This window comes from Acinonyx jubatus, chromosome B1 (assembly GCF_027475565.1).
Source record: "Acinonyx jubatus isolate Ajub_Pintada_27869175 chromosome B1, VMU_Ajub_asm_v1.0, whole genome shotgun sequence".
In the NCBI taxonomy this organism is placed as follows: domain Eukaryota; kingdom Metazoa; phylum Chordata; class Mammalia; order Carnivora; family Felidae; genus Acinonyx; species Acinonyx jubatus.
Window position 1 is genome coordinate 38,217,038 of NC_069382.1, and position 576,716 is coordinate 38,793,753.

A 576,716-nucleotide genomic window follows, 5' to 3' on the forward strand; every position below is an offset into this window, starting at 1 on the left:
ATTTTATTTTTATTTTTTTATTTCAACTTTTATTTTTAAATGTTAAACCTACTATAGGCTGATCAAGAAAGATCAAATATGACTTCCTTAAACATGCACTATTTGAAACCGGAAAATTTTGGCTTATAACTAATATTTTTTAAGTTGCAAGAGCATTTCATGAAGATGTTGCCCATTTCAAATATCAAATAAGATCTTCTCTCTCATTCATTTTAAGACCAGCAAAGACCATTTTAATTCCAGCTATATATTTCTTTGGTTTCTCCAAATATTCCATCAGTTCCTTCTCCCCCAGATAACGCCTTTGTTTTTATCAGCATCGGAATAAGAAAATCCTGGTGCTTATCCTATTTTTCATTCAAAAAGACCTTAGAGATTTGGACCTGTTTTGTGTTTCCCACTTTTTTCCACCATCTAGCACCGAGCACATTTTTTTTTTTTAATCTAAATTCAAGTTCGTAAACAAACAGTGTAGTCTTGGTTTCAGGAGTAGAACCCAGCACATTTTTGAATAAAGATCTTCTTGCCTGCCTCAGCATCTCTCATTTTGTTCACAGGGTCAGCAACTCTGCCCCTGCTGTCTCCCTGAAGAACACTTAGCAGTCACCCAGGCGGCTGCTGGGCCAGAACCTGCACTGCAATTTTGAAGCTGGTGGTCCCACGGTAGTGCCTCAAAGACCTGCACTGGAAGCCTAGCCGACAAGCACTTACAAGGTCTTTTATGACCTAATCTTAAAGTGACACACTAAAAGGTGGGGATGGATCACTGAGGCTAACTTGGAGTCTAGGTACTGCAGAAGACAAAATCCAGTCTGTGTGAAGTTGTAACTTGAAATTATAGTATGTGATGTGAAATAATGTAAGTTAATGTGTTTGAACACTCATCACACCCAGGAACTATTCTAAGCACTTTACATGTATGATCTCATTAGGCCTCTCAACAACTTCATGAGGTAGTAGGCATTGTTATCATCCAGAGGGGAAAACTGAAGTACAGAGAGGTTAATAATGAAGTGGGAGCACTGTTACAAAGACTTGTCAGGACATGAAAAGAATTTGCGTGTGGGGGAAGGTAATTGGCTGCTACCAGTGTTCTATGGAAATTTTGCTGGCTGATGAACCACCTTTATAGTTCTTCAACTGCTCAATCCATGAAGTGTTAGGATTCATTTTCAACTGGACACAGCAGCTACCCAGGGGCAAATGACAATCCAGCGAAATGCACCCACGGGCCATTCATTTAATAAGCAGTGGGAACCAAACCTAAACCGGAAATTCTCCCCTGTTCAGATCCTTAGAATGGTTCCTAAATAGCCAGGTCTCAAGGACTACCTCTACCCCAAGGCTCTTTCTAACTTGTAGGCTGGAGAGGTTACGAATAAGAAAGGTTCAGTTTTGAAGGAAGCAATCAGACCTCTGAATTTATCAGGTAGGCTATGGAGAGGACTACTGAATGCTCAGTTTATCACATTTCTCCCCAACATGTGCAATCTGGAGTTCCCCAAAGCAGGCTGTTCTTCTGCCCACATTCTGAATGTTCCCCCACAATGATAAACGCCCTCCAACGTTTGTACTCTGCTTCTGCCCAGCTTTCCTGTACTCGGCTCCTCCCTTCATGCACCACCCCAACCTGTTCTTGCTGCAATTCACAAGTTTCCTTTACCTTCTTTCCTATTCTACAGATTTCTTTCATTTTTTAACTCCGTCTTTGTTTTCAGTCTCCATCTTTCTAGCCTTTTGCCTCCTCCATCCTGTCCCACAAAGCCACACCTGAATTGACAAAGTCCTGAACTCTGATAAATTACTTAGTATCAACAAAAGAAAAAAAAAAAAAAAGTAAGCTCCAGAGACTCTTCAGCAAAACCCGAGAGGTGATTGGACTTGGCCTGCCAGGACTCAGTGTAACTGAGAAGTGTCTGCCCGCCTCCGCAGGCTCCACCTTGAAGGAAACCTTGAGCTCTGGAGTGGAGAAAGGGCCTGGCCGGCTGGTATTAATAAGTTCTACCGGTCCTGAGATGGCGCGACAGGCCTTCACAGACCGCAGGTGGAGGGCGGTGGCCTTGCCGCCCCGGACCCCCGGCAGCTCGGGGCAGTGTGCGGTCAGGAGAGAGGGGCCCGGGATGCAGCAGGCCACACTGCCTCGCCGACGTCTGGCCCTGGAGCGTCTCCAGGTGCTAGGGTGGGGCCGTGAGCGCCCAGTCAGTCACTCCGGCATGTGGGTCGCGGGTGGGGCGGCGCGGGCGGGCCGGGGCTGAGGGACACTGTTTGCCAACATCTCGGCCAGAGTGTTTGTCCAGCCAGCCTGTGCCGCTCTCAAGCACCGCTGCCTTGCCCTCCCTTCCCCGACAGCTTCTGGTGGCCCAACTGGACGTGGCGTTGCTCGGGTCAATCTGCTAGAGGAGCGCAGAGCCCTGCACGGGTAAGTGCCTGGGGTGGGGAAGGGAGGCCAGGAAGGGGAGGCCGAGAAGACTGTACGTGTTGTGGGGCCGGGGGACTCCAGGAGGAGCGTGGAAGGCGCAGGGATGAGGCGGGCTGGGGGAGGCCCGGGGCGACGCCTGGGCCCGGGCCTGCACTCGCCCCTCCCCGGGCCCTCCTCCGCCACTGCCGGGCGGGCGGCGGGTGTCCGGTGTCGGGTGTCCGGTGTCTGGAGCTGCGGGCGGGTGAGAGGCCGGGGCTTGTGGCCGTGGTACGGGGAGCCCTGAGGGAGAAGGCTTCAGCGCACTCGGGAGGTCTGGGGGCAGTTCCGGGGCTCAGGGCGGGCCTCCGGGTCCCTGAGGGGTGTGTGCACGTGCGTCACTGAGCCGGGGAGGGCCCGAGGTGGACGCGTGGGAGGGTCGGGATAGCTTGGAGCTTCTGGACTGTAGCAGAGCGGCCCCGGCGCCACGCGTGTCTCCCGTCTGTCCCGTCCTCGGCGGCTCCTGCGTGCCTGCGCCCACCCGCCCGTCGGGCCGCGACAGGCGCCCCCGCCTGTGGCCCCGCAGCGACTGCACCCGCGGACGAGCGCTCGCGCACACGTGGGGTAGGGCCGTGCGGACCTCCCTCGCCCCAGACCTTATGGGAGAGTCCCGGGAACCGGTTTCCCAGCGCGCCGGCACCCAGGGCTGCCCTCCCTGTAGGGTTCGGGCGCCGCGGGCGGGGCCGGCTTCAGGGCCGAGCGTCGCCGCCCGCTGCTGGAGGCAGACCCCGACCGTGGCCCCAGCCAACCCGGAGATGACCTTCTTCAGCCAAGTGGACACTCCTGCCCACTCCTGTTCTCGGGGTTCGCGCGGGCGCCTGGAGGGGTGGACGTGGAGTCACTGGGAGAAGTCACTGTTTGTAGGTTTTCTCAGGTTGTCTCAGAGCTTCCCAAGGGTCGCAGGGAAGAAGGAAGCATGGCACCCCTCTCTAAGCTTAGTGTTCCTCACCTCCTGAAAGGTTTTTGTTTTTAATTTTTGTTAATATTTATTTTTGAGAGAAAAAGAGAAAGAGTGTGAGCGGGGGAGGGGCAGAGTGAGAGGGAGACCCAGAATCTGAAACAGGCTCCAGGCTCTGAGCTGTCAGCACAGATCTGGATGTGGGGCTCGAACTCACAAACCGTGAGATCATGATCTGAGCCCAACGTAGCCGCTTAACCGACTCAGCCACCCAGGCGCCCCTTGTTTTTGTTTTTAAAGTAAGCTCTACCCACCCACCCCTCACCGAAGTGGGGCCTTACCGAGGTGGGGCTGGAACTCAGGACGGGGAGATCAAAGGTCTCCACTAAGCCAGCCAGAGTCCCCTATAAAGGACTTTTGATCGCCTGCTTAATAGAGACGACTTGGAGCTCTTAAAAAGTGAATAAATAAGTGGAAAGCATTTGTGGACATAGATTTGACACATGAATGGAATTTTCTAGATAAATCTGTATGTACAGTGATTTCAAATTCTGAAGCAAGGTATATATGTACAAAACTTAGCAAATTGCTGTCACCTCTGGTAATTCATTTTATCCTCAAAAATTGCCCTTTTGTAGATAAACTTTATAAGGTAAAGTTGAATAAGATAAATGAAAGTCTGAAAACAGCTGGCTGTTTTAGAAGAATTAGAATTCAAACTATATTCTTAGCATTAAAGTTTTACAGTTCATATTACCTTATTGTTATGATTTAGGCTTTATCTCTGGTTTCCCCCGACCCAAGGTCTCAGAGTCATTAAAAACACAATTTTTATTTTGTTGAACAGGGCTGTGGAAAATGTGAGCATCAGGCCAAATCTGTGGTATCTTGGAAAATCCTATCACCCTTTAGAAATTTATTTTTGAAATAAATAGCAGATGTGGTGTTGTCATTTCTCTTTTTAAAGAAAAGTGCTATACAAGAGAAAACAGTTAGCTTAGCTTTTCTTTTTATTGGAGCTTGAATAGCTGGAAGTTTGCTGCACCCAGTTTGTTAGATGGGGAAAGTCATTTGAAGTTTGAATCAATGTCAGGGGTTGTCCTGTCAGGGAGTGAAAGTGGGAAAAACCCTGGTTAGTTAGTTTCCTCGTTTCTATTTCCTCTACCCTGTCTCTACTTGTATCTGTAACGTCACCTAGACTATATGACATAGTCCTCAAATTACAAAGATGTATAGTACAGGCCCTCATTTCATGGATGAGAAAACTGAGTAGCTGACATCTGCAAGTCACACAGCTCTTGAAAAGCCCACACTGGGGTCCTTGCTAGATGTTCTGTAAGCACTCTGTGCAATGTGAATTTTCCATCTGAAAGCACAGGGGAGGAAGGAGTTAATCCACACTGGTGGGAATCAACAGCCTTAGAATGGCATGCATATTATTTCAGCTGCCTGACCTCAAGATACCTGTTAGCTGGGTCCCAAAGTATTCTCTGAGGACACAGGGAAGCCAGTGTCTTTCTGTCAAGATCCAGTAGTTAACTTTAATGCTAAAAATCCACATTTGCCGGAAAAGGCAAAACAAACCAAAACTAAAACTGAAAGAGCTTGAGTATCTAATCACAGAGGTACAGTGGAACTTTTCATACCTGTGAGAGGCTGTACCATTTGTGCTACTCCTAGTGATTGTGGGAGGGGAAACTGAGAACACTAAACACCTGGTGAATAAAGTAGGCAAACAACATCCACACTTGGGCCACCATGACAGTTCCCTGCTGTCCTTCTTTGGGGGTTGAGGGGGGGTGGGGGAGGTCTTTTCAATACCTGGCCTCCCCACAGCTTAGCTACAATTACCTGGATGAGGCTTTTGCCCCTCAGAAGCAATGTGTCATGCACCTTCAAGTCAGCATTTATGTTGCTGCAAGAATTTGCTGGTCTTCATTCTGAAATTTCACATGTGGTACCATATCCTGATGATGTGCTGATTCTGGGCTTACAAAAAAACTCTACTGTGCTAGTGGAGCACAGTAGAGCTGACTTCGAGCCAGACTGCCCAGCTCTGCCACTTTCCATCTTCTTCATCTGTGAAATAGGGATAGGGAGGAACTGAACTCCAAGGGTAATTGTGAAAATTATGTAAGTTAATGTATGTAAGGTGCTTAAGGTGGTGGCTGGCATAGTGTGGGTAAGCTCTTATTATCAGGGGTACTCTGGGATGGGGAAAGAGGAACAATGTGAATTTGGCACTTTCAGGGTTTTGGTTTTTTGGCTTTACCCACATCATTACTGTTGCTAAGATTCACCCCATTCCAAATAGGAAACAGAACTGAAACCTCAGGCTTCACTGGGTTCCTCCTTTTCTACATGTTTTATTGCTGTGAAAGTCAGTCACTGGAATCGTGGAATGTGCCAACATAAGGATATTTACTGGAACATCAAGGAGTCATTCACTTTGGTTTTTTACCACTTCATCTCAGAGCACTGCAGTCAAGTGTGCTGAGAAACCAAATTTCTTCCTGTGGTTCCTAGGAAGACAGAGCTCAGCCTCTGGCAACCTCTCTTTTAGTGTGGATTTAGTTGGCTCGGCCCCTCAAGAAGCTGTTGGGACCCAAAAGTCAGAAAAGCATCACAGGACATCAGTTCTGTGGCTCTTCTGGCCTTTGAGGGTCATCTCAAAGCAAAATACAAAGGTAGGAAGGGAGCCTGGGAGGGACATGTCTGCCTGATTTAGAGTCAAACATTGCTTTTAATTCTTTTCAAAAATTTTCTCTTCATACTGTGTTCCATTTGAGTTCCAGTAGTTGAATGCTGCAGGAAGTTATAGGATGCAGTTAGCAAGAATAGTTAGAGGCTCAAAAAAGGTTCCTGCTGCACAATGAATAGGGATGAATTTAACTATGTGCTGTGTATGCAGACATTCAGGGGTACCCCAACTGTTGAGCACTCTTGTGTCAAAAGACTGGTGTAAATGAAAGAGCAGCTTTGCAAGGAAGAGGAAGACGAGGGGAAGCGGAAGCCAGGGAGCATTACAGTGTGGCTTTGTGAGTGTCAAGATGAAGGAACTAGGTAAGAGGAGCCATGGTATAAGTAAGTAAGGGATGGTTTAAGAGTGTTTGAACTTAGTTTGGAGAATCAAGGTATTTGAGAGGCATGGCTAGATGGTGAGATTATTGAGGCATTGTGAGCACCAAATTACTAGACAACTTTTAAAACATAGGTGATCCTGAAAAGTCTCAGTAAGTAAGCTTTTTTGTGTATGCTACTATATTGAAGGTGAAGTAAAAAAAAAAATCATCTAGGGTGCCTGGTTGTGTCAGTCTGTAGAGTGTGCAACTAACTTTTGATCTCGGGGTCATGAGTTCGAGCCTCACATTGGGTATGGAGCTTACTTAAAATTTAAAAAAATAATAAAAAATCAACCAAACAGGAACGCATAAATTAGATGAAACCTCAGTGAAATTGCGCCCCCTCCCCCAATAGAAAGCCCCTTGTGAGTGCACCAGTCCCTGGCTTCTTGTTAAAGGAGCCCTCTAATAAAGTCTTTTGTAAACAGGGATCCTTTGTAAGGAACCTAGTTATGTCTCTGTTCTCCCAGTTTTTCTGGTCTGTAAATTTAAATTTTATTAAATTAGATATATAGAACAGGTACACCTAAATAAAACCTGGTGACCTTCCAGAATGTACATGAATGTTTTCTCCTGTACATACAGAGTTTTTTATGGTTCCAGGAGGTTGTCTGGAAATTGCCTTGTCCTGTGAAGATGAAAGCACGTAATTTTGTTTATTTAGTGCTACTTTTAAGGGGAAATGGGAAAACTGCATTGTGGTCTAATTTATATTTCTTCTTTTTCCTTCCTTCAGCGTGGCCCTGTTTTGGTTTGGTTTGGGGTGGGTAATTCTGTGAAATCTCAAAAACAGTATTTTCTTTTGAAATAAGTTGTTTGGAGAGAACCTTTTAATTTCTTCCTGTGCCTTTTTTTCTTTTATTCTTTTCTCAGCCATACAGTTGGTGGTTAGGCTTTGAGGTAATAATATGTTTGCTTCGTTGGGAGAAGGCCAAATCTCTGTTAATTTTTTTGTTTCCCTGAGATTGGCCTGTAAAAAGTTAGGGTTTGTTTTGTTTTTTTGATAAAGTATCTTTGGAAATTACGGGATAGAGGTTACACAAACTCTCGACAAAGCGTGCCTCAGCTTTTCTTCTCCTTGTGTCTGAAATGAAAGGTGATACTGTATTTCCTCCAAGCTTAATTCATAAGCCTGCCCCTGCCTGGCATCTACAATTTTAATACTGCCTGCTTTTTGCTTGTTGCTCTTTACAGGTTCACAAACAGAATTTTGGACAGGATATTTGGTGCCAGGAACCAAGAGCCAGTCTGCTGAATTATTGTCCCGGTCGTTAGGATTGCTGCGAGTCTCTTTGAAGGTCTGTGGGTGCACCCAGTTGCCAGCCCAGGGGAGGCACACCTGGAAGCCATTTCCAAGAACTTTTGCCACAGGTGTAAAAGACTCCAGACCTGCAAAGATGCTGAAACAGATACTATCAGAGATGTACATAGATCCTGATCTGCTGGCAGAGCTCAGCGAAGAGCAGAAACAGATCCTGTTCTTCAAGATGAGGGAGGAACAGATCCGCCGATGGAAAGAAAGAGAAGCAGCAATGGAAAAAAAGGAGTCCTTGCCAGTGAAATCCAGACCAAAGAAAGGTAAACTTAGCTATGTCTCTTCTGTGAATGTGTTACTATAGTGGCCCTCGGCTTGTTTTAACATTTCACACTAGTTAGAAGCAAGCCAGGTGCAAGTTCCAATTTGGTTGGTGGACCCTAAATGTTATTGAAAATGTTATGGAGATAGTGCAGTTTATCAGTTTGAAGTGTATACTTACATGCACATACCTCCACACACATAGCAATTACCATGAACTTGTGTAGCTATAAGCAGATCTCTTACTTGAAACCAGACTGACCATAAGCTGAAGGAAAAAGTCACCTGTGCAGTTTTGGTTTGGGGGTATTAAGGAAGACTTCTCTCCCACTTAGTCACTAGTGCCTAGTATTCTACTGCCACACAAAGAGTCATTGTATCAGCATTTTTATAGCAATTATGTTTATATTTCTTATACTTTAAGAGATTTTTCTTTGAGTTATCTTTAAAAAACAAAACGTAAATACTGCTGTAGGGAAAAAGTCATACGACACATTTTTTTAAGTAATCTCTATGCGCAACATGGGGCTCAAACTCATGACCCTGACATCAGGAGTCACATGCTGTGCCAACTGAGCCAGCGAGGTGCCCCCATACTGCATATTTTTTAATGAGAGTTAATTTTTCAGATGTACTTCTTCCTGACCCAAGGAGTCCCTGGTAGCTTGAGAGAGCCTTTTGAGACCATGGGGCAGGAATTCTTTGCACCTTAAGACTTAAAGCACATACACACACAGACATAGAAAAGCACACATTAACCACTTCTGTTCTTCCTCCTCCCCCGACACAAATTCTGTCATGGATGAATACCTAAGCTGTTTTAAAAAACAGTTTTCAAGGTCGCTTACAGAGGCATTCAAGGCCAATTTCTCCTCGTTTTTCATTAAGCCAGGAAAAATAAAATTTGATAAATTTTCAGGGTTTCAAAGATTGAGAAAATGAATCACACTTGGGAGTTGGTATATACAGACTCAAAATGAAGTCAGTTTAGTGACCTTACCTTACACTGCCTTTAATGAAAACCTTTACAATTAAGCCTTTATTTTTTTTAAAAAATTTTTTAATGTTTTTATTTTTTGAGAGAGAAAGAGACAGACAGACAGGCAGAACATGAGTGGGGGAGCAGCAGAGAGAGAGGGAGACACAGAATCCGAAGCAGGCTCCAGGCCCAGCTGTCTGCACAAGGCCTGACACAGGGCTGGAACTCACGAACCATGAGATCATGATCTAAGCCAAAGTCAGGCGCTTAACCAACTGAGCCATTCAGGTGCCCCGCAATTAAGCCTTTCTAATGACATCAAAGTAAATACGAGTATTTCATTTATTATCGTTGGTATCAATAACAGCTGTTTATTAAATATCTATTTTGGGGGCACCTGGGTGGCTCAGTCGGTTAAGTGGCCGACTTCAGCTCAGGTCATGATCTCGCAGTCTGTGAGTTCGAGCCCCGCGTCGGGCTCTGTGCTGACAGCTCAGAGCCTGGAGCCTGCTTCCGATTCTGTGTCTCCCTCTCTCTGACCCTCCCCCGTTCATACTCTGTCCTCTGTCTGTCTCAAAAATAAATAAACGTTAAAAAAAAAAATTTTTTTTAAAAATCTATTTTGTCAGACACTATGCAGAGCACTTTTCCTTGCATTATGCCTCATTTTCACTAAACTTTTGCAAAGTTAATATTGTCTGTTTTATGGATGGAGAAACTTAGAATCAGAGATGTTAAGTAATATATGCAAAGTCATACCACCAGTAGGCACCCAGATTTATTAGATTTCACAGTGCTCTATACTACCCAAAATAGAATTTTTCCTTCAGTAAGTAACATGTCCTAATTGAAACATGACTTTCTTGTCTTTCTTAACTGGCTTATGCATCTCTCTGCATTCTTTAGCCAGAGTTTATCAGAGATAGCTGGACCTCTTTGAGCACCATGTATACTATGAACATAGCATATTGCTGTGGTGGGTGACCTTGGGACTAGTGAGTTCTTGCCCTAATGTCAGTGGCCCAGACTCTTTGTAAAACTTTGGGCCTCTCCTGTTTGCTGAAATGGTCTCCTTGTGATGACTTAAGACAATAATTTCAGTTTCTTTGCTTAAATTCTTCTTTTGCAGAGTTTGAATCTACCTTTTAGAAAATTTATATTATATTATTAAATGGTCATTTAAAAAGTATATTAATATACACAATGAATATTCTATCAGTATTTCATGTCAAAAGTTTATTACTCCCTTAAATTTAACACTTGGAAAAATACATTTTGCACTAAATTAGTTTTCTCTTCTAGCTGCAGAAAAAGGAAAGCTTTCCCGACTTCCCCCTAAAAGACAGCACTTCTCTGTCTTTCATCTTGTTCTCTCTTTGAAGATAAAGCCACAGATAGTACAAAGCAGTGTCATTGCTGGTCCTCTGCTGACCTGCCAAGCCCCTGGCCATTGTTAGCTGAAACCTCACTGTGCACTTCAACTCCTAGCAGGCCTGTGCTCCCGGCCTCCCCGTTCCTGCCCCCGCACAGTTTGTACTGCACTGACTTTACTGCTGTTTTTTCTTAGCAGTTCTTAGCCAGGCTGCAGCTTTGGAAAGTGTCCTTTTCTTGGCCCTTTAAATATATCTTATGCCCCTCCCCACCTCTTTCCTTTGCACCATTATAGTTCATCACTTGGCAGCTCTTTTGCTGTCATCTTGTCATCGTTTTCTCTTTACAGTCTACCGTGGTGAGTTTTCAAAGAGTATCACTGAAAGTTTACATATTGTGCATACCAGGAACCTTTTAGAAATCTTATGGCTTGGGGTGCCTGGGTGGCTCAGTTGGTTAAGCTTCCAGCTCTTGATTTCAGCTCACGTCATGATCTCATTGTTTCGTGGGTTCAAGCCCTGCATTGTTCAAGCCCTGCACTGTTAGTGCAGAGCCTGCTTGGGATTCTCTCTCTCCCCCTCTCTCTGTTCCTTCCCCACTCATACTGTCTCTCTCAAAATAAATAAACTTAAAAAAAAAAAGAAGTCTTATGGCTAATGTAGAGAGGGATGAAAAACAGAAATATGGATTTAACGTAGTAATAGATCAGAAAATCATTTCAAACTGTAATGGGAAAATGTGATTCTTAGGAAAAGAATTATGTATCTTCTCTGCCTGTTGGGGGCAAATAACTAGAGGTCTAAGGCTGTGTTGTCCAGTATGATAGCCACTAGGCACATGTGGCTGTTGAGCACAGGAAATGAGATTAGTCCGGACTGAGATGTGTAAGAAATGTAAATTACCAGATTTCACAGGCTTGATAGGAAGAAAGTAATGTAAAATACCACATTAAAAATTTTATATTCACTATATATTGACATGATAATATCTTGGATAACATGGGTAAAATAAAATACATTAAGATTAATTTCATCTGTTTCTTTTGATCTTGTAATGGGGCTACTAGTAAATGTATGGCTACAGATGTAGCTCACATTTGGACAGCACTGCCCTAGACCATAAAAGTAGCACCACTGAGCTGATGGAGTATCAGACCCTGAGCTGGGTGCTTAAATATATTATCTTATTAAATGATCACAGCCAAGCCTGAAGCTGAATTACTGTTCACATTTTACAGGTGAGGAAAGTGAGACTGGGTTATTAACTAGCTTGCCCAGGACAACAGTGAGTTAAATGATACACCTGGGCTTGACCTGAGTCTGACTCTCCCAAAGTGGGTGCTCCTAACAAATATGCCACATGTCGAGCTTACCTGGAGCTTAAGAAGTTACTTTTGTCTGTAGGTGCCTTGCACCCTTTCGAAAACATATGCTTGCATCAGGGCCCTGCCTTTGTTGTGTGTGATTTCTTTCTGGTAACACAGACACAAGAGGCCTTCACTCAGTAGAGGGTTGCCCAGCAGTTATCTCATTGGGTCTCCAAGCAGACAGAAGCCTAAGAGGTAGGCTGGGATCTGGTTGCTGTGTGTGGTACAGGAGGGGCTATGTGTGCCCTTGAAACAGACATGGATTCATGAGACTTTATTTGCTGCATTCTCATTGCTACCAGGGGAACAAATTCCCACATGCAAAGCCTTCCCTTTTCCAGGAATGACTGTAAACCATCTGTTTGTGCCACCTTCAGGGGCACTTCATCCCCTTCCTTCACTCTGGAACTCATTTGGTGACCTCCACTGATGGATTCAGTTCTGATCTCAGTTGATTCCTCAGCCTTACCTGACTCTTGAGTTGCCACTCTGAGTCTCTCACTTGATGTCATGGGTCTCTTGCCCTCTCCATAATGGCCTCTTTTTTGCCTCTGCCTGACCCCTGAATAGCTGTACTCCCCTGAGGGTACCCCACTCTGTACTGGTGGTTTTGTAACCTTGAGGTGGGGTTGGGAGGATCACAGACAGACAACATTTTGTGCGTAGTTTCACAATGCTCACTTACTCCCTAAATCTCATTCACAGTCTCAGGGTTCACAGATTCTAGGTTAAGGTCTCTGTATTATCTCCCTGGGGCACTGCCTCTACCTTTCATGGTTAAACATCATCTATATGCCAGGGACACTCAGACCTATACTGCCAAGCCAGGCCTCTCACCTTCTTCGGTCCCCCCTACTTTCCTGGGCATAGTTCAAGCACCATGCAGTTTCTCCAGCTTCTTTTCTGTCCTTTTGTCTCTAAAATAAACATAAAAATTTATTAAAGTTTTAAAGATGAACTTTAGTGTTAGTAATTATAGGATTATTAACCCAGTTTGACAAGTCTAGCATACAATGGGGAAAGCAATGGTCGTGAGCGATTTCAGGAAGTCCCTATAGGACTCTGCATGCACATGGGGCTAGATCTTGCTTTCTCCTGCCTTGTCCTGCTCTTCAGGGCCAGGAGGGAATGTGAAGGTGACCCCACACCCCAGCTTGACCATCAGAGCCCTGTCTACATTCATTGTCCTAGCATCCCTTTTGGTGGTTTTCTCTTTTGCTCTCAGAAGTGTTTCAGGTTGGAGGGTGCCTGGGTGGCTCAGTTGGTTGAGTGTCTGACTCTTGATTTTGACTCAGGTCATGGTCCTAGGGTCATGGGATCGAGCCCCACATCGAACCCTGTATCAAGCTCTGCACTGAACATGGAGCCTGATTAAGATTCTCTTTCTCTCTTTTTCTCTTTCTCTCTCTCTCTCCCTCCCTCTTCCCGCCTTCTCCCTCTCCCCCCCCTTCTGTCCCCCAACTCTCTCCCCACTCATGTGATCTCTCTCTCTCTCTCTCTCTAAAAAAAAGAAAAAAAAAGAAAAAGAAATGTTTCAGGTTTGGAGGGTGCATTATGAGGCCGCCTTAATCACAGATTTTGCAACCTCACCGGCTGGTTTTGAATTCTGGTTCCAATTTCACTAGGTCTGTTACCTTGGGCAAGTTAAATACCCTCCATGACCCTAATTTCCTCATTGTAAAATGGGGTCATTAATAGCCTTGGGTGATACTCTAAATATTTAATGGCAGTCATGGCATGGGCATCAATTAGAAGGGACATGGCCATAGTACTCAAGTGCCCATTGGCCTGGCACTAGTCTTTTGGTACTGGATGTGGGAGTGGGCTGTCCTAGAGGAGAGGCCAGAGTGGTGGGAGATACTGAGAGGTTGGGAGTTTAGGGAAGTATATCAATAGTTTAATAACCTCAGCCCTGATGATACTCCCATTGTGTTCAATATGTAAATTTGTTAGGAGGCCCCTGATGTTGATGCTCTGGCTTCTATTCACTCAGTTTGGTCTTCTTTTTGTAGGGACAGGGTATATAATTCTTCTCTCTCCATCTCTCGCCCTCTCCTGTTACTATGGTTGACCTTCTGAGTTAGATCTAGTTGGGCTAGAAACCAGTTGCTGACCCTCTGAAGCATAGTCTTAGTTCAGGGAGAGCCCTGAGCATTGCATTGACCTGAACCTGAGATGATCCACACTGACACCTCCAGTCTCTCCCTCCTGCACTTCTGCTGGGCCCGCCACGTAGGGAGAAGTCAGACACAGTGATGATGTGAGCAGTGTCATGCACTAATGTAGGCCTGGAATAAGCCTGGCCATTTCCTTGCCAAGGGCATGTGTCACTCCATTTTTACGTGGTATTTTACAACATTGCCTAGTTAGAGACTTTATATGGTGAATGAGGTATGGATGAGAGTCTGCACAACAGTTCATTGTGGTGCAGTCCTAAGCAGGACTAATCCACTGTTCTAGAAAAGTTGGTTTTAGAAGTTCTTGAGAATCCCTAAGATAGCAGGCATGAAGAGCACTGCAGGGTACAAACATGATTCAAGGACTGGGAATAAACCTTATAATTAAAAGGAAGTGCTATGAAAAGGTCCCTTTCACACTGTCCTCTGACAAAACAGTGCATATAATTTCAAGGTGAAGTAGACAGAAAGTCCAGAATGCATGGATAGCATTAAATTATAACAAGATGTAGGGCCTGCCTCATTAGGATCTCTTAAATTTATACCTCTGTCTTAAGGAAGTCCACTGGGGACAGAAATGTGGGTCTGTGTGGATCAGTTTTCAGCTCCTAGCAGACAGGCGCTCTTCTCCTCTTCTTGTCAACATTTTTTTCTTTACCTGTTCTCTGCACGCTCCTCTAGCCCTCCTTCCCCTGGCCTGCTCCGTGGCATCCTTACTTTCTCCCTTCCCTAAACCCTGAGTTTCTTCTATTGAAAGAAATCTTTCAACCATCCATGCTCCTAAGCTGCCCTTTCTGTCACAGTGCCTGGAACATAGCAGGTGCTCAGGAAGTATTTGTTGAACAGAGAACTGAATCCTCTTTTACTTCCTCAGAGCACATAGTTACTGCCAGCCTCCACCTTTTCCCATCCTTTTTGTCCTGTTTTTGTAGCCTGTCCCCAGCCTGTCTCCCTAGAAATACACTCTGAGGTCAGACACTACCTGAGACTGCCCTCCCTCCAGGGTCTCCATCCCCCTTTCTGTGTCTCCATGGCACAGAGCACTGGCTCCCTTTTCCTCTCTTGGCTGTATAGCCGTGCATTTCTCCCTAGGCTCCTTCTATATTATGGCATTATTTAGGAATCAGAAGTCCTTTTTTTTTTTTCTCTCTTTTAATCAGAATGCTCTTTTTCTTCCCTTTTGCCTCCCAAATGGAGCACATGCTTTTCTAAGGTTCTCACTAGGCTTCATGCCTTTTGCAGATTCTTCTATGCCAGTGGCTTCAGTGGGGTCAGCTATAAAGTAACTTTCAAATTCACACTATCAGTCTCGGTAGCATTTCTGAACTCCAGTGCCATAGTTCAGATATCTGCTGATGCTCTCCATGTAGATTGTTAGTAAAGATAAAAATAATTTATTCTACATTTCCAAAATAGCTCATTACCTGACTCCTCAAACAAATTCATTTATTTATTTTTAAACAAATTTATTTTCTTGCTGTCACTGTTTCCGCTTATTACTCCCCTATACTCCCAGATAGTAAGTCTCAAAATGTTGGCGTCATCTTTGAGTCCTTCCTTTTCAGCCACCTGTAACTTACTGACCTTTCTCTCATTCAGGCCCTGAGTACCTGCCTCCTGGTACCTCATTGCTCCTCCATTCTGTCCCCACTAACCCACTGAACCACCCACCTCCACTACCCTGATCTACCCTACGTGTTATTACATTTCCTAAGTCATTTCTCTGACCTTAGCACCACCTGCACAGAGAAAGTCATGGACTCTTTGTTGATCACTTAATCAAGAACATGGAACTAATATTTTTGAGCCTTTATCATGTGACAGGCCTGTGAGGTCTGACTTACTACCTCTGTTTTATCAGGGAGGGAACTCGGGCTCAGAGAGGTAGAATAACATATACATGGTCACATAAAGAGTTGGTAGAAACATTGGGACTTTACTACCACTTTCTGGCTTTATGCACTACAGGGCCTAAGTTTATCATTTAGCCAGGTGTCTGGGAGTCATGCCACGTGGCCCACTGGCCCCCTGCATGATCCTCAGCCCATGACCAGGTGATATCTAAAACTCTTTTGAGCTCTCACTGAGACACTGATTCCCGATAGCTTTTCACTGATTTCCTTCTCTGATCTTCCATCGCACTATCTTTGTGGAGGTCACCAAATTTACACCCTACTCTCTAAGTTCCATGTTCATCCACCAAAACTCAATTCACAGAACTTCTCTTTCCTTCCTGCTTCCAAAGCAATTTCTCCATCCTGTGAATCCTCACCAGACTTAAAGTCTCTTGTGGTTACAATGTATGTTCCCCTGGTCCTTCAAACAGATCAGTTCCTCTTTTGAAGCATTTCCATAGCATCCTTTCACAACCCCTTCCCCAAGTTGTATTACTTTTATAATTAAATGTTCAACTTCTGTCTCCAACTAGAATCTAAGTTCCCTGAGGGCAGGGGTTGGTCTGTCTTGTTCATAAGTGTTTACACATATTTACCTAAGTGCCTGGCACATAGTAGATATGCAATAAAATGCATTAAATAAGTAACCTAATGCCTTGCTATTTCTCTCAGACTTTAGGTGAATTGCAGGACAAATGGCCACATCTGTGTTTTCCCTGTGTCCCCTGCAGCATTTAGCTCATCTGCATTGTGCTCAGACTTAGAAACTCAATAAGTTTTTGTAAAATACACTAAACAGAGTCCTTAATAGTCTTCCTGCATCTTGGTATAAGACTGAGGGTATCAGGGGTGCCTGGGTGGATTATTCGGTTGAGTGTCTAACTTCAGCTCAGGTCACGATCTCACATTCATGAGTTCTCACAGTTCTTAAGTTTGAGCCCCACATGGGGTTCCCTGCTGTCAGCACAGAGCCTGCTTAGGATCCTCTGTCCACTTTTCTCTCTGCCCCTCTCCCGCTCACATGCGTGTGTTCTCTCTTTCTCTCTCAAAAATGAATAAACATTTATAAAAAAACAAAAAACTGAGGGTATCAGAGCTAACATTGGTTTTACTAGAATCTTCTCCATTCTCCCCTAAGGTTAGGGAGTCGTGGGGAAGCCCTTAAAGCCCCTCCAGTCTCTGCTCTCAGGCAACATTTAAGAGCTCCTGAGGGTGAGGAGGACTCAGAACAGATATTATTGTCAGTGCCATTCTGTCAAGAGCCCTCTTTTGGCATCTGGCTAATTCTGACAATTCTCTTTTTTCTTGCCTCCAAGCCGCAATCTCTTTACCGTCACCATGCTCTCGCCACTGCCTTGCTTCTAAAATTTCAGGGCTCTCGCCCTCTCCTCTAGCTGCCTGCTCTACTTATAGTTCTAAGCACCTTCATGTGCCCACAGGCAGTTCTGGGATCTGTCCCACACCCAGCCCTGCAGGGCAACACCTTCTTCCCATAAGAGTTCTGCCTGCAGCCCATGGAGGGTGCTCTCGGGGAATGTGTCCTGCTGTCCTGAGCATAGCTGCTGGAATCCCTGGGTCCTTCCTGTCTGCCTCCCCTGGCCCTCTGCCACACTCCTCTCAGGGCATCTGTCTTCTGCTATCAAAAATATTGGTAATTATTTAGGTGAAGGTTGAGAGATGGACAAAGTAAAAAATGTTATTAGTTGCCCCAAGAGAGCCTAATAAAGTGAATTTCATGAGGTATGACAGCTTTCTAAAGTTACTGAACCATTTGGCATTTCCTCACACAGAGCCAGAGCTGGCCAGGGCCCATCCCCATGAAGGCCCACTTGGGATTGATCTTCCCTTCAGACCTACTTGCCACTTTCACTGTTTCTCCACTTGTGAAAACAGTGCAAAGTCAGCTTCCTCCTAAATGATACATTTGACTCCTTTTATAGTGAAGATTCTGTCTCCCCTCCCCTCCACCCCAGTATCCTATTTAGAATTTTATTATACTGTAGAATGTCTCCATTGCACTCAGAAGGGTAGAAAGTGCCAAAATAAAAACATATCTCTGTTTGAATAGCTCACTTTTTCAATGTATCCTGGGAAAACAGTAGGAAGTAGATCAACAATTCATTGGACAGCAGATACTTTAACTGGAAACCTTCACATAATGTACAGAGACGAGACACAATCCCAGTGTGGGTTTCTAACCTATAAGCATGGCCTGGCCTGTGTTCCATCAGGTGCCCTACTACCCATGCTCAACACCACTGGCCAGTTTAGGGTCCTTGGGGCACAGGGATCTTGACCCATAACATGGCCCATAATGGCCCTGGGTAGGTCTGCTCTGGAGCTTTTAGATTTAGGGACTGCACCTCTTGGCCTCTGCCAGGTGTGCTTCACTTTCCCCAGGTTTCAGGGAGCGTGACCTGTGTGGCTGCATCTCAGGAGTACGGGAACTAGAATGTAATACAACCCCTGCGACCCATTGTAAACAAGTGTTATTTAAGTAGCTTCACCAAGTATCACACTACTGGTAGTGTTATCTTCTCACAAGCTGGTGTGAATCTCTGAGCAGCCACGTAAATAAACAATAGGAGGGTGACCAGAGCACTTGACCTCTCGTGAACTCCTGCTATGTGTTGGGCACTAGGGGGAATACGTGGCATATCTAGCCTGCCTGCTCCCCACAGCAATCCTGTGTCCTAGATGCTTCTACCCCCATTTTGCAGATGAGGAAATTGAGGCTTAGAGAGACTAAATAATTTGTCCAAGGTACACAGCTAGGAAGTGGCAGGGCTAAGAGTTCAATTAAAGCCAGACTGATTCTAAAATGAAAATACCAAACCTTGGAGCAGCTGTGTCATTCTGGGGTTCCAGGAGACTCTCAGACTTGAGAGGTTCTGATATCTGATGTTAGCTCTGTTCCCCTGAAGGTAATGTAAATAATACATGGCTTCTTCCCATATCACCTTCTTTACTTATTAAATGGGCACATTCAAAAACCATATTCCCATATTCTGCTATAGCCACCACCCACTGCTACCACCTCCATTGCTCCCTGGGAATGCTGCTGGTTCCTGAGCAGATTGGAAGCACTTTGTCTCATCCAATAGCTTTTTTCCTGAAGATGCAATACTTTAATGATGGCAAACATAATAACCCATGACTAAAGATATTTGTCCAATCTAAATTTTGTTTTACTTGCAGAGAATGGCAAATCTGTTCATTGGAAACTGGGAGCCGATAAGGAAGTCTGGGTCTGGGTGATGGGTGAACACCATCTAGATAAACCCTACGATGTTCTCTGTAATGAAATTATTGCTGAGAGGGCCCAGCTGAAAGCAGAGCAGGAAGCGGAAGAGCTCAGGTATGAGATCTACAAACCAGTGAGAGGCTGGCCAGATTATACAGTCATGCAAAGATGCCTCTTCTTCACAGTAGCTGGAGGGAGAGTGGGGTGGGCAGAGTCACAAGAGTAACTTTAGATCTGTCGGGCAAGTTTCTTTAGACTTTTGGTGGTTCCCTTTATTCCCACAATGTGATCAAATCAGCTGTTTCATTTCCTTGCTTGTCACCCTGGGTTTGATCTGGATGTGGTTTCCCCAAGAATCACTGGCTTCACTAGAACCATGCTGGAGCACCAAAGGCTGACACAGCTGAGCATCAGGAATAGAAATAAGAAATGCAGTGACAGTTCAAGCTTCAGGACTTCAAACAAGATTGCTTAGATATAGGTAGCTGAGTAAGCAGGCCTTTTAGGGCCTGTGCTAGGTGGTGGGGATTCAAAAATGAACAAGGAGCTTCCAGTCTAGGAGGAGAAACAGGTACACCACTAACTTCAGCTGATATAGGTTGTGATATGTGCTATAAGTAAATTATTAACAAAGCATTAACTGGACCTATGATTCCTACCCACAAAAGAGGTGAAATCTGAATTGAACCTTAAAAGATAAGTAGAGTTTTTCAGTGCAGAATGTCAGGAAGGAGACTGCAGGCAGAGGGCATAATCAAGATCCTTAGTCTTGAATATGTAAGGTTCTTTGGGTGATGATGAGTTCTTCTGAGTGTTTGGGGTATATGTGGGCAAATAGCGGGAGACAGGGCCATGTGCTAAAGTGCTTTGAAAGCCAGATTTAGGACTTTGGACCTTATCCTGTGGATGGTGGCAGTTTTTGAATCAGGAAGAGACATGATCAGCTGGAGATCTAGGAAGGTAACTTGAGTGGTAGCAGTGAGGCAGATGATTGATCCCCTCTGCAGGGTGCCCAGGGTGACTTCTGTGAAGCCTCTTATCCCTTGATGAGATAGAAGCAGACATACGGACCTCAGTTCAGTTCCCAAGGGCTGGTGATGCTACCCACAGCTCCTGTAACTAATGTATAAATGAGCATGCAGAGATAAACTAATTATTTGCTGCTTATCAGAGGAAGGCAGTGTGCTCTAGCAGTTTAGCTTCTGAACAGGAATTGGGCAGACCCGGGTTCAAATCCTGCCTGTGCCACTATGTAGCCTTGGATAAATAAAATAATTATTTTGAGCCATTTTGAGTTAAGCAAGGATAACAACCCCTTTCTTGAGGGCTGTTATGAGGATTAAGTTAATGTCTTTAAAATACTAGCAAAGGGCTCAGCCTATTCACTTGGTAAATGGTATCTATTACTGTTTTTCACATAATTTGAATGTAGGCATCTGCTTTGGAAAAGCTATCCATGTTGGAGAGTGTTTTTGATAATTCCACATTTGTTTCTCTTCAGAAAGACTCAGTCCAAAGAATTTGCCAATAGCTTGAAAACGAGATCACAGTACTATGATCTGCAAGCACCAGATACCCTGGAGTCTCAGAATATCTGTAAGAAAGCAGCGGAAGAGGAGGAGCTGGGGAAAGGCTCTAGACTGGCACCACCCCTTGAAGAAGAGAAAATTCCAGTGAGTCTTTCATATCTGTAAACATGCAGAATTTCATAACCAGGGAAGTGAAAGATATTGGGGCCACTGAGATGAATGTAGTTGAACATCAGGCTCTCAGACTTTTCTGGGAAAAATCCCTCCCAACTGGAAGGCCCTGATGTTCAATTTGACTCTCCTGCTATTTCACAACAAAGGTAAAGCACCCCTTTTTCATGGACTGAAGTTGTGAAGAAGGAACTCTAGGAATAAAATTTTGCATTTTAAGGTATTTGGGGGGTTTATTTTTTCCCTATTATATGTCTTCTATAACGGGGATTGGCAACTTTTTTGTGTGTGAAGGGCCAGATGGTAGATACTTGAGGCTTGTGGACCATACAGTCTCCGTCACAACTGTATATAATATAATAGATGTGGCTCTGTTCCAGTAAAACCTTACTTACCTAACAGTGCCAGGTCTGGCATACAGGCTGTGGCTGACTGATTCCAGTCCTAGAACGCTGGTACATTTGTAATGTAGATTATTCTCTATCAAGTCTTCCCCTTTTGGTGGAGGACTACACCTCAGTGCCTCACTGGCTTCCCAGGTTCTGCTTGTGACTGTGGGGACTGCTATTTCCTCAACAGAATTTTATAATCAGAATTGTTCTGAATTCTCTTGTGTCTCAGTGGGTTCAAAAAGCTCAGACATCATTTGCTACTTAGGTTATAGTTTGGAAGAACAATAAAATGATATTATGAAGTACCTTCTTCTGCCAGGAATTTAATTAAACTGAGAATTAACAAGGGATCTACAATTGTTTGACTTCTGATCAGGTCCCCAGTTCTAGGACACTAGTTTTGTGTGTTCTTGACCTCTTTGAGCTGTCACTCATGACAGATCCCCTCTGCTGGGTGCCACATGGTGACAAAGCACACTGCTGAGCATCTCATTTAATCCTCAGAATGACATTATGACCTGGGAACTGTTTCTGTATTTGTCCATTTTACAGGTGAGGAAACTGAGGTTAGATATGGCTATTCAATCTGCCCGAGGTCTCATAGTTGATAAGACTGAACCGGGATTCAATCAGAGGTCTGCAGGACCCCTAGGTCATTCCTTAACTCTTGTGCTTGATTGTCTTATTAATATGAGGAAGGTGAAGAAACTTTAAAAACGCCTATAAATATGAGGCTCAAAATATTTAGGGGTATAAAATTCTAAAATTGGGTTTATATCCCAGGGTCATCCCTGGGTCCTCTCCTCACATCTACAGTGAAACATTCAAGCTCTTCCAGGCCTGCTTTGCACTTCACATTTAATACCAATCTACCTCCAAACAGCATATTCCCTTCCTAGCACCCCTAAAATGAAGAACAACAATAGCAACAACAAAAAAAAACCTCCTTCAAGAGCATTAAGTAAGCATGCTTACTTTTGTGATTGAATCACAATACTGTCCTAGAAAAAAACATTTTCAAAAGTAGGACAAAAGATTAAAATAGAAGTTAAAATAAATACCATGGCTGTTATTTTTATACACACACATATGTAATACACACACACACACACACACACACACACACATGCATACACACACACAAACACACAGTGAGAGAAGATCTCAAGATTGACTGATTTACTCATTCTTTTAAAAAGTACCCATTATGTGCTAGGCCTTGAGTTTGCAATGTAGGAGTAAGAACAGAATCACTGCTGAACTTCAGAATGAAGTTGAATGAATGAACTGCTGAGTGAACTTTATAGTTGAGGAAGCAGAGAGACTTCATGTAACACATCCTTTCAAAAGATAATAAGTGATCCCAAGAAAAGGATATGTTTCTGTGCACCCCCATTACACTAGACCTTGAGCAGTAGCAGGAAGTGCAGGGTGGCTTTGCAGAGGACATGGAGCTGGAGATGATGACTGAGGATGGCTGGGGCTGGTGGTTCCAGCTAAGGGACAGCATGGATGAAGGCTGCCTAGCTGGGGGAAGGGGGAGGCTTTGGAGAAACCAAAGAAGGCTGTGTGGCTGGAGTGCAGAAGGGACACAGAAGAACATATGACTGAGTGACAGGGTGAGCAAGGCCAGGCAGGACAGGGTCTCTGAGACAACTTTATGTTTTGACCCCTTTTTCAAGAACAATTGAATAGTGTCAAAGATTTTTGAAATTTTATATTTTGAAGGGCTCATTCATGGATCTGAGTAGGTGGGGAAGGGGCAAGCTTTCTAACACAACCCAAGTTTCTAAGATCAGATGCCTGAGATGACAGAGGTTTTATCAGCATAAACACGAACATGTGGAGGAGAAGCTGGTTTTAAAAGAAAAGAAGAGTCTAGTTTAGAGATATCAAGGATTTCACATGCCACTTGAGGCAGTAGCAATAGATAGAAGTTGATTTTATACATAATAATAAAGGATATATAATTTGATTTGGAGTTTGCAAAGCTTTCTCTCATGTAGTCATTTCATTTCACAATACTCCTGTGAGGTAGACAATGCAAGTATTTCTTTTGTACAGATGAAGAGACTAATGCTCAAAGAAATTAAGTGGTTTGCCCCTAAATCACAGAAAGCTCTTGTTTTTGTTTATCTACTTTAATCCTCATCACAATGTATTTAAAACAAAATTCATCATCTTCCCCAGATCTGCTCCTTCAGACAAAAACTCTGGTGGGAAACCAAGGCTAGAGCTTTGGGAGTCATCCAATATGTTTCCAAAATGCAATTCAGGTTTGCACAGTTAAGATTTCCACATTTCATCCATAATTTATTTTAACTATAATATCTAGAAGGATATTGTCATGTCTGTAAACTTTCATCGTCTACACACAGCCTAAAATGTATTATAAAAAGAAAAATTATCAAGCAAATTTTATTGAAGTTAGTGATCATGAAGCTTATCTGAATAATCATGGACAGGTTTAAAGAGCAGTCAGTCTTCTAGAATTATAAACAGTATTCAAGGAAAACCAATTATAGATTTACTAAAGTAAAATGGCCTTGTTAGATTTGTAATACATTTCCATGGGACATCTCATCATCAGAGAACTCCGGACCTAATCTGAAAGCACCTCTTACTGGTCTTATCTAAACTCTCTGGAGGGCTGTGGAGAGTGGGAGAAAGTTAAATTCAACCTACATATTGTTGTGCATTCAGCACTGTAGAAGCTCTTGTATAGAGTCATATACTTATGGGAAGTAGTTCTTTTGGTTAATAGTGACCCCTTACATTTGTACTGAGGCATTTGATTAGACTGTATTTCTGCATTTGTATCAGCCAGAGTTTTTCAACTCTGCTTTGATTATCTTATGAAAGGGTCAAGGTGAACATGTCATCAGGGACCCAAGTCCTCTGTAGGAATTGGGCTAAATTCCACACTCATTCCTTCATTATCCTCCCTGTTTACCCAGTAATATTTTGAATAAGATGAAATCAGCCTACACAAATGCCACAGCCAGTTTCAATGGAAGAAAATAGTGCATCCTAAGATCATCGCTGGTTGCCTAGGAGAGTCTTTGGCAAAACAGGCAGATTTTCCTTAGTACTAGTAATTAGGGTGTTAGTGGTTGAGGTGAGGAATCTGACATTTAAAATGTGTGCAGCTTGTACAGCTGTCAAAAGACTTAGATTCGCTATTTCACTCCATCCTCACAACAAACGTAGGTATGAAACAGGTTCTTCTCTGAGTGGATGAACCGAGGGCAGTGGTCTACACAAAGCCTGATTAGAGGTAGGGCTGGGGCCATAAACCAGGTCCTCTAACTCAGGGCTAGAGCTCCAGCTATCCCATCACGCCCCAGGGAAGGTATTCACATCTGTGTCATCGTAATGATCATGCTGTTGGGATTAGAGTTTTTGGTGTTTTTCCCCTAAAGCAGGAATGCTTTAGACCCACATGTTGTCAGCTTTAAAATTAAACAGAAAATCTTTTTCTATAAGAAAACATGGAGAAAGAGGAAGAGGAAGGACTGAGGAAGTAGTAGAGAAACAAACACAATTAAATCGAACTGCCCGGAAACCCTGCGACAGTCTAATTGATGGCAGTGGTGTTTTCCAGAGTTCACTTCTCTACATGCTTGCTTCTCTCTCAGCTGTTTCTCAGATTTTCAGAGTGGCATCTCTGCCCTACACTGTGACAACATCGAGTCTGTGGGGCAGGGTTTATCACTAGGCAAATTTGCTGGCTAGGCAAATCTCCCAATCTTTTGGAGCCTCTGTTTTCTCAACTATAAAAACTGGGGATTAAAAATAACCTGCCTTGTTTATCTCATGTTTTTTTTTGTGTGTGAAAATTACATGAAATAATTGGGAATTCTTGAAAATTTTCAAATCCCAGTACAAATCCAAGGGGTTGTTTGAACTAGACATACTCTAAACCTTGCCCCTGCTGTAAGAGTGTCCTTTGTGCAGGCTGCATGGGTGAAGACCTTGCATGATTTGGCTGGATTGATTGAATCAGTGTTTTTCTTAACGAATACTTACCAAGGGTCCAATACATGTACTGATGGATATTATGGAGCCACAAAGGAGGCACAGGACAAGGTCTTCATCCTTCAGGAATTAGAGGAAAGATTAGAAGCAGTTAGTACTAAGGAAGGACATAATCAAGTTCCAGCTGGGTAGAAGGTCAGGGCTTGACTGGTTTGTAGAAGGCAGGGATGGGGGTAGGCCTGATGTCATGGGGATATGCAGAATGTCTGTGGTGAGAAAATGGAAAGCATCATTTGTGGGGATACAGGGAGGAGGGCAGTCTGACTGGGATAAAGTACTTTGGCTGGGACTTGGAAGGTGCATTTGAGGGGCTGATAGGCCATATTATGGAAGAGGAATCAGGCTTTTTTTGTGTTCATTTTCTATTGCTGCCATAGTAAATTACTGTAAACCAAATGGCTTAAAATAATACCTGTTTGTTATATGACAGCTCTTGTGGTCAGAATTCCAACATGGCTTGGTTAGGTCCTTTGCTGAGGGTCTCAAAAGGCAGAAATCAAGGTTTTGGCTGACATGGGTTCTTATCTGGAAGCTTTAGGAAGAATCCCTTACATGTTTAGACTACTGGCCATAGGAGTTAGCTTGTGGAGATGGAATGTTTGGTGAGATGATTCCTCATAAGTTCTTCCACCTCTAAACATTCATGGTCCTAAACAACACCCGTAGGCATGACCTGAAATAGAATATTTTTTGTATCACTACAGATGTTAAGGATGGTTTCCATACAGTTTTAATGGATGAGCCTCACCATGGAGTCTGGACTTTCAGATTCAAGCAGAATTTAGGCAAAGATGTGAGGTTCAAGCCCAGTAGTACAAGGCTGAGGTTAATCCAGTCTCATTTCTGGAATTGAGGTACAAGTTTTATCTTTCTCAGTCAATTGGCAATCCTATTCTGAGCTTTTCTCCACAGCCCTCTGCCTGAGACTCAAAACTCTTATCTTTTGGCCCTCCTGGGAAATAGCTAATCTTCTCACAATGTAGAAGAGATTGTGAAATGTAGAGATATGTAGAGAGTTGTACCCTTCCCTCCATGGGACCAGAACACTAAATAGCCCAATGTATAGGTCTGCATTTCGATCGTTTTATACCAATATAACAACGATTTACTTTATTTTTAAAAATTTATTTTATTTATTTTTTTATTTGAAAGAGAGTGCATGTGAGGGGCAGAAGGAGAGAGAGAGAGAGAGAGAGAGAGAGAATCTTAAACAGGCTTCAGGCTCAGTGCAGAGCCTAATGTAGGGCTTGATCCTATGACCCTGGGATCATGACCTGAGTCAGATGCTCAACTGACTGAGCCACCCAGGTGCCCCAACAATGATTTATTTTATATATTCATTAGCAGATGGAGTCATCCAAGGAGCTCTCTTGTAGAATCATGAAAGATTTGCCCCAATTCTAAGGGTGAAGAATTTGTTTCACCCTTAGAGTCATGAGAAGCAAGTCTGGGGGGGGGGGCGGTTTGACAATAGTTGTTTGACCCCCACTTCAGGGTTTAGAAAATTTGGAGTCCAGTCTCAGAGCAATTTTCTTTCTTTTTTTTTTTTTTTTTAACTTTTTATTTATTTTTTTGGGACAGAGAGAGACAGAGCACGAACGGGGGAGGGGCAGAGAGAGAGGGAGACACAGAATCGGAAACAGGCTCCAGGCTCTGAGCTATCAGCCCAGAGCCTGACGCGGGGCTCAAACTCACGGACCGCGAGATTGTGACCTGGCTGAAGTCGGACGCTTAACCGACTGCGCCACCCAGGCGCCCCAACAGAGCAATTTTCTACACACTCAAATAGTCATGAAAAAATTTTAAAAGAATATACTTATGTTGATTTAAAATTTTCATTTTAACAAATGGCCAGAAGTAAGACTGCCCGATTCAGTACCAGGTACTGTGAAACTGTACTGCTGACGCAGGAGACCTCTAGTCTGGGAATGGAGGCTTCGGTCTTCAGAGGCAGCTCTGCGACTTGGGGCAGAATCCTGTAAGGAATCAAGGCCCCCTCTAAAGTAGGGATTAAATTAGCAACACAGTTTCTTTACAAAAGAAGCTGAGAAAATTTATCAACATGAGGATGTTTGCCCAATACCATCTGATGGAAGCAGCAAGAATTGTCCCCTGAAATCCTTCAGTTATAAGATGCTGTTTTATCGCAGGCCCAGCCTTGGTCCTTTTCATTTTTCAGATGAAGAGTTGGAGGCCACAGGAGCCTCAGTGGTTTGTGTATTCTGCAGAGGAGGCTGAAGTAATGCCTGGATTAGAGTTGAATGTATGGTTCTTTTTCTGAAAAGCTATTGCCCTCTACAAAATACCTACCCTGTTCCTATTTTTGGCAGTGGTGATAGTGCTTGGGAAACTCAGAAATAATGTTCTGCTTAGTATTTAGTGAGAGTGTTGTGGTTCTTAGTGGATCACAGTGAACACTGTGTTACTGGGTGCCTGTCGCTGAACTAGAGGTGATGATACATGTCAGCATTTAGCTGTCACCCAGCCAGGTTTTGAGATATGCAGGTGGGGAAGCAGATGCCATTCCCATGCAAAGACAAGTCTGACTGGGAGTTAATAGGAGCCAGAGAAAATGACAGATAATGCACTGTGTGAGGCTCCCTCTCCCTGGGGAGTTTAGGTGAGAACTGGAGTACTCCGCAGCTAAGTGGAAATTCTTAGGGATCCTGGATGTGGACAGCCAGTGTTTTCCCCACTCTGTGCGAGAGAATTTGGGAGACTACAAAACAGTTGTGAGTGTGGTTTGGAGAGTGGCAGAATATGCTAATTCAAAGATAAGCCCCTTTGTGTTTCTCTGTTTATATGTAATTTGTAGGGGCTGGGGAACTCATTCATTAATCACTAGACTGACTGTCCTTGCCCCCAGGAGGGACCTTGAATGAAACTTTATCTGCTCACTTGTAGATTTTATCTCATTTGTTATTTTTGTAGAAATGGCCTTCAGAGTAGACCCTACTGCAAAACAAAAGATTAAAACATTAGAACACAAACATCTGGGATTCAAAGCATTCCAAAAAAAAAAAAAAAAAAAAGCCTTGAGCAAGATTTTTTCCTCTTCATATCTTTAAAGAAACAGAGTTAGAGATAACACCTCTTGCCTCTCTACCCCTACTTTGCACATATGCACATGTGCGTGCACACTGTCCCAAGACTCTGATATCTGTTTTTATATCTGTCATTTTACTGTAAGATCTGGTAAAAAAAACATGCTACTAAAATGTACACTTTGATTGTTAATTTGACATTGAAGCCGTGGTGGTTATATTTTTAAGTGTTATTCTAACTCCTAGCTTTGTGTTCCCATTAGCAGATAGCAATGAAGGAACAACCTGTAAAACTATTTTCAGACATAATGAAAGACTTCCACTTAGGTTTTCCTTCTTCCATACATCACTTCCAATCCAAAGTTAAACTTGCTCTCAGAAACCAGCAGTTGTCTAAAACCGGAATTTGGTTGTTTGCCTTGATAAAGGAGAGATTCAGAAGCAAGATACTAAGATCAAGACCACTTCTTTAAAGAATAGAAAAGAATATGCTGAATTGTGGTGGGTTTTTTTTTGGACCTTTATTCATCTCTAAGTGCTACTTATAGAGCAACCAAGTTTTGGTTATATGTGGCTTGTGCGTTTTGTAAAGGGTGAACAGTAGTACTAGATCACAGTTTTTCTTAGGTGATTTAATCGGGGACATACTAAAGCTTGGTGAGTAGGCGGGGTGGAGAAGTCTGCACCCTACCCCAGAGTAGATGCCCCTGTGCCTGGGCTTGGAAACCATTATGGCATTGCCTGGCTCTTGTATGCAGACAGGCATATTGCCAATCCCTAAATGGGAGTTGGGTTCACACTTATAATAAGGAACCTCAATGTAAATAGAATGGGAAAATGTGTTCCTGAAATGCAAGCTAGAATTTTGAGGATTGAATTAGATGTGTTAAATAAAAAACTGAGTAAATTAAGAGAAAAGTTTTTAATGTTTATTTTTGAGAGAGAGTGTGCGAGTGAGCGGGAGAGGGACAGAGAGAGAGGGAGACACAGAATCTGAAGCGGGCTCTAGGCTCTGAGCTGTCAGCACAGAGCCTGAGGCAAGGCTCCAACTCATGAACTTTGAGATCAGACCTGAGCCAAAGTTGAACACTTAACCAAGTGAGCCACCCACGTGCCCCTAATTGAGCAAATTTTAAAGACCCAACTGACTTTATTAATTGGTTCATTAATTGGGCAACATCCTATCCAGCAAGTAGAAGGGAGCTCTAAAGGGTTTTGGAAAAGGAAAGTTTTTGAAGGTAGAAAGGGAGTGGAAAAAGGAAACTATTAGCAAAGAATCCATTGTTTTAGACAAGCTCACCCTTCTAAAAGGAACAGAGTGCTCTGTCAGTAAAATTCCTAGAGCTGACCAGGAAATTCCCATTCTGACTGCTTAAGGTTACCTTTTTGGGGGTGTGAAACTGCAGTTATGTTAGGTAGTAAGTCTTGGTTTACTGACTTGGGTCTCAAGCTAGGCAACGCCATTTTGGGCCCATCGTTTTCTTTTTAACAGGTGTGAAGAAAAAAGACGGATAATCCCAAACCAGTAACTGTTTCCCTTGATGTATATTCTCTTCTAGTGTGCATGCAGGAAGCAATATTATTTTTGTGAGAGACAAAGTATTGGGTATGCTAGGCAAAAACAGACAAGGGGTTTGTTGTGCTCATTTTATTAATTCAAGAGTGGAGCCATAATCAGAAAGTTATATAATTACCCAAGTGGTTTCCATGTAACGTAGTAGAATTTCATGGTAGACTATAGAATAAAATTTTATAGAAGATAGAATTACAAAATCCTAGGGCCTTAGAAGCCATTTAAACTGTTATACTTTTAAAAACAGTATGTTATAGGGCATTGGGGTACTCAGTCAACCAACCAGCTCTTGAATTCTGCTCAGGTCATGATCTCATGGTTCATAAGATTGAGCCCCATGTTGAGCCCAGCATCATGCTCTACGCTGACAGCGAGAAGCCTGCTTGAGATTCTGTCTCTCTCCCTCTCTCTCTCTCTGCCCCTCCGCCCGCTTGCATGCATGTTCTCTCAAAATAATTAAACTTTAAAAAATAAAAAAATTTAAAAAATGGCAGATATAGCCTATCACTGGGTTGGATATGAGAATCAATGAGGCAATATATATTGAAGTGTTTTGTATAGTATTATGTATGATATAAATATTATAGTTAGGTTCCTATATTCCCTTATGTCAAGACTTCCCATTATCAATCATGTTTTTAAGACTCTTTTCTCTCTTAACAATCTTTTTTTATTTTATCCTTATACTTTATATTTAATAATTACTTTATTTCCCTTGCTTGTCTTCATTTTGTTTTTCATGGAACATATATCAGGTGTGTCCCTAGTGAAAATGTAAGGGCAGCCTTTGAAAGTCTTTCATATCTGAAATGCTTTGCCCTAACAACCCCTATTGGTTCTGCATTATTACATTTTCCGAGGATGTCCCTGCCAGTTCTCCTATTTGCACATTGCTGTGAGGGGTTATAGGGGGAAGGTACAATGAAAGTGGACAGATGTTCATTCAGTATACAGTTCAGTGCTCTAATATGGACAAAATAAACTCAGACAATATATTATTTAAAGATGTTCCATAAAATTACACACAATATTAGAGTCTGCTGTACTTTTAAGTCAGGCTATCTAGTAGTCCATGTGCATAGATTTTACTAGGAACATTGTTAGCAAAGTAAGGAAAGACTCTCTAGGGTCTCTGTTGTCCTAATTCATGTTTCAGTAAAACCATTCCACAGAGACCATGTACCATATTTTCAACAGTAAAATTGATTGTCCCGTTTTTCATCTTGTTAGTTTAGTTGGACTTTGAAAGATATCTCTACCCCATATTATTCTCCTTCATAACTTTATGAAAGCAATTTCATTATTCTGCCTCTCTCATTATTTTAGAAGGAAAAAGCTAAATCCCAGTATGCTCAAATGCTTAATATTATAGTCATCGTTGGGAAATTTTATTTAAAATGGCTGGAAATACCATGATATGATTATTCCAATGACCTGGTTAGCAAAATGGGTGAGTTATATGCCATCAATTTTCAGAGAATTTTAATTGTCTCTCTTGATTAATATTAAAACTAGACTAAATATTTTATAATGATTGAGAAAGTGCTTTATGAATTTATGGTATGTTCATTCATGCACCAAATATTTATTGAACCCTACTAAGTGCCAGTCACTGTTCTGTTTGCTGAGGGCTCAGCTATCAGTGAATTAAGCTGACATAGTCTTTGCCTTCATTATTCTGACCTTTTATCCATTAAGGAATACCATGGATTTAAGAGGTGTAAGAACAGGATGGCTAAACACTTAATTTGGTAATTTTTTTTCAAAAGGAAACTCTTGGTTTTAGCCTGTTAATTCATCATTTTAATCTTTACCATAAAAATTGAATGCTAAAAATCTTATGTTTATTGGAGTTTTCTGGTTTATTTGCAATTAATAACTTGCATAGCCATACTTTTAAACAGAGTGAGTATTAAGTTAAAAGACAGAACAAACTGTTTTTCAAATCAGCTTTTTTAAATGTTTATTTATTAATTTTGAGAGAGAGAGAGAGGACATGTGCATATATGCATGAGTTTGGGAGGGGCAGAGAGAGAGGGAGAGAGAGAGAATCCCAAGCAGGCTCCATACTGTCAGCATGGAGCCTGATGTGGAACTCAGTCCCATGAACTATGAGATCATGACCTGAGCCAAAATCAAGAGTAGGTCGTACAACTGACTGAGCTACCCAGGCACCCCTCAAATCAGTTTTAAAAGTGAATATAATTATTATAATTCTCATGGGACACATAGTCTCTGGGGAAAATATGATTTGTAATCATGTAATACAGATGTTGCTACAGTATCTTTTGATAATCCAATTGCTTATATAGATTTGAATTGCCATACTTCTAAATTTAACAGTAATTTGTATCCACAACACACACACACACACACACACACAGGCACGCGCACACACACGCACTACCCTTTGGTCAATACAGATGCTCTCCACTCCCAGATCTGGTTGGGCCTGCACGACTAGAAGGGACCATTCTGACTCAGTGTCTGCAGGAAGTCTACTACCTTCTGATGCCGTTGGCTTTCAAGTTTTCACTTTATTTTGCGGAGTCATATTCTGTGGCAGTTTTTATTTTTAAATAAAGGGGATATGAAGCAGGTAAGATTGCTTTAACTGTGCCCATAGAGTTTCAGCAGCTGCAGAAGCCTCTGTAATGTAGCAAATGGGAAGTGGGTGCTGTGGCTTGCATGCATGAGAACAAGCACACATTCTCTCTGGGACATCCTGCGGAAAGACTGAGCTGTAGACATCAAGAGGACATGGTTTCAATCTCTGATTTCCTACCTATTAACATGTCACCTTACCTCTTTTGTAAAGGGACAGTACCTGCTTTGATTCTCTTATAGGATTGATAATGAAGGTCAAATGATGTATCGGACTTGAAAGTGCTTTGAAAGCAAAAATTATGCAGGTATGGGTAGTTTTCCTTTCTTTCTAATAATAGGAATAATTAAAAAGTATATTCCCTGGAACATAGCATCATATGGAAGCTTCAGAGGGGGCATGGTACCTTCTCCAAGAAGTCTCTTCATCTTCACTCTGGGAATGTTGAGTGGCAACAGCATTCCTGAGATTGTCTCCATCTGGTATTAACATCATAAATAGTCACTTTTGAGCCAATAATCTGGTTGTTTTTTAATAAAGGAAATCTCCTTGGATCATACTGTTTTCAGTCTACTATACTGAACTTGTATTTCATGGATTTGTAGAATGGGTAAGTGTATCTGAATGAACCCATTCTATACATGTCCTCATTAGTTCTTCATATTATTTTAGCACTTTGGAATAATGGCAAATCTTGGTTCACCTTGAAAACTAGAATTTTTTTATGTGGTTCTTGGTATATGTGAAGAGTTTTTAGAGTTTACCATATATTTTAGACATATAGAAGTACTTCAGTAGAAGTATCAGGTAGTTATTAACTGGGTGGTTATTAAACTAATTGAAATTATTTATGCTCTGACTCCTCTACTCAAGAACCAACTCAGAACTTTGGTATACTGAAAACAGAACCTAAAACTTGTAACAAAGAAAGGATGTCAAATCTGATGGCACCAGCAGATGGTGCTCATGGTCACATTATCCCTTCAGTTCCGGTCCATTTCATTGTCTGGCTCATTTGTCTGTGCTTAGTTTTGAATTATCTTTTTTTGTTTTTTTTTTTAACATTTATTCATTTTTGGAAGACAGGGAGAGAGACAGACCATGAGTGGGGAGGGCAGAGAAAGAGAGGGAGACACAGAATCTGAAGCAGGCTCCATGCTCCAAGCTGTCAGCACAAAGCCTGATGTGAGGCTTGAACTCAGGAACTATGAGATCATGGCCTGAGCTGAAGTTGGACGCTCAGCCGACTGAGCCACCCAGGTGCTCCCAATTTTGAATTATCTTAAGAGTATTAATAACCCCATCATTTCTGATAAGTGCAAAAGCAGTGAGAATGTTGAAATGCTGGTGTCGGGGAAGGATTTCCTCTGCCTTCGAGGTCCTTCTGGCCAGAATAAGAATCAGAGTGACACGAGACAGACTAACAGGAGAAAATCAAATTTAATTTCCTATGTATGAGAAACCCACACAGATGTGGAAATTCTGAAGACAGTCAAGCAAAATGTGGTGTATATATCATTCTGAAAGGGGCTCTAGGGGTCTGGGACTTCCTGCAATTCACAGGATGATAAAAAAGAGTAAATGGTAAAAACAAATGTTTTCTGGGCCACTCAGAAAGAATGAGACACAGAGGACATTGATCAAACAGGCTCTGCTAGATTCCTCTCTCTCTGCTATACCTAGTTCATAGTGTCATGGAGTTATCTCTAGTGACAGCTCTCTTCCTAGAGCAAGACCTCTATCTAAATTCTTTTAAGTAGTTGAGATGGGAAGGTAACGAGCTTTTCCTGAATCTGCTGGGCTTTGATTGCTTTTAACTCAAAAATTACCTTCATGCCAATGTAGTCCATCTTGGGGTGGTCTGCCCTTGGTGGTAGATAGATAATATAGGAAAAAAGATAATAAAAAAAGCAAGTGGTAAGGAAACAATGCTGTATGTGCATATAAGATGAATCATTCAATTGAGCAAATAATTCTAAGGGACAAAGAATAACTCACACAGTGTGCTTCAAGTGCCATGCAGATGATAGTAATTGGCAAGTGATGGGGGAAAAAGGTTTGACAAAGTAGAATATATGTTAGAAGAGACCTGTCCAAGCCCTGTTAGCCTGAAGCTAATTCAGGAAACAACTGAGAGTCTGCAAGCTTAAAGGCTGAGGGTGGATGAGTGCTGGTGACAAATCCCCAGTCCAAAGCTCTGCTGGCTGCCTAGGTCCAGGTCCTGCCACAGACTAGTGGCTGGTTCCGTAGCTAGAACCTGAGTACAGTGCTTGAGCAGACAAGGGAGGGTGGTTACCAGTCTCCTAATTTTCTTTTTCTTTAAAGTTTTTTTCTTCAATTTATTTATTTATTTTGAAAGAGAGAGAGAGAGCCTGAGTGGGGGAAGGACAGAGAGAGAATCCCAAGCAGGCTCCGCACTGTCAATGCATAGCCTGACACAGGGCTCAAACCCACAAAACATGAGATCATGACCTGAGCCAAAGTTGGATGCTTTACTGACTGAGCTACCCAGGTGCCCCCCTCCTAATTTTCAACATAGAAGAAACTGATCCTTTTTGCAAAATGATGTCCCACAGATCTTATATCATTAAATAAAGGGAGAGTGGGCCTGTTTTTAAAGCTCACATTCCTTATGGTGGAAATTTATTCAGAGACTACAAATTCAAGTTCTTCAAAGTCATGTTGGACTTTTGAACAGACATGTATAAAATCTGTTGGAACAGTTCTAACCTGTTCACAGATAGGGAACTGGCTACTGTACTATTCTGTTTTAGATGCAGAGCAGTTATGTATCCTTTTATAATATTAAAATAAAAATGAGATAGAATATGGTAGGTAGCAATTGTGAAACCTATAGGAGTCATTATTTCGCCAAGTAATAAGCATAAAGAAACCTTTTGACGTACAACTCATTTCCTATCATTGCAATGTTGACATAGTGGGAAAAGTATAAACTCTGGCACTACCCAGCTGTATGATGCCAGAAAGCTGTACAACTCCTCTGAGATTCAGTTTCTTCCTCTGATAGTTGGGTATTGTGTTGCCCATACATCACAGGTGTTTGAGGAATAAAAATAATACTAAGTTACTAACACAGTGCCTGGTCATAATGTGCCTTTAATGACTAGTAGCCTTCAGTGGAATTAGCATTAATAGCACTCTCCATGACTAGTAAAAAATCTCAACAGAGGGCTTGAAGAGTGCCACTACCAATTGCCATGGCCAGTTTTATTAACTAAAATAGACTAAACTTTTATAACAAATAGACCAACAAAGCAATAGGCAAAACACAACAGGAGTTCATCTTTCTCACTTAGAACTTCAAAGAATGGTTCTGGTTCAGGAGGCCCAGGTCCACAGAGTCACTCAGGGACTGAAGATGTAGTAGTATGACTGTGATCACCATTTCAGCCCAAAGGAAGGGGGAAGTGGGAAGTGGAAAGGAATGCGTGAAGGAGGTTTTAAGGGCTTGAATAGGAGTGGCAAATACCAGGTATCACAAATTGGAAATAACTTATTCCCATGGGCACACCTAACTGCTAGGGCAGCTGGGAAAAGCAATGTAGCTACTGTGAGATAAGGGATAAAACTGAGGTAGTCACACTGGTTTATTACATGACATGGTAATGACCCTAAAGTATCTTGTGCTCCACACTGAATCTCAGTACCAACCTTTTTCTGAAAATTTACTGACAATTTCTGATCAATACCAAAATTCAGGAGTGAGTCCTCAGGCACAGGGCACATAAATCATGGTGATATGGGCTGTGAGAGGCTCATGTGACTTTTCATACTGGGACTTGGCCCAGACTCTGCATCAGGCCGGGGACAGGGGGACAGGGGCCTGTGTAACTGACCTGGCCTTAAGAGACACTCCGTGTGATATGCCAGCTCAGTCACAATGCCAGAGCAGTTGGCATGTGGCAGGCAGGAGTGACACCAGGGAATCTGGGCAATGGATCTGGGAACCCCATTGGCAGGAGTTGCCTCTTGGGAAATCCATCCAGAGCAGCATAAAGCCAGATACTGGGCTGGGTAACAGGGGTGGGAGAGGTGGGGAGGGGAGGAGAGTGATCAGACAGAGAAAGTGGCCAGGGCTCCCAAGCACCAAACTGATATTCTAGTCATGCCTCCAGTCCTATACAGGGAGCAAGGCATATGCAGTTAAATGGCAGAGACGAAGCATTTCTCTGGTCTGAACTAAAACAGGGGATGACATAGAGCAGGGATTAAGAGAAGAAGATAATTTAAATTAAGGAGTAATGGTGATGTCTAGAAGTCATTCTGGGGCCCTGGGGCCAGCTGGGAACAAAAAAGAGAAACCCACTTGTCATGACCAAAACACCAGCTCCAGGGTCTTGAGCAATAATCCCCTACTGAGTAGGGAGGCTGAGGTCTCCCATACCTACTGCCTCAGTCATTATGGACTCAGGTACTTTGGTGATGGAAAGCTTTGGTACATACATCTATGGGAGTGGGGCAGGTTAGGGAACATTGAAACAAGGGAAGCATTAACAGATTATCTACAAACTGCACTGTAGTTCTAAATGGTATAAAAACATGTTTCATTTAATTTTTAGTCATTCTCCAGTTCCTCAAGAAATATTCAACAAATGTTGGCAGATTCTATCAATCGTATGAAGGCATATGGATTTCACCAGGTAAAGACTTACATTCTGTCTTCAGGGGGCTAAATGCATAGCCATGTCCACTAATGTTTCACAAATGGATATATTAGTCTCATGCAGAAATGAAAGCAGCAAAATGTGAAATCTGTCTTAAAAAGCTTGTTAGCATAGCTATTCATCTTTACCTGTTTATCTGGAGGTTGGAAAAGTCTTGAGTATCATGGAAAGAACAGATGCCAAGAAATATCTGCTAAACTCCTCATGGAAGATCTAAAACAGAGACAACACCAGAGAGCGATAAATGAAGCATTTAACTTGGCAGAAATAGTGAATTCAGATTAAGTTCCTAATGTGTTCATTGGTTCTGTGAACCTGTCCCTTCAGGATGAGCAGCCTCTTGTGCCGTCCATGCCCACTGTGCCAGGAGCTCCTTTGGGCACTCAGACCTCTCACACATCCACTCAGACATGGGATTCTTCCTACAGGCCAAGCCTGTTTCCTCCATCATGCTATATTGTCATTGTATCATACATTCTTCACAATAAATGGGGCATAGGCTGGCAGTTGGAAACCATGGTAGGATTTGACCCGCAGTAAGTTTGAAAACATAGCATAAGATAGGAGGCTGTAAAGAGAAGGTTCTGAGTGACCACAGGCCTGAGATGGGGTCATGGTGAAGGCCCACATTCTAGTAGACTCTAGCAGATCTAGTAGGTCTCTAGTAGAGGTCAATTCCCTGACTGGTCTGCAGGGACATGCATGAACTGAGATAGCTCCTGTGGAGACTTCGAGAAGCCATGAACTTTTGTGGTATAGTCCTGGTGTGCATACTGTTGATATAATATAGGCCATTCCAGAGCATCTAAAGGAAAATTTCAGTTGCACTACCCAGATTACATTGCTTCATTTCAAATGATAGCGAGAAAGACAAAGGGTCTTTATTCAACCAATTTCTGCTGAGTTTCTCCTCTGTGGTAGGCACTGTTACAGGCTTTGGAAACACAGTGAAAAAATAGATAAAATCCCTACCCTCAGGAAGCTTATATTCTGGATGTGGAGACAGACAACAAACACATCTATGAAGTCAGATGGTCGTAAGTTCTATGGGGGAAAATGATGCAGGATAAGGGAGGTGAGGAAGGCTGGGAGGGTGGGAATTGGTTTTTTATAGAGATGGTCAGAGAAGGCTACTCTGTAAAGGTGCTATTGGTGGATACCTGAAGGAATGAGGGAAGGGGCCATGTGGATGACTGGGGTAAAGTATGTTCCCAGCAGAGGGAACAGCAAGTATAAAAGCACAAAGGCAAGAGCTCGCTTGACATGGTCAAAGAGATCAGTGCTGAGAAATCATGTAGACCCTTGTAAGGAATTTGGTATCTTGGTGTTATTTCAAGCCACAATGAAAGATGAGATCATCTAGAGAGTGAGTTTAGATGGAAAAGAGAAGTGGTCTGAGGTCTAAGGTACATCAATGTTTAGACTGGGCCTGAAATATCTTGTCTCCAAAATAAGGGAAATGGACTAGATCAGTGGTTCTCAAACATTTTAAGATGTAAGTTATTCGTTTTCACACCCTCTCAGGAGAACACCTAGAGCCATGGGCCGATACATCCCCTCTCTAACTTAAGAAATTATATGGGAATTCAAGAGAGTGAATGAGCAGAAAGATCACTTACCAAGCTTCTCTGTAGAACAAAGGTAATAAAACAGAGCCTTCCCACTTTAAAGGCAATGGAGAGGCTCTCTGAGGAAACTTGTGGAGAGTATTTCCATTAACAGGCTGGGATGAGAGACTTTCTGTGGGAGACGTTTTGACATCAAACTGCCAGTCCTCATGTTTAAACCTCAGCCCGTGGGCATATGGACCAGTGTTCAGCCTCAGCCCTGTTATTCCTTCACTCCTCAGCCTCTATCTTAATTTTCCCATGCTTGGCTCACCATCCCCATCCTGGGCCTACATGTTTCCAGCAAACACTTCTAAAAAGGAAATGATAGGTTGGCTTGGTTTTCTAAATAGATGAAGTAGGAAGTAAGGATCAACTTGTAACTGTTAGGCACCCCTAACAGTCATTTAAAACACCAGAAGCTGCTTTTTGTCTGTTTGTTTTAGTTTTTATAATATTGGCAAACTGCAGAGGCTTAGCTCTAGGCAGGAAATGAAAGTAAGAAAAAAAGTGAAAATAATAAATACACAAAAGTTTTGTTACATCTTGGGGTGCCTGGTTGACTCAATCAATTAAGCATCTGACTCAATTTTGCTCAGGTCATGATCTCACTGTTTCTGGGATCAAGCCCCATATGGGGCTCTGCACTGACAGTGTGGAACCTGCTTAGGATTCTTTCTCTCCCCCTGTCCCTCTCCTGTTTGCTTGCACAGACACACTCTCAAAAGAAAGAAAGAAAGAAAGAAAGAAAGAAAGAAAGAAAGAAAGAAAGAAAGAAAGAAAGAAAGAAAGAAAGGAAGGAAGGAAGGAAGGAAGGAAGGAAGGAAGGAAGGAAGGAAGGAAAAGAAAGAAAGAAAGAAAGAAAGAAAGAAAGAAAGAAAGAAAGAAAGAAAGAAAGAAGTTACATCTGAAGTGGAATATAGTGTATGAATTATCACCTATATTAACTGTGATTTATGACTTCCCACAGTGATTGAAAACAAGTTCCGTGACATCAAGGTTTATATTTTAGTTGGGCTGAAATAACTTAACAGAAAGTCTTTATCTTTCTATAGAGAAAAACAAAAGAAAAAAAAAACTATCATTTTTGTGCTGGAGAACAAAGCATGATCTGTCTTTTCTGACCCTCTCAGCTTATTTCATTATTTAGGTGACCAAGGCTCTTATTTAGTTGACCAAGTGCTAAATTCAGTTTTCTTGTAGGCACTCAGGAGGCAGTTCCCAAATAAACAAAGTACTTTTTAGGTCTAAGTGATTTGGTGTATTAGTTTCTCTTTCGTTAAAAACTAGTTCCTTCAGTGTACTGGTGCATAGAGCTGTCCACTTCACGATGGCTAATGTCATTTTTATGTTATGTGTATTTTGCCACAATTTTTAAAAAGGTTACAATGGTAATTTTTATATTATGTATATTTTACAATAAACAAAAGCAAATTCCCTTTTTAAGGAAGACTTGTGTTTCTTATTTTATGTTTTCTCAAAGATGATGCTTTGTAAAAATATTTTTCTGCTTTTTTTAAATACAAAAAAATATTCCTTTTTGGGTCACCTAAAATCATGTGTAAGTACCACATTTTTAGACACACTGGTGCGAGGGCACATGGAGATACAGCTAAGATTGCTGTAGAAATGTACTGTTATTTTTATGGAACCTGTCAGATACTAGAGTGTTTACATTGGTGCCATGAAACAGTATTTACACACTACTTCAGGGAATTCACCCTAAAACAGAGAAGTGCTGTGTTTGAGGAAAATGGATATTTATTGAGTTCTTACTGTGTTACACACTATGGGAGACACTTTTTAAATATTATTTAACCCTCAATATAACCCTATGAAATATTTTTAATTCTCTTTTTTTTAGTTTATTTTTGAAAGAGAGAGAACTCAAGTGGGGGAGGGGCAGAGAGAGAGGGAGACATGGAATTGGAAGCAGAGGCCAAGCTCTGAGCTGTCAGTACAGAACCTGACACAGGGCTCAAACCCTCGAACCGCGAGATCATGACCTAAGCTAAAGTCAGATGTTTAACCAACTGAACCACCCAGGTGCCCCGAAATATTTTTGATTTTCTGATTATACTTAGGGGAAGACAGCCTAAGGGAGGTTTGGTAAGGGGCCATGCAGTTGTACAGCTAGGTGGCGGTAGAGTCAGCTTCAGGTATCACTGACTCCAAGCTTTTCCTACACAACAAATTGCCTAGCCAGGGGCCACAAGGGAGTTAAGCAGAAACCAACCTGAGTCCCCTCCCCATCCCTGTACCCCCTTCCTCCCTCCCCTCCTCCACCTCTCCTCACAGAAAACTGCCAGTCAGTCATTAGTGTTTGTTTCTGTTGTTGTTGTTTTAACAGAAGAAAGAATCCATGAAGAAAACACAAGATGAGGAACTAAAACAAATAGATGGGGAGAAAACCAAGCAGATTTATAAAAGCTGGAAAGAAGATTCAGAGTGGCAGGCATCTTGTGAGTACCTCAGGGCCTCCATAACACTTTAGACTCTCCAGGCCAATTCCTTCTCTTAATAAACGATCAAACTAGGAAGCACTTAAAATAGTTGTTGAGAGAATTATTACTAAGTTGTTACACAAAGGTTTATGAGTCTCTTTTTGAACAGTAGTAGAAAGGTTTTCCATTCATCTTTGTACCATCACAGCTGTCGTATCTATTTGATAGAATGGTATATAGCTATGAAAAAACATGTTTTAGAAGAGTGTTTAATGAATTTGGGATATGTTTATATCTTTTTTTTACTTGAAGAAGAAAAAATATTACAAAATAATATGAAAAACATCCTTTTTTTGTTTGTTTGTTTATTTTTAAGTAGGCCTCACATCCAGCATACAACCCAACATGGGGCTTGAACTCACAACCCTGAAATCATAACCTGAGCTGAGATCAAGAGTCAGACACTTAACTGACTGAGCCATCCAGGTGTCCCAAAAGATCCCAATTTTAAAATGCTCGAGTATATGAAGTAAAAGAACTGGAAGGTTATTAACATGTGACATTAGTTTTTTTGGAGAGGTGCGATCTGAGATTTATTTGAATTCTTGTTATCCTGTATTTTTCTAAATTTCAACATTGAACTCAACTTGGTAATAGAAGAACCCAGGAATAATCGGATATATCAGCATCCCTCCCATGCCCATCACCTAACCCTGACTCCTTTTAGAGGTGGCACCACCAAAGATAGACCTCCTTAGGAAGAGCTCAGTGCAGGTGAAGGCAGAGCAGAGCCTGCTCAGGGATGCTAGGGGAAAATGTTTGTTTGAAACAGCTGACCCAGAAAAAGGCTTACCTACCAGGTCATCCCTAGAGACCACTTGAGGGCGAGAACAGGAGTGGCAATGTTTGCAGGATGTGGAGAATACTGTGTTCAGTTCCATAACAGTGAATACCATTAACATGACAGTTTTTGTGAAATGAAAACATTTGCAAGATCCAATCACTTCTATGCAGTGAAATTCTAGCGTGATGGAACATTTCTGGCATCTCTTTAAAGCCGAACCTAACAGGGTTTGACCAATAATGGCTGAAGTGCAAATACACACAATAAAAATTAGTCTTAACATCCTGCATTAGAGTCCTTTACCACTGTGTTGCCAAAACAAAAGCAAAACAAAACAACAAACCTTCTGCTTTACAAAGCAACATTAAAAGGTGACTTTGGGATGCTTTCATGTGTATCAACACATTCTCTGTGGTAAGAATCACTTTATTTTATTTTTTTGTTCTGGCAGGCCAATTTACATTTGGTTCAGTTCTCTGTGGACTGAGGAGTGGACATCACCACTCTTTCATCCTGTCCACAGCCAGGAGCCATGGCACTGAGGAGTTCCTCATAGTCTGCTCTTTGCTGGTGACATCCTGAGCTGCGTGTGTGAGGGATGTGACATCACCTCTTTTATTCAAAGACCCCCTGTCAGTTGGAATTCTCACTTGGTCTGTGACTCACCACTTGGTCTTGCCAACTGCAGGAAATTCTAAAACATGTACCCATGGTTCTCCATTTCTATCTCCTCTTTTCCTCCTCCTCTTCCTTCTCCCTCTTAGAAAGTCCTAAAACTCCCAGAGAAAGATAGGAAGTCTGCAGTGAACATTGGGCAGTTGTGAATGTGCAAGCCTGAACTATGTGAGTCATAGGGGTTGACACTGATTGTTCATTGTCATCATCAGATGACAGAATCTGCTGGGAGACTGCTCTCTCCACCAGCTGAGTCTTCTCACCATCTCTGTTGGCTGACCAGGGGCTTTCTCAACACCCCCCACCCCCCCACCCCCGCCTTGTTTTCCTAGTGCGAAAATCCAAAGCAGCTGATGAGAAGAGACGCTCTTTGGCTAAACAAGCGCGGGAAGACTACAAGAGGTTATCACTAGCAGCTGAAAAAGGAAGAAGCGGTGAGGGACCACAAAGCCCCCCAAGCATTCCACAGAAACCAAAAAGACCTCCGCTTCCACCCAAGCCTCTGTTCCTAACCCCAGCGGGATACCCTCGAAAGCCTCTTAGGTAAGAAGCCACACAGATGGCTTTAAGCATAACGGTGGAAACTGGCTGATTAAAGACAAACTGCATGATGAGCCATGGGGAGTGAAGGACCAGCTGGCTGCCTGTGAAATTAAATTCAGCCTCCCCTCCAAGCCTGTCTTCCTGAGATACCTGGTCTGGATTTGTCTCATTCTTATCTATAAAATATCCACAGTTGTTGTAATTAAGATACCCAGTAATTTAGGATGCACATTGAGTTCAGTGCATCCTACTGATGCACTATCAGCTATCTGCTATCAGCTACTATCGCACCCCCACCCCCTTGGGCTGAAGGGGAGCCAATGAGGGGAGAAGCAGAAACAACAGGGGTTTCACCAGTGCTCAGTATTGCTCTTAGTAGGAAACAATATCAAAGTAGGAATCTAATGGCTTGCTGACTTTCATGGCTTCAGTAGAGTTATGTTTTCATTGCTCAGGATTAAAGGTTTGATGGTAATCCTTGTTCTGGGATACAGAGCCAAGCTCATATGTTGACATTTTGGAACTGTTCCTTTGTTGAATGAATACTTTTTTGGTCATAACAGTGCCTTTGCCTCCAAGGCTATGGGAAATTAGAACAATTTGTTTTGTAAAATCCCCGAAGAAAAATACAATATCATAGCAGAAACCCCTTTCCTTTATGTTACTTAACTGATTATAAAATTATTTTCTCCTGGTTATTATATGATTTTTTTCCGTATTCTAATATGTAGAAAGGTGATAGTTAAAATATACCAGAGAAATCAAATAGTGATTGAGTGAAACAGAACTGTCTGAAAGCCTTGCCTTCTGAAATAAAAACTAAAAATACTCGGTTACAAACATGGAGAAATAAAAAGCAAACAAATTTCTCTTTGCTTGGAGGCAGTAGTTATCTTCAGGGCTTTTCCTAAGGGAGATTATGACCTCAGAGGAAATAGGAAGGTGAACCTTTTCCTCTACTATAATTATTTCTACTTAACTAAAAGGTTCCATTTTGTGACTTGGGGACCCGAACTAAATGATCATGGTCTACAAAGTGACAGTTTGGGGAATCATTTTTTTTTCTTATGGACAAAAACCCAAGAAAGGCAATCAGAAACAGGTATCCTCAAACTTCTGTGACCAGGTCACAAAGGTGTGAGATCCTGCACAGGGTCCTTTCCAGTGCCCAGGCTTGTCTGTGTATTGACCACAGATCCCCAGCAGGGCTGTTTGTGGACCTACCTCTGTTCTCCAGGCTCTTTTGAGGGTGGGACTGTGCCTTGAAATATGTCCTGACCCACAGTATTTTCAGAGCACAGTGTATGCGATTGACAGCAATGAAGGTGGCCTTTAATAAGGGTAATTCTTGTTTTGAGCTGTGCTCAGTTAGCTCATTTTTTCCAACTTAATACACTTGCATGAAATGCTTCTTGTGAGACCGCCAGAATGGATGGGTTTTGGGCTGGGACAACAGTGATGACCGAGGTCAGCTAGGAGCCAGCCCAAGAAAAGACAGATTGGCTGTCCTCGGATGTTTTGCTTAATCTCCATAGAGTTCCCAAAGAAAAAGAACCTAATTTGAAAGCTAATTAGAGCACTCATCATGTAATCTTATGTGTGTGCAGTGTCTGATACCCAAAAAAGTCAACTATTATAGGCTACTTTCTCCAAAATGCTGTTTATGTATATATATGAATATGTACCTGCATATATGTACATCTAACATATATGTCACATGTAACTCACAGTGACATGTGTTACCATAAAACGCATAAAGAGCCATACATTAATTTACATGACAGGTATCCCAGTAGTTCATCCAAACTCCTCATTGTTTTCACACTAAATTCTGCTCAAAATTAGTGGGCTGTGGTGTGAGACTTGGAAATATGTTTATTACATTGCAATGTTACTTTTGTAATGGAAATTGACTTACATCCCAGAATTTAAGTTCTGCTACTGAATATATTTCAAAATGATTCTGCTGCTTGTATCTTTTTTTTTTCTTTTACCAATCTTCATACATTTTTCTTTCTTTTTACTTTATAGTTCTGAGGCTATCTTTAACAGAACCAAACTTCTTCAAAGTGTGGGAGAGAAGAAAGCAAGTCAGGGAGATGGAAACAGAAAGAAGAGAAAGTTTAATAATGAAAATGTTAGGAAGGAAATTTATTTTATTGCATTTGATTTCTTTTGTTTGCAAGGACATGGCCCAAGGAAAGTAGTGCTGGGGTGTATTTCACTTTTTAGTACTTATTTTCTCAAATTTTAACTGGGAGTTAATGGAGCTTTTATTCACATTAAAAATGAATTAAATCTGTGTTTTAACACAGCAGTTGCTCATAGCCATGACTAGCCCCACAGGACCAGAAGGACAAGTGACAGATTTATGTTCCTTCCTATTTTTTTAAAATGTTATTTTTGAGAGCACAAGTTGGGGAAGGGCAGAGAGAGGGGGACAGAGGATTTGAAGTGGGGTCCATGCTGACAGCATCAAGCCCGATGTGGGGCTTGAACTCACATTGTGACCTGGGCCGAAGTCAGATGCTCAACCGACTAACCCACCCAGGTGCCCCTCTTTCCTATTTCTTGACTAGCCCTCAAGGAATTGTATGATGGCAGTAATTAGGGGTATAACCTCCCCTTAGCTCAGCCCATGTAATTAGATTTTCAAATATATATAATATATACATGATTACATATATATAGGGTATATATGAGTTCTAAAGGCATTGTTTTCAAATTAGTTAAATCTAACTTGAAAAACATTTTCTAAATAACAGAAATCAGGGAGTGACGAGGATGGCATCCAGCTATGCCCAAGAGGAAATCATTCGGTGGTTTAAAGAGGAGCAGCTACCTCTGCGAGCAGGCTACCAGAAAGCCTCAGACGCCATAGCTCCCTGGTTCCATGGTGAGTACAGAGGTTCCCTCAATGGAACCTCATCTGGCGATGCACAGAGCTATGCTAATCCACCAGGAGGGCAAAAAGAATAAAGGCGTCCTTTTATTTGTGCTGCCCAAGAAGAGCCTTTGAAATTATTTTCACAAGGAGTTTTTCAAATGTTTCTCAGTGGGTTGCAAACTCATGATGAAGTTAGGAAACAGTGAGTGGTTGTGGTCTCTGCATGTACTATGGGCTAATTTATCACCACAAATGAAATACCGCCGGGTGGGTGGGGAAGACAGTGCCTCCTGGTCACCTACACTAGGGCTCCCCTCAAAAGGCAGTGCCTGTTGTCCACCATCCACCATGAGTCAGATATGCCCTTGGTGTGGTAGGCAAGGCATTGGTTTAGCAATCCAAAGGTCAGCTCTCCATTGACAGTTGAGTGACTTTGAGCAAATCATCTTCTTTTTCTGTAGCAAGTCAATTTAGCTAAGCCTCATTTTCCTCATCTATTAAATGAAGAAATTGAACTTTATGATCTTTAACCTAAAAATTCTATTACTTTGATCTATGTTTCCATTAAGTAGTTAAGGCTGCCAGGTGGGTTTGTTGAAGCCTGAGCAGATATTACCTAATAAGCCATTTAACACTAGAAATTTGATTAATTCAAGTCCTCTGTGTACCCAGCACACATTTCACTGACTGCTTAGTTTCTTGGACTTCAAGAAAAGAAGGGGCTTCTTGCCTCAGCTTGCTTCTGTAATGTCTGTGGTTGATTTGGACTAATTGGCTCTATGTACAATAAAAGTGCTTTAAGACAAAAATAAAGTTCTCTCACAGAGCACACTTGTCGCAAAGGGTATATTGGTTTGAATCATGTTGAATCATGTTTAACTAGTATTCATGTCACACATAAATATATCCACAAAAATAGGCTCCCAACCCTATAATATGGCAAACTCTTCTAAAAAGAAAAATATTATTTGTAATAGGCTTTCTGCTAATGGGCTGCTTTTGCAGTCAGATCATTATGGAACTGTCTAGCTTTCCTTGAAAATATGTGTTCTTTGGCAATTTAGGCCTTAGTAATTGTCCATTCCCTGAGGAGCCCCTCCCCCTCCTAGGACTGAGTCGTAAGCCTCCATTCTTCCCATTCTTCTTGGAAGACATTGGAAGAAAGAGGGACATCAGTGTCAAAAGATGAATAGAAAGAACATGGCCAATTACACGTTAGCCCCACTGTTTCATATTGCCCCCCCCTTTTTTTCCTTTTTATGATAAGCACTGAGGAAATCAGTACTTTGTAGTTTCTGTGTCATTGGGCAGAAGATGCTGTCATCCCTGATTACAAGGGTGGCAGTTCATTGGAACAGCAGGAAGTGAGACATTGAAAATGTTGGTTCATGTAATTCAAAATCCTGGTACTTTAACAGGCAGTTCTATTTGAAACAGTTGATAAAAGTGAGAAAGACAAAGTTGAACTAAAAATCCAGTTGGAGCTTTGATTAAAAAATAAATTCTTGAGTTTTAATAACTTATTAGTTGCAATTGTTACTTGTTTATTTTCATTTGTATAAATATCATAGTCATAAGCAAAATAAATAATATACAGTATAATGTAAATAATATGATATTAATAGTCATTAGGTCATTATCTTCTGTTTTAAGAAGACAAAATTTCACATGTTTCTATGACAAAGATGGATAATATCTTATATTTTTAAAATATAATTGTTTATTGCTCATGAGCCCTGTTTGAAATAATGGGATGGTAGCTCTTGTATTGGTTTGCCATCTTCCTCCATTATCATGCACTCCATAAACTGCCTTTCTTATGTTACTGTTTTGGTCAGCTAATTTTTCACTGTGGAAGTCACACTTTTACCCTTTTCTTTTAATTAGCTTTAGACAGGATGAGTGGGTAGAGGACAAGGGAAATGAAAACTACTGGATCTCTGGCTTGTGGGGCTAGGCAGAAGGTGGCATGCTATCAGCTGGAAGAAGGACCACAAGAGGATGGGAGATTAAGGGGCAAAAAGAAGAGGGGAGACAATGAGCTTATCTGGGATATGATGAGTTTGAAATGTCTTTGGGGCAGTCATATGAAAATATCCCTTTGGAAATTGAATTGATGGAACAATGTTAGAGATAATATATTGGAGTTATCAGCACCTAATGAAAAGCATGGGAGGGATGAGGTTTTTCAGGAGTGAATTGGGAAGAATGATGAGAGAAAAACAAGGACAAGACCCTGGGGAGCACTAACATGCATTGTGATGGCGCCAGATCTTTGTCTCAGGTGTCCCTCCTCACTTGGGATAATAATGAGATTAATATCTGTCCATGGGGGCCAGTATTAGAGGCAGTAAAGTAGGATATTGTCTGATCTCCTAGATGTAAGAGCTTGGAAAATCCCAAGTACAAGAGAGATCCTGAAATGCAGTGCTGAACTCTAATTCATGAACATCTTTTGATGATCTCAAGCACATCTAGATATGCCATCTCCCCACTTCTCTCTCAGCAAGCTTTTTTCAGAGACCACAAGGTCTCAACTTTTACTGGACTTTTGGCCCCATTGGTTATGTGGGACTTGTGGGAGAACCCATTGAAGATTCTCAAGTTCTTTTACACTTTTTGTTAGTTTTCCTTAGAGCCAGAGCACATTTCTAGCTTTTACATGGTTCAGTTTGGTGTTAGGACCCAGATGGAACGACTTGCTGACATCTCTCAGCTGCTTCCCATGTTCCTTCCTAGTAGCCTGGAGACCAGGGAGCTGATGTACACACTGGCTCCTTCCCAGGATGCTTTCCCACCTGCTCCCTGGGAAGAACCTCCCTGCAAATTTGTAGGCCACCTTACTACACTGTGCAACCACAGAAGAATACTAGGAAGCCCCAGCAGTCTTGACAGAGGGCCTTGTGAAGGAATTTTGTAGTGGGCATTTTTCTAATTTTTTAATATTCTGCAAAGGTAATTCATGTTAGTTAATTTGGAAATTTTATACTCACACTCATTTAGGAGGACTGCTGGGAAAACTACAGTGTATGTCCCAGAGCATCTTGCCTTGCTGCTAAGCCCCTTCAGTAGGAGAAAGTTCTGGAGTTTGTCACCACGTGAATAACTAATCTTGATCTCTCATCTGCCCTCCTTTATCAGCCTCCTAACTGGTCTCCATCTTTCCTCTGCTGTCCCCCATTTTCAACATAATCAAACTGCAATGAGAGTACAACCCAAATTCCTCCCTGGGGCTCACAAAGCTGGCTTGATCCACCCCTGATTATTGCTCCGGCCCTGTCTCAGATGATGTTCTTCGAAGAGCCCTACCTTGATCACTGCTCTCCACCACACGTTTCCCTTCTATCCCTGACACACCACACTTACCCCTCTCTTAGGACCTCTGCAATTGTTTCTCCTGAAGATCCTTCTATGGCCAGCCTCTTGAGGAGCTGACTCACGTGACTGTGGAGGCTTGCTGGGCCCCAAATCTGTTGGGTAGGCCAGCAGGCTGGAGACTCGGGGAAGACTGAGCTCAAGTCCAAAGGCTGAACACTGGCAGAATCCCTTCTTGCTCAGGCAAGGTCAGTCTTTGTTCTTTTAAGGCCTTCAACTGACTGGATGAGGCCTACCCACATTATGGAGGATTTTTCTCCCTTTCCTTATTTAAAAAAAAAATTTATTATAAACTATTTTGAACAAAAAGTACAAAGGAAGCTATGACTAAGACCAACGTTGTAGCAAATGTTATATCTACTTTCCAGGATACAGTACAGTGAATGTTAGAAGCCATATTTACTTCATATCTATTTTTCTTAATAAGAAATAAAACCTGGGGCACCTGGGTGGCCCAGTCAGTTGAGCATCTGGCTCTTGATTTTGGCTCAGGTCATGATCTCACAGTTCGTGAGATCAAGCCCCATGTCTCTAACAGTGTGGGACCTGCTTGGGATTCTCTCTCTTCCTCTCTGTCTGCCCCTCCCCCACCTCTCTCACTCTGTCTCAAATAAATAAATAAACTTAAAAAAAAAAAAAAAGGAAAGAAAGCCTGAAAGAATTAAGGCACCCTCTTTTACTGCCTTTTTGATTCTGTATACTTCTCTCCCAGGGGGTGAACCACTCTTTTGAAATTATCCTTTCATTTTTATTCTCTCATTTTTGTACTCTCATTATATATGTAGATGTCTGTGAATTTTTATAAAATATATTAAGATATATTAAACGTATACATACTTCTATAAAACATGCAATCTTGTGTTTAACCTTTACATGGTATCATGTTATAGGCATTGTTCTGCAACTTGAGTTTTCTCCCAACATTATGTTTTCTGGATTTTTCCCTTTTTATAAATGTAGACTGGCTCATTTGTTTTACCTATTGTGCAGTATATTATATGTTATTTATAATACATAAAGTGTAAACATACAATGCTTTATATGTGTTTAATAATTATATTTGTATGTTATTATACACACTATCATTATTCATTCATCCCTTCTATATTTGGTATAGTTTTTTTTTTTTTTTTTTTTTTTTGCCATTACAGAAAATGATGTGGGGTATATACTTTTGGACATACCTCATTGTACACATATGTGATAATTTCTTCAGGGTGTATATCTAAAAGTGGAATTGCTAGGAGGGTAGGTTACATGAATCTTTAATTATATTGAATATTGCCAAATGCCCTCTAAAGTGATTATATGAATCTCTACTCCCACTAGCAACCTTTAAGAGTTTCTGTTTTCCTACATACTTACCATGCTTGGTGTTGCCAAACTTTTATTTTCCCTTATTCTTATGGGTCCAAAGTGGAATCACCTTATTTTATTTTTTTTATATTAAAATTTTTTTTAACGTTTATTTATTTTTGAGAGACAAAGAGACAGAGCATGAGCAGGGGAGGGGCGGAGAGAGAGACACACACACACAGAATCTGAAGCAGGCTCCAGGCTCTGAGCTGTCAGCACAGAGCCTGATACAGGGCTCAAACCCATGACCATGAGATCATGACCTAAGCCATGAGCAAAGTTGGGCACTTAACCAACTAAGCCACCCAGGCGCCCCTCACCTTATTTTAATTTGCACTGATTTGTAGTGAGGCTGAGCCTTCCATGGTTCCTGGATAGGGGGATTCTGTAATTACTTATAATCTTTTGACTATTTTTCTAGTCAGTTGAGTTTTTAATATTAATTTGTAGGATTTTATATATTCTGGATAGTAAGCCTTTATTAATTATATGGGTTGCATATATCTTTTCCTAGACTACGTATTTTAGATTTTTGGCACATTTTGAGGCATAGAAGTTTTTCATTTCAGTGAGGTTGAGTTTAGCTATTTTTCCTTTATGGTTTTTGCTTATTGTATAATATATAATCCACCTGTAATTTATTTTTGTATATGATATATGGTATAGACACCTAATTTATTCTACATGTGAGTAGCCAGTTCTCCCAGTATCATTCATTAGTCTTCCTTTTTCCACTGATTTGTAATGCTCCCGCTGTTGTATACCAAGATCCTGTTTCTGGGAATTACTATATATTTATATTATGTCTTTATATCTATTAGAACAAGTTCTCCCTCTTCCTATTTCTTTGAAATTGTCTTTCTTGGCCCCACATAGCTCACATGGCTTTTAGGGGCAACACATCAAGTTTTAAAATGCTTGTTGGGAATTTTAATAGAATTTCATTGAATTTGTAGATTAATTTGGAGATATAATTGCCATCTTTATATTATTGTATTTTTCCATCCATGAACATAGTAAATTTCTTCTTATATTTCTTTTAAATCATTAAATAAATTCCCCATATAGGACATGCACCTTTTTAAAAAAAAAAAAAAAAGGAAAACTAGATTTAGTTCTAGGTATATAAATTTTTTTTCTGTTTTGAAAGGGATTTTTAAAAATTACATAATTGGTTGTTGATGCTGTAAAGAAATTATGTTTTTATATGTTGATCTTAAATTCATTAATACTGTTGAAATCTCTTATTATTTCTAATTGTTTGTCAGAAGATTCTGTTAGAGCTGCAATTTTTTGAGGACCTAATATGTGCCAAACATTACATTGAACACTTTGAAGGAGGTAACTTTTATTTCCACTTTATAGAATAAGAACTAGGAACTAAGATGTGAAGTTCTTTTTGGACTTCTAACACTAGTGGCAGTATTCAGAGCCAGATCTATTTTACTTCAAAGTCACAGCATATCTGACCACTAACACAAGTGGGAACATCCATGTCATGTTTTTTATATAACTTGGAATTTAAATCAGTGAACAGTAATACCACAGAGATTTGTTTCTCCAATAAATGGATTAATTCACTAAATCTTACAGTCAGTGGTGATGTAAAGTGTCATGGAATCTTCACCCAGCATAAGTATGCCCCATCCCCACCTCTGAGAATAAGGAAAAAGCACATTCTTGTCCAGACACTATTTTGCTGAATCCCAGGGAGAATTTTAAGAGGCAGATATGTAACATGCAAATGTTTAATAAAATGCCCCAAGGACACAAGGGTTTGGGGTAATAGAAATACAATCTATATTATTATTGTGTTAGTAGTTACCCAATTGTATACATTTGTCAAATTCAATCATTTGTACACTTAAAATTGGAAAATTTTTATTGTATATAAATTATATCTCAGGCTGACTTTTAAAAATGAAGACCCCAGTGGGGCGCCCAGTTGGTTAAGCATCTGACTTTGGCTCAGGTCATGATCTTACAGTTCGTGGGTTCAAAACCCCGCGTTGGGCTCTGTGCTGACAGCTCAGAGCCTGGAGCCTGCTTCCAATTCTGTGTCTCCTTCTCTTTCTGCCCCTCCCCTGCTCACACTCTCTGTCTCTCAAAAATAAATAAATGTGAGAAAAAAAAATGTTTTTTTCAATGTACAGCCCAAGAAGCACAGAGTTTCCTTGGCTCTTAGCATGGAAAGGGGGTACAACTGATCCTTGAACAATGCAGGGGGTGGGGTGCCAACTTCCTGCACAGTTAAATTTTGACTTCCCAGAAACTTAACTACTAATATCCTACTGTGGACCAGAAGCCTTACTGATAACATTACAGTTATTTTGTATGTTATATGTATTATGCCTGTATTCTTATAATGAAGTAAACTAGAGAAAACATTATTAAGAAAATCATAAGGAAGAGAAAATGCATACAGTACTATTTTTATTTGAAAAACACCCACATATAAGTGGACCATACAGTTCAACCCTGTGTTGTTTGAGGGTCGACTGTGTAGTACAGGCTTCGCACAAGACTCCAAGACCAGATCCCCTAGATCTGGGTATGTTCGTCTCCTCTGTAAAATGGGGATAATGATATCTACACTATAGAGTAGGGTTTTTGTTTTTTTGTTTTGTTTTGTTTTGTTTTGTTTTTAAAGTACATCAGGGGCACCAGAGTGACTCAGTTGGTTAAGTGTCTAACTCTTGATTTTGGGTCAGGTCATGATCCATGGTCTCTGCCCTCTCCGGCATTTGCTCACTCTCTCTCTCTCTCTCTCAAAATAAATGAATAAACATTAAGAAAAAAGTTCATCAGCTAATATATGTAACGTGCTTAGAACAGTGCCTGGTGCGTAGTGTTTCTGTTGTTATGGCTTACCAGAACTGAACAGCTTGAGAGTAAATTCACCCTTCCTGTTCTCTCTGCTTTTCTCTTCTTTAGAATCCTAATCTTGCCACAAAATACTGTCATAACAGCATCATATATGAAGAATAAGTAGCACTTCAATAAAATAGATCTTTATTACTGCAAAAACTGTCCTATGCTGTTTTGACAAGTATTTATTTAGGGCTTGTCCTTAAAAATCCCAGAACCTAGGAGGTCACCCCAGAAGGCAACAGGAATTTGGAAGGACAAAAGAACAACCACCCCCAAAACAGGGAATAAAGCTGTTTGGAAAACTTGAGCAGAACATTGCCAGTTTAGGTTGAGCACGATGTTGGGAGGGAAGGTGCAGAGAGATGGGAGTGAGTCCTGGAATTGCTAAAGCCGTATCTTCTGTTTTCTAAATTTAAATCTCCTGTATACTGTAGTTAAGTCTGTTTGGTTTTGTTTCCTTAAAAAGGATTATTTTCTTCTCTCTTTGTCACCCTCCTTTCATTGTGTTGGACTATCTTGACCCTCAAATACAGTCCTTATTTTTATACATTTTCTTCTTGCATCTGGTTGGTCACAATGCTATTAGCAGTCTTTAAAACACATGTTATTGTCTAGAAAGTTTGTAAAGTTCGTGATTAGTGTTGGAGAGTCCTCCTGGATAAATTTAACATCCTTCAAAGTCATTTTACTTATTCTGGTTCATGAATAGGAGTATCCAAAGTGTGTAGATATATAATTATCTGTACTCACTAACATGCTTTTTTACACTTCTTAGAGCAAAGGGCCAACAAATAAATAAAACTGAAGTTTGAAAGTCTGTTCAGAAACCCACAGACTCCTATCTTCATTCCCTCCATTAGCATTTCCTATCTCCTGTTAATACATGACAGTGTTCAGGAGCTTAGAATTCATCAGGGACTGGGAATAGGAAGGTGGGGAAAAGCTAGCAATAAGTGTATAAACAAATTTCTGATTTAGGAATTTTCTAATTGCTTCTGTTGTTAGAGGATTCACATATTTGCTTTAAGCATCAAGAGTTGATCATTATTCTGCTGAAATGTAATGAACATTCCTTATTCAAATATGAACATAATTAGACTGTTGATGAAGTATTTCCATCCTGATTTGTTTCTTGTGGATGTCTTTTGCTTTCATGGTTTATAACTGAACCTGCCTCTAAATGCTTCAGTCCCAATATTTTATATTTTAAGCTACTTAAAAAGCAAATCCCTTTAACATCTGTGGGATTTCAATATAGCTCACACTGCAGCTATTTTGATTGCTTCCATTTCTGACACATCCTCCAAATTTTCATTCTCCTTGGAAAGCAAGCCCTATCCATTTCTGAGGAGGCAGTTGCTGTCTGGGACTTAAGTTCCCTAGAGCCAACTGTCCAAGTGGAGTCCCGTGTCCCTGTCCTTTGGCAGTGTGCTGGCCTGCAGCCCCTGCCACACAGGCCTTGAGGACCAAGTGCATACAACAGGAGAGATTGTGTGGACAGAGTCTCAGAGACTGCCCAAGATTTCCTTCAGGCTAAAATTTTAACGAACATGCGAATTGGCACTCATAAGTGATAATCTGTCCTTTGACTATTTTGCCGAGGAGTGGCGATTTCTTAACTGTGCAGCCAGCAAAATTTGCCCCCCTCTTACAAAGAGATTTTCAAGTTTCTTCCTTTACTAAGCACTGCCTCATTTACATATATGATTCATACACTGCGTAGGGTGGGTAGGCTGTAGGCAGCAGCGAGAATATGTCCCTGTGTGAGTGTGGCAGGGAAGGACTAGTGCAGGCCCCTTCCCTGCCAGCCACTGTCCTACCCTTGAGAGGGACCAGCATGGCCTTAGCAAGGAGCCCTGGGAATTCACCTACATTTTAGCATGAAGCCTTCATCTACATTAATGGCATCAAAACACTTTGAATTATTCTCCATAGTTCTCCTGTCTGACTGCCTAGGATTCAGATTTCCAAACTAACTGAAGACAAAACATAAAGAAGCTAAAGCTACATACATTTATTCAGACTTGAGAAGAGCTAGCTTTTCGGCAGCAAATACTATGCATCATTGTGGGTTGTGTCTTTGTTTTTTCCCAAGACCCTGACTTTTCTCATAAATTACCCAGTGTAGCAAACCAGTTGCAAAAACATTAGTATGTATTTCCATTAATGTTCAGAATAGTCCATTAACCCCAAAGACCTTGCTTACTTGAGTTTTGCAAATGATGCACCTATCCTCATCCTAATGCTGCCAGCCACTGGGAGTCATGGCCTGCATGTGCCTGGGACCCCAAGCTTCCCATTACTGGTGCCCAGGCTCCAGTGTTATTTCACACTGTGCTCTTGGAGGGACCAAGAGGGACCAAGCAGGCAAGGGAAGGGTGGAGGGGCCGGGGCGGGGGGGGCCTGCGGCAAAAGAGAGTGACCTGCTTTGGGGGTTTGACTTCAGATTTTTTATGGAAAGGGGGATCCTGGTATTTAGAGAATTTTTTTTAATGTTTATTTTTGAGAAAGAGCACGATTGGGAGAGGGGCAGAGAGAGGGGGACAGAGGATCTGAAGTGGGCTGACAGCAATGTGCCCAATGAGGGGCTCTAACTCATGAACCATGAGATCATGACCTGAGCGAAAGTCAGATGCTCAACTGACTGAGCCACCCAGGTGCCCCTTTTGAGAAGTATTTTTAACCTATGGTTTTGTTGTCAGAATTTTCTTTGTTGTCATGTGGTTTCTTTATAAAATTTGGATACTCTTTATTCTGGGAAAGGATGCCGCAGTTGTAGTGGTTAAGAGAACATCTTAGGGGTCAAATCCCAGCCCCATCAACCAGCTGTGTGGCCTTAGGCAAGTCACGTGACTTCTGATCTTCTGTCTCCTCTGTGTAATGCAGACAGTGATATCATCTGCTTAATAGGATCATTCTAACAATTCAATGAGTTAATATATGTGAATATTTAGAGCTGAATGTGACACATAGTAAGCCCTAGTTAATAAGTGTTAATCATTAAGGTAATGATGAAAAAACAAATTATGTGATTTTTATTCTTGAATTATTAAGGAAACATGAATAATATTTTAAGAGCTCTATTTTTCCTCACCCCTAAGGTGCCTGAGACCCCAAGGGTGAGAGCTCGACATCACCATACATCTCCCCCCCCCATATAGAGAATCTAGGGCAGGTCCCAGGGCCTCTCCAAAAATACTTCCTGTAAATACTGAAGGAGTTAAAGAAAGCATAAGGTGGAAGGGAGCTGAAGGGGGGAAATATAGAGCTCTCGTCCAAGTTTAAGACCTCCTATGGATAGCATGTGCCCTTTGCGTCTGGCAGGGTTGCTACTTGGAAATGAGTTCTTCTAAAACTCAGTTTTTCTTTTACTCACCCCTAACCTTGGCACTTTGCAGTGTGGGACTTTGATGTCACCTTAACAGCAGAGATGTGTTCCTTCATGTAAGTTGTCTTAGTGCCATCCCCTCCTTGCAGGGTTTTCTGGGCATTCCAAGAGGCAGAGAGTGTGGGACAGATGACAGAAGAAGGAGTGAGGGCCTCCTGGCAGAGCTCTGGAAGGGCAGCAACCTGCAGGCAGCTCTCAGCAGACCTGATGCTGCTCAAGGAGAAAGCTGAAACTCTCTGTGCTCTGCAATGGGAATCCTGAGCCTAGGGGAGGTTGCAGAGGTTACCAATGTGTTGCTCCTACATCCAGGCAACTGTACTTGAGTAATCACTGAAAAATGCATCTTCTTTATGTTGCCTGGGTAAGAAATGTGTGAAGTAAATACTGTAGTTTACTTTCAGCCAACTTCAGGAAAACTTCATGAGCCTGTGGGGTTAAAAAACAAAATACTTGAATAAGAAACAAGAGACCTGAAACCATCACTAACTAATCCTATAACCTTGGGCACATACCTTCTGTCCTTCAGTTTTCCCATCTGTGTGGTGATGATAATAATACCAGTTCTGTTCATTTCGAGTTGTTTGAGAATTAAATAGTAAATAGTAAATAGAAGCTCGTTGAGCAGTGTGAAACACTAGCACAGGGGTAGTATTCAGGTTGAGTGGATGAGAGCCTGGACTCTGGGGTGAGACTGCCTGGGTTCAAGACCAGCACTTCTCCTGGCCTGCCTCAGTGACCTTAAACACATTATGATGCTCTCTCTGATGCAGATTTTCTCATCTGTGATTTGAGAGTAGGAACAGTACCTGCTGTCAGGCTGCTTTGAGGATTAAATGAAATAATGCACCCTTTGACTAGTGCCAGGCAGACATTAAGAACTCTACATGTTATAGGTATTTGGTTACCTTTCATCTGATTTTGAAACACATATTTTCCAGGTTCTGGAAGTAGGGCATACAGATGTACACATATAAACAAAGTTAGCAGTCCTTCAGAGAAACATGAGGGCATCCCTTGTCTCTACCGATAACAATGCTCTACCAATAACAATAGGGGCAGTAGCTGCATAGAAGTGTCCTAGAGAAGAAAGTTTCTGGCTTGATTATAAGACAGAATTACTCATTAGTTGTTTTCTGGGCATCTTCTAAGTAGCAGGTGCTGAGAGTGTGAAAATAAATCAGTTGCCCTCCATGAGATCACAAGGAGGTGGGGCAGGGAGACACAGAGTAGTAGAATGTGCTGTGAGTACGCTGACAGAGCTGTGGATGGCACCTGCCAGGATGGAGGGGGAACCAGGTGAGACCCTGGATAGACCAAGTGAGTTTCAAGTGGAGGTGGGAACCAGGTGCTCAGCAGGTGTAGAGGAACATTGACTTACTGCTCAGGGAGAAGTCAGAAAGCTTCATGCTATTTTCATGCTATTGAGTTGAATCTTGGAGGATGAGTAGGCATTTTCCAGGAGGAAGCTGTGGAGAAGGGCATCCCAGAGAACTGCCCTTCTTCTGTGAGGTAGTTGCTGTCACTTGATTTTCAACTAGGGCCATGCTAGAATTTCCGAGTTATTTAGAGTTTCTTAAGATCTGTTCACCCTCTTTTCTGCAAAAAATAGTCTTCCTGGGCCTGTCATGGAGGTCTGCTTTCATCCCAGTGGGGCTTAGAGTTGTGCTGTCCAATATGGTAGCCACTAACTATATGTGACTCTTTATACCAAAGTTAATTAAAATTAACATTAGAAGTTGGGGCTCCTGGGTGGCTCCATTGGTTGGATGTCCGATTCTTGATTTGGGCTCAGGTCATGATCTGGTGGTCATGGGATCGAGCCCTGTGTGGGGCTCTGGGCTGAGAGTGGAGCCTGCTTGGGATTCTCTCCCTCTCTCACCCTTTATCTCTTCCCTGCTGGTGCACACGCTTTCTCTCAAAAAATAAAAAAAATAATAAAAATAAAAATTTTTAAAATAAAATGAAAGTTTGAGGCTCTCAGTCACACTGGTCACATTTCAGGTGCTCAGTAGCCATATATGGTTAGTGGCCTCCACATGGCCAGCCCAGACATGTCTATCACCACAGAAAATTCTGTTGAATAGTACTTTTCTAGAGAGTGCCCTGGCATCACACGCAGAAAGTAGTGGGACATTTCTCTCGGCTCCCTCTCAACTCCTTCTGTTATGAAACTCCATGCTGGGTATTCAGGCCCTCAGGGGTTTTAGCCAGTTCTGCGCCAGGGTCTTTAAAAGCCAGAAGCCATCCAGTTAGACCTTATGCAGTGACATCTGCTTCCTTTTGGACTGGAGTAGTCCCGCCACACCCTGCCTGGATTCAGCTTAAAACAGAGCATGGGAGGGTGAAGATCTGATTCATTTCAAAAATTGAGGAAGTAAAAGAAAGCTTTTATTTACCCCTCTTCACTAGCACAGAAATCCTCCTATGAACTCACATAGGCTTGGTTCTTGTAATATGTGTGAAGAGAGCTGATCAGAGGGAACTTGCTTGGAGGTGACACTGCCTTTAGGGGGCTTGGATGAAGACCGCTGCTCTAGAATTCTTAGAGTCATGCACAGGGGTAAATCAGGGAATGATCAGTACTGTAAGGAGATTGCCCGAATCCAGGTGATTAATATCTGATGCTGGATTTTGGCTTTGTGTTCAAGAACTCTCTTTGCAAGCAGACAAAGCTCACTGCTTGGTAGCGATCATAGCCAGGCATCCCTGGATGTGCCCACTGCCCTCGATGGAACAACAGATTATATTTGGACCAGTATCATCAGAGGAGCCAAAAGAATGTGCTCCTCAGAAATGATAATCCTGTTGTAAAGTAAAAAGAACAAAGCATCCTCTCCATAACACTTAACTTCTGAACCTGCTGTCAGTACCATTGTGTTCAAGTCTCCATTATGACTTGTGATTCGCCTCAAAATCATTTTATTGTGTTCCAGTGTCTCTGGAGATTACACAGTGCCAAGATCTGCGTGTAATGGGTAATAATTACAGTTTGAGAGGTTTGGGGGAGTTTGATTTACAGCTACTGCGTGACCTGATTTTAGGAGGAGTTTAAACTACCTTAACCCAGGTTCAGTTATAATTTTCCAGAGTAGCTTTCATTTTAGGAATCTAAATCCATCTGGATAACATGCTGATGTTATAAATTATAACATCTACCCCATCTGTTGAAGTAACTTGCAATTTCAGAGTTAGCCTGTCAGTAAGTCTGCAAGAAGAGAGAAATCTTTTTTCCAGAATGCTGCTTCTCCTTCACTAGTGGTTTGTTAGCCCCTCACCTCTGAAGGGGAGTTTTCAGTGTCAGTGAAAAATCTCCCTGGTTCCATAACAATCAAACACAGAGTCTTGAGACCTCAGTCATGTTTAGTCTCAGGGCAGGCTGGTTACCTGTTGCCTTGTTTCAGCTTATGGTTGTCCTCTGGAATCTATCAATAGGATGAGGTGTGTCTAGAAAGGTACAACAGACCAACAGTAGCAGCAGGTCCATATCTGTTAGAACTTAATATGGGTATCATTTGAGCACCTACAGTGGACAGTTTAGCAGCTAATCCAAGAGGCTTACCAGTGTCAGTGGTGCCACAGATTGTGTTGGCCCAGTCTTGTCAAGGATAGGGCAGAAAGGTAACTGGATGTAATGGAGGTAAAGCACAGGCTTTGGTAACCCTGCTGGGCATCAGCGCAGTAGAGCTGGAGGCCCGAGGAGAGAGGTTGTGACTCTTCTTCTGTTTCAGAGATGCTTCCTATCTATGAGTGGGGGAATCTTCCAAGCCTTTCAACATCCCCAGTTCTTATCCTGGCGTTTCACTGGGGTTGAGCCTCACAGGGATTGAACGCTCTGACTTCAAGGTGCAGGCCCTGGGCCTCCTGAATGGTGCATGGGAGAAGAGAAGGCAGGAGAAGGGCTGAGTGGTTCGTCTTGGCTGGGAGAGAACAGATGATTTTTTTAAAAAAATTTTTAATGTTTATTTTTGAGAGAGAGAGACAGAGACAGAACATGAGTTGGGTAGGGGCAGAGAGAGAGGGAGACACAGAAGCTGAAGCAGGCTCCAGGCTCTGAGCTGTCGGCACAGAGCCCAATACAGGGCTCGAACTCACAAATGGTGAGATCTTGACCTGAGCCAAAGTTGGACGCTTAACTGACTGAGCCACCCAGGTGCCCTGAGAACAGGTGATTTTTCAATCCCCCTTTTATTAAAGTAAAATAGAGATGGTTTTATTTAATGTTTTGTTCTGGATAATTAGGGTTCAATTCTCAGTTAACTTTATTAATAATAAGACTAAAGGACTGTAATGATCCATCCATTGCCCTTTCACCAGGAGGTTTTTAGGTTTTTTCCCCTAATAATAAGATACATAGTATCAATACGGAGCTATCTGTGGAAGGAGGAGAAAGAGCTTCTCTCTGCAGTGGTGAAAGGGAACAGGGGGAGAATAACGCTCCTCCTCCCAAATCCGAACTTGCTGAATAAGTGAACGATGTTACCATCTCTCCAAGATGTGTTTGCATACCTTCTATATGTTTTGCAATGTTAGTGATTCATCTGATGAATTACAATGGGAATAAGAAGGGAAATTGGGAACATGAGTCAAACCTCATGAGTTTGGACTGGTTGGGGGAAAGACTGGTCTTAATTAGTGTGAATTCATGAGGCATCTAAACTATATATACATATAAAACTTAATATATATGAAGAGTTTTATTGTTTTGAATATATTTAGGACAAACATATGGAGACATAAATATAGAAGCATATGTATATACATATATAAACATATATACATATATATAGGTGTATATATATGTTTATAAGTAAATACTTGTATTCCTTTAAATGCCACTGAAGCATGATTTAGGAGTAGCTACTGTAGAAAGTACTTGAAGACCTGGATCCATCCTGGTTCTGTCACTGACTTGCTGACTCCAAGACCAGGGTCCTCAGCTTGGCACTATTGATATTTTGGGCTGGATAATTCTTTGCTGTGTGAAGCTGTACTATTCACTGTAGGATGTTTAGCAGCATCCCTGGCCTCTCTGTACTGGCTTCCAGGTGCAACTCCCTGCCCATGACAACCAAAGATGTAGATCATACACTTCTAGACATTGTGCTGGTTGAGAAGCACTGTTTAAGACCATGTTGGATCACTATCCAGGCCATAGAGTCCTCGTCAATAAATTGAGGAAGGCAACTTCCAGTCCCCTTCCAGATCTAATGCTTCTAGGATGCCAGACACAGAAGCTACCTAACAGCTATGGTGTGATAACTGGGTGCATAGGTGGAAACGTACTCTGAAGGGTAAACGTGCACACCCTCATTTATATTATCCATTTGCTTATGTAACCTACCTGGCTGGCCCAGTTACCAAATACCAGAAGATGAATGATACTGCACTGTATTCTTAAGAACCAAAATGGACTTACAGTTGCTGTTACTTTTTACGAAACTTTATCCACACAGCTATATTTAACTGAAGAAAGTTCTGGAAATGATTTGGCTGAAATACCTGCTTTTCTTTCCCACAGGAATTCTTACATTAAAGAGAGCAAATGAACTTCTGAGCACATGTGTGCCAGGAAGTTTTCTGATCCGAGTCAGTGAAAGGATCAAAGGCTATGCCCTGTCCTATCTGTCTGAGGATGGCTGCAAACATTTCCTCATAGATGCCTCTACGGACTCCTATAGCTTCCTGGGTGTGGACCGGCTCCAGCATGCCACCCTGGCGGAGCTGGTGGAATATCACAAGGTGAAACCATGTGCAGACTAAATTTGCTCTGTGAATTGTTGTCCTGCAGCAGCCCAGGCAATGAAAGGCAATTACGAGAAAAAAGATTGAGACAAGTAATGGGGGGATTAGTCCTTGATAATTCTTCCAGATAATCAGGATTCTTAATTGCATTTCCTTTATCATTGAACCTAGTTCTTCCTCAAATATTCAGGGAGAACCCGCTGGGGCAGAGAATGTAGAAGATGCTAAAAATCTGTGCACACACTGACCACATCTGAGACCACTCTTAGTTAGAACTCAAGCCTGGGAGGGAAATTTACAGATGAGAAAAATCTCTTTTAAGATTGTCATATACCAATAAAGCTAAGGGCAAGCAAGAAGTTATATACCCTGAGGGGGCAGAAAGGACATGATGTTATTATTTATGCTGTCTTAACAACCTGCCCCCCCACAGCCCAGCCTGACCTATGCCTTCTGATTCACAGGAGGAACCTATAACTTCCCTGGGGAGAGAGCTCCTTCTGTACCCCTGTGGTCAGCAGGATGAGCCACCCGACTACCTGGAGCTCTTTGAGTGACAGTCTCCATCGTGTCATCCTGTAACCTCCAGCTGGGCTTTCCTCTGGACAGACATCGCTGAAATAGACATTTGTATGTGAAGCCAAAGTCACCCTGCAGCAGAGCCAATGCTGATCAACTGGAAGTATCCTTAAAGCCCCACGGAAATCTCTCTTCTGCACAAATGCTGGAGTTTAATGTTAAAAGAAAATTGCCTCTGCAGGATATTCACTCTGAAAGTAAAGAGAGATGATTCCCAATTTCAGCAACTACCTAACATGAAGGATACAACCTTAATGATGTATATAAAATGAACAAAGAAGGAATCAAAACCTTTTAGGAATTAAGGCATTACTTCAAAAACTAGTAGCTCATGTGAAGTATTTCATGACCCCTCTTTGCGTCATTTTGAAATGTCTCAGGTTTGTGTTTACATTAAGTTCCATGTTGGCTTCAGGGAGCTGGCAAAAAAAGCCTTTACTCGTGACTGAAATGACCCCGCAAACACACTTCATTTATCACACATGCTGGAGCCAGGATGTAAGAGACACAGAAGAACAAAAGTTGGGAATGTAAATTGAATGAGGAATTTAAAAATGTAGGAGAGGCTTAACATGTAAAGAAATACCACGGACCGTAGAGACATGAGCAGACATCTGCGAGTGTGTTTCCATGAGCAGGACGGTGCTTGCCCAGTCTACCTTGGCTCCATCCAGGAGCACATCACACAGGATGAGGCATGAGGTGCTTACCAGTGGGGGTAGACCAGAACAGAATAGTGAGCTGTGTGAGTACTACTTGTGGGTTGAATGGTGTCCCCAGAAAGATATGTTGAAGTCCTAAGCCCTGGTACCTGTGAATGTGACCTTATCTGGGAACAGGGTGTTTGCAGATGTGATCAAGTTAAGATGGTTCATACTGGATTCAGGTGGGCCTTCAGTCCAATGACTGGCATCCTTAGCAGGAGAGAAGGGATTTGGAAACAGACACGGAGAGGTGAGGCAGCCATGGGACGACAGAGGCGGAGGCTGGAGAGATGCAGCCGCAGCCGGGGAATGGCAGAGGGTGCTGGCAACCCCCAGCAGCTAGGACAGCAGTATGGAACATGCCTTCCCTGGAGCCTTGGAAGGGAATGTGGCCCTGCTGACACCTTGGTTTCAGACTTCTAGCCTCCAGAACTCTAAGAGAATAAATTTCTATTGCCCTAAGCCTTTGAGTTTATGGTAATTTGTTAGAGCAGCCCTGGGAAAGGAACACAGAAGTTCACGTAATTGTGGAACGTGACACACATCACATACCATTTGTTGCTCTACAGTCTCCTCCCTGATAATGAAGGAAAAAGGGAGATGAAGAGTAACCTCCCAAGTGGGATGCAGATTCCCTCAGCCAGGAGTCTTGTGCCCCACTGCATCCCCACCCCAGCCTCCGGCTCAGCAGGGGTGCTGGCCGCTGGGCAGTGACCAAGGATGCTCCTATGCTCTGAGCCACAGGTTCTTCTCCTGGGGAGATGGAGCCTTCCTTGCACTTCAGGCCTAGTCCCTGTATCTGCATTCCTCCAGAAGCAGCAGGGGCTGCAGCAGTTAGTCCGTGAGGCAGTTCGTTGTGTGAAATGTAACGACAGAGTGTGGGGGACGTGTGTGTGTGAGTGTGTATGGGTGCACACGTGTGTTTTTATGAGAAAGTTTTTAAACACAGATCATCGTAAAGTGTTACTTGAAATGTCGCATGTGTTTGTACAGTCTGAGAGACAACTGTCAGTGAGACATTTGTCCAAGAGAACCTGTCTTTGGCTTTCATTCCTGTGACTCAACAGCTGTGACCTTATAGAATTGCAAAGCTGGCACAGGACAGGAAGTCACAAACTTCTATTCTGTCTCCATATCTTCCCACCATTAGCTCTCTGAATGTCAGCTTTCACTACTAATACAAAAGCACATTTTTAAAAATTGCAGCGTACTTGACATTAACATTAAATTAGTTTCAGGTGTATAACATAATGATTTGACATTTTGTATACACTGTGAAATGATCACCATTATAAGTATAGTTATCATCCATCACCTTACAAAGTTAAAAAGTTTTTTTCTTGTGATAACTTTTTTAAGATCTACTTTCTTAGCAACTTTCAAATATGCACTATAGTATTATCAACTCTAGTCACCATACTGTACATCCCCATGACTTATTTATTTTATAACTGAAAGTCTATACCTCTTGACCCCCCTTCACCCATTTTGCCCACCCCCAACCCTCCTTCCCTCTGGCAACCACAAATCTATTCTCTATCTGTGAGTTTGGCTTGGTTTCGTGTTTTTTAGATTTGACATGTAAATGAAACCATAGGGTATTTGTCTATCTCTGACTTATTTCACTTAGCATAACACCCTCAAGGTCCATCCATGTCACAAATGGCATGATCCCTTTTTTATGGTTGAGTCATATTCGTGTGTGTGTGTGTGTGTGTATCACATCTTTTTATCCATTCATCTGTCAATGGACACCTAGGTTGCTTCTTGTCTACTGTAAATAATGCTGCAATGAACATAGGGGTGATGTATCTTTTTGAATTAGTATTTTTGCTTTCTTTGAATAAACACCCAGAAGTGGAATTACTGGGTCATATGGTAGTTCTATTTTAATTAAAAGAAGGTGTTTTTACTAACTGATTTTTACTAATTTCATTCAGTTTTTAAATCTTAAGGTTTTGAAATAAATAGAAAAGTACCCTATAGTCACTAATAATTATGAAGACATATGATTCCAGCATCATCCTCTGCCTAGAATTATTTTGGAGGAAATAAGTACAGTCATACCCAGATATAAGGACACTAAATAACATCCTACTGGGGAAACAGCAAATGACCTGACTGAATTAACATAGTACAAGGGGGAGCAGATCTGAGTTATATACTATTTTATCCTGTGGTTATTAATATTCAGAGGAATAAACTGACACAAACAATAATCACATCATCAAACAATGGACGTGATGGCCAGGAGTAGTACTTAAAATTCTTAGGGAGAGAGAATGGTAAAGAATTCAGAAAGTGATTAACACTAAATGGGGGTGGGGGGGCCCGAATTCTCAGCTCAGCTATTAGACACAGTCTCCCTGTGTCTGACCCTAGTTATGACCTAAAGCAAGGATGTCCATACCCTGGTCCTGGTCCCCTCCTTCTGCTGCCTCAACAAGCCCAGCCCCCTTAACCTGCCTAAGGTTTCTTGGTCGAGGATGTTCCTCTCCTGTTACTGTCCAGGTTCCAGCCTCGGGCACTCCAGTCTGCCTATCACTTTGGGACTGTGCACAAATGCCTCTCACTGCCTACGTCGATTCTTCTTTCTCAACTCCCTCAATGAAATTCTAGAATCTCCTCTTCTAGTCATTCCAGACTCTCTGGCTGCCATCCCTCTACTGCCAGACCCTCACAATCATTAACCGCCCCCCCATCAGATCACCTGTAAGGCCCTGGGTTCTGGTCTCCTACCCTACCCTGCTATGGGAGGATGCACAAGGAAGTTACTTTGTCCCTCAGCATCCCCAGCGGAGCTCAGTAATGCCAAGAAATGTTAGTGGGTCCAAACCTTAGACCAGGAAGAGGAAAAAGATAGAGTTAAGAAGAAAAAGGATCAGGAAAGGGGAGAAAAAGTGAAAACGAGGCATGGACAGGTCACTTAAAATATCTTAGATGCATTTATATCAAAAATTGCCCATCTGAGCTACACTCTGGAATTAACCATCCTTTGAAGTAAAAGAATGGCAGGTGCTCATGTGGCACAAAATCTGCTTGTAGATTTTAAAAAAGAAGTTCATGGCCTGAAGTTTTACAGTTGCTCCTTTCCATAAAGACAGCTGTCTCTGTGAGCCAACTTTCTCAAATACGTGTTATAGGCACGTGTGAGCACACAGATACCTTGGGACGCCTGCCGTGTGATGCACACACACAAAAATGACTTACAGGGGACGCGTGGATGTATCTCCCTGGACCTCTGCTTTCGTTTTTGCTAAGAATGTGATAAATACTTTCAGACTGCATCCCACAGGTCTTTTTTTTTTTTAGAAGGTAAGTTTCTACAATTACATCTTTAAAGAACACATCTGTTTGCCTTATGCCTTCCCTTCCCTTTCTGCCCTCTGCCTTCCATTTTTGTAATCTCATCCTCATCATTTTCATCTCTCCCTCCTTTTCTGTTGTATTTCTGGAGAGCTCCTCATCTCTTTTCCTTCCCCACCACAGACTATTCTGCAGTGTGTCAGTTCTGTTCTTTCTGACTCCACTGTGGACTCTATCATTCTATTTCCAGTGCACTTGCTGTGCTTCCTTCTGTCCCTGTGCTGGATCCTTACACTTCCTCCTGCTGCCCCAGACTGAAAACTCTCAGGAGGTTTACACAACAAAAGTGCTTTTTTTAATTGTGTGGTAACAATACACTATTTGGTCTGGAGTTAGCTCGATAAAGTCAGGGTCAGGATCCTGGTTGTATCATTAACCAGCTGAGTGGAATCTTAAAAGAAAAAAAAATACTAAGCATCTCAGCTTCAGCTCTCAGTCACCCACTGGGTTCTGAAGCTTAAAGAAGAAATACGCAAAGTGCCTGGCATTTATACCGTTCTCTGCAAATGGTAGTTATTCTATGTGAATCACGGGTCCAACAAAGCCAGGATCCCTGCACTCCATGCTCCTCTGTTAGCACCTCGGCTTATATAACCAATGGGCTGTGTTAGTAATGACCCATTTGCTACAGTTTCTGGGATGAATTTTCGGGGGGAAAGGGAAACTTTTACAGTAGGAGATATAATTATGAGCCACACAATGTATTAGCCAGTTGAAATGGCTTACAGAGAGATTTCTACCTTAGTCTAGACTAGAAATGGCATAGAGACGGCATTCTCTTACTGTCGAATTTTGACAATCCCCAAGGTATCAGTCTTTACCCAAAATTGATGGTTGACAAATTGATTCAGTTGTTCTGGAATTCCTGGTCACCAATCCCCAAGTATTTGCCTGCCTTTTTGACCAGAACACTTACTACAAACCCAGATCCCTTTGGGATTAACTCTGCTTTGTTTCCCAAATAGGTCAACCAGATAGGTTTAGCCACTGCTAAAACCGACTTGCAGGGAGGGGACAAGCCCCTGCCACCGTCGTCAGTCTACATCAGCTTTTATTTTCCCTTCACGAAATCTTCCTACCAGCTGAGTCAAGATCCTGGTAACCCTCCTCCACACTGTGCCTCAACAACCAAACCTCATGGCAAACACCTTATCTCCTGGAGGTGTTCTCAGTGGTATGGCGGAGCTCTAGAAAATGCTTCCTAAACACACCACCGCTATTCCTGACAGCCTCACACATTCTAGGTGTGATTTTTACATGGCTCTGTTCGAGACTAATGACTAGAAGAAAGAATACATAGTTAAAAACATTTTTTTTCTTCAGCCTTTCTTTGAATTTAACTTGAGGGTTTTGCTGTTTGCTGTCCATTTTTATTTTTAAATTTTTATTTTTCTTAACTGTTTCAAATGGGGTTTAACATCCTAGCAGGCCAGGTGATGACTACTGTTGAAATTCTTTAAACTCTGGGGTTGGAGGGTACTGGTCTGGTAGCAGATTCGGGTGGGGTTGGAGACTGTGGGATTAACTGGGGTGGAGGGAATCCCCTCCAGTACTGTGCTCACCTCAATTCAAGCTGATGTCCTGACTCAGGTTGATGAAGAGTAAGGCCAGTTCACCAAGTGTCCCACCTGGGTACTGCCTGTGGCAGACAGGCTGTCTGCAAAGCCAGCCACCAAAGGACATTTGATGAGTCTTGGGCAGAGGTCGTTGAAGGTGTCCTGGCCCTCCCTGAGCCTCTGGGTGACCGGCTGACCGGCAGAGACAGCCCAGAGGCAGGGCCTGCTTCTCTTCCCAGGCTGTGACCTGCACCCTCCCTTGGAAGAGCAAAGGCAGACACAGCCAAGGGGCCCTGGAGTTGCCCACTCCAGAAGGCATGTTCAGAGGATCAGCGTCACAGACACATTTTGAAAGGCACCTCTGCTGAGAGAACATTCTCTGTGTATTGAAAAAACCACCACCCAAAGCCCCCGACCAGCTGGCACAGTCCCCATAGTTTTTGGCAGCAACAGCAAAGCACAGAGTTCTGCCAGGAGAAACAGCTTTGAATTCAAATATAAAGCTAATCAGAATATGGATCACACAAAGCTGCCAGTTACTTGGGTGTTGGGAGTAAAACACACCCACCTTTTTAAGGGACCGCCCAAGGGCATTATCTCTGATCAGCAATTCTCAGAAACAATGTCAAATCTTTTTCAAAAGGCCGCTATTCCCACTTGCTCTCCCCTCCCTTTCAAGGCAGCCTTGAAGTGCAAGGCCCTGGGATCCTGCTGGAGGTCTGCTTCCAAGACTGCAGAGCCCGACTGTCATGGAGTTTCACAGCAGCTGGAGGGAAGCAGCCCGGCACAATCCATGTTTCTGGATCACTGTGTTGTTTTCGGTCACTGTCAGGGGATTTTTCAGGTGGGCTGAAGAGTAGAGAAACAGTGGGAAACTGAGGCACAAGATCACAGAGTCTGGACTTGTCCCAAGCCCAAACTCCCTTGTCTACCCTCGTCTCCTGACCTTCAAGCCTTCTGGAGCTGGTGGTAGGATGGGGCCATGATGTGTGAGCCTGACAAGCCAGCCACTTTCAGTCTGGGCCTCTGAGCGAGTTCATTACCACTTCTGCACCCGGAAAATGATATTACCTGTCTTAGAAGAGTGGCATTCTGTACAGAAGGTGCCTGGCTATGCACCCTACCTCAAACACCTCTGTTTCCCAAATGTCTTCAAATTATTGACTCCAAATTACTGAGTGTGCAATTTAAGGAAGAAGTTATCCATTAAAATTTACATTCCTAGTTATCCTTCTTCAGGTAGACGGACCTTGTTTTCAGAATAACAGAAATAAAAGGACAATGGTGCACACGTGATGGGTTCATGATCTCTAATATGCGACCCATATTGGCCCAAGAGGTGCTATGGACGTGCTGGGAAGCATAATAGTTGTGAATGCAGAACTGGTATCAAATAATAGCTGAATGTGAATACCTGCTATGTGCCTCATGTGTACGGCAGATGTGACTGCATTCGCTGTCCTGAATGAAGAAACGGGTACAGAGATGCCGAGTGCCTGGCTTAAGATCATATAGGTTGCAAGTGAAAAAGCTAGAATTTGAGCCCAGGCAGTCTGGCCGGGGAAGCCTTGGTATTAACTACCACACTGAACACTAAGATTAGATAACATTAGCTTTTCCCTGAAGCAAAGTTTATTGAAATTAGGTTCTGGGCAGCAATTTTCATACATTTCAGAACTGTGTATGATGTCTACTTGAGTGTGACAAAATCTTCAAAGCAGGGCTGTGTGAGGTTCTGTTCACCTGTTGCAAATTCCTAGGCCTGATTCTTTCATTGTTGATGTGTGGAGAGAAGCCAGTTTGCCCACATTTATGAACACAGAAGGGGTGCTGCAAAGTAGATGGCTGGACGGACCAGCACAAGGAGAACAGGTATGTCACTGGGAGGCAGTGGTGTGCTGGTGAACAGTTAACAACTGGCTGGGATGGGGAGTGGGTGGTGGGGCAAACAAGCACTTCTCACAAGGCTGCGTCACCTCACCAGGGCTCAGAGAAGACCCAGGTCTGTAGCAGAGACCCCAGCTCCAGAGAGACGGCTGGGCCAGTTACCAGGTGACTTCTATACCGTAAGAACAGAGGGAGGATGTAGAGAGTTGGAACAAACCTTAAACACAAGACTCAGTGCTTCCTCGGCAGTATCTTTCCTTTAGAAGATGTCATGACTGGGTCTTTCAAACCAGAGTTCATTACTGCTTTCCTTTGCTGCTGAGGTTAAATTCCAAGCCCCTCAATGTAACGTTTCAGTGGCGCTTTCACCAACCCTTCTTTTGTATGTGTCTTGGTCCAGGGAAGGGGGATGGGTCCTGCTATGGACTGAATGTTTGTGTTCCTACAATATTCAGATGTTGGAGCACTAATGTGATGGTATTTGGAAGTGAGGTCTTTGGGAGGTAATTAGGTCATGAGGTAGGTTCCACAATGGAATTAGTGCCCAGAAGACAGCCAGCCCTCTGCTCTCAGCCCTGTGAGGATGCAGGGAGATGGGTCTTCACCAGACACCGGATCTTGATCCTGGATTTCTCAGCCTTTAGGACCCGAATAATCATTTTGTTGCTTAAGTCACCCAGTCTAGGTATTTTTGATATAGCAGCTCAAACTAAGATCCCCTCTTACATGCACTTTCAGAGGGCTCATACTGTTTGTTTTTTAATATTTTATTTTTAAGTAATCTCTACCGCAACATGGGGTTTGAACTTGCAACCCCTAGATCAAGAGGTGAATGCTCTACCCACTGAGCCAGCCAGATGCCCCAAGAGGGCTCCTACTTTTTGATAAAACTGCTTTAGCTAAGTTCTAAAAAGGGAGAAATGGTTCAATATTATGCTGTTTCCTCTTCTCTTCAGCTACCCTCAGCAATTCTTAACCAGTTGCTGAAACTCAGTTCTTAATCGCTGCCTCAGGCATCTGTGAGATGCAATTTAAACAAGCACAAATGGCTAGTTAGCCCACAGTACAGCCTGGGACTGTAGCATCTGCAGGACACTTAGACCTAATTCCATGATCACATTTGCTTCCTGTTGCCTGCCTATTGGAAGTACGTCCTCCAGACTCTGGAAGAATATAGGAGGAGTGTGCTGGTCAGTCCCACAAAGCCAGACGTGCCCAGAATCTCTAGTATCACCAGTGTATGTGAAAATTAACTCAATTAGAAAGGGACCTTGGGAACCATTTCTCAATTTCTTCTAACTAAAAAGGACAAGTAGGGGCACCTGGGTGGCTCAGTCGGTTAAGTGTTCGACTCTTGGTTTCAGCTCAGGTCATGATTTCATGGTTCATGGGATGGAGCCCCACATTGGGCTCAGTCCTGGCAGCATGCAGCCTGCTTGGGATTCTCTCTCTCCTTCTCTCTCTGCCCCTTCCCCCACTTACGTGTGTGCACACACTCTCTCTCAAAATAAATAAGCTTTAAAAAAAAATAAAAAGGACAAGTAAAATGTATTCACAGCCAGAGTTTTCATTATGGTTCTCTCCTTCTATACCAGTGGTTCTCAACCAGGTGTAGTTTTATGTCCCCCAGGGGACATTTGGAAATGACTGGATACATTTTGGTTGTCAGCCTAGGTGAGAGATGCTCTTTGCATCTAGTGGATGAAGGCCAGAGGTGCTGCTAAATGTCCTACAGTGCACAGGACAGCCCCCACAACAAAGAATGATCTATCCCAGAATGTCTCTAGCACTAAGGTTGAGAAACCCTGGTCTCTGCACATGTAAAAAGTTTTCCCAAAACTAAAAACATGGCATTCTTGCTCCAAGAAGAAATCATATCCACAAATCATATTTTATTAGCTCTCCAATGCCACCTTACATTCATGTCCTGCGTTTTGATTAAAATTTATGAACTACCAGTACACATCAATATAATGCATTTTTTTCTTTCTCTCTTTTTTTTTTTTTTTTTTTTTACACACCAACAGCTTGAATGTTCCTGAAGCTTTTAAACAATGAGTTGACTGGGGGCAAACAGAAGGCAAGGAATCACAGATAATTAGCTCATGCATCTGGTGCTGGCTAATAAATAATTTTCACATGAATGTAGAAATCACTCAATGTTAACTGTATTTATTTTTTTAAATAGTTGGAAACTGTAATAAAATGCCATTTTCAGAAGCATCTCAGTGACTCAGTAGAACTGCGTCATTTAAAAAATAGTTACTTCCCTAGGTGGGGGTAGGTGAACATGTAGAAAAGTCTTACATCTCACTTGACTCTGGCAGATGGAGTGATCTTTCACAAAATACATTTGTCTGCATTTCTTCTCATGAAAGCCAGCGGCCAGGAAGAGCACCCTGCTTTGAAAAGAGATTGTTTGGTTCACACAGTATACTTTGGTTTATTTAAACAGGTAAGAAAGTGATCCCCAGTTCTCCTGAGGAGAAAATGTATTTTTTGACTTCTGAATAAATCAAGATATTACCAGTCTGAATGAGTTTTCCTTTTCAGCTAAGGTAAAAAGTATATCTTTCTTTCCCTCCAGTGTTCGGTTGCTCCCCTTGGGAAATATTCTTCAGATAAAGTATCTATATGTCTTGATGTATCAGTAGCCCCACACCATGACTTCCATATGACCAAAGATCTGACATTCGGTGTCTGACGGGATCAGCATTTGGCATGTCCTTGGATATGGGGATCAATCTGAACGAAAAGTTCTCATAATATACCTAAAAGTATTTTCTTAAAAGATATAAAAATGTATGCTAACTTGTGCTCTCTTAGTAAGGCTTGCAAGTTGGTAATTAAATAAGCAGAATATAACTCATAAGCCAAAAAAGTGCATTTTTAAATAAAATTGAGAAATGGAGATGGTTAAAACTATGATAAAAAAGATATATTATTTTTGGTTAATCTTGGGTGGAAATGGTACAATAGTTTCTTTTTTTTTTTTTTCCTTTTTGAGTCCATTTGGTTTTGTTTAATATACTCACAAGGATCGCCATGGGTGTATCTTTGAGTATCACGAAGTCTCCTCACCTGTCTTCTGATATTTTAGCATTCCTGGGCACTACAGCTCTACCAATATAATCGTTCATATGGGGAGACATGTGCTTGCCTTTCATTCCCAAGAACTTTTTACAAAACTGGTCTCAATTCGTGAATATTTCAATGAGCACAAAAGATAACAGCTCTCACTTTGCTGTACACACAATCAGAACCTCCATGCCATTAGGCTTATAATCTCACAATCATTCTGCCTTTGTCAGACACTACATGGGATGCATTTGGGCTACTTTTGCAGGCAAAGATTTTAATTCCTGTTGCGTAAAGCCAAACAGGCAGAGAGAAATCGGAGGCTCTCCCCCTCGTCGCTTTTACTAATCAGTTGATTTCTTTTTTTTGCCCTTTATGGAAATCTTTTCCTTGTCACAGCCACTTATTCAGTAATCACAAAAGGGAAAAAATAAACCACCTCCCCAAATCTATCCCTGGGAGTTCATGTTTTTTTGCTACTTGTCTTCTGTTTCTGTTTGCGAAGGTGAGCCTCGATCTCATGCCTGAAGACCAGCATCCCCAGCTGCCCATGGGATGCCTCGTTCATGGCCTTGGACTGCATGCACATCTTGTACTGCTCAGGGGTCAGTTCATCCACACAGTGCTTCTCATGCCAGAGGTGGAAGAGTCCCCGCACCGGCGTCCGCACCACTATGAGGTTGCTGTGGAGATACTTGCGATAAAGGTGCACATCCTCTCCACCCCAGCCTTTGATGTCCAAATCAAAGCCACCTGCCAGGAGAGAACACACCGCTGAATCGAGCTGCCCAGCCAGTCTCCTGATCTGTACTTGCCTTTCTGATCTGTACAGAACTTTGCATGAAGAGAGGAAGTATTAGGGGAGATGTTTCACCGCTCCCCCCACCCCCCAAGTTATGAGCATGTCCATCCGGGAAAGGGAACTCAGGACCTTGGTGGCAGTGGTGGCCAGCACCAACTCCTTGAGAGAATAAGACTGCAAAGAGAAGCCCCAGCACCTGCCTGCTTCCGAGAGCCATCAGCAGTGCTAATGTTGGCCTGAGCCCCATATTAAGACTTTTCAGCTTAAAACCTTCAAATGGAAACTTGTTTCTGTTTGAATGTGGCCTCCTGTCATTCAAACAAAGTGAAGCAGGGGCTTGCAGCCTGAAAGAGTAATGGGATCTCAGCATGAAAAAAACTACATCCCACAAAATACTCTGCCTTTCATACACTAAAGTGGTCCCAAAAGCTGTGTGTCCATCACAGGCCGGTGAAGTGAGGCATGTTTAAGGGACTGGCCTCCCAGTTCTGAAGTTCTACTCAAAAAATGTGGTTTCACTCCATGGTGGACGCCTTCACAGAGTAATGGTCCCTTAAAGTCTCACCTTTATAAACTGAGATGCCCCATGTCTTTTCTTAACCTAAAGCCCACTGCAAACCAAACAGAACCAGAGAAGACTTGTGTTTTTTGTCACTGTTCCTTTCTCGCCTAGGAGATTTATTTAATTCGTACAAGAAGGAGTAAAGTCATCCTCAACACCTTTCATCAGAGGTATCATGTAGTCCCTTTACCCTCTGTAGCCCCCAGGCTGCATTGCTCTGATCAAGGCCATCGCTGGGCCTGGGGGAGGGGCTCCCGCACAGGAAAACTGCATCCCAACCAGGGCTGGGCTATGTACACGAGTGATTCGTGGTACCCCACTGATGGGCCAGTGTACGATACTGAGTCAGGCATCTAGAATTTGAGTCTTGGTTTGGCCACTTCACCTCTCTTGAGTTTTGGTTTCTTTATCCTGAAATGAACTAGATGTCATAACCAAATGAGATAGTAATGTAAGGGGCAGTGCTTGGTTATCTGTAATTGATTTATTATCATCGGTATCATCACAACTTATTAAATAGAAGGTGCAAAAGTTAAGATGCTTACAAATAAATACAAGATTGCAAAGAATTACCTGGGTCCAGATGTGACCCAGAGATTCTTAGGTCATGGCCACGGCTTACTGAGGAAAAGCACCCTCACCAGCCAACTGTCCCCACACGTTTCAACTGCAGCTATGCCCCATCTTTAGGAAAATCCAACTTATTCTAAATTCAAATTGGATAAACATACACCATTAAAAAAAAAAATCCTTCCCTGTACACAGAACAAGGAAACAGAGTTTCTCGAAATGGAAATCTGCTTTAGAAAAAATTTTAGTCATTTTTAGAAATCTGATTTGCACATAATCATTTAGAAATATTTCTTAGAGAAATCAAAGAACACCTATGGTTAGTTGCCGGTATGTGGGAGCACTCAGAGACCGACGTCCTGGGTGCTATGCTGCTTCTTTAGCTTCAAGTTGTTTCTTTCTTTCTTTTTATAGGGGTTCTATAGTCTCTGAAGTCTACTCCCCTCTGGACAAAAACCTGGGGCTGCTCAGATTGAGTCACTGATCTTAAAAAGAGACACGTTAGGCCTCGGGTGTGAACAGGAATCACCAGGAGAGAGCAAGAGGAGCAGACTCTGGGAGGCCCACAGGGAGGTGGAGGGATAGAAGTCTCCATGCTCTGCAGGGCCTCCCTGACTCCATCCAAGCTTGGGGTCTACCCTGAGCCCCTGAGCCCAAGATCAAGGTTTCAGGCCTGTTCATTCATACCCTAGTCATGTATAATCCACAATTCTGTTTCGAGGCACATGAGTAGGTACCACTATGGGGAGGGGAGTGGCATTTCCAAGGAGGACAGGAGATGCTCTGTTCTCATCCTATGTCCCTCACTTGCTGCAGACCCTTTGCCTTTTGGTTTCCTCAACTGCAACCTAAGGGCCTTTCCTCTTGGTGCTCTGGGAGTGTGTGTGTGTGTGTGTGTGTATGTGCACACACGCATGTATGTGTTGATGGTGACTGTACACTCAGAGCTTGAAGTAGCATTTGGAATTTTTGCAAGTTCAGCAGAGAGAAATTTGGATATTTTCTGGTATGTGATTTTCCAAAATTTCTCATGTTGCCCTTATTTTTTTCAGTGGCCCCTGCTACTATGGAGGCCCAGAAAGTTCTGCATGAGAGGGACTACAGCCAGAACTAGGTTGGAAGGAGATACTGGGGGGGGACCTGCCTTGAAGCTGCCTTTTTGCAACAACTGCCTTTTCCCTGAGATTGTGTGCTGCAACTGGGGTGACTGAGAGGGGCTGATGGAGATTATAGGGGCTCATGTGTTGCACACTCCCAAGCCCTGTCCTGGTCCAGCGCCTCAGTCCATGATGAGAGGAAGGGCCTTTCCTAGGAAATGGCACCACCTTTGTCATCAGACTCCTGGGAACCTGCCCTGACTTCCTCGTGGCCTCTCACAGCCTCTTGGTGGCAGCAGAGGCGCGGACTCACGGCCCTTTGCCTGGTCTTACCTATATTGAGGAAGTCTGACCGATACTGGCAGGTCATCCCAAATCCAAAGTCTCTCCAAAATCCAGTCTCCTTCTTTATGACCTGCAGGGAAAGCGCTGTCATTTCAGAGGGGAGGATAGAGTAGATAAAAATAGAGATGATTCACAAACTTGTGTAAGCAATGCTCAATAGGGAGCCCATCCCACCACTGATCAGTAGCCACAACCACAACCCCATGTGGGAAATGCAGATGGATTTGAGTCCTTTCAGAGGGTAGGAATACAGTGAACTCACCAGTTCCAAAATGGGCCTTGTGATTTTTGGCACCTCTGGTTGGAATGTTTCTAGGGTGTAGGCATGAAAACACACAGGCGTGCACACACACACACACACACACACACACAACACACACACACACACACACACACTCAAAAACAAACCAAGAGAGCAAGTTTTTGAGCAGCGCCATGGAAAAGCCACCTACGTGTCTGGCCCAACACCAGTGCCAGAGAGAATTGGAGGCCTCGGCCCCTCGCATAGGGCTGGGCAGGGAGCCAGCAAAGGGCTCAGGAAGTGGAGAAAAGGGATCGAGAACAACTCAGAATTCAGCTGCCCTGGCACAGGGCACAAACAGGACTCCCTCGGGGAATAAAAAGAAAACCTGAGAAGGCAGCATGTTACTCCGGCTCTGCTAAGTCTCACTTGCTGAGGTAAAGGGCGCCAAGAGTCCAGGTTCTGAAGAAAGACTCTGTCCATTCATCTTTAAACTGTTTTAAAACCAAACTGTTCCCCAAAGCATCTGTGGTGGTGGCAAGCTGCAGGGCTGCCAAGAGACCATCCAAGCAGTGACTGTCTTCAAACAGCGAGACCTGGTCCTCCTCAGTCTCTTACTCGGCAAGTAAATTTCCAATGCATTTGCTAAAGCACCAAGGCTTTTAAAACACTGTAATTGTTTGGCTGAAATCACTCTGGGACTAAGTCTGACACCTTAATAGCTCTTTTCTATGATTCATTCTTGAGGTCAACATAGGTGCTTAGTGGAGAAAGTGCCCTTCTGGGGAAGGGGAAGGGGAAGGAGGCTGCCCCTTCCCCATCCACTGGGATTTCTGCATTTTCCTGCCTGCGAGGTCTGGCTCTGTTCACTGCTAATCAGAGCCGGGTGTAGGCTGGGAGGAGCACCAGCATCTCCTCCCAACTTGACCACTGGCTGGCTTTTTTGCCTCAGGCAGGTCCCTCACTTCTTTGAGCTTCTATTTCCTTTCCTATAAATGAGGAAGTTGAGCTAAATGGAGGCTAAGGTCTTTTCCAGGTCTACTATCCAAACATGCATCCTCACTGCTTTTTCACCTTCCCGAAGTTTCATGTTGTCGCCACTACAGCCTCAATTACATTCCACAAATGGTTTGTGGAAGGGCTGTGAACTTAAACATTTCTCTACTCTGTAACCCATGGAAGCACCTTATTTTCATTACAACCTACACATAGATGTTGCCTGCACAGAGTGAACACACATGCGTCAGGGCTACTGAAGGGAAATAAGGACCAAGAGAGGTTTTGTCCATTAGTGGCCCAGCAGATGTGCTCCAATTCTTCTGCAGAACAAAGGCCTGTTATACAATATCTCCCAAGTGACAAGACAATTTCATTAGTATCAACTGGAAAGATTTTGCAGGGCAGGAAAGTTTGGAAAAATCTCCACTGAGTCATTTTTTAAAAATGGTTTCTGTTTCATACCAGGTACATGGTTTCTGTTGCAGCTAATGGCTTAATGTCTTTTCTGCTGGTCAGGACACAGACAGTCCTCTAAGCTTCTAGGTAAAAATGGAGTCAAAGAGAAGTGCCAGTATCCAAACTTCAACCATTTGGCTGAGGTCTGTATGGAATCTAAAAGAGAAAGCTCCAAACAGGAAGAACAATGGGCCAGGGCTCAGACCTGGGCTGTGATGCAGTGCCCAGCAAGGTTGAACAAGGTAAAGAGTGACCCTCACTTGGGGACAATGTGACAGAGTCAAACTGATTTGTGAGCTGGGGAATGCACCTTATAAACACTTATTGATGCCAGCTTTAAAGTTGGCAAGCCAGGGAAAGCCACTATCTGATATGCTCATTGAAATTTAGCCCTTGGTGGAAACTGATCTGATCCATACCCTTAGCATATAATGTCAGAGCAAGATGGAGTTCACGTATGACAGGCTCTATCATCCACAGCTGTGACAAGTCATTGGCCTAGTGCCCTCAACGAGCAACCTAGCTGTGAGTGAGTACTCTCAAACATGCATCAGATCACAGCTCATTCTAATTTAAAACCCTGCAGGGGCTTTAATTGCATTCTCTCTAATGCAATTAGAATAAAACCCAGAGAAAACCTCTAGCCTGCAAAGGTCCTATGTGACCCAACCCTGGCCTGCCTCACCCATCTCATATCCCCTCCTACAGTGTCTCATTCTATTCTGCCCTTGAACATACCAGGCTCACAGGTCTCTAAGGCTGGACACTTGCAGACTCCCTATCTAGGTCACCTTTTTCCTGCTCACCACTGAGCTCCAATGTCACTTGCCTAGAGCAGTTCATCCTCACCCTCCCAGCCTGTGTCAGCACCACCCCCCACACCAACATGTCACTCTCTGTCCCATTGCCTGGTTTACTTTCTCTACAACACTTATGGCTCTCTGAAATTATCCTGTTGATGCATCTGTTTCTCTGTTCTGTCTTCCCCTATGACCACTGGTGAATGTCTGCCCAGGGCCTTGGTCTCCTTCACAGCACCCAGATCACTATCCAGCAAACAGCAGGTGCTCAATAAGTGCTTCTCCAATGAAAGAATGAAGAGCAGTCCTGGGGCAGTGGAAACAGACATAGTTCAACTAGGGAATTCGTGAGTGGCTCGGAGAAGGCCTAGGAACTCCAGGGTGAAAATTCTCAGACAACAGACAAATACGTTTTCACCTTCCTGGGGACTGAGCAGAGGGCCCTACTTCTTTTTTTTTTTTTTTTCATGCTAGGTCGTGTTTTATTATTTAAGTCATCCCTTATACTTTATTTTTTTTTCAATATATGAAATTTATTGTCAAATTGGTTTCCATACAACACCCAGTGCTCATCCCAAAAGGTGCCCTCCTCAATACCCATCACCCACCCTCCCCTCCCTCCCACCCCCCATCAACCCTCAGTTTGTTCTCAGTTCAGAGGGCTCTACTTCTTAGAATCTCTGCCCCAGGCCTCAGGAGCTCCACTGCTCTGTTCAAGCTTTGAAAAGATACACACCAATGATGTTTACTACAACAGAGGAGGAAGAAACCCTAAGATTATACGTTAAAAGAAAAACATCTCCTGTCCTGAATTTCGCCACTCCGTTTTCAAGTGCTATCCTCATTTTTAAAAAATGTCTTTCAAGAGCTGGCTTCCTCTCAATTCTCTGCAGCACCCTTTCTCTCCCCACCTTAGATCTCGGCAGAGCACTGCGGGACATGCACACACCACAAAAGGACAGTTGTGGAGCCCGCTCTCCCACAGGAAGTTTCCAGACCCAAAGCTCTGTGGGCGATTCACGTGACGGGGGTGATTATTTTCTATTAGGACCAAAACACAAAGCACAAATCAGCGTCTCTCCCCAAAGATGTGGGAAGGCGGCCGCCCTGCAGCTGCGCGGGGAGCCGGGGAGGCAGCGCCTGTTGCTTTAATGGTGCTGACTTGGACAACTGCCCGTGAAGCAATCTGGGCCCTGAAATAAAATAAATAACAAATACTCAGGCAGAGTATTTCCTCTAAATCAAAGAGAGCCTCCCAAGAACCGAGGTTGCGTTCGCCCAGCCTCACATTCACAAACGCCAGTGGGATGTGACCCGTGCAGTCCCCAGGCCCCTCGCTTAGAGGGCTCCTTGCCTGGTTTCATGCGCTTCAAATTCTTAATTCTTAAAGGGCCCTGCATTTTTCACTGTGCACTGGGCCATGCCAATTATGTGGTTAGCCCTGCCTGTGAGCGGCACACATGCTGAGCTTCAGGGGCTTTGGTAGCTGGGCTGGGCACTCCACGACCCCACCCTGTACCTTCCTTATTATCAGTGTCCTGAGGGAGGCTGCGTGTGCCTTGTAGCACGGAAGCAGAGTGACCTGCCCAGGAGAACTCGGCCACTTATGGCTGAGCCCAAACCAACACCATGATTGCTGTGACAGTTTCCATTTCTTGAGAAGATAATTCTGGAGGCACAGCTGTCATAGAATTGGTTTAAGAATGGACTCAAAAGCCACCTCCTCCAAGGTCTGTACTAACCCACATTTTTCTACAAGTCTTCTTTTATTGGTATCTGCTTAAAAAAAAAAATAAAGTGTCAGGGTGCCTGGTGGCTCAGTCAGTTAAGCATCCAACTTCTGCTCAGGTCATGATCTCACAGTCTGTGGGTTTGAGCCCCGCACTGGGCTCTGTGCTGCAGCTCAGAGCCTGGAGGATGCTTTGGATTCTGTGCCTCCCTCTCCCTTTGCCCCTCCCCCACTTGTGCTCTCTCTTTCTTTCTCTCTCTCTCTCTCAAAATAAACATTAAACAAAATTTTTTTTAAAGATAAAGTGTCTTCTGAAGGGTGTCATATTGGACCAGGAATCGTCCAGGTTCCCTATTCCAGGAATCTACCACCTAAAGCTCAACTCTATGCTCTCATGGAAGCACTCTGAGGCCACAGGACACATCCCCTACCACCCAGTATCCTTAGCCCAGTCTCCATCATACGGGGCAGGATCTGAGTTCCCAGCCCTGCCACTTAGCAATCTGAGCAAGTGACTTATTCTCTAAGCTTCAAATTTTCAGCTGTGAAATGAGCATAATAATAGCTCATCATCTTACTGAGATTCCCCAAAATAAAGCAGGCACAGTGCTGGGTTCCAAAAGGCTTGAGTACGGCACCTGTTAACACTACTTTTGGAACTCAGTGAGTGTCTGCTTTCCAAATATTTAAAAGCAGACCAAAAGGATGGACTATGCCCAGTCAGCAATTTTTAGAAATTTAAACCAAAATGCAGGTTAGTGGTGAAATACTTCTTGGAAGTGGGTAGAGACAGGTAAGGGTATATAATCCAAGAGGGCAAGGACAGGAGCCATTAAAACATTCACACGCTGGACAGAGGAGCACAAAGCCACTGGATTTAAATGATGGGTGGGATGCACGGTGGACTGAGATGTCAGGCACCGCAGGCAGCAGAGATGGTGAGGAGATGGCCCCGAGGGGGGAGGCCGGCACACAGGGTGGGTATGCTTGCCTGGCAGAGCAGCCGGCCTGGGTGTCTACCAAGCTGGTACCATGTACCGGGTGCTGGGGTTTGCAGACATTTCCTCTGTAACCAGTTTCAGAGTCAGTTTGTGGAGAGCAGTTAATCCCACAAAGGAATCGAGGCTGGCAGTGTGGTGCCGCAGCTGGCCAGTACCAGCTCACCAGGACTGCACAAGTCTCTTCCCGCCTCGGTGTTCAGTAACATCACTCTGGGGGCCTGAAATAGGCCACAGTGGGAGTACTGACACCATGGAAAGTGGCAAATGCTATGAATCAGGGCTTTTCTCTCCCCCACCTTTTCAGAGTGTGGGTTGTTAAACATTTACTAGCACACCACTGGCTCTGTGCCATAAAAGATTATTTAAAATGAGATTAATCTGTGTTTTGGAAACGTATCTCTGGCAGGGGGTAAAGGAAAGACCAGATTATAGGAGAGGGAAAAGGTCTACAGACAGAAGAGGTAGAAGATTCCGGCAGTGGCCCCAGCAGGTACAAGGCTTGAGCCAAGAGAGTGGAATGTCTAAAGTTAATAATTATTTAAATGACAGTCATTCCTTTCTCTCTGAGCTGTTTCTACATTAAAGCATCAGCAAGTTTTATCTCAGGTTTAAAACTCAAGAAGTTAAATGTTAGCATAAAATTCCATCATTTTGCATATTTTTTATCATTAATGGCTTGTACTCAAAAGTAAAGAAATAAGTAGTCTGAACACATATACACACACAAATCATAAATGTAGCTTCTGGCTTTAGTCTGAAGACAGTGTTATCAAACAGCAGTGGCAATGGCCTGAGAAGCAATGACTAGCACAGGCACTAACAAGGTCACATTTGCAGGGCTGCTCTGAAAATTTGTCTTGTGTTTGCATCCGTTGGTAATTTTTGTTACAGCTACATTCTGGATCTGTATTCTCCCTTCACCTTGATACTGATGTATTCCAGGGGTGGCTCTCAAGAGTATCTCTATCTCTATCTCTATCTCTATCTCTACCTGTATCTCTATCTTGTCTATATCTATATCTATATCTATATCTATATCTATGTCTATGTCTATGTCTATATCTGTATCTATATCCTGTATCTTTCATGAATGAGCCGAAATGAACCCTTGGTAGGAAGTCTTTCCTAACTTACTGTCTCTAATCATCTCTTTTTATTTTATACCTTCTCAGCACCTGTAGGTGTACATTCTGTCTCCATTAAATTAATTTCTGTAGCTTTATGTTCTCCTTTGGAATTTTTGTCAGATCATTTCCTTTATATTTCAGCCCTCATCAAGATCCTAGCAAATCTGCTTCCATTGCACTGGGGTAAGGAAATCCTGCTTTTGGCCTGAGTTCTGCTACTAGCTGGTTGTGTGATCTTGGGCCAGTCTATAAAAACAAAACAAGAGGGTGAGCAAAGTGACCTCCCCAATCACTTCTGAGCATAAGAAACTGTTTCAGTTCTTCTGACTCCTCCAGAATGTCTAGTCTAGTTCTCTGCAGGCAGCAAGTGCTCAATACATGGCTCATCTAATAACAAACATAATCAACACATCCTTTTTGGATGGAGAACCCCCAGTGTCTCAGAGACAACTGCTATGTTTCTCTAGACTAAATCATCATGAACACTGAACCCTAACATAATCAGATTTGCATGCTCCAGGATAGCTCTAAGGTGCATTTGGAAATAAATGTCAAATATCCTGCATTTGCAGGATAATTCAGAGGCTCGAGCTATGGATGCAGCGATCTGAGTTCTGTTTCTGCTTGACCATTAATTCTGGATATCTGAGAAACTGGCTTAACTACATCATACCTCTAGCTCCCCTTTGCACCTGCTTCCCTGCAGGAATGGTAATAAAAGGATAAAACTTTTAAAGTGTGAAATGAAAAGAATTCCTTGCAAGCAAATAAGATCTTATGAATTTGAAGTTGAAAAATTAATCACATCTGATGTCAAATGCAAAGAAGTACTAAGTACTTTATTTAACCAAGGAGGCTTATTGTATCCCTTTCCCCCAACTCCCAAACCCTATTAGAAACAGAGAACTCATGGAAAGGAAACAAAAAACTTTTGTGTCTCCACAGAAGTGATATCACCCTAAAGTAGATAAAAACTGGTTCTTGGGGAGTGAAAAACTCTTACTCTGTTGACATATACTGTGTTTAGTATATGCAGCACACATATACTAAATACGTGTCATATTTGTGTATATAAATTACAGATACATAAACAGATATTCAGTATATATCTGTGGTATTAGAATTTCACTGAGGGGAGAGATAACTCATTACCATACTTGGTCATTACCATTACCAGCTTAGGCCCAAAGGGAAACCATGCTAGGATTGGTGAGGAGCAAACCTCGTCCAACCTCAGGGGACCAGGCTGAAACCTTCTGGAAAAGATCCTAAATGAGCTGCCAGAGGTTAATCGGAGGATTAACAGGAGAATGAACAGGTTTTGCTATTTCTGGAAGCTTAAAGACAGAATCAGTCCTCCACAAGAATTTCAAAGAACTTTCAATGAAAACTGATTACTCTCCCATTGCACAGAAGCAATGGCTTTGCCTCAAGAGGAGACAGAGCTACTCAAAGCGATGAACAAGAGACAGCCCCAGGTCAGATGCCCCCGATATTCAGCCCGAGCTGGAAACAGCTGTAGACAAACTCAGCTGATCTCTCTGCAGGAAAAGGTAACAGTTCACGCTTGAGATGACAATAATCCTGAGGAATTCTGTCTCAGAAGGGCATAGGGTATGCCTATGTGCATGACAGAGACCCTCTTCTGGGGTCATCTTCCTCCTGCCTGCACAGCTTTTCTGCTGAATGGACTAACTGCCAACACCACCACCACCAAGACCACTCGGTGTACAGAGATCCTTGGTGGCTGTGTGGCTCCACTATCTATCATCCGTGCAGCCAAGACCTTAGCAGAGAAGTCCCTCCAACGTTCCTTTAGAAACCACCTTGTGGGGCACCTGGGTGGCTCAGTCAGTTAAGTGTCTGACTTCAGTTCAGGTCATGATCTCGTAGTTCATGAGTTCAAGCCCGCATCGGGCTCTGTGCTGACAGCTCAGAGCCTGGAGCCTGCTTCAGATTCTGTGTCTCCCTCTCTCTCTCTGTCCCTCTTCCTCTTTCTCTCTCTCTCTCTCTTAAAAATAAATAAACATTAAAAAAAAAAAAGCTACCTTGCTGGTGATGCCTCTGCTGCTACCCTGGACCCAAGGCCCTGTGGTTTGTGACAATGATAGTGTGATGGGAAGGGCCCTGGATCTGTCCTTATGCCCCCACTGACTCACTCACTGTGTGACCTGGAGTAAGCCACCCTTTCTGACTTCTCTTTTCCATCTGTCAAATGGGACCATAAATCTCACCCTTCTTACCTCATATAGTTTGTAATAATAAAGAGAAAATGTGCTTGTTGCATCCATAATGCAATAATAATAGTTTCCAAAAATGATATAAGAAAACTATGAAGGTGTGAAATTACCTTTCTGTAAGGTACTGTTCCTATTTATTTTCCACTTTTAAATATTGCAAGCACTTTTAATCAACAAGGCACTGGGAGCAAAGGCCAGAATGTCTGACAAACTTAAAAATTACTATGGGAATCAGTCCACAGATTTCCACTCACCTTTACTCATGGTCAGGTGCCCCTGGTAATGAAAGACATGAAACAGAGCCACACAAAGGCACCTGCAGGGTAATTACTCACCAGCTGCTGTTCTAGGGGAGGGACCGCATCATGATGGCCATATATTATGCCAGGATTGTACTGACTAAAAAGGACTGGATAAAATACCTTCTTCCCTGCAAACCAGAAAACAAACATTCACTTAAAGCAACAGACAACACTATTAGGTTAGTACACTTATATTCAGTCCTCTGAAATGTCCCAGATATTTGCATCCACTTTTCCTTTCTTATCACTCAACCCTAAAACAGATCTTAGGAGTTCTGCACAGGTAGATCAGAGGGACAGACTCTCAAATATCTCTGACCTCCTAGCAAAGAAGTGGTATTCAAAATACTGACAGTCCTTGGGTGCCTGGGTGGCTAAATCAGTTGAGCATCCAACTCTTGATTTCAGCTCAGGTCATGATCCCGGGTTGTGGGATCAAGCCCCATGTTGGGCTCTGCACTGAGTGTGGAGACTGCTTGGGACCTCTCTCTCCCTCTCTGTTTCTCCCCTGCTTACACATGTGCTCGGCTCACTCCCTCTCTCTAAAATAAAAAATAGAAGCAAACAAAAAACCCCCAAAATACTGATAGTTGGTGGCTGTGGCACTGGGTATCAACCAACAGGAGTGAGTGTGAAAGAGAGTTCTGGTACTCCCTGCCCTTCCAGACATTAACCCTTTAACTGCTGGTCTGTGGGAAGTCTAAAGGGTTGCCAGAGGGGTCATGGTGACTTTAGGCAGCAGGAGTAGATATAGGGACCCCAGGCACTTGCTCTTTACCAGTTTCCACAGAAGAGTTTCAATATTTTAACAGTAGTTATCAGCTGAATATCAGCCCTTGCTATGAGTCAAACTCTATGAAAATCATTTTCATATTGTGGGTTCTTCCCACTCAGAGCCCTTGCTCCCTTGGGAACTGCCCACAGCTATGCCTTTCCCTTTAGTGTCAGGCAGCTTTCCAGTCCATGTCTCCCCCAAACCCCCAGCACTTTCTCCCGTGGGTGTTCACTCAGGCCAACCTCTTAGCTGAAAATGGTAAATGAGTTTTAGACTTGAACCTAGGCCAAAGAGTCCCAGAATTAATGGCAGCTGACAGGCCCACACCATGACATAAAGGAGAAATTAAACCAGATGATTTTGCTTTTTCTTGGTCATTGGGTAAAATCGGGCCAATTCAGAAGCAGGACATCAGAGGGAACCATGAAGAGAACGAGTGTGTGACAGAGCTGAAGGCCACCCTGGGGGAGAGAAAGGGAAGAGCCAACTCCGGATCCCCATACCTGGCTGTGTGTTCAGCCTGCATGTATTGAGGAATTCGGAGGTGAAGTAGATATCAACGTCACAGAAAAAGAGAAGGACGTTGCTTCCTTTCCAGAAGCGGGCTCCAACATCAAGTCCCTTTCCTCGAGAAAACTCTCCATTCAGTTGGATGAAGGTAAAGTTCCTGAAGTTGGCAGCTCTAAAAGGGAAGACCAGACACAGTCAGTCATGCGCTCATGCACCAGGCAGACAGAACCCCCTCAGAAAACACGTGACCAGGGCCCACCCACATTTTGCCACCTATATTTTGTAACCCTGCAGGCACAGAGACTACCCAAGAAGATACAGAATGACCAAGACTCACTGGAAACTCACTGAGATTAAAGGTACCAAGAACACTTAGTGAAGTTGTAACTTATGTTTTCTTTCTCTAGCAATTTCCCCATTATGAAAACTGTACTGTTATGGCTAATGGATATTCTTTGTGATAAAGAAAACTTGAACAAGTGGAGACTAGGTCAACAGAACCCAGGGCAATCTCCATGCTTCCTGAACCACCTAGTGAAACCACTGGGCCAAAGAAATAAAATCACATTGGAATGGCCCCACCTACCATCTGTATGCAACTCCAGAGACCAGGCATGATGGTCTTGATGTGGATCTATCCCCAAACAGGCTTAAACCTGGACTCCTTCCCCACCTTTAGGTAAAGCAAGAGAGCATGGTAGGGAAAATGACAGACTTGGATTCAGATCACCAGGGCTGTCCCAACCCTGGCTCTCCTATAGATTAATTCTGTGATCTAGGCAAACCCATTAATTTCCTGGAAGTGCAGTTGCCTCATCTGCAAAATGGGAATAATAACACCCACCTTAACTATCTCACAGAGTGATTAGTTAGATAAACACTGCCAAGAGTCTAAAGCAGTATGTAAACATGAGCAATTGCTATCATTAGCACAGGTGAGGATTCCCAGGCCTGTGGTAGTAAAGCCAAGACATTTCTTCACTTGGCTGCTCTTTCCCAAGGACATCAGAAGCTTCTGAAATGGGGCATGTCTTTTTTTTTATTTTTTTTAACGTTTATTCATTTTTGAGAGCTAGAGAAAGACAGAGTGTGAGCAGGGGAGGGTCAGAGAGAGAGAGAGAGAGACACAGAATCCGAAGCAGGCTCCAGGCTCTGAGCTTTCAGCACAGAGCCTAACACGGGGCTCTAACTCACGAACCGCGGGATCATGACCTGAACCAAAGTTGGACGGATGCTCAACCGATTGAGCCACTCAGGTGCTCCTGAAATGGGGAATGTCTTAAGCAGAAATTCCAGGAACTCATGTTGTACCTAGAGGGACAGGGATTGTCTTCTGCCAGATAGAACTAGAGAACTACTTTGAGTCCTAACCCTGTGTGTGCAGGGGCCTGGCATTCAGCAAATCTCCCTTTTCCTGCTCACACGGGCTTTCTTTTCATAATGGTTCCTCTCCTTCCACAGCCTGACTCTTCCCTCTACCCATTCCTAACTTCTCCCTAATCATTTTTTTTTTTTTTTGAGAAAGAGAGAGAGAGCTGGGGAGAGGGACATTGGGAGAGCAAGAGAGAATCCCAAGCAGGCTCCATGCTCAGTGCATAGCCTGACACAGGGCTTGATCCCACAACCCTGGGATCATGACCTGAGCCAAAATCAAGAGTTGGATGCTCAACAAACTGAGCCTCCCAGGTGCCCCACTTGTCTCTAATCTTGATGTATCCAAACAAATACAAAAAAAACATTTCCATTTTAAAGTTTGTATTCCAAGTAACCATCTAGGGTAAAGGTCAACACAAATATAGAATCAGAAACTTTTCCAATGCTAAGTTGTACTTGTATCTGGTAATTTAATCAGAACTAGTCGTGCTACTCCTTCCTTATCATCTTCTTTCAGATCTGGGAGTGAGCTTGGTTTTTTATCTCTGGAATCTGTGGGCCCAACTTCACCTAAGTCCAAAGCCAGACACACTTTTCAGATTTAGATCAAGGCAGGAGGCCTGGTGACTGGAAGAGCACTGGTGTCTGAGTCAGTAAACCTGGATCCAGGGCCTAGAACCGTACCCGCCCCCAATAGGGGCTCCACATATGTTTGTGATTAAAGGTGTGAACAGAGGAATGACTCTAATCCTAGCTCTGCCTCTAATCTATTTGGGGAAGTCATTTTACTTCTTTTGCCTTAGTTTCCTCATTGTGACTTGATGGTTACAGAGCCCAGAGGGTCCTTTCCACTCTAAAATTCTGTTTTCCTGAGATTCTGCCTTCAGTTCAGCACTGCTCTACCTTTGGAGGGATTCTCCTAGTAGATGGCCCCAGTTCATATTTTCTGTGAGTAGCACTGACGTTATGCTCCAAAGCCTCTTCAGGACCTATCCTGGCCCTAGCTAGGACAGTGCCACCTACTTGTTGCAAAGACGTGCAGGTGGAGTGAGGCCCCTGAAGTCCTGCTCACATCTCCTGGAGCTTTCTACAGCCCACCTCCTGTAAGGCAAGCTCAACCCACTTCCTTCTGCCCTAAGTAGGAGGTTTTCAGGAAAGTTTTACCCTGGGGAGGTGCCTACATTTTTCTCTCTTCCTCTAAGGGAGTCTCTTGCCAGTTCTCATAGGACTTATCCACACCCAGGGGCTCATCTTTTTTCTAACAGCCAGTAGTGGGTCTTTTTCTTAATTTGTCTCAAGGCTCATACTGTTTGGGATCCTCCCAGACTGCAGGGATATCTGTTAGCTAATTGGCAGAGCAGGGAGGACTGGCATGTCCTTGAGCAGAGCCTTCCTTATTCAGCTTGTTTCTGACTCATAATTCAGGTACCTCCTCCAGGAGGTTTTCCAGGATCTATCATTAGAGAGTTCAAGTATAAAAATGCTTTATATTTGAACAACAGCAAGCAACTTTCACCAAAGGAAGAGAAATGCTGCTCCTTAACATGTTGTGTTTAAGGCACTGCTGACTTTCCTCCTTGAACAGCGTCCATTGTATACATATATATATCAAATTTTTACAAAAGTTAAGTCACGTTGAATACTTAAATAAGAACACATGGCAGGGGTACCTAGCTGGCTCAGTCAGTGGAGTGTGTGACTCTTGATCTTGGGGTTGTGAGTCGGAGCCCCACGTTGGGTGTAAAGATTAAAAAAAATAAAATCTTACAAAAAAAAAAGAACACAAAGCAGCATTAGAAACAGAGGTAACCGCATTAACTACATGACAGGACTGAGTGAATGGTAGAGACAGATGAGTGCCACAAATTTCAAGGAGAAAGTGGTAATTTGAAGTATGCACTTACCCAATATGTAACTTAAACTAGTTTGTTCGGCCTCCAAATTTCCCAAACCCTGCTTCCAGCTGCTGTGCTGCAGCAGAGGGCAGAGGAGGGAGGAAGATGGGGTTGGGAGCTTGTCTGTCACTCACAGCCACTAGGAAAAGGGGTGGGGAGAACACTGGGCCTAGTGTTTGAAATGACCTTTGTTTGGAAGAACTTTTTTGAAAAGTCTTAAAACATCAGCTTCTATGCTTCAATGTGCTGCCTCTAGAGAAAGAATTCAGAAAAACGGATGCCAAGGGACCCTCCATATGGCCCTAATGTAAAAGACAATCTGCTTCCTTTCTCTTCATTCAACCTCTCTACAAGGAAGAGATGATCCACATTATGTCCACAGCACTACCCAATCTGAAAATGCACTCCAAAGCCACTCTCAGTGTGTCTACAGGCCATGCAGAAAGCTGCAGGGCATGGCACTCAGCTCTGTCCACTCACTGTCCACACAGCAGCCCCTATGCTCCATGTGGGCAGGTACCCACATGGTACCAGCAACCTCTGCTTCCCTGAACCCTCATCCCCGCAAAGAACCCTGCCCCACCCACCTCTGCCTGGCTGCCTCATCCACCATGACCAGCACTGACCAACAGCGTTGTTACTGTCAGCCTCACAGTGTTGGCTCTGCACTGAAGGCCTGAACCAGGGAGCTGGACATGAGTGCACAAGGAGGCAGCATGGGACAGAGTCATCTGTGGCCTGGGAGGCACCATCAGCCAGTCATGGGTATTGGAGAAGGCCCAGGGCTAACTGTCATCCATCTGTGGTTCCCAGCATGGCTGCCAGGTTACTGAGCTCAGCTATGAGTCTGTCTGGAGCTGGGTAATAGTACGGTCCTTCCTCCTGATCACTCATCCAAAATACTTATAATTGCCCAATGTCTGGAGGAACCCTTTGCTCTCCTCTTGCTGTCAAGAAGGGCCTCTGATAATTAACAAAGAAATTCTCTACTAACAAAGGGGGCTGAACTGGAAACACCAGAAAAAGAATCAGAACAGCTTCACTTTCCCACTTCTCCAGAACAGAGAGATTAACACATTGTCAAACCTCTGGGCCTGGAAGCGGACACCCTCTTCTCATCTCAAACTCATCAGCACCAGCTCCAGAACACAGAGCACAACGAGATGAAGAGAAATTGGCTTCTGTGAGATAACCAGGCCCCTCCTTCAATGCATCCCATATCTTTACTCGGGGGGTGGGGGGGGGGGGACTTGCTCACTAGGCCAGAGTACTCCTGCTCAACAGTGTATGAAATAGTGTATTAAGAGGCAGTGAGGCCATGCAAAAGCAAGGACACATTTCAACACAAAACACTGATTCACCCCAATGGGGTCTAGCAGTGGGTTTGGGAATGTGCACAACACAGCCATGAGACTATAACCCAAAAACGCAGAACACAGAAGTGCACAGGCAAGGACCCTGTTTTGTCCTCTGTCCACAACCCCCCACCCCACAGTGAGCAGCCAGAAAATGGTCACTGATGGTGTACCATGGCTGGGGCCTCCTGCATCTGGAATACACTTCTTCCATCCACTCCAGAGAAAACCCCACTCAGTCTCCACAACCTGAGTCAAGTGTCACTACCTCTTATGCTTTGCTGCAAACTGAAGTGCCCTCTCTGGGCTCCCATGCACTTTGCCCAGTTCTCCATCTGTCCTGTGCCCGGTGCCTTCTTGTGCCTTTGCCTATATAGACACATACTTGATGACCTCACCACTCTAAGTTCTTGGCGGGCAGGGAATGCATTTTTTTTTACACCTTCCGAGATGATCTGGCAGTATGCAGTAACTGGCACACAGAGGTAGGGACATAGTGGGTGATCAAGAAGCATCAGATAAATCAAGGGATGAATCCATGGGAAAAGCTTAGGTATATCTCAGACCTGTCACTGTTGGAGGGCACTGCCCAGATTCCTCCTTCTTCCCTCAGGTGGGTCCTGCTTTAGCCCCCACACGTCATCAGAAAGAGTTTCCAACGAACAGATTCCAAAGGACAGGCACAAACCCATCCTTTTAGAAAGATGAAAAATATGTAAATAACAAAGAGAGCTGAGAAAAATAAGATACAATTTGGTTTGAAATATTTAATTTATCCATACAAGGAAATGTAGTATTTAGTGGTACACACAAAGTAATGGCCTGGTAAGAAAAATGGGCATCTTTCATGGTAGAGTGAGGGCACTAAATTCTATGCCATGTAATTTCCTGCTAAGAATCAGAATATGCAGTTCCGAAAGGCCACATGATTACTCACAATTATTCTTTCTTCTTTTCTTCTTGAATTGTATTATTGACTGATGAAACTCTCAAGTCTCTCATTCAATTCTCTTCTTTAATAGAATAAGTTTGGTGCACAGGGACTCCTCCAAGTTATATACAATCATTCTTTTAGAGGTTACAATGACCTCAGAAAGCTACTGTTTCTACTGGAGATTTAATTTCTCTAATTGACTTACATTTCCCAGAATTGCTGGATTGAAAATGATAAAAGATCTTGTTGCCTAATATGATTTACTCTCATACAGACTTCTTCCCACCATTACAAGAAAATTCTCTTAATGTGGCACTTCCCACAATAGCCCTTCATTAAAAAATACTTTAAAAATTTACACAAAAACTAGTATTATATTCAATGTATAACTTAAAATTTAAATCTAACAGCTCTAAATATTGAAATTGCTTATGAGTTCTACTTAATGAAAACATTCAAATATGGTCAAGAACTTAAAACTAAACATACTCTCAGGCAGCTTTTCTAGATTTTTTCTAGATTCTAAGCTTATACAAGTCAGCTGATACAACTCCATTTTAGCAAATTTCTTTTGAAAAGATAAACAAAATGGACAAACATTTAGCTAGACTACCTAGGAAAGATTTAAGAGACATTACTCAAATTAATAAACAAAAGAGAAGACATTACAACTAATACCACAGAAACACAAAATATCATGAGACTACTGTGAATAATTATATGCCAACAAATTAGATAACTTAGAAGAAATAGATAAATTCCTAGAAACGTACAACTTACCAAGAATGAATCATAAATTAATAGAATATCTGAACAGACCAATAATAAGCAAGGAGACTGAATCAGTAATCAAACATCTCCGACAAATAAAAGCCTCAGGACCAGATGGCTTCATGAGTAAATACTACCAAACATCTAAAGATGAATTAATACCAATCCTTCTCAAACTCTCCCAAAATATTGCAGAGGAAGGAACAGTTCCAAACTCATTTTATAAGTCCAGCATTACTCTAATACTGAAGCCAGACAAGGGCATGACATGAAAAGAAAATTACAGGCCAATATCCCTGATGAACACAGATGCAAAAATTCTCAAATAAAATATTGGAAAACCAGATTCAATACATTAAAAGGATGATACATAATGAGCAAGTGGGATGCATCCCTGGGATGCAAGGATGGTTCAACATGTGCAAATTAATAAACATGATATACCACAATAACAGAATGAAGGATAAAAATCATCTAATCATTTCAACAGATGCAGAAAAAAACATTTAACAAAATTCAACATCATTTCATGATGATGTTGAAACTCTGAACAAATTAGGTACAGAAGGAACATACCTCAGCATAATAAAGGCCATATATGAGACACCTACAACTAACACTATACTCAACAGTGACAAGTTAAAAGCCTTTCCTCTAAGATCAGGAACAAGACCACTCTTACTCAACATAGTATAGAAATGTTAGCCCTAGCAACTTGTCAAGGGAAAGAAATTAAAGGCATCCAAATCAGAAAGAAAGGAGTAAAATTATCTCTGTTTGTAGACAACATGATCTTACACATAAAAACACTAACCAAAGGCGTGCCTGGGTGGCTCAGTCAGTTAAACCTCTGACTTCAGCTCGGGTTGTGATCTCATGGTTCATGAGTTCGAGTCCCGCGTTGGGCTCTGTGCTGACAGCTTGGAGACTGGACCCTGCTTTGGATTCTGTGTCTCTCTCGCTCTCTGCCCCTCCCGCATCCACTTTCTCTCTCTCTCTCACTCTCTCTCTCTCTCAAAAATAAGCAAACATTAAAAAAAAAATCCTAACCACGTCACCAAAAAAACTGTTAGAACTAATGAATTCAGTAATGTTTCACAATACAAAGTAACATAAAATCAGTTTGTGTTTTTATATACAATGAAAGAGAAATTAATCTCATTTACAATAGCATCAAAAATAATAACATAAAAAGTAGTGAATTACTGACACATGCTACAGTGTGGATGAACCTTGAAAACACCATTGTTAAGAAGCCAGACACAAAAGGTCATATATTATAGGATTCCATTATATGAAATATCCAGAATAAGTAAATCGCTGTTTTTTCAAATGCTTTTTCTGTGTGTATAGAGATGGCCATGCAGTTTAGTGTATTACATTGATTGATTCTTGTATGTTGAATCAACCCTGCATTCTTGGGATAAATTTCACTTAATCATGGTGTATAATCCTTTTTATATGTTGGATACAGTTTGCTAGTATTTTGTGAGGATTTCGGCACTCTATATTTATAAGGGATATTGGTCTGCAGTTTTCTTCTCTTATGATGTCTTTACTTGTTTAAGGTATCATAGACCTCATAGAATGAGTTGGGAAGTGTTCTCCCTTGTAAATTCTGAAAGTCTGTGAAGCATTGGTATTAATTTGTTCTTTAATGACTGGTAGAAATCAGCAATGAAGACATCTGGGCCTGGCCTTTTCTTTAGGGAAAGTTTTCTGATTCCTATTTAAATCCATTTACATGTTCTAAGTCTAGTCAGATTTTCTTTCTGAAGAAATACTTAATTTTGACAGCATACAAAACATGGTCCTCCATTCCCTCTCCCCTCCTTGGTGTTGTATTAAAATGACATCTTTACGTACCGTGTCTATCTAATACAGGTAGATGATCCTTCTTTATGCAGTTAACTTTTAAATCAGATAGGAGAAAAGAGTTATAAACAAAAAAATACATTTATACAATACTGTATTGTATTTCCCTATGTAGTTACTTTTACTGGAAGTCTTTATTTCTTCACAAGGATTCGAGTTTGTCTAGTGTCCTTTCATTTCAGTCCTAAGGACTCCTTTTCATATTTCTTGTAGGGCAGGTTTGCTAGTGATGAAGTCTCTAGTTCTTGTTTATCTGAGGATGTCTTAATTTCCCCTTCATTTCTGATGAATGGTTCTGCTGAATATAGAATTCTTGGTTGAGTGTTTTTATTCCAGCACTTTGAATATGCCATCCCACTGTCTGGCCTCCATTGTTTCTGACAAGAAATCAGCCATTGCTCTTATTAAGAATTCCTTGGAACCAATTAGTGCTTCACTCTTGCCACTTACAAGATTCTCTCTCTCTTTGTCTTTGTCTTTCAACTGTTTGCTTATGATATATTTACTGTGTGTTTCTTTGAATTTTCCTATTTGGAGTTTTTGAGCTTTTTAAATGTATAGATTCATGTTTTTCATTAAATTTGGGAAGTTTGGGACCATTATTTCTCCAAATATTTTTTCTGCCTCTTTATCTCTCTCCTCTCCTCTGGGACTCCCACTATGTCTATTTTGGCATGCTTGATGGTATCTTATAAGTCTTCATTCTTTTTTATTTTTGTTTCTCAAACCTAAGCATATCAATTGACCTATCTTAAAGTCCACAGATTCTTTCTTCTGCCTGTTCAAAACATGCTCAGCACCCCTTAGTGAATTTTTCATTTTAGTTATTGTACTTTATCAATTCCAGAATTTCTATTTGGTTCTTCTTTAGAAGTTCTATTTCTATTTGGTAAGACATAGTTCTAACTGGAATGACTTGGTTCTCATAGTTAACATTAGTTCTTTAAACATGGTTTCTTTTAATTCTTTGAACATATTTAATACAGATGTTTCAAAGTCTTTGTCCAGTAAGTCCAACACCTGGGCTTCCTCAGGGACAATTTCTAATAATTGATTTTTTTTCCTGTGCATGAGCCTTTTTGTTTCTTTGCATACCTCATAATTTTTTGTTTAAAACTTAACATTTTAAATAATGTAACCCTGGAAATCAGAATCAACTCCTTTCTCAGGGTTTGTTGCTGTTGTTCTCTGTTGTTGTTACTTGTTTAGTGACTTTCCTGAACTAATTCCGTAAAGTCTGCATTCTTTGTTATGTGTGACCACTTAGTGGTAAGCTAATGACTAGACAGAGATTTCTTTAAATGCCTAGAACCAATAAGTCTCCAAATATTTGCCAATGGATTTTGTGTACACGTTGGGGCATGCTATCAACATTCAACTAGGTAGTTGACAGCTTATCTTTGCCTTTGTGTGCTTCTTGCACAAAGTCTCAAAGTCCACCAGAGGTGAAAGGTTAGGGCCTGCTCACATCTTTCCTAAGTATGAGCAGAGCCCTAGATGTGTGCATGGCCTTCTAGATCCCCAGGAATGTATTTGAGCTTTTCAAAGCCCCAGTGGAGATCTCACTCCTCAGCCTCACCTTTTACACTTTTTGGTTAATCTGTTGTTTGCCTAAACTCTTATCTACCACACCTCACGCAGCCACAAAATTACAGACTTCCTATAACTGTGTTTTGGAGGAAAGGCTTTTTTCCACTGGGAGAGCTCTGAATCAGGTCAAATAAAGACAACCTTGTGAATAGAGACTTCCAGAGAATTCCAGACAGGTCGGATCATGACATTTCTCTGGGAATGATGCTTTAAAGGAGCTCCTGTCCCATTGTGGCCCCTGGTGGCTGCCAGGCTGTGGTTCTTGCTGTGCTTGTGAGTTATTGGATTTCAAGGCTACCAAAGAGCCAAGGAGAAGGTGGGAATAAGGCAAATTAAAGCTGCACAAAAACTCAGTCATTTTTCTTGGATAAACATTTTCCAGATTATTGCAAGTTTTGTTTAATTTCTAGAGTTCTTAAAAAGTTGATTCTGACCATTTTTAGCCATTTTCTCATTGCTTTATGAAAAGCATTTACACAAGTTTTTATTCTACCATTTTTGGTGACATCACCTTTATTTAACTGTTGAATTATATTTCATTTTATAAACAATATCATTTACTTTTTTTTCATAATATATTTTCCTACCATTTTTATTTGAAAAAATTTCAAACCTTCACAAATATAACAATAACATATAAGTATCCACATATCTTTCACCTAGGTTTACCAAGTGTTAACATCCTGCCTGCCTTCCTGCCTACCTGCTTTGAACGATTTGAGGGTTAGTTGCAGATATGGTGACAACTTTACCCTTGAAGAGAAGTATCTCCCAAGAACCAGGCCACTCTCCTTTATAACATTATAACAATATAATAATCACACTCAGGAAATTTAACATTATTACAATAATATACTCTATATGCTATGTTCAAATCCCCCAAAGAACAATTTAGAACACCTAATACAGGCACATCTCCAAAAAGAGCAGAATCTGTACCAAGAAGAATCATACTTAGACCCTCTTGCAAATGCCAGGAATGGAATGGCCACAGGCCTGAGATGCTGCCTTAATATGTGAGGTGCTTCCCAGGGTTCAAGACTCCTTATCTTCTTGGGAAGTATTTGCTGTGTTGTTTTTTTTTATTTTAGCAAATAATATAGTATCTTAAAATTCCTTAGGGAAAAATTAAAGCAAAGCAACAATTCTGCTCAAATTTAAGAAACAAATGAAAAGAAAACACACCAGAATAAAACCTTTCTCCCCAATTTTCTTCTGGGATGTCCTGATAAAAATCACGTCCTTGAGGGGATGTGTCAAACAAACCTTTTCAAAGAGGCACGAAATGATGACACACACCATAGTAAGGCAGGTCCCTGACAACACACAGGAAAAAAAAAAACCCTCTTTTATGTCACATACTTGCAATGACAGGGCAGTGTCTCATTTCTAGTACTTTGATCTCAGAGATAATACCTCTGAGAGATGCCTTTGTATCCTTATGATTGGACAAAGATGAAGTTGCAATGTAGAAAATGTTAACTCATGCCAGTTTTTTTTTTTAATTTCCTAATACACAGCTCCAAGCAAATGTCTACCTAGGCCAGCAAAGTGTGGGCCATGGGCCACCCAAATCAGCATCACATGTGGGGTTGTTGATTGCCAAGTGTTCATTACCAAGCTTCTTCATCTCAGGCCTACTGACTCAAAACTTCTGAAGCTGGATCTCAGGAATCTGTGTTTTAAAAAGCACCCCAGGTTATTCCCAAAGCACATTTCTATTTGAGAAAAATTAAGCTAGGCTTTAATCTGAGATTAACTGCAACTTAAGATGGAAAACTCTATGGAAAAAGAATCAGATATTGAGAAACTGATTTGTACTGTTATCTATGGAAGTAGCTTTTTAAAAGCTGCTAATATTTTGACTACAACCCTTACAAAGGAGTATGTTATACATCATGACACAGTAGACACACACACACACACACACACACACTTTATAGTGTTCTAAAACAATATTTATCCTTACTTCTTGTAATGCACTTTGATATTTTTATCCTATTCTATTGCAATGTTTTAAAAACACTGGACATAACCCACTAAAGCTTTTTCACAACCCTCTAATGAATCACAAATTGCAGTTTCCAAAACACTGATCTACAGCCATCAACGGAAATGTAAAGCTCAACCAAGTAAGCATAAATCTAGAGACAGAATACAAACATGGCATGAGTCGAACTAGATTTTTAAAAGATATTCTAAATATATATATACATTTAGCTGCATTTAGAACAGTTTAATCACAATGCTGGTATCCTAATGAAGTAAAATATCATTTAGGTTGATTTCAACTCTTATTATTTTCAGTTGACAATTGTGGGTTTCAGAAGGAAATAAACTGGAGTAAAAATTTGGTGCAATGTTAAGCCTGTGAGTACCAGTAGTTAACGGATGAGGTTCAGATCCTGGCTCTCCCATGTGGTAGGGATGGCAGCCTGAGGAATGACCTCTCCAAGCCTCAGTTTCTTCTTCTATGAAATGGGGCTAATGACAGCATCTGTGTCATAAGGTTGCTGTGAATATTAAATAATTCATGTAAATAATAATGGTTATTATTATTCAAATATAATATGCATTTTACCATCTTAAAAGAATGATAAAAATTACATCTAAATAGGGCTTATTATACAAGCTTTCATATAGTTTACTAAGAATACAAATATACTGTGTACCTGGCATTGCCCTTCTCTTGATGAACAAACACTGAATGTTTTCTGACTATGACTCCATGTTAGGTGCCAGAGTTACAAAGAGCCACGTGATATGGTACATATGGTACTACTTACTAAGCAGCTGATAGTCTATAGTTAGGACAAAAGAAGGAAATGTGAATACCCAAATCATATGCCAAGTGCCAAACAGAAGAGATGCTGACAGGGAGTGTAGTCTGAGTTCAGAGAGAGGACTGGTCAGGAAGAGCTCTAGAAGTGGGCACTCAGGGGTGGGGTGGGGATAAAAGGGTAGGGGTCTGAGTGCATAGAAAGGAGGATGGAGAGAATTCCAAGTAGAAGACAATAATGGGAACCAAGACGAAGGGGCGAACCACGCCTCCCAGTTTGGATGGGGACAGTAAGTCATCAAGACAAGGTTAGAAATTAAAGCCAGTTTGGGTAGGAGGCTCGGGCAATAGGTGATTAGGGAGAGTGATCTGGAAGGCGGTGTGGTGGTGCTGCCCTGTTAAAGTCAACTCAAGCTGGCTGCGGAGGGTGGGGCATCCTATGGGAGGTTGTCTGATAAAAGCAACACTGGGAGGGGGTAGGACCCGCCACATCAACCTTGCAGATATCCCCAGTTAGCACAATGAGAACATCAACACAGAAAAACAGGGTTCCAATTAATTTCTCTAGAGTTTCCATAGTATGGCTTTAAAGCACTGATGGACTCAGTCTCTAGCACAAAGTTCTGTTATGGATAGATTACTCACTTGGAATTTTCCAAAACTTTAAGTAAACCGTCCCTACCACTGAAATGATTCTACTTTTCTTGTTCAGATTCTATTCATTCTTTGCTCACCAAGCAACCTTCTGACCAAGTATTCAGCTTGCCAGGTAATTTGATAGAGAGAAGAACGCCTTAATAAGAGTCATTAAGCATTCCAGTCACTAGAAAGGGTATCTCCCATAACAACATCAAAACTGGCCTTCCACTTATCCATCAGATTTATGTCAATTTTGTTATACTAATCAGCAAATGTCCTTTAATGTGCTCAGAAGGTGACAGACCCAGTTTTGACTGCACTTTACAGTCACCTGGATAACTACTTAAAAATACCTTGGACTAGGACAGCTGGCTGCAATTAAGGCCTCTCCTGGGCAGCCCCTGGGGTGGCCCACCGCTTTCTCAAACAATGACTCTCAATCCTGGCTATGTGCTAGAAGCAACTGGGAAACTTAAAAAAAAAAAAAAAAAAGATCCATGCCCAGGAATGGATACTTCCAGAGATGTTAAAACCTATCCACTAGGCAGAGAACGTGAATTCTAATAATCCATGCACCTCATTCTGAAGCAGAGATGAAAAGGATACTGAAATACATTGGAGTCGAGAGATTTCTATTTTACTTACATGTCGGATAATCAGTTATTCTACTCTCTTTGATCGCCCTTCCACAGGGGCCTAGCTTTTAAGCTGTTACTGGTTTCAAACTCTGAATTCCATACTGCTTTAGAACAGAGGTCAGCAAACTTTTTCTATAAGGGAGTGGAGAGTAAGAGTTTAGGCTTTGCAAGTCATACTGTTTCTGTCACAACTACTCAACTCCGTGGTTATAGCACAAAAACAGACATAAATAATATGTAAACAAAGAAGCATGCCTGCATTGCAATACAACTTTATTTACAGAAACAAGAGATGGACGAAATTTGACCAGTGGACTGCTTTAGAACGTTTGAGTTATTATAATTAGCATTCTGATCTTGTGCCCATTAATACAAAATTAGTAACAAAGTATGAAAATAAATACAAAAAGTGCTCTGAATCTTGTAATCTTATCTGTGGACTATCATCCTCTTCCCATTTACCAGAAACTCAAAACAGGGGGCTCTGTTTATATTTAGACCATATGGAGTTCTTCAGACTATTTCTGCTTCTGAGTACTGCTGACCACCCTCCAAGCTTCACTTATGGAGAAACCACCCACCTGATTACTCAAGTGAGGTCTGCAGTCCTCCACAGCAAACCAGAAGGGAGTGTGGCTGTACCATTCTGGCCTCCTCACTAGTAGAAAATGCCCGAGATATTTATTAAATACTTGTCCATTTATTTGGGTAGGGAAGAAGTCCATCTGGGATGCTTTCATTTATTCCCCCATACAATTGATCAGTGAAGTACAAAAATACAAGCCTAAGTCTAAAGTTTTGTGTTAGATAATTTCTGTTCAGCTGAATAGGCTTAATCAATGATCCTGTCCTAGCCATCACTCCTGACTTCCCCCTAATCTCTCAATATGCATAATGAATGAAAGTCAACAGGGTGAGACCATTTGCTAAGTGGATGAAACTGGAGCACGGATAGCACTCAGCTGGAGCTCCCTACACACATATGGCATCCCTCATTCCCACTCTGTGACATCAAGTTCCCAGATCAGCAATGCTGAGACATCCAGTCATGCAGAATCTCCAGGAAGCCTGTGGCCCCATCCTTACAGCTCAGGGAAGTTTATCTCAATTGTCAAAGTTAATGCCCTGCACAGCGGGGACCAGCGTCAGGTGGGGTGGTCTCCCGGGGAAGGAGGGTGCACAGCTGGCAAACATTCAATCCCCCAGTTGACCCACAGTGTTAAGGAAAACAAAACTGAAGCAGAAGTTCAATCCTTGGATGTATGTCTCTGAGCTCAGTTACTATGAGTCCTTATGACAGTTCACATCGTACTTACCTGGAAGTGTTTTCAAGTATTCCTTTGACCTCATTCATTTCTTCCTTCCCAAAGTAAACAACTGTGAGATGAATTCTCCCATCCTGTTGGATGCACATCTCCCTAGAAAACAAAACACATGTATGTCTGGTCCTGTGTTCACAATAACAGGCAAGGTCCAAACAAATACCTGTTTTGTAAAGTGCAAAAGGTTCTCGAAGTAAACTGAGTGAACTACTGAAAGAGCAGAGATGGGTCAGCAAGCCATTTCTGGCTGGCCATCACAATTACCTGTATTGATATGTATCTTACGGAGAAAACAATGAAATTTAAACGTGCAGATCTAGTAAATGAAACTCAGACACAAGAGGCCATAGGTCTGATCTGCCACAGGATTAGCCCTTCGGGGTCACCTAGTGTCATGGAAAGGTCACTGGGGCCTTATTACCCTTCTTTGCCATAAGAAGTCTATGAAGTACAGAAGACATAAACATAGATTCCATTTTACAGATGAGAAAGCTAAAATCCAGAGAAGGTGAGACAAGAATCCTTGTCTATGAGCTTTCCTGCGTGTGCCAAACACAGTCTTCAAGACTGAATGAGCAAAGGTAAAAGATTCTTTCATGTAGGGCTCCAGAAACCTTTCTTCATACCTCAAGGGAATGACCAGGCTGGAGCGCAGCTGCTCTGTGCACCTTCCCTGGGTCGCACCTTCCCGAGCACCCACAATCACCTGCACTACTTCCCTGTCTCTCCTCCCTGTGACCAATTGTCCCAGGTACCTGGCACCTCAGGCTCCAGGGTCCTGACAGCCCTCTTTGGGCCAGGCCTCTGGCTCTGGACTGGTCTAGACCTACTTTCTCTACCAAAGCTTATTTATTTGCCTATGTCCTGCTCTCTAAATGGTAACACCTAGCTAATCTGGTAAGATACTCCGCTGAGGGTTTACCGCATATACATTTGTGATATGTGCATAAATTAGGTATGTGTATATGAACATATGTGTGTATATGTGTAAGTACATGTGTGTAAATATGTGTGTACATGTATGTGTACACATATATGTGTGTGCACAGTTTAAATAAGAGTTTTCTGGAAGCAAATTAATGAAAGATTCTACTGGTTGGATATTTTGTGATATTTTGACATTTTGCATGTTCCTTTTTATTCCTTTTGTCTCTATATTCACTACTTTCCTTAACCCCCCAAACAACAGTCCACATAACAGCTTTCTGAAAATCCCTGAGCTCTAACTGCAGAGGCTAATTTATTCAATGTTTTTTTTTTTTTTTATAATGCCATCAAAAAGGAGTGACTGCCTTGCTGGGAGAAATCCAAAGATGTAGGAGATCTGGTTCCTCTGCTCAACATGCTTGGGAAATAAAATGAACTCAAATAAAATAATGACACCTCATGGCACAAATAACAAGGAGACAGTTCAGAAAACACAGCAAATCCTATCAGCTGGAATGGCTGGGCCTGAAGGAGGGTTAGGGTAGAGGAAGAGAAGAGGAAGAAGAGAATCCCAGATGGAAGAAATATCAGGGAAGATGATATTGACCCGAGGCTAGAAGCATGCAGGACTTGTCCTGGTCACAGGCTTGGTTCTGAGAATCTGTTTCTTTCCCGTGAATTAAAGGTAAGAGCTGCCTCTGAAATGCAGTCTGATGGCAGAGCTCTTAGACAGACAAGGAACCAGGAACAGAGGCCCAGCATGTGACAAAGTGCTTCAAACTGAGAGCTCCCTCACAGCCTCAGTCCCTGCAGTCTAAACCATACCTACTGACAACAAAATTCTCTTCCATAAAAGATCTCTTTTGCTAACTTGCCAGATAATGCTTTAACTTTCTTTGCCAGAGTAGAATAAAAGAACACACAGAGAGCCAAGCACCAGGAAAAATGTGCTTTCAAAATGCATGTGTAGTTGGAAAAAATTTATCCTAGAATCAGGAGAGGGTCACCCGCTGAGCCTGCATAAAAAGCATTCTTGTTTTTCTAGTAACATCTTTGCTGGCATTTAAAAATCTATTCAAAGCACTTCCCTGTTTTCAAGGAATAAAACAGAGATACACTGGCCCTTCACTCTTCTTTCGCCAGCTGAGGCTTCCCAAAAAGGCAAAGCAGAATTGGTTCTGAGGTGCTCCTCCAGGGTTCCATTTCATTTACTCATTTTTTCCTTCCTTCCTTCCTTTAACAAACAATAACCAAACAAGCAACCTACTACGTGGCAGATGCTCTACCAGGGGATCTTAAAAAAATGAATAAAACATTTCTGCCCTTGATAAGTTATCTATCTACTGTACATAACTAAAACTACCTAGAACACAATAAACAAATGCTCTACGAGAGAATGAGCACAAGTACTATGGAAACACCATCACCAATCTGACTGAATGTGTGATTTTTATATTTTTCAAATAATTCTCACTAGACTCCATCACCTGGAACAATGTGTGTGAGAAAATAGTGTGTATGTGGGTGACTGTGTATGTGGAGATGTCTGTGTTTTGGTGTGATTGTTTATGCCTGGATCCTCCGAGCTAACTTAGGTGCCCCTGAGAGCACATCTCTATAATGACCATGGTCAGGTTACAGCAAAGCCATATAAGTGTCAGGGAACCCCAGCTTCCTAAGAACCCTTCAGGGAAGCTCTTCATTTCACATGGATGCTTTCTTTGTATTAGCTCCACAATCCTACTTACAATATAGTGTACAATATAGTGATTAAATAATTCTACACATTCCTCAGTGCCCATCAAGATGACTGTACTCTTAATCCCCTTCACCTATTTCACCCATCCCCCACCCACCTCCTCTGTGGCAACCATCAGCTTGTTCTCTGTATTTAAGAGTCTGAGGTTTGGGGCACCTGGGTGGCACAGTCGGTTAAGCGTCCGACTTCGGCTCAGGTCACGATCTCACGGTCCGTGAGTTCAAGCCCCGCGTCGGGCTCTGTGCTGGCAGCTCAGAGCCTGGAGCCTGCTTCAGATTCTGTGTCTCCCTCTCTCTCTGGCCCTCCCCCGTTCATGCTCTGTCTCTCTCTGTCTCAAAAATAAATAAACATTAAAAAAATTTTTTAAAAAAAAGAGTCTGAGGTTTTTTTGCTTGTCTCATTTTTCTTTGTTCATTTGTTTTGTTTCTTCCACATATGAGTGAGATCATATGGTATTTGTCTTTCTCTGAGTTATTTCACTTAGCATAATATTCTCTAGCTTCACCCATGTTGTTGCAAATGGCAAGATCTCATTCTTTTTTATGGATGAGTAATATTCCATTGTGTACTTATACCACATCTTCTTTATCCATTCATCTATGGATGGATATTTGGCTGCTTCCATAATTTGGCTATTGCAACAATGCTTCAATAAACATAAGAGGCACATATCTTTTTGAATTACTGTTTTCATTACTGTTTTATTTTGGGGGGGTAAATACCAGAAGTGGAATTACTGGGTCATATGGCAATTCTATTTTTATTTCTAGATGAACCTCCACATTGTTTTCCAAATGCCTGCTCCAATTTGCATTCCCACAAACAGCCCATGAGGATTCCTTCTTCACACCCTCACCAATACTTGTTATTTCTTGTGTTTTTTTTTATTTTAGTCCTTCTAGTGGGTATAAGGTGATATCTCATTGTGCTTTTGATTTGCGTTTCTCTGATGTTGAGTGATGGTGAGCATCTTTTCATGTGTTTGTTGGCCATCTGTATGTCTTCTTTGGAAAAATGTCTGTTTCTGGTCCTCTACCCATTTTTTAGTCAGATTATTTGTTGTTGTTGTTGTTTGGTTTTGAGTTGTATAAGTTAATTATATATTTTGGCTATTAACCCGTTATCAAATATGTCATTTGCAAATATCTTCTGATAAATGAATTCAGTAAAGTAATAGGATACAAAGTTAATATATAGAAATCAGTTACATTTCCATACACTAATAAGGAAGCAGCAGAAAGAGAAATTAACAAAAACAATCCCATTTACAACTCCACCAAAAATAATTAAATACCTAGGAATAAACTTAACCAAGATAGTGAAAGAATTGTACTCTCAAAACTATAAAATACTGTTGAAATAAATTGAAGATGACACACACAAATGGAAAGATTTCTATACTCATGGATTAGAAGGACCAATATTCTTAAAACGCCCATACTATCCAAAGCAACTTATATATTTAATGCAATCCCTATCAAAATACCAACAACGTTTTTCACAGAACCAGAATTAATAATACTGAAATGTGTACGGAATCACAAAAGACACTGAATAGCCAAAGCAATGAGAAAGAAGAAAAAGCTAGAGGTATCACAATCCCAGATTTCAAGATATGCTACAAAACTATAGTGATCAAAACAGTGTGGTCCTGGCACAAAAATAAGACACACAGATCAATGAAAGAGAATAGAGCCCAGAAACAAACCCATGATTATATGGTCAATTAAGCTTCAATGAAGCAGGAGAGAATATACAATGGTAAAAAGACAGTCTCTTCAACAAATGGTGTTGGGAACACTGGACAGACATGCAAAAGAATGAAACTGGACCACTTTCTTACTCCATACACAAAAATAAACCCACAATGGATTAAAGACCTAAACGTGAGACCTGAAACCATGAAACTCCTAGAAGAAAACACAGGCAGTAATTTCTTTGACATTGGCCACAGAAACATTTTTCTAGACATGTCTCCTCAGGCAAGGGAAACAAAAGCAAAAGACTACACCAAAATAAAAAGCTTTTGCTCAGGGAAGGAAACCAACAACAAAACAAAAAGGCAACCCACAAAGACCTTGTCTTTTGAAGACATTTTTTTCCTGGAAAACAACAGTTCCTTCTCCCAGAGGATATTGTACCACAGAGTACAGGGACTAATTAAGATATATTTGCAGTCAGAAAACACATATCCTAGTCACTTACACACCTATATTTTTATTTCCCAAGAGGCTAAAAGCACATCACAGTCTTTGAGTTCTGTTACTAACCTGAACGAGGTAGAAAGGTAGTTGACCTTCACTTACACTCTCAGTACATAGGTAAAGAAAGGAGTTCCAATGACCTGCCCAAGCTCTGGAGGCAGCCAGGCATAAAATCCAGGTTTCTTAAGGACCAGCCTGATATTTGTATACCTAAGGTTACCCTAGCAGGATGAAGGATGTACCTATGAAATCTCACAGCTTTGGTCTTAATCGGTCCAGGACTCTACCACAAAGCTCAGTGAGTTTGTGTGGCCAGGAGGAGCATGGAGGAACCCTCAACAAAACTCCAAATGTAAATTGGCCATGGGGAAGGACTGTTCAACTTCCATTCCTGATGGGAGTAGTCAGGTATGACTGGGCAGTCTGGTGGACTGGGGGACAGGGTAACCCAAGGCCTATGTGGACGAAGTGCTGTACTCTTAGGGAGAGAACTCATCCCAAAGGGGTTCTCAACTTCAGCACCACTGACATTTTGAACCATATAATTCCCTACTGTGGAAGGAGTTTCCTGTGCATTTCAGGATGCCCAGCAGCATCCCTGGCCTCTACTCACCAGATGTCAGTAACACCCCCAAACCCCCACCTCAGCTGTGACAACCAAAAATGTCTCCAGACTTTACCCAACGTGCCACAGTAGAAGGTGCAAAATAGCTCCCCTGGTCAGAACCACAATCTTAAGGAAGAATCAGGTTCAGTAAAACACTTGAGTCATCAGAGGTATGTGATTGTGAAACAATGTGCATCCCCAGTGTTATCCCTGCTCTTCAGCTGGCTCCTGTGGACTCATGGGTGAGTCCTAGAAAGATATGGGGCTTCAGGAAACACTGAAAGGCTCTCTTTACAGAAAACAAGATTATGAGGGGGTGTCAGGAGCTCAAGCCAGGACTTTTGGGGAATAAACATGGCAGTGTTGGCACAGTGATGGCTGCACCAGCAGCTTCCGTGGCATTAGTGAGTGCCAACAACTCTGTTGTCAGAGCAGTGAGTTTGCTTCATGCAGCTGATGCCTGGGCAGTCAGTGGAAGCTGAACTTATATTTGAGGATATGTGAAACGTCCCTGAGGGATTACTAGAAAGACTGGGAGTGCATAAGAGGTTGGACATCTTGCCACAGAAGATGAAAGAGAGAGACAGAGGAAGACTATGTTTTCATATAATTAGGGGTACTTGTTTTTATACCTCAGATTAAGTGGCTAGTGGAAACATGGACTCAAAAAGATTTACTAAGTAACTTTGTTGTGCAATGCATTATTCTCATTGGAATAAGATTTTTTTTAAAAATAATCATTAATGGTGCCTGTAGGGGGACCAACCACCCAGGTTTGCCTGGGATTCTCCAGGTTTTAGCACTGAAAGTCAATATACCAGGAAACTCCTCAGTCCCAAGCAAACTGGTACAACTGGTCACCCTACTTGCCTCAGGGATCTGACAGCATATTGGAAAGAATGAACAGCTGAAGAGTATAAGGCAGGATGGACTCTCTGCAGCAACACTTTGGAGGTCTAACGAGTCAAGGGGCTGAGAAGAGTATGATTAATTCCTATTGAGTGATGGAGAAGGGGTATCATGGAAGAGGAGTATTCAAGCTGAGCCTTGACAGGTAAGAGGCTCCACACAGGTAGAGAGGAGCAGAGAAAGGGTTTCATTGGCTAAGAAGGCATAGATGCAAGGAAATTATATCACTATTCTTTTCTAAGTCAATTTTCTACTCAAATATATCAGGTATGAGAAGAAAATCTATTATTTAGCTTTAATTATATCCCATGCAAATGAGATAATACATAATGGCCCATTAGACTCCAAATGCTACCTAAGGTCTACACTGACAACAAGAGGAAACTGCTTAGCCAAAAGGCATTAGAAAAGAAGACTACATTCTATCCTGAAGAGGGAAAAAGTATGTGATGGGGGCCTTCCGAAATCTGGCTATAAAAAATAATATTCATCTTTGGTTTGGTGGGTCTTTTCCATCCCCTCACCTCGAGCTAAATTACTATACAGTTCCTGGATTTCATTATTTCAGTAGTCTGATCAGTGTCACGAAATGAGACTGATTTTGACTTTCAACCAACCAATTGGGTGCCCATTTCAGAATAGCAAATGAAATCATTTCCAGCTGATCATTTTCTAGTCTTGGGTAGATGTTTTCACATAATCTGTGGCTCAAATGAAATAAGAAAGAACCTCTATTAGGTCCCCAAATAGACACTTTTCTTCAAGTAAGATGAATGATGTAGATTACTTCTTCTCAAACATACAAACCCTAAAACCTTCCTGGGTGCAACACTGGTGTGTGAATAGAGAAAGGGCCCACGGGAGAGGTAGAGGGGCATGAGTGGGAGGGAGGATGATACCGTGGAAACTACATTAGTTTCCTATATTCCTATATTTGATGATGACTTGAAGCCTTTCTGTTACACTCTAAAGTCTACCAGCTTAGCCCTACCCTCAAGGCTCATTTCACTCTCAGAGAGTCTCTAGACATTGTTTTTTAAAAATCCAGAAATCTCCAGGACCTCTTCAATGATTCTAGGCAGAAAAGGGATTTAAAAATCATTAAAGAAAATTTAAGTAAAAGATTTCCCTGATATTGCCTTAAAATATAAATGCCTAGAGAGGGATGAGAGAAGAGTAAGAAAGAAAGAACATAAAATAAAAATAACTACTAAAGTCTGAGGAGAATCATAGCAACACGAAAAAGGGTTCTCACACCAGCTGGAAGTAGTCAAAATAAAAATCAAGCAAACTTGAAATGAACTGGGAAAGATTTTTAAAAATCATAAAAAAATCATTTGAATAAAATCTATTTTTTTCTGGGACAGGCTCAGAAATAAGGATGCAAAGACAATCTAAAGCTTTGTTATTATGAGTTTCTTCCTGCTATCACTAACTACACCATGAAATAACTGATGAGCTTAAACCCAATAACCCAGAAGCCAAGGGAAACTAAAGAGCCAAAAAGCAAATACAAGAATAATTTCAAAGGGACATCAGGTGATTAAAGAAAAAGAAGAAGAGCACGAGGAGGACAAGGAAGTGGATGGAGGAGGAGGAGGAAGAGGGGGAGGCATCAGGTTTTAAGTTAACATGCTGTTGGTCAAAGGGAAACAGATACAAACAGGGGCTAAATGTGAAGCAAGGTTCCTGGGTACGGTCTCTCTATTCTTGGCCACAGGTAAAGGAATCCTGATGATGAAGTCCCCCAGACCCCAGGTGAGGCATGTGGGGCATTCCTGGGAGGGAAACAGCATGTGGAAACCGTGAGGTTCCCCCATGGGCCAGGACTAGGTCGATAGCAAGGGAGAACAAGCCTGCCAGGGTAAAAAGGCATCGCATCTCCATGAACAACAGTGGAGTCACTGAGCACACCAGTCACAAAGCAGCAGCCAGCAGCCAGATTGGGGGGTTGTTGCTCCTGTGAACTGCACTCCTACTCAGGGAGATGACAATATTGAAGCTCTGGCTTCATAATTTCTTGTAAATACTAGGAATATCACTCATTTAATGCTTACTGCCTCTTAAATAAAGACCATTAAGATCTAGTGCTAGGAAGAAGCTTTTCTCCCCCAACAAATAACACCCTTCTCTCCAATAACTACTGAGGGCTGAAGTAAACTAGCCTTAGTTTTCCCCTCTTCCCTTTGTCTGCCAGAAACTTTGGAGCTGACATTTTTGACAATCTGCAATCTGCCTTTAGTCCCAGCTTCCAGGTACATTCTACATTTTTAATGAGTCTTTCTCCACTGACCTTTATAAAATGGTTTTATTGAAATTTTAGTTTTTGTAAATACAAATAATTTTTAGGGTTAGTTGAGATGATTAAAATAATGAGACTAGGGGTGCCTGGGTGGCTCAGTTGGTTAAGCATCCGACTTGGGCTCAGGTCATGAATCTGCAGTTTGTGGGTTCAAGCCCCACGTCAGGCTTTGTGCTGACAGCTCAGAGCCTGGAGTCTGCTTCAGATTCTGTGTCTCCCTCTCTCTCTCTCTCTCTCTCTCTCTCTCTCTCTCTGTACCTCCCCTGCTCACCCTCTGTCTCTCTCTCTCAAAAGTAAATAAACATTAAAAATTTTTTTAAATAAATAAAATAAAATAATGAGAGTAAATATCTTAGTCCATATACTCTATGTACCCAGGAATCAATTTTGTCCCCAGGACCCATACCCAACACAGGTCTGGAGCATGAAAACTTGGCCTTTGTTCCTTGCAGATTCTACCCCATGCCTGGTCATCACCCCAAGTGATCTGATTCCTCAGACCCAGTCTTCCCTACGGGCCACTCTCTCTGGGGAATTCCAGGTTCTACATCTCTTTCTTCTGTCCAAGAAGGCATATTTGTTATAATTCTTAGCCATTTAGGTCTTTTCTAGGTAAGTAATTAGCAAAACAATGCTGAAGTGAAAAACAAAACAAAGCCCTAAATCTATGTGTCATAAGGAGTGTCAGGGCTGCAAGGGGATCCATCTGGACCAGTACTTAGATTTTACAGAAGATACAAAAGCCCAGATATATGAAGCAACTTGTAAAAGACTCCTCATTCAAATGGATCAGAACAAAGGGCATTTACATTTTAAAGGACATGCAGGGGAAGGATAATGTTTTAAATAAATTAATCTCATACAGTGATCACTGCAAACCAGGTACCAAAAATAGTGGCAAATATCAAGTATTGCTACCAATAAATGACTAATGAACATGACACAATCTTCAAAGACGACAGTGGAAGAAACGGAAGATTCTATTGTCCCCTCATGTGGCTTCCAGTCCTAGACACTTCCTCCAGAAGAGCTAGGGAAGCAGCCAGGGCAGTGATAAAGTGGCTCCAAGGAATGGCTGGTCTGGGGAGAGACAGGGGGCCCCAACTCCCACTTCAGGATCTCGGTGAAGGAAGAGCCAAAGCAGAATATGTGGTCTCTCCACATTGTGTGGAAAGTAGAGAAGGACGGTAAGGCTGTTCTCATTACACTTTGTGAACTAACACCTGTAAAAAAGGTGGAGTGGGCAGGAGCAAAAGAATAAAGATGACCAAGGGCACCTGGGTGGCTCAGTCGGTTAAGTGTCCAACTCTTAATTTAGGCTCAGGTCATGATCTCACGTTCGTGGCATCAAGCAGTGTGTCAGGCTCTGCACTGACAGGGTGGACTCTGCTTGGGATTCTCTCCCTCTCTCTCTGCCCCTCCCCTGCTTGTGTGTGTGTGTGTGCTCTCTCTCTCAAAATAAATACTTAAAAAAAAAAGGTGACCACAGTTAGTGCAGATCCTTCTTAAAAGCAGAAAGAGGAGAAAGGATGGGAGATGCTGACAGATGAAGCATCTTACATGTACCCCCACAACACAGACACACACACACACACACACACACACACACAGAGCCAATCATTAAACAAAAGGCCAAAACCTTATCTTCTTTCCTCTTTTTGATTTGTGGGAGTGGAAAGAGCTGCTGAAGACAATAGGTGAAGGTAAGAAAAGTAAGCAAAGAGAGCTGATTCTCTCTGATGTTCCAGGCCTTAGCCCTCCACTGAGGGCCTGTTCTGAGAGCCAAATCATCTTCCACTCTAGTACAAAGACCCATCCACCACTAGACAGAGTGAGCCTAGCACAGCTCACATCCATCCCAGGGCACAGAAGAGCCACAGGAATTGGGAATCTTCAACAAAAGCTGTACAAAGCCTCCACTGAGTTCTTTCTCTCCTTCCCGTGTTCTTGGGAGACTGCAAATACAGCAAATAAAACAAATACACTACCCTCAGAACATAGCCAGGAGTGGGATACAAACAGTTCTCCATCAGGTTGGGGAGGTAGGCAAGGAGAACCCATCCACACAAAGTCAGAGCAAATGGCCTGTGTGGCCATCTGCATGCCATGCAGAAGGAGGCTGAAGAGACACCTCACAGCAACCGTGCTTCAGGAATAGTAACACAGTTTAAGGAAGAAAGAAAAAGATATTAATAAGAAAGCAATAGCATTAAAAAAAAAAACCTAGTCTGGAAGAAAATACAATTCAAACAGAAGAAAACGTCTTCCAAATGTTTCACACTTCCTTAATAATGTGAATTCAACAAAAAATTCAAAGAAGCAATGATAAAAACAACAGATTAAAAGGCACATTCTGTGCTGAGAAAGTGAGTTGAGAGCCCGAACAGACAAAAGTGATAAACTAAAAATAGCAAGGTACAAAATAGAGACATCTGAAAACCAAATTACTCACCTAAAAGAAAAGGCTGTGTAAAAGCAGATAATAGACGAAGGATTACAAAACAGAGAGAAGCTGATAAATGGGGGAGGTCTGTGAAATACGCAACTGAGTCTGTAAAGCAGAGACACCAACAAGCCGAGCAGGAGAGGTATTCACAATTAAAACACCAAAAAATTTTCCTGACATGGAAGAATCCACAAAACAAAAAAGAAAACTCGATTAAGCACAGGAAAATCTCAGAGAAAACAACAGACACTGAGAGGAGACTTGTCCTGATTAAGCTATTAGGATTCAAGACTAAAGAAGGAATTCTTCAGGCAAAAATTCTCGGGAGAGACCAAAAAAGTCGTCCTGACGCTTCTCCACAGTATCATTGGATGCCAGAGGAATGTCTACAACGTCCTGAGGAAAGAGTGTCCTGAGGATTTTAAGTCCAGCCAAGTGATCCTTAAACTAAAATGACCATAAGCAGACTCTACTCTCAAGCACTTACAACCCTTCTTCTTTTTTATAATTTTTTTAATGTTTATTTAGTTTTGAGAGACAGAACAAGAGCAAGGTGGGTGCAGAAAGAGAAGGAGACACAGAATCTGAAGGAAGCTCCAGGTTCTGAGCTGACAGCACAAAGCCCAACACGGGGCTCGAACTCACGGACCACAAGACCATGACCTGAGCCAAAGTGAGACACCAAACCAGCTGAGCCACCCAGGGGCCTCTAATTTACAATGCTTCTAGAAAACCTTTCTTGCCTGTGCACCATAGCCAACCATGACCTCCGGACTGCAGCCGCTCCTGCCAGGGCTGCTGGCAAGGACACAAAACCCACCCAAATACCAGCTCTGTGGTTACAAAACAGAACGTAAAGGCTGCAAACCCCGATGAGGTAAAAACAATAAATGGGATGTAGGAGAGGGAGAAAGTATAACTGCTGATTTCCTCTTGTTATTGTAATTTTTCAGTCAATCTGTTCTAAAGTTAAAAATACGCAGCAAAAAAATACATAGTAATTCCAATATTTTCTGTTTTGTGAAACCTTTTTTTAAAAAATTTTTTACAGAGATCTCTTCAGAACTAATTACCTCTTACAGCAGAAAAACATTTTCTTTTTGTTTTTTTTAAGTTTATTTATTTGACAGAGACCAGGACAGCGTGGGGGAGGGGCAGAGAGCGAGGGAGAGAGAGAATTCAAATGAGAAACATTTTCTTAAAGACCAGAAATTTCTTCAGTTACACTTCAGATTTGTTTCTATAAATTAATTCAGGTAAAATTGTAATTATTTAATTACAAGCAGAATATATAGTATATCTCATGTTATATTAAATTATTTCTAGTTAGCAAGTTATTCTTCTATGTGCATATATTCAAAGAAAAGTACCTATAATGGAGTTTAATTAATGTTAAGAATGATTAATTGGGGGAGGGAAGGCCGGGAGTTTTTAAATAATTCATTCCTTGTGTTCTGTATTGTTTAAATATCTTATAATAGCTATGTATCACTTTTATAAACTAAAAATCCATGTTTAAATTATAACAGCCAAAAATAAAATCTTTCATTGAATTTTTAAACAAAACATAAAACATATGGTAACTACATAAAAATTTACAAACCAGAATTCAAAAGAAGGAAACAAAAGTCACTCATGATGCCATCTTCAGGGCCAACCAGAGTTAGTATCTTCTAATCTTGGGATGGAAGGGATTTCATAAAGACAATATCAAATATTTAATAAATAGACCCTTGTATTTTCTCCAATACTCTTATATTTATATTAATTCTATTTAAATATTTAATTGAGCAGTGTTTACTTTAAGTTCTGGTATGCAATAAGAATTAAATTTTTTCTGCTATGATTAGTTGTCCTAAGGCCATACACTGAACAATCCATTCTCTGCTGGCTGCTTTGAAATCCACCTCTACTAGTTCTGACACAGAATTAAATACTCTCAGGATTGAGTACCCTTTCTCATCTCATTTTTTCAGAGACCCAACACACTCAGAAACCCCTAGAGTTTCTGAGTGTCCTCTGTCCTGGGAAGGCTTTCTTATGGCCCACTGCCCCTGGTCTCCATTTCTCCTGGAGCTCCTAGCTCCCTTCAAGTGGATGCTAGTCCACCTGAATGCAGGCACCATCTCTGGAGCTCATCTCTTTACCCCTATATCTGGTCAAGTGTCTGGCACACACAGGCCTTCCAAATATCCTACCCAAGTAGCAAGCCTTCCCACCCACCCTCTCCTGCCTATGTACCACATTTTAAAACATTAACTAGATGTTTTAACTAGAAATGTAACATTAACATTACATTTCATTTCATCATCTCAATGTTGGAGACTGGTAAACTAGTCATTTTACCTTTTTCAACAATATTTCCCTTCTAGTTTTATTCCTATTATTAAATATTTGCAATCCGGTCATATATAACCAAGAGAATCCTGCTACTCCAGGCTCCAGAGTCCCACGCAGAGGACTGAGCAGACACTCCTTTAGCACAAGCTCTACCTTGCCAAGCCCAGCATGCACAGTGACTGGCCTTCATGACTGGATGACACAGATTTCAGGGCCCATAATCTGGCAAGCTCTAGGCAGCTTCCTAGCCAAAGAAACTCACTGTCAACTAGTGCTAGAAATGGGCACACCAGCTGCTGGGAGCAATGATTTGACTTAATGCTCAGTGCCAACCACAGGTTTAGTCCTTCTCAGGAAATCATGCTTAATCAACCAGCAGCACTCTGACATCCTAAAGAGAATGCAGGGAACACAGAAACACTGAAGGAAGGCTGCGAGTAGCCAAAGCTCCATAGACACTTTACTACTGGAGTCAGAGGACACTGCCAACACTCAAGTGATGGTCGCAGAGGGGACCTACAAATCAGGAACAGTTGAAAAGATCAGCCCACCCTACTCCGCATGGTGTCACAACTGAAGGCACAACTCCCGAACCTGGAGAAGAAAAGACAACAGACATTCTGATAGCTGTCTTTAAAGATCTAAAACTATGATGTATAAGAGGAAATGGATTAGTTCAGTCATTTCCTCAGAGGCTAGAACTAGACCCACAGAGTATAAATCACAGGGAGGTGGACTACAGGTCCAAATAATAGCCAGCTTTATATCTGAAGCTGGTCAACAACAGAGCAGCCTGCCTGGTGAAGGAGGCAGTTACATGGCACAGAGAACATGTGCCAGGGATGACCAGGTGATTTACAAAAGCCTCTTCTAAAACTGTTGAATTCTGACCCTAAAATTTATTTAGAGAAGGGCTGGTCTTCAAATGTAAAACTTTAAAAAGACTTCATTCATTATCTAGAATTTTGAGAAGTATCAACCACACCCTTCTACTGAGCATTACCAGCTTTTAATAATGTGAATTTAATGATAAAAGATTAAAAATAAATTTTGATCTTCCAAGATTATAATTAGACACATATTAACACATATAATCTTTAAAATAAGCTGGCTAGCTAAGTGAGCTAATTAATCCTGACCAATGTAGGAAATGTTAGTCGTAACGGCTTACAAGAGCCAACACTGCACAATAGAGAGCTTGAAGACACATATGTAAAAACTACATTACTGCATCTGAAAATAAAATCGCACCTCGTCTTCTTGAGTAGCTACAAAAATGAACGCTTGGAAACTTCTTGGCATAATTCTAAATTTAATCTCTGAGGAGATGTAGGTTAGAATAAAAAATGGATTCCGATTCAACCCATGGCAGCCGCTGCAGGAGCAGGATAACTAACTAAGGCTTCCTGCAGCTGAAGGCGCACATCCTCTATCCAAGTCCACGGGCCATGGGGATGATGGCTTTCCAGAGTCTGGGAGAGGCCTCACTCATGCCCCTGGCTGTCCCGAAACCTGAGCCCAAACTCAAGCTAGGCCTGAACACAGCAGGCAGTGAGCCATCTTTGCAGATCCTGATGAAAAGCCACCCTTCCGAATTTTCATTTCTTAAAGTAAATCTGCTTGTCTGGCAGTTTTCTGGTTGCTTTAGGGAAAGGCAAATACAAATGATAAACTTTATATGAAGAAAACAGTTGAACAAGAAGAGAAAGGGGCCTTTGTATTGGGCAGAGGAAATGCAGGAAACACCGGGAAATGATATCAGCATTTAACACACACCACAGTGAGGAAGGGAGGCATGTACCAACAAACAAACCTGAAATTCTGCATGAACTGCCGGAACTTGTCCGCCCTCTTTGCCAGTGGCACGATAACGTTGATGAGTGTGTTGGCCATGTTGAGCTTTTCCTGTTTTACTTTCATGATAGGGCCAAATGGTCGAAACAACACAAGTCGTCTGAATTCGTGCTTCTGCTCCCCTTTGAAGGTGAGCTCATACAGAGTGCCTTTATCCCTTTCGGTGCGGTAGATCCCTGTCAACAGAAATACAAGGATAGTTTCAAAAATTAACCTTGGCTGCTGAGTGTTTTTTATAGCTGAGATCTAGCACAAAATGCACCTTTGAAAACATTAAATTAAGATGAAATCTCTACATATAATAACTATTAGAAAACCCCAAATGCTCCCGTGTTAAAAAATCCCCCCAAAAATCAAAATACCATCAATTTAAAAATCACATTTCTGAAGAGCTTCATAAACATGGAAAAAAGTTTGTAATGTCAGATACAAAACTGTATTTATACTAGAGGCATTCAAAAAAGGACTGTAAGGAAATATGCCAAAATAGGATTGGCTGTGATGTGGAATGGCGTGTTTTTTTTTCTTTTCTGCTATTATCCACACTTTCAGCAAGATGATTAGATAAATATTATAATTATTCTACCTACTTAATTTTAAAAGAATGTTAAAATTATCTCTTAGATATTATAGCCATTTCAGATGAACTGACCATAGCAATTTTGGGGGTACTTTAGAGTGGCGCTGTGCAAGTTTCTGGAAGCATTAAAGCACACAACACATAAAATACCCAACACAATGGCAGGCACACATCTTATTTAATTTCATATTGTCCTTCCTAACTCTGAGGAGCAGCACAGCTCAGTGCTCCAGAGCCAGAATACTTGGGAGATCTATTTACACCCTGCCCCCAAATGAGCTCTACACCATGTCACTTGTACTAAAACACCACGGTCTTATTTGTCAGGTTGAAGTTGTGACCTGTCAACTCTCAGGATGAACCTCCTAAAGGCCTGATCCAACAGAATTTTTCTATCAAATAAGCAAACGATTCCCTGCTGCCTAGGTCCCATTGTCTGCCCGACATCACTGGTATTGTGTATGTTTTTCCTATAGTCAGAAGAAACTCTTGCAAAAATCCAGCCAATCACCAGATAAGCTCCCTTATCTTTCACCTCTGACTTGCCATGTTTTCTATTCCATCTTTCTTCCCTCCTCTTAATCCCCACATTAGCTAGAATGCACCTTCCAGTCTTGGGAGAAGCTACAAAAGTACATCTCAGGGAAATACCCGCCTGCGGGGAGTCATAGCTCTCGACACCTCTGATAAAGCACCCCTCCTTTCTTCCTCACTCCCTCTTCTCTTGTGGGCATAACAGGACTTCTCCACAAACACTGCCGGGTTCTCTTCCCCACTCTCTGCAGAATAGGAGCTTTTCCTTTTACAGCCCTTTTCCTGTTTACAGCCTCTTTGATCCTGTTCAAAGTCTGGATCTCCTTCAGGTGCCACAGAGAGGTGGAGTTTGGTACTGCAGATTTTCAAGGTAGTCTCATTTCTCACAGTTGTCCCAAAGGCCTGCTTCAAGATTCCAAATGCGCAACCTGCTGGCAGCCAGTCCGGATGATTTAAGGACCAGAGCAGAGTTACAAGGACTGACTTCTCTTCGGAAGTCTCCATCGCTTCCTTGGGTAACAGGGCATACTGCTCAATGGCTCTGAGAATCAGGGCAGCTGAGAAAGGTTTTGCTGAGCTCATGCTGGAACAGAATCCAGAGTCCCTGCAGGGGTCATTCATGGAAGAAAGAAGAAGGTTCATTTCTTGGGAAGCTCAAAGGACTTCTCTGAAAATGTGAAGTGGTTCCCTTCAAAGTCTGTTAATTCTTTCAGGCAATTAGTGCTTGTGGAGGAAACAGCCTCTTCCCCACCTCTAACTGTTGTCTACAGCAGCTGGGGAAACCACCAAATTCCAGGGCAAAAATAAGGCTGGGCGAGTCAGCAAGGAGTTTGCATTTGCTAACGGAGCGTGTCTGCACAGCTGAAACAGGCCTGCCAGGGGTCGCTGGCTGTGCCTTGTCAAACTTCTGTTATTGGGGTCAGCAAGCATACCTTTTTCACACAGCAAGAAACCTGCAAAAGGCTGCTGACAGTTTAACATGCAGATAAAAACGTATGTGAGCCAAAGATTGTTTTTTAACTGAGTCACTTTCTTTCTCAGCATTAGATAGGGATAAGAATCATAAAACATCTGAACCCACATATTTGAGAATACAGGTAGAAACATACACAAACCCAACTGAGAAGATGGACATCTACTTACAAAGAACCCAGAGAATGTAATAGTTCTTATCATAATGATTCTCAAGCACATAAGAGGAGCTGCCTTTCGCAGAGCATGTATCATCAGCCTGGTGCGACAGGGTGGCAGCTTTGTTAAAATGGTTTCCAGGCCTGGCACTCCTTACTGGGAAGGTCAGAGCAGCCAGGCTAATCTTCCTCACCACAATGTCAGCTGCTTCCTCACCGTCTTCTACATCCCATGACTCGAAACGGTTATTACATCAACTTTGTAGCGTATTTCCCCATACTTTGCCTAATTAAATTAATGATGTCTTATAAATCTGATTCAGATCTCTTAATTCCCTCTATTTTAAATAAGTTATTTAAAACTCTCTTGCAACCTGTGTCCACTAAAACCCACACCTAGCCAGCCTCCCACCACACCCGCAGGCACATCCTCCCATGCCTGCACACAGGCCCCCTCAGTCTGATTGTAACACAAAGGACCGCTCCTTCATGGATCCCTGTGCCTCCTGGAAATCTTCAGTGGTGGAAACACAAAGGGGCTGAGAGAAAAGGGGGACAGAAGCCTTCTGAGACAGAAATGATTTTTCAGCCAGTGAGGTGGCATGCACACCAGCAAATGCAAAGCAAACCAGCTTTGCATAGGATTGCATCATTTTTATGCATTATGTTAATTAGAGATCAAAATAAGAACTTGGCAGTGAGCTTAGATTTTGGTTTAGATACCCTAGCTGGCACCCTCTTTCCCCTTCTTTCTCTCCATAGATGCTAAGTTTACTTTCAGTTTGGTGTTTCTGTTTCCTGAGCAAGGTTCTTAGTGCTTGTAAGTAAAATCTTATTTTACTCAAGGGCACCAGACTCTAGGATGACCAACTACATGGGGATACCTCCAGGCATCCAAAGTATAGTTCCCTGGTCTGCGGCAAATGGCTGTCCCTTTAGCAGGCTAGGAGCTAACCAGACATAGGCCCCCTCTCTACAACCTGTCCTCAACATAGGACCTCAGAAATCAAGATGCTGGAGGTCAAGGAGGTACGACTCCTTACCCTCACACTCCTGCTACCTTCACTCAATATATGTGCATAGGTTGTGGCCCAGTCCTGCACTGCTGATCCCAGAAGTTTCTCCACTGTCATCCCTGCCTTCCCTACCTTCCCACATGGAGCCTGGGTCAGGTCTCCCAGCACAATAACTACAATCCTCTGCCAACCCGTGTCCTACTTCCAGGACCCAATCCATCCTGACATATCCTGTGGCCCTCAGCCTTCCTACAGTACCATTCTAATCCTGCTTCTCTCTCACAAGCTTCTTAGAGCCTAGAGAATAAAGTACCAACCCCATGTCCAGGCCTTCAAGACCCTCCATAATGTGACCTCAGTGTGCTATCCTAACTGCAGGCCTTATCCCTGCCTCACGAGAAATATGGGCTCTAGGCAAGCTGCTTCACAATGAGCATTTACAACTACTTTTTCCCCTTGGAGAAACTGGAACCCTCCTGAAAAGCTGGTGGGAAAATGGTACAGCCACAATGGAGAAGAGTTTGGCAGTTCTTCAAAAAGCTAAACATGAAATCAACATATGATCCAGCAGTTCCACTTCTGGGTATGTACCCAAAAGAAATGAAAGCAGAGACCTGAAGAGATACATGTGCACACATGTTCATACACGCACTGCTTATAATACCAAAAGATGGCAACAGCCCAAACCTCAACCAAGAGATGAATGGACACAACACAGTAGACACACACAATGGACTACGACCCAGCCTTAAAAAGGAATGGGATTCTGACACATGCCACAACATGGATGAACCCTAAACCACGTGTTTGGTGAAATAAGCCAGACACAAAAGGACAGATATTGTATGGGTCCACTTATATGAGGAATCTAGATTAGTCAAATTCCTAGAAACAGAAAGCGGGCTGGTGGTTACCAGGGATTGGGGGAGCAGGAAATGGGGAGTTAGTATATAATGGGCACAGAGTTTCAATCTGACATGATGAAAAGGTTCTAGAAATGGGTAGTGTGATGGTGACACAATAATGTGAATATGCTTAATGTTACTGGACTGTACACTTAAAAATAGTTAAAATGGTAAATTTTACGTATACTTTACTACAATAACTGCTGAAAAGGCCTTGAATTTTCTCAAGACACATTTCCCCACCAGTCTACCTTTTTTGCCCTCCTAAATCTGATCCTCCTCCTTTGGGAGGATTCCCATGACGTTCTCAATCCAAAGTGGCCATTCAATCCTCCAAACACTCTGGTCTTCAGAGATTTTAAACTTTTCATTGCTGAACTAAGTTTTTTGGCCCCTAAGGACTTTGGAGATCATCTAGGCCAGCCCTGTCATTCTACAGGTGAATAAACTGAGTCACAGGGCAGTTGTGATCTGCCTGTGTTCACCATACTTTTTAATGCCTGACTGGAACATACCACGTGTGAGGGTTTGCTCCCTAGAGGTCACTTTTCATATTCGACATTAACAGCTCAGAGCAGAACAGAGATGCAGGACCATGCAGAAGTCAGAATAAACAATATAAAGTCTGTCATAAAAACCACTGTTTGGCTCATTTACCCACAGATAATCTTCACATCCACCCTTAGAACTTTTCTTTTACTTTCACGCACAATAGTAATAGTTATTAAACAATAATCATCTAAATTCATAGTCTACAACACATTCAAAGTAGTAAATTTTAAGAGGAATTCTCATAAAAAATCTTTCTACCAACAAAAGAAGAGTGTATGGGAAAAGGGAATCTAGAACTGGCAGAAATGCTGACAGTAGTATCTAGTGGTCTCCTGACAACAGTGCGGGGGAGGCAGAACATTATTTGTTTTTAATTAAAATGTCTGAGACACTGAATATAAAGAAAAAACGCTCATGTAACTTGCCTTGAATATATCACTGTAAGAGCATATTCTCCTTACTCCTATTCAAGAACACAAACAGAAATACCCAAGAAAGATTTTACTCCTAACATTAATTTTTAACTATTCTGGTGCTTTAGTGATTTTCAGTTAGAAAATTCTGCTTAGCAGGAATATGTACCTCATTCCCAGACCCTGTGGGATAAACGAGACATTATTACAGTGCCATCTGTTGCCGGCTCTGTTTTCTTAGGGAAAATAGTAGACATCTGACATTGTGAAAGAGATGTTCCTGAGAGTGTCCTGAACCTTCAAATGCTCAGGTACTCTACGTAAGAAATTCTCCCCATAAAAACCGAATAAAAAGTGACCACTCTAAAGCTCTTCCTCAGGTAGGGTAATGTCTGTATGCGCCTTGCTTTCTGCTGCATCACAGTGCATCCATTCACAGTAACTTCTGGATGTGTCCCAACTCAAGTTTATTGTGGTTTTCGGCCTTCACCAAACATTTCTTTCGTCTGATAAGAAACAGTTGCACTGACTGATGCCGTTGCTGAAACAACTCCTGAATTGCCTCATTTTACTTCTATTTATTGCATTTGGTATGTATTTGTTCTTGTTATAGAGCTATGCAAATTCATCACCTGGTTCTTAATCTATCAGAAATTTCTAAGAATCTCACTTTACTTAGAGCTCCTCCTTATTTTATCACTTTTACTAACAGTTGACTTTCTTTTCAGAGGCATTTTCCCCCCACAAGACTACAACCTACCTGTCACTTCATGAAACCTCTCAGATGTCAGACAATAAATGAAAAGCAAAGGCATGTTATGATTCCAGCGCCCCAGTGGGCTGGGATCCTCACCAGGTCCCCGCCAGCCTGACGGGCTTCATATTCATGTGACATGGTTATTTTGATCCTTACTAATTTTTCCTATGGGTGTTATTTACTGTGGATTGTGTTTTATATTAGAAATATAAAAATGAACATAATCGCTGTGCTTTCAGAGAGAAAGGTAGATAGGTAAACAGCACAGCCATAAATGTATGATAAGCACCTAAGAGAGTCTACCTAAGGTGTAAGGGAACAGAAAGGAGGAAGTGTCTACCTGCTGGAAGGTGCGAACAGTTTGATAAAAGATGTTTCACCAGAACTGAAGACTGAGTGGGTGTTTGCCAAGACCGCAAAATCAGAGAGGGCATTCTATGGATAGATATCAGCATAAGCTAAGAGATAGAAAAAAGCAAAAACCAATGTGTTATGTATGGCAAACCTGAGGCAGTTCAGCAAGGCTGGAGTGCAAAAAGCTAGGTCTGGGACAGAGGTAGGAAGTGAAGCTGGGGGGACTCAGGTAGGGCACACCATGCCGGCCCACTAGGTCATCCTCATGGGAATGAACTCTGACCTGAAGCTCAGGGTTGTTAACAGGGGAGACGGGGACCACTTCAGCACCATCACCTTACAGCAGCGGGGTGGGGAGCAGAGCATCGAGGGACCACAGGGATCAGATTGCAATGAGGAGAGAAGCACAATGATTCAGCAAGAAATGACAAAGCCCTAAACTGTGACAGTGCCAGGGGAGATGATGAGAAGTGGAAAAAACTCAAGAAAACGTGGTTAGAAAATGGGACAGCAAGTGAGGGAGAGGGAGAAAGGCAGTGTGACTCCAACCACAGGTGAGAAAAGGGTTTTGAGTCAAGCTTTGGAGAGGCTGATTTCAGGAGCCGCTGGAGGGGGACTGAAGCGCAGCAGACTGGCTTCTCTGGGACACACAGAGGTGGGTGTCCCCAGCCTGCAAGCTGAAGCTGTGGGTGTGGGTCAGACCATTCAGGACGTCTGTAAGGAGAGGAGAGGGAGCATGGGATGCAGGCCTGGGGTGTCCCAACCCCACAGGAGTTATGTGTGTGCATCAGCAAGGGAGGCGGAGAGGCCAGGAGAAGTGAGACAAATCACAGAAGGCAGAAGAGGGCACAGGCAGCCAGCGAGTGCGGGACTGCAGTGGTGCCAGTCTCATCAAGGTTAAGTACGACAAGGATGAAACCGACCCACGGGACGGCAAGTATGAGATCACTGGTGACCTCACCAATGAGGGCTTCAGAGAAGGGACAGGGCTGCAAGCCAGACATGAAGGATGATGACAGATGAAGTGGCAGGAATGAGTTGAGGGAGTTGAACATTTTCCTTTCATTTCCTTCAAGTTGTTGAGTTACTGTTGCCTGTGGACCTTTGCCCATTCTTTCCCCTCTGCCTGGGATGCTTCCCCTCAGGCCAGGGTACAACTGGATCCTTCTCACAAAGCCACCTCCTCAAAGAGGCCCTCTCTAGTCTCGCTCCCCACTCCCACCCTGCCCCATCACTCTGCCACCTCTCAGCCATCACCTGCCTATTCATTAATGTTCCCACCACTAGAAGGTAAGCACCAGGACAACCAGAATAAGTCTGCATCCCTAATGAAAATCCCTTGCAAAGAGGAAGGGCAGGAGGGAGGGAAGGAAGGTGCCTCGCTAAGAAGGGAATGAATGCAACAGAACAGTAGCTAAGGGAACTTACAGAGTTGACAGTGTTTTCTTTTGTTACAAAAAATAGGAAAAAGAAACAACCCTTCATATGTTGAAAGGAAGGAACAAAAAGAGGTGTAGGCAATGAGGATACACAGATGGAATGAGAAAGTGGGAGGTATGTGAGACCAGCAGCCTTGAAAGGACATGGCCTTGGACAGAGCAGTATCACCTGCTCTCCAGAGCAGGGCAGAAATAAGAAAGCAAAGGGGCAGGTAGTGCAGGTTTGGGGCAAGAAGCCAAACAAAGGCATGAGAACTAACACTAAGTGAAGTAGGAGGGAGGCCAGGCCTCCCAGGTCATAAGGGGACCAAGGGTGGATACGGGCCCTGAGAGGGGTGCTGGGAGCCTGGATGGTGGCCAGAGGATGGGAGATAGCACAAAGTGCAGCCGGGCTGGAGATCAGAAATTTGTCCTGATATCAGCACACATAGACCTTCAGGGGCTTTCCTCCAGCAGCACAAAGGACAGGTGGAGGAGGGGGCAAGACAGTGATCTAGGACTGGGCTCTGCAGGACAGGTGTGGAGGGCTGGGAAGAAAGTGGCCAAAGGAATCCATCATGGGCTCCAGGCTAGAAAGGGAGGAGTAAGGCCTAAGGAAAGGAAGGTCAAAGGGCACGGAATGGCTCAGACTATGAATGAACAATGCGGAGAGTGAAGTCAGAAGTAATAATAGAAGTCATGGGGAAAAATGGATTTCTGATGATGTGTAAGTTTAATGAAAAAGCAGGGCTCTTCCAGGAGATGACAAGGCCCAAGATGTGGCTGCCCTGGAAGCTGGCCTCTGCACTTTCCCTCTCTCTATGCCCTTGAGTTGGCCAGACCACATAATGTGCCCCTCGAGATCCCCAACTACACAGATCTCTTTTTCACCCTGAGTTCTTCAAGGACTGTGGCCTGTTACGAAGAAATAGTAGATCCATCTCTTTCCATAACTTTAAGAAACCAATGGTGAAAAATTACACAGACTAGATGTCTCCCTGAACTAAAGACAGTTTAAGGGGCTAGACAACAGCAGTGAGGACTAAGATAGTAGGGAGTTCTGCAGGGATTCTAGAACAAACATCTAAGGGAAGTCAGAGTGGCCATTGTTGGGGCATGTTTCCGAATAGCTGGGGAACTTCCTGCCAATACACTGTACATCCAGGATGCTGTGGAAAAGCAGATATCTTTATATATAGGTAGCAGCAATGAGAAGGAGTTAAAAGGTTAAAGAGCAGAGAATATGTGCCAGTGTTACTGTCTCTGGTCAACCGCTGAGCTTGTCTGTACACAATTACTTAAGTGACTTACTGCCAAAACAGAGGATGTACTACATTTACATTCCCCAACCCATGTCTATTTCTCAAACCACATTCACAAATTTCATCTTAGTTCTAAAAAAGTCTCCTAGGGGCACCTGTGTGGTTCAGTTGGTTCAGCATACAACTTGATTTTGGCTCAGGTCCCGATCTCACGATAGTGAGATCTAGCCCCTTGTTGAGTTTGAGCCCCACGTCAGGTCTGCCCTGGGTGTGGAGCCTGCTTAGAATTGCTTCTCCTCCTCCCTCTGTCCTTCCCCAACTCACGCTCTTAACCTCTCTCAAAAAATAAAGACAAATAAAAAAAGCCTTCTAATGAGGTAAGCCATTTACCCATTTCCTTTTACAGACAGGTGAACTAAGACCTTCATAGAAGTTAAATAAGGAGCCAGTTCAAGGTTCCAAATGGTATGCTCGAAGATGACGGGCAATCACTGCATTTCAAAGCATGTCATGGTAAATCTCTTTAAAGGTAACTTAACTTTACCATCAAACGGGTGTTTATAATTCTTTCTTTTCTGTTCTTCCTTTCTTTTCAAGATTGACTATCAAGGACAGAAAAACACCAATAAAGATCACATCAGAAAGCTAATCAACTTTCCAAAGTATATCAGGAAAGTCAGTCTTAAAATTCACCTTTGAAGATTAGTGTATTATTGATTCATTCATGGACAGCAATTTCCTCATCTTTAAGAAATGGGATTAATACCTATTTCTTCATAGAGCTGTTGTAGAGATTAAATAAATTAATACATGCAAATATGCATGCTTGGTACATGGGAAGTACTCAGTGATATCAGCAACAGCAATAACCTTAATAACTGTCATTACTACTATTATATTATTATGTCATCCCACTCTGCCCCATTAGCCATTTAATGCATTCCTGCTTTTGGTCAGACAGGCCAGGGCTCTGGTGCAAGCCCCACTCTTGCTGTGCTCTACACTGGTATTAAACATGCTTGGAGGCTGAATCTAATCACTCATTTTTAGAAATCATCATTGTGGATCCAGAGATATGGGGATTCTTGAATATTCTGGTAAAAAGCCTGGTAATACACAAATTAACATATATAATATTTAAGTCAAGGAAATTTTTAGAATATTGCAATAGGATTTTTTTTAACTGTTGCTTGAGAAATCCATTTCTTTTTTTTTATTTAAAAACATTTTTTAAACATTTTTATTTATTTCTGAGAGACAGAGAGAGACAGAGCGTGAGCAGGGGAAGGTCAGAGAGAGAGGGACACACAGAATCCGAAGCAGGTTTGAGAAATAGACATGGGTTGGGGAATGTAAATGCAGTACATCCTCTATTTTGGCAGTAAGTCACTTAAGTAATCTGAGCTGTCAGCACAGAGCCTGATGCGGGGCTCGAACTCACAAACTGCGAGTTCATGACCTGAGCTGAAGTCAGACGCTCAACCGACTGAGCCACCCAGGCACCCGGAGAAATCCATTTCTAATGCATAATAATGACTGGAATTTTTAAAACATTGATCCCATAGCCCTTTATCAGATACCATGACCTTCAATCTGACTACAACCACCCCCTCATAACCTTCCTGGTTACCAAAGCCCTTTACCATATCACACCTACATCCCAATCACTAACATAATTCATACTTAGAACATTTTCCTTCCCTCTGCCAGACACGCCCAGTCTCCTGGCTGTCGCTGACAGCTTCTGTGTTTGGCCAACATCTATGCCAGAGACTCACGGTCTAACTCTGGCTTCACTGCTCACTTTGTGCCACCTTAAATAAGATATTTAATGACACAGGGTTCCTACTTCCTAGTCTTAAAAATTGAATCACAGTCTATGTTCAAAGCATCAACATCAACTGCTTTGTGCTTCAGGGAAATTGCATCTCCTATAGGCATTTATTCTATTTGACTAACTCATCTAATTAGTCAGTGGTAAAAATTCATTTTAGCTTTACAAAATAGGCTGTAAGAGTGAGTCATTAGACATTTGGGGGAAGATATGTATATTTCTGTGGAACTTCTGAACTACATATAAACCACAGCAGGCTGAAGAGCAAGAAAAGAATCAGAAGACCTACAATATAGGTCACAATTTTCTACCATAATAGACACGAGTTGACTTGTATTTATCTATGCCAGTAGAAACTGGAAAGCTTTAGAAAATACAGATTCTAGGGGCGCCTGGGAGGTTCAGTCAGTTAAGCTCCCATCCCAAGGTCCAAACCTTGGCAGTGAAATCTGAATGATATATCATTTCCTCCAAACATTCCAGCGACACAAGGGTAGTAAGGGGAAGAGGATAGTAAATAATGGGGTATGCTTCTGTTAACCCATAAATTCAGTCACTCATTCCTTCAACAATCCCTCAAAAAGCACTTTCCACTATTGGTAAAAGACTACAGTACATAAAGATGAATAAAACACAGACTTTCCCAGAAACAAGCTGCTACAGCACTGTGGTTAAGGCCAGGGGTGCTGGTGAGAAACCCCTACTTCTGCTTGGGAGACTTAAGAATAGCTGCCTGGAGAGGCAAGCATCTGAGCGATGTTGAGGAGGAGAATGGTGTAGTAGGCAGACTCCATACAGGATGTGCGAGGACTGGCAGGCTGACCAGCATATTCAATAGTGTACAATAGCACAGAAGACGACTATGGTACATTCAGAAAACTACACAAGTTCAGTAAGGCTGAGAGAGGGGCCAGGTGAAGGACACAGCAAGACATGAAGCTCAAGGGCAGGTTCCAAATCACAATGGCCTTGTGAGTCACACTAAGGACGACTTACTGTTTGGCACCACAGAGATTTTTGGGTTTTGTTTGGATATTGGTTTGTGGATTTTCTTATGTTTCAGGCAACCACTGTCAGAAAAATTTAACAATCTGAATCTTAAACTGTAAAAATGTATGTTCTAACCAGTGTAAAGTTTTGAAGACCCCCATCCCCCATTGAGGTTAGCTTTCAATTGGAAGACTGAATCCTATGCACACTTTCCTCCACATCCTTACAAACACACACAGACACAGATACACATCTCCACTGATCACCAAGGGAAAACACAACATGTAACGAGAGAGTAAAAAGTGTTTTCCCTTTGGGGTAAAAAGCACACTAAGAGACAACTTTAATACTAGTGGGAGCTGTGAGGTTTGTCAGCCCAACAGGAGCATCCTTTTTAATATACTAATCTGCTCAGAATGCCAAGCTGCATTTTGGTCATACTGAACCCCTGTGAGGTAGCAAGTGATAAAGTGACACTTGATAACAAAGCCAGAGAAAGATCTTACAGAGATAATCTGACCCAAGAGAGAGACAGACATGAATTTTAATTCCATTCAACCATTAACTTGCTCTATGACTTTGGACAAAGTCAATTCTCAAAGCTTCAGTTTCCCAAATGTACAACACAGGCACTAAACAAAACACAACTCACTGGGTCCACGAAATAACAATAAACCAAAAGAAATACAATTTTTTAACTGGTTTATATTTCTATTTCCTAATTTTTTCCATTTCATTCTTATGTATTCACTCTGCAGCAGAAGATAAGACCTTAGCTCTGTTATCCTTTCCCATCCTAAACATAAACAAACATGTTTATATTCTTCCAATACACTTATCACCCTTGTTAGTTAAATTAGTATGTGGTTCAGAAGAAACACAATTGTAATCTTAGGATTAAGAGAGCCACTGTCCCTATAAAATTCCTACACCAACTTTAGTAACATATCATAACACTGATGTATATTGAAGCACAGAAACAATTCCATAGGAAGGCAAAACAATGTGCTCTATAAGACAGGCGGTTTTCCGGTGACAGTTGAATATAAGGAATTTTTTTAACTTAGAAAATGTATAAAAATAGATAATATTTAACCTATGTAGATGGTACTCCCTAAATATTTTCTCTCAAGTAAGTCATGATGGATTATTTGGTCTATGCTACTGTACCCTGCAGCCTTCAATCTGTGTGGGTCTGTGACTGCTTTACCTAAGAGAGCACATGAAGTGATGTGGTTTCCACTTTGTTTTCTGGAACACCTAAGAAGTTAAACTACCCTGAGGTTGCCATGCTATCAAGAAGCCACACTGCAAGGACAAGCCATGCATAGGCAATCCAGTTAGCAGTCCGGGTCCTCAGGACATCATAGCCCAGCTGCCAGACCTGGGAGTGAATGAGCATTCAGATGATTCAAGTCCATTCAAGCCCCTACCTGTCAGCCCCAGCCTTCTAGCCTTCCTAGATGGAGCCCCAAACATGCTGTAGCAAGACAAGCCATCCCCACTGTGCCCTTTCTGAATCCCTGACCCATATAACCTGTTACCACATGAAAATGATGACCTCAAGCAACTAAATTCTGGGATAATTTGTATTGCAGCAATAATAACTGGAACGTATTTCATAATAGCATGTAAATACATAAATGTGCTATGCTGCTCACTAACAGCACATGAAAACATTATCAGTTACTGTGCTCATAGTATTACTGACATCCCCTTATGACTCACTAGGCATGTACCAGAATGTAAGGCCACTGGACCTGAGTATGGAACTGGGCAGAAGGAGTTCCCCAGATAGGACTAAAATTTTCCTCAGAAAGAAGTTCTGGGGGGCTCCTAGGTGGCTCAGTCTGTTAAGTACCCAACTCTTGATTTCAACTCAAGTCATGATCTCAGGGTAGTGAGATTGACCTGAGTCCCACACAGGGCTCCACTCTGGGTGTGGAGCCTGCTTAAGAGTCTCTCTCTCCTCTTCTCACTCTGGCTCCTTCCCTCCCCCACAGGAACACAGGTGCAGCTCTCTCTCTCTAAGAAAAAAAAGGAAGCTCTGGGTCCACAAAAGACATGGACAAATGTTGGCAGCTGAGACCCCCAAACCCCATAAAATTCAACATGGCTACAATAAATTTAACCTAGAAAACCTTTCAAGTAGATGATATCAAACTTTTACTTTGGCTATAACATCACACAAATAAACAAAGACCCCTTGGTTAAGTAGCTACTGATACCTATTTTGCATTTAATCTCTTGGTGAATTCTCTAAAATAAAAATGTACCTCAGTTATATAAATAGTTAACTTGAGAGACAGAAACTAACATATCAATAATTACCTTGAGTCTAAGTAGTCCACACATACCAGGTAAAAGGAGAGACTGGCAGAGTGGTTAAGAAACAAACAAGCACAACGATAGGCTGTTTACAAAAAACTCACTTCAAATTCAATAAATGACTTAGGTAACTTGAAGGAAAAAGGATGGAGAAAGATATATCATGCAAACATTAACAAAAAAGGAGTGGCTATGTGAGGTAAAGCAGACTTCAAGAATGAAGAAAATTACTAGAGACAGAGGGACATCATAAAATGATAAAACGTTCAATCCACGGAGAAGACACAATGATCCTACACGGGTGTACCTCAAACAACAGAGTCTCAAAAGACAGAAGAAAAACTGATGAAGATGAAAGGTGAAAGAGACAATTCTATAATTATCGTTGGGAACATCTATCCCCTTGTCAGCAACAGAGAGAACCACCAGACACCCCAGGTGTCCTTGTGTCTTTCAGTGGGACGTCGTCTTCATGGCCAGGGTCTCGCTGTTGCCCCCACCATGTGAGGTGAGTGGCTGCCTGTGCAAGTAGACGGAGGCCCCAGGGCACATGGGCCCGATGGGGAGGCTGACCTCAGGGCAACACCAGCCAGCTTGTGGGACTGGGACACCCTCATCGCCCCAGAGGGCTGGCATGTCCCTAAACATCTGCCCTGTGCAGTGGGCTGTCAGGAAAGCATAGGTCACCTGTGGCTCCTTCAAAGGATTCCATGGGCCCCAGGGGGGTCCTCTTTCTTGCTGGCCCATGCACCACTTTCTCCAGTGTGGGAGGGCACTCAGGTTGATGTCAGAATCACTGAGGCTCTTGGGGGCACGCGAGGTGCTGCAGTGGGCATTGGAGCCACCCGTGACCTCCCGTGGGGAAGAGTTCCTGCCCAAATTTCCCATGATGGGCGTTGGAGGAAGAGGCTGGGCCCGGGGCTACTTGGCTGGACACTAGACAGCTTTGGCATAGCGGGTAGAGAGTCCCTGAGGAGTGCTGGCAGCTTGGCCGGGATCCCGGGTGGCGCACAGGGCTCATGGCTCCCAGCTCTTCCTGATGGGCCCACTCCTGGTGGACGCGTGTCCTTATGGGGCCACGGGGTCTTCCCCCAACTGGATGGGGCTTTGCCTGCCAATGGCTTCTTGGTCAGTGCCCCGACCCAGGGCATGCCAGGGTTCTTGTCCCATGTACCCTCTTCCCAATGAGGTTGAAGTAGCTGGGGAACCGTGCTGGCCCCTCTCCCTGCACTAACCCAAAATCAGGAAGATACGAACAGCACAATCAACCAACAGGATCTCATTCACAGAGAATATTCCACCCAACAACAGCATACTACACTTATTTTTCAAGCACCCATAGAACATTCAATAAGACAGACTATATCTTGGGCCATAAAACAAACCAAAAATTTGAAAAGAATTGAAATTATATAGAGTGTGCTCTTGATCATAATGGATTCAAAGTAGAAACCAATAATGGAAGACAAGAAAATCCCTGAACACTTAGAAATTAAGTAACACACTTCTAAATAATCCATGGATCAAAAAGGAAGTCTCAGAGATTTTGAAAAATACATTCCAGTAAATAGTTAACTTGCTCTATAAGGTTGTTAGATATAGAAGAGATGATACTCCAGAACATCTACCAAGGATAATTGTTTTGAAACAATCGACTTTATTTTTCTGACAGTGATACACAGTCTGGTATCTGTTAAGCCATCCCTAGTTCAATAATAAAAGTGTGAGTAAGTGTGCTTCGACATCCTAGATTAGTGCCTGGCACATTATAGGTGCTCAGTAAATTGTTGATTCATTCATCATTGAATGAATCAATGTTAACTCTCTCTCTGTGGGGACTGAGAGGCAGTAGACAGCAGCACGGACTCCAGAGCCAGGGTTCCCAGGTTCAAGTTCCAGTTATGTATTCCTGAGCAAGCAACTGAGCCTTTCTTTACTCCTGTGTCCTCACTTGTAAAATAAGGATGACCAGAATAAAAGACCTATCTCATAGGGACTGCAGTGTGGATACACGTACATGTATAACACACAATATCTTACCTGGGAACATTACCTAGAGATATTACCTAGGGATGTGGGAAGAAAGACTTGCATTCTCTCACCCCAACAAAGGTCACATACTAGTACCTTTGAGAGGTCAAATATATTTCATGATGTTCTACCAAAGAGTATCACAATTTCCAGGAACCAGCCCCTGGAACAGGTACTGGTTCAAGAACCATTCCTTGAAAGGCTATTCCAGCTCTAGATCTGCCGACTCCTTTAGAGCAGTGGCTTATAACTGTGGTGGTACACTGGAATCACCTGGGGAGCCTTAAAAATACTGATGCCCAGCCCCCAACCAAGAGGCTGATTTAATTAGTCTGTAGTGCAGCCTGTGCACCCCAAGAGACTGTAATGTGCAGCCAAGGTTAAAAAGCACTGCTCTAGGGAATATAATTTCAAAGCTTCCACATCTAGGGATTCCCAAATGGAGGCAAAGTCATTGACAGACAGTCACGGGGCACTAGTACTCTTCAGAGTGATGCTAGGAGTTAAGTAATGACAGAAATAATGCCTCCCCTTTCTCCACCACTGAACTGCTCTATTACTCCAAACTGCATCAGTAAAGGAGTGTTAATGTTGCAGAGGCCTAATGTGACACAGGTTTTTATCCCTCGAAAGCTTCATAGTCAAATGAAACTGGAGTGAACAACATGAAACCAGGAGAGAACCAGCCCTCTGCACTTGTCATTCTCCTTAAAAGGGCCGTTAAGTACATGGTGCGTCTTTGCCATGTGCTTACCAGTAATGATCTTGATAAGCCCTGGTGTTCCTTGTTATATAACATCCATTTTAGGTGGTTAGTGTTTGGACAGTGGACACTTCCATGAAAAGAATGTGAAGACGAAATACCGGCAAGCATGAGAACATCGTGAGCATGGTCTCAGGCATGACTGCTCTTATGAGATGGGGTTGGTTATGATGTAGAGATGGAACGGGGAAGAGACAGGTGGAAATACACTTGGAGACAGGGGCCCATCTATAAAACATGTGTAAAAATTGTCTTCTGGGTCCAGGGCCCCGTCCACTCCAATAAATATGGCAGACTTCACAGCTGTCACTGACACAGATAAGGCACCTCAAGGGCCACTGCTATAAAAGACTCCAGGCTGTCTTTCTTCATATGAGTCTCTCCTCTGAGTAGACCAAGAGGACTCTAAAGACTGGAGGACTCAATCCATGGTTAGAACCAGGGTTCTCAAAGTGTTATTTGGGGATCAGTGGTCCAGGTGCCCTGTAGCCTGGTCTTTGGTTTTATCAATGTCAATAATTTGATACAGTTGGATTTCTTCTTCTTTTTCTTCCATTATTATTGTATTGTAAGATCTGGATACTTCATCCCTCTGATTTTTCTCATTAATTCTGTCTTATTCTCCTTCATTTGCTTATGATATCTTAACTGTAATAACTGAGGCTTACAAAGAAATTTGGTGCCACACAAAAGGAATACAGTTCAAAAGCATAAGAAGTAAAATTATAATCAAGCAAATACCCAGAATGAAGGGATGTTCATGCAGATACAGATACAGAAAACCTGGATAGTTAGTATTCTGCATTAAGTTCCCTCAGAAGCTATGAAATTTATCAAGAACCTGAAGGCAGAGCCACATCTCTCGACTTGGGTGAAGAAGATTCCTGTCCATGAATCACACTAATGCCTATCTTCAGGAGTTTTCTTGCATACTGGGACTCATAAAGAACAGGTGTGATATAAACAACAGGATGAGGTACCTCTTTGTGACAGAGCCCTTAAAGAATAATTCTCAATATGGTAGGCTTACTTTCCTAAGTTTGAATTATAAATAACTACAGCAATGCATATTTCAGTTGCCTCCTTAAATTCTGATAGTGTATTTTATACAAACCTAGCAAACAGCTCAGATGCTGAAGCATCACTGGGTATCTTTAATTCTCTAAGCTAGAGATCTGACATCTAGCACTGAGGAGAAAAATGAGTACAAGCAAGGGCTCGTTCCTCTTGTTTCACATCCCACCAAGTCTACCCCAGCAGTGAGATCTGGACCTGACCACACTGGCGAGGCCAAGGGGGAATCTTTACTCCTCTTAAATGGTTAAACTGAAGTTTTCACACAGCATCAAGTGCAGGCAGGAGCAATGCATCCCACGCCCGCTCTCCACTGCTCTGGGTCTTGCTCGCTAATTAGAGGCACACCAGGGCCATGCGCTTGGTAGGTTCCACCTGCAAAGGGTCATCCCTGCACAATCACCTAAAATGTTTCCCATTGCTGGAAACATCAAAGTAAACTTCTTTTTCCAAATGCTAAAGGCTGTCAGTAATCAGACACTAGCCTTAGAATGTGACAGATTCTCACGTGTGGCTAATAAAATCATAATGACTCTTACAGTCACATCTTTCTCCCATCCAGCCATGCTGACCACTGCTCCAGTCTGCTGAGCCCCTCTGTGCTCTGGATGTTCCCCCTCACAATCTGCCCCATACTCCCAGTCAGCACCTTACTAATCACTGTCCTATTTTTATCTTTGTGTGTTTACAATGTCTTTTTCCCAACTAGAATAGGGGTTTTGTCTTATTTTAAAATTTTGGCTACATCCTAGGCCTAAAAAATGGGGAGGCACTCAGCAACTCAGTAACCACATGTGGACAGGTATGACTTAGGGAGTGCAATGCAGCTGGGGATAAAGCATCACAGACCTTTAGCTGATTACCCTGACCAAGGACTTTGGCAAAGCTTCCCTAACTCCCCTTGACTCCCAAATAACAGTGTGAGGAAGCACCCAAGTGGGCCTAGGAAGCACCCTTGGGAAAGAGAGTGCACATCTGGGGACATAAATACATTCTCAGTCAAAATTCATTTCTATATCCTCGACACCCAGCACAGTAGCTGGAGCATGGAAAGTGCTCAGCTCATTTTGCTATGTGATTATGGAATGCATTACATCACTAGAACACTGGTGCTCCAAAGCAACTTGGAATTTGTCAACAAACATATATCATTCCCATTTTATGTGCAAAGTTACAAATTATGGAGATACAGAGATGAAACAATATTTTCTCTTCCTACGTAAATTTTTAACACACCCTGATGTATTCAAAATAATTAATTCCTTAAGGGTAAAAAATGCTGGTAGGAGTGGAGGGGATCTTTTTCTGTACACTATACCTGATAGGACAGAGGTAAAACACATGCATTGACACATGAGCTCTTTCCACCAGCTCTAAAAATCTTATGTTGTTCACATTAAATACACACACACACACACACACACACACACACACACACACACATCTATCCCCATACACATATACACAAAGCTCAGAATTAACTACTGCTCTGTTTCATTCTCTCCTTCACTGCTCAGCATCTAGATCAGCACTGTCAAACAAAATTTTCTGCAATGACAGAAATGTTCTTAATCTGTGCTGTCAAATGGCTACTGGGCACTTGAAATGTGGCTACAGAAAGTGAGTAACTGAATTTTAAATTTCATATAATTTTAATTTTAAATAGCCATATGTGGTGAGGGGCTACCCTGTAGCACAGAGCAGTTCTAGATCACATAGTCTATATCCACAGACTCCAGTTCCTCTCCTTCCTTTCCTCAACCCACTGCTATCTGATTTCTGCCCTATCATACCACTAAAAATGTTTTCACCAACCCAGGTCATCGATGGGTTCTTACAGCAAAATCCAGCGGACACCGTAAGTCCTTATATTGCTCTATCTCTTGTCAACATTCGAGGTGAAGGCTTACTCTCCCCATCTAAAACTGCTTTCTTTCCTCGGCTTTCAAGGCACTACATTCTTCTGGTTTCCTGCCTACTTCCTCTTTAGTCCTGCAAGGTGCCCTTCCTCTGCCTATCATGCAATTGTGGGTGCTCCCGCAGTTTTGATTTCAGGTCTCTCCTCACTCAAACATTACCACCAAAGAGCCTCATCCATGGCTACAGTTTAAATTTGCATCAACCCCCTAACAAGTCCCAGATCCAGATCCAGCTCTAAACTTGAACTGTAAACTCATATCCCAACTGTCTCAGCCTTCTCCCCTTATGTACCCCAGAGACACCTCAAAATCACCCACCAAAACTGGTCTGATCATCTCCCCTTGTCTGGCTCTGCCCCTCCAGAAGAGCAGGGAATGGCACCAGCATTAAATGAGCTGCCCAAATCTAAGATTCATCCTTAACACCTTCTCCACACCATGCCTGGTATGCAGTGAGCTTTACATAAATGTCAGCTATTATTACTATCTAGCCGATCATCACCTCTGGAATTGCACAGCTCTCTTACCCATAATTCTGCTACAACACATCAGGCTAACATCACCTCAGCCCTGAATAACTCACTACAATAGATCTCTGTTCCACTAGGCTGAGTGCCTACAATCTGTCCACCACAGAACAGCCAAAGCAGTATTTTCTACATTCTGATAGTGTCACCATTCTGTTCAGCCCCCTTCAGTGGCTCCCTGGTGTCATTGAGGGCATGTAAAGCTAACACGTTTTGTCATGTGGTTTTCAGTGACATCTCCAGCCTCATATCAACACACCCTGACCCCAACTCAAAGTCCCAGTCAAAATGGATTCTGGGTCCAATTCACCAGGCTGTGCCTTATCCCTAGGGCTTTGTATACCGGGGGCCCCAACCCCTATCCCCGATAGTCTATCTTTTCCCCTCCCTCTTCAACTCCCTTTCCTCTGTGAAGACTTCAGCACAGAATATCTTCCCCTGGGAACCAATCTTCCCCACAATCTACAAGAGTGAGCTTGATGGCTTTCCTTCCTAGTATGCTTGCTTTCATGTAGTATGTGTACAATATCTGTGATCTAAAATAGCACCTTATCACTGTCACTGATCACTGCGAACTTGGCTGCCCACTGGAGTAGGGAAACTCTTTTATTCTTGCTTCAGTGCCTAACTCATCATAAGTACTTATAAATTACTGAGTGAATGATATGTGTGTGTGTATGTGTATATATGTATATGTATATATATATATATGTATGTATCTGTGTGTGTATGTGTATATATATATATATACATATATATATATACACATACACATATACACACACACACATATACATATATATACATATATATATATATATACACACATATACATATATATATATACTCATATATAAATAGCATTTATTCCAGTGCATTGTATATGTATTTTTTAGGAAATCTATTATCAGAGTATGTTTTTTATAATTTTCTCAAAAAATAAGCTTCATGCAGTTTAGACAACTGAAAGACACTATCTACAACTTGCAAAACACGCCCATTTTCCCCCAACACACATGCGCAACACACACACACACACACACTCTCTCTCTCTCTGTCTCTCTCTCTCTCTCTCTCTCTCTGTCCAGCCACAGTCTTCCCATCTCCATTAACAGCAGTGCACTGTTCTAGTTGCTCAGGCCAAATTCCCAGTCATCTCAGACTCCTCTCTTTCTCTCATCAATCCATTAGCAAACCATACTGTTTCTACCTTCAAAAGTATGCCCAGAATCTGACCACTGCTAACCACTCCACTATTGCCGTCCTGGTCCGGGCCACAACCATGTGCCGCCTGGGTATTGTGATACCACCTAATGGTCCCCTGCTTCCACCCTGCCATCCCACAGCTCATTCTCAACACAGCATCCAACATAACCCCTTTAGAACTTAGGTCAGCTCATGTTACCTTTCTGCTTAAAACTAGCCAGCGTGTTTCCGTTTCACTGAGGGTGAATGGCTCACATGATGCCCCCCCCCACCTTGACTGCACCGCCTCCCCTCCTCCTCCTTATCCACTCCGCCCCAGCACATGTGCCTCTCTTGTGTTCCTCCAGCACAGAGGCAGACTACTGCCAGAGCCAGTGCACCAGCTGCTGTTTCTCTCTGGAATCCTCTTCCTCAGTGCATGAATGACTTGCTCCCTTACCTTCTTCAGATTTCTGTTCAGATGCCTTCATCTCAACAAGGCTTAGTCTGCCTTATTTAAGATTATAGTATTTCCCCCAGAAGCCCCCATTCTTTGTAAACTCCTCCATTTTTCCCATATAAAGGCACTTACCTTCTCTTACCATACATACAATTTGCTTACTTAGGTTCATGTTTAGTCACGTCCCCACCTGGAACATAAACTCCATGAGCCTGGCTCTTTGTCTGGGTGCTCACTTCTGGATCCCCCATGCCTGGGGCATGCCTGGCACACAGCAGGTGCTCAAGGTTGTTGAATGAATGGGAACTAAAAAGGCTATCTACTAGTCAATACTTGTGTGAAGGGGTCTCAGGATCTACTACATGTCCCCTTAGGAAGCCAAGGCAAAGAAAACACCTCTAACTATTCTATTTGGGAAAGAAAATGAATGTACATTCAGATGCCAACTCACACTTTCCTATGATGCTTCCCTTCTGAAGAATTACCTCAATTCTTCTTCAAGCTGACAACTCTAAAGAGCTTAAATTTTATTCCTGAAAGCTTATGCTTTAACATTTACTCATGTTCTGCCCCAGAGACTCATCTATCATGTTAATATTTGAAAAGCACTATGAAAAAACTATATCTTAAAACACAGTATTGCTTTAAAAAGACAAATGATTTCACTCCAACCAACACCCAAGAGAGATCACCATTTCAACTCCCAACAGTAGCTATGGTATCTGGAAATAAAAGGAGGAGTTTCTTTTCCTGCTGCTCTTGCTTAGTCAAGCTGCTTTCAGATCCAAAGCACAGCCCACAGTAAAGGAAGGGGCCATTATGTGTCGGGATTGACAGAGTCTACACTGGGTGCAAAGGGCAAAACAAATGAGTCCTGGGCCAGGGAAACTAGAATCTAATAGCAATTAACATGATGAATGAAAAGTCAATAAGAATAATGGTAAACTTCCAGATAAGAAAAGTGATCAGCCTTTGAAAGACTCAGCTGTTCATAACTCCAACAGGCAAGAAGCCACAGACCTAACAAGTCTGCCACTTCAGCTACGGGGCTTGGTACATGTCCACGTTCACAGCAGTTCTCAGCACAGAAGTGTCTCTTTGCATGCCAACTGTGATAACCTTCCCATGATATCCATGTCTTAATAGGATTCTAATTAGGAAAACACCGGAGGGACCAGGAAATCGCTGAGCTTTCTAGCCAAAGCTAGAGAATGTTGCACTCCTCCCCACACACCTTGCCCTATGCATGTCTTCTACCTGCATGTTCATTTGTATACTTTATCGTATCCTTTTATATTAACCCAGTAATCTAGTAAGTAAAACGTTTTCCTTCAGGTTTTAGACTGGAACGCTAGCTCAGAGAAAGAAATGAGAAAGGATGAAAACTCACATTTCAAGATATACTGCAACAAATGTGAATAAATATTGATATTCATCTTAGATCCAAAATTCTCCATACCACGTACTTCTCAAGAGATACTCCCTCACTTCAACAGATACGGTATGCACAAAAACTATGATTAACATACTATAGACATTTCAAATATTCCCACTGATACCCAGCACATTAATGCTGGGTTAGATCAAAATTCTACCTTTGTGAAGAGAACTTCTCAAAATTTCTTTGCTGAAAAACTTTTAATTTTGTTTATATTAAATGATATTTTGAAGATGAGTCAAGAAAAGGAAATGAACCCACTACTGTCTCCATGGTGTCTTAAGGAAAATCATCTATAATTCAAAAGGGCATGAGGAGCCAGGGAAAGAGCATAAAAAATTTCTGGGGCTATAAACATACTTTCCTCGGGCCTACCAAGATACAACAAAAACAGTAGTCATAATTATTAACATTTATTGTGCCAGGCAGAGCTATAAAAGCAATATATTACCTGTGTTAATACATATATTCCTGCAACAACCCCAGGAGATATTAATAATGTCCATTTTACAGATAAGAGAAACTTGAGGAGCAGAGGGGGAAAGCACCCTGCTGACATGACACACTTAATTGCTTCAGCTGAGATTGAAATCAGGCAGCCTGACTCCAAAGCCAAACTTACAAGAGAAGATAGCACAGGGGTAGGATTGTCTAATAAATGTTCCACTTTGTTAGATAATAGAAAATACATGTATTGGTCTCTATCCCTGGTTCCTGGCACCCTTGTAAATTCCTATGTGATAGGAGTGTCTTTTATTTATTTTTTAATGTTTATTTATTTTTGGAGCGGGGATGGGCAGAGAGACAGGGAGACACAGAATCTGAAGCAAGCTCTAGACTCTGAGCTGTCAGCACAGAGTCCAACACGGGGCTTGAACTCCCAAACCATGAGATCATGACCTGAGCCAAAGTCAGACACTCAACCCACTGAGCCACTCAGGCGCCCCTGTCTTTTGTTTTAGTGAGGTGACTCTGGATGGGCTCCTGGATGAGGGGTGGTCACCAGAAAGACCAAGCCATGATTAGAAGCTTAGAATTTTCAGGCTGTCCCCATTCTCTTGAGAAGAGAGAAAAACTGAAAATGGAATTAATGATCAATCATGCCTATGCAAAGAAGCCTCCATAAAAATTCCCAAAGTACATGGGTTCAGGGAGCTTCTGGGTTGGTAAACTGGTGGAGGTGCAGGGAGAGTGGGGTGCCCACAGAGAGCAGGGATGCTCTTCACTCCTCCCCACACACCTTGCCCTATGCATGTCTTCTACCTGCATGTTCATTTGTATACTTTATCGTATCCTTTTATATTAACCCAGTAATCTAGTAAGTAAAATGTTTTCCTGAGTTCTGTGAGCTCCTCTAGCAAGTTAATCAAACCCAAGGATAGCTGGTCAGTCAGCAGCACAGATGATAATCTGAGCTTGTGACTGTCATCTGAAGGTGGGGGCACAGTCTTGTGGGACTGCGCCCTTAACCTGTGAGATCTGATGCTATCTCTGGGTAGATAGTGTCAGAATTGAGCTGAACTATAGGACACCCACCTGGTATCAGAGATCTACGTGTTGGATGTGTGGGGAAACCCCTCACATAACACAGTTGAACTGGGTTTAGAACCACAAGTCACAGCAGAATTGAAGGGTTCACATTTTACAGAGTAGGATTATTGAAAATGAATTATAAGCAGTTATGATTATGCATAAACATGTCCAAGAAGAAACAATGGCCTCCACGTGAAGGGCAGGAGATGTATCTCCTACAGGTACAGTATGAAGATGAGAGATGGAAAAGCCAGGTCACTTAAGACAAGCTAATGGCAGAGTGGTGTGAATCACAGTGGGACAAGGATATCCTTGGAAGAAAAGGAAGATTGACCATGTGGGAAAAATAAGATGATTACTAAAATAGAAATGGCAAATGCACAGTGAAATTAGCTTTCTACTTTAAAGATTCAAATAGAAATACAGAGATATGGAGGAATACAAGTGCCGTATTAAATCATCACTGTCAGAAATTTATTGAATAGACAGTGATTATTTTTATGTGTTCAGACCTTAAATTCCTAGTCTCTCTCCCAGAGGAAAAATCACATAAGCAAAAGTTCACTCATCGCTCTGCAGAGCCATTCTTTCCTTCGGTCTCAAAGGAAACATTCTCCTTCCTCTTGGGCAAGGCCAATCTCTCAACCTGTGCTCTTGTTCCTACACCCTCTGTGAATTCATTTATTCACTCAACAAACATTATTTGTCTGTGTCTGCACACCAAGCACCCTGCTCAGTAGTAGGGCCACAAAGTGATATGAGAAATGGTCCCTCATCTCAGTCCAGTGAGGGACCCAGAAACCTTAGCATCAAGTGTCCTGTCTTGTATTTTCACTTTCCCTAGCCCTATTGAACAGAGTTGAGTATCTCCAATTTTAAATTAAAAGCAAAACAAAACGAAAACTCCTCCCATCTTTTTGCAAGGAACCTTTCACTTGGAAAGCTGAGCTGAGTTGCTATCAATCCACTTGTGTTGATTCATTTACACACATTTCCAAGACCTAGGAGTTCTCACTGTAGCCTCTGTCCACAACTTGAATCACACAAACAGAAGTGAAATTCTGCTCCAAGCTCAGAAAATGACCACTTTCCTCCATGGACTAATTACCACATGGGCCAGCTGCCTTCACAGACCATCTGTTCTCTTGATGTCCCCAAAATATCTAACTTCTGGGATTCGAGGATAAGAGCCAACCCCGTTCAGAAGCCATTCCTGATCAATAGCCTTGCTCTTCCATCTGACTTTCCTGCTCCTCTTTAAATAGCACATGGAACATGACTAATTTAGACATTCTAAATATATGGTGCATAATACAGACCGAGCTACAGATAGAAGGCCACATATGAGAGGCTGCTACAGCTCACACTAGTTTTTACAAACTGACTGCAAAACATATTTTTGGGAAAGAAGGGAAAAGGGAGAGACAGGCTAAAAAAAAAAGGCACCATCAACAGTAGGGTCTTTTTGGAATAAAAAGAAGAGGTGTTTTGTTCTCTTCCTCTTGCCATTTAAAATTCCCATTCCTCTCCTGGGAGCACTAAGAGAATTTTAAAAAAAGAAGTTAGAGAGCAATGGAAGATGCCATGAAGAAAGGGACTCAGACAGAGACCATCTGAGCAGCTGGCCAGGTTAGGGGAGAACAGGTTCTGCCAAACCTGTCTGGGGGCAGAACTAACTGATGAGGGCAAATCTACACCCACTTGGAGCTTTATGCTGTACTGTTCCCTCTGGCACAGGGAGGGAACATTGATCATGATGAAGGCAGAAATGGGACTCAGGACACAAAGAAGCTGTGCTGGAATTTCCTCCAAGAGGCTGATAATCACCTTCCTAAAAACAACTCTCGCCTTTGCAGAGTGGCTGCTACTTCCAGCCTTCGTATTTAGGGTAAAGATCTGTCAAGGCTGAGAAAGTGACCTACAATTTTTTTTCTTCTTCATTCTCCAGATGGACGAGGAACCAAGAAGGAAGTATACTAATGCCACTGCTCTGAATTCTGTTTCCACCACCATATTTTGTCACTTTTAGGAGATTAAATACTATTTTCTTTTTTAATCATGTCAATATGATTCAAGCAATGGTATATTTTTTTGCAAGTGTAAGACTAACAGATTTTCAAAGCAGAATGTCTGGAAAACACAGCATCACCTATAATTGTACCACTTAGGCACAAAACCCTAAATGCTTTCATATAGTATTTTCATCTTCTCAATCATTTTTCTTTACATAGATATACAGATAGATGTAAACTTTATAATTATTTCACAATTCAAATTACAGTTTTTTCTCATGGCATAGGCTTTGCCCCATCTTATTGAATAAATGGTTTTTAAATGCTGTGCAATATTCCACTATATAAATGCTGCATGATTTTACTAGTCTCCTCTTTTCAGACATTTGGCTTGCTTCTATTTTTTAACTATTATAAATACTTCTTTGATGAACATTCTTGGTATAAATATTCATAGGAATTTCTGAGAATAACTTTTCAGAAATGAAAATACTGGGGAAAGGTAAGAATATTTACAGGTTCTTGTACAAATTACCTTATAGAATGGTTGTACCAATTTATACTTTCATTACTTAGTGGAAATGTTCATTTTACCTCACCCTCACCATTGCCATGGACTGCCATTATTAAAATTATGGAAATTTGATATGTTACTTTTGTTTTCATTTTATCTATATCTCGCTTTTTCACTGGTATAGCAGACACTTGTATCTCTTCCTTTGTGATCTGCTCATGTCTTTTGCCCATCTTTCTTTCATAATGTTTGTCTATACTTAAGTTTAAGTACAAGAAGGTGTATCATGCTCATGTGTATCTTTAATCAAATAAAGTAAGGTCTTTTTAGATTTCACTCTTAGCATTTCATGTGTCTCTCTGTTGTCCAATAATCTGCAAAGAGCATGACTGATTCTGCATAAATTTGGTACATAATTGAAGGGTATTAAGACATACTTTTATATCCATACACTTTATATGAGGTCACATAGTCTGCTATTTTTCATGAATTCCGTGCAATTTAGTTTGTGGGCAGAGGTTACAGAGATTAATGATTTCATTACACATGGAAGGAAGGCCAAAGAACACTCTGTACTATTAATAAATTCTATTTACTTATTGATCATAAACATATTCATAATTTGAGGAGATTCAGCCATTAACTTGAAAATGAATAATGTGCTTAAACCACAGCCTTACAGGAATTTTGGTAAATAGTGAGATTCCTGTAGAAAATGTCTAGAAATTTATAGGATTTAAGTAACAAAATATAATCTACATGAGAAGCACAAAGGCTCCTTTTCAGAGAAGTGTACAACCCTCATCCTGAGATCAACCAACACACCCTTGGGCTATGTCTGACATGCGGCAGACATTCAATAAATGTTTGTTGAATAAATAATCATCCCAGAGTGGTAAACTCACTCATCTCTTCAGGTTCCAGCACACTGCTCCTGAGCTCCTGAGCTCCTGATTCAGCCTGCATCTCTAGGCTGTTTCTGGGGGCACGGTTGAACCCTAAACCTCTACTGGTGTCCAGTCTCTTGAATGCTGCTTGGGCCAGCCTGCCAACTAGAGCCAGGCCTTGCCTATGTCGGGCCTGATGCCCCGTCTGACTTGGTTTTGCCCTAAAGGCTTTCACGATAATGGCATCTTCCAGTTCAACACCAGCTGGAGGCCCAGCTGTGTTTTGGTCTAGCTGTTCCATCCTGCCAACCCAGCTCCTGGGCCTCCATGCTGACAGCCACCCACCTAGCAATGGCATACATGCTTTTACTTACTATGCTTGAATGTTTAGCCTCAGACTAATGACAACATGTTCGGAAAATTATTTACAAATTGGAAATTCATTTTTAAGGCAATCAGTTGACAATCAGTTGGCAATCAGTTTTTTATATTTCTGTCTGTTGAATGAATCTTATAGTAAAAATAAGATTTGGGTCTTCCTTCTTTCAGCCTCCACTCCACCTCCCCTGCCTAGTGTCTGCTCATATTTGTGTCTTATATAAGAAGGATATAATTTAGCACTTACATAAGTAGGAAAGAGATTTGACATCAATAAATACTATAGCTGCCTTAAATGTTTTTTTTTTGAGAAAGCCAAGATAAAAATAAATATGTTCATAGTAGCTTATTCATCAAACACACTTGCGAAATGTCTGTGGAAAAGCCTAAGATTCTATGGTTAGGTCTAAAGTATTGCCTTCCCCTGGACACACTGAGCATTGCTCCCTCCCTCCTATCTGTCTGCAGAAGCCTCACTTCAGGAACCCTCAGCACCTCAGTTAATTTTAGAGCCTTATCAGTCAACAAGCCTTCACTTTCTTATTTTTGAGGACACAGAAAGTGTTATATTTATTTTTACTTACTTATAAGTGGCTTTACTGAGATATAGTTCACATGCCAAACAATTCACCATTTAAAGTATCAAAGTCAACTTTTTCACTATATGCACAGAGTTGTGCAACCATCACACATCTAATTTTAGAGCATTTCACATCTCCCTAAAAAAGAAACCCTTAATTCTTAGCAGCCACTCCCCATCCCCATCCACCACCCACCCGGAGTCCTAGGCAACCAATAATCTAATTTCCGTCTCTACAGATTTACCTATTCTGGACATTTTGTAGAAAAATAATTATATAATATATAATCTTTTGCATCTAGATTCTTTCATTTAACATGTTTCCAAGGGACACCCATGCTGTAGCATGTATCAGGACTTCATTTCCTTCTACGGAGGATAATTTTCTGCTTTATGGATATGTCACATTTTCTTTATCAATCCACCCATTGATGGACATTCGGTTTGTTTCTACCATTTGGCTACTATGAATGTTTGTGTACAACTTTTTATGTGAGTATAAGTTCTCATTTCTCTTGGGTCTATAACTAGGGTTTATGTTTGTCGGGGTTATGGTAATTCTATGTGTAACATTTTAAGGAACTACCAAAATGTTTTCCAAACCTGCCTCTATTCTTACTTAACCCACTCAAATACGCCCCATGCTGCTATCACCACCCAGCCAGAAAGTAAATGTAAACACAATTTAAAAGTCAACAGTGGGGCACCTGGGTGGCTCAGTTGGTTGAGCGTCTGACTTCGGCTCAGGTCATGATCTCACAGTCCATGAGTTCAAGCCCCGCATCAGGCTCTGTGTTGACAGCTCAGAGCCTGGAGCCTGCTTTGGATTCTGTGTCTCCCTCTCTCTCAGACCCTCCCCTGTTCATGCTCTGTCTCTCTCTGTCTCAAAAATAAATAAACATTAAAAAAAAATTTTTTTAAAGACAATAGTGCCAGGGTGCCTGAGTGATTCAGTTGGTTAAGCATCCAACTTCAGCTCAGGTCATGATCTCATGGTTTGTGAGTTCGAGCCCCACATTGGGCTCTGTGTTGACAGCTCAGAGCCTGGAGTCTGCTTCGGATTCTGTGTCTTCTTCTCTCTCTCTGCCCCTCCCCTGCTCGCACTCTGTCTCTCTCTCTCGCAAAAATAAAAGACATTAAAAAAATTAAAACAAAAAGTCAGTAGTTCCATATGCCCTATAGGGTAAACTATAAACCCTTAGCATAAAAAAGCCTTTATAATCGTGGCCCTGCCTAATTCTTCTGGGTCTTCCTCTCATCATGCCTTCTTTTCCCACCCAGACTTATCAGGTTTCTGCTGAACTCTCCAGAATTACCTGATTACCTGTTGTTCCCTGAGTCGACAAATCTTTTACAAGCTTCCATGTTTTCCCCATGTTACTCCTGCTGTCCAAAATTCTTTTCTCCCCACAGCACATACACACCTTGGCCTGAACCAATTCTTACTCATCATTCAAAACCCTGTTTAAAAAGGAACAAAATCAACCCTGTTTAAGGGTAGCCTTCCCTTTGATGCCTTCTTACCATGCCAACCTATGGCCAATTCTCTCCCACTTGTCCAACCTGTTTAAGGTGTGACTCTGCTGTTATCACCTGTGTAGTGGGAATCCCTCCCACTAGACCATGGGGCTCACAAGGGGATAGGGACTATGTGTGTAACTTTGTCTTTCCCCAGCACTGACAATGCCTGATGCATAGGGCATGTGCAATGAATGAGAAGACCACAGAATAGCCAGGTCTTTAAAAAACTCAAAGCATATGTCTATTGTCTCCCATTACCCATCTGTTCCTACATTTAACAAGCTATGAAGTTTTAAGTAGTGCTTAACCTAATTGCCTCCTCCTGCAATTTAATACCCTCTTGGCTCTGTTTTCTACCATTAGTATCCTCCCTTAAAAAACCTTCAGATGAAGTCATCTCTCAGAATTGTATTTTCCATACCAATTGATAAACCAAACAGCACCCTCCAAGGTTGGAAAAGTCTATTCCTTCCCTTCATCTGTGTCCACAGCAAAAACAGCAAGCTGAGGACAGAAAGAGAGCCAGGTAGGATTTCAGCAAGCATTTCCATGATGGACCATTTTTGGTGTTTCCCCCACTCCCACGTCAGCTCCTACAGGTCCTATACTGAGAGTAAAGTCATCTGGACAGAAGGCCTAGCAGATCTTTCAATATGAAAAAGAACAAGGCTATATCTCTCTGTGGATACTGACTTCTGATCAGAAACCTCAATGGACACAGAGGGAGAAAGGAAAGAGACTTCATAGACCCTATCTCTTGCTTACAGTCAAAATAATCTCATCACTGCCATCCACATGCTCCCTTTCCCTGGATAAATCAGACAGATTCTGACTTTCAGTGCAAAAAAACACTGGCTGTCACTGACAGCAACATTCACAATGCAAAGAAAATACAGAGGGTAGTCCTGTATTTACAAGTAGGTTAGGCTCAAAAGTGTAAGTCACTCAGAAGGCACAATAACAATATGACATGTTGTGGTTAAGTTCTCACACCAACCCACAAAAACCTCTTTCACCCAGTATGTGCCTGTGGTATAGCATTTATTGTGCTATATAAATCAACCTGAGCACATAACTGTGAAATCCATTCATGTCTATAACTTCAAAAGTCAGAATAACATTTTGAATAGGACAAGGGACTATCCCTCCCCCATAGGACAGGTGAGGACTGGAGATGAGGGAGCTCTAAGTCACTGGTTAGGGCACAGGTTCCAGATCTGGAGGATAGATGCAGGGAAGGAAGGAAGCAGAGGTGATTGCCTGGCACAGAGCCCCAGAGGAAGGATCATGACAGGATTCAGAGGTAAGGCATAGCCTCATGGGGTTTTAAAGCCTTGGCTTATTTCCTAAGCTGAGGGTTTGTGTGGGTAGTGTAAAGAAATGGGGCAGCTGGTGTGGACATTTCAACCACCAATGTGTCTCCATGCCTGCAGGGGGAAGGGGAAATGCAGGAAAATTGTGGGTATTTGAGGTGAGAATAAGATATTAACTTTCCATTCCCTCTACTACTCTATTAACTCCCCCAATCCTGTGGCCATAGGACTCACATCAACACCGGTATGAGGATAATAGGGATTCTAGACTAAGAGAAAAGGAAGAAATGGATGGAAAATAATAAACCCAAACTCTGGCAGTGAGTTGGGGTTCCTCAATACCACCAGTTTGAGGAAGTGTATTTGTAAGTTACAAATTGTCACAATAAGAAGAATTACACTTCTTATGATAATACATTTGAGGAAAAAAATCCAGGTATCCAACACTTAAACATTAAAATTTAGGGGCACCTGGGTGGCTCAGTCAGTTAAGTGTCCAAGTCTTAGTTTCAGGTCAGGTCACAATCTCACAGTTCGTGACTTTAAGCCCCGCATCAGGCTCTACACTGTCAGCAAGGAGCCTGCTTGGGATTCTCTCTCTCTCCTTCTCTCTCTGCCCCTCCCCGACTTGCTCATGTGCTAAATAAATAAATAAATAAATAAAACTTAAAAAAAAAACTAAAACACATTAAAATTCAAATAAGGAATAGTTATATGGTACAAGATAGGGTTTTAAGCAACAATGCCACTTCTTTGATGGTTGGCCACAGAAAAGAGATCAAAGAATTCGAGGTTTTCACTCAAAGTAAATCTTCCAATAATGGATTTCCAGATTTGGGATGTTATCACAACATTCTCACTCCAAAAAATCAAGATAATTAAGTTCTTTTAAACTGTTGGATTGTGTATGATGGTTGAAACTAGATTTGAGGAGAGATTACTGATTTGTAGAGAAACAGAAGTAATCAATAGGTTTTAAATTATTTTAAGAAGTGGTTTCACACTTCTGCTTCCACTCCAGGATATAATGAGCTTGAAGCAGCATCACTTATAATGAAAACAGAGCTGACTAATTTCAAATGCGAGACTTTTATGATTGAGTGGATAGCAAAGTTCACAGAATAAACAGCTGGCCTAAAATCTAAGGAGAGGCCAGGAGCCTACAGGTGGAGAAGAAACCTGAGCACTCATTTATTAGGGTAGATGCAACCGACACTGGTAAAAAGAAATTAACAGAATGATGGAGGCTAAGAGTAGACTGGCAAAAGAGGGAAGCCACTGGGGTTCAAAACAGTGGAGAAGTCTGTACTCTCTTGCAGGCTCTTTCTCCAGGAACAGCATTGAGTACTCAAAGAAAAATCAGAGCCTTAAAGTATCCATATGGACAACAAACAAAGCCCAAGGTCAGTAGAAGGAAGGATATAATAAATATCAGAGTGGAAATAAGTAAAATTGAGACTAAAAAAAAAAACAACAACCAGAAATCATCAATGAAACTAAAAGCTGGTTATCTGTAATGATGAAATTAATAAACATATCAAGATAAAGATAGCCAAAATAAATAAAATCAGAAGTGAAAGAGGAGGTTACAACTGACACCACAGAAATACAAAGGATCATGAGACTACTACCAACAATTATATGCCAACAAATTGAAAAAACCTAGAAAAAGTGGATAAACTCCTAGAAACACATAACCTTCTAAGACTGAATCACAAATAACTATTAATTCTGAATAGGCCAATTACAAGTAATGAAACTGAATCAGTAATTTAAAAACTCCCCCAAACAAAAGTCCAGGACCAGATGGCTTCACAAATGAATTCTACCAAACATTTAAAGACTAATTAGTACCTGTCCTTCTCAAATCATTACAAAAAAAAAAAAAAATTGAACAAGAAGGAATGCTTCCAAACTCATTTTGTGAGGCCAACATTACTCTGATTCCAAAACTAGATAAGAACACCATAAAAAAAAAGAAAATTATAAGCCAATATCCCTGATGAACATAGATACAAAAATCTTCAACAAAATATTAGCAAATTCAATAATACATTAAAAGGATCATACACATCGTTCAAGTGGGATTTAGTCCAGTGATGCAGTGAAAGTTCAATATTTGCAAATCAATCAATATGATGCACCACGTTAAGAAAATTAAGGATAAAAACCATATGATCATCTCAATAGATGCAGAAAAAGCATTTGACAAAATTCAACACCCACTTATGAAAAATAACTCTCGGGGTGCCTGGGTGGCTCAGTCAGTTAAGTGTTGACTTTGGCTCAAGTCATGATCTCATGGTTTGTGAGTTTGAGCCCCGTGTCAGGCTCTATACTGACAGCGCAGAGCCTGGAGCCTGCTTCGGATTCTGTGTCTCCCTCTCTCTCTGCCCCTCCCCTATTCACATTCTGTCTCCCCATCTCTCTCTCAAAAATAAAAAATGAATAAATAAATAAACATAAAAATAATTCTCAACAAAATGGGTACAGAAGGAACATACCTCAACATAATAAAGACCATATATGACAAACGAACAGCTAACATCATACTCTGGTAAAAACTGGAAAGCTTCTCCTCTAAGACCAGGAATAAGACAAGGAAACCCACTCTCACCACTTCTGTTCTACATCATATTGAAAGTCCTAGCCACAGCAATTAGGCAAGAAAAATAAATAAAAGGCATCCAAATTGAAAAGGAAGAAGTATAATTGCTACTATTGCAGATGACATGATTCTTTATATAGAAAACCCTGAAGACTCTACCAAAAAATCTATTAGAACTAATAAATGAATTTAGTAAAATTACAAAATTAACATAAATAAATCAGTTGCATTTCTATACACTAATAAAGAGCCATCAGAAAGAGAAATTAAAGAATCTACTCCTGAAATTGTTGTTGCACTATATGCTAACTAACTTGGATGTAAATTAAAAAAAATAAAATAAAAATAAAATAAAATAAAAAGAAAGAGAAATAAAGAAAAAACACAATAAGAAAGAATAAATAAACTTGGGAATAAATTTAATCAGAAGATTAAAAATCTGTATTCTGAAAACTATAAGATATTAATGAAAAAAATTGAAGATGACATAAATAAATGGAAATATATTCTATGTTCATAGATTGGAAGAACTAATGTTTTTAAAATGTCCATACTACCCAAAGAAATCTACAGATTCGATGCAATCTCCATCAAAACACCAATGGCATTTTTCACAGAACTAAAACAAATAATTGTAAAATTTGTGTGGAACCACGAAAGACCCCAAATAGCCAAAGCAACCTTGAGAAAGAAGAACAAAGCTGGAAGTATCACACTTCCTGATTAAAAACTATACTACAAATCTGTAGTAATCAAAACAGTGTGGTACTGGCACAAAAGCAGACATACAGATCAATGGAACAGAAAAGAGAGCAGAGAAATAAACCACACATATATGGTCAATTAATCTATGACAAAGGAGGCAAGAATATACAATGTGGAAAACACATTCTCTTCAATAAATAGTGTTGGGAAAACTGGACATCTACATGCAAAAGAATGCAACTGGAACATTATCTGATACCTGGTACAAAAATAAATTCAAAATGGATTAAATACTTGAATGTAAAACCTTTAAAACATGAAACTCCCAGAAGAAAACATAGGTAGTAAACTCTTTGACATCAGTCTTAAACAATATTTTTTTGGACCAGTCTCCTCAGGTAAGGGCAACAAAGGCTAAAATAAACAAATGTGATGATATCAAACTAAAAAGATTTTGCACAGTGAAAGAAATCATCAACAAAATGAAAATGCAACCTACTGAATGGGAGAATATATTTGCAAATCATATATCCAATAAGAAGTTCATACCCAAAATATATAAAGAACTTATACAACTTAATATCAAAAAACAAAAAACCTGATTAAACAATAAGCAGAGAACCTGACAGATATTTTTCCAAGGAAGACATACAGATGGCCAACAAGCACATGACAAGATTTTCAGTATCACTAGTCATCAGGGAAATGCAAATCAAAACCACAGTGAGATATCACCTCACATCTGTCAGGCTGGTGATTATCAAAAAGATAAAAATAACAAGTGTTGGCCGGGATGTAGAGAAAGGGAACCCTTGAACACTCCTGGTAGTAACATATATGGGTGCAGCCACCATGGAAAACAGTATGAAGGCTCCTAAAAAAATTAAAAACAGAACTACCATACAATCCAGTAATTACACTTCTGAAGAAAATAAAACCACCAAAGAGATATATATGCTCCCCTATGTTCACTGCAGCCTTATTTACAGTAACCAAAAGATGGAAACAACCTACGTGTCTATTGATAGATGAACAGATAAAGAAAATATGGCATATATACATAATATATATAGAATGAAATCTTGCTACTTTTGACAACATAGGTGGACATAGAGGGTATTATGCTAAATGAAATATCAGAGAAAGATAAATACCATGTAATTTCACTTATATGAGGAATCTAAAAAACAAAATAAATGAACAAACCAAACACAAATACTTATACACACAGGAAATAAACTATTGGCTCCCAGAGTGGGGAGGCAGGCAAAATAGATGAAGTGGATTAAGAGGTACAAACTTCCAGTTATAAAATAAATAAATTACAGGGATGTAACATATAGCATAGGGAATATAGTCAATTATATTGTATAACTTTATGGTGACAGGATCGCTTTGTAATGTATGTACACCTGAAACTAATAGGATATTGTATACCAATTATACTTCAATTTTAGCAAAGGAAGAAAAAAGAGGAAGGAAGGAAGGAAGGAAGGAAGGAAGGAAGGAAGGAAGGAAGGAAGGAAGGAAAGCAAGAAAGCAAGAAAGAAATAAACAGTGAGTTTATGTGGTGCAGGCCCAGGGGAGAGGGCAGCATCCATGCGGGAAGGGGCAAAAAACTCCTCCTGCATCATTCTCTGCTGCCTCCTCTCTGTGGAACAAAAGCTTATTGGTGGGGAAAGGGCAACAAACATTCTCACCCTCAGGGAGCTGGTGAAACGCACTGTAGCTAGGGGAAGGGAGAAGTAAAAAGCCTTACCCCTGGAGCTGGATCAGGAGAACACCTCAAGACCTAGGACATGGTGCATGTGTAAGATTCAGTCAGAACACCAGGGACCACTCCGCCCCACCACCAGTGCCCTTGCAGGGCCAAGCCAACAAGCCTGAATAACAAGTAGCAGAATCGCTGGGATGGGACAGGAGAGAAATACCAGAAGACCTTCTCTGAGATGAAAAGGGAAGATCTAAACTGCAGGGCTGAGCAGAGAATGCTCAGGCAAAACCACCTCCACCTCCAACACAAGGTATCGCTAAAGAAATCTGAAGGCTGTGGTGTTCTGGGGTAACCACAGCAACAACAAATCTCAAGCCCAGCCCAACTCCTAACTTGATTAACTTCCCACACACACACATACACACACACTAAGGGCCCAGGAGAAGGAAAAGTGTGCCATTTCCAGGGATAAACAGTACCTCAGTTTCTATTAGCTACATAAGATGTCCGGCTTCCAATAAAAATTATGAGGCAGGAAAAAACCCAAGACACAAAGCAATCATCAGAAGCAGACTCAAATATGACATAGATGCTGGAACCATCTGACAAGGAACTGAAAATAACTATGATCAATATGTTAAACACTCAAGTAGAAAAAGTGGACAACGTGTACAACCAAGTAATTTCAAGCAGGGAGATGGAAACTGTAAGAATCAAATGGAAATGTAGAAATTTTTGAAAATACAATAATAGAGATAAAGAATGCCCTGGATGGGCTCATGAGTAACCCTCTCTCTGCTGAGGAAAGAATCAGTTAACTTGAGGCGGGTCAATAAAAGTTACCCAAACTGTAACGCAAAGAGAAAAAAAATGAAAACAAAGAAACAGAACATCCAAGAGGTGAGAGACAATGTCAAGCAGTGTGACATACACATAATTTAATTCCAGAAGAAAAGAGAAGGAATGGGGCAAAGAAATATTTGAAGAAACACTGGTTCAGAATTTCCCAAAATGAATGACAGGCACCAAACCACAGATCTAAGAAGTACAGAGAATACAAACCAAGTAGAAGAAGAAATACAAAAACAAAACAAGACAAATCCTAGGGATAATTTAGCTGTTACTCCTGTACCAATGTTATCTGCCTTGTTCTGACCATTGTACCTTGAATCATGTAAAATGTTGGCATCAGGGGAAGCCGGGTAAAAGGAATATGCAGGAATTCTCTGCTATTTTTGTAACTCTTCTATAATTCTAAAATATTTAAAATTAAAAAGGTTTAAAAATGACTTTACCATTAGGTGCTACATTGAGAAGGTACTAGTAATGCCTAGAAAATTAAAATAACTTTCTAAAGTACTCTCCATAGTCGCTTATCTCCCACCTCTGGCATTTGTGTTTAGAGTTTGTTTGTTTAGCTTTTATTTTGTTTTTATTTATTTTAAAAAATTGGGGAAGGCAACTTCCTTTTTTTATTGAAGTATAGTTCACACACATTGTTGTGTTAGCTTCAGGCTTACAACACAGTGATTTGACAAGTCTACACATTATGCTATGCTCACAAGTATATCTGTCACCATACAAAGCTATTAAAACACCATTGACTAGGGGCGCCTGGGTGGCTCAGTCAGTTAAGCATCCAACTTCTGCTCAGGTCATGATCTCATGGTTCTTGAGTTCAAGCCCCACAATGGGTACTCTGCTATTAGCACAGAGCCTGCTTTAGATCTTCTGTCCACCCCCCTCTCTCTGCCCCTCCCCCACGGGTTCTCTCTCTCTCTCTCTCTCTTTCTCTCTGTCTCTCTCTCTCTTTCTCTCTCAAGATAAATAAACTTAAAAAAAACATACCATTGACTATATTCCCTATGCTGTACTTTTCATCATCGTGACTTACTCATTCCAAAACTTGAAGCCTACTTCTCACTCCCTTTCACCCTTCTTGCCACCACTCCATCCCCAACCTCCTCTCCAACAAGCACCAGTTTGTTTGATTTTGGAGTTTAAATCAGATCTGTGGTATGTCCAAGGAACCCAAGTACTATTTACAGTATTATTCTATGGAAAATACCCCTAATCCAAACACCTAATTTACGATGGAACTTTAAGAGCAGAGCAGATTTGTGAGTATCCTGGTTACCTAGGATTTCAAATACACTTTTATTCCAAAACGTTTAAAGCAATTTCTTTGATACATACTGATGGTGCAGTGTCTACAATTGGGTGGGAGCTGAAAGCTGAATGGGGCGTGGCTCCGGCCCTCCAGGAGTAGGTCACATACAAGGGGTAAAAAGAGAGTCAGGAGGCCAGGCTCCCCTCGTGCAGGCAGGCAGACCTTGGTGGAGTTAGACTTTCAGGCTCCAGCAGCTGGCTCCCTAATTGCAGTTCAGGCTGCAACTGTTGCTACAAGTTGTCAGTAAAGATAGGCTGATCTAAAGAAGAGCTATAAAACCAGATAGAGAAAGCACCATGCAGTAGGCTAGTTTGGGAAAAAGGAGCTTCAGTTGGAAGAATGAGAACAGATTTCAGAGAGGAACATCTGGGCGGAGAGGTTGGCAGCCCAGAGTTTTCTGGTGAAGGACTGTGCTCAGGGAAGGAGTGCCAGGGCAGGAGCAAGAGAATAAGAATTCGGTGGTAGGACAGGAAGGACAGGAGAGAGCCGCAGGAAATAAGGTGACGAGATAAGCTGGGATCAGATTGTGGGGTCCTCCAAGCTTGCCTACGTAAGGTCATATGTTTTGGAGAATACAATAAAAAGGTAAACCCTGTCTCTTAGGAACAGACAAGCATGCCAAACAGTTCCTCAGTGGCTTTCAACTAGTTGTTTTGAATTCAATATTCTCTCCTCTTTCAAATCTTTTCCCATAAAGTTGTAATAATTCTGAGAAGAAGCGCCTGTCTGAGCAGCTTAAATAAAGTTTTTTGTGCTAAAGGCTCCTGGACACTGCCAGTTCTGCCCTCGGTCACGTGAAGGATTTGTCTTTAGCTGCTTCTTCCTGTGTCTCTTTCTGCTTGTCTCCCCCAGGTGCTCATGTTTTTCCTTCTCTTCCTAGTAAAACTTCTTCCCAATTGTATACAACTCACCAGTGTAGGACACCTTGGACATGTTTTTAAAAGATTTCCCCACATCATTCTGGGACCAGAGGAGTGTGTATTGGGGTCAGAGACCTCAGAGGTGAGACACAGCCTGGTGAGGAGCCAAGATCTGAAGCTCTGGAACCTTGGCCCCAGCACCCACCAGATGAGTGACCTTGAGGTAAAATAGAGATAATGAGCATGCCCAACTGTCTGGTGGAAGAGAGGATTAAGTAAACTAGTGTGTGTGAAATGTCAGACATGGTGCCCAGTGTACCAACATAAGAGCAGCTGGGACAGACCATGGCAGTCCCCATCTGTGACCACAGGGACCTCCAAGATGCTGAATTGTCTAAGTACTTGGGAACCACTGAAAGCAGGAAGAGAAGGGGAGCTATTGGGGACCCAAGAGCTGAGCTTGAGCTCACTGCCTCCTAGGAAGAATGGACCTTCTGACTCCAGGTCCAAATGATCCCTATTGAGCTAAACTCCTATGCCCAGCCCTCAGGACCCTTGTGAACTCCATTGCTAGTGACTCTTGGATCCTGCATGCTGGCCAGGCTGGTCTCTACACTGACCTCCTATTCTGGAGTCAGTCAGCTTTCTGGTACCCCTCTCCATGATACCAATCTGTTCCCTTACCTCATTCCCTCTCTGGTGACCCCTTCTCAGCCCCAGGCCCAGCCTCCTTCCCTGACCATCTGGCTTGCATCTGGCCACCAATTCTGAAGCCCACAGTACCAAGAGTACTTCCTGCTGGACACCCAGTCACTCAGAGTTTTGCCTCCCCATGTACGTAATCAGTTCCTGCAGGCTGGGAGACCTAGCTTCATCCTCCTTTTCCAGCTCCCCAAACAGCTGGGGACATCCTGCACAAATAGCAGGTGTCCTATTCATGCATGTTAATTAAGCCTCAGTGCAGGACCTCACCCTTGACTCTATCAGGGGATAAGCCAGTGGTCTGGTTAAAAAACTACAGATCCTTTCTGTAAACACTGCTTCCTACCCAAAGAGGCTGAGCAGGCTGAAATCTGAACAGCAGCCCTGGCCATACATTCACATAAAGGGGCCCCTCACCCGTGCGTCTCCCTTTAGTCTCCCCCAGTGCACGTTTTTCCACTTTATATGAGGCCCCAGTTCAGACCATCTCTCCATGGAGCCTTTGCTCTCTACTCCCACTAAAGCCAAGATTGTCCATCCTGGGCTTCCCCCATCGTCACAAGTGCTCTTGTAGCCTGTTCTTAATGGGAAACATAAGGCAGGACAACAGTGACAGCCTCAACTTCTGAAAAAATCCCTTGGGAACAAAACTGCTTTGCATGGGCACAATAAAAATATAATAAAATGTCAGCCTTTCTAGTTTCTGCAGTCTTGTGACAAAATACTCTGTACACATAGGATGTATGTCACACAGAGGTTCCATCTGTCCCAGTGCACCGAAGACCAACAGAGCTGACCCTCAGCAAAGGTGCCCAACTACACAGTTCACCACTAATTCTATCTCCCTCTTCCTTTATGTTTCCCTCCTGTCCTCTCGACCTTGGAAGTGGGACTCACAACCTAGTTTGTAGGGCCCGGTGCAAAATGAAAACATAGGCTCCCTGTTCCAAAATTATTAAGAATTTCAAAATATCCTAGGACAGCAGAGCATTTCGTTTCATATGGGGCTCCTTCACTTGTCGTGCTGGGAGGCTGGACTCCTGCCCACAGGCAGAATCCAAGGCTAGTCCACTTTCTCTCCCTCCATCACCACAGGAAGAATTCCTGCTTCAAAGTGCAGCTTCATACCATTTATTTGTATTTAAGCCTCTTAATCTATGATTTCAGGATAAAAAGCATTTGTCCCTCCTTAAAGGACCTTAAAGCATCCGCAAACAAATGAGGGTATCTGAGGTAGGAAGTGGGACAGACAGGATAGGGTGAGTGACAGAGGAACCCAGTGTCACGTAGGACTGCTCAAAACTTAAAAGTGAGCCAGCATGGTCTCTCCAGTGCACAGTGAGGTGACAGACAGTCAGAAGGGCTGTCCTAAGTTCTAACACCCTCACTGCCCTAGAGATGCTGGCTGAGAACCAAGGCCCAACTCAGCTCCTGAAGCCCTCCTGCTGTCCAGTCTGCCAGCACATCTCCCCACACCCCAAACACAGGTTAGATGCCCCACTGTGCAGAATCTCCCTCCCACTACACCCTAACTCTCCTTCTTTCTGCACCAAGACCTCCTGATGCCCCCAAAAGGCCCAGAAATGCATCTGAATGCCTGCCTTTACCTTTTTAAGTTTATTTAGGGGCACCTGGGTGCCTCAGTCAATTGGGTGTCCGACTCTTGGTTTTGGCTCAGGTTGTGATCTCACAGTTGGTGAGTTTGAGCCCTGTGTTGGGCTCTGTGCTGACAGCACAGAGCCTGCTTGGGATTCTCTCTCTCCCTCTCCCTCTCTTTTTGCCCCTTTCCCACTTGCTCCCCACCCAATGTAAACTTCAAAAAAAAGTTTACTTATTTATTTTGAGAGAGAGAAAAAGCATGCCTGTCCTACCTTTTCAACCCCAGGTCACAAAGTTGCTGACAAAGAAGCATATCACCAAAATTCATGCAGAGGAAAAAGCCCACTTCCTGTCCTCACAGCCCCAAGCACCTGGCTCTCCAAGTACCCAGGACTTGGAAATGGATTTGACTTGTCCAAAACAGCTTTAGCAAAGTGGTCACAGGGTATCCCTTAGAGCTTATAGTGAGACACAAACAATGGAAGTCAAAAACTCAGCATCTTCACTCTTTGCCTTAGCTTCCCAGAAGGCACGAGGGGTTGGCTGTTGAGCACAGGAAGTTGGGATTTACTGTACAGGCAGCTACTAAGGTTTTATAGCAATTTCTATATCCCTTGATTTAAATGCATCTTAAGGTGCCCTCAAAATTTTCACTTTCTTGCAGATCACGGCTTGTGGCTCCACCTCACCACAAATCTGACCCTGCTCTTGCTACCACCAACCCTGCAAAAGCTGGCAGAGTGACAGAAGAGCCACCCATGGAGACAGTAGACACGACTGCCTCACACAGACTCACATTCTCAGAAGTTTGGATTATAAAAGAGGAATAATTTGGAAAGCTAAATTGTTTTATGGAACCATGTCAAATTTATATCCAAAAGTTCTACTTAAAAATATGAAGTCAAAGCCAAAAGTTATGCCACTAAGACTTAAATAGGAGTCTGGATATCCTATAGTGAAGGAATAACTAAGCCACAAACAAAAAAAAATTCTGTTCACTTGAGGAGATAAACATTTAGGCATCCTAAGGCACAGGATTTGATCACATTTTTCTACTTCTCTTCCCAGACAGTTACAAAAAAAATCCATGCTATTATGTGAGAAGCCAATGCGATAATCAATGCCAACAAAATGTCTAGGGAAAGGGAGAGGAGGCACATGCTGTTCTCTCTGTGTTTTAGAGACAGAAAATAATTACATCAATATCGATCATAGACAGTCACCAATGTGGTATTCTCCGTCTGCAAGCTTCACAGCACCCTAGAAGGTGGCCACGGTCAGGTCAGACCTGATAACTAATCTATCTTAATTCCTTCTTTCAGAGACAAGGTTCCCAAAGGGTCAGTGTTGTGTCCTCATCATCTCGGAGAGTGGATGTTAGAGTACCCTCCAGGGACAGTTGTTTGGCAAAGCTGAGAAGAAAAGAAGTTGAAGCAGTGCTTTGCGTGTTGCAGAAGGTTGGGACTGGGTAGGGCCCTGGAGGACACTAAGCCAAGTCTCTTCGGAGAGAGGAGGAAACCGAGTCTTAAGGGGCTTGAGTATATTGGTCAAAGTCACACAGCTCCCCGTGCTCATGTCACCATGCTACCTGCCTCATAGGTAGCTTTAAGCTTTGCCTAACTATTACCATCTGGAAGCATTCATGTGTTTTTATTATTATTTCTTTAAACACAAAGAATCCCCATTCTCGTTCTGGGTTCAGCAGATCAGTTACCTTTGTTTAGAACTGAGTGTGGGAGACCTAAAATTTTCCCATTGACTTTTACTAAATCACTCTAACTTCTGGACTACTGATACCCCAAACACAAAATCAATCTCTCTACGGTTATATTTAGAAACCCAAATAAGTTACTTCAAAGACCTATTTCACCCTTATAAGGTCTCATCACTTGTTGTAACTCATAGAAAACAGATTTCAAATCAGACCTTTTCCATTGTCTTCTTTCCCCTTGACTGTGTGTAGATCAAAAAATCAGGAACCAGGATTACAAAGGTCCTCAAATGTAATCCAGTCCAGCCACAACTCTGATCCTAGAATCATGAATTATAACCTCCTGACCAAGGGGCCATCCAGTTGGTGACCAAATTCTCACAGTAACAGGATTCCCACTTTGCTCTGGAACATCACTATTTGAAAGTTGCTCCATATGTAGACTTTGACTCGACCTTCCTGAAGCTTCCTCGGACTAGTGGAGTTTTTCAAACTACCCTATTTCCTCAGAATACAAAAGATTGCCACCACAATCTTTTGTGGTAAGAACAAAAAAAATGAAATAAATTGTACTTATGACAGTTAAATATGTATAAATGTATCTAAAGTGTGTGTCTATTCACTCATCCTAAGAAAACAGCCCACTAGACTTTCACCAAATCTGGAAGGTATGTGTGGGTTGATCTGCCTTAAAACACAGGCTGTGTGCTGCACATGTGAGCAACACTGGGTAGCTAGGATAACAGTGTCTCCAACAGAAAGTCAGCCATATCTCAATGCAAATAAATTCAGGGGTAGGGGGCCTATGTCACTGCTGACTGAGAATAACAGGCCTTGTGTATCAAGACACTGTACACAGAAAAGCAGAGGTTTCAAATATGAATGTATATGAAAAATCACAAGGGCCAACATTCCAAATGGCAGGCATTAACTTATAACCAAGTTCTTTTGAAAGTGCTTTGTATGTGGGCAGCTCTTGTGGCATTCTCCAGGGCGAGTGGCAACCAGGATTTGCTTTTTAAGGATGTTTATGACTTTCCCTGGGGGTCCACCAGTAAGATATTGTATGTGGAAACATTTCATAAACTTCAAAGCGCTATAAAATGTGCTGCTATGACATCATGATATTTTGAATTCTTACTGAGTGCCCAGCATGTGCTTGTACTTGCTAGCTGCCAAATGTGCTAGGTATTTTTCATACCTCATATAAATGAGTAACAACAAAAACATCCTGACGACCAAAAAGCTTGATCTTGTACAAGATTTCTTTACCTGGCTCTAGGTATATGAAAATGATTACCAAAATTACATGAGTTTATGGTTCACATATAAAGTGGAAAAAAATCATAAGATGGGGAAGTGTCCAAAGAGAACAGGCATACATAGCAGTGAGAGCCATTTTGATATGACTAAACAGACTCTGTCTTGCTTGCAGGCAATGAGAGGGTCGTTATTGGGAATAAGGTAATAGTGGACACGGCCACACGTCTGAGAAGTTGAAGTAGATTCTCTCCAGAAACAGGAGGGAGAGGTGGATGCCCTCGGAAGTTATTTCCTCTCCCAAATTATTAGTTGATTTTTGCCCCAGTAACAGTGGAAAAGTTGGCAAGAAGATACTAATGAAACTTCCAAGAAACTAGACAAGGCCAATTTCTCCTCCAAGTAGACACAATCACACACAAACTAATATTTGGCTGTTCTGTGCCCATGAAAAAAAAGCTAAGCCATTCATGTCACTAGTTTTCATGTGCTGTGACTGTACAATATAAGCTAGTGGTTAAGGATGGGGACTCTGGAATCAGACTTCCCAGGCTCAAATCCTGGTTAACGGCACAACCTTGGGTGATTTACTTAATTAATCTGAACTCAATCTTCATCCCTCCTCATAGGGTCATTAAGAAGAAAAAGTGAATTAGTAAATATAAAGTTCCCAGAACAGTGTCTGGCAAATGTTAAGTGCTATAGACCACGTGTTTGCAGTTCTGTTCATGGGCCTGATACCCAGGCCAGATCTCCAGGAGAAGGGCCCAGGGAACAGATCAATTAAAACTGCCTATCATCCTCTGTTTGGGTTTCAATATTTTTTCTATTTCTTTTTCTTTTTCTTCCTTCCTTCCTTCCTTCCTTCCTTCCTTCCTTCCTTCCTTCCTTTCTTCCTTCCTTCCTAATGAACACAAGAACTCCCTTCTTCTGCCAGGGAACAACGAACCTGTCCACTCAATAAACATGGCTTTCATGAGAAAGTAAGTAAAACGGCTGTCTCTGAGAAATACAAACCCACACTATGTGCCTTTGCTGTGGCTCACCCTCTGCCAGTCATTGCCAAAGCCAGACGTCCGCTTCCCGCTGCGGTGACCCGCCTGGGTACCTGGACCCAGATGCCCTTCCTTCTCCTTCCCACCCCAATCCACAAACTTGCCAACCTTCTATGAAATCCGAGGCGGAGTAGGGGCGCCGACTGGGGCTGCCATCCGCAGGGCCGTTCAGGGTCTCTACGGCCGATTCAATGGCTTCCACCAGTTCATCCCGCTTGTCTTTCCTCACGGGTTTCTCCTCGGGGTGGCGGGTCAGGCCGGTCTCCAGCTGGTACACCTTCTGCAGAGTGAAGCTATCGAAAGGCACAGCAGCATACTCGGTGGCCAGCTTGACGCCGGTGTGCACCTCCGCCTTGTCCACCTGGGAGTGCAGGAAGGCCAGAAGGTCCGCCTGCGTTTTCTCTGGGGGGCCCTGATCCAGCCCCAGGCCCACAGCGTCGCTGGGGTGATTCTGCGCATTCTTGAGCCGCTCGCTCCTCTCCTGCAGCTCCTCCTTGAGCTGCGCAATCTGCCTCTTGAGACTGCTGATGTAGTTGCGATGCTGTTCCTCCCACTCCTGCAGCGCGGCCTGGTACCCCTCCTTGCCCGTGGGGCCGTTAGCCCTGGGCAGCCCCAGCTGCTCCTCGTCGCCCTTCGGAGTGCAGGCCAGCATGTAGAGGACGGAGACGGCGCAGCAGAGCAGCACCAGCAAAAGCACTACTCGAGACACCCACGCAAGCAACCCCCGGCGAACCATCATCACTCAGGAATTGGCCATGCGTCCAGACCTGGCGACATTCCAGAATGCCAGGGCGCCTCAGAAGGGCTTCCCTGGACTAGACCGCAGGGAGCGTGTGTCTGGAGCCCCCAAGCTGCTTTCATCCATTTCTTTCTACAATGTGTCTGGTCCCTTGAAGTCAGCCACCGCGTGGAGCACTTTTCCTATTTCTAAAGGATGATCTTCCAGGCAGGAGCAACGAGTTAGGTGAAACCTCCAGCTTTTCACACTCATTCCCATCATAGTCTCCCAGACGTGCAGCAGACCACAATAGGGGACCTGGGAAGAGACCAAATGACAATAACTCTTAAAAGACAGTAACGTCTTTATGCTCTCTGTGGCAATCAACATTCAATAGACTTCCCATGAGGTTTACAGAAAATGTTTATGCCAGGGGATTAAATATTGTTAAATGTTTCTAAATCAGAATACAAACATTCATCTGTAGATGAGTGCACATAAAAAACAAAAGATGCAGGAAAAAGACTGGAAGGAAATATGGCAAAATGTGAATCCCCTCTGAGTGAAAGCATTAATGGTGATTTTCCTTGCTTCTCTAGATTTTTCTGTATCTTATAAATTTCCCGCAGTGGCACATATTATTTTGATGGCTAAAAGGGGAAAAGCTAGGGGCGACTGGGTGGCTCAGTCGGTTGAGCAACCAACTTCAGCTCAGGTCATGATCTCAAGGTTAATGAGTTCCAGCCCACATCGGGCTTTGGGCTTTGTACTGACTGCTCAGAGACTGGAGCCTACTTAGGATTCTGTGTCTCCCCCTCTCTCTGTTCCTCCCCTGCTCACACTCCATCTCTCTCTCTCTCAAAATTAAATAAAGATTACAAAATAAGAATAATAAAAAAATAAAATGGTAAAAGCGAAACTTTAATGAAACTGAAATTGCAGGCAGGGCCTTCTCCATCCAGGGCCCGCCCAGCACTGATGGATGCAAAAGGTGAGCCTACATGCTCTCACCTGTGTGCACTCATTCTTGGCAGGGCTGAAAGCTGACAAAATGGTCTTCAAACTCCCCAATGAGGAGGTGGGGAAGAACCTGGAGCTTGAAATATGCAAATAGTAAATGTGGATGATAACATATTAAGATGGAATCTGGGGACCATTGTTCCGGCGAACTCTCCAATCATGCTTGCAGACAGGGGATGATAAGTTTACCATAGAAAGGGATAAGGTTGGAAGAACAGAGACCAGAAATACCTGTCTTGTTAGGACTCAAATCCCAGGCATGTCTCTGCTCCAGCCCCTAGAAGGAATTCTGTGTCCTGACTGATCATCAAGAATACCCAGACAGATTACAGAGCCTTCCATTTGAATACATGCTCTGCATCTCAACTCCAAACCATTTGTAACAAACGAGAAGCCAACCTAACTTGCCTTCTCCATTTCCCCCAGGCTCCCTTCCTTCCTCCTCCACCCATTGGGGACACCCCAGAGCACACTGCTTCAATGTTCTCCCTTCCTCCTCAATCCCCTTTGCTCATCTCCCCCTACCCATCTCTCTGAGCCAGAAAACAGAGAGAAATAATGGTAAGTGGAAAATAGATCAAATAAACTTTCTGTCTTAGGGAGATTTTTATAAAATCTTCTCAGGTGCATCTTTTTATATAACTTATCTTAAAAGCAAGCTCCCTGAGGGTACTATGTCCTGGCCATTTTATAAAAATTTGACATTTTAAATAATTCCCACAATGACAAAATTATTCTTTAGAGAGTCTTCAACCAACCCAGAAAATCCAGATTCTGAGCCAATAATCATCTAATTTACTGGTGGTCTGTCCCATTTACTGGCTGGAAGTAAGACTCCTGTCGATTAGCAACTTCAGGACCCCTGGGAGAAGACAGAGATGTTCCTTCTAGCATTCTCTCGATGCTGACAATATAGTAAACAATAACAGCCTCATTAACTTTATCTGATATTCACCTGCTATGTCTCTTGCACAAAGAGAATTCTTCTTCTATTACGCTTGTGATGTGCCTCTTACATGTACCATTATGTTACCAAAATAGTTTGTTTCTCAATTTTCCTTAAAAATTCAATTCCAATATTCCCCTTGGCCCAAGGAGTCTCTCTCCTATAATTTATAACAATACACAGTTATTAGTGCTAAGTTTAAAGTGCATGTTTAGCCCGGGAAGCCTTTTCTGTCTGATGAAAATCTTGGGATTTGTATAATTACTATAATTCTGTGATTAAAAACATCTCAGCTTTGGTATTCAGGCACCTTGCTGTTTTTAATGAAATCTCTCAGATGAACTCATTATATCCAAGTATCAAATTACGAGTGAAGACATGTTATCACGTTTTTCTACCATTTTAAAGACTTTTACTTTAAATGGGTGTCATTAAAGACAAAATAAGCAAATCAAAAAACAAAAATGAGACATTCAACATTACTTATTGTGCCACGGAAGCAAAGTGGGCCATCTTTCTAACAGATTTTTTTAATGGAATAATTGCTACATTTGCATAATAAATTGAAATCATTTGCTTAACGAAGCAATATATTAAAGCTATGGCTAAAGAAATTTAAAACTGTACAATAATTACTTTGTTCGGTTCTGTAAAGCTTTTTGAAGTCCAGCCCAGCTTTTGAATTTCACTGGTGTAAATTCCAAGGTTATTTGAAATTCCACTCTTCAAGATGTAAAAGGACAAAAAAACAGATCCTAGGAAGAAATAACTCTTGAAAAGAATAACAAAAAGCCATAAAAATTACTGCCAAAGAAGAAGTGATGAATTTTTCCTTTTAAATGTCAGGAGCAGATATTACATGTCAGAAACAAAGTTCTACATCCTTTAACAGACAAAATGTTTTCTAACTCTTCTTGCGATCTAATCCATAATCAAAACAGTAACAACTGGTGAAACTGTAGAGGCTCAGAGTGTACGCTTCCTGAAGTCAGGAGGCTTATGCTTCTTGCTTCTCCAGAGACTTCAGCATTTTCATCTGGCAGCACAGAACGTCATTCATACGAGCACATGTTACTTTCACCAGCTCTTCCACATACAGGAAAGAACACCTCAATGAGACCAAACCAAACCGTTGAGCTACACCTGGAGGTAAACCAGACCCAACATCGAGCTAAAAGGCACCTTGCAATCTCTCCCTATCTCTACAGGGGTGTTAGGAGAATTAAGAGTTAACATTTATCATGTGTTTACAGACCTACAGATGGAAAGCACCATGTAATTACCAAGGACTACTACAAGTTAGAGGTGACAGTGAAAATATAGCTTTATGTGATCACAGCAGCATTGTTCTACTATTTTTAAAACTTAGAAAAGGCATCCAGATTTTAGACTAGTTCAGTCTTTGGGGGTATATGGGAACAGGGAAGGAGTGGAGAGCAAGCTGGAGTGCTGTCAATAACCAATTTTAGAATATTGGGGGGAAGAGAGATGCGTATTCTTTTTTTTTTTAATCACAGAAGATCCTTGTGTTCATCAGATTTCTTGCCACTGACATTTTTTAAATCTTTTTTTTAAGATTTCATTTTTTTAATCTCTACAGCCAATATAGGGCTCAACCTCACACCCCAAGATAAAGAGTCACATGCTCTACCAACTGAGCCAGTCAGGTGCCTCTCTTACCACTTACATTTTTAAATGTCTGTCTTTACTAATTGCTCTCCTCAATACTTTCCTGGCCCTGGTCAACTCCCCAACGATGATTCTGTGATACATCTTGTCCAAAACACTGAATTTATTGACTAGAATGAAGGGACTATCCAAGCACAATGGTCTTGCTACCAGTCTTGCAATTCCTGGGCAACAAAACCACAGGGTAAAGGCTTCTTTGTAGTCTACTACAAAGGCAAAACAATGCTGAAGAGCAACGCTTTCTAGTATCCACCCAGGTCTGAGCCCACCTAAAGCAAGGTTATTCCCCAAACTCTCAGAATGGAAAAGCATTCTCAGTGCAGACTGGTGTTCCATCATCGATGGGCCAGAATCACCCTAATTGCTTTCTCCCTGGAGTATGTAGATGGAGGATTGTTTACGGAATCTACAGCACTTTCTGAACGTTTAAGCCAGAGAGTCTGAAAGACACACCGGGCCTGTGCCAAGGCATCCAGCAATGGAGTGGGTTTCTCAGATTCTAGGTACAAGTTATCTGATGGCTCTGACATCCTGCTGGGACCAGAAAGCATCCAGGACATCACTCAAATCTCCAAATAACCCAGCAGTAGGTCAGAATCACGGTGTACTCCATCTACAATACTGCTGTTACCATACTTAAATAGTTATTAAGCACCCGCTATGTTGAATGCACTCCTATAAGATGTTACAGGAGAAGATGAACCAGGCATAAATTCCAACACCAGCAGGTTTATACTGTGCTTAAAGCTTTCTTAAATGACTGCAAGCCCCAAATAGGCAAACACCATTAAAATAAATTAATGCCATGCTCCCACCTACCAATTGTATATGGAAAACAGGAGTGTTGGGAAGAATAAAATAATAAATTTTAAAATGACAAGCTTCGGGGGCACCTGGGTGGCTCAGTCGGTTGGGCGTCCAACTTCAGCTCAGGTCACGATCTCACGGTTCGTGGGTTCGAGCCCCACATCGGGCTCTGTGCTGACAGCTCAGAGCCTGGAGCCTGCTTCAGATTCTGTGTCTCCCTCTCTCTCTGACCCTCCCCCATTCATGCTCTGTCTCTCTCTGTCTCAAAAATAAATAAACATTAAAAAAAATTTAAAAAAATAAAATGACAAGCTTCGAACTTAAAATAAATGGTAGAATCAACAATATTTGTTAAGATAAGATAGCCAAGTGGCTGCGGGTATCATTTCATCTTAGAGCAGAAGCTCTTGGAGGCTAAAACCAAGACAAGCCTAACTTTGGGCCAGAGTCCAATACTTACTCCAAATGGAGACAGTGGAAATTAGAAATTCTATGACTAGGACAGAAGTGGTTATTAGGATGGGTATGTGAACTTCACTCTACAGATTCCAGTGAACACTTTGGTCATGAGAGCTGTATACTATGACAGAGAGCCTGCCAAGATGTGTCTATTAATGGCCACAAGATGCTTATAAATCACCAAGGACTCCAGAACAGGCCCCACTGATGAAATGCATTCAGGGTCAGCAGAGGCAGAAAGGACAGTGGTTTCATGGTGAGACCAGGTCAGGCAGCACTATACACTACAATGACAGACCTTGTGAGTGATAAAGGAAACTATTCAAGGAGTGGCAATAAATTCTACAAGACACCCCACCCTGTGTGCAGGCACAGCCAAAAGGGTTGATGGGGGGAAAAACAAGCAGTGTCTACTGAGCCAGGAAGTGGTAGACCAAAGCCCCAGTGCTGCTGTGTGAGTCTCTTCCACTCTGGGACAGACAATCAGCTCTTTCACAGCAAGGACATAAGCTAACCTTCAGTCAAAGGATTAGCCATACTAATAGAACACAAATTGAGGTTATATCTCTTGGATAAACATACCATCCTGGACATGTGTGGAAAAGGCATCAAGTACAGATTCTTATTCAGAGAGCTTCCAAATGCTCTAAAAAATGTGTATGTGATATAAATGTATCTAACACTGTAAGCTTTACTCAAACACATGGCTTCTTGGTAATTTCTTCCACTTCAGGCTAACTCTTCTGTGCAGGGCATGGTGGCCAGCTTCCAGTGTGACCCTCAACATTGTCTCCCTCTGGATTTTCATAGCTCTGTGTTTGTCTCCTACATCATACTGTGGATTTGATATGAGTGACCGATAACATATGGCAGAAGTAGAGCACAATTCTGCAAAATTCAACAGAAAACAGATAAAAGCCGTTACGAGAGCTGAAAAACCCTAAAGCTCACAGCGCCTCCTCCCAGTCCATTCTGTTTACAGACTTTTCTAAGTTTGTTCCATCTGCCTTCTCTTAAAGGAAATGAGGATATACAACTAACTCCTGCAACTGTTTCGTTGAGTCCACAATCATCTGCCTCTTGCACACAGTTAGTTTAGGGTTGAGGTACTTGCAAAGAAGTTAAAATGGCCTGAAAATGAGCATAAGGGCTCAGAATCTCCCTAAACCACATCCACCTGTTAGCGTTAGAGCAAGATTTCTCAGGGGTCAGAGCTTTCTGGAATGCAGGTTACTTTTTTCCGTGAGTCTTTAGTCAGCACCTATTCTAGTGCCAAATGCCGAGGATAACCTCAGCTATGTTCCTGATAGTGAACCTACACCCGAAGCAAGGAGAGAAGCAGGCCGGTTATCACTGTCCAAGAATGAAGAGGTGCTGAAGCCGAATCCCAGAATGGGAACAGGGCTTCCACGCCAAGTTGACAATCAAACACCCAGAGTGATCTGTCGAATTGGCCATAAAGAATCTGAAGCATTTCTCCCTGACACCGGCTACCTGGCCTGGGCCTGGGACTATGCCTTCACACAGAAAGGAGTATACATGGACTGTGGCCTCGGTCATGCTGGCAGCTTTGCTGCTCTCTTCCTCTGACCTTGGCACTCAAGATCAGCAGTCTCCAAATTTATCAAACATAATACCACATTCCAGGCAATAAGTAACTTTTGACATATATGTAAGTATGGAAAATTACTCATTTAGAAGTTACATACAAGTTTTACAGTATTGTTGTATTATATACTCCCAAAACAGTACTCTTAAAATAATGAAATATAAAATTTTTTTGTTTTCTCACCTTGATGACCCTTCCTGGGCACCCGCAGGGACCTAGCTCCTGATTGTGCTTCATTTCCATGGGCTCCAGTCAACAGAGAATTCCAGAGCCCAGGGAAGCCTTGCTGTTCCCTTCTTAGAGGGACTGTCCTGCCTCTGGACCACACCGACTCCATCCCAGGGTCCCCAATACCTGCCTCCAGACCACATGCCCAGACCACTGCCAGGTCTCTGCCAGGAACACACTTCCTTCTCTTCCCAGAGAACTTAGAGTTGGCCTTCAAGATGACCCTTGAGGGTCTGTTCTGTGAGGTCTTCCCTATAATCTGGCTCTGAGAACACATTCTCCAGCGACCAGCACAGAGGGGCCAAAGGAATGGGGATGATTACTTATCAGTTGAAAACTTCTTAGTTGAGAGTACCCTCCCACCCTCTCAACTCCACATTGGTCTCCTAAAAGAATCATCCTGATTCCTTTTTCCCTACTTTGAAGCACAAAAAATGAAATGTGGTAAAAGAAATTGGGATCTGCTAGTCAGAAAAAGAAGGCACAGAAGTTAATCACAACTGCACATGCCAACAACTCAGGAAACAGGTCTAAGTCTCTTGTTTTGATTTTGGTTTATAATTTGCTGGCGATGCTTCGAAGAGAAGAACTGATAGAGAGGGGCTTCCTGAATATGCACAGATTTACCATTCTCCCCGCCCCTTGCCCCCCCTTGTTACCTCCAACCTTGTTTCAAGGAGAGTATCAGGGGGTCAATCAGCATAGGTGGCAGCCATGGAGCCTGCAGAGTGAGAAGAGAGAAGGGCCCTAGCACAAGAAGACAATCCTCAAGGGACTCAGAGTAAGCCTAAAGAGAACCTTTTCCCAGCAGGAAGGAGTCTCAAGCATATATGCAGGGCTGAGTCAGCTGCCAAGATGCCGCAGAGAGAGACCTGCCTCGTCTCCCTCTTCGGCTCAGTCCCACAGGGCTCTCCGCAGCTGGGGGAACCGCCCTGCACCCTGAAACCAGGCCTCCAATACCCTTCATTGCTCATAATTACAACCACTTACTGAGCATTTACTTTGGGCCAGACATCACACTAAGCACTTTATAAACATTATCTCATTTAATCCTCAAAATAATCTTACGAGCTAAGTCGTATTATCCCCCATTAAAGATAAGGAAACTGAGACTTAGAGTAGTGAAGCAATTTTCCCAGAGTACACAGCTGGCAAGTGGCCCAGCCCGGTTTCAAATCCAGTTTGGTCTGGTGCCAAAACGCTGCTCTTACCCACTAGGCTATCCTGCTCATCACCTTTAATAATCCTGAACTGCTTGCTGAGGCCCGTTCCTCATTCTGCACCCAGCATATCCAATTTTTCTTGCTTCTTAACTCATAACGAGCCTTCTTATTTATGAGCTTGTCCAGCCCCTCAGATGTGCCATTAAGCACTGTTTCTATATAATTTTTGTACCTCCCCATTTAGTTGTGGTTTGCACTTCCACATCCCTTACCAGCTATGCAAACTCACACTATCACTAGAAATAATGCCAGTCCCAGCCATGCCCAGCGTGAGCCTTGCTCTGGCCCCACAGTTGGGGCTGGGAAAAAATACCTCTGCAACACTTCAGTGGTTCCAAACAAATGCCAGGAACTTATAGCTACATATCAGGTTTAAGACAGCTCAACTAAAAAGCACTCTAGCAAGCAGAATATTTAATCAACTGAAAGATGTTCTTCTTCGAAAGGAGTAAAAGAGACCATCTCTTGGTCAGTCAAGATGCTGGTGCCGGCTGGCAACACTATGGAATTCTTTCCTGCCAAACACCGATTTCTCACTTCTGTCCTCCCAAGCATGGCACAAGGAGATGCCCATGCAATGGCCATGCACCATATGCCAACTAATAACCTCACGTGCGGGCCAAAGTCAGCCCTGGCATCAGTGGAGACTCAGGATAACACACCTCCTGGGGAGACCATGTCCCAAGGTCACACAGCACAGCTTCCAGGGAAATGCACGCTGTTAATTAACAAGGAGGGAATTAATTAAAAGTGAGAAATGCTGGAAGCCAAGTACCTTCTAGCTAAGTAATAAGCATAGGGCCCTAAGCAGATGCCAGGCACAGTTGCTGAGTGGTAAATATCAGTTCCGAGGTAAGGTCAGAGGTGTGAATCATATCACGCCATGCGATGAAGGCTGAGGTGGCTGCAGGGTGGGATGGGCCCCACTTTAGTTATAGTGAGGGCAGCACAAAGAAGGAAACTGGAGTTCTCTCCTCCTGATAACATGATCCATGCACCTTATTAGCAGAGAGGAGAAGAAAGATGCGAAATAAGGTTTGCCAAATGTCTCTACCACGTACCACCTAATGGCTTTAAAACATTTTTAGACACACAGCTCCCAGAGCAAGCTAAAAGTGCTCACCTGGGTCAGAGGCAGGGAACTGGTGTCCTTTCAGGCAGCCCTGGGAGGGGAGGGGGGGGCACCACTGAGGGCCACTGGAGAATCACTAGGCCTCCTGCATTACCTGCTGTCTCACCTAACCACATGTGAATCATCGATGCCTGTTCTCTAGATGACGAAACTGGGATTCGGAGAGACCGGTGACTTTCCCACATAGGTAGCGAGCCCCACATCCCCAAACACCACCAGTCACCTACTTCAATCAGCCTGACATTGCAGGGTGTAGACAGAGCTATACAACATGTAGAATTAGACAAAACCAGCAAAGGGAGGCAATGCCCACAAGCAGGGCCACAGAGAAAGAGCAGGAAAGCTGAGAACACGTGCAGCAGGGGAAGCCCTAGAAAAGGACAAAACAGGCCTCTAAAGAGAGGTGGACCATAGATACCAGTCTCTCAATGTGCAAAATGGCACTATGACCTGAAGGCAAGAGTTGGGGGACATACCCAGCACTGTCTCCCCTCTCCATCCTGGGCTCCTTAGTGGGGGGACTCCCTGCTTTAGTGAAAATAGCTATGACCCAGGTGCTAGCCAAAGCCTGTTTTTCTCTGGCATATGTAGCCTTCTCATGGCTAGTGCGTGCTACCTTCTCGGGGAGAGGGGGTCATTCTTCCCCCCACCCCCAGTCCTGGGCACCAGTCAGCCCATGCTGTGTGTGACTCTGGTCTACTTCAGTCTCATGAAACAAGGGCATGCGTGCTGCTGGCTCTCCATCTGGCATCCGAAGGCCTGAAGGAAAAACCACTGGAAACACCCTGAATCAAAAGGGTCTGACAGCTGTTCTCATGAATCAAAACAGGAGTCTCATGTTCTGCTGGCATGTTTGGGGTAAGAAGGGTTAAGAAGAAAACTGCTACTTTTAGGCTGGATGAGATAAACAGCCTACCACCTTTTGGTTCTCCTCTTCCCTCCCCACCTGTAAGGGAGAGAGCAGCACACAAATGAGGGGCTTGCTTTTAGAAAGTGGTTATTACATAACAAGACTGGAGAAGGCACGGATTGTGCAGAATTATTTTAGAAACCCCATGAAGCTAGATCAGCAAAGCCTTCTCTCTTTGTGCCTTCCGTCTCAATCTGGAAATAGAACCAATAATAGAGAAAAAATTAACAGGAGGATGTCCAACATTACACAAATACAAGATGTACTTTTCACAAAAATAAAACCTTGTGCTGATGGCAGGTAGTTTTTTAAGATTCTGTCCCATCCTACCACATCTATGAGCGCCTCTTCTAGCCTTCCCTACCCCTTCTTCTAGCTGCCCACTCCCAACAGCCAGTGCTAAGCCTGTCCCTGCTAGGGGGTTAACTGATTATTAAGATATTATTACCTAAAATTATTTCAAGACATTGCTCCGATCAAGAAAGTTACCTGTAACAGACACTGTCCTATTTATACATTAAACTAGATGGCACAGAGTACTTTCTTAATCCAAGTTTGTCTTCCAGTTTAACACTATGTAGCATTCTACTAACATGTTCTCTGTAGTACTCTTAAAATATTCCATGCTCTTGGGGCGCCTGGGTGGCTTGGTCGGTTAAGCGTCCGACATCGGTTCAGGTCATGATCTCACAGTCTGTGAGTTCGAGGCCCGCGTCGGGCTCTGTGCTGACAGCTCAGAGCCTGGAGCCTGTTTCAGATTCTGTGTCTCCCTCTCTCTCTGCTCCTCCCCTGTTCATCCTCTGTCTCTCTCTGTCTCAAAAATAAATAAACGTTAAAAAAAATATTCCATGCTCTTTCTGTAAACTATTGCCTATCTAGGACTCCACTCTAAATGCATCTTCCTCCAACTTCTCTGATGTCTCCTATGAGGCAGTTTCCATTAACAGCATACCCATTTTGCAGACATTGGGGCAGAAGTTAGTCATTTGCCCAAGTCACCTGGCCTGAAATGGCAGAACTGGGTTTCCAATCCAGGCAGTATGTCTCTGTTGTCTCTACTCTTGATCACTGTGCTACAAGGCTTCTCTATAGTTTGCTACATACTCAACAGAGGAGTGTTCAAGGTAACAGGGAAGAGCAGAGAGAAGGCTGATGTAGGACCACACCATTCACAGTGCTGGATGGGAAGGAGGCAGGAGAGGAGCTGGGACAGGTTTTATAACAAGGAGCCCCATGTAGAAGACAGCTCTCACCAGAATATGACCATGCTGACATGCTGATCTCACACTCCTGGCTTCCAGAACTGTGACAAATCAATGCTTGTTACTTAAGCCACCAGTCTATAACACGAAATTTTATAAGAGCAGCCCTCACAGTCTATAACCAGCCCTTGTGTCACAACAGGGGATTTAAACTTTATTCTATAGGTGATGGTTAGACAGCCATGTAAGTGTTTAGATAAGAGAGTCACATGATCAGAACTGAATTTTAGCAAATGGGCAGATGAGATGGGCTGGAGAGGGAAGACTGGCATTAGAGAGGCCAGGTAGGAGCCATTCCACCACTACAGTTTCTAAGGGATGTGGAAGCAGCAGCACTAAATATGGAGGAGGGCAGATTCAAGAAGTATCCCTGGGTACCACCTCCAGGACTTGGACACCAATCAGATGAGGGAGAGAAAGTGTCCATCGAGAACAAGGCCGAGGGTTTAGCTTGTGTGACTTGGAAGCTGGAGCTACCATTGCAAAAGCCAACACACTCAAGAGAAGATTTAGCAGAAAGACGAGTTTGGTTTTGGACATGCAGACATAGCCATGGAATGACAGGTAGAGGGGGAGGCCTTCCGAAGGAGGTCCCCGCCTGTGTTCTTCGAATTGTCTGCACAGGCAAGTGCCTGCGATGCCAATTCCTGTGCCTTGATAAGACTTCACATTTATGTTTGTTTTGACCCTCTGAAGCACTATCTCATCCCCTTTTACCCTATTGGTACAGCTCAGTGGTTGACAGGACAGGTTCTAGGGTGCAGACTATTGAGTCCTACAGTTATTTGGCTTCTCCCAGCCTTTATTTCCCAAACACAGGAGCACAGGGAGGTCCGCGGTCCTTCTGAGAGTAAATGAGATAGTGCATGTGAAGTGCTCGGCATAGAGCCTGGCATGAAGCTAACATGAAATCAGTGTGAGCCAAAATAAGGCTGAAGCCATAGATATAAGCCTGACACTGACATTGTTTCACTGATGAGAAAAATTAACCAAGGAGGAATAGCTGATTTTATACACATTTACCGCACTGGCATAAAGCAGTCAGAAAGAACTAGGACCCAGGGTGCCAGACTCCTGGTCTCTTTCCTCTGAACTATACTTCCAAAGTTTCAAATCAAAGTAATTCTCTCACATCCTTACTATCCCCCCAAAGCCCAGTTTGTTTGTTTGTTTGTTTGTTTGTGTGTGTGTTTCTTTGGAGAGAGAGAGGGAGGGAGGGAGGAAGGAAGGAAGAAAGGAAGGGAGGGAGGGAGAAAGGAAAAGAAAGGGAAGGGAAGGGAAGGGAAGGGAAGGGAAGGGAAGGGAAGGGAGGGAAGGGAAGGGAAGGGAAGGGAAGGGAAGGGAAGGGAAGGGAAGGGAAGGGAAATCTGTAATGAATCTGAAAAGTTCTCCCCAAACTCCCACTTATACCAAATAGTACAGATCTCACCAGGTTATTAGGGGAGTTTTAAAAGGCAGTTGCATTGAAAGACTTAGGTCAGTGTCCAGGCACACTGGAAGGACACAGGAGTGGCTTTCTTTAGCTTCTTCAACACCGTTTGGGCCTCAGGATAACATATTTCAGGGCTGTGGACATGAGATCGTAAGCCACAAAGTTTTCTGACCAGAGGACTGACCACACGGACCTAACTTGACTATCAGACCTGCCAAGTCACTATTACAAGGATGGCAGGGTACTGTTTGGGAGAAATCTCAGAACTTCCCAGGATATTTCTGAAATGCAATTTTCCAGTGGCTCCAAATGATATGAATCAATATGCTAGTGTTCTGATTTCACCTGCTGGTAGTAGAGATATTCCTGGGGTTCAAAAGAAAACTTCAAATAACAATAAAAGCTGCTTCCAAAATAAGGCCTCAAAATGTCTCTGGTAAGAAGAGTTCCCTGATTCCTTCCTTTGACTATACATCATTACCATAACAGCTCTCAGTTCAAAGCTGCCCAAGACGGGCATTGAATGCCTCTTCCTGAAAGATAAATTAGAATATTATCCTTCTGATGATGTACGTGAGTCTGCAACAATTGCTACGGTTCCTACACCTGCACTACATAATGTCAAAGGAGCAAAACAAACAGAGTTTCGTCCCAGGCTACAGCGACCCCCATCCCAGCAGGTGCCTGTGGCAGATGAGCAGCTGTTCTGAAACCACCATGTGTTTGGTCTGCACCCACCGGGCTTTACAGGAAAGGCACATAGGACTCTCGTAAGCAGCATATGCCCCATAACAGCATGAACACAGAAAATAATTTTTTCTGAAATTCTGCAGTAATGTTCCAATTAAGATCAATTTTATCCACCCATTCATCAAATGTGTATTGAATGTCTACTATGTGAAAGGGGCATGTAGACTCTGGTAAAGGATAAGGAAGAGGGTCAATTGTCCTCACAAGGGTAACGGTCCGCTGGGAGGGACAGGTATAAAAATAACTGAGATACTAGGGGACTGTGATTGATCATTAGTATCGCAAACAAAGTGCTGCTCTGGCTCAGAGCAGAGAAGGACTGTTTTGGTAGGAAGGGCCAGAGAACTTTAAGATGAACTTTTCAAGGTGAGTATTATTTATTAGATAGAAAGGGGGACATATGGGAGAATCCCAAATGATTATGGATATGAAATAGCAGATCTAATGAAGGGTTTTCTAGTCCCACCCTAATCCCACTACTAACGCACCTTGTCTTAATTTCAAAAAGGGAAAAATTTAGAACTCTAAATATTCACCATTTTATTGATGTTATTTAATATTTTTCTAAAACTTTTTGATCTGATCATGTTTCTTAGTGTTCAAATATCCTTTTTCAGATGCCCCCAGGCAAGGTAAAAATAAATGCAGTGGAGCCTGCCACAGGCCTTATTTATTTTTTATATAGCTCCTTCTGTGTAGAAAGAAGACTTGGAATTCTTTTCTTGGCACCAAGCTAATGGGTCTCAAGATTGATATAAATGCAATTATTCTGTGGAGTAGTGAGTCTAAGGAGGGTTCAGCTTTTAATGAACATCACTTTATCTCTATTAAAAGCCTATAATGAGTTTAGATTTTTCAGGACTTTCCTCAGCTGCAGTAGGCTAACACTGTTGCTTGCCAACGCCTGGCAGATGTTTATCTCTAACTTTCTGGCTCAGTGATATGACTGGCATAAGCGAAATCACAATAAAATGAAGGGTACCTTTGTCACACATTCTACTGTTTAAGAATCAGACAAAAGCAGCCGAAAAGACCACAAGGAGACCATCTCCACTGCAGACACTTGTGAAGCAGCACACCCACTCTCAGAAGTGACCTCAGAAAACTACAAACAGTGCCAAACACAAACCGGCCACATATTCAGACCCCATTCTGAAAGGAAGCACCCCCTTGGTATGGAAACTGTGTTCTTTGTCCAATTTATTTGTCAGGCCCAAGTCTTCTTTGAGGGCACTCAATCCTAGTTGCAAAGGTAATGAAATATAAGTCAATTTTCTTTAAACAAATGTGAAACTGCTTTGCAGAGTACAAATGAAAATACTCACAATGGGTGGTTATCATTACCGCTTTCATCTTCATTATGACTGGCTCTAAGAACTTGCAGACATTTCAAATATTGCTCGAGAAAACCAAATTAGGAGGCGATAATCAGAAAAAACAAATCCTTGTTTACATAGGAATTGCAATTTAATCAAGTCTGTTTTCAGATCATTGGCACGTGCCTCTCTCCCCCAGCAATTTGCTCCTCCTGCCCCTCCCCCTCAGCAGTGCCATCCTACATACGGCACCCATCCCTTAACCTGGTGCTGGTGTTCTGAGGGGCCTTCCTCGCAGAGCCCTGCCCAGACAACCACACTCAGCACTCTCTCCCCTCAGAGACAGGAGGGACAGCTGGCAGAGACTGCTCAGCATGCAGGCTGGCTCTAAAAGATGAGCTGAGACCACCATAAACCTGGATCAGAAAGTTGTAGTAAGAGACTGAAAAGGAAGTTGCCAACTGAGAGCAGGGCAGTTAGCCCTGACAGTGTAGCTGAGTCACAGGAATACTCAAAGCCAATACTGAGCACCTTGTGAGCATCAGTGGGGTGAGACCAGAGGCATCACCTCTCTGCTGCCAGCAGGGCCCACTAAAGCCACTCCCCACCTCCCACCCACCTGTCCCCTGAAATACCAGGGCTCTAGAGAAAGGACATTGGACTGAGAGACAGGAGCCCCATTTCTATCCCAGATGCTTGCATTCCCTTCACTAGGAGGGTGGGGTAGCCATTTTGCAAAGGCCCTTAACTTTAAAATCATAGATAAATTTATGATTTACAGATAAAAACTATAGACAAAATCAAAATGCTTACTTGGCTGATAATTATATTACTTAAACTATTAGGAGTCACAACCTGTGACACAGTTAGTCAGAAATGAAAGTAAACCATTGCTGAAAATGCCACGTAATTTAATAGGAAAATGTTGTGTACTTTAGAAACTTCAATCTAAATAACTACTTTACTGAAATGCATCTCGAGTACAGTAAAATATAAACAGATTTGAAAATACTTGGCTTACTCTTTTCAATACTAAAATTACCAAACCTCTGTTCAATCCAGGACCGGAAAAAATATTAAACAAAGTCTTTAGACAATAAGGAGCTTAACAAATATTTACTGAATATTCATTAAGTACCAAGTCTAATTCAAGGTATTAGATATCTATCTCTATCTACCAATATAGATAGACATATACCCATGTCTATCAATATAGATATATATCTAACCATATACCTATAGATACATAGACATAAGATCAAAGTACAGATACTTAGATATAGATGTAGCTCAAGATATAAAGATGAATAAAGTAGAGTTCCTGACCTCAAGGAGTTTAAGATATCGTGAAGGAAACAGACACATGAACAGATAAATCAATGAACAAATTAATTGCTATGATAGAGGAACAAAAGGTAAGAAGAGATCAACATAGAGCAGGAGCATTCAATCCAGCCTAGAAGGTTCCAAAAAGGCTTTCTGTGGGAGATGACACGTGAGGTAGGCCTTGAAGGAAGAGTATAGCAATGAAGAAAAAGAATGGAAGAGTATTCTTAGCAGAAATAACCGAATGGCAGAGCTTAAAGGCATGAAGCAACATGGCGCATGTAGAATGTGCAGGTGGATGGTGGTGGCTGGAAGGTGGGGTAAAGCTGTAGGATCAGGTTGTGGGAACCTGGGATGCTGAATTTAGGGAGGAGATTATGAATTTGGCCTGGGTCATGTTAAGTTGAAGTGCTCTGAAACATACAGGTGGAGATGGGGAATAAGCTTATCAGAGAGGAAGTCTAGCCTGGAGATACAGATTAGGGTCATCAATATAAAATGGTCATCAAAACCTGAGAGTGGATGAAACAACTTAGGGAAACTATAGAGTCAGAAGCACATCTGGTTCAGAATCTGTAGAAACTCCAACTCTGAATGGCCAAGAAAGGGAAATGAACTTGTGAAAGAAGACCGAGAAGGAACTTCCAGAGCCTAGAGTTCACTGTACTGTCATGAACTTGGAGACAAAGGCCTTGAGTGGGTCGGCCTAAGCATTTCCAGTACAATCCATGATTGAGCAGGGAAGTCTGCCTATCCCTGGTCCAATATTAGGAAGCTCATTTTCACCACATTCTCAAACTACATTCCCCAAACTAACCTTATAATTAAGCTGGTACTTTGGTCTCCATCTGCCTGACTATCGTTTCTCAACTTGTTCAGAACTGAGAAAGGAAAATAAAAACAAGAAAATAAAAGAAAGAAAGCAATTCCTGATGTTCAGAAGCTGCCCCAACACTCTTATCAAGGCCACATATTCTCCTATTAGACATAAACCATCTCAAAGAATACCAGTCTCAGACAAGGTTATTCTGAGACCATGATAAAAGAAACAAAATAAGTTTACTTCATCATTTTGTCTAATCACAGACAAAAACAAAGTCAACGTGTCACCCACAAAATATCAAACACCTCTTTCTCAGCCAAAATGACTGACAGCTACTTAATGTAATGTAACTTACCAGTTACATTATCCTTATTCTAGCCCCCCATATAGGTGAGATTTATTGAGATACCTAATCAGAGAATTACACCTGCTCTCTGACAGCATCTACCCTAGAGCAAATGTCCCCTTCTTCAGATTCTCTTGTAAATCATCCAACTAAAACCCAAATCCATATAATAGGTTCTCTCTACCTTTTACTGAGATACCCCATGATTCTCCACAGGGTGTGTTCTCACCTGCTGTGATGAACAATAAACCCAGCATATCCAAATACTGCATTCCTAATGGTCTTTGGCTGGAGGATACTGATAGAACTCAGAGCTTCTAAGACCCCACAAACACCAAGATCAGCAGAGTAGTTACCTTGTAGGAGTAGAGAAGTTGAATGTGACTGGGGAGAGGAACAAAGCCTTTGGAAGCTCTGTAAGGGAATAAGTATCAGTGTTGCTAGGATTTTATTTCTTAAACTGGGTGGTGAGTCTATGGAGTTGTCACTCTCTTAATAAAATGTTTAAGTCTGAAAATTTTAACAATATACTTTTAAAAAGAAGGATACAAGATGAACCATGTCAGATACTGCTAAGAAATCCAGTAAGCCGAGACCTGAAAGCATACCACTGGGCCGAACCACATGGAGATCACGGGTAACTCCGTGGAAAACTTGTTTAGTGGACTGATGGATATGAATGACATAGTGGTGTGGATTCAAGAGTAGGAAGGAATTTGAGACAATGAGTACAGAAAACTTTTTCAAGAAGTTCAGTTGCACAGGAGAAGAGTGAGAAGGCAAGTAACAGCCAGAAAGGTGTGTGATGGGGGAGAAGCCCATGACATCCACCTGAGTGACAACACCGCCAGGCCTCAGCTCAAGGCAGGTGGCAAGTGGGCAGGAGCTGAACCTTGAAGAGGAAACCGCTTCCTTCTGCTTCATTTGACTTTAGGATTTGAGCCCCGAATAACATTTAATTGACTATCGTCACAAACTGAACTTCCCCAGTACTGACTATAAGTATCAAGAACAGGAGTGAATGAAAAGATGATAAGAGAAAATGGTGTCAATGCACTAAACCCCCAAATGTATACACATAATTTCATTATATCTGCAATTCTTTGCTTTACTAACAAAGGTAATTCATAGACTTTGCATTTATTTGTTCAGTCTCTACACTTATAAATTATAATGGCAATATATAAAATTTACCGTAATTCAGATGCTAAACTGCTTCCAAAAAATTGTGGAACCAATGGTGAGGCTGAAAAGGGCAATCATCCACAAAGTTTGCAAGACTATACATCTCACCTCAAAGATATTCTGAGAAAGGCATTGGGGAAAATAAGAGTACACAAAATGAGTGAGAAGAGCAGTTTTGTTCACAAACATTGCACTGCAATCTAGCATCTGTAAAGCTACTGCTTCCAGTACAGCTGGACTGAGGCTGAGCCCTACTCTCTTGTACTTCATGTAACTGAGGACAGCTGGGCTCAAGTTCAAGCCTGGAACTTTAGCTATGCTCTGGGTTCGAAGAACCCAAACCAGTGGTTACTTGGTAAAGCTGCCACTTCCTACTAAATGAAACGAAAAACCTTAGACTAATTCCATAAAGCCGGAAACCTGTCACAGACAAGGTTATTTTCTAAATCCTCATGACATGCTGCTGAGGGATCAGATATGTATCGTCTTTATTTTAGAGATGAAAAACTTAAATCCCCAAAGCACAAGCTTTCTAGATGAATATAAAGTAATTACTTAATCAGCCTGCCAGAGCATTCATTCATATCTACACACAATTAAGAAAGGAAATGGATGTCAAATGCAATAGATATTAATTTTTCCAGGCTGATCAGACATATACTGGATTAGTGAAGAAACTCCAGAAAGCACTGTTCAGCCCTAACCAGGTAATACAGTTTTGAGTGGATCACTTCATTTATTTAACTTTTCTTATTTGGGAAAATTCTAGGGATGGACTAGATCATTTCTGACATCTCTCTGGACAAAAGTTATGATTCAGTGGTATCTCCACATACCCTTCCCACCACCGCATACCAACTAAGTAACCCTGGCAAATCACGGACCTTCTCTAAGTTTCTCAAGTATGAAATGGTGGTAAAAGCTTACTCACCTCCAGGCAACTGGCCTGAACACCTCACCTCTTCAGAGTGTACCCAAGGTGAAATTTTATGTCAACTATGACATGACTTCTTTAGAAGAAAAGAACTTTATTTTCTATAACTGAATTTAACTTTGCTTTCATGCCCCAAGTCTACATGGAGCAAACTGCCTATCCTATCCTGTTCTGGTGTGCTCACTGCAATCCAGTGATTCTTTTCAATCAGATTCAAATGTTTCTGCCTCAGGCCCTGTCTAGTACAGAGCTCAACCCCTTTCTAGCAGATAGTGTCCAAAGGTTTCTCTTGCCCACGCCTTCCCTTCCCCCCCCCCTAATGCACAGGTGCTTGGAAGGAGAGGAAGAGCCAATCCCCTCAGAATCCTTCTACTTTCTTGCTGTTGCCTGAGTTTTTCTTTTCCATTCTCAAGAAAACAGTCCTGATGTCACATCCTGCATGGACACTATGGTTTACTATAAATTCTGTGTTTAGACTGTCAGCTTTGACTCCTAGGAAAGCACAGATCCTTTTTTGTTGCTGTGCTGTTTCCTTCTTTCTCTCAGCAAAGCCTTGCTTTTGGAAATAGAAGATGCTTGCTCTCAGATTATCTCCCTATGGATCTTAAAATAAACTTTCGTTCTGATTCCAGAAGCCCAGTCATGGCTGTTTTATCCAGCCAGTATCCACCCTTCTCCAGAAACAATAAAGATCCCAGTTACAATTGATGGAAAGCTGTAGGGCAACGAGCAAAAATTAGGGGTTAACTGGGAACAAGAACAGGTTCGTCTGGCATTTTCTAAAACATTATCCATGCTACAAAAGCCTTTTGTATATGTCCTCTCTTTTCTACTCCCTTAAACATCTCTCTACTTTAGGTTCTGATCACTACAAAAGAGTTTCCCACCCCACATCCTCCTGGACAGCTGCCGTTATGGTTTTACTAAACTCACAGCTTCAATCATGATTTTAAAAAACAGGGCACCTGGGTGGTTCAGCTGTTAAGTGTCTGACTCTTGGTTTCAACTCAGGTCATAATTTCATCATTTGTGAGTTGGAACCCCGCATCAGGCTCTGTGCTGACAGTGCAGAGCCTGCTTAGGATTCTCTCCTTCTCTCTCTGCCCCTTCCCAGCTTGTGCTCGCTCATGCTCCCTCTCTCAAAAATAAATAGCCATAAATACATACATACATACATACATACATACATACATACATACCTGGAACCTCTTCATGCTGCCTTTCTATGTCCCTCCCATTTGGATTTCTCCCACCTGCCAGTCTTCCTACCAGAGCCCAGTGATAAGAATGCTCTGATGACAGCTGGTACCTCAAGAGGTGGGGAGCTCTCCATCTCCATGGCTGCACATGTTCAGGCTGGTTAACCGCTTAGCAGAGGTGGCCTAGAGAGTTAGGTATCAGCTCACATGCCTAGACTCAGAACCACCTCCCCCCAGGGCGGTGTGCACACATACCCTGCCTTCTCTCTAGTGCCACTGAGGTCAGAAACAAGCTGTTTGTCAATTGTACTGGGTTGTTTCCAAGTGCCACACCTTTGCTCACACTGTAATTTTGCCTAAAATGGTAGTCTTCTTTTTCATTCCCAACTTTTAATAGACCCTTTTCCAAATCCTACTCCTTCTTTGAGACTTAACTTAAGAGGCCAGATTCTTCATGAAGCTCCTCTCTACTGCTATATATTCTAACCCAATTAGTCTTCAAGCACTTTGATTTCATCTTTCTCAGGCTCATATCATGTCTCAGATCATATATTTTTATGTAGTTCACATCTTTCTAACAGATGGTAAGCCCTTTAAGAGCAAAGATTGGATCTTGCCATTCTGTACATCAACAGCATAGAGGGTACAGAAGAACATTCAATTCTGATTTGCTGAGCAACTATATTTTAATTCTCCTTGCTGTGGGAGTATAGAAGAAAATTTTAAAGGAATATGCAATCTAATTGGGGAGTAAAGATTATATATATGAAAAACAAAACATAAATGGAACTTCTTCTGAAGAACAAAATGATAAGATGTTCAAAACCATGAGGGGAGGAAAGAGAGAATCTTCAGTGTTAACCCAAATACAGCCTCCAAAAATTTCTGGCAAGTCTCCCCTTGCCTTCGCCCCTAGACCAAACCAATTGCTCTGAGGTACTCAGGTCCAGCATTTGGTCATCTCTCCTTTCAAAGGTCTAAATTTGGGGTAAGTATAATAATGAAAATGTATCCTTGTCCATGATGTGTGAAAAACAGAATAAATTTGGGGGGAAAAATCACACTGGATATTAGTAAGTTCATAGCTGTATATAATATTCAGCTGCATAAGAGTAGTTATATAATAAAGAAGCAAATTCTAGAGGAATCAAATGCCACTCCCTCACATGGCTGTAGATGGTAGTGTGTAAGTGGAAAACACACCACCGATCAAGACCCTGCAGAAGTCATTAAGCCAGGGGCCAAAGACTAAATGAAATCCTCCAAGAACTATTTCTTGGCAGAACTAAAGGCAGGAGGAATAGAAAAATGAATCACAAATGGAAAAGCCCCAAGTGACCCAAACTCACTCACACACATCTAAAATGCATGGAAAATGACAGTTTAAAGAGGTATAAAAAATGCCTGGAAGAAATCAAATAATAATAATAGGCAGTTTATTGGAACTAATCCTGCATGTGGCAATAGTTTTTCCTCTTCAAGAAGGGAGTTTGTAATCCAAACAGTTTTGGTGATTATAACAATATATTTTGTGTATAACCACTGCACTTCACAATATTTCCCCAGAAAAGAAACTTCAAATCCCAGAAACTTGCTAAAATATACGAGGTGGCTGACATGGCCAAAAGATGTGGCCAGGTTAAAGTAAGTGAGGACAGAGTTAGCAGCGAGGACCAGAGGAGTGGTTAGAAACAAGAATAGCAAATGTATAAAGCCATCTATGGCAAGGAAAGGAACATGTATAAAGAGATTGGTTTCTAATGTATTTGACATTTTTAAACCTATTTCCAAATCATTAGGCCTGTGCCTATTATCTACAAGTAAATGACATCATATAATCAATAATAAAAGAAATATTCTGTCTCATGATTACTTTTATGAAATTATTAGTTAGGCTTTACAAATCTCAAAAAGCCTACAAAAAAAAATTTTAAGGGTATTTTCCTAGTACCTCAAAGAAGGCTTTATCATCCAAGCTGCTCCTTAAACTATCTCCAGAACCAATGGTCTGAGACAACTTAATAATTTACAACTTCTGTTCCAATGATAGCAGTAAAAATGGGATAAAGGTTGATTACTATTTAAATTTTTTTAATGTTTATTTATTTTTGACAGAGAGACAGAGCATGAGTGGGGAGGGTTGGAGAGAGAGGGAGACACAGAATCTGAAGCAGGTTCCAGGCTCTGAGCTGTCAGCACAGAGCCCAACATGGGACTCGAACGACTATTTAAAGCAGAACTTCTTGTAATGGGTAATTAATCAACTGAATTCTGATTATAAGATTTAGAAAAAAAATATATATATATATATATGTATTCATTCTCAAAATCACTAGTTCAATTAAATGTCTATTAATAACAACAATAACATTTTAAACATTTCTAGTCATTTAGGAGTGCCTGGGTGGCTCCGTCAGTTAAGCATCCAACTTCGGCTCAGGTCATGATCTCACAGTTGGTGCATTCAAGCCCTGGGTTGAGCTTTGTGCTGATAGTTCAGAGCCTGGAGCCTTCTCCAATTCTGTGTCTCCCTCTCCCTCTGCTCCCCCCCGCAACTCACACTGTGTGTGTGTGTGTGTGTGTGTGTGTGTGTGTGTGTGTGTCTCAAAAATAAGTAAATGTTAAAAAAAAATTAACATTTCTTGCCACTTAAACAATAAACCTACTTTAACAACTAGAAAGTAAGACTTTGTTTCTTATGACTGAGGTAAACATAATGTTCCAATTCAATTTCTAGAAATTCAAAAACTAAACAGGATTCCAAATGTGGGATGGTGAGTTGAATTCATGTATTGAATCTAATGTAATATACCATATTAAAGGCTACAGAAGGAAATCACATACTCTTATTAATTGATGCAAAAAAGCATTTGACAAAATTCAACATTCACTCATGATAAAAACTCTCAGGAAACTAAGAACAGAGGGAATTTCCTCAATTTGATAAAGAGTATCTAACAAAAACCCTACAACTAACATTATACTTAATAATGAAACACTGAACTGGGAATAAAGCAAGGATGTCCATTTTTACAACTCTTATTAGATCTAGAAATGAAAGTTCTAACTAGTGTAATAGTCAAGAAAATGAAATCTAAAGCATATAGATTAGAAATGAAGAAATAAAACTGCTCATATTTGCAGTTAACATGATTACCTATGCAGAAAATATAAAAACAGTGTCCACATACTATAAATGAACATGTGGATACTGAAGTTAAAAATACAATACCATTTACAATCACTCAAAAAATTACAATATTTAGGTGTAAATCTAATAAAACATGACCTGCATACTGAAAATTACAAAATGCTAAGAAAAGAAATCAAAGATCTAAATACAGTTGAACCCTGAACAACACAGGTTTAAACTGTGTGGGTTCACTTACATGTGGATTTTTTTCCAATAATTACACCACTGTACTGTAAATGTATTTTCTCTTCCTTATGGTTTTCTTAATGATAATTTCTTTTCTATAGCTTCCTTTAATGTAAGAATACAGAGGGGCACCTGGGTGGCTCAGTCTTAAGCATCTGACTCTTGGTTTCGGCTTAGGTCATGATCTCACTGTTGTGAGTTCGAGCCCCAAATTGGGCTCCATGCTAAGCATGGAGTCTGCTTAGGATTCTCTCTCTACCTCTCCCTCTACCCTTCCTCTCTCCCCTCTCCCGCACAAGTGTGCTCTCTCTCACTCTCTAAAAAAGAAATGACAAATGTAGGAATACAGAATATAATACATATAACATACAAAATCTATGTTCATTGACCATTTATGTTATTAAGACTTCCAGTTAACAGCAGGCTATTAATAAAGTTTGGGGGAGTCAAAAGTTATACTCAAATTTTTTATTATACAGGGGATTAGTGCCTCTAACCCCTGTGTTATTCAACAGTCAACTGTAAATGGACTCATGGGTTGGAAAACATATTCATGGATTGAAAGACTCAACATAGGAAAAAATATAAATTCTCCCCAATTGATATACAGATTTGATGTAATGCCTACAAGAATGTCAGTAAAATCTTATTACACATATAGACTAGATTATTCTAAACTGTATATGACAAGGCAAAGGAACTAGAATAGCTAAAAAAAAAATTGAAAAAGAAGAATAAAATGGGAGGAATCAGTCTAACCACTCCCAGAATTATTATATAGCTACAGTAATCAAGACTGTATATTACTGACAGAGGGACACAGAGACCCAATGAAACAGAATAGTGAACCTGAAATAGATCCAACTGATATGCCTGAGTGACTTTTCACAAAAGTGCAAAAGTAATTCAGTGAAGAATAAACAGCTTTTTCAACAAATGATGCTGGAGCAATAGAACATCAATAGTTCTCTCTGCTCCCAAAAAGAATCTCAACCTAAATCTGATACCTTATACAAAAATTAACTCAAAATGGATCACGGATTTAATTGTAAGATGTTAAACCATAAAGCTTTTAGAAAAAAATATAGTTGAAAATCTCTGGGATCTAAACCTAGACAAAGAGTTCTTTGACTTGACATGAAAGCATAATGAAATATTGATAAATTGGACTTCATCAAAATTAAAAACTTTTGCTCTGCAAAAGACATTGTTAAGAGGATGAAAAAATAAGCTACAGACTGGAGGAAATATTTATAAACAACATATCTGACAAAGAACTAGTATCTAGAATATATAAAGAACTCTCAAAACTCAATAGTAAAAAACACAAACAATCGGATTAGAAAATGGGACAGACATTTTGCCATGGTGGGAAATCAGCCAGGAAGCCAAGGAATTGATCTAGGTAAAAGATTCCGGTAGTTGGATGAGGATGAGGGTAATGGACATGAGCAGAAGTGAATGAACCTGAGCTTTCTGTTGGATGTAGGATTGAAGGACTGGGCAATTTAGATGGGGAAATGAGAAGAAGGTGTTAGGGTAACATGAGCCATTGGATGGTTTAATTACTGAGCTGCAGGAGACTTGGAAGAGGTACAGGCTAAGAGGAAAACCATTGAACTGTGCTTTGGGCAGGGCAAGTTAAAGGTAACTGTGAGAAGTTCAGTGGATATGGCAGAATTTGCATAATACTTTCTGCCTACGCTTGGATAGGGGTTATAAAGTAGGTCTCTACCCTTGTCCCCTTGCTCCCATGATGACCCCACACTGATTCGCCATCTCTCCCATGGACCGACCCACCAAGCTCATTCTTGCCCACAGGCTTGTTCTCTGCCTGGACTAAAACCCTCCTGGCTCCTTTGCATCTGTCAGGTCTCAGCAGAGACATTTTCTCTTTAAAGACCCTGTGCTGGTCATACACCAGAAAGTAGTACTTGACTCCCAGGCACTCTCTCTGACATTTGTTTCATTTTCTTCATAGAAGAAGCTATCTGAAATTATCTCATTATTAATTTTCTTCTTTACTCTCTGCCTTCCCCCACAAGAAAGTTAAGTCTATTAGAACAGGAATATTCGGTGTCTTATTCTCTGTGGTCATCTTAGTGCTTAAAACAGGACCTGGCATTTAGAAGGCATTGAATAAATACTTTTTTACTGGAAGGAAGAGAGAAAATTTAGACCAAGGCTTCCATAAATCATGAAAATCAGGAGGACTATTAAGTAGAAAAATGTCCTCTTCCAAATGTCAAGGAATATAAAGGAACCAAGACTGTCCTGAGAAATATATGCTTCCCAGATTAAAGGAGGTGGTAGTCCTACTACATAATCTACTAGCCATACCTGAAACATGAATGGAGATGTGTAACAGACAAATTTTATTCTTAAGAAAAAAACCTGAAATGACTGATATTAGAAATGTTAGCCATGGTGATTGTGATTCCCCTTGCCCCGTTCTATGATGTGATGTCCCTCCCACACCCACTGCTGAGGGCATGGTTTTGGGTTGTCGAACACAGATGGCCAGTGAGATGTCCTTGAAGGGCAGGAAAAGAAAAGAAGAGACACCTAGGAGGTAGCCTGGAAAGAAAGTTGTATCAAGGGTGGTGGTAAGTAGCTGGGCACATCGGACTCCTCTCTCTTGAAGAAACAGTGGATTAGTCAACTGGTTGGTGGAAGTGACACATACATAGACACAGAAGGAGTAGCAAAGCCACAAAACACTAGATTAAACATCACAAATTCCTGATGCTAAACAAGTAATAAGACAGCAACTCTAACAAGTGTCATAGATCCTGAAAAATGGACATTTCTGGTTTCCGTGAGATTTGTGTTTCCCTCATGTGGTTCTTTAAACTATCCCAGCCCCACATGTTATTTGGAAGTTTGTTCCTTGCTACCAAAATAGTCTAACAGCCTAAATATGCAACCAAAACAGCATGCCCTATCAAGTTAATTATGGTCCTTCCATCTGCTGGATTGCTGTAGAGATGCTTAAAATGATTGTTAGAAGGGCTATGTAGTAACATGGATAAAAGCATTTAGACTATCCTGTCACCTGAGTCAGGATAAGATAGGGCTTCTATCCCTCTCCCCTTCCTCCCTGGGTTCCCACCACACTGGCCCACTGATACAAAAATGATGAAATTTGAGTTCAAAGCTTCTGACCCATGGTAAATCCTTATAAATCGGTTAGTGAATAAATGTTTGCACTGTGATTATGACTGAGAAGAGACCATTACATAGAAGTAAGAGACTGGAAGGCAAAAACACCAAAATGAACATTTTCAAACTTCTTAACATGGTAGGCGAGGTTTTTGTGATCTGATCTCCAGTAACGTTTCCTGCCTCAACTCTCAGTCCTCACTTCTTAGATTCTGTGCTTCAGCCATACTGATTTATGTCACCGATTTCTCAACATGTCATACTTCCCCTCACCTGTAGAAGAACTTTGTTCATCCTCTTCCCTTTCCTGGAAGTCTTTCCTCACCTCCCACCACCTCTGAATAATCCCTATGCATTCTTCATCAGCTTAGATGCCACCTTCCAGAAAGCTCTGTGGGACCCTCCCTTACATTGTGCTGCACTTGCCTGTGCACTCAACCCTCCCACCCCCCTGTCCCCAGACTGCAGGTCACTTAAAGAAAGAACTGACCCAGGGCGCCTGGGTGGCTCAGTCGGTTAAGCGGCCGACTTCGGCTCAGGTCACGATCTTGTGGTCTGTGAGTTTGAGCCCCGCATTGGGCTCTGTGCTGACAGCTCAGAGCCTGGAGCCTGTTTCAGATTCTGTGTCTCCCTCTCTCTCTGACCCTCCCCCGTTCATGCTCTGTCTCTCTCTGTCTCAAAAATAAATAAACGTTAAAAAAAAATTAAAAAAAAAAAAAAGAACTGACCCTTATTCATTGTTGCCCCCACTGTAAGTCATGCCATTCATCAGTACATTGGCACAGCCATACATACTTTCTCTTAGAGTAATAAAGAATTTTTGCTGTTGTTAGTTTGGTTCATACATATTTTCAATATTTATTTTAATAAAAATTGTATTCTGTAATAGAAAATAAGTATAATTCTTGAATGTTTTCATACTCCTATTCCTTAAAACGAATATCTGGACTGGATGGAAGAGTGGCGGGTCACTTTTAAATGAAGTCCCGCTAGGCTCGTGTCCAATACCGCTTTTGGCAGTTCTCACTTCAATCTCACGGCATTTGACAGAAAAGGTCTTCAGTTATCAACAAATACTGGAATGGAGACAAGATGCACTTATACAAAAGCACATCTTTTGAAACTGGCATAGGCAGATTTTATTATGGAAAATATTTCCTATCCAAAGAGATTGTCTAAGTTTTGATGGAAGGAAAAGGAGTATATAAATGACAAGGAAGGGGACGCCTGGGTGGCTCAGTCGGTTAAGCGGCTGACTTCGGCTCAGGTCATGATCTCTCGGTCAGTGAGTTCGAGCCCTGCGTCGGGCTCTGTGCTGACAGCTCAGAGAGCCCGGAGCCTGTTTCAGATTCTGTGTCTCCCTCTCTCTGACCCTCCCCCATTCATGCTCTGCCTCTCTCTCTGTCTCAAAAATAAATAAACGTTAAAAAAAATTTTTTTTTAAATAAATGACAAGGAAGTGTTCTGAATGTTCCCTTCTGTGAGCCACTTGGTTTTGACAAGAATTTTATTCTAAGTATCCAAGAAAGAAAAGAGAAAGCACAAGGATACATACATGTGCATGTGCACGTGTACACACACACACACATGCTCACACACACACTGATATTGTTCACTGAAGCCTATTAGATAAGCCCAAGGAAAACCATTTATATTCCCTATGAAGAAAACACTGTCAGTCAAATGAGAGCTGTGTGACTTAAGCCAAATCAAGAAGGGAAGAATGTTCATTTCATAGAAGATTTAAACTGTGTTAGTGGCAAAGGGATCATTAAATCTTTTCAACAGCAGGTTCAATGGCATGGTCCCTGTGACAGCCTCCCAGGCCCCAGATCTCCCAGCCTATCTTCCCCTTTCCTCCACAAGTACTTTCTGCCCTCCCTCCTTTCAACCTCCTCGGGTTGTGAATGATACCTTGTGAAATCCTAATGGAGTTACAGAGACAAGGGATGATGATTAATCTCTATGGGGGAGTTTTAAGAATCTGTGCGGAGGAGCAAAACACATTCATGTCTCTTAGTATGAAGGCATATACTAGGCAGCCTCTTATGCTAGCCACTTCTTCACCATTTTGTCATTTTCATTTATTTACCTACCTAAAACCTCTTAATTCATTTGATTTTTAAGAATAGTTGTTATTCAAAACAACAAAAAAAGAAAACATAATTTCTAAATTATTTTAGTTGCCTAAATGACTCTAAAACTGTTGGGTTGATTTTATAAAAGTAGCAATTGTAAGCATTTTATGAAGCCATTCCCTAGATTCCAATTCTGTTTCCTGATAAATCCAATTTCATTTCATACTTCAACAATGAAATATCAGACAGGTAAGAGCTACTCCAAGAATATCCACCCACCAGTGAGATAGTTCAGCAACAAGCAGATAGCATGGTCTAGGCTAAGCAACTGGCAATAAAACCAATTTAAACTGCCTGATGCCCAAATCCAAGAAATATAGAAGCAGTCACCTGAATATGCAAAATGTAACCCAGATTATGACTGAATTGTAATTTTAAAAATATTAGGCTTAGGGAGTTTCTAAAATTAAAAGTATATTATACAGAGAAATCCTCACTTTCTCATCTTCGGCTCCAGATACCTTTATCAAATGCAAAGTCTCATCTTGATAACAATTCAGAGAAACAATCACACTGCCTTCTTCTATCACTATCACTTAAAGTTCAGTGTATTTTTGCAAACTGTTTACACACTGAAATGCAGGCCTGTGTGGGAAAACAGGCCTGAGGCTGCTATCTTTTGAAAGGCCCATTTGCAAGGTTGGCCCTTGGCTGGCTGGCACCTGGGAAGTTGGCCCTTACAAACTTCCTCATACTGATATGAAGAGTTCCCTAACTGATAAGGTTGTTCTGCTGTGCCTAGGCTGTTGGTACAAGCAATGTGATTTATGGTGAACACCTGCTTCCTTTCTGAGCACCTGGAACTTTAATAGAGGTTCCTAGGCAGAGAATGCCTACATGACCATCCCCCCAATAAAAATCCTAAACTGAGTCTCAAGTGGGCTTCTTTGGGCAGAAACAGTACAGATAGGTAGCTGCATTTTGCAATGTTAGGAAGGGTGCACTCTGTGCGACCTTTCACAGAGAGAGCACAGGAAGAATACACATGGATACCTCCAGACTCCACCTGTGTCTTTTCGCCTTACATTGGGCTGTGTCACTGGAATCCATCTTAGCCATACCGGGGCTATGTGCTGATACTGTGAGTCCCTCTAGTGAATCTCCAAATGTGTGGATCATCTTGAGGACCCCCAAACAAGGCTTAACATAAAATATTAACTCCTATTGGGTAAATATTTTGTGCTCATTAATTTTTCTAATGGGGAAAGTAGACTTCCATCATTAAAAGAAGCCTACATTATAACCTGACACTGCTAATGTAATGGGTTTTCCATTATGGAGACATGACTGTAACATTTTTATAGGTTGTTTGCTGCTATTTAGTTTATGGGAAAAAAATATTTTGGTGACCACAAGGACAGGACTGTCAAACTATAGATTTAGACAGAGCCTGAATAATAAATCTGCTCCTTGCTAGAGGCAACAAAATGAAGCAAAGCAGCCAGCTGAGATATGTGCTACCACCAGGGAGACTAAGATTTTATTTCTCTAATTCAATCTTAAGAAAAATATAATTGAGTAGGATTTATCTCCACTACTTTTTAAAAATATTTGAAAAGATATTGGGAACGAATATCACTGAGTAATTTTAGTACTGAAATACTGGACATAATAAACTTGAAACCTCAGATGTTTAAAATAATAAAAATACAAAATTAAAAATTTCTCTCCAATGGTGAAGAAAAACAAAAACTATGGAGCTTCCTGATACCTCTGAAAGAAAACTATGGATTTTTTCTTTTACTACTTTTTGAAATACATAAAACTAAACCAAAGCTGACCCCAAACAAACATGCACCTGCTTGAGTGACTTTCTTTTTCTAAAAACCACTCTGATGTTACAAATTCTAGATGAAACTGGCTAATCCAAATATTTCATCACATTTCTAGAAAAACATGGAATATGGCCCCATAGCTATGCCGGGAGAATACCAGGGATAGATTGATAAAAGTTAAAAGCAGATAAAAGTTCACACTTCTGGCACAGAATTCTGACTGATTATACCATAGGTCTGATCTATCCTGCTGGAACACTATGGACACACAACCTCATCCTCCAAATAGAGGCTGTGTATCTAAGAAATAAGAAAAGCCCACTGAGAAGACAACAAATAAACAGACTATAACTTAACAGATGGAACTTTAGGCCTCTTTCCTCTCAAAAAGAGAAGCTTTCAAAGACAAGACGGGGGAACCAAGGGAGAAACCAGCCCATTCTTCCAGATGCTATTTTTCAATTACTTACTTCCTAGGATGAGAATGGAACCACACCTGCACAGGATTCCAAGGGTAGGAATGAAGCAAGACCACTCCCATATCAGCCCTAAAGCTAAAAACACATTTTTTTCCAATGAAACTGTTAAGGCCATAGTTCTGGACTTGACTGACCAAAGGTTGAGCCTCTCCTGTTCAGAGAGTCCTGTTCACAGTAGTTAAATGACCACCATATTTGGTATCTCCTCTACTATAGCAGGATGTAGGATATCCTCTTGATTGAACAGAGATGAAAGGAATGGAATAAAATTTTTTAAAAAAAGATTTTTCTATAGAACAATTAACATTTAATTGAAGATTTAAATTCACAGATAAGACTTTCATAGAAAATGAGATTGTAAGAATTGTCTCACAGACTTAACCTAGAAAAGCAGACCTCTTCCTATGACTCTTTTTTTTCTTTGATAATAATTGATGCTGAGAAAGTATAAAATGCCATCACTGTGCCAAATGAGCTAGTGTGCTGAAAGCAAAGACTCTGCCTCGTTACTCCCTTTCAATGCCTACTAGAGGGCTTCCAACAGAATAGAGATTCAGTGAATATTTCTGGATGAATGAATGAGTATATTAAAAAGGTAAGGTAGTAGAACAACAGAAGAAAAAAATTTTGAAGGAGTAAACGAGTCAAACTATCAGAGTAAACTACAATAATACACTTTCCTACCCAAAGTCTCCAGGCAGCAAAGAATGGAAGATTCTTAGATGAGTTGGTAAGGGATATGGCAACCCCATTTTTCTGTAACAACGTAACAAAACACACAAATGTAAATAAGCAAGACACACAGTATGTAAATTGAAAGTTTAGTTATGGAGTATGATAGAGTTTGAAATTTAAATATCCCAGTAAAATTCAGAACATATAGTTGCCACAGGATGCATCAAATCACCATAGAGCTTTTCTCTTAACATTTAACACAACAAAAAAAATGTATAAGTAAACAATATGTTATATATATATATATATATATATATATATATAACTTATTGTCAAATTGGTTTCCATACAACACCCAGCGCTCATCCCAACAGGTGCCCTCCTCCCTGCCCATCACCCACTTTCCCCTCACCCCCACCCCCCATCTACCCTTGGTTTGTTCTCAGTCCTTAAGAGTCTCTTATGGTTTGCCTCCCTCCCTCTCTGTAACTTTTTTTTTCCCCTTCCCCTCCCCCATGGTCTTCTGTTACATTTCTCAAGGTCCACATATGAGTGAAAACATATGGTATCTGTCTTTCTCAGCCTGGCTTATTCACTTAGCATAATACCCTCCAGTTCCATCCACGTTGCTGCAAATGGCCGGAGGAAACAATAGGTTTTAAATATTTAATTCAATTATACAAATATATGTATATAGATAAATTCAGTACACTTACTTTTTAGTATCTTATCCAATTTCTGTATTCACTGATATCAATATATTAAGTATATTTCTTTAAATATATTAAAAACATTTAAGTATATTTTGATAAATGAGTTAAACATAGCTTTAATGTATGCCTGTGGCTTGTGTTTTAATGTTAGGGGTTTTTTTTTTCCCCTTCCCAAAAATAGAAATCATATGCTCACATGTCACATGTCCATCTTATTCTTGCTATAGCAATCAATCTCTGTGGAAGCTACTGACCACATGCAAATAATTAGATGCTATCCTTTCTAACAATAGCTCTGCCTTTACCTCAGATATTAAGAAATCTGTGAACATGAACTTCAATAGAACTGTTAGAACTATGCCACATCACTCTCCACTGAAATAGGAGAGTATCATTAAGAATTAAGAGTTGGTTATAAAGCCAAACTAGAATTTTCTTAAACAAACATGCCACCAAGTCATTTAGAAATAAATACCGGGAATATCCTCTAGTGGTACACAGCAACATACATTCTCCCAGGTCTGTACTTTCATGAACATTGTTCCTTCACCCACCCAATCACTCTTGGGAATACCTGGAGCAGAGGACAAGTACTCCTGTTACAGAGTTACTGGAAAGGAATATAATAAACCAAAATTAGCCTGTATGAAACCCCTAGTTCCCTATGCTTCCAAGACTCCAATCAGTTAAAGTATTCTACTCTGGCCCCCACATAAGTTTGGGTTATGTTCACAGAGTGTGGTTATGGGCATCAACTGTGGGCCATCCAGAAACTATCTATCAGAGCGATATTTGTCTAAGCTTGGCTTCCTGCTCAAACTTAATCCTCTTAGCAAAGGGGAAAAAGAAGTAGTAGCTCCATTTCTCTACATGATGCCCCTTTCCTCTGCCTGTCACTGTCTTCCTCTGGCACAAAAATCACCTTTTCCTTGCAGGACAGTTATTCCCCCTCCATGCTCTCTCTTCTCAGTATGTTTTCTCTAAGCATCTCTCACCATGGAGTCCTTACAAACTAAATACATACCTGAACAATTTTCTGACAATACACAGCAACATATTCCAGAATATAAATGAAATTCCATTTTGGTTTATATTGTGTTCTAGTGACCTTAAAGAAAAGGTCAGAAATTGGACTTTTGGGACATAAACAGATACTTATACACCAATGTCAACAGCAGCATCATTCCCAATAGTCCAAACATAGAAGTAACTCAAATGCCGATTAATAGATGAGTGGATAAGCCAAACATGGTATATCCATACAATGGAATATTATTCAGCCTTAAAAAGGAAGGAAATTTTGATATACGCTTCAGTATGGATAAACTCTGAAGGCATGCCAAGTGAAATAAGCCAAACACAAAAAGACAAATATACTGTATGTTTCCACATATATAAGTCACCTAGAGTAGTCAAAATCACAGAGACTGAAAGTAAAATAGTGGTTTCCAAGGGATTGAGGGAGGCAAGAACGGGGTTACTGTTTAATGGGTTTTGCAAGATAAAAAGAGTTCTCTGTATGGATGGTGATTCTACAACTATGTAAATACATTTAATGACACCAAACTCAAGTGAACAACTATATACTTTAAAATGGTTAAGATGGTAAATGTTATGTGTATTAATTTTTTTTAACTTTTTATTAAAAGTTGTTTAATTAAAAAAAACTTGGGGGCACTTGTGTTGCACAGTCAGTTAAGCATCCAACTCTTGATTTGGGCTCAGGTCATGATCTCACGATTTATGAGATGGAGCCCCACGACAGGCTCTCTGATGACAGTGTGGAGCCTGCTTGGGATTCTCTCTCTCCCTCTCTCTCTCTCTCTGCCCCCCTCGCCCCCAATAAATAAACATTTTTTTAAAGTTCTCAAAATAGTTTAAATGATAGTTTGTTACATATATTTCACCATAATTTTTAAAAAATTATTACTGTAATATACCAAAACCATTTAATTATATACTTCAAATAGTTGCTTTGTAGGGTATGTTAACTTGTATCTCAGGAAAATTAAAAAAAAAGAAAAAAGAAAAAATGGCCCTTCCCATGTGACAAATTCCCAATTTCATTCAATCCACAGCAACTGAGGGCCCCAGAGACAATGTTGTATTGAATGAATTGATTCCTACTGGATGTTGCAGATAATTACAGATGGCCAGCTTCAGGCTACTGAAAGGGACTGGCCAAAGCTTCCACTTTTCTCTCCACTGACCTTCATCTACCCCTTGCTTATCATGCAATTATTTATATAGTCCTTATATATATATTTATATAGTGCAATTATTTATATATTATTTATATAAATATTTAAATATTTATATAGTCCTGCTAATGAAATAATATCTTCAAAGTTGTCTTGATCTCTATCCAAACTCAGAATAAAACTAAAAAACTAACCTAACTGTTCTTTGCAAAGAACTCAGAATCGACCAAACTGAGGTCTTGCCACTATAACTAAGGTCCCTGCATCAGTATCACATCAATGTCCAGGGTGTTGGATGCTTTTCTGGCATCATGAAGCCAATGAACTAGAAAGATGCTCTTCCCAGAGGGAGTAGATAGTAGCTGAATCATCAGAAGGCACTTTCCTAGAAATACCTGACAGTGATTTTCCAAAAATATCTTCTGAAAACTCACTAGTGCCTCAAAGTAGACTCTCCTGGTACTTTTACATCCAAGAATATAAGAGATACAGAAAGATATCCTGCATCTAACTGGCTAAAAAATATGTTAGCCAAAGAGGTGAAGGTTCCATGATGCCAAAGGATGAATAATAAAAATAAAAGCACTGTTTTGCTGAAAGTCTGTTCATCACTTGCTGGGGTATTTTTTAATATATAATTTTTTTTCATTTTAGAGAGAGAGAAAGCGTGAGCAGGGGAGAGGGGCAGAGGGAGAAAGAGAAAGAATTCCAAGCAGGCTCCACATTCAGTGGTGAGCCCAATGTGGCTTCAATCCCATGTCCCTGGAATCATGACCTGAGCCGAAATTAAGAGTCGGTGGCTCAACCGACTGAGTCATCCAGGTGCCCCACTTGCTGGGTTTTCTGAAGTTTAACATAACTTGTACCCAAATAAGAGACAGAAGTAAAATCTCTTACTCTTTATTTATGGAGTAAGCCTGGTCATTTGGAATCAGAAATGCAGCTAGGTATTTAGCAGAATACAGTATAATATACTTTAGGGACTTTCACTTAATTCAAGAATAATAATTTTAGGGGTTCCTGGATAGCTCAGTCAGTTGGTTAAGTGTCCAACTTTGGCCTAGGCCATGATCTCACTGTTCCAGAGTTCAAGCCCCACGTCAGGTTCTGTGCTGACAGCTCAGAGCCTGGAGCCTGCTTCAGATTCTGTGTCTCCCTCTCTCCCTACCCCTCCCCCATTCATGCTTGTTATCTCTCTCTCAAAAATAAACAAACACTAAAAAAAATTTAAACAAAAGAAAAATAATTTTAAAACTCCTAGGAAAAAGAGAGATAGATCACCAATATGTATAATAAATTTTAACTAGTAAGTACTACTGAGAAGTGAAGAAAAGAGCAAGATTACATAAAGAGGAAGCAGGACAGGACAGCAGCTGCCTGACCCTGAAGGACTGGGATGCGTTCCCAGAGTGATCTGATGGTGGGCGAAGTGGGGAGAGCAGCTACATTTTCCAAGCACTATATTAAAAAATTCATATGTATGATATAACATATTGCCCACACCAACTCTGTGAGGCTGAAAGTCTGGAAGTAGACCGTCATAGGACAGAGTATTAAATGTTTCAGATAAATAGTGCTCTGGAGTATATTCCAATCAAACCATAATCAACACTAATCACTGTTTTTAAGTTTATTTATTTATTTTGAGAGAGAGATTAAGAGTGCAAGATGGGGAGGGACAAAGGGAAAGGGTAAATGAATCAATCCCAAGCAGGACCTGCGCTGTCAGCACAGAGCCCAAAGCAGGGCTCAAATCCACAAACCATGAGATTGTGACCTGAGCCGAAATCAAGGGTGAGACATTTAACTGACTGAGCCACCCAGGCACCCCTCAACATTAATCATTTAAAATTAGAAGAGCCAAATTTCCCATTTCATTACAACTGGATTTTTCCTCTAGAAAGGCAAATTTGAGTTCCAATAATTCTGGCACTTCTTTCTAATGCTTAATAAATATTAGAGAATAAATTAGACAATAATAATAAGTTATTAGAATAAATAAATGTGTGAATAATAAAGCTACTTTGTCACAAATTCCAATGTTGAATATCAAATGAACCATGATTCCGAATTCATGATTCACGACAAACTAAAAAAAGTGTTACCTTTTCAATATATTCCAAAAACTTGTTACTGTTAGTTTTCTCAAATATTAATTTTTAAAAATATTTTGTGACATACATTAAAAATTTATACATGCATGGGGCGCCTGGGTGGCTCAGTCAGTTAAGCGTCTGACTTCGGCTCAGGTCCTGATCTCCCAGTTCATGAGTTGGAGCCCCGCATTGGGGTCTGTGCTGACAGCTCATAGAGCCTGCTTCAGTTTCTGTGTCTCCCTCTCTCTCTCTCTGCCCCTCCCCTGCTCACACTCTGTCTCTCCCTCCCTCTCTCTCTCTCTCTCTCTCTCTCAAAAATAAACATTAAAAACAATTCATACATGCAAATATACTTTTATGTAAATTTATTTTAGTTTTATCAAAATAATACATGCACATAATTTAAAAATCAAATGGTACTACAAGACTGGCAATTAAAAATAGCTGTCCTTTGCCTTCCCCATCCTCCTACCCGTAAGTCCCAATGACCAAAGGCAATCACTTTCAACCCTTCTGGTTGTTTCCTTCAGTATTTACCTTCATATTTTAGCTAATATTCTTCAACTGCTATTTCTTACCCATTTTTAAGGTCTATTGGCTTCCTACTTTAGAAGATGAAGATTTGGCTTCACACATACTTCACACCTCCCATACATAGTTCCTCTGCCCCCTCACAAAAGTCTACTCAATTTAACTATACCACAATTTCTGGTTACAAAAATACTATTTGCATTACATTACTACATCTGTTTAAATATTGTTTATAATTGAGCACAATAGTGTACTACAATTATATTTCATTTCTGCTACAACTTTTTGTTATTCCTGTTGTTAATAATTACCTCAATTTTTCAGTTGCTTACTTATTTTTTAATATATCTAACTCTAGGATAGAACTAGAAAATTTGTCCCATCACAGATAAACACCTTAGGTGATCTTTCTTCTTACTGTTTGTTCCCATCTCCCCTGGCCCCTCCATCCTCCTGTCCAATCTAGAAACACTGTCTTCCAGATCTAATCAATGATACCAGGTGTCACCCTGGAATTTCTCTTTACCTCCCATCATGGAACATCCTTCACTTTCCCCTAGTTCCTGCATAATTTTTGGTTTATTCTCTCAACTTGGTAGGGCACCTCCTCCAGGAACTACCCAAGAAAACACGCATGAGAGACCAATTTTTGAGACTTTGCATATCTGTCTGAAAATAGTCTTATTTCACGCTTACATTTGGTTGACAATTTGGCCAGGTACAGGATTCCAGATTAGAGGCTATTACTTTCCTTCAGATTTGGAAGGTATTTATACAAAGATTCACTATTGCAGTTGAGAGGTCAGATACTAGCCTGCTTCCTGAGCCTCTGTATGTGACCTACTTTTTTCTCTGTGAAAACTGTTAGAAAAAAAAAATTTTTAATTCACTTTATCAGATGTGTCTTTGAAATGTTTTTTTTTTTCATTCATCGTGCTGGGCACTTAATGTACCCTTTCCATATGGAAATTTATGTCCCTAGACTTTGGAAAAGTATTCTTTAACATTCTTCTATAAATTTTTCCCCTGCATTTTCTCCATTTTCTTTCTAAAACTCTTATTAGTCAGATTTTGGACTTCCTAAAAGAAGCCTCTTATTTCCTCCTGTTTTTTCTCATGTTTTCCATCTCTGTCTTTTCATTCTATTTTCTGGGCAGTGTCATCAACATTCCAAATTTTCACTGAATTTTAACTTGTGCTATCATATTTTTATTTCCAAGCCTTCTTTCATAAATCTTCTCTGATCTCTTGAAGAATATCAATTATAATTATTTGAGGTGTTTTTCCCCTCTCTGCTTTTCCCTGTTTCCTCTAAGCCTCTTTTCTTAGTTGCTTATTTGTTTTTATTCCATTTGTTCATGTTACAGATGGCCCTCAAGTATGTATTTGATATATGTATGTAATCAAATATGTATGTATTTGTCTACTGTGAGGTGTCAAAAGCTGAACTTACATGGCATGATTGGCGTGGGAGTGATCCAGCCATTTTATGGGAGGCCTCCAAAAGTCTTTCCTCTTCAATCGGTCAGTTTCCCAGCAAAGAATCCTCAAATCCTCTAATCCAGGCATGGAGAACTATGAGCCTGGTATCTGTTCTGGGTGCCGAGAAAGGAAATAGCACCTTTCCATATGTAGATATTTACATAAGACTCCTGTTTTCCCTAAGGTATCTTATCCATACTGTCGTCTATATCTGCTATTTCCAAGTCCAAAGCTTCTCTGACTTAAGTTCCCTAGAAAATATATCTACCAGGGTATTTGTCCAGCCACTTGGGATGAAAGAGGTCTAACTACTCCTTATTTGGGCTTTCTATCCAACACCAGTTTTTAGCCTCAACCTTCACACCTGTATTCTGGCATAACTTGTGGTTCCAAGTGTGGTTCCAAGTTTCTGGTCCTGACCACAAATCAACCTCTTCAGGCTAGCTTCCCTGCTCTGTGGGCACTTGGCCTTCAGTATTCTCTCCTCTGCTAATTCAATTCCTATTTATCCATTGCCTTCCATCTTTCAAAAATTTGTTGATATCCCTCATCCACCAAGCCTCATCTCCCATTTTCTTTGTCCATGTGGATTTACACCTTTTTTATTTGTTACCTATTATTTTGGGTGGTCTCTGAAGTAGAGATAAACAAGTGTGTTCAAACTGCCATGTATAGCCATAAGTTCAAAAATCTTTTCATCACACATAACAAAATTCAGGTTAGAAGTCTTGTTTAAGAGAATAGCATTTGGTCATACCTTGGCAAATGTATTAGGTTCAATTTTTGAGGCTATAAATCATAACTTATAGACGACATGGAGAAAACTCTGATGGATAAAAAGCAGTAATTAGAGGACTGGGAAACTGACTTAAAAGAAGGACCTAAACAAACATATTTGAATATACCATGAAAAGAGGCTGGTGGGGGATTTAGTAATCAAGTAGATGATGGATTAGTATAGACACAAGATGGTTGGCCCAATTTCTTTGTTTCCATTTGAAACAGAGTAAGAAAATGGACTTAAGACATAGCATAAGGAAAACTCACTGACAGTGAAGTATACTAAATATTACCAGGAGAGGGTGTGGAAGTTTCTTTTCCAGAATTATATTAAAAGTGAGAACAGTCCACTTCTTAGAGGTAAAAATTCTGGACTAGATGACATCTTAAATTCCTTCCAGCTGTATGCTTTTTTTCTTTCCAATAGACCTGTATGCAGAAAATAATACTGCTATGCCAAGCTGCTTCTTTTTTTCCCCCTAATAGAAATATTCCTCTTGGAATAGCTAAAGCAAGTTCAGTTCAGCTTCAAGATTCACACTTGCAAGTTCCAATACTTTTTTAGTGAAATTAGAGATTGACTTGCTATACATTAAAAGCATGACTACATTTAAAATGTGGGTAGCACTTCAATATTGAGACAAACATTAGTATTGCTAAAGTGTTAGATTTTGTTTTACAGTAAGCCACACTTTAAAAAAGTATTAGTTTCACCTTATAAAATGACTCATAAAAATACAGTCAAACTACAGTCAAACAGAATGCTTATCAGAAGATAAAAGTACTTGTTATTTCCTATGCACCTTTGAAAATGCGCTGACCCAGAGCATGATGGTGGCTAGTAAGGGGCCACCTTACTAGCACACATTGTGTGCTTGATTTTTATGTTTTCATTGTTAAAGACATATGGGTTGGTGTCTATTTTTGTTTTTAGTACAGAGATTTGAGCCTGACCTCACACCATATACAAGAGTCTACTCCAGATAGGCTGAAGACCTAAATATGTGAGACAAAACAAACCATTTAGGAAAAAAGAGCAAGACCACTGATTAAGAAACAATTTCTTAAATAAGATAGAAAAAGCACCAACCACAAATACTGATCAATAAAATTTTTTAAATCTGTTTATTAAAAGATATCCTAAAAGAAGTAAACAGGCAAGTCACAGAGAGGTAGAAGATGTTTGCAACATATATAAAGGACAAATAATTTGAATCCAAAACACACTTTTAAAGAAATCCCACAGATCAAAAAGGAAAAGGTAACCTAACAGCAAAGAAGATACCAAGGGCCAACTGACATGTAAAAATGAGTTCAACTTCATTAGTCATTTGAAAAATGTAAACAAAACTATAATAAGATGCCACTCTATGCTCATCAGAATAATATTTTTTAACCAGACAATATGTTACATAAATTGGTGCAGTTCCTTTAGAAAACTGACAGTATCTAATAAAGTTGGAAGATATACATGCTCTATGGCCATCAGTTGCACTCCTCAATATATACCTAGCAGAAATAGGAGTACATATTTATCAGGATACCTGTATAAGAATGTTTCAAGCAGCATTCTTTATAATAGTGTAAAATTAGAAACAACTCAAATGTCCATGAATTGTAGACTGGCCAAATAAATTATCATATATTCATTTGGTGGAATATTTTACAGCAATGAAAATGAAGGAACTACGCTACATGTAACCATGATTATGAATCTCATAAAAATGAAGTTAAGCAAAAGAAGCCAGGCACAAAGGAATAACTCCACTTAAATATGATTCTGTATTATGATTCCATTTAAATTAAGTTTTAAAACGTCATTAGGAAACCATACTTAGGAGGTGAAACTACAAATAAATCCAAGAATAGTGGTCAAATCTGGATAGTGGTCATGTTGGGGTGAGCTGGGGCACTGTGATTGGGAAGGGATACTGCAGAGCTTCTGCCCAACTGGCAGGATCCTGTTTATTGATCTTAACAGCAGGCTACATATATTATTTGCTTTAAATAATTCTGCTGTCTGTACATTTATGTTGTTACATGTTTTACTAGATTTTATTTCAAAATATAAATACTTTAGGAAAACAAACAAAGCATACATAAAGCAGATACTCTGGCTCCTTATCCCACACAAAATAACTAATGTTAACAATTTGGTGTGTATCCTTACAGATGCACCTGCATGCTTTCTTATAACTTAAAAAAGAAAAACTACTAAAAAAATATTGAGAAGGAATCCAAAATGGAATAATTCAATACCAAATCCATTGCAAAAGTGTTACAGTGAGATGTCAACGTACCTCCTTCTCATCTGAGTGAACACAAATTTTAGTGAGACTCCTAGAACTCATAAGCAAGGTCACAGGATACAAGATTAATAGACAAAAGTCAATTACTTTCCTATATACAAGCAATGAACAAGTGGAATTTGAAATTAAAAACACAATACCACTTACATTAGTGCTCCAAAACATAAAATACATAGGTATAAATCTAACAAAATATGTAAAAGATCTACATGAGGAAACCTACAAAACTCTGATGAATGAAATCAAAGAGTTAAATAAATGGAAACATATGTTACATTTATGGATAGGAAGACTCAATATTGTCAGGATGTCACTTCTTCCCAACTTGATCTATAAACTTAACGCAATTTCAATAAAAATCCCAGAAAATTATTTTTGTGATATTGACAAACTGATTGTAAAGTTTATAAGACAGAGGCAAAAGACCCAAAATAGCCACAATGATATTGAAGGAAAAAAACAAAGTTGGAAGAATGACACTACCCGACTTCAAGACTTAGCATAAAGCTACAGTAATCAAGATAGTGTGGGATTGGTGAAAGAATAAACAACTAGGTCAATGAAAGAGAATAAAGAGCCCAGAAACAGGCTCACATAAATATTGGCAACTGATCTCTGACAGAGGAGTAAAGGCAATACAATGAAGAGAGTCTTTTCAATAAATGGTGCCAGAACACCCAGACATCCACATGCAAAAGATGAATCCAGACACACCCTTCACAAAAATTAACTCGAAATGGATCACAGACCTAAATGCACAATGCAAAAACTGTAAAACTCCTCAAAGGAGAAAACTTGGGTTTGACTATGACTTTTTAGATACAACTCCAAGGGCACAATCCATAAAAGAAATAGTTGATGAACTAGACATCATTAAAGTTAGAAACTTCTGTTCCACTAAAGACAATGTCAACAAAATGAGAAGACAAGCCACAGGCTGGGGAAAAAAAATTTTAACTCAACAAGAAAACTAAAAAATCTGATAACCAAGTGGGCCAAAGACCTTAACAGACACCTTGCCAAAAAAGATATACAGATGGCAAATAAGCATATGAAAAGATGTTCTACATCATATGTCATCAGAGAAATGCAAATTAAAAGAAGGTATTACTACCCATGTGTAAAAATGGCCATAATCCCAAACACTGACAACACCAAATGATGGAGAGGAACAGGAACTCCCATTCAATGCTGGAGGTTATGCAAAATGGTATAGCCACTTTGGAACACAGTTTGATTGTTTCTTACAAAAATAAACATACTCTTATCACAATATCCAGTAACAGTGCTCCTTGGTATTAAGCAAAAGAGTTGAAAACTTATGTCCACGTAAAAGCTTGCACATGGATAGATACAGATGTTTTATTCATAACTGCCAGAACTGGGAAGCAACTGAGATGTCCTTCAGTAGGTAAATGGAAAAACAAATGTCTACACAATGGAGTATTACACAGCACTGAAAAGAAATGTGGTATCGAGCCATGAAAAGACATAGAGGAAACTTAAATATATATTACAAAGTGAAAGAAGCCAATCTGAAAAGGCTACATACTGTAGTATGATTCCAACTATATGATGTTCTAGTAAAAATATGAATATAATTAAGAGATCTCTACATGGGAGGATGGATGCTGAGGGATAAACAGGTGGAGCACAGAAGATTTATGGGCAGTGAAAATTGTATGAAAAAAATAATCTGTATCATACTATAAAGATACATACACGAATCACTATACATTTGTCAAAACCCACAGAATGTATAATGCCAAGAGTGAACCCTAATGCAAACTGTAGACTTTGGGTGATAAGAAAGCATCAATGTAGGTTCATCAGTTGTACCACATGTACCACTCTGATGGGGATGTTGACAATGGGAAAGACTATGCCTGTATGGGGATAGAGGGTATATGGGAAATCTCTGTACGTTTAAGAAGAAGTCTTTAAAATGTAATTATTCTTCTCAGCTGAGAAAATATTGCATCCATAAAATAAGTACAGGATGTTATGGAGAAATAATAATCACAGAATAAGAAAGGAATACACACACAACAAATTTTTTTAAAAAATCAATAGAAGGTCGGAAGATAAAACAGAGAAAACCTTCCAGAATACCAAGAAAAAAAAAGAAAGAAAATACAGGCATCTAAAAAATAATTTCTAGTTTGTCCACTTGTCCATCATCTAACAGGAGTCCTAGAAAGAGTGAACAGAGAAATCAGGAGAAAATTAGGAAAGGAATAGTGGAAAATAAACGAAATTTTGAAAATTGCACATGTGAATAAAAGATGGGGCAATTTCAGAACTTCACAGCAAAAGAGATTATTGTCACGGCTTCCAAAGAGAAAGCGTAGATCACCTGTAAAGGAAGGCTAATTAGATGTATATGAGTCTTATCAGCACACTGGAGACTAAAATGAAGCAATGTCTGAAAGCTCTGAAGGAAAATAAATGTATTGATTTGTCAAACAAGTGGTATCAGTTTGGGTAACTATAAAGTCAGTGCACATGACAGAAGAAGATGGGGAGCAGAAAGAGGGAGAGGAACTAATGGGAAAGGTGGATGTGCTAAGATCTTCACTCTGTAGGTCCAGGACCAAGTGATTCCCTCTAAAGGTGATGAAGCAAGATATAAAATTGTAACTATATTGCCTAAATTACATAAATAGAGAAACTAAGAATTGTGATCCAACTATGTTGCATGAGGGGGGATGGAAAAGTGTGGCAGGAAACAAGTAGCCACCGTCCAAAACTGATAAGTGAGGAGATAACCACGTAACCACAGAACTTAAATATATGACAATAATTACCAAAAGAGGCAGTTACAGGAGTTAAAAGTGGTTTCCTCTGGCAAGAACCCATGGGTGTGGAGAGGAGTGAGGCCAAGGAAAGGATTGCTTTTATTCTAAGGCATTCTGTACTACTTGACTTTTTAACCATGGGCATGAATTACTTGGATAAAAAATCAAAAATTAAACTTTATTATAAAACATATTTATGACTTGGTTATTGATCTGTTGTTGCAGGGAAGGTTGTGTGACTGGGAGATGGATGGTGGGGGCACCAGCCAAGACAGCACTCAGGGAGAGAGTGGACTGTGAGACAAAGGGAAGAGTCTGGTTGAGAACCTGCAGAGTTTGAGGTCCCTGTGGCAGGAAGAAATGACTAACTAGACTGGGGTATGCCGATCAAAAGCTTAAGGGAGAGGTTTGGGCTGGAGGTAACAGTTTGACAGCCATCTGTTTGCAGGTTAAAGTTACGATTATGAGGGAGGCTTCGTGAAAGGAATGTGAGGTGGGCTTAAGGGGTGGGCCAAGGAGGAAACCCTAGAGAACATTTATGTCCAATGGAGGGGGAGCCTGCAAGAGAGGACCTGGAGTGTGCGGTGGGATGGACACTTGTTGGTTTGTCACTTTCTGCCTTCAGAAACTATCAGATGTAATAGAGAGGTCCACCTTAAAGGGCCTAACTCCCAAATTTTCAAGATTTCATGCACTGCCCATAAGTACTCTCTGACCTAAGAGGTCTAACCACGAGACGGAAGCATAATTCCCCCATACCTAATAACGAACTAAAACCAACCCTGCCACTGGCTCAACTGGAAACATCTACAAGCATTCAAGTGCATCTCTGCAGTCAAGATGCTGGCTAGCACTCCTGACTAGACACTTCAGACTGTACTTGGCATATTACAGGTGGTTAGGTTCCAGGGCATTAGGAAGATCTGCTCACAAAATGAAAATATATGGGTTCTGCCTAAGAATATGATATGTCCTTTTTGTGGGAAATAGTGAACCTGATATGTAAACTAATGCACTTCTGTGGAAACACACCAACTCCATTCTGCCCGTTGGTAATTCAGCAGTAGGGGAGAGTCACAGAAATTGAAGAAGTAGAATGCTCATCTTCATTTTGCCTCTGAAGTCCCATTTTATTTTTTTTTAATGTCTATTTATTTTTGAGAGAGAGAGAGAGAGAGAGAGAGTGGGGAAGGGACAAAGAGACAGGAGGACAGAGGATCTGAAGCAGGCTCTATACCAACAGTGGAGAGCCCGACGCTAGGCTCAAACCCACAAACTGCAAGATCATGACCTGAGCTCAAGTCTGACGCTCAACCAACTGAGCCACTGAGGAGGGTGCCTGGGTGGTTCAGGCAGTTGGGCACCCGACTCTTGATTTCGGCTCAGGTCATAACTCACAGTTTGTGGGTTTGAGCTCCATGTCAGGCTCCAGGCTGGCAGTGTGGAGACTGCCTGGGATTCTCTCTCTCTCACTCTCTCCCTGCCCCTCCCTTGCTCACTCTCTCTCTCCCTCTCAAAATAAATAAACTTAAAAAAATAAAAATAAATAAAAACAGTCAACTGGAATGTGTATTCTGTGGTATATTTTTCCCTCAAACATAAGAACAATAAAACACTGAAAGTTATGATAATAAGCATGAGCAGCGTCCTGCATTTACAAACTACGTGAAAAGGAATATTTTATTAGTGAATGAAATCATAATTTAACATGGATTCTGTTCCTTTCATGCTAGAAGGGGGGGAAAGGCAACGATCAATATTCACGAAATCCAATGGATCTGCCTTTGGCGTCAATTCAGAGTCAAGATTCAGGGTCACTGCACCACAGCGAAGGAGACTGCTCTCTGATAGTGTTGTTCTCTAGTCCACTTAACAAGCTGGCACAATCGGAACTCTGCATTATTGAGACTGTTCTGTATGCAAGCTCCTATCTGCTGCAAGCAGACACAAACTAATAGATTCTCTTTTTTTCTAGGATAATTTCTTTAGTGCCAACACGCAGAGCTACAATAGTCATATTAATGCACCAACTACCTTGAAGCAAATCTAATCTCAAAAAGACTTAGCAATTGTCAGGTCAGTGCAAAGATTAAAGTAAAACATTATGAAGTTTCCAGATATAAACTAAAATTGAACCAGGTGCAGACACTTAAAGTAAATCAGCTACAAAGTCAGTGACACCTGTGGGCAGGTGCGCTGTAAACAGACCTTATATCACCACAGATGAAAATGATCATCTGCCCAGAAAAAGTCTTAAACCGTCACTTGAACATCCTTCAGAAAAGAAAACTAAAATTAAATCCTGGAAAAGCATTCTCATATGGTCTAGTCCAGTGAAAGGGAACAGGCAAAATTGTTGAGGTGCCTACGATTTCCCTTATGTCTTCTACAAATCTCATTGCTCTATCTTTAAAATATATCAGGCAGCCACCAAGTGGTCACTATTTTACTCCCTAATCACAATTCCCTGCCTCCTTGGTCTCTTACTATGAAACTGCAGGAGCCTCACCACTGTCCCTCTTCCTTTCTAGTCTCTCTTCAACTATCCTACACCAGTCAGAGTGTACCTTTCAAAACTGAATGCAGACTGTGTTATTTTTCCTGATCACGACTCTCCACTGTCTTCCTGCACACTTAGAATAAATCTCAGAGTCCTTACCATGGCCCCCAGCCATGACCTGGCACCCAGCCTCATGCCGCACCTCACATTCACCACTCTCCCCTTCTTACCTGCTTTAGCCACAGTGACTTCCTTGCTGTTCTGGGAACACACCCAACACGAGACATTTCTTTTTCTAAAACATTCTGGGGCTTACCCCTCATTTCATTCAGGTTTTGCTAAAAGGTCATATCCTCAGTGAGACATTTCTTGACCACCCTACCCTAAACAGCATCCCCCTGTCATCTCTATTCCCTTTCCTTGCTTTATTTTTCTTCTTGCCAATTCTCAATGCCTGTTATTTTATTACATAGGTCTTTGTTGTTGCCAGTTTCCTACTTTGGAATATAAATGCCATGAAGGAAGGACTTCAGTTGTTCACCACTATATCCCCAGTATGTAGAATAGTATCTCACACATACTAGATACTCAATAAATTTGTGTTGAATAAAGGAATGAATAAAGAAAAAATATAGTCCCAACTCTAATAATAAGTGCCTTTCTGATCTTAGGCAAATCCCTGGTCTCATCTCTGGGACAAGGAACTTAGATTCCATGGTTGCTAATATCTCCTCACATTCTAAAACTCTAGTATTTCTTTAATCAGCTTATTACCACCACAAATGGAAAGCTAACATTTGATTAGTATATATCATGTTTCCTACAAATGATATTAATACCTCAGGTGTACATTAAAACTACTAAAACACACACACACACACACACACACACACACACCCCTGTATAGCTCACTCCTGTGAGGCAAGAACCCTTTTCTCAGGTTGACTGCTTGGCTCTTTTCGCTTCCCACCACTATCTGAGAAATTTGGTTTTTTCAATAATTAGGGATCCAAGAGTCCCTGTAGCTAAGTAAGTAAGTTATAGCATCAGGGTTTCCAGGTGGTTTCTGAACATTCCTATTTTCTTTAAATGTTTATTTATTTATTTTTGAGAGAGAGCAAGCACACAAGTGGGGGGAAGAGGCAGAGAGAGAGAGGGAGACACAGAATCTGAAGCAGGCTCCAGGCTCCAAGCAGTCAGTACAGAGTCCAACGCGGGGCTCGAACCCGTGAAGTATGAGAACGTGACCAGAGTCAAAGTCAGACGCTCAACTGACTGAGCCACCCAGGCACCCTGAGAACATTCTTGAAAAAAGAATATGTAAATGCAGAAAAAAGGAATATGTATAATTTAGAAAGTTAATTAACATCAGTCAAAATTATATATTTTACACCATGTGGCTTTCATATAGATTTTACTCTGAACTTGCAACACTTGTCTTTAGATTCTAAAACTGAGAACTATTTTTAGAAACTTCACTACTCAATTATCGACTCAATATTCAAATTATTAGTTTCATGGTTATCTAAGACAAGAAATTTTTTTCCATACTGACATTTAATTTAGAGAATGAAATGGAATAATGAGCACATTTTAAATCTAATTCTCAAAAAAAAATTGCTTTATCAAAAAATAAGGGCATTACATATATGTCACCAACATTCTTGTCAAGATATTTTGAAATGAATTTTTTTTCCATGAAACAATTTACATAAAGGAATTTTCTCATTAGTCACCAAACCAAAACATTCTGAACATGATTTGAAATTTTCCAGAGGAAATCAGTTTCCAAGTATTTGATATTCCTTGACCTACCTGCAATGGGTAAATAGTTCTGTTTCAATGCAACTGTGCCTTCTACATCAAAAAAAACACAAAACTTAATTTTTATTCCTCAGAGAATTTCAGAATGAAATTGAAATATTTCAATGGCTTATTTTAACCCTATTAGTATGAAAAAGGTAAATTACAAACTTATCTCTTTCATGAGCATAGACACAAACCCCCCACTCAAAATTTTAGCAAACTGAATCCAGTAATATATATATTATCAAGTTGATTTTATCCCAGGTGCTAAGTTGGTTTAACATGCTGAAATCAGGAATTTAATTTCTCACATTAATGGTCTAAACAGAAAAATCATATAATTATCTCAATAAATGCAGAAAATATATTAATATTCACTATTCATGATTTAAACCTCTGGGGAAAGCAGGAATAGAAGTTCACTTCTTTCCTCATTATTAGGTTATCTACAGGAAATATCATATACATGCAGAGAATTTCCCTTTGAAATTAGAAACAAGGATGCCCACCATCAGCACTTCTATTCAACAGAAATCTGGGGAACTAGCCAGCATTGGTGGCATAAAACAAATAAATAAATAAGGATTGGAAAGGTAGAAACAAAGCTGTCATTATTCACAAATGATATGATTATGTTCGTAGACTATCCAAAGGTATTTATAGATAAGCTGTTAGAATAGTTCTCAAATGCAGTAAATCAATTAGCTATATAGAAAACCAACTACATTTCTATATAACAGCTAAAAAAAGGTAATATTTGCAAGAGTGTAAAAAATATGAAGTGCCTATGGGGGGCCTTGGTGGCTCAATTGGTTAAGCCTCTGACATTGGCTCAGGTCATGATCTTGCTGTTCCTCAGTTCAAGTCCCACTTCGGGCTCTGTGCTGACAGCTCAGAGCCTGGAGCCTGCTTCGGATTCTGTCTCCCTCTCTCTCTGCCCCTCCCCCACTCACACTCTGTCTCTCTCTCTCTCTCTTTCTCTCAAAAATAAACATTAAAAAAAGTTTTTAAAGATATGAAGTACCTAGCAATAGATCTAACAAAAGATATGTAACACTTCTGAAGATCTGAAGAAAAAATTATAAGACTTTAGTAAGATATTTAAAAAGACTCAGAAAGACTTAGTAGTATAAAGATTATCTATTGGCACCAAATTAACTCATAGATTCAATGCAGTCCCAATTGAAATCCCAAAACTGTATTGGCGGGGTGGGGAGGCATGAAACTTGACTAATTTGATTCTAAAACTTTACATGGAAATGTAAAGGGCCCAGACAAGTCAAGACTCTTGAAGAACAAGAATGTCCTGTCAGATAACAGAACTTTTTTAAAAAAATTAAGCCAGTGTGGTATAAGCATAGAACAGACCAACAGAATAGACTAGAATGCTCAGAAATGGACTCGCACTCAAAAGGATGTATGATATCTCACAGAGTAGGAACAATAGTCTCTTTCAATAAATGGAACAGGAATGATTGTGTATCCATACAGAATAAACTTTGATCTTTATCTTACATTACACACACAAATTAATTTCAGATGAATTTCATACCCAAACATGAAAGGCTAAGTTTAATACAGAAAATGATTTAATATAGAAAATATATTAAAGTGATTTATGAAATATAATATAGAAAATACATTACATATAGAGTTTAATATAAAAAATATCTTCATTCCTTGATTTCAAACTACATCACAAGGGCACCTGGGTGGCTCAGTCGGTTGAGCATCCAACTCTTGATTTCATTTTAGGTCATGATCCCAGGGTCATGGGATGGAGTCCTGCACTGGGATCCATGTTAAGTGTGGGGCCTGTTTAAGATTCCCTCTCTCTCTCTCTCCCTCTCTCTGCCCCTCTCGTGCCCCCCTCCATTCTCTCTGTGTCTAAAATAAAGGACATTTTTAAAAACTACATCACAAAGCTATAGTAAACAAAATAGTATAGTACTGGCATAACAAACAGATACAGAGGTGCCTGAGTGGCTCAGTCAGTTAATCGTCCAACTTCGGCTCAGTTTATGATCTCGTGGCTTGTGAATTTGAGCCCCACATCAGGCTCTGTGCTGACAGTTCAGAGCCTGAAGCCTGCTTTGGATTCTGTGTCTCCCTCTCTCTCAGCCCCTCCCCCACTCACATTCCATCTCTGTCTCTCTCAAAAATAAACAAACTTTAAAAAATAAATAAAAAACAGATACAAAGACAGATGGAACAGAATAGTGAGCTCAGAAATAAACCCACACATATATGGTCAATTAATTTACAACAAAGAAGGCAAGAATACACATACAATGTGGAAAGGACTGCCTCTTCAATAAATGGTGTTGGGAAAACTAGACAGCCACAAGCAAAAGAATAAAACTTGACTACTATCTCATACCATACACAAACATTAACTCAAAAATGAATTAAAAACATGAATGTAAGACCTAAAACAATAAAACTCCTAGAAGAAAACATAAGTGGTAAGCTCCCTGACATAGTTCTTGGCAGTGATTTTTTAAGTCTGACACTAAAAGCAATAAAAGCAAAAATAAATTAAGTGGTACTACATCATACTCAAAAGGTTTTGTACAGCTGAGAAAACCATCAACAAAATGAAAAGGCAACCTACTGAATGGGAGAAAATACTTGCAAATCATATACCTGGCATGGAGATAAAATCCAAATTACATGGAGGATTCCTATACCTCAGTAACAAAGACAAAAAAATCCAATTTTAAAAAGGTCAGGGGTGCCTGGGTGGCTCAGTCAGTAAAGCATCCAATTTCAGCTCAGGTCATGATCTCACAGCTCCTGAGTTTGAGCCCTGCTTCACGATCTGTGCTAACAGCTCAGAGCCTGGAGCCTGCTTCCTATTCTGTGTCTCCCGCCCTCTACCCCTCTCCTACTCGCACTCTGTCTCTCTCAAAAGAATAAAATAAACATTAAAAAAAATTTTTTTTTAAAGATCAGAAGATCCCAATAGACATTTCCCCAAAGAAGACACAGAGAGCCAAAAAGCACATGAAAAATGCTCAGCATCATTAACTATCAGGGAAATGCAAATCAAACCACAATGAGATATCACCTCACACCTGTCAGAATGGCTATTATCAAAAAAAAAAAAAAAACCAAGAAATAACAAAAGTTAGCAAGGATGTAGATAAAATGGACCCCTTGTGTACCACTGGTAGGAATGTAAATTGGTGCAGCCACTATGTAAAATAGTATAGAGTTTCTTCAAAATATTAAAAATAGAACTACCATAAAATTCAGCAATTCTATTTGTATTTATCTGAAAAAAGCAAAAGCACTAACTTAAACAGATATATGCATCCCCATGTTCACTACAACAATGTTTATAATAGCCAGGATATGGAAACAATCTAAGTATTCATCAATAGATGAATGGGCGAAGAAATTGTGATATATACAAAAAACAAAGCCCAAGTTCATGGTGACATAGAACAGATTGGTGGCTGCCAGAGGTAAAAGGGGTGAGAGTAATGGATGAAGGGGCTCAAAAGGCAAAAAGGAAAGAGAAAGAAAATATCTTCATGCCCTTAGGATAGGGAAGAATACCTTAAGGTACAAAAAGCATAAGCCATAAAGGAAATGATTTATAAATCTGATCCTATCAAAATTTAAATTTTCTGTTTATCAAGAGACACCACAGGAGAGTTAAGACAAGTCATATAGTGGGAGAAAAGATTAGCCATCTGTATAACTAACAGAAGACTAGGATCCAGAATGTATAAGGAGCTCTGCAAACAATTCAAAAGAGGTAGACAACACAACAGAAAAATTGTCCACTTCACAGAAGAAGAAATTTATATGGCCATAAATATATGAAAAAGTGATCAATCTCACTAGAGAACAGAGAAAAGCAAAGTAAAACCACAGAGAGAGATGAATACACACCCTTGTTTAGAAAAAAAAAAAAGGTATGACAATACTAAGTGTTGACAAAGACATATGAAAATTTGGAAACAGGGTAGAGGGAAGAGAAGCCCATCCCAGAGCCAGCACGTCCCCTTCCTCAGCTGACAGAGAAAGTCATGCTGGCATGCACTGGGTGCAGGCCTAAGAATGTTCACACCTGTATCATCTGTATTCCCCAAACTGCTAACAACCTTAAGAAGTAGATAAACACAATGTCAAATTTTCATTCAATGAAATACTATATGGCAGCAGAATTTAACGAACTACAGCTAAACACAACAAAATAAATGCATCTTGGAAACCTAATGTGGAACAAAGAAGCAAGCCACAAAAGAAGATGTGCAGTGTGACTCCATTTATATATGATTCAAATCCAAGGAAAACCAAATGATAATATTTACAGAGTGGTGAGATTCTTTTCTAAAGCAAGAAAATTACCATAAAAACAAGAAGAATGGTTACCTGTGGGAGGAGGAAGGGATGTGATCAGGAAGCGACTATGGGAGGCTTCAGGTAGGCTGGCAACGCTCTGTCCACAGGACTTTATTTTCTAATTATTCACTAATCAATACAGTTGTGGTCTATGGACTTTTTTTTTTGCACACCTGTTGTATTCTATAAAATAAAAATGACTGAAAATAAATATGTAAATTTTAGAGCTTGATTTGGGGATATATCAGATAAATGTTTTGTTATAAACAAGCATAGTAAGATTGGAGATTGATAAGAATCAGACTAAAAATAAGGGTGGAGGCTATTCCTCATTCATTAGTCCCTCTTATTAGCCCCACTGGGCTCCCTCCACTGTACTGCAGAGCCCGTGAAAGAATTCCAGTCCAAATGCTGCTCAAGTTTCCTTCAGGCCATTGTGCTGGGGCCCAATGATCAGGATATATATGTAAGCCTTGTCTTCCTTTACAATGGCAGAGAAGTGAAGGAAGGGGCAGGCAGCACAAAAGAGAAGGATTGCACCCTATTTGCCTTGTTACTAGAAACCATAACAAGGTCATGAGCAAAAGGAATACATGTGGAGCTAATTCTGCTTTCAGTGAGCCAACAAGGTGAGCAAGGCTGACGCAAGCACCAGATGGCACAGGGAGGAGAGAAGCCAGCAGGGGCCAAGGAGGCAAGGAAGTGAGGAGGGCCTGAGCCCAGTGGGGTGGGGAGGGGTTGCTACTCAAGGGTGAGACCCCTAATTCCCACATTTCTCACTCCTGATTCCTAGTGTCTTCACCCCCACCTCATCCTCCACCCCAAGACCCCTGTCCTCCTGAGCTCCTCTTGCTGGAGCTCCCCCCAGGCCCACGCTGAGGCCTCACTTGACAAACGAGGGCTGTCAGGGAGGAACATGGCTGTGGCCACTCCCTGAGCACTGTGGTCCTCCCGCAGCCCAATCAGACACACTGGGACCCTGGTGAGTTATATGAAATGGAGCTAGGGCTTTAACATGGTTCATTCAATCTGCAACTTTCAAAGGGCCATCTGTGGTCATCTGAAGTATGTCTTCTAATTAGGCTGCCTTGCTCATTTCATACAAATTATTTAGGCTCACACACACCCACACACAAAATATTTTGAATTTCCCTTTTCCAAGAAGAGAAAGAAACAAAACCATTTCAGTATATAGAAGCAATTAGCATGTCCTAGACAACCTGGACTCACCTCTGTTCCAGCTCTGTGAAAACTCATCCTCCACAAGCACCATCCAGTCATCACCCTCCTCTCCCTTGCATCTATCTCCTCTCTGCCATTCCCACAGCCACTGCCCTACTTCAGGTCCTCATTCATGAGCCCCACCATGACCTACAATGGCAGCCTCCTACATGCTCTCTCTACCCCCTGCTCATTCCTTTCATCTATGTTTCATGATCCCTGGACCAAGTCTCCTAACCACTCAAGTCTACTCAGGACCCTCTACACCTCAGATTCCCAGTGAAGTCACTAACACCCAGTGGCTCACAGAGACTTAAGCCATCCTGCCCAACACTCAACAGTCTCCAACCTACCCTCTCAGCCTCTTCCCTGGCCACACTGGTCCCCACACCCAGGGATCCTACCACACTGTTCTCCCGCCCTCCCACACGGCTGCACACCATGGCTGTTGAAGCCTGGTAGGTGTTTCTCCACAGCTCTGTCACCATATACCTGCTCCTTCAAATAATACTGTTTCCACTGGGAACTTCCCATCCTGATTTGATCCTTCTGTGTTCTGCACACCCACAAAACTTTACTTAAACTTCAGCTAAAGCGTTAACATGTCTACTGCCAAACTTGTAATTTTCCTCCTCAAACTCGGGCTTCCCCATCTCAGTATATGGAGCTACCATCCACTTGATTGTTCATCCTCTGTGATGCTTGATTTCTCTTCTGGCCTCACCCACTCCCTCTGCACCCCTCCAGTGTAACAATCTCCAGTGTGTGGCCCAGCTGATGACTTCTCTCCAGCCCCACCCCTGAGGTCAGGCCATAGCCTCCTGAGGACCCTCCCCTTCTTTGGGGCTGTGCTCTTCTAACCCCTTTTCCACAAAGAAGGCAGCAAGACCTTTCAAAAGCATAAAACCAATCATATTCCCTTTGTTAAAGGACTCCACTGATATTCCCATGATTTTAAGATAAAATTCCTTAACTTTTCAAAAGCCTGAATTACTGGCTGTATAATAGACTAGAATTCCCTTGGGAACAAAAAAAAAAGAAAAAAAAACAACAACAACAACAACAAAAATGCCAGGCTCCACCTCAGAGACTCCAATTTAATTTGTCTGGAGTAAGATCCAGGTAAGTTTTCAAGTTCCTTTAGACATTTCTAACATAAAGCCTGCCTGGGGCTACGAACCACAGAACTAGGTTACTGACCCTAACTCTTTCCAACCTCATTTCCCACCCACAGACCCCTCACCTACTATGCTTTTTTTGTTGTTGTTCCTCAAAGATATGGAGCCCATTCTTTCCTGGAAGCCTTTACAAGAGCTGCTCCCACTGCCCTGTGTGTCTCTGCACCCTATCTAGCCCACCCTGTAATGCTTGCTCCTTCATCGCCTATCTGAATTCATCTTAAATATCAACTTCTTAAAGAAGCCTTCTTGGATCACCCAATCAAAATAAGCACTGGTCACGATATAACATACCTTATTTTAATTCTCTGCTTGGCACTCATACTCTCTAACATATCTCTTGTTTATTGTCTATTCTCCCCACTAGAACATAAACTCCATGAAAGTAAAATCCTTATCTGTGTTAATTCATCACAAATTCCTAAGCTCCTAGAACAGTGCCTGGCACACATCAGGCATTCAGTAAATATTTGTATTTCTTTAATATGTGAATAGAGGTGGTTCTACTTTTAGTACCCAAAAGAATGAGCTAGAGAAAATAATATTTGAGTATCTTTCATTTATCCTTTGGACTTCTGTTTATTTTCACTAAAACTGATTATTAGAGAACTCAGAGTTTAAAAGATATCTCTAGTAACAGACACCTAAAGTCTGGCTCTCATGGCAAGGACCTCACCCTTGTAAAAACTGTTGTGTTCCCTTTCTTAGAATGAGAGTTGGCACTAAGTATTCTTCAATGTCTCCATTCTGGCTCAGAACAGAAGGATGAGGATGATATTTCCAATTCACCCATACTCTGTTTTTCTTCCAGTAACAGGTGTTCATTTTCTCTGATTAAGTGCAAACATTTGGTCACCTGAAAAGACTCAAGCCTAGGCTAGATGTAGGGGAAAAAAAATTATAAAACAAAAATCCAAAATGTACTGTGATGATAATGAGCTTGCTCAGAACCAGATTTCCACCAGCACAAAAAGGAAGCCTTAGGGAACTGTAAACATCAATTCTTCCAGCATTAATCAGCCAAGACAAAGAGTAAAAGGATCTGCCTGGAACCCATCCAAGGTAGTATCAAACAATCTAAAAGATCATGTCTTAATGAGCATGGGTCAGTATTGCCACCTTCCCATGAAAGAGACAGTATGACAGAAAAAGAGAAAGTGTGTGATAAAATCCATCATCAATCAGGATAAAAACTTTTAACAACCAGGAATGGGAGGCAACTTCCTTAATCTGGTATTTATAAAAACCCAACCACAGGCATCATACTTCCTAGTGAAATGTTAAAAGTTTTCCCTTTGGGATCAGAAATAAGATAAAGACGCCCATGACCACTCCCTTCAAACACTGTACTCAAGATCCAAGCCTATAGAGTAGGGCAAGAAAAAGAAATTAAAATTATAAGGAATGGCAAAGAAAAAATAAAATAGTCATTATTTACTGATGTGTGATTATATCTGTAAAAAGCCCAGAAGAAAACACAGATAAAATATATAATAAATAGGAGTGTTTAACAAGGTTACTAGATACAAAATTCAATATGGAAAGTCAACTGTTTTTCAATACACCAGCACAAAGAGTCAGAAAATGAAATATTAAAAAAAGATGCCATTGACTACATCATCTAAAATATAAAAGTATCTAGAAATGGATTTAACAAAAGATATGCATTCCTATACTAGGAAAATTATACAATGTTACTTAGTTTTCTAAAAGTAACTCCGGTGTATGTATAGGTTTTAGTCTCAAGAAATGAAAGAAAAATAAACTGAATACAATTATCACCATATCTCTCACCTGAACAATGCTTTTTGAAATCTAAAGGCATCTTGATATGTTATGTAAGAATTCTAATCAGAGAGGTACAATGTAAGTTCTAGTGTAGACCAGAACTCTTATCATTATCCCAGGTCTTAACTGAACATTAAAGAAACATTTGACTTTCCACACTAAGTACTATATTAACTGTGAAAAACAAAAAGACACTAGGTCTTTTAATACTATAATGAGTATAAAGAAAAGTTGTTAGAATATTAGATCTAAAGTGGCATTTTATGGATATTTATAAAACTTCAACACATCTGAGATGTTACTCATCTAATCCATTTAGAATAAGTGGTCCAAACCAATGGATATATATCAGGGCCAATTCATCTTTACATGGGACTTATTTAGAATTTCTGCCTTATTTTTTAGTCATTCCCCTATTAGAGCTTTAAATGTAGGTGGAGTGGACACCTTCCCTTAACGTGCAATTTATAAAGTGTACTTCTCAAAATTTTCCATTTGCCTGAAAACATCAAAAGTCTAAGCATCAATGGTTAACTCCTTTGACCTAAGACACTATTCACCTGGAATCCATTTTCAAAAGGAAACACTCCCTGGAGGAGGTCACTTAAATGAACCACTGTCCAATTTTAACCAAACATAATTTACCTGACTTATAAGCAAGATTTTGGGGAATCAATTATGACAACACAGAGGAGAAAGGCAGAGTACTTTTAGGGAGACAGATCCAGAGTACAGAGTGCTACCATTAGCTAGATGGGTTGGCACAGTGAGGTATCCTGGAAAGTACAAAGTTAATGACATTGCAGTGCTGAAGGAAAAGTGAAAAGACACTAGAGACAAGCAAATGCATTTGAAAATTCAGCTGAGGACACAGTTCTGCTATCAAGACGTGTTGAAGACACTATTGATTATGGCACTTCATCATATCCTGACTTGCACTGCTGATGGCCTGTTCTCTATAGCACCCTAGTGGGATATGGTAAACCCATAAAAGTAAGGTTTATTTTTAATTCTCTTACAGACCCCTTAGCACAATAAAGTACTTTTGAACCCAACAGGCACTCAATGATATCATTTGGTGAATTAAAAATTCAGTTAAAAACAAGTAACTGAGTTCTGGGAGACATAAAAATTATATTTTTAAATTAGAGCTAGCATTTTTTTTAAATGTTAAATTGGTTGCTAACAATACCAGTGTTGGTAATGATGTGAAGCAACTGGAACTCACATGCATTGCTGGTGGGAGTCTAAACTGACATAACCAATTTGGAAAACTGATTAGTGTATTCTAAAGATAAACATATGCCTACACTATGACCCAGTAATTCAAGAACAGATATTTCCACCAGAAAATACATACAAGAATATTTATCTATATTAGAGAAGGTTTATTCATTATAGCTAAAAATTAGAAAACACAAATTGTCCATCAACAGTAGAATCGATAAATTGTAATATTGTCATACAACAGAAGACTATACAATAACAAAAAAAATAAATCACTGCTATATGCAGCAACATAAATCAATCTCACAGACTCAGTGAAAGAAGTCAGACACAAAAGAATGCATATCCTATAACACCATTTATGTGAAGTTCAAAAACAGGCAAAACTAATCCAAGAAGTTAGATCAGATTAGAGGTGAGAATAGTGGTTATTTCAGGGGGAAAGGGTATTAACTGTGAAAGAGGGGTAGAGAGGGAGCCTCTTTTGGTGCTAGACATGTTCTGAATGTTGATCTGTGTAGTGATTACATGGGCATTTTCATGTAAAACTTCACTGTGTTGTAAGTACTTAAGATTTGTGTACTTTATATAAATTATACCTTATTAAACAGGTAAACAGGAAAAAATGTTGGCTGTTTTCCAATGCTTAATATTCGTTTTAATCATTTTAATTAGGGGAAGCCAATTTTCTTTAAACGTATTATTGCTGTTGGCTATTTTAATGTCTGAATACTTAAAAAGACACTAGCCAATCAAATAAGGACTAGTACTCTCTCCCCTATACAGATATACAAACTGTTCTGTCTCAATAGTTTGTTTCTCATTAGCATTTAAAATGAGCCCTAATCAAAACCTAGACATAAACAGAGAGCAAGGGGTAATGAGGACAGGCACAGAAATGACTAGCACTTCCAACTTCATGACTGAAAGACCTCCAGGGCTTAAGGCAATAGCTCACACTATCCCTGAGGGTTCTACTAATTTAATAAGACATGTACAGAGATGTCTGTGATTCTTGAAGCTCTACATTTGATATGCATAAGACACTCACCTGCTAAACCCTCTGTCTTCTATGAGTCAGCCCCTAGCTAAAGATCTGTTATTCAGGAAGTCGTGGAAGGGTAGTGTGAGAAGCACTTGAGAATTATGACTGACTTAAGTCTGGTGTCTGTCCACATATAGTACATGAAGTACAAAAGGCTACTGAAAGCAGCCAGAAACCATAACCAGGAAAAGTCATTGTCAGCTGCCATCTCTTTTTTCGTTGATTCATGTGCCTAATATGGCATTTGCACTACTGTTCATGAGGACTGAACAGTTCATGAGGACTGTTAGTGAGGACTAAACACTTAGGCATGTTCTCATTTTGTAGACATAGTTGGGTTCCTCACCAAACTGTGCTTCCGACTGTTGATTAACCTCTCTCTCTTTCCAGATATAAAATGTTTCCAACTTTCCAATAAATTTTAATTTATTTTAAATTAACAGTATTTTAATACTGTCTCTATAAGTAAAATTCAATATATGTGCAAAAAAAATAAACATTTTAAGTTAATGACTAAAACAGTTTTTTCTTAAGTAACTCCAGAAAAAAATTACTAATATTTGAAAAAATTCTATTGAAAAGCCACAGAGAAAGGCATTACCTCCAGCTTTCACAGCCAAAGCCCATGGAAAAAGGCTTCAGCTATTTTAGCCACTGACTTTAGAAAGCTTTAAAACAAACCTAGTCCATCAACAAAACAGGAATAGAAACCTTTGCTCTTTCTGCTACAGGACAATGGCTACCTGAAAAGCTAATGTCTGATATAACTGAATAGATTGGAAGAAAATATTGTAAGTTTTCCGTGGGGCCTGGATAAATTGAATTCATTTCAAAATATTTAGATTAAAACTGCCTGCCTCATTTTCACCAACAAACAAGTCATTACATTATTTTTTCCCTTTAGTCGACTTCCCACATGAATGGGAACCCAGTTATAGAATATGTCACATCATAATTTCGTATTTTAAATGGCTGGATAAAATCATCCACCATCAAGTGTTTTCTTTATATTGAAACAGCAAAATCTGCCTGTCAACTGGAAAAATAGCAGCAACAACAAAACTAGAAATACTTCCCCTTAAAATCATATTTTCACATGCTTTTTAAATTTTAGAGCTCCATCTCCCCAGCCTCATTGCATTGTAGACCCACTTCCCAGAAGCCCTAAACGTTTACCTATCTATCAAACTTCATCTTCCCTGATGAAAGAGATAAAAACTTTAAAATTCATGCCATTAATTTTCTCCTTTCTTGTCATTCTTCATAGATATGATACAGTGAAGGAAGAGTAGTATTTTAGGCTTGACACTGATTCTAAGGAAAAAAATCACAGTAATTTCCAGCATAGGCTAACACAGAAAGTCAAGAAAGGAAAAAAAAAAAAAAAAAAAAAAACAAGATTCAAGAGTCCCTTCTGGGAAATAGCCTTACCAACAGTTAAGGCCCAAACATCAAATGGACAAAGGCTTCTTTGGCCAGCAAAAGAATTGCTTTATGTGTATATATTACTCACAAATAATAAGTTTTAATTCAGCTTAATACAATAAATTATTCCAATTAATTCTATTTATCCAACTACAAATAAATAATTTTACCCTTTGGGCAGATAATCCACAAGTTGCAAAAGTTGCAAGGCAGACTTCCTAAGCAAAGGAAGGAAACTGGGTAGCAAGTTCTAAAAATGGCATTTCATAAGGACTATTGTTTACATAACTTAATGTTTTATTATTTGTGGCCACTTGTGACAATTCACAAGTTTTGCATGGACATTTATAAATGACAAATGACAAATCCAAAAATGAAACAAAAGTTTTTCATTCTGTCCAGGTGAAGATAAGCTACCTAAAATGAGCTATAGCTGAGTACTTACTTTCTCTAGAAAACTGCCATGGTCCTAAAAATAATATTTAGAAAGCAAGGAGACATTCAAGGGATTTAAAGTCAAAATTCTATGTGGTACAGCCTGTGGAAATGATACATAAAGAGAAATACCTAGAATTCAGAGGATGAAATGAACAAAAAGCAGGTTTGTACCTCCCACCAGCAGATCATTTGACGGGATACACTCCTACGGGTGCAGCATTCTGAGGTTTCACTTTGATTTTAAGACATGAAAAAGATGAAGCCACCTTGGTCCATCATCTTTTCACCTTGCTGGACCCAGCACATTAGCTCTTACCCAGTCCTTCATTCAAACGTTGACCGCCTGAGAAACCAGGACGTTGAACAAGCACAACTACAGAATGAGATCAAAACAAAACTCCCTCTGTCCTTTTAAAAATCTGCCAGTGGGAGGTGGCCTTCCCTTGCTCCAGATGAAAATTTGGGCAAGTGCCAGATACTCTCTGTTCACTCTTAGATCACTAAGAGTCACTTCAAGTCATAAAACAATCTTAATTCAGAGATTAGACTTCCCAATCTCTTTTAATAATCAGCACTCCAAATCTGATTTAGATTCTATCCCCCTTCCAGGGCCAGGCTGGTTTCAGACCCGTAGTCTTGAGGAGGGGGCTGGGTCAGGCTTTACTCTTTAGAGCTGCTGATCCTCTCAGGTGCTAGGATGCAAGGAAGAAGGAGGAAAAAGGAATAAGAAAATTCTTATTAAACTAGTTCCATCGTAAGTTGGCATCCGTTCCTGAGCTCATTCTTCCTGTGTGAGCTGCTTCAGTGGTTCTTGGGAGATTCTCGTTGGGAAACGTCTTTCCACCAGGTCCCCTGACCTGGGTGAACTTGTCTCAGGGCCATCAACCTCCAAAGCCCCTTGGATTCTGGCATCTGTTTCCAGCCTCTTGCTCCTAGGGGCCCTGTGCATGGCCCAATTTATCAGACAGAATCCAAGAAGACACACTGTTCTCTCATGTGTGGCTTACCTTTGGTGCACAGTAATAATAGTTTAACCTCCTTGGTTCAACATACAAAGGCAGAGTGCACAGCCAAAGCCCAAAGCTGCCAACCAGCCCTTTTCAGGCCACCTGAGGTTCAGGAGCCCTACTACAATGCCCTCCAGCTGCCCAGCCACAGAATTATTGCTCTAAGGAACCCTGTCCCATCCCAAGTACTGGGTAAGAGAGCCAGCTGTGTCCAAAATCCTCTTTCTTCTCCTTAGTGTGACCAGTTTGGAGTTGTGGGGCTGGTTTTCAAAATTGCCTTGTCGTCAACTCATACATCTATTGAATTTGGATCCCTAGTGGAAAAGGCAATTTTAAAGTTCCATCACAACTCTCTATAACCAGAGTGGCTGAAGACATTCAACTGATTGAGTAATAAACACAGTGGTTTTTACTTTTTTTTCCCAATAACTGCTACCACCAGCTATGCACTGTGTACCCCTTTTTCCCCTGGGAAGTGAGTGACTTTTATTCTCAGTCTATCCCAAAACATTTTATCACTTTGGGCTATTAAAACAGTCCAACATATACAGCACCACATATGAAGTATTCTTGTCTAAAAATAATTAACCTGGATATAATCAAGTTTCTAAATCTATCTACTGGCTTACAAATAATACCAGGGATAGAGAAACAAGTTAATTGTCACTACTAGGAACTAATCAGTCAAGAGGGTAAAACTTTCTGTAGGACAAATGAACCTCTTTCTCCATCAAATCAATGTTGTGAGAGGGATAAAAGAGAGTGAAATAGGGGAACATAATAAATGAGACTCACAAAACACCCAATAATCAAATGCAAAATGCAGGCCTTGTTTATATACAAATTTCAAAAACAACTGTGAAGAGATACCTTTGAAACAATTGGGGAAATTTTAACATGGACTGGATGTTATATGGTATTAAGGAATTAATATTAATTTTGTTAGAAACAATACTGGCATAATGGTTTTGAGGGGGGAAAAGTCTTTATCTGTTGGAAATACAAAAGTATTTGCATGTGAAATGACACAAGGGCTAGGATTTGCTTTAGAACAGTCTGACAAAAAAATGTTTTTAATAAAATAAAAGTCAGGGAAGGGGGGGTGAAACAAGACTGGCAAAATGTTGGTACTCATTGAGGTTCATTACATTCTACTTTTGTGCATATTTGGATTTTCATAATAAAAATATTTTTTTAAATCCCTGTGACATTTCAATCTCACCCATTCTGGGATCCCCTCCTCCCCAAGGAGCAGGCCAAGCTGCTGGTTCTAGTGGCTCTGGAGCAGAGTCAGGGATGGGCAGAGGAAAGGAAGGGTGCTGTCTGCTCCCCACATCCCCTCCGTCTTGCCTGCTCTCGCTCCTCTGATGACAGAGCAGATAAAGGCCTGGAGGAGACTTCTCTGTCATTAGTTGTCATTTTCTTTGCTTGCAGCCTATTTTTTAAAGACTGATGTCAGTTGCAGCTGATACAGATGGACAGACAGGTGAGGACCTAAACAAGGCTTGCTGGCAGGGGTCTCTGTCCTGAGCAAGAATCTGGCGGCTGATGGTCTGCTGTTAGATCTAATTGCACCTGCCAGCTGACCCCCAGCTGGCAGCATCATGCCACCCTGCATTAATTTGACAGCCTTTTTACCCCACCTGGTGACCCAAGCTAGTCTTCCCTGTGTGATCCAGGGCCAATACTTAGCCTGCTTATAAGTGAAATCATGTTTGCATATTTCTCAGAAACCACGAATTTGAGTAAACTGTCTTGTTTCCTCTGCAACTAGTTACACCATCATACACACTCTCTCTCACCAATGTTCTTCTCTGTGCTCCTTTAGCACTGGGAAAGTCAGCAAGTCCTACAACTCAGCAGACATGCAATAATGGAACATACAAATAGTCTTTGCTTCTTGTGGACCTCAAAAATTATATGAGTAATCCTCTTGGCCCCCTCCTTCACCTCAGCTCAGAGGCCCCCTTAGTCTCTCTGATCTCCTTCAGGAAAGAAAGAAAAGGAGCATCTTTTATTCACAAAGACTGTATGCAGAAGCCCACCTCCTTCTCCCCCCCAGGTCTCCTCTTAGTGGCCAGTGGTAAAAGTTGGCCACACCAGCGTCCATTCTTGCACTTGGAAATAGAATGGAGACTGTATGTGGCACTAGAAAACTTATAATTTTGCTCTCAACAGGATACTAGCTCTACTGCTGGGGCTGTGGGGAGATCTTGAGAAAAAGATCTTGAGAAAAAGATCTCAATCAACACCTCCGCCCACCCTATTGCATATACTACACATCGGGTTACCATGCCAGGCAATGGAAGTACAAGGGCAAGTAAGACATACTTGCACTGGCTCTGAAATCACAGGGAATGAATCTGGGTACAGGCTCTGCCACTTCCCAGCTGTCTGACTTGAGTAAGAAACTGAAGCCAATGCTGATGTGAAGACTTTGAGTCTATAACTAGAAAATGAGAGGCGGCTCAGATGATGGCCAAATCCTGAAGCATGCTCAGCCAACAACTGAACAAAACTACTGGCATCATAGAAGTCCAGCCCGCTGCCACAGTTAATTCAAAAGTAAAATAAAGAGGGGCACCTGGGTGGCTCAGTCAGTTAAGCATCCAACTTTGGCTCAGGTCATGATCTCACGGTTTGCAAGTTCGAGCCCCATGTTGGGCTCTGTGCTGACAACTCAGAGCCTGGAGCCTGCTTTGGATTCTGTGTCTCCCTCTCTCTCTGCCCCTCCCATGCTCAGGCTCTGTCTCTCTCTCTGTCTCTCAATAAATAAACATTAAAAAAAATTTTGGGGGGGGGGGGCGCCTGGGTGGCTCAGTCGGTTAAGTGGCCGACTTCGGCTCAGGTCATGATCTCGCGGTCCGTGAGTTCGAGCCCCGCGTCGGCCTCTGTGCTGACAGCTTGGAGCCTGGAGCCCGTTTCAGATTCTGTGTCTCCCTCTCTCTGACCCTCCCCTGTTCATGCTCTGTCTCTCCCTGTCTCAAAAATAAGTAAAACGTTAAAAAAAATTTTTAAATAAAGTAAAATAAAGAGTGAGCTAGCATGCAAGACAAGTGGATCCTGTAGGCATGGTTGCACTGAATGGAGCAGTGGGAAAAAATGATGCCACAGCCATACTCTGCTTTCACTCAGCCATCAGGTGGAGCAGGTCCAGATCAGCTGCAGCCTTTGGGCATCAGGTGCAGGTGTTGGGCACAGGTCACCCCAGAGACATAAGGCAGCATGCAGGCTACAGATGCCACATAGGATTCTATTCCTCTAGTTGGCCACTCAGGCCTTGACATTTAGAATAATTTATCATAATTTCCTTTTTTAGGTTTCTGGTTTTATAATTTTTTTATGTTTATTTCTGAGAGAGAGAGAGAGAGACAGCATAAATGGGGGATGGGCAGAGAGGGGGGAGACACAGAATCTGAAGCAGGCTCCAGGCTCTGAGCTGTTAGCACAGAGCCCAACACAGGGCTCGAACTCACAAACTGTGAGATCACGACCTGAGTTGAAGTCAGATGTTTAACTGACTGAGCCACCCAGGTGCCCCTAATTTACTTTTTCTTTTCTTTTTTTTTTAAAGAGAGAGAGAGCGAGCACAAGCTGGGGAGAAGGGCAGAGGGAGAAAAAAAGAAACTCTTAAGCTGGTTCCATGCTCAGTGCAGAACCCAATGTGGGGTTCAATCCCATTACCCCAGAATCATGGCCTGAGCCAAAATCAAGAGTCGAATACTCAACTGACTGAGCCATCCAGGCACCCTGTAATTTATCATGATTTCTAACGTTAACTCTCTCAAAAGCCCAGTCCTATTTTGTGAGGCAGGCCAGCACACTGCCAGCTGAGAGGACTTCAGGATAACACACTGCAGTGGATATTCGTCATGCTTTGGGACTACGTGTATACCTTCCCTATTCTTAGGACTCAGCCACCTATGATCCTGGTGCCCAAAGTCAGAAGACATTTGTTTCCCTAGTCTCTCTTGCATTTGGAATGAATCATCAACTTCTGCACTTTAAGTGAAAAAAAAAAAAACCCTTTTATTTAAGTCACTGTATTCAGGGGTAGCTTTGCCTGTACTCTTAGACACAAAATGAAGAGATTCCATTCCACAAGAGGCAGACTACTATCTCTATAGTATCTATGGATTCACATTTGTCTGTGTGTGTGGGAAATACTGACTCAAAACTGTGTTATGCATCTCCCTCTAGCCCTGCCAGCCAGTTTCTGAAACAGTGTCAGCCCTGCCTGTCTCCCTTTTCTCATCTCTGGATTCTTCAGTCTGAGTCCTGCCTCCACCTCTCCACTCATATTATTCTTTCTTTCATGTTGCCCACCCTCCACCCTTCACCTCCCACCTCTGACAACTAACAATCTGTATCTGTTTTCTGCATCTATATGAACGCAAGTTTCTGTTTCTTTGGGCTTTTCTCAGATTCACATATAAGAGATAGCATACAGCATTTGTCTTTCTTTGTCTGACCTATTTCACTTAGCATAATACTCTCAAGATGTATCCATGTTGCAAATGGCAAGATCTCCTTCTTTCTCGTGGCTGAATAATACTCCACTGAGAGAGAGAGAGAGAGAGAGAGAGGGGTTTCATATTTTCTTTATCCATCTGTCCATCAGTGGAAACAAGTGATACGGGTCAAAAGGTACAAACTTTCAGTTCTAACATAAGTAAGTCATGAGAATGTCATGTACAGCATGGTGACTACAGTTAATAAATCTGCACTGCATATTTGAAAGTTGCTGAGAGTAAATCTTAAAAGTTCTCATCACAAGAAAAAAAATTATATGTGGTGAGGGATGTTAACTAGGCTTATTGTGGTGATCAGTTCACAATACATACAAATACCAAATCATTATGTGGAACACCTAAAACTAATAGAATGCAGTAAGTCAATTATGCCTCAATAAAAAAATAATAATAAACTGTTCTTCCCCAAGTCACCTCTGATTTCCTTTCTGAAGCCCTGACTGCTGAATCTCAAGGACATTTTTGAGTCATCTCATTTGACTAGTGACAGCACCTACAGTGCCAATCACTCCCTCCTTCCTTACGCAATACTTCCTCTTGGCTTCCACTCCAGCCTCTCCTGGAAACCCCCAACCTCTTGTCTGCCTGCTCTTTTCCCCTCTCTGTCAATGCCAGCTCCTCTACCAGATGGTTCCATGAGGAAGTCCCCAAAGACTGACTCCTCTTACTGTTTTTCTTGTCATAGGCAAGCCTATCTACTTTCATGGCTGTTCATATCTTCTGCCTAAACTTAAACCTGCCTAAAACTGGCTGGGTTTCACACACATTTATCCACCTTCCTACTTAACCTCTGCTCAGATGTGCCATTGGTTTAACACACCCAAAGCCAAGTTCCTGATGTCCCTGCCAAAACCGTCCTCCTGCTCTGTCCTCCATATCAGTAAATGGTGCCTGTAACCATTCAGATGTTTACACCAGAAAACAAGGTATTACCATTGAAGCCAATTCTTGCTCACTCCCTTCTGTTCATTCTAATTCCAAAATAGATCTTAAGGCTGTCTACTTGCTCCACCTCTGTCATAATCATAGCCCAACCCACCACCCTCTTTACCTGGACCCACTGTAAGAGCTTCCTGACTGGCTCCCCTGCTTTTACCCTTGCTGCTCCTACTTCACTATCCATAGAGCCAGACTTTTAAACCAGGAAAGCCTGCCTCCTCAAAACCCTGGAGTGGCTTTCCACAAATTCCTTAGAGTGGCCTAAAAAGCACAGCTCCAAGTTCATCTCATGTCACTGTCTTGGCCCCCTCTCCCCATATACCTTCTACACTCCTGAGAGCCACACACCCTTAGTTCTTCAGTTCAATTTCTCAGTTCTTCCAATGAACCATATTCTTGGTTCTCATGCCACTTCCTCTAGAAAGCTCTTCCCCTTTTCAGTCTGCTGGTCCCAGTTGACACTCCCAAAGGGGAACATTCTCTAAAACCGTTCCCCCAGTCTAAATTAAGTTACCCTTTATTCTTGTTTAATACTTATTTTTACTTTTCCTCTGTAAAATGTACAATTTATAATTATACATAGCTGCAGATCAAGATAAAAAGACACATAAATACCCATCTCTGCCACTAGGCTTACAATCCCTAAGGGGAGGGATTATGCTTACTTAGTTCCTGGCAATATATTCAGTTTCTAGCATATTCAACAACAAATAAAGAAAAAGCTAATGAGTGAACACAAATAGTGTATGACTTTAACCTAAAAAGTTATATTTTTCCAGCTTTATTGAGATATAATTGGTTATAACATTGTATAAGTTTAAGGTATACAACACAATGATTTGATAAATGTATGTATTGCAAAATGATTACCACATTAGGTTTAATTAACATACCCAACACCGACATAGTTACAATTTTTTGTGTGTGATGAGAATTTTTAGATCTACTCTCTCGGTAACCTTCAAATACATAATACAGTATTGTCACTCTGCTGTACGTTATATCCCCAGAACTTACTTGTCTTGTAACTGGAGGTCTGTACCTTTTGACTACCTTCACCCATGTCACCCACCCTCCAAACCCCACCTCTGGCAACCATCAGTCTGTTCCATTTCTGTGAGTTTTATTCTTTGTGGAATCTACCACATATAAGTGAGACCATACAATATGTGTCTTTCTCTGTGTGACTCATTTTATTTAACATAATGTCCTTGAGATTATCCAAGTTGTTGCAAATGGCAACATCTCCTTCTTTTTTGTGGTTGAATAGTCCATTATACACACACACACACACACACACACACACACACACACACACACACATCTTCTTTATCCACCCATTCATAGATGAACACTTAGGTTGTTTCCACGTCTCAGCCATTGTAAATAATGCTTCAATAAACATTGGGGTGCAGATATCACTTCAAGATAGTGATTTCATTTCCTCTGGATACATATTCAGAAGTAGAATCGCTGGATCATATGGCAGTTCTATTTTTAATTTTTTGAGGAACCTCCAAACTATTTTCCATAGTGGTTATACTGATTTACATTCCCACCAATGGTCTACTAGGGTTTCCTTTTCTTCACAATCTCACCAGTACCTCTTGTCCTTTTGATAATAGTCATATTAATATCCAACTTTTCTAGCACCATTTATTGAAGAGACCATCTTTTCTCCATTGAATGTTCTCGACTCCTTTGACAAACACTAGTTGCCTATATATGTGAGGCCTATATATATTTCTGGGTTTTCAATTCTATTCCATTGGTCTGTGTGTTTTACCAATGCCATACTGTGTTTGATTACTATAACTTTGTAATATAGTTTGAAATAAAGCAGTGTGATGCCTCCAGCTTTGTTCTTCTTTCTTCAGATTGCTTTGTCTATTCAGGATCTTTTGTGGTTCCATACAGGTTTTAGAATTTTTTTCTACTTCTGCAAGAAATGCCATTGGAATATTAATAGGGATTACATTGAATCTACAGATAGTTTTGGGTAATATGGACATTTTAGCAATATTAATTTTTCCATCAATGGACATGAAATATCCTTTCCATTTATTTGTGTACTCTTCAATTTCTCTCATCAATGTCTTATAGTTTTTGGTGTATAGAGCTTTCACCTCCTTGGTTAAATTTATTCCTAAGTATTTTATTGTTTTGATGCTACTATAAATGGGACTTATTTATTATTTTTAGATAATTTATTGTTATGGGCATTCTTATCTTACTCTTGATATTAGTGGAAATTTTGCTTAAGTTTCACAGTTAAGTATGATATTTGCTGAAAATTTTTGTTAAGTACACCTGAGGCTAGAAATGCTCCACTATTTTTAACGGGCTTTTCATGAATGGAATTTGAATTTTATTATATACTTTCCTGCATCCGTTGAGATAAACACATGGTTTTCAGATTTAAATTGTGAATATGAGTAAATTACAAAAAAAGATTTTCTTATGCCAAACCATCTTTGAATTCCTGGAATAAACCCAACTAAGTTGTGATATTTTTTAACCTTTAGAAGATTCATTTTGCTAATATTTTGTTTAGGGTTTTTGTATCTATGTTTATAAGTGATTTCTTCCACTTTCTATCTACAGTTGACCCTTGAACAATGAGGGAGTTAGGGATGCCACTCCTCCTCCCAACAGTTAAAAATCTGCCTGTAACTTTGGACTCCCCCACAACATAATTACTAATACCCTGTTGACCAGAAGCCTTACCAATAATATAGTCAATTAACACATATTTTATATGTTATGGGTATTATATACCATATTCTTTCAATAATACCCAACTTTTTTCTTACTTTTTTGGTACTTCTAGGCTATACAATTTGTCTGCAAGTTTTTTTCAAATTATTATAAATCTACAAAAAAAAATTTCCAGTACACTTACTGATAAACATCCATATGTAACTGGACCTGCACAATTCAAACCCATATTGTTCAAAAGTCAGTTGTATTTATTTTGCTAGCAATCTGATCTCAATGACTTTGATGCAATAAAAAATACGTTTTTCAGTAGATTACTTTTCAACTATTCTTTTTTTAAATTTATTTTAATGTTTGTTTATTTTTGAGAGAGACACAGACAGACAGAGCACAAGTCAGGGGAGGGTCAGAGAGAGAGGGTGACACAGAATCTGAAGCAGGGTCCAGGCTCCGCACTGTCAGCACAGAGCCCAACAGGGGGCTCAAACTCAGGAACCATGAGCACAAACCCGAGCTGAAGTCAGATGCTTAACTGACTGAGCCACCCAGGCGCCCCACTTTCCAACTATTCTTAAAGAAAAAGCCAGCAAGAAATTTGGTCTCTGAACTTTGAGAATACACTTTTAAAAGGTATTCACCAAGATCTCATGTATATTTTCTACTTTTTCTTAAATCCTAAAGCTATTTTCCTTCTCAAATTTTTTATTGGTATAACAGACATAACACTATATTAGTTTCTGGTGTACAATATAATGATTTGATATTTATATATATTGTGAAATGATCACAATAGGTCTAGTTAACATCTGTCACTATACATACAGTTTTTTTTCCTGTGGTGAGAACTTTTAATACCTACTCTCCTAGTGACTTTCAAATATGCAATATGGTATTATTAATTATAGTCACCATTCTGTACTCTATATGCCTGTGACTTGTTTTATAAGTGAAAATTCGTACCTTTTGACTCCTTTTGCCCATTTCATTCTCCCCCTAACCCCTACTTCTGACAACCACCAGAGTTTTTTTTACCTAAAAACAGTTATAAAATTTGGATATTCTCTTTTCTTGAAGTAAAACTTTGTTTTGAATAAACAGTATTTTCATACATATTGCCTGAATACATATCGCATTCATGAGAACACTTGTATTGTAAAATAACTAAAATGGAATGGCAATATCACACTAAGTCTCTCCCACTGAAAGCAACTACAAAAGCTGAACTAAAAATGAAGAAGCAGGGGTAGGGAGAGGAAAAGAAGAAGGAGAAGGAGGGAGAGGAGAAGAAGCAGGAAAAGGAGGAGGAGGAGGAGGAGGGAGAAGGGCGAGGGGGAGAAGAGGTGAGCAGACAGCTGCAGCCCACAGGTGGGAGCAGTCTCCCTGGGTCAAAGAGACACAACCTGGAGTTCAGACCACCACTACAGCCAGGACTTGAGCAGCCAAGATCCCAGAGAAAAGGGAACCTCAAGAACGTGAACCAAAATTACGCTACTCAGCCTTTGCATTCAAGGCACTTGAGAAATCCAAAAACACGAGTTGAAAAAGGAGAAGACAAGCACAAAGCTGAAAGCTGAAAAGCTAAGAAGTTTTTGTCAATCCCACTCTGCTTGGAACTAGTTTAGGGTCTAACATGGACAAGGAACCCTGGCTTTCAGGTAAGACCCTCAATGGGCTTTGCCTTAGGAGTCAGGTAAACAGAAACAGAGCAGCCTGAAACTCCACCCCTATCATCATAATTGTTGACTGCATCTAGATGAACAGCTTTATTCTACTGTCCACCAGAAAAAAAAATCTCCCCTGGAGGAAGAGCACAGCATCCAGAAACACCACCATTTTTCATATACAATGTCAGGTACTTAATAAAAAATTACAAAGCATGACATGAAACAAGAATGGATGACCAAAAACTAAGAAAAACTGGATACCATATTGACCCACAGGTGATCTAGATATTACAATGATCAAAAAGGAATTTTAATATAATTACAATTACTATGTTGAATAAAGTAGATGAAAGATAATTTTATCTGATATCTAGAATCTATATATAATCTACATAATAATTGAAATTAATAATTCAATACATGTGTTTAACAGCAAATTAGACACAGTACAAGAGGGGTTTTCTAAAGTGAAAGAGGGACCCCTGCCTGGTTCAGTTAGGCGTCCGACTCTTGGTTTTGGCTCAGGTCAGGATCTCATGGTTTCATAAGTTCAAGACCTGCAATGGGTTCCCCACTGACAGTGCAGAGCCTGCTTGGGATTCTCTCCCTCTCTCTTGTTCTGCCCCTCCCTCATTCACACTGTCCCTGTATCTCTCAAAATAAATAAATAAACTTAAAAAAATAAATACATGAAATGAAATGAAATGAAATGAAATGAAATGAAATGAAATGAGATGTCAGTAGAATATATCCAAACAGAAGCAGAGAGGGAAAAACAGACCTGAAAACGCAGAAAAGAGCTTAAGTGGCATAGGAAGCACAGATCAAAGTGCGAACATAACGTGTGACTGGAGCCCCAAAAGGAGAAAAGAGGAGGCAACAGCAGCCACAAAGACCGTCACCAGGAATCTGCCGAAACTGATTCAAGGTCTTGAGCCACACAGCCAGCAAGCTGAGTGAACCACAGTTAGGGGAAATATAAAGCAAACATGCCAAAGCCCATCGTAGTAAACCTGCTGAGGACCAAGTATAAAAAGAAAGTCATAGAAGCATCCCAGCCTGGGGTGGGATGGCGGGGGGGGCGTCTAAGGGCAGATATAATAGCATGCAGAGAGGCCTGCCTCAGAGTTTCAATATCATCCTATAGAAGCCTGATAGCCTCTCTCGCCCATTTGGCTATCAGGTGAAACTAAGGACAAAAGTTCAGAGAACAGCTCCTTGCAGTCCCAAAGTTTGATTCTTTTTTATTAACTTGAGGCAGAATTCTGCAAGAAATCAATGGTGGCATACAAATTCTTTTGTATCTTTTTTGTTTCCAGATTTAAAAACCTGTCAGTATATAAAGAGAAAAGATTTTTACTGAAGTCTGATGCTTCTCTAACTGATAAAATAAATATAGAAAATACACCAGCCACTGAGTATCAACAGTATGTTAATATACACTCATAATTTCACTTTCAGGAACCCAAGGCCCATAAAGCTGAGAATAAAAATGAGTTATTGTCATGGTGTGGTGAAACTGATCTCTAAACAGACAGAACACTGCTATGGTACATACTCAAGAATGGTGAGCTCGCCATCATTTCAAAGGATTCAGAACTTTATTCTGATTTTTCCAATAACTAAGAAAATTATTTGTCTTAGTTTTTAACAGGAAAAAAAATCAGATGCAAAGGCCTCAAAATAACATTGTGATAATTATCTACCAGCCCGGCACGGTTTGAGCTATTTGTCTTACCCAAATGAATCCTGAAAATGCTGGGACAGAAAATCAGGCTCTAAAATATAAGTTTCCAGTCACCTGGCCCTCCCTCAAGAAGGCCATGGCTGTAACCAGGCATCACAGCTGACTATACATCCCCATTTATTGGGATTTTGCATACTGTCCTGGTGAATGATAGCATAATAGAAGAACATGATTAAAGTTTTCACAGATGATTTAGAGAAACCAAAAGAAGAAATAGTGGGGAAAAAAATCAATACTTTTATTGAAAGACTGACTCTTAGACCTTTCAAAACCGGTAATGCACGTTAGCAACACTATAATGTGCACGTGGAAGAATATAATGTGCCTCTTTTTCTTAATTCCCCTCAAAGTCTTGACATTTTCATTTAAAGAGCCTGAGAGTATTTACTAAAACCAACCTTTTCTCTAGTTCATGTGTGAAAGAAATCATCTGTCTTTAGGAGTGATACACAAAACCAAGACCTGGCCAGTTGAGTAATTCATTCCCCTGGTTCAGGGATGGACATGTGACCCAATCAAAGCTGATGAAAGTCGGTCTTGGAATTTGCTGGAAAGATTGAGAGAGAAGGAAAAGAGAACCCTCATGCACTGTCGGTGGGATTATAAATTGGTACAACATTCTGGAAACCAGTACGGAGGTTCCTCAAAAAAAAAAAAAAACAGAAATACCATATAACCCAGTAATTCCACTTTTGGGAAAATTAAAAAGAAAATTAAAACATTAATTCAAAAAGACATAGGCACCCCCATGTTTATTGCAGCATTATCTATAACAGCCAAGATACAGAAGCAATTTGAGTATCCATCAACAGATGACTGCATAAAGAAAATGTGATGTTTATGTATATATATAATGGAATATTCTCATCCTTAAAAAAGAATGAGATCATGGGGCGCCTGAGTGGCTCAGTCAGTTGAGCATCTGACTTTGGCTCAGGTCATGATCTCACGGTTCGTGGGTTCGAGCCCTGCATTGGGCTCTGTGCTCACAGCTCAGAACCTGGAGCCTGCTTCAGATGCTGTGTCTCCCTCTCTCTCTGACCCTCCCCCATTCATTCTCTGTTTCTCTCTGTCTCAAAAATAAATAAACGTTAAAAAAAATCCTAAAAAAAAAAAATAAAAGAATGAGATCTTGCCATTCACAACATTGATGGACCTGCAGAGTATTATGCTAAGTGAAATAAGTCAACAAAGACAAATTCCACTGGATTTCACTTATATGTAGAATCTAAAAACAAATGAACAAAAAAAAAATATAAACAACAACAACAAAGCAGAAATAGACATAAATTCAGAGAATAAATTGGTGATTTACAAAGGGGAGTAAAGGGACAGGTGAAATAGGGGAAGGGGATGCAGAGGTACAAACTTCCAATTATAAAATAAGTAAGTCACAAGGATGAAAAGTACAGCACAGGGAATATAGTCAATAATACTGTAATAACTTTGTATGGTCACACAGAGTAACTACACTTATCATGGTGAGCATTTCATTATGCATATCATTGTCAAATCACTATGTTCTACATCTGAAACTTATTATGTGAACTATATTTCAATTAAAAATTATATACAGGAGTGCCTAGGTGGCTCAGTCAGTTAAGCACCCAACTCTTGATCTTGGCTCAGGTCATGATTTCATGGTTCATGGGATCCAGCCCTGCATCATGCTCTGTGGTGATAGCATGGAGCCTGCTTGGGATTCTCTCTCCCTCTTTCTCTTTGCCCTTCCCCCACATGCTCGCTCTCTCTCTCTCTCTCTCTCAAAATAAATAAACTTCAAAAAAATTATATATATATGTATATAGATAGATATAGATATAGATATCAAATTATTATTATAATGACCAAACACTAGACACAATGAGACAGAAAAAAAGGGATGGAGAATCATGCTCACTCTTCAGCTAGGCTTAAATCCAGAGATACTATAGCCTTTCCTCGCTACCTAAAAATGAAGGCAACACAAAGAACAGAGCCAAAAGATCTAATTCTAATTCCTGGATCAAGGAATCCCAGAAGCCAGCTGCCCCTGTACCCTTGTTTGCTTGAGCCGGTATGAACTGAGTTTCTATCTTTTGTAGTAGGAAGAGTCTAAACTACTAAGTTCACTCTAGAGAAGGGCAGCCATTCTAACAGCTACTGTTGTTGAGATGCCTCAAAAGATTTCTCAGCTGGAAGTCCTAGTGACCAGGGTAGACCAATATAGCCAGATTAGACCATGGCCAGAAGACATGGACAAAAACACACATACTTCAGAGAAAAAATTCTGAGCTACACTGAACCCAATGCAAAACCATGAAGTATATACAGTATCACACCAGCCTCTGACATTAAAATAAAAGTAAGATGATTTGATTTCAGTCTAAGTGACCTTTTCCCAAAACTAGTCAAACTACCAAATGCCTCAGGCCTTTCTGATAATAATAAGCAAGTGTGATTCAGAACAACATATTAGCAGAGAACTGCACTCAGCTTTCACTAAAATTATCAATCACTATACATCCAATTACTTTGATTATAGGGCTTGCTTGGGATGATGTTCACTTGCAGGCATTCAGTTTCAGCTTATTTCAACTCTCCAGTCACCTTCCTGCTACCTTGTACTACACAAGCCACACACCCTCCACATTCGGTTTGAAACTGCCAACAAAGAACCAATGATTGCTCTGCGGTAACTGAGCGACTGAAATAAAATTTCAAAGCCTTCCAAATTCTGTTGGCCACCTGCTCTTACTCTGGATTTGAGAGAACTCAAACCAATGAGGCCCAACACTGACAACTGTCACTCTCTGCGGCCCACAGCTTTTGGGGTATGTTTATATTGCTTAGTTATGATTAAATGACCCATAAGAAACACAAACTGGGCCAAGCCTAATAGTCTGCTACATTAATAGGTCTGGCTAAAGTGTTTCTTAAAAACTTTCCAGTGAGGGGCAATACTATCTCTGGTAACAAAATAAGAAGCCCTGTGTGCCACCCACCAGCTTTATGACTTTTGAAAAGATCACTCACCACAGTACTTTTTTTCATCTGTGGAACGTGAGAGTCAAATTAAATGATCACCATCCAAAGCTAACATTTGAGAAATGTGTGATCTCTAAACCTGGAAGCTTATGGTCATGTGCCTCCTGGGCAATGGTATTGGGTATTCTGTAATTAAGTTATGAAGACAGTTAATATTATTTGTGCTGGATATTTGTAAGTCTATGGTGATTTTCACATTAGAATTTCAAGCTGAGCTGAAATAAAGCTTTTTGACAAAGTAAGGCTTAGCTTGGATTTTGAATTAAGAAAAAGTTTAGACTAACAGTTAACCTTGGATTAATATTTATTTTACTAATGTTAGCTATATATCCCATGGTGATATTCTATTTCCTCCAGGAAATTTATGCCATTATAAAATTCTAGCTAATGCCACTAAATTTTGGACATAAAACACACTGCCAGTGAACACTATTAACTGCTTATTCAAAACCAACTATTTATAAAATCAAAAGAAGTATAATCTAACTACACTCAGAGAAAAATGAATGAATCTTCTGCTACCATATTCCTTTCTGTCACAGTGTGTCCCAGAATGACTGGTGACATTCTCAGTTCCATGGCTGTGGCAATACATAGCTAGGAATAAAGCGTTCTAAGTCATCTCTGTTTTCTTTTTTAAGAGCTTGTTATCGAGTTCAATGCAAAGAAGATATTCAGAAGCAAGTGTGATGGCACCATGGCCAATGGACAGTGGGCTGGGGGGGACATCAAAGTGGACTTTGGAATCAACAGATCTGGATTCTAGCCCCCCACATTCTCTAGCTGTGTACCCTCAGACAACTTATTTAATCTCTCTGAGCCTCTGTGTCTCAACTTTATTTAAAGAATTAATAAGAAGTACTTTCAAAGGCTGTTGGAAGGAATGATGAGGGAATTATATATGTAAAATAGACTACATAGTGCTTGGAATACTGCAGAACCTGGTGTGTGTTTCTTCTGGCCTATCCTTCAGGGAATCACTCCAGACCACTACAAAGAGAGAACACACACTGGTAAGAGCTCTAAGTTAGCAGGAAGAGGGTTGCTTTCCATGTGAGTTTACACTCTCCAGTAACTACTGACATAATTTCTGTGGCAAGGCTAAGGACCACATGTGACTGAAGAAGGTAAAGCACAAAGGGACCTCATGAAAGCACCTCAGGTACCATGTGAGAAGCTTGATTATCCTTCTTCTGATTAAACATGCAGTTATGGGGCTTTTCCCACACCACCTTCAGAGTAGGTAGATCCAGTAGATTCTGACTTGGTACCAGCACCCTATGTTCTCACCTGGGCACTTTCGTTCTCTTTAGTGGAAAAATCTGCCAAAGAAGCCTGTGGCTACACGATACCACTTCACTATCCCTGTATTAATTCCCTGACTGGTTACCATAAAAACCCACTAGTCTTACTAAGCTATTTCCTGCCTTGCTTCTGGTGGTATCACAGGGAGGAACGGAGATTCTAGAGAATGCTAGGCCATGAGATGTAAGATGAGAAGATCCGTAACAAAGAACCTCTCTCCAAGAGAACATAAGATCAACCTCTACATTACCAAATTATCAGCTTATCGACAAAGCAGAGCTCCAGTCTGAACAGCACCTTGCTTGAGGAGCTCAGGAACAGACCCTCAATGGTCCTGTTCTTTACCACTTCCCAACCCCCCCTCCCCAGTGGCCTCCAGGAGCAAAGCAGCGCCAGCGCCCAGACACAGGACAGCAGGGAGAGGCCCAGAGGCTGAGAAACTCCGAGCCAATAGCAGCACATCGGTTTTCTTTCAACATGAAAATCAATTCCCTTTAGGAAACATGCCCAACATCAAAAAGTCTTGTGGAGACACCTACTGCAGCTTTAGTGAAAAGAATTGGAACTTAGAAAGTTCTTCCAAGTAGAGAGACTCTCAACCTCTAGAAAATCCAAGACCACCTGCAGAGCTTCTCAGAAATGCAGATAACTGGCAGCAGCCCTGACACACAGAATCAGAAACTCCAGTGATGGGCTGGGGCATCTGCATTTCTTTTCAGCCCCAGATCGAAGGCTGGGAAATGCTGGCTTAGTTTGTGACAGCTAGTGAGATGCAAGTCTAACTTGGAATCAGGTTTTCATCCATGGGCAGTGCCTCTAAAAGGCTAGTTAGTGGGACACTATTCTTAAAAAGGTTAAGAAATGTCATGCTGGAAAAGGGTTCTGTGGAAAAGAAAGCCAGGAATCAGGAAGTCATATTAAACATTACTTTACTTTAAACTCCCAGAATCTTTAATAGGCCACAGTACATTGTACCCTACGAGAAAGCAGTACATTTTCCAAGCTTATCTGGTCACCAAAAATTTTCCTTTTGAAAAGCATCCCACAGCACTAGTAATCTGGGTAACTAACACTTTGGGAAGTGCTGGTCTAATGTAATTGTCCTCCATTAACTGTCTCTAGAGGTTTCCTAAAATGACAGTCTGACAAAAATACTCCTTTCAAAAGTTGTTTGTGTTCCTGCCCTCAGGGCTGGAGTATAAGGAAGAGTAACCATTGAAAACTGTCTCTGCCCAGAGATTAGTTTAGAACCAGGTGATGAAGTTCCTATTTCCCTTCTTTTCTCCACCTAGGATGCTACTCTGAGCACTTCCAACTTTTATCCCTGTGTTTTGATACCTGTCAGTCAAGTATTTGCCCCTAATAAAATTAACATTCTTAGATTTTTTTACAGTCAAGATGTCTGGCTCATGCCGAGGCTCCCTTCTGATCTTTATATTATGGTCAGCCTCAATTGGATAGACTGATGAATTTAAGGCCTGAAAGGGAACTGTAGGAACTGTCACTGATTTTATATAAAATGCTTATTATATTCTGTAGTAGGGTGAATTATTCAGAAGAGCCCACATTCCTAAGTTCCTAATAAAAAAAAAAAAATTCAGACAATATGATAATATATCTTTAGCCTTAGGCTGTGTTCACTATGCATATCAGTCATTCTTCCCACCCTATTTGAACTCTCCAGAAACGGAGATGGCAGTGGCCACACCAAGTGGGGAGTGGACCATCTGGCAGTCCTGGCCCTTTTATCAGGACCCAGCAGCTGTGGCCGCCCCTGTGACTGCTCAAAGAGGTGGCCCAGGGAGCGGATCTTTTTTTCCAGATACCTGCTCTTTGATAAAGAAACTTTCTTGTCTTCTGCCCTATTTGGAGATTCACCAAGGTGTTTAGGTCCAAGGTTTAACTTTCTCAGTTCAGGGTGCCATTCATGTCTCATTAACTTTTATAACACCCCTTGACTTAAAAGAAAGGGCTAACAGTTTTTTTTTCATTAATCAGTTAGGTCCACTAGTTTATGAGTATTTATATCCTAATAACTTAGTAACTGTTTAAGAATATGATACATTGAAAGAAAAATAACAGTTTTATAGCATTCTTAACCACATTACTTAACAATGGGAGGTGTGTATCTCTTGGGCACTGCACTGTTTTGCAAACTGGGGATCAGATTAGGCACCACCACCCCATTTTGTGTAGCAATTGCTTCTTATCAGAGTAACTGCTGAAAATGCAGTTTCCCAAAGATGTGATATCATCAAAAGGAGCATAGCTCAATCTAATATTGAAAGTATGAACTACCTTGAGCTAGCAGTTTGCATGACAGCCAAGAGATGTCTAGCACCCTTTACTTGAAAATGTAAAAAATTCCAAAGCACAATTGTGGATTCCCTTTGGTGCCCTGGAGTACCTTGATACACAGTTTGGGAAACAATGTAAAGGTAAAAGATTCTTTGTAAGATGTTTCATAATCCTTCTCTAGCATTTGGCCAACCAAATATATGCCATAAGGGCAAGGTAAGGGTCCAATAACCATAAGGAGAAAGATTATAATTTCACCAGACACAGAAAGTAGGCAGAGATGCCATTTCAACCTAATTGGCAAAAGATGAAAATTCCTTCTTTCATTTATGATACTTCTCAGCTAGAGAGGCCTGATTTTTACCTCTTGGACAGTATTACACTACACCAGCTTACCAGTGAATAAAAGAAGAGCTATTTAACTACACTGTTTATTTGATAAGATTTCCTTACGTAACCTTTTTGGTTTGGTTCACATACTATTCTCTCCACAAGCTGCTTATTTTCTATGGATTAATGATTTGCTTGTAAAGTATTTTGGCATTATTCACTTTAGGCTTTGGATGCCATAAGTCTCCTCAAAATCAGGGTTGTAATAATGTTTGTATCTTTGCATAACAAGATAACAATAGCTACACAAATTAACTAGATTCTAGTAGAAATTAACTCTAATTGACATAATTTTATGTATTTGAGCTTCAACTCTAAAAAGACTTTCCTGATAAAAATCAGGGGATATTTTGAAAATCTACTTAGCTTTAGAATGAGAACTAGAAGCTCCCTGTTCTACCCAGTCTGAGGACTTCAGAGTAGAGGATCTTGGCAGACAGCTTTCCCCTCAAAGGCACGTCCACTGCCTTACCCAGCCTATTCCAAATGAACAGAAATCAGGGATCACTTCTCCCTAGACAATCCTGAAAAGAATGCAATGTCATGGGGTCCTGAAAAGACTGCTGGTACTGCTCCCATCTCAGCTCTCATAAGCTCTGTGGCCTGGGCTAGGCTTGTCTGTGACATGAAAGTTACTTAGCATTCCTGGGCCCACTCAGTCATTGTGTCAACCAAAATGCCTTCTCAAACATTCCAAACACCCATCAACTACCATTCTTGAATAAGATTTAAATCCAGTCCTTGTTTAACAGGTGAGGAAACTGAGACTCAGAGATGTAAAGAAATCATTCAAGATCATATGGTCAAGTACAACTACGATTTAGGACCCCTGCCCACCTGCCCAGAATTCATGCCATGCATAGAGCAGTTAAGTCATTTCTTTCAGCTCTAACAATCCAAGACTTTGTGATCAAAAGGAGATGGGATTTATAATAGTAAATAAACCTTGGAAGAAAATGGAAATGTCAAAAACCAGTTATCTTGCCAAATGTTCAGACTCCTAGATCCAGAGGAAAAACTTCATGAGGGCAGGGGTTCTTATCTCTTGTTCACTTCTGTATTTCCAACTCCTAGAATCCTGCCTAGTGCATAGAAGACACTTAGCAAATTTTCTGAGTGCACTGGCATACTATAAGAAATGGCAATGTGTATGGGTAGTATTTGTACTTAGGTAATATTCTGGAAGGACATGAGTTACTGGATTTTTTTTAAGTTTGCTTAGATGAACCTTATTTTCACATTACTCAGGATCAAATAATGATCTATAGAAATAATAATAATGTCTGTGATAAGTTCTCACTGGCTACTATATATTGAGGGTAGTATTATATTAATATCTTTGTTGTCACCAGCTGAGTACCCTGCCTATGGCTTTTTGTTGTTGCGTATTTGAAATGCTAGTCACATATGAAGTACGAGTATGAAACAAATCATAGCTGGAAGTCTACTGCTTGTGTTGAGAGTTTAAAATTTTGCCTCTCGAGAGGGACGACACAGAGAAGAAAGCCATGCCCCTTGATAATGGTGGCATTATCTGATCCAAGTTTGGACAGGACTTCCCTTCTAAGGATCTCTCTTTCAATGTAGAGGTATTCATGCCTTTGCCACTGGCTCCTAGAACAACAGAATACAGGGGTTCTGCAGCATCATCTATTTGGAAGGAGGTACATACCAGTTTGCAATACTGCTGAGAATGTGAATTCATCTGGCAACTTTATTACAAGAAATTCAGTGATGTGTGCACAGTCTCATTTTCATCCACAACTTGGTAGTTATTTACTACTTATGTTTGTTTATAATGGGTCCAAGTTAGAAAAGTGTTGACTTGTTTAGGGTAGCAACCTAGTTGGGGAGAGGCAGGAAACAGGAATCTCACCACCTGGCTCTAACTTAATCAGCTCAACTGGGGACAAGGAGTAGAGGGCCCTGGTGGGGTATGCAGTAGGAATGGCAAGGAGTCTGCAGCACAGAATAGTGTGAGCCGGGGGAACAAAGCTGGAAATAACCAGCTTTGGTTTGGAAATAACCAGCTGGAAATAAATGGATGGAAGTTCACCATCTAGACCAGAAGAAACTACACAGAGGTACAGACTAAGAGGAGAGAGTACAGAATGCAAAGGAACATTAATATATGGGCAACAGGAAGGAGATTAGGAAGGAACAACCAGAAAAGAGGGAGAAAACTGTAAGCAAGTATTGTTAACGTTATATAAACCAAGAGAAGCGAGAGTTTCAAGGACAGCGGCCAAAGAGTCAAAGGATGGAGAGAGGTCAGGTCACAGTGATATCCATAATCTGGCTTTCCATGTACTAAAAATAATAGTTAAGATGTCATGTATCAAATTACAGTGAAACGAACAATAACAATGAGACCAAAACCCACAACAACGACTTCAGGGGAAGAAGACTTACGTGATGATATAACACAAGAACAACACACCTGACCCTCATGCGGCCAGCTAATCCATGCCCAAGTACAGCTTCTGTTCCAACTTTAGGTCAGAATTCAAATTAGGACAACTTTCCAAGACTGTAGGTAAGTATTATATTTCACTTGCCTGCAAAAAAATATCCTAAAAGTCAAATGTTGTAAATCATATGATGGCATTTAATTTAATTTTAATTTAATCCTTTTTTCCCCTTCTATCAAGACTGTCCCTTGGCATATATCCCACAGGCTCAGGATTAGGTGGCTATTCACATTTTCTATAAACTTAGAAAACACATTTAGGGGCACCTGGGTGGCTCGGTCAGTTAAGCGTCTGACCCTTGATTTCCACTCAAGTCACGATCTCACAGTTCGTGAGTTCGAGCCCCGAATCATGGGATTCTCTTCCTCTCCTCTCTCTGCCCCTCCCCTGCTTGCTCTTTCTCTCTCCATCTCTCTCCCGCAAAATGAATAAATAAACTTTAAAAAGAAAAACACATTTAATGATACAATCAGCCCTGGCTGCAAGCTTTTCTTATATTTGAGATTTTGATTCTTCTATTAATACTGAGACATTCTTCCAATATATGTCTTTCCTGTTTCTTACAACCAAGAATCCTAAATAATATCCAATATTTTTATTTGTCAAGAAATAGAATTTTAAATATTATCATTACATTCTAAAAGAATAGATATTTTAAATATTAATACATAAGAAAAAAGACCAGAGCCTCAAACTAAAGATTATTCTCTTAGAATATTAGCTCTTTGAAAACATCACCTGACTTTTCTCATTTTTCCTGCAGAGGACTGACACCTTCACCAGACACTGGATTCCAATCCAAAAATTGACACTTCATAACCACAAAGTGTATTTAAAGTCTAACTTGTAGTAAGTCTCTTATGTTTGCTGAGCTGAAAATATGCAACTCTTTATTAAAAGGTTTAAGTGTAAATATTAATACTTCTAATTACCACATATTTTTAAAGAGCTTTAGAAAAAAATTTAAAGTATCAACTTGGATTAGATGGTTTCCTAATAGTAGAGATGAATTTAGTGCTTTATGGTGGCTCTGATCATAGAATCATGTCAGTAATGTTAAAAAATCTTTGGGGCGCTCAGTCAGTTAGGCGACTGACTCTTGACTTCAGCCCAGGTCATAAACTTACAGTCATGGCATCAAGCCCGGCATAAAGCCCTGCATCAGGCTCCATAGTGAGCGTGGAGCCTGTTTGGAATTCTCTCACTCCTTCTCTCTCTACCCTTCTCCCCGTTCGTGTTCTCACGCTCCTTCTCTCTCTAAATAAATAAATAAGCACTTAAAAAAACTAAGTAACAATCGAGCTAAACGTTTCCAGAAGGTTATAATTCTTTCTTTTGCCCACCTTCACCTCTAATTTTCATCCCCCCCTTTCCCTCAAACCTTTACACATAGCCCCATCAGATCCTTGCCATCCCATCTCAACATGTTCACAGGCTGACGAGATTCAAGTTTCATTTTATATTCTTCAGGAAAGATATTACACACTGGGTCAGAACCTTCAAGTAAAAGAACTGCTTCGTAGGTGTCAGCTGAACATTTTGAAATTGTGCTCTTTCAAGCACCAGAGTGTTATTTACAGTTTTAGAGTCATGATTTTCCACATAAAAGGTCCATTAGTGTGATGGAAAAAAAAAAAAATGACTGAAGTAGCTGGCTCCTTATGAGCAATCAAATCAAAGCCTGGAGTCTGTCATGCCCTCTGCTCATGACAGAACAAATATTTCTTCCCTTAATCATAAAAGTAATTTTTTAAATGTCATACAAGTTTTTCTGGATGAGCAATAAGATCCTATTCTCTTTACTGAAGAAAAACAGGTGAGGAAGTGGATAATTTTGAATCAGATTTTAACTGCAAATATAGGCAAAAATAAGAAAAGGAATAACAAGGTCTAAAAGTAAATCCCAAAGGTCTTATCAATGTAAATCCAGTTTGTTTTTATTACAGAATACATTTTTAAATAAAAAGTGATTTAAAGATCTGCCCAAATGAAAAATAAAGCTTAAGGAAGGAAAAGTCCCCAAAGAAATTCCTTTCAATTTTGTTTTTACTTTTAAATGATTAATTATCTTTTTTAAAAGCAAGGTCTTTGACCTTTTGTTATTTTTAATTTTGATAAAATACATATAATATTTACAATCCCAATGATATTTAAGTATACAGTTCAGGAGTATTTAATACATTCACATTGTTGTTCAACCAATCCCCAACAGTCTTCATCTTGCAAAATCGAAACTCTGTACCAATTAGACAACACTATGTTCTCCCCTCGCCCCCTCCCCGGCAGCAACCATTCCTCTTCTTGTCTTTATGAATTTAAAGACTCCAGATACCTCTTATAAGTTGAATCATATAATATTTTGTCTTTTATTTTTTCTGTTACTGGCTTATTTCACTTCACGTCATGTCCTCACGGTTCACCTGTGTTGCAGCATGTGTCCAAACTTCTTTCCTTTTTAAGGCTGAATACTATTCCATTGCATGCATATATTCCGCATCTTATTTATCCACCTATCTGTGAATGGGTACATGGGTTGCATCCAACCTCTCTGACTTACATTTTAAACAATTTAACTAAGTAGGCACTGGTGCTGGAGTGAGAACACCTGGCTCCAAATCCCTCACCATCTAATCTCCATGTTAGCATAGAAAATACAAACGTTAAAATGAAAGAAGGTGGTAAAGGAAAGATACCATGAAGCACTCAGCAAATTAAAATCCTGATGTCAGTAGGTTCTGATGAGGGTTTTTGATACCAGAAATTCATCCAAACATTTGTTGGGGAATATGAGTAAGAACAAACATATGCTAAACACTAAAAATGCAGAGCCCTGACTCCTGTGAGGACCATGATGGCCACGGGACAGACATCTAAGTGGTAAGCAGCTGTAAACAGTGGGAAAAAGAAGGTGATAGACAGGCACAGTGGCCCAACCACTCCCTCTCCAGAGCTGAGTCCTACAGAAGGAAGGGAGTCAGATGGGCACAGAGGAAGAAGGCTCTGCAGATAGGAGACGGCAGAACCAGGCAGGGATTGTGAGAGGCTGAAGCACAGGCTTGGAAGAGAGAAACTAACTCAAAGAAAAGGGAATCTCAATAAGCAGGGCCCAAAAGAGAATAGAAAAGACAGAAAAACAAGGTCTAATTAAGTGTCAATCAATAGAAAGAAATGAAAACCCACTAGAAGGCATGCATCACTGGATACCCATTCTGGTGCCAATGTGAATCTCCTGGCCCTTGCTTGCCTGGAGAAGCTTCGTCTGCTGAAAACAAATTGTGGCTCAGGAGTATAAATTAAAATTGTAGCAGCAAAAACTGACACTCATTAAAAGCTTACTGACTTTGTGTCACACTTCATTCCATTAGATGGAAATATTTTAAAAGTTGAAAAGATTTCCAAAAATTCATAAAATACAAACTTCTCTGCTTAATTCTCTGGTTTTTCAAATATGAGCAATGTTCCAAGTTACTATATTATATTTTATACTAGTATTTACTTATAATACCTACTTCATTCCCAATAAAGACTGAATTAGCTACCATTTTATGTTACCTGGTAATCACATTTCATGGGTTCCCAGAACTGCAAAAGACCTACAACATTATTTGTCTACACAAAGAGAGTTTCTATTCCCCAGACACTCCCCAAGGAACTAACTGAGCACCAAAATGAGAACAGAAAGGCCTGTGCTCTGCTCAGAGAGGAGTCCAAGAGACCCTGGTACAAACAGTAGCGATAATGCAATGACATGCGCCAGTGCAGAAGCACAGGCAAGGGGCTAGGGAGCCAGAGGAGCTACCCTCAAGACAAGGACATCCCTTTGTTCACTTTTCCATTCACTCACTCATCCTCCCACTCCCTTCTTCAGGGCCTCATAGGAGCTTTCCGTGAGTGCTGGTGATGCCTGTACAGGAATGCTCACTGTAGGAATTGCTGCTGAAGGGTAAGACGTTCCTGGGGTGGGTGGCAAGGTCAAAAGTATTGCAGGCAGAGGGGTGCCTGGCTGGCTCAGTCCATTGAGTGTCCAACTCCTGGGTTCAGCTCAGGTCATGATCTCGCAGTTCATGGGTTCAAGCCCTACATCGGGCTCCTTGCTGAGAGTGCAGAGGCTGCTTGGGATTCTCTCTCTCTCTCTCTCCCTCTCTCTGTCCCTCCTCCACTTGGTCTGTCTCTCTCTAAATAAATAAAATTTTTTTTAAAAAAAAGTATTGCAGGTAGAAAGAAGAGTATGAAGACCAACACAGCTTCCAGCGCTCACAGTGAGTGGGGGAAGGTCAGGCAGGTGAGGAGCAGAAGGTGGAGATGGTAAGCGTGTGACCAGGAGCACTTGGAGACAGCAGCACACCTTTCCCTTGTCAGGAAAAGAGGAATTAGCATGTGTGGCAATGTGGACACACTTCTGGGTAGGGAGAGACAGGAAACAGCAACAGGGCACAGAGTGGGGTGAAAACATGGTGGGCAACAACCGACTGAGAAGGGATGGTGGGGCAACAGGCTCTGTGAAGGATATGGTTACGACACCAGGACATCCTTACTGCAAACTTTTTATGGCCTAATGCTGTTAAATATCTGAATCAAACAGTCCACTGTCCCTGCTTGGACTCCATGGTCACCAGGCATTGCTGTAGCATGTCTGCAGACCGGAGGGAGAACACAACCCAATCACTCTTTTCCCAAATTACATGTTTGTTTCTTGCAAGTCTGGGGAAGGTCTACTGCTAAAGGACATTCAAGTCTCTGAGTCTATAAAGGCCTCAGTCTGTAAGGAGCAGTTCCTGAAGTCTGGCTTTCAGCCTCAGCTCCTGGACGTCAACATCTCTGAGCAGAGATCCACAGCACTGTGACCACCACCAAAACCCAGCTCGGGCTACAGCCTGCCCTCTGGTCACCCAAGCATTCTTCCTGTCTTGCTGCTCTCATAGCTTCATACTACAGCACAAACATCCTATAATTTCACATTTGCCCAAGCAGACCTTAATCAGCTTTTCACTGCTTCTCTATTTTGTAAAGTTTACTTTGGCTCTTTCCTACTACTATCTCAACATTTTAATAATTAGGGTCTGCGTGGTGTTCTACTGACACTGTTCTCTTCTAACATCATCCAAGTCATCCTCAAAAACATTAAACATCATGGGGCGCCTGGATGGCTCAGTCAAGTTAAGTGTCGACTCCTGATTTCTGCTCAAGTCATGATCTCACAGTTTGTGAGATCGAGCCCTGTGTCAGGCTCTGGGCTGAGTGTGGGACTTGCTTGAAATCCTCTCTCTCCCTCTCTCTTTGCCCCTCCCCCACTTGTGCGCACACACTCACACGCACTCTCACTCTCTCTCTCCCTCAAAATACATAAGTAAACTTTTTAAAAAAAACATTAAACATCACAAGATCAAATATAAGAATAATTTCATATATCCCTCATTGGCCCTGAATCACTTAGGCCTCTTAGCCACTTGACTTTGTACACAGAAAAAAAATTATGAAGAGTTATTCTTTGATTATTTGTGTATTATGAACTTCTGGCCAAGCTTGTTTTTATTTTTCTATTATTAGTAACTCAGATACAATCCCTTTTACAATCCACATATTCCATTGTTTTAGTGCAAAGCAGTTCATTAATGTAAAATCAAATCAAATGCTTTGACTTCCATTCTTTCATTTCAATCAGTGTTACAAATTCTGAACAAAACCTCCACAGAAATTTGTTAAATCAACAGGAAAGGTGAGTGGAACTTCTTGAACATCTGTATATGCTAAGCACAACTTACTATTTTTACTTTTATGGCTATTGAGCCATTTCTAAAGAATACTACAAATGGTTTGTATACACTTCAGATTTCAGACTGTTGCATTTCAACATTAATGATGTCCTTAAGGTTCTTGCTTTTTTTAAAGTTTAGTGTTGACAAATGTAATAAAATATCTTATCGCAGAGACACTCAAAATCACTGGTTGTAAGAGCAGAACTTAAACAACATTCCCAACCTTGACATTTGTCCCCAGACCAAAACCAACGATACAATCCATTAGGGTACTAGTCTCCAAACTTCCCCAAACACCCCGGAGGTGTTCTAAGTTAGAGAACAAGATCATTCTTCAATTTCCTAAACCATTTTGTCTAAATAAATATTCTGCAGCATGGTCAAAATTACAGTGCCAATTTGATTACAGGCTAAATATTTGAGAAAGCTTAATACTCTATCACAACTCCCAAAAGGAGAACAAATGTTCCCATTCAAGTGAATATTTTTTAAGAAGAATTATGTAGTTCTTCTAAGTACATTATTGGCTGAAGTCATTTGCCACTGTGAGAAGAGATAAATTCTAAGGAAGTTGGTAACATTAAATGTAGATTACAGGCTTTACAAAGTGAACAAAAAGATTCAAGGCAGCCAAATAACTGAATTACTTTGAAAAAGTATTCATACCTTAAAATAATAATTTGTTGTTAATCAAACTATTGACAGTAAAATGAAATTTAACACATTTCAAACACCGCCAGAATACTGAATACAACTCAGACCATACCAAAGTTCATTTGTTAAGTAATTTATGACAAAGAGACTCACTTACCTGTAAGTATAAGAAAAGAAGGTTAGGATGAAACTACATCATTCCTCCTCTGGGTGAAAATACCTTGGCTTCTCTTCTTGAAATGGAAAGGAATCTAAAACATAAAAAAATAAAATCAGATAAAATAAAAATAAGAAGTAGTAGCCCTTGTGATTTTCCATGTCTCAGCTGTAGGCGATATTACAAAATGGTAGAAATTTAAATTATTTAGGATGTAAAATACAATTCATTCCAGTATGGCCCCAAACTGCAGGATGGTATTTTCCCCTCCCTATTTTAATGGGTAAAATACAAAATATTTGTTCACACACGCGCGCGCGCGCGCACACACACACACACACACACACACACAAAGGTTTAAATAACGGCGAAAGCTCCGTAGAAGCGTGTGTGAAAGCACAGTAGAGTCACACCGACTTGAGAAGGAACCTTTCCCCAAAACGCAAATCTCGCCAGAAAGAAACGTGCCCGCTGCCCACGCGCTGCTTCTGAACTCGCTCAGCCTGGATGCTCTGCGCGCACTGAAATCACTCGGGCTTCCAGGTTGGGGTCAGGAGTGAAAGTGCTGCCCCCCTCTGCAAGCACCGCGTGCAGCGCCACCACTATTTTTTTTTTTTAATGGTTCCACGAAATGCAACGTTATAAAAGAGCAAATCCACCTGGAAGTTTTGCCCGAGGGGCAGAGAGGGTGGCCGCCGGGAAAGCCCGGATCTCCGGGGCACGCGTCCCCGGCCCGGCCCCTCGCGGCCCGCGCGCGGCCCCGCGGAATCCCGGCCGCAGCCGCCTGCGCCGCGCCCCGCCCTCGCTCTCACCCTCACCGCGGTCCTGGCCGAGTGCTGAGTGGTGGGGTATGGCGGCCGCCCCACGCCACCCCTGCCTTTAAGGAGTTCCACTGGAGGCCACACGTGCGTCAACGAAGATAAAAGCGGAGGGAAAAAAGGTACAACCAAATCACTCTGGAAGCAAAGGCAGGGAAAATATTCTGGAAAGGGCCTACGCCCTCCTGTTAAAGAAGTGGTAACAATGTTATCCTCAATTAATTAACGCAGAGTCATCTTTCCCAATAGTTTTCATAATTATGTCTCATCTGTCTTTCTAATTCAAGTAACAGCAAAAAGTGAAAAACACTATTGTTCCCGTTTCACATACAGAAATCAAAAAGGTCCAGAGTGGCTATACACGGTCAAAGAAAAGACTAAGAAGCTCCTAGAGCCTGCCACCACTTGTCCTTTCTCTGTGGGGACAGCCTCCTGGTGGCTAAAGTGGATCTGTCACATTTTTGTTTCTTCCCTCACCTAAGTTTGAAGGTTTTCTCTGAGGCATTGCCAGTAACGGTAACGATGTGAGGTACGTCAATCACTATACAAGTCAGGAGGCCATCTGTGTTTGCACCCTCTTTACAGTTTACCTTGGGTTTAGGGTTCAAGTTCGCTGGGCCAGCCTGGGGCGGTCCTCTCACGGCCCAGCGCTGTGCCCTCCACCGCGACTTGGGCTGCAGCTCTGCCTCTTTTGGCTTTGTTCTCACAACCGGCACTTCCGTCCCTGCCTGGCTAATTAATCTATGTCCAAATGGAATTGCTGTTGGCAGAAAGGCAGCAATGCCAAAGTGGAATAATCACTTGGACCTGAATCTGAGTTGTTTTCCATCCTTGACAACAAATAATGTTATTCCAGAGCCTGCGGGCCAAGAGTTGAAATGAGTTTATAATTTGGCTTCCGATCTCACATTCTCATTCTCACCCACTTAAATTTTCTTTTCTGTCTTTTAGCATGCAGGGGGCAGCTTTGGAGGCTAAATCACTGACATGGTCTTTATTGATATCCTTAATGAATATTCTCTGCCATCTAAATTAAAAGGGGAAAAATCCACATCGTCCAAAACCATTCTTGTTTTAATAATGAAACTAAATAGACTGTGCTGCCTCCATACGATCATTAATAATCTAATTTGTACTTCTCTCTCCAGCAACCTGAAGAGAAACGTTCACAGGTTTTTCATCCACACACAGTAGTCCACATTCATCCAGTTTCTAAGTGCCCAGCCCTAGCAATGCCAAACTGCAGGGTAAGAGCCACAGGATGGCCCAGTGCCCTGCTCTTTTCCTAGTGAAAGAACTCATTAAAACTCCAATCCTTGGCTCTAGGAAGTACGCTGTCTCTTTAGCAGTTCCAAAAATCATGTTCCCCAAGAAAGCAATCATCTCAAGCTAGTGATGGAAAAGGAAAGAGACAGGAAGGCAGAACCACTGACAGGACTCCCTTAGAGATCCGGGTGGAAGGGGAATTAGCATCATGGAAAATTACTGAAGGTAAATGGAAGGTATGTTAGGGAGAAGTGGGTGTGTTCAACTGGACACACCGTCTATTAGAAGAAAGGCAGGGGACATGGACTATACACTTACAATGTGCCATGCACTGTTCATTACATAGGAACTCATTCAATCCCCACAACAATGCTATGGATATGTGGGTTGATAGTCCCATTTTACAAATGGGGAAAAGGAGGCTCAAAGGTGTTAAGAAACCTCCCTACTAGTACATGCTAAAGCCAGGATTTTTCTGACTTTAAAGCCAAAGCTCTAAAGAGAAAAAGGAAAGCAAGCCTTTACTTTTTCTATTGTGCAGCACTGTCTTACCTGCAAATACTAGTCTTCATGTGTGGTTTTCTAAGAGAGTACAGGGCTTATAGGGGCTCATACTGAATTAAAGTGGTGGCCTGAAGATATGCCAAAGGTTGCCACTGAGGCCTTGAGAACATAGCCCCCTGCTGATCCCCTGAATCTCTCATCCTTTACAAGAAATCACAATGGCAAAAGCACACTCTTGGATAAGTCTTCCTGAATATCAAAGAAACATACAATAAGAATGCGCTCAAAATAAAAGCTAAATCCAGGAAAGCAACTGTAGGTATATAGATAAAGTGCCTTGCTTTGTTCAATTCAGAAAATAGTTCTCAACAACACCCCTCAGTCTAAACATTTGTATCCAGGTCTGAGGTCCCCTCTCCTGTCACCTGATGCCTACTGTGATTTTGACAGTTTGGCCTAAAGAATAAGGATTATGGAGACACTTATGTGGCTTTGCAAGTTTTAGTTATGGTAAAAAGGCACGAGAAAGCAGATGTGCATGAGAGTGGCTGGGAGAACATCCATGGAAAAATCACATACTTGGATTTAGAAGTTCCCGGCAGTATTCTAAAGGTTAGGAAGTCTGCCCCATCTGACCCCCACAGTAATGAGTTTGACATACATTAATTTACAGTACTCCATATATAAGTCAGCTTTCAATCATATTAAAAGAAGACTAACCAAAATCAACTATTGAAAACAGAAATAAAAAATGTTGAAAATGAGTTACACTGAGATCAATCATATTTTAACAATCTAGCAACCCATTCAATGTACAATCCTAAGTGAAAGTTCCCGGCATTTTAGTTCCTAAAGAGCTTCAAAACCACAATTGATCCAATGGTGCAATAATATCCATCCATGTGCCTTCAGCTCCAAGGCTTCTTCACTTTCATAAATGTCAATCTTTAAATCTTCAGTCCATCTACACCACATATATATCAGACACATTGATTCCTGAAATGTGAGAAATAAGAAAGGAAGACTGGGGCACCTGGGTGGCTCAGTTGGTTAAGCAATAAACATTAAAAAGAATTTTAAAAAAAAAAGGAAGCAAGGAAGACTAACAAGCCCTTTCATCATCAATGTGCCTAAAACACCAAAAGAAAAGCATCAAGACAGACAGAGACTAGATATGTGTCTGCCAACTCAAGCTACCTGTGAGATTTTTCTTTGTGCATATGTGGATAATAATATACAGTAAAAGTTTGGATTGCGAGTAACTTGTTCTGCGAGTACTGTGCAACATGAGCAAACATTTCTAATAAATTTTAACTTGATAAACAGCAGATGTCTCGCAATACGAGTAGTACATGATGCCAACCTCACGTGATCACAACTAAGCCAATGGTTCTTGAAATTCGCTTTGATATATAAGTGCTTTGGATTACAAGCATGTTTCCAGAATGAATTATGCTCACACACCAAGGTTTTACTGTATATGTTTTTAAATCTTGGTAGTAATGTCTTTTATTTGTATATATCAGTGGAGTCTTCTATGGTACTGGAAGACAGAGAAGGGACAGTGTCAGGAACTGTGTGGACAACTTCTAAAATTATCTTTCTCAAGAATATGTTTCAGAAAAGAAAGTGTCCTTGGATACTGCACATCACAAATCACATGTAACTATATTCTTGACCACATTCCTTCCACATTAAATAATTATACTGAAAATAGTATATTGTAGAGCACAACTGACTTTAAAAGTCATGAGTTTCCCAAAAAGTGTTGCTTTTCTATTATCCTGTGAAATGAAAAACAGTATCACTATGTCCTGATCTAGTATGTAAAGAAGCAGACTGAATGAGAAGATATCCCTTTATCTCTTTCTTATTCCTAATCCTTCCAGTGAAGTGGGTCACTCTTATTTTCTTCATTTCAATTTTTCATTCTGATAAATGGGGACAATCTCAGATACTATTAGCAGAACTATCAAGACTATGAACAAAATTATATTGCTAAATTATTTGAAGTCTCTTTTAAAATGTATAGGTCTACTAACACCTTAAAGGGTATCAAATAATATTTTCCTCATAAAGACTTACCAACTGCCTCCCAAGCTAGGCAGTGGGGTCCCTCTGGGGTCCCTGCTTGAGCCACCCTCACATTATCAACATGTGAACCGCTAACATGTTCAAGAATGAAATGATTCACATGCTAAACAGAGATCCAGGGGCGCCTGGGTGGCTCAGTCAGTTAAGCATCCGATTCTTGGTTTCAGCTCGGGTCATGATCTCACGGTTTATGAGTTCAAGCCCTGCATTGGGCCCTGTGCTGACAGTGCCTACTTGGGATTCTTTCTCTCCCTCTCTCTCTGCCCCTCCCCTGATTGCTCACTGTCTCTCTCTCTCTCTCTCTCTCTCTCTCTCTCTCTCTCTCTCTTTCTCAAAATAAATAAACTTTTAAAAAAAGATTTAAAAAAATAAACAGATCTAAATAATCTACTCTTAGAGCAGAATGAAAGACAGACTAATTTGAACTGGAGAAGATCACAGTTATATCTAGTCTCTTGGAAAGAAACTGCATTGCTCTGTTTGCCGTTAGTTGTGAGACCAATGACCTAAATCAGTTACGATATAGACAGTTGATGTACCTCCATAAAAGAGAGCTATTTTCCAGCACACGATCTGCAGTGCTGCAGTTACACTCACATGCAATTGTTCATTTTATTAGACATCCACTCCTAATACATTCTTCTGGGCCAGCCCCACCCCATTAGATACTGCAGCTGTTGGGCATGGGCTAAATACCATCACAGATACTAATGAGGCATGAACAGTGTTTCAGGGAGATCTGCTGTACTTAATCCCGCACAGAACAAGAGATTTGGATTTTCATCAATCAGGGACTGACTGAATGTTTGTGTCCCTCCCAAAATTCATATGTTGAAATTCTAATCCCAAGGTGATGGTATTTGAAGGTAGGGCCTTTTGGAGGTAATTAGGTCATGAGGGTGGAGCCATCATGAGTGGGAGTAGTGCCCTTAGAAGAAGAGGCCAGAGAACTATCTAGCTCTTCTCTAGACATGTGAGAACGCAACAAGAAGTCAGCTGTCTGCAACCCAGAAGAGGTTTCTCACCAGAGCCCAACTATGCTGACACCATGGTCTTGGACTTCCAGATTGCAGAAATGTGAGAATAAATGCCTGTTGTAGATAAGCCACCCAATTTACGGTGTTTTGTTATAGCAACCCAAGCTGACTAAGATACCATCTTAAATGCACTACTGTGAAACTTTAGATAAGTCCGTAACTTCTTAGCCTGTGTCTCCAGGTCTGTAAAAGGGATTGGCCCAAGCTAGTGATTCTCAGTGAAGGAGGATGATCTTTATCTGTTGCTTCCCACCCACACTACATTCTTATACACCCTGTACATAAGAAGATATGTTACAGCTGGGGACAAGCTGCACAGACAAGGGCTGAAGATCCAGGACAGCATTTAGACTCAGATGCTAACACTAGGGAAGGGGGCTTTAAAAAGGACCAGCTCAAAGAAGATACAATGGTCAAGAAGTATAGCTCATCAAGGATGCAATTCCCAGGCAACAGATCCCTACGTAGAGAAGCTCAAAGAGAACAAATCATACAGCCCAACTCCTTACACACCAGCAAGTCAGTCGCAACACAACAGCAACATAGGGAGTGAGCTTGTGGTTCAGAAATCACAGGTCTGTCCCAGTGCTGCTATTAAGTTATTATGACCTTGAGCGAGTCACCTATAAAATAAAAGTTGGGACCAGATTCTCCAAGTTACCTTTGAGTACAGAAACCACACCTTCTTTTCATTGTTCCATATAAACCTCTATCTGCCACTAGAATGGTCTTAAAGAATAAAATCTTTAAGGTCAGTATACACATCCTCCACTACAGGCTCGGTTTTTAAATTACTGCATTCCCAGGCTTCTTGGGCAAAGTAAGCACTCAGGACAACTGCCTAGGACACAAGTTTAAGAAGTAGAATGGGTAAAGTTTGTTTTCTCTGCCTTTATGACTCCCTCTGGCTAAATTCTACCCTCCACACTGACAAGTCTTGGAACTTCTGGCACTGAGGCTTGATCTATAGTATTCATAGGGCTCATGACACTGTGATAGATGAAGAAATTAAATCTTTCACCAAACTTGAATGGGCATTTTGAATGGTAATTTTTATCTTCTTCCTTCCCAGATGCAGGAATGTCAATAGTTGAAAGACCCCATGGTGTTGGTAAAAAGTCATTATAAAAATGGACTTGCCTCCTAAACGATCTCTCATTATTTTGCAAATGTATTACTTTTGCCGTATCAATTTTTAGTTTATTTCATGTTATGCTCCAGTTGCAAGGGAAGTGAGAACATACTGTCCACATTTTCAAAAAAAAAAAATACCGTAATATTAACAGAATAAATATTTCACCATAAAAATAAAAACTGTTGCAAGTATTTATATAATTGAATTTATTCAGTCAATTCACTGGGTTAGGCCAATGGAAGTATGCTTTTTTTTAATACTGAGAGTCAAAGAGACAGGAGGAAATTTTAATCTCGACCTGCAAATAAATAAATAAAAATACTGCTTATAGACACCATTTTTTAAAATGTGCATACAGAATGCAAATGGGTGTTACTTTCAGGGAACTTACAATTGCTGTATAGTATTTTCTATGTATACTGGATAACAATGAAATAGAAACTAAGAACATGAAACACAGACATTTCACCAATTAATATTTTCAAATCATCAAAATGTGTTTTTATGCCACATCATGGCCAGTTAAGCAAGACAGAGGTAAAGACTGCACAAAGAAAAAATTATTGAACACTCAGCAATAAGAATAAATGTGCAATTGATACATGAATCAACATGGATGATAATTATGCTGAAAGCCAGACAGATAAAAAACATACAGTATGATTCCATTTAAATAAAATTCTAGCAGATCAGTGTTTGGCTGAGGATGGGGGTAGGGGATGGGGAGGGGCCCAGAGGTACCAAGATAGTGGGATTACCGAGGGGCACACAAAAACACTGCTGGTGATGTATATGTTCATTTTCTTGATTTTGGTGATGGTTTCATGTGTATATCAAAATTAATCAAAGTGCATACTTTAAATATGTGGTTTTAGTACATATCAATTATACCTCCTAAAGCTATAAAAATTGAGAGACAAAAATAGGGGAAAAAATGTAAGATAGTAGTTAAATCTGGGGTAATTAAGATAGCTGTTGGATGAAAAGCTACAGAAAATAAATTAACACTAGATCCATAAAAGACTACCAGAGAAAGATTTCTGATTGTTGAAAGTTTCAGGAAGTTTACAATCCCAAAAAAGTCTTTCTAAGCACCTAAGGGCCATGCCTAGATAATACTCATCCATCCCTCAAAAAATAAAAAAGTTCTTATTTCTTTAAGACTTTTGACAGAAATAGGTCTAACTATCCTCAGAACAATAACAATAGCAATAACATTTATTGAGCACTTGCTATAAACCAGGTCCACACCTAATGGGGTATTCCATTTAATCCTCACCTAAGGGAACTAAAAGATAGATACTATTATGATCCTCCATTTTACAGATGATACCGAAATTCAAAGAGGTTAAAAAATTTGTTTAATGTCATCCACCATCCCAGCTGTGGAGCTGGGATATGAACCCAGGTGGTCTGATTCCAGAGTCAAGCTCTTGAAAGTAAACTTCTCTCCCACTACTAGACAAACAGGATTCTGGAATAATGAATGCTATAGATCATGATTGCTGACTCACACCTCTGATGGCGTCAAGAAAATCTTTGTGAATTAAAGAGCTACATTTCTAAGTCTGAAGGCTAATCTTTTGTGTGAAAAATGCAGAAAAAGTCAGTAATGAAGTGATGATGGAATGTAAGGGCAATTTCAACAAGGTGGAGCAGAAAAAATAATAGCCAGAAAGCAACAGACTTGGTTTTGGCCATGTCCTCACTGGTGACTATAACCTTGGGCAAGTCATTTCTCCCCCTTGGGTCTGTTTCCTCTTTGGCAAAATTAAAAGTTTGGACTAATCGATTTCTAAGATTCCTTCCAAGTCTATGATCCTTGCCAGTCCTCTTTTGGGGAATCTTCCTTGCACTGTGTAACTTGGGTCAAAAATTTTCCACGACACCAAACACATTTCAGATACAAAGCTGCCTCCATCCCCTAAAACACCCAGACCCCTCCCACACAGAGCAAATTCCTCCATTATTTCCCAAAGGTATTCTGTTCCCAAGAGACAACCCCAAAGGAAGGCCCAGGGGAAGGCAAAGGATCCCTCCACCCGGGCTCACCATATTCTGTGCACTCTGACAGCCTTTCACTACAAAACCACTAACAAGTTGATTTAGGCCTTCCAGTGATGAAAAGGAGGTACCCCATCACCCAGCACCTCATTCCATCTTCCCTGTGAAGCTTCTGACATCTGAGATGATCCAAAGTACTTAGTATGTTACGGCTATAGGTGCCCGATTCCATTTATTTCCACTCCTGTTGGTTCTCTAAAGTGGCTATTCTCTCTTCGCACTAAAAACACATCATTTTCTCTTTTTAAATGATGGATTTTGTGACCCTTTGGGGAGACATAAAAAAATAGGAGCAACTAAATAAGGCAATTGTAAACCATTTCAGCATCTATAAAACCTTCTACTTTATCACAAAAGAAAAGAAAGAAAAAGCAGCTGGAAAAAAATGCAGCTGATAGGGAACTTGATATCTTTAAGAACAACTTCTCTCATGAATTTTCATCTCCATATTTTGGCATTTTAGCTGACTTGGAAATTATTTCTAGGAAAAGCATTTCTTGAGAGTGATAACTCCTTTCACAAGGCAATGGTGAGCAACCTCTTAAATATTATGAGGAATACAATGTCAATTTTTCTACACCTATATACCTGCTGTACATTTTTATTCTATATTTCATACACTATTTTCATAGATACTGTGTTCTATCTCAGAACATGTGTTTATTTTTATTTACTCACTTAACAATCATTATACTATAATAAACCAAAAATTAAAATATAGATCACTTTTCCCCAGAAATTTACAAAATTCACTTCCCTTATCATTGCACAGGCATAGGTATTATGTGGTTGTGTTCACTGAGTGTACACTATTTTCTAATTTTTTGCTTGAATTCTCCATATATCTACTTAGTCCATGTATCTGTCATTTTAAATGGAACAATATTCCACTGCATCATTAAAATGGTTTAATTAGCTATCTTTCAGTTAGTTGTTCCCACACATTATTATAACCTAGTCAAGCATCTTTAAATAAATAAATTTTGTTCTTCCTTTTGGAGTTATTTCCTCAGGCTATAATCTGAAAAGTGGGATTAACAGTTTAAAGATCATAATTATAAACTGGATGGTTTTTATTATAAATTGCCAGATGGCTCTCCAAAAGAGGTATTACCAGCTTGCATGTCAACAGAAAAATAGGAGCCTGACTTTTTCTTTATAGTCTCCTTAACACTACTGGGCTTTCCTGGATTTATTAATTTTGGGATGATTTTAAAAGAACGATGTAAAATCTTTTAGTTCTTTGAATCTGTCATATAGTTTGTTTAATACTCTTACTGCATCTTTTTTGTAATCTGGCACACAAATGCCAGGTGCTTTATGTGCCTTTTAACTCATTCAATACCCCTGACTGCCTTATAAAGCAGAAACCACAAATTTTATTTTCACTAAGAAAACTGAGTCTCAAAAGGTTCAATAATGTGCACAAGATTCCAAGGCTAATATTTGATGTTCTCAGGATTTAAACTCACTATCTACTTTCAGTGAATTCTCCACTACACCATCCTGCCTCATAGCTACAATCTTTAAAAATCTTGCCAGTTTTTCTTTTCTCTTCTTTTCTCTTCTTTCTTCCTTCCTTCCTTCCTTCCTTCCTTCCTTCCTTCCTTCCTTCCTTCCTTCCTTCCTTTCTTTCTTCCTTTTTGGTTTAGTTTTCCTATTTATTGAGGGATAAAATACACAAGTAGAATGATAAAAGTACTCAGTGAATTTTTGCATACTGCTATACAGTGTAACCAGCACACAGATCAAGATACAGAATCTCATCAGCTTAGTACCTTTTCTTTTTCTTACTTTTTAAACATAGATTGTTTTTGTGTTTGTCATTCTTTATAGGGCCTTACTGAAGCTATGAAAATAGGTACTTAATAAACTTTGTTTAATTATTGAAGATTGGAGCTATAAGCGACCTCAGAGATTATGTACTCCAACCTCTTAAACTTCCATATATGGAAATTGAAGCCCAGAAGGAAAGTGACTTATCCAAGATCTAACAATGCAGAGCTATTTCTATCACCCCATGCTTCCCTCACCTACCAAGGGCTGGTTGCTCTCCAACTCCCTACATTAAAGACATAGTGAGAGGTGACAAAGAAGGAATGGTACATAACAGAGAAAGAGTACCTGGATAAAGTTTTTTTTTTTTACTATTTATTTTAAGTTAGTCTTGAAGTACCCAAAGGGTCTAATTGATAGAGAAATGCTCATTAAGCTCACTTTACTATAAAGTATACACGACAGTATAACGCTTGAAATCAAATGAATTTTGTCCCTCAGAATAGTCTACTTGAAAGAATAAACACTGATTCCAATAATCTGCTATTCCTCATGACTTCTTCTGAATGCCCCCTTTTAGATGAGCTTGCAGAGCTAATTTGAGTCAAATAAATAAACTAATTTTATTTTTAAAACTACAAAATTAGCATCAAAAGAATAAAAACTGGATGTGTGCCTTTTAAATCACTAGAAAGAAGGCAAAAATAGAATCCATATAACAGAAGCAAAGAGAATAACAAGAGGCATATAAAGAAGAAATGGTTTTTTAATTGACATAAAGATCAAACCTATGAAATATGACAATAAATGTAAATGGGTTAAACATCCCCAACAAAAACAAAGATTCTCAACATCCAATTATATGCTGTTTATAAGAAAGGTCTAAAGCCAAATGACTCAGAAATCTAAAATAAAAGGAAGAGTAAAATGTATCTAGAAACAAAAATGAAAAAAAAGTTTGGATGGCAATATTTACATTAAACAAAGCAGAATATAAGGCAAAAGAACATTTAACAAGACAGAAAATATGTGAAACATTTCAACCTCACTAATGATAAAAATTCCACTTTTACGTAGTTTAACTTATCAAACTGACAAATATATTTTAATTTATAATATTTTTTATCATTGTGGATACAACCAAATAGACATCCATATGCCTTTATTATAAAGACAATAGGAAAATGGATAGTACAATATGAATATATACTATGGAATAAAATTACCCACTAAAAATCATGTTTTACAAAATGTAATGAATGGCAATCATACAATGCTAAGTAAAAGAGGCAAGGTACAAGATATAAACAGTAGAATTTCCATTGGTCTTAAATAAAACACATGACATATTGTTAAAATTATTAAAAATATATATATACCAAAATAATACTCTGGTTAAATTAAGGGAGATCCTTAGTTCCTTTTTTTTTTCCTTCACTATTTTTCTCTATTGGGGGAAAAAAAAGGTCTGGAGTCCAAGATAAAGATAGCATGGGGGGATTTTGCTCCTTTTATGAATCAGCATCCAGAATTTCAGAAGCAGACAAATGCCATCCAAGGGCATTGACAAGGGAGGCAGAGAAAAGGTTTGTTGTGTTAGATGAGAATTCTCAACTTCAATCACCTTCAGGCTGTAAACCCCATAATTTCTGGTGTTTTCTCCCAAGGATTGATTAATGTTTAACTGGAATATAAACTCTGTTAATTTTCCTTTTTATTCTATGCTCTCCAAATGAACATATATTATCACTTTCCTAAGCAGAGCAAGTAAACTAATAAATAAAACAGTAATACAGTTCAATCACCCCCTTTGTTCACAAATCTGTCCTACAAAGACAGATTTGCCAATGTTAGAAAAAAAGGTTGTACAGGTGCTCAAGGATAATTCTGAACAAGAGCTTCCAAAAATATTTTAAGTGAAGACAGTCTTACAGGAATAGCTTCCCAAAGTATCTTCATTGAATTACTTTGCAGTGATTTTGATGTATGTATTTTGACATGTTAGGATATCTTAAAATAAAATTGTACTGCTTTATGTTAACATGTCATTTATTTAGCAACTTGAAGGAAGAATAGGTAAGTTTTTAAAAGAAGGACTCAATAAAAGTCATTATATTCTTATATGCTTAAAATGAGATTGGTAATCACTATCATGATTAGGAAATAATCAGGTTCCAGATCTTTTGGGAAGTTCTATATACCAAAAAAATTATAATACAAATGGCTATCAAGTGTGACTGCAAGGTTGGTATTCACAGACCTAAAGAACCTTAAGAATCATGGCATCCAACATCCGTTCTTCTAGAAATCACAGTCCAGAGACATGAAATGACTCCCCCAAGTTCTTAGCTAGCACTTTTTCCTAGCATAGCTGCATCTGCAGTCTCTTCTGAGTTTTTCCTTCCCATTGGATTTACATTTACCATCCATTTCCTTCTACCCTGAACTCTTCTGTAGGAGAAATTTTTAATGGAGGGCAGGTGACTGAACAGGCGTCTCTTTTTCATCTAACATAAATGTACTGAGTGCCTTCAAGGTGTCAAGTTCTATGATGAGGCTATCGTCTTTGCCTTCAGAGAGCTCACAGATGATCTATTCCCTCACCATCCACAATTCCAAAGGCTAAAGGGTTTGAGGAAGCACAGGCAGGCTACCATGGGAGCAGAGGGAAAGAGCAGCTAATTAGATTAGGTTTATCAGACTCACATCTGCGTTGTGAAAGGCAGTGAGTTGTGAAAGTTGGGAGTACAGATGAAGGAAGAGATGGGAGGACAACAGCATAGCATTCTAGGCAGGAGGGCCCACAGAAAACTCAGACATGAGAAAGTATGCCAGAGTTTGGAACCTACAAGAAGTTGAACGTGGCTGGAATTTCAGATACTTAAAGTAGAAGCAGATGAAGTGATTGAGAATGCTGGAAACCTCCACTAAGTGAAGGAATCGTGTCTTCAAGGCAATGAAGTCACTAAAGGAATTTAAGCAAGAAACTGAAATGGTCATACTTGTATTTTAAAATGTTCTTTGTAGGGCCATGATGAGGCTGGGCTAGAGAGGTAAGGACCCAAGGTGTGGAAACAACTAGAGACTCCAGCAGTTACCCAACTGGGAAGGACTGGAGGCCTGCACCATGGAGGGCTGGTGTGGGCCAGGGACAGGTTTATAAGACATGCATTTGAGACTTGGTGATCATCTTCATGTGGAGTGAGGGTAAAGGAGGAGACTATTTAAAGTTTTAACTTTCTCCTTTTTCAAAAAACATTTTTGAATAGTTTATACTTTCATGTCACAATAACAAAATGTTCTGTCCTCAGACTTAAATTTCAAGGCATACTGACTAATTCTGACAAGAAAATGGGAAGCAGAGACCAGTGAGGTTACTTCAGAGAGAGAGTGACAAAGGAGAAACAGGACAAATGTGTCCACAAGTCACAGAGTAATATAGTGATTATAGTGCCAGAAGAATTTAGGTTCAAATTCCAGTCTGACCACTTGAAACTTTGGGCAAGTTGTCCTTTTTAAATCTCAGTTTCCTTATTCCTAAAATGAGGGTAATGATTGGATTTACATGAGGAGGTTAATCAGGAGGATAATATAAGGAGAAAGTACAAAATGCAATAACTAATCCACAATGAGCACTCATTAAATGATCACATAGTATGGAGGATTTCCCAGGGATGGAAAAGAATAATTTTTTATTAAAATATTATCTTTTGGGGCACTTGAGTGGCTCAGTAGGTTAAGTGTTGACTCTTCATTTCAGCTCAGGTCATGATCTCACGGTTGTGGGATCAAGCGCTGGGGTCATCCTGGGTGTGCAGCCTGCTTGAGATTCTCTCTCTCTCCTTCTTCCTCTGCCACTCCCCTGCTCCTGCTCTCTCTCAAAAAAAATATTTAAAAAATAAAATATTATCTTTTATTGTTAAGATACCCTGAGTTATGGGTATGGGGCAAAAAGGGCATCAATACCCCATTGGTAGCACCTAACCCAAAGCTTGTGTCAGATGCTCCTTCCCAGTTGCAAGTAGGGCCATCAGAAGGAGCAAAGGTGCTCACATGGGGATCACGAGACACAAAATCTGTCAGAAGAACTCTGGGAAGTAAAAGCTTAAGAGGTGATGACACAGAAACAAAAAAATCTTTTAGGTAAAAGGAGACGTATTACCTGTTTTATATTCTAAATAGATGAACAGAGAAACTCAAAGCTATTTCTCTTTAAGTTTTATTTATTTTAATTTTTTTTTCAACGTTTTTATTTATTTTTGGGACAGAGAGAGACAGAGCATGAACAGGGGAGGGACAGAGAGACAGAGGGAGACACAGAATGGGAAACAGGCTCCAGGCTCTGAGCCATCAGCCCAGAGCCCGACGCGGGGCTGGAACTCCCGGACCGCGAGATCGTGACCTGGCTGAAGTCGGATGCTTAACCGACTGCGCCACCCAGGCGCCCCTCTTTAAGTTTTAAAAATACTGTGAAGACCCTGAGGCTTTTATCGTTTTCACAGAGGTAATAAGATAACTAGTCCAAGGTCTAGGAAAACTCCAGTAGAATAAAAAAAATGTAGAAAGAAGCAACTGTTATATTGAAGTCAGTAACATCTGTTAACTTTTTACCCTAGAATTCTTAAGAAGGTCAGTAGATTTGGGGCGTCTGGGTGGCTCAGTAGGTTATGATCTGACTTCAGATCATAATCTTACAGCTCTTGAGTTCAAGCCCCACATCAGGCTCTGTGATGACAACTCAGAGCCTGGAGCCTGCTTCAGATTCTGTGTCTCTGTCTCTCTCTCTCTCTGCCCCTCCCCCTCCTCAAAAATAAATAAGCATTTAAAAAAATTTTAATATAATAATTTTTTTAAAAAAGAATATTTCCACAATTTTTTATACTGTTCATGATGTAATGCTACGGACAGTAGACACTATTGGTTGAATCTGCAATTTTCTTCAACATCTTCAGTCTAGATAGAACACAAAACAAGAAATCACATACTAACATATATATCAATAAGCCCATGAAGTAAATAGTACACCATGACCAATTTCAAGCTGTAACATGACAACCACCAAATACAGAGTTTGTAAGAAATGCACAGTCGCATACTACTATATTTCCATCTTACAGGTACTGCACTGTTGCACATCTACAAACTTCTTTTCAATTCCTTCATCCAGGTCATCAGCAAAATGTGCCCCTGTATGTTGAACTTGACAAAACACGATTGCTGTTTTATTGTGCAGGAATCATAAATACCCATGTCTGGGTGCTGAGATGCTTGTAATTCCAAGGATTATCTTTATTAAACTTGGCCCCTGTTCTAAGAAATGACCTCACTCAATGGCGTAATTGAGCCAGTTCATATTGACTCACAAGAGATAATTATCACATTTTCAAGAATTTTGCAAGCTGGTTGTTAAACACAACCATTATTAAAAATAAATCATAAAAACTTATAATTAAATAAATTATATTTAACATTTTTAAAAAGATATTAAATATTCCAGGTTCATTACTTCCCATTAATTTTTCCACATTTTACCACTATCTGTGCTCTTGGAGTTATTCAAAATACATTAAAAGAGTAGTACAGGGGCGCCTAGGTGATTCAGTTAGTTAAGCATCTGACTTCAGCTTCAGGCCATGTTCTCATGGTTCATGGGTTTGAGCCCCCTGTCCGGCTCTGTGCTGACAGCTCAGAGCCCAGAGCCTGCTTTGCATTCTGTGTCTCCCTCTCTCTCTGCCCCTTCTCCGTTTGTTTTCAGTCTCTCCCTCTCTCAAAAATAAAACAAACATTAAAATAAAAAAAGAATAGTACAATAGTCTGGGAGGATTATATATGGAACTAAGGTATTCTAGTTATAAATTTCTAAGGTCCTTGTATTGTCCAGGAAGTAGTAAAAATACTAATTTGTATTAGCCTTAATGAGTCAAATATGAATGCTGTACCCTCTCCAAAAGAAAATAGAAATTTGTATAAGTAATAAGCCAATACAAGAGAGGGAAAAATGGAAAAGTAAAAATTACCTAATTGAAAATGAGGCAAGAAAGGAGGAAAAACAAACAAGAATACGTGTGGAAAACCGAAATAGTAAGATGGTAGATTAAAACCCAAATAGAGTTCATTAAAGGTAAACAGACTAAATCATCTAATTGAAAGACAAAGATTAACAAACCAGATACACAATGAAATTTAACTATCCTGCTTTTAAGAGACATAATTTAAATATAAAGATAGTGTTTGACAGTAATGGGATTAAAAAGAAGCATGCAAACACTAACCCAAAAAAAGCTGGAAGAGCTCTATTAATCAAAGTACACTTTAAGAAAAGACAAACCACTGGGGTGCCTGGGTGGCTCAATCAGTTAAGCATCTGACTTCAGCTCAGGTCATGATCTTATGGTTTGTGAGTTCAAGCCCTGCATCAGGCTCTGTGCTGATAGTTCAGGGCCAGGAACCTGCTTCAGATTGTGTGTGTGTGTGTCTTTCTCTCTGCCCCTCCCTGCTCGTTCTCTCTCTCAAAAGTAAATAAACATTTAAAAAAAAATTTAAAGAAAAGACAAACCATTGTCATCAGGCCTATATAAAATTCTGTATTTTGTATGCATGTAATAATATGGGCTCAAAATATATAAAGCAAAGAGTGAAGGAACCAAATGGAGAAATAATATTAGCAGTAATCCATAATCAGAGTGAGATATTTTAACACAACTCTCTCAGGAGCTAGTAGAACAAACAGGAAAAAAAAAAGCACCAATATTTCTATCCTTTTACTTTTAACTTTTCTACATCCTTAATTTAAGAAGTGTCTATTATTAGCAGCATAAAGTTGGTCTGACACATTATTTTAATTAAATACTATCAACACTCTTGAAAACTAGACCTAACATCTGTAGACTATGCATCATTTCCAGGAGTAAATAGAATGTGTACAGCAATTGACCACATGCTGGGCTAGAAAGCATGTCTCAACAATTGCTCTAAAGACTGAAATTACATAGAGTGGGTTCACTGATTACAGTAAAATTAAGCCAGAAATCAATAACAAAAAGAACTGGAAAACCCCCAGGTGTTTGGATATTAACCAATAAACTTTTAAATAATTCATGAATTATTAAACTATTTAGAACTGAAAGATAATGAAAATATAAATCCTTCTAGAGGGAAACCCCCTAAGCCAAGAAGGGTCTTTTGATCCATTCACTGAAAGTGGTAACGTATCTATTCCCCTCAGTGATGTGCTGACCTGAGAGATCTGTCATTTTTATTAAAAACCATGTATTGGCCTGTGCCTAGAAAAGAGACCTCTACCTGATTCTAGGTCTAGGAGGTTATTGGAGGCAAATAGTTAAATACTTTGGATCTGGACCCTGGGTAGCTACCCCATGGAATACAAGAATCTTCTATTTTACAGTGACAGATGGTGTGGTTAATTATGTGCCAAAGACCCTTTGTCTTTCCTTCCAGTGCCCAACATTACTCTCCCAGTGGGCAAATGTCCCCCTCCCCCCCCCCCCCCCCCCCGCCACCTAGACTATTTGGACCAGCTCCTCAACAGTATACATATTCTGAGATTCTATACCTTCTGCCACTCTGGCTCCTGATGGCTCTTATCCTGTTTTCTGATGCTTGAGAATTACACCTATACATAAAACTTACATAAGACCACAAATATATAAAACCTACAAAAATATTGTGGTTTGAAAAAAAAGTTTTATTCCCCACAAATGAAGATCTCCTTGTGCCAGAGCCTCCTACTAAATTGATTGTATGCTTTATAATGTATTTCCTATCATTTACATAAATCATAAAGTCTTTAGAATAGTATAACAATTAACAATATTCAAAAGATGATTTTAGGTTTCTAAACACCCAGCAGTAACTCAGGGACTCAAGCTGCCACCATCTTCCTGCTTCAGTGTCATTCAGGTATCTTGCAGCCAGCAGAAGAAGAGCACCCAGGGAGGTCACATCAAACCCTTAACCATCTCAGCCTAGAAGTGACACACACAGGTCATGCAAAATTTCCATCAGCCAGAATTAAGTCACATGACCCTACCTCACTGCCAAGGACACTCCTCCCAGTGATCAGGAGAGAAGTGAAATAGTTTATTGAACATATAACACAGTCTCTGCCTCAAATTCATACCAAACCTTACAATCTAGTAGAGAGGAAAGGAAGAAAGGAAGTAGCATCCACTGATTTGGAGGACCAAGTTTAATGCCAAGAACCTTGCACACACTCTTTTTAAACAAAAACACTGTGAGCCAGACACCATTATCCCCACTTTATACCTGGAGAAACTGAAGCACAAAGTTAAACCCTAAGTGAGACATTAAACCCTCATCTATGACTCCAGGGCCCGTGTTTCCAAATGGGCACAGGTTGCTCATAGTGTGGGCCACAGCCCACCTATGCCACAGTCACTTGAGAGGCCTTTGCAGAGCCCCACACCACACTCACCGAACAAGAATCCCCAGAGTGCAGGACCCTGCACTTTTAAAAAAAGCTTCCAAGGGGATTTTATTCTATTGATCATTTTATCTCTGAAATACAACAGTGACATTCTAAATAATCCTTTTCAAGAAAGTAGAAAATGAATGGAAAAGATAAGATTCAGTTGGTGTAAGAGAGGCCTTGTGGAAAATTGAAAATCCTACAGACTCTGGAGTCAGAGGCCATGGATGCTGGTCCTACACCAATTAACCTCCTGAGTGACCTCAAGAAGTCACTTACCCTCACTGAACCTGTTCCAAAGAAAGATTACATTTTCTCCACTGAAAAATGTTGGCATCGGGCTAAATAATCTCTTAAAGCCCCCTTTGGTTCTACAATAATGTGAGAACTATGAATGAAGTGAGCCAACAAAACAAATACAGAATAAGAAAGTAATAACAGCATTTAAAATAATAGCTAATCCCAGCAAGGCTTTTTGTAGATATAGACAAACTTCCTCTAAAATTTACATGGAAAGGCAACAAAACTAAAATAACTAAAAAAAAAAAAAAAAAAAAACAAAAAAAAAACGTTGAAAGAGAAGAATAAAGTTAGAGGAATCACAATACCCAATTGTAAGACTTACTATATAACTACAGTAATCAAGACAGTGTGATATTGGCAGAGGAACAGACAGAGAAATCAATAGAACAGATTTAAGAAGCCAGAAATAGCTTTACATAAGTATAGCCAATGGATTTTTTACAAAGACACAAAAGCAATTGAATGGAGAAAGAGCAGTGTTTTCAACAAATGGTATTAGGACAACTGGCTATCCATCCGCAAAAAACAAAAATGAAGAAGAAAGAATTTCAATCTAAACGGAACACCTTAAACAAAAATCAAAATCAAAATGGATCCTGGGTCTAAATGTAAAAATGTAAAACTTTTAGGAAAAAACATAGGGGGGAAATCTTCATGATTTAAGGTTAGGCAACGAAATCTTACATTTGTTTTAAGTTTATGTATTTATTTTGAGAGAGAGAGTGTGTGTGTGAGTGGGGTGGGCAGAGAGAAGAGAGAGAAAATTCTAAGCAGTCTCCACACTGCCAGTGCAGAGCCCTGGCACAGGGTTTGAACCCACAAACTATGAGATCATGACTTGAGCGGATATCAAGAGTCAGATGCTTAACTGACTGAGCTACCCAGGCGCCCTAGGTAAAGAAATCTTAGACGTAACACTAAAAACATGATCAATAAAAGAAAAAATAAATAAGGCCTTTTGCTCTGTAAAAGATCCTATGAAGAGGATGAAAAGACAGGCCACAAGAAGGGAGAATGTATCTGCAAATTACATATTTAACAAAGGACTTGTATTCTGAATATATGCAGAACTTTCTAAACTCAATAGTAAAAAAAAAAAAAAAGGAACTTTATTTTTTTTATGTTTATCTATTTTGAGAGAGTGTGAGCAGGGGAGGGGCAAAGAAAGCAGGAGAGAGAGAATCCCAAGCAGGCTCAGCACTGTCAGCACAGAGCCCGACACAGGGCTCAATCCCTTGAACTGTGAGATCATGTCCTGAGCTGAAATCAAGAGTGAGATGCTTAACCAATTAAGCCACCCAGACACCCCTCCAAATAAGAACTTTAAACAGGGGAAGAAGACTTGAACAGACCTTTGAAAGAGAATATATGGATGGTAAATGAGTACATGAAGGGATGTTCAATATCATTACCACTAGAGAAGTACAAATTAAAGCCACCGTGAGATACAATTTCACATCTACTAGAACAGCCAAAATAAAAAATAGTGATAACCACAAATTCTGGCAAGGATACAGAAGAAAATAGATCTCTCATACATTGCTGGTAAGAATGTAAAATGGTACAGCCACTAGAGAAAACAGTTTGACAGTTTTTTTTAAAGATAAGCATATACTTAATATAATGACTCAGCAATCATACTTTCACGTATTTATCCTCTGAGAAATGAAAACATGCTCACCCAATATGTACATGAATTTCTATAGCAACTTTATTTTGTAATAGCCAAATTTTGACAATACCCCCAAATGTCTTTCAAGGAGTAAATGCGTAAACAAACAGTGGTACACCCAAGCAATGGAATACCAGTCAGTGATAAAAAGGAACAACCGGCTGATATATGGACATCTTGGATGGATCTCAAGGTCATTCAGGATACTGAGTGAAAAAGATCAGTCTTAAATGGCATGATTCCGCCTGTATGACATTCTCAAAAAAGTGATGGCGACCAGGTCAGTGGTTGCCTGGAATAAGTGTGACTATAAAGAGATAGCCTTTGTGGAAATGGAACAATGCTGTATCCTGACTGTGTTGGTGGTTACATGAATCTAGACAATAAGGTTTCACAGAACTATACACACATACACATGAACATATAAAGGAAAGCATGACAAAACTGGTAAAATCTGAATAAGGTCTATCATTCAGTTATTAGTGTTAGATCAATGCCAATTTCCTGGCTGTGATAAAGTATTTTAATTATGGGAGATATCATTGACTGAATCTGGGGAAAGGATATGTGGGAACTTTCTGTACTATTTTTTTTTCAGCTTCTTGTGAGCCTAAATGATTTCAAAATAAGTTTTAAAATAGCTTATATTTGTGGAGTACTCTGTGTAGCCATACTGTTTGGAGAGCTATATATATACATAAATATTTTATACTTAAATATTTGCAGTAGATACTGCATTCCTCCCATTTTACAGATGAGGAAACTGAGTTTCAGAGATGTGAAGTAATTTGGGCAAGGACACAGTTGGTGAGTAACAGAGGTTGGACTCAAACCCAGAAAGTCCATTTCCAAGGCCATCAGTCTTAGTCAATAAGCAATGTTTCTTAAGAAAAAAGAAAGCAGAACAAGGAAAAGGTCAGAATGGGAGTCAATTATGCAGAGGAAAAGAAAAAGAACACAGAAAGACAAAATAAAATGAACAAGGCAAGTGAAGCTCCGGGGAGGGGGTCTTTCTGGCACCTTCCTTGGGTGTCAGTCCCCTTGGAAAATACACCTGTTTTAACACTGTAATTCCAAAAGACCAAGGAGAAGCTGGAGAAAGTAAGAAACATTTTCAAAGATATATTAAACAGCTCCTCTTAGAACAGTTCAGAGTAAGTGAAGTTATTTAATCTAGAGGAAGTCAAGAAAGTAGTTTAATCACCACCTTATGAAGGTTTTTGAAAGAATGTCCAGAGGACAAAAGAAAAGAGACTTAAACTGAAAAAAGATTTAATTTGACATTAAAAATGTTTTCCTGACCATTTGACAAGGGATAAAACTAGGACGGATTAGAGGGCAGTTGACTCTTCTGAGACCTTCAAGAAGGATAGAATAAAACTGGCAGTTCATTCCACTAAATATTAAACCTGGCAGACAGAGCAGCCTGCCCTGTGCCAGGACCAATAAAAGGCACTTTACACATGTTATCTTTTTAATCAGCTAAATCAGGTGTGGTCATTCCCATTTTATAGATAAGCAAACTGAGTGTCAGAGGGGCTGAGTCCCGTGTAAGACCCTTCAGCTGCCCAGGGATGGACAAACCCAGGTAGCTCTGCCTTCACCATCCAGGTCTTTCCACTATATTACACACACAGCTAAGCTTGGAGACTTATGGACTTGGAGGGTCCCCTGCCTGCTGGCATAAAACTGGATCAAAATGGTGCCTTCCAGCTGCAAAACTATCTATCTCTCAAAGTGCTACTAACCTGATTTTACATCAGCTCCATCCCCACTCATCTCTATCATGATCTTCTTTTAGAAACACACTTTTCTCTAGGACATTAACCTATGTTTCTCATTATCATCTCCTAAACAAGTGTGATGACCCCCATTTTACAGGCAAGAGAAGTCAAACTGCCCAGCAAGTAAAGCATGGAATCAAAACTGTGTGTGAGTGAAAAGAGACTCAGGAGCTGAGAAGTGCAACCTCCTGGAGATTTCAAAATGGAACCAGAACAGCCCAATGCAAGCCACGGAGAATAATGTCCCTAGAGGGCTCTTCCTATTCAGCCAATAGCAGTCACTGACTACCCAGCCAGTTTGTTTATCCTTTCATTACTAAAAGCCATTTCGGTTCCTTCCAGTTTTTGGCAATTATGAATAAAAGTGCATATTTTATATGCACACATATTTATGTGCAGGTTTCTGTGTAAACATAGTTTTCAATTCATTTAGGAGCATGATTGCTGGGTCATATGGTGAGAAGTGGGTGTTTAGCTTTGCAAGACACTGCAAATTGTCTCCTGGAGTGGCGGCTGTACCATTTTGCATTTCCAGTAGTAATGAATGAGAGTTCCTATTGTTCCATGTCCTTACCAGCACTTAGTGTTGTCACAGTTTTAGATTCCATCCATTCTAAAATGTGTGTAGTGATAGCTCACTGTGATTATACCCCAACATGCTCATTGTAAAGCACACAGTTCAGCTCTCTAAAGTAAAAAGTCCTAACAAACTACATAATAAACTGTCATAATTCCATCCATAACTGTCATTCTCAGAAATTCCAATCAAATAGGAAGTATCTGTTAAGACACATGAAAAGATGCTCCACATCACTCATAATCAGGGAAATATAAATCAAAACCAAAATGAGATACTACATCACACCTGTCAGAATGGCTAAAATTAACAACTCAGTCAACAATAGATGTTGGCAAGGATATGGAGAAAGGGGAACCCTTTTACATTGTTGGTGGGAATGCAAACTGGTGAAGCTACTCTGGAAAAACACTTTGGAGGTTCCTACATATTAAAAATAGAACTACCCTATGGCCCACAATTGCATTACTAGGTATTTATCTAAAGGATACAAAACTGCTGATTTGAAGGGGCACATGCACCCCAATGTTTATAGCAGCACTATCAACAATAGCCAAATTACACATAGAGCCCAAGTGTCCAGTGACTGATGAATGAACAAAGAATATTACTTGGCAATCAAAAAGAATTAAATCTTGCCATTTGCAACTATGTGGATGGAACTAGAATGTATTATGCTAAGCAAAATAAGTCAATCAGAGAAAGATAAAATATCATATGATTTTAATCATATGTGGAATTTAAGAAACAAAGCAGATGAACACAGGGGAAGGGAAGCAAGAATAAGATAAAAACATAGAGGGAGGCAAACCATAAGAGACTCTTAAATACAGGGAACAAACTGAGGGTTGCTGGAGGGGTGTTAGGTGGGGGGGAAGGGCTAAACGGGTCATGCATATTAAGGAGGACACTTGTTGGGAAGAGTACTGGGTGTCATTTCTAAGTGATAAATCACTAAATTCTACTCTTGAAATCATTATTACACTATCTGGTAACTAACTTGGATTTAAATAAAATTAAACAAACAAAGAAGTATCTGTTAAGAGAAAACAAAATCCTTTAAAACAATTCCTATTGCTGAAGGTAGGGCTAGTATTACTTGGTACCTGAGTTTGAAAAAGCCAATGCAAAATTTGCCCCTTCATCACTAATATACTGAAATGATCTTTTAAAGGCATGAGGGTGCCTGAAATATAGAGATAAAAATTATCTTCTATTGATGACCAGCCACATAAAGGCATTTTCTTTGACATTGTTGAATTTGTCTTTAATAAAGTTCTTCTCAAATTTAAATAAACATTGCACAGTCCTAAGTTGTTCTGTACTATTTCCAAGCCACTAAAAGTTATGGGTAGAAGAGGGGAGGGAGGTCTTGGTTTTTTCTTCTCCTATAGCTTATCCAGATGTTCCAACACTTTTATGGAAACGGGAGCACCAGAATAATGAGCAGAAAGCCTCTGCTGTCTACTATTATTACACCTGCTATGGCTTGAACTTTCCAAAAATCACAGATACTTTCTGACTATATTTATTTCAAAGCAGCATCTCACACCTGCATGTTTACATAATGGTTTTGTGTTCATTAACTCTACAAAGATTCAGGCAATAAAGTGCAAAACAAAATTCTTGAAGAAAGAGAAGTCATTCAATTTCATAATTTTTGCAAACATGTGAATTTTGTGTTATGCATTTATGATGATGAAACATAATAAAAAGTCCCATAACACATCTACCTTGAAAAAATATTAGCAAGCATCTGAAATTTTTAAATAGCCCTTTTTATGTTCCCATTTTTAACAAACAAGATATAACCATATGAAACAAGTGCTTTCTCCTCAACTCTGGATCTGTAGTTTATAGCAGCTCCTCAAAGCCTTGGAAATAGTCCATAATTAGGTGGCAAGGATGTCTGAAAGTTTTTCCAAGCCAAATGGCAAAGCATTTAAAAGAAGGATCAAAAAAGCATTTGTCAGGAAGAAGCATAACATTTGGACTACCTTTCTTTGTGTTTTTATCACTGCATTTTGGAGGGTACAATCAAATACTTCTGTTATTAACCACTGGCTACATACCAGCATTGATTCTAAGTGTCCCCAAATTTTTTATGGATATATCCTCTAGGGTAACTTCAAGAAAAAAGCTGAAACACCTGCACTTTAGTAGTGTTAAGAAAATTCTTCTCATTTTTTTGCTGTCAACCTAAGCAAAGTGACCATGCATTCTGCTGAGAAATTTTTAAAGGGGAGTTTGGAGGCTGGTAAAAGACAGCCAAACTTTTAAAAAGTTTCCAGTGAGGGACATCTGGCTTAGAGGATACTTGATTATCACTGCTGAATTGAAGGTGTCTTCTCCAGGTGAGCCATATAGCCTCACTAATCATGGTGTGGATCTCCTGGATAGGTGAGCTGCAGATGTTTAATATAGTAAAAGTAACTGGGAGATTTTTGTAATCCACTCCTTTCCTTTTTCATTCTATAGCTTAATAAACATACTACTTCCATCTACACCAAAAATGTGAAATTTTCTAGCACAGATGTGTTATGGGTTGAATTATGTCCCCCCAATAAAGGTATGTTGAAGTCCTAAGCTCTAAGCTTCAGAACATGACCTTATTTAGAAAGAGTGTCTTTGAAGATGCAATGAGGTCATACTAGAGTAGGGTAGGTCCCTAATCCAATATGTCTGGAGTCCTTTATAAGAGGATAATGTGAAGACACAGGGAAAGAATGTGAAGACACAGATTGGAGATGGTGCTGCAAAATCAACAGCCACCACTAGCAGCTACAAAGAGGTTTTGGAGGAAGGTTTCACAGGTTTTGGAGGAAGTATGGCACTGTTGACACCTTTCAGACTGACAAGTTTCAGACTTCTAATCTCCAGATTTGTGAGACAATACATTTCTGTTGTTTTAAGTCACTCAGTTTGTGGTAATTTGTTGTAGTAGCCTTAGGAAACTAATACATACCATGATCATATCGCTGGAATGCAAGGGTCACTCAACATACACAAATCAATGTGATACACCACAAAAATAGAACAAAAGATAAAAACCATAAAAACCATCTCACTAGATGCAGAAAAAGCATTTGACAAAATATAACGCCCTCTCATGATAAAAACACCTTAAAATTGGGTACAAAAAGAATATACATTAACACAATAAAAGCCATATATGACAAGCCCACAGCCAACATCATACTCAATGGTGAAAGATTAAAAGATTTTCCTCTAAGATCAGAGACAAGAAAAAGATGCCCACTCTCAGCACTCTTATTCAACATAATATTGGAAGTCATAGCCAGAGTAATCAGGCAAGAAAAAGAAATAAAAGGCATCCAAGTAGGAAATGAAGAAATAAAACTGTGTTTATGCACAGATGACATGGTCTTAGATATAGAAAATCCTAAAGATTCCATCAAAAAATTTCTAGAACTAACCAGCAAATTCAGTAAAGTTTCAGGATACAAAATCAACATATAGAAAATAGTTGTATTTTTATATACTAACAACAAAACATCTGAAAAATAAGAAAACAATCCCACTGACAATAGTATCAAAAACAATATAATACTTAAGAATAAATTTAACCAAGGACATGAAGGATCTATACAGTGAAAACTGTAAGACTTTGCTGAAAGAAACTGAAGAAGACACAAACAAATTGAGAGATATTCCATGTTCATGGATAGGATGAATTAGTATTGTTAACATGTCCCCTATTACCCAAAGCCATCTATAGATTCAGTGCAATCCCTATCAAAATTCCAATGCCATTTTTCAAAGAAATAGAAATCTTAAAATTTGTATGGAGCCAAAAAAGACCCCAAATGATCAAAGCAATCCTGAGAAAGAAGAGCTAAGCTGGAGGCACCACACTTTATTTCAAACTATATTTTGATGACTATAGTCACCAAACAGTATGATACTGACATAAAAATAGACACATAGACCAATGTAGCGGAATAGAGAGCCCAGAAACAAATCTACACATAAACAGCCAATTAATACTTACCAAGGGAGTCATAAATACTCAATGGAAGAAAAAGTAGTCTCTTCATAGATGGTATTGAGAAAACTGAATAACCACATGCAGAAGAATGAAATTAGATCCCTATCTTACACCATTCACAAAAAGAGCTTGAAATGGACTGAAGACTTAAATTTAAGACCTCAATGCATTAAACTCCTAGAAGAAAACATAGAAGAAAAAGCTCTTTGACATTTGTCCTGGCAGCAATTGTCTGGATATGACACCAAAATAAATAAGTGAGATTACATGAAACTAAAAAGCTTCTGCATAGCAAAGGAAATCAACAAAATGAAAAGGCAACCTACTACATAGGAGAAAATATTCACAAATCATATATCTGATAAGGGCTTAATATCCAGAACTCATACAACTCAATAGAAAAAAAAAATCCAATTTTGAAATAGAGAAACTGAATAGACAGGTTTCCAAAGAAGACATCCAAATGGCCAACAGAAGATGTGAGATATATATATGATATATATATATACATATATATATATGAGATATATATGAGATCTTGCCATTTGCAACAACATGGATGTACTTAAATGGCATTATGCTAAGTGAAATAAGTCAGACAAGAAAGACAAATACCATATGATTTCACTTGTATGTAGAATCTAAAAGAAAAAACAAACTAAAAAACAAAAAACAGACTCAAATACAGAGAACAAATTGGTGGTTGCAAGAGCAGAGGTGGGTGGAGGGTTGAGAGAAATAGATAAAGGGGATTAAGAGGTAAAATTTTCTAGTAATAAAATAAATAAGTCACAGAGATGAAAAGTACAGCATAGGGAATATAGTCAATAATATTGTAATAACATTGTTGGATGACTACAATTTTCATGGTGAGCACTGAGTAATGTAAAGAATTATTGAATCAGAGGCGCCTGGGTGGCTCAGTCGGTTGGGCATCTGACTTCAGCTCAGGTCATGATCTCGCGGTCCATGAGTTCAAGCCCCGCGTTGGACTCTGTGCTGACAGCTCAGAGCCTGAAGCCTGTTTCAGATTCTGTGTCTCCCTCTCTCTCTGACCCTCCCCCATTCATGCTCTGTCTCTCTCTCTGTCTCAAAAATAAACAAATGTTAAAAAAAAATTTTTTTAAAAGAATTGTTGAAACAATATGTTGTATACCTGAAACTAACATAACACTGTATGTTAATTACACTTCAATTAAAAAACAAAATATAAGTTTTAAAAAATGTCCAACTGGTATATGAAAAGGTACTCAACATCAACTAATCATCAGGGAAATGAAAATCAAAACCACAAGGATATATCACCTCATACTTGTTAGAATGGCTATCCTCAAAAAGTCAAGAAGTAACAAGTGTTGGTGAATATATGGAGAAAAAGGAACCCTAGTGTACTATTAGTGGGAATGCAAATTGGTACAGCCAACTATGGAAAACAATATAGAGGTTCCTCAAAAAAGTAAAAATAGAACTACCATATGATCCAGCAAATCCCACTTCTGATTTCAGTATCTTGTAGAGATATCTGCCCTCCCATTTTCATTGCAGCATTACTCATAGTAGCCAAGAGGAAACAATCTAAGTGCTAGGCAACAGATGAATGGATGTGTTATACATATAAAGTGGAATATTATTCAGCCACGGGAAAGAAGGAAATCCTATTTGGCAACAACTTGGATGGACCTTAAGGACACTGTGCTGAGTAAGTCAGAGAAAGATAAATACTGAATGGTATCACTTAATGTGCAATCTAAAAAAGCTGAACTCAAAGAAAACAAAGAGTAGAATGGTGGTTACCAGGAGTTGAGGGGTGGGGGAAGCAGAGAGGTGTTGGTCAAAGGGTACAAACATCTAGTTTTAAGATTAACAAGTTCTGGCATAATTGAAGAAATACAATACATTTGAAACCTTTAAAAAAAAAGATTAACAAGTTCTGGGAATCTAATGCACAGCATGGTGATTACAGCTAATAACACTGTACCATATACTTGAATGTTGCAAAGAGAGTAGTTTTTTAAATGTCCTTATATATATATGTATACACATGCACATACACACACATATACACACAATGGAATATCATTCAACCATAAAAGAATGAGGAAATCTTGCCATTTGTGACAAAATGGATGGACCTTGAAGGCAATATGCTAAGTGACAGAAGTCAGATGGAGAAAGACAAATCCTGTATGATCTAACTTACATGTGGAATCTAAAATAACAAACAAAAAACAGACTCACAGAAAGAGATCAGACATACCGCCAACCAGAGGCAGAGGGTGGGGGAGGGGAATTGGAGGTCCATGACGACTACAATTAGCACTGCTGTATGATATACAGGAAAGTCATTAAGAGAGTAGATCCTAAGAGTTCTCATCACAAGGAGAATTTTTCTGTTCTTCTTTCTTTTCATTGTATCTACATGAGATGATAGATGTTAACTGAATCTAGTGTGGTCATCATTTCACAATACATGTAAATCAAACCATCACTCTGTACACCTTAAACTTATAGAGTAACATATATCACTTATTTCTCATTAAAACTGGATTTAAAAGAGAACATTAAAATATGCTCACCACAAAAAAGGAGCAATATTATGTGACGAGAAGGAAGTGCTAGCTAATGTTATGGCCGTACTTGTTTTGAAATCTATAAAATGTACCAAATCAACACGTTGTCTATCTTAAACTTACACAAAGCTATGTATCAGTTACATCTCAATAAAGCTAGGGGAAAATAAAAATAAATCACCATAAAAAGAAAACTGATAATATACTATTTGCAACATGGGTTCTGGAGCCAGATGGAGGTTCAAACCCCACTATCTGGACAAACTGTAATGGCATTCAAAGCTCCTCTAAGATTGGGGCCCAGGCTTGATGTAGTAACTCCCTCCCCAGGAGCTAGAATCCTGTCCAGACCCAGAGTTGGTACTTTGCTACTTGTCCCCACATTTCCCTTAGCAAGAACACAGCCTCCAGAGATACTGCCTAGAGGTCTATGGGCACAGCCCATGGAGGACCTCCAAGGACTTGTGAGATCGTTTTCTCTGTGTCTGATACTTAACAAACACAAAATAAGCTGGGAAATTGACAACTTCCCCTTAAAAATTAAATGTGCCTGTGATATTATATGTCATATTTATTAATCCTTCAAATACATTTTGTTACTTTTATACATATAAAATACGTTTGGCTGGAAAGTTGCTGGTATGGATTGAATTGTATTCATCCAAAGTTCCTATCTTGAAGCCCTAAACCCCAGTGTAATGGTATTTGGAGATGGAGCCTTCAGAAGGTACTTAGGATTAGATGAAGTCAAAAGGATGATGCCCTCATGGTAGGATAGGTGCCCTCGTGAGAAGAGACAGCAGAGCACACCCCACCACCCCGCATTCTCTTTCTCTCCACCATGTGAGGACACAAGAAGGTGGCAGTGTACAAACCAAGAAGAAAGTCCTCACCAGAAAACCAGCATGCTGGCACTTGGACTCCCAGCCTCCAAAACTGTGAGAAATGACATTTTGTTGATTAAGCCTCCCAGTCAATGATATTTTGCTATGGTAGCTGGAGTTGACTAAGACAGCTGTCATATATAAATAAGAACATGACTTAATGATGTGATGAGAACATCTCCAAGTCAGTAATGATAATCAGGTATCAGTGGGGTCAGAACTCCCTCACTGGAAATTTTAGGTGTTTTAAGTACCAGAAATGTCTACCTAAATGTGTTTATATTAAGTCACTGTGCTCCTTTGCTCTCAATAATAAATAAGTTCTGTTTATTTCATGTTTCACAGCACTCCCTGTGCCCTGAGGTTGGCCAGGGACCCGCAGAACAGGAAGGGAGGTAGAAGAGGGCTGTCCATCTTTTCCCAAGGACACACTGGTTGGAAAGCTCTGGGCTGTGGCCGGGCACCTGCCTGAACCTCACAGAACCTTTGGAGGCCATGGATCGTTGCCGTCATGGACTTGCAGTGAATTGAGGCTGCTTCTCTGTCCAGCTCCCCTGATACACACTCCCCATCTATGGCTGCGTCAGCCATCTAATGCTGCTCCCTGTGCATCTGGGAACACCGCTCCACCTCCTCAGCATGCTGTGGTCACATCATAAAGGGACAGGCAGCAGAGCACAGATGTGAGGCATTCGCAGTGGGCCAGCTAGGAAGTCTTTCCACTCTCCCCTTCAACTTTTCACAGCCCTGCTCCTTTTGACCTTTATAGAGGAATTCTCACACAATTTGTCAAATTTCACGGTAGAATTCCCAGAAATGATATATAAGAGATGCCAGAACCCCAGGAAAAAAATAATGAAATCAGCACCATTTTTGCATAGTTGGGTTCGCTTCAAAAGAAGAGCTAACCTCCAGGTACCTGAGTGGCTCAGTCCATTAAGCATCCGACTTCAGCTCAGGTCAGGATCTCACAGTCCAGGAGTTCAAGCCCTGTGTCAGGCTCTGTGCTGATAGCTCAGAGCCTGAAGCCTGTTTCAGATTCTGGGTCTCCCTCCCTCTCTGCCTCTCCCCCACTCACGCTCTTTCTCTGTCTCTCAAAAATGAGTAAATGTTAAAAAAAATTTTTTTAAAAAGGGCTTTTAAATTTTCTACTTGTTTCTGCCTCTGAAAAGTATCGACAGGTCCCAGAAAGACACGATTGGCTTATTCTATTTTATATATCTGAACAACACCATCTGGCCAAAATCAGCCTCCACAGTAGTTGAGATCCACAGTAGTTGAGATCCCCTGGGGCCACCTACACACAGCCAATAGTGCTTTCCCCAACTTTATGGAGATCTTTGTAACATCCTTCTAGAATTGTCTACTCAAAATGAATAGCTTGACAGTCCTCTCAGAGGTTTTATGAAGTTTTTTACCTTGATTATGTAATGCATCATTTCCTACCATTTGAATATGGATGCTTTCATAGGCTAATCAGAGCCTTGAGACAACGGTTTCAAATGTATCATTTATGACATAAAGCAATGACTTACTTGTGTCCTCTATTCTCATTACAATGTCCTAAGGAAGCTGTTCTGCCTTAAAGGCTCTCTTTTCTAGTTGATATGCAAACCCCTCCTTTTCCATGAAAAACCTTAATTTTCTCACGTTAGAGTTGTTGATTTTCGTATTTAGTAATAACAGCCATCATTCTTTTTTATTTACCCTCTGCAGTTGGTAAGATTTTTATTTTACTGTTTTCCTTTCCACTTTATGATAATGTTCTCTTTTTTTGGTATGATAATGTCACAAGCCTAATTTTCCCTTCTGTTGGGTCTTGATTATTCCCCCCAAAGGCTGATATTTAAAATGAAGGCATTTGAAACTTAATGTTAGCACAATGGTTATGTGGTCACATGTATATATAGGAAACTAAGCCTACAGATACTGTTAATATTATTCCATGCAAATTAAGTCTAATGCAGCATATGTAGTAAGCAGCTTCCCTTCAGGGCTGATCTAATTGTAAAACTGAGGCTAAAGTTTTTAAAAGGTAATAAGTAAGAGGGAGGGCAAATAACTAGGAACCAGTTTGTCACTGCTGCTGTAGGACTGACTTCTTAGTATCATTTACATCTGAGTCAGAAAATTACAGCTTAAGAATTATACCCATTGAAGGGGGAGGACTTTTCCCTTCTTCTCTTCTAGGTTGTTTGGCTGGTTGAATAATTAAGCTGACATAAAAAAATTCATTTCATATGTATAAGAACCCAAAGATATGACATTCAAAGAAGTAACCAAAGCAGGCAGCTTTTATGCCTTTTTGACAAGGAAGCAATAAACTTGACCTGACAAAGGGGTTTGAGGTTGGGTGGTAAATTAGTGAAGAAGTAATAAGGTTTGTTTAGATAGCCCTCTCAGCCCTGAATTCCCTGTCTCTAGTGATAAGGATGCTCTCCTGGTACAGGGAGGTAGCTTTCACAGGAGAGACTTACTTCCTGCCTTCAGGGGGACAAAGAAGGGTTACACTGTCCTTCTTGCAATGGTTGTTTCTCAAGTAACTTAAATTCAAAATAATCAATATGCCAAAAAGGCACACTCAGGGGTGGCATATTCAGCTACCTATCACCACTCTATGAGAGTCTACGCTAAATTAACTTGACCAGTTTTGTGTGTGTGTGTGTTTAATGTTTATTAACTTGTGAGTACAAGTGAGCAGGGGAGGGCCAAAGAGAGAGAGAGGAAGGGAGAGAATCCCAAGCAGGCTCCATGCTGTCAGCTCAGAGCCTGACATGGGGCTCGAACTCACGAACCATGAGATCATGACCTGAGCCGACATCAAGAGTCAGATGCTCAACCAACTGAGCCACCCAGGCGCCCCACTGATCAGTATTTTGTTGTTGTTTTTTAACATATATATCAGAATTTGTACCTCTTACAGACATTAGGCTGACGTTGGCTGGAGGAATCAGGTAAATAGCTCCCTTCAAGGTTATCTGGAGTGAAACTGCAGGTTGAAAGAGATACCGGTTTAACTGAAGCCAAAAAATGGGTTACAGGTAGTGTCAGTTTCAGGGAGACAGGAAGTGGCAGCAGATCAAGCTTAGTGGCTTGACAACCAGCCTAAACTGTCAGGCACTAAGTGGGATTTATCTCTAGCTTCCCAACTCCTAGCATATCCTGAAACACTCTCCGTACCTGAAATGCCCTTCCTGCCTCTCAGCAAAGCACCCTTCAGGTCTCGGCTGGGATGTCAGCTCCTGAGAGAGGCCCGCCTTGACAGCCCCCGTCTCACCTGTGTCTACTGCTACAGAAGGCAGAGCTGGGAATGAGAGACAAGGACAACCTGAAGGGAAGAAATGGTTGTGAGGCTGCCCAGGGTGGTAGCCACAGCCCATCAATACCTACTCGGCTCTGGTTCAACCTAACCGTGGGCCCACCCTTCTTTCTGCCCTGTAAGATTTTTAATCTCGCTTGGCTCATTATTGTAATTAATTTTGGTTTTCAGAAGCGTTAAAAATTTATCTCAAAGTAAAGTTAAAGAAACTGGAAGAATTGAAAAGGGAGCAATAGAAAAAAACAATAAAGGGGGAAAGGGTACTTGAAATGCGTTACAAGTGAATGGAATCTAAAGGCACAACAGACTGACCCACCTGGAATTTAAGTAGTTTTAGGAGAGCTTTGTAAGAAGTATTTGTGTAAGGGAACTGAAAGGAACCAGAATAGAAAGGAGGTACAACCAAAGTGGTTCCTTCCCCAAACTGAGACACAGTGTCAATTCACTGCTCACCAGTATGAAAGAGCTGAACCAGGCCTCTGGGAAGCTATTTTATAAATTCAACAGATTACCATCATTTTTATAGACCACATTCAGATACAAAAGTACATACAAAGACTTACATAACTTCCAAGGTCAGTTAAAACCACAGCATATATAATTTGCCGAAGGCTTTTAACACTGTAAATGCCTACTTTCTGTGCTCTTTCTCCAAACTTTTATGGCTCACCAATAAAGAGATGTGTCATCATGATCTATTCTCTAATGAATCCTCCCTGTCTGTCCAGGACTCTGAAAAGAGAAAATCAGGAGTAAATGTAAATGTTGTCCTAGCCACTCTAAAAGTACAAAATTAAAGAGGCCTGATACCCTGTAATGAAAATGTTCTACTTAAATGAAATCTCATTTTCAAGGGACCCAACTGCAGAACAATCAACAATAACAGGCTTTATGTCCAAACGGGAGAGGAGGAGAAAGGCATAGCATGCTTGCCCTTGGTTAAGGAGGGTTATATTTAAACAATGAGGAATAAACATGTCTATGAGATGGGGTCTGAGAAAAATATGCTGGGTATTTTTTTTAATTAATGCGAATTCTGCTCCCAAATTTTCACAGAAAACTTTTTCTTTTCTAGTCTAATTATGCATTGCATTATTAACCACTGCCAGGAAGAAGCCAAAGGACCATAAAAATCTATTATATCACATCTAAAGCAATGTGAGGCTCTGGGTGCCCTCAGTGGACCACACATTCCGGCATGATTGAGATCTGCCAGGTGGGACTGGGGAGAAGAGATGCATTACAACATCAAGCTTGGGAGATACTCAAAATAGAAGATGAATATTGAGAGCCACAACATCACACCAAGTTTTGGGGGACAGGAAGCTAGGGCCAGTGATTTAACACATTTGACAAAAACATTTCCCCCTCCTCCCACAGCTACAAAGGAAGAGGGTTGCTTTTCTTACTAAGGTCACAACAACATGCACCTGTTTTGACTTGAGCCACTCCATGTCACTATAAACAGATGGCAAAATATATTAAAAACCTTCCTGAATTTACAATGACATATCCATCTGGAAATGCTCTTTGGGATACCCACTTTTTAAAAAATTTTTGTTGTTGTTTTCATTTTTTAGAAAGAGTGCGAGCTGAGGAGGGGTAGAGACAGAGAGGGACAGAGGATCCGAAGTGGGGTCTGCACTGATAGCAGCAAGCCTGACATGGGGCTCAAACTCAAGAACCCAGAGGTCCTGACCTGAGCTGAAGTCGGGTGCTCAACCAACTGAGCCACCCAGGCTCCATGGGATACACACTTTTAAAAGAACAGTTTTTGGGGCACCTGGGTGGCTCAGTCAGTTGAGTGTCCAACTTCAGCTCAGGTCATGATCTCACAGCTCGTGAGTTCGAGCCCCACGTCAGGCTCTGTGCTGACAGCTCGGAGCCTGGAGCGTGCTTCGGATTCTGTGTCTACCTCTCTTTCTGTCCCTAACCCACTCGCATTCTTGTCTCTGTCTCTCTCAAAAATAAATAACATTTTAAAAATAATAACAATAAAAAAATAAAAGAACAGTTTTCAAAAAGTTATATAATAAAAATATAGGGGAAGGAGGATTAGAAAGTGAGAGCTAATAAATTTAGTTGAAACTTAACATCATTTCAGTAATGAATGTAATGAAATGTCTGAAAAGATTACCCCAATGAAGTTAAGCTTTATATTGTAACAGATAGCATATTCTTTTGTAAGCTAAAGCTTACAAAAGTAAAGTAAAGCTTTACCAAGTAAAGCTTGGTACACCTAAATGTACCAAGATTATTTGAAGGGTCTACTGGTTTTCTTGTAAGAATCTTGAGGCTTGTTACATGTGATAAATCTGCACAAGACTAATGCACAAAGCAGGTGTCAGTAGTAATATCATCATATCTTTATACACTACGTTATGGCTCTTCAGGTGCTATTATATGCATTACTTTATATTACCATTATAGTAATTATTATTCCCATGTGAGGATATCAGCCAAGAGAAGTAGCTTAGCTATATGTAAAAGAAAGTCAGTGATGGGATCAGTCCTATAAACCAAGTACCCAAACCCCAAATCCAATACTTCTTTATTCTCCCCTTCACTAAGATCAAGTTTTCTTTAGAAGAAAATTAATTTCCTCAAGAAAGGTAATATTGCATGGTGGTTAAGAGTATGGCTTTGAAAGATGCTCAATATCGCTCATCATTAGGGAAATGCAAATCAAAACTATAATGAGATACCACCTCACACCTGTCAGAATGGCTAAAATCAAAAACACAAGAAACAACAAGAATATTGTTTGGCACTGAATGTGGAGGAAAAAGGAATCCTTGTGCATTGTTGGTGGGAATGCAAACTGGCATAGCCATTGTGGAAAACAGTATGGAGGTTCCTCAAAAAGGTAAAAATAGAAATACCCTACAATCCAATAATCACACTACTGAGTATTTACCCCCCAAATACAAAAAAACTGGGGTGCCTATATGGCTCAGTTGGTTAAGCGTCCAACTCTTATTTCTAGCTCAGGTCATGATCTCACAGTTCATGAGTTTGAGCCCCATGTTGAGCTCTGCACTGATGGTCTCTCCCCCACTTGCGTGCATGTTCTCTCTCTCTCAAAATAAATAAGTAAACTTTTTTTAAAAAATAGCATTTTTTAAAGAATTGTATTTTAAACAATACTAATTCACTAATTCAGAAGGATACATGCACCCCTATGTTTGCTGCCACATATTTACAATAGCCAAATTATGGAAGCAGCCCAAGTATCCATCAATAGATGAATGGGTAAAGAAGATGTGATGTATACACAATGGAATATAATTCAGTCATAAAAAAAATGAAATCTTGCCATTTGCAACAACATGGATGAAGCTAGAGAGTACTGTATAATGCTAAGCAAAATGAGTCAATCTGAGAAAGACAAATACCATATGATTCCACTCACATGTGAAATTTAAGAAATAAAACAAATTAGCAAAGGAAATAAAAAAGAGAGACAAGCCAAGAAATAGACTCTTAACTATAGAGAACAAACTGATGGTTACTGAGGGGAGGTGGGGGGGGGGGGGGAATGGGTGAAACAGGCAAAGGGGATTAAAAGTACACTTACCAAGAAAAGCACTGAGTAATATATAGAATTGTTGAATCATTATATTGTACAACTGAAACTAATATAACACTGCATGTTAACTATACTGGAATTAAAATTTAAAAACTTAATTTAAAAAAAGAGTATGGGCTTTGAAAACAAACAAACCTAAGTACCAGGCTTTGTTCTGCCATACACCAGTTGCATAACTTTGGATAAGTAACCTATCTTCTCTGGGCCTCAATTTTATCATCTGTAAAATGGAGATATTTGTATAATGGGCCTATGATAGCTATTATCATTATACATCAACTTCTGGTTTTTCTCTCCTTCCCTGCAAGGGTACTTCCCAGTCCCCCTGCAGTTGGATGGTGTCATGTGACCAGTTCTGACCAATGAAACATGGACAGATGTATGGCATGTTGCTTCCAGATCTGGACAATGAAAAGCACATGCATGACGCTGCAGCCCCACTCTTATCCAGCCTGGGGTTGAGGATGACAAAGTCGTGTTGATACTGGAGCAGCCTGGATCACCAAGTCACCTCATCAAGTCCTGCTGCCCAGACTACAGTGCACTTTGCTCTGTTGTGTGAAGCCACTGAAACCATGGCATTGTGACCACAGCATAATCTAGCATATCCTGACTAATACCCTCTTTGTGACTCTTGCTGTGATGGTCAAATAAAACTATAAAGGAATTATAAAAAATCGGCCCCTACTATTAACATTGTAGAGTGGTTAAATATGAGAACTAGGATTGTAAACTCAAAACACCTAATTTATAGTCCATTTATTCCCTCAACAAATATGTATTGAGTATCTATAATGTGTGAGGCCCCATCTGGGAGCTGAATATAAAGTGATGAACAAGACAGACGCTATAGCTCATAACGCCCCAAGAAATAAATACATCTTTAAAAATCTTCTAGGAACCCCTTTCTGAGGGAGTTTAGACACAATCCTTCAGGAATATATATGGATATGTTCTAATGACTTGGAAAGGAATGAAGCCCTGCCCTGGGAAGGATCTGAACTGTTATAGCACCCATGTAGGTAGCTCCCAACGCCTCAAGTCAGCCCACACGTGGGACTCACTGAACCATCCTGCCTGCTAACAAGAGCTCTAAGTGTCCAAGGCACTTGCCAGAAACGATAGAGACACACAGTGAAAGAACTCTGATTTCCATCAAGGATATTCTAGTGAACAAATAGTTTACTAGCATCAAAATCTCACAGTGTACCCTACAGCAATTTGCCAGGTATCCAGTTCACTTTATGAAATGTGTGAGCTGGAGATAGATAGACCTCCTAATATTTTTAATTTCACTGTTTCCTCCTTGATTCTCAAAACTCTACTTTTCATGAGCAGGAAATTTTCCCATAACTCCTCCTCAGAATTGAATTGCTAGAATATTCTTGACTGGACCACTAAACTGTTGCCAGACACATTCTCAATGTAATGGTTTTGAGTCCCTGATACAGCCGTATTTTCTTTTACTTGAGTAAAATGATTACATCTGGAAAGTGTATAAACTTGGACTCAAAACTCAAAATCAGTACCCACTGCATCAGAAAAACAACACTATTAATTCTAGGCAGATTCCTGTAGAATTTAACCGTGAGGCACTATAGCATTTCTCAGTAGTGGATCTGTCACACTCAAATCTAATTTAAATTCCAACAACTTTGCTTTAGAAGCTTTTCCATGAAATCTGGTATTTTCCTGACTTGCCTGCTGTAAATTCTATTAACCAAACTCTGCAGGACCTTACACTACTCTTGAATAATTCTACACTTGGAAAAAAACAAACAAAAAAAGATTATGAAACTGCCAGCAAACACCTTTTATATTTCAGAAGGTAAACTTACGAGTTTAAGGCTTAAACTTTGGTTGTTTTTCCTTTCAGAACATCCAAAGGTTGAATTCAAACTCTGGACAATCACATTTTCCAAGGCACAGGAGAGAAGGCCTAATGAAAGCCTATTAGAGTTTGGGACCCACAGGTGAGACTCAGGCTGCTAAACCCGAAACAAAATCTCACTTAGTCCTCTCCTGCCTTTCCTTCAGCAACGATGGAAACATCTGGGGCAAAGGCAGATTCAGTATCATTTTTCTGACTCATCTCTCTAAGTCCCTCAGTCCGTGGGGTTTTCGGGTCTCCTGGGACATGGAACCTACTCTCCTTACCAGTAACAGTGACCTGTAGACCCTGTCTGTCTCTTCCAACCATCTCTCCTCTTCACATCTCCTTCCTAAACCTTCAGGATACCCAAGTCCCTCCTGGGCTCCCTCCTCACCTGAACCCACCAGACCCACACTCCATGTCCAGTCCTAGGGGAGCCGGCTTTCTCCAGTAACAACAGATGGGAGTTAATGGGATAATAAACCAGATCACACCAGGTTAACAAAAGGCCTTGCTCTGGTTAAGACATCTACTAAACAGCACTGCTTGTGGGGCTGGAGCACAGGGCAGACCCCGGGGACTCCGCCTGAGCCCATCCAGTGGCCCTGCGTGCCCTACTTTGGGGAGGGGTCATCAAAACAAGATGTTGCCTTGAGACCACATGATCCTTCAAAAAGAAGTACTATTTCTTTTTTAAGTTTCATAACACTCACTCAAGGCACTTTTTAAAATGTATAAAAACATTCTGAAATGTAGGAAGAAACAAAACCTATAGATGTTCACTGACATCCTCAGATAAGATCACCTTAAATAAATTAAACAAACAAAACCTTCCCAACAATGTGCTGAAGAGGTAGCAAGGGAAGCAAAGCCATGACTCATGACAAACAAGTGAACTCCAAACGCCTTCAGCTTGCTTGCTAGTGTTTTGCTTCATGGTGCCCCCAGCCAACCTTATCTGTAAAGAGCCAGATAGTAAATATTTTCAGCCTTGTAGGCCACATAAGGTTTCTGTTGCATATTCTTCTTTGGTTCATTTTACAGCCCTTTAAAAGTGTAAAAACCATTCTAGCTTGAGGGCATTCGCTGGCAGCCTTTGGCCACATTTGGCCATTTGCAGGCTGTGGTCACACAGTTCTGCCTTGGAACATCTTTGGTGCTCACACAGGGCCACCTGATGACCATCTCTGACCCAACAAAAACTAAGAAGCTTTTGTTTAAAAGGAAAGTGCCTTTCTAGATAGGCACTAAAAAAGTTCAGTTCTGCCTAAATCATTTTATTGGTTTTACACAGTTCCAACAAAAATCCTAGAGCTATTTATGTTTCCTTTTAGTTATTATTTTATTGGTTTTTACTTCAGGGTGGGAGGGGAGAGAGGTCAAGGGAAATAGAGGTCAAATAAAGAATTGGGCTAAATGATGCTATAATTTATATTTTAGAAAAGGTTAAAATAAGTAAGTTCTAGATAATACTGGAAGAAGGAAAAATACAATCTTTCAAGTAATAAACCATATTATAAAGATACAGTAATTAAGAGTATCATTCTAGGATAAATCAGAAACAGATCAATAAAACAAAACAGCATAGAAACAGACCAAAAGTTAGATAAAACATAAATACATGATGAAGTCATGAAGTGTGATGATACAATGGCTTATTTAACAAAAATATTGCAGGGTCAACTGATTATCTATAGGGGGAAATCACGTTAGATTTTTTTAATCCCAAAATGTACTCCAAGGTAAATGCCAAGTAAATCACAGAGTTGAAGTTGTAAAATTCCATTAGAGGAGCTAGAAAAAAAAACCATATAGTTAAATATACTTATCTTCCTGTATTTGAAAAGACTTTCTTCTTTTTTGAAATCTAAGGGAAAAAGACTTTTAAAACTGATGGCAGAAATCACACTCACACAAAAGATAACAACTGACAACTGAAAAATCAAAATTAGTAAATTAAATTAGCATATTTAATTTTACATCATAAATTATATATTCTATAGTATATCATAAATTACATAGTAAACTAAAGTGCTCAGTAAAATTTAGTAAGTTAAACACAGGTAAACATAAAAAAAAAATTATAAAAATATAAAGGCCAACAACTAATTAGGAAAATTTTCAACAAATGAAATGGAAAAAGGGTCAGTATCCTTGGCATATAAAGATCTCTTGTAAGCTGTAAGAAATATACCAAACTTCAATAGATAAAAAGTAGAGAGTTTTTTAAATGACTCAAAAAAATTAATATATAGATAAAAATGTTTAGCTTTACTGGTAACCAAAGAAATATAAATCAAAATAGCACCATTAGCGTTTGCTTATCAAATTAGCCATGTACAGTGCATGGGGGCAATGAGTCCTACAATCTTCCCCCACTGCTGGCTGGAGTGGAAACAAACTCTGGTAAGTAATCTGGCAAGCGTTATTTACCATGTATCTCTAAAGTGGTCATATTTTTTATTATTAATTTCACTTCAAGGAATCAATATAAATGAAACGATCATAAATCTGGACAAAAATGGATTCACTACAGCGGACCTGGGAGCATTATACATAAAATGAGAAATGATTTAAATGCCTAACACTGGGGAATGGTTAGTAAGCTATGGCATATACATACTATGAAATACTATGTAGCCATTAAAATTATATTCATGGAGAGTTTTTAATGATGGAGAATTTATTATCTACATTAATTGAGAAAGAATACAAAATTGTGTATGTGCTAGGATCTCATTTGTGATAAAATTCACTCACACTCACACACACACACACACACACACACACACACACACAGGTTAAAAAGAAATATGCCCAAATGTTCAAGAGTGGTTATCACTAGAAAGAAAGAAAGAAAGAAAGAAAGAAAGAAAGAAAGAAAGAAAGAAAATAAGAAAGGAAATGTTGATACTCATCAAGCCAAAACTTACTCAAAACCAGAATTACAGAACTGACAGTGACCTCATGCATCTAATCTTTGTATTGTAGATTAAAAATAATTAGGGGTGCCTGGGTGGCGCAGTCGGTTAAGCGTCCGACTTCAGCCAGGTCACAATCTCGCGGTCCGTGAGTTCGAGCCCCGCGTCAGGCTCTGGGCTGATGGCTCAGAGCCTGGAGCCTGTTTCCGATTCTGTGTCTCCCTCTCTCTCTGCCCCTCCCCCGTTCATGCTCTGTCTCTCTCTGTCCCAAAAATAAATAAACGTTGAAAAAAAAAAATTTTTTTTAAATAATTAAAAGTACTCGGGGTGCCTGGGTGACTCAGCTCAGGGCATGATCTTGCAGTTCAAGTGGGTTCAAACCCCACATTGGGCTCTGGGCAGACAGCTTGGAGCCTGGAGCCTACTTCAGATTCTGTGTCTCCCTCTCTCTATGTCTCTCTCTCTCTCTCTCTCTCTCTCTCAAATATAAACATTAAAAAAATTTTAATTAAAAAAATTAAAAGTACTTTATGAAACTGAGACATATCCCCCATGTATCAGCATCTTAACCCAACCTACAGTCAGGCCAATGCCAATCATGCTTCTTTGTGAACATCAGCAGAGTACTCTGTATAGGCAAGACACAGGTCTAAAGTAAAAGAACCAGCATCAATCAAAGTTAAGGGTCCATGTAAAAGCCCTGTAAGCAGGAAAATTTAATTCATTAAGTTGAAAATGATCAATAACCTTGATTTTGTTATTATTAGATTGTCAGAGCAACACATTATAATTCATTTAGACCTGCTCTCACTGTGGCAGGAAGCTGGGAAACAGGATTCACCAGCTACTAGATTCTAATACAATAAACAAAGGAAACAATGTACTGGGATTCTTAATGAATTAAGTAGGGAGAAACAACTCTTGGGAGCATGATGCAATAGTATTAAGATACAACAGTAGGGAATACTTAAAACACCCTCTAATTAGAACAAGAAGGATCTAATCCAAATGCAGATAACAAAAGGTGTAGAAAGTACTCAAGTAACAAGTTCATTCTGGCAGAATGCTGTGGTGGAAACAATGGAGACTGTGGAGTCACACAGACAGGGCCTGGAATCCCAGTGCATCCATCTATAAACTTCACTCTCTGGCAAGATCCTTAACCTCTCAGAGCATCAGTTTCCTCATCTGTCAAACATAGATAGTAATTAACCTTTCAGGGTGGGGGTAAGGTTTGAGATAATAGATATTAGACATCTGGTTCAAAGCCCAGTATGCCTAACAATGAATGGAACCCATTATTCTCTTGATGAAAGACCAGGGACCAAAGAAGCCAGCCACGTGTCCCTGATGCTGTGGGCACTGCTTCCCCTTTCCTGGCCAACTTGCAGGCCCTGGGGGGGGGGGGGGGAGAAGGGGGAGCCTTGGTTGGTGCTGGCAGGGGGGCCAGAGACAGGTAGGAAGAGAATGATCTAACAATAACCCTCAGTGATTATATGGAGCCCAGACCCTGACAGTCCTTGAAGTTTCCCCCAGGCAGTGCTGGCCTGGGTTCTGCTCCACTACACCCCAACCCAGACTCCAAAGAGCCTGGAACAGACCTGAGGACCAAGGGGTAGAAAAAAAAGCAAAAATAATCCCTAGAGAAGGAACAAAATAACCACAGAAGGGGGCAAAATGCATGTTATAGAAAATACAATAAGCCTTATAAATGAAAGAAAAGTAACAAGAAATAAATTAAGAATGAGAAATCAACAAATCCAGAATAAGTCAATTCAGTAACACTTTAAAAGAGATGTTGAACACAAAGAATGAAGGAAATTGGCAGTGATGGGAAGAATTAATGAAGACAAAAATCAATACTCAGTAGAAAAACAAGAGAAAAATACTAGAAATACAAGGTAAGTGTGCGTAAAATAAGAATGGGTCCTGGTGTGCATAAGGATCCTAAGAGAATTAGACAATGACCTTACTGATTGAGAGAGAGACAGAGAGAGCAAGAAAGCGTGTGTATTTACAAAGCTCTAGTCATCTCCAAAAGCTGAGAAAGATCCTGGGTGGTATTACTGATCACTGAAAAATTAAAGGGCAATTCTGACAACTTATCAATATATTAAGCCTCCGTTTTTCAGAGAAGTAATAAAGATAATTTGAGGAGATAATTCAAAATCATTTAGCAACATCAAAATTGATTGTAATTATATTACGGGTAGTTGAACAAGGAATAATAATGAGCCCTTATTTAGAAAAACACAACTGTGTCAGACAAATGTGACAGCTTCTTGCATTGGTATAGACAAGTCTATTTTTAGGTGGCAGGACAGCACTGTGGATAAGGAAGCCCCATCTTCAGTGTGAGAAAGACCTGAGTGTCAATCTCAGAGCTATCCCCTTACCAGTTTGGACATGTTAGTTAATCTCTCTAAGCCTTAATTTTTCATCCACCTCATTGATGTTTGTGACAACTAATAATTAATTGAAAGAAAGACATAGCACATAGTAAGAATCACATAAATGGTAACCTATTTTGAAGCTTTACAGCATCTATTGTGTTGAGCTAGAATTTAAAGGTAGTGGTGCAGGGACATACTTCCTCAATGTCAAGATCTTGTCAAGTGGCTAAGAAAAAATGACAGCCATGTTGATAAACTCCTCAGAGAATTTATGTATTATTTCCTTTGTCCTAGCAACAAGGTTAGCACTAGATGGCTGAATGATTGAGCTTACCACAGAATATCTGTGAACCCTGCCTGTCTATTGGTCCCCTAAAAAAGAGCAAATCTTCTGTGGCCCCATGCCATCCCCCACAATGAACCTCACAAACCCACAGCAGCCAAACTCAGGCATCACAGGCTTACCTGAAAAGCATTTACTGGAGTCTCACAGATGCAAGGGTATTCCTACAAGGTCGGGAGAGGTCAGCTGAGAGCCTGCTGCATATCACCGTGACCGTGTGCCACATTCAACGCACCTGATATCCAACAAGTATGTCCTGACTGATGCCAGGGACTAAAAATAGCCATGCACTGGCACACCTCTTGGAATGTAAAGTTGTCTTTGTTTCTCTTGCAATTCTTCAGCTCATCTGAATATTCAAAAAGAATCAAGTAATCATCAGCTAAATGGATTAAAAATGTGTATTTTCATGTTAATCTTAATTCTCACCACAGACTAGTGTTGTGTTTCAGAAGAGCAATATATTATAAACTCTATAAAATTCAATGGCTGAATTATTTACAAAATGTAGAATAGATAAGAAGGGGCCTGCAAGTATTTTGGGTCATTCAAAAATTACTAAGCGAAGGTCACATGTCGGGATTCTGGTCTTACTTACTTTGGAGAGTATATTAATTTTTTTAAATATTTAGAAGAAACTGTTTTGCCGACATCCTAAGTAAAAGCTATATGGTAGGCTCTGTTGGCAGCAGGAATGTGGACAGTGAGATGTTCGAGTAGAAGGAAGCGCTCTATGCTGTGCTAATCTCAGAAAACGAGCCCAGCTGACAGTGCAGCTGTGCCAAGAGGCTTCAAGGAGCATCCAGAGGCCAGACCCTATGCAAACCAGAACAGGAAACACACAGTTGTGCAGGGGAGTTTTCCCAACTCTTTGTTTCAATATCTCTACAATACTTTCCAAGTCAGTGAATATAATGACAGTTTGTTGCACATCATGTAGTTCCTCTTTGAAAACAGCTCACTATTGAGCAGGAGCCCTGCTTCGCTCTCTTTCCCTCTCTCTCTCTCTGCCCCTCACTCACTTGCACCCTCCCTCAATCAATCAATCAATCAAAACAGCTCACTTTTCCACCTTTTGCTCCTTCAAACCCTTACAAGCAAGATACTACCTTCCTACTCCTACCACCAAACTATTCCAAAGAATTTAGCAATCTTGATAGAATTTCCAAATATGTATGGGTATTTTTATTATATATTCATGAAAAAAATTGGATTTTTAAAAATTACAGTTCAAATGTGACTATGAAAACAAGTTAGGAGAGTGCTTTTGCGAGCCTAACCATCTAACCCTTCAATTGCACTCCTAGGTACTTATTCAGATAAGTTGAAAACTTATATCTGAAACAAATTTATGTCCTGAATACAAATGTTTATAGCAGCTTTACTCATAACACCCAAACTTAGAAGCAACCAAGTATCTAAGATGTCTTTCAATAGGTGAATGAATAAATAATCATATATCCATTAAATGGAATATTATTCAGTGATAAAAATAAATGAGTTTTCAATCCCTGGAAAGACATGGGAGGGGAGGGGACTTTAATGCATATTCTAAGTAAAAATTCAGTCTGAAAAGGCCTCGAACCATATGATTCCAACTATATGACATTCTAGAAAATTTTAAACTATACAAACAGTAAGAAGACAGTAGTTGCCCATGTGAGGGGGCGGGGCTGAGGGTGGAGTAAAGGGCAGATGGACAAATAGGTCAAGTTAGGGGATAATATTCAAATTACTCTGTATGATATTTAATACTTTCATGAATACAGGACATGAAAGCTATACAACCCAAAAAATAAACCCTAGAGTAAACTATGGACTTTGGTTAATAATATAGTATTGGTGCCTGGGTGGCTCAGTCAATTAAGCGTCCGACTTTAGCTCAGGTCATGATCTCGCAGTTCATGAGTTTGAGCCCTACATCAGGCTCTGTGCTGACAGCTCAGATCCTGGAGCCTGCTTCAGATTCTGTCTCCCTCTCTCTGCCCCTCCCCCACTCACACTCTGTCTCTGTCTCTCTCTCAAAAATAAACGTTAAAAAAATTTTTTTTAATTGTATCAATATTGAATTATAACTTGTAACAAATGTAGTCTATACCAGTGCAAAAGTTAACACTAGAGAAAACCATGGGTTGGGGGAAAGGAAACACACGGGAACTCTATGTGTCTGTTCACTTTACTGTACACTTTTAACTGCTGTAAGAAATAAAGTTTATTGGAGGGAGCCAAGATGGTGGAACAGCATGGAAGTTTTTTGTATGTCTCACATCCATGAAATACAGCCAGACCAACACTAAACCATCCTGCATACCTAGAAAACTGATTAGAGGATTAACACAACAATCTGCACAACCTGAACCACAGAATTCAGCAGGTACGTGGCACAGAGAGGTGACTTGAGGAGACAGAGGCTGTGGAGGGCAGGGAGGTGCTTTTGCGTGCAGAGAGGACAGAGACAATGGGGAGAATACGGGAGAAGCACCACTTCCCAAAAGCAGCTGGAGAGAAAGAGGAAAATTGGAAACAGCCACAGGGACTGAACTAAAAAGGGAGAAAGGAGAGGGTTTAAATCCATTAAGACTGTAAACAGGGGGAGCACAGAGCCTGCAACTCCACAGCTCAATACCGGAAAGTGCTCTAGTGGGAAGGGAAAAGACCCAGGAACAGAGTGGGGTCTGGGAGGTTCTTGGGCCACACGGGGAGAAGTGGTTCCACTGCTGGAAGGACATTTGGTAGGGGCTGTGAGGCAACCTGGGCCCAACAGACCCCAGAGAATGGCCACATTCGCTGGTGCTGGAACAAGGTCGTTAAGGGTGAAGCCTGGTGCCAGATGTGTGTTGTGATTTTCCATAATCCTTGAAACGCTGCTGCTAAACTATCTCAAGAACTTTTTCTGGGGCAGGCTGGCACCTGGCCGTAGTCTCTGGGCATCGGCAGCAGCACGGTCCCACAAACTTTCCTGGGTACAGCTGGCATTTGGCCATTGCTTGGTTAAACCCTCTGCAGAGGGGCAGAACAGGTCAAAGCCGCAGTCCCTCAGAAGTAAGGGGCCACAGAAAACAGCCACATCTGAGACAAAACTCAGGAGAGAAGTACAACCTGGGGCTTGGTCACAGACAGTGTAAAAGCAGGGAGTGGACAAAAGCTGAAGACAAAGGACAGGTGCATGATTGCTGATCAGGTAGAACAGAGTTCGAATACTAGGAACTGGGTAGCTGGGTGACACCATTTTCACCGCTCCTGCACATGCACATATGCACCTACAAGCGCCACAACAATCAACCCCAGTAGGCTAGCAGCGCCGTCAAGTGGAGAATGGAGCCATTACACTAAGCCCCGCGCAAGTGGGCCAACCGCAGTCTTCAAGAATAGAAGTCTCACCACCTGATTAGCTTATGGACTATAAAGCGCTTCACAGTCTGACTTCTAGGGGGAAACGAAGTAATTTCAGTAGTATTTCAGTCTGTTGGCAGGTCCATCTATTCAATTTTCTTTTATTTTTTTTCTCTTTTTCACTTCTTTTCTTTTTCTTCAATACAGAAAGAGAAAAAATTCATTTTTTAATTTTTATTAAAAATATTTTTCTTTAATTTTTTCTACTATATTTTTTACTTTTGTGTGAATTTTTTCAAATTCTAGTTTACTTCCATCATTTCATTTTAGTCTACTTCAGTGTATTCACTTTTTCAAATTTTTAAATGATTTCCTTTTATTTTCTTCTTTCCCCTTTTTCTCTAACATATCAAGCCACTTTCAACACCCACACCAAAACACACCTAGGATCTAGCATCATTTATTTGGGGGTTTTTTGTGTGTTTTTAATTTTTTAATTTTAATTTTTTTTAATTTTAATTTTTTCTACCTCAATAATTCCTTTTCTCCCTTCAAAATGATGAAACGAAAGAATTCACCCCAAAAGAAAGAGCAGGAAGAAACGACAGCCAGAAACTTAACCAACACAGATACAAGCAAGATGTCTGAACCAGAATTTAGAATCACAATAATAAGAATACTAACTGGAGTCGAAAATAGATTAGAATCCCTTTCTGTGGAGATAAAAGAAGTAAAAACTAGTCAGAATGAAATAAAAAATGCTATAACTGGGTTGCAATCATGAATGGATGCCACGGCGGCAAGGATGGATGAGGCAGAACAGAGAATCAGTGATATAGAGGACAAACTTATGGAGAATAACAAAGAAGAATAAAAGAGATTAAAGCAAAAGAGCATGATTTAAGAATTAGAGAAATCAGTGACTCATTAAAAAGGAACAACATCAGAATCATAGGAGTCCCAGAAGAGGAAGAGAGAGAAATAGGGGTCAGAGGGTTGTGTGAGCAAATCATAGCAGAAAAGTTTCCTAACCTGGGGACAGACACAGACATCAAAATCCAGGAAGCACAGAGGATTCTCATTAGATTCAACAAAAACCGACCATCAACAAGGCATATCATACTCAAATTCACAAAATACTCAGGCAAAGAGAGAATCATGAAAGCAGCAAGGGAAAAAAAAGTCCTTAACCTACAAGGGAACACAGATCAGGTTTGCAGCAGAACTATCTACAGAAACTTGGCAGGCCAGAAAGGAGTGGCAGGATATAGTCAATGTGCTGAATCAGAAAAATATGCAGCCAAGAATTCTCTACCCAGCAAGGCTGTCATTCAAAATAGAGGGAGAGATAAAAAGTTTCCCAGACAAACAGAAATTAAAGGAGTTTGTCACCACTAAACCAGCCCTGCAAGAAATTTTAAGGGGGACTTTTTGAGGGGCGAAAAGATGAAAATGAATGAATGAATGAATGAATGAATGAATAATAAATATATAAGTAAATAAGCAAATAACTACCAAAAGCAACAAAGATTAGAAAGGACCAGAGCACACTACCAGAAACTCCAACTCTACAAGCAACATAATGGCAATAAATTCATATCCTTCAGTACTCCCTCTAAATGTCAATGGACTAAATGCTCCAATCAAAAGACACAGAGTAACAGAATGGATAAGAAAACAAGATCCATCTATATGCTGTTTACAAGAGACCCACTTTAGACCTAAAGACACCTACAGATTGAAAGTAAAGGGATGGAGAACCATCTATCATGTTAATGGTCAACAAAAGAAAGCTGGAGTAGCCATACTTATATCGGACAATCTAGACTTTAAAATAAAGACTGTATCAAGAGATGAAGAAGGGCATTATATCATAATTAAGGGGTCTATCCACCAAGAAAACCTAACAATTGTAAATATTTATGTGCCAAATGTGGAAGCACCCAAACATATAAATCAATTAATCACAAACAAAGAAACTCATTGATAGTAATACCATAACAGTAGGAGACTTCAACACCCTACTCACAGTAATGGACAGATAATCTAATCAAAAAAATCAACAAGGAAACAATGGCTTTGAATGACACACTGGACCAGATGGACTTAACAGATATATTCAGAACATTTCATCCTAAAGCAACAGAATATACATTCTTCTCCAACGCACATGGAACATTCTCCAGAATACACCACATACTGGGACACAAATCAGCCCTCAGCAAGTACAAAAAGAGCAAGATCATACCATGCATATTTTCAGACCACAATGCTATGAAACTTGAAATCAACCGCAAGAAAAAATTTGGAAAGGTAAAAAATACTTGAAGACTGAAGAACATCCTACTAAAGAATGAATGGGCTAACCAAGAAGTTAAAGAGGAAATTAAAAAGTATATGGAAGCCAATGGAAATGATAAAACCACAATCCAAAACCTCTGGGATGCAGGAAAGGTGGTCATAAGAGGACAGTATATAGCAATCCAGGCCTTCCTAAAGAAGGAAGAAAGGTCTCAGACATACAATCTAACCTTACACCTTAAAGAACAGGATAAAGAACAGCAAATAAAACCCCAAACTAGCAGAAGACAGGAAATAATAAAGATTAGAACAGAAATTAATGCTATCAAAACCAAAGAAACAGTAGAACAGATCAATGAAAGCAGAAGTTGGTTCTTTGAAAGAATTAACAAAATGGATAAATCAGTAGCCAGTTTGATCAAAAAGAAAAAGGAAAGGACCCAAATAAATAAAATCAAGAATGAAAGAGGAGAGATCACAACCAACACAGCAGAAATAAAAACAATAATAAGAGAATATTATTAGCAATTATATGCCAACAAAATGGGCAATTATATGCCAATAAGATGGAAAAAATGGAAAAATTCCTAGAAACACATACACTACCAAAACTGAAACAGGAAGAAATAGAACATTTGAACAGACCCATAACCAGTAAGGAAATCGAATCAGTAACCAAAAATCTACCAAAAAACAATAGTCCATGGCCAGATGGCTTTCCAGGGGAATTCTACCAAACATTTAAGGAAGAGTGAACACCTATTCTCTTGAAGCTGTTCCAAAAAATAGAAACAGAAGGAAAACTTCCAAACTCATTCTATGAAGTCAGCATTACCCGGATTCCAAAACCAGACAGAGACCCTACTAAAAAGGAGAACTATAGACCAATCTCCCTGATGAACATAAATGCAAAAATCCTCAACAAGATTTTAGCAACTGGCTCCAGCAACACATTAAAAAAAATTATTCACCACGACCAAGTGGGATTTATACCTGGGATGCAGGGCTGGTTCAATATCTGCAAAACAATTAACGTGATTCATCACATCAATAAAAGGAAGGACAAGAACCATATGATCCTCTCAATAGATGCAGAGAAAGCATTTGACAAAATACAGCATCCTTTCTTGATAAAAACCCTGAAGAAAGTAGGGATAGAAGGAGCATACCTCGAGATCATAAAAGCCATATATGAAACACCCAATGCTAATATCATCCTCAATGGGGAAAAACTCAGAGCTTTCCCCCTGAGGTCTGGAACAAGACAGGGATGTCCACTCTCGCCACTGTTATTCAACATAGGATTGGAAGTCTTAGCCTCTGCAATCAGGCAACACAAAGAAATAAAAGGCATCCAAGTCAGCCAGGAGGAGGTCAAACTTTCACTCTTCACAGATGACATGATACTCTATATGGAAAACCCTAAAGATTCCACCAAAAAACTGCCAGAACTGATTCATGAATTCAGCAAAGTTGCAGGATATAAAATCAATACACAACAATCGATTGCATTCCTATACACCAACAATGAAGCAACAGAAAGAGAAATCAAGGAATCGATCCCATTTGCAGTTGCACAAAAAAAAAACCATAAAATACCTAGGAATAAATCTAACCAAAGAGGTGAAAAATCTATACACTGAAAACTATAGAAAGCTTATGAAAGAAATTGAAGAAGCCACAAAAAAATGGAAAAAGATTCCATGCTCCTGGATAGGAAGAATAAATATTGTTAAAATGTCTATACTATCCAAAGCAATCTACATATTCAATGCAATCCCTATCAAAATAACACCAGAATTCTTCACAGAGCTAGAACAAATAATCCTAAAATTTGCATGGAACCAGAAAAGACCCCGAATAGCCAAAGCAATCTTGAAAAAGAAAACCAAAGCAGGAGGCATCACAATCCTGGACTTCAAGCTATACTACAAAGCTGTAATCATCAAGACAGTATGGTACTGACACAAGAACAGACACTCAGATCAATGGAACAGAATAGAGAACCCAGAAATGGACCCACAAATGTATGGCCAACTAATCTTTGAGAAAGCAGGAAAGAATACCAATGGAATACAGTCTCTTCAGCAAGTGGTGCTGGGAAAACTGGACAGCGACATGCAGAAGAATGAACCTGGACCACTTTCTTACACCATACACAAAAATAAACTCAAAACTCTAAATGTAAGACAGGAAGCCATCAAAATCCTCAAGGAGAAAGCAAGCAAAAACCTCTCTGATCTTGCCAGCAGCAACTTCTTACTCAACACGTCTCTCTCTGGAGGCAAGGGAAACAAAAGCAAAAATGAACTACTGGGACCTCATCAAAATAAAAAGCTTGTGCACAGTGAAGGAAACAATCAGCAGAACTAAAAGGCAACTGACGGAATGGGAGAAGATATTTGCAAATGATATATCAGATAAAGGGTTAGTATCCAATATCTATAAAGAACTTATCAAACTCAACACCCAAAAAACAAAGAATCCAGTTAAGAAATGGGCAAAAGACATGAATAGACACTTCTCCAAGGAAGACATCCAGATGGCCAACTGACACGTGAAAAAATGCTCAACATCACTCATCATCAGGGAAATACAAATCAAACCCACAATGAGATACCACCTTACACCTGTCAGAATGGCTAACATTAACAACTCAGGCAACAACAGATGTTGGCGAGGATGCGGAAAAAGAGGATCTCGTTTGCATTGTTGGTGGGAATGCAAGCTGGTGCAGCCTCTCTGGAAAACAGTATAGACGTTCCTCAAAAAATTAAAAACAGAACTTCCCTACAACCCAGCAATTGCACTACTAGATATTTATCCAAAGGATACAAAAATGCTTATGTGAAGGGGCACATCCATCCCAATGTTTACAGCAGCACTATCAGCAATAGCCAAACTATGGAAAAAGCCCAAATGTCCATCGACTGATGAATGAATAAAGAAGATGTGGTATATACATACAATGGAACGTTACTTGGCAATCAAAAAAAAAAAAAAAGAAATCTTGCCATTTTCAATGTGGATGGAACTAGAGTGTATTATGCCAAGTGAAAAAGTCAAATCAGAGAAAGATAACATATTGTATTATTTCACTCATACGTGGAATTTAAGAAACAAAACATATGAACATAGGGAAGGGAAGGCAAAATAAGACCATAGCAAAGAGGGAAGCAAATCATAAGAGATTCTTAAATACAGACAACAAACCGAGGGTTGTTGGAGGGGTATTGGGTAGGAGGATGGGCTAAATGGGTGATGGGCATTAAGGAGGGCATTTGTTGGGATGAGTACTAGGTGTTATATGTAAGTGATGAATCACTAAATTCTATTCCTGAAATCATTATTACACTATATGTTAACTAACTTGGATTTAAATTAAAAATAAAATAATAAAAATAAAAATAAATAAAATAAAATCTCAGCCCCTTCAGAAGCAATCGAAAATTCAGCAAAGAAACAGATTTTAATAGATTTTGTATATTCTCTTGAAAATTGAGCAGTGTGACATACAGAGGGAAAATGTACCTGTAAACACATTGCTTTCAAATTTGGTCAATAACTCAAAGTGGATTTCAAAAGATACAGGAGGGGATCTGGTTTTAACAGTTAAGAAGGGTTAGTAATTAGCACATGGTAAATGCACAATTCTGAAGCACCTAAATGTTTTTCAACCTAATCAAAACTCATCTGTTAAGCACCAATAACATGTTTAGCAATTGTCAAACTCAAGGTGTTGATAACAGGGTCAATACAATCCCTGTCCTCCAGCAGGTTAGATGTAGAGACAGCAAATGAGACGTCATCACCAGAATGGGGGTCCTCTCTCACAGGACACAGACTATACTCAAAGATGTAAGTACAGGAGGGAAACAGTGACACTTGAATGCTGAGGAAATTCAAGTTTATTTATTTTGAGAGACACAGACAGCATGAATGGGGGAGGGGCAGAGACAGATGGGGAGAGGGAGAATCCCAAGCAGGCTCCATGCTGCCAGAGTGTTGAGGAAATTCTAAGCAAAGAAACAAAACCACTGGGATAAGGAATGCATGGGGGTTTTGATGATTTCAGGGAGGAAGGTGATCTTGGCTTCTTAGAAAAGGTGAAAAGCAATCCAAGTAAAGCAGAATAAATCAGCACACCCTCAGTCATGGGAAGAGCATGGCTTCCCTTATCACATACCTCCTTAGGAAGGTGATGTTATTGTGATGAGATACAATCACATTTCTAGGGTGGGGCCAGGATAAGTTTAAATTTGATCTAATTTACAACTGCAGCTGTTGAAAGTTCCTCAAAGAAAGGTTACCAGATAATTCTAAGAGCGTGCAGCAAGCATCAGGAGAACGCCAAGTAACACAGAAGAAAAAGTGGTCTCTGAGATAGATGAAAGAGGAGGCAGGGATCATCTGAAGTCAATATTCTCTCTGGGTCTTGGTTTTATCAACTGGACAGAAGTCAGCAAACTTTTCTGAAAAGGGCCAGACAATGACTGTGTTAGGTCTTGCTCTTATTGTGCAAAAGCATAGGCAATATTCAAATGAATTAATCCGAGCATGGCCATTTTCACCAAAACTTCATTTTACAGAACAGGCAGCAGGCAGGCCAGTTTGTCAATGCCCCTGAATTGTAAAATGGGTGTAGTAATAACTTTCCTAATGTTAAATATTTTTGGATAAAGATCAAGAAGGGGGAGTTGATATAACTTATAAGTGACACTGTGTATTCACTGTTCATTGAGCTATATTCATGGACCATAAGCATCTGTGTGCATCTAGAAACATTTGCATCCCACTCATCTTTCTACCATTCCTCCTAATTCACCGGTTGAAGTATCTCCTCCCATCCACCTGCTCTGGGATCTCACTCCTTAAATTTTCTCCTCTCCAGTATCTTCAACCTCCCTCTGTCTATTGCCTCCTTGCATTAGCACACAAACAGTATAAATCTATTCTGCCCCCCACAAAATAACAACCACCACTTCCTTGACCACATCCCTGTGTATTTACCACTCCAATGACAGTCAGCTTCAGGAAACAGTGATCTGTTCCAGCTTGCTCCACTTCTCATCTCTTCCACTTAAAATCCCTCTGTTAATTGGATTTTGACCCCACTAGTCTTCTGTAATAGTCTTTGCCAAAATCAATAGATACTTCTTAGTCGTTAACTCACTTGACCCCTCTCTAGTAATGGAAACTGCTGACAGTCATCATTTCCTTCAAACTCTCTGCCCACTTGGCTTACCAGATGACACCAGCTTCAATTGACTGTGGCCTCTCTGGCCCTCCAGACCTTCACAGGCTACTCCCCTTCCCTTAAATGTTTCCATTCACCAAGTTTCTGCTCTGAACCTCCTCTCTGTATATGTAATAAGTTGTGAAATACAGGCTTCAAAGTCATAAACTTATTTTAATTAAAGCCATGGAAGTGAATTATGAAGTGAACACTGAATCCATCCCCTTCTCTTCAGACCTACCCTGCCCTCCCAGACTGTCCCTCTCAATGGAACAAAAATACACCTAGTTCCCCAAACCAGATACTTCTGTTCTCCCCTACTTCTCTTCTCCTTCAACCCACATTTCCAGTTGACAGTCCTCTCCTATCAATTCTAATTTTCTGAGTTCTCACATCTTGCCCAGGAATCCAATGAATACTTCTCAACTTTTTTAAAGTTTATTTATTTTGAGAAAAGAGGAGAAGGGAATAGATAGAAGGAGAAAGAATCCCAAGCAGACCCCGTGCTGTCACTGCAGAGCCTGACATAGGGCTGGAACCCACAAACCATGAGATCATGACCTGAGCCAAAACCAAGAGTCAGATGCCTAACTGACTGAGCCACCTAGACACCCCAAATACTTCTCAATTTTACTATGACCTATGCTCTCAGCAGTGTTGACACTGTTGAGTATACCCTCAAATGGCAAATCTCCCTTCTCTGATCTTAGAGGTCCTGCACTCCTGCCTCTTTGGGCACTTGCTCTCACTATCCCCTGGCAGCTCCTTCTTCATGGCCTATTGTGTGCCTCAAGGTCCTTCCCTTGGTTCTGGTCCAACCCCATGGCTTTAAGTCCCATCTATCTATATGCCTTCAGGACCAAATTAGAATCTTTAGCCATACATTTCTCTAGAGAAGCAGAACCTTCTATCCAACTACCCACTCGCATCTACATTCGGTTATTAAGAAGCACAATAGTGGCTGTAGTTTTTGACTACCCGGCATGCCTCCACACCCACTTCCTCTGTAATGGTACTCCTCTTTCCTGTGAGGAATGCATGCCAGGTGGCTGAAACCCCAGCATCTCACCACAGTCAGGGCCTAAGCCCAGCCAGTCAGAGCCCTGCACCCCTCCCAGAGTGCCCACTGCATGGAAAGTGCCTTGTTCAACAATCATTGCAAACACACCTACTGACTACTTTAGACTGCTTTAGGATTTCCACGCTAGGGCATAAACATTAGTCATTAAGTCAGTAATAGTCATTGAACATAATACTTTCCAGATGTTTCTCCAAACACAAAATAAACAGCAGGAACTAGAAGGCTCAATCACTTTCCTATAAGGTCATATCCTGTTAATATCATAATGAGCTTTAAATTTCAAATGGGAGGGGGAGAGGTTTAAATATGTTTAATGCTTAACATTTAAAATCTGGCCAAATCATACTAGGAAGCCAAATCTGTAGATCTGTGGTGTACTGGAAAGAAAGGTGAACCTACATCCAAACCCCAGCAGTCCCACCCCAAAACGGCTGAATGACTAGGACAAGTTATTTTGCCTCAGTTCCTCCAATCATTAAAATGAGAACCTCGTGGGGCACCTGGGTGGCTCATTCAGTTAAACATCCGACTGTGGCTCACGTCATGATCTCATGGTTCATGAGTTCGAGCCCCACGTCAGGCTCTATGCTGACAGCTCAGAGCCTGGCGCCTGCTTTGGATTCTGTGTCTCCCTCTCTTTCTGCCCATCCTCTGCTTGTGCTCTGTCTCTCTCTCTCTCAAAAATAAATAACTTTAAGAAAAAAATTTTTAATGAGAATCTTGTGGGATCTTCAGAGATTTAGATCAGGTAATTTATAAGAAGTCCCCAGTACAAATTAAATTTTCCAGAAGTACCAGACAAAGAAAACTTGAGGTTTTAAAGAAAGTATTTTATCTAGTTCTACTAAAAAATAATTTTTCAAAATTTCTAAAAGCATCTGATAATGGAAAAGAATTGGGAAGGAATAAGAGCTGTGACATGCATTCACTTACTTAACAAAATGAGTAAAATATATTGAGTAATAACCAAATAAATGTTAGGGCAACAACTTCTGTAGAACCATATGGTTCTAATATCGCTTTGAAAAACCAAAGATTGGTAGAAATCACTTTCCTACAATGATACAAAGATTCTATAACAGACATCTCTGACTCTATTATGAGCAGATGTGAATTTTGCCAGACTACTCTAAACTTTAGACACCAAAGCAATGCAAAAAAGCCCAAGCTCCTTATAACATAGTATGCCATCACTAAGAGAAAGCTTCTTCTCATCTTGACAGCCTTTCTGAATTACACATGTGAGATTTAGAGAATCTTTATGAACCATCCAAATCCTACCCTTGAAGCAGGTTCACATCCTGTTATTCAATTAAATTCTTTCCTTTAACTATTGAACAAAAATATTCCACCGATCTGCTTCAGACTTTCCACTGAGCCCTCTGGAATACAGAATGGAAATAAAATATGTGACTCTCACTCTGGTAATGGAGATAAGATTAAAAAGAATAACAAAAAAAGTAATACATTTGTGATAAATGCACCACTGCTTCTATGGTAATTCAGAGAGGGGCTGCCATCCAGCATTAGAATGGGGAAAGTAGGGGTGTGTTCTCAGAAGAGGGATTATTTGAGAGAGGCGCTGAGGCTTGGGCAGGATTCGATTGGGCAGAATGGGACAGAGGGCACACTGCACGAAGTGAGAGCAACTTGTGCTTTACACAATCGCAGAGATACCATTCACTTCACAGTCATGTTGGATTTTAAAGTTATTATGAAAATGTTCTGACTGATAGCAATGAAATGTCTTGAGAAAAGAGTGCTTTTCTCTACCTTACACAATAACAAGCAGCGTGGCTGCCTCCCAGAGACTTCAAGAAAATTTGTCTCAAACATTGTGGAAATGGAAAGAAAAAAAAAACTCCCTTAAAATTCTGTCATAAAAATCTAGCCCTCACACAGGATCTCCAGTCCCAATTCACAGTGCCTGGGTGGCCTGGAAAATCTCAAGCCAAAAATCTGTCTTAAGGCAGTCCCAGGTTGGTGGTATCCCCAAGAAATCTGGCAGCACCAAAACATAAATTCTCTAGAGGAACTCACCTTCCACCTAGACCTCCAAAAACCCCCATGGATATATATTCAAAAAATTCACAAAATATGCAAAATAATATTCACAAAATAAGTCAAAAATATGCAGGAGCAAGAACCAGCAGAAACCACAAAAAGCCGGTTCAGCAAAGATTTCAGGTACTGAAATTATCAAACACAGAATATTACACAATCATGTTTAAAGAAATAAAAGTAGCAATTGATAAAATGAATATGAAACAAGAACCTATTAAAATAAGCATATTTTTAAAATTTTTTTTAACATTTATTTATTTTTGAGAGAGAGAGAGAGACAGAGCACAAGAAGGGGAGGGGCAGAGAGAGAGGGAGACACAGAATCTGAAGCAGGCTCCAGGCTCTGAGCTGTCAGCACAGAGCCCAATGCAGGGCTCAAACTTGCAAACCATGAGATCATGACTTGAGCCAAAGTTGTATGCTTAACCAACTAAGCCACCCAGGTGCCCCCAAATAAGCAGATTTTTAAATGGACTAAACAGAACTTTTATAAATAAAAACACATAAGATACATGATATTTAAAACACAAGGGATATGTTTGTTAGCAGACTAGAAACTGATGAAGATTTGTGAACTTGAAGATAAAGCTGAAGAAGTTAGAGAGAATAAAGAATAGAAAGACAGAGATGGAAAATTTAATGAGAGGTTAAAAAGACATGAGGATGTTGAAGACACTTAACAGATCTAGTTGGATTTCCATAAGAAAAGAAAGAGAATGGATCAAAGGCAGCATTGAAAGGAATAATGTCTGGGCATTTTCTAGAATTGATGAAAAGATGTCAATCCAAAGACATGAGATCAAACAGATCCAGAACAGATTCATTAAAAGACCTCCACACCTAATAAATCACAGTGATACCACAGAACACCAAAGACAAGGAGATCTTAAAAGCAGCAAGAATGAAAAGATAGATAACTGATCTCAAGAAACAAATAACTGATCTCTGAAGAGCTACAACATAAGACCAAAATCAGGAAATAATACTTTCAGTGTGATAAGAGAAAATAAATGTCAATTTAGCACTAATACAGGCTGAGGAAACATCTTAGGATGAAATAAATATATCATGGAAAGAATATTCTAGACAGAGGAAATGACAAGTACAAAGTACAAAGGTCTGAAGATGGGAACATGCTTGGGATATCTGGGAAAGAAGGCCAATGTGATGGGAAAAGAGTAAATGAAGAGAGTGCCAAAAGATGAGGACTGAAGAGTACCCTGGGGCAGACTGCATGAGCCTTTAAAGGTAATTTTAATGACCTGAATTTCTCCACTGGAAATTTTCCAGTGGAGGCTCCAATAAGCCCCACTGGTTGAGCCCAACATTGTTGAGTATCCAGATACTGGTTAGATGGCCTGATGCACAGGGTCAGGCATCAGCTTTACGACCTAATTAGCTGATCTTTAAGGCTCCGTTCAACTTTGAAACCTCATTCAGGCAAAATAATGACAGAAGAATTATGGTTAATCATTATTCAACCAATCATACTTTATTAAGATCTGTTTTAGAATCGTAACTAACAAAAAAAAAGTCAAAGAAAAGAATTCTAAAATCTAAGCAAGATCTACACTCCACTGGATTTTCACCAGCCATGGCATTTGGCAAGCTTTAACTCATTTAAGGGAACTTTGAGGCTAAAAAGTAATACATACTATTCACCTTTTAATCTGAAAACTGTATTGAATAGGTCCTTGGAGTGTGATATTCAAAATCCAGTTACCTGGTGGCCGGTTACATTTGTTGAAATTGTGAATAACTAGCTTTAAAAATGGTTTTTCTATTAACCTAAGTAATGAAATCGCTTGTTCAGTTCTCACTGAAAAGGCAAAAAAAATTTTAAATCAACTTACATGTCTTTGTCATACATGTTTCCTGCAGGATGGCACTGGCATTTTAATGTCCAGTGTACCTTTATAGAAATATATATATTCTGGACAAATTCAACAAAGTATCTCCCAGAAGAAGAGTGTACAATGGTATTTCTTTGCCCATCCTCTTAAATTCATACTACAAAACAGAACTCTAGAACCCAGGCCCACTTTGCCCATATCTTCCATTATTTCCCACCTGTAACTCTCAGCTCTAACCATCTCCTTCTTTATCCCAACTACATCATAATCCTTTGCCAAGGCTCTTCCTCCTGTCCTAGATGTTCTCCACACCCTCTTTGCATCAAGCCAAAACATTTATTCTCATCACCAGTTCAAAACTTGCACAGAGCCTCCTTCAAGTAATTGTGTGTTTCTAACAAAACTGAATGTTCCTTGGGAGTAGACAGTCATATGAATCCCCCAGAACTTGTACCTCTGCAATGGCTCTAAAAATATTTGAATTGAATCTGCCCAGACCTTATAAATTACCATGAAAGTTTTTCATCAAAATCAGATAGCTAAAATTCTCATTTTATTTTTTGCGTAAGAGGACAGAACACACACGCTGTTAATCTCTGCCTAGATTGTTGGCTCAAGACTGGCTGATCATCCAATCTTGCTTAATATGTTGCCTAGAACATTATCTGCCCATACCCTGACCACCTAAGCACATAACCCTCCAGCAAGGCAGTTGCAAAGGGGACAAAGCTGTGCATACTGCCAACCACAAAGTGGTCTGAAGAGATGGCAGTGAATTATGGCAAAAATAGTAGTGGTTTGCCATATATTGAATGTTTATCATATGCTAGACTCTGTTCTGGGTGCTTTCTGGGTAGTAATTCACTTAATACTCTAAGAACTACAAGGTAAGTTACATTATTGTCCCTGGTTTACAGATGGAGAAGCTGAGGTACAGAGAAATTAAGTAACTTCCCCAGTCTCACAGCTAAGATGTGGCCAGGACTTGATTTAAACTTGGCCAATCTGTTGGGCTCTGGAGCTCACATTCTTAATGACAATTTCACATACACATCTATAAAGGGCATACTGTATTATCCATACATTCAGAGAGAATAAAAATGTCTGCTTAAATGAGGTGGGGGTGGGGGGAGAGAGAGACAGAGACAGAGAGACAGACAGAGATGAGAGGATGCAGTAGGTTTAAACTTGCAGTCCTGGGGCCAGACTCTTAACTATGCAACCTCAGGCAAATTACTTAATCTCTCTAAGCCTCAATTTCCTCATCTGTAAATTGGGGATAATTATACCTTCTATCACTGCTAATGAGTGGCAGAAGTAGGAATCAACCCCATAATCTTTCCATAACACTATGGTGCCACATCCTCCAGAAGATTATAATCTTTTGCAATTGTGGGGTTTACCAATGCTTTCCTGCTGCCCGGCTGGTTTGGAGGCAACTGTACCTCCAACTAGAATCTCCTAGTCCCATTACATCTAAAAAGTCTGGGGTTGCGAGTTAATCAGTGGGCCACCACACAAGGCACACTAGATAGCAAAGACAGGCCATCCTCTTCCTCATGAACAGCTCCATCTAGCGAAAGGAGGGTGCTCAGCTCCTATCTCCGTGTAACCCCCTAGAGCAAAGGCAAGAATTACCAGCACCTGGAGCACCAATGTCTACTCTACCCAGAACAACACACTCCCTTCTACACAAAATTCTTAATAGGGTGTGTATCCCCAAAACCTCCAAGAGTGAACTTATTCTATTGGGTCAGGACTTTTCAACCCTTCCACCTGGGAACTGCAGTGCTCAGAGCCTCATTCCATCAGCTCTGCGAGGGCCCTGGGCTCTGCTCAGAACATACGAAGATCAAAACAAAACAAAACAAAACAAACAACAACAACAACAAAAAAAAAAGAACATACGAAGATGAGTCACCAACTGGGAAATGCCTCATGCTGTCATCACCCAGCGCAGTTCCTTGGTGGAATGCTGCAAAGTCTTACATACTCACTATATAGCACTGAGCAAAGTTGTTTATAAAGGTAAAAAATAAAAGTGAAAAACTATCTAGAATCTAAGGAATGTACCAAACCAACAGGTCTGTGTGGGGGTTATGGTACTGTGGCTCATCCTTTGTTTTGGGACTTTTCATATGTTCTGGAATATAGTACTATTATTACCATATAGATTTTTTTCAGTAACACAGGCAATTTATAACCTGGATTGGAAGAGACATAAGGATCTTCATCCCCAATCTATTTCATAATCGTCTGCATTATGCTCCTATAAAACTAATAGGACAGACAGCTTGAATATTCTGTTATTATGGGAGGATATGGTCTTCTCTTTTCAAGAACCCTACAGGTCACTTGTATTTCAACTTCTAATAGAAGTCCCTTATGGACTGGGGCACCTGGGTGACTCAGTCAGTTAAGTGTCAGACTCTTGGTTTTGCTTCAGGTCATGATCTCATAGTTCGGGTTCAAGCCCCACATTGGGCTCTGTGCTGACAGTGAAGAGCCTGCTTAGGATTCTCTCTTTCCCTCTCTCTCTGCCCCTCCTCTCCTTGCTCGCTCACTCTCTCTCTAGCAAAATAAATAAACATTAAAAAAAAAAGAAGTCTTTATGAATCTACTACCAACACAATAAAGCCATGGATATGTGCTGCCTTTCCACCTTCTCAGTATTAAATCCATGTGTGAATAGCATCTCTTCTAATGAAACTTAAACTTATTTTGACCAAAGAGTACCCTTTCATCCTAATACTTCTGGATTCGGTCAAGAAGCCCATATTCCATATCAACATTCCCTTTCTTAATCTCCCCTATTCTGGATTAAGAGGTTAGATATTTTTAGCATTTCCCTACCAGCAGCAATTCCTTTTCTACTATCATTTAAACTTGTCCCTGTCTGAATTTCCACCAGCTCCTGCTCTTTATTGAAATTCAGTAAGTAAAACAACTGCAACATAAATTCGCACTCCCAATGCTCTCACTGATTTAAAAAATCAAAATTAGGGGCGCCTGTGTGGCTCAGTCAGTTAAGAATCCAACTTCAGCTCAGGTCATGATCTCACAGTTCATGAGTTCAAGCCCTGCATCAGGCTCTGCACTGACAGCATGGATCCTGCTTGGGATTCTCTCTCCCCCTCTCTCTGCCCCTTTCTCTCTCTCTCTTTCTCTCTCTCTCTCAATCTCTCTCAAAATAAATAAGTAAACTTGAAAAAAGTTATAATTTAAAAGTCAAAGTTAAATATTAAGGTGATGTTTTTATTTCAAAACAATAATAATTGCATGCAATCTAAATAGTTAACAACTGTGTATTACTAATAAACAGCATTTCCTCTCCATGGCAAAGCCTCTATTATTCTATCATTTCCTCTTTCCTGATAGGAAATCTTTAGGTCCTGAGGAGAAACACAGCAGCTGGCCCAAGCACTGAAAAATAGTCTGCTAGGTAGACACTGAGGTATGTGTGGTAAACATCAGAAGAAGAGGATATTGGTTCTTTTTCACTCCTTTGGTAACAGTGGCCAACACTGGTAATACTCTCATTTGGCTCTGTCACCGCCAGCCACCATGAGTGATGGGGAGACAGCAAGACCATCTGCTGTGGCATTAACACAGCAGCCATTCTCTCCCCCATTCAGGACGCCATACTGTGCGTCCAGCCTCTCTGAGCCTTCAGCCACTCCCGAGAGAGAAGATACCTCTGCCTCCAGCTCTCCACCCCATGGACCCCCCGCCAAGGGCAGAAACCCAGGCATTATCTGTGTAAAGTGCCAAGCACATCAATAATGTCAAAAGGCGAGAGGTGGGGGCAGCTTAGTGCCACACATGCCTAGAAGAAGACACAAAGAACGATGTACGAACGTGCTCTGTCCGTGTGTCTATTATGTTTCCCACCTGTCATGGTCACTCTGCCTCTGCAATGCTACCCATCCCCCAAACAGTTGGGAAAACATTTCCCTGGAACAACACCAACGTATTTAAAGATAACCACAGTCCTGAAGATGGATTTTTCCATCTTCCATGACTTAGGGTCAGGTCTGCACTTACTTATGTTTTTTATCACCTACCATGGTTTAAAGCTAAAATACTATGAAAACCCTACACTTTCTTTGGGCAATTATGTTTCTTTTAAATCTCTCCCCAACCACAGAAAATCTAAAAGCAAAACATATTGAAAATCACTCACTAAAACTGAATATCTCCAGAGCAAATCTTCGGCTTAAAACCACCAATGACCTAACACCGAATGTGCCTTTCCTCCTAGGATGGGGGGTTCTGACAATGGGCTCCCTTCCAAACAGCACAGCATTCATGCGCTCAGGAGCTGGGAAAAGACAATCCTGGAGGCTGCAAAGATGGCCTTATTGACATGCCAGGCATGCATGGCCAGGGATAGCAGTGTTTCCTTAAGCTTCGGCAACTTGAACCTTGGACAGAGTTATGAAGAATGATTACCAGCTGGGGAGGAGGGGGGGGTGACCAGGAGAAAGTGCATATATGATACTTACAGAGACAGATTTATGACCTGACACAACTTGGACACAATGTAATACCACATTACTGTTGTGTAAAAATTTCAGTTCATTAAGATGGAATCTTAAGTATGAAAACAGATAAGAGCCAAGGAGATAATCCAGCCCTCCTCCTCCCCAAAACTGTAATTCCCTCCTCTTAATGTCTGATATGACCCTGAAATTGCCTTCAGATCTGGGTTTGAGCAGACACTGGCATTTTTAAAACAACAGACAAATGTCACTTTCTATACAAGATTAAGAATAGTGCTCTTCTCGTGGCAAAGGCTTTTCTAATTCCCAGCAGAGTGATTCCCAGCGGGAGAGAGACGGCCATGGCCAGGACACTCTCCCATGACCTTGGAGGGACTTGGGAGATGACTCCAGCCAAGCCCTTAGAAATAGAGCAGTTTTGTTCCCACTACCTCTTCGTATTGATATACTCTCCCCAAATATCCTCAGACTCACATTTTATGCTGAAAACATTTTTCAAAGCTATAAATCTAGGAGTGAAATGAAGACATTACTGGCTTTACAGGGTTGCTGAATTAAGATATCGCATTTTTACTCAAACTATCCTGATCTTATAAAAATAAAAAACAAATTTGTTTGTAAAAGTACTCACTCCTGAATTGTGTTAAATACCATGTGGTTCTTTCAGGCCTTTGACATAGTGTTTTAAATAGCTATAGAATGTCTATTTATATCCAGCTTGCCTCCTAAGATAATACACAAGAGCCAGAACTCAGAAGGAAAAATCAAGAAAATGCAACTGTCTCAAAGGTACTCAGGCTATGAGCGGACTTTTGCTGGAATAAATGTTCTTATTCACAGCCTGTGTTGAAATCTCCCTGTATGGTGATGAGTCACCACCACGCCTCTTTCAAACATCTAGCCTGGGATCCCATGGACCTCACCACTGTCTTGGTTGACTTGTAACCCGGGCAAACCACAGTCCACCTAGCAAAGAATGTGGTTCTTCCATCAGAACCAAGGTAGACTTGTAGCTTAATTAGGCATGATCCTAGACCCCCTGTTAAGGGACACATGATCCTAGATCCCCTGTTAAGGACACATGATCCTAGATCCCCTGTTAAAGGACAAAGATATTTTTCCTATACTTAACACATTATGTAAGGGTGTGGGGTACAGTTGGGAAAATGGATACCTAAAAATGTATTATCCACTTGGCAAAAGAGCATACTCTCTATTCTTTTAAACTTAACATTTAAATTTCCAAGAAGTAACTTCTTGGTCTCACCTCCAAGGATGAGGTCAAGGGCCCACATTCACCTATCCACATCCTGGATGGTTTTGCAGTCAGACCATAAATGTAGTGGCATAGAGGAACGAAAAGTATTCAATACATTACCTTCACTTTACAACCAGGGGATGGTTTTTACTCACTTTTACTCACTTTTACTTCTATTCTAGTTAGCTACTTCACTTATTTGAGCATTTTCTCCTCATAAGACATAATTTGTATTCTACCTTAGTACCTAAAGCATGGAAAGATTTGAGTGTTACTTCACACAACAATGAAAGAAACAGGTCCATACTGTTATACTCCCTTTAAACAAAGCATGATTGGAATAAAGACAGGTCAAAACTTTAAATCCAACATGACCACAAAATGACAGTAAGGAAAAGGTATTTGCAACTGAAAATGTAATGTCTCTCCCTCAAATGAGGAGCACTTTCAAAAAGCTGAGATCATTTGCTTCTTCCTGAGGGAGAATGTGAACATCATAGGCCATAAATTCTAGAAGTTATGCCACAGAGAATTGAATGTAAAATTATACTACACACATATTTGCATTATAAGAGTATTCAATATTGGTATGAATTCAAAAATTTGATAAAGCAAATGAAAAAAGGATTAAACTCTATGAATGATCATGGAATTTCCTTCAACTAAATATTTTATAAGGAAATATAATTAAAGTATAGATTATAACTTCTCTGAAAATGAAGATAGTAAAGATGAAGGAACCGTAAAAAAATTCAAATATTTGAAGCTAGAAATGCATTAAGAAAGTAAAAACCTGAACAGCATATATTGCATCCTTCAACGACCAATGGGAGAGAAAAAAAAGCTGGCTCCAAAATGTACAACATAGTAATCTATATAATAAAAACAGTTTTGACAAATGTTTTTCCATTTTTTATTCAAAAATGCAAAAAAGGAAAGGTAAAAATCACCATTGTATACTTTTAAGACAAATGTCACCAAATGCTGTCACCAAATGGTGACATTTGTTTTAAAAGTATATAAAGTAAAGGGACACCTGGGTGGTTCAGTCAATTAAGCATTGGACTCCAGATTTCAGCTCAGGTCATGATCCCAGGGTCATGGGATCCAGCCCTGTGTCAGGCTCCAATCTGACCACGGAACCTGCTTGGGATTCTCTCTGACCCTCCCCCACTCGCGTGTACGGGAGCATGCTCTCTCTCTCTCTCAAAAAATAAAATGAAATTACATTAAATCATTTTAAAGTATATAAATTAAGAAATGACTTCATTTCTTCCTCCATTTCTTCAATCCCCCCCCTCATCTGTCAAGCCACCTCAGATGCAGTTTGAGGACAGATGCTCCTCAGCCTGTCTCTGCATTCATAGAGCCTAAGCTCAGACACACACACACACACACACACACACACACACACACTTTTACAAAAATAGGCAAACATTACACATATGACTCTTCTATTTTCTTCCTTTCCAAATATATTTTAGAATTTAAAAACTAAAAAAAGTAACAAGTTGAATTGTTTTTAAGTAATGTAAAAAAAGAATTCTTAAGTAATTGATCAATTACTTCATAACTCAAATCCAAAGATTCTTAGCTGTATATTTCTAAATTGTTCATCTATTTTAATTTTTTTTATTTTTTTAATGCTTATTTATTTTTGAGAGAGAGAGTGACAGAGTGTGAGTGGGAGAAGGGCAGATAGAGGGAGACACAAAATCCGAAGCAGATTCTAGGTTCTAAGCTGTCAGCACAGAGCCTCATGTGGGACTCGAACCCATGAACCACGAGATCATGACCTGAGTCGAAGTCAGACACTTAACCAACTGAGCCACCCAGGCACCCCTAAACTGTTCATCTATTTTAAATGAAAAAATGATATAAATCACATAGGGTTAGGAATACACACTTGCTAAACTGCTGAGATAGTATGAAAAATAATTTATGAATTCCCAGTGATTATGGTTTGGATTCTTTCCCTAAAGTTTTTAAAAACCTGTTCTAAATGACTATGGGCCCTGAAATACATTCTGCAGAAAGCAATGGACAGAAATAGCATTAATATCAGAATACTCACTGAACATATGTGGTATCAACCATATTGATGACATTCTGAAGATCATCACAAGTTCTCTGATACAGCAAGCTTCTTAGAGCCAGACACATGGATTATACTCAAAAGCATTTGAGTAATTTGCTATATGGCTTTGAGAAAATAAGTTAGCCATTTAAAATCTACTTCCACCCCCCAACACTAGTTTAAGTCAATCTGCAAATTGACGCACTAGTCCAATCCAGTGGTTTTGCAACCACAGTGGTAAAACAAACAAAAACAAACAAAAAACCTATGTTCCTCGAAGCAAACAATTTTCTCTTTGATTTTATGCATCCTCAATAAATTACATTATGAGACAAAAATATCAAATATCAAAAGCATATGGTTAGTCTTCTATTTATCAAACTGAATAAAAACTGTAAGCCTTTTCTTTCCAAACCTGCACATAATGTTAGAGACTATCCAAAGGGTCCTTGGGAGACTGAAAGAAGAGCTTGTTATTCGAGCATAAATACTTTCCATGTGCTGCCTAAATCAACCTTTTAGCTTCATTTCCAACCTCCTCACCTGCATGTTCCCTGCAGTCCTGCCCAGGAACAATCGATAATTCTCCCAATGCCTTCCTCCCATCCATCTTTGATTTTGCTACCGCCACCTGGAATTCTCTATTTCCCCATGTCTACAAGCTTCCACCTAACAAAGCTCATCATTCAGGGCTCATCACAATGTCACCTACTCCATGCACGTTCACCTGTCCCCAGATCACATGTAATCTCTCCCTCCTTTAAGCCCCCAGTAATATGCTTTTCTCTTTTCTTGGCATTGTCTATATACTTAGTTATAATCCCACCTCTACCAACTCATTGACTATTTTCAGCTGACCCCTACAATTCCCTCAGTGTCTTTTGCAGTACCTTATAAATAGTAGAATCTCAATAAACATTACTAAATCGAATAATCTGTGACATAATATCCTGCTTACTAAAATTCAATCTGAATTCCCTGAATAAAAATTGTACGGTTTTCACAGCAAAAGCTGACTGCAGCCAAGTTACATTCTGAACAGTTCACCTTAGTTTATTAGCTTTTCAATTATTAATAACAAAATGTCATTAAATATATATGTGCATACATATATAATGCCCTCTCTGGCACTTGAATCACTGTCCCTATATCATTCTCATGCCATCTCTGAAGGGTCACAAACAACATTTATTTCATATGTGGGAGACCAAGGACCAGCCAACAAGAATGTGACGTCAGCTTGGAGACTAGAACTGTCTATGCGCTGTTGAAGAAGAGAAAAGTAGAAAATAGAAGCCTTTTTCTCAAGCAGCTTGTCATTTACTTGCAGAAAAAAAAATAACATATGAGACAAGTGGAGCATATGTGTGTTTAAAGTATTTCTATGGTTTCTGTCTTAAAATAAATTCCACTTGGCTCCCAGCAATGGCGGCTCTGGCCTCTTGGGTTAACATCCACTGCAAACAGGGCTCCGAAGGCCAGCTGTGAGGGCCACGAATGAGGCATGGCAAGCCGGGCTCCTCCAGCACTGTGCTTGGAACACTCTGTAAGTACCATGGGGATTCAAGGGATGATAAGGCCAGAGTCGTCACAGAAGGCCATAAAGAGAGCAGACCTTTGAAGAAAATGGTGACCAGGAAAAATACAGACCAGGAAGGAGAAAGGACGAAGACGTGAAGGCAGCCTTAAGTGTGGGGTAAGACACGGAAAGTGTGAACAGGGAAGATTCAAAATCCAGTCCACGGTCCAGCACAAACCCAGACCAGCACCCATAGGCACTGCAATCCATGCAGACAATGCTCTCGGCAATGCAAGGCCTGGTTCTACTTTTCTCTGTTGCCCATTCAGCCCTCTCCCCCAGATAAACAAGCAATGTCTACATGAGGAATTCAAACTCAACAGTATCTTTCTTAAGTTTCTTTTCCCTTTAACTATAGAGGTAATCCATGTTAATCAGAGAAAATATGAAAAATTGAGAAAAGAAAAGGAAAAAATGAATAACCATCATAAATAACCCTTCCACATTGCCTTCCACATTTATTCAACAATGATAGTATTTATTAGGATCTATCATGTGCTGTTCTACGGACACATTGGTGAACAAAATAGACCAAAAGAATCCCTGCCTTCCTACAACTTCCATTCTGTCAAACCGAAAACTGACATGCAATAATATGAACAATTAAACTGTAGACTATGTTAGCAGGTGGTAAGGAAAGGGGAGGAGCAGAGCAGGGTAAGGGCATAAGGAGTGCATGTGGGGGTGGGGATGGCTGCAATTTCGGTATGGTTATCCAGGTGGGCCGGATTGAAAATGTAGCATTATCAAATTGAGATCATACTGTTTTACAGGCTCTTTCTTCCACTTATTAAATGGTATTTCCCCGTGCCATTAAATATTCTTTTGCAATATGATTTTTAATGACTGAAGAAAAATCTATCTCATGAATGTACCATAATTAATTTCATCAGTCTGCTCTATGGAACAATTAAAATTTCTTCCTTTTTTTGTTTTTTTTTATTATCATTAATAATGCTTTGATTTTCTCAAGAGAAATGTAAGGAAACGGGATTACATAGAATTTAGTACAAACAATGTTAAGGTTCGTGGTATACTTTAAATGCACAGGGCAGCAATATCGTGGAAGCCAGGTGCTCAAACTCCTCCCTCTCTGTCAAGGTTCTTTCCACCCATACCTGACAACCTTTTCATCAGACTCACAGGAAGTGCTCTGGCTTCCCCATCTCTCCCTTGTGTATCAGAGAGGAACTCTTCCCTTGACACCTACCTAGCACAGTGACTGGTATAGAGCAGAACATGTGATAAATATCTACTGGATTAATAAATTAACAAAAAAAATGAATGACTAGTCAAAAAACTCTCAGGCCAAGAAAATGCTAGAAATTTTTCCTCCCACTAAGGCTTCCTTCCGCCAAGAGGAGTAAGTCATGTTTAGACATATTCAACATCTTCTTAACAGGACTGCAACGTATTTCTTTTAATGCCTTTAGGATGTTGGAAACTGCTATATATCCTGGACAACTAGAGAATACTGTTAAAATCTAAATTAAATGCTAAATAGCATATAGAGACTATGCAAAACACATTTCCATTAATTTCCCTCTTTCTAGTTACTTAAAGATGACAAATATATAATACCTTACCCTTGAAACATAAATGAGAAATGTATCTTTTAATATTTTATAAACCAATATTCATCCTAAATTCCAACCACAGCATTACAACTACTCTCATCAAAACAAAACAAAACATTTATACTATCACATACAGAAAGAGGAAAAAGCCTTAAAACGATGTGCATAAAACTTGACAAACAAGAAAATACTGCACTTGAAAAAACACAAACAGAAGAACAGGACACATCCGTTATTTACCACCTAAGCTGATTCATTACAGGACCATCTACTGAGCAATACTTCCATTGTTGAGACACTGAGAGTCTGAGCTGTAAGCTGTTAGAATAACAGCTTCAAAATCCTCCTTCCTAACGCCCACTTTTAGAAGTTAGAAATCCAGAAAGCCATCTCAAAAGATGTCCTAATTTATAATGCAGCCTTAGAAAGAACAAGAGGCAGATGTCCTCATACTCACCAACAGTGAGAACATACACCCTGGGGTGATAACTGTCCTTTCAGTGAACCCACATGGTCACTGCACTAAAAATGGACTTGGATGCAAAAAACAAAAGTGATACTGATTTCAGTGTGTTCCCTGAGTTTCTGGGTTCAATATTAGAGCTACATAAATACTGCTTCCTCAGAACCAACCTGCCTATGCCTCAGAAGCGCTGCAAATAGAGGAGGTAAGGATTCAAGCCACAGAAAATGACTGTTTAAAGTCGCTCACATTCAGGACTGAACAGCTGCATGACAGCTCTTCACTCTGTCATTCATGATCATGGGACCTGGTGGTGGCAGAACAAGACAGTAGAGATAATGCATCCAAAGTGGCTATGTACAATGTGGTCCATGCTCGTTTCCACACTGCTATGTCCCACTCCTATCAGCCTTTAAGATGCACTTTGAGGGGCGCCTGGGTAGCTCAGTCAGTTGAGCATCCTACTCTTGATTTCAGTTCAGGTCATGATTTCACAGTTCATGAGATTGAGCCCCACGTCAGGCTTTGTGCTGTCAGTGCAGAGCCTGCTTGGGATTCTCTCTCACTCTCTCTCTCTCTGCCCCTTCCCCACTCACACGCTCTCTCTGTCTCTCTCAAAATATATAAATAAACTTTTTTTAAAAAGATGCAATATGTGATACAAGAGTGAAAGCTCAATATTTCCATCTTTGATTCCCGTAGTTATCCTTAAAAAAAATAGCCCCATGGGGACCAAGAACCCAACCCAAGTATGTAAGAGTTAGAAATTATTCATCTGCTTCTACCAGGGCACTAATGTTCTGTACGCCAAATGTGGGCTCATGGATGCCAATATCTTAGAACACTGACTACCATAACAATTCTGCAACCTTCTTTTCATACAATGTTTTTGAAAAATATTGGAGAGTAACTCTACCAAATTCCTTTTTATGAAAAAGTACTTCAATTATACTGTGTATCTTTTCATTTGTTTCATTCGACAAATATTTGCTGACTGCCTATCATGTGCTAGGCACTGCTCTAGGCACCTAAGATACAATACTGAAAAAATAAATTACAAAGAACTTGTCATCAAAGAGCTTATGCTAATGAGAAGAGACACAAACAGATAACATGTCAGCTTTGATGAGAGCTATGGCTAATGCAGGGTAAGAGGGGACAGAGAGTCATGGGCGAAGACTCTCTGAGGAAGTGATATTTGAACAGAGATTAGAAGGTGAGGGAAAGAGAGAGAGCCCTGCAGATATCAGGGGAGGAAGATTCCAGGTGAGGGATAGCAAGTACAAAGGCACTGAGGTAGGAGTACAATAAGGGGTTGAAGAACAGCTAGGAGCTATGTGACTGAAGCCCGATGAGTAAGGAGAGCAATAGGAAAAAGCAGGAATGGAGGATGGTTAAAAGTTACCTAGACCTGAAAAGTCACTGAGAACTTTAGCTTTTATACACAGTGAGATAAACAGTCATCTATAGGGGTGAGAGGGTTGAACAAAGCCTAACATACTCTGACTTACTACAGGGTGAAGAAAAGACGGGGGCCAAAGTATGGAAGCAAGGAGAGCAATTATGAGGCTCTTACAGTTATGTAGGTAAGAGATGATAATACGGAAATGGTAAGAAGTTGTATGATTCTAGATATAATTTGAAAAATGCTGTCAAGATTAACTAAGGGTTTGGATGTGGTGTATGAGCAATGGAGAGGAGCCATGAACAGCCCCAGGTATCTGGCCTGAGCAACTGAAGGATGATGGTCCCTTGTTGGGGTGGAGAAGGCTATGGAGAAAGAGGTAGGGAGGGAGATTGAGGATTCAGCCTTAGACTCATTAAGTTTAGATGCCTGTTTCACATCCAGAAGAAGTAGAGCTCAGAGAAGATGTGCATGCAGGAGGCTTACTTGGATGTTGCCAATACAGCATTTAAAATCATGGAACTGTCATGGTGATGAACACCCACGACAGTCATCCTCCCTCTGATCACAACTAGAAACTCTAGGCAAACACAAAAAGGAGCTACCTGGAACTATGAAAAGGAAACAAAAGCAGTCAGACTATGGCTTTATTAATTAAAACATACTGACATAAAGACAGACATATAGACCAAGGGAACAGAATAAAGATGCCTGAAATAAATCCTCTATATATGGTTAAATGATTCTTGACAAGGGTGCCAAAGTCATTCAATGGGGAAAGGACAGTCTTATCAACAAATTGTGGGGGGAAACTGGATATCCACATGCAAAAGAAAGAAGTTGGACCCTTACCTATCACCTTATATAAAAATTAATTCAGAAAATGGAACAAAGACATAAATGTAAGACCTAAAACTATAAAACCCTTAGAATAAAACATAAAGCAAGAGCTTCATAACATCAGATTTAGCAATTATTTCTTGAATATGATACCAAAGGCACAATCAACAAAAGAAAAAGTAGTCAAATTGGACCTCATGAAAATTCTAAAATTTTGTGCATCAAATGACAATATCAACAGAGTTAAAAGGCAACCCACACAATAGAAGAAAATATTTTCAAATCATATATCTGATAAAGAATTAATATCCAGAATGTGTAGTAAACTTCTAAAATTCAGCAACAAAAAAAGCCATGCCAGTTAAAAAACAGACAAAGGATTTGAATAGATAATTTCTCCAAAGGAGACATACAAATGGCTTATAACCTCATGAAAAGATTAATATCACTGATTATTAGGGAAATGCAAACCAAAACTACAATGAGATACCACCTCACATCCATTAGGATGGCTACTGGCAAAAACACAAAAACAAAACAGAAACTGACAAGTGTTGGTGAGGATATGGAGAAACTGGAACTCTTGGGCACAGTTAGTGGGAATGTAAAATGGTACGGCTGCTATGAAAAACAGTATGTCAGCTCCTCAAAAATCAAAAATAGAACTACCATATGACACAGCAATTCTACTGCTAGGTATATACCCAAAAGAATTGCAATCAGGGTGTCAACGAGATATTTGTACACCCATGTTCACAGCAGCCTTATTCACAATAGCTAAAATGTGGAAGCAACCCAAGCATCTGTCGACGGATGGATGAAAAAAGCAAAACAAAGCATTACATACAATGAAATATTATTCAAGCTCAAAAAGGAAGGAAATTCTGACACATGCTACAACATGGATGAAACTTGAAGACCTTCTGGTAAGTGAAATAAGTCAGTCACAAAAAAGATACTGTATGATTCCACTTATATGACATACTGGAGTGGTCAAAATCATAGAGGCGGAAATTAGAATAGTGATTTCAAGGAACCGGAGGGAAGAAAGGGGGGAGAGTCATTGTCTAATGGATACAGAGCTCCAGTTTTATAAGAATAAAGAGCTCCAGAGATGGATGGTGGTGATGGCGGCACAATATTATGAATGTATTTAATACACTGAACCGTATACTTAAAATGATCAAGATGGTAAATTTCATGTGTATCTTACCACAAGAAAATAAAATTTTTGGAAAAAAAAAAAGCAAGCAGATTTCAGAAAGGAGTCAAAGTTGGAAAAGTGGGGCGCCTGGGTGTCTCCGTCGGTTAAGCATCTAACTCTTCATTTCAGCTCAGGTAAGGATCTTGTGGTTTGTAAGTTCAAGCCCCACACTGGGCTCTGTACTGATAGTGCAGAGCCTGCTTGAGATTTTCTCTTCCTCTCTCTCTGCCCCTCCCCTGCTTGTGTTCTGTCTCTCTCAGAATATATAAATAAATAAACATTAAAATATATATATCTTGAAAAGTTGGAAAAGTTTTCCTTTCCCTCCCCAACCTCACCTTTCCCCATCTTCTTCCCCAAACCTCTCGCTCAGTCTATCTTTCTCATTCTTTTCTCTTGAGGCCTTGCCCGGAGGATGGGCCCCAGTCACACAGGTCCACAGTCACACAAACCTCAGAAAGAAACCCTGCCTGTCTGGTTCCCATGAGCCAAAAAGTGTTAGTGATACCACAGAGAGGAGACAGCTAGAGAAAGGGATCCCCCAATTCTGTGTGTGAGCCCACTCAAATCTCAGGGTTACCCCTGAGTTGCACACTTGCAGGACAGACCCAACACAGAAAGCAGAGGCTTTGGAGGATGGAACTACATGGGAACCACAACTCAGACAGAGTGGGGTAGAACTAATGGCCTAAACCTAGTCATGTTGACTGCCTACGCCAGAAAATAAATAAATAAACTTCTCCAGGATTACCAAAGGACCCAGAGTTTACACAGTGTTCAAGACAACGCAAAATGACTCAATGTACAAGGAACTAAGGATATGTGACCAATTCCCTAGGAAAAAGACAATCAACAGATGCTGACCCCAAAATCACCCAAATGTTAGAATTATCAAGTAAAGGTTTTATGATGGCTATTATGGCTATGTTCCATGAGGCAAATTATCTTACAATCAGTAGAAAGCGGGGTGTTCCCAGCAGAGAAACAGAAACGATAAAAAAGAACCCAATGGATAGAATTAAAAACTATAAGCAGATTCAAGAGTACATTTTTTTAAGTTGGAAGATACTTCCATGTGCTTATGGGGCTAATCTAGGGGGGAGGGAGAATTAAGGATGTGGGGAGTGAGATCAACTTTAGGGCAAGGTCCTTGAGTAAGTGGGAGGGCCCAGAATCCGGTGCGTGAAGAAAGGCAGGCCTTGGACACACATGCACATGAGAGTATGGGGTACTTTAGCAGGAAGGAAATCAGAGTCTAGAAGCACAGATATGGTGGGTGTGTAGTTTCAGCAGGGAAAGGATATATTGACTTCAGTGTCTTTTCTTTTTTCAAAGTGTTTTTACTTTATCAGTGAAACAAGAAGCAAGGTCACCAGCCAATTTTAAGGAAGGGTGAGGAGATGCTGGAGGTTTGAGGAGAAAAGAAAAGGTGTGGAAAATTCATTTTGAAGAGTGAGTATGTGGACTAGGGAAAGGTGCAGAAATTCCGCAGGGCTACAGGATCCCTTTTAGATAAGGTTAAAAGTCACAGACAACTGGAATTTCCAAATGGCCCCAAAAACATGAAATCCTACTAAATGCTACTCAGCCACATTATCAACACAAGTCATTTCCTCAGGGACTTAAATGTTAACACCCAACACAGGCAAAGGGCTGACGGGAAGTATAAAGAGGTCTCTGTATATTTGCTCTGTGGCACATACACCACCTCAGACTGAATGGTGGGAATTAGTATGAAATACTGAAACGGAGCAAACAGACAAAGGTCAGGAGAGGGAGAGGGAAACTCCAGACTGGGAGTTCTTCAAATAACCACGGACAAAATATAAAAACAATTCCAGGAGAAGCCACAAAAAAGGGTAGCTCAACTTGAAAAAGTTTTGTCACATTTTGTCCTCATAGTTGAGCAGTTACTGATGGTGTTTGACATAATGTAAATCAGGCACCCAACAGAAAAGGTAGATAGGCTTCAGGAATATCCCTATGTCCCCAGCTTATTAAGAAAAGAAGGGCCAAGATAAACGGTGCACACAGAAAGGTCAAGAGAAAAGCCATAACTGAAAGGACTCTGAGGCAGCAGAGAGGAATCAAATGTATGGAATGTAACAAATCAAAAATCTTAAACACATAAAGAAAGAAAGAAATTCTGTACCTCTTGACCCATGAAGGAGAGCTCTTCAGAATATGAAGTAGGTTTTGCTGAATAGGAAATACCTTCAAACGAAAGAGGAGGTGCCAGAAAGCACAAAGAAACCTGTTAAGAAGTGGACAGGAAGAGTGACAGCAGGGACAGGGAATCCCTGGTTACAGTGACAACCATGACAATAAGAACAGAAAGCACACCATCAATGAGCAACCAGTGACTCCAGGCAGGTGCCAATGCCAGGTGATTTCCCTATTTCTCACCATGTCATCCTGATAGATCATGACCCCTATTTTATAGGTGAGGAAATCAGTTGTGCAATTGATACTATAGAAAACAAATTGCAAAGTTCTGTAAAATAGTAGTAACTATTCTCTGTACTAGAACTCTTGAAGATAAAGAAATTCAAGACTGCAACAAAGCCATAAAAAATTCCAACAATTTAACTCTATTTGCAGATCAGTCTCATTTTAAAGTATGGATGGGGCGCCTGGGTGGCTCAGTCAGTTGAGTGTCTGACTCTTGCTTTCGGCTCAGGTCAATGATCCTCAGGGCTATGGGATGAAGCTGCAAGTCAGACTCTGTGCTGAGCGTGGAGCCTGCTTGAGATTCTCTCTCTCCCTCTGCCCCTCCTCCCAGCTTATGTGTGTGTGTGCTTGCGCTCTCTGGAAGGAAGGAAGGAAGGAAGGAAGGAAGGAAGGAAGGGGAATGAAGGAAGAAAGAGGAAGGAAAGAAGGAAGAGGAAGGAAGGAAGGAAGGGAGGGAGGGAGGGAGGGAAAGGAAGGAAGGGAGAGGAAGGAAGGGAGAGGAAGGAAGGAAGGGAGGAAGGAAGGGAGGGAGAGAGGGAGGGAGGGAGGGAGGGAGGGAGGGAGGAAGGAAGGAAGGGAGGAAGGAAGGAAGGGAGGGAGGGAAGAAGGGAGGAAGGAAGAGGAAGGAAGGAAGGAAAGGAAGGAAGGAAGGAAGGAAGGAAGGAAGGAAGGAAGGAAGGAAGGAAGGAAGGAAGGAAGGAAGGAAGGGAGGGAGAGACGAATGGACAGAGAGAGACACTGTTTGAGAATGTTGATCAAGTGACCCTGGTAGCCGCCTTTAAACTCTGAAAAGCTGTGATTCTTGCTGTTTCTCTTCAGATATCTTCTCCTTTTAAACTGGTCACATGCATGAAATCTAACAAGTACCCACAGTGTTGAGACCCCCTCCATCTTTTTCAAAGACTCCTGGGTGCACAGGTGGAGTCCGGCAGCATCCACCACGGTCCCAGACTGTCGTGCTCCCCCTCACACCTCATAAGCAGTCTGTCCCCAAACAGATGCAGGTGCTCAAATCCTCTGCTAACCAAAATGACACTTAAACGTCCTGACAGTCATAACAGAGGGCAGCAAGGGCTGGGGATCAGAGTCCTGGTTCCAGACAAGGCTTTGTGTTCAGCTTTATACAAATCACTTCACATTCTCTGATCACAGTTTCCTCACTGTAAAAATGAGGGAGATGGACTAAAATCACAGACCTTCAGAGCTTCAAGGGGCCCCACACATCAGGTTACGTGTGATTGAATTCATTTACTGATGTACACAGAGCACTTTTCATATCCAAAATTCTAAAACTAACAGCCACAATGACAAGCAAGTTTTGTTCTCAAAGTTCACTTATAAATCAGTTATTTAAAACCAGGAATGTATTTCTCCACAGAAATAATGTTATTAGAGACTGTTAGGTTTCCATGTCAACCCACAAATGCCTATTAATTTGTAACAGACCTGAATATGGTACTACTATAATAACATCACAGCTTGCTGGGATGCAAGGGAAGTATCTCCCACCTCCCCATCAAGTCCTCATGACCTTGGCCAACCCACTGCCACCAAGCATCAGGAAGAAGAAAATTCTCAGGCAAAAAATGGAACAGAAAAGGAGAATGGAAACAAAGTGGAGAGACAGGTATTGGATGAGTGTGGGTGGCTGAGGCAAAGCATGAAGACCAGAAGAGCACATGTGTAAGAACAGAGTAAGGGGAGACAGCAGCAAGAGAGAGGCCTTGACCCCCGTTCCTTCCCAGCCCCACTACTGGCTCCTTCCGTAACAGTGGACCCTTGTTACCACCAACAGATGCAGGGGCTCAAATCCTCTGCTAATCAAAGTGGCACCAAAGCCACATTGTAAGGAGGAGCTGGGGGTTGAGGGATGGGGAAGGAGAGGGGTCTAAGACATGGGTAGGACATGTCCACTGCGTCTACATCAGATGAGTAGTGAATCTCATCACGTACTGTCCACAAACCAGAAGTAATAAAAGAGTATTTCTAAGATCACAGTTTGGCACATCCGAGGACCCTCGTGCTTGGGGTACCTAACTTCACCCCTTAGAGGACCCCACCGACCCTGAGGTTCCATGCTCCCTCCTGCTGCTCCATCTACTCTTCCCACATCTACCCCCACCCTGTGAATCTTAGGCTGGGCCCATACCCTGAGCACCATGCTTAGAGGACCTCACACCTCCTGCTCCAGTCCTGCCACTTCCATGGGGCAAGGAGTTCACAGAGCCCCTAGGATGCACCTACCCAGTCTCCATGTCATCACAGGTCCTGGGACCTGCTTCTGCACCTGCCTGGGTCCATTCTCTCAAGGGAACACCACTAAACAGTCTGCACAAGGGAGGCTGTTTGCAGGAGGTGTAGACAGACCAGAGGGCTGAGACCAGGGGTGTCTACATGTACCCCATGGAAATTTTGCACAAGAAACTTGAGGAGTATAAGAATTCCACATTTGAGGGGCGCCTGGGTGGCGCAGTCGGTTAAGCGTCCGACTTCAGCCAGGTCACGATCTCGCGGTCTGTGAGTTCGAGCCCCGAGTCAGGCTCTGGGCTGATGGCTCGGAGCCTGGAGCCTGTTTCCGATTCTGTGTCTCCCTCTCTCTCTGCCCCTCCCCCATTCATGCTCTGTCTCTCTCTGTCCCAAAAATAAATAAACGTTGAAAAAAAAAATTAAAAAAAAAAAAAAAAGAATTCCACATTTGAATCTGGCTGTCCAGGTTGTTATGAAGGTATATTTATCAAGAGAGGAGGACAGAACCTGTTTTAAAGATAGGTTGACTTAAAACTTTGAAACATTTGTTTAAACTCATAGTACATGCTGGGGCACCTGGGTGGCTCAGTTGGTTAGGCATCCAACTTTGGCTCAGGTCATGATCTTGCAGTTTGTGAGTTTGAGCCCCATGTCAGGCTCTGTGTTGACAGCTCAGAGCCTGGAGCCTGCTTTGGATTCTGTGTCCCCCTCTCTCTGCTCCTCCCCCGCGTTCACGCGTGCTCTACCTCTCTCAAAAATAAACATTACCAAAAAAAAGTATTGAACTCATGGTACATGAGCCTTCATTTATACTCCTGCCTCAGGCCCAACAAATATCAACGGTGGGGCTGTCCCTCCTCTCTCTGCTTCCAGCACCAGGCGATGTGCTGCAAAGGTCTAAGCAGAATGTCTGCTAATGAGTTGGCAAGATAACTTATTTCCCTTCCTAGGGGCTCTTCTTAATTAGAAATAAAATAATTCCCAGCACTCCCCCCAACAGAAGGTTCCCTAAATTCAGTCCCACTGGGGCGCTCCCCTCTGCCACACACCTACACACAGAAGATCACAAAGAGAACCCTGTCATGGTCACACCCCTGGAACTTGTGGTCTTTCCCCTCTGGTTCTCCCAGGGTAAAACACTAACTCACTTTAGAGTATAAGCCCACAAGTTATGTTGCTTCAATGTGGAACAATGTTCAAGCAAAATCAGCCTAGACCACAAGTAAGTCCCAGATACAGGTCTCAGGTTACTCACCCTCTGAGCCACACCATAGCCTGAGAGAGGCTGCTGATTCTGGGAGGAACCTGTCTGCCCACGTTTGAGGTCTGGTTCTAAGCAGACTTTCCAGTGAGCACAGATAAAGGATCACACAGTCCCATTCTGCATTCGGAAACAGGGTGCTGCAGCCAGGGGCCCCCAGAATCCAACAGCAGATCACCATCAGCAAACATAAAAACATTTAGGAAATCCCTATTAGCTGTGTTTATCTACCGGTAGTTTAGTACGGTGTCCTTTATACAGTGAAGAGCAGGTAGAACGGGTTCACCCTGAACACAGCATCCCTTTGAACAGCCTCGGGAGAACTGATTTACCATCATCAGACAGGACAGACAGGGTAACAGAGAAGGAGCTGTGTACTATCACAGGGCCATCATCAAGTTAAATGTTGGATCAGGATATGTGATTTGATCTGTGCTGTAGCCAAATCTGTGCTACAGGATTTACACATTGTCAGGCTTTCGATGATTTATAATAAATTCTACAAGTTCTGTGGGTCTTAACCTTTATCCTACTTTGCTCAATCACAATTATTATAATCAGTAATCCTGCCTGATTAGGTCACCATGCCCTGGATACCTCCCAAGGCCCAGAGGCTAGTCATTACAGCATTTGAGTCATCAGAAACCACTCTAAAAACGGTTTTCAAAAAGTGGAAACAAGATAAAAATTTTTTACAATACAAAAATTATTAGAATTCCAAAGAGTTTGGTAAGGTGTCACATTCCTTTTTAAAAAGACTTTCTACATACTAACAACAGCCAGTTAGAAAATTTGTGGGAGAGGGATATAAGATCCCTTTCACAACAAAAATTGACTACCTAGACCTGAACATTAAAAGCTTGCCAAGAAAACCAAAAAAAGGGTGGGACCAATAACATAAAAGGAAAATGGAATAAAGAGATATACCACATTTCTGGAAAACATAATTTAATATTAATTATTAAATTAATCTTTTTAATGTTTATTTCTTTTGAGAGAGAGATAGTGAGCATGCACATGTGAGGGAGGGGCAGAGAGAGAGGGAGAGAGAGAATCTGCACTGTCAGCATAGAGCCCAACTCAGGACTTGATCTCATGAACCAAGAGATAATGACTTGAGCCAAAATGAAGAGTCAGACACTTAACCAACTGAGCCACCCAGGTGTCCCGTTATATTATATAGATTTTAAGTCTTTAGAAATTAATCTAAAATGTGTACTAATAAAATCAAATCCCAACAAAATTTTTTTCTTGAGCTTGGCAAAAGGGTTCTAGCCATCACCTAGAATAATAACTACATAAGAAGAGATAAGAAATTTTTTAAAAAGAAAAGCTATTGAGGGAACAGGGCAAGACCTCACTCTCTCAAATATAAAAATATATACTAAAGTCCAATGATTAAGTGAGTAATGGCCCAGCAATAAATAAGCCTATCAGTGCAACAGAACAGAAAAATCCAGACATGGATCCAAGTATAAATAATAACTTAACATATCATAAAACTGGCATCTCAAATCAAGGAGACAAGGTGGATTAGTTAACAAATGGTATTGAAGCCACTGGTTAAAATTTGAGAAAAAAAAAAAATATTAGATCCCTACTCCAAAACATTCACCAAATTAAACTGTAGATCTAAAAAAGACAAAACATGAAACTATAAAATTATGAGACTACCAGCAAATATTTATATTCTCCTAGAGTGGGACAGGAATTATTTCACTCTTGCTGAGATGACTGCAGGCCTACCTGGGATTGCAACTCAGAAAACATGAGTCCTCCCCTCTCCAAACCTCCCCCAGATCCAGGATCTCCCACTTGGCCTGGGAAGCCAATGAACCTTAAGCAGCAGGCCCCTGGCAGGTAGAGTGTGCTGGGCACAGGAAGAGCCAGGTTCCTGGCTTCCAATGAGGAAGGCTTTTTAGGTACGCTTTTTTGATCAAGTGCGGAAAGAGAGCTCAGAAGGAAAAAAGGGTCCTGAATCTCCAAAACTTCAGTGACTTGTTATTATTTTCTCGTTCTAAGTAAATATTCACTTTTGTATCTAATCCTGTATTCAAAATGTATATTCTTTGTTTTTAAGTTTATTTATTTATTTTGAGAGAGAGAGAGAGAGAGAGAGAGAGAGTGCTTTAGCGGGGAAGGGGCAGAGAGAGAGGGAGGGAAAGAATCCCAAGGAGGCTCCATGCTGTCAGTACACAGCCTGACCCTGGGCTTGAACTTACAAACCGCAAGATCATGACCTGAGCCCAGGTCAGGTTAAGCCCAGCTTAACCCTGAGCCACGCAGGTGCCCCCTATATTCTTTTTCTTAAAAGAAACCCAAATGGCCTAAGCATCAGGCCCCACAAAATCTGAATCTATGCTTGCTTCCACACTTTGTACTGTAGCAAGCACTCATGCATTTTCCACAAGCCGCCTTGCTGCACCATGAACACACTTAGGAGGAGGTGCTCAATATGCATTTACCAAATAACTATGCATCTACAACATGGATGCTTATAGTCACTGTTAAAAAGCTGCATGTTGGGAAGATTTGAGATCAGGTATGTGAAAATGCTAACAGTGGAGTACCTAATACGTGGTAATAAAAATTTAACAGGAAGAAGGTTTGGAAAAATGTATATTAAGATGGTTATTTCTGGGTGGCAAGAAAATCAGAGGGTTTTTTCCTTTATTTCTTCTATTTGTTTGTATTTTTAATTTTTCCTTTACTTCTTTTTATTTGTGCTTTCTAATCTCTCGGCAATAAGCACACACACTTGAGAAAAAATGGAAAATAAAAAGCTATTTGGGGATGAGCCTAATTATTATTAACTAGTTAAATTAGTGTACTGTGGCTCTGTAAAAAGAGCAGTTTCAAAGTAACCTACCCAGTCTTGGGAGCTGATCTGTCATGCCGTCACGTGAGCAAGCTGCTGATGGAAGGACCTTCCCTCCCGCCCGCCCCCACATGTACTGGCCACTCCTTGACCATCCCCATTGCAGCGTGGAGGGCCTGCAATGGTCTCAAATAGAGAAGACAGACGGTGGGTGTTCAGCCTAGTAGCCCTTGATCTTTCCGGGTTACGAGACCAAGCATGAGCCACACGTCCAGGGGAACTCCAAGCAGGACTGTTTGTGGCCCCTGACATCAGCCGGGAACTGTTCTTGCTCATATGCTGAGATTTTCTGGATCTGGTAGGCGTGGCATTTCAAGGGAGGAAGTTTCATTACCAGGCTATGTATCAGAACGTATAGGAATAGGAGGCTGGGGAGTAGGAGGCCTGGGCTACAGTTCTAGATCTGCTAGTTAACGGCCGGCCATACAGCCTTATGACAGAGGCGTCTGGCCAGCGCAAGTGCACTGGGGAAGGCAGCAACCCCAGAGAGACTCAGCCTCAAACTAGCAGCCTCCCTGGGGAAACAACAGGACTGCAGCCACCACGGGCAATGCCTTGGGCAAATGGCTTAACTTCACTGGGGCTGTCAGATCACCTGCACAGCTTGGATAATAGCATCTACCTACACTCAGTCATCAAAATAATGAGGTACATACTTGCTTCAGTGAACCATGTGATGACCCACAGAGGTAGAAAGTACTGTGATGACTACCTTTAGCCACACACAGCAAAGGCAAGCGGACTAGCTCCTTTCTTCTGGCAAACCAGCCTTGGCTAATGGAGACTGGGGAACATCAGTGCTCTGCCTCATACTCCCTCCAGAGGGAGGAGACAGAGGGCCAAAAAGAGAGTGTGAAACAAATGGCAACACAGAGGAAACTTGGGGGGTCTCCAGACCAGCCAAGCCTCCTGATAGCAGGGATGAGATGAACACTTGCCAGCTCAGGACAGAATTAGAAAACCAGAAAAAGCTCAGTCTCACTTTACCCACAGGTGGGGCACTCGGGAGGGTAGAGGCAGCCCATGGGAGCATGGGGCGTCTGCCACAGACAGATCTATCGTCTTTCCTCTCAGCACTCCTCTCCTGGGATTCAAAGTGTCCAGTTGGCTGTTCTAGGAGGCGTGCCCAGCCAGAGCCAGAGCCAATGCCTGCCTCCCACTACACACAGAACGGGAGTCCCCAAAATGGAAATGACAGCGAAAACCAAAACAAACGTGTTCTCTGGAATGTCCTAAATGTGGAAATACTGGCCACATAAAAGTCAAGCACCTCCACAGATGAGTTTCTCACCACCTCTCCCTCACCATCAGGCAGGACAAAAGGAGGAATCTGGCCAGAGCAAGTGCACTGGGGAAAGCAGCAACCCCAGAGAGACTCAGCATCAAACTAGCAGCCTCCCTGGGGGAATAATAGGACTGCAGCCATCGTGGCTGCAGGATTAGAGACAGGGCCCATGGCCGCTGCCCTCTCCATCTTCTCCGACTCCATGTCCAAGTTGGTCACACGTGTCTACCTCTCACAGGTGGCACAGAAATTTCTGTTGGAGACAAAATCAAATACAACACAGAAGCACACACCCTAAGAAATGCAAATACCAAAGATACGTTTTTTCAAATGCCATCTCTATTATTTAAATAGTGTTTATTACTGCAGTTTGGATATATTCGTGGTATCCGGTCCTCTGTTTTCATTAAGAACTACAAAAATTTGCACAGTGCGGTATTTGTGACTTTTGCTCTACCAGAATGAAGTAGACATCACCGAGACCTCAAAACCACCGATGAGTTTTTCTGCAGTTGGCATCCTAAACAACAAATTCCTCAGCAAAACATTTACGCATCCATTAAAACCCACACGTTTCCTCTACTGAGCAGAAAAACTTAGCAGATAAACATACTCGTGTCTCATCCTCTGTCCTCATTAGAAATTTTAATTTACACTCTCGCCACTGTTATTCAACATAGGATTGGAAGTCTTAGCCTCTGCAATCAGACAACACAAAGAAATAAAAGGCATCCAAGTCAGCCAGGAGGAGGTCAAACTTTCACTCTTCACAGATGACGTGATACTCTATATGGAAAACCCTAAAGATTCCACCAAAAAACTGCCAGAACTGATTCATGAATTCAGCAAAGTTTCAGGATATAAAATCAATGCACAACAATCGGTTGCATTCCTATACACCAACAATGAAGCAACAGAAAGAGAAATCAAGGAATCGATCCCATTTACAGTTGCACAAAAAACCATAAAATACCTAGGAATAAATCTAACAAAGAGGTGAAAAATCTATATACTGAAAACTATAGAAAGCTTATGAAAGAAATTGAAGAAGCCACAAAAAAATGGAAAAAGATTCCATTTTTCCTGGATAGGAAGAACAAATATTGTTAAAATGTCGATACTATCCAAAGCAATCTACATATCCAATGCAATCCCTATCAAAGTAACACCAGCATTCTTCAAGAGCAGAACAAATCATTCTAAAATTTGTATGGAACCAGAAAAGACCCCTAATCTTTGACAAAGCAGGAAAGAATATCCAATGGATATTCTCTTCAGCAAGTGGTGCTGGGAAAACTGGACAGCGACATGCAGAAGAATGAACCTGGACCACTTTCTTACACCATACACAAAAATAAACTCAAAAGGGATGAAAGACCTCAATGTAAGACAGGAAGCCATCAAAATCCTCAAGGAGAAAGCAAGCAAAAACCTCTCTGATCTTGCCAGCAGCAACTTCTTACTCAACACGTCTCTCTCTGGAGGCAAGGGAAACAAAAGCAAAAATGAACTACTGGGACCTCATCAAAATAAAAAGCTTGTGCACAGTGAAGGAAACAATCAGCAGAACTAAAAGGCAACTGACAGAATGGGAGAAGATATTTGCAAATGACATATCAGATAAAGGGTTAGTATCCAATATCTATAAAGACCTTATCAAACTCAACACCCAAAAAACAAAGAATACATTGAAGAAATGGGCAAAAGACATGAATAGACACTTCTCCAAAAAAGACATCCAGATGGCCAACCAACACATGAAAAAATGCTCAACATCACTCATCATCAGGGAAATACAAATCAAAACCACAATGAGATACCACCTGACACCTGTCAGAATGGCTAACATTAACAACTCAGGCAACAACAGATGTTGGCGAGGATGCAGAGAAAGAGGATCTCTTTTGCATTGTTGGTGGGAATGCAAGCTGGTGCAGCCACTCTGGAAAACAGTATGGAGGTTCCTCAAAAAACTAAAAATAGAACTACCCTACAACCCAGCAATTGCACTACTAGGCAGTTATCCAATGGATACAGGTATGCTGTTTTGAAGGGACACATGCACCCCCATGTTCATAGCAGCATTGTCAACAATAGCCAAAGTATGGAAAGAGCCCAAATGTCCATCTATGGATGAATGGATAAAGAAGATGTGGTATATATATACAATGGAGTATTACTCAGCAATCAAAAAGAATGAAATCTTGCCATTTGCAACTACGTGGATGCAACTGGAGGGTATTATGCTAAGTGAAATTAGTCAGAGAAAGACAAAAATCATATAACTTCACTCATATGAGGACTTTAAGAGACAAAAACAGATGAACATAAGGGAAAGGAAACAAAACTAATATAAAAACAGGAAGGGGACAAAACAGAAGAGACTCATAAATATGAAGAACAAACTGAGGGTTACTGGAGGGATTGTGGGAGGAGAGAGGGGCTAAATGGGTAAGGGGCATTAAGGAATCTACTCCTAAAATCATTGTTCCACTATATGCTAATTTGGATGTAAATTTTAAAAAATAAAAAATAAAATTAATTTTAAAAAAGAAAGAAATTTTAGTTTAGAAAAGAGTGTAGTTGCTCTGGAAGGGATGCCTTACTAAAAAAATGTTCTATATGTGCATGTCACAACAATAAGCAAATGTACAGTGCTCTAGAGATGTGCAAATTATTAAAAAATGAAATTAAAGCTGAAATTCTTTTCATATAGCTGTTAATTAGCACAAATTATAAATTCAATTGTACTATTCTCTCCATGTTGTATGCCTTGGATCATTACCACACTAATATGAATAATTCCAAAAATGTCCTCAACCATTTCTCATGTGTCAGAGAAAATGTAGCTTCTGAAGACATGTGATTCCAGAGGCAAAATGCCACTTTCCCATTATTTACAGTAGTCAGTGGTTTTTACTACTTAGAAAGAAAAAGCCTACAGACAGTACTGTTATTACTGTGTCTATTACAACTGTAGATCATGAAGCAAAAAATCGTTGCAATTTTTCAATCACTGACACTTCCCAGCCAACTTCTTACATAAGCCAAAAAAATGGAAAAGTGACTGAAGCAAATACTATATGACCCGTAGAGAAAAAAATCAGGTTTCTAATAAAATATAAACACTCATACTGGCCTACAGGACTACAAATAGTCGGTTTCTTATATCTGTATAGTGCTCTAAAGTTATTTTTACAGTTTAAAAAAGTGCTTTTACAAACGTGGTCAATCACGAGACCTTACTCACAACATCCCTCCGAAGTGGGTTCATACACCATATAACCAGGTGACATGCTGAGAGAAAACAACTCTGTGACTAGGTCCAATCTTGACCCAGGGGTCATCAGTGGGGGGGGGGGGTGCTTAAATGGGTGATTTGGGAAAATAGGTAGAGTCTGTTAGTGAGGTCTTTTAGGTTGGGGTGAGGAGAAGATATAGTTATGAGTTCTAGTGGAAGTCACTGGGATGGCCACAACACCCATCAGTGTGGGAGACTGACTTGTATTTAAATCTCCATGGTCGGGGCACCTGGGTAGCTCAGTCGGTTAAGCAACCAACTCTTGATTTAGGCTCAGGTGGTAATCTCGAGATCCTGAGATTGAGTCCCCAGTCAGGCTCTGCACTGGGCATGGAGCCTGTTTGAGATTCTCTCTCTCCCTCTCTCTGTCTGCCCACTCCCACTTACACGTGTGTGTGATCGCTCTCTCTCTCTAACTAAACAGAAAAAAAAAGATTCCTTTTCCTTCTGCCCCTCCCCCACTCACACATTCTCACTCTCTCTCCAAAAAAAAAAAAAGTCTGCATGACCTATTGTGAAACAAAATGTCAGGCAAAGGCCACACCCTAAAGGGGAAGGAAAGAGGTCACCCCAGGTGGTGAATAATCCCATAAACAATGTTTTTCTACAAGTGAAATTCCTTTGTTCTATAGCAAATGTTTATTAAGTGTCTATTGTATATGGCACTGTGCCAGGATCTCTGCACTTAAGAAAATCTGGACGGGAAATTAAGTCACATAGGTACATGGGAACAATACCACCTATACTCTTTATTGGGTCCTTCCCTTCCCTTCACCCTACAAATTTTTCCATCCTTGATAAAAGAAAAAATAGAAAAGAAGAAAAGTTCTGTTGCCCCCTATCACCCTCATGTTATTGCTCATCCCCAATTGTTCCAGTGGTACTGCATTCCGACTTGCATCCCCGCTACTCCAACAAAACTTGGGTCCACCACAGTGCAGACCTGATGAGCACTGTTGAGTGCATACATGATGGGCCAAGATGGATTCCAATCAGGCCACGTAATTATGAGAACAGTGCATCCTCACCCTAGCAACAACTGATCAAGATCTTTCATTGAGAAGTCACAGTTTAATGTCTATCAGGGTGTGACAGCTTTAATATATGTTGTCAAACTCTTTGGCACTCCACCCATCCAACAGGCAGTGCCTAGGATCCCCTCCCCTTCAACCTGGGCTGACCAGTAGAGCAGAGCAGAAGTAATACCATGAAACTTCCAAAGCTGTCAGAAGACTACACCACTCCTTTCTACCTGGCTCTCTCAGGATGATCATTTTTAGAACCCAGCCTGGGTGTTTCTACCATGGTTACAGGAAGAGGAACCAAGGCCCCAGGCCCTCTGCCCCAGCTAAGCAGGATCCCAGTCTACAGCTAGCACCAACTTGCCAGCCAGGTTAATGGCTGTCTTGGAAGAGGATTCTGTAGCCCCTCCCCACCTCACCCCCACATTCCCCAACTGCCCGCTGCCTTTGGACTGCCCCAGCTGATGTGCACAATGTGCAAGCTTTCCACGCCAAGCTCTGCCCAAAGTGCCTATTTGTGGACTCAATAAATGACTGTGGTTGTTTTCAGCCACTGTGTTTTGTGGAAGGGTTTGCTATGCAGCAATAAATAACTGATATGCAGGATTACAGAAGACTCTGGCTTCGCCTTAAAAATTCTACAAGAAAGATTAATACATAATTCTATGTATTAAACCCATTATACAAAACACAATACTATATTTTAGAGATAACTAGAAAACTGCAGGTGCAAATTTACCAGAATCTGAATAAAACTGTGTTTCAAAATAAAGGTGGCAAGTAGCTATTGTCTAATAGATGGCTTAATATTGATTGGGCAATTAATACATGAATACTTTTGGAATCGATTTCTAAAAAAATCTACATCTCTTACAGAAAATGTAATTTTACATCCCTTCTTTCCAGAAGGCAGCATTAACTGCATTTAGAGCTAAGTAAAGCTGTTTTTAAGTCTTTATTATCCGTATTAGTTATCCACATTCCTATAAATTCATCAATTCTTCCAATCTAGTCCAGGTCCCAGGACATAGATTTCCCTACTGTGGGTCTTAACTCACTATTTCCGCAAAGGAAACATGACAGAAGCTACTGCAAGTATGATATATGAAACTATTAAATAGTAAACAGCTCACATTTCTCCTAACTTGGAATTTGGCTACAGTTTACCAAAATGAAAAAACAGAAACCATACATAAAACAGCTTTTTCCTTCTAAGCAAAGCCCACTTGTAATAAACTGCATGAGATATTCAAATTTGTTTGATCATAATAGAGCTGTTTAAAAATACATGGCTGGAATTCACATTTGCAGTTTGCAGACGGAACAATAAAGATACTCTGAATTAATAATTAATATGTTATTCAAATCCAGTAGGAAAGGAAGTGGTGTGTTATGCTCACTATCTCACCCTTTTTATCCTTCAAGCCCTAGGCCTTCCCATGGCCTGCTTTGTTCAGTGGTGACTTGAGAAGTTAGGTAGAGTTTGCTGGTGAAATGTATGAGCTAACCACTCTGTGAAAGTCATGGGATGACCGCCATATTCATCAGTGCAGGAGACTGGGTTTATTAAAAAGATCCTTGGTTTACTATGAAACAAAATGGCGGACAACAGGCCACACACACCGTTGAGGTGAGGGAAAGACATTTGAGCATGGTGGCAAATGCCCCACACTGTAGGCGGTGAGTCCAGGTGTCCCCCCAGGCACCTGGGAAGTCCCAGGCAGAGGACAGCTGGGCATGCACAGGATCCCACCTGAATGCCACAGCGTGGGGCCTCCAGGTCTCACTGCCTCGGACAAGCCACCAGCCTCAGGTAGCAGGGGCATTTTGTACCAAAAGGTAAAAGTCCACTAACCAACCCGAACCAGGTCACATTTTTTTTTAAATGTAACCTGCCAATTCACTTTCACCACAGAATAAAATTTAAGAAAGAAATCCATAGGGGTTATAAGACCAAATTACAAATTTCACTGAGGGTGGCAGCCATCCAGGCTTGCTGCATCAAAGCCCTAATGATGGGCCAGGCCTGCGTCATTAGGCTTAGTGGGGACACCAACAGCTGACCCAAACAATGACCTCCCTATACTGCTTCCCAGCCATGTAGCCTTGAACTCGGCTGCAGGACAGAGAGTACAAGACCTGCCCATATCTTTGTGAAGAGCCATGGCACTGATGCAGTGGTTCTCTAAGTGTATCCTGGGGTGAACAGCATCAGCACCGTCTGGAAACTAGTGAGAAATGCACATCCTCAGGGACCACACTAGACCTGCTGTACCAGAAGCAGATGGCAAGTCATCAAGAGGGGAAGCTACCTGCATTTTAACAAGTCCTGTTGGTGATTCTGAGTCACACTGAAGTCTGAGCACCACCAACCAACTGTTCGTAAAGCACTTTGCACAGCACCTGGTGTATATTCTTAGTTCAATAAATGATAATGAACCATTGCTACAAATAGCTGAACCCATCCCTTCTCTGCGATGCAGATAACACTGTCCTACCTCCAGCAAGTTTGATGTCTGTGATGGAGACACTGGAGATGCTGATAATGATGAAGAGAATGATTAAATGGCAATTGTCTACACAGAGTGACTGGAAGGGGGACAGAGACCAGAAGATGCCAAAAATCATGGCTGAGAATTTATATGGCTATCTCAGAAAAGTGTTGCCTCTGAGGCCATCTGGGACACAAAGGCCTGAGAGGACCTTTTTACACAGAACTTTTCCTTCTTTTAGTACTCATGGACATGATTCTTTATCACTCATCCAGACACCTTCAGCCACTTAAAAAAGATAGGTTTTAGGGATCCCTGGTCAAAAGCCAGCTGCTGAGCCCCCACGTGGCCTTAGGAATCCAACAAAGAGAAAGCCTGCTTCCTGAAAAGGCCCCACCTCTCCCAAATCTGGCTGAGCTTGCATTGGGCCAGAGAGGACAGACACACAGTTGCCTCACACAAGACTCTCAGGCACAAGCCTGGGAAGATCAGATGGGTCTGACACACTGGGCTCTCTGACTCTTTGTGGAAGGCTTGTTCTGCTGCTCCAATGGAAGCTTTCAGGTCTCTTGTCAGCTCAAAACTTGCCAATAGTGACTCTCCCTCCAACGCTGCCCTAGGCTCTCATCCACACGAGGTCATTTGTCTATTTGTAATTTGATCCACTCCCTGCCCTTCCCCTGCAAACTATCTTTTCCATGTTCACTTGCCGACTGGCTCCAGAGAAGACTGGAGGATGGGAGAGAGGAAGAAGCCAGAGTGCTTCTTCCCTTTCCTCTCTCTGCTCTGGATGGTATCTCCAGCAGCAGCTTTGTCTTCTCCATGGTTCTAGCTCCCACCAGACAGGCCTTCCCTCTATGGTCGCTGCTTCTGGGAGCCTCCATATAGATTTGGCTCTTGGCCTCTGATAACAATAACTCCCCTCTCTTTGTTCTACCAGCCTCAGGGGTGGTAGTGATTTCCTGCTACTGCTAATCTCCGTGTGACCTCATCATCCCCTACTTGGCTTTCCGGTCTTCCAAAGACTTTTATAACTAAGTCATGGCATTCAAAGGCTTCTGTTTGACTGAGTGGGTCATGACTAATGCAGCCTCCTGTCACAGCTTCAGGCTTGATCACACCTTACCTGATTTCTGCCCAACTGACTCCACTCCCTACCCAAGACTTTCTTTGGGACCACCTTTTTCCATGGGAAGTCCCCATTCATTCGCATATAGGTCTTTAGTTCTTACCTGTGTGTAATCAACCAGTTTTGATACCAGTCCACCCAACTGCCTGGGCACTAGCCCCAGTCCCAATCACCCAGACTTCACACCCATCTAACCCCAGCTCTCGCAGGGGCAACCAGTCTGTACTGACATTTGCCACCTGTTCTTCCTTACACTCAGTAACAAAGTTAACACACACACTGAGGTTCTCAATAAATATACATTTTAACCTTTTCCAGGAGCAATCGTATACCATTAAGGGAGTAGGTTAATCAGGTGAAAGGAAACTTGTGACTTGAAATAACTATCTAAGTGGCCCCAAACTCGCCTGATATTTTCACAACTTTCCACTTCCTTTTGGCTGGAAAGATACAACAGATGTACAAACTAGAGTCAGAACACAGTGTTCCAGAAAATGAGTATGCTTTTGGCAACTACCCATAAACACGCAGTAAGTACAGTATTAACACCTATCTTGACGCTTCTCATTTTGTAGAGAGATCTGCCCCCATTTCAGGTCTTGTGCTCCAAATGGAATCACTGAATTATCCTTAATGGCAAACCTTAGAAAGCACAACTCTCATAATTAATTTTTCAGAAAGATAAAAAGTTAAAAAAACAAAACAGAGACCACTGCACACAATGAAGATCACAGTGGCGTTGACCTGGGACTGCAGCCAGGACTGGTGAACATGACAGCTTTCTCAGGCAGACAGGCACGTACGTATACGTGTTGCATACTGCACTCCAGCCTTTGAGAATATTCAGTTAGTGTCCATGAGACTTTCTGGAAAGGGAAAGAGCATGGGTTTCCTTAAATGTTAAGGAAAACACTTGAAGTGATGACTATGTGTGCTTCTGAGCCCTTCTACAGTTACTCAGCTCTTCCCACTTGGCCCTTAGGCCAATGCAGGCAGCTGTCTGAAGGAAAAAAAAAACCCATTAATAAAACAGAAGACACAGGCACAGAATTACAGGTTATTTTCTAAAACGAGCCACTGCACAAATGTACAAGGTCTCCAAGAGTCTGTGCAGCAAAGATGACACACAGAAGAGCCACGTCTGCAAAACAGCCCCAGCGCCTCCCACCTGGTGAGTCTGGGAGACCAAGGCTGAGACCCCACCAGCTCACACACATCTCTCATCTTGCTTTGAATTTAGATGCCAAGGGCTTAGTACTTCAGCATCACTTAACACTATGAACAATGATGTCAAGTCCCGAGAAAATCTATCTATAGTTACATTGACGTGAAATCCATTACATTGTTATTATTTTTCTAAAACCACTGACTCAATTTTAAATGTCTACAGAGTTGGAAATAATTTAAATCATCATAACTTAATTTTAAAAATAAGAACTTGGACTTTGGTTATTTCTTCCCACTCAAGTTTCTGGATGATTTCATCCCTGAAAACTTACAAAAGGGGAAAAAATTCAGCTAGAAAATTGTAGCACATGGGTCTCATCTGGGCTGTCTTTGCTCTGCCACTACCTAGTCATATGACCATGAATGTCTGTCATAATCTCTCTCCTCACTCTCTTCCTTGTAAACAATGTGGTTGGATCCATACAGGCCTAAAATCCTCCTGTTAAAATAACTGTACAATTGGCTCCAGAATAAGAACCTAAGAAATCAGATTTTAATTCAAGGCAAATTTGAAGCATGATGAAATAAAAAACACTGGCATTGCAGGTTGGGGCAGAGATTGTGAAAATACAGGAAACAACAATGTGAAGACAAAGGAATACGTGTGATTTCGAAGAGCTTCCAAAAGTTAGGAAGGTTTCCTATGATGTAATGCATATGTCTTGTTTTGTTGTTGTTGTTTTTTTAATTTGGAGTCAAAAGTTTTCTCCTTCAATACCGAATATTTTGCAATATTTCTAAATGATCTAGCCCGACAGCATTTGAGGAAGAAAAAAAATCAAACATCACTGTACGTCAGCTTTCATCCTGTCACAAAGCCATTAGGACTAATGAAAAACGATGGCATTGTTAAGTTTTATTTATAGTTTCTTCTTAATAAAATGAAAAATGAACAGAGAAACACTCTGAATATAAATTTTTAAAGACTTTAAAGATCTAAGACCAGTAGCAAAAAATATATATGTAGACATAAGCCTATAAGTAGTCTTTAAAAAAAAATGTGTAGAAAGATTGTTTATGGCTCCTGCTGAGTTTTGCCTTTCTCCAAGGCATCATAAATAATTAGATGTCCTACAGTCCAGGTCACTGTCATCAGGAATTTGGGGCCCTAACTGTGTCAAAAAGATTCTGTCTCCAACTTAAATTTTACACAGTCTGCCCTAGACACCACTGAGTAGGATAACCCAGTGAAGCAAGATACTGTGCATCATATTTTTTTAAGTCACCTCCCCTCATACCAACTAACTACATATTACCCTAAATTAGGTCTAGGAATGGAAAAGAGAAAAATAACATTTGTTTAGCCCTTACTGCCCAAGGCTTCACAAGCTTTATTCCATGTAATCAGACAAGTTCACCCAGAACATTTTACTTTTTTCTTCAAAATTTTTTTAAAGTTTATTTATTTAATTTTGAGAGACAGCATGAGCAGGGGAGGGATGGTGGTGGGGGGGAGGGGACAGAGGATCCAAAGCAGACTCTGCTTTGACAGCAGTGAGTCAGATGCAGAGCTCAAACCCACTAACCATGAGATCATGGTCTGAACTGAAGTCAGACGCTTAACCCACTAAGCCACCCAGGTGCCCCAAACATTTTACATTTTTTAATCCCCCTGTCATAATATAACAATAACAGTGTTACTGTTATTTAAATAGCACTTTGAGCAGGGGTCAAACTCTTCTAGAAAAAGGCAGAAGAGTAAATATTTTAGGGTTTGTGAACCGAGGGGCACAACTGAGGATACTCTGCAGGTACTTACATAATAAGAGAACACACACATTTCCTCAAATTTGTTATTGACAAAATTCAAAAGATAGTAACAGCAATTGAAAATAACATAGATCAAACGAAGAAAAACAGGATTCTTTTGAGAAGGCTAACATTTCACTTAATTGAGGTTTAGAATTAGTGTTCCCTCTCATCAGATCGATCGCAAATATGTATCTATTAAAACCACTCTTAGCTTGTGGGCAGTGCAAAAACAGGCAGGAAGCCAGATTTGCCCCAAACTGGCCAATCCTTGTTTTCCACCTTACAAAGGTTTTCACTGATCATGCATTCAACTAATATTCAGTATATTCCCTCAGTTATTCTTCAAAAGAATTCTGATGAGTATGTACCACTAGGCAATGAGGGTATCTAAATGGGCAAGTCAGGGTCCCCACACCAGGATCTAAGCATGCTACCACCAAGGGGCTCACTGTGTACTGGAAGAGAATATACTAAATGCCACAACAGGGATGTATTTGGGTCAGGCGAGGGCCGGCTAGCACAAGGAGGGAGTGGCCGCCTCTGCCTAACATAGCCAGGGCTGCTCCAGGGGTTAAGAGCCCAAAGTCTAAAATGAGACTGCCTGCCTTCAGGTCCCAGCCTCCCATTTGCTAGCTGTGTGACTTGCACAGGACATTTAACCTCTCTCTGCCTCTGTTTCCCAACTGTAAAATGAAGATGAACATAATGGTGCCTACCCTACAGGTACCACAAGAGGGTTGTTGTGAGGACCCCACGAGTGCATGTAGACCATTTAGAGCAATGACTGGCACACAGGAAGCACATGCAAATGTTAGCTGCTCTCATTATGACAGAGAGGACTATAATGGAGCTGAATCTTAAATGATGAGTAGGAATTTCCCAGGAAGACAAGGTAGAGAGAGCCTTCCAAGCAGAAGGCAGTGTGTGCAAATGAATACAAATATGAGAAGCAATCCCGAGTGGTTTGCTGTAGCTCAGAAGTGCAGGGGGTTGAGGCAGGAGATGAATATGGCAAGAACAGATCACAGAGGGCTCATGTGTGCCATTCATAGGAATTGGTCCTTAATCCCACACCAAGGGGATGTGCAAGTTTTAAGCAGCTCAGAGCATCAGCATTGTAGGATCTAACAGCAGGGTGGAGGATGGCCAGGAAGAGGCAAGGATGGGGACAGAGAGGGGCGCCTGGGTGGCTCAGTCGGTTGAGCAACCGACTTTGGCTCAGGTCATGATCTCAAGGTCCGTGGGTTCAAGCCCCACTTCGAGCTCTGTGCTGACAGCTCCAAGCCTGGACCTGCTTGAGATTCTGTGTCTCCCTCTCTCTCTGCACTCCTCCCCCCAACTTGCACGCTATCTCTCTCTCTCAAAAATAAATGAACATTTAAAAAAATTTTTTAATTTAAAAAAAAAGGGGGGGAGCGCAGAATGGGACAAAGCAAGTAAACATGAGGCTGAAGCAACAGCAACAAGGAGAGATGATCATGGCCCCAAAAAGAAAACTGGTGGTGAAGGCATGGAGGGAACACTTGGGAGCCAAGCAGTACTTTCAGTCTTAGTGACACTCAGCTGTGGGTCCCAAGGGAGAGGAATGAGGAGGAGTCCAGAATGACACCCAGATCTCTGGTCTTGGTATAAGGTGAATGGGTGGGAGTTCAGGCAGAGGAATAGTAATGGCAGGGAGGGTGTCCAGACAGAATGGTGAACCAGATCAGCCCTGGGGGAGGTCGGGCCATCTCCCTGCAAGACAGCTAGGCATCAAGTACCAGGGAAGTGCAGAAGTGGAACGGAAGGAAGAGCAAGAGTGATGGTCAGGAAAATGTGGAGACTGGGCCAAGGGCAGCAGGGGGTGAGGGGTGTGGCATCAGAGAGGGAGGGGCACCGGAGCTCCTGGGAACCCAGCACCAGCCAGCACCACAGGGTGGGCCCAGCTGTTTGGGGGACCTTGCTGGGGCTGAATAGCGCAATGGGGAATGAGCTCACTTTGGGATGTGCTGACTTTAAGGAGCTCAGGAGGGAGCTGTAACCTGGAGTCTGGAGTTCAGAAAAGTAGGTCTGGAAATACAGATTCAAGGGTCATCAGAATATATGTGAAGGGTGACACCCCACCTGGAGAGACTAGAGAGAACTCAAAAGAGAGAAATAGGATATTGAGAGAGAACTATCTAAATTTTTTTAAGTTTATTTATATATTTTGACAGAGAGAAGGTATAAGCAGGGGAGAGAAATAGGATATTGAGAGAGAACTATCTAAATTTTTTTAAGTTTATTTATATATTTTGACAGAGAGAAGGTATAAGCAGGGGAGAGGCAGGGAGAGAGAGGAGAGAGAGAGAATCCCAAGCAGGCTCTGCACTGACAGCACAGAGCCCGATGCAGGGCTCAGACTCACAAGATCTCACAAGATCATGACCTGAACCGAGACCAAGAGTCAGACGCATAACAGACTGAGCCACCCAGGTGCCCTGAGAAAGAACTATCTAAAGGGAAAGGAAAATCAAAGGGAAGTGGTGTCCCAGGAACCAAAAAGGAAGGTCAAGAATAAAGTAGTCAAGTATGGATGTCAGATCTGGCAAAAAAAAAAAAAAATTCGAGGAAGATGGAGGCCAGCACATCTCTGACCTGACAATCAGATTCACAGTGAGAAGGGTCAGAGCAGCTTGCAGGAAAGCTTGAACTTCAACAGGTGAATAGTGACTGGGAAGTTATAAGGTGGTAGCAAAATTTAGGCTCTTAAAATCCCACTTGTGACTGACTATATCCCAAGGAAATGAGAACACTATCTCAAAGAGATACCTGCCCCTCCACGTTCACTGAAGCATTACTTACAGTAGCCAAGGCACAGAAAGTGACCATCGACAGATGAACGATAGAGAAGGCATGGTACATAAATACAATGGAATATATCATTCAGCCATTAAAAAAGAAGGAAATCCTGCCATTTGTGACAACACGGATGGACCTTGAGGGCCCTCTGCTAAAATGAGATAAGCCAGACAGAGAAAGACAAATACCTTACATTCTCACATGTGGAATCTAAAAGAGGTGAACTCACAGCGACAGAGAGTAGAATGGTGTTTCCTAGGCTAGAGGGTACGTGCAACAGGGAGACATTGCTCAAAGAGGACAAATTCCCAGCCACACAGTGAATAAATTCCGGGGATCTAATGTGCAGCATACTGTATTATGGGGGCACCTGGGTGGCTCAGTTGGTTAAGCATCCACCTTTGGCTCAGGTCATGATCTCACAGTTCGTGAGTTCAAGCCCCATTGGGCTCTCTGTTGTCAGCGCAGCGCCCGCCTCAGATCCTCTGTCTCCCTCACTCTCAGCCCCTCTACCATGCACATTCTCTCTCTCTCTCTCTCTCTCTCTCTCTCTCTCTCTCTCTCTCTCTCCCTCTCTCAAAACTAAATAAACATTAAAAACAGTGCTGTATTATATACTTGAAAGTTGTTATGAAAGTAGATCTTAAATGTTATGACCACACATGTAAAAAGTATCTCAGGGGATGGAGGTGTTAGCCAACCTTATCGTGGTAATCATTTTGCAGTAGATATGTGTGTCAAATTACCACATTGTACGCCTTAAACTCACATGTGTTACATGTCGATGAAATTTCAATAAAGTTGGGGGGAAAACCCTGTAAGCTGTTGAGGGGAGGCAGGAAGAGGTAGTTGTAAAAGAACAGTCCCATGAGGTGCCCACTGTCATGCCATTTCTCACAGATAAAGAAAATAAGACCCAGATATTTGTCCTAGTTCCCTCAACTAAAAAGTGGGAAAGCTGGAATTCAATTCCACGCCTCCTGGTTCGAAGACCAATACTCTCTCTACTTTGGAAACATTGCGTTTTTGGTTAGGATGTAGGAAAAAAAACTACAGCTAGGTACAATGGGAATATTAATAAACATGTACCTTTGGTAATGCTTTTAGCTTTTCCAGGGCAATAAAAATACTGGAATGGGCACACAGCATACGGCATAATCTCAACAACATCCATACAACCCTTCCATAGAGACATCTACATTGTACAGAAAATGAAACAGGCTCACAGGCTAAGTAACTTGCCCAAAGAGGAACAAGATGGGCAAAGGAGCAGTGATTCTGGAAGAGGTCAGTCTGGAGGCACTCTTGGTACTGATTTAAAACTTAAGTACCTCACACCTATTAGGATGGCTACTATCCAAAAAAACCAGAAAACAAACAAAAACAAACAAACGAAAACCAGGAAACAATACATGTTGGCGAGGATATGGAGAAACTGGAATTTTTGTGCATTTCTTCTGGGAATGTAAAATGATGCAGCTGCTGTGGAAAATGGCATGGCTGTTCCTCAAAAAACTGTTTAAAAATTATCATACGCAGAGTGCCTGGCTGGCTCAGTCAGTAGAGCATGTGACTCTCAACCTCAGGGTTGTGGGTTCAAGCCCCACGTTGGGTGTGGAGTCTATTTAAAAATAATAATGATAATGATAATAATAATAATAATAATAATAATAATAGTTTTTAAATGATCCAGTAATTCCACTTTTAGATATATACCCAAAAGAATTGAAAGCACAGTCTCAAAGAAATATTTGTATGCTCACATTCACAGTAGCATTAGTTGGGGTTTTTTTAAGTTTACTTTTATTTATTTTGAGAGAGAGATAGAGAGAGCAAGCGGGGGAGGGGCAGAGAGAGAGGGAGACAGAATCCCAAGCCGGCTCGGCCCTGTCAGTGCAGAGCCCAACGGAGGGCTCGAACCCACGTGGGAACCGTGAGATCATGACCTGAGCCCAAGTCAAGAGTCAGACACTTAACCGACTGAGCCACCCAGCCACCCCATAGTAGCATTATTTGTAATAGCCAAAAGTTGGAAGCAACCCAACTGTCTATCAACAATGAGTAGATAAACAAAATGTGGTATATACATTGGAATGAAGTATTAATCTTTAAAAAAAAGGAACTTCTTGGGCACCTCACCACCTCACCTCAGGGAGTATCTATTATGTGATACACAGAATGTATCTTTAGGTATAAACTAAGACACCCCCCCCAACCCCGACACCTATACCGACAATTGAGTTTAAAACATTTTATGTTCCCATATCTTTCTGTAATCGTCTTTTCTTTCTTGAACAAATTTGCTAATGGCAAAAGCTGAATACACGCTAAAAATGTCAATGATTATACTACCAGGAGCTGTCAATCTGGGAGAAGGCAATCCAATTGCTAATTTAGAAATAGGCAAAATTCATTGAAGGCCTTGAGGTAGCTTTCCTGCAGTGGCTCCCACTGTGGCAAAGACTGCTAGTGCCCATACAGTACCCATCCTTCTCTTTTTTTCCTTTGAAACAAAACACCTGTATTCTTGAGGGGGGCAAAATGCCCAGAGAAAATTACCTTTTCCACATCCCTGGAAGACAGAGATGGCCAGTAAGGTATCAATGGAAGTCCTTAGGCTGGGTTTCTAGAAAAGAATTGTAAAGAGAGCTTATTCAACTGGCAGTTACCCTTTTGGTCTTCTACCCTTCATTCTTTTTTCCTTCAGTCTGACAGACTTCATGGCTGGAGCTGCAGCAGCCTTCTTGAGCCAATGAAGAAATGAGACCAAGAGAATCTCAGTTACCCTGACATCCTTAAGTCACCAAGGCAGTGAGAGCAACTCTACCTCCAGTCTTCTTATTAAGAAAATAAGCCCTTTAGAGTTTAAAATCATGCAGTGGTGGCAGAGGGGTCTGTACTCTCAGCCAAATGCTTCTTAAACAGGTAAACTTAGGACACTGAAAAGATCCTATCTCTGAAGTAATGAATGATGTTAGAAATGAATCTCTGTGTTAGAAAAGAATGGTGCTATTGGGCTCTCTGCTGTCAACACTGCTGAGCGGGCTTCAGTTCCTCTGTCTCCCTCTCTCTCTGCCCCTCCCCAGTGCACATGTGCTCTTGCTCTCTCAATAATGAATGATTCGGATAAGGATGATGATGATGATGATGACAATGACATTAACCCTTATGAAGTGCATCCTAGGTGGCAAGCACTGAGGCACAGAAAGGTTAGGTAATTTACCTAAGGTCTCATGGCTATAAATGCTGAGGCTGGGCTTTAAATCCAGGCAGTCTGGAGGCACCTGGGTGGCTCAGTCAGTTAAGCATCTGACTTCAGCTCAAGTCATGATCTCATGGTTCGTGAGTTTGAGCCCCACATCTGGTTCTATGCTGACAGCTCAGAGCCTAGAGCCTGGAAACTGCTTCGGATTCTGTGTCTCCCTCTCTCGGCCCCTGCCCCACTCACACCCTGTCTCTCTTTGTCTCTAAAAAATAAATTTAAAAAGAACATTAAAAAAAATCATTGTTAAATCCAGGCAGTCTGGTTCCAGAGTACATGTGTTTAACTTCAAGACAATATCAAACATAACAAACTAATATACACACACAACCCAATCTCCACAGACACACTAATCTTAAAGCTTTGTCAATTCATTAATGAAAATTCTTATGATATGTCATCCCTAAATCGCTCTTCTATTTGAGAAATTATTTTCTGTAGGACCTGAGATTCTTATAGCTCTGGCAAAACATCTGACTGGCTTCACAGCTGTTTTACGTGTTACCATAAATACTGTTTAGACCATTACCATAGTCTCTGATAGAAAGCCTTCCTGTCCACCATCCACCATTACAAGATGAATCTCCCAAAAATGGAGATTTGATCACATCACACCCTTCACCGAAGTCTTCAGTGACCTCTGTTTCCTGAATAAAGTCCAAACGCCTTAGTCCGTATGTGCTCTTGGCAACTTTCCCACCTTCCCACCTCTCCCCTTCACACTCCAAACCCTCCCAATTGAGCCACTGGTTGTGCCCTGTATTCACCTAGGTTTTCCCATCCTGAACCTTGTTATATACTGTCTAGCCTTCCTGGATGCACATCCTCTCTCACTCCTCCCCAAGCCCCATGTGTCCCCATCATACCAAATCCTCAAGCCCCAAATCAAAGCCTCACGTGCCATATTAATGGCTCCTACCTGACAAGCACCAAGCTGTCATGGGTCTGGTCTAGGAGGAAAAGCACTGGGTTTTCTCTAGGTTTTTCACAGGTCTCCACTAAAGAGAGTAAATATAGCCCAGCCCTGCAACAGCCCCACTCTTAGACCAGAGCCAAGGACTGGGATCCCTCCCCTCCAACACACACCCTCCTCAGCCCCCTTCCTGGTGTGCTCTAACTTCCCTCCTTATCTTATCTGGTCAAAATCAACACCATGAACAGTCTTCAGGCTAAGAATAGTTCCCAAAGGGATACTTACACCCCTAAGGATATGTAGAAAGGGGTAGGAGAAGGCTGCAGAACCGCTCTGACCAGCTTGAGGGGTCCAGCCAACACGAGGCTGCTGCCCTTCTAATCCACTGACCAAAATCATCCTAGTCAGGGAAACTCAGAAGGGAACTTGCTCAAGGTTGTTACATCACAAGAAGGGGCTTACTTCTCCTAAGAGACTCAAGTAACTGGAGGACTGGTTTCTATCGGCCAGGCCACGTAGTATCTCACATGGGAAAACAAAGTTTAGTCAAATACAAGGAGTCATCTTCTGGCTTGCAAGTCTCACTGGTTGATACAAAGTTACCAGATTCATTCACTTAAAAACATATTCTAAACAAAGTCCTGCACAATATCCAAACCTTGAGCTACGCAGTATGGCTAATTTTAGTTTTCCTCCAGGTAAGCTACACCTATCAGTGTTCTCTGAGCAACTGCCCATTCCCGGGGAGACACTGGCTCTTCTTCGCTCACCTGACACCTAGCTCTCAGAGGCCTCGCGTGCAGCGTGTGGTGATCTGGCTGCTCCATCCTCCCAACAAGCAGCCATCCGCTCTTCCAGCCTCCAGGAAGACTAACACTCTACCCTGCACATGCCAGATGTTTTAAAAGGTTTGAAGGAATGAAAGAATAAGAGTCCCCCAAATCAGCCACACTTACTGGTTAATTAGGCAAATCACTTGGCCATCCCCACACTCTTCTCCGGCTCCCTTCCTCTGCCACTGCCTCCCCCACCCCTGCCTGGAAAAACAAGGCAATCAATGAAAGTGCTGCCAAAGAGGAGACAAGAAGAGTAACAAGGCATCTGAGTCACTCTTGGACCCCTGTTACATAGGGGGTTAGATGAGCTTTTCCAAAGCACCACTAATACTCTCTTTAAAAATCTATTTAAAAATAGATTTCTAAAGTCTCCCCACCCTGCAATCACACACGGCCCTTACAGAGGAAGCCACAACATGGAAGAGAGTGGTTCATACCCTTTCCTTTGTCAGTGAACCCACCAACCCTCCCCAATTTAACATTTAACTCATTTAAATTAAGGAAAATTCTATTTCCAGCTCAAAGAGGATTTCACAAAACAGCAGAGGGTCATTGTCCCTGCGGTGTGTGAACCCAAGCCCGGATCCACCCATATCTATGTTGTGGGGAACAGAATTTCCTCAACATCCTCAAAGGAAACATTACTTCCTAAAAGGAAAACCGCAGTGGAGACTGATGGTCACCTCCGGGAGCAGTCAGGCCACTGTCGTGCAGGCAATCAAGAATGTGAAAAATGCCAGTGCTAAAATCAGACACTGGAATACACTGAATCAGGTTTAAAGGAGTGCCTTTTCCCAGCCTGAAGTCCACAAAACATCCAGAAGAATCTCTTTTTTGTCTCTGACCACGAAGGAAGAAGAGGAATCATTTTGATGGGGAAAGGGTAAATAATGGTAATAAATGTCTGTCGCTCCTGTGCCACAGATGCCTCTAAAGGTCAGGGTCCCCCCCAGGATGTGACTCCAGGCACCGGCCTTGTGCTGTGGGCCCTCACTTCCCTTATCAGAGCAAAATCAACACAACAGACCGTCCTCAAGCTAAAAATACTTCACAAAGGGGAAACTGTAACCGTAAGGCTGTATAGAAAGGGGCAGGAGGGGGCCCAAGGGAAGCTCTGACTGGTCCAGCCAACATGAGGCTACGGCCTTTCTGACCTACCGACCAAAGTCACCCAAGTCAGAGAAATCCAGAAGGCAGCTCAAGAAAAAAAGCAGCATGAGGTGAAATAGGATTTGAGCACACCAACAGTGTGGATGGAAATACTGGTACAAAACCCAGGGAATTCCCACTTGGTTGACAAATAAATCAAGCAGTTCTGTGTCCAAAGGCACAGTACAATTAAGCATTAACCAATTACAACATTTAACTCCCCATTAATAGCCCTGGGAACTGAGGGGCTCAATAACACCTCAGTCACCAACCCGTTTACCAATTATTTCATTTAAAGCTGTGCGATTTAAGATAAGGACATTCGAGTGGGATAGGTCAGCCTCAGGAAGAATGGTAATGCGTCTACCAGCACTGCCTAGAAGTAACACAGTATCAGAGATGGAGACCGTTTTTATTTAAAGAGTCATTGGGGTGAAGGAAGCCCTTCAGTCTGGTACTGAGGTCAAAGTAGCTGATCACATTACCTTGTTTTGTTTACGTTTTAATGTCAGAATAATGCAATAATTCCTACCTGCAAAGGAATACCTGTAGCACATACATCTAAGTTGTGAAGCATACTGGTAAATTCAGCACCCATCATCACGAGGGTGCAAGTGCATCTATCACAAGGGAGTCCTGGCAAGGGGACATATTTTCATCGCTATTAGTCAGCATCTTTGAATCTGACCCACTGATTAATGACCACTCCAGATTTTAGGATCTTTTCCTAAAACTTGTGGTCTCCCATGATTAAGGCATTCCCAGGAATACACTGAGGAGGACGGGTTTCCTTTACAAGCCAATCAAGTGAAATAGAGCCAAGCCACTCCAGTTCTTCACCTACAAAACATGCTACCCAGTGTTCATGGTAAGTTAGGAAAGTCACATCCACAAGGCGTGCACAAACCCATTGTAGTAAAGGTACTCAACTACATTTGAGCCAAAGACTCAGCACTGCACCCAAAAAGAGGGTGCCATATGAAAGGCAAGAGGTGAGAAAGACTTCCTCCTCCTTACCTCTCCATCCTTTCTCCAATTGTACTCACTATCCTATTCATTCCCTATGAGTTTTTAAACCAAAAAAAGCACAGAAGTTCAGGGGGAGAGGGCACAGCCATCAACATTACATGGAGGGGTGGCAAGTGCCCCCTAACCCTGGAGAGGTCTAATGTCCACACATTCTTCTCATGGTGTCCCAATATATGACACCCAACATTTATATCCCAGTTCTGTCTCTTATACGTGTGTGGACTTAGACATGGTGTTTTACTGCTCTATGCCTGTTTCATCATTTGTGCTTAATCATGTCCATCCCACAGAAAGGGATGACATCAGATAAAGTATGTGAAGTCCCAGTAAGCTGATTATTATTGTATACATGTTTGTGTCTGTGTTGTTGTTGTTGTTGTTGTTGTTGTTGTTGTTGTTGTTAGGAGATATTGAGGGCAAGATCAGAAAACAGGGCAAAAGCTAGATTAAAGGATACGTTGCCCTACATTCTGATTAAATGCTTATAACAAGACAGGAACATCTTTTCAGAAAAGAAATTAACCCTTCTTTAGATATTAGAAAGAGAACTTAAAGTTATGCCCAGTAGTCCATTGATGCCTATTGATATTAGAATTCATTCTCATTTATGCAAATTGGTGCAGCCACTCTGGAAAACAGTGTGGAGGTTCCTCGGAAAATTAAAAATAGACCTACCCTATGACCTAGCAATAGCACTGCTAGGAATTTACCCAAGGGATACAGGAGTACTGATGCATAGGGGCACTTGTACCCCAATGTTTATAGCAGCACTCTCAACAATAGCCAAATTATGGAAAGAGCCTAAATGTCCATCAACTGATGAATGCATAAAGAAATTGTGGTTTATATACACAATGGAGTACTACGTGGCAATGAGAAAGAATGAAATATGGCCCTTTGTAGCAACATGGATGGAACTGGAGAGTGTGATGCTAAGTGAAATAAGCCATACAGAGAAAGACAAATACCATATGGTTTCACTCTTATGTGGATCCTGAGAAACTTAACAGAAACCCATGGGGGAGGGGAAGGGAAAAAAAAAGAGGTTAGAGTGGGAGAGAGCCAAAGCATAAGAGACTCTTAAAAACTTAGAACAAACTGAGGGTTGATGGGGGGTGGGAGGGAGGGGAGGGTGGGTGATGGGTATTGAGGAGGGCACCTTTTGGGATGAGCACTGGGTGTTGTATGGAAACCAATTTGACAATAAATTTCATATATTAAAAAAAAAGAATTCATTCTCATTTAACAAATATTTTATACGTATGTATTATGCCAGGCACCAAGCTGGGCATCAGGAATACAGTGATAAACAAGAAAGCAAGGTCCTGGCCTCAAGGGGGTTATATTCTAATTGGGGAAGGGGAGACAATAAGCAAGTGAACAAATTAACAGACAATTTCAATGTGGTGCTAAGAAGGAAAAAATAGGGTACAATGCTTCAGTCTAGCTGCTGGTGGATGGGGGAACTATTTTGGATGTGCTGGTCAAGGAAGGCTCACCTGAAGAAGTATAATTTAATGTAAGGGAATAAAGTGGTTCCAGTACAGGGAATAGCAAGTTCTCCAGGGGCCAGGAAGCCCTTGGCAAGTTCAAGGGCCTAGAAGAAGGCCAGGATGCCTGCATGCTTTAACAAAGTGCTTCTCAACTTGGCAAGCAGTGAAATCCCCAGGAGAGCCATAGGAGCCCCTGATGTTGGAGTCTGCTCCCAGACTCGAATAGGATTGCCCTGGTGCAGCCTGGGCATGGGGAGTTTGCCAGGCTCCCCAGATGTTTCTGAAGCACATTCCAAGTTGAGACCCACACAGGATAAGCTGGCAGATGAGGCTCAGTAAAGAGTCCTGGGGCACTTGGGGATTGAGGCCTTCCTCTTTTAAAGGCCACTTCCAAACCTTTGTTCCTGTCAGCAACTACACCAAACACACAGGTGAAGGCCAGGTTGGAGCACATGTCCACAGTAGGTGGAAATGACTAATTACTTTTTATTTTCACTTCACAGCCTGGAAGCAGTCAAGACTATGTGTGTATTCACTATGTGTGTATTTACTCCCTGGAGGTTTGACTTTTCCTCCTGAAGGAATACTTCCAGGAAAACGTTGCTAGTAAATCGGCTTAATCCCTATCCCTATAAATTATCTGCAACTTCTGAGTTAAAGTGTTTTTAAAAAATACCAAAAAGAAGGCATAAATTAATTGTAATTATCTCTGTCATCCCATAAAATGAATAATTAAAAATTAACACAGCATGACAATGGATGGGGAGTGAACAGGGTCTATAATCCAGATGTCGAGAAATAATGACCAGCCGAGAGACAGTCGGGCAAGGTTGCTGCTGTCATCTGGCCTATTTTACGGCACATGTCGTAAGGCGGTAAAATCACCTGTAAAAGGACGGTTCCTGTAAAAGAAGTAGATCATCATAACGACTGTGGGTTTGGTGACAAGAAGCACACCAAAGTCACCGTAGTGGTCTCCTCCTGGGAGGGAGGCGAGAGAACAAAGAACACCTTTATCAGGAATACTTTATTTCTTCCATTTCAGAAGCACTGAGGCAAACATGGCACAACGTTAAAACTCTTCATTAATTCTAGGGAGTGGTCCATGAATGCTCCTGCTATTACTGCCTGTACTTTTCTGTATGAAAAAAGAAAAGAGAGCATGTTTAAAGGGTAAAACTTCTTCATTTAACACTTCTTGTATAATGCGTGAAATTGGGCTGAAACCCTGTAATTATTTCTTCCTTACGGTTTGCCAGTTTCGGAGGCTGTGTTCCTGAATTCTTCACCAGCATCTGTGCTCCTTTTATATTAATGCTCGAGAGCTGTGAATCGCCTAGTAGACTGTCTAGTTCACACTCTCCCCTGTTATTCAATGGAATTACCCCTCAATCTCCCCTCTGACATTTCTTCTAAAAGTACCCCAGAAAGAAGGATTAATTAGATAGTCACCATATTCTCCAAGGAAGACGGACTCTGTGGTTCACCACCCCACCAGAACCCTGCTGCTACCTCAGAGATTTCGGGTCAATCTTTACATATTCTTTTTTTTTCTTAATTTACACTTTGAATATAAATATATTTTGGAGGGCAGTTTGACTTTAGGCTCTTGTACGTCTTTAAAGGAGAATTCATAGTCCTTGTGCCAAGTCAGGCCCAATAAAAAGTAAGTAATCATCAAAAGTGATAGTTTAGCAGTGCTGGAGGGAGAAAAGACAGAAGCTGAAAGTTTTAAAACTGCTATTTTCAACCTGAAATGTTTATCAATCAATTTTGCAGCAGCGGAAAACATTTCCCTCCTGCAGGAAGGTGGGGCGGGGAGGAAGCAGAAAAAGACACAAAGGAAGAGATTCCAACAAGTTCAACAATAAATTTTAACAGGACTCACTTTGGTGATGAAATATAGTAGATCAAATCTTGTATGCTGAATGGCAGGAAGTAATGTATTCCAACACTGTAGTATCTATTTAAAGGGACAGCACATGGGAATGCAAGCTGGTGCAGCCATTCTGGAAAACATTATGGAGGTTCCTAAAAAAACTGAAAATAGAACTACCCTACGACCCAGCAATTGCACTACTAGGCATTTATCCAAGGGATACAGGTGTGCTATTTCGAAGGGACACATGCACCCCCATGTTTATAGCAACACTATCAACAATAGCCAAAGTATGGAAAGAGCCCAAATGTCCATCGATGGATGAATGGATAAAGAAGATGTGGTGTGTGTGTGTGTGTGTGTGTGTGTGTGTGTGTGTATACACACACACACACACACACACACACACACACACACACAATGGAGTATTACTCGGCAATCAAAAAGAATGAAATCTTGCCATTTGCAACTATGTGGATGAAACTGGAGGGTATTATGCTAAGTGAAATTAGTCAGAGAAAGACAAAAATCATATAACTTCACTCCTATGAGGACTTTAAGAGACAAAACAGATGAACATAAAGGAAGGGAAGCAAAAATAATATAAAAACAGGGAGAGGGACAAAGCAGAAGAGACTCATAAATATGGAAAACAAACTGAGGGTTACAGGAGGGGTTGTGGAAGGGGGGATGTGCTAAATGGGTAAGGGGCACTAAGGAATCTACTCCTGAAATCATTGTTGCACTATATGCTAACTAATTTGGATGTAAATGTTAAAAAATAAAAAATAAAAAAAGTTAAAAAATAAATAAGTAAAGGGACAGCACAAATAAAACTTATATGAAAGCTTCTAGAGTACAAATTGCTAAGTCAACGTTACTACACTTAAAAATTAGTTTTTGCGGCGGGGTGGGGGGACCTCCTGGGTGGCTCAGTCAGTTAAGCATCTGACTCGATTTCAGCTCAGGTCATGATCTCACAGTTCTTGAGATTGAGCCCTGTGATGGGCTCTATGCTGACAGTGCAGAGCCTGCTTGGGATTCTCTCTCTCCCCCTCTCTCAACCTCTGCCCCATTCTCTCTCCCTCTCTCTGTCAAATTAAATAAATAAGCTTTAAAAAAAGAATTAGTATTTTTCAGAAGCTTAATTGCCCAATGTATCTCAGGGAATTAAAAAAGAAGAACACTGAGTGTCCCCTAATTTATTTCTATTCCCAGCTGACATGTGGCTTGCCCACAGGTGGCCATTTCCTGCCTCTTTGCTGGGATGTCCCACACTCTTCAAAACTAGGAAAGGGTAAACTAACAGCATGTGGCATCTTTGACATGCCTGGCATGAGTGGGCTAGCCACTTTCAAATCTTACTTCATTGATTTTTCTCAAGAATCCCAAATATGGTATCATCTCCAGTTTACCAATGAGGAAGCTATGTGTCCAAGATCACAGGAGTAATAAAATAGTGAGGCCAGGTTGGAACTCATGGCTATTCAACTCCAAAACTCACACTCCTTCCTTTGTACCCCGCCCAACTACATAGGAACACTAAGAGTACAGATGCGCCAAAGAAGATCTTCGCTGCCTGCACTAGGTACCAAGGAATGGTTGTAATGGTTGTAATTCACATCGCCTACCTCTATCAATGAACACTCTATTTCTGAAGATTTATTCTGCTTGTTCTCCAAGGGCCTAAGTGGCCCCGGAGTGCTTCTACCAAACTACCAAACTGAGCACATCCTAAAGACATGCCCACAAAACTCTTCCTTATTCTCCATCAAGTCTCTGCACTCCAACCACCACCATCAAAAAACAGACGCACCAACCACTGCATTTCTTTTAATTGCCTTCTGGACCAAAATGGTACCAAGAAAGAAAAAAATCACGCGGACAATTTCTGTTACCTTACTAAAGATAGGTGACCATCTCACTGCGGTCCCTAAATGCACATATAGCAACACCGGCAGCATTTTCAAAACTGTGCAGAAGGCAGAGTTTGACAGGAAGCATCCCAGCTGTGGTAACTGACTGTTTGCCATAAGAGCTACTAGGTGAACCCTGTGCAGAACATTTAAAAATGTCATTATAAGGAAACACAGTCACAATCTTCCCCTCCAACAAAAATATTTTCAATAAACAGCCTAGAATGTTCTCTCTTCCTCCTGTCTCCCAACGCCCAATCCCATCACTTTCAGGAAAGCTCACCTGATTAGTACCCGTCTACTCTAAATAGCTCCTTTATCCTGAATTCCCAGATTCTCCTTTATTGCTGAATTATCAAATAACGGTTTGTGCTGGTTTGTGAGATTTTAAGCCATTTCACAAGGACTGGACTCTGTCGAGGGTATACAGAGCCATTGGACAATTTCTGCTCTCAGGAAGGTGAGCCACACTGAACAGAGAGGGATAACAAGCCACATACTGTACCACATAAGAGATTTGGGGAGCACAAAAGAAAGGGGTAGGGAAAGAAGTTCAGGAAAGGCCTCAGGTAAGAGGTAGCATTTCAATGGGTTCTAGATGCTGAGTTGGATTTCCTCAAAGAAAACTTTGTAAAGAGGGATGAAGATTTAGTAGATATAGGAGTTGAATTGTGGCCCCCCAAAAAGATATGTTGAAGTCCTAACTTCCAGTACTCAGAATGTGACCTTATTTGGAAATAGGGTTGTTGCAATTAGATACGATGAGGTCATACTGGAGCAGGGTGGGCCCTTAGTTCAATACAACTAGTACCCTTACAAGAAGACACCCATGTGAACATAGGGACACACAGGAGAACGCCATGTGACAATAGTCAGATTTGAAAGATGCAGCTACAAGCCAAGGAACACTAAGGAGTACTTGCAAAATACCAGAACCTGGGAATAGGCAAGGAAGGATTCTCTCTTACAGGTTTCAGAGGGAGCATGGCTCTGCCCACACCATGATTCTGACTTTCAGCCTTCAGAATAGAGACAATACATTTCTGTTTTTTAAGTCACCCATTATGTAGTAACTCTATTATGGCAGCCCTAAGAAACTAATGCAATAGGGGATTGGAAGAAAGAGGAAAAAAACAAGATGTGGTGAAAGGCAACCACAGAAGATATTCACAAAATGACTTTCTGTAACTTGCAGACCTATGCCCTACTTTACTTTGCTCACCTCAGCATCCTCCCCTCTGCATCCAAAGGGTTCTCTGGCTTTACCTCACTTCCCTGCAGCCTGTCCTTAAATGAAGGAGCTGTCTCTCCTTTCACAGGCTAGACCTGCTACCTTGCTTTAATTACTTGAATCCAAGGACTTCCCATTCATCATTTCTATGTTTTACTCCAATTATTTCATACCTCCATTGTCTGCTGAGTAAACCACAGATAACTTCCTACAATTCCACTTTCCCTCTTCCCAATCCCCACAGGCTGACTTCCCATCTTTTCTATTTAAAAGAAGCCTAGGGTAGATTCCTCCACTCTCTCACTGCCCATTCACAACTCAACCTTTCATTCAATGACCTCTCCTGACCTGCCTATGGAAACAGTTATGGAAGGATGGCTGGTCAGTCTGCCTGATCACTGACTCTTACAGACACTATCGTTTTCACTTTCCACAATATTTTTGTATTGCTTCACATGAACATCCACTTTCCCCCTACATGAAATGCTCTCTTCTTCTGGCTCCTGGAAGAACACACTGTTCTCCACTCACCTCCCTGACTGCTCCTTTCCTGTTTCCTTTCTTGGTCAAGATCATTTTGGTGCTCCTTTCCCATGTCACCACTGTACTTTGTACTGACCTCTGTTATGGCAGTTCTGCCCTATACCTTCAGTCAGTCAGAGCTTACCTTCGAACACCATTACACTGCTCCACATGAAGGGTAAAGGCCTTACCATGGTATGTGTGGTGGAGTCCTAATTCCTCAGTCTCATTACCTGTGCTATTGTTGTCATACATTCTAAAAAGTAGGTTAGGGGACACCTGGGTGGCTCACTCAGTTGGGCATACAACTCTTGGTTTTGGTTCAGGTCACGATCTCACAGTTTGTGAGTTCAAACCCCGCATTAGGCTCTGTGTTGGCAGCTCAGAGCCTGCTTGAGTTTCTCCCTCTCTCCCTCTATCCCTCCCCCCAACCCCCTCTCAAAATAAATAAACTTGTTTTTAAGTTACAAATATACAATACAGTGCAACTATTTTGCTTTGAACAATGTTCTTTTAGAATTAAAAGTAGGAAAAATTGAATTTTTCAATTCAATTACCTTCATTTATTTCATACCCAGTGTTCTTCATTTCTCTGTAGAGACCCAGAATTCTATCTGGTATCATAATCCTACTGCCTAAAGACCTTTCTTTAACATTTCATGTAGCATTGATGAGCTGGCAATGAATTTCCAGTTTTTGTTTGAGGAAATCTTTCATTCTCTTTCATTTTTGAAATAGATTTTCACTAGGCATAGAATTCTGGGTTGACAGCTCTTTGCTTTTAGCACTTTAAAAAATGTCACTTCATTATATTCTAACTTGCATAGTTTCTGAACAGGGATAATTCTTATCTTTGTTCCTCTGTAATGTGTCCTTTTCTCTCTGGCTGCCTTTAGGATTTTCTTCTTTAGGATTTTCTCCTTTTTTTAATTTTTAATTTTTATTTTTTGGTTGATAAACGTATGAGTATTATTTGCCTAGGTGTGTTTTGTTTTGGTATATTCATCCTGATTGGTATTATCTGAGTTTCTTGGGTCTGTGATTTGGTGTCACTAATTTTGCGAACTTCTCAGCCATTATTTCTCCAAATATTTTTTGCCTTCCCCACTCTATCTTCCATCTCCTTCTGGTGATCCAATAAAGTATACGTTCGACTGTCTGATACCATCCTGCTGGTCTTGGATGTTCTTTTTGTTTCGTTCTGTTGTTGGTTTTACTTTTTTTCTCTTTGTGCTTCAGTTTGGGTAATTTCTGTTGCCCCACAGGATCTTGCCCATTGTCCACCATTTCTATTACAGCAGTTAGTCTATTTAATCATAGTTATTTTAAAGTCCCTGCCAGATAGTTCCAACATCCGTGACATATCCAGTCTGATTCTAATGATTGCTTTGTCTCCTGTTTTTTGTTTTTGTGGCTTTCTTTTGTCTTTTCATATGCCTCATAGTTGTTTTTGTTTTTGTTTTTTTAAGTTTGGGCATCTTAGATAAGAGAGTAGAGGCGAGGTAAATATTTTTTTAATGCCTGGAAATGTGCACGCCTTTCCTTCTGCCTGGCCTTGAGTGTCAGGGTTTGCACTAATCTAATCGGGAGCTGGGCTGGCTTAGAAGTCTGTTGTTGCTGTGGTGATCCTCAGTGACCCACAGGCTAGTCATACCCTGTGCTCAGTCTATTTTATACACTGAATGCCAGTCTATTTGTTTTTCAATGATTGCTGCACCCTTGGCCTTCAATCTTTTCTTTTCACCATGCCCACAGAGAAAGTCTGCCTCTTGCAAATTAGTTACTACCTCATGCTTGTTACCCTGGTGGTGGAGTAGGGATAGAGAGTGTCCTCTGTTATTCTGATTTGTCCCCAATGTTAGGCAGGTACCATATCCCTGAATCTTGGGGAAGATGGCCTATTCGGTGATCCTGCCCATCCCTCAGTAACCCTGCCCTCTCCTGAGTTCAGAGTCCTGAATCCAGCTTGTAATCTTGCCCCTCCCCCACCAGGGTTGAGGGTTTTTTTTTTTTTTTCCTGTTTTCTTCCCCAGCTACAGAAAGATTTTACCAGTGCCCAAAAGATGATGGTGTTTGTTGCCTCTCTCCCAAAACAAAGCTTCTGTTCTATATAGGAGATACAAAAGAAATCTAGGCAAAATTTCTTGCCCTTTTCAGAGCAGCTGCTGTTTCTTCTCCTGGTTCAGCTCCACAGAGAACACTTTCCCTGGACTTTCTCAAACTTTTCTGTGAGTGACTAGCATAGTTCGTGGAGAAAAACTTGCAAGAGGGTACAAACACCCCCCCCCCATGTTTGCAACCCCGAGGGCTTCCCTCACTTTCGCCAGTGCTCACTCAGCCAGCCTGCACCATTCTCCAGTCACCCTGGCTGAATTCCTCTTCAGTAGCTCACACAGTGCGTTAGTGCTTGTGTCTCATCCCTCCCTGCAAACGCCCACCTCTCTCTATGTTCTGGATCTTGCACCCTCAGTACTATCTTTGGCTCAAGAACAGTTGTTAACTTGCTCTTTGTCCAGTTTTTTTTTTCACTGTAAGGTTGAGAGCAAAGTGCTTTCCAGATCTTTCCATCCCTCTGCATCTTCAACTGGAAAATGAAATACCTCTTTGCATTTTCAACCTATTCACTCCACCAAGAATGACCTTTTTACTCACAGACATATGTATCTGTGCTATGCAGATGTTTGGGGTTTTGTATATAATTATCATCCTAAGAAATAACTGCTTTTGGCAGGGAAGAGGAATGGAATGAGCTTAGTTACTGAGTCCCAAGCACAGTGCTTGATGCTTTTGCATTTTCTAATTTAAGCCTCATAACTTAAAAGGTATCTATATTATGAACCAAATTTGTGGCATGAGGGAACTGAAGCTCAGTAACTTGCTGAAGGTCACATAACTGCTAAGTGGCAAAGTTGAGATTCAAGTCTGGATCCTCCAAAGGCTATTCTCAGCATCCGGCTCTGCCCCACCAGCTCTACTGGGCCTGGCCAACCTGTGTGGCCAACTGCACAGTGGTTTCTGTTCACAGTGAACATGGAGGCCACTTGACACAAACTTTTGTGACCATAAAGAAGGAGGTTCATAAGGCCTTGGGCTGGGACTTGGGAGCTGCCTGGTGAAATGCCCACACCCTTTCAGAAAGGCCATTATAGAAACACCACATGTAGGGGCACCTGAGTGGCCCAGTCAGTTAAGCATTCCACTCCTGATTCTGGCTCACAGCAGGATCTTGAGGTTCATGAGTTTGAGCCCCGTGTCAGGATCCGCACTGACAGCACAGAGCCTGTTTGGGATTCTCTCTCTCCCTCTCTCTGTCTCTGCTCCTCTCCAGCTCACATGTGCTCACTTGCTCTCTCTTTCTCTCTCTCTCTCAAAATAAATAAATAAACAGGGGCACCTGGGTGGCTCAGTCAGTTAAGCATCCAACTTCAGCTCAGGTCATGAGTTCACTGGTGAGTTCAAGCCCCGCATCAGGCTCTGTGCTATTAGCTCAGAGCCTGGAGCTGCTTTGGATTCTGTCTCCTTCTCCCCACAGCAACCCTCCCCCTCCCCCCGCCCCACTCACTCTTTGTCTCTCAAATGTAAAATAAAATATAAAAAAAATTTTTTTAATAAATAGACATTAAAAAAAGAAGAAGAAAGAAACACAGCATCTAGTCCAAACCCTCAGGATCCATCCTCACCGCCAGGTCTCAGAGTGTGTGCCTGGCAGGCAAGTGGGAGGGATAGGCCACCAGTTGAGTGGCCACTGAGGACTGAGCATGCCTCACAACCACAGGGAAAGTCTGTGTAGGACTGAGCTTCCCTTTACCCCTCCTCATGTCACCCCACCAGGCGCACTAAGTCACTAATGAGCAACTTTAATTTCCTTGGAGGAAGCCACTGCCATTGTATCTCATTCAATACAGGTTCAAGGGAAAGTTACTTTGTGTGACAGAAGCGAGGTACAACAAATTTACTGTGTGGCTGCTGCCATGGCCGATATAACAAAGGATTGTTCCAGGGGGTCACAGAGACAGAGAGCACGTAAGAGGAGATTACTGACAATGTGGCAGCACAACGGCCTTTCAAGTCTCAAGGCTACGAGTTCACTGCCAGGTCTCCAGACTCTGTGTGTACAGTATATGGATATTGACAAATGCAACAAATTCTATAATCACCACCACAATACCTTAAAAAACAGTCCCACTACTGCAAACATTCCCTTCAAGTTCCTCTTTGTGTCGTTTTGGGATTAGGATAACACCAAACAGCTAGCAGGCCCTGGTTCCCAGGACCCAATTCCCTGAGTTCTCGATCGGGACCAAGTTAGCCACAACCCCACCTTGGTTGCCCAGGAACCATAAACCCATACCATATTCCTGTAGACTATTTTCTTCAAGGCAAGAGACCATTTCTAGTTTCTCACTCTTTAATCCCAAAAGGGTTCCTTAATCTAGCCTCGGGCACTGCTATGTAGCAGGCACCAATATCCCCAAGGCCCAGGAGCCCTACAACAGCCCCTGCCCTGTCCACCCAGTCAGAGATTGGAGCATCATGAGCCTCAGCTAACTCTCTCCCTGGAGCTGCAGGGCTCAGTGCCAACGGTCCACATTTATGATGCCTGAAAGGTTCAGAACATAAAAGGCTTTAATTTCTTATCCATTTTCCTGTTGACAAAGTGAAAGCCAAACAGTGAAACTGGAACAAATGTGCACAGTTCCTATGCTGCGTGCACAATTCCTGTGCTGTGTACACAGTTCCTGTGCCATGTGTACAATCCGTATGCTTCAGAAATGCATGGTCACCAGAAATGCATCTGTGTTTTTAAAATAATCCAATTGAGCACATTCTCTTTTCTTTTTTCTTGCCATCAGTGTACTGTTTTTATTTTATATGAACTTATAATTATCATAGGCAATGTTTTCCCATCATGAATACTTAGTAATTCTTTTAATGTTTATTTATTTTTGAGAGAGAGAGACAGACAGAGTGTGACCAGAGGAGGAGGGGCAGAGAAAAGAGGGAGACACAGAATCCAAAGCAGGCTCCAGGCTCCAAGCTGTCAGCACAGAGCCAGATACGGGGTTCAAATCCTCAAACCATGAAATCATGACCTGAGTGGAAGTCAGATGCTTAACTGACTGAGCCACCCAGGAGCCCCAAGTACTTAGCAATTTTCAAAAACACTGCTTTGATCATGTTACTTCCCTGCCCCAAAACACTTCACAGTTTGCCATTGTTTACCTGATAAAGTCCAAACCATTTAGCCATCCCTAAATTTGCCCACATTGCCTCCCGTGATGCCTCCATACAAAGCTATGCTCTGATTCCACAGGACTTTTTTCCAAACTACCCCCTACCCCCTCTGCAAGTGTGGCCCCATGAAACCCTCTCAGGCTAAGAAGAAGAATGAATTTCCTCCCTTACCTAGATTTCTATAATCCACACTCTTCATCAGCCCAAGCCAGCTTGAGCTGTTATGGCTGTTGACAGACCTCTCTGCCCTACAAGATCTCCCAGGATCAGAAAGAGTTGAGGGGCACCTGGGTGGCTCAGTCAGTTAAGCATCTACTTCCTCAGGTCACAATCTCACAGTCCATGAGTTTGAGCCCCGCATCAAGCTCTCTGCTGACAGCTCAGAGCCTGGAGCCTGCTTCAGATTCTGTGTTTCCCTCTCTGCCCCTTTCCCACTCACACTCTGTCTCTCACAAATGAATAAATGTTAAAGAAAAATTTTAAAAGAAAGAAAGAAAGAAAGAAAGAAAGAAAGAAAGAAAGAAAGAAAGAGTTGAGCTTCTCCTAAGTAGCTGTCTTTGCCTTACTGACACTGTGAACTGGATAAATAATTCTTTTCCTCTTACCTGCTCACTGTTAAAAAGCTGAAAGCTAAATTTGTCTCCTATGTCTAGCAAAATATACAGGACCCTGTGGCATAGATTTTGTATAGTAACTTAAACTTGAGCTCTGGCTAAAATCATAAGCCCTACCCTTATTTTTTTCTTTGACTCATTTGTCTTTCTGACTTGTTTTATGTTGCTACATGTATATATGTTTCTAGAGGAAGGATGAGAATGTATAAGAAAGTGAAATTCATTCCTGACCATGCTGGCACAGACATCCTGCACTCTCCACGATACAAAGTTGGCAAGGGGCAGTTTACATGCTGATATTTGTCATTATATGAAGATGTCCCTGGAAGTAAGTCATTATATGAAGATGTCCCTGGAAGTAAGTCAGTCAGGCTGCTGCTGTTACAACCAACCAGGATTCATAAGATACTTAACCCTGCTGCGGTAAACAACACTGAAGCCCTGATCCAGCCACAAGTCAGAAATTTCCCATTGCATTAAGATATTTTCAGAAAAACTGCAAGAATATCCATACTTGCCAAAGCCATCTACGTGCGACCCCTATCAAAATCCCAATGGCATTTTTCATTGAAATAGAAAAAACAATCCCGGGGTGCCTGGGTGGCTCAATCGATTATGTGTCAGACTTTGGCTCAGGTCATGATCTCACAGTTTGTGGGTTCAACCCCCACATCAGGCTTTGTGCTGACAGCTCAGAGCCTGGAGCCTGCTTTGGATTCTGTGTCTCCCTCTCTCTCTGCCCCTCCCCTGCTTGCTTGCTCTCTCTCAAAAATAAATAAAAGCATTTTTTTTAATTTTTAAAAAAAGAAAACAAAAAACAATCCTAAAATTCATACAGAACCAGAACAGACCTCAAAAAACTAAAGCAATCTTGAACCAGAAAAACAAAGGCATCACACTTCCTGATTTTAAACTATATTACAAAGCTATAGTAATGGGGGAAAAAGTATGGTATTGGTATAAAAACAAAAACAGATATCAAAGGAACAGCATACAGAGCCCAGAAATAAACCCATGCTTAACAGTGAATGAATTTTTGACAAAGGTGCCACCAATTCACAATGGGGGAAAAGAGTCTCTTTAAATGTTTATTAATTGATTTTGAGAGAAAGAGAGAGAACATGAGCAGGGGAGGAGCAGAGAGAGAGACAGAGACAGAATCTCAAGCAGGCTCTACACTGTGGCTATGCGTGGAGCCTGACACAGGGCTCCATCTCACAACCATGAGGTCATGACCTGAGCTGAAATCAAGAGCTGGACACTTAACTGACTGAGCCACCCAGGTGCCCTAGGACAATCTCTTTAATAAATGGTGCTAGGAAAACTGGATATCCATATACAAAAGAATGAAATTGGACCCCTATCTTATACCATACACAGAGATTAACTCAAAATGGATTAAAGACTAAAATTTAATACCTAAAATATAAAACTCCTAGAAAGAAAGAAAATCTTATTTACAATAGTATCAAAAACAATAAAATATTTAGGAATAAATTTAACCAAGGTGGTGAAAGGTCTGTATAGTAAAAACTATAAGAACTTAGTGGAAGAAATTAAAGATGACACAAATGGAAAGATACCGTGTGTTCACAGATAGGAGGAATTTATATGGTCAACATGTCACCTGTTACCCAAAGCCATCTATAGATTCAATGTAATCCCCATCAAAATTCCAACAGCATTCTTCACAGAAATAGAAAAAGTATCCTAAAATTTATATGGAGCCAAAAAAGACCCAATCCTGAGAAAGAAGAACTCAGCTAGAGGCAACATACTTCCTGATTTCAGATTATATTATGAAGCAATAGTGATCAAAACAGTATAGCACTGACATAAAAATGGACCAATGGAACAGTATATAGAGAGCCTAGAAATAAACCCACATATATACAATCAATTAATATGTATCAAAGGAGCCATGAATACTCAGTGGGGAAAGGATAGTCTCTTTAATAAATGGTACTGGGAAAAATGGACAACCGCGTGAATGAGATTAGATCCCTATCTTACACCACTCATAAAAATTAACTTGAAATGGCTTAAAGACTTAAATTTAATGCCTAAAACCACAAAACTCCTAGAAGAAAACATAGGAGAAAAACTTCTGGGCATCGGTCTTGGCAGCAATTTCCCAACACGACAGACATGAAAAGCAAACGCAACTTTTGCAAAATAAACAAGTGGAATTATGTCAAACGAAAAAGTTTCTGCACAGCAAGGAAAACAAACAACAAAATGTAAAGGCAATCTGCAGAATGGGAGAAAATATTTGCAAGCCACATATCTGATCAAGAATATCCAAAATATATAAAGAATTCTTATAACACAACAGCAAAAAATTAAGTAACCTGATTTAAAAATGGGGTTTAGGAGCGCCTGGGTGGCTCAGTCGGTTAAGCGGCTGACTTCAGCTCAGGTCATGATCTCGCGGTCTGTGAGTTCGAGCCCCGCGTCGGGCTCTGTGCTGACAGCTCAGAGCCTGGAGCCTGTTTCAGATTCTGTGTCTGCCTCTCTCTGGCCCTTCCCCATTCATGCTCTGTCTCTCTCTGTCTCAAAAATAAATAAACGTTAAAAAAAAATTAATAAATAGATAAATAAATAAATAAATAAATAAAAATGGGGTTTATTCAGAACAAAAATTTTTCCAAAGAACATTCAGATAGCCAGCAGGTACATAAAAAGATGCTCAACATCACTTATCATCAGTGAAATGCAAATAAAAACCACAATGAGGTGTCACCTTACATCTGCAAAGATGTCTATTATCAAAAAAACAAGAGATAATAAATTCTGGCAAGGATGTAAAGAAGAGAGAACCCTTGTATGCTGTTGGTGGGAAAGTAAACTGGTATAGCCATTACGCAAAACAGAATGGAGTTTCCTCAAAAAATTAAAAAACAATATATCCCAGCAATCCTACATCTAGGTATATATCCAGAGAAAATGAAATCACTATCTTGAAAATATATCTGCATCGCAAATTTATTCACAATAGCCAAGATGGGAACAACCTGCATGTCCACTGATGGATGAATCAAGAAAATGTGGTATGTATTTTACTTTTTTTTAATGTTTATTTTTGAAAGAGAGAGAGAGAGAGAGACAGAGCATGAGTAGGGGAGGGGCAGAGAGAGAGGGAGACACAGAATCTGAAGCAGGCTCCAGGCTCTGAGCTGTCAGCACAGAGCCTGATGCAGCGTTTGAACTCACAAACCATAAGATCATGACCTGAGCCAAAGTTGGACACTTAACTGACTAAGCCACCCAGGCAGCCCTTGTAGTATGTATTATATATATATATATACATATATATATATGTATATATATACATATATATATACATATATATACACACACACACACATATACATGTGTATATATATATTCAATATTACATATAAAACTGTATTTATACATATAAAAATATATAAATATATAAAGTATACACACAATGGAATATAATACATCCATAAAAAAGAAGGCAGTCCTACCATTTGCAGCCACATGGACAAACCTGGAGGGCATTCATACTAAGTGAAATAAGCCAAATAGAGAAAGACAAATACTATATGGTATCACACGTGCAGAATCTTAAAAACAACAACAACAACAAAGGAACTCATATCACAGAAACAGTAGAATAGTGGTTTCTAGGCACTGGTGGGGGAGGTGGGTAGGGGGATGGGAGACGGTTGGTCAAACAGAACAAACTTCCAGTTATAAGAGGAGTAAGTTTTAAGGACACAGCATGCTGACTATAATTAATAACACTGTATTATACACTTGAAATCTGCCAAAGGAATAGATTTTAGGTATTCTCACACACACACAAAAAGGTAACTATGTGAGGTGAGAGATGTAAATAAACTCAATTGTAGGAATCCTTTCATATTGTGTGTATATATATCAAATAATCACATTGTATACTTTAAATATATTACAATTTTATTTGTCAACTAAACCTCAGCACAGCTGGGGTCAATAAAAGAAAAACTACAAGACAATGAATGCCAAAAGTTAAATGCTCAAATATCCTCGGATGATGGTAAAAGCAGGCTTCAGCAAAACTCCCCGTGCTGTTACCAGGTCTAGACCTTGATCTTCCCTCTGGCTACACAGCTTCTTGTCCACTGTTAAAGCCGCTCATTCAACAAGTGTTTATTTGAGTCACTTCCCTGTGGGAATATGCCTGGCAATGCTAGCTGCCTACATTCTCCTCCCTCCTTTACCAACAGAACCCCAACTTGGCTCCAGGCAGCAATGTATCCTCCTTAAAAAACAAACAAAAACAACTTCATTTCCGACTCACTCTTGCAGCTAAGGACAACCTACTTCCAGCCAGTGAGATGTGAGCAGAAGCCGACTGGTTGAGGCCTTCCAGGAAAGCTCTCCTATTGCTAATAACAAGAGAAGAACACTCAGCTGGTCTATACCTTTGACCTCACCATTCCCTTTCCTACTGCCTGAAAGACAGATGTACTGACAGGGGTACAAGAGCCATTTTGTAAACCTGAGTAGAAAGCTAAAGGATCCTGGGAGCTACCATGCCAGTCCTGGATCACTGCCTCTGCACTTCTTGCTGCATAAGAAAAATAAACCCCCATATTTCAAGCCAGAGTTTTAGGTCTTCTAGTACACAGAGCCAAACTCAATTCCTAAGTGATGCAGGGAAGTGGTGTGTTCAATAATAAGAGAGATAAATAAGACCTAATCCCAGCCCTCAAATGGTTATAATCTATCAAGGGGAGATAAGAAACTCAGAGGAATAATCATAATACCAGATGGAACGTGACAAGCACATGAGCCATAGCTGGGGTGCTAAGAGAGTTCAGAGCAGGGAGAAATGGCTTCTAGCTAAAAGCACTGAAATTGGGCCACTCTGCACTAAAATCTGACATTTATCTCACCTGGAGAGACACTATTCTCCAGTGTCTTTATTCCAAGAGAATAAATCTCTACCAATGGAACCGCACGCATCTGAGCTTCTTAAGGAGTATTTTCAAGTGGTGGCTCCCCTTCCACGGACAGGACTGAGGACTGTGGCTGTGCCAGGTGTGGGCCTGGGAATGTGTCACTCTGATTCTCTCTCTCCACTCCCTCCCCCTCCCCTGTCCATCTGCCCACTTTTTCTGAGAGTCCTAAATATGTGCTTTCAGGGCCTAAAGGGGAAAAACTTTCCTCCATCTCTCTCCAGATGATTCTGGTGCTGCTGGCTCTTGCCCAAGAATGCCCTGGCAGAGGATTTGGGTTGCATGTTTTAAACCATCATAACAAAAGCCTTGATAAGGATTCTGAACCTAATGCCTGCACTGTGCAAAGGCCTCTAGGCCTTCTGAGCTCATCTCCTGTAGGAGCTGGACAGCAAGGACATCCACAAAAACACACCAACAGGTTTGCAGCACTGTTTTCCAGATAACATACAGGCTGGGCAGTATACAGGGGTCATGAGAAACAGCCACTAAAATGTGTACCCAGCCCTCTCCCTGCTGGAACTTGGCCACCTTGAAATGTTCCCTGCTGGGTTCTAGACTCAAGGTTGGTGCCCACGAACCACATGAGAGATATCTGCCATGTCTTCCGCGTGGAATCACTCGGTGAGTCCTCTGTCACTGGCGATCTCCACGACCTGCACCCCCTACAAGAGCATACTGGCCTCTCTCTCTCTCCCACTCCAAGTCCCTGACTTACTCATAATCCCAAATGGGGGAGCCACCTTTCATCCCCACACTGTGCTCCACGCAGGCCATAAGCAGGGGCTGCTCTGTGCCTTCTGCATCCCCACCTCTACCCTACACACCATTCAGTATTCACACCCTCTCTTTTAAAAAGTGCCACTGCACACTGGGACTGGGCCCCAAGTTCATCAGGCCAGGCCAGACAGAGGGCAACGTGCTAGGCATAAATCCCACCTCACCCTCAGAGCTGACGATGGTGGCTAACTCTCAGGGCCATCCTGCTTGGTCCACACTCTTTCTCTGGAGGTTCCTTGGTCCTCCTTGTAAACAACACCCTGCAGACCACAAAACTGGTCATCCAGATGCCCGGAACAAGCCAAGACCTCAAGCCCTCTGCCTTTGCCAACCCCACCCCACACATATAAAAGGATTCTAATCCAAAAACAATGGAAAGCACAGCTTTCACTATGAAATCAGTAACTACAAAAATATTTTACCCAAAACACATAGGCTGTAACAAGTCAACAGAATTCTGTTTGTCACCCAAAAGATTAAATTTGAAAAGAGCAATGTCTTCTTACCATATCACATAGTCAAAAAATATCATGCACTATATTGAAAGCATATTTACATCTAATGAGCTAGACTACATGTGCAAATTAATATATGCTAATTGTCTTTGGCTGTTTCTTTTACATAAAGTCAGTATTTTTATGGATCATTAAATGTATCCCTTAGCATATTAATTTCAAAAGAAAAATTAATAGCTATAAAAATAAATTCCCTGGCACAACCAATATAAAGATTTAGAACTAAAAATGTTGCTATAATAGAGTATCTTAACATGCTGGCTACCAAACACATAGTAAGTCTCCAATTCAAGAAAAAATAAAGTTTGCATCAAATTCTTTTCTGTGTGTGATTTAAAGCTGGGTTAACTGAGTTTGGCTGAAGTGCTTACATTGGAATCCATACATTTTGAATGGTTTAAAATAAGTATCTATTGATGTCTTTTTTTACAATCGGATGAGAAAAAGAACATAAAAACCAAGAGGGCAGCAAAAAGAATCAGGCCTTGAGGCCCGCTGACTGCTCTCTCCCAGAAATTGACACAGCACAGTGTCTGGCACAGAATGGGGCTCAAAACTTTTATATAAATGAATGAATGAATGAATGAATGAATGAACTGTTCACAGTAATCTATGATGCCTTTAGCTAATAAACATAATACTAACAGCTAAAATTTCTTAAATACTTACTATGTACCAAGTACCCTAAAATGGAGGTAGTCTCCTCGATTCACAGATAAGAAAACTGAGGCCCAGCAAGCTTAAGTAATATACACAAGTGACAGAGCCAAGATACAAATGCATGTGTGGCCACGAAACTGTCAACACCATCTACACATCACTTCCGTAACCTAGTGCCCACAGGCGGTTACTCGGGGTGTGCAGATATGAGCCTGTGGCCACCAGATACAACCTGGGACCACAACCAGATACCTCCAGCCATCCCACAGGAGGGCCACACAGCTCTTAGGATTCACCCCAGTCCAGACATGTGGTGGGACACCAACCTTGCACACCCAGAAACCCAGTGAAACCAGCAAGTTTAACTCAGAGTAACCAAGCCTACAGTGCTGCACATGTTTGGAGCACTGATTCTTTGGCGATGGGAAATATCATCACAGGGACCAGCATATTCTCCCGATTAATAAGATCTGTGACCTGGGAAGCTAAGTAATCATCAGAACGCTACTGGGGAAATGAAAACAAGAATGGGTCCAGTCATTTCAACACGTCTTTCCAGAGCAATCGGACTATGTATTTCGTTGGCTGTCATTACCTGCCACAAATCTGTGCTCTGGGGACAAAGTGTAGCAAGGCAATTCCAATGTCGTCTCAAGAGTCTCCCTTCTCAATGTCTCCACGTTAGAGCAATCCTCTTTATTCACTTAGGCTACACTTTAGCTGAAGTCCAGGGAACTCTTCACCTCTTTAAAAAGATAGCATTCTGGGCTCTGACCTGAAGGCCCAACAGACTGATATCAAAATTTAAGGCCAAGTCTTATTTCCCTTATTTTCATGTTTTTATATTTGGGAGGACTTTTGGCATAAGTCTATAGAACTGAAAACAATAGCATACATGTATGTGTTTCATATTTTTAACGTACTAATGAAAGACAAGTTTGCCAATAACAACAATAAAAAAAACCAACCATAAGCACTCTATATTAGCTATCTAGTATAATTCTATCAGTGAGAATGTCACAGCATTTTCATGCTACCCAAATACCAGCTAAAATTCTGAAAAAGAGTAAATGTTTATCTTAAACCTCAAGCTTAGCTGACTGTTGGCCCTCAGGTTAGCAAGAGCAAAAAAAAAAAAAAAAGGAATTTATAAAAACTAGCCACTAACAAGTAGATGCTGCTGAGATAAAAGAAAAAGTGAATGTTGAGGGAGAGGAAGTAAGTCAACCGGTTTATTATGTTTCAAGGGTACAGAGGTCATAGTTAGCTCCTCCCACACTGTGTGACTTTCTTTTTGGAAAAAGTACCTCCTTTGAAAAGCTCATAATTAAGTTTAATGATGCACCTTCACCATTTAGTGGTACTCTACATGAGAAAATTCTATAAACCCTTTGGAAAATTCAAATGCCTATACTGTGATCTATAAACAGTCCTCGTCCCAAATTCAAATGAAAATGAAGACCATAGATTTGATACAGAGCTCTAACATATATAATTCCACTCTTAACCAAAGAGTCTATCTTTAAAGGATAGGAGACTTTTTGATATCAATAGAAGTAGTAATATACTGAGATGCCTGGGTGGTTCAGTCATTTAAGCATCCAACTCTTAATCTCAGCTTGGGTTTTGATCTCAGGGTTGTGAGTTCAAGCCCCACATTGGGCTCCACACTGGGCAAGAAGCCTACCCTAAAAAAATAAATAAAAGAGACAGTAATATACTAACATTTATTTTGTGGAGGGGGGCTTCAAATATCCCATTTCCAAAACCCTAGGATTTTCTGGCTTTTGAGTGCCAAAACCCCCACAATGTGGAGTTTCTGCATAAAACCTCCCTGCTGGCTTCCCAGTGTCCAGTCACCTGTGCAAGGCTTACTCAGGGAAGATGGATCCGGAAACACGCTTGTGTTCATTACCTTGGCTGCTGTGACAAATTACCACCAACTTGATGGCTTAAAACAACACAAATTTACTCTCTTATAATTCTGTTGGTCAGAAGTCCAAAATAGATCTCACTGGGCTAAATCAACAGGTCAGCAGAAACACAGGGTAGAATCTTCTAGGGGAGAATCCATTTCTTTACCTTTTCCCTTTCCAGAAGCCACTTTCATTCTTTGGCTAGTGGCTCCTTCTTCCATCTTCAAAACCAGCAATAGCTGGTTGAGTTTCTCTCACACTGCACCAGTCTGGTTCTGTTTTCTTCAACACATCTTCTTTGACTCTGTTAAGACTAGTGATTGGGGGCACCTGGGTGGCTCAGTCGGTTAAGCATCCAACTCTTGATTTCGGCTCAAGTCACCTTCTTGTAGTTTGTGATTTCGAGCCCCACATCAGGCTCTGAGCTGAGCATGCAGAGCCTGCTTGAAATTTTCTCTCTCCTTCTGCCCCTCCCCCTCTTGTGCTGTCGGGCTCTCTTTCTCTCTCTCTCTCTCAAAATAAATAAACATTTTAAAAAAAGACTAGTGATGACATTGGCCCCACCCACATAATCCAGAATTATCTCCCCATTTCAAGGTCCTTAATCCTAATCACATTGGCAAAACTCTTTTTGCAGGTAACATACTCAGATTCCAGAATGTGGCCATCTTTTTTTTTTTTTTAATGTTTATTTATTTTTGAGAGAGAGACAGACAGAGTGCAAGGCGGGGTGGGGGGGCAGTGCAGAGACAGAGAGAGAGAGACAAAATCCAAAGCAGGCTCCAGGCCCCAAGCTGCCGGCACAGAGCTACCAGCACAGGTACCAACACAGGGCTTGAACCCACAGACTGTGAGATCATGACCTGAGCCGAAGTCTCAGACTTAACCGACTGAGCTCAGACTTAACCAACTGAGCCACCCTGGTGCCCTGAATGTGGCCATCTTTGAGAAGGCATTATTTTGCCTACCAGAAATTTTTTTTTTCAAAAGGGAAGATGACAATTTTTATTGTTATTACAAAAGCAATGTTTTTAACTTCAGTCATTTAAATAATTGCAAGAGCAACTATGGACTTAATCCTCACACAGGCACCACATCAGGCACAGCTACAAATCATAAGAAAAAGCCTTCTTTACCTTGGATCCCCACAGTTCCTAACTAGAGCATTCTGCCATGCTCTGGAATTAGGTTAAAAACCCCAGAAGACCTACTCCATTCCCTTGAATTCTATTTTTTTTTTTTAAATGAGAGTTAGGTATTGACCTGTGCTGTCTAGTAAAAACAAGTCATTAAATCCTGACCTGAGAGGATTAATTATAAATAATCTAATATAATAATATCTAATAAATAAGGGTTGATAAAATGCAATGAAGGTTCAAGGAGTTCCAAACAAGGCATGAATATAAATCTATTCTGCTCAGGTGTCCAGGTTCCACAACCTTGTGGGCTCCACTTCAGACACATTATGTGCTCTGTGTGTCATGCTTACATGACATGACCTTTCAGGGAGGTTAGAGGTTGACATGGGGGGGAGGGTCAAGCAGGAAGGAGGGTGCCCTATATTCCCTTTTTCAGATCTCCAGGCCCACCCTCTGTGAACAGGGAACTTTACCCAGAGTCCCTCTCCAATCCCTACTGCCTCTGATGGGACTTCATCATGATCTTTGACACACAAATTCCAATATTGCGTTTGTCTACCCCTTCATCTCCTCATGACTGCTGCTGTTTAACTTGACCCTGATTTCATTCTTACCCAACAAGCTGCATCAGATCGATTAAACAGAGTTTTCCTTGGACAATCTGAGTAACTGCCCATTTCCAAAAGGGTGGAGAATTCCAAGGCACTAATCTTTTTGGCAAGCATCTCCCAGTGCAGCATACCCTCCATACTAGGGTGTGGTTCTGGAAAGCACAGCTATCAGAACCATTGCCTGTTGGCTGCCCAAGAAAGTAGAGAGTCTCTGGCATGGTTCCAGAAAGCATCTCGATAAATAAGATAGAGCCCAAGACAAGCCACCAATAAACCTGAATTTTTGCACGACTCTGTAGCCATTAGGGAAAGTCATGGGGCCTTGAATTTCTTAACAAAATATTGGTATCCTGCCTGAATTGCCTATATATTAGAAAGCATATGAACTCCACATGTTTGGATTTTAAAAAGTATTATAAATAGTTACAAACTTCAAGATAAGTGAAAATTAAATTTTAACACAACAATATTCAGGACCTTTAATAAATGAAATAGCCCTATGGTCCAAAAATGATACACAATTTAAAAAAAGTATTTAAGACACAAAAAATTGTTAACTGCCTTAATAAATATGGAACATCCATGTAATCTAGTACTATCCAGCTACTTTTGTAAAATGGAAATAATACTTGTTTTTAGAATGGGTATAAAATTACATAAACAATATGTAAGATATATCGCGAGACAATGGAAGGAACATATGTCAAATGTTGGCAGAGATTTCCTCTGGAGAGCAAGTGTGTCAGTTAGAGATCTTTGGTTGCAAACAAGAGGGAGCAATTCTGACTAACTTAAACAAAACAATTCCAGGACCTCAGGGACTGAAATCTTGAACACCAAGCTTGTAAATAAGCAAGAACTAAGGCGGCCAATAGATAAAGGTGGCAACTTGAGGAATTTCCTCACACAGGAAGACCAGTCCAGTGCCACCACCAGGAATGAATGAGCTCCAGCATTTTCAATCTCCTTGTCATTCCCCTCAAATCATTGAAAAGGAAGGTTCTATTGACCCAACTTGGGTCACACACCCACCCCCAGAGCTAGAGGAAGGCATGGCACCTGCTTTTCAACTCCACCAGACACTGTCCGAAGGCGAGAGATGTAATCCCCCCAAAGGAAATCAAAGGGCTTACGGGAAGGAATGGATGATGGACAATTTAAAATAAAAAGTCCACTTTGGTGGAAACAGGAGTGACTTTTTTCTCTTTTTTAAATACATCCTTCACTTGCCTGGTTTCTTATAGTGACGATATGTTATTTATCAAGATAATGATGTTCTTTTTTACACACATGGTGGAGACTGCTGGTTGCCCATCAAACTCAGCTCTCCTCTTTTTCCTAAAACCATGGTTTGATTACATTTCCCATATTTCTTTGCAAGTAGGCATGGCCATGTGACTAAAGTAGGTGCGACTAAGTTCTCTTCAAGAGGAAGGTGTGCAAAAGTGCTGCACACCGCGCCTGGGCCTAGGAGGCCCTCAGGCAGAAGGCAGGCCAGCTACTTCCACGCTTTCTTCCCTTTCCCAATGGGTTGAAGCTGAGCGTGGCCACCACCCAGCTCCCACCATACAGATGACAAGTTCTCCTGGAAAGAGTCTGGGGTCTTTGAAAGACTCCATGCAGCAAAACTACCCTGCTTACCTGGAATGCTCCCCTCAGGCCACATGAGAGGGAAACAAAACCTTCTATTTCCTTCAGCTACTAAAATTATTGTTGAGTCTCTTTGTTGTAACCTCCTGGCCTTATCCTAATTAATACAGTGGAAGCAAGATGTCATGATGAGGGTGACAGCAATTCTACTAGTTATGTTCTAAGACAGTGTATCGAGTAGTGATTAAAGTCTACACTCAGGACAGGCTGCCAGAGCTTAAACCCAGACTCCACCACCAGCTAGAGGCATGGCCTGGGTGAGTTATTTAGCCATTCATTGCCTCTGTTTCCTCATCTGTAAAATGGAGCTAATGTAGTGCCTCTCTGAGAAGGTTGCCATGGGGATTAAGGGAATTAGTCTATGTAAAACACAATAGTGACTAGCACAAAGGTATCACTATTATAATTTCTATGTTATTTCAAGAAGAAGTGGTTTCATTTTTTAGACTTGTATTTCAGCTATTTGACTTGAAAAAAATTAACACATCTACAAGTCAGCCCTAAAAATAAAAAGTAAACAAGGACAAAGGCTAAAATATCAAGGATTCTTTCTTTGTATAACAAGAATTATTTGTGCTATCGTGAGAATGAGCTGTTTAAGAAACCCAAAGAAAAGCCTAAGCACATCGGTGCAAGCTGAAGGTAGCAACTTACTCAAAATTCTTCCGCTTTGGGGTTCTGGGAGTTTAGGTCAGACTTTTCATCTTATTTGCACAGACTCGTTCTAATCTGAGCGCACACACATACACACCCTCATTGATTTAGAGGCCACATGCTCACTCTACATTTCAGCCTACGATTTATGCAGTCGTGGAATAAAGTGCTATTCATTCAATGAAGGGCCACGCTGCCGCGGCATAAAAAGGTGGCTTGTTAATTCATTTCTCAAGTTTTAATACTTTCTTACAATTTCTACCAAAAATTCTGGAATGTTTTTAGGTGTATATTACTGCACTGTGGAAAAAATTAACCCCTTCCTTGATCCCAGGAGACTTAACTGACATTTAGCCTGGGCATTTCAAGAAGATGAAAGAAATGATTAAAATAAAATTGTCCTTCAAGCAAGTGGCCAGGTTTCTAAGGAGCTAGGGGTTACAAATGTCATGTTACTAAATGAGTTTACTAAGGGAAGATTTTTAACTGCTCCCTTTCTTTTTTTCTCTTTTAAGCCGAGTATATTTCCCCAAGGCAATTAACACAAACTTCCTCTATTCCTTTTTACAAAATATCTCATGGATGTTTCCATCACGGTATAAACCAGTTGAATTTGACCTATGGGATTCAACTAAGTGTGAGATGAAATGTACCACCATCACAAGGAAGGAAAGTAACAAATGCACACACCCGGAAGACTGTGGGTGTGTTAAACCCAGGGAGTTAAATAGCACAAAAGAACACATGGAGTTGAGGAGTCGCCACTCATTTATGCACGTGTATGTTTTTCTGCTTACCTGTCACGTCACTGGGTGCATATTTCCAGAGTGCTTGCTTATGTGCAAACTGGCACCCATCCCTATCCACTGTTCTTCATGCCTCTAAGGGGCAGAATTTAGGTCCAATGGGTAGAAACTGTAGAAAACACATGGAAAACTTTCAAGTTGAGCCACCCAGATTCAGAATGGACTCCTTGTAAAGTAGGGGTTTGCTGTCCCCAGAAGAATTCAAACAGACTGGACAATGCAGGGTGCTGTAGAGAGGCTTCAGTATCACGGGGCTAGCTAGAAGATACAGGTTCCTCTCAGCTTAGAGAGAGTAGGGCCTTAGCAGGCCAAAATGAAAGGCAATCTAACACTGCTTTTCTCCTCAGCCACCCAGCCCAGGAGCAGCCCAGTGCAGGAGACTATGACAGGAACACCTTTCCCCTGTTCTTGCCTTCTGCCCTGACCACACAGAGAAGGGTGAGCCCACACTACCCAGTGCCTGGAGGCTCTGGGCTCCCTTCTGAGAGGCCCTCTGCAGCAGTGAGGAAGAAGAGCTGAGTAGTGTCCCACAAAGAAGTCCCCGCCGTTCCGCACTGCGGAAGTGCCATATTTTTGTGAGGGGGCATCATTTTCATCCCCCTGACACCCTCAGCTTCCTGGAGGGAACTCAGATGACATGAGCAGGACTGGGGCACTGATGTCACTGCCATCCCCTGTGTGCAGAGGGTGAAACCTTAGGTTGTGTGTGCTGGTGAAGCCCACCAGACTGAAGACCTCTTAGGTAAACCTTTCCAAAAGTTTGTGATGGTGGCCACGGAATATTTAGAGATGTCCTAACCTACAACCACACCTCTCATCTGCATCAGTTATAGAAAAGCAGAAAGCCCTTTCCTTGAGAAATGCAAAGCCAAAGTCACACTAAAAGTCGTCACACTCCCTTCATCAGACCCACAGTGTCACCATTCCCACATCAGATGCTCCAAGCCAACCAGAGGATTATAAAGACCCAGGAAGGAACTAACAGATCATGTGACATGCAGCTCCAAGCACAGCCCCCGGTAGGTCCTGGAGGGGTTTTAAAATGCAGTCACTAAGAGAATTTGCAAAGTAGAGGACTTCAAATCAAATTGCTAATAGAGAAACGGCTTATGCTAGATGACTGAAAATGTTCTGCATTGTTAAACTTTTATTATGTCCATGCTGAGGCCGGAATTACAATGTGGAAGTAGGCTGCTATTCTGAATGGACTTTACCCAATAAATAGGAGGGGGATAGGGGAATGAGCAAAAAGTAAAATGCATAAGGTGGACCCACAGGAAGGAATAACTAGGTCATTGCTCTGAGCTGTCAGCTCTGTCCTTGTGTGCAGAGCCTTGGACATGGGCCCACCTGGCAGCTGTCCCTCCCAGGCACATCTAGAGCCCACGGCAGCACGGACTTCTGAGTAAGAGTGACAGCCCACAGGGCTGCGGAAGGTGCAGTCTCTGATCATCCCTGACTGTATTCCTAGAGCAGCATGTGCTTTAAATTGCTGGTATTGATTTGTCAATAACACTGACATCATTCTTGTGTTCCATCATTCCAATCATCTTGCACAGACTAGACCCCGACTCCACCAGCCAGAATTTCCTCGCTAACCAGGAACCTCAGTTCACAAGCCAGCTGAAACCAGCTCTCAAGCACCACACTCAGACAGACAGGAACCTGGCCTCCCAAATTCCTTATGCCACCGGGCCACATTCTGAAGCTTGGGGGACTTTGAACAGACACCTGTCGGAGGAGGAGTGGGAAACACATGGAAATATCAGGGAACTAATCTTGCCAAGGGTCCCCCGTGGGACCAGGTGGTGTGGTGAAGTGGAAGTTTCCCTTAAAGAAAGGGAATTGTGAGTTCTCTAATGATGGGGGTTTGTGACACACCATTTCACAACTCGAAGACCTAAGAATTTGTGATGCCACCTTTCCATGCAAAATCCCATCAAGGCTAGCTAGAATACAGTGCCTCAATATAACTTGTAATAAAAATAAGCCACCTGGGTGGCTCAGTCCATTAAGTGTCTGAATTCAGCTCAAGTCATGATCTTCTGGTTCATGAGTTTGAGCCCCCACTCACACTCTGTCTGTCTCTCTCTCTCAAAAATAAATAAACATTAAAAAAAAAAAAAAAAAGCTCCTGAAGGAGTTCTGGAGATGGTGGTGGTGACAACAATGCAAATGAACTTAATGCCACTGAACTGTACACTTAAAAATGGTTAAGACAGTAATTTTTTTGTCATGTATATTTTATTTTTTTTAATGTTTATTTATTTTTGAGACAGAGAGAGAGAGAGCATGAACGGGGGAGGGTCAGAGAGAGGGAGACACAGAATCTGAAACAGGCTCCAGGCTCTGAGCCATCAGCACAGAGCCTGACGCAGGGCTTGAATTCACGAACCACGAGATCACGACCTGAGCCAAAGCCGGACGCTTAACCGACTGAGCCACCCAGGCGCCCTGTCATGTATATTTTACCACAATTTAAAAAAAAAAAAAAAGCTCTTGCTTAGGTTTTTTTTTTTTTTTAAAGTTTATTTGTTTATTTTGAGAGAGACAGCACGAGTGAGGGAGGGGCAGAGAGACAGGGAGAGAGAATCCCAAGCAGGCTGCCCACCATCCCCATCAGCACAGAGCCCCATGCAGAGCTCGAACTCATAAACCCGTGAGATCACGACCTGACCTGAGATCAGGAGTCAGACACTTAACCAACCAAACCACCCAGACGCCCCTAGGCTTTAATTCTTGATCAACAACAATAGGTATTTATTTGTCAGCATCATCTATAATTTTATATTAAGAACTCTTTTTAAATTGTTGCCATGGTTAATAGTTCAGAAAATAAATTAAAATGTTGAATCGAATAATAACCAAGTTGTCAGGCCATGCTGCAGCATTTCAATTATGTATGACATTAGAGCTTGGATCTGAAAACAAGATCATTTCATTTGAAAGTGTCATTTGCCAAACACTTTCTTACAATCAATTCTAAATCTTCCAAGTTAAGAACATCAGGTAATATAAGCTAATGTTGTAGTCTGGATCAATCCAGCTTTCATCAGATCTCCCCTTTTTATAAAAATTAGTGTGCTAAAAATGGCATGTTTTCAAACAAACTAACATAATGGCTAATCATATCTCCCTACTGTCTTTGATGGATACATGAACTAACAAGAAAAATCTGCACTCAAAAACACTATGTTTTAACTTCCTGAAATAAAAAGTAGAGTTTTTAGCAATGTTTCCACAAGATATAACAATTAAGATCAATAATTGTCTATTGTGGTTAACTCTGTTTGTCAGCTGCCATAAAACATGTACCAAAGTTAGTTGCTGTCCTCAAGTCCCAACTCTTGAAAACCAGAACATGAAAACAAATTCTGACTCACCAGTAGTTGACCTTTCACTCAGATATTAAATTTCCCCAACCCTGAAATTAGAATAAAAAGCAGCTGTGTCTTTATGTGGCTTTCCCCCAGCATCAGTACAATGCAGGGCACAGAGCAAAGGCTCAATGGGCATGTGTTAATAGAATAAACAACAAAAATAACATGAAGGTTCAAGAGTTCACAATATATACCAAAAGTAAGAAGTATTCACAGACACTTTACTTTTGGCAATAGGTCAAGTTGCAAAAAACTTACATATGTGTATCTTTATAAATTACAGTCATTTCCAAATACACTACCTCGCTATGTGAACTGCTATCTGTACAATCCTACACTACTGCATCCTGAGAAGGAAAGTTTGATGACTATTTTCTCAGAATGTGAATAATTTCCTGACTTATTTGGTAACTGTAATGATACAGGATTTGTTGTTTTTGTTACTTGTTCTTTCTAAAAGAAGGACATGTAGATATCTCAAATTCATTTTGGAAGTATTAAGAGGATAATATATGAATAACTAAAAAGTGAAGCACCTGTACTTTCAAATGATTGTACTTCTTAACCAGCCCTTTATACTGACATGTTGGGGAATGGGATAGCAGTGAAAGAGGATTTCTAAGGATTAACCACAGAATTTGATAAAAAGTAGAACATCTGGACAGAATCAGGGAGAACAAGGCAGTACCAACCTATCAAACCCATTGTTTTCTGTTTCTTTTGTTTTACAGTCAGTGCTTTATATGGAAGGTATCCAGTAAATTTGACAAATTAAAACAAAATCCTACCCATATATTCTAAATACACATTCTTATAAAGTGCTCTTGTCAAACATGCTCCTTGTGGTTACGTTACCATTACAAAGTCACATCCAAAGCCCATGCTCTACCAGTGGTCAAAGTGAAATTCTATTTAAGCGTAAAATAGATTCCATTCTTTCTCACTCCAAAGACCTGTACTTTCCATGAGTAAGAACAAATCAATTCCCTGGCCAGGATAATCACCAAATCAAATTCCGCTGTCTCAAGCCTTCTGGCTTAGGAGTCAGCAGCTATGTGACACATGAAGTTTTATGTCGATATGGATTATCACTAACCTCTTCCACAATTCCTAAAACAGACTTTTCATGTAAGGGTAACAGAAGCAATGCACAAGTCACCGTGTGTGCTAAGAGGTTTAGGTCCCTGTGCTGATAGAGGAACACCACATGCTAATCTATGCACGCTTTTCCATGCGCCTGAAGTACACCTAACACATGCTCACCTTTTGCAATGGAGATTCAAACAAACAAAAAGACACTTTTTGAGATAAGGAAAATTCATTTTTTTCCACTCATTGATATATTTTACATATTTTCACATCACTAATCATCTATATCACCATTTTTAATAGCTAATAATAATTCCCTTGCCTGGAAGTACTATAATGTTTTAACCATTTCCCACTGATTGATATTTAGAATTTTCTTCTATAGATAAGGCTTCAATGAACATGATTTACCTATATCCTTATTTTTTCAAGTTTTTATCTAAATTCCAGTTAGGATAAAATGTAATATTAGTCTCAGGTGTACAATATAGTGATTCAACACTTCCACATGACGCTGGGTACTCAGCACAATAAGTGTACTCCTTAATCCCTATCACTGATTTAACCCATCCCCCCACCCACCTCCCCCACTTTACCTGTATCTTTAGATACTAGTCTGAGATCTCCTTAGAATAAATCCTTATAAGCAAAGTTACTAGGTTAGAGTATGCACTTTTTGAGGTATAACTGACATAGAACATTATATTAGTTTCAGGTGTACAAGGTTATTGACTTGATATTTGTATATATTGCAAAATGAGTCCAGTTAACATCCATCACCACACATAGTCACAAAATAAGGTGATTTCTTAAAGACTGATTATTAACTTTTTAGGTGTGGAAATGGCATGATGGTTATGTATAATAATAAAGACCTTATCAGGTTGAAATATATATAATATTGAGGGTCTATTTTCCCTTTGTTACTCAAGGGAAATTCTAGCAGGCCCCATTATTCTCTGCCACTTATAGGTAACAGAAAATCCTAAAGTTCCTTTAAGTCACAAAACACAATTGTGATTCAGAAAATGAAATGTAAAGGTCAATATATTAATCGACACTTTAAGGCAAAAGAAAAAAAAAAAAAAGACTTCTTGCTCCATCCCATATGCCCAGTCAGGATCTATTCAGGCGGACCACCAGCCTCAGTCTTCTCTACCCACATCCTGCCCCACTTGCTGGCTGCTCTTTCTCTCCCCTTCAGGGCTGGAACATGGGGAGAAAATGAAGTGACAGAGGCTGCCAGCTGCCCCCAATACCCATTAGCCTCTTCCTCTTTACAAAAAGAATCCCAATTTTAAGCTGGGCCCATGGCTGCCCCACAACAAGGAGAGATTTCCTGGCCTGGCTCAGAGCTAGGCGTGACCCTGTGACTGAACTCTGGCTAATGAGACATAAGCGAAATGGTGGGTGGTGTACTCTGAAAGAATCCTCAAAAGGGATGGGGCAGACCTTTCCTCTGTGCTTCCTCCCCCCCAGCTTCCTGGAACGTGACTTGATGGCTGGAGCTTTAGCAGCTCCCCTTGACCATGAACATGAGGACAATATCCATGGGCCCTGGGAGCAGTGAACCAGGAGGCCTGTTCCTGATAACTGTGTGGAGCCACCATCCCATCCATGAACTGGAACTATTTCCTGACATATTCTTTGTAAGAGAGAAATAAACATCTATTTTGTGTTGCCGTTGTTCTTTCATTTATATATGCATGCAAATGTATCCCTCACTAGTACAGAGGGCTTCATATTCTCTGGACCAGTAGATACTTAAGCCCAACTCCCTGTCTCTTATGGATGGTTTTGTGTGTTTTCAAAATCCTTGTGCTATGAGTGATGCATTCAAGTCCTCTGTTTGCCACCCCCACCCAGCCATGAAATTCACTTTAAATCCCTTTGCTGACTATGCCACTTGGACAGAGGCCCAACAGTTCCAGGCTGGCTCTCCATTCCTGCATGGGCCACATGGGAAGCATGCACAATCACTCCAACAAACATGGCAGTGGGGGTAGCCCTATCACAGCTGCTCCCCACTCAGCCACAACACCAAAACATCTCACCAGATGCACAGCCAGTCCACCAAGCTCCCAGTTCTCCAGACAACCTCTCTCTGGGCTTGGACTGAGGGGGCAGACCCCCAACTGATGCTTCTTCCAGGAAAGGGAAATGATGCAGATTCACCGCAGCGGCTTCTCCAAGTAAATCCCCTTACAAATCCTGTATCAATGCTTTTTATACCCTCCCGGTGAAGAACCCGGTGTTCAGATATTTCCTTTGAAAATGCCTATTTTGCTCTTTCTCACTACTTATTTCAGTAACTTCTATCTAGTATATCTTGAGGCAGTAGTCAAACTTTCCACTTCAACTGCCTGTGACAAAAAGAAATAAATTATGTGGGGATGCACCTTTGTGGTAAAACTGTACAGAAAAGCAAGGAAACAATTAATACAATATTTGGAAGAGGAGTTACCCCTGGGGTAGGGGTGGGGACAGGATGAAGGAAGGAAATATGACCAGTAAGCACATGTGAGGAGCTTCAAAGGGAATGTTCTAGATGCTTATCTGGGTAGTTGTTCACTTTATTACAAATTAAAATGTGCACACACATTACATTTACATATACTTACGCATAACCTATGAATGTAAAAGTAAACAAAAAAACAAAAACAAAATAACATCTAACCTCCATAGCAAAGTGATTTGCAAACAAAACTGCAGTCTGAGAATTAGGCTGTTAACTCCCAATGGAGGAATCTCATCAAAAAATGACTTCTACAAGTGGTTGAAAGATTTCCTCAAAGGATCAGAGTGTTGTTCTTAGCGACTTCCATAGTGGTGGTTAGTTCTGCAGCATAGACAATGACCTTAGCATCTCTATTATACTTAATCGTCTGGATGACAGACAGGAGTCAATATTACAGAGTTGATCACTGGCACCTCAGATCTGTAAGTGGTAGAAAAAGTCTCCAAGCCCTCGGAGCTAAAACAGGGTCATGGCCAGAAATTCAATCGAGCTGACCCCACTGGCCGACTCTACCTTAGCTATACCAACACTGCCCGAGCAGCAAGGACACTTTATAGTCTTCTGAATTCTCTCTGCATTACTTTTGTAATAGCCAAAGCAACTTCTTGATTATGATCTGGCTTCTCTGGAGCTTGTCTAAGGGAAAAGAAGGTGCTGATCTTGTAGATTTTATGGTTGTTGTTATTAAGGCAATGTTAGCTTTATTATAACTAACAATGACAGCTGATATTTCTTGTATGCTTATCCCACTTGATCCTTACAATAATATTTTTTAAGTTTATGTCTTTATTTTGAGAGAGAAAGAAAGTGTGAGTGGGGACAGGGAGAGAGGGAGAGAGGGAGAAGGAGATCATGACCCGAGCCAAAGTTGGACACTTAACTGACTGAGCTACCCAGGCACCCCTCCTTACAATAATCTTAATCCCAGTGAGAGGTAGCATAGGAAAGTGACAAAGAGCAACAGACACCAAGATTCAAACCCCAATTCTGACCCTTAGCTGTATAACCTTGAGCAATACGCTGAAATTCTGTGGACCTCAGTCTCCTCATCTGTAAAGTGGGAGTAATGGCAGTAGCCACCTCATAGCATTGTTGTGAGGATTACATGAGTTAATATTCCTAAAGCACTGAGACAGAAGCCGTCATGTAGTGAGTACAATATAAACGTTTGCTATCACTCCCATGTTATAGACAAGATAAGTGAGGCTCAGGGTGGTAAAGTAACTTGCCTAAATTCGACCACTAGTGCATGGAAGCTGGTCTAACCCAAACACATTAGGCTTCAGACTCCATGTGTTTAACCACCATGCTTGTCATTAACCATCATCATAATTATGTGTCAAAAAGTAAATCAACCCTTCTAGATCCTTCTCAACCTGGAGGCATGTTAGTTTGATGACTTACTCAGGGCCTGATAATGGTCATTACAGGCTCTGGGCCTATGGAAACAGAAGACCTGACTCTCCAGCTGAGCCCTCGTCTGGTCCAATAACAGACAACCTTTCCTTGGATACCCGGGACAGCTGTCTGCTATCCTGCCTGTTCCCTACTGAATTCTGAGATTATCAAAGGCAGGCACTGGCTCTGAGTTCTCAGTTTCTCACAATATGCCAATTAGCAAACACAAAATATAAATTCTTCTGCAACCCAAGACAGATTCAGATTTTAGCATCTCTGTCTTCAGCCAGTTGTAAAGCAGCAATCTTTCCTTCAAAACTTTTCTAACCTACCCAGGCCAAGGCTCCCCATACCTGTGAAGGGTCTGGGAAATGGGAAGTGGTCCAGACTTCATCATCTGCCAAGGGTCCCCAACTTTCCTGAGGAGAAAGTGCAGTGGAACAACAGAACTCCCGCTCTGAGCCTGCTGCTGATACTTGTGACTCTGGCTGAGCCACTCTGCCTCTCTGAGCTTCAGCTTCTCCATTTGGGAAACAGAAAAAGTAGGCCAGAAAATGGAAGTTCCCTTCCATTCTTTGATCTCTATATCCAAATTTTAATCCACAGCCAAATGTCATTTTGATTTGACTATATTCAAAAACAACTCAAAATGAATTCTCATATTAAGGAGATACTCCAACCGCTCTCCACAATGCATAAATAGAAAGCAATGCCTTTGAGTGCCTGGGTGGCTCCGTCAGTTAAGCAACTGACTTCAGCTCAGGTCATGATCTCATGGTTAGTGAGTTCGAGTCCCACATTGGGTGAGCTCAAGCCCCGCTTCAGAGGAGCTCATTCCCCGCATCGGGTGAACATGAGCCCTGCATAAGGTGAGCCCCACTTCTCTCTCTCTCTCTCTCTCTCTCTCTCTCTCTCTCTCTCCCTCTTGTGGGATTCTCTCTCTCTCCCTCTCTCTCTCCACTCTCACTCGTGTCCTCTCTCAAAAGAAAGAAAGGAAAAAAAAGAAAGAGCAATGCCATTGCTACTTGCAATTATAAAAGGATAAAGGCACTTCAAAAACCCCAATGTGAGCTTCTGGGACCACTGAGAGGGAAAACCTATTAGCCTGATGACATAATCACATAGAACTTATGGCTTGAAAGCTCTTCTTGAAAATAACAAGCAATAAACTGGACCTATTCCTAACTGGTTTGTGCCGATCAGCCCCAGATCACACATGTGAGTATGTGTGCACCTGTGTGTTTGTGCATGCCCATGGTAGACTTCAGATTTTTTTAGAAATTTAAATAAGAAATAAGAAAGTACTATGAAGGGACGTCTGGGTGGCTCAGTCAGTTAAGTTTCCGACTTTGGTTCAGGTCATGATCTCACAGTTCGTGGGTTTGAGCCCCATGTTGGTCTCTGTGCTGATAGCTCAGAGCCTGGAGCACACTTTGGATTCTGTGTCTCCCTCCCCTCTCTCACCCCCCCCCACTCATGCACTGTCACTCTTGTTCTCTCTCTCTCAAAAATACATAACATTAAAAAAAATTCTAACACAAATTTTTAAAAAATAAAGCACTATGAATACTTAAGAAAGAAAAAAGACAACATCCATCATAGTAGTTATCTCAAAATGATGCTAGATAACTTATCAAAGATACCAAGTGATTAATAATCTTATTTTGGGCCCTGTATGCTTGCTATTAAGTCAATGATGCAAGTCAATTTTTGAAGTAGACTGCACAAATAAGTTCAAGAAGACTGTAACGGATCACCACATGGCCTTCAAGTGATAGTGGCTTGATATCGAAAATTCTTGTTTTTACCAGTAGTATGTATATGTGTAAAATGCAACTACTTCTTGACTGGCTTTCTCTTCATCCAAACATCATTGTAACCTATGTTTTTATCCTTTAAAGTTTTTTAAGATTTTTTAATTTCATAAAATTAATTTCAGCAGGTGTATCTGTTCAGAAGCCTGATACATGCAAAATACAAACTATAGATAATAAATGTCTGCATTCATTTTTAAAAGGTTTTTTTAATCTTTGTAGCATGACCCTTCTTAATGGCCCAACAGTGCCAAAACTCTCATCAAACTTTCAGGCACTATATTTGGTATAACAGACTCTGATGGCGGGCGGGGGACGAATGATCCAGGAAGCTGAGGTCTGTCGTAGGTAATGACCAGGCTGTTATTCTGAATGATAATGCCAAGCTTGCACTGAACACTTTGCCTAATTAGACTTCACACAAGGGGAAAAATGCTTTAATATTTAACAAGTATAATGGTGTAATCAATGTACACAAATCAGACCTGATAAGGGATATTGCTTATTAAAGAGAGAGACAGATGGCTCCGGGAAAGGTATAATCATTAAATGTAAAATCTCACAGGCTCCAACTGTGAACACCAGCCACGTACTTTCAAATTACCATTCCAACCCCAGACACAATGCATTCATTATTTAGTTATGTCCTCTTGCTTATAGATACACCCACACCATAGATTTAATAAAATACTAGGTTTAAAACTCATCTTTGCTGTTTCTCAAAGCTATCTTTTCTTAACTACTTTTGCTGCTGTCAAAAATCCCACTGAGTCAAGATGTCCAACATCTCTGTTATAACCTTTTCAGTGAGATAATTAGTCCTCCTTTTTATTACCTTCAAGAACACTTAATACGTTGGAAGCTTTCCTGACTCTATTAAATCCACCTAGCCTGCCACAAGATTATGAATACATAATTTGTTTATATTAAGCTTTTAAGAAAACATGAAGTAAGCAAACAGTACACAGGAATATAGTTAAAAAACAGGCACACTTATGAACTGCAAATTATAGTAAGAGATTTCTGAGGGTGGGTTACTGCTTGGTTTCTCCAAGGCCAGCTTTGCATGCAGATACAAAGACCCTAGAAGGCAACATGCCCATTCATGAACCCAGATGCTTGCTAAGACTTTTAAATTGCTACATTTGTTAATTCCATGCATATTTACAGAGAACCTATGTGCCTACACACTGTGCTACACACTCCTTGGAATGTATGGGAAAACTGTGTAAACTATGGTCCCAATGCTCCAAGAGTCTACAGACTTGTCCAAGGAGGGCATAAAAGCAGCTACAGTGCCCACCATCGTGTGGGTACCTAGGGAGGTACTATGACAGCTTTGGGAGAAGGAGCTTTCATGGCAAACACATCTGTGTTCAAATGCTGGTTCTGCCTGTCATAGTCATCTGACCCAGCCAACATATTTCATCTATATAAATAGCTCTTCAAATATTTTTGCATGGGTTTAAAAAAACTCCACAAATAAAGTGCTTCAAATAGTGTTTAGCACATAATAGATTTCTTCCTAAGCTTCTGCATTTCTGAATTCCCAGGATAAAGTGGGCCTCATTTTAATCGAAAAACCACTTATTCAACCTTGACTTGGCTGCAATGATACCCATATCCACATCTTACCTCTCCTTGGCACAAATAATCCCATTTTTTATTTGTGTCCCCAAACAAACTCCTCCAGAACTATTCTTACCGAATGTTTCCAGAAAGATCATGGATTTGAAGTGCAGAGAACAAAAGATTTCAAATCTTAATCTAGCTAGATGTGTATAGATGAAGCTGGAACATTTAGAAGCAATTTGATTCATGAAGCTTTTGATGTTATTTCCATTTGTGATGTTGTAGAGTCAACAGGAAATAAAAAACAATCCCCTTGGACTTGCAGTGGGCACTAAGAGCTTACTAGCCCCAGGGAAGATGTTCCACATGTCATTAAGCCATAGCTTGAGGATATATTCCTTTCATTGTATTACACTGTCCTGTGAGCTCCTTGAGGTCAGAAACCCATCTTTTCATCTCTATCTCTAGCCCTGAGCACAGTACCAAGCACACAGAAGGAGTTCCATAACCAGATTCTAAATCTGAGAATGGGCAGGTGGTGTATCATTGTAGGGGCACCTAAAATTACCAACCAGATGGCCATGGTACCTAAGATGCTATTATTTCTGCAAAATACTGATATTAAACCAAGCAATTTCAGAGATGACATTATTTCTGGTAATGGATTTTTGTTAACCAATGGTTCCCCCATTACTTCTAACCCCAGCAAGTCATGAACAAGACTATTAAATGAAGTCTTCAAATCCTCCAGGGTCCATGTGTCCCTTTCAAATATACAGTATTGCCATTTCAAAGATTCTAATTCATCTAGATAAAATAAATTAACCTGGCCAGCTTTATTAAAAGCTTCTCCATTCATTCTCTGACTCTCATTCCTACGTGATTAAGAATAGCAGAAGGGGCGCCTGGGTGGCTCAGTCGGTTAAGCGGCCGACTTCGGCTCAGGTCATGATCTCACGGTCCATCCGTGAGTTCGAGCCCCGCGTCGGGCTCTGTGCTGACAGCTCGGAGCCTGGAGCCTGTTTCAGATTCTGTGTCTCCCTCTCTCTGACCCTCCCCCATTCATGGTCTGTCTCTCTCTGTCGAAAAAATAAATAAACGTTAAAAAAAAAAAAAAAAGAATAGCAGTAATACCTGTCCATTTCACACTGGCATAACATTTGCCCCAAGAATAAGCAAACATTCAATTATGGAGACCAGGGAAAGGAATCTAAAGAAGCAGGTGCCTCCCATGCATCTTCACCCTAAGCTGGACCATCTCCACAAGCCGAATAAACAACCCTTCATGCTTTCAGGCAATCAGAAGGTTCTATAAAGGACCAGCACCCACCCACCTGTCCCCACTCCGGTGAAAAGTATAAACACTCACTGGTCACCCTTTGGCCATCAATGAAATTCACCATCTTCAAAGGATGGAAAAGAAAGCACAGTCCAGGCAGTCAGTGAGCAAATAATTTCTACAGTTGGGTTCTGAAGCCACTGTCTTGAGTGGGAGAGAACCTAAAAAGCTTACAGTTCCTGCAACTACTCCTACCTCATTTCCCCCAGAACATGAGCATGAAAATACCTGCCCTGCATAAAGGGTCTAAATAAATATTCTCATGGCCTGTATTATCCACACTAATAATGACCCAGGGATTGGTCTAGACTCATTCTCAGAGGCAGACAAAAAGGTAATTCCAGTGAAATTGGATAAATTTTCTTGTATTCCCAAGGATACGCATAGAAAACATCCTCAGGATTTTTAATTACTTAAGTGGACAATATATACTCTCTTAAAAAAAAAAAGAAAAGAAAGAAAACACATAAAAAACATTTTGAGACAACTCAAGACCCAAGATGTTGGATCAGCTTACTTGATCCAACAGAATTACTAGTTTCATGTTCAGATTTTGGCTTCAACCACCATTTGGATTGATGAATCCATTCACAGTCCATAAATTTCATTGCTTTGCATTCAAATGGCCCCTGGGCCTCAATGAGTAAATTCCTACTTTAGGGATTAAGAATGTGTTCGTGGCCACAGAGTGAGTCAGTTCTGGAACCCTTCCTCCACTAATCTAGTCTCCTTCTGGAGCAACTTGTCGACACCTCCATCTGGAAGAGAGATACATACACACACACATTCCTCAAACTGAGCTCACTCCAGTTATTCAGGCCCAGAAATCTATGGGCCATGAATTTAGTGAAAAAACAAAAGGAATCTCCCACCAAAGAACATGCTTTCGATTAAAGCCCGAGCGTGCAGGACATAGGTACATCCAAAGAAACTCCTCCCTCCCTCCCACCCCCCAACAAAACACAAGTCTCCTCCCTTGGTTCCTCATTATGTAACTACAGATAATATTTAGATAAATCTTATGTCTATGCAAATAAGATATCCAAAGGTATCCTGGGTGTTTTGAGTCACATCTATGATGGCCCAAGAAGAAGTACTTATTTCCTATCCATTTGTATACAGAATAGATGGGAAATAAGAAAAGGACAGCTATTCTCTTTTGGACACCTAATTAAAATAGCCAAGGGACAACGAGAAAGAATGAAATCATGCTATTTGTAGCAACGTGGATGGAACTGGAAAGTATTATGTTAAGTGAAATAAGTCAGTCAGAGAAGGACAGATAAATGTTTTCACTCATGTGTGAAACTTGAGAAACTTAACAGAAGACCATGGGGGAAGGGAAGGGGAAAAAATAGTTACAGAGAAGGAGGGGGGGCAAACCATAAGATACTCCTAAATATAGAGAACAAACTGAGAGTTAATTGGGGGGGGAGAGGGGGAAATGGGTGATGGGCATTGAGGAGGGCACTTGTTGGGATGAGCACTGGGTGTTGCATGTAAGTGATGAACCACGGGAATCTACCCCCAAAACCAAGAGCACACTGTACACACTGTATGTTAGCCAATTTGATAATAAATTATATTTTAAAAAATCACAAAAAAATAATAAAAATAATAATAAAGTAGCCAAGAAACACTAGGAATCCATTATTTCAACATTATTTCAACATTAAGTCTCAGTCACCATCTTGCTCCTCTCAGTCAAAAACTGTAAATTACATAAGGATATCAAAGGTGGTTTTCTGGGATTAGTGGCCACCCTCAATCATCTTATCACAGTGACATATACACAGTAGGTGTTCAAGACATATTTGATTATAATCATCTAGAACTTAAGACATTAAAACTTTCCAAGAGTAGAATTAGAAATTCAGGGTCCATGGCAAATACAGAATGCTCCTTCTAGCCTTCCAAATGCTCCTTGATCCTTGTTTTCTCTTCCGTGCTTCCTTCCTGTGTGTTCGTGTAGTAATAACAGCTGATGTGTATGATTTATTACCATATGCTAAGCAGTTTACATACGTTATCTAAATCAATCCAATAAGCACACCATCCAGTAAGATAAGAACTATTACCCTCATTTTATAGATGAGAAAAGTGGGATCTAAAGAATTAAGTAAGTTGGGGCACCTGGGTGGCTCAGTTAAGCATCTGACTTCGGCTCAGGTCATGATCTGGCAGTTGTGAGTTCAAGCCCCGCATCAGGCTCTGGGCTGACAGCTCAGAGCCTGGAGCCCGCTCCAGACTCTGTGTCTCCCCCGCCCCCTCTCTCTCTCAAAAACAAATATTTAAAAAAAAAAAAAGAATTAAGTAAGTTGCCCAAGATCACATAGTTAAGAGAGAGTGGAGCTGTGAGGCTGGGTGAATGGACTCCAATGGCCAAACCCATTCGTTGAAGTGTTGCTTCCTTATGCAGTTCACTGTTTCCTGCATTTTCTCACTTATTCAAGGGCTCAGTGTACACATTCATTCCCCTAATCTTCCCAAGAACCATATGAACTAACTTGGATTTCATTTCAGGTACTATTCTTCTTTCCACCAAGCTATCCTTCTCTTGTTTTTTTAATACTTTTTTTACATTTATTTATTTTTGAGAGAAACAGACAGAGCACAAGCGGGGGGGGGGGGGGGGGGTGCAGAGAGAGAATGAGACACAGAATCCGAAGCAGGCTCCAGGCTCTGAGCTGTCAGCACAGAGCCCTACCTGGGGCTCGACTCACAAACCAGGAGATCATGATCTGAGCCAAAGTCGGAAGTTGAACTGACTGCACCACCCAGGCGCCCCACTTGTTTTTTTTTAAGTTTGCTTGGTCATTTCATTTCAAGACGCCCTATTAATTCCATAAAATGGGCTTTTGAAAGTTACAGTAACTTGCTTTTAACAAACTGTTCCCCAATTCAATACTGTTTCTAAATGTTTTGCATTTTTAAAAAACCCTGAATCAAGCTTCTTTTGCACCTGGGCAGGTTCTGTTTGCTTATTCACAGAAGGACTGGTTTATGCTTATGTGCCAACACATAATAAATAATGAGTCAAGGCCTCCTGCTCCCTGGCTGAGGCAGACATTGCGAACTGTAATGATTTTGTAAAACCCGCATTCCCTCCCTACCGCACACAGCATCTGCCCTGGACACCAAACAAGGTGGCTCATTACCATAAAACCACTAGGAACATCTCTCTAAAAACACTCCCTGATCTTACAACACAGCCCCTCTACAGAAATGCCAACAGGACTCTATCCTGGGCCCCATGGACCTGGCTCCCTGCCTTTCTGTGAAACAGATCTGGGTGTATGTAACCAAATCTCTGACTGGGAACCAAAAGAACAGCTTATTTTCCTGTGGTTCCAGCTACCTCTCAAAGACCTGGAGAAGAACTGGCAACAACTAATAATTTTTACTTAGCTCCTTGCTAAAAGAGGATGCACTGCTTTTGGAAAAACCCTGCAGTAGGAGACCAAGGAGCTAGAGGCATCTAATAGGCAATGCACCAACGTGGGGATGCAGACAGGCTGCAGACCTCTTCCTAGCTCCTCATCAGAGCCCACCCAGCCTAAAGCCACGTGACTCAACCATGTGTCCCTCAAGAATAAACTGCTCATGTTTTTGCCTTACTCTCTATCTAGATCCCAGACCCTTTCTATGCAGCCCACCTCCAATTTCATTTCTGGTTTGTTCCAGTTTTCATGAGACCTGAGTTCTCAGCTACTCCTCAAAATAGCCTCACACACACTCCTTGGATCCCAACCGTATTCTAAACCATAGGCCCTTATCCTGGGCTCCGAGCTGCCTTTGCCTCCTGAATTCATACCCTTCTGGCCAGCCTGGGTGGCAATCCAGGGTGACACAAATCCTACACTGGCACCAGCTCACGTATCACCCAACACCAGGTCTGTCCCAGGCCTCAAGAGGGAGAACCAGAAATTGACATTCTAGAAGAATTCATCACAGCCTACCTTGAATGTAGATATTTTCATCTCTTCCACATGCCCTCTAAGGCAGGAGGCAGTAGGAGAGAGAAGGGAGAGGGCAAAAAGAGACATATATGAAGGAAGGAGGGGAAGAGTGCCATTATCCGTAGCACCTACTATGTCTGGTGGCTTTGCTCTTTCCCTTTACAGCTCCTTTTATTCTTGCAACAGCCTATAAGATATTATTATTAACCTCACTAGGCACACAAACAAACTAAACCTCAGAGATGTTCAGTGATGGGACCAGGAGCCCCAGTCAGTCAGTGGTGGAGCTGGGATTCAAAGCCCGGGATTGCCCAGCTCCCAAGGCTCAAATGCTTTCCTCCCTACTGAGATCTTCCACAACTTGCCATTTCTGTAGTGTCCAGCAGAGTGCCTTCAGCTAAGAGAGGAATAATAAATATGTGTTGGATGAATGCATGAATGGTTGATTCCAGCCTTCACACTTTAATATTCTGCAACCCACACACTTGATTTTATTCATATATTCTGCTTACAAGAAGCCCGCAAAGTGCCTTGATAAGAAGTTAAATGTCGTACAGAAATAAGTTGTACCACATTGTATTGTATTTTGAGCTCCAAGAAAAAGCTACACATAAAAATCTATAAATAAAAAGTGCTGAAGTAGACTTCCTGATAAAAATTCATTTGTCATCTTGCTCTGTCATGTCCAGAAGTAGATATAAGTACAACAATCTAAGGAAAATCAAAGTTTTCATGTTTTGTTAACCCTCAGAACACTAAGATGTTTTCTGGACTGCCAATTCACTGAGTACTCATGCCAGAAAAGACAGCACAGAGGTTTTCTAAGCTTCTACTTAAATTCCAGTTAGTTAACATACAGTGTAATATTAGTTTCGGGTGTACAGTGATTCAACACTCCCTTACATCACCCAGTGCCCATCACAGTGTACTACTTAATCTCCATTGCCTATTCACCCATCTCCGCCCACCCACCTCCCCTCTGTTAACCATCAATTTGTTCTCTATAGTTAATAAACTGTCACTTGGTTTTCCTCTCTTTTTTTTTTCCCTTTGCTCATTTGTTTTGTTTCTTAAATGCCACATATGAGTGAAATCAGCTGGTATTTGCCTTTTTCTGATTTATTTCACGTAGCATAATATTCTCTACATCCATCCACGTTGTTGCAAATGGCAAGATTTCATTCTTTCATTCTTTTTTATGGTTGAGTAATATTCCATCATATACACCTTCTTTATCCATTCATCAATCTTGGGGTGTTTCCATACTTTGACTATTGTAGACAATGCTGCTATAAACATTGGGGTACATGTGTCCCTTTGAATCAGTATTTTTGTATCCTTTGGGTAAATAACTAGTAGGGTGATTGCTGGATTGTAGGATACTTCTATTTTTAACTTTTTGAGGAAACTCCCTGTTTCCTGAGTGGATGCACCAGTTTGCATTCCCACCAACAGTGCAAGAGGGTTCTTCTTTCTCCACATCCTCAAAGATGGCACAGAGGTTATGAGCTCAAGTCCTAGAGTCAGACCTGGCAGATGTGAACTCCCGGCCCAGGCGGAGAACTTACAAACTGACCTAGGACAAGTAACACACCTCTCCAAACCCTAGTTTCCTCACCTGTAAGATGCAAACACTAATAGTGCCTGTTTCCTAAGGTGATTATGCTGATTAAATGAGAGGCTCGTGGCCCACACTTAGCAGAGCAGCTGCTGTGTGGTTCAGTGGCCCTAAGTGGTAGCCATTTTATCCCCTGAGGAGAACTCTAACAGAAGTGCAACAAGAAACCCGACATGAATCACTTACCTCTGCAAATGTTATAAGCACTAAATTCACCTGAATCGTCTATTCCAGATTACCGTGGAACTACAATGATCATCAAGCAATACCATGGGTAATAATACTAAAATAGTAACAACCACCACCAACAGTGGTATGAACTATGTGCCAGGCACTGGTCTAACCACTTCTCCAGACAAGAGCATCACACACAGTTGTATACACTGTGCCGCACAAGAGAGCCCAGCCGCAAGTGAATGGGGCTGAAGCCCAATCCACTGGCATGGGTCGTCCACCATAAAGAGGTACCTCGCGGGCTAGCAGCAGCTGTGTTTACATGTATTAACTGATACACTAAAGTTAGCAAGTTTCTAACAAATGGGAGACAGGAGTAGAAAGTCACTTTGGGGAGTACCCAGGACCTGAAGCTGAAGATCATCATTTCAGTAACTGCCTCAACACAGTAGATGAGTAAACCTCAAAATCACCAGTGAACAACACTTCTTATTAAGCTGTGCAGCCATGGACCACGTGGGAACATGAAAAGAAGGCAGACTCTCTTGTTGGGTATAAATAGACAATTCCTACCTACCTCTTCCCTGCTTCCTGTTTCCCTCTTTCTCCATCAACTCAAATGTCTCTGTGTCTGATAATGAAAGTACCATATCTGACCCCAGGATACTCAAATGTTAGGTTCTGCATTGTCTAAAAACAACAACAAAAATTATCTGTGTGGCAAAGTAATGTTTCACTAAGTAATGGGTTCCAAATACGCCACTGCAAACTCTAGCACACAGTTGCCGTTTCCGTCCCTCCAGGAGGCACCTCCCCAGTGCAGGTTCCTAAAAATACTCCCAGGTATAAAGATGTTCATTTCCTCAAGCATCTGCAATCTTGGTCAGGTCAGGGGCTCTTGCCCAAATGAAAATTCATCCTGGATCTGGCTCTATACCTATCATTGTGGCTTAGACCCAGCTTCAGCTGGGGAAGGAGAGACAGGGGGACGCCACACCTTTACCAGCTGGATGTATGAGGGTAAAAACAATACTCTTGCAGTTCTGGAGAAGCATTAGTTTATGCAAATGAGATCTGTGTAACTTTTTGATGTGCTCAGAATCCTAAAAATAATCCAAACGTGTTTCACTTAAAGAAAAGTGATAATATAAATTATCTATGACCTTTACACAAAAGTTATTCCTAAAAGTTATTCCCTAAAGAGTCCAGATCTAGACCTTGGTGGAAAAACAGTGAAAATCAGATTGCCTTGTTTTAAAATCCCACCATATAAAAATCAGAATTTGATGTCTGGGACACCTGGGTGGCTTAGTCGATTAAGCATCCGACTTCGGCTCAGATCATGATCTCTCAGTGCATGAGTTCGAGCCGCACATTGGGCCCTGTGTCAACAGCTCTGGAGCCTGGAGTCTGCTTCGGATTCTGTCTCCCTCTCTCTCTCTGCCCCTCCCCTACTCATGTTCTCTCCATCTCTCTCTCTCTCTCTCTCTCTCTCTCTCTCTCAGAAGTGAATAAACATTTTTAAAAATAAGAAAAATTTTTAAAAAATAAAGAATTGGATATCTGATAATTTTTTTAACTCAGAGACTTCCTGCTAAGAGAAGAAATCCCTTGGTAAGAAGTTGGGCCTACAATGCAAGGCTCTGAACTCTTCTCTAACTGTTGTTAATTTTACTTTACAGACTAACAGTGTTTAGTTTGCCACTGTAATTAAATTTCACAGAAAACCTGGAATATAATATTCTCTTATTCACTTGCAAACAATATGGCAATATTTTCAGTAATAATGTTTGCTTACATACATTGTCAGTATTTTTTCTACCAAATAGCAAATTACATCTGACAAAACACCAACACACCTTTGAGTTGTTCAACAGTCTCAATGACTAACTTCATTCAGATTAGAATTTTGAAATAAGAGCTCTTTTCAAAACCTCACAGAAGAAAAATGCCTTTCAATAATGTGTCTTGGAATGTAATGAAACATATTTTTTAAAGGTGGAATTTAATGTGGCCTCTTTAAAAATAAAAGAGAGAGAGACGAGAAGCTCCTACTAGCAGGATAACATTCCTGAAGAAAAACTTGTATTATTATTAGTGCTACAAGTACCTGTTTAGGAAATAAAGCAATTTTAAACACATCAAAAGGGGAGCCTGGGTGGCTCAGACAGTTGAGTGTCTGACTTCGACTCAGGTCATGATCTCACAGTCTGTGAGTTTGAGCCCCAAGTTGGGCTTTGTGCTGACACCTCAGAGCCTGGAGCCTGCTTCAGATTCTGTGTCACCCTCTCTCTCTTCCCCTCCCCTGCTCGTGCCCTGTCTCTCTCTGTCTCAAAAATGAATAAAAACATTTAAAAAGAAATTTAACACATTAAAAGGTAAAAATAAGCTTCATCAAAGACATACCTAAAAAAACTTGAAAATGCTCTAACAAAATCATATATTTATTTAGAAAATTTTCTTAAAAGTTTGAATATAAGGATGTACAAAGTAAAAAGCCCAATTCTCAAATCTCCTTTAAACCTTTAAAGTTATTCTCAAATAGTACCGAATCCATCATTTAAGATAGCTTTCATTTCTTTTCAGGACTTTGGTAATGCTTTTCACACAAGGTTGCCCTTTTCTAATAAAGTACTCCATGTCAAAAACCAAGTTAGTTAAATTCCTTTGCTATCTTAAAGGACAGAATAATGGCAATAAACGCCCACCCAAGGTGATACACTAGGCAGAGGAGGCCCCTAGTGGTGAAGCTGCTGCTTGAACTTGGCTTTATCCATTTTCTAAGACTGCTTCATCATGAGGGCAAAATCAATAGGTAATAAAGTCTACCTGAGCTTTGCTTCTTTAATAACCTCTATTAGCCTTAAAATATAGTAGGGCTATCATTTAGAATCCCAAGGTCCTTTCATCAGGAATATATATTAAAAAAAAAAAAAAAAAGGATGTGACCTGAAGACTAACTTCATTACATTCAGTGTTCAAACTGACAGATGTTTATTAAGCCCCTACACCCTGCTAGGCACTGAGCCAGGCACGGAGACAGGGTAAACAGGAGAGATGAGCGCCCGCACAGGGCTTCCTGTTCAATGTAATCATGTTACACTGAGGACAGCTAGAATAATATGAAGACTGAGAAGTACAACTCACCATATTACGACCTTACAATGGGTTCTTACCAACAGTAAAAACCTGAAGTACTGCCCACCCCACCCTCAAAGTGTTCTCCTCATTTTCAAACACCCATAAAGGGGAGCATCTGAAGTTGTTCAGCAAAATGAGGTTGAATGCATGAACGAATGGAAAAATAAGATTGCACAGAAAGGTTTTTAAATTAAAAAAAAAAAAAAAAGTTGAAAACATACCAGAGTTGAGGATTCCTGAAAATAAAGGAAGACAAAGGAGAGACAACATTTACAAAGTACTTACTGTGCTCCAGGCACAGGGATAAGATCCTAAATGTTATTTCACTCTGCCTAACACCTCCATAAGGTGAGGAATATTGCTGGCATTTTACAAAATAGGAAAGCACGGCTGGGAAAGAGTAAGTGACTTGCCCAAGGTTATACAGTTAATAAATGGGAGAGGCTGTTTGGAGCCCAGGTACCTGGGATACCAAAGCAAATGTTCACTTCACTATAAATTGGTGAATCCCAAAGTTTGAGAGTTTGCTTTGAACTCCATTAATACTGCCTGTAAGCAGACATATGAGATTTGGAACACAAAGATGAACAGAATTAAAGCATTTCAATACTGTATAATTTAGAGAACATATAGTATGGTAACTCAATGCAAAGAAATTATTAAATATTTATTGGGTATGTCCCATCTCTTGCTTTCCAAGAACTGACATTCTCTGGGAACACAACACAGGATCCCATATCGTATTATGCACTATTACACGTATTCGAGTCACTTTTTTATGACTAAGGCTTTATTTTTTTCCTTTATGCTTCTATTTCCAAGTTTGAAAGATTTCCCTCCTTCCCATTAGCAACATGACAGCACAGGGTTTATTAATCCTGCACAGGGCTTATTAATCCTCATTGTGCAAGTAACACTACAGTAATTATGGCTTTCTTGTATGAACTATGTTAACAAAATCCAAGGAATCCGGTGGGATTAAGTTTAAAATTCTAGTAAAACGATGTGAAAGAGGAGTTCATTATTTTATCTAGACCTCTCTAACGACATTTAAGTAAAAACTAGTCCGAGGCTTTGAAATCAGAATAAGAGTGGAGTTTGCGAAATAAGCACTCCAGTATTCATTAGTGTTTCCCAAGCCTCACTGTTTCGGCATGTACAGTGCTGTGAAAATCTCTTCCTCTCCCATCGCTCTTTCTTCGCTCATCGATGTAAAGATAACTTCAAAGTCATTGACGGTAGTGCAGGTGCAGGAAGTGTCGCGGAAACAACTTTGCCTTCTCTTTGTACAGCTTTCCTCCTCCTCCCGGACCTTTGAAACTCTCACCTCCCCCCAGACCACGTCCTCGAAAAGCTTCTCTCCCCTGACCGCACGAAACACTTGCTCGGGGCATCCTGCGGATCGCGGTGACCCTCGAACACATTCCCCACCGCCCCGCTCCCAGGCAGCAGACCACGCTGCCCACCGGCCGCCCTCGGCACGCCCCCTCCACCCTCTCCATCACCGCAAAAATAATACACCGACACCAGCAAAGTAGTCACGCGGGCACGTGTGAGGATACTTTTTTAGTAGATGCCCGAGAAAGCAATTAAACAGCTAAAGGCCACAAGAGAGGGTGGCGAAGCCGAAGTGACCGCCCGCGCGCGGCGGCCGCGGACCCTCCCTGGTCGCCAGCTCCGCGTCCTCGCGCGTCCACCTGAAGGCGCCGCGCCCTCCGCGGGGCCGAGCCGCCCCGGCCCCAGCCCCCCACCGCGGCGCGGAACCCCCTCCCCCGCCGGCGCCCGCAGCACCCCCGCAGCCGGGAACGGCTGGAGGCCGGGCGCGGCTCAGTCTTCCCCCCGCAGCACTAGCCACCCGGGGTCGCGGGCTGGGCACCGCGAGGAAGCCGCGCGGAGCTGCGCGGACCCGCGAGCCGCACCGACGCCCCCGCGCGGCGCACCATGCCTGGCGGCCCCGGGAGGGGGACCCGACTCACCCCGAGGCGCCCTCCGGGCTGCCGGGCCGACCCCTGCTGCTCCTGCCGCCGCCGAACTTTCCCTCATGCGCGGCTGCCGCGGGCTCAGCTCCACCTCCCGCTCCGGCAGCCGCGGAGCCTCCAGGGACCCGGGGGGCGGGGAGCGGCGGCGGCGGCGGCGGCGGCGGGCGGGCGGGCTGAACCGCGGCCAAGCCCCGGCGACCCACCGCCGGGTGGGAGCCCGGCGGCCGTGAGCCTGCGCTGCAGCGGCAGGGCTGGGGTCGTGCTTGGCTGCGCCCACCCGCTTCCCCAGCCGTCCCTCTGCAGTGCGTCCCTCTGCCCCGTCGGAGCGGGGCGCCCTGGCCGAATCCTGCCCGGTATCTGCAGGGGACACGCCCGGAGTCCAGGGGTCCCCTGCAATGACTGGCGCCGAGATGTGGAGAAATGGAGAGAAGGGGCTGGGACACTGCGGCACGGCCGGTACCCCGGGAGAGAGGCGGTGGGGTGTGATCCTCTTTCTGGACAGAGTTTCGCAGGCCCGCTCCCTCCCACACCCAGTGGTCTGCCTTCCCCTCCATGGGCCGACTAACTTACAAAAACTTTGTAAATTGGATTTCGGAGAGTTAATCCTTTGCGGCCCTGGTCACTTGTAACATCTTCATTAAGGAACCTCTATTTACAGCGAAGGTCAGAAACCCTTTGGCTCTGAGACCCCACTCCTGTGGAGAAGTGATGTCTGTAGGGATCCCTGATGGCCACTGAGGAGGCCTAGGAGGGGAGGGTGGAGAAGGATGGAAGTCGGCAAGTGGACTGTTGAGTAGTAAAAGCCCCTCACGCGCACACGCACACACCCGCAAACACTCCCTGGGGCCATGGGTGCCTTTTATTTTTAAGTGCTCCAGCACGACTCTGAGGGAGAGGGACTTTGGGGTATTATGTTCCCCAATTCTCAGTACGATGAAGGAGGTAATCAGCCGAAAGAGGTCACCTCTCCACTTACAGATGCACCTTGTAGAGTCCCCATGGCTGAGGCTTCGAAGAACCAGAGCTAGAAGCTAGTCCTAGTGTGGTGCTCCTTTCTACTATCTGACCAGCAGAATGCTCAAAGACTCCATATGGGAGATTTCCAGACACCAGACTTTATGTGGGCACAGGGGAGGAGTCCTGTGGTCAGCAGGCGGTCCTCAAGCAGCTAGCAAGCACGTATGTACCGGCAAGAAGCATCCTTGAAACAAGCCTTGATTCCTACTAGGACTCCCTAATACACCCAGGTTCATCCTTCTTCCAACGCACGCTGCCCTGGGACTTCAGATGGCTCTGTAGCCACCCCACACCCCTTGAGTGAGTTAATCACCCTTGTAACATAAGGCCCCCACAGCAACTCGACTGTTTATCAAATTAATGAAAAACACAATGTCTGTTGTGCTGTTGCCCCTAAAATGTGGCAAGGTTACGGAGGTCATAAATAGTTAACTTAGCATCCATATATATGGAGTTACAAGTCATTGGCCAAGCATCCTCCTATATTGTCTCACAGCAACCTGGTGAGACAAATCATATGACGATCCCCTTGTGCAGAAGGGTTCATGGAGGTTGCAGTTTGTATAAAGGTGAGTTGTGTAAAGGTTAGAGCCTGCACAGTCAAGTATTCTGGGTAATCAAGTAACCCCTTCAGAGCCTTTCCAACTGTCATGAAAACATTCCTATACCTTCATGTATTGATAGATGGGTTGTTAAAGCATTGATTTTCTTTCCTCCTTTTCTTCCATCTCTCTGTTCAGTGATGTCTCCAGAATTTCTATATAATAGGGTGAATGGGAGGAATCTGGTTTGGAAGATGGGCCAAGGACCTGAGTAAGGGCTGCTATGCTGGCACACTTGTGGACTCAGATTCTAGGTTCACATGGACTGGCTTGTGGAAGTGGAAGAGGGAATCCCATCGCTGCAACTGTCTCTATTCTTGTCATCTAGAAGAAAAAGGGAGGTCACTTCAGGATTAATTACGTTTCCTTTAGGGGCCCATAGCATACTTGTAAAGGTACCTGAAGAAGTTTTCCCCATATATCAGCACAACAATGTACACATCAATATGTACCAGTATACATTTCTATATCAAAAGTCATAAAGCCAATGCTAGCTAAGGGTTTGGTGCCTATAGATACATTTTAACAATAATCAGTACATGAAAAATAAGGTGATTGAAAAAGCGATAAAAATTGGGGCACCTGAGTTACTCAGTTGGTCAAGCATTAGAGTCTTGGTTTCAGCTCAGGTCATGATCTCAGGGTAGTGAGATCAAGCCTCCTCGCTGAGCTAGGATCCTGCTTGGGATTCTCCCTCTCCTCCCTCTCTCCCCAGCTCATGATCTCTCTCTCTCTCTCAAAATAAATAAATAAACATAAAAAAAAAGAAAAAGCAGTAAAACTACAAAACCAAGAGCATATGTGAGAAAAGACACATTTTTGTATCTAGTACCTCTAGGTACTAGAAAAGTAAATATTATTTCAATTAGGGGTGCCTGGGTGGCTCAGTCGGTTAAGCATCTGACTTCAGCTCAGGTCATAATCTCTCAGTCTGTGAGTTCAAGCCCCACATCGGGCTCTGTGCTGACAGCTCAAAGCCTGCTTTGGATTCTGTGTCTCCCTCTCTCTGTCCCTCCACCACTCATGCTCCGTCTCTGTCTCAAAAATAAATAAATGTTAAAGAAAATGAAAATATATACATTATTCAATTATTACTTAGTAGATATTATTTGGATTATTATTTTGGGAGACACTATTATGAAGCAGTATCAGTCACCCTTAGTGCTCATCATTAGCAGAAGCAGCACTGTATGAGGGAAAAGGCCAACCAATTTGCCTCTGCAGCTTCCGGCCTGTAATGACACCTAGCAGAATTGACAGTGAAACCGGTTGAAAAATGGGTTCCTTTAGACTTCCAAGACGAAATGACCAGAATAAGCAGGTTGAACACCAAGCCCAGATGTTAAAAGCCAATTTTTAAGATTTAATTAAAAAAAAAAAAAAAGGTTTCTACATGGATTTAGGTTTCAGCTGTGGTGTTCTTATGGAAACATTTTTCATAAACATAATGATTTAGGAATCAGAATATATTATTTGAATTTCCAAGCGTGTTATAAAGGTTCTTCCACCTTCATATTGTGCTAGTAATGTAGTAACAGTACAGAAATACATAGAAAGTTCTGGTAATAAGTAAGATGCTGGATTGATTTTATCTACTTGAGGTAAAAACCAGTCCATATAAAAATATATTCTAAAACAATACATAAGGTGTCAGACTGTTACATTTATAAAATGCAAAATATATACACAATAGTATGTCATTTGTTTAATAATTTATTTTAAATGTATCCTGCATAGATATTAAATTTTAAGTGCAAACATATTTCACAGTTCAAAGTCAGACTTTTCAGCCTCACCAGGATCCTTGAGAAGTTTGACCCAGAGCCATCCAGGAGCTGAAATTGCAGTTGGAAAGCTGATGTTATGCTCAAAGTAAAATTCACTTACTTTATTTGCTAAGAGACACTCTCAGGCAGTCACTCAAGCCGTGTTGACTCCTACTTTAAATAGCTCTAATAATCAGGGTTATCTGATTTCTTAGATCACAGCAAATGTGCTATGTAGTCTGAGGTAGTTCATTAGATGGAAGAGGTGTGTTGTACGCAAGGGTAAAGACTAGCCAGATGGCACTATTGGGAGTGGTGAGTCATTGAGATGGGATCTAATTATATTCTAGAGTCGACTTCAGAAATCTTGGAAATACGCAATATATTTCCAGATACTTTTTCATTTAAAATGAGTAAAATAAATAATGTGTGACCCAAAAAGGCAATTTTTTTTTCCTAAGGGGAAAAAAATCCCACGTCTTGAAGACCTCATTCCATAAACACTATTCTTCAAACACAGTGGGGCTCAATTAAAACCTGTTGACTGAATAAGGGATGATTTTCACTTATTTTGCGTATTTTACATTCACATCTTTAGTTATACACATCAAAATCAGTGAGTGAGTTGGTTCATAGTATTTTCAATCTTATGCTCTCCGTTATCCATGCCGTTTCTCTAGGGGTCAGTGCAGAAGCAGATCTAGAATCTCTGCTCTCCTCATGGTGCCCCTACCAAGCTGTCTTCTCCAAATGGCAGGCTGACCAGGCCAGCTCCCAGGGAAATGCTATGGACAGCAGAACAGGGCTCACATGAGAGTCGTCTACTACACCAGGTGCTTCACAGGTTGACTTTCCATTCTACTGTGCATTCAGCTTTGCCGCTCCCCATCTCTAGAAGAAAAGAAAAGGGTTACAGAGGGAACTGTGGAAAAACACAAGTAGGGAAGCACCAGAGACTCAGCCACATCTGTCTACGTCCGCCTGACATAAAATCCAGATATCTAAAAGAGATCAGCTCAAAACAGTCTTTTATGTCTACAGTAGTCACACTAGTTCACCCATGTGCAGATCAAGCTCACACAGGCCTTTCTTTTTGAAAACCAGGAATACTCCAACATGTCCCTCAGATGACTCAGATCTCTATGGTTTTCACTACAGTTTCAATTTTGTCACCCTGGTGGATATACTATTTTTAATTATTATTGGATTTCTTTCCAAGCATTATAAGCATTAAAAAAAAAAAAAAAAAAAACAGATCCTTTATGGGGTGCCTGGCTGGCTCAGTCAGCAGAGCATGCCACTCTGGATCTCATGGTTGAGTTCGAGCCCCATGTTATATGTAGAGATTACTTTAAAAACATAAAACCTTGGGGTACTGGATGGGTCAGTCAGTTAAGCATCAGACTCTTGATTTTGGCTCACATCATGATCCCAAGAATGTGGAATCAAGCCCCGGGTCAGGCTCTGCACTGAGTGGAGAGCCTGCTTAAGATTCTCTCTCTCTCCCCCTCTGCCTCTTCTCCACTTGCTCTCTCCCTCTAAAATAAAAACAAATAAATAAAATCTTTTTAAAAATAGATCATTTATCGTTTAAGTCAATATCTGCAAAGTCCTGTCCCACATGCAGGCTTCACTCTGTGCCCTTTCACTGCTACAAATACACATTTTGACAAGATTTCCATTAATAAGAGAACATGTTTCGGGGCACCTGAGTGGCTCAGTCAGTTGAACGTCTGACTTCAGCTCGGGTCATGATCTCATGGTTCATGAGTTCAAGCCCCACGTCAGGTTCTGTGCTGACAACTCAGAGCCTGGAGCTGCTTCAGATTCTGTGTCTCCCTCTCTCTCTACCCCTCCCCCACTCGTGCTCTCTCTCTCTCTCTCTCTCTCAAAAATAAATACACATTAAAAAAGTTTTTTTTAATAATAAGTAAGAGAATATGTTCCAACAATACACACTGTTATAAGAATCTCTTTTGCCCACACTAGAAATAGGATGTACGAAGATGTACTCGAGGATATAAGAAGAGCAAAGCTATTGTATAAAATGTTAACACTGTACAGGAATATGGCCTGGTGACAGGAAGGGCAAGGATAGTTAAATCAATAGGTCCAAACATAAGAAATGCCTAAAGGAGAAACAAGTAAGATACCCACCAAAAAGCGAAAAAGACATAGAAAGGCAAAGGTGATGTGGAAAACAAGCTTTACCAACTTCAGAAACAAGGATATTTCCTTTTCTTTTTTCACATGTGTCTAAAACCTATGCACACAAAGGATTCATTTTGTATGACCACAGACGTGCATCTGAGGGAAAGCTTTGCTTCCAACTAGATGATGCCAATATCACTTCCCTTGCTGTATGAGACATATTTGGCTGTATTGTAAACACGACCAGAAAATGGTTTAGTCAAACCATTATTTATCCAATAGCAGTAAGTTAGGCAGTTAGGGTGTGCCAGGCACCACAGAAACTACAAAAATGATTAAGTATGGTCCTTAACCTCAAGGAAACCAAAATCGAGTGGGAAAGGCCAAACAGAGTATTACAGGAATTCAAGGAGAGAAAAAGAAAGAGAGATCCCTGAGGTGCCTATGGATGACTTCATGTTAGAAGTAGCTTTTCAGATACATCTTGAAAGATGAGTAGTATTTTGATGGACAGAGAAATAGGAGAACATCAAGAAGTAATGCCTGACCAGTGAAGCAGAGAGGGGAAAGCAATGTACATGTCCTAAAAATGGTAGTCCGCAATGGCCAGAACAAAGGGGACATTTGAGGAGAAAGGTCAAAGTCCAAAAGTGGCCTGAGTCTAGATTATGAGGGACATTGAATGCCAGATAAGGAATTTATCATATGAATTTTAGTGAAATGGGAATGTGTGTATGTGAGCAGACACTGTTAGTTACAGAATCAACAGCCTCTCCTGCTTGCTGGAAGAACTCTAATTACTCAGAGTCCATCTCTGAGAAGTCCTCTGCGAGGCCCTAAAGGGAGGTCAGTATGCCCCCCAGCTCTGGATGAGGGTGTGGGGATGATTATGGTTGGTTTAAGCCAACAGGAAAATTAGTGTGAAAAATGGCTAAGCTTATTGTATCTGTGGGAGATCCCAGAGGAGAGGTCTGGTTATAAATCAGTAATAGAGATCTAGAACTTAGGATAGGCTAAGACCAGAGATAATAGAGGGAATGGGGGGTCTTCCACATTCAAAATATAATCATCTAAGTGAGAATGAAAAGTACAATTGAAAGTACATAAAATGAAAGAGGGTGCTGAGAGCACGATGAGGGAAATGTTAGAATTAATGGGCCAAGAAAGGAGGTTCTGTAAAGGAAACTGGGAAGGTTCTCCTCACAAGAAGGAGAACCATGAGGTGCCCTAGGAGCCAGAGAGCTTCAAGAGGTAGGTGATGGTTATGAGCATAAAGTTCCATAGCCTCTACTAGGTTTGTTAAGTTACTTTAGGGGCTCCTGGGTGGCTCAGTCAGTTAAGCATCCTACTCAGTTTCAGTTCATATAATGATCTCACGATTCTTGGGATGGAGCCCCACATCGGGCTCTGTGCTGACAGTGTAGAGCCTGCTTGGGATTCTCTCTCTCCCACCCCTCCCCCTGGCACTCGCTTGTGCTCTCTCTCTCGCTCTCTCTCTCTCAAGATAAATAAAATTTTTTTTAAATAAGTTACTTTAGCTATAGATGAGCCATTATCATCATTTCAAAAACCCAACAGAAAAGGCATATTGGGGTGCCTGGGTGGCTCAGTTGGTTAAGCCTCTGACTTGGCTCAGGTCATGATCTCGCGGTGTATAAGTTCGAGCCCAACATCGGATTCTGTGCTGCCAGGTCAGAGCCTAGAGCCTGTTTCGGATTCTGTGTCTCCGTCTCTCTCTGCCCTTCCCCTGCTCACACTCTGTCTCTCTCTCTCTCAAAAATAAGTAAATGTTAAAAATTTTTTTTTTTTAAAAAAAGGAAAAGAAAAAGAAAAGGCATATTGAGGGGCACCTGGGTGGCTCAAAAGGCTAAGCGTCCAACTTCAGCCCAGGTCATGATCTCATAATCCATGAGTTCAAGCCTCGCATAGGGCTCTCTGCTGTTGGCACAGAGCCCGCTTCAGATCCTCTGTCTCCCTCTCTTTCAGCCCCTCCCCCCACGTTCTCTCTCTTTCTCTCTCAAAAATAAATAAACATTTAAAAGTATTTAAAATAAAAATAAGGAAAAGGTATATTTGTCCACAATAGGACAGCATCAGCTAACCAAATATTAAGTTTCCCTGTTTTTTACTAGAATCATATAAAATCTGTGCAGTTACACTGACATTTTACAATGGACCCAAGTTGCTTCGCTGTTGATGACATTATAGGACTTTCTGGGATGTGAATGGTGACCCTGTCCCTACACACAGAGTATCTAGCATATCATCAATCTCAGCCTAGGAAGCAATAGTCAGAAACCATGAACAGTGTGTAAGTGCCTATATGTTCACTTATCCTGATTGTTTTTGACCATTACAATCATAGCATTAATTCAATCAATAAGGCAAATTTATCATATCCTCTTAATAACAGTGAATCTTTGGTTCAAGTAGGGATGGATCAGAGATGGAATAAAATAAATAATGTAACTACAAATGGAAAAAGTTATTTTTACTATCGGCTCTCAAGACCTTTAACCTGCAGACCTAGCTGTGTTCAACCCTGAGTTTTGTCATAAACAAATATGGCCTCACCATATTTAAGAACCACAGCCCACATAGAGCAGGGATGCCATTGGCCTTGCTGCCCTCACTCTGTGTCCTCTGTGAGCATCCGTCTGCCATCAGCTGCACCCTTAGAATCTTCCTTTTACAGGCAGTTTGAAGGATTGGGCTTGGTTTTAGGGAGGTCTAAGTCCTCTAAGAACAACCTCTGCTCTCAAGCCTGTCTATCTGACCTGGGCCTTGATTGCTTCTTAGTTTGGTTTTTTATTGGTTTCTTTTTTCAGTTTCACTTCCATCCACCTCCACTTCCTAACTGAATCTTGTTCCAACCTTAACAACTGGAGCAAAATTAGCTAGAATTCTGCACCTGAAAAATAGTACCATCTCTACACCCAAACTCCTGTTGGACACTCCCACACCCTCTTAAATGTACAGTAACACCACTCAGACCAAGGTCTGCTGGATGCCTTTGGGCACTGTGAATGGGACAGTTAGTCAACTCTCAGAAGAACCAATTCTTCTATCTCGTTAGTCCAAATAATAATAATAATAATAATAATAATAATAATAATAATGTCAACAACAACAATAATATTACAATTGTTAAGATTTTGGTTTTTATCATATTTCAGATACTGCTGTAAGCCATAAATATTTTATACTGGCCATGCCCTATGAATAACCCAAAGCTTAGAAAGTTTATATAGTTTTCCCAAGGTCATATAGCTAATAACCCAGGGAGCTAGGATTCACATCCAGATTAGCTTCCTTTCCCCATGGACACACCCCTGGGTTCCTGTGTGTTGGCCTGAGATAAAGAACTCTAGATAACTGATAAAATCTTTCAAAACATCATGGACAGGGCAAAAATAATAAAATTGATTCTTTGTGGTAGAAAAGTTGGGAGCCACTTATCTCTCCAATACTCTCCTCTGAGAACAAGATAAATCCAGAATCAGAATCTAGGCCACCTGACTCCGAGTCTAGTGCTCCTCTGCTGTGCTCCATGTGTTCTTCTAATGTTCTAAATATAACTGATTACATTTGTCAGGAAGTGTGACAAAGTATTACAATGGAAAGTTAAACAGGATTTGAATTCATGGATCGGCTTCTTCAGTCATTTGCTTTATTCTTTAGTCACATGATAACATGTTTTGTACTCTGAGGTGATAATCAATGTCATTTATGTATTCTCAATTCATTAAGGCAACAACTGGAGTCAGACTAAAAGTGTTTACCTAACAAAATAAAGAAGCTTTTTTGTTTCTTTCCCTTCTCATAGAACAGATACTTCTCCTTCCTAATTTTTTTGTACTAGCATCTTGGAAGACTACCAGTCCCAAAATCTGTAAACAGTGCTTCCCTCCAGATAAAGCTTTTATCTTGATTGGGAAGAGAGAGATAAATTGCTCCCTCACTGATAGAGAGCTTTTTGAAGACGTTTACTGTATATAACCTCTGCTATGCACTGGAGGATAATTCCCAGGAAAGGGGGAAATATTGCTTATTGTTGATTGTACATTTCTATTTTATTTTAGAGTAATACAGTGATTACAGATAAAATAAGAAAGCAAATAATTTGACAATACCACATCACAGTTGAACCTAAAATTGGGCATTTGTCCATCAACTCTTGGGTGATTCGTACCTGTCACCTCTTTCTCTAGGGAAGGAAGAGACTGCTGGAACCAACTTCCCTGGAAATCTCTCTAAAGCTTGAGCTAGCATCATCCCTGGCAAGGCTCATCCCCTTCCCAGCCTGCCACCAAGCAACCCACTCTGAGAAAAATTGGGAAATAATACCATATTTTGAAGGATTAAGGAGCTGCCACACTTACATGACAAAGTGTTTCCTAGTTAGGGTTCCTGTGGTCATCTCCTCGAAGAAGCCTGATGCAATTCTGAATTTCTAGTTATGCTCAACTGGACATTAATTGTGGCTATGCCATTTCAGATGTGGGGGGTTGTAAACCCCATTTGTATAATAATAGCATACCATTCTTAGTTTTTGGATTGTCTTTCTCCAAAGGGACCACTCAGAGACAGATAAATCAAGAGGCCAGCCAGGCAGCTTTTTAGAGGAACAATCCATAAGAGGAGACAAACATATCACCAAAATAAATCAGAATGATGGCCCCAGTTAGCCTGAGTAAAATGTAATTGGTCTGACTAGTCTTGAAATAGACAACATTCTGGAATGGGAAAATAAACACCATGCGTGCGCTTGCGCGCGCGCACGCACACACACACACACACACACACACACACGCACACACACACACTTTTCTCTGTTGAGGATTTTGTTAATGCATATGTGCTAAATAGTAACTAGTTGCCTTCAGCTGATTTTCTGAAACCAAATAATATATGGCATAATGTTTACTAAAGTGAATGAGTTGTTTATTACCTAAAATTTTAAACCTTTTAATATACCTCCTAAGATGTTCTCGGGTTCCGAAAACCACAAAAGGAAACAGAAGTGCAAACAAGAATTATAGAAAAATGGAAAATAAACTCAAACAAAATTTATCACCAACCAGTGACGTCAATTAAATGACTCTTACTCTATACAAAGTTCGTTACTATAAACTAGTTTCCTCCCACTCCCACTAACTAAAGGCTAAGTAATTATTTTAAGAATGTAATCTGAGTTGTGTTGCATTACTGGCTTGCTTGAAGTGCTCACAAAAAAAATGTTGACCCAATGTCAAAAGTACTCATACTTTTTCACCATCAAACAAAGAGAAAAAAAAAAAGGCCTCTGTCACTTTGGAAAACAGTTTGGCAGTTTCTTTAAAAGTTACACACATATCATCCATGTGATCCAACCATTTCACTCCTAGGTATTTACCCAAAAGAAAGGGAAATGCACGTCCAAACAAAGATTAGTACACAAATATTCATAGCATTATTTGTAATAGGCAAACGCTGGAAACAACCCAAATGTCTACCAACAGCTGAATGAATAAAGAAATTGCAGTTTTTCCCTACTCCCAGGTTATAAAGAAATTCATTCATATTTCTTCTAAAATAAAAGAAATTGTGGTATATCCATACAATGGAATACTACTCAGAATAAAAAAGAATGAACTATTCGTTGAACAACATAGATAAATCTCAAAATAAATTTGACTTATGTTGAGTGAAAAAAGCCAGACCAGAAAGAGAACATTGTATGATTTCATTTATATAAAATTCTAGAAAATGCAAACTGTTCTGTAGTGACAAAAAGAAGATTGGTGATTGCTTGTATATGGAATGGACAGAAAGGAGTAGAGGGAAGAACTGTAAAAGGACATGAGAAAACAATGGAGGGTGATAGATATGCTCACAATCTTGATTGTAGTAATGGTTTTGTCAGAACTTGGTAATGTCAAAACTTAAATTGTACACTCCAAATGTGTGTTGTTTGTTGTATATTAATTATACCTCTATAAAACTTTTTAAAATTAATTTAATAACTTGGTAAATAGGCATCTATATTTGAAAGAACACATTCTGTGTCTTGCTTTTAGTTAAGAATCAGGAAGAACTTTTGGAGACCAATTAAATGATCCTGATCTTTTTGTTCAATGGCTAAAATATTGGTTCTCCAAATTTAGTAGACATAAGAATACCTGAAATGATCCTTTAAATGCAGATTCTTGTGTTTCACCCAGAGGTGTGCTGGAAAATGTTTAACAACTAGTTTTCCAAATAGCCAAAAAACAAAGCAATATAGCCATTTTATACATGCGTAAATAATATACTCTGTTAATAAAATAGATGTGTAGTACACAATATACAGATAATAATATATTCAATGTGGGTTTTTTGTAAATTTCATAAATTTAATTCATTCTTAGAGAATGCTTGGTTGATTTTTGCCAAACTCGATCTACAGCTGGCCAATGGTTGCAGTTGACAAACAAGTGACGTGAATGTTGGTTAATATTTTCATTTACATGAATGAATAAAACTGAAATGGAATAACATTTTTTAATAATGTAAGAGGGGCGCTTGGGTGGCTCAGTCGGTTGAGCATCAGACTTAGGCTCAGGTCATGATCTCGCGGTCTGTGAGTTCGAGCCCCAAGTCAGGCTCTGTGCTAACAGCTTGGAGCCTGGAGCCTGCTTCGGATTCTATGTCTCCCTCTCTCTCTGCCCCTCCCCAGCTCATGCTCTGTCTTTCTCTGTCAAAAATAAAATAAACATTAAAAAAAATTTTTAACAAAAATAATGTGAGAGATTTATTTACTGAATTGTATAGCAGTTTTTGTATAACTCTGTACTATTCACAATGCAATGGCCATAGACATGACTTGCTCAAATTTAACCTGCATTAACATTGTCTCCATCACTTTCTGAAGTCTAGACAATAAACAAAACAACAGCTAACTCTGGTTACTGAGTGAAATTTGCCAATCTCCCTGGTATAAATGTCCTACATGGCCCATTTCAAGCTGCCACTGAATGTACAGTTGAGGAAAGATGTGTGTGGTGCACCATTATACAGCATTTCCACCACACAAATATAATGAACAAAACTTCAAGAGTGTAGATAATGGTAAAGCATGGTAAAGTATGTAGAAAGCAATGAATTTTGAGTATATATTACCTTTGTTTTTAACATAATTTACTTAATAGTAAGTTTCTATAATTTAATTTTTAATGATTTTTAGTAATTGGCTTATAAAATTCCTTAAAATTTAACAGTTGGTTCTAAAGAGCCAGTATAAATTGGCTCCAGCAAACCTCTGGATTCACCTCAGCCCTAAGGAATTAGATCCTCTGGGACTAAGGTTAAGGAATTTGCTTTTTTTTTTTTTTTTTGAGAGAGAGAGAGCGAGTGGGAAGGCACAGAGGTAGAGAGAGAGAGAGAGAGAGAGAGAGAGAGAGAGAGAGAGAGAGAATCTTATGCAGACTCCATCCTCAACACAGAGCCCGACACGGGGCTCAATCCCAAGACCCTGGGATCACAACCTGAGAGAAAATCAAGAGTGGGATGTCCAACCAACAGGGCCACCCAGGTGCCCCAGGAATTTGCATTTTTAGTATTTCCAAGTGATTCTGATGTAAGAGATTGTAGAAAATGTAACTGCATTTTTCTTCCTTTTAGCTGGTAAGTAGGTAATCTTCAGAGACAACATGTTATGGGGAGAGAATACTGAATTAAGTATTAGGAGCACTAAAGTTCTCACTCTGGTTCTGCCATTAATTATATGGGCAAATCACTAACCCTCTAAGTTTCCTAATCTAATAAGGAGGGAGTGGGACTGAGAAAGGATTGGTAGATGTAATTTTAAAAAGATTTACTTGCATGCCGTAGTATTTATGGATTTCATAATCTGACATCTATGACTTGCTTTGAAATACTTCAGGAAACAGAGAAAAATGTTGAGCTAGGAGGTAGGTAAAATAAGATTGGCAAACTGCTTTGGTAATGAGAACATGAGGATTTATTATACTATTCTACTTGGGAGTATTTTGAAATTTTCCATAATAAAAATTTCCTGGAAAGTCACTAATAACTTTCCAAGATCCCTTTTATCTTTAAAAATATGCTTCACATCATCCTTGGGGCTCTAAATTATTTAATGGGACAGAGGTCACAGATTAGCATCTACTACGTATTTGATGCTTAGGAACTTGAATCCACTTAGGAATCTCAGAGCAAACCAATGGCTGAGCCAGGATTCTAACAGCAGTCATCTGGGCTCCAAAGCCATGTGGCTTTTTCAGTTACACCAAACACCTAACTGTGCTGCTGTGCCACGACAGCATCAAATAGGAATGTGGAGATGAGAAAGAGGGTGGATCTTCCAAGTCAAGCATCAATATTTTATTCAAAATACACCCTGCTTCTAATTACGTGCAAAACTGGGGGCAAACATTACCACAGGCAATTAAAAAGCCAGTCACAGAGAATCCTCTAAGCAAGCTCTGGGCTGTTGAGAAACTGCTTATATCACTCCTAATTCACTGATCATTTCGGAAGGAACATCACAAAGACAGGATGGAATGCAGGTCAACAGAGTATTTTATTTCTCTCTCTCTCTCTCTCTCTCTCTCTCTCTCTCTCTCTCTCAAAATTAAATAAACATTAAAAATTAAAAAACAAAAGCAAAAACCCTAAGAGCAACAACTAAGAAGTCTGACAACAGGGGCACCTGGGTGGTTCAGTTGGTTAAGCATCTGACTGTGGCTCAGATCATGATCTCACAGTTCTTGCGTTCAAGCCCCACATTGGGATCTCTGCTGTCAGCATAGAGCCTGCTTCAGATCCTCTAGATCCTCTGTATCCCTCTCTCTCTGCCCCTCCCCTGCTTGTTCTCTCTCTCCCTCTCAAAATAAATAAGAACTTTAAAAAAAAAGGTCTGACAATAGCAAGTATTGGCAAGGCTATGAGTTATGGGAATTTTTATGAACTATTTGGCATTATCTTGGCAAAGTGAGAAGTGTATACTGTACAACCCAGCAGTTCCATTCCAATGTGCTTAGTAGAAAAACTCACACACATATGCAGAGAAATAACAGTATTTTTAGCAAGCAGCACATTCATAGTATTAAAAACTAGGAACCAGGGTTAGGGTTGTTATAACTAAATACTTAAACATGAGAAATTTATATTCCTACAGTTTTAGAGGCTAGATGTCAGAACTGAAGGTGTCTACAGGCTAGGTTTATTCTGAGGCCTCTTTCTTCTTGGCTTGCAGATGGCTGCCTTCTTGCTATGTCCTCACATGGTCTTTCCTCTGTACATGCACATCCCTGAATTTCCTCTTATAGGACACAAGTCAGATCGGATTAGAGCCCATCCTATGGGCCTCATTTTAACTTAACCATCTCTTTAAAGACACTATCTCCAAATCCAGTCACATCCCTAGGTATTGGGGGTTAGGGCTTCAAAATATGAATTTGAGGGAACACAGTTCAACCCATAACAAACCCAAATGTATATCAACAAGAGAATAGATAAATTCTGTAATAATCACCCAAAGAAATATCATACAGCAGTAACATAATGAACAACAACAACCTGTGAAAAGGTGGATAGTGTTGAGTAGAAAAAGTAAGTCACAAAAGACTACCTCCATTATGGTATCCTTTTTGTATTGGAAATAAAAGCAAAACTAAAAAGTATATAATTTAATTTTTAAAAGGCAAAGGAATGATAAAGATAAAAGTCAACATAGTGGTTACGTCTTGAGGAGAAGCAGGGGAATGGAGCTCAGGAGGAGCTCCCAGTATTGATAATATCCTAATTCATAAGCTGGGTGGTGGGCTTAGGAGTATTTGTTTAACATACTTTATGTACACGTATATATGCAATATATGCACATATATATAATTACTTATACATATTTTTATATGGATCAATATTACTCAATAGCATTAGATATTAAAAATACCTCTTGCGATAACATATTTTCATATAGACCTATTTGGGAATGGATGTTAACCTATTTATACTATTTCATATTTGTCTTAATTTCTTATTATATCCTTAGAATAATTTAGCAGAGGGTATTAAATTATAATGTCTTTGTAGAGAATAGAACATGTCTCTAGCACATGATTATCTATATATTTAGACTCTCTTGCCTTCTTTTGTGGTTCAAATACAGTACAGTTGAGGGGTGCTTAGGTGGCTTAGTTGGTTAGCATCAGACTTCATCTCAGGTCATGATCTCATGGTTTGTAGGTTCAAGCCCCATGTCAGGCTCTCCACTGATAGTGCAGAGCCTGCTTAAGATTCTTTCTCCCCCTCTCTCTGTCCCTCCCCCACTCACTCTCTCTCTCTCTCTCTTTCTCTCTCTCAAAATAAATAAACTTTTAAAACAACAAAAAACAAATACATTACAGTTGTGATTTTACCCCACGATCATAGCAACAGCACAGTCAAAATATACCTACTTCTTTCAATCTCCTTATCCTTGAAAATTAATGAGTGTAATTGTATAATCATACTACTTTCTTTAGAGTTGTTTTTCAACCTCAGCACTACTGACAATTTGGACCAGATAATTCCTTGCTGTGGGAAACTGTCCTGTGCTGATTTAAGACGTTTAGCAGCATCCCTGGCCTTTACCGCTAGATGTCAGTAGCACACCCCTACCCCTCACCCCCAGTCCTGGCAATCAAAATATGTGTAGCAGTTGCCAAATGACCCTTGGGACAAAATCACCACTGTTTCAGAACGAATATTCTAGAGCATTCCTAATGCAGATGAAACTAGAATACCTCACACTGGAATTCCTTTTTTTTTTTTCTATTTTATTCCACTTTCCTATCTTTCCAAATAAATCCCTATTTTGTTCATTAATGTAAGATCTTAGCCACCAAAACAGTATTGACCACACTGTGACATTGAAACACTAATGATCAACGAACTTGATTTTTTTTTTAATATTTAATTTCACAAAAGAGCTGTGCATGTAGAGTCAAGGCTCCTGAACAACTGTGCTGTACTGGTAGTAAACTTTAACTTCAGTCTCCCACAGCCGTGGAAATCCATGCTTTTACTTAAACTTTCCCCATTATGTCATGGAACTGTAAAATACTACACAGAAATTTTTCTTTCTACTTTCTCATATAAACCTCCTTATATATTTAAGAATATTTATTAGAATGAATTTATCAGAAATGAAATTATTGCTTCAAGGTTATGAAGTTTTAGAGCTCTTAACTGTGTTGCCAAATTGCTATACCAAGGGGTTGTACCATCTACCATCTCTGACTTGAAATAATACCACTTACTAGAAAACACTACTAAAACAATAAGACTTTTTCCATTCACCTTGAAGATACTGGCTTTCTCAGTTCTTTGGAATGTTTTCCAGTTTCTAAAAACTCAATTCTAGAAAGTCAATTTCTAAAAGGAAATTTCTTCAACACGATAAAGGCAATATACAAAAAACAAAACAAAAACACAAAAGAAACCAACTCAGGTTTGGTTTAATAGTGAAAGCTTTTCTCCCAATCAGGAACAAGACAAGTATGTCCACTTTGCAACTTTCTTGCAATTAGGCAAGAAAAAGAAGTAAAGGCATCTGAAGTGGAAAGGAAGAAGTAAAATAATCTGTTTTCTGATGACATGATTTTATATGTTAAAAACTCTGAAGATCCTGCACCAAAAAACCTGTTAGAACTGATAAATGAATTCAATAAAGTTACAGAATACAAAAGCAACACATGAAAATCCATTCAGTTTCTGTATACAAGCAATGAACTTTTCCAAAAGGAAACTAAGAAAACAATTCCATTTATAATAGGATCCAAAGAATGAACACTTACAAATAAATTTAACTAAGGAAGCAAAACACTTCTACACTGAAACTATAAAACACTCCTGAAGGAAATTAAAGAAGGTATAAAAAAATAAAAAGATATCTTGTAGTCATGGAATGGGATAGTTTCATATTGTTAAGATGACAATATCATCCAAAGTGCTCTACAGATTCAGTATAATCCTTATCAAAATCCCAATGAGGGGGCCTGGCTGGCTCAGTTGATGGAGTGTGGGGCTCTTGATCTTGGAGGTTGTGAGTTCAAGCCCCCCATGGGGTGTAGAGTTTACTTAAATAAATAAATAATAACTTTTTTAAAAAATCCCAATGATTTCTTTTTGCAAAAAACAAGAAAAATCCAACTTAAATTCATATAGCATCTCAAATAGTCAAAACAATCTGTAAGACAACAACAAAGTTGGAAGTATCACACTTCCTGATGTCAAAACTTACTATGAGGCTTCAGTAATCAAAACAGTGTGATACTGGCATACAAACAGACATATAAACCAATGGAATAGGACATAGAGCCCCAAAATAAACCCTCACATATATGGTCAATTGATTTTTGACAAAGGTGTCAAGACCATTCGATGAGGAAAGGACTTTTTCAACAAGTGGTGCTGGAAAAAATGGATATCTTCATACCATATATAAAAATTTAAAAATTAACAAAAATTTAATCAAAGACCTAAACTTAAAAGGTAAAACTATAAAACTTAAAAAAAAAAACAGAAGAAAAATCTTCATAAGTCTGGGTCTGGTGATGATTGCTTGGATATGACACCAAAAGCACAGGCACCAAAAGAAAAAATAAATTTGATGTCATCAACATTTAAAACTTTTGTTCATAAAAGGTAAAAAGACAATCAATAGAGTATAAGTATATTTGCAAATCATATATCTGATATTAATATCCAGAATATATAAAGAACTCCTAGAACTCAACAACAACAAAAACCAAACAATTTAATTCATGAAAGGGCAAGGATTTGAATAGATATTTCTCTAAGGAAGATAAACAATGGTGAGTAAACACATGAAAGGATACTCAACATGATTAGTCATTAGGGAAATGCAAATCAAAATCACAATGAGGTACCATACCACTTCATACCCATTACGGTGGTTATTATAAAAAAGAAAAGAAAAGAACACATATTTGCCAGGATATGAAGAGATTGGACCTTTGTGCATTGTTGGTAGGAATTTTAAGTAGTGCAGCTGTTGTAGAAAACATTTTAGCCATTCCTCAAAAAGTTAAACAAAATTATCATATGATTTAGGAATCCTACTCCCAAAGAACTAAAGCAGAGATTCAAACAGATACAGATACCTATCCATCATTGCAGCACTATTCACAATGGCCAAAAGGTAGAAACATATTTTGTGTCCAACAAAAGATATAGATAATTGAAATGTAGTCTATACATACAAAGGGATATTATTCAGGCATTTAAAAAATGAACTTGTGATACATGCTACTACTTGGATGAACCTTGAAAACATAATGCTATGCCAGACACTAAAGAGAAAATATTATGTGATTCCACTTATATGAGATTTGTAGAATAGGGAAATTTGGAGAAACAGAAAGTAGAACAGAAGTATTAGAGGCTAGGAAGAGAGAGAAGGGAGAGTTACTGTTTAATGGGTCCAGAGTTTCTCTTCAGAATGATGAAAAAGTTCTGGAATCGGATATAGTAATGGTTGTACAACATTGTAAATGTACTTAATGCCACCGTTTTGCACGCTTAAAATGGTTAAAAATATATATTTATGCACAGAAAAATGAACAGATAGTTTGAGATATCAACTGCACAACTAGGTAAAATTGGAATTGAGGTGAAATGTTAAAATCAAGCTTTTAATTGATAAATCAAAATTTGAAAATCTGCTCACCCATAGTTCAGTTGACTGTGGTTAAATATGTAGTCTTACATGATTTAGCTAGATACTCCATCACACTACATTCTTTTAAACCCTTTACATGGGAAAAGTTAGCCACTTACCAATTTTTGAAAGAAAAAAATGTGGTTTTTAATTAGGAACCAAGAGAACCTATTTCTGATACTTAAAAAGAGCATTTGCAAAAATCAGGCTTAAAAAAAAAGGTACAACTTTCTTTAATAACAACACTCAGCCATGTATAGGAAACAGCAGGCAAGTCCTGACTTTCTTCAACTGTAAAATGGGGTTAGCATTACCTGTTCTGTACCACTTTATCTGCCTTGCCCTTCCCCTCAACCATCACTAACAGGTAAACACCTGAGCAGAATTCAGGCTCTAAACTGAACACAAGAAAATGAATAATCTTCTTTTGTTAAGTGTATTCATTTATTTATTTAGAAAGAGAGAGAATGAGCAGGGGAGAGGCAGAGAAAGGGAGATAGAGAAAGAGAATCCCAAACAGGCTCTTAGTGCAGAGCCCAACTCGGGCCTTGAACTCACAAACCATGAGATCATAACCTGAACGGAAATCCAGAGTCGGCACTTACCCAACTGAACCACCCAGATGCCCCAGATAATCTTATTTTTAAAAATTTTACTCCATCCTTAATATATATCTTAAATGATATATAGTACTTTCTTGTTTTAATTAAGCAAATTCTAAGGGAAAAAAAAACTTTTCCCAGGGATGCACACACATAAACTTTTTTGTGTTTTGTATGAAGTCTTACCGAAATATAACATCTATTTTTATGTAACACTTTTTAAAAATAACATTGAATTATACACAAATCAATAGAACAAGACACACCAAAAAGAGGCCCTCTTAAACTTCAGGATTTAAAACATGATAATGGAGACCCTGTGAATCCCTGGGAAAGCCTGGGATTATAGAACCCATGGTTTGGGGGTGCCTGGGTCACCATTTAGGGGGAAAATTGCATTTAGATCATCATCTCACAATATACATTCCAAAATTAATTTCTTGAAAAACTAAATTATACACATAGCATCACTTTATAATATATGCCAAAATAAAAACCATAGTAAAAACTAGCAAAAAAAAAAATAGTATTTATTAGGCCTTTAAATGAAAGACCTTTACAAACTGAAAAGAATTTTCTTTAAATCACAAAGGAAAACATCAGCAAATTGTACTGCAACCACAAGAAAGGCAAAATTAAAGCCTAACAATAAACAGGAAAAAAAATATATATATATCTATATACACACATATATATATATTTCTAGCAAGCACAAAAGACAAAAGTAAATACCTTTTCTTCATAAAGAATATCAAACTCATCCCCCCTCCCTCCCTCAACTGCCACCAAATTAAAAAAAAAAAAAAAAAAAGCCTAACTCCTAAATCTTAGAGAAAGGTCTGGATATGTATATACCAAACTAGCCCTGGGGGAGTAAGATTAAGGAGATGCATTCTATATTGTTTTAATTTTACGATAAGAGTGCATTACTCTTGTAATTTAAAAAGACATCTATTTGGGGTGCCTGGATGGCTCAGTGAGTTGAGCACCCAACTTCGGCCCAGGTCATGATCTCAGGGTTCATGGGTTCCAGCCCCACAATGGGCTTTGCACTGACAGCGCAGAACTGCTTTGGATTCTCTGACTCCCTCTCTCTGCCCCTTCCCCACTCACATGCACTCTCTCTCTCTCAAAAATAAATGTTAAATAAATAAATAAATAGACATACATTTTTAAGGATAAAATGCAACATCACAACAGATAAATAATTCATTAAAAAAGGAAATAATAGTAGTAAACATGAGTAAATGATTAAATTCAGTCTTAATAAAAAAAACTAATAAAGGGCACCTGGCTGGCTCAGTCAGAAGAGCATGTGACTCTTGATCTCAGAGTTCGAAGCACATGTTGGATATGGAGATTACTTAAAATAAATAAATAAATAAACTTTAAAAAGAAACTAATGAAATACACACAATGATTTTGCTTCTATCAAATTAGGAAAGAGTATGAAACATAATTCCCAGCACATTAGGCAACAATGCCAGCAGTATGAATTGCCATTAGTAAAGCAAGTTGAAAATACATTCAAGATTTCTGAAACTATTCATTAGCTTGAGCCAATAATCTCCTTTCCCACAAACCTAAGAAATAATTCGTTCTGGGGTGCCTGCGTGGGTCAGTCCGTTAAGCGTCAGACTCTTGGTTTTGGCTGACAGCACAGAGCCTGCCTGGGAGTCTTTCTCTCCCTCTTTCTCTGCCCCTTCCTCTCTCTCTCTCTCTCAAAATAAATAAACAAACTTAAAAAAATGACATCAAAGAATATGTAGCATCACAGAAAAATTTTTATAAAAAAATCAGAATTCAGAACGATTTATATACTTACACAATCATAACTACATAGTTTAAAAATACCTATACACAAAAGAAAAAGAACAGAAACTAATAATTTTTTAAATTTTTTTTAATGTTTATTTATTTTTGAAGGAGAGAGACAGAGCATGAGCAGGAGAAGAGCAGAGAGAGAGGAAGACAGAATCTGAAGCAGGCTCCCAGCTATCAGCACAGAGCCCAACACGAGGCTCGAACTCACGAACTGTGAGATCATGACCTGAGCCGAAGTCGGACGCTTAACTGACTGAGCCACCCAGGGACCCCAGAACAGAAATCAATATTACCTATGTTACCCAAAAAATGATTGTGTCTTCATGCAAGTAAGCCCTTACCACAGGCAAGTACATAGGCAGTATTCAATAGAGTAGCCATTAGTATTGTTCTGATTATTGGTGGGACTACATACAGTTTGTTTTTATTTTTAAAGAGCATGCATTACTTTAAGATAAAAACTAATTCTTTCGAAAAGCATCAAAAACTAAATATCAGTGGTGGTGACTTCTGGATAGTAGAATTGTGGATAATTTATATACTCTCTTTTGTTTGTCTTTTCTGAATTTCAAACAAGAAACATGCATTGCTCATATACATTTTAAAGGGCTTTAAAGTTTTAAATTTTTTAACACATATATTTAATATGGCGTTTTTACTGATCTGAAAACATTGCTGTTCTTAAAAGCACCCTGAGCCAATTTACCAAATTGTATTCATTACAGTATGTTGATATTGGTCAAGATTAAGTGTTCTGGAAAATGAGACATACACTTTTTACCCCACACACTTCTGTAAAGCTTTACATTTAATACTGAACATGTGTAAATATATTACCTGTGTAATTTTTTAAATAATTTAAAAGAAAACTTGAAGAAAAGAAAACCTGCTTTGTTCTCAGACTATAATCAGAGCACACAATATTCTTGCTAAAAAAATTAATTCAGTAACTACTCAACCAGTCAACTCAAACTGGTAATCTCAAACAGTTACATAGCTTTTAGGATGGAGTTTACTGTGTTTAGAAGGTAGCTCAGAAAAAGAAAAAAGCCAAGTAGCCAGTTATTTCTTCGTTTTGTTGTCTTGGTAACTAAGGCAGATGTATGAACTGTTTTCTATTATTTTCCAATTCTGTCACAGAAAGAAAATTTTCAAATGGGAAAGCGGATGTGCCAAGGGTATAATTAATCTCCCTGCAAATGGCCCATTAAAATAGTGTCAGTGGACATAGGACGAAAATGAATCCAAAGAAAAGAACTAGAAAAATACAAGCCCAAAGCCAACCAGAGTCACACAACATTTGGTTCCCTTTACACAGTAATATAAGAGATGTTGCGACAGGCCAAAAATCTCTAGGGCTGGAATCTAAGAAGGCCTAGCCGAGCTTACCCAGAAAACAGAGTGAGAAAAAGCTTCCTGGGGCCAAAATCAGTAATATAAATGAATAAAACTCCCACTGGTGAAAGCTCCAAAGAGGAAAGAGGATGACTTCATGGGATAAATCCCTCTAAATGGAGCCTGTTTTCAACAGCCATGTGTAAAACGAGCGATCAGTTCTACTTGAAGTTAAGAAAACGAATCGTTGTATGCAGCCGCCATTACAGGGTTGTGTTCCTATAGGGACCCGTCACCGAGCACTTCCACATACAAAGCTTTCCAAAACAGGTCAGTTACAATTGAGCACATAGATTCCACCAATGTCTGTGAGGTGGGAATACAAATAGAGACAGATTGCTCTCAGACTGCCCCTTGGCTAGTTTCAAGTCGGCCAAACTTGATGCAATTGGAAATGCTAACAACTTTTTACTAGGCTTTGAGGAGGTAAAATAGATCAGGGATCTTGTTTTCTACCATTGTGGGATTGTTTGTTTATTTGTTTGTTTGTTTTTTACTCTCCACAATGCCCAGGAAAGATGGATGATTTCTCTTTTAGTGAATCAATAAACCAGCTGGGAAAATGTCAGAGATATTGGTTAGCAATTTAAAGAGAAATATCCTCGGATTCAATTAATTGATACATAAAATAAGCAGCATTATTTTCTGGGTAAGCTAGCTTCAAAAAAATGTTTTTCTAAGTTTAAAAAAAAAACAACAAAAAACCTCAGGTCATCCCAAGAACCATACATTTTGAGTTACCCTTTACACAGGAAGAAAAAACTTTGAGTTCATAGGCCTTTTTTTTTTAATATTTAAAAATAAAGTTTTCAGTTATTTTTACTACAAAAATAAATTATGCTCGTTGGTATTCCCTCATAAAGAAAGAGGAGAAAGACTTGGAGGAAGCAGAGGAGGGCAAAGAAAAAAAATTGAAATAAGTGAAAGAAGAAAAGAAAACAAACACAATGAGGTCAAGTTTCCCAGAAACCACTGTGGACCATCTCGACATACGTGTTTCCAGACTCTCTTCTTTGCATGTACAAATTTCCCCCCCACCAAATATATTATTTTATAATATATTTTTTTACATAAAAATATATATTGGGGGCACCTGGGTGGTTCAGTCAGTTGAGAGTCCAACTCTTGGTTCCAGCTGAGATCATGATCTCACAGTTTGTGAGTTCAAGCCCTGCATCAGGCTCTGTGCTGACAGTGGAAGCCTGCTTGGAATTCTGTCTCTCTCCCTCTCTCTCTTTGCCCCTTCCCTGCTCTCTCTTTCTCAAAATAAATAAACTTAAAATAATGTATATTGTGTCTTCCTCTTTCCCTTCCTTTGCCTTATTGAGCAATTTGGTCCATGAGTCATGAGATCATTATGTGGGGCCCAGCAAGACAGGTACAGGTGTGGTTGAATCTGAGGGGGACAGGGGTAGGGTGCCCCAGAATGCAGATGTCAGAGTCCTGGGAGGACAGTGGGAGGATGAGGACTTGGAAGCAACCTGATGGGAAGTGTGGGAAGCCAAGTAGGTGAGGAGGACATCAGCATGAGAGACAGCCTGACACACAGTGACCCCTCCCAGGATGAGGAGGGCATCTGTGAGAGGGCAGGGTAGCAAGGGTGTGGGGGGCTGGTCTGCATACCTATGGGGAATTAAACTAACAAATATACTGAGGCTAATGGGAACCAGCTTTCTCACTGTTAGAGAAAAGAGGTACTAATGTGGAAAGGGAGAAGAGTAGAATGAAGCTTGTGGTTGTAAACTGAAGTTGGAGAGATCAGTGTGAATTCATGGTTTTTAATATATATGCTTATTTATAAATGCATGTGTATAAATTTATACTTCCTAGCTCTAGTAACTGGGGCCTCCAAAAAATAGTAAGCATACTCAGCACTTGGATCTTGATTTTTAAATACCATTCTACACTCTAAATGAACCAGGGCTCCTTGAGAAATGGCTAATTATAGGACTAGAGCAAAGGGAAAACACTATATTCATTTCTGAGACTGCCGTAAGAAACGACCACACACTCAGTGGCTTGAAACAACAGAAATTTATCCTCTCACAGTTACTGGAGGCCAGAAGTCCAAAATCAAGGTGTTGGTAGGGCTGTGCTCCTTCGGAGGCTTTCGGAAAGAATCTTCCCTTCCCGCTTCCAACTCTGGTGGCTCCGGGTGTTCCTCGTGGGGCATACCTCCAATCACGGCCTCTGTCTTCACATGGCCTTCTCTGTGTCTCGTCTAAGGACACCAGCCATTGGATTTAGGGCCCACCAGATAACCCAGGATGATCTCCTTATCTCAAGATCTTTCACTTGATTATATCTGCAAAGACCCTTTGTACAAATCAGTTAACATTCACCAGCTCTGGGTATTTGGACATGGACATATCTTTTGGGAGGCTACCACTCAACTTGCAGAACCACTCACAATGATTCTGGAATAACTTGTTGTGCCAGAAAGTAAGGAAGAGTTCAAAGAATGATGGGGACATGTCAAAAGAACATAGGAGACATCTTGAAAGGGCTCCCACTGAGCAAATATGAAACAAACTGAACATCAAATAATAATAATAATAAATAAATATGTACATTAATTAATTAATTAGTTAATGGAGAGTTTGATGAAGAATAAAAGTTTACATAGTGCCAAGTATCTCTCCACAAAATACTTACTAATTACGAAGTGAAAAAAGAGTAATTTTACAGTTGAAGAAAGCTGACAGACTCCACCTGAATCAAGTGTCCCAATAATGAGACATTTAAAGTTGTAAGCTATACCACTTGATATAGAATGCAATGGTAAGCATCACTTTCTGTGAGACTTTCTTGCCAAAGACATATCACCCAAATCTAATCAAGCAGATCCCAAATAAGGAACATTCTACAAAACATCTGCAAAAGTGTCAGGAGATCAAAGAAAGACTGAGGGACTATTCATTTTATTTTTTTCCCCCTGAGGGACTTTAGGGAGACTAAAGAGACATGACAACTAAATGCAACCCATTGTTCTAAACTGGATCCTTTTGCAAGAAAGGACCATTATTGGGACAATCATAAAAACCTGATTGGGGTCTGAGGATTAGATGGTAGTACAATATTGTGATGGTTAATTTTATGGTCAACTTGCATGGGCCACTTTGCCCAAATATTTGGTCAAATATTATATTTAATGTTTCTGCTTTTTGAATGAGATTAACATTTAAGTTGGTGGACTTTGAGTAAAGCGGATTACTCTCCATAATTTGGGTGGGCCTCATGCAATCAATTGAAGGCTTTCCTTGGGCAAAAATGAATTCTGCCAGCAGATGGCCTTTGGATTTGAATTGGACTTACACTCTTCCTTGGGTCTCTAGCCTACTAGCTTACCCTGCACAATTGTGTAAGCCAATTCCTTAAAATACATTTCTATCTCTCTCACTCTCTCTTTCTCTCTCTCTCTCTCTATATACACATCCTATTGGTTCTGTTTCTCTGCAGAGTCCTCACTAATGCAATCAATGTTAATTTACTGATTTTGGTGGTTGTATTGCGGTTATACAGGAGAATGACCCATACTTAACCATAGTAATCAAATATTCAGGGGATGAGGTGACATTATGATAGCAACTTATAAGGAAAAAAATATTTATCGTTCCTATAAGTTTTCTATAAGTTTGAGATTATTTCAAAATGAAAAAAAAATTTTTATTTTACATTTTTACATTTATTCATTTTTGAGAGACAGAGCACAAGCAGGGGAGGGCCAGAGAGAGAGGGAGACACAGAATCTGAAGCAGTCTCCAGGCTCCCAGCTACCAGCACAGAGCCCAACACAGGACTCCAACTCACAAACCGCGAGATCATGACCTGAACCGAAGTCGGATGCACAACCGACTGAGCCACCCAGGTTCCCCTCAAAATGAAAACTTTTAATTCAACAGTTCATTTTTTAAAAAGTATATTGTAAACAATTTTCATATCAGCAGCTACATTCATGTAACATCATTTTAATAAATGATTTTATACACTGGATGTATATATCATTACTTATTTAACCAAATCTTCTATTGTTAGGCATTTACATTCTTTCCAACTTTGCATTATTTCAACATGATTGTAGTGATGTATCTGAGTATATTCTTAATTATTTCCTTAACTCAAATTTCCAGAAGTGGAATTTCTGGGTCAAAGGACTTCATTTGAACCTTTTGCATACATATATTACCAAATGGCCTTCTGAAACACCAAATTCCTCTGCCTCCAACAAACCTACAATATTACTTTAAGTAAAATTATAGGTCCCTGCTCAGCCAAGACTCACAATTCCTTAAATGCCCTAGCTTAGCTCTCAAAGTATCCAGATTCCAACTCCCACTTCTCTTTCCCACCTTAAAGACATCTTATTAACGTGGAGCTGCCATGCCAGACAGATGGTATTGATATTCAAAACCCTCCAAAGCATAAACCACACATGTGGGCTTTGGAATCAGAACTGTATTAGAGTACCAGTTCAACCCCTTATTAGAACCAGCTAGTCTACTTTGGAAAAACTACTCATCCGGTACATAATTTAACCATATTATATGCTTTTTTTTTTCAAAATTTTAAGATCAAAATAATTTTTAAATATGAGATGGCAATGCCTGTGTGTTAATCCAGGTCCTCTGAAAAGTAAATACCAAAATGCTATTAATAGGTGAGGATTGTATTAAGGAAAACTGTGGGGAAAATGGAGAGGGAGCCAGGAAGGTTGAGGGATCCATCAGACTGGGATGCAAGGAAGGAGCACCCGAGCGAAGGAAGAAGGAAGGAAAGTGGTATGCAAACATCTTACAGCAAATGGCCGTGCATCAAGGCCTTTGACATCGACCCAAAGTCAGTTGACAGGGGGGCCAGTGTCTCCCAAGAATGGGATACCTCCATATCCCAGTGAAATATTGTGATTTATAAGAAATGTATACTTGGTCTTCATCCATAGATGTTGGCTCACAGTTCCCAAAATTCTTGGACTTTTCTGAGTGATAATAGCAATGGGAGCATCGTGTGTTACAGTATTTGGTCTCTTGCCCTCAGTTCCTGAAAATGCTTCAGAGCCATAAAGGTAAAATGGGTGTCTTGTTACTCAAAACAAGCCCCTTTCAACACTCTAATGTGTTTATGTTAAAGAAGTGACTCTTGGACATCCCCCAAAGATGGGGGCCAGTTGCCAAGGAACCAACTATGAATAGAGGGTCGGAACTTTCAGTCCCACCTTCTGATCTTTGGAGACAGGAGAGAGGCAGCAGGTTAAATCAATCACCAACAGCCAATGATTTAATCAAGTATGCTTATATAATGAATACTTCACAAAAACTCAAAAAGAGAAGGTTTAGAGAACTTCCAGTTTGGTGAAGCAGAATGCTTCCATGTGCCACCATGCTGGGACCCAAACCCCAGGAGGACAGAAGCTCCTTTGTTCAGGACATATCTCTTCATCTGACTGTTGATTCATACCCTTTAATATCCTTTGTAATAAACTGGTATCTAGTCAGTAAATGAGTTTCCTGAGTTCTGTCAGCCACCCTAGCAAATTAACTGAGCCCAATAAGGAGGTTGTGCAAGCCTCCAATTTACAGCCAGTTAGTCAGAAGTACAAGTAACAACCTGGACTTGCAATTGGTATCTGAGGTGGAGGGCAATCTTGTGGGACTGAGCCCTTAACCTGTAGAATCTGATGTTATCCTGGGTAAATAGTGTCAGAATTGAATTGAATTATAGGACACCCAGCTGGTGTTGGAGACTTGTTGGTTGATGTGGGGAATCCCCACACCCCATTTTGGATTTGGGTGCCTAACCCTTCACCAAGGCACTTTGAGTCATTGGCTTGGAGCAGCAATGGATATGACAGCACAGCTCTGGCCCTCATGCTGTTATGCTCCCTGAAGGTAGAGGGTGACAAGTCACATGCCCATGGCCACCATGTGCATCCCTGTGCCTGGAGGTTTCCAGCTGGGAGTAGGACAATATTTAACCCCATCTAGGGAATCAGCAGCCCCTTCTTGAAAACCAATTCTACCTCTTGAAAGAAGGAGATCAGGAATTCTATTCTTCTAATCAGGAAAAGATTTGGAGGACCTATAGGAAGATATTGATAGAACTTCTGAGGACCATGAAATACTAGAAAAAAATGAATAAATATACTGTTTCCTAAATGGAAAGGTTCCTATGTTATGAAAATATCATTTCTTCCAAACTATTTGCCATTCCAATCAAAATACCCATAAAATTGATGAACTTGTCCTAATAGTCATCTTAAAGCATAAATGGGAAGGAATAGTTAAGAAAACATTGAAAAAATGGATACCAAAGAAAGGCTCTACACTTACCAGATAAGGAAAATTATAAAATTTAGTTATTAAAACAGTGTGATGGTGGGCATGGAAATAGACAAACAGGTGGAAATTATTAGAGTGCTCAGCAACAGATCTAAATGCAAAGAATATTTAGTCTGTGGTGAATGGGGCCTTTTAAACCAGCACTGATACAAACGACTAAATGGTTTTAAACGTGGCTATTTGGACAAATAAAAGCAGGTCATTAAATGTCACCAAACACCAAAATAAATTACAGATGGTTTACATTTTTTAATGTACCCAAAAAAGAATAATAAAATACTAAAATATATATGAGAAAATACTTATCTGAGTTCAGAATTAATAAAGCTCTTTTAAGCATACATAAAGAGTCATAAACTAACATTAAAAGTTGACAAATTTAGGGGTACCTGGGTGGCTCAGTCAGTTAAGCATCTGACTTCAGCTCAGGTCATGATCTCATGGTTCATAAGTTCGAGCCCTGCATTGGGCTCTCTGCTGTCAGCACAGAGCCCACTTTGGATCCTGTCTCCCTCTCTCTCTGTCCCTCCCCCCACTCAAAAATAAATAAACATTTTTTAAAGTTTTATAAAAGAGATTTACAAATTTGACTACACCAAAATTTAAAACATCTGCAAGTCAAAAAAACACCAGAAATGATTCTGGGAGGATAGTGATGGGAGAGATGATATAGTTTGGGGGACTTCTTGAATCCCCACATAATAATAAACTAGAGGGGCACCTGGGTGGGTCAACAGGTTAATGTCCAACTCTTGACTTTGGCTCAGGTCATGATCCCATGGTTGGTAATATTGAGCCCTCACCCTCACCCTCCCATGCTGTCAGCATGGAGCCTGCTTGGGATTCTCTCTCTCTCCCCTCCTCTGCCCCTCCCTTGCTGGTTCATGCACGCTTTCTTTTTCTCTCTCTCTCAAAATAAATAAATAAAGTTTTAAAAAGAGTAAATAATAAACTAGATGACATAGTCAACATTCACAATAAGTCTGGGTGACAGGATATCTTCCCCAAATCCCAAATACAAACCGGTAGGGGCAAACCAGCACCAGTCACAATTTCTGCAATGTATTGCCATCTTTGTAGGAGGAAGCAGACAGAAGCAAGAATAAGGCATTTTTCAGATCTGAGAATAATAACACCATAAAACAGCAAATAGATGTTCCCTATTAAGCATAGTAGATCACCTTAAGAGCAAAAGCTGAAATTGTAATCCAATAGGAAGTGACAGCAAAAACCCATGTTTAGGCCTGAAAGGGCTCCAACCATCTAGAGCCCCTACATTCTCAAAACTGACGAGCTAGCATTCCTTTCCAGAACTGAACTTCACACAAATGAGAAATTATTAGAAATGGGATCAAAATTGAGCAGGATAGCTATTAAACACTATAACCTTTGTCTTTATCCTGACTTAGATTTAGTTTTATTTTATTATTTTTTTTGTTTTTAAATTTTCCCTCCCTCTGCCAACAGAGGCAAAGGAAAAATGAGGCACAAATAAAATGGGAGGGAGAACTGAGCCAGGACATTTCAGAAAACAAGTTGCCATATTTTTCAACTTACACAAAAACAACAGAAGAGGAGACCTGTGAAGTCAGAAAAGCATGACTGAACCGCTCTTCCTTCAGAAAATTCAAAAAAACTAATTTCATCCAAAAATGAGCAGTTGACAATGATCAGGGTTAAAGCCCAAGAAAAAAATCCCAAATGAAAATAAGGAGCAGAGTAACATCCCTGTGATCAATGAAAACACTCCAGAAAGATACACCCACAAAACATACTTTTACCTGTTATTTCATCATCCAAAAATTTTGAAACTCTTTGGAAATATAGGCAATTGAGCATCTGACTTACAAGGGCAAGAAAATTAGATGATCATCAAACTTTTTGAAAGCAACATTTTATGCTGGAAGTAAATTTAAGATGAAAGAAAGAAACAAAGAAACAAAGAAACAAAAAAAGAAAGAAAATGTAAGCCAAAGACTTTATATCCAGAAAACTAACTTTTATGTACAAAAAGCTAAAAAGACTATTATCAAAACAGGACTCAGAAATAATTTTCTCATGAACCCTCTCAGAAATATCTTCTAGAAAAGAAGTTTCAGACAACCAAAATTATTAGAGACATTGACATAAATATTGGTCATGAGCATTAAATATATGGTTACTTTAAAACTAAGTCTGGGGCATCTGGGTGGCTCAGTCAGTTAAGCATCCGACTTTGGCTCAGGTCATGATTTCACAGTTTGTGAGTTCGAGCTCTGCACGGGCTCTGTGTTGACAGCTCGGAGCCTGGAGCCTGCTTCAGATTCTGTGTCTCCCTCTTTCTCTCTGCCCCTCCCCTACTCGCTCTCTCTCTCTCTTTCTCTCAAAAATAAACAAACATTAAGAAAATCTAAAAACAAAAAAAAATAATAAAATAAAACTAAATTTAAGTCAGGATAAAGACAAAGGTTATAGTGTTTAATAGTTATATATGCTAACAAGATGAATAATATACAACCATTAAAAAATGAGGAAGACTGGGGAGAGCATAAGCAAAAAATTTTAAATATACTTTCAGTAGTCATTTTCGTGACAGGACTATTAGTATTGTTATTCTCAGATTGCTGTAGATAAAGCAAAAGTGCAGTATCAGATATTCTAATTCCATCATTCCCTGTGTCCTTCAGAATCAGAATACTCAGTATGGAAAGAAAAAAGTACAGTAATGTAGAAGGGATTTAAAATTCTAATTTTGTAAATACTAAATTTCAAGTATAAGATAGATAGGTAGCTAGATAGATGATAGATAGATAGATAGATAGATAGATAGATAGATAGAGATGTAATTCCTAGATCTGCCCACTCAAAAGGCTTATAAACAATAACCATCCAAGTAGCAATGGGCATCACCAAACCCAGATAGTGACCTAAAATACCATTTCCCATAAGTCACAAAATGAAACAAAACAAATTAATTTTTAAAAATGGTGTTATTGAAGTGATGGCTAATAACAGATCTCAACAGAAGATGTAGAAGATAAACCTGGAACATCTTGTCACACCAGGTAAAAGGGAATCTGTTACAACACAAAATATTATACAAGAAGGTTCCAGTTCAGGATGGCAACATAGTAAGCTCCTAAATTCAACTCCTCCCACAGACACATTAAATCTACAACTAGATTAAATTAAATCTAAGCTAGAAGCTTTTCCTTCTGAAAGAAACCTGAAAATTGACTCCTACACATTGGATAAATGAGAAAATACCCACATCAAAACAGGCAGGAGAGACTGAGATATGATCTTGCCATAAACCCCATCCCCTCTACAATGACATAAAGTCAAGAGGAAACTCACAAATCCCAGCTTCTGGACCCAACACCTAATGCCCTGACTTTTAAGACTTATACCTAAGAGATGGATCCCCAAAACACCTCACTCTGGAAGCCAGTGGGGCTAGCATCCATGAATTGCACAAAACTATTCACCTCAGCTATCCTATCAGGCCTCAGAGCAGAGGCAGCACACGGTAACACCTAGTCTTTCCCTGAAAGAGGCCTATTTGCATATCTTAAAAGCTTCAGCCTGAGAGCCAGGCTTTTAATTTAACACAAAAGTAGGGACCAACTGCAGTCCTCTCCAGAGACCAGGGAGACTGATGGGTGCCATCTCTGCATTCTTTCTCTGCCCCACTCCAGGCTCCAGGTACCTCCCCGAAAAGAGCTTGTGCATATATCTGGTGCCCAGGCTTCTGGTGTCCTGTCTTCTGCTGCCCAGAGGATCTACCCCTTGATTGCTTGGTCTTGGTGGCCAGCAGGTCTTATGCTTCTAGGTCCCATAGGACTATAACAGAGAAAATATTGTTAACCAGCTATCATCCAAAGGCTGAGTGCCAAGACATCAGTCAGAAATACCCAACTCCCAGTCTTTCCCTGAAAGAGGTCTATTTGCTTATCTTAAAAGCTACAGCCTGAGAGTCAGGCTTCTAATTTAATACATATCTAGGGGGTGACTTCAATCCTCTCCATAGACTGGGAAGGCCAGCAGGAGCAGTTTTCATATTCTCCTTCTGTCCCTTCCAAGTTACCAGGATCTCTGTGAAAGGAGTTTGTGCATACATCTGATACCCCAGGTTTTGTAGCTGCATCCAGAGGACACATGCCTTGATAGCCTGGCTTTGGTGACTAGCAGGACCTGTGTTTAGAGGTTCAATGGAACTGTAGCCAACAAAGAAACATTTCTTAACTGGCTATGCCCACAGAGCTTACAGCAGAAGGAGGAGAGAGAAATGCTCGTCTCCCAATCTTTCCCTGAAAAAGGTCTATTTGCATTCTTTAAGAGCTGCTGCCTGAGGGCCTGGCTTCAAGTTAGCCTACATGTAGGTGCTGAGCAAGATCCTTCCCTTTGGGACACTGACAGTTCTAGGCTCACCCTCACCTACTGGGAGTCACTAAAAATGAAGAAGGTGGTTTCGACAATCACAAAAGTTTAAGAGATACCCAAGAGCCAGGTTTAAGGTTCATCTCCTATGCAAGACTGCTCGCTCAAGCCTGGGAGAAGGGGCTGTTTTATCTAATGCATAGAGACCAATACACAGAGTCAAGGAAAATGAAGAAACAGAGGAATATGTTCGAAAAGAAAGAACAGGAGAAAACCTCAGGAAAAAAAAAAAACTTTAATGAAACAGAAGTAAGTGGTTTATCTGATAAAGAGTTCAAAGTATTGATTGCAAAGATGCTCACCAAGGACAAGAGAACAATGCATGAAGAAAGAGAAGTTCAAAAAACAGAAAACATAAGAAAGTATCAAACAGAAATCACAGGGCTGAAGAATACAATAACTGAACTGAAAAATTCTACAGAGGAGCTCAACAGCAAACTAGATGAAATGAAAGAAAGGATCATCAAATTGGAAAACAGAGCAGTGGAACTCATCCAACCAGAAGAACAAAAAGAAAAAGAAAGAATGAAAAAGATAGGGCAAAATGGGTGAAGGGGAGTAGGAGACACAGGCGTCCAGTTATGGAATGAATAAGTTACAGGAATAAAAGGCACAACATAAGGAATATAGTCAATGGTATTGTAAATAGCATTGTATAGTGACAAATGGTAGCTACACTTGTGGTGAGCACACATAATGTACAGTGATGTTGGATCAATATGTTGTATACATGAAACTAGTGTAACATTGTGTGTCAACTATATCCCATTTTTTTTTAAGTTAAAAAAAATGAAAAAAAGTAGTTTAAGGAACTCATAGGAAACCATCAAGTAGACCAACTTTGCATTACAGGGTCCTTAGTAAAAGGGGAGAAAAAAAGGGGCAAAAAGTTTATTCAAAGATATAATGGCTGAAAGCTTCTCTGACACAGGGGAAGAAACTGAAATCCAGATCCAGGAAGCCCAGAGTTCCAAATAAGATGAGAGAAGATGAATGTATTAACTAGTTATGAGAATTCCTTTAAAATGTACAATGTGTAATGTTGAGGGGCACCTGGGTGGCTCAGTTGGTTGAGTGTCTGACTTCGGCCCAGGTCATGATCCTGCACTTTGTGGGTTCAAGTCCCACGTCGGGCTCTGTGCTGACAGCTCGGAGCCTGGAGTCTGCTTCAGATTCTGTGTCTCCCTTTCTCTCTGCCCCTCCCCCACTCTGTCACTCTATCTCCCAAAAATAAATAAATATAATTTTTAAAAATTATTTAAAATGTACAGTTGACATTTGAACAGCATGGGTTTGAACTGTGAGGGTTCACTTGTATGCACATTTTTTTCAATAAATACTCTACAGTACTGTATATCTATTTTCTCTTCCTCATGATTTCTTAACAACATTTTTAGCTTATTTTAAGAATACAGTATATAATACATATAACATACAAAATATGTGTTAATCAATTGTTTATGTTATTAGTAAGGTTTCCACTCAACAGTAGGCTAGTAGTGAAGTTTGGTGGGGGGGCCAAAATTTATACATGGATTTTCAACTGTGTAGGGTGTTGGCACCCCTAACTTCCATGTTGTTCAAGGGTTAAATGTATATGTATCATGATGTACACATGATGTAATCATCATGGTGTACACTTTTAATATCTTACAATTTTGTCAATTTTATCTCAAAAAACCTGAAAAGTAATAGAACAACTGATTTTTAAAATGCTGTTCATGAGTTTGAGCCCCACATTGGGCTCTATGCTGACACTTCAGAGCCTGGAGCCTGCTTCACATTCTGTGTCTCCTTCTCTCTCTGCTCCTCCCCCACTCACACTCTGTCTCTGTCTTTCACAAATAACATTAAAAATTTTTTTAAATAAAATGCTATAGACTGGGTAGCTGATAAACAACAGAAATTTATTTCTCATAGTTCCAGAGGCTGGGAAGTCCAAGACCAAGGTGCCAACAGATTCGGTGTCTGGTGAGGACCTACCTCCTGGTTATAGACAGCTGTCTTCTTACCATGTCCTCAAATAGTGGAGGAAATGAGAGAGCTCTCTGTGATCTTTTTTAAGGGCACTAATCCTACTCACAAGGGCTCTGTTCTCATGACCTAACTATCTTGCAAAGGCCCCACAACCAAGTATCATCACATTGGGGATTAGGTTTTAATATATGAATTTTGTACACAAACATTCAGTCTACAGCAGATATGCAGGGAGTGATGTTAGAAGTCAGGATAGTGGTTACTTGTGAGGGGAGGGAGATATGGATGAACAATGAAGGGGTCTCTGGGGAGACAAAAGTTCTATTTCTTCATCCCATATTTGCCTTAGAATAATTCACTAAGCGATACATTTGTTTTATGCGGTCTTCTATATCCATGTTTTATTTCACAATAAAAATACTCTTTTTAAAAAACATCATGAACAAAGTTAAAAGGCACATTGGGAAAAGTATATATATGACAGCAAAGGATTAATATTTTTACTTTACAATAATCTTTTTTAAATTTATAAGGAAAAAAATAATGTCTTTAATAAGCAATGAAGAAAAGTACTTCATAGAAGACCTGCAATGGTCAGTAAGCATATATTAAAAAATTTTTTAATGTTTATTTATTTTTGAGAGAGAGAGACAGAGCACAAATGGGCAAGGAACAAAGAGAGAGGGAGACACAGAATGTAAAGCAGGCTTCAGGCTCTGAGCTGTCAGCACAGAGTCTGATGCGGGGCTCCAACCCAAAAACTGTGAGCTCATGACCTGAGCTGAAGTCGAACACTTAACCGACTGAGCCACCCAGGTGCCCCTAATAAACATATATTAAAGTGTTCAGCCTTGATAATTATCCAAGAAATGTAAATTCAAGCAAAAATAAGGACATTGATCAAATTGGAAAAAATTAACAAAATGACAATGCCTAATGTGAAGGATGCAGAGAATTAGTATTCTTCTATGATGCTGGTTGGAATCTGGTTTGTCATAACTTTTTTACAAAATAATTTGGCAACATTTAATCTTAAAAAAATGCATGCACTTTATTTAAATAATTCCACTGTTAAGAATTTAGCCCAAAGAGGTGTGCCTGGGTGGCTTAGTCAGTTAAGTGTCTGACTTTGGCTCAGGCACCATCTTGCAGTTCATGAGTTCCAGCCTGGCATCAGGCTATGTGCTGACAGCTCAGACCCTGAAGCCTGCTTTGGATTCTGTGTCTCCCTCTCTCTCTCTGCTCCTCCCCTGTTCATGCTCTCGCTCTCGCTCTCTCTCAAATACAATAAACATTAAAAAAAAAAAAAAAGAATTTAGCTCAAAGAAACTATCATGAGTGACTGAAAAGGTATACTTACAAAGATGTTTAGCAAACTATTGTATATATTGAAAAAAATTAGAAACAACTAAATGTCCAATGTTAAGGAACTTGTTAAATAAGCAAGTTAAGGGAATACTTGCTGCCATAAAAACTAGAACAACTAATGATGTTGGAAATGTTTATAAGATATTGTTTGCAGGAGGACCTGGGTGGCTCAGTCGGTTGAGCTTCTGACCGGCTCAGGTCATGATCTCATGGTCTGTGAGTTCGAGCCCTGTGTCGGGTTCTGTGCTGACAGCTCAGAGCCTGGAACCTGCTTCGGATTCTGTGTCTGCCTCTCTCTCTGCCCCTCCCCTGCTCATGCTCTGTCTCATTCTCTGTTAAAAATAAACATTAAAAAATTTTTTTAATTAAAAAAAAGATATTGTTTGTAAAACGTAAATTTAAAAACAGTGTCTCCTAGAATACTTTTGTTTCCTTTCAAACATTTTTGTTGTTCAGTATAACATATATTAATAATAGTGTACAAAAGAAACAGGTAGAGCTGGGGGCACCTGGGTGGCTCAGTCAGTTAAGCACCCAACTCTTGATCTTGGCTCAGGTCATGATCTCATAGGTTGTGGGATGGAGCCCCATGTCAGGCTCTGCACTGGCAACATGGAGCCTGCTTGGGATTAAGCCATCCTTAATAATATTGGTTATTATTATCAGCCTTTCTTAATTTTAATAATCGTATGGTTATGTAGCAATATCGTATGATTTTAATTTGTATGTATCTTCCTTATTTCTAATGGATTTATTGGTCATTTAGGCATAATCCTTTATGAATTGTCTGTTCTAATCTCTTGTCCACTTTTTTCCTGTTGGATTGTTTCTCTTTTTCTTTAAAAGTATAGAATATAAGTGGGGGGAAAAAAGATTTTTAAAAAAACAACTGCATAGAGCCCCTGGGTGGCTCAGTTGGTTAAGTATCTGACTCTTGATCTTGGCTCAGGTCATAATCTCCTGGTAAGTGGGATCAAGTCCTGCATCAGAGTGCACACTGACAGTGCAGACAGAGCCTGCTTGGAATTCTCTCTCCCTCTCTCTCTGCCCCTGCCCTGCTCATGCATGCTCTCTCTCTCTCTCGCTCTCTTTCTCTCTCTCTCTCTCTCAAAAATAAATAAATAAACATCAAAAAAAGAGAGACAAAAATCTATATTTAAAAAAAACACATAGATATTCAATCATGGTAATAATAGTTATTTCTGAGTGATGGAATAATGAGTGATTTATATTTTCTTCCTTATGCTTTTCTGCACTTTTCTAATTTCCTAAACTGATTATGTATTATTTTCAGAACATTAAGTGTTGCATCATTCTAATGAATAAAAACAATGGGTTTTTTCAAAAGATACCATCTAGGGAATAAAGACTGAATGCTGACCTGGTAAATTTATGAGATATTTAGATGATTTATGGTAGTGATTTTCAAATGATGCCAAAGTGTTCTATAGCTAAAATTGAATAATAGCACCCCTTTCCAATTTTCAGTGGTTTGCTTTATGTTGTTTAATGCCTTAGAACCAAATTTAATACATTAAGTTACCAAACTATACATGCATCAATGAATTATTAATATGCCAAATAGGATCCAGCAGAAACAAAAATTATGGGAGAAGTTTACCATAGTTAGGACATTCATACTCTTATATCAAGAAGAATTTCTGTTTTCACTTCCATCAGAGCTCCTATTAATGTAGTTTCTAAAATAAAAATATTTGCATCCTGACAAATCATAAATTAAAAGGTTTTAGATTTCTTATACTCTGTAAAATTAAGTATCAAATATTAATTGACTAAAACTGTTCCCAATAGTGTGTAACATAAAAAAGATTTAGATGCATGACCTCAAAAAGCTTGCCATCTCATTGGAGAAATAAATCAAGCCCTTATGAAAGTAACAAATTGCATGGTAGTGTATAAATGATGTAAGGAGTCCAGGAAAGCAGATTTAGAGGTAGGACAAAGCCTTAAGAGAATGCCTAATACAAGGGGAATATAAACGTTGGGTAAGTATTCTCTCCTTATAATTGGGACTCTACCTGAGCATTCTGTCCCACAGTAGAAGCTACCATACAACAATATAAGAATTTTTGTCTAAATTTATGCTACCTTCTTAACTGTTATAGTGGCAAATAAATGGTTTTATGATGGTCTCTAAGCTACAACTCTCCAGGATCCCAACCTTTTCTCTGTTGCTTTGTTATGCTCTACATCTTGTGTATACAAACAAATGTGCTTTCTTTCAGCCAAGGTTCCAAGTGTGCCCTTATATAACCTGGAATATAATTTGAAGAAGTCTGTAAAATGTTATTAAAAATTAATTTCCAGCTATCACTCAATAATTCTAAATTCCACACAGCAATTTGCAGTCAGTTTTGCAGTCAGTTAAAGTGGAATTTTGACACCAAGAATTTTAAAATGAACTGTTCCAGAAAGTAAGACTAACTAAGCCTGGGCTGTCAGGGAAGATAGCAATGTACGAAGTTCCAGGAATTTGCTCTCCAGCTAGACAACTTTGCATTGGCAAAAACTGTCTTGTGTAACCATGATAAAATTCTACAGTCTATTTAAAGACTTGCAGCTTCCTGGGGACAACCTGCCTGGTAAATTGTGATTCATTTTCATAAATTTCACTCTAGTAGGGTAGTAGCTACACATCTTCCCACTCCCAGCCCCATGGTAGGCAGCTATACCAACGTTCCTAGACTGGCCCGCAAAAGCCAGAGGGGCAAAAGGACTTGGTTGTCCAAACACCAGGGATCTGTGTTCTGACCACCAATTGCTGCATCTGATCATGAAGAGGTAGACACAGAGGTAGGCAGCCACTGTTGCATCTCCCACTGCCATTGTTTTATGCTCCTCCAACTGAAGCAGCTTCCAGGAGGTTTAAAGAAACAATAGGTATTTTATTTTCTTCATGTTTCCCCTTTGCCCCTTTTAGGAAGCCAAACATTTCAAGATTAATTATACGTACAGGGAAAGTTAGAAGGTCACCATACATGCCCAAGATGTAGGCTCAGAAAAGACCTGAGAAGGCCTTAAGTTACACCTCAGGGTGATCCCTGACACAGAGACACCTTACAAAATTTTTTAAAGAAACAAAGCAAAACAACAAACCCTGGGGAAGGGGGGAATCTGATGTCCAGAATTGCCATATTATAAGATTTAAATGTTCAATTTTCAATTAAAAATCACAAGGAATACAGAGAAACAAGAAAGTGTGGCACATTAAAAAAATAAAGAAATAAAACAGAAACTATCCCTGAGGAAGACCTGATATAATAGGTGGGACTTATTTCAAACTGAAAAAAAAAAGTTATAATGACAAAATAGTCACAGTAATTTTCTGGAGTGAGTTCTGGTTCTGGTCTTGAAGGGTTGGTTCAAATTGCACTTCTATAAACAACTAACAAAGTAGAAAACATATAAAACAACTGTGTTCAAGCACTGGGCAATATTCAGCTTAGGACTACAATCCTGAAAAAAAAAAAAGGAGGCACAGCAGGTGAGATTCAAATCCACCTGGGCTTTCTCTCTGGAGGCATTTTCAAAAACAGTACAGGAAAAGGAAGGCCAGGCAGAGAACTGTCTCTAGGCAAAGAAACTGAGGTTGGAATTCAGAGTTACTAAGGTATGTGAAATTTGAGGGGCAGGTTATTAGAAAGGAAGGGGCTACAGAGAAAGAATCTCCAAAATCTGCCTAGAGTTCCCCTGGAGGTTTTTATAGATCCTAAGCTATGTATGTAAAGGATGAGGCTCTGAGAAGTCTAGCAGAGAAAAGCTGTTAAGGGATTGAAAACTGAAAAGAAATATCAGGGATTTCACGGGGCCAGGAAGATACTGACCCAGCCTGAAAGGAGAGACATTGGTCAATATCTTTGCTATTCAGTTTTGACACCAGAATGCCCATTTCTTAGAAGACTGTGACCTAGAATTGAAGGCAAAATTGAAATAACCAACACCTAAAAGCCTAAAACTAAGCCTTAATAAGTTAAAGGTGGTCCACATTAATTTAGCTACCTGCAAAAATAAAGTTCAACACTGTTTTAAAGAAAATACAATAACCCAAGGGCCCCTGGGTGGCTCAACTGGTTAAGCACCCAACTTTGGCTCAGGTCATGAATTCATGGTTCATGAGTTCAAGCCCCACATTGGGCCCTCTGCTGTTAGCTCAGAGCTTGCTTCAGATTCTTTGTCCCCCATCTCTTTCTGCCTCTCTCTGTCTTTCTCTCTCAAAAATAAACATTAAAAATTTTTTTAAAAAAGATAAGAATCCAAAGCCTCCAAAATAAGTCATCAACTGTCTAGTATACAGTCAAAAATTACTAGAAATTCAAAGGAAAAAAAAGTGATCGAGAGTAAAAGGAATGTCAGTCAATAGAAACAGACACACAGATACCTCAGATGTTGAAATTAGCAGTAATGAGGACTTAAAAATAACTATAATACTAAGTAAAAGAATCCAAGGGAAAGGTCGAATATAAAGCGTAAAGAGATAAGGAATTTTAGGAGATTTCTAAAAATCTATACATATGAAAAAATAAACAAAACAAATGGAAACACCAAAACTGAAAAAACAATATCTGGAATCAAATATTCATTGGATGGGATTAACTAAAGATTGGACACAACAGAAGAAAGGATTAGTGAATTTTAAGATAACTCAAAAGAAATAACTTAAATTGAAACACAAAGCATAAAATGTTAGGATAGAAACAAAGAACAAAGCCTCAATGACCTGTGGAAAATATCATATTTTACATATTATTTACACTAACATTAAGTGTAGTTAGAATTCCAGAAGGAAAGGAGACAGAAATAAAGCAAGAATAATATTTGAGGAATTTTTTATCACAATTCCAAATTTGATCAAAAAAGAAACCCACAGACAGGAAAAATCAATGAACCCCAACCAGAAAAAAAAATTACACCTAGAAAGAAATACAAACTGCAAAGAAAATCACACCTAAGTACACCATAGTCAAATTGCTGAAATCCAAAGTTAAAGATAAAAATGTTAAAAGCAAGCAGATGTAGGGACTTGAAGAGCTATCTGTGTTCTATAGTGCCATTATTCACAATAACCAAAAGGTGGAAACAACCCAAGTATCCATTAACAGATAAACGGATAGGAGAAAGGGAAGATGGTGGCGTAGGAGGACGCTGGGCTCACCGCGCGTCCTGCTGATCACTTAGATTCCACCTACACCTGCCTAAATAACCCAGAAAACCACCAGAGGAATAGCATAACGGAGTCTCCGGAGCCAAGCACAGACGAGAGGCCCACGGAAGAGGGTAGGAAGGGCGGCGAGGCGGTGCGTGCTCCACGGACTGGCCGGAGGGAGCCAGGGCGGAGGGGCAGCCTGCAGGCCAAGCAGAGCCCCCGAGTCTGGCTGGCAAAAGCAGAGGGGCCTGACGGACTGTGTTCTGACAGCAAGCGCGACTTAGCGTCTGGGAGGTCATAAGTTAACAGCTCTGCTCCGAAAGCGGGAAGGCTGGAGGACAAAGGGAGGGAGAGCTGCTGAGCCCCCGGACGACAGAGCTCAGTTTGGTGGGGAACAAAGGCGTTCGCCAGAGCCATCTCCCCCGCCCATCCCCCAGCCAAAATCCCAAAGGGAACCAGTTCCTTCCAGGGAACTTGCTCGCTCTGCGCAAACACCCAACTCTGTGCTTCTGTGGAGCCAAACCTCCGGCAGCGGATCTGACTCCCTCCCGCTGCCACAGGTCCCCTCCTGAAGTGGATCACCTAAGGAGAAGTGAGCTAAGCCTGCCCCTCCTGCCCCCATGCACCTTGCCTACCCACCCCAGCTAATACGCCAGATCCCCAGCATCACAAGCCTGGCAGTGTGCAAGTAGCCCAGATGGGCCATGCCACCCCACAGTGAATCCCGCCCCTAGGAGAGGGGAAGAGAAGGCACACACCAGTCTGACTGTGGCCCCATCGGTGGGCTGGGGGCAGACATCAGGTCTGACTGGGGCCCTGCCCACCAACTCCAGTTATACACCACAGCACAGGGGAAGGGCCCTGCAGGTCCTCACCACTCCAGGGACTATCCAAAATGACCAAGCGGAAGAATTCCCCTCAGAAGAATCCCCAGGAAATAACAACAGCTAATGAACTGATCAAAAAGGATTTAAATAATATAACAGAAAGTGAATTTAGAATAATAGTCATAAAATTAATCGCTGGGCTTGAAAACAGTATAGAGGACAGCAGAGAATCTCTTGCTACAGAGATCAAGGGACTAAGGAACAGTCACGAGGAGCTGAAAAGCGCTTTAAACGAAATGCAAAACAAAATGGAAATGATGACAGCTCGGATTGAAGAGGCAGAGGAGAGAATAGGTGAACTAGAAGATAAAGTTATGGAAAAAGAGGAAGCTGAGAGAAAGAGAGATAAAAAAATCCAGGAGTATGAGGGGAAAATTAGAGAACTAAGTGATACACTAAAAAGAAATAATATACGCATAATTGGTATCCCAGAGGAGGAAGAGAGAGGGAAAGGTGCTGAAGGTGTACTTGAAGAAATAATAGCTGAGAACTTCCCTGAACTGGGGAAGGAAAAAGGCATTGAAATCCAAGAGGCACAGAGAACTCCCTTCAGATGTAACTTGAATCGATCTTCTGCACGACATATCCTAGTGAAACTGGCAAAATACAAGGATAAAGAGAAAATTCTGAAAGCAGCAAGGGGTAAACATGCCCTCACATATAAAGGGAGACCTATAAGACTCGTGACTGATCTCTCTTTTGAAACTTGGCAGGCCAGAAAGAATTGGCACAATATCTTCAGTGTGCTAAACAGAAAAAATATGCAGCCGAGAATCCTTTATCCAGCAAGTCTGTCATTTAGAATAGAAGGAGAGATAAAGGTCTTCCCAACCAAACAAAAACTGAAGGAATTTGTCACCACTAAACCAGCCCTACAAGAGATCGGGGGACCCTGTGAGACAAAGTACCAGAGACATCACTACAAGCATAAAACATACAGACATCACAATGACTCGAAACCCGTATCTTTCTATAATAACACTGAATGTAAATGGATTAAATGCGCCAACCAAAAGACATAGGGTATCAGAATGGATAAAAAAAACAAGACCCATCTATTTGCTGTCTACAAGAGACTCATTTTAGACCTGAGGACACCTTTAGATTGAGAGTGAGGGGATGGAGAACTATTTATCATGCTACTGGAAGCCAAAAGAAAGCTGGAGTAGCCATACTTATATCAGACAAACTAGACTTTAAATTAAAGGCTGTAACAAGAGATGAAGAAGGGCATTATATAATAATCACAGGGTCTATCCATCAGGAAGAGCTAACAATTATAAATGTCTATGCGCCGAATACCGAAGCCCCCAAATATATAAAACAATTACTCATAAACATAAGCAACCTTATTGATAAGAATGTGGTAATTGCAGGGGACTTTAACACCCCACTTACAGAAATGGATAGATCATCTAGACACACGGTCAATAAAGAAACAAGGGCCCTGAATGAGACATTGGATCAGATGGACTTGACAGATATATTTAGAACTCTGCATCCCAAAGCAACAGAATATACTTTCTTCTCGAGTGCACATGGAACATTCTCCAAGATAGGTCATACACTGGGTCACAAAACAGCCCTTCATAAGTTTACAAGAATTGAAATTATACCATGCATACTTTCAGACCACAATGCTATGAAGCTTGAAATCAACCACAGGAAAAAGTCTGGAAAACCTCCAAAAGCATGGAGGTTAAAGAACACCCTACTAACGAATGAGTGGGTCAACCAGGCAATTAGAGAAGAAATTAAAAAATATATGGAAACAAACGAAAATGAAAATACAACAATCCAAACGCTTTGGGACGCAGCGAAGGCAGTCCTGAGAGGAAAATACATTGCAATCCAGGCCTATCTCCAGAAACAAGAAAAATCCCAAATACAAAATCTAACAGCACACCTAAAGGAAATAGAAGCAGAACAGCAAAGGCAGCCTAAACCCAGCAGAAGAAGAGAAATAATAAATATCCGAGCAGAAATAAACAATATAGAATCTAAAAAAACTGTAGAGCAGATCAACGAAACCAAGAGTTGGTTTTTTGAAAAAATAAACAAAATTGACAAACCTCTAGCCAGGCTTCTCAAAAAGAAAAGGGAGATGATCCAAATAGATAAAATCATGAATGAAAATGGAATTATTACAACCAATCCCTCAGAGATACAAGCAATTATCAGGGAATACTATGAATAATTATATGCCAACAAATTGGACAACCTGGAAGAAATGGACAAATTCCTAAACATCCACACTCTTCCAAAACTCAATCAGGAGGAAATAGAAAGCTTGAACAGACCCATAACCAGCGAAGAAATTGAATCGGTTATCAAAAATCTCCCAACAAATAAGAGTCCAGGACCAGATGGCTTCCCAGGGGAGTTCTACCAGACGTTTAAAGCAGAGATAATACCTATCCTTCTCAAGCTATTCCAAGAAATAGAAGGGGAAGGAAAACTTCCAGACTCATTCTATGAAGCCAGTATTACTTTGATTCCTAAACCAGACAGAGACCCAGTAAAAAAAGAGAACTACAGGCCAATATCCCTGATGAATATGGATGCAAAAATTCTCAATAAGATACTAGCAAATCGAATTCAACGGCATATAAAAAGAATTATTCACCATGACCAAGTGGGATTCATTCCTGGGATGCAGGGCTGGTTCAACATTCACAAATCAATCAACGTGATACATCACATTAACAAAAAAAAAGAGAAGAACCATACAATCCTGTCAGTCGATGCAGAAAAGGCCTTTGACAAAATCCAGCACCCTTTCTTAATAAAAACCCTTGAGAAAGCCGGGATAGAAGGAACATACTTAAACATCATAAAAGCCATTTATGAAAAGCCCACAGCTAACATCATCCTCAACGGGGAAAAACTGAGAGCTTTTTCCCTGAGATCAGGAACACGACAGGGATGCCCACTCTCACCGCTGTTGTTTAACATAGTGCTGGAAGTTCTAGCATCAGCAATCAGACAACAAAAGGAAATCAAAGGCATCAAAATTGGCAAAGATGAAGTCAAGCTTTCGCTTTTTGCAGATGACATGATATTATACATGGAAAATCCGGTAGACTCCACCAAAAGTCTGCTAGAACTGATACATGAATTCAGCAAAGTTGCAGGATACAAAATCAATGTACAGAAATCAGTGGCATTCTTATACACTAATAATGAAGCAACAGAAAGACAAATAAAGAAACTGATCCCATTCACAATTGCACCAAGAAGCATAAAATACCTAGGAATAAATCTAACCAAAGATGTAAAAGATCTGTATGCTGAAAACTATAGAAAGCTTATGAAGGTAATTGAAGAAGATTTAAAGAAATGGAAAGACTTTCCCTGCTCATGAATTGGAAGAATAAATATCGTCAAAATGTCAATACTACCCAAAGCTATCTACACATTCAATGCAATCCCAATCAAAATTGCACCAGCATTCTTCTCGAAACTAGAACAAGCAATCCTAAAATTCATATGGAACCACAAAAGGCCCCGAATAGCCAAAGTAATTTTGAAGAAGAAGACCAAAGCAGGAGGCATCACAATCCCAGACTTTAGCCTCTACTACAAAGCTGTAATCATCAAGACAGCATGGCATTGGCACAAAAACAGACACATAGACCAATGGAATAGAATAGAAACCCCAGAACTAGACCCACAAATGTATGGCCAACTAATCTTTGACAAAGCAGGAAAGAACATCCAATGGAAAAAAGACAGTCTCTTTAACAAATGGTGCTGGGAGAACTGGACAGCAACATGCAGAAGGTTGAAACTAGACCACTTTCTCACACCATTCACAAAAATAAACTCAAAATGGATAAAGGACCTGAATGTGAGACAGGAAACCATCAAAACCTTAGAGGAGAAAGCAGGAAAAGACCTCTCTGACCTCAGCCGTAGCAATCTCTTACTCGACACATCCCCAAAGGCAAGGGAATTAAAAGCAAAAGTGAATTACTGGGACCTTATGAAGATAAAAAGCTTCTGCACAGCAAAGGAAACAACCAACAAAACTAAAAGGCAACCAACGGAATGGGAAAAGATATTTGCAAATGACATATCGGACAAAGGGCTAGTATCCAAAATCTATAAAGAGCTCACCAAACTCCACACCCGAAAAACAAATAACCCAGTGAAGAAATGGGCAGAAAACATGAATAGACACTTCTCTAAAGAAGACATCCGGATGGCCAACAGGCACATGAAAAGATGTTCAACGTCGCTCCTCATCAGGGAAATACAAATCAAAACCACACTCAGATATCACCTCACGCCAGTCAGAGTGGCCAAAATGAACAAATCAGGAGACTATAGATGCTGGAGAGGATGCGAAGAAACGGGAACCCTCTTGCACTGTTGGTGGGAATGCAAATTGGTGCAGCCGCTCTGGAAAGCAGTGTGGAGGTTCCTCAGAAAATTAAAAATAGACCTACCCTATGACCCAGCAATAGCACTGCTAGGAATTTATCCAAGGGATACAGGAGTACTGATGCATAGGGGCACTTGTACCCCAATGTTTATAGCAGCACTCTCAACAATAGCCAAATTATGGAAAGAGCCTAAATGTCCATCAACTGATGAATGGATAAAGAAATTGTGGTTTATAAACACAATGGAATACTACGTGGCAATGAGAAAAAATGAAATATGGCCTTTTGTAGCAACGTGGATGGAACTGGAGAGTGTGATGCTAAGTGAAATAAGCCATACAGAGAAAGACGGATACCATATGGTTTCACTCTTATGTGGATCCTGAGAAACTTAACAGAAACCCATGGGGGAGGGGAAGGAAAAAAAAAAAAAAAAGAGGTTAGAGTGGGAGAGAGCCAAAGCATAAGAGACTGTTAAAAACTGAGAATAAACTGAGGGTTGATGGGGGGTGGGAGGGAGGGGAGGGTGCGTGATGGGTATTGAGGAGGGCACCTTTTGGGATGAGCACTGGGTGTTGTATGGTAACCAATTTGACAATAAATTCCATATATTTAAAAAAAACAGATAAACGGATAAAGTAAATATGGTATATATATACAATGGAATATTATTCAGTCTTATAAAGGAAGGAAGTTATGATACATGCTACTACGTGGATGAACCATGAAATAATCCAGTCATGAAAAAATAAATACTGTATGATTCCACGTATGTAAGTTATCTAGAGTAGAATATTGGTTGTCAGAGGCTAGGGGGATAGGAGAAGGAGAGTTGTTCAATGGGCATAATTTTACAAGATTAAAGTTTTGGAGGTTGGTAACACACAATGTGAATATACTTAACACTAAAGAACTGTATGCTTAAAAGTCATTAAAATGGTAAATCCTGTGTTATGTATAGCTTATATCAAAACTCTTTTTGAAGAATTCAAAAAGTAAACAGAAAGGGGCAGTTGGGTGGCTCAGTTGGTTAAGCATCCAACTTTTGATATCAGCTCAGGTCATGATCTTGCGGTTGTGGGATCAGGCCCTGCCTGCTTAGGATTCTCTCTCCCTCTTGCTTTCTGCTTCTCCTCCACTCATTCTCTCTCTCTCTCTATCTCTCTCTTAAAATAAGTAAGCATTTTTTTTAAAAGTAAATGGAAAAAAAGAGATAGTAAATGCAAATGAAAAGCAATAAAAAAAATGAAGCTGACTTCTCATTAGTAGAGGGCAGAAAAAAGTAAGGGCATCTTTAAAGTGCCAAAACAAAATTAAAACTATCAACCTAAAATTCTATATTATTAAGTGAAAATATCCTTCAAAAATGAATGCAGGAACTCCTGGGTGGCTCAGTTATTTAAGCATCTGACTCTTGACTTCGGCTCAGGTCATGATCTCAGGGTCGTGAGATAGAGCCTGCGGTCGGGCTCCATGCTAGGCATGAGGCCTGTTTAAGATTCTCTCTAAGATCTGCTTAAGATCTCCCTCTACTGCTCACATTGCTCTCTATCTCTCGAAAACAAAAAACAAAAAACAAAACAAAACTATTTTAATAAATAAGTAAGAAAGCAAAATAGAGACCTGTTCACATAAATGAAAATTTAAATAATTTGTTGCCCACAAATCTATACTACAAGAAATATGAAAGAAAATTCTTTAGGCTGCAGGAAAGTAATACCATACAGAAATTCATATTTATAAGAAGGCAAAATGAGCACTGGAAATGCTTTAAAGGTCAAAGATTTAAAGAGAGATTATTCAAACTGAATGACCTGTGGGACAGTATCATATGGTCTATAATTAATTAACAAAATAATTAACAGTATATTATACCATTTATAACATATGCAGAGGTAATATATACGACAATAATAGCACAATGAGTAGGAAAGAGTTAAGAGGATTTTGCTGTTTTCTCTTCAAGAACTGGTATAACAAACAAAGAAAAACTGCAATGATGTGTTAGAAGCATTTTTATTTTATTGATTGATTTTTTATGTTTTTATTTTATTTTTGAGAGAGAGAGAGAGAGATACATAGTGAGAGCGGGGGAGGGGCAGAGAGAGACGGAGACAGAATCTGAAGCAGGCTCCAGGCTCTGAGCTGTCAGCGCAGAGCCTGACAACGTGGGGCTGGAACTCACAAACTGTGAGATCATGACCTGAGCCGAAGTTGGACGCCCATCCAACTGAGCCACCCAGGCGCCCCGGAAGTATTTTTAGAATGGATTTGCATGCAGCAAGAGCACAGCAAAGGACAATAGTCAATTCCTCACAGTACGTAGTGAAGGGTTGAGTGCTGTTTATTCCTCATTCTCTGCTCTTTTTTGCCCTCTATTCTCCATATGGCTGAACCCTAGAGATTGTTAGCTGAGTTCCCTCAAGCTTCTGGTTAGGTTCATCCAATGGGAAGTACCATGGGATCTTGGAGGGCAGAAGGAAAGAGAAGTAAAGTATTTCTTGTCCACTCTCTCTTTCTGTATCAGCACAAGAGGTTTGGCAGTGGCTATGTTCCTCTATAGCATCAGCTTCTGCTACAATGCCCCTTCTCCATGACTTCAGCACTCATCCTTCAGGTAGAAAGGTTGTAATCCTGCTGTCACTAGTTCCTGGTCACTCAACATACCCTGTTGGTTCTCTTAACTCTGTGCACACTGCTGTAAATGGCCCCTTCATTAAATACACACAGGGAAATGGAACACTAGAAAACAGTAGCATGCTCTGGCATCAGGCTTACTCAAATTATGACATGCAAATTATGGGATGGAGTACAGTGAGGAGAAAAGACTCAGAAAATCACTGGATTACTGTGGCAATAATAAGTGGGTTGGCAACTTTGAAAAAGAGAAGCCTGGTGTCTTGAACTTTCAAATTAAGGCATGGGTTGAAGTCAGATGGCCTGTGATGGCCTCCAAGGAGTTTGTTATCTCTTTGCTGCTAGGCTATAATGACTACAGACGGGGTGCCTATTCTGCAAGAGTTACCCCATTAACCCTCATTGTCTCCAGGCATATAAAAAGAGTTAAATTTCAGAAAGGTATGGCCTTGAAGTATCTTTCTACAGTTTGTTCATTGTTGCAAGGGCGGGGGGGGGGGTGGCGGATAATAACTGGAGAAATCAGATAACACCTTGAATGAGTGATCAAAATAAACATCACCAATGAGGGACAGATGGACATTGTACACTTCCAGTTGTGATACATTGAGAAGGATATATCACATATGTAGTATTCATTCCACCTGGGAATGCATACATGAATCTAGGGAAGGATCAGATGAGCCCAGAATGAGGATCTTTCTATTTAAAGAAAATGGAGGGTGCTCTTTCTCTTGCTCTCTCTCCCTCTCTCTCTCAAAATAAATAAATATTTTTTAAAAAGAAAACAAAAATGCAGGGGAGTTATATTGTTCAAAAATGTCAATACCATAAAAGACAAAGAAAGACTGTGGAAATATTCTAGATGAAGAACATTAAATGATAAGTAAATGCAATACCTGATCCAAGACTGGATTCCTCACTAGGGGGGAGAAATGCTACAAAATAACATACTAAAAATTGTCATAGAGATGGTAGCTTGGATAAAACAATTTTATTAAGCTTAGGGGTGCCTGAGTGGCTCAGTTGGTTAAGTATCTGACTTCGGCTCAGGTCATGATCTCACAATTCATGAGTTTGAGTGCCACGTCAGGTTCTGTGCTGACAGCTCAGAGCCTGGAGACTGCTTCAGATTCTTTGTCTCCCTCTTTCTCTGCCCATCCCTCTCTCTCTCTCTCTCTCTCTCTCTCTCTCTCTCTCTCTCTCTGTCTCTCTCTCTCAAAAATAAATAAACGTGTACAAAATCAAAAAAAATAATTTTGTTAAGCTAAAATTTACTGAAGTTGATAACTGTACAGTGGCAAATGTGAGAGAATAGGCATATTCTTAGAAAACACATACTGAAATATTTAGGAGTAAAAGACCATGACATACAGTTTGTTCTCAAATTGTTCAGTAAAAATGCATACTATATATATATATACATACATATGCATATAGAGAGGGAGAAAGAGAGAAAATTCATGTACATGTTGTAGCAAATGGAGTAAAATGTAAACAATAAGTGAAACTGGGTAACGGGTACATATTAGTTTGCTAGAGCTGCCATAAACAAAGTACTACAAACTCTGTAGTATTAGTACTACTATTGACTTACACAACAGAAATGTTGTCTCGCAGTTCTGGAGGCTGGAAATCTGAGATCAGGGTGTCAATAGGGTTGGTTCCTTCTAAAGACTGTGAGGGAGGAATCTATTCCAGGCTATCTCCTGGCTTCTGGAGGGTTGCTCACAATCTTTGGCATTCCTTGGCTTGTATATACAGTCCCATGACTTCTGCCCTTATGTTCACATGGCATTCTCCCCATGTGCACATATGTCTCCATGTCCTTCCCCTTTTGCATACTGGATGAGGGCCTAAGCTAAAGTACTGACCTTAACTTTAAAACCTAATTACCTCTGGGGCACCTGGGTGGGTCAGTCAGTTGAGCATCCAACTCTTGAGCATCCAACTCTTCAGCTCAGGTTATGATCTCATGGTTTCATGAGTTTGAGCCCTGGGTTGGGCTCTGTGCTGGCAGCATGGAGACCATTTGGGATTCTCTCTCCCTTTCTCTCTCTGCCTCTTCCCCACTTGTGCTGTCTCTGTCTCTCTCAAATAAATGAATAAACTTAAAATAATAATAATAATAATAATAAAATAAAATTTGATTACCTATGTAAAGATCCTGTTTCCAAATAAGATTAAATTCTAAGGTACTGGGAGTTAAGACTTCCACATATCCATTTGGGGAGAACACAATTCAACCCATAACAGATACACAAATAATTTTTATACTATGTTTATTCTTGTAACTTTTCTGTAAGTTTGAAATTATTTCCAAGTAAAACATTTTGTTAAAAGAAAAAGAAATTCCTATATGCCAAAAGAGTGAATTACAAAACCTATTCCAGGAATAGATAAAGGAATATATCCCAAATGAATTGTAGGATTCTACCAATTCATGATCACAGGACCTTGGCATGGATCTTGGAATTAATAATCACAAGACCCTTGGAATAAGGACATTGACCAAAAAAGGACAAATTGTAAAATTAGATAGGGCCAAATTTATCAATAGGAGTGCACTTACCAAGAATTCTAGATTCAATATGTCCAGTACCAATCTAGGAACTGCTATTCAAATGCACATTTTTTTGGTCCAATAGGCCTTGCCAGAGTTCCATACAGCCTCACTATCTCTCACATTTTGAATTCTATTGGATCTGTTGCAATAGTTTCAGATCTGCCTTCTGCTTTGCTCCTGAAATGGCTGTTAACAGTACCAAATGGCTCTAAGAATTTGCTTGTACAGCCTGGTTCAAAGATGACCTAGGGCACATGGGTGGCTCAGTTGGTTAGGCATCTGACTCTTGATTTTGGTGCAGGTCATGAACCCAGGGTCGTGGGGTTTAGCCACATATCAGGCTCTGTGCTGAGTATGGAGCCTGCTTAAGATTCTCTCTCTCTCTTTCTCTCTCTCTCTCTCTCCCCCACTCACTCTTCTCTCTCTCAAACGAAGAAGAAGAAGAAGAAGAAGAAGAAGAAGAAGAAGAAGAAGAAGAAGAAGAAGAAGAAGAAAAGAAGAAGAAAGATGGCCTAGATTGAGATGCTGGAATTTTCCTAGAATACTTTAGAGAAAAGAGTGTGATGATTTAATAAAATGGGAATGTTGAAGTTAATTCATTATGTGCAGCTTGCTTAGCCAACCCCTACCATACAACCCAAGATGGTCCAAAAATACATTAGTGAAGGGAGTACCAGCATCCATAAAAATCTTTATATTAACCATTCACTGTAGGCCAGAGATGCTGGTGGGAGATACTGCCGTAGAATTGGGCTTCCTGCACGGCAAAGAAAATTATCAATAAAATGAAAGGGCAACCTACTGAGTGGGAGAAAATATTTGCAATCACATATGTGAGAAAGGATTAATATCTAAAATATACAAAAAATGCTTACATCCTCATAGCAAAAAACCGAAACAATCTATTTAAAAATGGGCAGATGATTCTCAATAATGTGGATGGAACTAGAGAGTATTATCCTAAGCAAAGTAAGTCAGGCACAGAAAGACAAATATCATATGATTTCACTCACATGTGGAATTTAAGAAACACAACAGATGAACATAGGGGAAGGGAAGGAAAAATAAGATAAAAAGAGAGAGGGAGGCAAACCATTAAGAGACTCTTAAATACAGAGAACAAACTGAGGGTTGCTGGAGGGGAGGTGGGTAGGGGGATGGGCTAAATGGGTGATGGGCATTAAGAAGGGCACTTGTTGGATGAGCACTGGGTGTTATATGTAAGTGATGAATCACTGGTTTCTACCCCTGAAGCCAATACTACATATATATATACACATATATACATATATATATATATATATATATATATATATGGAATGGAATAGAATACTATTTAGCCATAAAAAAGAATGGAATTTTGCCATTTGTAACAACATGAATGGTCCTTGAGAGCATTATGCTAAGTGAAATAAGTCAGAGAAAGGTAAATACCATACGATCTTACTTAGATGTAGAATCTAAAAACCAAAGCAGACAAACAAACAAAAACCCTAAAACCAAAAAACCAAGCTCATAGATACAGAGAACAGACTGGTGGATGCTGGCAGGACCGGGGGGGGGGGGGGGGGGGCGGGGAGGGTGTACAAAATGGGAAGAAGGTCAAAAGGTGCAAAATTTCCACTGTAAAATAAGGAAGTCATGGGGATGTAATGTACAGCATGGTGGCTATAGTTAATACTGTTTTGCATATTTGAAAAGTTGCTAAGATAGTAATCTTAAGTCTTCACCACAAGAAAAAAAGTTTTTTGTAACAGTGAATGATAACTATATACAGATAGAGGTTAACCAGACTTATTGTGGTGGTCATTTCATAATATATACAAATGTCTAATCACTATGTTGCAACACCTAAAACCAACATAATGTTATATGTTTTTTAAAAAATTTGTTTGATGTTTATTTATTTTTGAGAGAGACAGAGACAGAATGCGAGTGGGTTAGGGGCAGAGATAGAGGGAGACACAGAATCCGAAGCAGGCTCCAGGCTCTGAGCTGTAAGCACAGAACCCGACTCGGGGCTTGAACTCACAAGCTGTGAGATCACAACCTGAGCCGAAGTTGGACGCTCAACCGGCTAAACCACCCAGGCGCCCCTAACATAATGTTATATGTTAATTATGCCTGAAAAAAAAAAAAGAATTGGGCTTCCCTATTTCAATAGGAATTGTGGGATTCCTGCATTGTAAATGTCAGGTGGTAACACTTGACCTTCAGAGACAAAGTGAAGACAATGATCATAATAAGCCTCAAAGACAGAGAGGCAATAAGAGCATTTTGGCCGTCAGGGGTCTACGGCAGTAGTTAACTGACCATAAAGTTGCCAAGAATAAGGTAGATGGGCAGCCTACTGATTCATAAAATCAGAGGAAATCTAAGCCAAGTGAGCAGATATCTGACTTTAGTGACTGTAGGGGAAAGTACACAATTCCCAGATCCTGGTCAGTTCCCAGATCCAGGGTTCCGTGACTGAGGTAGAGGCCACATCCCTTTGTAAAAGGACTTTATGGGATGCCTGAGGGCCCACAGTACCACATTAACCTACCAGTCAGGTAGGTTGCAGTGTGTCCAACAAAGATCACAGGAATTAATCCTGTAATTATTTCCCCACAGACATGCTTAGCAACTAACAGAAAGAATCTTCTAATTGGTTTTCTAGCAGAGTAGGAGCCATTGTGTAGGAAGGGTAGAGTGAAAGTCTGTTACTCGAAAGGTGGCATGGTAGGGAATTCCCATTACATCCCATTTAACTCACCTAATGGTTCATCCTTAAAGAAGCAAGATAAGTCTTGGAGAACGACTAGTTGTCATGAACTTAATCAGGTATTGGTGTTAACCACAGCTGCTATTCCAGACATGTACTTTACTTTGTAATAAAGCAAATTAGCATAACTCCCGAACTTGGTAAGCAGCTATTCCTCTAGGCAATGTCAGTTGAGGGGGGCCCAATGCAGCAGAGATTCTAATAGAATCCTATGCCTATGATATAGGGATATTGTGTGCAGCATCTGACAAGGGCTAACAAGAGGAACCACAGTGCAAGACCATTTGAAAAGAAGCTCCTAGATTGCTACTGGAGCTTGGTGGACATTGACCCCTGACCTATGGGATATCAACTGACCTGTGATCTGAGGTGCACATCGTGAACTTGGTATTATCTAAAACATCATTTATGATCCCATGATTAAGTTGAGAGTGTGTGCAATCATTTTACTATTTAGTGGAAATATAATAGATAAAAGAGGCCTGAGAAGGTCTGAAAATCACAAGAAATTTTCATAAGCATGACTCAGAGTCCTGTGTAGATATGTCTACTGCCTTACTACCTTTCCCTGAGCTCACATCAGTGGCCTCATGAGAGAGAATACCTAGTGTAAAAAGGGTGTGCATGGCATCTGGAAGTAGGTGACCACCAAATGACAGTCAGACGCAGGGTTAGCCCTAAAACACGGTAAAAGGAAATATCTCCAGAAGATAGAAAATGGTCCACTCTGGAAAGACAGCCTGAGGTATGAATCTCTCCTGACATGAGAAGTCACTGATAGACTGACAGATCAAGAACTTGGAAAGAGCAAAATTGTAAGATTGGTGACAAAGAGGTCTGGGAAAGAAGTATGTGGACTCTCAGAATGGGTACAAAATGTAAAGGCAGCTGGGTTTTACATAAATGCTCCCCAGAGGATATCCATAGCAAAGAAGACTCTCACTAATTAGGTGGAAACAAGATGACTCATCCTGTGGATGTCAGTCAACCTCTCTCCCCAGTCACCCAGTGTTTGCTCAGTGGATCCATGGACAAAGTGGCCATGGCAGCAGGGATGCTATGTGTGAGCTCAACATGAACTTACTCTCACCAAGGATGACATGAATAAAGCTACTACTGGGTGACCAAATGGCCAAGGACAGAAGCCAAAACAAGACCTCCAATATGGCACCATTTCCTCAGGGGGCCCAGCCAGCTACCTAGTGGAAAGTTGATTACTTGACATTGGACCTGTTCTTCATGGAGAAGGGAGTGATTTGTCTTCATGGGAATTCATACTGTTAGAATTTGCCCCCATAACATACTTCCTGTTCCACCATTCATGCACTAATAGAACACCTTATTCACCATTGTATCCCATACAATATCATTTCAGAACCAATAACTCATTTTATGACAAAAAAAAAAAATATGGCAGAGGGAACAGGCTCAATACATTCACTGGTCTTACTGGTCTTACTCTGTTCCTATCATCCAGAAGTAGGTGGCCTGATAGAATGGTGGAATATGGTCTCCTGGAGGCTTAATTAGGGTGCCAGCTAAACCTCATTCTGCAAAGTTGGGAAGTGTTCTATCGATGCAGGAAATGCTTTAAACCAACCAAGGGTAGGAGGATAGAGTGACCCCTCAAAATACACCTAATAATCCACTAATGGAATTTTTCCTAACTGTCCCCCTCAATCTTGTGCTCTGAGAATTTGGAAGTCCTAATTCTGAAGAAAGGAGGGTAACCACCAGGGAACGTAGACAGGGTTCCATTGAATTGGAAGCAAGACTTCCCCCTGACCATTTGGTGCTCCTTGTACCACTGAACCAACAGGCAGAAAAGAAAGGGGCTACTTTATTACTCAGATGATTGGTCCTAATTCCCAAAGGAAAATGGTTGCTACTACACAAACAATGCAAAAGGACTACGTCTAGAATCCAGAGGATTCATCAGGTACCTCATAGTATTCCCGTGTCCAGTAATAATTATTGTCTGAGGCTGGGTTACCTAGAAATGCCTGAGACAGAGATTTGGGAACACATAACTTACTGAGGGAGTGCCCTTCTAGAAAAGCCTATAAAGGAGGGAAGCAGGATAGAGAAGGATAAAGATCTGAATGTGGATGTGGTCTCAGACAAACTTGCTCTGAACATTAACTATTCCACAGATTTCTTCCCTTTGAGGCAAGAGCACTACCTTGTATTACCTGTATTACTTGTACCATGTATTAGTCCTTTGGGAATGGCCAACTTTTGAAGGAAGCTGAAGGCAATTCTCTAGAGAAGGGAGCAGCTGAGCAGTTAGTGGCCAATATAGCAGTAGGGGATGGGTGTGCTGCCTGGTAAAGGGGAACTGTGCAGAATAGGAATCTGTAGCAATGCCCCCAAAACATGTCCTCTTCTGGAAGGAACCAGTAGAAATATATTGACACTGTAGATGTGAGAATAACTGATAAGGCAGATTCTCTGAGGAAGCCAGGGCTTCAGAGGATTCAGAGAACAAGTGAAGATTTTGGCCTTGAACAAAAAGGACCCTCTATCTTCTGAAACCAGAGGGAACGAAATCTATGGAAAAAGAAAGGTTTTATGCAAATTTATAAGTGAAGTATAAAAAAATTCAAAATTCACCTAAATTTTATTGAAAGCTTACTATTAATACATATCTGAGGGGCTGAGACAGTAATAGCATAAAAGATAGGTCCCTGATCTAATGGAGCTTAATGTCTCATAAACCATCAATTATAAAACAGTATAAGGACAATGGAACCAAGGAACAAGGAAGGAAGGTCAAGGAAGCTTTCCCTGGGGAAGTGCTATCTGAGACCCAAAGGATTAGTCCTCAGAGGCTAGCAGTGGAGAGTGTTCTAAGCAGAGCAGAAATGATAGCCCATGTGAATGCCTTAAGATGACAGAGAACACACCACAAGGAAGAACTGAAAGAAGTTCTGGGTTGGGGTGGTAGCAAAAGATAAGGCAGAGCCTTGGCTATCAGCCAGATATCAGTACACTTGGAAATCACCAAAGTGGTTTAAGAATATGTACACCAACAGATGTTTGGTCTTGAAAGATAAATAGGGCCATGGTGTCCAAAACTGAAGGAGGTTAAGTAAGGCTGTTGGCCTCAATCTTCTCAGTTAAAGGCAAAATCATCGGTTCAAGATGAAGAGAATACATACAGTTGGGAAAAATGACAAAGGCTTAGAACAGCTGGTGAAAGAATGGGAGTTGGAATGGTTAAGAGCCCAAATTGATACTAAACCCTAGAATTTGGTACAGCATCAATTGGCATGTTTGTGTGTTATTCTCCAACAGAACTATCCACAGACACTTGGAAGACCAGAAAGGAGTGGCAGGATGTATTCAATGTGCTGAATTGGAAAAATATGTACACAAGAATTCACTATCCAGCAAGGCTGTCACTCAAAATAGAAGGAGAAATAAAGAGTTTCCCAGACAAACAAAAACTAAAGGAGTTCGTGACCACTAAACCAGCCCCACAAGAAATTTTAAGGGGACCCTTTGAGTGGAAAAAAGACACACATACACACACACACACACAGAGAGAGAGAGAGAGCAAAAGCAACAAAGACTAGAAAGGACCAGAGAATACCACCAGAAACTCCAACTCTACAGGCAACACAATGGCACTAAATTTCAGTACTCATTCCAAATGTCAATGGACTAAATGCTCCAATCAAAAGATATAGGGTATCAGAACAGATAAGAAAACAAGAGCCATCTATATGCTGCTTATCAGAGACTCATTTTAGACTTAAAGACACCTGCAGATTGAAAGTAAGGGTCAATCCATAGATAGATAGTGGAGATCCATCTATCATGCTAATGGTTGTCAAAAGAAAGCTGGTGTAGCCATACTTATATCAGACAAACTAGACTATAAAATAAAGACTGTAACAAGAGATGAAGAAAGGCATTATATCATAATTAAGGGGTCTATCCACCAAGAAGATCTAACAATTGTAAACATTTATGCCCCCAACGTGAAGTAACCCAAATATATAAATCAATTAATCACAAACATAAAGAAACTCATTGATAATAATACCATAATAGTAGGGGACTTCAACACCCCACTTACAACAATGGACAGATCATCTAAGCAGAAAATCAACAAGGAAACAATGACTTTGAATGACACATTGAACCAGATGGACTTAACAGATACATTCAGAACATTTCATCCTAAAGCAGCAGAATCACATTCTTCTCCAGTGCACATGTAACATTCCCCAAAATAGATCACATAGCGAGTCACAAATCAGCCCTTAACAAGTACAAAAAGATCAAGATCATACCGTGCATATTTTCAGACCACAATGCTATGAAACTCGGAATAAAACACAAGGAAAAAATTGGAAAGACCATGAATACTTGGAGATTAAAGAATATCCTACTAAAGAATGAATGGGTTAACCAAGAAATTAAAGAGGAAATTAAAAAGTACACGGAAGCTAATGAAATGATAACACCACAGGCCAAAACCTCTGGGATGCAGCAAAAGGCGGCCATAAGAGGGAAGTATATAGCAATCGAGGCCTTCCTAAATTAGGAAGAAAGGTCTCAAATACACAACCTAACTTTACACCTAAAAGAGCTGGAAAAAGAACAGCAAATAAAGCCCCAAACCAGCAGAATAAGGGAAATAATAGAGATTAGAGCAAAAATCAATGACACCGAAATTAAAAAAACAGTAGAGCAGATCAGTGACACCAGAAGCTGGTTCTTTGAAAGAATTAACAAAACTGATAAACCCCTAGCCAGAATGATCAAAAAGAAAAAGGAAAGGACCCAAATAAATAAAATAATGAAAGAGGAGAGATCACAACCAACACTGCAGAAATACAAACAATAATAAAAGAATATTATGAACAATTATATGCCAACAAATTGGGCAATCTGGAAGAAATGGACAAATTCCTAGAAACATATAAACTATAAAACTGAAATGGGAAGAAATAGAAAATTTGAATAGAATTTTCATAACCAGTAAAGAAATTGAATCAGTAATCAAAAGTCTCCCAACAAAGAGTCCAGGGCTGGATGGCCTTCCAGGGGAATTCTACCATACATTTAAAAACAGTTAACACCTATTCTTTTGAAGCTGTTCCAAAAAATAGAAATGGAAGGAAAACTTCCAAACTCATTCTACAAGGCCAGCATTACCTTGATTCCAAAACCGGACAAAGACCCCACTAAAAAGGAGAACTACAAACCAACTTCCCTGATGAACATGAATGCAAAAATTCTCAACAAGATACTAGCCAACTGGATCCAACTACATTAAAAGAATTATTCCCCACAATCAAGTGGGATTTATTCCTGGGATGCAGGGCTGGTTCAATATCCACAAATCAATGTGACACATCACATTAATAAAAGAAAGGATAAGAACATATAATCCTCTCAATAGATGCTGAAAAAGCATTTGACAAAATACAGCATCCTTTCTTGATAAACACCTTCAAGAAAGTAGGGATAGAAGGATCATACCTCAAGATCATAAAGGCCATATATGAAAGACTCACAGCTAATGTCATCTTCAATGAGGAAAAACTGAGAGCTTTCCCCCTAAGGTCAGAAACACAACAGGGATGTCCATTCTCACAAGTGTTATTCAACATAGTGTTGCAAGTCCTGGCCTCAGCAATTAGACAACACAAAGGAATAAATAAAAGGCATCCAAATCAACAAGGAGGAAGTCAAACTTTCACTCTTCGTAGATGACATGATACTAAAAGACTCCACCAAAAAAATGAACTGATACATGAATTCAACAAACTTGCAGGATATAAAATCAATGTACAGAAATCAGCTGCATTTCTATACCCCAATAATGAAGCAGGAGAAAGAGAAATCAAGGAATCAATCCCATTTATAATTGCACCAAAACCCATAAAATACATAGGAATAAACCTAACCAAAGAGGTGAAAAATCTATACACTAAAAATGATAGAAAGCTGATGAAAGAAATTGAAGAAGACACACAAAAAAATGGAAAAAAAATTCCACGTTCATGGATTGGAAAAACAAATATTGTTAAAATGTTGATACTACCCAGGGGCATACAAATTTATAGTTTCATACAAATTTATAGTTTCATACAAAACTATAAAAGACCCCGAATGGCCAAAGCAATCCTGAAAAACAAAAACTAAAGCTGTAGGCATCACAATTTTGGACTTCAAGCTGTATTACAAAGCTGCAATCATCAAGACAGTATGGTACTGGGATAAAAATGGACACATAGATCAATGGAACAGAATAGAGAACCCAGAAATGGACCTACAAACATATGGCCAACTAATCTTTGACAAAGCAGGAAAGAATATCCAATGGAAAAAAGTCTCTTCAGCAAATGGTGCTGGGAAAACTGGACAGTGACATGCAGAAGAATGAACCTGGACCACTTTCTTACACCACACACAAAAATAAACTCAAAATGGATAAAAGACCTAAATGTAAGACAGGAGGCCATCAAAATCCTATAGGAGAAAACAGGCAACAACCTCTTTGACCTCAGCCACAGCAACTTCTTATTTGACATGTCTCTGGAGGCAAGGGAAACAAAAGCAAAAATGAACCATTGGAACCTCATTAAGATAAAAAGCTTTTGCATAGCCAAGGGAACAATCAGCAAAACTAAAAGGCAACCAATGTAATGGGAGAAGATATTTGCAAATGACCTATCAGATAAAGGGTTAGTATCCAAAATCTGTAAAGAATTTATCAAACTCAACATCCATAAAACAAATAATCCAGTGACGAGATGGGCAAAAGACATGAATAGACACTTTTCCAAAGAAGACAACTGGATGGCTAATGGACACATGAAAAGATGTTCAACATCACTCATCATCAGGGAAATACAAATCAAAACCACAATGAGATACCACCTCACACCTGTCAGAATGGCTAAAATTAACAACTCAGGCAACAACATATGTTGGCGAGGATGCGGAGAAAGAGGAACTCTTTTGCACTGTTGGGGGGAACCCAAACTGGCACAGCCACTCTGGAAAACAGTATGGAGGTTCCTTAAAAAATTAAAAATAGAACTACTCTACGACCCACCAATTACATTACTAGGTACTTATCCAAAGGATAAAGGAGTGCTGATTCGAAGGGTCACATGCACCCCAATGTTTATAGCAGCACTATCAACAATAGCCAAAGTATGGAAAGAGCCCAAATGTCCATTAACTCATGAGTGGATAAAGAAGATATAGTATATATATACACACACACACAATGAAATATGAAATCTTGCCATTTGCAACAACTGGATGGAACTAGAGTATATTATGCTAAGTGAAATAAGTCAGAGAAAGACAAATATCATATGATTTCACTCTTAAGTACAATTTAAGATATAAAACAGATGAACATAAAGGAAGGGAAGCAAAAATAATATAAAAATAGGGAGACAAAGCATAAGAGACTCTTAAATACAGAGAACAACCAGAGGGTTGCTGGTGGGATGCTGCATGAGGGGAAGGGCTAAAGGGGTAAGGAGCATTAAGGGGAACACTTGTTGGGATGAGCACTGGGTGTCATATGTAGAGGATGAATCACAAAAATTCTATTCCTGAAATGATCATTACACTATATGTTAACTAATTTGGATTTAATTTAAAATAAATAAATAAATAAATAAATAGAAAAAAACCCAAATTAGTCATTTTGCCATTTGTAAATCCTAGCATAACACTTTATGTATTAAAATCAATTAAATAATGAAAAAAATTTAAGTTAGCAACCTATTTTTATAACCTATACATTATAAGGTAAAAATGACACTGAGCTATTTGTTCAATTTTGTATTTTCTACAAAGCCAAAAACATTCTGTCACTGAGCAATTCTGGCCTAAAGTGATGGCACAATTAGGCTCTGGTTGTGCATAATAAGGGCACATTAAATAGCACCTTTGGAACCTGAATGTTTCCTGGAGCATTCAATCAATAGATCACAGAACGACTGATGTTAATGCAGGGACTCTTAGCTAAAGACATCATTGGGGATACTAATGAAACAAAATCAAATTTTCAGAATTTTGAGAAAGGGGAAGATATTTAAAAGTGTTATTTTTAGAATGGTATCATAAGCAAAATAGCAAAATAAAAGAGCCTGGACATTAATAGATTTGAAAGCACTGGGGCTTTATACTGCTGCTTTGTGTCTGCCCTTTCTATACTTAACTCTAAAATTAGCTCATCATTAACTTTAAGATCGTTTATTCATAAATTATCACAATTAGTTGGCATATATTAAACCTTACATATAACCATGAATAGTAATGTATATACCCATGTTTATTAAAAATATAAATTTTCATGTATAGAAACACATAGTAACTTCTATTTTTAAAACAAATCAGCTTTGAATCCTTAATTTCTTGGCTTTAAATTGAATAAATTGAAGATACCAGATGTAAACAGAACTTGCTAAAACTTTCTGTATATAGAACTTGGATTGAAAACTAATGAATCCACATTTTGGTACATTCTTCCTATTAGGCAGGTAAATAGTGCTTCTCCAGCTCTGAAATGCGGCCTCCCTTCTCCAGAGCAGGGAGATTATTTCTCTTTCCTTCTCTCAAATGGAAAACAAATCTGGAATTTTGGTGAAAATGACAGTGATTGGGTGGAAAGAGATCATTAAAACGGCCTATTTTTCTGTAGGTCACATGCCCACATCATTGTAAAACTTCTGCTGGTACAAGAATCATCTTTGTAGCTCCCACCGCATGCAGCAAAGCACTTTCCAAGTACTAATTACTGCAAGAGCTCAATGCTTGTTTCAGAAATCAGCAAATAAAGGCATAACGATGTAATGTGGACATACTTTGAAAAGATAAAATGCACCAGAGCGATCTCTAGGCATTACCATGCCTCTCTGACCTTGGACACTAGTCTGGCCTCAGACTTTTTCTCGTAAACTTAAAGCCGGGCAATGAGCCAGGGGCAGGTTCCTCAACTCTGCCCTGGCCAAGGGAGCTCCCCGCGCGCTCTTTCCCGCCGCTTTCTAGGCCCCCCTCTGCCTGTTCCTCTCAAACTTCTTGTACATAGAAGTTTGTCAGCCAGGTTCGGGTACCAGACCTCGAGACACCCAGATACCGCCCACCCGCAGGTCTCCGGGAGAGGAACGGAAGAACACCGTGCCGTAACTCAGCAACTAGAGGCTCTAGCGCATGCCCCCTAGCTTAACAAGAGTCACGCTAGAGCCCGCAAGCGTGGAAATCCACTTCTCCACATTTTGGAGGTGACCTGGAAAAGTCGGTACCAAAACACCGGGTCCTCAAAGAACGAAGGGGCTGGAAGGTCAATGAGAGCGGACCGGAAGAGGGTGCTCGCAAAACCCGGGAAATAATTCCGGATGCGCCAACCCCGACATGCGCAGAAGCCTACCCTGCGACGGTGGCGGCGGCGGCGGCGGCGGCGGCGTCTCCAGAGCCGGAAGGTACGGCCCGAGCGGCCGGCTGCCTGACGCCTCCTGGGTCATGTCGGCCCAGGGGGACTGCGAGTTCCTGGTGCAGCGAGCCCGGGAACTGGTGCAGCAGGACCTGTGGGCAGCCAAGGCTTGGCTGATCACAGCCCGCAGCCTCTACCCCGCCGACTTTAACATCCAGGTGAGGTCAGGCCCCTGCATGCGGCAGCATCCGTGAAGGTGTGAGTGCTTCGCCGCGCCGGGGCTGCCCTGGCCGCGAGCTGCTCCCGCCCGCCTCGGGGGCCGGACCGCCCCGCTCCCTCTCGTCCCACTTCTCTCCACCTCCCCCGCCCTGCTCTCCGACGCCCTCACACGCCTCCTCCCCTTCGAGGCCAGCACCTGGAGACACCGGGGACCCCGCTCGAGGTCGGAGTGACTGGAAGTGTGGGGGTGCTGTGCTGCTCGGTGGCCCACCGGTGGCCTCGGCCTTGGGAGAGGCCTTTCGCTCCCTCGTTCATCATCATGGCAGCCATTTGTTTAGTGCCTGCTACTTTTGAGACATTATTCCCCAATCTTGGGAGCCGAAGGGCCCTAGGGTCGCACTCCTAAGCGCCGTGGCCCTGCGTCACCACGTGATGCTTTACTATCAGGCCCTCCCGAGTTGGGGGTGCCCAGTGAAGGCCAAGTAGCGCTGCGCGCGGTGAGCCAGGACCGGCCCCGGGCAGAGGTTGTGACCTCTGAGTCTGATCTGTGTTGCAGTATGAGATGTACACCATCGAGCGGAATGCGGAGAGGACTGCCACCGCCGGGAGATTGCTGTACGACATGTGAGTGGGGATGCTGGACTTCAAGCTTGCACTGCCCTGGATCTTTCACGGAGGTTTTGTTTGTGTGTGAAAGTGGGAGTTGGGGGAAGATCTTCAAGTTCATCTACGTCTCTGGTATCTAAAGCTTACGTAGTCGTGAGTCTAGGCCTTCAGTTAACTGCTGACATGCTTTCTGCAGAGAAATCTTCCGTTTTATTCTTGTTAAAACTTTTCTTTCTATAATTCATTTTATTTTGGAAATAATACATGTTCTTTGCAGAAGTTCAGACAATACTGAAGTATGGAGAATGACAAGTGAAAGTCCCTACAACTCAACCTGAGTTAAGTTTTGGATGTCTCTGTATACATGCATACACAGTACAGAAGACATAAAAGTATTTGTGGGGAAGGGTTACAAAAGTGAGATCATACTACTTATATCATACTGCAGCTTGCTTTCTTCATCCACTTTAATGGAGGGATGCTTTCTCAGGATGTAGAGCTCTTTTTCATATTTGCGTAAGGTTTCATAACGTTGGTGGACATTTAGATACTTTCCAATTATTGAGATTGTATTCAGTGTCAGTAAGGAATTTTGAACCCATATTGTGGTGTTTTTCTATAGAGTAGATTCTTAAACATTGATTTTCACAGTCAAGGGTGTAGTATTTTATATGTTGATACACTACCAAATCACTCTCCAAAAAATACTATTCCACTTTACATTTCTACCAACAATGTATAAGAGTGCCCATTTTCCCACACATTTGCCAACATTGTATGTTATCAGTCTTTCAGATTTTAATTTTTGCCATTGTGATGGAAAGTGGTATGTTGCTTTTTTTAAAAAATTGTGTTCATTGTATTACTAATAAGACTGAGTAGCTTTTTAAGTGTTCTCTTTGCATTCTTTCTGTGATTTGCCTTTGCCCACTTTTGGGTAGTTGTTTGTTTTTGGTTTGGGGGTTTTTTTTTTTAGTCCCTTTTTCTTGTTGATGTTTACAAATGCTTTATATATTATGGTCGTTTGTCTTTTCACTTATAAAAACTCTAAAGACTGTTGTGATTAACTTCATTTTCCTTAGTTTTTATTTTATATTTTTATTTTGCTTTGTTTTGTTACATCTACATATTTACTTGGAATAAAGAAAAATGTGTTTTTCTCTATATGCTAATCTTATTTTCTTTTTTGAATACTATATAGAATCTGACATTGTAATTTAATGCATTCATTTTAAAAATAGGTTTGTGAATTTCCCAGATCAGCCGGTGGTGTGGAGAGAAATCAGCATTATTACATCAGCATTAAGGAATGATTCACAGGATAAACAAACCCAATTTTTAAGAAGTAAGAATGGAGTGATAACTTAATGGGTGTATAAATTACCATTTCTGGACTACTAAGTTATATATGGTAACTCACATCTGTAGTATTGGTACCCACATGTATATTTTGCTCTTGACAACTGAAGTTTGTACAAATGGTGTCACTTGGTCTCTTGAGCATTTGCTTAGAAACCCATAAGCTTCCTTAAAGGGTGCAAATTTATCAGTTAGCCCAGGGAATTGAATATATTTTTAACAGGTTTTGCAGTGATCAGAAAGCATCTATAGATTAAGCATATCTCCACAAAATGGGAGAGAAACTTTTAGCAATTTATGACCTTTCTTGTTAACCCTCACTTTGTGTTGATTGCTATAGCCAAAGATTTCAAATTCTGGATAAAACAGAAAGTAGGTAGTTAAGGTCATTTCAGCATAAACAAGTGCATCCTCTTTATCTCAGCCAACAGCAAGCACTGTTGTGACCCTTCACATAAGCCATTCTTGTCTCCTGGATCCAATAAGGCCTCCAAGGGTTTTAGGGTCATTCAGCAAACATCTGTGTCCATTACCATCTAACCCAAAAGCCTTCTAGGTTGTAGGTGAAACTCAGTTATTCTAAATGTAGTATTTATTGTTCTGTACATGAAAATGCCTTACTTCCATATTAGTTTCAAGATTTTCTTTCTGAAAGAAACTTTTTAAAGTAAAATGTGTTATGCACAGGTTTGTTTGAAACTCTCCCTGGTCGAGTCCAGTGCGAAATGTTACTAAAGGTAACGGAACAATGCTTCAACACATTGGAACGATCAGAAATGTTGCTTCTGCTTTTGAGACGCTTCCCTGAAACAGTGGTACAGCATGGGGTATGATTTGATCATTTCCTTTTTCTTAAGAGAAAATAAAATTGATCAACACATTCATCAGTTGGGTTAAAAGCAATAGTGTGTATTATTTTAGAGCAGAAATTCTGAAGAGCACTAGGTAAGATTGAATATAAGAAATCTTTGTCAGTAAAGCTAAAAGTATGTCACTGTTATCAAACTTTATAAATTTCCAGTAGAAGTTGTCCTGTCAGTGTAAGGAAACAGCCAGCTTTGACAGTGCTGTTTATTTGCAATCTGTAAAGTACACTAAAATTATTTTAAAAATCCTACTCCGTTGTAGTCAAGAACATGTTTGAATTTAAATGAGAGCCATAGTCTGTAGTCTTAACAGGCATGTTTCTCATGTACTTTTCCCTCAATTACTTATATCTGTAATAATTATTGAATGCTATTGGCAGGCATTGGTAAGTGTTCGGTATCTCCTGTACTTCCCAGACCCTTTGAGGTAGATAGTATCCGACTGTACAGATGAAGAAACTGAATCTTAAATATGTTAGTAATTTCCATAGCCATCAAATGGAAGAGTCAGGATTCAAATCACTAACTCTTAATTCCAGCTCTGTTGCCTATTCTTTCCCACACCATTTTTCAAGCTTTGGCCCCAGTTAACCTTTTCTGTACCTCCCTATATTAGTTGCCTAGGGCTGCTATAACAAAGTACCAGAAAACTGAGTGGCTTAAGACAACAGAAATTTATTCTCTCACAGTTCTGGAAGCTGAAAGTTCAAAAAAGCAAGGTGTGGGCAGGGCCATGCTCCCTCTAAAGGCTCTAGGGAAGAATGCTTCCTACTCTTCCTAGCTTCTGGTGGTTACCAGCAGTCTGTCATTTCTTGGCTTGCAGCTACATCATTTCAGTGTCTGCCTCTGTTGTCATATGGCCTCCTTCCCTGTGTGTCTTCCCTGTGTTCCTATGTCTTCACATGACCCTGTAAAGATTGTAGTCATTGGATTTAGGGCCTGTCCTAACCTAGTATGCCTTCATCTTAACTAATTGCATCTACAAAGACCTTATTTTTTTTTATAGCATAAAATATATGTAAGGTCACATGCTGAGTGGAGGTGGACATGAATTTTGGGAAGATGCTATTCAACCCAACACATTCTTTAATCATTACTCAACTTTTAACTGTTTGTATTATATTATCTTTTACATTGTTCTACCCCTACCCCAAGCATCCCCAAGTGACCCCAAGGAGATAACACAGACACCTTGTTGGGTTTTGATAAGCTAACTTTCTACTATGCTAGGAAATACATAGTAGAAAGTAATGGAAAGGTGGCCTTAAAAGTCAGACAGTTGTGGGACACCTGGGTGCTCATTCCATTAGGCATCTGACTCTTAATTGTGGCTGGGGTCATGATCTCGTGGTTCTTGTGGGTTTGAGCCCTGCATCAGGCTCTGTGCTGATGATGTGGAGTCTGCTTGGGATTCTGTCTCTTTCCCTGTCTCCGGCCCTCCCCTGCTCACACTGTTTCTTTATCTCTGTCAAAAATTAAAAAAAAAAGTCAAACAGTTGTGTCTAGCCTAGCCTATGCTGTATGATTGCCTACTTGTGACAACTCTTGAAAGTGATAAGGTTTGCCAACATAATATATCTTGATGCAGAGAATAGTTTCTATGTTTGGTACAAAATCTATTATTCTAATCAGTTCCAACCCTTCCTTTAAGTTTCTGTAGACATTTAATTTTCATTTTAATTTTGCTAGTTCAGAGGAGCATAACCAAGCCAAAGTAGTTGTTGATCAGGTGAATTTAGGGTTTCCTTCTGGGCTGTGTTGCTGATGCATCCTTTTGTTTTCTAGTCTTTAAAATGAGAATATTTGTTTCCTGGGGAAGTTTGCATATACAGACTGTGTGGTAAATTTTAAAAGCCATTTCTTTATGTAATTCTGACATCTTAAACTGTAGCGCATTTAAATGACTAATTGTATTTTGAAACAGGTTGGCCTTGGGGAAGCACTATTAGAGGCTGAAACTATTGAAGAACAAGAATCTCCTGTTAACTGCTTTAGAAAATTATTTGGTAAGAAAAATTGTATTTTGTACTAATTCTCTGCAGTGAGTAGAATATGCTGGAGTAAGTATCATTTTAGTGATAAGGTCATTTGTGGAAAGCAAAAGAACGTTTCATATTATGAAATTTAAATCCTGGTTTATTTTTTTAGTCCAGAAAGCATTTTAAACAACTTCTAAATTTTTATTGTCATATTTGATACCTCCAAAAGAATATGTACAACCATATATTCAAGTATGAAGCATAATAATAAACATCTGAATTGTTACTAGTTCAAGAACTAGACCAGTACCCATAATGTAGAATCTGCCTGTGTGTTTCCTTGCTAGCTCCAGCCGCTAGTACCCTGTGCACTGTAAATTTTAAATAAATGTGCCATAAGGGGGTTGTTCCCCTATATATTTTAAGTAATTACATTAAGTAAAGTCTAAAACAAATTCTGTTTTTCTCACAATTGTAGGGTAGACAGACAACTTAATCGTTTTTTATTATTTTTCCCCTTCAACAGTTTGTGATGTTCTTCCACTAATAATTAACAACCATGATGTTCGATTGCCTGCCAATTTATTATATAAGTACTTGAACAAAGCAGCTGAATTTTATATCAATTACGTCACTAGGTCTACTCAGATAGAGAGTCAGCACCAAGGTAAGTGAAAATATCCTGCAGTTTTATTTATACAGACTTTAGTAAATTGCAAACTCAGAAATCCCTCATCATTCTGATTATTCTCTGGATACACACCAGTTTGATAGTGTTTCTAAAAGATGGTTCCTGGAAAAAAAATACTACAGGTAAGAGAAAAAACTTTTCTGGAACCAGTTTTACCATTTGACTGAAACAGTCAACTTGCTGAACTATGATGTGAGTGCACCAAGCTTCATACATGTACCACAGCTTGAAAGTCATTTTCTGCTATACCCGTGGCCAGTTGTGGGTCTTTAAACAAAGCACATAATGTGTTTGGATTCTGTGCTCTTGTCTTTTGAATGGGGATTCTTTTTCTTTCTCTGTCAGGTATCACATACATAGTAAGTAGTAAGATTAATTGTAGACTACTCTTCTCATTTCTCAGGTGCCCAAGAATCATCTGATTTAATGTCACCTAGCAAACGGAGCTCTCAGAAGTACATAATAGAAGGGCTGACTGAAAAATCATCCCAGATTGTGGACCCTTGGGAGAGGTTGTTTAAGATTTTAAATGTTGTTGGAATGAGATGTGAATGGCAGATGGATAAAGGAAGACGGTAAAACATTGTTCATTTCTAGAATTGCTTAGCAAGTCTTCTGATACCATGTTCTCAAGATCTTTAAAAACAAAATCACATTCTTAAAAAGCGTATAATGCATAGGTATACTTTTGTTTGGGCAAATTCTGTAACCATGGTATTTATGCAAAAGAGGGTGGTTTTTCACTTTATTAAAAGATTCGCAATGAAAGTGTGAACTCTTAAGAAGATGTTGAGGTTGAAGCATTCCTTCGCATTCAGAGGAAACAATAGCTATTTTGTTGTGTCTGTGTCCTGAAATAGTGATCTGATTATTGCTCTAATTCAGAAGGGGAATTTCAAATGCCTGCTGCTACATTTGGCAAATGTAATGCTTCTGTTAGGGCTTTTCTCTAGACCTTTTGCTGTCAAGCCCAGAGTAATTAATTTTTGTCATCCTTCATCTTTCAGAAGCTATGGTGATATTTTGCATAGAATGAAGGATCTCTGCAGATACATGACCAACTTTGATAATGAAGCTCATGCAAAATATAAAAACCAAGTGGTTTATTCCACTATGTTGGTCTTCTTTAAGAATGCATTCCAGTATGTCAACAGCATACAACCATCTCTGTTCCAAGGTTGGTTTAAGAATTTTAGAGTCTCCCAAAATACTTTGGCTAGGATGATGAAAGATGAAAATGTTAACCTTAACATTGTTCTTAGATGCAAATAACTGCGGGGTAACACCAGGGCTTTCCTTTAGTTGTTGGTAGTTTTTATGTAAGTATGTTTTCATTTACAGTTTCTATATTAAAGGATATAGTGGTACCGTGAAACTAAATACAGATATTCAGTGCCTCTGTTTTTAAAAAGCAGCAGATGTAGCAAAGTGTTAAAGTAGATTTCACAAAGACTTTGCAGTAGACAGAGATTTTTTAAGTAATATATTTGCATATAAATTCATATAAAACATGAAAAATAACAGCATGAAATCACCTACCCATCCAATATAACTACTCTCATTTTTGTGTATTGCCTTATAGCCTTTCATATATTTAGATATTGTTTGGAATTTGTAGCTATAATGTATTGTACATATAATACACTCTTAGTGTTTTTTGCTAATTTTATGATTCATGATAGCTATAAAAAATTTCTAGATAAATAAGAACAAATAACAAAGAAGGAACTTTGACTTATAATCTGTCATTGAGAGAGAACCTTTATTAACTATTCGTTAATAGTTAACTATTAACTATATATCTGTATAGTCTTTTTTCTTATTCTTGCACACTTGTTTGTCTACCTAACTGGGATAACACTGAACATACTTTTTAATGACCTGTATTTACAGCTGAGTAAACTTCTACCTGATATTGTTTTCTTTTCCTTGCCGCATTTTTAAGTGTTGGTGTTTCCCCCCATCCATAGGTCCTAATGCCCCAAGCCAAGTTCCACTGGTTCTTCTTGAGGATGTATCAAATGTGTATGGTGATGTAGAAATTGATCGTAACAAACATATACATAAAAAGAGGAAACTAGCTGAGGGAAGAGAAAAAACCATGGTAATCCTTTCAGATATGATTATTAACAGATTATATGTTTATGGTTTGCTGGAAATGAGTCTTTGTAAAATATAGCTTTGGAGCTGAATTGATAAAATTGTTGGGGCTTTTCGTCATAATTACCGTATAAATCAGCAGTTCTCAACTAAAGTGATTTTGCTGCCCTCCCCCTCCCCCCCGGACATATGGCAGTGTCTGGGGACATTTTTTATTTCCACGGCTTGGTGTGGAGGAATTGCTATTAATATCTACCATGTAGAGGCCAGAGATGCCGCTAACCATGCCAGAGTGACCAGGACAGGCCCACGACAAAGAGTTGTCCAGCCTAAAAGGCAAATGTTATAAGGTATAACCTGGTATAAGTTAATTCTACCTCTTTTGACGGCATGATATCAAATGTAAAAAGCAAAGGCAAATGAACTGCATTGAACGTCTAGACAGAGTGCTATGCTGAGTCCTGGCCTCAGAATGGAAAGTGCTGAGGTGTTCCAGCTAGGAAGTAATTACAACCCAAGGGGACATGTCAGAAAGGTTTCATGAAGGAGGTCAGCATTTGAAATCAGCCTTGAAGGATGTATAGCATTTTGTCATTTGCAATTGGGGGGTGAAATTTGTGAAGAGTAGACAGTTTGCACAAGATGCAAGAGGCCGGAGAATGTGAAGAACCACTGGTCTTCTGATTAGGCCAGGCAGCAGGCCTGGACGGGACAGTGATTTCTAAATTTAATTTTAATGCAGAGGAATCCTTTCAAGAAAAGCTTTAGTGGAGGCCCAGTGGAGATGCTTTAGGTCAGGAGTCAGCGAACTTTCTCTGTAAAGGGCCAGGTAATAAGTAGGTTAGGCTTTAGAGGCTCAACGGTCTCTACTGCAGCTAGCTACTCAGCTCTGCTGTTACAATACAAAAAAACAGCAATAGACAATAGTAAACAAATGAAGTGGCCGTGTTCTAATAAAACTTTATTTACTAAAGGAGCATTTGACCTGCAGGTCACAGTTTGCTAATCCCTGCTCCAGGTGAATACCTCAGGGGAGCCCAGAGTTTCACCTACTTCCTGTCCCCTCTCCTCCTTTCAGTCCCCTCACTACTTCTTCAGCCCCTAAGTAACATTTACTGGACCGGGGCATGAGGAGATAATGTGCCTTAAGATCAGTTTAATCTGGGTGCCTGGGTGGCTCAGTTAGTTGAGCGTCTGACTTCAGTTTAGGTCACAATCTCACAGTTTGTGAGTTTGAGCCCCACATTGGGCTCTGCGCTGACAGAGCCTAGAGCTTGCTTTGGATTCTGTGTCTCCCTTTCTCTCCACCCCTTCTCTGCTCACACTCTGACACTCTCTCTCTCTCAAGAAATTTTTTTTTAATTTTTAAAAAAATGTCAGTTTAATCTGATGTTTTTATAGATTTTATGAGATAGAATGGAGCAGGGAAGACCAAGCCTTCTGAAGGCTTTTAAGGTTATTAAACCTTATGGTAAATTCATTTGTTTCCTCCCACAGAAAAATGCACACATTTACTGTTCTACAAATAATTTCAGAGGTTGAGAGATGCTTTGAAATCCAACCCTGAACCCCACTTGGAGAACTCTGTGCCAATCAGAATTTCCTGGATGCCCTCTGAGTCATGCTTTAAAAAGATTCCTAAGGCTGCTAGGTACCTACTCTTTCCTTCTTTGCTGACATTCCCAGGAGGGATAACTCGTTCACTCTCCCTTTTGGTTTCCATGAGTGTGTGGTTTATCCGGGTGTGTCACGTTAAGACCACAGATACCTGCCATGTAATAATAGGTTGTAGTAATACTGGTTTTAGCTAAAAGCAATGACATGTCCCATATAAATCAGTATAAATAACATGGCTCTCAGTCTGTTTCTCCATCTCCACCACTTCCTCCCTGTCCAAGGCATCCCAGTCTTTCGTATATCATCAGGATCATCCTCTTTCTGCTTGCCCTCTTGCTCCCTGCCAACTCTCTTCTCTACCCAGCAGGCTTAGTGACGTTTTAAAGACATGAAGCAGACATCACTCCTTTACCACCTCTAGTGGCTTCCCATCATGCTCAGAATAAAAGCCAAACTCTTCACTTTGGCTTTAAGGCAGTTACTGATCAGGCCTTTGCATCCTCCAGTGCTCTGAGCCCCTTCCTACCCCTGGACCTCTGCCCCTGGGCTGTGCTCTAGGGTTGGAGTACTTCTCTCTGGCAGGCTGTGTGCTAGTCTCTTAGCTGTAGGCCCAGACTTTTGTCCCTCTGCAGCCTCCTTAAACCCTCTGGCTCTCTGGTTCCTCCTGTTTTTCACTTGTCATGTGTCACCTGGCAGGCCCTGCTCTCATACTGTGGCTCTCCAGCCAGTCTGTGTTTCCATCTATTTTTGTTTTTACTCTCCTGATTTCTTCCTGGTTTTCATTCTGTGCCACAGTCTGCACCCCCCCCAACCCCCCTCTTTCCCTGCCAGGTCTGTGTGTGCCATCACAGCAGAGGACATATCTGATGGCCCAAAGTTCAGCTTATCAGCTCATCTTGTTGTAGTGTTTTGTTTCTTTTAATAACCGTCAAAAAATTGGGAGATTTCTCACAACAGTATCTGATATGCTGGCCCCTAATGCTGGCACATATTTGGAGCGGGGCAGAGGCTGCCCACCTGAGATGGGTGTGCATTCTCCACCCAGCTGAATTCCTTGGCTCTTGTGACATGTCAGGTGGCTGGAGCTGGGGGCTGTCCTCTCCCACGGGCAATAAGTTCTCCACCCGCACACATTTGTGTGTGTTCCCTGTAGTCAGGATTCTTGCTTACAGCATTCCCTCGGAACTTCAGAGGCTACTTTGGCATTTCGAAAGTAATTTCTCTAAATTCTAGAAACTGTTTAGAACTCCATACTATTCCCACCACATCTGAGGTCCCTTCCATAAACTCCCGATCTCATTTTGAGGCAGGAATGTTTTCTCTAAGTTGCAACACCAGTGCCTACCCCATTCATATCAGTGTATCTTATTAGATTGGCAACATGTGGCAAGGATATGGACCCTGAAAAAATAAGATGCCTAGCAGGTTTTGATTGTGAAAGGGATGGGGTATGTGTCATTACTGAGGGAGGATAAGAATGTGGCAGCTAAATAGAGTGGGTAGGGAGGGTCCCCAAGCATCAGGAGTAGCAGGAGGATACTAAGTCTGAGGGGAAGAAAGGTGGGAGTGAAGGACTTGTTTTTTCTGAGATTAGCTTGAGGAATTGAGTTTTTAGCTAAAATATTTGTACATATTTTTAAATGATCTTAGTGATGTAAAAATTTGCAGGGAGAATTTAATTTGGGTCATTAAGTTGGCAAAATAACCTAGATAGAATAAAAGAGTCAAGAAATTCTCAGCAAAATAAAATTAAATGGAGCTGTTTTACCTTTACTGGTTTTTGGCAAAATGTCTAACCATGCTCACTGGCACTTACAACACTTACAACAAGCAATTCTCTGAGACCTCTCTTTTCTTTGGCTAAATATTTCTTGAGATGAAGAACAAGAAACGTAGAACTCTTTTGTAAAATACAGAAGGCATTAATAGATAAGTAATTCCTGGCCGACACCTTGCATTGGGGGAGCAGAGCCAAAGAGAGGGGTGGCCACAGGAGAAGATATATCTAGGGAACAAAAAAATAAGTAACTCATTTCTCTCAATTCTTAGGGCATTTGGGCTTTAATTTTATTCCACGACGTGACAAACTTATTTGGAAGCAAATTAAATGATGTCACATATTGGGGGGGAAAGTAAACTATAAAACAGATGCTACTTAAGCTTTATCTCTGAATATAAAAATCTGATTTGGGGCTTTTATAACACTGATAATGTTTTTAAACTATTGGAGCTTTACTTGAAAGCAACATAAGCTTAGAATTTATCATGAGAAAAACATAAGCTTAGGGGCACCTGAGTGGCTCAGTCAGTTGGGTGTCTGACTTCAGTTCAGGTCATGATCTCACGGTTCGTGGGTTCAAGCCCGGCATCGGGCTCTGTGCTGACAGCTCAGCGCCTGGGGCCTGCTTTGGATTCTGTGTCTCATTCTCTCTCTGCCCCTCCCCCATTTGCGCTCTGTCTCTGTCTCTCAAAATTAAATAAAAATGTAAAAAAAAATTTTTTAAAAATAAGCTTAATTTTTAAGGTAAAAATTGAATGTGTAAAAGTGAAAAGATGGAAAATTTACATTAATTTTTAAAGCTAAATTGTAAAATTCAAAAATTATACTCAGGATAGTATCCTTTGATAAAGTCCATATGGTAATCAGAATTGGTGGCAACAACTATAATAACACACCAGTGCAGCAGACCCTTGAACAAGGGGGTTAGGGGCTCCAGCCCTATGCGCCCTACACAGTCACAGATCTGTGTATAACTTTTGACTCCCCCCAGAACTTAACTACTAACAGCCTACTATTGACCAGAAGCCTTACCAACAACATAAGTAGTTGGTTATTCTGTATTTGTTATGTGTTATGTATTATATACTGTATTCTTACAATAAAGTAAGCTGGAGAAAAAAATGTTATTAAGGAAATCATGAGGAGAAAAAACATTTACACTGCTGTACTGTAAAAAAATCTGTGTATAAATGGATCTGTGTCATTCAAACCCATGCTGTTGAAGGGTCACACATACATAACTGTAAGTTAGTCCTATTCTTCACCTTCTCTAAACAGAGTTCGGATGATGAAGACTGTTCGGCAAAAGGAAGGAATCGTCACATTGTAGTCAATAAAGCAGAGCTTGCTAACTCCATTGAAGTTCTAGAAAGCTTTAAGCTGGCCAGGGAGAGCTGGGAGTTGCTCTACTCCCTAGAATTCCTTGACAAGGGTAAGAACATGCTGTTGTATTGGTGCTGTTTAATTTTTATATAAGGTGAGTGTGCTAATAAAAACATTATTCTGCTTGAAATAAGACATGGCTAACTAAATTGATTACAGTAGTTGACATGTTTTATAGGATTCTTTTTGAGTAGGACATCTAATCAGTTATTAATCAAATAACCATTTACCTCTTAGCTTTTACTATGAGTGGTTTTTTTTTAAAGTTTACTTATTTTGAGAGAGAAAGAGAGCCTGTGAACATGCAGGGGAGGGGCACAGAGAGAGAGAGAGAGAGGAATCCCAAGCAGGTTCCGTGCAGTTAGGGTAGAGCCCTGTGAGGGGCTCGAACTCCGGAACCGTGAGATCATGACCTGAACCAAAATCAAGAGCCGGAGGCTTAACTGACTGAGCCACCCAGGTGCCCCTACTCCGAGTATAATTATAATTAGGGTTAGGGTGGAGTGTCAGGGAGAGTTTTAGGTCTTTTAACATTTGTATTGCTGGCCTCTTTTTCTTGTTGGGTTTGTTTGTTTTGTGCTTTTGGTTCTTCTGACCTACTGCCTTGTATCTTCCTTATGCAGTGTAGCCAAGCATACAAAAGGTAATGCTATTTTTATCTGCATTAACTCTATTACCTGAAAAACTCACACTACAGAAAGATTGTTTTCCTTTGAGAATAGACCTAAAACTAGGGGAAGTTTTACAGTTATTAAGTATTTCAGGAGCAGTTGGATGGCTCTCAGTCAGTTAAGCCCTGGACTCTTTGATTTATTCCCAGGTCATGATCTCATGGTTCCTGAGTTCAAGCCCCAAACTGGGCTCTGCACTGACAGCGCGGAGTCTGCTTGGAATTCTCTCACTGTCTCCCTGTCCATTCCCAACATGTGCATGTGCTCTTTTTCTCTGTGTCAAACAAATAGACGTGTTTTTTAAAAAGTATTTCAACATTACTTAGAAATCAGTAGCACTTTGCTAACCAATGTGTTTTTACTGTAATTTGGAACCAAGGCTCTTTACTTTCCTTCTGGCCAGTGGACCTTCATCCCTTGGCCCACTTGCATCACATACCTGTACAGAACCCATGATCAGATGTGTCATGTCATTTTCATTTTTTCTGAGTAAATATAGCATCACTTGGTTTCTTCGGTTGCCTCTAGAATTATAAACATGTATGTGACCTTGACCTTTGGAGGGGATTTTTCTTTATTTGTAAATTGACTTTTTAAAAAATGAGTAGAACTCTTAGTGTTATATCTTTGTTATCTTAACTGGGTGAAAATAAAACAATACCTTTTTCTGAGGTGAGCAAAGTTATTTACAAGATAAATGAGATAATATGTGAACTGTATTTTGAACAGCTCTTGGGACATTGTATGTGCTTAATAATTGTTGGTGCCTAGTGAAAATACTGCTTGTGTATTATATTCTAACTTCACTGTCTAATTGAAATTATAGACCATTGTTTTTTTGTTTGTTTATTTATTTTTGAGAGAGAGAGAAACAGAACGTGATTGGGGGAGGGACAAAGAGAGAGTGGGACACAGAATCTGAAGCAGGCTCCAGGCTCTGAGCTGTCAGCACAGAGCCTGAGGAGCGGCTTGAACTCACCAGCTGTGAGATCATGACTTGAGGGGAAGTCAGAAGCTCAACTGACTGAGCCACTCAGGCACCCGAAATTCTAGACCATTGTTTTAGAAATCGAAGTCTATAGTTGCTATCCATTTTTTGGTAGTTTTTCTCTGTTGTTTTGCTGGGTTTGTTTTGTTTTCTGCTTCTCTGTTAACATGTTTTTGGCAAATTTTCTTCTGAATTCTCAGAATTTACAAGAATTTGTTTGGCATGGAAGACAGATACTTGGCTTTGGTTAAGAATCTTCCTCACTGATATGATCATCTATCAGGTAATGTGATGTATGATTTAAGTTCCTGTGTTTGTATAGAATGACTGTTACTGTGAACCGACTGTAGCATGCGAGGTGTGCGTGTTTCTTCTGTAGACTAGTCATGCTCTGAAGACATGTTGTGTCTTTCATTTCAAAATAACCCCAAAATGACAAGGCTGCATCTTCTGTGTTACTTTTGTGATGTCCAGCCACACCCCTCTGTAAAAGTAAGATTTTTACTTTTCAATAAAAAATGAATACTTCCCACCCCTCCTTGTCTGCATTGTGATGGAGGCCTTCTGCCTGGCTCTCCTTATTCCTGGAAGGGAGAGAGCAAATTCCCTAAGGGGGTACAGAGCTCCCAGCCTCCATTGTTGAAATGGACAGGGTGCTGCTTCCATCCTACGTAAAGGAGAGATGGTATTAGTAGTAAAATATTTATAAGAAATGGTATATCCAAAATGTACGTTATCCAAAAGTTGGTGTTATTTTATTTAGTATTAAGAATTAAGACCAAGGGTGCCTGGCTGACCCAGTCAGTAGAGCATGTGATTCTGGATCTTGGAGTCATGAGTTCAATCCCCACTTTGAGTGTAGAGGGTACTAAAAAATCATTAAATAAACTGAAAGCAGTGGGCAGTGGGGAGGCACCTGGGTGGCTTGGTCGGTTAAGGGTCCGACTTTGGCTCGGGTCATGATCTCGTGGTTCATGAGCTCAAGCCCTGCGTCGGGCTCTGTGCTGGCAGCTCGGAACCTGGAGTCTGCTTCAGATTCTGTGTCTCCCTCTCTCTGCCCCTCCCCTGCTCACGCACTATCTCGCTCTCTCAAAATAAATAAACATTAAAAAAAAAAAAAGGAATTAAGACCAGAGAGAAAACTCTTTGTATGTGTAAAGTACCTCCATTGAGAACCCCCCATCTTTCTTTAAGTAAGTTGGTTTGATTATTGCTAAGTCTCCTCTTTCCTCCTCTGATGATCAAGCAGAGCTACCTTACTTGGAGTTGCTTGCTGCTTGCTTAATTAACTCTGGAGATTTATTTAAATGGCAGTGTTTTTCACCTCCTCGCTGTTATGTCTTTTTTAGGGTCAATATAAAAAAGCAATAGCCAGCCTGCATCATTTAGCAGCTCTCCAGGGATCACTTCCTCAGCCACAGATCACGGGACAGGGGACCCTGGAGCATCAGCGAGCACTCATCCAGCTAGCGACTTGCCACTTCGCTCTAGGAGAGTACAGAGTGAGTAGTGTGTGCCTTGCACGGGGACCCTCATTCACTAAGCTTCCCTGGGGCTTCCTCTTTTTCCTATAGTGGGCTTTTAATACAGCGCATGTTTATTTGAAAAAGGGTCTTTCTGCCTAGATTTTAATCAACTAATCTGCTGATGAAAATCTTGATGATTTTGTTTTACTCCGTTTTCTGTTTACTTACAGCTTTCCTGAAATAGACTTCAGTACTTTTCAGATTCCATTTTATTGGAGGATGATTTTTTTTTTCTTTACTTTCTTATCTGGAATCCCTTTAGAGCAGAATCAGTCCTATTGTACTTGGACAGAAGAGGCATATACTAAGTAGGAAAGGGAGGATTTCCATAGCTTATCTGAGCCTCAAATTTGCTTTTTACATGATGATTATACCTCATGGGGTATTCCAGGTCTGTTTCCTTCATGATTGTGAGCCCCTGCTACCAGAGGGTGGGGACCCTGTTCTTTACATTTGAGTCCCTCATAACACCTGCCACAGTGGTTTGCACAGCTTTGATACTTAATAAATGTTTGAACTGAGTGATAAGCACATTCTTTATATAAACATGGGTACTGTATAAATTCAGGACCACAACTTAACACACAAACTCTGATTTCTTCTCATCTCTCTATATGTTAAGTTGATTACTTTGTGATTAGTAACCCCAAATTAGGTTTTTAAACTTAAACTTTGAAACACAATTTATAATTCATCATGTAGGAAGAAACAATTAGTATGTAAAGTATGTGCATTGAAAATTGAAAATACTTTTCTGCCATCGTTTATGTAATCATTAGGTACCTAATTGTAAGTTTTAGTAAATTCCTTCTGAGAATTTAAAATAAAACATATTATTTACTCACATAGATATTCATATATCATACAGAATTAGACAGTTACACAAGGCACTGCTGTTCAGCATTGTATTAGGGAATATAAAACGGGTAGATTTAAGTAAGGTAGGCAAATTCATTCTCTTTGAGGACTTCCATTAAAGCTGATCGCAGTTAGGGCTACCTCTTTGGTTTATAACTTATTCCTGAATCTCAGCTGCCTTCAGCTGTCTGTCTTCAGCTCAGACCCATCACATCCAGATGTGAGTTTCCCTCGTTCTCTGGCCCGTAGATGTGAAACTCTCAAATCGTGGTTGCCTCTTACTCTAGCTAATCTTTTTGATTCTTCCAGTATGAAGCTAATGTCTTTGGTGTAGTGCCTTTTATTTCCTTTGCTACCATCCTAATCAATGGCTCTGAACTGAATTTTTTGCCTGTAATTTTTTTTTATCTCTAAGTTAACGGTCGTTGCTTCCTATTGCTGTCATCATTCCACTTAATTGAAATATTGACTTCCAAAGTGCCCAGAGTTGAGCCACGTGCTGGGGTGGAAAATATAAGCAGAGTGTGGGGAATGTGGGATCCCTGCATTCAGGACATATAATTTGAATTACAGAGAAAAGTGCAAGTATTTATATAAGACAGTTAAAAGTCAGATATTAAGTGGTATGCCCCTGACATATGCACAGTAGGCATTCAGGGAAGGGAGTTTTCACCAGGGTCCATGTAGTCAAGGAGGGATTTACAAAAAAGATTGGCTGGAGGTGGGCATTGAAGGATGGTAGCATGTGTCTCTGGAGTACACATCCTGGCCTTCCCACTTGCCGGCTCTGTAACCTGGGTCAAGTTACCTCACCAAGCTTTCTAATTCCAGTGTTCAAGTTTTTAACTACCGAGCTGTTGAGCTCTTGAAGCTAGAGCTTCACACCCTTGTGGCCATGGGTGAGTTCTGGATGTGCCAAGATACTGACCCTTTTAGTTAGTGGCTTAAGGCAGCTGGAGCCTCCAGGTTAGTACTGCCAGCTCTGAGCAACCTTACAGATATTTTCTGAATGTGCCAAGACATGAAAAAGGTTAAGAGGCATGGGTTTAACACTGCACTTCCTCATGTGTAGAATGAGGATAATGAGAGAGTTGTGCCTGACACATAGAACATGCTCCCTAAATGGAATCTAGTTGTTAACATTAGAATTGGACAGGTAGACCGTAGGTGATGGCTTACTGTCTGTGGATGGAGACCAGCCTGCTCAGTGTGGCACTTGAGGCTTCCCTCAGCACCAGTGCAGCTTCTAACCAGTTTTGTGTATTTCCTAAACCACGCCCTCCTTTCACTTAAACAATACCCAGCCCTTCCCCACATCTTTCTCTCCTCTGAAACTGCTTTTTTCTCTTCTCCACATTTCAAATCATTGCTCCCCTTTAAGACTTGGTGAAGGCAACCTTCCTACATAAACTGTTTCCAGCTAGTTTAGCTTATATATATTTCTCCTTCATTTTAAATTATGCTCTAGATCATACCATTTAATCCACTACTCTGTGTCCCATTTTGTTGACTTTTCTCTTCATTGAGGTAGTAAATGTCTTTAAGACTGGGATATTCTTCCTTTGGATGCCACTGTGCTGTTAAACACATAGGTAGTTTAGGTAATACTTGACTAATTTTTAATTTTTGTTCTTTTGTTTTAACAGCAAAGAAGGAGTTATTATTCCCTCAAAAGTCTAGTACCTATATTTAATCTTACTTTTTCTACGTTTGCTGTTGAGCAAACAGTGATGGTCCCATAAATAGTCTTGAGGGGTGCCTGGGTTGCTCAGTCAGTTAAGCGTCTGACTTCAGCTCAGGTCATGATCTTGTGGTTTGTGAGTTCGAACTCTGCATAAGGCTCTGTGCTGACAGCTCAGAGCCTGGAGCCTGCTTCAGATTCTGTCTCTCTCTCTCTCTCTCTGACCCTGCCCCACTTGTGCTCTTTCTCTCTCTCAGAAATAAAAATAAAACTTTAAAAAAAAATTTAAAAATTTGAGGCCGCACTGTAGACCTACATGTACGCACGTTGCCCTGTTGTATGCTATAAGTATGTTAGTTGTTATGTTGATTTACTTCCAGTGAGAAAATTTCAGATTAGTACCTTTTCATCTGATCTTCTTTAGATGACATGTGAAAAAGTCCTTGATTTGATGTGCTACATGGTACTCCCCATTCAAGATGGAGGCAAATCACAGGAAGAACACTCAAAAATAAAGCCCAAATTTAGAAAAGGTACAGTGACAAGTTTTATTCTTATTTTGTAAAAATGGCTTTACCCAAGGCTGGAAAATTCTTTACAATTCCTGATGAGATGATACATGATCTGCAGGGTTTGACAGACTATATAAAAAGTTAATCCCTTGCCAAGCTTGTCCTTGGCACTGATTTCATAAGCAGCTGCAAATCTGTCTTTCTTCCAAAATTCTCTTCACTTCCTGAGTTTGTTATCTCTGAAGAATATCTGATAATTCCTTTTCCTATCTTTATCAATTCTCGGAAAATTTACAGATGATTCGTTAAGAAGTGTTTCCTGGCATATCGCTTGTAGGCTATTTTGAGCTTCACCTCAAGTAGCACATTGATTGTAAAACTATATAAATTTAGTTGTAATACTTAGAAATTAGAAAAAGAGGGGCGCTTGGGTGGCTCAGACAGTTAAGCGTCCAACTCTTGATTTCAGCTCAGGTCATAATCTTACCGTTTGTGAGTTAGAGCCCCGCATCAGGTTCTGCATTGACAGAACAGAGCCTGCTTGGGATTCTCTTTCTCTGCCCCTCCCCCACTTGTGTTCTCATTCTCTCTCATTCTCTCTCTCTCTCTCTCAAAAATAAATAAACTTAAATAAAAAAAAAAAGAAGTTAGAAAAAGATAAGCAAGTTAAACCCAAAGAAAATAGAAGACAAGAAATAATTGTAATGGTAGAAATCAACGTAATAGAAAATGAAATAGAGGAAATTAATGAAGCTAAAAGTTGGGTTTTTTGAAAAAAAAATAAAATTGATAAACTCCTAACAAGATTGATCAGGAATAAAGCACAAATTACCAATAGCAGGAATGTCACTACAGATCCTACTGAAATCAAAAGGACACTAGGAGAATAAATTATTAATGACTTTATGCCAATAAATTCAACAACTTAATGAAATGGAAAAATTCCTTGAAAAACACAACTAATCAAAACTGACACAGATGAAATAGAAAATATAAATGTTCCTACATCTATCAAAGAAATTATATTTGTTATCAAAAACCTTCCCACAAGACTACAGATCTGAATGGCTTCACTGATGAATTGGCTTCACTGATGAATTCTGTCAAGCACTTAGGAAGAAGTAACACCAATCTTACACATACTCTTTGAGAAAATAGAGTAAAAGAGAACACTTCCCAATTCAGTTTTTAAGGCCAACATAACCCTAACAGCAAAATCGTGTAAGAGCATTACCAGAAGAGAACATTAAAGGCCAGTATCCATCATAAACATAGATTCTAAAATCCTCAAAGTCTTAGCAAATAGAATACAGCAGTATATAAGAAGGGTAATACATATCCAAGTATACTGGAAATGCAAAAGTGGTTTAACATAGGAAAATCAGTCCCTGTAATATTACCACTTTAATATATTAAAGGAGAAAAATCATAATTTTCTTAATAGATGCAGATAGAAATGCATCTATATGCATTTATGCAGTTATGTTTGCATTTATTCATGATTATTAAAAAATCTTAGCAAACTAGAAACATGTTCCTCAACATCGTACTTAACTGTGAAATATCAAATGCTTTCCCCAAGATCAGCAACAATTTAATAAGAGTATCTATCTCCTCTTACCACTTCAATTAAACATACTAGAGATTCTAGCCAGTACAATAGGCAGAAAAGGAAAGGTATAAAGGTTGAAAAATAGTTATCTTCATTCACAGATATGACTGCCTTTATTTGCAGCAATGTATGTGGCTATGTTAGAAAAACCTAAGAGGGGGTGCCTGGGTGGCTCAGTCAGTTAAGTGTCTGACTCTAGATTTCGGCTCAGGTCGTGATCTTAAGTTGGTGAGACTGAGCCCTGAAGCAGGCCCTGCACTAATAGCACAGAGCCTGCTTGGGATTCTGTCTCTCCCTCTCTGCCACTCTCCTACTCACGTGTGTGATCTCTCTCCCTCTCTCTCTCTCTCTCTCTCTCTCTCTCTCTCTCTCTCAAAATAGCTAAACTTAAAACAAAAAAAAAAAGAAAAGAAAAGTCTAAGGAATCTCCAAATAGAATAATAATAGAATAATAATAAAAAATATAAAATACTTAGGGATAAATGTATTGAAAAGTATGCAAAATCATGTTCATAGATCAGAAGACTCCAATGTTTTAGGGTTCTGGTCCTCCTCAAATGTGTGTACAGATTCAATGCAATCCCAGTTAAAATCCCATCAGACTTTTTTTTTTTTTTTTCTTTATTTTGAGAGAAGGGGAGGGGCAGAGAGAGAGAGAATTCCAAGTAGGCTCTGCACTGTTAGCACAGAGCCTGACGCGGGGCTTGAACTTAAGAACCATGAGATCATGACCTGAGCCAAAACCAAGAGCTAGATGCTCAACTGACTGAGCCACCTAGGTGCCCCCAGACAAGCTTGATTCTAAAATCTATATAGAAGTGCAACCTAGAATAGCCAAAACAGTTTTGAAAAAGACTAACAAAACTGGGCAACTTACCCTACCTGATAGCAAGACTTTTTTTTTTTTTTTTAATGTTTATTTATTTTTGAGAGAGAGAAAGAGTGCGAGCAAGAGAGGGGCAGAGAGAAAGGGAGACACGGAATGCAAAGCAGGCCCCAGGCTCTGAGCTGTCAGCACAGAGCCCAATGTGAGGCTCAAACTCATTAGCTGTGAGATCATGACCTGAGCTAAAGTCAGCCACTCAACTGACTGAGCCACCCAGGCACCCCCTGATAGCAAGACTTTTAAGTAAAGCTACAGTTATCCAAACAGTATGGGCAGAAGAATGGAGAACCCAGAGAGACCCACACAAATATGGTCAGGTGATTTTTAGTGAAGACACCAGAGTAATTCTTTGGAGAAAGGAAAGCTGAGATGGGGCCGAGACTAAATGGAAAAGTTAAAACAGTAACATTTTTTATAAGAAAAGGTCTTTGCGACTAGTAGGTAGATTTATTAAGACACTAAAAATTTCCTAGAAGACAAAAGCATGACAGTTTTGATCATTATTGAAGCTCTCTAAGGTACTTGGGAGACTTAAAAAAAAAAGAAAGAAAGAAATAGCCCAGACCCCTTGAAAATTAAGTATCTCTGTGAAACAGAATCAGGTCTAGGGGGTAAGACTGGACCTAGCTGACATCAAGACTTATTTTAAAGCTATAGTAATAAAGATAGTGTAGTATTGGCATAGAAATTGACTGATGGAATAGAGAACCGAGAAGCACGTGGTATTGCAATTAAATGGAGGAAGAGTGAATTTATCTAATCAGTGGTGCTGGGATAATTGATCCAAATGTAAAAACAACAGAAATGTGATCCCTTCTTCACACTACACAAAAATTCTTTAAATTCTAAGATTTAAAAATGGAAACTAAAACTTCTAAACTTCTAGAAGAAAATACAGAAAAGATTCTTTGTGCCTTCTAGGTGGAGAAGGATTTAGGCTACAGAAAGCATACAACATAAATTTAGTCCCAGTAAAATTAAAATACCAATGAAAGATAGTGTCATCAAAGTGAAAGGCTAAGCCATGGACTGTAAGAAAATTGTCCAGCACACAGAATCAACAAAAAGTGAGCTTCCAGAATTTTGAAACAGCTCCTTCAAACCAGTGAGAAACAACCAACCAACCCCTCACAGAAAAACAGGCAAAGAATACGAACAGATTCACAGAAGCAGAAATCCAAATGGCCACAAACTATTTGAAAAAACGCTCAGAGCCCCTCGGTGGCTCAGTCAGTTAAGCATCCGACCCTTGATTTTGGCTCGGGTCATGATCTTGTGGGTTCATAGGTTCAACTTAAAAAAAAAAAAAAAAGAAAACTTTTAATCTATTAGCAATATGGGGACTTCAGATTAAAACAGTAAGCTACCATTTCACACACATCAGAATGCAGGGATTAGAGAGTAGCAACCCTGGTTACCAGGATATGAAGACACACATTGCCTGTCTGCTTCACACCAACACTTTGGAGACCAATTTAGCTGTTGCAGTTGAACATCTCATTACCTAGTTGTATACCTCTTCTAGCTAAATCTCTTAGATCAGTGCCTTTCCACCTTGGGTCCTTAGCCACTGGGTCATGAATTTCAACCAGATGTTTTCTTTTTTAATGACGTAGAGTCTAATAGTATCATTAAAATGAGTGCATCTCCTGTACAAAGGCTAAATTGAACCTTTTGTTCAATGACCCTTTTGTTTTAGATACATAAACATGTGTAAATATGTGTGCATAACATCTCCATTATTTCTTGCTACTTTTGTCCTCAGGGTAGAGAAGGATTTAGGATATAAAGAGCGTACACCATAAAGGAAAGGTTTAAGGTCTTGGTTGGAAAATTATTGCCTGAAGTTTTTTTTCCACAAGTGCACAAGAAAATGTATATAAGAATGTTTATTTCAGCATTGTTTGTAATAGTGAAAAATTGGATAGCTCAGTGTCCCCCATAAAAGAATGGATAAATGAATTGTGGCATATGTAAATAGCAGAATAATACATAAAGAGTAAAAACGGTCAGCTAGAACTATAGGTATTAGTACCAAAAACCGTTTTCAGAAGGATGCATATAATACGATGCCATTTATTTGGTAAACTGAGAACTTGCAAAACTTTCTTCTTTGTTGTTGCATAGAAATGAAAAACATCACATTCAGGATAATAGTTACATTAGGGTGATGGAAGAGGACATGGTCTGAAAAGGTACACAGGAGGCTTCAACTGAATTTGTGATATTTTATATAAAATCTTTAAAGCAAAATGTTAACATTTTATAGAGCTGAGTGTTGATCACAGTGGTATTTGTAATATTCTTTATGTAATTTTCTATACATTTGAAATGTTTAATAAAAAGTATTTAAGCAGGGTTAGGAAAGAAGATTGATAAGTGAAATCCAGAGACCCTTCAAAAACCAATTTCATCATCACTACATATAATCATGGTTTAACTATATTTGAAGTCATATGACTGTTGCTTATCTTTTTTTCTGGAAAAAGTCTTAAACATTTGCTTTTCAAAGCTGTTTTCTTCAATAATAACAAACATATTGTGGACTTTTTATTAGGTTCAGACCTGAAGCTTCTGCCTTGTACCAGTAAGGCCATCATGCCGTACTGCCTGCATTTAATGTTAGCTTGTTTTAAGGTAAGCTGAAGGTTGATTGGCATTAAAGAAATTTAATTTGGAACATTGCTGTGATGATCTAGAGTGACTTGGTGTAGTGGGGAGATTACATGAGCTAGGAATTGACAAATACTAGTTGTGAACTGTACTAGGCACTAATGAGTAGGAGATGACCCCCATCCTTGAGCAGTTTACAAAGAATAGTGGGACAGTTATGCAAATATCCTTGCCCATAGTGATGTTCAGTAAATACTTTATGCATTAACGTATGTCAGAATGTATTGGCTAGAAGAAGAGAATACAAATGCCATTGGGTTCGTAGAGGGATGTGAGTTTATTATCCTAAAGATGTGGGGGGGGTAAAAGCATTCCAGGCATTAGGATGACCACCACCAGATGACCACTGGGCCAGTTTAAAGATTGTCGGAAGAACGCCAGGCCTGTGGCTGCAGGTGGAGCGGAGCCTCGGCCTGCATTTCACCAAGGCTTGTGAGCAGGAGAACAGCAGTATTGGGTCTCTGCTTTAGGGCCATAATTCCCAGACTTAACTCATGGTCAGAATCACCTGGGGAGACAGAAACCATTTGAAGTGTGATTTGAAGCCTCGCTGCTCATTTAGAACAAAAAAGTTCTTTTGCCGTTTCTCCAGTTCACACTCCTGCTTCCTTCTTTGTTGCTCAGTGCCTTTGTTCTCCCCAGTCCATGTTCTCCTCATACCCTCCTCTCCTACAAGGCTTCTTGCCCACCCTGGCCCACAACCGTCCCCTTAAAAGAAATCCCCAAATTCCTCTCTCTGATATACAGAACGACTCAACTTCTGTTGCCCTTTTCCCAAAGTCAAAGCTTCCAGCCCACCATGCACATCCAGCTCCCATCACAATGCTCACGGAGTGCGCTGCCAGAGACTTTGTTCACAGCACAGAGGGAACCGAGGTTTCTTTGGTTAGGACCCACCCCCATCAGAAGGCAGTTGTGATGTTTGCATAGCAAGCAGGTATTCTGTTTTGTTCTTGATATCACACATTTTCATACAGCAGCATTTTTTTTTAATCTTTATTTTGAGAGACAGAGTGCAAGCAGGGGAGGGGCAGAGAGAGGGAGACACAGAATCCAAAGCAGGCTGCAGCCTCTGAGCTGTCAGCACAGAACCCAGCACGGGGCTCAAACCCACAAACTACAAGATCATGACCTGAGCCAAAGTCAGACACTCTACCAACTGACCCACCCAGGTGCCCCATATAGCAGCATTTTTTAAGGAAGTGATATTTGATATATTTAAGATCACCCCATGATTTCCTTTTCCTTCTGTGTCTGCACAAATCCTTGTCTTGCAGCTGCGAGCTTTCACAGACAGCAGGGACGACATGGCACTGGGGCATGTGATCGTCTTGCTTCAGCAAGAGTGGCCACGGGGAGAGAATCTCTTCTTGAAAGCTGTCAATAAGATTTGCCAACAAGGAAATTTCCAATATGAGAATTTTTTCAATTATGTTACAAGTATCCTTTTTCTTATTTAAGGATAAGAAATCCTGACTTTTTTTTTTATAGAATGAACACATGGTACAAGAAATCAACCATTCTAGGTAGAAATAATGGTTTTCTCTGGGGGAAAGAAAAACAGAATGGTGATTAAAAATGGGACTGTGGCAGTTGGTCTCATGAGAGTCATAAAAGGCTTCACAGAGGTGATGCAATGAATCAGGAATATTAGTAGCCCAAGTACATTTTCCACTTGCAGCGACTTCTGGGAAGATACCCAAGATGCCTAAATTAATAGCCTTCAAGTTCCTGACAGGCCCAGATTGGCTGTGAGGCCATAGAATATAGCAGTTCATTGGCCTTCATCTACTGGCAGAGGGCCTCCTGGGGCCTCTCTTAGGGCCCTGACTGTCCTCCCCCCCCCCCCCCCCCCGGGGTCAGCTGTTAGAGCACCATGTCACAGCTGTTACAGCTGCCACTGAGTCCCCACCAAACATGCGTGTAGCCCAGCAGTTGTTTTTGACAATAGGGAGGAAGTGTTGTATTTCATACTCTTCCTAGGGAAAGACCACCTGTGGTGTGAGGAATGTGCTGTCTTTGTCCAAGCACCTAGAGCAGGATTTCTTAACTATTTTCGGGGATACAACACCACTGCCACTTTCATTTCTTACTAAGAAAACAAAAGATTTTGCTGGGGTGCCTGGGTGGCTCAGTTAGTTAAACGTCCCACTGTTGATTTCAGCCCAGGTCTTCATCTCAGGATTGTGAGTTCAAGCCCTACGTGGGGCTCCGTGCTGAGCGTGAAGCCTACTTAAAAAAAAACCAAAAATAGGTTTTGCTGTTATGACCATACAGAATGTCTTTATTAGCATCTGTATGAGAAATAAATTTATCTTAATGAGGTGGTTTGGTTAGTGTAAGAATCACTAATTTGGCAACAAGACAGACCAGGGTTCCAGTACTGACTCTAGTTAGCGGGCTGGCCATGGGCAAGTTATGCAGTCACTGCAAGCCTGTTCCACATCTCAGAGAGCAGGGCACCTTGTTTCTACATGTGGTTAACCTGAATCTGGCCTGCAGATATCGATATGCTGGAGGAATTCGCCTACTTAAGAACTCAAGAAGGTGGGAAAATCCATCTGGAATTACTACCCAATCAAGGAATGCTGATCAAGTAAGCATGCTGTCTTGCTCTTCTGTGCTAAGTGCTCACCTTTTGTGTGCTTGTAGGAAGTATTTATAAGTTCCTGTGTCTTTCAGAAATGTAATAGAAAGCAATCCACACCTGGTCTCTGTTTTTGAGAGTAGAGTTGATTCTGGGTACCCTCTGAAACTTGGTGTTTCCTTAAGTACATTTCCAGTAAAACGTTGTTCAAATTGGGGTACCTCTGTCACTTTTGAAACCTTTTCACTAAACAGAAGTCTCATTCATGATTATCTTTTCCTTTCCAAAATTGACAGGGTAACCCTATAAATTTCTGGTTAGACATAGAATGTTTTTAATTAAGAAGAGTCATGTGTAATTAAAGTTGTATTGGATTAGGGAAAACTACAGACTTTATTTAGAAACTATACTTGGATTTCAGTGTTTATTTGAAGCCTTTCTAAGCAGTAATTGCTTACATAGCACAAGGGTCAGTAGCTGGGTCTAGTGCCCCCACGCAAAACACACCTGCCCCAAGAAATAATGGTGGGGTGCCTGGTCTCAGGCATGCCCTCCCACCCCTAGATAAAGTTAGTTACCATTTATGATTTTTAAATAGCTCATAAATCTTGCTTCTATCCTTCAATACTCATTGTAGTTTGGATAATATATCCTCTGTGCTGTAAATGCCACGTGTAGTTTTATTTTCATACTTCCTCCTTTGCGTCCTGCATACTCAGCATGGCTGTGAGTCATTGTCAGAGTCACTGCAAGAGACTGAGCCCTGAGTGAGAAGGGAGTGTTACTAAGGCTGAAAACATTTTCCTTTTTCTTTCAATTGTGACATGAGCAAGTTTTCAGTTATTGAGAGCAAAAATTCACATCTTGTTCTATATTTGTAGAGCCTTAGAGATGTTGAGAGGGAAGTATGAGATGCTCATTCTGGATATGTATCACCTCAGTAATTTGGGGCATAGCAAACATTACTCCTGTTGAGAAAAGGGTCTTGTGGAATCCATTCTAAAGAATGAGAGGAGATTAAATGGGGTTTTTGTCCTTCATCTTGTAAATATTATTAATAAATATTCTAAATATCTAAAATAACAAAACAAAATGCTCTTTTTTAAAAACACAAGACCTTTATACAGTAGGATGCTTAGGCGAGCCGGTCTGGACATGCTCCTCTTCCTCTCTCCATTCTCTTCTGCAAGACTACAACTAAGAATTATGGGGAAAATAATTGCATCATTAAAATACTCTTAACAGTGTTTGAGAATAAAGATGACTTTTTTGATATGGGAGCTTAGGTAACCCCTTTTGTGGGCTTAAAAGATTCCTAGGTTTTGAGGCTGGATATACAAAATATACCTATTATTAATAGCTTTTTAGTTAATTCACAGTAACACTCACCATCCAAATCACCGTAATCTGGAGACAGCCTTAGTAGCATCAACTCCATTTACTTAGGGTTATACTTACAGGTGATCTCTCACTTCAGATAATGCTTAACCATTTGTGGAGATGTGAGGGAACGGGCTGTTAAAAAATCAACAGTTGGATCTCAGATTTCATTATACTGAACCTTTCTTCTGTAGGCAGTTTGTATGGTGCTGAACAGTGACCTGGTTACCTGCAGAAACCCCTAGGACAAGGAGCGAAAGCAGGGGCTTTTCAGCGCCCAGATGATCTCATTGTAAAGGGTTGTTTAGAGTAAGGTAGGGATGGGCAGCATGCGTGTCTAGGCTTTGAGAGATAATTCCGTGCTCCCCCACCTTGGTCACTATAAACTTCAATTTCTTCTAACTCCCTGTCGAAGACCATTAAGCCTCTTGGTAAGCCTGCTGTTCTATCATCATGGAAGCAGGAATAGGGATTGTTACTTAGCTGTATTTCTTGTAGGAATTTGCCCAGTCTTTGCTAGGTGAATCTCAAAGTCCATTTGAAACCTGCATTTCAAATTACCCATAAACTAGATCAGGAGAAGCATGCTGTGAAAGCCAGAGAGCTCGTCTAAGGGGGCTAGGATTTGAATCTTGAGTAAAACTATCTATATTCCTTTTCCCTTTGGGTTCCAAACAAATTCTCTGAAGCCATTGCAGATCTTTGGGGGGTGCCTCCAGCTGAGTAGCAGAGGTGTTGAGAGCAGTATACAGCCCTCCCCTTGGGTAAGGTTGTGAGTCCATCCTGGCCTGCTCAGATGCCAAGTGGGGACAGTACCGATGCTGAGGGCACCCGGGGCCTGACCAACAGAAGAAATAAGCTCTTTATTCATTACATAGACATTCTGTCGTTACATATTTTAAAATAGAGAACTATTTCTATGCTGATATTTGCAGTCTCTTAGTTGGCATTAGACTAGATGAAAATGGAAAAACAGTGTCCTGTGCACTAAATCTTTGTTATGAAATTCTGCAAAGCTATGGGTCCCAGACTTTTTTTGCCCCCATCTATTCCTTTTCTCAATACTTTTTGAAATTCAGGCTCAACCTTTCTTTATCAAACACGTTGCCAGCCCCTCTAGGCCTCTTGGAAGTGCCTCTTCAGTTGGAGGCTTCAGTCCTGGCAACGATGGTTACCAGCAATCCCCAGGTTTATCAGTGGGATTGGCGGGGGCCTGAGCAGAGTGGAGAGTGAAGGAGGCTGGATTTGAAATGTGTCTTCTCACGTGTTAGCCCCACTGCTGTTCAGTTGCATCCCGCCATCCTCTTCCTCGGTGGCTTTTACACCAGATGTTGAGTGGGCTGAGCTCGGGGCCCCGGAACAAGATGCTCTGGACATGCCCCAGCAGCAGGTGCAGGGAGAAGGCTGCTAGCTTCTCCCGTCCTCCCCCAAGACACCACTGTTGCCAGGGGCCCTCTGGAAGTTCAAGGGTTTCTGCATAGTCTGTTCCAGTCTTGTGCATTTTCTCTGGCGTGTTGTTTTTGCAGTGCAGGGTGAGTCGGTGTGGGTGTTTGAATGCTGCTGTTTGCTGTTTTTTAAAGGCCTTCTAGCCCTCCCATGGGGTTACTGCAGCAGGAATTCTTACCTGTGCTTCAGCCCAGCATACAGACTGCTGACAGGTACCAAGTGGAAAACACCTGCTCATAGTGTGCGTTTTGTCCACATGTTGTACTGCCCATGGTTTTCAGCTCTCTGTGCCTCAGTGCTCTTTTTCATGCTTTATTTATTTTTTTAATTTGTTCTGCATTCCTTGGCAAACCATCTGGTTGTAATATTGTAACATTTCTTATTTTTTTCCATAAGTTGCCAGTGTTTTTGTGTTCAATTTAAAAATCATTATGGATCTGGAAAAAAATGGAAGTTATATTAAAAAACTGTGTTAAAGTGCACATTAGGTTAGGCACTAGACTGTGTTATCTCTTTTGATAAAACATAAGGCATTCATTCATAAATATGTAAGGATGCTGAAGCTTATTTTAAATAAATTTTTATTTGTGGATTTTTCATCTTAGTGACCAGTGTTGATGTTCTGGTCTAACTGGGCCTTAGCACACTATTTCCCTGCCACTGATACTGATTTTCAGACCTTCCCTTTCTAAATTGAAAATATTTGGAATGCTGCCTTTATTAGCTGATTTATCTGGCCCTTAAACTACAAAAGCTAACTAATTCTCATCTTCATCCAAACTTACCAGAGGAATAGAGACTCTGATAGAAATATAATTGAGTTGCACTGCTTTATAGGTAGAAACAATGCCATTGAGCCATCAGCAGGATACACATTTTATTATATCTTTACTGGTGTTAAAGGAAGAATTTGCTTTGAGCTTTCAAAGCCTGTCTGTTAGTTTGCTGTCTGCAAATACCAATAACTTCCGGGTGGTCAGTGGGTTGGCTCCCATTTGGGGTTGCAGTCTGAGATGCAGAAAAGAGGATCTCAGGGCTGCTGAAATGGGTCCATGTCTATTCCCAGTGTGACTCATGGCCTCAGCCTCACTGACACTGTGCCCTTAATACTGAGTGAACCAGCCAACTTCACTGAAAATGTCCACAAAGGACCCTGTGTTTTCTCCATGGCACTGCTGCTGTTTTACTGTATAGTTCTTTAAAATGCCCATGGGCATTGTAGAGTGTCCTGTAATATCTTTGCTAGCCTGACAGAGCCTAGTTTTGTTTTTACTTCTGTTGCATTGTAACTTTTTGACTTCTGTTGTATTTTATTTTATATGATAATACAAGTTTTAAAAAATCAGGAACATTTTAGAGTGGTTTCAACAGTTTTATTTTGGCCAATATATAAAAAGCTAAGTTAAAATCCCTGTTAGTGTGTCTGAGGGAAGTGAAGCAGTAGAGACACGGGGAATGGAGGTGCCTTCTATTGGTCTACACCTACTACATTACTCACCTGGTAGTTAAAACTCCTCTCCTCTTAACTGAATCCATTGAGTTTTGCTAGAGTTTTCTTTTCCTTTCTTCATTTTGGTGCCTTAAGTTTTCTGGGATTTTGTGGGATTTCCTTTGTGAGCTCCTTCTCTGCAGCACAACTTCCAGGCATAGCTAGACACTTTGCGTGCGTTCCCACTGAGCCTCCACAAAGGTGCACGCCTCCTGAGCGCGTGGACCGCATCTGGTCCCCAGTAGGCTTTTGCAGGCCACTGGCTGTTCTTCGGCGGTTTTGCTTCTCTCTTCCCACCCCTGCCAGACTCTTGTCTTGGGACCTCCAGCTCCTCCCGCTGCTTCTCACACAGACCGAGTCTGGGTGGGCTCAGCACTTAGCGGAGCTGTCCTGTTCTGGCATCACCGGGAGAGAGACCCGCTTGGAACCACAGTGGCTGTGTACAAGCCCCTGGCCTCTCTGAGCCTTATCACAGCACCCCAGGCCTGAGCTCAGTGTGGTGACTGGCTCATTCTGCTCTCCCTCCTCCCTGCTGCTGCCTCCGCACTCGGCTGGCCTGTCCGGACGGGAGCTGTGTGGCCACGTGGACTGGACCCAGGCGGCCCAGAGTAACAGAACTGTGCACAAGTCAGCACAGGGATGCGTTAGCATCAGACCTGCAAGAGTTCAGAAGCAAAGCGGGTGGCACTTTACTGGATGTTTGGGTGTTTAAAAGAGACTTTAATGGAATGGGGAAATGTCTGTCTAGTTTTAACTTTCTGAGAAGGAATGGGCAGGGGGGGTTGTTTGGTTAGGGCTTTTCTTCCTTTTTTAAATGTTTTACTTATACGTAGATTTCAGTCAGGTTTTACTCCTGCCCCAGAAACACTGACCGCTGATGCCGGCACTAACTGTGGTGTCCACCTGTTTCCCTGTCGCTGCCCTCAGGCACCACACGGTCACTCGGGGCATCACCAAGGGCGTGAAGGAGGACTTCCGCCTGGCCATGGAGCGTCAGGTGTCCCGCTGTGGCGAGAACTTGATGGTGGTGCTACACAGGTTCTGCATCAACGAGAAGATCTTGCTCCTTCAGACTCTGGCCTGACCAGAGCCCTTTCCACCAGAGGAAGGCAGCTCAGAGCCGTGTGATTTTTTTGTGAAGCGATAAAGCATTCATAAATGTTGCTGTTACAACTCTTAGAAAGAAGAAAACCATCTGAGTTCTGACTCCTTGTTGCTTAAAAGTAGTTCCCAAGAGCCTGAGAAGCTATTTCTATTTTTAAGTCATTTTTGTAAGTTTTGTAAAACAAAAGAACCTGTTTTGTAAATAAAAGTCATTCTAAATTTGGGGCTTTTAAAAATTTAGTTCTTGTGAGATTCTGAACAAGAGTGTACTTTACTTAAAGGGATAGTATTCATGACCTCAAGGTTTTCTTTTCCGTAGTTAGGCTTTGGTAGGTATTACATATCAAAATACTTTTCAGACCTTTTCATTCAGGAAGTTTTAATACCGAAAACCTTTGTGCCAAAATGAACCTGAGTAAACTTCCAGTGAAGGAGCAGCCAGTGGGGGGGTGAGGCACCTCCTCCCTTCACCTAGCCCTTGACTCCCAGCCCTTTCCTGCCCTTCCCCAACGCCCCCACCCCCCACACTGGGACAGGCTAACTCTGTGCCTCAGGCACTCCCCTCACAGCTGTGAAGAAGTGTTACCTCTTGTGAAATCTGTGGATGAACAACTGTCCCAAGTGCTCGGCAGTGTTAGCTCTCAGGTTTATCTCCTTCTTTTGCTGTCCTGAAGTATGTCAGGTAAACATCAGACAAATATTGTTTCTAGGGGCTAAGAATGAAAGGCTAAGAAGTTATTCAGTTATGTGCATTAAAAATTTTAGATACACAGTTGACCCTTGATCGATGTAGGGGCTCCTGAGGGTGCTGGCATGCCCCCCACTCACTGCACAGTCGAAATCCACATACAACTTTTGACTCCTCCAAAACTTATCTAATAGCCTACTGTTGACTAGAAGCCTTACTGATAACATAAACTGTTAGCACGTATTTTGTATATTATATGTACTACATACTATATTCTTAAAGTATGCTAGAGGGGCGCCTGGGTGGCTCAGTCTGTTAAGCGTCTGACTCTTGATTTCAGCCCAGGTCATAATCTCATGGTTCGTGAGTTCAAGCCCTGCATCTGGGAGCCTGCTTGGGATTCTTTCTCCCCCTCTCTCTCTGCCCCTCCCCTGTTCACCCTTGCTTGCACGCGCTGTCTCTCGCTCTCTAAGATAAAAGAGGCTAAAGAAAATGTTATTAAGGAAATCATAAAAAAATACATTTACAGTACTGTGCTGTAAAAAGTCCATGTATAAATGGACCCGTGCTTTTCAAACCTTTGTTGTTCAAGGGTCTGTGGTAGGGTCCCATCCCTAAAGAAAGAAAAAAAAAAACACCTCAAGACAACCTTGCTATTCTAGTACTTGACCACATCCTTCAGGACCTTGTAACATGAGACCACTTAATCAGACTACCATGTTTTTGTGTTACCAAATATGGGAGACAAAGAAGTAAAAAATACATAAAAACTATGCCATGTGGTGTTCGGGACTCAGTTCTTTGGGTAGGAACCCAACTGAACGGTGCTGGCAGGAATAAAGTTGCTTCCTGGAAAGAAAAACCTCCGTGTCACGACTCCCTGTGCAAGAATCCTGTTACAGGTCAACTGTATTAAAATCAGTAAAGTGGTTTAATAGACATCTGCTTTCAGAAAATATTCCCCCCAGCTCGTTTTAAAAGTTTTTGCCAATTTAAGTTGATTACAAATATATAAACCATCCTGTTTTTATCGAGGAGTGTGTTGGACCCAAAACAGCTTTCAAATTAAACACTTACCTTTTGGTTTTATAATCCTTCCTCAGATCAGTGTTTGGGGGCAGTATACATGAAAACAAGACTTTCTGATACCCAAATGTGTAGGTATAAAAAAGAACCAATCATCTTTTATAATTCAGTGGTGCCCCTCCTGTGTGAAGAATTGCAGGGGAAATGCCATAGAGTAAAACGAAACTCAGATCAAGTTTGCAGACAAGGCAGGGGCCAGGAGGAGGCTGCAGACCTCTGGCACATGAGGAGTCATCCAAACCCAACTCCAGGACAGCTTCTAGCAGCTGGTCCATAAGTCCATGGACCCAGGGTGACGTAGGCCCCCCTTAAAATGCCAGCCTGAGAAAGCTGCAGCCAAAACATGTTCCAGCCAAAACATGGTGATGAACATATAGGTCTCTGAAAAACCCCCCTCCCCAGAGCAGTTATTTTTAGAAAGCTGGCAATTATAAATCCTTCCGCTGCCCTTTGAGATGTAAAACTACCACCCAGAGCTGTCTCTGAAATGTAAATATCCAGGAGAAAAAGGGCCTCACTTAGGCGGGCACTTTGCACTTGGCACCACCACCTCCCATCACAAGGAGAAGCGCCAACTCCAATCCAGTCACACAGACCGACCCCATCACGCCCTCGGTGGCTTTCCCGCACACCCAGCCTTTAAAGTCTCCAGACTTTTTTTCCAGGAAACGATTTCCGTTCACACCAGCCCCCACTGCAGTATTAGCCTGCCCTCAGCTCTTCATTAGCTGGCTTTGTTTCTCTTTGACCTGGGACGGGCATCACCTGGGATATGTTAAACTGATACAAACTGTCCCTGCGCAGAGCTGACACAGGCCGGATTTGGCTAGACGGAGGGACCAGTTCACAAGCTGAACCACCTTTGGAGTTCAATTAAATATCAGAAGGAAAACTACCTCCTGTATTGAAGTAGAAGGGCGTGGCTACAAACCACAGCAAATTTAAGAACAGCCATAAAAGGTGGGAAACCCACAGAACTGATTTCTATACAGAAAGCTCCAATAGGACAGAATTCCACCAGAACCCAAAATGGTAATGGGACACTGGGAAGCCGTGTGCTCACCACTAGCTGGGAGTGAGGCCAGCTGTCCTCACAGCCCGCACTTTGGATGGAATTCTTTGCTGGCAAAGGAAAGCCAGCAAGATAATGGCATCTTTTGGCAACAGCAGTGTTTTGACATACACAATTAGATAATGAGGGAGCAAGGGGTGGGCTAAGGACAAAGTGCAGGCTAGCACACTGCCCCGTCCCCCCTGCCAGGTGGGATGTGTGTGATAACTCCTCAGGCACTTCTGGCTGCCCCAGGACAAAGGAGAGGAAAGAAAACAAATGGCCAACTGATAGGGATCACAGTCTTACAGGACATGAGTCCCAGTTTACAAATATCTTGCTTGGTAAATTACAAGATTTAAAAGGCAATTTTATCAACAGCCACCTCCAGAAACCTATTGACTCAGTTTCCTGGAGCCTCAACATCACCCCTCCATAGTGATGTGGGGAACAAAGGCAAGAAGGAAATGACAGGTAAAATTAAATTTCATCATAACCTGCAGCCCATTGACAAATAACTGAGGCAAATACAGAGTTTACCATTTCTCCAGGAACCCCCTTCAGTCATAATGTTAATGCCTTACCAGAGGGAAAACAACCTTAGCTTGACAAGAGCAAGGCGTCAGGTATCTTAGGAGTCATGCTGTGACTTCCCTCACAGTGAAGAGAGCTGGCTGAGCCCCTGGAGGTGTGCAGGAGCCAGCCCACCTCAGGCCTTCCGTGAGGTAAGTTCTCCTTGCAAGCAGGCTGAATCAGGACTACCTGGTCCTTCCGGTTCCATACACCCTGAAATACTCCCCCATTCGAGAAATGCTTCTGGATAACTCATCTGGAGAGGCCCAACTAGCTCTGCCTGCTGCGATTTGGGATGATGACACACCGTGACCATGTGCGGTGGCTCACTGCAAGAGAAGGGGAGCGGCAGCTTTCCTCAGTACCTGTCCCTGTACGCATTAGCTCCATGCACATTTTCATGGGGCACACCACACACACTCATTTTATCAGCATTTAAAATACTGTCAAGAAAACCACCACCATTGCTTTGCTTTAATAAATGTTTATTTAGCGCCTAAGTACGAGGCACTGTGTTTGCACCAGGAGGAATACGCAGATGAACAAGGCATAATTCTTGCCCTTAAGCTCACAGTCTAGTGCAGGAAATTGGACATGTACACAAGGAACCATCATACGAGGCAGAAAGCGATAAAATGCCATGGGATTGATCCCAGTAGAGTATTATGAGAGGAAGAAAATACTACTTTTGGATGAAAATACGAGATTAGAGAAGTTGCCTTAGAAGTAGGGGGTCTACAGGTCAGTTGTACACGGGAGCAAATTAAGGGGAAAAAATAAACCAGAAGACTCCAAAGTCAGAAGCGGGAGGTGCTAAGTGCTGAGACGGGAGGAGGAAGGTGGGCCCGGCATGGGACAGGTGGCTGGAAGATGTGTCTGGAAGCCGTGTGGGCTCCCCTGAGGGTGGTTCTATACATAATGCCAGGCAAAGCTGTTGCAGAGGTGATCTTACTCAAGTTCTGCTTTATAAAGCTTAATTTAGAGGCAATGGATAGCGACTTTACAGAGGGAAGGGCTGAGGGAGGAGGCCCGTTTAAAAATAATTACAGGGGCAACTGGGTGGCTCAATTGGTTAAATGTCCAACTTCAGCTCAGGTGAGGAGCTTGCGATTCATGGGTTTGAGCCCCACATGGGGCTCTGTGCTGACAGCTCAGAGCCTGGAGCCTGCTTCGGATTCTGTGTCTCCCTCTCTCTCTGCCCCTCCCCCGCTCACATGCTGTCTCTCCCTTTCTCAAAATATATAAAAAGAGGTTTAAAAACAAATGATTACAAGAGCCCGGATTAAAGTAACAAGGCAGCCACAGTGAGAATGCAGGCTTTTCGGATGGAAGATGGGATGGAAGTGACAAGAGAGGGGAATGGCTAAATATGGAAAACAGGGGGATAGAGGAGGTAAAGGGGGGTGAAGTGTGACGGAGTTTCATACCTAGAGACAAAGAGACCCATCCACGAGCTAGGAAAATCCAGATGAAAAGTCTGAATGTGGGAAGAGAGGCGGGAAGAAGGGAGGATGGGTGCTGGCGGGCGTCCAGGCGGAGGGTCCAGCGGGCCGTTACAGTGGAGTTGAGGGTCCGGGGTAGAGGTCCAAGCTGGAACACCAGCCAGACAGCCGTCTGTCAGTGGCAACAGCCACAGCCCCGTGGAGGTGGCCCCGGGTCACCACGCGAAGTACAACCTGTTCCACCTTTCCTTCTATACGGAACTCTCCCAGAAAAGTCAGAAGCATGATGATGCATCATATGAAACGTGCTGTTTCCCTTTGCGTGCTCTCCTGTCTTCACTCCTGAGAAACCATGTCTTCGGTGTTAGGATTCCAAGCGGGAAAGTTGCTTGCCTCCACTGTGGAGGGTCATTCTGAAAAGATTTACTCCAATGAGAGTTTTTTAACCTTTTCATTATCACTTATTTTGAAGTTTTCTGTAATAAAATTATTTTCCTAAGGATTTCAGAAAAACGATCGATGTATCATCCTGCCTCACTGAGCCTAAGAGCTGGAAGGGACCAGAGAGGTCATCACTTTCTCCCTCATTTCACAAATGAGGAAACCGAGGCCCTGAGAGGCCACAAGACTTGCTGGCATCTCACATGGCAAGGATGGTGGAACTGGCACCACAAGCAAGACAGTGTGTTTTCTCTCTGCCACGACTGTACCCTGGGTGCCAGCTACCATCTGACACACAGAAAGACAGATAGATGGGTAGACAGACAAACAAACAGGTACGTAAGTAGGGAACTAGGAGCAAGAGTGACTGGGAATAACACATTTATATTTTAACTTCTTTTTCAAGTGGGGAACAGGAGAGAATGGCTTCTGATAGAAAGGCATTTTTTGGACCCAGCAATGCCTTGCAGATCTGAAAAGGAAATTACTCTGACTCTCTTGAAATATTAAAGTGCACTTAACCAGAAAATATTAGGCTACATTACTACACCTCATATTCGATAAGCCTCACAGTCAGCCGCACCAGAAATGATGGTATTCTTGGTTGGCACGTGTGCATGTGGAAAGGCCGTTTGCAGGAAAACAAGGTCAATACAAATTAGACTTTACGTTGTTTTATCCATCACAGACGCAAAATGCCCACGGTAATTCCCTGTTGGAAAGTTATATGAGAAATCCTCAGAATGAGGTTCTAAATACATTTACATAGAAGATGGAGAAAAAAAAGACAACTCCATTGCAAATACAGAAGTCCCAACTATCCAGGCAGGGTTCTGATGAACAGCTGTGTCACAGTAAACCAGCCAGAGTACATCGGGTTCTTCCCCATCATCTGGAAACACACATCCTATCGATTTTTAATTAATGGTTCCCTCTAATAAAGGCTGCTTCAACACATCCCCCAGGCCCACTAGAGTCTGCCAGCAACACATCTGGGTGGGAGCTGTCAGATTTTCCAAAAAACCTTCTTTTTATAGAGAATGTAGGCAATGAGCACCCAAAGTGCAGAGGCGACTATGTTCTGAGTTAGATGCTCTTTGTGTGACTGGTTGTCCCCCAGCTTCCACTGGAAGGGGAAGTAGTTCTCAAACACCTCGTGGCCAACGTACACCAGAATAGAATTCATTCCTGGAGGAGAGATGCACAAGGTAAGGCTTTCCTGAGCCACATCTGATCATCTACTTAATTCTGGAAATTTGACTTGGGTTCAGTGAAAAAAAACAAAAAGCTTGCACCTACATTATTGGCTACTGCCAAAAATACATGATGTGTATCTTAGATACTATTACATGTAAGCTCGATCAAAAACAGAAAATATTTATGACAGTGTAATCCGTGAATACTAAATCTGCCAGGAGAGCCAAAATTATGAACTTCTATTTTCTAGGGTTAGAAAAATGTAACTATTACAAGAATCAAAGGGCTAAAGTGAGTCTTCAAGTAGAACTGCATGGAAACCATTCTGTTTATCTCTTGATATTTCTTATGCGTAATCTGTAAGGTAGTATATTTACACTCAGAAGGCACGCATGGCCCCATTGCTGAAGCATCAGAAGCTGGCTAATATGCCCTGGATGGTTTCTGATGCTCCGTAACTTCGCATTTCCTGAAGAAACAAGTGGAGCTTGGTTATGACCCCACAATCTAAACAGATAAAATGGGTGGATGGCATCAGAACAGGCCAAGGACGTCCTGCACATGGCCTGGGACAGTGTGGCCCCGGCTGCTTTCTCCCTCAGCCTGCATCTTGGAAATCTGCCACTGAGGCCGGGGGCCCAGGGACGTAGCACTGGGCATGCTCAGCGTCTCTGGGCTGACCCACTTGGTCGCCATCATCGACTCTGGGTGACTTACCTGGGTAGAAGAACGGGGTCCCTGTCCACAGTCCCTTCACGTCCACAATAGGGTACAGGATAAGCAGGATGAAGAAGGCAAAGGAGCTCAGTGTGGTGACATAGGAAATGGACCTACGAGGTGAACGGGGTGTTTCAGGCTCCCGAGGAACGCATCCAGTATCAGCAGGACCAACCCACGTGAAAATGACATGGTTTTCTGTACCTACCACAGATTTTTGTTTATTGGAATAAAGCCTTCATTTTCAGAAATTTTCGTCAAAGCAATAGAAATAAGCCCCTGAAATGGGGGGGGGGGGGGGTGGGGGGGGGAGGGAGAACGTTAGTTTTTTATATTATCTCAAAAAAACCACTGTGTTTCAAAACTGGAAAATACATTAATTGCTTAAGGAGGGCTAAAAATTGTGTTTTATATTTTATTCTTTTAACTGGAAAAATATTTTCAAGATGCATAGCTAAAGATATTCTCAAAAAAATATTCTTAAAAACATCCCCAAAGCATTCTTCTGAGTTGAAGGTAAAGTAATTGATAAATTAGAGAGGAAACATGAGGGATAAAACAAACAGCCAAACTTTCAACTCTGCCACCTGGAGATCTGGAAGCGGACCTTTGGAAATGTGCTGTCTGCCTGGTCTTTCTGGTCTGGCTCCCCACCAGAACCCACACCACTTCCTCAGGCATTCCTGGCCAGCTGGTTGACAGCAAACACTCTTATTTATAAAGACATTTGGCTAAGAAAACTAACCTGAGAGTTTAGGTATAAAGATTTGTTTCTCTCCATTACTCCAGTGAAGAACGCAGCTACTGTGATGTGGTGATAGCTGCTATCCGCTGCTGCTAAACATTTTATTTCTTTGAAATATACATGTGGAAGGAATTTCAGTGAGGAACATAGGTTACTTACTAGAAAACAACACCAGGCAGTGAATCTGATCAGTATGTCTTTGGTCTGGTCCTTGTAATACAAGAGTATTTTTCCTGCCTGGAGAGGAAAACACAGATGACCAAGAGACCTGCTTAAGGTGTATTTGTATTTCATGTTCATCCAGTGTCCTAATCACTCGTCTGCCAAGCACGCTGCTAGATGCTGGGATGGAACGTCACCCCTGCCCTAGACAACTAGACACCAAGGCACAGGGGACAACTCGGGAGGGGAGGAAACGCCAGAGAGGAAGTGCCATCGGGTTGAGGCTACGACTGCAGAGCAGGAAGGGCATCTGGGCAGAATGGAACAGCATGCACAGAAGCATGTCAAATGGCTGAAAGAGCATGTGTCCCTGAGTTGCAGGTAATTGTCAAAGGCTAGAGGGTTGGGATGGGCAGGAAGATGGTAGGCAGGTGGGCTTGTGGGTCTCTCTGTGAGGCACAGGCTTTCTCCCATAGGTGAGAGGGAGCTGAGGAAAGTCACTCCCCTACCCCCCCTACCCCCCCCCAAAAAAACTAGTAACAAGGGACGAGCTCTGACGGCCTGCCAGATGGCCCATTCTGGCAGCAGTACAGAAGGGGACAGGGTGGAACTAGAGGCAGAGAAACACTTTAGAAACAGTACAATCTGGACTTTGCATAAAAACTCCCTGAAATTAGGAAATAACTTCTGAAAGCATAAAAGGATAAGAAAATATTCATAATAATTTGTAATTAAGCTAAAATTTATGAATGTTTTCTATATGCCCGTTCTTAGAATTGTACATAAATTAGCTTATTTAATCCTCTCAACACCGTCATGAGGTAGATGCTGCTGGAGCACAGACGGATGGACGTGCTGAAGGCTACCCAGCTGGAAAGTGGTAGAATGTGGTTCAGACCCAGGCGGTGTGGACCCAGGTCTGCGCTCTGAACCCTATCCTAGGCTGCTCCCACAGGCACAGACTTACCTCAAGAGCAAACACAGGGATTAAATGAACGTATGTAAAAGTACCCACTGTGAACCATAAAGTACAACAGAGATAAGTATAAAGCAGTATTTCTAAATATGAAATCACCAAAATATATATGCTTTAGACCTGCACCATCCAATATGGGAGCCACTAGCCTCATGAGCCTATTTGAAATTAAATTTAAATTAATTAAAATTAAATGAAATTTAGGGGCGCCTAGGTGGCTCAGTCGGTTGAGCATCGTACTCTTGATTTCAGCTCATCAGGTCATGATCTCGCAGTTCGTGGAATCAAGCCCCACATCAGGCTCTATGCTGGCAACACGGAGCCTGCTTGGGATTCTCTCTCTCCCTCCCTCTCTCTGTTTCTCCCCCACTCATGTGTGCTCACTCCGTTCCTCTCTCTCTCTCAAAATAAATAAACATTTAAAAAAAGAATAAAACATGGGATGTCTGGGTGGCTCAGTCAGTTAAGCATCCGACTCTTGATTTTGGCTCAGGTCACGATCTCACTCATGGTTCATGAGTTTGAGCCCCGCATCAGGCTCCATGCTGACAGCTAACAGCACAGAGCCTGCTGGGATTCTCCCTCTCTCCCGGTCTCTCTGCCCCTCCCCTGCTCATGCTTTCTCTCTCTCTCTGTCAAAGTAAGTAAACATTTTAAAAATTTAATAATAAAACTTAATTTAATATAATTAAAAATTCAGTTCCTCAGTCATGCTCGTATACCACATTTCAAGTTAAAAGCCATATGGACATAAAAAACATTTTCATTGTCACGGAACATTCCATTAGTGCTGCTTTACAGGCTTCTTCCTCTTCCAGTTAGTTCTGCTCAAACAATAGTTTCAAACATCAATAAGGAGAACATTAGGGGATAAAAGTCTAGGCTGTTCAGAATTTTAACAAAATTGCACATAAGATACACCAAGAACCACCTATATTGACTCTGGCATAAAATATGCATAACTTGAAACCATACAAAGTGTATATGAAAGAAATGTGCCAAGTGACACTGAGGCTTCCCAACATCACCAGTACACTCCAGCAGGGAAACCTTTTTGCCCACAAACTGCTGTGCTTCTATTGCTAAGATAAGCCACATAAATAATGAGAATCTGGGGAAGCATATAGGAATTATATGGAATTATTTCAATGTGCTAAATTTTAGCAAATTCTAGTTTTGACCATTTGTCACATATAAACAGAATGTATTATACCACAGAAGATATGCTTCCAGTTACTTAATGAAATAGTTTTTGAATTAGTGATGAATCAATAATCATAAGCTATATAAAATAAACAAATACCTGAACTCCTAAAAATGCCATCACAATGGAGTTGATGGTCCCTAAGATTCCCTCTGGATCGTAGGCCACCTCGGTGTGATAAAGCACCTTCACAAAGCAGAAAAAGAAGGCAGAACCCACTGACCATGAAACGCACACAAACAACTCAGAGACTAAATACAAACTTGAGTATACTCCAGAATTCAATGTTTTTTGTTTTTGCTGCAGAAATTCACTGCCAATTTGTGGGGATTACAGGCAGAATACTTCTGGGTGACAAAGTGTGGGGTGTGTGACACCAGAAGGAACACAGAGCCCAGGGACAAGCCGTGGTCCAGAGAAGCCACTTCAACCTCAAGTGCCCTGGGACACAATGCTTCCCCGCCCAGTTCCAAAACTGTGCATAATACCTTCATAACTGTTAGGCTTATTCAACCTGGTCAACCCTACTGTAACATCAAAAAGATGTTCTTTCCTAACTTCTCTTATGGCAAATTAACATTTAAAAACATACCTGTACTAGGGCACCTGGGTGGCTCATTCAGTTAAGCATCTGACTCTTGATTTTGGCTCAGGTCGTGATCTCATGGTTTGTGAGTTCGAGCCCTGTGTCAGGCTCTGTGCTGACAGTGCGGAACCTGCTTGGGATTCTCTCTCTCCCTCTCTCTGCCCCTCCCCTGCTCATGTTCTCTCTCTCTCTCTCTCTCTTTCTCAAAATAAATATTTAAATATGTGTGTGTGTGTATTATTTTATTATAAAACAAATGTTATTATGGAAATTGCAGAAATTTGGAAATATACAGTGTAGTGGATGCCACAGTGCATCACATAGATATCCCCCTGCCCCACTTCTCTCAGGACTAAAGCATTTGTTTCCTGAGCTGGTAGAAATATTAATGGCCAGAAAGCTCTCAGCCAAGTCCCTTTTCTGGATCTGTCCCTGACTGAAGAGAGCTGCCTCTCCAGGAGCCACACTCCCTTGCTGGGGGTAGTCTGTATCCAACCAGGGTTAACAAGGGCCCGATCTCTCACTCCAGAACAACTGTAAAGCACCAGCACAGCCCCCCCAGGAGATTAACTAAGGCGGTATGACTATGAGGCAGTCCAACTGCCCCTTCTGCGAGTTCCTGATCCCTTTGATCCCTAGCAGGTGTCAATCCCAAAAGTACGGCCTGAAAGGCTCCCTGCATACGAATCTCAGACTCAGACTCGGCTGCCAGGAAGCCCAACTGAGCTACAGGAAAAAGCACCTGCCGCATGCTTGACACAGTACATTCACACTTTCCAATACAAATTAATGAATACACACATTTAATGAACATTAAATTTCCAAAATCAGCAAACTGTTTAACTAAAAATTAGTTCCCATCACAGTCTGCTAAACGGACAGTTTCCAGTTGACCAGCCCCTTCCGTTTTCTCTCACTTCAAACCCCCCAAATGTCTAGTTCTAAGTGCAAGCTAGGCTCACTCACGGCCGAAGAAGGATGCTGGTAAATGTGGTCATCGCCCAGAAGCAAGCGGTCAATGTAGCCAGCAGCTCCTCCAGTACAATTTGGATACTTCCCCAAATCTCCAATGCCACCAGGTCCAAGATAACCACTGGGAAAGAGAACATGTACTTCACTGACAAGACTTCAGAGGGGCTCAGGGTATATACTGGCAATTGTTGCAGCCCAACAAGTGGCTTCACACAATGCAACCCCTCGGAGCCATGTTACCCTACAGCAATGCTTTTTGGACTTGACTGCTCCCTGCGTGCTAAGGTGGGAGGCCAGCCTGCGTTCAAACTGACCCTGAAAAAGCCTCACGGAGACATTCCTCTGGACATCCACCCAACTCCTCTCCCAATACGCACTATGCCTCAAAGAAGAAAGAGTAAAAGAGAATTCCTCTTGGGAAATTTGCAAGCTATCACCCCAGAAGCTCTGACCTGGCAGAAAATGACATGCAAAAAGGGATTACGTACATGGGCTCACTTACGTAGGACATCCAGGAACAGGCAAGAAGAATGTCAAGCCCAGCCAAATGCCTTCCAGCATCAGAATGAAGAGCCACTGGGGCCAGCTGAAGATGATGTCTCGAAGGGAAAAGCAGCTTCTCTCCTGAGTGAGGGGCATAAAAACACATATATGAACTACATGCAAGTAGAATAGGAAAAAAAAGATGCATATATGTATTGGGGAAATTCTGTGTGATTCCTCTCTGGCCTTGATGGTAGTAATATAAAACTAGATGCACGTTTATTTCATATGTATCATATGGTCTAGCTGCCCCTCTCCATGAAATATCATAATAAAACATGAGTTAAAAAGACAGCACTGGGTAATTCCACTCCTATACCCAAGAAAATTGAGAACAGATGTTCACACAAAAACTTATACACAAATACACATGGAATCTTTATTCATACTAGGCAAAGAATGGGAATAAGTCATATGCCCATCAATTGATGAATGTATCCAAAAGGTGGGACATTCATAAAACGGAGTATTATTCAGCAATAAAAACGAATGAAGAACTAAAACATGGCACAACATGGATAAACCTTGAAAAAGATGCTAAGTGAAAGCCACCAAACAAAAAAGGCACATATTATAAAATTCCACTTATATGAAATGTCCGTAACAGGTAAATCTACAGAAACAGAAAATAGGCTGGGGGAGTTGTGGAGAAACGGCAAGTGGCTGGTAGTGAGTACAGGGTTTCTTGTGGAATAACAAAAATGTTCTAGAACTGGATAGGGGGGATGACTGCACAACTCTGTGAATATACTACATGTCACTGAATTGCACATTTCAAACTTGTGACTTTTACAGTATGTGAAACATATCTCAATAAAGGTGTCATTAAAAAAGCAATTAAAAATACATTTTTAAAAAGGAAAATGAAATTTAAACTTTTGAAGCTGTCCTGGTTGAAAGAAGGAGTACAGCCGACCTATCCTTTTTTTTTTTTTAAGTTTATTTATTTTTGAGAGACAGCATGAGTGGGGGAGGGACAGAGAGATAGAGAAAGAGGGAGAGAGAATCCCACGAATCCCACGTGGGGCTCAAACCCACGAAACCCATGAGATCATGACCGGAGCCAAAACCAAGAGTTGGATGCCCAACCAACGGAGCCACCCAGGCACCCCTAGCCCACCTATTCTTGGTGTCACACCCCACCCCTTACTCTATCATGGTGGCTGTGGAGGAGCCTCCACAGACCTTAGGTCCCACACATGGCTAACCAAGCCCATGTTCATGTCTACTCTCGCTTCACCTCAAGAAAAGCCATAGCAGAGGGGACACATACAACAACAGAGTGGGCAGAACAGGTGAAGGAACAATGATCCAATCCCCTCCAAGGACATATAACTGAACAATCAATGCAGGGAAGGCCAAGTGAGTGTGGGGTTCAGTGATGAATATGCTAGTTACATATACAGAAAGGAGCTAGAAAGCAAAGACAACTTTATAAATTAAGTAGGATCCCAAGTGGAAGAACTTTAACACTTCTTCCTAAATTTTTACCTCTACCAGGGAAAAAAAGCTCCACCTGGGTAAACTCACTGAGCAATTTATATTAAGACAGAAAGCAATCACAAGGGCGCCTGGGTGGCTCAGTTGGTTAAGCGTCCAACTTCAGCTCAGGTCATGATCTTGCGGTTCGAGGTTCGAGCCCCACATCAGGCTCTGTGCTGACAGCTCAGAGCTGGAGTCTGCTTTGGATTCTAGGTCTCCCTCTGTCTGCCCTTCCTCCACTCGCACTCTGTCTCTCTGCCTCTCTCTCAAAAATAAACATTAAAAAAAAAAAGAAAGAAAGCAATCATGAAAGAAATGAAACTCTCACATACCTCCTACAAATAAATACTAACTAGCCAAAGACAATACTGTCATTCTCCTCCACCCTACCTTGGCATTTTTCCTCCAAGTTGAATCTTCACAGCATGTATATAGACACTGAAATGTTTCATGAGTTTCTATATATCTTATACTGCAAGGAATTAAAAAATTGGCAGTAATGCCCCAAAAGACTAAACTAGCAAACTGGATGATGGTGATATTATTTAATGCCGTCAAAATGCATCTGATCACTGGACACTTAAAAATTTATTAGGAGGGGACATCTCATGTTATGTGTTTTTTCCCCATAATAAAGAAAAACGATTGATGTAAAGACTAAATAAAAATAACTAATTGAAGGAAAAAAATAATGCATTTGACTAACAGAGTCTACTGACTCTGAGTCTACTGACATACAGTACTGTGCTCAGCACTAAAGAAGGTTCTGAAAATCATACAGTGATTTCTGCACCCCCAGCCCCACCATGTTTAAAAGTAGGTTTTCTCACCGAGGCACAGCTTTCAGGCACAGGTTTGGCAAAGATGAGCTCTAACACGGCAACCACAAAGTAGGTCACCCCCAGCCGCTGGAGCACACCAGGGATTCGCACCTTATCCCAAGACACTATAGAAGGCACAAGTTAAGTAAAGTGTTAGCCAGAATTCCTCTTCCTGCCCAAGACAACATTATTTTTTTCTAAGGGGGAAAGCATACCTCTATTGTACTTAAGTACACTTTGAAGCTCTTGGAGATAGTAATACATATGGGATTCGGCTCAACCTCACAGCTGGAAGTGGCCGGCTGGGACATGGGGACAAGAATACGTGTCTTCCTTGGGTGTGGGACAAAGCAAGGACTACCTGGGCCCTGGGGTTCCTCCCCTGGCCCTTTGTCACACCGGGCATGGGTTCAACCAGCTCTCACATCCACCATCAACTTGCAGAGCCAGCACAGGCCACAAATAGATTCTCCCTGTCCTACAGGCTACGTGACTACTCACTGGAAGAGTGTGACCATGTAATGAGCTCTACAATGTATCCTCCTGGGAGCAGTGGTTCACTTTTTGAAGATCCACTGAATCAACTATTATGTGACACCTTTCCTTATGACCCCAAATGGAAGTGACCTCTACCTCCTCCTAATGTGCTTCCGAGCTGAAGGGACCACATGACTCTTGTCCAGGTAACTATGTCTTGTTTTACTAATGACACTGAGTACAGCAACCTTGAGTACAGCCACCACCAATTTCCCTGACTCTGACGCTGGTCCCAGGCACAGGGTGTGTGTCCTTCCCTCAAGCTTCCCGTGTCGCTCACACTGCTAAACAACAACAAAGATATTCCTTCCCAGCAACCCAGCAGGCATACAGGTGATAACCAAGGTGGATTGTTGAACTACCACACAACAGCCTTATTATGAAAGCTGATGAATCCAAAGAGGCAGGAGGGCAGGGTCTGAGAACCAGGTGACCTGATCTGGCTCTACTCTGTCCCTGCACTTGGAAGATCCACAGAAAGCACTTTAATCTCTCTGGGACTCAGAGTCTTCCTTTGGACAGCAGAAGGATTTGAGTAGTCTTGGAAGCTCCTCCCAGGTCTGAAGTCCCAAGATAATAATAATAATAATACCCGATGCTATATATGCTTACACTTTTCTAATAACTGTTCTTTTTGCAGGAACCTGAGATGAAGGAATTATATTTCTTTTTAATTCTGATACATAGTTTTCCTATTTCAACCCAAATATATACAAAAACAGGGGAAAAAATACTTACATGGACCAAGGCAGTAATTGGGGTTCACAATGAACATTCCTATACAGATTAACAAGAAACTCCTCCATCCAATTTTCCCCATCAATTTGAGTTTTGAACATCCTCGCTGCAATATGGAAGTCATTGACAGAAAAATCGAAGATCCCATAATAAATACAAACCTAAAAAAAAAAGACAGCTATTAAAAGGTGGCCATTTCTAGGGTGGTTTTACTTTTTTATCTATATGTCATCACTATTTTATAATCTACTACATACAAGAAGCAACACCTGATTTTCTAAAGTGGCTAATTATTGAAGTAACATTGGAGGAGGAATCAGAAGGTAACCCTGTTGGACTATAAGGTTTGTGCACCGTCAAGTCCTATCCTAGAAGGAAAATTCTTCAGGGCTGAGTGCAGTTTCCAAGGACAAGACTCCCTTTTAGTTGTCAAAGACAACAATGATGAAGAAGATGCTACAATCTGCAGAACCTGACATTCACTAGCACACCCTCAAAGTCCTTGAGAAACAATGCATTTCAATCATTTCTAAATTCACTCTTTTGCCTGGAAAAAAAAAAAAGGACGTTTTATTTTTTTCTAATTTTGTCTGAGCCACCCACCTCTTTTCCTTCCTTTTTACTATACTAATCCTTTAAAAAAAAAAAAAAAAAGCCAGAATAGCAGTCTTTCTAATTACTGGATGTGGGGTTAACAGAAGATGAGAGTTTGCTCTTTGGTTCCCCCAGCTTCCTTTCTTGGGGTCACCTAATTGGATAAAAGTGTCTAATAACAGGAACAGAAACCTATAGGGAACCTTGTAAAGAATATACATAAGTAATTACCCAGTCTTCAGACATATAAAACTTCCTCCTCCCCAAACCCATCTCAAAAAAGAACCCTAGCTCTCCTGCAAAAAACCCTGAACACATATTAGTGATGGAACCCAAGGGATCAAAGACCTAAACCAACAGCCAGTACTACCTCCTAAAGATGGAACAAAGTTGCTCCAAGAGTCACAAGCAAAGACAAATTCCACATTGTACAGGAAGTCAAGGTCCCTTAACAAGGTGAACAAACCACAGATGATCAGTGATGGAGTGGGTCACTCACTCCAGGATTATTTTACATTTTAATTTATTACTATCATTACCCTGTTACATACCTTATCAGAATTTCCTGATGCCAATACACTACATTTCTTTCAGGAACTGATTTTTATATTTATTTTCAGGATGAATGGGATTTAACTACATATTCAGAATTTATGATTTCCTACAAGATTCCAGGATCTCGAATACCATATCTACAGTAACAAAATGTTCCCTCTGAAATCACTCATCTTTTATAAGCAGGCCTTATGCAAGCCCTGTGCCAAGTATAGGAACTATCCAGTAACACAATTTACAGAAGGACCTCATGAGGGCAGACACCTGTGAGTAACATAGGCCTGTGGCCCAGAACTCAAGGCTGGTCTCAGAGAAAGGCTCCAGCATCCGCTGAAAAAACAAAAACCTGGATGACCTATGGAAGAGCTGGTGGGAGACTGCAACTCACCATGGGAATACAAGGTCAGCCACCGTCAGTCCTGGAGAATAACACAAGAACAAGAGTAAGGAAAAGGACTCTAGAACGTAAATACATCCTAAATCTAGATTGGCACCATTATATACTGATATATGTGGAAAGTAAACTCACGCAAAGAGTTCACAGGAAAACACTGGGAAGTAACACGCACAGATACTCCCTAGAGACTCTGCAACCGGTCACTAGGCCTGAGACATTTCCTAAGAACATAACTGGGCATGGGAGAGCCAAAGTAGCAGTGTGTAGACAAGTCTGTTATCTTCGAGCAGTGCTACTCAAAATCCATTCTTAAACCAACTACTGAGCCAGATTCACAGCCATTACTAACTACCACTCAGGACCAACCTGAGTTCAATGGCACCCCTGAGGAGGACCATGAGTCGTAGAAGATAGAGCTCCCATGTAGCTGGAATAAAAGCATATCTGGGCGCTTGGGTGGCTCAGTCAGTTAAGTGTCCAACTTCAGCTCAGGTAATGATCTCATAGTTCATGAGTTCGAGCCCCACGTCAGGCTCTGTGCTGACAGCTCAGAGCCTGGAACCTGCTTTGGATTCTATGTCTCCCTCTCCCTCTGCCCCTCCCCTGCTTGTGCTCTCTCTCTCTCTCAAAAATAAATAAACATTAAAACAAATTTTTTTAAGGATATTTTTTTAAAAAAGACATATCTACAATATGACAAAAATCGTTTACAACTAAATTCTTAACAGCTTCTGCAGAGGCCCGTGGTCCTGCAGCAGAGCTCAGACGTCTACATGTTACCACAGTGAACCACTGCAAGGCCACAGCACACAAAAACAAGAACAAAACAAAAAGGGTTCATGGAATCATCCAAAGATCATCCTATGGGGGCAGGAGCTCAGCACTCAAAGGAGGCTGGTGGGGCATCATCTCTGAGCTCCTGAGGGGATGCCGAGAGGTTCTCTTGCCCACGCTTCTTTGAGGGGTTCTACACAAGCAATGCTACCCTAAGGAAATATCTTACCATTCCAACTTGAGTGTTTGAAGTACCAATATTTTCCTCCTCCATAATTAACGAAGACCATAAGGATGAGAGCTATCCTGTAAAGCAGCAAAGGGCACACTTTCAGAGCTTGCACACATGACAAGGAATGGCCCAACTGTAAGAGACACATTTATACTCACAAGGGGCAATCACAACACAGAGGACACTTACAGAGCAGGAAGCCATTCTTTCTAATCACTGTAATTAAGGCCCTAACACAAAACCCTTCTGTTGCCAACATTTCCAACATGATTTTTTTTTCTTAATTTTAGAGAGACAAAAGACAGCATGAGTGGGAGAGGGGCAGAGAGGAAGAGAGAGAGAATCCCAAGCAGCTCCACACTGTAAGCACAGACTAATATGGGGTTTGATCTAATGAACCCTGAGATCATGACCTGAGCTGAAACCAAGAGTCGGACGCTTAGCCAACTGAGCCACCCAGGCGCCCCTCCAACGTGATTTCTTAAAAGAAAGTTACACTGACGCTAAACTGTGTAACTTGAAAACAAAGCAAACGTTTCCCATCACTCAGTTTCACACTAATCACTTAGAAGTCTCAGGTTAAAGAACTGTAATAGAAGGCATACAGTTGTTAGAGCTGAGGGCTCAAATCATGGGCCCTCCTCTCTTACGAGGGCAAGACTTTTATCAGTTACCTCAATGTGCTTCTCTGTAAGAGAGGAAACACCCACAGGGGCCACTGGGACTACTGAGGAGAATAATGTATATCCTGGTGCCTAACCAGTGCTTGGCATATTTTAGGCACTTAATAAATGTTAGTCTACCTGAGAACATCTCATTTCTAAAAGCAGCAAAATGAGAATTAAAAAAAGAAAGAGGAATATGATAAAATAGACTCTGAATACGTGACTGTTTGATGCTAATTATGCAGGATACTGAAGAATGAAGACTTTAGTGTGTCAGTGAGGTTATTGCCTGGCTATCCCACTTAGTCCCCAGCCAACCTCGGGCAAATTACCTAACTCTTCATCAGTACAACAGGCATATTAAAAGTTTATACCTCATAGGGTGGTGGAGAGACTGAATAAATTATGACAAGGAAGTGCCTGGCACAGGGCAAGAATTCAAAAATTGTTACCAATGTTCATTACTCTCATTGCCTGTCTTCAAATATATACCCCAGGAGCACTCAGCATCTGGTGAGGCTGGGACAGAATTATAAGGTTATCACTGGAGTTTAAAAGCCCTCCGTGGGCAGAAATGGAAGGCCTGACACCTAGATGTTTATTTTCAGCTATATAGGTTTTTCTTTTTAAGGTTTTACTTTTATTCCAGTTATCATACAGTGTAATATTAGTTTCAGGTGTACAATACAGTGATTCAACACTTCCATACAACACCTGGTGCTCATCACAAGTGCACTCCTCAATCCCCATCACCTATTTCTTCCATCCCCCACCCTCCTCCCCTCAGGTAACCATCAGTTTGTCCGCTATAGTTAAGAGTCTGTTTCTCCATTTGCCTCACTCTCTCTCTTTTTTTATCCCTTTGCTCATTAGTATCACTTCTTAAATTCCACATATGGGTGAAATCATAGGGTAGTTGTGTTTCTCTGACTGGCTTATTTCACTTAACATCATACTCTCTGGCCCCATCCAGGTCATTGCAAATGGCTCAAGCTATACAGTTTTACACTTTATTTTCAGAGTTGGGTCCTAGCCCTCACTCTTCTACCTGAACTCTAAAAGAAAAACAACTTGTTGTATGACTCTGTGGATTTGCTACCAAAAGGGCCTGATATTCTAGCTGTTCTGCTAGCAGTGGGGAAGGGCCAGGACAGACACCAGCAACGGCTGGTGCTTCACTTCCAGACCGGCACACCCTCCCATTTGGCAAGCTGCTCACCAGACACAGGGGTGCAGGACACCCGTGTGCAGCTGCCTGCCCACAGGTGAATGACCTTAACTCAGAAGAATCTACATACCAGTGGAAACGTTCTGGCTGTACCCCTCGACTCCTCTCTTGCAACTATTATATTTGCTATCACGACAGTTTTTGAGAAGGGAGAGACCACTGATTTATTTTTACAGCAAGAAGTCCTGCCTACCCTACAAGGTAAATGATATGTAAAAACACCTTAAGTTAGAAGTGTGTTTATGTGCAAACATGTGAGCCTGGAATAGCTGTGCCCACCGTGTCCCAAGGGAGCCCCACATACCCCCTGAATGTGTCTACACAGCGGAGGCGCGGAGGTGAGGCAGGTGGACACCATCCTCCTGGTTGAGTATCGCCACCGAGTGAGTCTGCCCTGCTTGGAGACCCCAGCTCCTTCAGAAAAACGGGGAAAGAAACATGCCGGTTCATAATGCTGGCAAGTAAATTTCAGTTATCTGTTTTTTAGGGAAGAAATTAACAGAATAGAGAGTAAAACTCGTCCTGAACAATCCTTTAATTTGCATTTGTAAAGATTCCACCCAGAGGTTTAGTTTTCCACGTTATTTGGTTTTTGTGCTATCTGCTGAGCCTGCAGCTGCCATGTTGATCAATGACCACAAAAAACTGGTCCATGAGTGCATCTGGTACAAGGCTACAAATAAGTATGTCCATAAATGGACAGCAGTATGTCCATAATGAATTTAACACAATATGTTTAACCATCATAGGAGGCCACTGATTTATAGATTTCATATGGATGTCTCTTATTTTTGACACCCTCTACCTAACTGTATTGATTCAACAGTGCTGCCTGCAGAGTGAAAAAATGTCTCCACATCCTGCATACAATGCAGCCCAAAGTTCCAACTCACTAGAAAAGAGAAGGGGACCCTGCCCTTTACCAGAGCCGAAGAGAAGGCTGCTTGCTCTTTATTTAAAGAATACAGAACACATGACCTGGCCCTCTACAATATAAATAACATTAATTAAGCCAGACAATAAGTATTATTAAACACAGAATTATAAATTCCAAATCTAGAAAACCACCCAGACCACACATGATGCATTCTAATAACTCACAGAATTGATCAGGCGATCAGTTTCCCGTGAATTTATTGCTTTAGAAATCCAATTATGAAAGTCATCCAAACTGTAAATAAATAAAAAAGTCTGTTAATTTATTCCCTTTGGCAAATTTTTCAAAACGATTGGATAGCATATTAAAAGAAAATTAATTTGAAGTTCATATTCTATACGAGTCAAAGAAATAAACATTTTAAAGTATCATTATGTGTGGTCGATCTTACTTCATCCACACTCCCACCCACCGCCCCCTTTCCTGCCTTAGATTGATTATTTTAAAGAATCCCAGACATGGTATCATTTTATCATTTTAGTATGGATCTCTAATAAATAAAAGACTCTTTTTTTAAAAACAGAACTACAGTTCCATTATTACATTTTAAAATATTATCAATAATTCCTAGTATCACCAAACAGCTGGTTCAATTTGTCTCATAAGTTTTTTTCTCCAGTTTATTTGTTCAGATCAGTTTCTAAACATGAACCATATATTTAATGCACATATTCTTATTTCTTCTCTTTTTTCCCTACAACATACTCTTCTTTCTACCTCATTCAGCATTGGTAACATCACCACCACATGAAAATATTAAAATAGAGACATCTAAGGAAGGCCGAAAGGAGAACTTAAGATATTTAAAAATTAGAATTTTTAAAACGCCCTTAATTTTCTTGTATTTTCTTGTCTTCCCAGTGAAAGGCGAGAGACCCTGTATTCTTACTACTGCCTCAGATTCTTCTGGTTCAGACAAACCTAAGCATTCCGGGACTCCCATGGGCACACTGAAAAGTAATAAGCAAGGGACAAGGGACTCTCGCTTGCCAGCAGAGCATTCTGCCTACAAGGCTGCAGAGGCAGAATCACATGCAATTTCAATTCCACAGTGGAGTGAGGTGTGATTTCTTCCCTGTGCAAGAGCTCAAGATCAGAGACCAATTACCTTAGAAAGTGATGTCATAGAGCCATTCATATTGAAAGCACCAAATGAATACACTGTAATAAACTGTAACAGTACCTGCATCTTATCTTATCAAAAGATTGACAAGACAATGGCTTAATTCAAAGAAATGAAACCCCTCTGCTAAAATTACACTCTGCCCCTAAAAAGCAGTTAAGTGAAAAATATGCTTCTGAGCAAGTAGTAGTCCTTTTACCCTTCCAGACCCTTATATTTCTGGGATGCACAAAGGGAAGAGGGCCAGACTTCATAGACTCCCCAAAGCTGCTGGGTTTCCCCAAGGTGGCAGGCAGACTTAGACTAGGTTTTCTTTTTTCTAATTTAGATATGGCTCACCCATAACACCTTGTGATCTATGAGACTCTAACAGGCGGAGCATTCCAATCAATCTTATTTCTTTAAAAACATGAAAGAACTTTCCTTTGAACGGTGATCTGCCAGGCCTAGATCTATTTTTAATATTTATTTTTGAGAGAGAGAGAGAGACACAGCATGAGCAGGGAAGGGGCAGAGAGAGAGAGAGAGACACACACAAAGCCCAAAGTAGCTCCAGGCTCCGAGCTGTCAGCACAGAGCCTGACGTGGGGCTCAAACTCACAAAACACAAGATCATGACCTGAACCGAAGTTGGACTCTAAACCCACTGAACCACCCAGGCACCACAGGCCTGGATCTATTTTACTTTCTTGTTTTTTTATTTTTCCAGTCTACTAATTCACTCTCACCCGACTCACTGTTAACCAGACAGACAGGGGAGAAGGAATCCCCTCGCCAAGCTGCCTGCCCGTCCTAACCAGGGCAAAGCGAGTCCATGCCGAGGTGTAAAGGTCCAGCCCCCCATCTTCCATCTCTGCGCTGGATGCCCAGCTGGCAGGAGTTGGGATGCTGGCCCAGAGGGCGGCCTCGAGGCTCAGAGCCAGAGAGGGGGACGAAGAACACAGTGGGGCAGCCGCTTCCTGAAATCAGCCCAGGCTTCTCCCACTCACTACAAAAGCAAGCTGCAAGATTCTTTCTGGAAATAATGCCTTCTCAAGCATTTTCTTCTAATTTTTAGCCATTTGGGAGGATTGAAGGCAAAGATCCATTCAAACTAGTTATCATTTCCCTGAAGTCAGGGACCATCGCTTATTCTACAATAGTCCCTAATACCCAGGACTGGACTGGCCATGGAGGACACATAAGCATTCATTTAATCAAAGAATAACAGTCATTTAAAGAGTCAAACTATCCTGAATATCCTTTTTCTATATTCTACTCCCCCCAACTGTGTCCTCCCCTAACATCTGCTTACCTCAGTAAAAACCTGAGAAATGAGACTGCAATGATGATTGCCACACCAATAAGGAAAGCGACACACACAGCTAGAAAAATCAAAGAAAACACGGTATCACCAAAACGTCATCATAAGCATTGAAGCTGTCACGTCACTACATTTCATCTGTAAGTCAAAAAAGCAAACAAAAATGGAAACAAGTGAGGGAAAAGCCTATATTCTCATGCTAACTTTCCTATATTCCTATAAACAATTGAGAACACTCATCATTAGGGGAATGCTAATTTTCATTATGAAAAATATAAAACATCTACAAAAGAACAGAGATTTGTATAATACGCCCACATATACACATCCCTAGATGTGTAGTATTATCTAGTATTATCAACATACTGTCACTCTTGCTTCATCTACTGCTACTCTCCCTCTGCTTTTTATTTATTTATTTTTTTTGAGAGAGAGAGCATGAGTGGGGGAGGGGCAAAGAGGTGGAGAGAGAGAATCCCAAGCAGGCTCCGCACTGTCAGCTCAGAGCCCGATGTGGGGCTTGATCCCACAAACCGTGAGATCATGACCTGAGCCGAAATCAAGAGCCAGACACTTAACCGACTGAGCCACCCAGAAGCACCTCTTGCCTATAGTATTTTTAAGCAAATCCCAGACATCATGTCATCTCCTCCATCCATCTTCCATATGTATCTCTAAAGCACAGACCTCATAAAAGACATGTCAGCATCATGCAACTCCTGACATGGCACACTGAGAAGGCTTAATCTACCAAAAATGCACGCCCTCTACCTAGTTAAGAGAAAACATGTTGCACTTTGCAAGCAAGTGCAAATAACAAAATAACTGACCAGTCCTCTTCAAAAGTGTCAAGATCATGAAAGAAAAAAAAGGCTGCAGAGACCCAACAACTAAATGGGCTGTGGGATCCTGAACTGCATCCTGGACCAAAAGGGGGGAGCCTTAGAAGGGACAACTGGAGAAATCTGAAAAGCCTATACATCAGTTAATAGTACTATACCGATGTTAACGTCCTTGTTTCGATCGTATATATGGGATAACTGTACTATGATTACATAGTTTAGGGGAAGCTAGGAGAAAAGTAAATGGGAACTCCTTTTTGCAATGTTTCTAAAATTACTTCAAAATTAAAAGTTTCTTAAAAATGGACCCTTTGTTATATAATCACAATGTCATTAACAATTCTCTGGCTAACACTGCGACCATATTCCAATTTCTCTAGTTATCTCAAAAAGGTTTTTTGTAGTTACTGTGTTCAGATCAGGACCCAAACATGGTTCCCATTTTGTATTTGCTTGTTATGGCTCTTCAGTCAGCTGATGTTATGGCTAATCATAAGTAGCCATTGACCTGTTTGAAATAAGTCATCTATTAGTACATCTCCTTTTCTAGATCTGTCAGTATATTTCCTCATGGTGTCACTGGACTTGTTCTTCTATCCTCCAAAGGTTTTATAAAGGGGAAATTAGCTGTAAAGACTTGACTAAAAAAAGTTCAACTTTTTTTGGCAAGAATGCTTCACAGATGGAGCTGTGTCTTTCCCACTGCACATCAGGAGCACCTGCTGCAAATGCCCATGTGCCCAATGCACGTGTCAGCTGGGGGAAGCCTCAAGTTCCCCTTTCATGTGATGGTTTCATCCACTCATGACTTTTGTGTACATCAATTCCTTCATTAAGGATTACCATATATTCTGCCATTCTGTCACATGCATTAGCTGGAATTATTCCCTAAAGAATTTACCCTCATCATCTCAGACTACATAGTTTTCTAAAATACAATTAAAACAGGAAAGGCATGGGATGCCTTGGTGGCTCAGTCGGTTGAGCATCTGACTTGATTTTAGCTTGGGTCATGATCCCAGGGTTGTGGGATTGAGCCATGCATCAGGCTCTGTGCTGAGCAAGAAGCTTGCTTATAATTCTCTCTCTCTCCCTCTGCCCCCTTTCCCCTGCTCTAAAATAAAAATAAAACAAAAACAAAACAAAACAAACAAACAAAAACGGGAAAGGCAGGATAAATGCTTAGATCCTTCCTTTCAATTGATAATTTTAAGTCACTCCAGTTAACATCAGGTGGTCCTTGTTATCTCCGAAGGCAACCAAAGTATTGTTTTTGTGTAGGGAAGGGGCTTTGTTTTTTGGTTGTTGTTGTTTTTAAATTTACTTATTTATTTTGAGAGAGAGAGAGTGCGTAGGGGAGGGGGAGAGGGGGAGAGAGAGAGAGAGAGAGAGAGAGAGAGGGAGAGAGGGAGAGTCCCAAGCAGGTTCCATGCTGTCAGCACATAGCCACCCAACTTGGGGCTTAATCTCATGAACGATTAGATCATGACCTGAGCTGAAACCAAGAGTAGGATACTTAACCGACTGAGCCACCCAGGCACCCTCAGCTTTGTTTTTTTTTTTTCATAACAAACTTTGGTTTTTGTACATACAATGTGTTTCCATCAATGACATTCCTTATTCTTTTTAATGCTTCAACTGTCCCATGTTGGTTCTTTCATTCTTTTTGGGGGAGCTCTTACATTCTTTTGACCTGACCCTATGGTCTTCAAAAGCTTCACTGTAGACAAGTACTTATTAATGCTCCTGGGGGTTATTATATTATCTAATGGGGGCTCAGACTGACAGATTTTCTTCAGTGGAGTTATTAGAGAATGAACAGTCCCTCCTTAATCTAAGGGACTTCTGGATGGTCCATGTAAGACACATACAGAGAATACTGTGCCCTATATCCTAAAACAAGGAAGTTACTTGACAGTCATTTTCCCTATTTCCAGTTTGTTCCCATTGCATTAACTTTTTTTTGGTTATTTATCTTCATAATTAAACTAAATAACACCTATGAGAATATGTTGGTCATATAATTTTCTTAAATATCACATAATTTTCTTAGCATACACTAACAATACAATAAATACATCATAGGTATACAATAAATATAATGTACTTATAATACAACTGTACAATAAATATAAATAAATACAATAAATACATTATAAATAACTAAATAAGACAGATAACCTATAATTCAGGTTTTAAAGTACACAAAGTGTCACAAGCAGTACTCAAAAACTAAAATCTTTGAAATACAAATTTTAAAAAATTAACAAACAGCATATACGTACGAAGGTTACTGTCAATTGGATTCTTATTGACAACTACGTCACAAGCAATTTCATTGACTCCATTATGGACGTGCTTTACCAACAGTGAATAGTTTCCAAATTCTCCAAATTTATATTCCAGCCTACAAAAATTTGGTAAATTTAAGAAAAATGGTTAGATTAGGAAATAAGGAGTGGATTATGGTAATGTCATCAAGGCAGTGACAGACCAGGAAAGATATTTAAAAATACTGTATTTTGAAGGAAGGAAAAGCTGAAAACCAAATAGGGATGAAAAAATAGAAAATGCAGGTGTCAGCAGATCACATTAAAGCAGATACGAACCTACAAACTTCCTTCTCTTCCACAGTGTCATTAAGTTGCAAGATAGATCCATGCTGGGTGCTCACAGCAACCGCCGCAGTGCTAGCCTTCCCAGGTTTTCCACTCCAGGAAACATTTACTAGAACCTGAAATGAGCACTGTAAAACAAAAACACAAGCCACTGTGAGAGGTGTTTGAAAGTCAGGTGGCTGTTGGAGCACATGAACACCCACCCATCTGAAATCCTGAGGTGACTTTTCCTTCATACTTGTAATTTTTTTTAAGTTTATTTATTTTTGAGAGACACAGAGACAGCACAAGAGGGGGAGGGGCAGAGAGACAGGGAGACAGATAATCCCAACCAGGTTCCATGCTGTCAGCCCGATGTGGGGCTCAAAACCACGAAACCACGAGGTCAGGACCTGAGTCGAAACCAAGAGTTGGATGCTTTAAGTGACTAAGCCAACCAGGCACCCATTTTCCTTCATACTTACAAAAAAACTTTTAAATTCCAATAATTAGATAAAATTTGCCTATATAACTATGTGTTGCCATACAATCTTTACTCATGGGTAGATTTTTCATACAATTAATAAATAGAGCATATATTGCCTTGCATTCCACTGTGTTACATATTGTTTAATGAGTAAATTTCCATCATTCTACCTAATTTGCATATTTAAAATTTTTAATGATTGCTTTATAGTCCATTACATACTAAAAATGTATTTAGGCTGCTTTCAAAACTTTTTTAATCTTCTTATGTGTAATTTATATAAATTATGTTCTGAAAGATAAATATAGGGGCATCTGGGTAACTCACTGAGTTAAGCAACCAACTCCTGATTTCGGCTCACGTCATGATCTCACAGGCTTCATGAGATCAAGCCCCATGTTGGGCTCTGAGCTTACAACATGGAGCTGCTTGGGATTCTCTCTCTGCCCATACCTTCCCCGTTCATGCTCTTTCTCTCCCAAAATAAATACATAAATATTAAAAAAAAAAGATAAACATACAGTATATGTAATTACATTTTTAATTCATGTTATACATAATTCATATAACATATTGCTTCTAAAAATCTGTACATGATGTGCTTTTTTAAAATTTTTTTTTAACATTTATTTATTATTGAGAGACAGAGAGAGGCAGAGCATGAGCAGGGGAGGGGCAGAGAGAGGAGGAGACACAGAATCTGAAGCAGGCTCCAGGCTCTGAGCTGTCAGCGCAGAGCCCGACGTGGGGCTCGAACTCATGAATGGCAAGATCATGACCTGAGCTGAAGTCGGATGCTCAACTGACTAAGCCACCCAGGCGTCCCTGTGCTTTTTTTTTTTTTAATTAATTTATTTTGAGAGAGAGAGAGAGCATGTGCATGCACATGTACATGCAGGTGAGGGGCAGAGAGAATCCCAAACAAGCTCTGCACTGTCAGCGTGAAGCCTGACTCAAGGCTCCATCTTATGAACCATGAGATCATGACCTGAGTGGACATCAAGAGTTGGACACTTAACCAACTGAGTCACCCAGGCATTCCTAACACATGATATTCTTATTCCTTTAAATTCTTTCCCTAAAATAAATTTCCAAAAATTACATTATTGGATAAAAAATAATCATTTTAATGGTTCTTTTCATATGTGCCCAAACAGTAGTCAAATAAGAAAAATTACAATATATTAGTTCCTCATTAGCCTTACCAAGATTTAAAAATCTTTCTTTTTGTTCATGTACCAAATATTTATGACATCACAGCATTAAGATTACATTTTAAGTTATTAAATAATTCAATATTCTTTTATGTTTCTTTTTTTTACCATTTTATTTATTTTTTTAATTTACGACCAAGTTAGTCAGCATATAGTGCAACAATGATTTCAGGAGTTTATTTCTTAACGCCCCTTACCCATTTAGCCCATCCCCCCTCACACAACCCCTCCAGTAACCCTCTGTTTGTTCCTATATTTAAGAGTCTCTTATGTTTTGTCCCCCTCCCTGTTTTATATTATTTTTGCTTCTCTTCCCTTACGTTCATCTGTTTTGTCTCTTAAAGTCCTCATATGAGTGAAGTCATATGATATTTGTCTTTCTCTGACTAATTTTGCTTAGCATAATAACCGCTAGTTCCATCCAGGTAGTTGCAAATGGCAAGATTTCCTTCTTTTTGATTGCTGAGTAATACTCCATTGTATACATATGCCACTTCTTCTTTATCCATGAATCCATCGATGGGCATTTGGGCTCTTTCCATACTTTGGCTATTGTTGATAGTGCTGCTATAAACATTGGGGTGCATGTGCCCCTTTGAAACAGCATACCTGTACCCCTTGGATAAATACCTAGTAGTGCAATTGCTGGGTCGTAGGGTAGTTCTATTTTTAATTTTTTGAGGAACCTCCATACTGTTTTCCAGAGTGGCTGCACAAGTTTGCATTCCCACCAGCAGTACAAAAGAGATCCTCTTTCTCTGCATCCTTCCCAACATCTATCGTTGCCTAAGTTGATAATGTCAACCCTTTTGACAGGAGTGAGGTGGTATCTCATTGTGGGTTTGATTTGTATTTCCCTGATGAGTGATGTTGAGCGTTTTCTCATGTGTCAGTTGGCCATCTGGATGTCTTCTTTGGGGAAGGGTCTATTCATGTCTTTTGTCCATTTCTTCACTGGATTCTGTTTTTTGGGTGGGGAGTTTGATAAGTTCTTTATAAATTTTGTATACTAACCCTTTATCTGATATGTAATTTGCAAATAGCTTCTCCCATTCTGTCAGTTGCCTTTTAGTTTTGCTGATTATTTCCTTCAGTGTGCAGAAGCTTTTTATTTTGATGAGGTCCCAATAGTTCCTGTTTGCTTTTGTTTCCCTTGCCTCCAGAGAGACACGTGTTGAGTAAGAAGTTGCTGCAGCTGAGGTCAAATAGGTTTTTGCCTGCTTTCTCCTTGAGGATTTTGATGGCTTCCTGTCTTACATGGAGGTCTTTCATCCATTTTGAGTTTATTTTTGTGTATGGTGTAAGAAAGTGGTCCAGGTTCATTCTTCTGCATGTCGCTGTCCAGTTTTCCCAGCACCACTTGCTGAAGAGACTGTCTTGATTCCATTGGATATTCTTTCCTGCTTTGTCAAAGATTAGTTGGCCATTCGTTTGTGGGTCCATTTCTGAGTGTTCTATTCTGTTCCATTGACCTGAGTGTCTGTTTTTGTGCCAGTACCATACTGTCTTGATGATTACAGCTTTGTAACAAACACAGCTTGAAGTCCGGGATTGTGATGCCTCCTGATTTGGTTTTCTTTTTCAAGACTGCTTTGGCTATTCGGGGTCTTCTGGTTTCATACAAATTTTAGGATTGTTTGTTCTAGCTCTGTGAAGAATGCTGGTGTTATTTTGATAGCTATTGCATTGAATATGTAGAGTGCTTTGGGTAGTATTGACATTTGAACAATATTTGTTCTTCCTATCCAGGAGCATAGAATCTTTTTCCATTTTTTTGTGTCTTCAATTTCTTTCATAAGCTTTCTATAGTTTTCAGTGTATAGATTTTTCACCTCTTTGGTTAGATTTATTCCTAGGTATTTTATGGTTTTTGGTGCTACTGTAAATGGGATCGATTCCTTGATTTCTCTTTCTGTTGCTTCACTGTTGATGTATAAGAATGCAACTGATTTCTGTGCATTGATTTTATATCCTGCAACTTTGCTGAATTCATGGATCAGTTCTAGCAGTTTTTTGGCAGAATCTTTTGGGTTTTCCATATAAAGTATCATGTCATCTGCAAAGACTGAAAGTTTGACCTCCTCCTGGCTGATCTGGATGCCTTTTATTTCTTTGTGTTGTCTGATTGCTGAAGCTAAGACTTCCAATCCTATGTTGAATAACAGTGGCGAAAGTGGACATCCCTGTCTTGTTCCAGATCTTAGGGGGAAAGCTCTCATTTTTTCCCCATTGAGGATGATATTAGCATTGGGTCTTTCATATATGGCTTTTATGATCTCGAGGTATGATTCTTCTATTCCTACTTTCTTGAGGGTTTTTATCAAGAAAGGATGCTGTATTTTGTCAAATGCTTTTTCTGCACCTGTTGAGAGGATCGTGTGGCTCTTGTCCTTTCTTTTATTGATGTGAAAATCAATCAATGTGATTCACATTGATTGTTTTGCAGATATTGAACCAGCCCTGCGTTCCAGGTATAAATCCCACTTGGTCATGGGGAATAATTTTTTTAATGTATTGTTGGGTATGGTTGGCTAATATCTTGTTGAGGATTTTTGCATCCATGTTCATCAGGGAAACTGGTCTACAGTTCTCCTTTTTAGTGGGGTCTTTGGTTTTGGAATCAAGGTAATGCTGGCTTCATAGAAAGAGTTTGGAAGTTTTCCTTCCACTTCTATTTTTTTGGAAAAGCTCCAAGAGAATAGGTGTTAACTCTTCCTTAAATGTTTGGTAGAATTCCCCTGGAAAGCCATCTGGCCCTGGACTCTTGTTTGTTGAGAGATTTTTGATTACTAATTCAATTTCTTTACTGGCTATGGGTCTGTTCAAATTTTCTATTTCTTCCTGTCTCAGTTTTGGTAGTTTATATGTTTCTAGGAATTTGTCCATTTGTTCCAGATTGCCCATTTTATTGGTGTGTAATTGCTCATAATATTCTCTCATTATTGTTTGTATTTCTGCTGTGTTGGTTGTGATCTCTCCTCTTTCATTCTTGATTTTATGTATTTGGGTCCTTTCCTTTTTCTTTTTGGTAAAACTGGCTAGTGGTTTATCAATTTTGTTAATTCTTGCAAAGAACCAGCTTCTGGTTTTATTGATCGTTCTACTGTTTTTTTTGTTGTTGTTGTTGCTTTTTTTTTTTTTTTTTTTTTTTTTTTTTTTTTGGTTTCAATAGCATTGATTTCTGCTCTAATCTTTATTATTTCCTGTTTGCTGCTGGTTTGGGGTTTTATTTCCTGTTCTTTTTCCAGCTCTTTAAGGTGTAAGGTTAGGTTGATGTATCTGAGACCTATCTTCCTTCTGTAGGAAGGCATGGATTGCTATATACTTTCCTCTTATGACCGCCTTTGCTGCATCCCAGAGGTTTTAGGCTGTGGTGTTATCATTTCCATTGGCTTCCAAGTACTTTTTAATTTCCTCTTTAACATCTTGGTTAGCCCATCCATTCTTTAGTAAGACTTTCTTTAGTCTCCAAGTATGTGTTACCTTTCCAAATTTTTTCTTGTGGTTGATTTCAAGTTTCATAACGTTGTGGTCTAAAAATATGCACAGTATGATCTCGATCTTTTTGTACTTGTTGAGCGCTGATTTACGTCCCAGTAATGACCTATTCTGGAAAACATTCCATGTGCACTGGAGAAGAATGTGTATTCCACTGCTTTAGGATGAAATGTTCTGAATATATCTGTTAAGTCCATCTGGTCCAGTGTGTCATTCAAAGCCATTGTTTCCTTGTTGATTTTCTGTTTAGATGATCTGTCCATTGCTGTGAGTAGGGTGTTGAAGTCCCCTACTATTATGGTATTATTATCAATGAGTTTCTTTATGTCTGTGATTAATTGATTTATATATTTGGGTGATTCCACATTTGGCACATAAATGTTTACAATTGTTAAGTCTTCCTGATGGATAGACCCCTTAATTATGATATAATGTCCTTCTTCATCTCTTGTTACAGTCTTTATTTTAAAGTCTAGATTGTCTGATGTAAGTATGGCTACTCCTGCTTTCTTTTGTTGACCATTAACATGATAGATGGTTCTCCATCCCTTTACTTTCAATCTGAAGGTGTATTTAGATCTAAAGTGGGTCTCTTGTAAACAGCATATAGATGGATCTTGTTTTCTTATCCATTCTATTACCCTATGTCTTTTGATTAGAGCATTTAGTCCACTGACATTTAAAGTGACTACTGAAAGATATGAATTTATTGCCATTATGTTTCTTGTAGAGTTGGGAGTTTCTGGTGTTCTCTGGTCCTTTCTAGTCTTTGTTGATTTTGGTCTTTTTTTTTTTTTTTTTTTTTTTTGTCTTTTCTCCCCTCAGAGAGTCCCCCTTAAAATTTCTTGCAGGGCTGGTTTAGTGGTGACAAACTCCTTTAATTTGTGTTTGTCTGGGAAACTTTTAATCTCTCCTTCTATTTTTAATGACAGCCTTGCTGGATAAAGAATTCTTGTTTGCATATTTTTCTAATTCAGTACATTGAATATATCCTGCCACTCCTTTCTGGCCTGCCAAGTTTCTGCAGATAGGTCTGCTGCAAACCTGGTCTGCAGCAAATAGGTCTGCTTCTGTGTTTCCTTGTAGGTTAAGGACTTTTTTTTCCCTTGCTGCTTTCATGATTCTCTACTTGCCTGAGTATTTTGTGAATTTGACTGTGATATGCCTTGTCGATGGTTGATTTTTGTTAAATCTAATGGGAGTCCTCTGTGCTTCCTGGGTTTTGATGCCTGTATCTTTCCCCAAGTCAGGAACGTTTTCTGCTATGATTTGCTCACATAACCCTTCTACCCCTTTTTCTCTCTCTTCATCTTCTGGGACCCCTATGATTCTGATGTTGTTCCTTTTTTTTTTTTTAATGTTTATTTATTTTTTGAAAGAGAGAAACACAGAGTGTGAGCAGGGGAGGGGCAGAGAGAGAGAGAGAGGGAGACACAGAATCCAAAGCAGGCTCTAGGCTCTGAGCTGTCACCACAGAGCCCAATTCAGGGCTTGAACTCACAAGCCATGAGATTATGACCTGAGCTGAAGTCGGTTGCTGAACCAACTGAGCCACCCAGACGCCCCTGTATATTCTTCTTTTTTAATAATATTTTAAAGATACAGTAACATTATTATATTTATCATACTGAGAACATATCTACCTAAGGGAAAAAAAGAAAACTAAATGGCCTTGCTTATACTAATTTACGTCTGAAAATAATTAACAGTCAAAAGTAACAGATCACCACTTTGGATTCCTTCACTGCAATGAAAGCCCAGGATTTCTGTCTCCCACTCACTGCTTCTCCCTTCTCACCACCTCCAGATCTGCTGAGGAATACTGTTTATGATGCTAAAAAACAATTTTTGTTTTCTTTTTTTGTCATTTACACCTTACTTTAAGTCAACTATAATAATTACTCATATTTAACATTACAATACTAACCTTCTTCCCATTTTTGTTCTCTTTTAAAGCACACACACACACAAATCACTTGCTGACACATGGGATCTTTAGCTGTCTTGAAGCTATGAAATCTAGTCGACACGTTTTTTTTAATGTTTATGTGTTTTTTAATGTGTATGTCTCTTAAGTGTTTCTACTTTAAGGAAAGGAAATTCTCATTTAGCCAGATAACTTATCTTGAGGACATATCTTCAACTGGTAAGCCCACCATTCCCAGGTATTTATTATCTGGCTTATAGAACAAATTATTAAAATTTGCATTCCTTTGAATATGTATTTCTATATTTGCTTAAAGATTTAAAAATTATCATTAATGTTTCAAATTTAAAACAGGTTATGTCTCAATTCTATTTTCTGGTTAACCATTACAGGCTCATAAAGTGTCTTTCCAATTTCCAGACTATAAAGTCTTCTCTGGAATTATGGGACATTTTCTACAACTATGTTTCAATGAAAACTCTACCACCCCTTTACACATTTTCCTAAAACAAAATTATCTCCACGCTCTTGTAAATAAATTAGCAGTTTTTTTCCCCGAGCTGGTCTCAGGTAGCTAATTCTGTTTTTTGATTCTTTACTGTCACCAGCATCACTGTTTTGAATCAGTTATTCTACTGTTTTTATTTTAAAGATGCTTTAGTTGTCCTATGGCTAATACCCTGGCAATGCACTCTTTTTTTCCCCCTCACATTGCTTTTCTGTAAATTTTAGGCCTTTATTGTCTGTTTAGAAGACATTTTGCTCATTCTCTGAATTATCTATGATTCTTGTGGCTTTGAAATTCAGCTATTATTGATATTTTTTCAAGTTTCTTTTAGGTCCTTCACATAGACAGATAAAGCTTTCCTTTGTCTTTGCTATATATATTTTTTAACACTATACATTTTCTTTGCTTCATATAACTTTGTAGAGCTCTCAGTGAGTTTAATCAAACAGAGGGGGGACCATCCATCACCTCTTCAGCTGGTATGCACACTGGGTATTTTTTTGTTTGTTTGTTTTTTAAAAGCTATTTATGGTAAACAGGTCCCTAAACAGTCTCTGACTTACTGTAGTTCGATTTATGGTTATTCAACTTTATCATAGTATGAAAGCAATGCATTCAGTAGAAACTGTACTTGGAATTTTGAATTTTCATCTTTTCCTGGGCTAGCACTATGCAGTAGGACCCTCTGTCATGATGGAAGTCAGCAGCAGCAAAACAAAGCCCAGTCAGCCATGTAACCCTGGGGGTCAGTGAATGAGAAGCTGTGGGCTAGTGTAAGTGCTCTGAGCATGTGTGAGGAAGGCTGGACTACACTATGATGTTCAGTAAGTTACGTGTATTCAATGCATTTTTGTCTTAAAGTATTTTCAATTTACAGGGGGATGCAATCCATGGGAGGAAAATCTGTACATTAAAATTCCTCCTCTGAAGGTGGTACACTGAAGTGCTCAATTTGGAAATGAAGATGATTTTATTTTACCTGGAAGAACAGTCTTGTACTTAAAAAGCAGCAAGGTCTAGTAATTATACCTTGAGATAAAATAAACCCTTTATCAACAATTGAAAAAAAAAAAAAAGGAGAGATTGACAAACCAAGAAACAGACTCTTAACCATAGAGAACAAACTGATGGTTATCAGAGGGGAGGTAGGTGATGGGTGAAATAGGTGAAGGGATAAGAGTACACTGATCTTGGGGCGCCTGGGCGGGTCAGTCAGTTGAGTGTCCAACTTCAGCTCAGGTCATGATCTCTCGGTTCATGGGTTCGAGCCCCATGGTCAGGCTTTCAACTGACAGCGCAGAGCCTGCTTCAGATTCTCTGTCTCCTCTGTCTGCCCCTTCCCTGCTAGTCTCTCAAAACTTCTCTCTTCTCTCTCTCTCAAAAATAAATAAACATTAAAAAAATTTTTTTTAAAAGAATACACAGATCTTGATAAGCACTAAGCAATGTACAGAACTGTTGAATCACTATATTGTACACTTGAAACTAATATAATACTGTATGTTAACTGTACTAAAGAACTTAATAAAAATAAATCCTTTATCATCAGGAGGGCAGATCCCTAGAATAACTGCCATGCCTCAACCTGAGCTTCCCCATTGTCCTCATGACCTTTGCCCCTGGAGAATACCCAGGTGTCCCACTCCTTTCTTCTCTGGTCCAACAAGAGGGTTATGTGTTAGAGGAGTAAAATAAAATATGGTCTATCCCTTTTTCTCATCACTGAGAACTGAGTTTTCAAAAGATGGGTGGGGGGAAAATTAAGAGACTGGCATTGTTCACTGCTAGGCATTCTCCCTGATTATACATCTTCTGGTATACAGCCTGTATGTTTCCTTACCTATAGAACTGAAGTTAACAAGAAAACAACTGTGAGAGCACGGAGGATCATATCAAACAGCCCAAAGCAAACAAAACTGTGAGCATGAACATAATACCTACATGATAACAGCGTTCAGAATTCCAGTAGACAGTCAGGTTTGTTCCATGTAGTTCGTTATGGATGAGCAGCAACGCTTGGTCCATCTTCAGCTCTACATGCCTTTTTTTATCTAAGTCTGCTAAGAATTAGAAAAAAAGTTTTAAAAAGCAGAAAAACAAAGCATCTGAAAGACTACATAAGAGACGAAGTGCACCTGTGTAAACTTCACAGGAGTGCTTCTCGAATGCCTGCCCTCTAAGGTTCTAGGGTGTCTCATTCCTTACTCTGTGAACACATAACTGTGCTTGCACACACATGCGTGCCTGAACATGTGCACACGTGCGCGCGCTCACACACACACACACACACACAAAGAGTTGCCCTTTTGTACATGTGCCTCTACTATAAAACAGAATTTGGTTAACATCATTCACGTCCTGTGTGTACCGGGACTACGTAGGACCTTACATTCATCACGTGCTAAGGTGTGGCAGGCCCTGAATTTACTAGTTTCACATATCTTCCATTTGACAATATGTCAACCTCACAATCTGGGTATTTTCTCCATTTAGCACATGAAAAAATGGAGGCTCACAAGCATTAGATAATTGTGCATGGCCAGGGTTCTGCAAAATCACTGTGTGAACACAATCAATTTGTGTGATTCCAAAGTCCAAACTTTCTTCAATCATGTTAATCCCACCCCCCTATGAGTGCAGCTCGGGAGAAGTCAGGACACCGGGTGAGCAAGGCTCTGTGGGGATTTGCATGCCCTTTAAAGTTTGAGATGCTCTGCCTTCTATCACTTTGGTTTGGACTTCTGAATCTCCTTCTGGCTTCCAGCAGAAGACAAGATGAGCCTCAGTCTGAAGGGAGAAGTCCCACCACTCCAGAGTCCCTAAGCTTAGAGCTTACCACTTCACTAGATGCTCTTAGGACAATCTAAAGACAATGCACATTCTACATTTACACCTGCCAATATGGTAGGCAAACAAAGAGAACTATTATTGGTTAAAGTGAAAGCAAAATGTTTCATTTAGACCAACCTCCTCATTTATACTATTATATGGTACAAAAGAGAAATTAATTTGCCCTCTAGCTTCTAGGCCAAAAGAGAGAGAGAGAGAGAGAGAGAGAGAGAGAGAGAGAGAGAGAGAGAGAAACTATTTAATAACACAATGAGAAAGATAATAATCTGGCCTCTTTTATTTTGTAATATGAAAGCTTATTTTAGGGCTCCCCAGGAACTCATGTGAATGGTTAATTCAGGAAATTTTTCACTGTAGCCAGCCTAAATCCCTCATTTTATTACTTTTAAAAGATATTTATTTAGAGAGAGTGTGTGCACACACAAGCAGGGGAGGGGCAGAGAGAGGGGGAGAGAGAATCCCAAGCAGGCTCCACTCTGTCAGCACAGAGCCCAACATGGGCTCAAGAACCATGAGATCATGACCTGAGTTGAAATCAACAGTCAGAGTCAGACACTTAACTAACTGAGCCACCCAGATGCTCCTAAATCCCTCATTTTAAGGTTTACCCTAATGTACCCTTATTTAGTTAGCTCTTGGTAAATACAAAACCCACAATATATCACTCTTAATAATCTATTGAAAGCTGTCCCCCTTCTACACTAAAGAAAGTTATACTCACTTTTTCTATCCTTTCCTTCTGAAGAGTGTCTTCTAGTGGAAGCAGTGTTTGGGACCAAGGGTGTAACATGGTGGGTTAAGTGTCTGGACTCCAAGTTAGACCAACTGGAATTTGAATCACACCCTGTCTCAGCTTCCTCATCAATAAATTAAGAGTCCAAAGGTTCTACACTCAATTTCCATTGTTGGGTGAAGGTTCCCACACTACCAAGCAATTCTCAGACACCTGCTGGGTGTCCTACAATTCAACTCAATTCTGACACTATGTACCTGGAGACAGTGTCAGATGCCACAGATAGGGGCTCAGTCCCACAAGACTGACTCTGCCTTCAGATGTCAGTCACCAGCACAGGGTACCACCTGTGCTTCAGACCGACCAGCTATGGATTGAAGGTTCCCAAGGCCCCCTTCTCACTTTTGATTAATTTACTAGAGCAGCTCACAGAACTCAGAGAAACATTTTACTACTAGATTACTGGTGTATTATAAGAGGGTATAACTGAGGAACAGCCAGATGGCAGAGATGCACAAGGCAAGACACAGGGAAAGGGTATGGAGCTCCCATGTCCTCTCCCAGGCTGCCACTCTCCCCAAATCTCCAAGTATTCACCAACCCAGAAGCTCTCTGAACCCCATCCTTTGAGTTTCTATGGAGACTTCATTACCAAGGCAATTGATTAAACCATTGGTCGTTTATGACTGATTCAACCTCCAGCCCCTCTCCCTTCCCCAGATGCTGGCTGTGTGACTGAGAGTTCCAACATTCAAATCACAGGGTGGGTTCTCCAGGTCACCAGTCCCACCCTTCAGTAGAGGCCAAAGATCACCTAATTAACATAACAAGGAACACTTTGGCAGCTCTCTCCACTGAGGAAACTACAAGTGTTGTAGAAGCCCCTGTGCAAGATGAAAACCAAATAAATACATTTCTTGATAAAAACCACACTTGTAACAGCATGTCCTTCACAGTACTGCTGGGAAGGCTAAAGTTAATAATATATGTAATGTGTTGCCACAGAATCTGAAACAAAGCAGGTATTCAACACATGATAATTACAATGTCCAGGCCACATCTAACCAACACAGAGCTTCATTAGGGTTACGAACATATGAATATTTTTTGGTTGTTTCTTCTTTTTTCATTTAACTTCATTTCCGATTTCTTCCCATTTCCTCTTTTTTCCTGTTGTAAGAAATGATACTACATACATCTGAAAATTAACCTGTTCTCCTTTCGACATAATTCCCTAACTTCCAGGAGCGAAATTTTACAGCTTTTTAAATAGCTTTTGCTCTGCATTGCCAAAATCCTCTCCATTTTAGTTGTGATTTTTTTTTCAATATATGAAGTTTATTGTCAAATTGGTTTCCATACAACACCCAGTGCTCATCCCAAAAGGTACCTTCCTCAATACCCATGACCCACCCTCCCCTCACTCCCACCCCCCATCAACCCTCAGTTTGTTCTCAGTTTTTAAGAGTCTCTTATGCTTTGGCTCTCTTCCACTCTAACCTCTTTTTTTTTTTTCTTCCCCTCCCCCATGGGTTTCTGTTAAGTTTCTCAGGATCCACATAAGAGTGAAAACATATGGTATCTGTCTTTCTCTGTATGGCTTATTTCACTTAGCATAACACTCTCCAGTTCCATCCATGTTGCTACAAAGGGCCATATTTCATTCTTTCTCATTGCCACGTAGTATTCCATTGTGTATATAAACCACAATTTCTTTATCCATTCATCAGTTGATGGACATTTAGGCTCTTTCCATAATTTGGCTATTGTTGAAAGTGCTGCTATAAACATTGGGGTACAAGTGCCCCTATGCATCAGTACTCCTGTATCCCTTGGGTAAAGCCCCAGCAGTGCTACTGCTGGGTCATAGGGTAGGTCTATTTTTAATTTTCTGAGGAACCTCCACACTGTTTTCCAGAGTGGCTGCACCAATTTGCATTCCCACCAACAGTGCAAGAGGGTTCCCGTTTCTCCACATCCTCTCCAGCATCTATAGTCTCCTGATTTGTTCATTTTGGCCACTCTGACTGGCGTGAGGTGATATCTGAGTGTGGTTTTGATTTGTATTTCCCTGATGAGGAACGACGCTGAGCATCTTTTCATGTGCCTGTTGGCCATCCAGATGTCTTCTTTAGAGAAGTGTCTATTCATGTTTTCTGCCCATTTCTTCACTGGGTTATTTGTTTTTCGGGTGTGGAGTTTGGTGAGCTCTTTATAGATTTTGGATACTAGCCCTTTGTCCGATATGTCATTTGCAAATATCTTTTCCCATTCCGTTGGTTGCCTTTTAGTTTTGTTGGTTGTTTCCTTTGCTGTGCAGAAGCTTTTTATCTTCATAAGGTCCCAGTAGTTCATTTTTGCTTTTAATTCCCTTGCCTTTGGGGATGTGTCGAGTAAGAAATTGCTACGGCTGAGGTCAGAGAGGTCTTTTCCTGCTTTCTCCTCTAGGGTTTGTATGGTTTCCTGTCTCACATTCAGGTCCTTTATCCATTTGAGTTTATTTTTGTGAATGGTGTGAGAAAGTGGTCTAGTTTCAACCTTCTGCATGTTGCTGTCCAGTTCTCCCAGCACCATTTGTTAAAGAGACTGTCTTTTTTCCATTGGATATTCTTTCCTGCTTTGTCAAAGATGAGTTGGCCATACGTTTGTGGGACTAGTTCTGGGGTTTCTATTCTATTCCATTGGTCTATGTGTCTGTTTTTGTGCCAATGCCATGCTGTCTTGATGATAACAACTTTGTAGTAGAGGCTAAAGTCTGGGATTGTGATGCCTCCTGCTTTGGTCTTCTTCTTCAAAATTACTTTGGCTATTCGGGGCCTTTTGTGGTTCCATATGAATTTTAGGATTGCTTGTTCTAGTTTCGAGAAGAATGCTGGTGCAATTTTGATTGCGATTGCACTGAATGTGTAGATAGCTTTGGGTAGTATTGACATTTTGACAATATTTATTCTTCCAATCCATGAGCATGGAATGCTTTTCCATTTCTTTATATCTTCTTCAATTTCCTTCATAAGCTTTCTATAGTTTTCAGCATACAGATCTTTTACATCTTTGGTTAGATTTATTCCTAGGTATTTTATGCTTCTTGGTGCAATTGTGAATGGGATCAGTTTCTTTATTTGTCTTTCTGTTGCTTCATTATTACTGTATAAGAATGCAACTGATTTCTGTACATTGATTATATATCCTGCAACTTTGCTAACTTCATGTATCAGTTCTAGCAGACTTCTGGTGGAGTCTACCGGATTTTCCATGTATAGTATCATGTCATCTGCAAAAAGTGAAAGCTTAACTTCATCTTTGCCAATTTGCATGCCTTTGATTACCTTTTGTTGTCTGATTGCTGATGCTAGAACTTCCAACACTATGTTAAACAACAGCGGCGAGAGTGGGCATCCCTGTCGTGTTCCTGATCTCAGGGAAAAAGCTCTCAGTTTTTCCCCATTGAGGATGATGTTAGCTGTGGGCTTTTCATAAACGGCTTTTATGATGTTTAAGTATGTTCCTTCTATCCCGACTTTCTCAAGGGTTTTTATTAAGAAACGTTGCTGAATTTTGTCAAAGGCCTTTTCTGCATCGATTGACAGGATCATATGGTTATCTTTTCTTTTATTAATGTGATGTATCACGTTGATTGATTTGCGAATGTTGAACCAGCCCTGCATCCCAGGAATGAATCCCACTTGATCATGGTGAATAATTCTTTTTATATGCCGTTGAATTCGATTTGCTAGTATCTTATTGAGAATTTTTGCATCCATATTCATCAGGGATATTGGCCTGTAGTTCTCTTTTTTTACTGGGTCTCTGTCTGGTTTAGGAATCAAAGTAATACTGGCTTCATAAAATGAGTCTGGAAGTTTTCCTTCCCTTTCTATTTTTTGGAATAGCTTGAGAAGGATAGGTATTATCTCTGCTTTAAACATCTGGTAGAACTCCCCTGGGAAGCCATCTGGTCCTGGACTCTTATTTGTTGGGAGATTTTTGATGACTGATTCAATTTCTTCGCTGGTTATGGGTCTGTTCAAGCTTTCTATTTCCTCCTGAATGAGTTTTGGAAGGGTGTGGGTGTTTAGGAATTTGTCCATTTCTTCCAGGTTGTCCAGTTTGTTGACATATAATTTTTCATAGTATTCCCTGATAATTGCTTGTATCTCTGAGGGATTGGTTGTAATAATTCCATTTTCATTCATGATTTTATCTGTTTGGGTCATCTCCCTTTTCTTTTTGAGAAGCCTGGCTAGAGGTTTATCAATGTTGTTTATTTTTTCAAAAAACCAACTCTTGGTTTCGTTGATCTGCTCTACAGTTTTTTTAGATTCTATATTGTTTATTTCTGCTCGGATATTTATTATTTCTCTTCTTCTGCTGGATTTAGGCTGTCTTTGCTGTTCTGCTTCTATTTCCTTTAGGTGTGCTGTTAGATTTTGTATTTGGGATTTTTCTTGTTTCTGGAGATAGGCCTGGATTGCAATGTATTTTCCTCTCAGGACTGCCTTCACTGCATCCCAAAGCATTTGGATTGTTGTACTTTCATTTTCATTTGTTTCCATATATTTTTTAATTTCTTCTCTAATTGCCTGGTTGGCCCATTCAGTCTTTAGTAGGGTGTTCTTTAACCTCCATGCTTTTGGAGGTTTTCCAGACTTTTTCCTGTGGTTGATTTCAAGCTTCATAGCATTGTGGTCTAAAAGTATGCATGCTGTGGTTTCAATTCTTGTATACTTATGAAGGGCTGTTTTGTGACCCAGTATGTGATCTATCTTGGAGAATGTTCCATGTGCACTCGAGAAGAAAGTATATTCTGTTGCTTTGGGATGCAGAGTTCTAAATATATCTGTCAAGTCCATCTGATCCAATGTATCATTCAGGGCCCTTGTTTCTTTATTGACTGTGTGTCTAGATGATCCATCCATTTCTGTAAGTAGAGTGTTAAAGTCCCCTGCAATTACCACATTCTTATCAATAAGGTTGCTTATGTTTGTGAGTAATTGTTTTATATATTTGGGGGCTCCTGTATTCGGCACATAGACATTTATAATTGTTAGCTCTTCCTGATGGACAGACCCTGTGATTATTATATAATGCCCTTCTTCATCTCTTGTTACAGCCTTTAATTTAAAGTCTAGTTTGTCTGGGGCGCCTGGGTGGCTCAGTCAGTTAAGTGTCCGACTTCAGCTCAGGTCACGATCGCGGTCTGCGAGTTCAAGCCCTGCGTCGGGCTCTGGGCTGATGGCTCAGAGCCTGGAGCCTGCTTCTGATTCTGTGTCTCCCTCTCCCTCTGCCCCTCCACCGTTCATGCTGTGTCTCTCTCTGTCTCAAAAATAAATAAACGTTAAAAAAAAAATTAAAGTCTAGTTTGTCTGATTTAAGTATGGCTACTCCAGCTTTCTTTTGACTTCCAGTGGCATGATAAATAGTTCTCCATCCCCTCACTCTCAATCTGAAGGTGTCCTCAGGTCTAAATGAGTCTCTTGTAGACAGCAAATAAATGGGTCTTGTTTTTTTTTATCCATTCTGATACCCTGTCTTTTGGTTGATGCATTTAGTCCATTTACATTCAGTGTTATTATAGAAAGATATGGGTTTAGAGTCATTGTGATGTCCGTAGGTTTCATGCTTATAGCGATGTCTCTGGTACTTTGTCTCACAGGATCCCCCTTAGGATCTCTTGTAGGGCTGGTTTAGTGGTGACGAATTCCCTCAGTTTTTGTTTGTTTGGGAAGACCTTTATCTCTCCTTCTATTCTAAATGACAGACTTGCTGGATAAAGGATTCTTGGCTGCATATTTTTTCTGTTTATCACATTAAAGATCTCCTGCTATTCCTTTCTGGCCTGCCAAGTTTCAGTAGAGAGATCGGTCACCAGTCTTATAGGTCTCCCTTTATATGTTAGAGCACATTTATCTCTAGCTGCTTTCAGAATTTTCTCTTTATCCTTGTATTTTGCCAGTTTCACTATGATATGTCTGCAGAAGATCGATTCAAGTTACGTCTGAAGAGAGTTCTCTGTGCCTCTTGGATTTCAATGCCTTTTTCCTTCCCCAGATCAGGGAAGTTCTCAGCTATTATTTCTTCAAGTACACCTTCAGCACCTTTCCCTCTCTCTTCCTCCTCTGGAATACCAATTATGTGTAGATTATTTCTCTTTAGTGCATCACTTAGTTCTCTAATTTTCCCCTCATACTCCTGGATTTTTTTATCTCTCTTTTTCTCAGCTTCTTCTTTTTCCATAATTTTATCTTCTAGTTCACATATTCTCTCCTCTGCTTCTTCAATCCGAGCCGTAGTTGTCTCCATTTTATTTTGCAACTCGTTGATAGCATTTTTTAGCTCCACCTGGCTGTTCCTTAGTCCCTTGATCTCTGTAACAAGAGATTCTCTGCTGTCCTTTATACTGTTTTCAAGCCCAGCGATTAATTTTATGACTATTATTCTAAATTCACTTTCTGTTATATTGTTTAAATCATTTTTGATCAGTTCGTTAGCTGTTGTTATTTCCTGGACGTTTTTCTGAAGGGAATTCTTCCGTTTCATCGTTTTGGATAGTCCCTGGAGTGGTGCAGGACCCCGGCGCACTTCCCCTGTGCTGTCTTTAATAACTTGCGTTGGTGGGCAGGGCCACAGTCAGACCTGATGTCTGCCCCCAGCCCACCGCAGGGGCCACAGTCAGACTGGTATGTGCCTTCTCTTCCCCTCTCCCTGGGGCGGGATTCACTGTGGGGTGGCATGGCCCGTCTGGGCTACTTGTACACTGCCAGGCTTGTGGTGCTGGGGATCTGGTGTATTAGGTGGGGTGGATTGGCAAGGTGCACAGGGGCAGGAGGGGCAGGCTCAGCTCACTTTTGCTTCGGAGATCCACTTCGGGAGGGGCCCCGTGGCCCCGGGAGAGAGTCAGACCCGCTGGAGGGATGGATCTGCAGAAGCACAGCTTTGGGTGTTTCGCGGTGCAGGCAAGTTCCCTGGCAGGAACTGGTTCCCTTTGGGATTTTGGCTGGGGGATGGGCGAGGGAGATGGCGCTGGCGAGTGCCTTTGTTCCCCGCCAAGATGAGCTCTGTCATCCGGGTCTCAACAACTCTCCCTCTTGTTGTCCTCCAGCCCTCCGAGCAGCGCTATTAGCTTATAACCTTCCAGATGTCAAGTCCGGCTTGCTGTCAGAACACACTCCGTCCGGCCTCTCCGCTTTTGCAAGCCAGACTCGGGGGCTCTGCTTGGCAGGCGGGCCGCCCCTCTGCCCTGGCTCCCTCCCGCCAGTCCGTGGAGCGCACACCACCTCGCAGCCCTTCCTACCCTCTTCCGTGGGCCTCTCGTCTGCACTTGGCTCCAGAGACTCCGTTCTGCTAGTCTTCTGGCGGTTTTCTAGGTTATTTAGGCAGGTGTATGTGGAATCTAAGTGATCAGCAGGACGCGCGGTGAGCCCAGCGTCCTCCTACGCCACCATCTTCCCAGGATCCTCTAGTTGTGATTTATAATGACAACTGTGGTGACCGTGGGCTCCCAGGTGATACAAATAACTACACACTCAATTTATGCCAGGCCCCAACAGCCCTGTGAACAGCTTTTGAGGTCTCCATTTTCTGGATGAGGAATCTGAGGCCTGCAGAGGTCAAGCAACTTGCCCAAAGACACCCACCAGCCACCAGGACTTAAGCTTCAGTCTGACCAGCACCTGACCTCTGTTACCAGTCTCCTGAGAGTAAACATATCTGTTCCCTCGAAGCTGGGCCAGGGATTTTTAGCCTTTTAATTTTTTCCCTCACTTTTTAGCCTGATGTATAGAAAATCTAATTTTCTTATTATTTTAAAAACAGTTTTGAAGTAACGATTAACAACTCTGAAATGTTTGCCAAATGTTTATGTACTTTCCTTTCATGTGAATTGTTGGAATGTTCATTTATTTAACCACTTAACCCACATTAGAAAGGAGACAGCAGGCCCAAGATGGAGTCACTCATGCTAAACCCCACCAAGACATATCTAACCTAACCTAACTGCAGCTTCAGCTTCTGCCAGAAATGGGACTTTCAACCAGGCAATCTGGAACTTCCCAGTCAGCACCAGGAGGTAATCTGCTGATAGACCCCTTCTGTTGCCCTTAGGAAGGTGACCTGGCCTAAAACAATTCATTTTTATGAATAATTTCCTTTTTCCTCTCCCTCTCCACCTTTAAAAACTTTCCTTTTCTCAGCTCAGTGAAGTTCCTTTCTACATTATTTGCTAGATGATATTGAAATTTACTCAGTTGAATTTCTGTTATTTAACAGATTTCGTGGCAGTGGGGACTGAAGGAGACTTCGACGGCTTCGAGGAAACTGAGAAACACGAGCATGGTACCCCACATACACTCTGAACTCACGTTCTTCCTCACCATGTCCAAGAGCCATGGGTAACTTCTCTTTTGGTTCGTGCTCCGCTCTCTGCATCAAGCTCTCAATCTAACTGGCTCTTCAGTCCGCAATTCCAGAGTTTTTGAGTGGAAAACCCCAGCCCTTAATCCTAGCCCACGATCTATGTGGGAACTGTGGGCAGTGGTGCACAGTTAACAGCAGTAACTGCGCACCACTACCCACAGTTCCGCACCACGGGGAGCCCCCAGCCTGTAATCCCCATTTGTTGGGGTTTGCTCGTTCAACCCTTTTCCCAGCTCGAGGATCCTCGGGGACTGCTGCTAGTAAAACACAGGGCCTTGTATTAGCCATTTCGCAGAAACTTCCACTCCCCAGGTTTTGGTTCTGTTTTCAGACTCAGCCACAGCTGCAGTTCTCCATTTGTTTAGAATCAGTCCACGGTCCCCATTCTTTGAGGTCTGGTGGTTGGACACTTTCCCCAGTCCCCAGATCTTTGGTTATGCTGATGTCCACTTTCAGTTCCTCAGATACTACTGCTTTCTGTTAATATGTACATGACATAAAGATTAATTGCTAATGGGAATCTTGCAGGCCAAACGAGTCACAAAAATTGGTGAGCACAAGTCAAGCATTTAAGAGCTGTTAGAACACTTACCACTTAGCCCAAAGACACCTGTGTTAGGATGAGCTGGTCACAGAACCAGTTAGGTTGACACTACATCACCCACCAACCACAAAAAAATTCTGCACAATGAGGTGCACCATGAAAACACCACACAACCCCAACCCCATCACTGCACATCCCTCTTAGCTATTGATCTGGCTCTAAGAAACTCCTCCATCAGTTGATGACATATCTAAAACTTCTGATATTTTTTTAAGTTTATTTATTTATTTTGAGTGAGAGAGACAGAGAGAGAGACAAAGTGCATGAGTTGGGAAGGAGCAGAGAGAGAGAGAGAGAGAGAGAGCGCGAGAAGGAGAATCCCAAGCAGGATCCACACTGTCAGTGCAGAGCCCGATGCAAGGCTTGAATTCACAAAACGTGAGATCATGACCTGAGCTGAAATCAAGAGTCAGACGCTTAACCAACTGAGCCACACAGGTGTCCCCAAGCCTTTTGATATTTAAACAAAAAAATTTTTTTAATGTTTATTTATTTTTGAGAGACAGAGTGCAAGTGGGGGAAGGGCGGGGGGGGGGGGGGAGGTACACAGAATCAGAAACAGGCCCCAGGCTCTGAGGTATGAGCACAGAGCCCAATGCGGGGCTGGAACTCATGAATCACTAGATCATGACCTGAGCTGAAGTTGGATGCTTAACTGACTGAGCCACCCAGGCACCCCTAAACCTTTTGATATTTTTAACAAACTTCCACAAAATCAAATTCTAAATGAAGTCTTTTTGACCTTGAACCCACTTTGGGTTTTCCAGATGGTCCCTGGAACATCTCAAAGGATTTGTTTTCTCTTTATAAAAGAGAAGATGTGAACTAAATGGGCTTATCTGGTATGTTAAATTACATGGAAGGTATTGTCAAACAGGTGATGTTAAGTCTTCTTAGGTTATATTTGTGTGCATATGTTATTAATATAAGTGTTCCAAAAACTGTATGAAATTCCTGAAGATCTAATAGGTATTGATATAAGTTAACATTTGTAATTCTAGTTACTATCTTAAAATGTATTCACAAAAATAACCGAATTTCCTTGTCAATTCCATTGTAATGAACTTTCATCAGCTCTCTAACAATAGACATTTTAAAATCTTTTGTCATTTACAGAGTTACTGTTTTATTGAAATGCTTCTACAAAAGCTTCCTGCAAATGTGTTTCATTTTCAGAGAAATTCATGGAAAAGAATCTGACAAGTGCTGTAAAATACAGGTTTCTAATAACTTTCAGATCATGCAACTGAACTGGGTAAGAATTTCCAGAATTAGTGGAAAAACAGTATTCAAGCAAAAAAGAATAACATAGGACTGAATGCACCAAGGAGGATATTTTAATTTTTATGACATCTTGTTTAAAGCTGCTGGTTTTCTAACATTTTGCTTTTCCAGATTTTAGGAAACCTTTTTCTTTTTTCTCTTAAAGTATCAATAATTTGATAAGATATACCTTTGTGAACAAAGATGAAACACTGACTTTTTCTCCCTACCTGATTCCTCCAGAATTGGAAAGTTCTTGAGTATTCTTTTCATGGCAATATAGTTAGTTATTTACATAGATTCAACAAGAGTCTAATCCTTATAACCAGATACCATTGGAAATACTGGCCATGTAATTAAAGCTTTGACCAGCATGTCATATTTGAAAGAGATATGCATAGACTTAGATATGACCAAGTAGCTTTAAAGAACTAAGGTTGACTTTGCAGAGCCAATAAAGCCTCTTGGAAAAGTTGCCCTAACCTTGCTTACAAGGTTCCAGCAAAGTAGTAATAAAAAGAGCTTATATGAGGGCGCCTGGGTGGCTAAGTCAGTTAAGTGTTGGACTTCCATTCAGGTAATGATCTCGTGGTTCATGAGTTCAAGCCCCACATCAGGCTGTCTGCTATAGGCCCAGAGCCCACCTCAGATCCTCTGTCCCCCTCTCACTGCCCCTCCCCCCACCTCAAAAATAAACATTAAAAAAATATTTTTAAAAAGAGCTTATATGGTCCAAAAAAAAATTTTTTTAAGAGGGGAGGGCACCTGGCTGACTCAGTTGGTAGAGCATGCAACTCTAGATCTCAGGGTCATGAGTTCAAGCCCCACACTGGGCATAGAGCTTACCTAAATAAATATTTTTTTAAAAAAAGAAAAAATGCTATATCTAACTTTTTTTTTAAGTTTATTTATTTATATTTGAGAGAGAGAGCAGGAGAGGGGCTGAAAAGGCAGAGAGAGAGAATCCCAAGCAGGCTCTACACTGTCAGCACAGAGCCAGACAGTGGGCTCAAACTCGTAAGCCTCAAAATCATGACCTGAGCCAAAACCAAGAGTCAGACGCTTACCTGACTGAGCCACCTAAGTGCCCCTATATGGTCAATTATCTTGCTGCACTTAAGAAAATAATCAGGTGGTGTGCCTGGGTGGCTCAAGTCCGTTAAGCATTTGACTTCGGCTCAGGTCATGATCTTACAGTTCCTGAGTTCAAGCCCTGTCATCAGGCCCTGTGCTAACAGCTCAGAACCTGGAGCCTGCTTCAGATTCTGTGTCTCCGTCTCTCTCTGCCCCTCCCCTGCTCATGCTCTGTCTCGCTCTCTCAAAAATAAAAAAAAAATATTTTAAAAAACTAAAAAAAGAAAGAAAATAATCAGGCAAAGTTTAATGCAAACAAATTAGTTTTATTATAAAAAATGAGGGTTGGCACAAGAACAGACACTCAGATCAGTGGAATAGAATAGAGCACCCAGAAATGGACCCACAAACGTATGGCCAACTAATCTTTGACAAAGCAGGAAAGAATATCCAATGGAATCAAGACAGTCTCTTCAGCAAGTAGTGCTGGGAAAACTGGACAGCGACATGCAGAAAAATGAATCTGGACCACTTTCTTATACCATACACAAAAATAAACTCAAAATGGATGAAAGACCTCAATTTAAGACAGGAAGCCATCAAAATCCTCGAGGAGAAAGCAGGCAAAAACCTCTTTGACCTCGGCCGCAGCAACTTCTTACTCAACACGTGTCTCTCTGGAGGCAAGGGAAACAAAAGCAAACAGGAACTATTGGGACCTCATCAAAATAAAAAGCTTCTGCACAGTGAAAGAAACAATCAGCAAAACTAAAAGGCAACTGACAGAATGGGAGAAGATATTTGCAAGTGACATATCAGATAAAGGCTTAGTATCCAGTATCTATAAAGAACTTATCAAACTCAATACCCAAAAAACAAAGAATCCAGTGAAGAAATGGGCAAAAGACATGAATAGACACTTCTCCAAAGAAGACATCCAGATGGCCAACTGACACATGAAAAAATGCTCAACATCACTCATCGTCAGGGAAATACAAATAAAAAACCACAATGAGATACCACCTTACACCTGTCAGAATGCCTAACATTAACAACTCAGGCAACAACAGATGTTGGCAAGGATACAGAGAAAGAGGATCTCTTTTGCATTGTTGGTGGGAATGCAAGCTGGTGCAGCCACTCTGGAAAACAGTATGGAGGTTCCTCAAAAAAATAAAAATAGAAGTGCCCTACGACCCAGCAATTGCACTACTAGGCATTTATCCAAGGGATACAGGTGTGCTGTTTTGAAGGGACACATGCACCCCCATGTTTATAGCAGCAGTGTCAACAAGAGCCAAAGTATGGAAAGAGCCCAAATGTCCAGCTATGGATGAATGGATAAAGATGTGGTATATATATATATATATATATATATATATATATATATATATATATATACACACAATGGAGTATTACTCAGCAATCAAAAAGAATGAAATCTTGCCATTTGCAACTACGTGGATGGAACTGGAGGGCATTATGCTAAGTGAAATTAGAGAAAGACAAAGATCATATGACTTCACTCATATGAGGATTTTAAGAGACAAAACAGATGAACATAAGGGAAGGGAAACAAAAATAATATAAAAACAGGGAGGGGGACAAAACATAAGAGACGCATAAATATGGAGAACAAACTGAGGGTCACTGGAGGGGTTGTGGGAGGGGGGATGGGCTAAATGGGACAGGAGCACTAAGGAATCTACTCCTGAAATGATTGTTGCACTATATGCTAACTAATTTGGATGTAAATTTAAAAATATATAAAAAATAAAGCAAGTTAAAATAAAAAATAAAATAAAATAAAAATAAATAAATAAATAAAGGTAATTGTAGACAGAAGAAATTATGTTTACACCTTTGTCTACATTAGAGTTTAATTCTGTTAATTGTCTTTGAGGTTCTGTTATAAAGTGGACTAGATCCTGAATTTTTCTAGTTTCCTCAATAATTTGGCTCAACCCTCCAAACTAATGTTTGCAATTTTCCCTCACCCTTCTGATTTGGAATCACCAAGAAAAAAGACTGCCCTTGAGCCTTCTTGGAAGGGACTACACCAGGTCCTCCTCACCACCCAGATGGCAGCCAGACTGCAGGGGCTTAGACCTTAGATACACATCTCACTGAGGAAGTAGGCTCCACCTGACACATGGTCCTTCTCAAGCACTGGAGACCTCCAAATCAAATTGAACAGAAACAGAAGGAGCTGACGTCAAAGCAGACTGCTTCCTCCCAAGATGCCAGATCAAGACTTCATACTTTAACTAAACATGAAACCCTCCCGTCTTCCCTTTACTGTCTTTTACTCTGGCACTGGCCTGGAAAGAATGCCATTATCTGTATCTCCCAGGCCATTGCTAAGGTGGGTAACTCTAAGAATTGAGAATAACTTTATATTTTAGGCTAAGGAGGAAACCTAGTTGACTCTTTGACTTGAACAGGCACATACAAACAATCCCTGTGAATGAACCCATTAACAGCGCCACCATAGTGGGAAGTGATATGTGCCCCAACAGAGTTTGTCTTCGTCTGTTGTGGTTATCATTATGAATGCCTACAAAGCTGGTCAACGACTCTTAGTTTAGCTTACTGAACTTACCACAAATGAACTACCACACCTCAATGGTCCACACCCCTGGATTTACACTGTTAAGTTAGAAAGGAATTACCAGGAGGCATTCATGACTCACACTCACTTCCTTTGGCAGGGTCATACTTCCCTGGGTAGGAGTAAGTGTAAACGAGAATATGATCAGAAGCCTCTCCTTAATGGTTAAGGTTCGTGCAGAATTTATTGCCAAGACAATAGCTGCCCAATAAAGATCCTTAGCCTCTTTGGCCAAAGTTGTACTTGATAATAGGATAGCCCTTAGTTATATTTTAGCCAAGAAAAGAGTTGTCTGTACTGTGGCCAAAACCACCTACTGCACCTGAATTAATACTTTTGGGGAAGTTGAAACTCAATTACATAAGATCACTGAGCAAGCGACTTGGCTTACAAAGGTGACTCCTTCAACAGGGTCTTTCTCTGACTTATTTGATTTTGATTTCAACTGGTTTGGGTCTGAAATGCACTCCAGACATTGGGAATTACCCTGCTTATAATAATCTTAGTAATTTCCCTGGCACGTTATATACTCTTAAAAGCTCTCAATACATGTTTGCAGCCACTAAGCAGCAAGAAAATGATCTCCTTAATATAAGAACATCAGAAAAGGAGTGAAGAGAATGACCAACTTAAAGATTGTAAACCTTGAAGATGTGGCCTATGAATATCACAGAAATTAAAACAAAAACAAAAAATCAGTCATGACCTATGGATACCACCGAAAGTAGAAACAAAACTTCATAAAAAGCTGCGAGAACTGCAGAGCTGAGCATGGCATTAGCGCCTTATGCTTTGATCACATCTCTTAGTTAAGCTGAGAGTCTGATCAAACAGTGAAAATTGTTAGAAAAGAGATAGCAAGCCCAAAATGGAGTCACTTATGCTACACCCCACCAAGACTTAATACCTGAACTACCTGCAGCTTCACCCTCTCCCAGAAAAGTGACCTTTAGGCAGGCAACTTGGAATTTCCTGGTCAGCACCCAAGGGTAATCAATCCACTGAGGGTCCCTTTGCATTACCCCTGGGAGAGCATCCTGGCCTAACATGCATTCTTTGCTAATGATTTCCTTTTTTCCTCTCTCTCTCCCTTTAAAAACCTTTCCTTTCCTGCAGCTTGAGGGAGCTCCTTTCTATTTGTTACACAGGATACCATGAATTATGTATTTATTCATTTATTTAAATTCACATTCAAATTAGTTATCACATAGTGCAACAATGATTTCAGGAGTAGATTCCTTAATGTCCCTTACCCATTTAGCCCATCCCCCCTCCCAGTCATGAATTATTAAATAAAGACAATTTGCTCTTTATATTTACTCAGGTGGGTTTTATTATTTAACACCCATTCCATCTTGGCACTCTTCTTGGGATTTGTATCATTTCTTTACATAGCACAGATATTAAATCCTCTGTCATACCTGTCATACATACACATCATACCATGTTTTCAAATACTTCTCTTTAGCTTCCCTGGTTCAATTTTGATAGTTTTCATTTTCAAATTTATAGTCACTATCCACTGACCTTTTCCTTTATAATTGTTTTACATATCATCATCCCTTCATAGTTGGAATAACTAATGCTTTTATTCAGTTTCCTATGAGTCCTTAGTAGGGGGTAGAGTAAGGTTCTTGTTTTATGCTTCAATTTTCCATATGAATTTCAGACTCTGACTGTTCTTAATTGTCATCATAAGGATGCAACACCCAAACCATCCAATATGACATCTAAATTGAATTTAAATGCTCAGTTTCAAGAAAAAGCTGCCAACTTGTGATACTGCTGACCTTAGAAATACCAGGACAACACATAAGAAGCTTTATATACAAAAGAACAATTCTCTCCTCCTCTGCTGTCCACAATGTCTTGGTGAGGACATACACCAAATAAAGTCATCCTTCAATAGGTACCCAAGTAACTGTGCTGTTTGTATAGGAGACTTTTGTTTCTAAATATTTAATTTATGGTTCTAGCTCTCTGCTCAAGTGGGGGGTGGGAGGAATTCTTTTTTTTCTTTAAGTTTATTTATTTATTTTGAGAGAGAGCAGAAGTGTGAGTGGGGGAGGGGCAGAGAGAGAGGGAGAGAGAGAATCCCAAGCAGGCTCCACACTGTTAGTGCAGAGCAGGATGCAGGGGCCAAACCCACAAACCACGAGATCATGAACGGAGCCCAAGCTGGATGCTTAACTGACTGAGCCACCCCTGCGGGGCAAATTTTTGAAGACATACTCTATTTTTTTCTTTCAAAGTAAACTTGAGTCCTCAAATCATATGAAGATGGAGTTCTTAGTAGGAAGCTGTCCAACCCAAACCTGGACTCCAGGTGGCACTAAAAGCCTAACTGTCCTCTCAACACAGCTTCATGAAGGTTCTGGAGTGGATCACCTAAGAATATTAATATGTGGGGCCCCTGGGTGGTTTAGTCAGTTGGACCGACTTTAGCTCAGGTCACAATCTAACCGTTTGTGACTTTGGATCCTGCATGGAACTCTGCTTTGAGAGTGCAGAGCCTGTTTGGGATTCTCTCTGTTCCTCTCCCCTCTCAAAATCAATAAATAAACTTAAAAAAAAAAAGAATATTCATATGTTCTCCCTCACTACATAGAGTTACTATTTACAAACCACCTTTTTCCTAAAATAATTATGGTTATTAACTGGTGCTAAAGCACAAAGAAAAAGCCTTGCACAGGATCTTTCCCTGACAACTTATGAATGGACTGATTATGTAATCTCTAAGGGTCCCTTTCCTCCATTATCAAAGAAGGGGAGTACGGAGACTTGAGGTCAGGGATGGGGGAAGCAGTAATACAAAAAGTAATCAGCTAAAATGCTTTTCCAAAATGCATTCTGTCTTTGTCCTACAAGATTCTGATTGGGGAGGAAAGGTAGTCTGAACTACACACACTGACACCAAGACCCCCCCTATTCAGATACAGAAAAGGGGATGACGGAGAAGACAGGCAGGTTACAGGCAGACCTTTCCCCAAACCCTGACCAAATAGTGTTTGCTGCAGTTGACTGCTCCCCACAATCCCTGAATCCCCTGGGGAGGGGCTGGGGACCATCATCTTCTGGGGCCCTGGAATTCTCCTTTCAGGGGGTCTAGGGGAAGCCGTGGACTTTATTTTTCACCATCCTCCCCACCCCGCCCCCAGACCAAATTAGCAAATTAGGAAAACACTAGAGGAGCTGATGCTTCTACTCTCAGCCACACAGTAAAATCACCCCCAGCAAAATACCCCGTCCAGCCCCTCCCAGGCCAAAGACCTGGTTCCGCGGCTTCCCAGCAAAACCGCAGGGCTCCTGCAAACCGCGACATCAACTGTCCCTGGCATCCCCGTAGCTGTAAAATCTCCCTAAGGGCCCTCGAGATTGGCTTCGAGTTTGGACAACCAGCTCCGGCAGTCAACACCCTCCCCGCGCCGCTATGAGTTTTTACTCTATGTCGGACATTTACTCGGGAGTTTAATCCCAGCACGGCGGGAGGCTTTTCGCCATCCGGCTGCGGACTGTGGCTGCCGTGCTCTGGTGCCCCGCAATTCCAGCGGCCTGGCAGGGCAGCGGCCCGCGCTCCTGCCATCCCACCGCGCAGGACGCCACCCGCCAAGTTCTCCGTCCTCTTCGGGGAACGGACTTCATTTGCGCAGAAGTCCCTGCAAACCATAGGCTAGATGAGGACTGAATGCCGGATACACCAGCTTCTTGGCCAGTGCATCTCTTATTTAGCTTTGCATTTGGGGAGTAACAGGTCTCCCAATCACAGACATTTTACTATTTAGACAAAAATCGCCCGGAGACCTCGGCGCCCCGCAGCCTCGGGGCGTGCGTGAGGGAGCGCAGGGCTGGTCAGCTCCGCGGCTCTCCCCGCGGCCTGCAGCGCTCCCGCGTCTTTCCCTTCCGGGTGGGCCCCCCCAACACACACACACACACACACACACACACACACACACACACACACACACACTGCACTACTCCAGGTGAGCCCCCCCAACACACACACACACACACACTGCACTACTCCCCTGGTCCCGCGACGCCGCCCCGCGCGGTGCCTGCGACAACGGCCAAACACGGTTACACCGAGAGAATCCTGGTCCGGGGACGCTCACTACAACGCAGAGGAAACAACTAGTTCCGGAGACTTGCTTTTTCCAAGCGCTCGCCTGCGGCGCGCCCCCCGCGGAACCGGCGGCGGGAGGGGGCGCAGCGGAGCGTGGTCCGCCGAGCCGGCCGGGCCGGAGCCGCGGCGCGCACTCACCTCGCGGCGGGGCGGCCTCGGCACCGTGCTCCGGGGAGCCTCCGGGGGCCAGCAGCGCGGCGCTCAGCACCGACGCGGCCAGAAGCAGCGCGGCCAGCGCCCGGCCAGCGCCCCGCGCCCCGTCCATGCCGCCCGCCGCCGCCTCGGCCGCCGCTCCTCCGCAGCTGCGGCGCTCCCGGGACCTGCGCTCCTCCGCGGCGCACGGCCGCGCGCCCGTCATCGCCTCCTTCCCGGCTGCCGTCACCGCCTGAGTCACCCGCGGGGGCGGGGGCAAAGCCGGAGCTGGGGGCGGGACGGCCCGCCAGGGAGGGACCGGGGGCCTGTCCCGGCTTGGGGCGGGGCCGGTCGCTGCGGGGGGCGGGGCCGGTCGCTGCGGGGGCTGGGGGACGCGCTCACCGAGTAGGAGTCCACATTCGCACCCTTCGCGCAGTGTTCTTTGTCGCGGGGGGAGAGACCTCCTGCAGGCTTCGAGCCATTGCTCCCCAGTCTCTGGCCACCCCCCTGAGCAACATTCTGCTCAGTTCCTGGGTCCAGTCATTCACCACACAAACGGCTGTTAGTGTCCGCTGCTCACAGTTCTGGAAATGCCATGGTGAGTAAGACAGGCGGAGTCCCAGACCCCAAGCCGTTCTCCGTGCAGAGAGATGCGCTTTCGAAGCCACTATGTGGTACCACCACTTTGAAGAGTCTCTGATACAAAGAGGCTCGCAGGTACTATGACTCCGCAGTTGCACTCCTAGCAATATGTCCGGAGAAACTGTCGTTCATATAAGGGGACAGGTACAATAATGCTTGTAGCAGAGTGGTTTCAAATTGCAAAAATCCATAAACACTCTAAATGTCTAACAGTGGGGTGGGGGGGGGGGGGCGCCTGGGTGGCTCAGTCCGTTAAGCATCCGACCTCAGCTCAGGTCATGATCTCACAGTTTGTGAGTTCCAGCTCCACATCAGGCTCTGTGCTGACAGCTCAGAGCCCGGTGCCTGCTTCAGATTCTGCGTCTCTCTCTTTCTCTCCCCTTCCTGAGCTTGCGCTCTGTCTCTCAAGAATGAATAAACGTTAAAATAAATTTAAAGCACAAAGTTTTTTTTAAAATAAATAAATGTCAATCAGAGGAGAAAACGGGCAAATTGTATAATATACACAGCTGTAGAAATGACCTAGAGTTGCAAGTATCAACATGGTTGAATCACAAAAATAAGGCTGAGGAGTAAATGCGAGTTGCAGAAATACCTTTGTAATAATTTATATGTAAAGTGTAAAGCCAAGAAAAAAGTACTATGTGTTCTTTAGATTATTTGCCTAAGTAAAAGTATAGAGACATATGGAAAGATAAACACTAAATTCAAGTAATGGTTGGGAGTAGGGAGAGAGCAAAATGTTATCACGATGGGCTTCAGCTGGCAATGTTCCCTTGCTTAACTAAGGTGACAGGCATATATGGGTGCTCTCTCTATTATTTTTTATACTTCTCTGTATGTCTGACTTACTTGACAAGTTTTAAAGCTACAATACAGTATGATGAGTGCTATGTTGGTAGAAGAACAAGATGCTAAGATAACATTTGACAGAAGCACCGAAACTAATCTGGGAAGACTCCCAGGAGGACTGACCTTTAAACTGCGTTTGAGGGATGTTAGCCAGGACAGGGGATGAAGAATGTTCCTAACAGAAGGAACAGCTTTTGCAAAGGCTCTGAGAAAGGAGGGCCCAGTGCAGGAACTAAAAGAAACCTAGTGTGACTGAAGCAGAATTCTGTGACAGAGCTAGACAACAGAGTTTGGCTTCCTTCCTAAGGACGGTAGCAAGCTGTTGATGAATTTTAAAGGTGGAGAATAACTTTCAAGAAAATAATGGTCATGAAGTCTCACAAAGGTCAGGGACATTATTTTTCTCAGAGAAAACAAGCCTGCCTGAATGTCAGGAAAAAGTTCAGTTACTCCCTCTTTGTTCTTTGTCCCACTGTTCAAAATCTCAAGTCATGGGACAGTGGTGTCTAAGCAGTCTGGCAAGACCATTGCTGACAAGTTGTCTACTGTCCAGCAGCTGCTTCTGGTTCCCACAGAACCAGAATGGCCCACAGGGGCCATTGGGTAGATGTGCCCTTCTCTCTTCTCACCTTGAGGACTGCTCTTTCAGCTTTGTCCTAATCTCCCATGCCCAGGAGAGTCTGGAGTTCCCATCTTAGTGCATGACTGTCTACCTATCTACCTGTCTACCCTTCCACCAAGCACCCACCTCGTGGTTCCTTCCCTCACTTCAGGTCTCAGCTCAACTGTTCTATTTTCAAGGAAGCCTTCCCCATTAAAGTTAAACCATTCTCTAACCCTCTATGTCACTGTATCTGCTTTGTTTTCTGTGTTGTGCTCATTTCTACCTGACATTATAATGTGGATTTATCTGTTTCTCTTGCACCAAAATGTAAACTCCTTAAAGGCAAAGAGTTTGTCCTGAGGCTAAGACCTTTCTCAGTTAGGCTATAATGAACAGCCCCCAAATCCCTGGACTTATCTCAACAAAAGTTCATTTCTTGCTCACACTTATGTCCAATGCTTCATCTCAATAAGAGTTTCTACCATTACTGAAGCATTGGGAAGATAATGTAACAAATGCTCTTAAAGCCCCTTTGCAGAAGAGATGCCTGTGATTTGCATTCACATTTTACATGTGAAGGAAACATGTGCAGGAGAAAAAAAAACCTCTCTCAGATAATAAACTTTTTAAAATAAATAAATGAAAGTATCTTTACTGTTAAGATGCAATTCTCCCCAAACTGATCAATCACAATCAAAATTCCAGCAAGGTTGTTTCTTTGTTTTTGTTTTTGTTTTGCATGTGTGTAGAAATTGACAAATGATTCCAAAATTTATAGGGAAATCCAAAGGACCTAGAATAGCCAAAATTATTTTGAATACAAATTTGTAGGAATTACATAATCTGATTTCAAGACTTATTATAAAACTATAGTAATCAAGATAGTGTTTGTTTTTGGCATAAGGATAATACAGATCAAAGAAGAGCATAGACAGCCTAGAAATAAACACATAAAACTGGGTTTTCACCATGGTACCAAAGGAACTTAATAGGGGAAAGGATATTCTTTTCAATAAATGATGCCACAATTAAATGATTCACATGGGGAAAAAATGAACCTTGACCCCTACCTCATACCATATACCAAAACAAACGACAACAACAAACCCAAACACACAAAACTAGATTAATATAAAAGCTATAAAACTATATATAAACTATAAAACTTCTGTAAAAAAAATAGGAGAAAAATATTTATGACCTTGGATTAAGCAAGGATTTACTTTTCTTTCCTATCCACCCAACCCCGCTCCCGTATACTGTTTATTAAAAGGCAAATCAGTTAGGTGTTGGGTAAAAGACTTCTTAAATAGTACATAAACCATTTTTTGATTAAAAAAATTTTTTTAATGTTTATTCATTTTTGAAAGAGAGAGACAAAGCACAAGCAGGGGTGGGGTGGAAAGAAAGGGGGACACAGAATCTGAAGCAGGCTCTAGGCTCTGAGCTGTCAGCACCAGAGCCTGACGTGGGGTTCGAACTCACAAACTGTGAGATCATGACCTGAGCCAAAGTCAGATGCTCAACCGACTGAGCCACCCAGGCACCCCACATAAACCATTTTTTGAAAAATTAAAGACACTACAAAAAAAAAAAAAAGACAAAGACACTTAAGAAAAAGAAAAGGAAAGCCACTGACTGTGAGAAAAGATTTGGAAAACATATTTGATGACAGGCTCTTAATTCCAATTCCAATTCAGTAATAAGCAAATGACTATTTAAAAATGGGCAAGGGTGTCTGGGTAGGTTCAGTTGGTTAAGCATTCAACTCTTGATCTTGGATCAGATCATGACCTCATTGTCATAGGTGAACCCAACATTGGGCTCTGCACTGATGGTGTGGAGCCTGCTTGGGATTCTGTCTCTCCTTCTCTCTGCCCCTCCCTGGCTTGTGCTCTTTCTCTCTCTCTCAAAATAAATAAATAAACTTTAAAAAATTAAAAATGGGCAAAAGATTTAAACTCTCCATCAAAGAGGGTATATGAATGGCCAATAAACATATGAAAATGTCTTAGCATCATTTGTCTTCAGGGAAATGAAAATTAAAACTACAATGAGATACTACCTCACATGCACTGGAATAGCTAAAATTAAATGGGTTGATAATAATAAAAAGGTTGGCAAAAAAAAAAAAGGTTGCTAATAGAATCCATTGCTAATAGAAATGTAAAATGGTACAACTGCTTTGGAAAACAGCTCAGAAGTTTCTTGTAAAGTGAAACATATACTTACATATGACCACTCCTAGGTATTTACCCAAGACAAATGGGTAAATATGCAAAGTCTACACAAAGACTTGTATTTGAATGTTACAACAATTTTATTCATGATATTGCCAAACTGGAAAACACCCATGTCCATCAGCAGATGAATGGATGAACAGATTATGGTATATACAAACAATGGAATACTACTCACCAATAAAAAGGGATAAGCTACTAATACATACAACAGGAATAGGTCTCAAGAACATTACACTTAATGAAAAAAGACAGACACAAGAAGGTATATACTGGAGTGCCTGGCTGGTTCAGTCGGTAGAGCATACAGCTCTTGATCTCAGGGTTGTTGAGTTCAAGCTCCATGTTGGGTGTAGAGATTACTTAAAAATAAAATCTTGGGGCGCCTGTGTGGCTCAGTGGGTTAAGCGGCCAACTTCAGCTCAGGTCATGATCTCACAGTTCGTGAGTTGGAGCCTCCGCATCAGGCTCTGAGGGGACACCTCCGAGCCTGGAGCAGGCTTCAGATTCTGTGTCTCCCACTCTCTCTCTGCTCCCACCCCCACTTGTGCTCTGTCTCTCAAAAATAATAAATGTTAAAATTTTTTTTTAAAAATAAAATAAAATCTTAAAAAAAAAAAAAGGAATCTGGGGCGCCTGGGTGGCTCAGTCGGTTAGGCGGCTGACTTCAGCTCAGGTCATGATCTCGCGGTCCGTGAGTTCGAGCCCCGCGTCGGGCTCTGTGCTGACAGCTCAGAGCCTGGAGCCTGTTTCAGATTCTGTGTCTCCCTCTCTCTGACCCTCCCCCATTCATGCTCTCTCTCTGTCTCAAAAATAAATAAACGTTAAAAAAAAATTAAAAAAAAAAGGAATATACTATATTATATAGTTCCATTTATATGAAACTCTGGAAAATAAATTCTAATCTTTCTAGGAAGAAAGCAGAGTTCTCTCATGGGGCCAGTAGTGGGGGAAAGATTGAACATGAAGGGACATGGGAAATTACAGGGGATAGAAATGTTTTGTATTTCATCTGTAGCAGTGGTGACAGGAGTACAGAAATGTATCAAAACTCACTGAGATGTACAAAATGGTTGCATTTGATAGTATATAAACCAGATTTCTGCCTTGGGAAATCAAATGGATTGTATGCCACTTATAGATGTAAGAAACATTGAAGAAGCAGATTTAGAGGAATAAAGTTATTTGGGAAATGTTGAGTTTGAGATGCTCTTCTTTGGAGAAATGTCTATCTATTCAAGTCTCATTTTTAAATTGGATGGCTGTATTGTTATTGTTCAGTTATAGGGGTTCTTTATATATACTGGATTAAACTTCTCTTATCAAATATATGATTTGCGAATAAAATTGATATAAAGGTCAGGAGAGTTAAGTTTTGGAAAAAATCAGTACAGAGATGGCAAGTGAAGTCATGTAAGAGGACGAGATCACCCAAATAATGTGTGTAGGGCTGACAACAGAACATTCAGGAACACTTGGGATGGTGAGAGACTAGGAAAAAGAAGCCAGAGTGGTAGGAAGAAATCTAGGAGGGTGTGACATCACAGAAGTCAAGAGGTATTTCAAGAAGGAAAGGACCAAAAATTATCTACTCAGTTTAGCTACGAGGACATTAGTGATGTGGTGACAGCAGTTTCTGTACAGGGGTAGCAGCAAAGATCAGACTGCAGTGAGTGGAGGAGTCAAAGGAATATAAAGAAGCATAGACACTTCAATAAAATGGTACTGAGACAACTAAATAGCCAAATGCAAAAGAATGAAGTTGGACCCTTACTTTACACCATATATAAAAATTAAACAAAAATTGATCAAGGATCTTAACATTAGAGTAAAAATTATAAAACTTTTAGAAGAAAACATAGGGATAAGTCTTTATGAACTTGGATTTGATAATGGATTCTTAGTCACCAAAAGCATGAGCAACAAAAGGAAAAATATAGATAGATTGGACTTCATCAAAATTTAAAGTTTTGGGGGGGTGCCTGGGTAGCTCAGGTGGTTGAACATCCAACTCTTGATTTTGGCTCAGATCATGATCCCAGGTTGTGGGATCAAGCCCAGCATCGGGCTCCACACTGAGCATGAAGGCTACTTAAGATTCTCTTTCTCTCTCCCTCTGACCCTCTCCTCCATGCTCCCATTCTAAAATAAAAAATAATTTGTTTTGTTTTAATTTAAAGCTTTTATGCTTCAAAAGACACTTTCAAGAAAGTAAAAAGACAACCCATCAAATGTGAGACAATATTTGCAAATAATATATCTCATAAGGGACTTGTACACAAAATATATAATGAACTACAACTCAACAACCACTGCCACCACCACCATCACCACAAAACAACCTAAGTTTAAAATAGGCAAAGAAAACAAATGGGGCAAAGGGTCTGAATAGATATTTCTCCATGAAAGATACACAAATAGCCAGTAAGCACATGAAAAAAATGCCCAACATCCTTGATCATCAGGAAAATGCAAATCAAAGCCCCAATGAGCCCTATTAATGGATTGGAAGGCAGTATTATTAAGATGTCAATGCTACGCAAGGCTATCTATAGGTTCAATTCAATATCTATCAAAATCCCAATGGCATTTTTTGCAGAAATGGAAAAGGCTGTCTAAAACTTAGATGGAATCATAAGGGACACCAAATAGCCAGAGTAATCTTGGGGAAAAAAATTAAAAGAACAAAGTTGGAGGTCTTGCATTTTTGGATTTCAAAACTACAAAGCTATGGTAATTAAAACAGTGTGGTACTGGCATGAAGACAGAGATATAGACCAAGCAGTGGAATAGAGAGCCCAGAAATAAACTCACATATGTGATCAAATAATTGTCAACATGAAATAACAATGTTTTCAACAAATGATGTTGGGAAAATGGATAGCTACATGCAAAAAAACTAGAAGTTGGACCCTAACTTACACTATATAAAAAAGTGAACTCAAAATGGATCTACGACCTAAATGTAAGAGCTAAAACTATAAAATTCTTAGAAGAAAATATAGGGGAATAGCTTCATGACATTAAATTTAGCAATTATTTCTTAGATATCACACCAAGAGCAAAGAAAACAAAAAGATAAATTGGACTTCATCAAAATTTAAAACTTTTGTACATTGAAGGACATGGTCAACAGTGAAATGACAACCATTGGATGGGAGAAAATATTTGCAAATCATATGTCTGATAACAGACTGATATCCAGTATATATAAAGAACCCCTACAACTCAAAAACAACAAAAACAAGCAATCCAATTTTACTTATTTTAGAATTTATTGTCAAGTTAGCTAACATTCAGTGTATACAGTGTGCTTTTGGTTTGGTGCATGTTATTCATCACTTACATACAATACCCAGTGCTCATCTCAACAAGTGCCTTCCTCAATGCCCATCATCCATTTTCCCCTCCCCCATCCCCCTCATCAACCCTCAGTTTGTTCTCTGTATTTAAGAGTCTCTTATGGTTTGCCTCCCTCTCTGTTTGAAACTTTTTTTCCCCTTCCCTTCCCCCATGGTCTTCTGTTAAGTTTCTTGAGTTCCACATGAGTGAAAACATATGATATCTGTCTTTCTCTGACTTATTTCACTTAGCATGATACCTTCCAGTTCCATCCACATTGATGTAAATGGCAGGATTTCATTCTTTCTCATTCCCAAGTAGTATTCCATTGTATACATAAACCACATCTTCTTTGTCATCAGTTGATGGACATTTGGGCTCTTTCCATAATTTGGCTATTGTTGAAAGCACAAGCAATCCAATTTTAAGATGGGCTAGGAACTTGAATAGGCATTTCTCCAAAGATAAACAAATGGCCAATAAGTTCATGAAAAGGTGTTCAACATCACTAATCATTAGGGAAATGCAAATGAAAACCATGAGATAGCTCTTCATATCCATTAGGATGGCTATTAAAAACAATAGGGGTGCCAGGGTGGCTCAGTTGTTTAAGCGTCCAACTTTGGCTCAGGTCATGGTCTTGCGGTTTTTGAGTTTGAGCTCTGCGCTATTGATAGATCAGAGCCTGGAGCCTGCTGAGGACTCTGTGTGTGTCTCTCTCTCTTCCCCACCCCTGCTCATGCTCTCTCTCTCAAAAATAAACATTAAAAAAATAAAAAAAATAAAAACAACAACGAAACCCAGAAAATAACAAGTGCTGACAAAGATGTGGAGAAACTGTAACACTTGTGTATATTGCTGGTGGGAACGTACAGTGGAATAGCTCTATGGAAAAAGTATGGCAGTTCCTTAAAAAATTAAACGTATAGAACTACCATATGATCCAGAATTCCATTTTGGGGTATATACCTGGAAGAAATAAAAGCAGACTCTAAACAATTATCTGTACGCTCATGTTTATAACAGCAATATGTTGGTGTAGGGAGAGGTGGGTGATGAATGCAGAATCAGTGTTTCAGTTGAGATGAAAAAGTCCTGAAGATGGGTGGTGGTGATGGTTGAACAACAATGTGAATATACTTGATTCAACAAAAGTACGTATTTAAAAATGGTTAAAATGCTAAATTTTATGTATACATTACTACAAAAAGTGGGGAAGTGAACCATCCTGGAAGAAAGTTATTATCATTTCTACTTGGTATATAAGAAATGAGGATTTGTGAGGCAATTTTAAAGGTTGAAGACATTCAAATTCCAAGTTTCAGAAGCCACATCTAAAAATATAGTAAAGTAAACCCACCCAAAAGAAAAACCACAATGAAATGTCCACATCACACTCATAAGGATGGCTATAATCAAAAAGTCAGCTGAACTGTGCAGTTTT

At 40.8% G+C, this 576,716-nt stretch overlaps 4 protein-coding genes, 1 long non-coding RNA gene and 1 other non-coding gene across 35 annotated transcripts; 4 read left to right on the plus strand and 2 right to left on the minus strand.

Annotated features, from left to right (window-relative positions):
* Positions 1-1,952: 1,952 nt before the first annotated feature.
* Positions 1,953-72,444, plus strand: SH2D4A (SH2 domain containing 4A). Of its 5 annotated transcripts, none has more exons than XM_015075893.3 (10): positions 1,953-2,419; positions 7,670-8,053; positions 19,038-19,197; positions 20,585-20,756; positions 37,016-37,096; positions 41,078-41,189; positions 43,023-43,233; positions 45,999-46,129; positions 62,629-62,849; positions 63,317-72,444. In XM_015075893.3, the coding sequence occupies exons 2-10, from the start codon at positions 7,873-7,875 to the stop codon at positions 63,407-63,409; spliced, it is 1,362 nt and encodes a 453-aa protein (XP_014931379.1). In that variant the 5' UTR covers positions 1,953-2,419; positions 7,670-7,872; the 3' UTR covers positions 63,410-72,444. The 5 variants fall into 5 exon arrangements, with proteins under 5 accessions (XP_014931379.1, XP_014931381.1, XP_053072472.1 ...); XM_053216497.1 differs by lacking the exon at positions 1,953-2,419 and adding an exon at positions 2,487-2,660 and having other exon boundaries at positions 63,317-65,168; XM_027071765.2 differs by lacking the exon at positions 1,953-2,419 and adding an exon at positions 2,724-3,019 and having other exon boundaries at positions 63,317-65,168.
* Positions 72,445-72,816: 372 nt separating this feature from the next.
* CSGALNACT1 (chondroitin sulfate N-acetylgalactosaminyltransferase 1) lies at positions 72,817-414,097 on the minus strand. 21 transcript variants are annotated; one of them, XM_053216482.1, is made up of 12 exons: positions 413,951-414,084; positions 366,760-366,880; positions 358,749-358,815; positions 301,674-301,900; positions 256,172-256,265; positions 164,799-165,726; positions 118,058-118,274; positions 102,745-102,846; positions 87,572-87,750; positions 86,327-86,421; positions 77,387-77,468; positions 72,817-74,775 (listed from the first exon to the last, which is right to left on the minus strand). In XM_053216482.1, the coding sequence occupies exons 6-12, from the start codon at positions 165,427-165,429 to the stop codon at positions 74,486-74,488; spliced, it is 1,596 nt and encodes a 531-aa protein (XP_053072457.1). In that variant the 5' UTR covers positions 165,430-165,726; positions 256,172-256,265; positions 301,674-301,900; positions 358,749-358,815; positions 366,760-366,880; positions 413,951-414,084; the 3' UTR covers positions 72,817-74,485. The 21 variants fall into 21 exon arrangements, with proteins under 21 accessions (XP_053072457.1, XP_053072462.1, XP_053072463.1 ...); XM_053216487.1 differs by lacking the exons at positions 366,760-366,880; positions 413,951-414,084 and adding exons at positions 168,011-168,145; positions 360,650-361,614; XM_053216488.1 differs by lacking the exons at positions 366,760-366,880; positions 413,951-414,084 and adding exons at positions 249,574-249,691; positions 360,650-361,614.
* On the plus strand, positions 141,469-145,450 carry LOC128314384 (uncharacterized). The gene is made up of 3 exons (XR_008295967.1): positions 141,469-141,631; positions 142,082-142,209; positions 145,050-145,450. It is a non-coding gene; the product is annotated as an uncharacterized LOC128314384 (long non-coding RNA).
* Positions 357,732-357,804, plus strand: TRNAE-CUC (transfer RNA glutamic acid (anticodon CUC)). Its single transcript has one exon. It is a non-coding gene; the product is annotated as a tRNA-Glu (tRNA).
* Positions 414,098-478,927: 64,830 nt separating the features above from the next.
* On the plus strand, positions 478,928-511,171 carry INTS10 (integrator complex subunit 10). 4 transcript variants are annotated; one of them, XM_027071694.2, is made up of 18 exons: positions 478,928-479,153; positions 479,711-479,778; positions 481,002-481,105; positions 481,807-481,946; positions 483,910-483,991; positions 484,491-484,631; positions 485,059-485,230; positions 485,663-485,832; positions 486,626-486,759; positions 491,431-491,584; positions 493,395-493,477; positions 494,544-494,696; positions 497,684-497,792; positions 502,827-502,906; positions 504,220-504,382; positions 505,445-505,538; positions 508,490-508,567; positions 510,772-511,171. In XM_027071694.2, exons 1-18 carry the CDS (start codon positions 479,025-479,027, stop codon positions 510,926-510,928), a joined length of 2,211 nt encoding a protein of 736 aa, XP_026927495.1. In that variant the 5' UTR covers positions 478,928-479,024; the 3' UTR covers positions 510,929-511,171. The 4 variants fall into 4 exon arrangements, with proteins under 4 accessions (XP_026927495.1, XP_026927500.1, XP_026927509.1 ...); XM_027071708.2 differs by lacking the exon at positions 478,928-479,153 and adding an exon at positions 479,165-479,377; XM_027071699.2 differs by lacking the exon at positions 508,490-508,567 and having other exon boundaries at positions 478,930-479,153.
* A 3,643-nt stretch (positions 511,172-514,814) lies between these two features.
* HGSNAT (heparan-alpha-glucosaminide N-acetyltransferase) lies at positions 514,815-567,853 on the minus strand. 3 transcript variants are annotated; one of them, XM_027071683.2, is made up of 18 exons: positions 567,599-567,853; positions 547,732-547,847; positions 538,169-538,305; positions 537,845-537,966; positions 534,709-534,778; positions 532,456-532,525; positions 531,659-531,768; positions 529,459-529,535; positions 528,447-528,477; positions 526,910-527,070; positions 525,644-525,759; positions 523,291-523,412; positions 522,783-522,909; positions 521,330-521,416; positions 519,048-519,125; positions 518,352-518,422; positions 518,144-518,256; positions 514,815-517,417 (listed from the first exon to the last, which is right to left on the minus strand). In XM_027071683.2, the coding sequence occupies exons 1-18, from the start codon at positions 567,816-567,818 to the stop codon at positions 517,236-517,238; spliced, it is 2,010 nt and encodes a 669-aa protein (XP_026927484.1). In that variant the 5' UTR covers positions 567,819-567,853; the 3' UTR covers positions 514,815-517,235. The 3 variants fall into 3 exon arrangements, with proteins under 3 accessions (XP_026927484.1, XP_026927482.1, XP_026927488.2); XM_027071681.2 differs by having other exon boundaries at positions 547,732-547,850; XM_027071687.2 differs by lacking the exons at positions 529,459-529,535; positions 531,659-531,768; positions 532,456-532,525; positions 534,709-534,778 and having other exon boundaries at positions 547,732-547,850; positions 567,599-567,838.
* Positions 567,854-576,716: the final 8,863 nt, after the last annotated feature.

Bases quoted from the DNA above. Each gene is read 5' to 3' on its own strand.
- CSGALNACT1 (XM_027071730.2), bottom strand. From the start codon at position 165,429: ATGATGGTTCGCCGGGGGTTGCTTGCGTGGGTGTCTCGAGTAGTGCTT. The intron at 86,422-87,571 runs GTATGGGGATCC...TCTGGTTTGCAG, and splicing joins CAGGCTGAACACACAGCCAG to GGAAGAAGGTATTTTATCCA. The intron at 74,776-77,386 runs GTAAGACCAGGC...CTCTCCTGGCAG, and splicing joins GTCAGACTTCCTCAATATAG to GTGGCTTTGATTTGGACATC.
- HGSNAT (XM_027071681.2), bottom strand. From the start codon at position 567,818: ATGACGGGCGCGCGGCCGTGCGCCGCGGAGGAGCGCAGGTCCCGGGAG. The intron at 528,478-529,458 runs GTAAGATATTTC...GTTATTCTCCAG, and splicing joins CAAACACTCAAGTTGGAATG to GACTGACGGTGGCTGACCTT. The intron at 521,417-522,782 runs GTGAGTGAGCCT...TGCTTTGTGAAG, and splicing joins ACCAGCATCCTTCTTCGGCC to GTGCTTTATCACACCGAGGT.
- SH2D4A (XM_015075893.3), top strand. From the start codon at position 7,873: ATGCTGAAACAGATACTATCAGAGATGTACATAGATCCTGATCTGCTG. The intron at 8,054-19,037 runs GTAAACTTAGCT...TTTTACTTGCAG, and splicing joins GAAATCCAGACCAAAGAAAG to AGAATGGCAAATCTGTTCAT. The intron at 37,097-41,077 runs GTAAAGACTTAC...TTGTTTTAACAG, and splicing joins AGGCATATGGATTTCACCAG to AAGAAAGAATCCATGAAGAA.
- INTS10 (XM_027071694.2), top strand. From the start codon at position 479,025: ATGTCGGCCCAGGGGGACTGCGAGTTCCTGGTGCAGCGAGCCCGGGAA. The intron at 485,231-485,662 runs GTAAAACATTGT...TTCATCTTTCAG, and splicing joins CAGATGGATAAAGGAAGACG to AAGCTATGGTGATATTTTGC. The intron at 494,697-497,683 runs GTGAGTAGTGTG...GATCTTCTTTAG, and splicing joins TCGCTCTAGGAGAGTACAGA to ATGACATGTGAAAAAGTCCT.